At 38.7% G+C, this 573926-nt stretch overlaps 22 protein-coding genes and 4 long non-coding RNA genes across 45 annotated transcripts in view; 13 read left to right on the forward strand and 13 right to left on the reverse strand.

The window, feature by feature from the left end:
* rph3aa (rabphilin 3A homolog (mouse), a) overlaps positions 1–29467 on the reverse strand; it is a 41206-nt gene extending 11739 nt beyond the window's left edge. Inside the window, exons 1-5 of the mRNA XM_044333481.1 lie at positions 28644–29467; positions 6060–6189; positions 5770–5899; positions 5287–5370; positions 2516–2681 (exon numbers count right to left, since the gene is read on the reverse strand). Coding sequence (XP_044189416.1) covers positions 2516–2681; positions 5287–5370; positions 5770–5899; positions 6060–6175 — 496 coding nt within the window. The 5' untranslated portion in view covers positions 6176–6189; positions 28644–29467. The remainder of the gene's footprint in view (positions 1–2515; positions 2682–5286; positions 5371–5769; positions 5900–6059; positions 6190–28643) is intronic.
* A 13173-nt stretch (positions 29468–42640) lies between these two features.
* LOC122968360 lies at positions 42641–43855 on the forward strand. Its single transcript, XR_006398810.1, has 3 exons — positions 42641–42749; positions 42836–43036; positions 43260–43855. It is a non-coding gene; the product is annotated as an uncharacterized LOC122968360 (long non-coding RNA).
* A 2736-nt stretch (positions 43856–46591) lies between these two features.
* On the forward strand, positions 46592–49082 carry LOC122968978. The gene is made up of 5 exons (XM_044334531.1): positions 46592–46819; positions 46924–47036; positions 47161–47230; positions 47348–48184; positions 48912–49082. The coding sequence occupies exons 1-5, from the start codon at positions 46733–46735 to the stop codon at positions 49080–49082; spliced, it is 1278 nt and encodes a 425-aa protein (XP_044190466.1). The 5' UTR covers positions 46592–46732.
* Positions 49083–53362: 4280 nt separating this feature from the next.
* ptpn11a (protein tyrosine phosphatase non-receptor type 11a) lies at positions 53363–70781 on the reverse strand. 2 transcript variants are annotated; one of them, XM_044333483.1, is made up of 16 exons: positions 70422–70781; positions 66654–66776; positions 65021–65215; positions 63011–63203; positions 62763–62882; positions 62521–62634; positions 62267–62363; positions 62070–62149; positions 61651–61809; positions 61177–61308; positions 59752–59906; positions 57786–57853; positions 57537–57688; positions 55256–55374; positions 55021–55126; positions 53363–53695 (listed from the first exon to the last, which is right to left on the reverse strand). In XM_044333483.1, exons 1-15 carry the CDS (start codon positions 70433–70435, stop codon positions 55057–55059), a joined length of 1791 nt encoding a protein of 596 aa, XP_044189418.1. In that variant the 5' UTR covers positions 70436–70781; the 3' UTR covers positions 53363–53695; positions 55021–55056. The 2 variants fall into 2 exon arrangements, with proteins under 2 accessions (XP_044189418.1, XP_044189417.1); XM_044333482.1 differs by having other exon boundaries at positions 62052–62149; positions 70422–70780.
* A 3311-nt stretch (positions 70782–74092) lies between these two features.
* On the forward strand, positions 74093–77755 carry tmed2 (transmembrane p24 trafficking protein 2). 2 transcript variants are annotated; one of them, XM_044333516.1, is made up of 5 exons: positions 74093–74464; positions 74994–75186; positions 75398–75415; positions 75784–75891; positions 75995–77755. In XM_044333516.1, exons 1-5 carry the CDS (start codon positions 74285–74287, stop codon positions 76117–76119), a joined length of 624 nt encoding a protein of 207 aa, XP_044189451.1. In that variant the 5' UTR covers positions 74093–74284; the 3' UTR covers positions 76120–77755. The 2 variants fall into 2 exon arrangements, with proteins under 2 accessions (XP_044189451.1, XP_044189452.1); XM_044333517.1 differs by lacking the exon at positions 75398–75415.
* A 1949-nt stretch (positions 77756–79704) lies between these two features.
* On the forward strand, positions 79705–85981 carry ddx55 (DEAD (Asp-Glu-Ala-Asp) box polypeptide 55). Its single transcript, XM_044333484.1, has 14 exons — positions 79705–79935; positions 80050–80100; positions 80723–80809; positions 81489–81580; positions 81853–81915; positions 82152–82301; positions 82674–82863; positions 82947–83029; positions 83389–83520; positions 83614–83706; positions 84494–84608; positions 85129–85297; positions 85385–85680; positions 85771–85981. Exons 1-14 carry the CDS (start codon positions 79828–79830, stop codon positions 85939–85941), a joined length of 1800 nt encoding a protein of 599 aa, XP_044189419.1. The 5' UTR covers positions 79705–79827; the 3' UTR covers positions 85942–85981.
* A 32-nt stretch (positions 85982–86013) lies between these two features.
* Positions 86014–90754, reverse strand: eif2b1 (eukaryotic translation initiation factor 2B, subunit 1 alpha). Its single transcript, XM_044333510.1, has 9 exons — positions 90432–90754; positions 89928–90029; positions 89684–89820; positions 88220–88336; positions 88025–88137; positions 87863–87931; positions 87702–87777; positions 87472–87597; positions 86014–86196 (listed from the first exon to the last, which is right to left on the reverse strand). The coding sequence occupies exons 1-9, from the start codon at positions 90442–90444 to the stop codon at positions 86041–86043; spliced, it is 909 nt and encodes a 302-aa protein (XP_044189445.1). The 5' UTR covers positions 90445–90754; the 3' UTR covers positions 86014–86040.
* Positions 90755–92799: 2045 nt separating this feature from the next.
* Positions 92800–103682, forward strand: bcl7a (BAF chromatin remodeling complex subunit BCL7A). Its single transcript, XM_044333514.1, has 6 exons — positions 92800–93028; positions 96380–96461; positions 96741–96837; positions 97769–97918; positions 99303–99406; positions 100504–103682. Exons 1-6 carry the CDS (start codon positions 92850–92852, stop codon positions 100576–100578), a joined length of 687 nt encoding a protein of 228 aa, XP_044189449.1. The 5' UTR covers positions 92800–92849; the 3' UTR covers positions 100579–103682.
* A 3526-nt stretch (positions 103683–107208) lies between these two features.
* On the reverse strand, positions 107209–150943 carry clip1b (CAP-GLY domain containing linker protein 1b). Of its 2 annotated transcripts, XM_044333478.1 has the most exons (23): positions 150767–150943; positions 146448–146657; positions 145894–146319; positions 145673–145803; positions 144454–144578; positions 144168–144369; positions 143613–143810; positions 143300–143403; positions 141984–142044; positions 140850–140954; positions 138821–138982; positions 138481–138576; positions 137461–137518; positions 137273–137370; positions 128502–128576; positions 122529–122635; positions 117455–117500; positions 117205–117248; positions 113277–113370; positions 113015–113180; positions 112859–112911; positions 112662–112774; positions 107209–110953 (listed from the first exon to the last, which is right to left on the reverse strand). In XM_044333478.1, the coding sequence occupies exons 2-23, from the start codon at positions 146542–146544 to the stop codon at positions 110719–110721; spliced, it is 2796 nt and encodes a 931-aa protein (XP_044189413.1). In that variant the 5' UTR covers positions 146545–146657; positions 150767–150943; the 3' UTR covers positions 107209–110718. The 2 variants fall into 2 exon arrangements, with proteins under 2 accessions (XP_044189413.1, XP_044189414.1); XM_044333479.1 differs by lacking the exon at positions 140850–140954 and having other exon boundaries at positions 150767–150942.
* Positions 150944–151862: 919 nt separating this feature from the next.
* On the reverse strand, positions 151863–155131 carry LOC122968347 (hydroxycarboxylic acid receptor 3-like). The gene has a single exon (XM_044333506.1). It carries the CDS (start codon positions 153922–153924, stop codon positions 152881–152883), a length of 1044 nt encoding a protein of 347 aa, XP_044189441.1. The 5' UTR covers positions 153925–155131; the 3' UTR covers positions 151863–152880.
* A 100-nt stretch (positions 155132–155231) lies between these two features.
* denr (density-regulated protein) lies at positions 155232–161141 on the reverse strand. 3 transcript variants are annotated; one of them, XM_044333518.1, is made up of 8 exons: positions 160913–161141; positions 159753–159865; positions 159262–159281; positions 159052–159136; positions 157090–157179; positions 156764–156880; positions 156526–156665; positions 155232–155573 (listed from the first exon to the last, which is right to left on the reverse strand). In XM_044333518.1, exons 2-8 carry the CDS (start codon positions 159853–159855, stop codon positions 155529–155531), a joined length of 600 nt encoding a protein of 199 aa, XP_044189453.1. In that variant the 5' UTR covers positions 159856–159865; positions 160913–161141; the 3' UTR covers positions 155232–155528. The 3 variants fall into 3 exon arrangements, with proteins under 3 accessions (XP_044189453.1, XP_044189454.1, XP_044189455.1); XM_044333519.1 differs by lacking the exon at positions 160913–161141 and adding an exon at positions 160742–160832; XM_044333520.1 differs by lacking the exon at positions 160913–161141 and adding an exon at positions 160073–160113.
* Positions 161142–162703: 1562 nt separating this feature from the next.
* Positions 162704–173047, forward strand: ccdc62 (coiled-coil domain containing 62). The gene is made up of 13 exons (XM_044333495.1): positions 162704–163992; positions 164116–164156; positions 165171–165314; positions 165917–166109; positions 166345–166511; positions 166761–166862; positions 167231–167402; positions 167639–167740; positions 169435–169523; positions 169948–170048; positions 170970–171129; positions 172155–172376; positions 172547–173047. Exons 1-13 carry the CDS (start codon positions 163911–163913, stop codon positions 172601–172603), a joined length of 1632 nt encoding a protein of 543 aa, XP_044189430.1. The 5' UTR covers positions 162704–163910; the 3' UTR covers positions 172604–173047.
* Positions 173048–173223: 176 nt separating this feature from the next.
* LOC122968325 (huntingtin-interacting protein 1-related protein-like) lies at positions 173224–192650 on the forward strand. The gene is made up of 33 exons (XM_044333470.1): positions 173224–173503; positions 173784–173847; positions 174880–175022; positions 175117–175173; positions 175320–175400; positions 175501–175577; positions 175682–175743; positions 177297–177437; positions 177529–177586; positions 178299–178374; positions 178478–178615; positions 178698–178820; positions 179887–180070; positions 180162–180250; positions 181372–181488; positions 181605–181706; positions 182047–182241; positions 183039–183149; positions 183236–183430; positions 183516–183663; positions 185141–185227; positions 185315–185422; positions 185511–185647; positions 187505–187615; positions 187704–187762; positions 187839–187869; positions 187966–188028; positions 188964–189064; positions 189156–189261; positions 190752–190875; positions 191250–191311; positions 191664–192284; positions 192379–192650. The coding sequence occupies exons 1-33, from the start codon at positions 173423–173425 to the stop codon at positions 192412–192414; spliced, it is 3888 nt and encodes a 1295-aa protein (XP_044189405.1). The 5' UTR covers positions 173224–173422; the 3' UTR covers positions 192415–192650.
* A 2999-nt stretch (positions 192651–195649) lies between these two features.
* Positions 195650–224687, forward strand: rilpl1 (Rab interacting lysosomal protein-like 1). 5 transcript variants are annotated; one of them, XM_044333499.1, is made up of 10 exons: positions 195650–196200; positions 202530–202677; positions 204590–204708; positions 206690–206935; positions 209977–210153; positions 212280–212330; positions 212425–212579; positions 213197–213301; positions 215785–215872; positions 218395–218536. In XM_044333499.1, exons 1-10 carry the CDS (start codon positions 195913–195915, stop codon positions 218398–218400), a joined length of 1383 nt encoding a protein of 460 aa, XP_044189434.1. In that variant the 5' UTR covers positions 195650–195912; the 3' UTR covers positions 218401–218536. The 5 variants fall into 5 exon arrangements, with proteins under 5 accessions (XP_044189434.1, XP_044189433.1, XP_044189435.1 ...); XM_044333498.1 differs by lacking the exon at positions 215785–215872 and having other exon boundaries at positions 218395–224687; XM_044333500.1 differs by lacking the exon at positions 218395–218536 and having other exon boundaries at positions 215785–215878.
* A 6096-nt stretch (positions 224688–230783) lies between these two features.
* Positions 230784–239793, reverse strand: kmt5aa (lysine methyltransferase 5Aa). Of its 2 annotated transcripts, none has more exons than XM_044333507.1 (7): positions 239530–239793; positions 236084–236234; positions 234333–234642; positions 234152–234236; positions 233552–233611; positions 232770–232960; positions 230784–231045 (listed from the first exon to the last, which is right to left on the reverse strand). In XM_044333507.1, the coding sequence occupies exons 1-7, from the start codon at positions 239536–239538 to the stop codon at positions 230835–230837; spliced, it is 1017 nt and encodes a 338-aa protein (XP_044189442.1). In that variant the 5' UTR covers positions 239539–239793; the 3' UTR covers positions 230784–230834. The 2 variants fall into 2 exon arrangements, with proteins under 2 accessions (XP_044189442.1, XP_044189443.1); XM_044333508.1 differs by having other exon boundaries at positions 234354–234642; positions 239530–239791.
* A 2921-nt stretch (positions 239794–242714) lies between these two features.
* Positions 242715–264087, forward strand: sbno1 (strawberry notch homolog 1 (Drosophila)). 3 transcript variants are annotated; one of them, XM_044333464.1, is made up of 33 exons: positions 242715–243055; positions 247332–247451; positions 247550–247648; positions 247765–247989; positions 248316–248454; positions 249143–249243; positions 249416–249512; positions 250817–250977; positions 251100–251233; positions 251345–251435; positions 251550–251711; positions 251883–252018; positions 252118–252223; positions 252307–252460; positions 252575–252757; positions 253731–253828; positions 253949–254100; positions 254211–254414; positions 254505–254678; positions 254779–254948; positions 255460–255591; positions 255977–256112; positions 256206–256318; positions 256415–256486; positions 256580–256679; positions 256873–256947; positions 257065–257211; positions 258432–258526; positions 258637–258723; positions 259546–259683; positions 259772–259848; positions 260033–260226; positions 261268–264087. In XM_044333464.1, exons 2-33 carry the CDS (start codon positions 247332–247334, stop codon positions 261408–261410), a joined length of 4215 nt encoding a protein of 1404 aa, XP_044189399.1. In that variant the 5' UTR covers positions 242715–243055; the 3' UTR covers positions 261411–264087. The 3 variants fall into 3 exon arrangements, with proteins under 3 accessions (XP_044189399.1, XP_044189398.1, XP_044189400.1); XM_044333463.1 differs by lacking the exon at positions 242715–243055 and adding an exon at positions 243330–243487; XM_044333465.1 differs by lacking the exon at positions 242715–243055 and adding an exon at positions 245931–245998.
* A 3184-nt stretch (positions 264088–267271) lies between these two features.
* Positions 267272–271147, forward strand: LOC122968359 (cyclin-dependent kinase 2-associated protein 1). Its single transcript, XM_044333522.1, has 4 exons — positions 267272–267491; positions 269245–269345; positions 270667–270793; positions 270889–271147. Exons 1-4 carry the CDS (start codon positions 267425–267427, stop codon positions 270954–270956), a joined length of 363 nt encoding a protein of 120 aa, XP_044189457.1. The 5' UTR covers positions 267272–267424; the 3' UTR covers positions 270957–271147.
* A 2559-nt stretch (positions 271148–273706) lies between these two features.
* Positions 273707–299873, forward strand: LOC122968326 (M-phase phosphoprotein 9). Of its 3 annotated transcripts, none has more exons than XM_044333472.1 (24): positions 273707–273814; positions 276055–276326; positions 277081–277228; positions 279034–279123; positions 279206–279714; positions 279797–279962; positions 280103–280175; positions 280906–281009; positions 281275–281391; positions 281468–281934; positions 282028–282177; positions 282403–282490; positions 283243–283458; positions 284480–284527; positions 284922–284986; positions 286944–287045; positions 287781–288008; positions 288093–288289; positions 289772–290059; positions 290817–290938; positions 294227–294314; positions 295598–295800; positions 297189–297257; positions 298850–299873. In XM_044333472.1, the coding sequence occupies exons 2-24, from the start codon at positions 276091–276093 to the stop codon at positions 298949–298951; spliced, it is 3876 nt and encodes a 1291-aa protein (XP_044189407.1). In that variant the 5' UTR covers positions 273707–273814; positions 276055–276090; the 3' UTR covers positions 298952–299873. The 3 variants fall into 3 exon arrangements, with proteins under 3 accessions (XP_044189407.1, XP_044189406.1, XP_044189408.1); XM_044333471.1 differs by having other exon boundaries at positions 290817–290937; positions 294223–294314; XM_044333473.1 differs by having other exon boundaries at positions 288093–288265; positions 290817–290937; positions 294223–294314.
* A 1885-nt stretch (positions 299874–301758) lies between these two features.
* LOC122968724 (membrane-associated phosphatidylinositol transfer protein 2-like) lies at positions 301759–364201 on the forward strand. 4 transcript variants are annotated; one of them, XM_044334140.1, is made up of 29 exons: positions 301759–302545; positions 302664–302756; positions 312729–312766; positions 325518–325741; positions 336618–336832; positions 339003–339124; positions 339530–339763; positions 343346–343684; positions 344545–344640; positions 345441–345545; positions 346280–346344; positions 346872–346962; positions 347885–348038; positions 348126–348315; positions 348401–348520; positions 349740–349951; positions 350049–350224; positions 351757–351927; positions 352015–352155; positions 353552–353713; positions 353813–354106; positions 355362–355510; positions 357224–357340; positions 358590–358706; positions 358852–359000; positions 359126–359275; positions 360341–360524; positions 360609–360737; positions 361886–364201. In XM_044334140.1, exons 4-29 carry the CDS (start codon positions 325664–325666, stop codon positions 362255–362257), a joined length of 4332 nt encoding a protein of 1443 aa, XP_044190075.1. In that variant the 5' UTR covers positions 301759–302545; positions 302664–302756; positions 312729–312766; positions 325518–325663; the 3' UTR covers positions 362258–364201. The 4 variants fall into 4 exon arrangements, with proteins under 4 accessions (XP_044190075.1, XP_044190074.1, XP_044190076.1 ...); XM_044334139.1 differs by having other exon boundaries at positions 301759–302756; XM_044334141.1 differs by lacking the exon at positions 353813–354106 and having other exon boundaries at positions 301759–302756.
* On the reverse strand, positions 302176–305054 carry LOC122968725. Its single transcript, XR_006398873.1, has 2 exons — positions 304637–305054; positions 302176–302919 (listed from the first exon to the last, which is right to left on the reverse strand). It is a non-coding gene; the product is annotated as an uncharacterized LOC122968725 (long non-coding RNA).
* A 7941-nt stretch (positions 364202–372142) lies between the features above and the next one.
* LOC122968569 (kinesin-like protein KIF2A) lies at positions 372143–398717 on the reverse strand. Of its 3 annotated transcripts, none has more exons than XM_044333918.1 (22): positions 398510–398717; positions 397514–397608; positions 396186–396305; positions 394320–394349; positions 394014–394068; positions 393036–393155; positions 391955–392055; positions 389234–389329; positions 387186–387240; positions 385475–385637; positions 385308–385398; positions 385160–385223; positions 384979–385070; positions 383696–383838; positions 382045–382249; positions 378951–379061; positions 378785–378852; positions 377027–377110; positions 375813–375957; positions 374387–374488; positions 373060–373195; positions 372143–372936 (listed from the first exon to the last, which is right to left on the reverse strand). In XM_044333918.1, the coding sequence occupies exons 1-22, from the start codon at positions 398568–398570 to the stop codon at positions 372851–372853; spliced, it is 2223 nt and encodes a 740-aa protein (XP_044189853.1). In that variant the 5' UTR covers positions 398571–398717; the 3' UTR covers positions 372143–372850. The 3 variants fall into 3 exon arrangements, with proteins under 3 accessions (XP_044189853.1, XP_044189852.1, XP_044189854.1); XM_044333917.1 differs by having other exon boundaries at positions 377021–377110; XM_044333919.1 differs by lacking the exon at positions 394320–394349 and having other exon boundaries at positions 377021–377110; positions 398510–398716.
* A 13997-nt stretch (positions 398718–412714) lies between these two features.
* On the forward strand, positions 412715–415402 carry LOC122968679. The gene is made up of 3 exons (XR_006398866.1): positions 412715–412890; positions 413710–414096; positions 414270–415402. It is a non-coding gene; the product is annotated as an uncharacterized LOC122968679 (long non-coding RNA).
* A 24587-nt stretch (positions 415403–439989) lies between these two features.
* On the reverse strand, positions 439990–491946 carry zswim6 (zinc finger, SWIM-type containing 6). Its single transcript, XM_044333708.1, has 14 exons — positions 490990–491946; positions 461878–462234; positions 460167–460315; positions 459913–460063; positions 456038–456217; positions 455343–455519; positions 455056–455202; positions 454233–454379; positions 452093–452353; positions 448289–448424; positions 447358–447515; positions 445909–446072; positions 445697–445778; positions 439990–442976 (listed from the first exon to the last, which is right to left on the reverse strand). The coding sequence occupies exons 1-14, from the start codon at positions 491456–491458 to the stop codon at positions 442114–442116; spliced, it is 3441 nt and encodes a 1146-aa protein (XP_044189643.1). The 5' UTR covers positions 491459–491946; the 3' UTR covers positions 439990–442113.
* Positions 491947–493941: 1995 nt separating this feature from the next.
* LOC122968797 lies at positions 493942–497237 on the reverse strand. The gene is made up of 3 exons (XR_006398892.1): positions 497124–497237; positions 495185–495660; positions 493942–494186 (listed from the first exon to the last, which is right to left on the reverse strand). It is a non-coding gene; the product is annotated as an uncharacterized LOC122968797 (long non-coding RNA).
* A 24745-nt stretch (positions 497238–521982) lies between these two features.
* LOC122968444 (aryl hydrocarbon receptor-like) lies at positions 521983–556243 on the reverse strand. The gene is made up of 11 exons (XM_044333674.1): positions 555841–556243; positions 547736–547914; positions 532733–532851; positions 532555–532644; positions 532324–532444; positions 531586–531725; positions 529571–529773; positions 529326–529435; positions 529078–529219; positions 526210–527752; positions 521983–524130 (listed from the first exon to the last, which is right to left on the reverse strand). Exons 1-11 carry the CDS (start codon positions 555897–555899, stop codon positions 524035–524037), a joined length of 2802 nt encoding a protein of 933 aa, XP_044189609.1. The 5' UTR covers positions 555900–556243; the 3' UTR covers positions 521983–524034.
* Positions 556244–557920: 1677 nt separating this feature from the next.
* On the reverse strand, positions 557921–566768 carry mat2al (methionine adenosyltransferase II, alpha-like). The gene is made up of 9 exons (XM_044333905.1): positions 566396–566768; positions 564649–564726; positions 562960–563082; positions 562726–562838; positions 560912–561055; positions 560570–560788; positions 560311–560493; positions 558391–558524; positions 557921–558284 (listed from the first exon to the last, which is right to left on the reverse strand). The coding sequence occupies exons 1-9, from the start codon at positions 566457–566459 to the stop codon at positions 558182–558184; spliced, it is 1161 nt and encodes a 386-aa protein (XP_044189840.1). The 5' UTR covers positions 566460–566768; the 3' UTR covers positions 557921–558181.
* Between the last annotated feature and the right edge of the window lie 7158 nt (positions 566769–573926).

The raw sequence follows: 573926 nt of genomic DNA on the forward strand, positions 1-573926 counted from the left end.
ACAAATTGCTAACAAATGTTTCTCTAAGCCTTAAAGCTGCATTAATGTGTTTATTTCTGGCCACTTGGGGGCAGCAGCACAAGCCGAAAACGCAAACCTCAACATATTATCGTGTTGTAAAGTCACATATTCTGTATTTAACTCTTGTGGACGAGGCTGTGTGCCGCTCATCCTTCAAGTCTTTTCTTTTATAAAAGTAACATATTGTCTGAAAACATTGAGAGCGGCATCTTATTTATCTCACTTCAAAACTTCAACAAGTGACGCAAAGATGATATTTATCCTTTATCGGAAGTGTTTTCAAGCAGCTTTTTTTTGGTTTTACAAGAGAATTTCAAGTATAAGTGCAAATGTAATGTACATCTTGTTAAAACACTGAATCACATCAATCAATCAAACACACATTGCTGCCCTAAGCAGTCAGATGTACTTTAATATGAAGTGTGATGATGTCAGCCCATTATTATAGATAAGAAGAGTATAAACATCCTGTCCAAATTAAACCTGAAGCCAATGTAAGATGTGAAACTGGCAAATTAAGGGTCTTTTTCAGTAGCTTGGAGTTTAATTTTGCGTGACGTGCAAATGACAAAACAAGTAAATAGTTCTGAGGCAGTTTGGAGCAGCGATGACAGCGGGCAGAGACAAAAAAATGTATAATTTTCTCCCTGACATGATGGAATTTGGCAATATTTCTCATGTAAAAATGAAACCCTGATTAAAAAAAATTCAAAATACAGGGCAAAAGTGACACCCAGAGTCACAGCAGCCAGCTTTGTGTTAGGAGCTAACAAACTGTGGCACTTTATTGCGGCACTTTGGCACTTTGTATTTTGTTCAGTTCATGTTGTGATAACAGTAGACAGTCGTGTCCTGTGGCGAGTGAGTCTCTATGATTGTGTTGTAATGTATGTGTGTAATGTGTATTTTGTCATCGTGGCTCTTTCTACTATCAGTACTACTTTACTGTGGTCACTACTGTTGCTATAGCAACACTTTAATCCACTTCAACAGTACTAAAGCTTTAACTTAGCTTTGATAATCAAGTATACTTTTAAATAATGTATTAATGGTACTATATTTTTTATGTTTTTTGTGTACTTAGGAAAGGACTAAATTACCGTTGTAGTACTGACTCTTATTTTAAATTCACTCAAATATTAATACTGTCAGATAGTGTTGAAAAGATATTTTTAAAAGTGTAACAAAAGTGAAATTTCTTAAAATTTCATCCATTAAATATACTTCATAACAGTATATGAAAATCCACTATAACTGTACTTTTATTTAAATCTATCTGAGTATATTTTTAAATAATGTATTAATTGTACTTTGTTTGTATTATTATTGCTTTGTGCACTTGAATACACTAACTTACAGCTAAAGTTGTATTTCTTATATTAGTATACTATTTTGAGTGCAATAAAGTACTGTTAGATGAATAATGTAATTTAAAGTATTGCAGCTAAACACAGATTTAATATATCTGTATTTATTGATTATGGTGATATTATATATCATTTACACCTGTTTAAATATACTCTACAATAATATTTATAGATTTATCCCGAGGTGTTTGACACACTGAACTGGCTAAAACTTCACTCTAAGAGACATTTTTATTGGTTGCTCTTTGTTTTCAAATTCATTTACTTTAACGATCCTTTATACCTGAAACAGCTTTTAGTTCATTCATTCCATTCATCATATTCACTCAGACACACTCAACGACTTTTATTTTATTGTGCCGAGAGTCTTTAAATAAATTGTTAGACGTGCTTTTAAGTTTAAAGCTCAGACTGGAATAATTTGCCTAATTGACTCAGATCGATTTCTTCTCTCCATGACTTCAAGACTTCTTTGCTTGTTTACTTCAAATCTACTTGTTCTTGTTTTTGATTGTATTTACCCTCATTTTAGCTTATAAGTGGACTCAGTACTTTGACGTAATGTTATTTGATCTATTCATTAATTTTATTTCTTGTGCATTCTTTGTACAGATGACTCGTGTAACAGATGTAGCAGGTGACGTTTGGGATGATGTGAGAGCTCCTATGTTGTTTAATTTATTATCATTATTATTATCAATGTATTTTGTTTTATTTAAATGTTGTAACTTTTATGTTTTGTGCCCGAGGACCCCCTTAAAAACAAGATGGTGCATCTCAACATCTTAATCTTAATTAAACTTTGAAATAAAATATGTTTTATGACACTCAGCACCAACAATATTAATATGCTTCAAATGTACTTTAAGTGTACTTGATTAATATTATAGTATACTTTATTTTCACCTACAATTACTCATGAATCCATGCATAGTTATATTAAATATGATAGAAATTGTGTATTAAAAGCATTTAAAAATAACATCATCTCAAAGCCAGCTGGTAATATTTATTAATTCTACAAATATATGCATTTTGGCTCAACTGTTAAATATCTATTTTTTAATAACAAGCTATCATTATCTTGGTATGCTAGCAGACCCAGACATATATCTGTGTATCGTTACCAGGCCCCTGATGATGTGATGATGTAGGTTCCTGTGATCCGTTTTGGCCTGCTGGACCAGATCTGCTCTCAGTGCTAGACTGTTGAGGTCTGGACAGAGGTAGGGGGGCAGGCAGAACCTGCTGGCCTCTCCCCTTAAAGAACCAAGCTCCTGAACGCTTCTGGACCTGCAGAGTTTGTTCATATGAAACACAAAACACAGTGTCAGCTGAATGGAAACAATTCTGAGGTTATATGTTGTAACACCAGTTCTGTGAATATATAAGCACAATAACAAGGCCCTAAACACCTGATTCATACACACAACAATACAGACACAGTGATGTAGAGCCATGACAACATCCTCAGGCTTCTGAGGAGACATTTTGTAGTTTGGTTTTGGTTTGACTCACCACAATATGGCAGATACTGGAGTTAGAAAAGTATGGAAGGTTTTAAATGCCTCAGTGAAAACAAAGAAATACTGTGAAATACTACTGTACATTGTTATTTGTATTTCTTTTTTTATGTGTTCATTTACTGTCATAATTAAATTAAAAAAACAAATGAACATTATATGACAATTATTTAAGCTTTGGTCTTTGAAAACTGAATTAATTGTTTTTTCATTGTGACATGAATTTTCCACAGTAAAATCAAATCACAGAAAAAAACACAGAAAATAAAGTGAAGAGGTAGATTGGATTTCATTTCTTAGTTTGATTTGATTTTGTATGCATTTTAAATATTCCAAAAGACAGGCACCCAACAATATAACAATATGCAACCAAACATTTCTTTAAGCCTTAAACCTGCATTCATTTACATTGATTTACATTTGTAAATTTATATTTACATATTATCACCTTATAAAGTTAATATGATGAACATGTAGGCAAACAGTTGCTTATTTCCACATCCAGCAGTTACAGAGCAACATTATCATTCATTTTGAGTCGTGTTTCTGTCCACCTGGTGAATGTAAGTCCAATATTCACTCTCTTTTAGCTCTGTTTTTGGTCTCTACCAACTCCTGAGGGAAATATCTGGTTCTTTAGCTGCTAAATGCTCCACTATGTTCACCAGCTAGTCTACAGCTAACTGTGTCTGTTTGCTGTTTGGCACTGAGCAGGTAGTGTACAGCGGCTTTTTTGAGCTTTTTCTCTGAAAACAGCTGCTTAAAAGACATTATATATAAGCACAATAACAAGCTTCAATGACGTTTAAGTTTAATAATTTATTTGACAGGGACAATTCATATTAATTATATTTCTGGAAATATACCCAAAAAGCTAATTTTCATCTGTAGTCCCGAAGTTACATGGTTCATGTATGTCATCATTTATTCACTTGTACTTTGTCACATTTTATTTTATTGATACACTAACTTTTCTGCCTCAGCTAGGCATGAAAATGTTTTTATATTTAAATATTTAGAGATTTTTTCACTTTTTTGGTGTTTCCTCATTGTATTCAGACGAATGGAAACCCACCTAGAGTTTAAAAGTTAAGTTTATACAACTTTTATTCTGAGCTTTCATATGAATGCTCACCCAACTTTTGGCACATTTCATTATCTGTATTGATAACTGTTCATTTCTTTATTTTATGGAACAGGAACATGACCACTTTGTATTGGCAGCATTAGAGAGTAGTAACTCTGTGCATGACTGACAGGAGAGAGCATTTATTTAAAGAGTCTGGACTCCTTGAGGCAGAGACCTCAATAAACACAGTGCCATCATCAAAACTGCATTGTAAGAAGAAGAAAAAAACAGAAAGCAGACCTTATTCATCAAGTCTTATATTGATCAAAATGCTATCTGTATTTTTTAAAATTAAATAAGCGTTAGAATCAATCATTACTCATTTTGGATATTGAGGAGGTATCAATGGAAGGTAATTTTCCAGGCCACTGGACAGTGAAATGCAATTATGTGCTAAAAGCCAAGTCTAAAAGCAAGAAAATTCATTCATATGATCAGAAAGGTTCCTGTTCTGGTGGCACAAGAATGACATAATGGCAAAATCTGGCACCAAGATTTTATCAACCCACTCTGGAAGTACATTTACTCAAGTACTGTATTTAAGTGCAGTTTTGAGGTACTTGTACTTAACTTGAGAATTTCCATGTGATGCTCCTTTTTTGGCTTTTGACGTCTTACAAAAAGCAGTGTGTAGTTGGGGTCACATTTCACATGTCTATGAGTTGTTAACAGCTCCACCAAATAGTGATTTTTCCCTCTAAACGTCTCACATGCTTTCATTTCAATAAATGTTCAAATGATCCAATATTTCAGCAAAAATCAAAGATTAGAGAAAAAGTCCAGAAACTGAAAACAGATTAGTGTATCAGAACTTTGTTTTTTCTTCTTTCCTCTCCCATTAATCATCTCACGACCCCTCAGATTTATCTGCTGACCCTTTGGAGGGGCCCGACCCCTAGGTTGGGAACCACTGGACTAAACTAGCTAACTGTATATAAAGTAGTGTAAACTAGCTCCACCTCCAGCAGCTACAACAGTAACATGCTGCTCTAACACTGATGCTTCACTATTAATAATCTAATGATGTCATATATAATAATATATCAGTCAGAGGGACCAAACCACTACTTTTACTGCAATACTTTAACTACATTTTGCTGCTAATACTTATGTAATTTTACTTAAGTAGGATTTTTCATGCAGGTCTTTTACTTGTAATGGAATATTTTTACATTGCTGCATTGGTACTTGTACTAAAGTAAAGGATCTGAGTATTTGTTCCACCACTCTCTGTCCTTTCTCTCACCTCCTTTTGTTCATTGCAGATTCTGCACAGCCACACTGGACAAGTCCTGCTGTTGCTGGAAATCCCACATTTGCTACACATGTGCTGCAAAGAGGCAAATACATAAGACAAACACACACACGCAGACGCACAGAAGCATAATCTACAATAATAATCCCACACAGACTTAGTCCTTGATAGCCGGTACATAGAGCACATATATTTTTACAGTTCAGAAAGCATTAACCTTTACTTACTTATTGGGAGCAACAAGAAACAGAATGTGATGCATAATATCAGGAAAAACACAGTGTGTGTCAGAACAAGTTAACATATGGTTCACCGGCTGCTCATCGCCATAGGAAACGTCTTATGATCTACAAAACACTATAGAAAATATAGTAAACAGAAATCCTGTCTATGCAGAGTACAGAAACGTTGCACGCTCATGTAGTGTCTGCTTTCTTTCCTTATTCAAGCAGAAATAATCAGGCATCCACCCACCTTTTTGCACTGCACACAGAGGACAGCTGTGACCCCCTGTGGTCCAAAGGACGACCCACAAAGCAGACAACGCGACTGCCCGTCACCACAGGCTGTCCTCTTGATATTATCCAGGCGACTGGAGAGACGCCTGAGAACATGTGCAAAATAAAACGTAAGCACAGACACAAACTTGGCACTGGTTTTACACCCCCCCCCCCCCCAAAAAAATAATTCAAATCAGCGAGCATCTGCATTCATGGCTGACTGATGTGATTCAGTGCAACAGAGACAACAGTTTTCCATCTCACTCAATCCTCTCCTGCTCCATGGCCTCCATCATGGCCGCACGAGCCAGTACGCTGTTGATGATCTCCTTTTCCTCATCTGTGAGCTCCTCCCCTGGGGGGCCGCCAGATATGTTCATCGTCCACCCAAAACCTGAACACACAAAACAAACAAAAAATAAACACACAGAAGTGGCACGCAAAGTGAAAACGCAGCTTAAAAAGTGTTGTAGCAAAGGAGAGCTAAACATTAAAATCCGAGGACAGGAGCAGAGCTGGAAGCGGTTTGGAGTTAAAAGCAACACTGAGCAACTGCAGAAATTGTCATAGCACGCGAGAGCATTGCATGATGGTGTTTTCTAACTTCATAAAAACATATCTGAGCTGTGAGGGATCATCTGAAAACAAATGATATGCATCTAGTTGATCACAAGATGATCGTCTCAGAATTATTGCTGGTAGAAGAGAAGACAGAAGCTCTTTAAAGGGGGACCGGGGCCTTCTCAGTCAGGACCCCAGAAGATCTGAGGCTCAGTACACGTTTAAATCTTTTCTAAAATATACTTTTATAGATGTGCTTTTATATGAGGTCATATTTCACAGTGTTTTATCGTTTAATACTCACTTTTCTTCCTTTACCTTCCTCCCGTTGGCATCACTGTATTTAGTTTTAACGCTGTAATTTAAAAATGCATTCACATGTGATTTTGCTTTGTGTTTTGTTTATAAATGTGCATACAGTGCTACATAAATAAAGATATTATTATTATTATTATTATTATTATTATTATAAGTGTTTCTGGTTTGTTGGAAAGTTTCTGCCTTTAAGGTTTAAAGTTACTTGTGTGCAAACTGACAGAGCAGAGCACAAATTTCTTGCAGCTGTAAATCAAATAAATATATGTGTTTTCATGATTTTGTGGTTTCCCTTGATGCTTGTCAAGTGTGCAGAAATGTGCACGATGCAAGCTGGAAAATTCTGACATCAAAAATTGAGAACATATATTGCATCTCCCCCGGAGAATAATGGCTAGTCAGCTATATTACACCAAATATATCAAATATTACAACTCTTCAGGTGTTTTGTCTGTTTCATGTTGGCACAAAATCTGCTAATGACAAACTGTATATAAGATTTAAAGGGTAACTGAACACCAGGCATCTGGTGTTTTACTGCCTGTTTAAAATTTCTAAATTTCTTAATGAGTCTCTTGTGGAAGACCACACCCAAGGGGTGATGTCATGATGTACTGGTTCAACCTGGAGTACTCGTTTACATCACTGCAGCAGTATTTTCAGCTGCTGTTAAGTTGCTCTTTAAGCAAAACAAGTTGCATGCAACAAAATAAATATATAAATGAAGGAAAAATGACAGCGTAGGATCACTGTTAAGATTTACACACACACGATAATGCAATTAAAGTGCTGCATTATCTATTATTAACTTATTATTATTAACAACAGCCTTGTTTACTTCATTTAAGTATTAATTTTTCAAAGATAACTGTAGGAAGAAACATTTTTTCCAAACAATACAGCACTGATTATCTGCTAATCAAACAATTTATTCTATGATGTAAATCACTGTCTCGTTTCATTTTATATTGCCTCCTTATCTACTTATTTAATATCAATTATTCATTACCTTCATCAATATCTCAGGGTTTAACATGTCTGATCATTGCTGCTCATCAAATATAGTTTTTATTGTTTACATTTCTGCTTGTTGCCACTTATCTGGTTTCCTTATGCACAGTCAAATACTCTCTTCCTCTAAACACACATGTATATAGTGTTCCCTTCTTTTTTATCACACATATTTATATTTTCTATGTTTTCACTACATGTGTATTTGCTCTTTTTTATTTGCCTTTTCTGCACCGTCTTCTAGGAGCCACAAGACATTTTGTTGTACGTGTTCTCTGAACTGTATAATTCCAATTAACTTGAATTTAATTTAATTTAATCACCCAAATATTTCCCTGTTGACTGTGTACAGAAGCCTGTGTGAGCTGGTTATGCAACGTTTGATCAAGATAACCATATTTGTTGCATGCATAATTGTGAACCGCAGCCCTTCAGGCTACAGATGGAACTTTAATAGCTGCTGTGCTGCCTCGGGATGGTGATACGGATTTACCTGCTTCCTGCAGAGTGTTCATGCATATAAAGATGTGAAGCAGCCTGACCAAAGCTTAAAACGCTACAGCTAAGACTCTCTGATCCTTTCAATGTCTTCTTATTCTTGTTATTTGTATTGTTATTAAAAGATGAAAAGAAGAAAAGAGTCTGCAGCCACACAAGCAGCTCTGTGAGGCCGTTCTTTTGGCTAAATGTTAATATCGGCTCACAATGACAATGCTAACATGCTGATGTTTAGCAGGTATAATGTTTACTATGTTCACTATTTTAGCATGTTAACATTTGCTCATTAGCACTAAACACAAAGTACAGCTGAGGCTAATGGGAATTTCATTAAATTTGCAGGTATATTTTTTGACTTGATGATGGTGCTTGATGAAAGAAGTTCACATTTAAAATAATGTCGGACTCACAATGGACAGTCTTCTTTTTAAAAGGAGACAAAAAAAAAGACTATACTTTTTACACACATGCAGTAGTACTCCTGGACACCTGGAAACACACACTGATGTGGACAACTTGACATATTTACAGTCTGTTGCTTAGGGAGATAGTTTGCTAGAGTCTTTTTTAAGAAAATCAATAGTTAACAATAAAAATGCAGATTGAAGTGCTGCGTCAGTGAGTAGTGGGAAAAAAATTATGCTGACCAACATTTCGCAGATAATGATATACTCTAGCTTCTCCCCCTGCTGCTCAGCCATTATGTCAGAACAAAAACTGACCAAAAGCTCTATTGAATAGCTGTTAGTAACCAGTACTAGTAGCTGTTTGGTAAACTGAAGCTGAAGATGCAGCTAATCTAAAGAAGTAGTGGCTAAAGAAACAGCATGTAGCCTAAGTAGAGTTTTAGGACGGTAAAATTTTGTCATTGCACATTTATGAATACATTTTATCAATCAATCAGTATGCGATACATCTTCGATTCACAGTTGTCTTTTGACGCTCAGGTGACTAAAATTATGTCGTCCTGCGTTGTCAAACTGAGACATTTAACTAAGATTAGATCATTCCTCACATTTGCAGATCTAGAAACAATCATCCAGGCTTTTATATCCTCCAGACTTGACTATTGCAACACACTTTATTCGGGTCCAAGTAGGCGAAACATCCAAAGACTACAACCTCAACAAAACACTGCTGCCAGGCTTTGAACACGTCCACATCAGTCATTGCTGCCCCTTCACTGGTTGAATTTTAGAATTGATTTTAGGATTTTACTACTTTTAAAAGCCTTGCATGGTCAGACTCCTGCATACATCTGTGACCTACTCACTCCAAATGAGCCTGATCGCTGCTTGAGCCTCTAGCAGGGCTTGTCACTGTCCGAGCCCTGCAGCTGCGGCAAACTCCGTCTTCTTTTAAATCTCATCTTAAAACTCATTTTTATTTTATGGCTTTTTCGTAACTGATGGTTATTTGTGTAATTTGTGTAACTATTCTAGATTATTTTATCTTGATTTTTATGTTTTGGATTTTATTTACTTTTTACTTCTTGTAAAGCACTTTGTAACTTTTTTTGAAAGGTGAATTTATTATTATTATACATCCAACAGTTGTTGAGACATTTCACTCACAACCACAAATGTACCTCATTGTGGCGCTAGAGGAAAAGTCAAGGGAATCACCAAAGTAAGTAGGATGCAACATCTGGGAACCTGGAGTGTCTGTATAAAAATTTGGTAGCAAACCATCCAGTAGATGTTGAGATATAATTGATAAAATAAGTGAGACCTGCTGGTAGTCAGAGGTTCACCAAAGTCGGACGGATAATAGTGAGGCTAAATAAATAAATAAAACTGCTGCATATACTAGTGTTAGGAGTGATTCCTCTTTCTTCCTTTCCCTTTTCTAAACACTGGACTGGACTGAAGATAACAAGGGGGTGTGGTTAAGCTGCGTGTTGAATCGTTTTTGAGACATTACACCTTTCCTGCTCCCGGACCCTTGTGTAAAACCAGCTCTGTTCTTCGGGGACCCATCCCCCAACCACCAAAAACTGAACTGAAACGCCAGACGGAGCTCGCCGCTCACGAGAGCAACGCCCAGCGCTGGCGAGGCCGAGTCGGAGGGACCTAATAACTGCTAGCCGGCCTGGGAACTCGGTAAGGTGACCCACCTCCCGGCTGTCTCTCTCTAATTTTGGAAACCAGTCCCTCTACCTCTGTGTCCTTCCACGTTTTCTCCTTTTCTACACCCTCCAGGTTAGGACTGAATCCCTTAAACTTGACTAGTCCGTAACATTAGGGATGTGCAGAGGGCCCGGTATTTGTATTTGTATTTGTATTTGTTATTACACTTTTAATTTTAGAAAATTCAAGTGTTACAATAAGTACTCATGAATAAACTACCTTATGAAGGAGGTCCACACACCAGGTCTTGAACTGGAGTCTCCCAGATTATCACCTCTTTGCAGACAGACCTCTACCTATCTATACACCCATAACACAGAGACAGCACACCGTGTAACATGTAGGGAGGAACTTCAAAGGCAATTAATGCTTTGCACTTTTCATTTATTGCCTATTTTTTACAACCTAACTTTGTGGAAAGGAGAAGGGGAACGACAGGTTATGGAGAGTCCCTTGGAAGCACTTTGCATGTGTCAGTAGCTCAGCTTTATCTCTGAGGAACACCCCCAACAAATAACTTTTAAAATATTTGTATGAAACAAATATTAGTATAAAACCCACTATTTGTGCTTTGCCAAATAATGTATTTGTATTCGGGCACACCCCTAGTGTATACAAACATTAGAGTGCAGAATAAAATCAGTGCTGTACAAGCAGTTTCATGTCGGTTCCGCTCATAAAAACATGACTACAGAGATTTCAACTGCCAGCAAACAGGCGCTCCTTATAAAAAGGTCTGAGAGGAGCTAATTTGATTGGCCAATGATTTATTCTGGCTCCACCACACCTACCAGCACTTGTGGCCATTATTAAATTCCCAAACATCTGCTGGTCATGTCCGAGTAGCACAAAAGCACCAAGTAGCTGTTCTGCTGCTCTCTCTGTATGAAAACAGGGCGTTAATTGAGGCTGACTGCTGACTGTGGAAAGTGAACCGTTCGCTGTAATGTGTTATTGAAGTCTGGTCTGCAGTGTGCACGCCTGAAGATATTTCCACTACAGAGAAGCGCACTCATTATCTTTTGACAAGAACATTGTTAAGAAGAGGAAAGCATGACCTCTCCTTCTCGCCTCAGGTCTAACCAGGCTGCTGAAACAGTTGACACCTCCCTGATTGGCTGATGCTGCACATGATTGTAAGCGTATTTATTCTCATCTTAAAAAAGAACCCCAAAAAATGGATTCCTGACCTCATCGTTTCGCTCTTCACTGGCTCGTCAGTGTCTGAATAATCTTCAGTGTAGGTGCAAGGTGTAATAGGAGTGTGTCCGAGCATTAAACATCACACGAGATCAGACGGCTGCTGCTGAGTAAGAATATTTTAATGCCTCACTTACTTAACGGTTCACTGCCCTTCATCTTTCTCATCCCTTTCTCTCTGTTTCCTTCCTGAAAAATGTCCCGTCCCCAACGCATGCAAATGTCAGGGGTGGCTGTCATTGCGGCATGTGGCGTGCTGACAGATTGATGTCTGTGTGTGTGTGTGTGTGTGAGTGTGTCAGTGTGAGTGTGTGTGTGTGTGTGTGTTATCCGTTGTGTGGTGACTCACGAGGCTGCAAGTGTCTGCCATTTCAGAGCATTTCCTTTTTTTTTTTACTGACCCCCACCTTTCTCTCTCTCTCTCTCTCTCTATCTCTCTCTCTCTCTCTGAACCCTTCAAGGCAAACACATACACACACACACACACACACACACACAGACACACACACACACTGTCATTATGAATCAGATCACTGCAGCTGTGAAGTGAAATTACAAATTAGTAGAATGTGAAAAAACATGAAAATAAAGGAATGTGCCTTTTGATTCATCAAATAACTCACTTAAAGGGGACGTATCATGCACATTTCCAGGTCTGGTATGTTTATATTCTTGGGCTCTACTGGAATATCTTTGCATGATTTACTAGTTAAAAACTCCTTATATATCTTCTACTGGTCCTTTATGCAGCCCCTCAGTTCAGCCTCTGTCTGAAACAGGCCGTTTTAGCTCCTGCCTCTCTGGCTAAGCTAACCGTTTCCTGGCTTTAGCTTTATATATAACATATTATAACCCATAGATATAAGAATGATATTGATCGTATCATCTAATTTCCTGCTTGAAAACGGATATGCTTCAAATTATTCCTTTAAGGTATTAAAAGTAGAAGTACTCATCATGCAGAATGGCCTCTGTCAGTGTTATATTATCATATAAATCAATATTACTGATGCATTAATGGGAAAGTAGTACTTAACTGTTGTAGCAGGTCAAGATGGAGCTAATTTAAAGTATTTTATACACTGGTGGGTAGTTAAATCTACAGCAGTGCATCACATTTTATATACTGATGCTAGGTTTTGTATGAAGAAGTCTGTAAGGTAAATAAAGCAGTTAAAGTGTAGTGGAGTTAAAATATAGCATAAAAGTAGTATAAAATGGAAATACTCAAGTATAGCACAAGTACTTATATATTATATATTTTAAATTAAACACACACAAATAAATCTTTCTTAGTGACATTTAATGAGTTCAACACTGTAATTTTTATATAATATATCATCTTGGCCATGAGTTAGAGTCAGGGTCAGTTGTTTCTCTCCCTCACAGTCACGTGCACACACACACACACACAGACACGCACTCACGCACAGACACATGCGGTATGAATTGGGTATTGACCTGAGCAGTCGTTGCCTTACAGGAGATCAATGTTCACTGAGGCTCTGCAGCAGGACATGACACTCCCATCTGACTCTCAATGTCATCCGCTGAAGAGCACAGACACCACTTACACATGACAGCACATCAATATTAGCCCTCTTTTCACCCCATTGTTTACTACCAGCACCGCCAACGCTCTCTCATTGATTCTGTTCAAGTATGTTATGGTCTTTTTTTTTTTTTTTTATTTCCTGTGGGTGGCGATAAAAAGGATGATGAGATTAAATAATGATTAGAAACATCGGCTGCAGTAAAGCAGGCTTTTTTTTTTTTTATCAGACCGCTGTGGTGACAAGAGAGTTGAGCTGAGAGAGCTGAGACTCGGTGATAACTGTGAGACCGAGATCGAAGATAAACTTTTTTTTTTAACTGGTCACGGTTTACATCAGAGTGAATTAGAAGGACCTCAGTGACAAACCAAGTCTTACCTGAGAAAAGATAAGATAAACTGCAAGTTGCTCCTTAAGATGTACCTCATTTTTCTGTTTTGTAGTATGAAATAAAGGCAAATTTTCAAAAACTCTGCATATTATTAGATGTAAATATGTTCCTATGGATGTCAGTTATCACAGATTTTTGCTCTCATTGTGCTGTAATGTTCTTCTTCCAGTCCAGTGTGGTCTTAAATTTTGCCTTATCACACCGATAATCACAGTTATTCCTCTTTGTATCATTCGATATTGACTGTAGCACTATATGAAATACTACTGATGCTACTGAAGATGATGTGGTTTCCTGCAAGCATCACTTAAGAAGGCTGAACTCCTCCTCTGTGACCTACAACCAAGGACACGCATCGCCACGTGAAGCTTGGTTTGATTTACACTTGTTTTATGAGGAGGGAGTTGACTGAGGGGCGGAACGACCTCCGAGGAGCAGAGGTACTTACATGTATGTGTACTATGTGTGTGTGTGTGTGTGTGTGTGTGTTGAGAGATTATAGGTCATAACTTGAACTGGGTGTTAACTACTTCACGATGATTGAGAGGAATGACGGGGCCATTTTCATCTAACCACTTCCACTGGTCCAAAGCTATTATTGAGAATCAATGCAGGGGAAAAATTAAATTTGAGATATCTCATTTAACTTTTACAATGACGGTGATGATTAAAGATCTTTTTTTTTTTAAATATGTAGATTGTCAGAGGATTTTGTTTTTCCATGTCATCGAACAGCAAAGATCAAAGTAGGATATTTTTAAGAGCAAGGTGCTGTTCTGTAATGTTCGCTCCTCTGTTATCTGTCATATTATCAATGTGTTTGACAGTCTGTCTTTATTAATGCTTGTCTCTCTGTTTTTCTGCCTGTCTCTCCCTGGAGGCACCTTTAGACTCTGCAACAACAACAATCATGTAAGTTTATTGCACGCCACACTGTGCAAGAAGCCTATAATAATATCTTAGTTGCAATCATAAGCATGTATATATAAAGATGGACATAGCGAGTAGGGATGTGCAGAGGGCCCAGTATTTGTATTTGTATCTGTATTTGTTGAGGCAGCAAAATTATTTGTATTTGTATTCGAATAAAAGTGGAAAGAGGTTTAAAAATCCTGTTTTTGTTTTTTATTACGCTTTTAATTTTAGAAAATTAAAGTGTTACAATAAATGTTCATGAAGTGTTCCCTTGGGAGCACTTCATTTGTGTCAGTAGCTCAGCTTTATCTCTGGGGAACACCCCCAACTCCAGGACTGATGTCTAAATTAGGAAATGTGAGTCATGTAGCGGGTGGATGTGACTCCCCTCGTTGAGACCTGCTGATAGACGTCACAGCGGAGCAGAGGAGAGACACTGAGATAGTGATGTAACCGACCTGTGTGCTGGTATTTAACATGATTTTTTTTCTTCCTCAAAACAAATAATTTTAAAAATACTTGTATGATTTGTGCTTTGCTGAATAACGTATTTGTTAGCCGTTTTGAAGCCCAGAGTTGCATCTTTTCCATTTGGAGCAAGAAGCTTCTGAATAAAGAGTGTTGGGTGTTGCCTTTCATACTCCTGAAACACACCCTGCAACCTCAAACCCAAGCTAAAGCTAGCTTACTGCAAACACCAAGCAGTGCACACTTGGGCTAACGTTAGCCACTATAGCTCAATGATGCTAACAGGGCAGGTATCGTAATCAAGCAAAATTAAACTCTGTGAAATATTGCAATAATAGTGCAAGTCCCGGAGCCGAGGAGAGCAGCAGGTGAGCCAACTGTCAGTCTTCAAATCTTATTAATGGAGAAATAATTTCCAAAATGGCCACCAGCATATTTATTAGAGGACCTGAATTTAGAGATTGAGACCATAATAACTCATTGAAAACAATGACTGACTTAGTATTTCTAGAGAGAAGTTGAGGCTTTGTGAATATGAGTCAGTTGGAGCAGCTAGGAGCCATCGGTGGCGCTTCAAGGTACTTCCACACCGGCTTCAGATAGTTGTTGCTGCTTGTTCATAATCTGTAATCTGTACAATATCAGATTGAGGTTGTCAGATTGTGACGTGAATCTTAGTGCTATGATGTAAATACAGAAAAACAACATGTATGAGGACAAAGACACGTCATCAACTTGCGTCATCCATCTGCAGCTCCAACGTGTGTTTACCCCCCTAAACTTTATTAAAAAAAACAGCACACATGAAATGTCACATCAGCCAGTGTGTTCTGCGTCATTTCATGTTGTATTCTGACTTGTTAGTCGTGCGTCATAGCAGCAGTCACATCGTGAGAATTTGGTCTTAAATTTCTGACGCTATCAGAGTTTTGCCTCAGGTTGTTTTTGCTCACCAAAGCTCCAAATCAGTCATAGGTGGATGAGTCTCACAGGGGGTATCGTAGGACACCGTTTTGGATTGACAACCAAAGATGTCACCAGTTTTCTCTCACGACTGTCAACTTTCATATCAGACAGCCAACTCAGTCTGTCTGTCTCCCGGCAGCTGGCGAGCACAGCAAAGTAGGTCTTCTGTAATCAAGACTTTCACCAACCTGTTATTAACATTAATACAAATTGACATGCAAAGAAAGTGCACATACACACACGCTGTCCCCCACTCTGTCACACACACACACACACACACATAAAGGCACACACGTGAACGCAGACTGTGCGTGCAGGGAGAGCTGTCACACACGGTCAGTGGCACAGAGAAAGGCATTGCAAATTGACGTGAAGTAAAAGGAAACCAAGGCATTTTAGCTCTGTGAGACTATGTGGGCTGAATAAGAGCTGCAGGGCCACACACACACACACACACACACACACACACACACACACACACACACACGTACACACAAGTAATTTATGTCAGTACACAAGCAAACACACACTGTGTGAGGAAGTGTGTAAGCGCCGCAGGGAGGAAAGCTGACAGATTGCGTCATTCTGTGTTTCCTTTGATGCCGTGAGGCCTCCCTACTTATGACTGATTTTACCCCTCCTTTCTTTTTTTAAATTTCATATTCATATTTTAGGTGCACAAGAAAAATGTGCTTACTCTTAATAAAAACAGGCATTTACATAGTAGAAGCTCCATTGAATAATTTATCTAACGATTAGATAGTAATTATTCAGCAAGGAAAGACAGAGAAGCTTTTCAGATAATGATCATCTCAAGTTAAAGGATCATTTCAGTGTCATTGTGATTGGTGTCAGTGGTGGAAAGTAACTAAGTTCATTTACTCAAGCACTGTACTTAAGTACAATTTTAAGGTACTTGTACTTTACTTAGTAAATTATTTCCATTTTACGCTGCTTGATACTTCTACACTACTACAATTCAGAGGTGAATGTTGTACTTTTTAGTCCACTACATTTATTTTACAGCTTGGTTTAGTTTCAGACTAAAGTTTTACATAAAATAACATAATGATGAGTTTATAAATTATGCTGCATTGTTAAAGATTAAACCGGTGGTTCCCAAATGTTTTACAAAAAAAAATCAAATAGATTAAATACATTTTGAGGCCCAAAGAGGTAAAAATCTTTAATATTTCACCAAAAAAAATGAGTAAAGAAAAAGAAAAATTCATCCAAATTTATGTAACAGAATTTTGCTTTTTCTTCTCTCCTACCCAATCTACCATCTCAAGACCCCTCAGATTAATATTATGACACTTACAAAGTAAATTTAGCTGGTAATACTTCTATACTTTTACTTAAATGCAGGACTTTTACTTGTAATGAAGTATTTTTACATTGTGTTATTGATACTTTTACTTACTTTTACTGCTGAGTAGTTCCTCTACCGCTGGACAGACTTAAACTCCTTGTATACTTAAACATACTTTGCCAATAAAGCATTTCTACAGTATCTGCTGGAACTTTCCAAAAATGTTGGAAATACAAACAAACAACCCATAGGTGAACCCATAAAGTGAGAAAAAATGACATCGGGCAAGTGTAAAGAAACAAAACCTATGATTTATTCTGACAGACAAAGGTTTCAGCTCAGCTGTGGTCCTCAAGGCAGTGAACAAATAGGTCCAGCGCCATCTTTGCTTTGGATGGTTTGAACTGACATTAATGGAAGAGACCTTTGTCTGATCCAAGCCTTTCTGTGTTCTTCATACCATTTATCTGCCTGTATTTGTGCACACATTGAGCATATTAAATTCTCTCATTTTTTTTGCATCTCTTAGCTTCCTTTTTTTCTGCATATTTCGACTGACCTGCTTGTGAAGCCTTTTTATATTGTCTCACCGAATAAATCATGTTTTTTGCTTCTTTACATCGACCTGACATCCTTTTTTTCCCTCACTCTATAGGTCACCAAGAAGATTATCCACCATCCTATGTAATAAATTTTATGTCTGAGCTCCAGGAGATAGTGATGCAGAAATGTAATATGAAAAAATACCAGTCCTGGATCAGGGCTACTGCAAAGTCTGACAGATTATCTGATGAACCACCTTAGTGATGGGAATTATGGCTCATCTTTCTTTTTTCTAACCAGTAACCTCTAAGTTACCCTGGATATCAGCTGGATGCAGCTCCATCCCATCTTCAGCAGGACATGTGTCTAATATTTTGTGGATATTTTTTGTTTTTTTTACAATATTGAATACACGTTTGCGTTGACTCATTGATGAACGCCACTGCTCATGCAAGGGAATGCGGTTTATTTTACAGATCTTTATTGACACAAAGTCAAGAGGTTGTGATATGTAGCACAACAAGCTAAAGAAACTCTGTAAACAGATCTGCCTTCCCGCACATGCTCAGTGGCGTCTGCCTTACACAGAACTACTCTCTGGAGACTGAAAACGTGATAACTGTTTAGTTATCAATTAGTCTTTGGAGCTGTTTCTAAACAAACTAACATGACCAAACTCTTCATAATGAAGGAACATGTCATTGACGCGTTTTTAATAGTTTTTGGATAACAACAGAGGTCTACGGCACAGAGGAATAAGATATATCAGGCTTTGGATACACATACAATACTTGTTAGTAGATCAGCTCATTGTCGGTTTGGATCCAAACATGAGATTTGTTGACAATCAGAAAAATAAAGAAAATCGGCACTTTTATCCTTTAAAGAAGTAGTCATTTTAACCCAAATCATGATCTTTCCCTAAATCTAATCACTAATCTAATCTAACTTTGTGTGTCAAAACCTAACCAAGTCTTAACCATAGTGTTATCCTAAAACATATTTATTTCAATGACATGTTTTGTTGTAATAGTTGATAACCTAAGACGAAATCCCAACAACAAAGGACAGGAGAAGCACACAGAATTAAACTGTTTAATGGGAAAACAAACTTCGCCACAAGGCAGGAATTATCCTTTAAAAGATTCATAGAAAGAGTCAGTGTACAAATTACGTTCTTTTACACTTTTAAGTCATTCATCTTGAGCTGTTGGATCCCTCATTGGACCTCAAATGAGGTAAGTCATCTCAGGAAACCCAGTTCAAACAACCTCATCAACTACAACCACAAAATCCCCGTTATTTACGGTACACAGAACATTCCCCAATGAGTCCAAACGCTCCCATCTGAATTAGACTGGAACATCTCTACACACATTTATTCAACACACTCATGCAACTTCCCTCCTTTTCATTACCCATTCCTTTCCTCACACAGCTGAGAGATTTCATCCAAGCATCAATCCTCCATTATCATCGCCTTCAATCTGCACACAAGCTTCATCCATTCATTCTTTCATCCATTCATCATCATCCATCTATCCGGTCTCACCTCCACTACACTCCTCCACTGAGGCTCGTCAGACTAGTGAGGAAGCAGCTTATGGAGCTTAGTTCTGCAAAGAAGCATCACCACCTACTTTATCCCCTGTCTGATGACTCTCTGGGGATGGTTAACCTTCGCATATACACACACATACATGCAAACCATTTGCTGATGACTCCTGGGTAAAGCCAAGCGTAGATATAAGAGTAATCTGTTCTTCAAATCCCAACATGGGTGGCTGAAAGCTTTGACGTCACATAATTTTCTAGAAAATCCTTCACCGACTCTGTGTAGTGGAGGAGGTGGCAGGACAACAAAACATGGGTGTGAAAGATGGGTTTAAGAAAACATCAAACACAAGGAGGCTGACGGATGACAGGAGGACGGATACGGTGCTGTCACTCAGATGGGTGCATTTTTAGCCATGCTACTGTTGCAATGTGGCTTTATAGATGGCAATGTCAGAAGGTTGGTGCACCAATTTGGTCCAGACTGAAATATCCCAACAACTACTGGATGTTTTTTCCTGACACAAACATTCATAGAATCCAGAGGATGAATCCTAGTAAATGATCCTCTGACTCTTTGTCCAGTGTCACCATGAGGTTGACATTATTTGGTTTTGAGTGAAATCTCTCAACAACTATTGGATGGATTGACATGAAATTTGGTTCAGATATGCATGGTGCCTTGAAGATGAAACCTACTGACATTCATGATACCCTAACCTTTCACTTAGGAAAAAATGGAGGCACCAGAGTGAACAATTTAGTCATTATATGGTTGATAAATTGTTGGGTTTTTGTCAGGTCACCAATGGGAATACTCCACACAGCCGCCAAGCCTTACTGGACATTTGATACTCTTGGACTTTTGGTTTAAACTGAACTCGACCCCAAGAGGGGACATCAGCATGGCTGACCGGAAGTTGAGAATTGCCATAAAATTTGGTTTAGACATGAATTGCAATAACTTTAGTGATCCTGTAACATTTCTCTTGCACCACCAACAGGTCAAAATGTTCACTTATCCAGTGAAATATCTCCACATCTATTATACAGATTCGCACCAAAATTTGGTAAACTGACATTAATGATCCACAGAGGATGATTCCTACTGACTTTGGTGACCCCCTTAACCTTTCCTCTAGTGCTACCATTAGGTTGATATTTTTGGTTTTTAAATGAATTGTTTGCTGGACTGGATTGCTTTGAAATTTGGTACACATATTAATGTCCCTCACAGGATAAAAGTGAATAACTATGGTGATCCTCTGACTTTTGATCTAGCACCTCCATGGGGTCAAAATTTTAATTTCCAATACTTTATGACATTCCCATCAGCCTCAGCTGCACTTTGTCATTAGTGGTAATTAGCAAATGTTAGCATGCTAAGTTGCTAAAATAAGATGATGAACATGGCAAACATTATACCTGATAAAATCAGCCTGTTAGCATTTTCATTTTGTGCATGTTAGCATTCTGATGTTAGCATTTAGCTCAAATCATCACTGTTCCTATGTACAGCCTCAGGAAGAGCTGTTAGCATGACTGTCAACTGTTAGTCTTGTTAAAATCTGAAATCAAATCTGTTTATTTGGAGCTGCTGTGCGAAATCTGATAAATTGCCTCAAGTGATGTCACTTGAGTCAGCATTGATTGGAGTTGAAGACTACAAGTTTGAAAATGAAAAAAAAATCTGTGGGTGTGGAGTTAGAAAGAGGTGAGGTTACCAGACATCTGTAGCTTCTCATCTCTGCTGGAGGCTAACAGCTCCAGGCTACATTAGCCACAACTAGCATAAAACACCTGAATCTCAGGTTGAGCTGTCAGCAGTTGAGTTGCATTGTGGGTAATGTAGGTGCCAAGTTTTGTCAAGAAAGAAGAATGTATTTCTGCTGCATCAAACTGTCTGTTGTGAGTCCAACAATCTCTCAGTCCTCAATTGCTGACGTCTCTTTACTGTCTGTAATAAAGACATAAAATTCCCCCCAAAATAATTTCAAAACAGTGAGGATGTCTCTAATCATCTGCAGGATTTTTTTAAAACCAAAAACAAATAATTGTTAAAAAGAAGAATACAAGTAACAACAGATGTAATTAGCAGCTTGTCGTGTGTGCAGTATGTTTGCTGCGGCCATCTGCATGTCTTGCTCTGCATGACAAGTTCAATACGAGAGCAAACATCCATATGGTAAGTGGTGAGTGGAAATCACAGCTTCTCCGTATCTCTGTGCGTGTGTGAATACACCAGAGGCAGCAGTGAAGCCACTAAACTGAGCCAAACAGAACGCAAACCTCAGGCTTATTGTCTATCTCTGTCTCTTTCTGTCTACTGTATCTGTCTCTCTCATTCCTCTGTGTTTGTGTGTGTGTGAGAGAGAGACTGCAGATCGAGTCAGTTTGTGAATCGTCTCACTTCAACACTGAGGAGGTCGGCTGCAGGATTAGAGCAGGACAGAGATAGAATAATGACAATGTACAAAATGTCAATGCAGTCTTTACGGCATGTTTCCGCTACTCCCAAGAGGCCAACAAAATTAAAGTCCCCCTCCAGTCAAAACATGTGTTTTGCTCGTTATTCTCTTCAGTGTGCAGAATGATGTATGTGCAGAGTTTGTTTTCGCATTCATCTGCTGAAGGAGGAAAGTTTCTCTGTGCTCACCATAAAATCTCAGTTTAACACGTGTAGCTATGAGCATGATTTGTGACATCACAGCTACTTTGGAGCCAGTCATGGTCCAGTATGCAACATATAAACTCTGGATAACGTCCGGAGAATCAGGTCCTGACATGGCACACATCAGGAGATTGTCCGTGTCAGACGCGTTCTCACTTACTGGAAATACTACGTTTCGTTTTGGGGTGAGAGGTGGTGCCTGGGTAGAGCGAGCAGGAGGCAGGACATGACCCAAGAAGTACGTGCGGTCACATATCTGGTCCATAACTTGGTCATAAACAACTGAGTCTCTTGCTGTTCCTTGAATTAGTCAGACGATTTTGGCGTCAGCCTTTACCGACAGAAGTTCCCGAATCTCGTTGTCTCTCTTGGTGTAAATGACCCTTCTTCTTCACTCCTGGATATTTGTATTCTTGCGCGCCAGTCGCATGATAGAAACGGCACCAACACGCCCACTCGCTCGCTGTGAATTCTCCAGAAAATGACCTGCTGTATTCACACACAGGCTCAGTCAGACATTATGGACTTTGTAGTAGAGAGCTGGAAGGGTGAAGTTTGTTTCATGTCTGGTCCAACTGATTTGGACATTTGCGTTCACACATACAGCTCCTCAGGATAACTTCAGGGCTGCAGTGCATGTGTGAAACGGACTTAACACAAGTGTGATGTGGAACCTTAAAACACTGAGAATGGACTTCACAGCGAAGCAGGAAACATCTTGTGTACAGCAGCAAAACTTTTGAAATAACACATATTCAGAGATTATTTTCAATGAAGGAGGAGGAGTAGATTTAAGTTAAAGATTTATTAAGGAGCTTATTAAAGTTTTTTGTGGAAAAAAAACTTAAGGCCCCCCCTCCCAAGGAACCCACTCTGTTCTGATTGGCCAGTTTCTGGATTTGGAGGCCATGTAAACAAATAGTAGTAGTCAGATTTTACTTCTTTTTCTCGTTCTTCACTTGAAATATAAACTTTCAAACTCAAACTAAACTCAAATACATCTGTACATGTCGGAGCCCAAATCTGATCCAAACTATGAGAGTGGACAATGTGTGAAACACTCCACAGCTACAGTAGAAACTACTAGAAGTAAATACAGTTTAGGTTTTATGTTATTTGGGTGAACAGGGTCTTTAGTGCAGATGACGTGAGTTACATGAATTCCTTCAAATGTGTTTTAACCTGACTCTTCATTGGTTTAATAATAACATTATTACTTTGTATAGGAATTTGTAAACAAAGGCTCATAGAAATATTGTTATATTATAATATTACTATGTGGATTACATGCAGACGACTAAAGATGCTACAAATCTAAAGTGCTAAATTTAATTTTGTTTTCTTGTGAGTGTCTGAATGGTCGCTATGCCCCAAATTAGGAGCTTAAACTATAACAAACCAAATACAAATGCAAACAACACAAACACATGTTGTATTGTTTAAGGCAATAAAAGGCAGCTTTATATTGTTGGCATGTTTTATATGGGCACCTGTCCAGTTATGTGTGTGAAATTACCTCTTCGATCATAAAACTGGGGTCAAGTCCATTCGGACCTAATCTATTAAAGCAATCAATTGAAATTCATGAATTTCCCATTTCCCATTACTTCCAGTGAGAAGTGTTCCACGTGAGCTCATTCACTGGAGCGTTTAGCAATTTGGACGGTTGAGATGTACAGTAATTGACTTTCCTCCTCCTCAGTTGTGCAGCTGAGGCATTATCGTTTCCAGCACTCGGGAATTCTCACAACACAGCAGGAGCAGCAGATGTGATGCACGAATCCACAGTGGCCAGAAGTGTTTGATTAGCAGTGTATCATGGGCGCACTGGAATTGTTTACAGCCAGGAAGGATGTGTCAGAGAAACAGAGCCGTAAACAGAAAAACCGCTATGACACTTTTATATGCTGCTATGTGTGGATTTCTCTCCTGCATGGCCTGAGTTGCCTGTCGGGGCCTCGGGGGAAACATGTCTGACAAACACAACCGCCACCAATCTGTGGATCAACCATTCATAGACTGTGACATCCCCTCATATGCAGAAATGTCTGCTATATTTGCCTCCTGAGACATAGAAGATCAGTCAGGGGTCCAGAAGTCAGACCAGACGCTTTGTTGTTGTGTTTTTACAAGTCAAGCATCTTTCTGACTCTGACTGTAATCAGTGTGAAAAGGACATCAGTGCTGTTTTAGTAATTTTACATCTACTCTACAGTTTTTTATGTGTTTTCCCACATACATTCACTAATAAATATCATCTCAAACAACAACACTATCTTTAGACAATAGCTTTGATATTGGACAATTCTGTGAAACCCCAAAATACGTTTAATGACGTTTTTTTTTACTTGCAGTACCAAAGCTTTCGACAAGCATGGCAACTATGATAGAACTGGTTGGGGAAAGATTGTGGTTTTGACAAATAAACTATGGTTAAGGCATGGTTAGGGGATGTTAGACAACTTAAACGGCTGGGTAAAGTTAGGGTTTGGTTGAAGTGGTTCTCCAGTGATTTAGTATTGCATATCCATGAAGCTAGGGGACTTGCAAGAAACGGATTTTAAAGATAAAACCATGTCTACATGTCTAAATCAATGCAGCAGCATGGAGAAGTGTCAAGGAGAAAAAACCCCAACAACAATTAAATTAAATCTTCTGTGCTCTCGATTTGGAATAACTTCTCAGCCTCATGTCTTTAGTCTTGTCTTGTGTGTACACTTCACAGTCTCACTGTGGTTCACTTGGATTTAATACAGTTTGATTTTAATCTTGGACTGAGATATGAGGATATACTTGGTGTTTTGGCTGTTAAAGACAACATTGTGTTACAAGACAGTAAAAAATATTGATGATACTGCTCATGTCATCCCGTTCATAAAAGCTCAACTTCTTCTTCATTGTCTTTGTCAAACAAAATTGACTGAATGTGCCAAACCAAAGGTATTTGCTGCCATCTAGAAGGAAGAAGGCAAAATAATGTGAATATGAAATATAATATGAAATTAAAAGGAGAGCAAATCATAAAAAAAAACATCTCCATGACATCTCTCAGGTTCCCGGTACAGAGATTGCACAGATTGTTTTAAAATTTTAGTTCCTGGTATGAGTCAAGCTCCCGAAACACTTCTTTCCTACATTTCCCATGATGCAACTCGCTGATGCAACAGCATTAGACCCTCCCTGCCTGAGAAATGCCTGCGTCTCTTAAACTCCACATTCCCAGGTTGTAACGCTCGGTTTCTGTTATAAAGTTGAAGTAATCATCTGGGTTACTTTCTGAAACTTTACAAAACTCCTCATGAGGACATTTCACATCTGTTTTCACAGGCTGAGCTGTATTCCTCGTGACGAATAAACTGATCTTCATTTGTAAAAACAGTGCAGTGTCCCTTTATTGTAAGGCATATTTTTGGAAAGATTGTAGTTACAGTTAATAAAAAAATCTGTGAGAGGGTGCAAATGAATGTCTGGTGCACTACACACCCATCTGTCATCTACTACTTCCACAGTTCTACTTTCAGCTTTGCTCACATAAGGGCAAAATATATTCCTGCATTTGTTCCTGGATTCCTAATACCCAGAATACTTGACTATCCTAGGAATATGTGTTTTTATAATTTGGGTGAACTTTAACTTTAGTTTACTTTCAGGTAATGGTTAATTAACCTCATATTGACAGCAGATATCTCATCACTAAGGTGTCTAAAAGCAGCACTTAAGACAATTACATCTTGACTGCAAACATCTCAAAAAGCACTGATGCAAGAAGAAAATAAAAACCTACAGCAAGAAGTATTTCCCCTGAGTTCAGCAAGCGGGGAGTGTTGAGTTGGCGTGAACCGTTTCTGTTCAAGCACATTAGCCACATCAGTCAGCAACCTGTATAATCCACCACCACCCACCACACACAAACTGTAGTCAATATGGCTGATTGGGGGTCAAAAGGGGCATTCAGTAGGGATTACAGGGAGCATGGGAAAGAAGAGGAGGCTCGATAAACTCGACTGTGGCTGGGGATGATAGACCGAATAAAAAAAGTGAGTGTTATGGTATTGCAAATTGATTTCACACACACACACTAAATCCATGCCTCAATTCTTCCTCCTCTCTCCTCGTCCCTTCCTTTGTAGCTTCACTGCTGCCACTAAACGTTAGGCAGTCAGCTTTGTGTAAGGATGGCTTCTCTGGAGATGACCAGTGACTAAAACAAAGAGACGACAGAGCGCCTCTTCATCTCTGCTGCACACATTTCACTGTCCACTTTGTGAAAGACTGTATTTCCTAATAGCTTTTGTATTTTATTTTATTAAGAAATAGTCCGACCTTTAGGGAAACAGCCTGCACTTATCGCTTTGTTGCCAAGTCAATACCACTCTCTTATATGTCCGTTAAATATGAAGCTACAAGGGAGACAGTTAGCCTAGTTTAGCATAAAGGCTGGAAACAGGGGGAAACAGCCATCCTAGCTAGCCAGTAGAACTAGCTGTTTGTAAGTTCAAACTTTGCCTCGTTATAATGTCAGTGTTTACTGAGTGCAGTTTTACACATCACTAATTGAAAACCTAAATTATAAACTAGTTCTTAAGTAGAGATGAGCTGTCAGTAAATGTCTACAGCTACTAACTGCCAGGTGTAACTGTTGCATTAGCTAGCTGAATTATCCATCTGACAAAAGTAACGTTAGCTTATGTTGTTGTTATTATTTAAAGCTTCTCGCTTTTTTGTATGTATGTTTTTTTTTTTGAGGTTTAGTGTAATTTTTTCTGTGAAAAAATACACTAAACCTCAAATTACAAAACTTTATGCCAATGTCATTAGACTAAATGACCAAATAACATTGGTTAGTTTAGCATAATCGGCTATTTCCCTCTCACTGTAAACAGCATGAATACTAATAATTCTTAAACACATATTTCTCCAGGTATGCAGATAGAAATAAAATAATGTCATATCTATATTCACAAAGTATTAATTAAGTTAATTTTATCTTTTGGCAACTAAAACTGTTGTTTTTGGAAGTAATGGTACAGTTCATGATGCTACAGTGACTTCATAGTTGGTTGCTTCTTATTTGACGGTGCTACAGACGTGTCCTTGCAACTTGTTTCTCCATTACTAAGCGTTTCCTATATGAGACATTTCTTAAGTTTTAATGGTGCAACCTGATTCAGTAAATCACTAGTTTGAAACTAGTTAGTAGTAACTAAGAATTTAAGATGGACTTAACACCCAAACTTGTGATGGAGTTACAAACAGCCGCTGCAACACAGTCCTGCACCTCTAAATCTCACTAATTAACATGTCATATCATATTTGTTTATCTGTAACAAAATGCAAATGTGAAGTTGGTAAAAAAAAACTTTTGTGCTGTCTTGCTGAGAGTTAGACCAGAAGATTAATGCCAATCTCATGTCAGTCCATTTCAAGGAGAGGGTTAGCCTAGCTTAGCATAAAGACTGGAAACAAGGGGAAACAGCTAGCCTGGCTAGCTCCTCTAAATCTCTCTAATTAACATGTTTTATTATCTCATTTGTTTAACTGTACAAAAACCAAAGTGTAAAAACAATGAGTTATGTTTTTGGGGGGAGTTATATGTTGCTGTTTTTACATTTTACGTGTTTTTTGTTTTTTGGGTTTTTTTTTTCACAAATTAAGGCATTTTTTGGAAATGTGCTTTTTTGCTTGCTAAGTGTTAGATAAGAAGATCAATACCAGCTTTGTGTCTGTTCATTAAATATGAAGCTACAAAGGACATGGTTAACTTAGCTTAGCATAAAGACTGGAAACAACTGCTAGCCTGGCTGCTTTCTGGGAGTTATGTGCAGCACATTTGTTGTTTTTACACTTTTACATGTTCTCTCTTTTTTGATTAAAACAATTGTTTGTCATTTTGCGACATACAGATTTGCTTTCTTGCTAAGCGTTATATCAGAAGATTGATACCACTCTCATGTTTGTGCATTAAATATGGAACTATGAAGGAGATGGTTAGCTTAGCTTAGCATAAAGACTGGAAACAAGGGGAAAGAACTAGCCTAGCTCTTTCCAAAGGTAACAAATCCACCTACTAGCTCAATAAAAACTGTAAAGCTCAACAATTAAAATCTTATATCTCAACATTATCAGATTTTAAAAAAATCTTTTATCTCCACCTTCCGCCATGATAAATGTGTATATACAAGCATGCTACTATAGTGCTACCATAGTGTGGTGTTAGGGTGGACCATTGTGTTGTGTGATGATGACTGACAAAGTAATTAATAAGCTGTTTGAATCATTCATTTATGAGTCATTTATCCCCCCTCACTGCTTTCTTTTCCTTTGCGTTCCTCCTCTGCCAGCTGCCAGTGCCTGAGGTAAATTGACAATGTAAATCGTAGGATACAATTCAGATCACATCAGCTATCTGTGAACACTGTATTTAAAAGAAATAAAACAAACATTGAATGTATCTCAAGAAATCACAATCAATCCTCCCTTTTTTTTGGTCACAAATCATATCAAAGTGTTTTTTAAATTGAAATAGTGAATTTGTTTGTATTATTTTACAGAAGACACAAGAGGTATTTGTGGAAATATCAGAAATATTCCTTTTAATTAAACAGCTTATTATTAGGTAAGCTGCTATGAAGCAACCTGGAATGAAAAAGTTGAAACTAAAAGCCATGAAAGGTCATAATTAAAAAAAAACAAACAAACAAAAAAAACAGTTAAAACTCTTAAGCTTTTAAAGTAAATAAAAACAGACTGTGTCGTCTTACCTTAGGCTTCCGAGCAGATGTGGTGTTGTTCTTTTTCTTTTCTGTCAGGATGAGAGCTGCTTCTCTGTGACACACAATGTTACGACAGCAGCTCTGTCTCAGCATCCAGCATCCTTTCCTGTACTCTCCTCCTCCTCCTCCTCACTGCCAGCCTCCTCAACACACACTGTAGTAAAACCCTCGCTCCGCCTCCCTCCCTCCCTCCCTCCCTCCCTCTCTCTCTCCCTGTCGCTCTCTCTCTCTCTGTTTAACTAAATCCGTCCACTCTCATCTCATCAGCAGAAGAAGACTAAATGGGAATGCCACTTGGCTTGCCAATTGCTGGCAAGGCAAACTACAAGATGAAATGACTGAGGAACATTTTAAAGGCTGTGATGTTGTATACGTTGTAAACTCGCTCTTGATATCTGGGAAGTATTATATTCACACCAGCAACTCTAGTGTATTCAAAGACATTTTTAGCATATATGTAGACACCCTGAACTGTGAGGCCATAAGAACTATATCTATATGTGGATAAACTGTCTCTAATATGAGCTAAACCTTCAAGAACCACCTTTATTTATTCTGTTTTATGTCATATCTCAATCAGATGGCTTTTATCCTGTATTTATGTATTTTTTGTTTCGTTATTTTACTACTGTAAAAAAACTCTGGATGGATGTATTGATAAATCCTGTCTGTATTTTTGATGGATGCAAATATTTAAATATCCCCTTAACACATGTTTTAAAGGATATGTCTGGCAATTTTCTACATTATTCTTATTGCCAACAAATCTCATGTGCATAGCTAAACTCACTAACAAGTATTGTGTGTGTATCCACAGCTTGATATATATTATTCCTCTGTGCCGTAGACCTCTGTTGTTGTCCAAAAAAACTATTAAAAACACGTTAATGAGCCACACCGCTGCACTGGGTGACATGTTCCTTCATTATTAAGAGTTTGGTCACGTTAGTTTGTCTACACAGCGACAACAGCGATCACGTTTTTAGTCTCCAGAGAGTAGTTCTGTGTTGTTGTACGTATCTGCTGTACATATCACAATCTCTTGACTTTATTATATTTATCCTCCACTACATTTATCTGACAGTTATAGTCACTTTGAAGATAAAGATTTTACATTAAAAAACACATTATAATCTTATAAATAATAATAATTATTAGTCTTTATTAAACAAGGACTGTGCATGAAAAACATTAATCTCAAAATGAGAAGAGATGATTTATGCCAGATTTAGCTTTAAACTAATCTGCAGTCTCTAGACAGATACACATAAAATTAAAATACACTGTTAAAGATTTAAACCAGTGCTTTTCAACCTTTTTGAAACTGTGACCTCCCACAAAAAAGCAGAGTCTAATTGTGTCTCCTTGTCACGTTTCATGTGTCTATGAGCTGTCATCACTTTCACCAAAGAGAAAATTCCCCTCTAAACTTCTGAGATTGTTTCATTTAAACAGCTGTTTGAGGACAAAGAGGTTAAGTTGTCAAATATTTCACACAAAAAAGCAAAGATTAAAGAAAATGCCATAATATAAATGCAAATTTGTGCATCAGAACTTTGTTTTTCATCTTTCCCTCCCATTAATCATCTCATGATCCCTCAGATTTATCTGTTTTATATATAATACAGTATATTTACATGTAAAGTGATTTAATACCAACTTGTTTTTTGTGCCTTTTATGTCTTCAAATGATATTTAAAATGAATTTTGCTGTTAATACTACTGTACTAGTAAGATTTTGAATGCAGGACTTGTACATTGTTGTATTAGCACTTCTACTTAAAGGGTATGTATAACAATTTTTGTAATTTTCTGTTATTTTTAAAATGTTATGATGTCGGATGTCTGTGTTAAACATGATCAAAGGTCCAAAACTTAAGGTGAGCGTATGTAAAAAGGCTTACAAATACAGCAGCAAATGTGAAAAATAAAACTGTAACACAGTATATTTACATGTAAAGTGATTTAAAGCAACTTGGTTTTTGTGCCTTTTATGTCTTCAAATGATATTTAAAATTAATTTGCTGAAAATATGTCTGTACTAGTAAGATTTTGAATGCAGGATTCTTACATTGTTGTATTAGTACTTCTATTTAAAGGATATTTGTCACATTTTTTGTTGTTTTTTGTTATTTTTATACTGTTATGATGTTGGATGTCGGTGTTAAACATGGTCAAAGGTCCAAAACTTGAGGTGAACATATGTAAAAAGGCTGCAATACAGCAGAAAATGTGAAAAATAAAACTATAACACAGTACATTTACATATAAAGTGCCATTTTCATCCTCAAATCACTGAGGATATTAATAATTCAATGTTTTTTAAGCTTATGTTATGATATCTTATTTAAATAAAGTTCTATTACTGTAAATAAAAAATGTATTCACATATCAACAGACAGACTGCAGAGGGTTAATTTTGAATGCAGTTTTTACCTTGTTGTATTAGTGCTTCTACTTAAATAAAGGATCTTCTTCCACCCCTGACATCTTCTACAATCCCCAATCAAACCATTACATTCCTGTTCTGTTATTGCTTGATAGATTAAAACCCGCTGCTGCCTATTTAACTCTGTGTCTCTGACTGTACACATGTGCCGCACAAGACTCATATTCACGCACCATATGGGAATAAGTTACTTTCTAATAGATCTATTTTTGGTTCTTTATTTACCCTCAAGCAAAACAGCTGCACTTATTATGTGCAATACAATACAAATCCAATAGGCCTGCTGCACTGTGCAATTAGAGACCATAATGATTATGTAATTCTATTATTCAGCAAACGTAGCCAAGGGTTAACCTTAAGCCATTTTCTAGAGCTGGTCACTGGAGCAACAAAGCCTGTTACTGGCACACATGTGGGATGTGACACCGACACATGAAGGTATTGAAATAAACATCAGCATCTGGGGACACACTATGATTTATTGATTTGTAGTTAGTGTCCCTGAGGACCACTTTCTGCCCTCTGAAGGTTCAGCTCTAATTAAACAAATGCCAGCCAGTCATTTAAAATGTGCTGTACTGGCCGGCCTGTTGTTGCCCTCTTGTGGCTCCTTTGTTGTAATGTCTAACAATTTGCCACTGGCTCCCCCCCCCCCCCCCCCCACGTCTGCTCTGTGTAGTTACGGTACATTGCACACTTAATTGTCCAAACATTTCGGAAGGCTATGAGATTTGCATGAAATTGAATGTTAACTCAACCTTGAAAAAGCACCAAAACAGCCTGTTTGCGAGCCAGACGATGTGAAGAGAAGAATCAACAGTTTCCTCAACAGAACAGAGATTTGAGTTTGTGTTATATTAATTTAATTAATAGTTATGAATAAAGTTTTAAAATATCAGGTTTAGTGAGGTTCAGGTGATTAACACGTGTTAGATTGATCCTCACAGCATCCTCAAGGCCCAACGAACAGGAAGTGATGCAGGAAAATAAAAAAATAAAATTAGAGCTGAAACAACAACAACAATAATATAATTATAATCTTTATTCATACAGCACTTTTAAAAACAGTTCGGAAGTGCTTTACATGGTTGAACCAGGATCACAATGAAGCAAGTAAAATCAGACAATTAAAAGAATACAAAATAAAATGTAATAAAATACACAATAATATAAGATAAAACCTTTTTTATTAAATTAAAAAACATTTTTTTAAAAGTTGATTGACAGAAAATTAATCACCAGAAAATTGGACAATCATCATCATTTTTTTTCTAGCAAAAATGCTTTTTGTGTTTTATATTTTTTATATTGTATATACTGTTTTATATTGTGGTAAATTGAATATCTTTTTGTTGCACAATACAGTCATCTAGAATACCTCACCTTGGACTCAGAGGAAATTTTTGACATTTTTCAGACAAAAAATTAATAAAGAAATATTTGACAGCTTTAGTTACTTTTCAGATGAAGATTTGACACAATGGATAATATAACAAGCTTTTAAAACACAACACGTTGTTAAAGATGAAACCAGTGGTTTCCAACCTTTTTGGCTTTTGACGTCTTACAAAAAGCAGTGTGTAGTCGGGGTCACATTTCACATGTCTATGAGTTGTTAACAGCTCCACCAAATAGTGATTTTTCCCTCTAAACTTCTCACATGCTTTCATTTCAATAAATGTTCAAATGATCCAATATTTCAGCAAAAATCAAAGATTAGAGAAAAAGTCCAGAAACTGAAAACAGATTTGTGTATCAGAACTTTGTTTTTTCTTCTTTCCTCTCCCATTAATCATCTCACGACCCCTCAGATTTATCTGCTGACCCTTTGGAGGGGCCCTGACCCCTAGGTTGGGAACCAGTGGACTAAACTAGCTAACTGTATATAAAGTAGTGTAAACTAGCTCCACCTCCAGCAGCTACAACAGTAACATGCTGCTCTAACACTGATGCTTCACTATTAATAATCTAATGATGTCATATATAATAATATATCAGTCAGAGGGACCAAACCACTACTTTTACTGCAATACTTTAACTACATCAAGCTCATAATACTTATGTACTTTTACTGCAATACTTTAACTACATCAAACTCATAATACTTATGTACTTTTACTGCAATACTTTAACTACATCAAACTCATAATACTTATGTACTTTTACTGCAATACTTTAACTACATCAAACTCATAATACTTATGTACTTTTACTGCAATACTTTAACTACATCAAACTCATAATACTTATGTACTTTTACTGCAATACTTTAACTACATCAAACTCATAATACTTATGTACTTTTACTGCAATACTTTAACTACATCAAGCTCATAATACTTATATACTTTTATTGTAGTAGGATTTTTCATGCAGGACTTTTACTTGTAATGGAGTATTTGTACATTGCTGTATTGGTACTTTTACTTAAGTAAAGGATCTGAATACTTCTTCCACCGCTGCATATTTACACAATGAAGCTGGTTATGAAAACACATAATTACTTATATAAGCCAAAGAAGAGACGTGCATACCAGCTGATGAGTACCTCAGCATTAACTCAAGCATGATATACTACAATGTAAGAAGAGGCTGATGGATGGATGCTTGATGTGATACAATCAGATTTGCAAATGATGCAGAAATGCTTCAGGGATACAACTAGAGTTGTGTTTGTACAGTAGTTAGAGAAGAGGAGGGCAAAAGGACTGCCCACGAGCAAGTAATGCTGAACACTGCACAGAGGACAGCCCTGAGAGGATGTGGGTGTAATTATAGAGATGAACAGAGCAAATTAACAAACAAATTTAACAAACTGGCAGCCTGATCTAAACCAGTGTCCAAAAACAGATAATGCCAGGAAGGCCTCATGGTTGATAAATCATCCTCATCTAAGATGTGGTAACAGGAGTAATTTGCTCGGTGCGTTCAATGAACAAAGAGGTTCAACTTTCCATGAGCCCAGAAACTCTCTGGAGAAACTGAAAATGTGATCACTGTTATTAGTCTTTGGAGCCGTTTCTAAACAAACTAACATGACCAAACTCTTCGTGATGAAGGAACATGTCACCCAGTGCGGCGGTGTGGCTCATTGACGTGTTTTTAATAGTTTTTGGACAACAACGGAGGTCTACAGCACAGAGGAATAATATATTTCAGGCTTTGGATACACACACAATAGATCAATTCATTGTTGGTTTGACTCTGCACATGAGCATTGCTGATAATATCCTTTAAGGCCTTTTTTAAATATGCTCTAAGGAGGAATTTTAACCAAATGAGAGCAGCAGTACTACAAGTTAGACCGTATCTGTTAGCTGTGTCTGATAAATTGACTTCAAAACCATCATCAGGAGCAGGTAGAGGAGGCAGGAAAATTATGGCTAAGAACACTATACCTCCGTCCTTTTTTGGTGTAACTTTACTCTTATATGTGCTAAATATTAGTGGGTCTCTAAAAGTTAAAATCACCAAATTTGGAGTTTTTTGGGGGGATTATTTGGTAGTGATGAAGGTGCCCTCAGCCATAGTGAAATTGTAGGAAATGACGAGAAAAACAGAGAGGGATGAAAGACCAACATTACAGAAAAACAGAAAAGGGGAAAGAAGGGGAAGCATAGTTAATGACAAATGATGGATAAATGCCAAATTCATGACTGTGCATGCTGAGGGCTTACGGTCAATGGCGTGTAGATAGCGTGTGTGTGTGTGTGTGAGTGTGCATTTCTGTTACATCTTTGGGACCAAGCGGATAATTCTGGGGCTGAGAAATGAAGCCAACGCGGAAGTGACTTAAACCTACATTCCCTCTAATGGCCAGCAGGAGACGACTCCACTGGCTCCAAAATGAAGTCCAATTGTATGGAAGTCTATGAGAAAATGACCCTACTTCTCACTTGATTTATTACCTCAGTAAACACTTTCCTAATGAGCTTATGGTCTCAGTCGCTAGTTTCAAGTCTTCTTCAACACAGCATGATGTTCATTTTGTAAATTATGGTCCCATTTAGAGTAAAATAGATGATAAAGCAGTGTATGCTTTAGGACATGGCAAGTTGCTACCACAGCGATAACATTGATTACATACATTACGTACTGTAACCCCAGATTAGAATAGGAATATAGGTGTAGCTGCCGCTATTTTAGTGTATTTTCAGTTCATGAAAATAATTGTAACATTTTGGTGGCCTAAAAAAGTCTTGTTCAGTGTAAAAGACCCTCTAGACCTGCAGGAGTGGGATATTCTGTTTTTCCAGTAAGTACATTTTGATTTAATGGTTTTAAGCCTGTTTTTCGCCAGCAAAAATTAGCATTAGCATTATCACAGTTAACCATAGACTGTAAATGCACCATGCTAACCAAGCTAGCAGCTAGCGCTAGGGTTGGTTCCACCCTCTTGTCCAAACCTGGTTACTTCTGGCTCCAAAAATCAAAGATGGCGACGGTCAAAATACCAAACTCGAGCCTACGAGAGTGACCTGGGAAAATGTGTGTGTGTGTGTAGGGGGAAGGTAGACATGTGCCTGCCCTGCATACACACATGTCTCTGTTCAGTAATGTCATTAATAACCCTGGGTATAAAGTCCTTCAGAGAAATTGTCCAGATGCTGCTCGTTCACTCTGAATGCCTGGAAGTGTGTGTGTGTGTGTGTGTGTGTGTGTGTCTTCTGCAGGGATGTCATAACACATCAGCTTGTATCCCTGGCGGTGGTGGCATGGAGCAGTGTTGCCTAAGCGTGGAGTCTCGTGAGTGAGCGATCGCCATCTGAAAGGGCGTCCTGTGGCGAATCAGATGCTTCTCGAGGACTTTGTCTGTAACCCTGTGACATCAGGCTGAAGAGGCTGAAATAAAGATAAAGAAAGAAAAAGAGGAAGAGGAAAAAGGAAGAATATTTTGATGGGAGAAAGTCAAGGGAGAAAGAAAGAGACAAAAAGACAAAAATTAAAACTGCATTCATTTATTTTTGTTGTAGTTTTTCTCTTTTTTTGCCTCTAGGGGGCAACATTGCAACACAATATTGAAAAAACAATGATTGCAGGTCCAATTGGAGCTCTTTCACAGTTTGGATTGGTATGAAACTAGTTGAATCATCAGTCCAAAAGATATCCAACTGTGTCAGAAAATATATGAAGTTAATTAGTTAACTTAGGGCGCCTCAAACACACCTCTAATCACCTGTTAAGCTTTCTTATACCTGGGGTCCGTTTCCCAAAGCAGGTTTAGTGAAAACTCGGAGTTTGTTAACCCTGAAATGAGGGAGACTCTGTTTTCCGTTTCAAAAAGGGAGGTAACTCAAACCAGAGAAAGAGGGATAACTCTAGCCTGTTTCAGAGAGAGAGGTAACGTAAGCTCTTGGTCAGTTTCCGGGACCAGGTTTTTCTCAATGAACCTCGAGTTTCTCTCTGTCTCCGCCCTCTTTCAGAGCCACACACTCCATTTGATTTCCTCATTCATTCAGTCAGCAGGCAAGTTTTGGCGTAGTTCTGCCGTCTGTCATTTAAAAAAATCATTAAAACAATCAGAGTCAGTAGGCTATATTAGAAGTCCATTAGGCACAGTAGGTGGCGACTTTTTCACCATCATGGCATGTCCATTTGATAATGATCCCGTGGATGAAGGTGCAGCATTACTGCGCAGAGAATTAAATAGGCCTATTCGTCAGGAGATAGTTATCAGACCGCGTATAGATATTATGGCATTTCCAGACCATTATCTTTTTGAGCGCTACCGTTTTACGTCACAGTCAATCATCTACATACACAACCTAATCCGTCCTTACATTTGCGACATAACAAATCGTAGTCATGCCCTCACATCCCAGCAGATATTGTGCGTCGCGCTGCGTTTCTTTGCAAACGGAAGTTTTTTGTATAATGTCGGAGATGCTGAGCACTTGAGTAAGGCAACTGTATGCAGGGCGGTCAGAAAAGTCTGCCTCGCCCTGAAACGGCTTTTACCCATCCTTGTCATTTTCCCTGGACACAAACCTGTCAGAGCCATCAAGGAGGAGTTCCACAGGATTGCAGGTGAATGATGTAGAGATCTGTTAAATTCATTTTAAATTATACTCTGTTAATGACATTGTGCTGCAACCTCAGACTGGGATTAGTAATTTTAATTTCTTTTAGGATTCCCCAGTGTGATTGGCTGCATAGATGGCACACACATTCCCATCATGGCTCCTTCACATAATGAAGCCGATTATGTAAATAGGAAGTCCATTCACAGCATAAATGTGCAGGTTCATGTAGATTGACTACTGTTTCAAAATGTTAAAGACTGCATCATAGTTCAACTAACATCTGTCATTCTCTGCACTGTCAAGATCATATGTGATGCTGCATACATCATTTCTAATGTGGAGGCCAAGTGGCCTGGGTCTGTTCATGACTCGAGGATAAATCTAGGACTCGAGTCTAACCTGAGCAACAGACTGCAACGTGGTAAGCAGCCTAAAGATTTGCACAATTTAATTCACTTGTCTCCCTCCTTTAATACACTAATGTATCCACTATACATTACAGGAGAGTTTGATGGCCTTATGCTGGGTGACAGGGGTTACCCATGCCAACCTAGGCTGCTGACCCCTTACCCCGACCCTGAACCAGGCCCCCAAAAGAACTTCAACCGGGCTCACTGCAGGACGAGAGCCTGGGTGGAGATGACTATAGGCCTGCTGAAAGCCTGTTTCCAGTGCCTACGTCACCTCAGGGTGACCCCTGAGAGGGCCTGTGATATTATTGTGGCATGTGTTGTTCTTCATAATATTGCCACTATTAGAGGAGAGCAACACCCTGCCCTACAAATTGAAGATCCTGATGATGACCCCATCCACCTGCCAGCTATCCAGGACAGCAGAGCAGTCAGAGACACCATATGCCATAATCACTTTAGAGTTTAAGTCACCATCATCACCACCACCACAGCAGTCAAAGCCATAATACACATTTCATTTGGTCTTCTTTATTTCCTACAAATACAAAAGCTAGTTTAGTTAATGTTCCAAGAGTTAACATAATTAACATAATTCACCTGTGACCATGCACTCACCTCTAACTTGTGCTCCAGTATTTCAATTTCCAGATCTGCCTTCCTAATCTGGCGGTCCAAGTACAGCATTTCTTTGTCAGTTTTCTGTATTTTTTTCAGCAGGTGTATTCTGTAAACTTCTTTTACTGGTAACCAGGAATACATAAGGAGGACATTAAATTATACAGTTGCACATGAATTCCACAGAATGAACCTCTGGTGTTTACTGAACATCTATCTCACTGTGTCAATCTGTGCAGTGGAAGCTGAGGGACCCTCCTGCTGCTGCTGCCCAGCCATGCTCTGTTAAAAAGGATGAGAATGTGTTAATACTTCAGTGTAGGCTAAATGTCTCTCTCTATTTTCCACCAGAATGGTAAGAAATGTGAATGGGAAGAGAACTATCAGTAACATATCATGTTACCTCTATAGGCCTTTTTGGATCCCCGTCTGTAAAGGCAGCAGACACAGTTTCCTCGTCCTCTTCATCCTAGATATGTGATATGTTTCAGTATACTTAAACTACCATTTGGCAAAATCTTTGGAGTATTGCCTACTTACAGTTACAAGGTCTGTTGTGGCGTGAGGGGGATCCACCAGGCATATAGCACCATCAGAATCTGTTGGGGAAAAAAAGAAAAAAAAGACATGAAAGGGAAATAAATATTTGTATGAATAGGCTAAAAAAGATATATAGGCCTAGGCATATTACATTTTATAAAAGCACTTGTGTCTTGGGGGGTGGGCTCAGAGGATGAGCTCCCTCCAGGGATTCCCTCAACCACTGGCCTTCCTAAATTCTGGCTTAGGGCCAGCTCCTCTGCCTCCATTAGAGGTGGCGGTGCTGGGCCACCACCCGTTTTACGGGCATCTGCCTTCTTTCTGTTGGCTGAATAGAAATATGTGTTAGTTTAAATACGCTTAATTATCTAACAGAACATGATGTAGATGAGAAGACATTTGTGTGTGTGAAAACAGCATTATGTTGGGGATAAAACTGCACAGTCAAACAGCCACTTAATATTTACTTTACAATGTAAAACATGATGAAAATGAGGTACCCCCATGAGATTATGCCGAGGTCTTACCTGTTTGAACAATGTTTTTATATTTCATCTTGAGCTGCTGCCAAGTGTGCTTCTCCCCAGCCGGATTGCACCTAAATGAAATAAATTAATAGGCGACCATTCAAGCAGTTTCCCCGTGTAATATTGTGATTGCAAATGACTACATTTAAACTTACGCATTGACTCGATCAGCAATGTTTTCCCACGCCGTCTCCCTCTCTTTCGCAGCTGCAGCGGTGTTGCACTTCTTTTTGCAAATGTGTTGAAATTCGCCGTATGAGCGAATTAAGATTTCCAATTCCAGCGGGGTAAAAAACGCCGCCCTCCTCTTCCTCGTTGCCATGGTGACTCGTCAAATCGGGGCTCCATTGATGCTGGCTATTTATAGTTGTGGTGCACGCGCTTAACTCAAGGTGAAACTACTCCGAGTTGATAGAACTGACTCAAATCAGCTGTTCTCGACTTCCGTCAGAAATCATTCACATACTGTACTGAAAACCACACACACATACAAGTTAAATGCTTTTACAGACGCAACTGAAACACACTATAAAAACTACTGAAAAGCTTTCACACATTCTAGTAAAATGTTAATATACACAGTTAAAATGCTGACATGAATTTAGGATAATCCCCCCCTCCAACTACGGTGTAGTTTCAGTGGCAGAGTGGCGCTATTTTTTTCCGTAAAGCAGAAGAAACTGTCATATATGTACTGAGAGGAAAATTTTCAGGGCTGTATATGACCACATTTTACTAGGTGCTGATGTGTCATCTATTGGCACATCAGCACCAGATTATAATGAGTAGGGTATCAGCACTTCTGTAGAAATTCTGTAGAAAGTACGGACTTGGAAGAAATTGCCTCTTAAGAGGAGATGGCTGGAAGTAGAAATAGGTTACATCACTTTTATCTCGTAGAATTACGACTTCATTCTTGTAATATTATGACTTTTTTTCTAGTAATCTCAAACATTTTTTCTCTGTGTGGCCCTCCGCCGTAGTGAGGCGATCAGCAAGTCACAGCTCGCGCTCTCTTACCGCTTATTTCCTGTATGATTGCTTAGAGTGTCTCTGACATCGTGACGCAGCTTCTTCTCTCCATCTAAAGGTAATGTAACCGACAATTTTCAGTGTTTGACACTTTAATGGCTCTTTGTGCATGTTGTTAGCGCTTTGCCCCTCTAGAAATCTGCCGTTTGGTTTTTAAAATTGTGGTTTGGAACTAAAAGTGAACTCACAACTAACGTTAACGGCTGGAACATTCTTCGATATTTTGTGGTTGAAGAGGTTTCACGTGTGGAGTAACAATTGAGGTGAGTTCATCCTCAGTGGTTGAACACAGTGTTTTATTACTGTGTCCCACTACTTACTGATGACTGACGGAGGGTTTATCCTGCATTAATCAGTCTGTAGAGAAAGCAGAGATGAGCCGCTCCTCCTGCAGTCTGAGACACTAAATTCAGCAGCCGATCTACTATTAATCCGCCATTCAATGGAAATAAATTGCATAAATTGTACATTCTTATGGATTGAGTTGTACAATCCCCTAGCCAAGGTTGTAGAGGTTTCAGAGCAAGCCCATTAAATGGGGCGCATCTACGACTTTAGCTCAAAGGGAAACATGTCAGGTTGCAGATAAGCCAGTGATTAAATGATAACTTTTAGTTATTCTTTCTGGTTTGTGAGTTGATCATAGAAAGTGTCATCTGCAGAAGTGGGCCTATATACATATGATCTTAAAAGACATTTGTTGGGACAAGATTATTTTTATCCCAACATATTCTAACCCACATTGTAAATCATACTTTCACATTTGATCTCTCAAATAAAAAAGCACCCCTCCTCCTCTTCTATCAGGTCTGACTCTTCTGAAACATTGAACACTGAATCAGGAATTAGAATAATTGCTCACTCTCAGATCCTTAAAAACCAACGAGGAGAAATTAGATGAAGTTAAAAATCTGTTGTGCAGAATTTTAGTACAAATGCAAGAAAGATGAACATCTTTGTTGAGCAAGCTGAGTCACGTGTTGGAGGGTTTTTCCCCCCATCTTCTCTTATTTGTCATTAGAAATGATTTTTGCCCTCTGAGTACTAACACAGACAGAGCTGCAACAATTAGTCCACTATGACGGTAAACTGAATATCTTTGGGTTGTGGACAAAACAAGACATTTGAGGATGTCATCTTGGACTCTGGGAAAGAGTGATCGACGCTTTTCACCATTTTCCGACATTTTATAGACCAAACAATTCATTGATTAATCGATAATGAAAATTATTTTTAGCTGCATCTCCAAACACAGATCACATGAACAGTTTTTTTAAATGACAGCACTGCCATTGATTTGTGTTTTAAGAGGTCGGATGAAAATCTGACTCATTCCAGGAAATAGCTGACACTTTGATCAGAGTGACACATCAGAGTGAGACATCATTGCTTTGCATCACTGACAGTATCAGGTTGCCATCACCACAATCAAAACATTCTATACAGTGTGACGAGTTTAACACGTGGTGCTTATTTATGTTTGTATTCACTGTAAAAGAAATCCCATGAAAAGTAAATTATAATTAAAGCTGCAAGCAAATATTTCTTACAAGTGTGGTGTGCTTTTATTTTGAAAATTTGATTGAAATGTGTACTGTCAGGTGTGTAGAGACAATAAGTAACTGCAGCTGGACACAGAAAAATACTCATACATTTGAATGGAGAGTGTGAGCGAACCCACATCTTTTTGAACATTTACTGCTTCCACATAGTTTTAGATACAAACTTCATTTGAACCTTAAATGAGAGAGCACATTTTGGCACTTAAGGGGTTAATTTTTACATTTTATCAAATTTTTCACCAGACCTGATGTGTATGCCAAATTTGGTGAGTTTTTGAGCATGTTTAGGGGGTCAAATTTAGGTGTGATGTCCCGTAATAATAAAGAAAGAAACACACAAACAAACAAACAAACACACAAAAAACAATTGTTTCCTCTGCCTTTTGGGGTTTTGGAACAGCTGATCTGCTATTGCATCCTGCAAACTCTGACTTTTTTATTAAAATGGAAGATCATGCATAATCATGCACAACTGAAATTTTTTAAATGTTGTTTATTGGTGTTAAATTTACTGAATATTAATGAAGCTTCCTTTCAAATCCAGTCAGTGAATGTAAATCCTCCTCCGTGCATCGCGTGTGCTGCTCTTCACTTCACTGCAGCCTCATGACACCATCTAGTTGACTGATAAAAGAATTGCAGCAGCCGATGGCAGCTTTCTCTGTCTCACATTGCTGTCTGGCTGCATTCACACTGATATAGAACAGAAAATAACAGTCAATCACAGGAGGAGCAGCTGATATTTAGGATTTCACAGGAGAAATGATGTAAAGGATGATTCATGTTTCCTTTCCAGATGAAGGTAGAAAGTGTGTGTGACTGATGTGGATGTGATTTCAGCAGCATGGATCAGTGTGAGGAGAGAGAGGAGGGAGTCCCTCCCTCTAAAAGCTCTCTGCGTAGGGAACATGACCTCCAGACTAAAGCTCAGAGGTGAGTTGAGGATCTCTAACTGTCCATCACTGTTACATTAATCCATCATCATTATTCACACTTAAAGCTCTGTGTGTGTTGTGTAGAAGCCCAGACTGGAACAGACCAGACTTTGCTGGATCTGGACTTAGACCTGGACCTGGACCTGGACCTGAACCTGAACCTGAACCTGAACCTGAACCTGAACCTGAACCTGAACCTGAACCTGAACCCAGCTGTGTGTCTTTAAAGAGCGACCAGTAGAACCTTTGTTCAATTGATTTCAAACGACATTCATCTGATAAAAAGTACGTTGTTTTCAGTAGTAAAATCAGGCAACATGATCAATATTAGCTAAAATCTAAATCAGCATGAACAGTTCTCAGTTTATATATTTGAGAGTATTCATTGATATTCAATAAATTCATTCATTCATTCAATGACCTCTATCTGTAATTATGTCATTTCCAGAAAGAATTTTACTGAATTCGTGAGCTTTAATAAAGCTGTAATTGTTTCTTTTCTATCGAGATCCAGCAGAGACCAGACTCTGCTGCTTCCGGACCTGAATCTGGACCCGGACCGGACCCTAGCTGTGTCCTCCAAGAGCGACCAGTCACCTGATCGCTACATTCATTTCAAACGACAACCTCTTGTCGCAAAGAGGTCAACTGTAACTAAAATATAAAATGTAACTCTAAAGGTTTTGCCAAATACATCTCTTTTCAACATAAATTTCAACATTTCAACATGAATCTTTTTAATATACATGTATATTCTCATATCTGAGGAGATGTGCATTGAATTATAATAACAGCAATACTCAACACCCAGAGCATTATTTTTTCTAACCTTTCCAAAACCAAAAACACAGAGAGAAAGTTTTAAGGACTGGATGTGTTTAACTGTTCTAATGTAAGCTGCTAACATTCGGCACATGATAGTAATGATGATGATGATGATTATTATTATTATTATTATGTCAATTTCCACTATGTGGTAGACAGTCCTTTATGCTTCTACATTAGAAACTAGGGTAATGTAATGCTCTTATCTGTACTGGAACAGTGATGTTCAACAAAATATTTTTTACATTCAATGTGAAATAAAGAATGATGGGTACCATATACTTCTGTCAGTTTCAACTTAATACAGAGGAAATTGAGGGTTTTTTTTTTTTTTAAAAAGTGGAAGGGTACCAATATTTTCTGCTACGTTTGGACTCCTGCCTGCCTACCTGCTTCATTAACATCCCTTTAAAAGTTTCCAGTTCCAAACATCATCTGCCCGTTTCTGTTTTCATCTCTTCCAGCTCAAATGATCACTTACATTTCTTTCAGCGCAGTATTTTTATTGCCACTTCAACTTCCTTCAGTATTTCAACTACTTCAAATGCAAACACACTTCAGTAAACTACATTTTTCATTCTCTGTGCTTTCAGTTCGGATTTGAGTGGGTTAGTTTGCTCAAAACACTTGTACTTTGTCAGTAGTGGCGCTTCACAATAGCCACCGTCTCAGAGTGAGACAAACTGGTTTTGAACTGCCCATGGGAAGTATTTGTTCCATTTTATGCTTGTAACTACAGTCATATATTTGACTGGGAACACTTCCAAAACGTGGTGACCTACACTCAACAGTGCACCGGAACGCCTCCTGTGTAGTCAGTCACTGCTGCTCTGCTAAACGTGCTGCCAACGCTACGCTTTCTGTCTAGACACGGGGGTCGAAGTGTCCATTCTTGATTGTTTTTGCTGTCTTCTTTTCTCTCTTTAGAGCACTTTTCTCTGACTCAAATCACACTTCATCTCTTCTTTCTCCCTGACATGCTGGAGTCAATCGGCAGAACCCTGAAGCTCCGTCCTGCTCCTGCACAGCCGAGTGGCTCATTGAGCACTGGTTTATTTAAACTTTACTAATATTAAACATATCGTGTGTCCAAATTGCACCAAATTCGACACTGCACTCACTTTGTTCCCCAGCCATACATCAGCCAAATATGAAGTTGATCTGATGAACAGTTCAAAAGATACGTGAAGGACATACAGACAGACAGCTCCTATTGGCTAGTTATATTGCTTCCGCCTCTGTTTTTCTCTCCTGTGTGCGTTTCTTCTTCTTTCTTGGGCAGTTTAACTTTGTCCCTCAGCAGTACATCCATCAAGTGTGAAGTTGAGTCAGATACAATAATAATAATTACACAATAAGTTTCAAATCTGCTATTTGATTTTCATACGATGCAGAAAATGAATGAAAACCAAATGGAACAATAAAAAAGCTGTACTCAATGTACACTTGATTTGCAGTAAAATGACTAAAACATGCAAAACCATTGGTGTGGTTCTTTAATACCTTTACAACATGGACATTACTGTTATTAATTGTAGTGTTTTCCCAGGCAAACATTTAGAAGATAAGGCTAAAGTTTTTAACCATGAGAAAATGCATATCAGCTGCTATTTTCAGCGGCAAGATTAATATATATTTTGCTAGTGAGTATTTACAGCAGCAGGATGGTGTATCTGAGACCAATTAAAATAAACTATAATTTAGTGGCTTATTGATGTGAGTTTAATAGTTTTTGAACAACAGTGGAGGTCTATGGCACAGAGGATATACAGGCTTTGGATACACACACAACAGCCTACTTGTTAGTAGAATGAACTTGTCAGTTTTGGTTTCCTCATGGTATTTATCGACAAAAACAAAAATACAGAATATCGCCAGCCTTCTCTTTTAATCCTATATATTTACAATAATTTACATTTCTGAATGGTATATAGTATTATATTTATAATTATTTTGTGTGTTAGAGGAAACATGGCCAAGTATGGTTTGAAAGATGTAAATTCAATAAATTATCTGCTGTTAATGTCAATCTATTACTGACATTTACAGCAACTGTATAAAAATCAGCATTTCATGGGTTCAAAATGACTCAACTTGTCATCCACTGTTAAAAAACAGCCCTGAAAACGCCAATGTTGACTTAGAGTCGACCATTTGTGAGGTCTCTACGTCATGAAATTTACATAAATGGTAAAATGATGCCTCCCCCAACCCTGTGCTCATTTTCTGATATATGCTGATTGAGACAGTTTTAGCTTCAGGAGCTAACGGCAGCTAACAGCGGCGCTGGTCTGCTGGAGAGGGTCTCTCCATCTGTGACTGTCCGCAGGAGGAGGAGCTGCTGGCAGCCACAAAAACATCAGAAATCGTCCTCACATCTCATCCTGCAGCTCTTCAACTCTCCAGCTATTTGTTCCTGCGGTTATCAGCTGGTAAAATCTTGTTTAAAAATGTGCAGCCGGAGCTCCGATGAAAGTCTGACTGAACCTGTCTGCTGAGTTGCAGTCAGTCAGGTTCAGTAACAGCTCAGGTCACACTGTGATTTTACATTTAAAAAAAGAGGATCAAAAATTCATAATAAAAAGAGTCATAATTGATGTTGTTTGCCTGTCAACAGTTTTACAGATGTCTCTTTTACAATGGTGTTCTATGGGGAAAATGCTTTTTGGGCCGCAGGAGGATTTTTTGCTGCAATACTGTGAGTGACCACTGGGAAAAATTGTCTGCAAGGCTGAGTGGCGGGGGCCCTATAACACACCCCCACACCCCCTCCCCACCCCACTCCACGACCCCCCCTCAGCCCCTTGACCACTTTTTAGCATTTTTCAAAATCACCATATTTTCTCTAATAGTGGCCGCTGTTCAATTAAAATAAAGGCCCCGGCCACTATTAGAGAAAATACGGTATGCAGTGGGCGGAGTTAAGCTGATTTGCTCATCAGTTCCGTCCTTTGATGTGTCAAGAATGTTGATGATGTCACACATCTACATTCCGAATATTCTTGACTTGAAGAACAATTGCACACTCTCACTCATTTGGTACCTGATCGCTCAGCTGTCCAAACCCTCTGAACCGACATATTCGTTCCTTGCGTTCGACAAACCTGTTTACTGATTGTTTTTTTTCTCTCTGTGGAAAACTGACAACTCTTAAAAATGGACGCCAACGCCATCTTTAAACGAGTCCAACAAACGAGACCATCCTCTCTCTCTGAAGAAGAGCGATGCCGCTACCAAGCAGAAGTAAGTCACTGTCAAATGTAAAGGTGCACTGTTCAATTTAATGTTACATTTGAGTATAATGTGGTGTTTCTGTGAGCTGACTGTTTGCTGAATCTGTCTTGCAGAAAATGATGCTCAGGCAATTCGTGCTCCTGAAGCAGCAGGATCAAGTCCCCGATCATCTAACTGTTCAACAGATGAAGACCTGGCTGCTGACAGGAGGGAGCTTTGTGGAGGAGTAAGTCAAACTGACCATTTATTTGACTCATATACTGATAGAAAACTGACAAATTATATTACAGCTTTTTTACAAACATGTAGCAGTTGTAGAAAATAATACAATTTTTTTTTTATTTTTACAGGTCTCAGGAAATTACGATAATGAATGATGATGGCAGACTTGAGACAAAACATCTCCTCATGGCTGAACTGGTGAGTAAATATAGTGAATCTTCAGACTGTAGTTTGATATGTAAACCTGTGTGTAACACTAGTCTACTATAAACCTTTATTATCTTATTGCTGAGACTAACTGAGTGTTGTTGACAGGCCTGGACTACAGAGAGGAAATTCTGCCTCAGTCAAATCGAGCAGGAGATCCAGGAGGAGCTGGACGAGGAGAAGCGGCTTTCACAGCTGCTGAACAGGAAGGTCACACTGGAGGGCCTTCAGATGTTTGTTACAGTCTTCCGACCAAAAGCAGAGAAGGCTGTGCGAACATATCTGCCATCACTGTTCAGCAAGCTGCTGAAATATTTTGGTGGATCTCACATTCCTCCCGTCTCTTCAGGGGATGCGAAGCCACGAGAGCTGTTAGACCTCCAGAAGAGCACTGCACCAGTCATCCAGGAGGTGATTAACACCACTCTCAAGTTCCTCCTGGAGGAACCAAAGTCTGCAGGCCAAATTGAAGCAGCCAGCGTTGAGGTTGGGAGACTGCTGAGGGACTCAGCAGCTCCCTGTCTGCCTCACTACGGACCTCTCTCTGCAGCTCCTCTGCTCGGGGTCTGCACTATAGCAGCAAGGTTCATGGTCAAATCCATCTTAAAGGAGTTTGACCGTTACTCCCAGAAGATCTTCCACATAATGGACTATGATGACAGCTTCTTTTCTGCAAGAGAGGACGTCATCTTTGCGATCCAAGATATGGAAAATAGAGTGCAGGCTGCCGCATGCAGACCTCAGCCTCAGCTTAGCACGGCGGTAGGGTCACAAGGGGGACCTCCAGAGGTCTCATTGGATGAGACAAGCCCTGTGAGGACATCCTCATCCTCAAGACTGGAGACCAACGTGATTATATACATGGAGCCGGAGCTGGAAGTCCTGCAGGAGGAGTTGGAGGCTGAGGACTTCGGAGTTCAGAGAAAGATGAAGAGGAAGAAGAGAGTGCGTGCTTTCTTCCGTGGCATTTGGAGGGCAATGTCACGCTGCTTCCATTGTCCTTCTGAAGACTAAATAATAGCAATGTCTGTGCCACGGAAGACCAACAAGAGGGACTTCTAAGGGGGAGAGAGGCTTCACAAGTGTCTGTCACAGAGGACTAAAAAGGGGGCATCTGAAGGAGAGGGAGGGTACTTATATAAGAATAATAGCAATGTCTGTGCAACTGAAGACCAAAAAGAGGGACTTCGGGGGGCAGAGGGGGGGTTCTCCAGAGGTTTCTGCTATAGTACACCAAAAAGGGAGACCTCTGGAGGAGAGGGAGGGCAGAGGGAGAAGATTCTGCCAGGGGACCAAAGGATGGGGAAGGGGGGGGGGGTCTTATACAAAGGTTTCCTCACTGGATGAGGGGGCAACCACTGTGACGACCAGAATCAAGTCCCTGATCATTTCACTGTCAGACAGATGAAGACCTGGCTGCTAACAGGAATAAACTTTGTAAGTCAAACTGACTGTTTATGTGACTCATATACTGACAGAAAACTGACATATTATATTACAGCTTTTTTAAAAACACGTAACAGTTGTAGAAAATAACACAATCTCTTTTTTTATTTTTACAGATTTCAAGAAATGATCGGGAGACCAGAGCCAAAACATCTCCTCATGGCTGAACTGGTGAGTAAAACATAGTGAATCTCCAGACTTCAGTCTAACTGAGTGTTGTTGACAGGCCTGGACCACAGCGAGGAGATTCTGTCTCCGTCAAATGAAGCAGGAGGTCCAGGAGGAGCTGAACGAAGAGAAGCAGCTTCCACAGCTCCTGAGCAAGAAGGTCTCACAGGATGAGGACACAACCACTGTGACGACCTCCATGTTAAGAATGGAGACCAACACAGACTAAATAAAATCAGTGTCTGTAATATCTGTCTGTAATGCTTAACTGCATTAAATAAACTAGAGCAGTGATGTTCAAAATGTGCCTACATCAACACATAGAACAATGAATACAGTTGATGTTGAGGTGTGAATGAGTAAATACACCAACAACGTAATAATAGGCTCAGTACTATGGTAGTAAATACATGTTCTCTTCTCATTTCAAGTAAAATAAATGCTGCATTTAAAAATGAAATAATGTGCATCCTAAAACAGTGGATCGATCATATCGGGCTCTCAGATCGATCTTATTTTCTGTGCCTTCACTTCAGATTTGAGTGGGTAAGTTTGCTCAAAAGACTTATACTTTGTCTGTAGTGGTGCTTCATAATTACCACAGTCTCGGAGCAAATGAGATAAACTGGTTTTGAGCAGTTACTGAGTTTATATCAGCATATCTTGGAGGCAGTACTTGTTTTAGTCCACATTCACTACAGAAACATCAAGAAACTAATAAATCAAATATTTAATTCAAACATGTAAATTTTACTTGTATCCTTCCTCTGAATCAACAAGTTTGTCTCTTCAATTGATGTAGAGCTGCAACTAATGATTATCGATTAATCTAACTATTTTATCAATTAATAGATTTTTTTTTGTCTATAAAATGTCAGAAAATAGTGAAAAATTCCTGTCAGTTCCCCATATCCCAAGGTGATGTCCTCAACTGTCTTGTCTAACAGTTTATCATCACGTACAACAAAGAAAAGCAGTAAATCGCCACATTTGAGAAGCTGAAAACAGCTAATTTTTGGCATTTTTGCTTAAAAAATTCTCTATTATCAAAACTGTTGCACCTCAAAATTCTACAAACCACACACACACACAAAAGACAGCATTTTAATGAGGCATGAGCTAGCCATTTATTGTTATTGAGGAAGTTAACATGGTTAACTGCATTGAAAGTCATACAATAAACCTCTTAAGCTTTGTGAAAGGTCCCTCTCTGTGTCACAGAGAGAAAGCTGTAGGAATATACATACAGTATATCTTATTGGCAAGTAGATATGTTTTAGTAAGTACATTCTCCTCTACCAGGTACTCATGTACAATATACACGTTAAAAAATATAGTTTGTTTGCATTGCGATCACCGTTTTTTTTTTTTTTTTCTCCTTTTTTTGTTCAGGATGTTCAGGATGAAAGAATTCACATTAAAGTGTTACAAGTTCTTGAATGGCGGTGGAACTAAAGAGCACTGTTTTGTTTTTTGTTTTGTTTTGTTTTTTTTTAATAATAATAGCTATCACATACACATAGGCATATGCATAGAAGGCACGTCTATGCATCTAAATTGCTTACATGATAAATGGAGAGCAGTTTTATCATCTGGGAAGAAAAAAAAAAAAAACAAAAACAAGAAGAGAGAAAGGAACACACACAGTATTTGGCTGATAAGCAGCCGCACTCTCTCACATCACATCCACACATCTGGACACAAAACACCACGAGCAAGCACTCCACTAAACATTAGACAAGTACAAACTCAATCCGTTCAACGATAAAACTGCATACAGTACACCACACTACAGAAGATCTCATTACTCAGTCAGTGGATGGTCACCCGGGAGGAGAGGAATCATTTCAAAAGAACACTTGCTGTGATGCAGCAGCAGCCGGGTGTTAGCAGAGTCCTCCAGGTGGGAGGAAGCAGCTCCCGAAAAAAAAAACAAAAAAACACTGATTTCATGATTCTTAATATTACAGAGAGACACTGTTCAATCCTGGATCAGTGGTTTGTTGAGAACCGTCCCTCAAGGCAAAAGAGGAGAGCCGCTTCTTCCTTTTTTTTGCTCAGTTCAAAGACTCTGAGTCAGCAGCGAAGTTCAATCGCCCAACAACAAAAAAAAAAAAAAAAAAAAAAAAAAGGCTGCAGTTTTTCAAGGCGTAGTGACGGCGAGCAGATGTGCAGAGAGGTCGGGAAAGGCTCGAAGAGAGAGAATATTTAGGCCACATGTTTGAAATGAGAGGGCAACTGTTGTGGATTCTCACCAGTACGATGATAATGCAGATACAAAAACATCAGACTTCCCCTAAATACTGCAGCTGACGGTGAAGATTAAAGGAACAGTTTGACATTTTGGGAATTACCGCTTATTTGCTTTCTCGCAGGAGAGTTCGATGAGAAGATCGTCCCCTATCTATATATCTGTACGCCATATATGACTCTTGAGTTATCAGGCTGTTAGCTTAGCTTAGCATAAAGACTGGAAGTAGGGGGAAACAGCTAGCCTGGCTCTGGCTCTGTTTCGGAGAGGTGAGTCGGTCAACAAATAGTTCCAGCACATAAAACCACGACTTGTTTTAATATTTCTGTTTATAATCTTTCTGATTTTCATGAAATAAAAGCCCATTTTTGATACTATTCATGGTAAAATGTTCCATTCAATGTATTTACATTCTATAATTACGTGTCTATATGGTAGTTTACATCATTAGTGGCGGGAAACGATGCAACATGTGATGATATCAGCCTCACAAACCAACATTTCCTGCTGCTTCACATTGAAAACATTCGACTGACTAGTTAGTGACTAAAGTTAGCACCGACTGCAATTGTTCACCAAAAATACTTCTGAAAAAACAACATAGCTAGATAATTATTAGTCAATTGACAGAAAATTAATCAGCAACTATTTTGATAATCCAATAATTATCATTTTTCAAGTAATCAGACCAAATATTCTCTAGTTTCAGCTTCTCAAACGTGAAGATTTGCTGCTTTTCTTCGTCAGTAAATTAAAACAAATCTCTAGTTTTTGGGGGAATGTTGGTCGGACAAAACAAGCAACACGGGCTCTGAGAAATTATGAATGTCATTTTTTTTTTTACTCTTTTTTTTTTTAAACATTCAACAGAGAACAGTAAATTTTTCTGCACTTTTTGGACAGAGGATCGGTTTTTAAATACTACAGAGCATCATTAAACAGAAGGAGCAGTCTTTATGCTGAGATCTTCTCATGTAACTCAACCAGAAAGAGAATAAGCATTTTTGTTTCCTGAATATGTCAAACTATTTCTTTAAATAGTGTACTTTGATTGACATTAATAGAAAGACAACTTCCTGGTTACCTGGGTTGCTGGTAAACCACTCTCCTATAGAAACCTGTATACATATATATATATATATGTGTGTGTGTGTGTGTCTGTGTGTATAAACTACTGAATCACAGGGCCACAAACCTACAGTACAACCATCATAATGACTGATCTATACTGCCGAAAGCTTTACAGATGTGTGTGATTGCTTCTTAAAACTGTGACTCTTAAAATTAAGTACATGTGGTGCTCAAAAAATAGGCAATGGTACACAAAAAAAGGCATTTGTCTTTTAAAAAATAACAAGAAAGAATTTTTTTAAAAAAAAAGAAGTAATATGCACTTTTAAAAAAACTTAAAAAAACAAAGTTTTTTTGGCAGCCGTGCCTGCAACTGAGATACACAACAGACTCCTCTGAAATCTTAACACGATACCGACTCTGACATTGAAGTGCAGGCATGAAGAGGAGGCATTAAAAAAAATCAAACATGTGCCCTCCCCTGAAAACTCCCCTTAATCTTAATCCCAGATTAGATTATTTAATAAATCCACCAGGTGAATCAAGGCTGTGACTGTAACTGTTATGCCGCGGCGTAAAAACGCGGCATTAAGGACATTCGGCTTGAGCTCAGGAATGGTTAATCAACAGATACCGCGTGTATCTCAGTGGAAACATATTAAACCCAACGTGGAAAAACAAACAGAACAGCCTGAATTAAAAGTTTCTATTCAAGGCAGTTCTGGCGCAAAAAAATAAAATAAAATTAAAAAAAAAACAAAAAAAAACAAGGAATTCATGTTTAGAAGTCAGTGGATTACGAATCAACAGTAAATATGGTATTACATTACAATGCCAATACTTCTTCATTCAGAAACATTACACTATATACGACTCAGTGAAAACGAGACAATAAATCACTGGAAACTTTGCCCCACTTTTGCTCCACAAACGCGCTCTCTCAGCTCCCGCTGCTTTATAAAAGGCTTCACAGGCCCGATAAAGACTTTTTAAATCGGTGGATAAAACTCGTGGTTTTGGCACAGGCCTTTTTTTTTTTTTTTTTTTTCCAGAAAACTCCTCACTTCCATCTACAAAACAAACAATCTACATTATTTTCCTTTGGTTAATAAAAATTTTTTGAAAAAAAAAACGAGAGATGAACAAAGGTTAGCTAGGTTTTTTTTCCCCCCCCTCTGAGGAGAGAGAGAGAGAGAGCGCTCGCTGTTTGCAGCCCTTGTTGCGGCTAAAAAACCCCAGACTGTGTGTTGTTTAGTAGAGGATTTAGCGTGTTAGGCTTCTCAAAAGGCTCTTCTGATGATCACAGTGGTTTAAATTCAACTAGAGGGCCAACGTTCATGTAGGATGAGCGAAAAAAACAGGAGGACCCTGGTGTCTGGTCTCTCTCACATTATGTTTTTTTTTTTTTTTTGTTTATTTTTGTGTGTTGTGTTTTTTTCCATTGATCCATGTTATTTTACGGTCAAGTCTCAGGCGTCAAGGTGTGGCTGGCGAAAAAAAACTGGTCAGGTATCAAGATCCTGAAGGAGACAGAGAGGAAAAATAATTAGGAGTCTGATATTAATGACTGAATGAATTCTAATAATCTCAACAGTATAGCTGTATTATTTTGTACATACGGATGATACACAAACATACATATGAAACATAAATTAGCCAGAAAAAGCCTGAGAGATCTGAGATTAGCTGTAAGATGTATCCCTGTTTCTGTTTTATTTACTGTTAACTCAACACTTCCTCCATGTTTACTTGTTGTCTAAATAAATTGAATAAATGCACTATGATGTACATTTTCACAGTCTTGTCTTACTTACCACTCTATTGCTCTGAGTTTCTTGCTTTTTTTTTTTTTTTTTTAAAGTATTTTTTTTGGATGTTTCTGCTTTTATTTTGAAACATAACAGTATAAAAGTGACAGGAAATGAAATGAGAGGTCTTAGACCCTTTTGGCCACCAGGACGCCCCATCAGAAAATCCTATTTTTTATTCTCTTATTGATTAAAAATCACTTCTACTTTGTTGTTTTATTGATCGGGGTTAAGCTACTTGTCAATGAAACTCGACACTCTGTAAACATGTTTCACAATACAGCAATTTATAAAGGTATAATCCCTCCCTTTCCTGGTAAGATAATAACATGAAACAGTAAACTAAAAAAAAAAAACGTACAAAAAAATGGCAAAGTAGTAAATTAGAACAATATTTTTAAGTTAAAACAATTTTTATTGATGTATTTGGTGACTTTTGAGGCAGCAGATGGAGCTGAAAACAAACCACTGGCATAATATCACTTTATAAAGTTTATATTTGAAGACAATGAACCACAACTGTAGATTGGATTAGATTAGTGCTGTAGGAACGTACATTATACTGAATTTACCATGTGAGTCATTAGGCTGCATTCAGACCAAATCAGGCGGTGTGGCGTTCAGCTGCAGGGTTGAGTGGAGGTGTGCGTGTGTGGAGGGGTGTGGGCGTGTTTATTTGTGCTCTACAATGTAACCGCTGTGAAACAATCAGAAAATAACGTTTTATTGCTCTGTTTCACCGGCTTTCTCGCTACCAGCGCTCCCTCTCTTCATTCACTCTCTAAGTCACTCGACCACAGCTGCTCTCTCTCTCTTTTTCTCTCGTCTTTTTTAAAATGAGTCGGGAAGCCGACAGCAAAGTCTAACTTTAACGTTATCAAGCGTTTTTGCCGCACCGCCTGATGTGGTGTGAATGCAGCCTTAGAGTTATTACCAGGCCTTTCTCTGTGTTTGATACTCATTATTTTGAGGCTTAAATCTGAGAGTTTACAGTATATTATTGTTTTCTATGCTGAGTGCTATGTTACTGTACTTACCTGGAACTGATAGAGCACTGGGGTCAAAGGTGAATCTCATCTGTAGCTCTTCTGCTGCTGCATCAGGCCCACGTTCTCATACACTCTGGAGCTGTCATCCCTCATCCTGCAACCACATCCACACACTGCAGTGAGAAACTACCAGTAAACTTTTCTTTACAAGGACACAAAGAGTGATTAAATATAACATAAACAGTTAAAACAGGCAGGTTCTTTACTATCAGCATTTACTTACTCTGTGCAGGTGGGAGTAGGAATAGGAGTGCAAGGAGGCAAAGGGCTCTGCTCTCCTCCAGTCAGGTCAGACAAAGAGTACTTAATGTTGGTGTACTCGCGCCCTTTAATCTTACTTTTCTGCAGAAGAGAAAGTACAGGAAGGTTAGAAACAAGAGAAGGTGAAAATAAAAAAGACAAAGGCTACGTTCAACTGTCACACAAGTGCAGACTTAACTGAAATATGAGCCACATGCCTACAAGAATAACGTCATTTAAAGTCAAATCAGAAACATGGACTGTGCTTCTATTCAGTTGTGATAAATTCCTTCCAGTTTGACTTGAATAGAAGCTTTTCCATAAACAAATCTGACACTTCCTGGTCTCTCCGTTGACCCTCGTCGCTGTTGTTGCTCCATTTCCTCAATGTTTATTTTTACTGGGCTGTGAGGCACCGACGCTGAACGTTGTCGACAGGCGACATGCGTGAAGAAGTGAGACGTTAAATAAACCACACGATCGTTCTGACAGCGGTCGCATGAGCCAGAGATCAGATGTAGAACCGCATGTGCCAAGTGGCCCAGATCTGATATGAAACTAGATATACCGCCTCACAGTTATACGCCTCCGCCAGCCAATCAGGTTGCAGTTTATATCCATCATAATAGTTGTAGTGAAGACTTTCAAGATATTTAATAAAATCACCACACTTCTAAGATTAGTGTCACCAACTCAGTATCTGACCAAATAACAGCCAGAAAAAGTGTTTTTACAAAACTTTATGATGTCACAGTGAAGTTGACCTTTAACCTTTTGGTTATAAAATGTCATCACTTTCTCGTTTTATCCTATTAGACATTTGCGTGAAACTTTGTTATACTTATATGAACTCTTGAGTTGTGGCCAAAAATGTGTTTTGTGAGGTCACAGTGACCTTTGACCTTTGACCACCAAATTCTATTCATATCCTTGGGTCTAAGTGGATGTTTGTGCCAAATTTGAAGAATTTTTCCTGCAAGTCTTGATGCCCAGTTACGATTTTCTGCCTATATCTGATTTGTCTGCCCGTCTGTTACATCTTCTTTATATCTGATACCTTTGTTTTACACTTTCTTAACACTTGAAACAACCCGCATACGTAAACAAGGGTTTGGTTAGCGAAAAGGTACGTGAAAATAATGTCATTAAAATGTGAAAAAGTATAAGACGGACGCATTTTCAATGACGTGTGAATCACGACGACAGGGGAATATCCATCCGATCTGTCCGTTTAGATGACAGCCGCATCGGCATTGATATCTGATCACTATCAGATTTATTTCCACATATGACTGAGGCCCAAAACAGATCTGAGAATATCCGATTCCATGTGCATTTTTTTCCCCCCGTTTACACGTTCATAATAATACATATCCGATCTGTGCCGCATGTGTGCAAAAAAAAAAAATCAGAATAGGGTCACTTGAACCAGGCAGTGTAAACACGACCTTTACACATACACAGCGACGCCAATAAACGACATGAAATTGCGAAATAGTTCGCATTAGTTGTGGATCGAGCAGATATAACGCTCTCCTCTTCTTTTGTCGAGTGAGGAGAAGAAGGACAAGATCATCATCACTGGAGGATGATGACATCATCCTCCAGTGATGATGATGATGATGATCTCCGACCTGCGTTCAGCGTCTCATGTCCACAGAAGCAGCCGCCTGTCAGCTGCAGCTCCTTCACCAGGCTGACTGACAGCAGGGAGTTACTGAACCAAAACAGTTTGCATGTCGGCTCCACGGGAAGAAATCCACAGTGTTTGTATTTATAAATACATGGTGATGATGCATATGATACATGATACATCAATGTATTTATTCATTGGCTTTATTGCTCCACCCACCGTAGTGAGTGAACCTACCTGTCTGCCTTCACAGACAGACCTGGAGCTGATCAATCAATATAGATATGGTAAGTAAGTTCAAAACTCACATAGCGGGATACTCAACACCCCACGTGGGCCGTCGCAAGAAACACCTGTCTGTGCGATTAACGCTCTGTGATTGGTTGATGCTTTTATTCACTGTATGAAAAGTCACACATCGCCTTTTCGCCTTGTAATATTCGCGTTCTGTGTGAAAGTACTCATGACACAAACAACAGTTCGAAAAAATATATTGACGTGCCAATTAATCGCACGAAAAAAATTGCGTCCAGGCCTTAAATGCAGCCTCGGAGGCAAATAAATTGGATCTGGGGGCCACTTGAGCGTGTGATGTGAACGGAGCCGAAGTGAGATGTTGTCTGCTGCACACCTGTTCCTCCTCTATGCGTCTCTGCAACGTTTCTATGTAGTGCTGTACGGCCATATAGATGAATCTGTACTGCGCCTCGGTCTGCACCATCCCAGAGCGCTGAGAACGAACCATCTGGATGGTCTTTGGCACGTCGATGTCACAGTCCACCCCTGCAGGACGAAAACGACATAGATAAATAATAATCCTAAGCATTGGTTGCATAACTTCTTGAACTAAACTGATTTTATATCAGATATTCAGACTCACCTTTTTCTCTGATCACGTCTATCAGGATGTCGATCACTATAAACGTTCCTGTCCGCCCGATTCCTGCACTGGAGAACACGAGAGAACGTCTTTGAGTCGACATGTCTCCTATGTTAGAGGCTTTAACGGCCTGTTTATGTGACATATGCATGACATATATTGTATTTTTCAGGACAAGTGAGGCTATTTAGAGCAGTGCAACACATGTGATTAGTTGATTAATCGATTAGGTGAATGACAAAAAATTAATCTGCAACTATTTTGGTAATCCAATAATCATTTTAGTCATTTTTTAAGCAAATGTGCAAAAATGTTTCCTGGTTTTAGCTGCTTAAATGTGATGATTTAATGATTTTCTTTGTCATTCATTACAGTAAATTAATTATCTAAAGGTTCTTGACTGTCATCGTTAAATGTGGGAGATTATAAAGGGCATTTTTGATTATTTTCTGATACTTTATAGACAAAATGATTAATAATAAAAAAAACAATTGCAGATTATTCTATAATGAAAGGAATCTCTAGTTGCAGCCCAGCATGCTATAGGAGACTTTTTATATCCACAAGTTTTTATTCCAGCACAAATATCCATCTATGGCTGGATGGATGGAGACATGGAGAGACTGTCAGGGTTTCCAGGGATATAAGAACCATGTTGATGGGACATTCTGCTCCTTAGTAATGTCAAAAACAAACAAAATACACAAACTCCATTTTCATTTATTGATCACTCTGATTGTTCTGCTGATACACATCACAATACAAGTTGTGATATCACATTTTTGGGGGATAAAAAGACTAGTTTTTGTTTGTTTGTGAATCTCCTCCGAGGTTCTTCATGCTATGCTTGCTTCTCAACACTTGCAGTTTACACCCAGACGTGGAGAATATCTGGTTGTGAACCAGAACGGAGAAAAAGTGATAAATTTGATGATTTTGAACATAGATGTAAAGTTATAAGGAGCGTCGTTCTTCTGTGATGTCTAGGGCTGTAGTCTGCTGGTCGACTGGTCAATTAGTTGGTCGATATGCTCTCGTCCGACTAAATTCTCATAGGTCAAACAATCTCCTTGTTACTTTCATAAGGGAAAAAGTGCTGCATCAGTAGCTTTCCAGGATTACTCCATTATTTCCTGCGGTGGGAGGGACAGACTAACAAATTGCCTGTGAAAACAACGGGGATGTATTCAAAACACCCCCGTTGTTTTCACAACTTTGAACTCGCCCAACCTGATGGAGACTGCTGGGTCTAACTGCACTCAACGTTTACTGAATCAGTGTTTCTCCTGTAATTATCACAACAAGAACCCCCGCCAGGCCAAGAAAATGTTTTTTAATGACAAAACTAACGCCAAATATCCATTCATTCGGAAATCAATAGCGTTTGGGAGTCTCTGTGCAGCGCTGCTCCGGTACGTGAGTCAACTTTTATCTCGTTGCCCGGGAAACCACTGGTCGCGTGGCTCCGTTAAGGAGCATGTTTGCGTAGCGAGTGGGAAACCGCGAGGGGCAGAGAAGTGACGGTGGATGCGAGCGGGACAGAGGAAAAGGTTAGCGGTAGGTTGTCAGTCTGGCAGTAAATGTGCAGTACAGACTACAGTGTAACAGTTAATAAATGCTAAAAAGTCACGTCTGTTGTTTCCCCAAGTGCTGGAAAAGTAAAAGGAGGTTAGCTGCAAAGTTAGCAACAATGGGTTAGCATAACCCGGAGACACAAAACAGAGATATAGAGAAATAAATAAATAAATAAATCTCTTCCGCCTGTGTGAGATAAATGTTTTATTGTGCACCCTGACAAATAAATATAATAAACTAAACTAAAGTGGATTTACTGATGACTGAAACTGCGTCTCAGTGAAGGGAAGGTTCTGGTTTAACTGTAATGATTTATTGATCGAGGGCTACCAAGTTTGACGTGAACCTCATTGTTAGGGCGTAAAGTGTTTGGTTTTCTGTGTATATGTACCTGCAGTGTACCGCTATAGGTCCAGCGTCCAGTATGCTCTCCTGTTTCAGGTTGACCTCCTCTAAGAAGTCCAATACACCGCCCGGGTCGGTGGGGACTCCGTGGTCCGGCCAGGCCCTGAAGTGGTACTGCCAAACTGTACGTTCTGTGTTGCCCTGAAAACACGCAGCAGTGTGTTACCAATACAAATCAATACCAAGCTCAGAACATGAATACGATGTTCTTAATGATCTGAACAGATTTTAAATGGACTTTTATGATAGTGTAAATCTGTAAGGTTGTATTTTTTTTGTCATGTGAATGCAGTAAAATGTTTTTGAATCAAATTTATGACAGAAAATCTTTCAAGCATCTGGTCAGCATCTTAAAATGTGAGGAAAAAAAAAAAGAGACGTGATGGCGAAGATATTGTATTGTTTTGAATTTGTGCATATGAAATCCATGTGTTGCTTTCCGGTAATAAATATAATTCATTGATATATTACCGTTTCACAAAGATAAATCAGTTAAAACAATATTTTTTACAACCTGAAATGACAAATTTATCTAATAATGTGAACAGTAGTTTAAAATTACATGTCTTGTATATTTCTAGCAGAGATCACCAACCAAATATAGTCAAATTTCAAGTAAAGTCTGGTAATCTATATTTTCTTTTAAGACCAAAACAATAAATTGATCTGCTAACAAGTATTGTGTTTGTATCAAAGCCTGATGTATCTTATTCCTCTGTTGTTGTCCAAAAACTATTAAAAACACATCAGTGAGTCACATCGCTGCACTGAGTGACATGTTCCTTCATCACCACGAACACACACACCATCCTACTGCCCGAAATACTCACTAGAGCATCAAATGTGGATTCATCCACCGCTAAAAATAGTCCCCAACAAATGCACTATTTCCTCCTGTTTGAGTAACGTTTGCTAAAAACTACAGCGACCAGCTGTTTTAGGAAGTTACTGAACCCTTTTTTAAAAATGAAACGATATATTTGTGACCAGCTTTTAAACATTGACGTCTTCTGTAGGAACTAATGCGTCTGGTGAAGTTAAAAGTACAACATACTGTTAACATGACATACTTTATATGTGATTTTTTTTTTTTTTTTTTGATAATAAAACATTTTTAAGAACATGTAGAAATATTTTTGGACTTGTTACGTAAGAAAAGCCCACATGTATTTGTTAAGTGCAAAAAAACAATAGAAACACAATGACATGTTAATTAAAAGATACACTTCAAAGCATCCACCAGCGCCATTAGTGACACTACAGGTACTGTCTATAGACTGGATTTCACTTTTGTTTTACAGGTTAAGAACAAATAAACAGATCATCTCAATCTTATGAAATACAAATCCAGATTTTTCTTAAACAATCAATTACTAACTTATAATGTTATAGTAACAACACACACACTTACCTGTCCAACTTTGGACAGTTTGAGTTCTCTTAAGATGTAGTCATGTGCGGCCGTCTCTCTGACGTTGCGAACACGCATGGCGCCGTACTCCTTCAGAGCCGACATGTCCGGCCAGTATTTCACACACTTACTCTGTCGGGAGAAGTGAAAGATAAAAAATAAATTGTAGCTTATTTGGAAATACAGCATATTGATGTAACGTCTGTCGGTTTCATACAACATAAAGATGTCAACAACACCAACGACCGTTTCTATTGCCATCACAGCACATCACCACTTTCTCAATTAGCGCTTTTACTCTGTTTAGCCACAAGGGAGCGCCGTTCTACCGGTCAAACAGAGGCAGACAAACTACGTCGTCCTGTCGATAGAGGCATCTGATCCAACAACGTGTTGTTCTAGAGGACAAACAATGTATTTTTTCATTTAATTTGGGAGAGCTTGTTGAAACTACACCGTCTTAATTGTGCTCACCTTCCCTCTCTCCACCTCTTTGGTAGTCATGACGATGACTCGAGAGTTCTCCTGAAACACCATCCTCCAGAAGTCACTGATGGTGTTCTGCAGGCAGCCCTGAGTGGCGATGTAGGACTTCTTCCCCTTGGTACTGTTACACTTTGAGTCCAGCTCGGGCTGAACACACACACACACACACACAGAAACACACACACACACACACACACACAGATGGACATGACAGTCAGCTGAATATTCGACATGAACAGAAACACAACACAAGGAGTCAAAAACAAGAGTGTAAACTGACACATGTTAACATCTGGATCATCTACATATTATCATACACAGAATTAATTACGTTTATATGTGTGTGTGTGTGTTTGTGTGTGTGTGTCCTGAGGATGAAGTGAGTTTACCATGATAGCAGATACTACCATGATGATATTGGCGTTGATGTAATCAGAGCCTGGCTCATTTAGGTCCCCGTCTTTCAGACACACACGAGTGTGGTCGACTGGAAACAGAAACAGAAACAGAAACTGCACAGTTAGTTTTGAAAATCTCTTCAGGTGATTCCTGCGCTTACAGAGATACAACTCAGAGGTTGTTACAGTGAAAGAGAGTTTCTCACAAGGCAGAATGTTCTTGTATCTGTTCTTGTTTTTGTTCTCTGCTCTCTGGCCTTCTTTGCGACTGTAGAGCAGTTTGCACTCTTGTTGCTGCAAGGTCTGAGGAAGAAAGAAAGAAACAAGAGAGTCAACATTTCCAGCCAACCAGAACATCTTTTATCAAACTGCATGATATGTATTTACTCTTTATGTTGTCTTGTAGATTGTTTCATCCATAAAAAAAAGGACAGATCTGCAGAATGAGACAAACGCTCACCTCAAATTCCTCCCAGAAGCCTTGTTTGACCTTGTCTGTGGCCTCCGCTAGTTTGCTCAGCTCCCTGACTCGACTCTCGATCTCTGCAGCGTTGATGCGAGTAGTGTTCAGCGGCTGGAGAGGAGAGAGAAGTTGTCTTACTTGTTGAGCAGATTGTAAAGTCAGCTTTGGGATACTTGGAGGAAGAGGAGGAGGAGGAGGAGGAGGAGGAGGAGGAGGAGGAGGAGGAGGAGGAGAGGTACCTGTTTGAGCTGAAGCACGGTACCCAGAGTTTCCACCATGGGGTTCTTTTTGTAGTGCTCTACCAAGTCGGTGAGGGAGTCAAACTTCTCCCCTCCGCCCACGTCGTACTTCAGGTCATGCTGGATGAGAAAGACGCAGACACATCAGCGACGAGTGCAAAAGACCAGTCACGAGACAATCACGATGAACTGAAAGAATAAAATGTCTCCGTTTAGCTGAGGAGCGTTGAGGAGGAAGGCGGGTTTACCTGACAGCGGATCATGACGTGAGTGACTTTGGGTTTGCTGTCACTGCTGTCCGTCTTGTCGTCTCCCGTTCGCACCGACAGGACGAAGTCTCCGGGATGACTCTGGCTCTCTCTCACCAGGAAGCTGCCGTTCTTCCCCTTTTCTGTCAGCAGCTTCTCGGCCTCCCGACCCGACAAGTGACCGTGGAACCATCTGCAGAAACAGGAGAGTGTGAGTCCGCTGACTGCTGTCTTTCAGTGGTTCCTTCTTTCATTCTGTCTGTCCTTGTGTCCTTCCTTTTTCTTTCCTTCGCTCCTAGCTTCTATCCTTCCTTCCTTCTCTCCTTCCTTGTTTCATTTCCTCCTTCCTTCATTTCTAGCTCCTATCCTTCCTTTCTTCTTTCCTTCCTTCCTTCCTCGTTTACTTCCTTCAGTCAATCCTTGTTTCTTCCTTCCAATCATCTGGTGTGAATTTCGTTAATGAAAACTATGACTAACATATGCTCGTCAACAACCATCGTTTCCATGACAAAGATGAGACGACACCGACGTCATTAAACACTAACTGTGACTGTATCAACATGAAATACTGTTGATGAAAAAAAGAGGAGATTAAAATGTAGTTTAAAAAATAAAAACTTTACCAAAACCGAGACAGAATATTATAGACTGTTTTTTTTTCTAAATACAACCAATGAATATGAGTGTTGGTTAGGCGGTCAGTTATGCAGTTATGTTACAACGGTGTGTGTGTGTGTGTATGTGTGTGTGTGTGTATACTAGGGATGTGAGGAGGGTCCAGTATTTGTATCTGTATCTGTATTTATTGAGGCAGCAAAATTATTTGTATTCGAATAAAAGTAGAAAGAGGCCTAAAAACACTGTTTTTGTTTTTATTACGTTTTTAATTTTAGAAAATTAAAGTGTCAGTAGCTCCAGGAGTGATGTCTAAATTAGGAAATGTGCGTCATGTAGCAGGTGGATGTGACTCCCCTCGTTGAGACCTGCTGATAGACGTAACGGCTGAGATACAGATGTAACCTGACCTTTTTTTTTCTTCCCGAAAACAAATCATTTTTAAAATATTTGCATGAAACAAATATTCGTATGAAACCCACTATTTGTGCTTTGCCGAATAACATATTTGTATTTGGGCACACCCCTAGTGTGTACGTCGGTGTCACCCAGTTGTTGAATTGTGTTGCTTTCAAAATAAAAATGTAAGTCCGAACATGTTCCGTGTCTGGATGTTTTCCTTACATTGACACCATCAGATCAGACACTTTTTGCAAAGCTGCATCTTAATCATTCAGCCTGTTTTTCATCAGATAAAAGATAAAATAAGATAAAAAATAAAATAAGTTTGACTAAAATAACAAAAGATGATTGGCTTCAGATAGACTAGATTGACTGGAATGTTCAATATAACTAAGATAAGACTAAAACAAACAGACTTTTAGTCAACTACAACTTAAAAAGAAACAGGATGATGTTGACTAAATGTGGCAACAACTAAGAAGGACATCTGTCATCTGACATCTGACACAAGACGAAGACTGAATAAAAATAGCTGACAAAAGTAAAACTACGGTCAACGTTGCAACCCACAATAACAGAACGGTACTGCACTTCAGATGTTTAGATTCTCATCTAACGTCAACATCATGGAGTCAGTCTGGGATTAACATGAAAAGACAGAAGAGGAACTGCAACGACTTCTACAAGATGCAGGAACAACCGACCTGCCGAGAACCTGAAACACTGAGAACTGCTGCTGGTTTAAAGGCTTTACTTTAAGTTTCTGCTGTTTGCTGAACTTTGTACGAAGTTATTTGATAAATAAAAACTACTCATGGAATTATTTTTGAAGCCTCACTTTACTTTTAGTGCCTAAACGTCTGCACAGTACAACCACATTACAGTATACAGCTTACTAACACAATAAAAGTCGTACTTATTCCAAACTTGGCCGTCCCAATATGTTACAATACATACGACCCAAAGTAGAACCGATAACGTGTCCGTGCTCACCTCTCTGAGGTGGGGTCCGCGCAGTTGAGCGGATACTTGAGCTCGATAACGTCTCCGTTTTTCTCTTTCAGCTGGCCGTGATGCTCCATGTAATACTGGACCAGCTCCGCCAGAGTGGCAAACTTCTCCCCGCCGTAGAGGTCGTAGTAGTCTCCTGTGTTCTGGATCTTAATGTGGGTGACGGCTCCATTTCGCCTGCAGAAAAAAAACAAAAACACATTTACAGAAGAGTTAGCATCAGGAGCGAGAACATTATAAACACATATATCTATACCGAGGAGTCATATGAGTCCATGTATAGACTTGTGCATGTGTTATAGTTAAAATAAGCTGCAACTAAACTCATTTTGTCTATAAAATGACAGAAAAATGTGAAAAATTTTTCAAAATTTAAGTTAACATATCTTTAAAGTGTTGTTTCATTCAACTTAAAGTCCAAAACCCCAAAATATTCAGCTTTTTTGACATATCTGGTATAAAAAAAAAGCAACAAACAGTCTCAGGCTGCCCGCTAAAAGCTGCTAAATCAACATATCTGTCGAGTAGAGTAGATTCACATTTTGTCAGTCGCTGTCCGGTGATAAATGCAGCGAAGTCGACTAAACTACTGTTCAAACAGACCGACGTCTCTACAGTCTCCTTCTCTTAAGTCCAGTGTTATTGACTCTCCAGCTGCTGACTGATTCACACTTTTTTTTTATTTCTCTCGCCGTGTTGAAATCTGATGTTTCACAGCTCAAACAAAACACGAGTCTTCCAGGTTAACAGATGAGACTCACTGTTGTATCAGTTTAGTGCAGGTGAGCTGATTGTACTATATATATAATATTTCTCTCTTTCCTCAGTCAATGCATCAATATTCTGAAGCTGGAACCAGTGAAATTTTGGCATTTTTGCTGTGAAATAATTCGACTGACTGATCAGTGAATTGTTTCTAAGTGTGCTGCATGCATCACTTACAACATCTCTGCTATTTACAAGAGGTGAGAGACTTAAAAAGCTGTGAAAGATATTCAAAGGCAGCGGTGACGACACCGAGAGACTGAACTGAACGTTTTTATGCAACAGACCGAGCGGCCAATCAGATAAGACGCTACAAAACTGCGTTGAGTCATCGTAGGTGACCACCATTATCTCGGAAAATATAAAAAAAAAAAAAAAAAAAAAAAAAAAGGAGAACTTGTGGCAGGTCTGGAGCTCTGTAACCCTGAATGACTTCTGGTTAAAAAGTCTGGCAGAAATAATGTGCAGAGAAGGGAGAAAAGACATGCGCTGGTTTGAACCAGAAGAGACTGGTCTCCCAGTCTGGAAATGTCTCCACAAGAGGAGCGTGACTTTGTTTTGTTTCCATAGGAAGTAAATATGGTGAAGAGATGAGAGAGAAAGAGAGAGAGAGAGAGAGAGAGAACGGGCTCAAACATGAGACTCTTTCCAAAAATAACATCGTCTACATCAGCTAAACCCAGTTAATGATACTTCAGCGTCAAAATTTATGAGTCGACAGGCCCCGAGATAAAAACCACAAGCTTTTTTTTAATTTTTATTATTAGTAAAAAGGTCGGTCTTCATACTATCATTCAACGTTTTCTTTAAAAAGGGAAGTGATTACTGCTTATAGCCGATAGTGACTCACCGTACTGAGAGGGTGAAGTCTCCCGGGTTACTCTTACTGGGTCTGGCTAAGAAGCTGCCATCCACTCCTCGAGTCAGCAGGAGGTTTTCAGCCTCCACGCCTGTGATGTTGGGGTGAAACCACCTGAGAGATGGGAGAGAGGAACGATGATTAGCTTCTGTGTGTCTGAAATCACTTCCTGATTACTGTATAGTGCGCTTTGTTTACTTTCATCTTTGACTTTTTATCAAATTAATGCTCTACTGTATGTCTAGTGGTGGGCAAATAGTGGCCTGAGGGCGAAATCCGGCCCTCAGGGAAACATATTTGGCCTCCTGATGAAAGCTGAAGTTTTGATATTTATATTAAACGACAAAACTTGTCAGAATTTCACAAATCTACAGTAGATTATGTAGAAATACAAGGTTTGATTCAATCCCAGTGAATATAACCTTGTTACTCTGCTATCTGACTGATACACGGTGCAAATAAAGTTACCAGAAACTAAATTTTAACGACGTTTTAACGAAAAATCCTGATAAAACTGCCCCATGTTATACAGTGTCCTCAAAACTTCCCACATTGCAATGAAAATAGTAATAAACACGTCATTTAAACAACTTTTTTTCTAACCATAACTCATGTAATAGATAAAAAAAAACTATAGTTGCACCATAACTACACCTGTCAGTTATGGCTATGAGTCCAAAAATCTTTATTTACTGTTCGCTACAGAGTTCACTGTAGCGTCAAGCTGTAACAATTAGTTGAATGGTTGATTAATCAATAGCTAGTTTTGATGATTGAATAAAAATGGCCAAAAAATTATCTGGTTTTAGCTTCTAAAATGTGACGATTTCACGTTTTTCTGTATCATAAATGACAGTAAACTGAACATCGTTGGTTTTTCAACTGTTGGTCAGAAAACAAGACGTCACCTGAGACTCAGAAAATAGTGAAAAGTGACTAAAAAGCTATAATTTCTCAGACGTTTTGTAGACCGAACGATGAATCGATGAAGGACCTATAGATGAAGGATTTGTATACTGTACAGATTGCAAAGCTCCTTTGAGAAAAATGTGTGATTTCTGATATAATAATAATAATAATACATTTTATTTATAGAGCATTTTTCTAAAAGACACTTCACACAGAAGAAAAAGCAAGAGATGACACTAAAAGTACATCAAGAAGCAGGAGGACATTATTAGATATTAATATATAGATATTGAGCTATATCACTAAAAACTGATTAATTGATAATGAAAATAATCATTAGTTGCAGCCTCACTGTAGTATATAAGTATATAAGTATATATTATATATATATATCTCAAAGGTTCCCAGGCAGTGAGGAAAACCTGAATGATGATTATATTTCATTATAGGTTATTAAGGCTGCAACTAAAGATTATTTTTATTACTGATTAATTTGTTGAATATTTTCCTTGATGAAAAAAACGGTGAAAAATGTCATCCTCAAATGTTTTATTTTGTCCAAAACTCAAAGATATTCAGTTTACTGTAAAAAAACCCCATAAAATATTCACAATCAAGAAACTGGAATCAGAGAATTTGCACATTTTTTTCTTTAAAATGACTCAAAATAGTTGATTAATCTACTAATCCTCGCAGCTCTTTATGTTATTCTGGAGTTTTCTGCTGTAAATACATTGAACACTGACTTTAAACTGAGGCCAGTCATCAGTACTGAAGAGTAACCAGAACATCACTGCATAACAGCTGTACATGAAGGTCAATCTGTTGGGTTTTTTTTTTTTTTAATTCTTTAAATAACCACAACTCAACACAGACTAAACAAGTCTACGTTTCCGTCTCTCGAGGCCTCTCTCTATTTTCTCTCTTGTCTTCTTCCTCTCTTCTCCATCTGTTTATTTTCTGACTTTTACCAAAAGCTTATTTGTGTGTTGGGAGGAAGAGAGAGAGAGAGAGAGAGGAAGAGAGAGAGATCACGCCTGAACCGGAGCTCATATAATTTAAGAACAGGCATGTCAAACCCACAAACAGGCCGAGCCGCAGCAGCGACACTGACGGTATAAGAACAATCCTCAGTGCCAAGAAAAGGTTGGGAGTGAGTAAACACCAGAGAGGTTTCGGACACAATGCGAGTGTCTCAACCGCCGCGGATGATTTACAATCCGTCACTTCAGACCCAACATGACTGTACGTCCTGCTGTGTGACCGTTCGTATGAAATCAAGACTTAGAGTTAAAACACTGGTGGTCTCTGTTCCCTCCCTTTCTCTTGTTGTGTCAGTACCAAGCAGGGCTGCAACTAACTGTTATTATCCATTAAGCTGTCAATTATTTTATCAATTAATCAATTAGTTGTTTGGTCAAAAAAATGCCAGAAAACAGTGTAAAATGTCTTGTTTTGTCCCGACACCTCAAAGATATTCAGTTTACTGTCATAGGAGACTAAAAGAAACCAGAAAATAGTCACATCTGAGAAGCTGGAATCAGAGAATTTGGACATTTTGCCCTTAAAAAAAATGACTCAAAATGATTAATCAGCTGTCAAAATAACGGGCAGCTAATCATTCAATCAATTAATCGTTGCAGCTCTAGTCTTCTCCCTCTAAAAATGATATCTTTCAGTTTTGTCTGTCGTCTTTCTTTGTGATACTGAGGAGGTTTTGCGGTCCTGCGAGATCTTAGCAGCACCTGAATGTCGCTTGATGTCGTCTCTGATCCGCAGCCTTCACTTCAAATCACTTTTACGCTCTGCTCCAAATGCTTTACACTTAGTATTTTATGTTTGTACTCTATTTACTTAAAGGATGAGTTCACAATTTTTCAAGTCTGTCTTAAAACGACAGTCAGGTTTTCCTCGGACAGTGTTTCCCTGTTGAGCTGTGGTGGAAGTATAGTAACAGAAAGAGGGACTTTGGCACTAAAAAGACTGTAACATTGAAAGATATCTACTTGATTTGACTCGTTTGGATGCTGAAGTTTCATATTAGCTTCAGATTAACTTTAAAATATGTTTTTTGCACAGAAGGAGGACTGTGGATTTTGTCCCTCATCACTTAGATTGTAAGTGCATTATGAAGGGGGGAACAGGGGGGATTATTACAGTAAGAAAATCATGTTTCACAGTTCATCTGGGCTCCTGACTGTTGCTTTAAAAAGTGTGAACACGTCCTTTAATATTGTCATTCTTTCTACTGTCTGTATATATATATATATATATTCACATTTCATGTCTCCGTACTGGAGGAGAGATCTCTCCTCTTCTGTTGCTCTTCCTGAAGTTTCCTCCCCTTTTTCCCCCCATTAAAAAGGCATTTTTTTCCTTTTCCAAATCTAAGGATAGAAGTCGCTCTGAGACCGATCTGTGATTCGTGATGTGTAGTTGCACGAAACTGACTTGATTTGCATTTCATAACACAATAAAGCCGTTCAGTGCTGCTGACAGTAGCTGTGCTCGGTTTTCAGCGGTCAAAGTCAGTGTTCAGCTATCTTCAACTCTGTCTGTTACTAGAATCTATGAATAACAAAGAAGTGAGTGAGCTCTGTAGGTTTGGTATCAGTGTTTACAGTGTGTGCCAAACAGCTTCTGACTGGGTTACAAGTTGCCGGTGTGTGTGCTACATGAAGCGGTTTTGCTAGCTATTCCAGCTTTTTTTTTTCCAGAAACACCGGGACACTCTGAGCTTGTTTACCGACAACATCCAAACAGCTGAGTTGAGTTAAAGTTAGCCAGCTCAGCTAACATGATCAGCAGACATTGTTTTCCACACAGCCTTCCCCCCCCCCCTCCTTTTACCTCCGAGATGTCATTTTTTTTCGCTCCTCACTTCCTCGCTGGCAGTTAGCGGTAGCTTCAGCTAGCTGGCTAACGTTTCCGACCGTTTCTGCTTCAATCACAGGATAAAGTGCTTCATCGGTTCACACCCGGTCACAACGGGCACCGGAATCCAGGCATCGACGGGAGATTTTACCAGCGGGCGCTACAAAAAGTCTGTAGGCCTCGGCCCCGGAGACTTCACAGCAAGTCGATTATCGGACGTCACCAAACATGCGACAAAACAGAGGGTGCGCAGATTTTTCCACCCGCGGCGGCCGATGTTCGCTTGCGCGTCGCCCCCTCGAAAGAAACCGCAGCGTTCGGACCCGTCCGGCAAACAGCGTAACGTAAATTAAAGAGCCCGTCCACTTTCACTCCGCGCATGCTCATTAGAGCTTATTGATTTCAGCGGCACTCGCGGCAGAGCGGCAGTGGAGGGAGTGGAACGCTCTGCCGCTGCCGCACCGCCTCTGCCGCGCGACAGTTGCACAAATTGAAACTTAGCGGAGTCCGCAGAGATCACATGATTACATAATCATCTTTTTTTATTATCATTAAGAAAGGGTTAATTTACAAGCATCAACATACAAACAATAACAACAATAAACATCTCTTAACATACAAGGCACATTAGATAAGAAAGATGACTTAAAATAACAAGGAGAAGCAATAAAATAATAATATAATAAGGTAAATAATAATAGAAAATATTACAATGATACCATGATTATTTTTTAATGTAGTTGCTCTGGGGGAGTGGTTGGCAAATAGTGGCCTGTGGGCCAAATCTGGGCGTCCAACAAAAATATTTGGCCCTTAAAGGAAAGCTGAAGTTTTCCCTTTTATACATCAAATCTTGTTCATGACTCCTCATAAATCTACAGGAGATAACAATGTAAACACAAGTCTCATGTAAATCCCAACATATTTGACCTCCTAACATCTTATAAATTTACCAGGTGAATAAAAAAGGTACATAACATAATTTGGCTGATGTCAGCAAAACAGATTTGTGTCAATAACAGCACTTTTTATTGTGTGTGGATACGTTACCAATTACATTTCTAGTCTTGTATTGTAACATAGAGGAAGTGTTCATGTTTATGAGTCATTTTTTGCCAAATGAGTATTAAAATAAGCTGCTGTCACTTTCTAATGGGAATTATGAAATCTGCCCACAGATACAACCCCAATTTTATTCTTGAATCAATAAAAAGAAATAAACAAAACATATTAGGCTTCGTTTTCACAGCGCCTATATGTCGGCCCCCCTATAGGCAGTGCTAAAAAAAAAACTGGCCCATGGTTGAACCTGAGTGCTGACCGCTGCTCTGGAGGTCATCAGATATTTTCAGTTCGTTGTAAACTCTGAGTAGAGACTCTGCATGTTTTCCTTTCATTAGTCTCAAAGCACTGAGACGACTGTCCACAACGTCCCTTTTAAAAACTGAAAACAGGGCTTTCATTTTCCTCCATTTAGATGCATAGATGAAAAACAGTACCAGGAGTATCAGGCTGTTCAGTGTCATCTCACTCTTAATGAATATTTTCTCTTGTGAGAGGAGCAAGTAGTTTGATTTTGGTATTATAGTAACTCAGAAAAATACTTGAAATGAGACTTAAACGCCTGAGCTGCACCAACAAAAACTACATATATTCATTATCATTTATTTATTGATTATTCTATTGGAACAATTTGATATCAGGAGTTATCAAATGTTACAAACTAGAGACTACTTGCCTTTGATATTATCCTTTATAATCTCTATGAACATATGTGTGTCTATACTGTTGGATATTATTTGAAAATATCAATAAAGATATTGTTAGAAGAAAAAAAACACTCTTTAAATTGTGACGTCCAGCTCCAAGCCAGAAAGTTTTTGTTTTTGGGGTCTTTAAGGAGAGTTTTTTAGGATGTAAGCTTTACTAGGACCCATCACTGAGATGATGGCAGTTATCTTAAACCACATAATTACAGTAAACTGGTGATAAAACAGTGTCAGATGAACAAACGTTAATGGCATGAATTAATCTGTATGACCCAGACTGAGATCCACCTGTTCAGCCAAAAACATTCATAACTTCAATTAAACCATTATGCTCTATTGTGTTGCTGTATGTTTTTTTTTTATGGGATGCTTGTCTCCACTCAATAAATGTGTTTTTCTTCTCGTTCCTACAGTTGGATGTTTGAGCTTCTCTGTGTAGAATGATGTATGTACAGAGTCTGTTTTCACATTCATCTAATCAAAGTGGAAAGTTTATCTGCAGTCAATGAAAATCCAGTTTTAAGGGGCCTACGAGCAGGATTTATGACATCACAACTAGTTCGGAGGCAATCGTAGTCCGATATTCAACTTATGCAGAAGTGTGATGTGGAAACTTGAAGCCTCCAGAAGCACAAACACTGAGAATGGACTTTACAGTGAAGGAGGAGACATCTGGTGTCCAGCAGGAAAAGGAATAGTAATAGTAATTTAACTATTTTATGGAAAAACTATATCAGATGTAAATTATTATTCAAAACTTAAAACATGTCTGGAGGGGATCTTTAAACTTCTGAGATAAAAATTTTTTTTTTGCATATCATAGATTATGAATTCATGAAGGAGGAGTAGATGCCATTTTAAGGATTTTAACAGGTAATTATACTTTTTTGTGGAAAAACCACATCAGACACACATTATTGTTCCAAGCAGAGTCTTAATACATGTCTGGAGGGGCTCTTTAATAAAAGTTAATACAGATGTAACTCATTAGCTTTAGCAGAGGTTTAATTAGAAAAACCAAACAGTTGTCTACTTGTTTGTAAGAAAAGGAAAATTCTGTGTCTATGTATTGAGTGATAAAAGTAGTCATCCTATCAAAATGAAGAGTTATATAAGGTCTACACTCCAGTGGTGGAAAGTAACTAAGTACATTTACTCAAGTACAGTTTTGAGGTACTTGTACTTTACTTGAGTATTTCCATGTGATGCTACTTTATACTTCTTCTCCACTACATTTCAGAGGGAAATATTGTACTTTCTACTCCACTACATTTATTTAACAGCTTTAGTTACTCTTCAGATGAAGATTTGACACAATGGATAATATAACAAGCTTTTAAAATACAACACATTGTTAAAGATGAAACCAGTGGTTTCCAACCTTTCTGGCTTTTGACGTCATACAAAAAGCAGTGTGTAGTCGGGGTCACATTTCACATGTCTATGAGTTGTTAACAGCTCCACCAAATAGTGATTTTTCCCTCTAAACTTCTCACATGCTTTCATTTCAATAAATGTTCAAATGATCCAATATTTCAGCAAAAATCAAAGATTACTTGCTCCACCTCCAGCAGCTACAACAGTAACATGCTGCTCTAACACTGATGCTTCAGTCTTCATCTAATGATGTCATACATAATAATATATCAGTCAGAGGGACCAAACCACTACTTTTACTGCAATACTTTAACTACATCAAGCTCATAATACTTATGTACTTTTACTGTAGTAGGACTTTTCATGCAGGACTTTTACTATTAATGGAGTATTTTCACATTGCTGTATTATACTTTTATCTGAGTACTTCCTCCATCACTGCTCCACTCTGAATTAGAGGAGAGTCACCACTACAGATCTTCATTGTGACAACCTTTGCGCCACGCACTCTCTTAATTTTGGCCCTCGCTGCTCGCCGGTCGGTTTAAGCCTGTACGTGGCAGTCAGAGAGCAGCCGAAGCTGGTGCGGCTCCTCTCCTGCAACAATTCAATCATACAAACCGACATCCTGAAGCAAGATTACCCTTTATATCCTCTGGCTTGGTGCGACCTTCGCTATAACACATTTCAAACATGTTTACCGTGTCGGAGCTGGTTGTCCTGCTGGCCGTCCTGTCTGCCACTGCGTCCGGCTACTTCGTTAGCATAGACGCCCATGCCGAGGAGTGCTTCTATGAGCGGGTCAACTCCGGCACCAAGATGGGCCTCATGTTTGAGGTAGCCGAAGGAGGCTTCCTGGACATCGATGTTGAGGTGAGATGATAAAGTAGCCACCTAACGAGGGGAAATCTGCGTTTATTTGAACTTAAACCTGCGGCGGCGGGCCTGCGCTAACGTTAGCAGCAGCCGCCGTCTGTCTGCGTAACGACACATTAAACTAGTTTCTGTCTAAGGTTGATCGCTTTTCACTCACAGTCGGACAAAAACAACTCAATCTGAAGGGATAGATTGTTACAGAGGTATTATTCAGGCCGATATATGTTAAGAAACGTGTGTCACTTGTTATTGAATTATTCAAAACGATACAGGAAGTGCAGCGTTAGCATAGCGGCTAAATTCTGCAGAAGTGTTAAAACCTGTAATATAACGTGAAACTACATAAAATTAAGCTTCTCTTTTACAAGTTTTCCGTGTACATGTTGCTCTGTTTTAATGTGCACAATTGTGAGTGTTTTTATTTCACTCAAGTGTTGCCATATGTTGCCTCCAATAGCCATCATGTTATATTACTGGTGCACTGTTATTAACTCTTATTTCTCCCCACTTTTTTTTTTTTCTACAGATAACAGGGCCCGATGGAAAGCAGATTTACAAAGGCGACAGAGAGTCCAGTGGGAAATACTCAGTGGCAGCACACATGGACGGCACCTACAAGTTCTGCTTCAGCAACAAGATGTCCACTATGACACCCAAGATTGTCATGTTTACCATCGATATCGGAGAGGCACCCAAAGGCCAAGACATGGAGACAGAAGGTAGGAGTAGAAGAAGATGTATAAATGTTTGTTTACAAGAGACAAAAATAAGAAATTCCATATCATTAAATCTGTCAGCTTGTTCCCAGAGGAATCATGCACAGTATAAACCATTTTTTTTCTCTCTTTATTCTGCTTTTATTGAGCTTGTGTGTTAGTTTCTTCCCTTTTTTATTTGACTTTATTTTGGCAACTTTTCCCCTCTTTGTAGGTGGTGACAGCTGGGATGGTAGGGAACAGGGAGCGTACTGCTGTTGTGAAATAGACTTTTGAGTTTGTGATGCACTGCAGAGTTTCCTCTAACCAGAGTTGTTTCCATAGTTTAAACTAATATCGTGCATTCCTACGCTACATACCGAGGAATTTTGTGATGTTCGTGAGTGGTTTGACTACTTGCACAGTGACAACATGTATAAATTGCAAATGTCTTGCTTCCCCAGTCACACACACACACACACACACACACACACACACACACACACACACACACACAACAGATGTTCTGCATGTTTTGCATACCCTGTGCATGTTTTTTGTTTGTGCACAGTAACTCGTGTGGTGACTTTCAGCTGATGGATAATGTTTTTCCTGTTTCAGCTCACCAAAACAAGCTGGAGGAGATGATCAATGAGCTGGCAGTTGCCATGACAGCTGTGAAGCACGAGCAGGAGTACATGGAGGTCCGTGAGAGGATACACAGAGCAAGTGAGTCTAAAAATAAAATCCCAAAAATAACCGATGATGATATTATGCGAGTGTAATTTCACAAACTTGTCTCTTTTCTTTTTTCTTCTTCTTCTGCTTCTAGTCAACGACAACACAAACAGCAGAGTGGTGCTGTGGTCGTTCTTCGAAGCCCTGGTTCTGGTGGCGATGACGCTCGGACAGATTTACTACCTGAAGAGATTTTTCGAAGTACGGCGAGTGGTGTAGTGCGATTTTGAATCGATCCCTGTGTGTCCTCCACTGTTTTCTCCAACACCAAGACAGTTATTTACACTCTGGAAATGAGACTGGCAGTTTTGAGTAAAGCCTACATATGATTGGATCTCAGATGTTTTGTTCTCCTGTTAACCTATTTTTGGTTCCTTCTTTATACGTGTAATAATTGTATGTTTGGAACGAACGGCCAAAAGATTCTGGGATAGATGTCTGGTGTTTGCATTAGTTGTTTTTTTTTTTTTTTTTTGGTTTTAACTGTTTGTTTTTTTTTCCTCCAATATTGTTTGATAATTACAGTTAATTACCGAGTTCATGCCAGTACAGTTTCGTCTGTATGAATGACTGTGAGGCTCATAATTTTAAGATGAAAGAGACTACTTAGAAATGCACATGGATGGATAGACACGCCAGGAGTCCCCCACAGGAGAATGTAGCCCTTATTAAGATTTAAACCTTTTTCAAATGATTTAAAAAAACCCAGAATACATTAGCTAATTGTCTGAGATGCAGGGAGGGAGGAGGGGAGGGGGTTGTGTTTTCATGGGGGGTCATGTCAGACGATGTGCTGGCAGATATGTGATATCTGTGCATTGTGTTTCGCTCTCAGACGACAAATTGCACTCCTGACGAACGCGCCGAAATATCTGAAGGATTTACATATAGCAGCTGGTCTTTAAGGGAAACTCTACAGCTTCTAGCTCTTGTCTGTTGATTCACAGCGATCCATGCCGTCGGGACGGGAGGGAGGGGTTGATGTTTTTTTCGCGGGGGGGAAGCGGGGACTCCCTTATGTAGTTCAGAAAACAACAGGCAGAGCCAGGTTTCTCAGCCCGTAAGAGTTCACGAGTCCATTTTGAATTTCAGACACTTCCTATTTTAAAACTCGCTTTGGCGGCGAGACCTCGAGGAGCTGAGGCAGGGTTTTAAACTGAACTACTTGGGGTGAAACTCCTACGTGTAGAAAAATACTGAAATAAGTGTTACGTGTTAATTGAGGGTGGCTGGCTGGGTGGGCGGGTCTGACACCTGATGACTGCTGTGTGCTTTAGTTGCTTCTTATATAGTTATTTTGTCGGGGTCGGGGAATTTAAATTATACGATTGTATACAATTTTGAACTGTTTTTTTTTTTTTTTTTTCTGGAGCATATTCATTAAGACGCAACCTTTTTTTGGGACGATGCCCTTCAAATGAATGAATCTCGGACGATTTTTTTTTTTTTCCCCCCATACAAGGTAAAACTCCTCAAGGCAGCGGCTTCACATCTGACACACAGCTGCAGCGTCTGAAGAAGTGTTGCGTTTTTTTTACTGAATATGCTCCAGTTTTGTATCAGAAACAATCTTCGGTGAGATCAGGCAGGCAAACTGTTCTGTACACACTCTCTCCTTTTTGTGATTACAGCATAAATCTGGTAAATGGATCTGTACAAATGTAGAATGGTTGTCTGTGGAAAAAAAAAAAGCCCCAGGTTTCATAATAAAGCCAATATTCTGTACAATTGCTTGGATGTCTTTTTCAAACAGGTGGTAACGATGTCTTATTGAGAAAGATTGACTGCAAAATCGTCTAATACAGTGGATCCTGAACATGGAGAGAAAGTTGAATAAAAAAAGTTTCACAGCAGACATTTTGACTTTTTTAAAAGACTCTGTTATTGCTTTATTGTGCCGTTTGTATAGACGCAATGTACATGTGTGTTGGAATTCTTGTACAGTTTACTCAGTTAGTTTAAAAAAACAAAGAGTAGCCAGGTATGTGAGAGATTAACGCTTCTAATGAAGCACTGGAGCAGCAGTTGCAGTAAAATACTGGAAGGAGATATTGAACATGAAGCAAAACAAAACATTTTGCACTTTGCTACCACAGTGTAGCAGCATGTACCAAGCTAAGTGTAACTATTAACATCTTTAATTGTTTTCCTTGCATCACACTAAGTTAATGTTATTGGTTCCATCTGTGCTTTTCCTGCTATTACAAGTCAAGATGTTGCACCGTTGTGAGAAAGGTCTAAAAATCTGATTCATTTATTGATAATGATGAAGAAACGAGTGACTATCAAACTATCAAATGCAGCTCTGCCAGATTTAGCATATAGAATGAAAGCAGAGTGTAATGTGAAGATGGACACGTTTACTCAACAACCAAACACGTCAGTTTAAAATCCAAAATAAGAAGAAAAGCCTCCAGTTCACCTCAATCTGATGAGAGAATCTCATCTTTCTGTCTTAAAACTGGCAGTTTGAACAAACTTGAGTTTTTTCACAGTACAGAAAACCCAGAAAGGAACAGTTTCAATCTACTGAATCTAATAAATCTACTGTATTTATTATAGAAACATTTTATTACATGTTGTTGCATCAGAAATAACAATTACTATTAATTGAGACTTTTTTGTACAATTTGCTGATAAGACTTTTGTACTTTTTCATAAGATTTTCAATGTGGGACCTTTTTTGTAATATTTCATTACTTTAATAAAGAATCTTTATTGGTGGAAAATAAGTACATTTACTCAAATACTTTACTCAAGCACAGTTTTGTGGTTCTTGTATTCATGTATGTATACTTGTATGTATGTATACTTCAGTATTTACTACTCTTTACTCTTATAAGCTGAAGGCCTTTTTTCTGCCTTCAGTCTTCATCTTCTGCTCATGTCAGACATCAGAGATCATGTAGATTTTGTGAGTTGTGAGACTAATCTGTCATGTAGTTTGATATGCCAGCCGTGGACTACCCTGTGATTATTAACCTCAAATGTCCTTTAAATGGATCATATTATGCTTTTTGTTATTTTTACACTGTTATGATGTCGAATGTTAAACATGGTCAAAGTCCTGCTACTACATAGCCTCCGGAGCCAGAGAAAGCTTCTTGAAGCTGACCAATCAGAACAGAGGCAGGCCTTAAAGAGACAGGAGCTAAAACGGCCTGTTTCAGACAGAGGCTGAACTGAGGGGCTGCATAAAGAGCCAGTATAAGATAAATAAGGAGTTTTTTAACTGTAAATTATGCAAAGATGTTCAAGTAGAGCCCCAGAATATAAATATAGAGCTGTAAATGTGCAGCATATGTCCCCTTTAAGACACTGTCCCCACCACATGAGTGTGCTTTTTTTTAGTTGCAGCCCTAATATTTACCACTACTACTGGAATGATTTACACTGTAGTACTTCTACTTTTACTTAAGTAAAGGATCTCAATACTTCAATTGCTAAAAAAACAAAAAATTAAAAAACCCACACTTTTTTCCCTCAACTTATTTAAAACAATAAAAAAATTTAAAAAACAGTAACATATAAACAACTATGGAGAACAAAAAGAGGAAACAGAGTATTCAATTATATAAAAATAAACATTCGGTTAAGAGATTGTTTAGGAAGCTTCTTATATTCAATAAAAACAAAATAGGAGGGAAATAAATACATAAATAAATAAATAATAAATAAGAAAAATAAAAATACACAAAAAAACTCAAAGAAAAAGAAAAAGAAAAAGAAAAAGAAAAAGAAAAAGAAAAAGAAAAAGAAGAAACATCGGTTGGCGGAACGATTCTCGACGCAGCGCTTCAGATTCCACCCGGCTTGTAAACATCAGCGCACCCGGAAGTTGGAGCAGCGTGGGGAGCCAGCAGACAGTTAGCTCTGCAGTGGCTAACAACTTTAGCTTCAAACTTTGGTTGTCGGTCTGTTTCCAACATGGACAACACGACAGACGGCACGTGGGACAGTTTACCTGTTCAGCTCAACGGCGGGATTTTACAGACGCTCGAGGAGCTGAAATTCACGCACATGACACCTGTACAGGTAAGTGAACATCTTCAGTGTGTGTGTGTGTGTGTGTGTGTGTGTGTGTGTGTGTGTGTGTGTTCACTCTGCATCAGCACCAGGCAGTAAACTCATCTCCTGTTTTCTCTGCAGTCTGCCTGTATTCCGCTTTTCATGAGTAACAAAGATGTTGCTGCTGAGGCGGTAAGTTAATTATTTAATTAAACTCAACACCGTTTGTTGCTGTTTATATCTGTTTATTTCGAACATGTGACAAATAAGTTAAAGAAAACAGGAATAACAAATAAAATGTAACAGTAAACATAAACTACAAATTCACAATAAAGAAATTCTCACGAACAACATAAATAAACAACATAAATAAATAAATGTCTGAAAAGGAGCAGTGATATATATACAACTCACTTCCAACTACCCCAATGTTACTATTTACAACCCAGACATCCACCCAGTGACTGTTAACTGGTTTATCTGTTGTGGCTGAGAAAATAACTTAAAATGTCTCCAGAGTTCCCAGTAAGACCAGACGCAACCAAGTACCACTTTGTAATAAGAAACTCTTTTGTTAAACTCCATGTTTTATTATTGACAGTTTACTGTCATGAAGGACTAAAGAAACCAGAAAATATTCACATTTGAGAAGCTGAAATCAGAGAATTTTGACTTTTTTTCTTCTTAAAAAATTGGCAATTAATTAACTAATTGTTGCAGCTCTAAAAAAAAGTGTGTCCAATTTGAAATACCAATTTTGTGTATTTTTTCAGCCTTCCCTGTGCAGCTCACTAAAACTCATATATCGTTTCAGGTGACTGGAAGCGGGAAGACGCTCGCTTTTGTGATTCCTATTATAGAGCTGCTGCTGAAGAGAGAAGAGAAGCTGAAGAAGATGCAGGTAAAACGAGCAGCTGTTATAACCCCACGCTGCTGTATTTGATCTCCACAAGCCTCTAAAAGTTATTCAGATAAAACAAAATAAGTCCTTTTTTTGTTTAACTGGCTGATAATGCAGCAATGATTTATTTTAAGGGATAATTTTGGGACCCAGCGATGTAAATGACAGATGCTACATTAGCAGGTTTAAAAGTTTACATGACTCTGGGTGACTTTCTGTCTCCAGATGTCTCGTAGTGAATTTTAACGGTCGCATCTACGAAAGGAACAGACTGAAAATGACTCTGCACGCTGATCTGTGGTCCGTTTGTGACGATACCTCATTTGTTGACGACGTTTCATCTTTGGATTCGACTTATTCTTTGGGGCTGATTTACGATTTTTAATCGACTTTTATTTGCCGGCAAAACGTCAGGATCAAAACATCGTATTTTATGGACCAGTAGTGTGTGAATGATGTCATGTCAGCTGATAATGTGCTCCAGTAGTGCATCTTTCAATCAGGCAAGTTAATTTATTTAACACCTTATTATACAAATAGGCAAGAGATAAAAGCATAAAATAAAATAAGATGATTCAAAGTTACAGTGAATCAAACCAAATGTCACACAGTGAATTTGGGGCTTTTTGGGGGGGGGGTTTGGACTCTGTTGAGCCGTCTGTTGTGGTGTTTCCTGCAGGTCGGCGCTCTGGTGATCACTCCTACCAGAGAACTGGCGCTCCAGATCAGTGAGGTGATGGAGCAGTTTATCCAGAAGTTTCCACAGTTTACGTAAGTAGAAAGTCAAGTGTTGAATACAGATCACAGTATGAAATATGAATAAATATTCAGATGGACAAACTCTCAGTGGATTTACACACATCTGGCTGACAGTGATGATGCAAAATCACTGAAAATGTTAGAAATTACTATATTGTATCATTTCCTGGACACATTGTTTCCATTTGTGCCTAAAAACCAGCCGCCTCTGCCTGTTTTCTGTTAATTAGTGGTGTGCCTTCATGTTTCTAATTTCAGCATCTTCATCTGTTTTTGTTTTTCAGGCAGATTTTACTGATCGGTGGAACAAACCCGATAGAAGACGTGGAGAAGTTCAAGGATCAAGGGTATGTGATGACGTCAAAGTGCGAGTCACAAGTTATTAGAAACACACGATAAATAAACGATGAAACGAACAAACCTGCTGCGCTGCACCGGTTCACCGGTCAAGATGTCCCTGCAGTAGAGAGTTTAACCCGACATGAGGGGAGAATAGAAGAGACAGTGACACGAAACAACAGCGATGACATCATCCAGACCACAGAAAATAACAAGCGTCTCTCTCTATGTTTGTGTGTTTCAGGGCGAACATTGTGATCGCGACGCCCGGCCGTCTGGAGGACATGTTCAGGAGGAAGTCAGACGGTCTGGACTTGGCGAGTTCAGTCAAGAGTCTGGACGTGCTGGTTCTGGACGAGGCCGACAGACTGCTGGACATGGGCTTTGAAACAAGGTACAGAATAAAAAGGAGGAATTTTCAGTTGTATTATGGAAGAAGAAAAGGGCTCAGAGTGCAGATGTAGATTATACATAACCCTTTTTTTTATTGTCAATTAATATGCCAATTATTGTCTTGTTTAATTGTTTTTTCTATAAAATATGTCTTATTTTGTCTGATCAAAAAATATTTAGTTTACTGTCATGTATGACAAAGAAAAGCATAAAATCCATCATATTTAAGAAGCTTCAAGTAGCAAATATTTGGGCATATTTGCTTAAAAAAGGATTATTTGATTATCAGAATATTTGCCAATTAATTCTCTGTCAATGGATCAATCGACTGATCATCGCAGATTTAAATAAACTTCTCTGTGTTTGTGTCCAGTCTGAACACCATCTTGGGCTTCCTGCCTAAACAAAGACGCACAGGTTTGTTTTCAGCCACTCAGACGCAGGAGCTGGAGAAGCTGGTGCGAGCCGGACTCAGGAACCCCGTACGCATCACCGTCAAAGAGAAAGGCGTGGCCGCCACCGCCACCCAGAAAACCCCGTCCAGACTCTCCAACTACTACATCGTGAGTCCAAGTGTCACACGAGCCTGTTTCACATCAATGTAGTAACGACACAAAAATTCAACATATAACTGTTGTTATTTCAGATTTGTAGACCAGAGGACAAGTTTAACAACCTGGTGACGTTTCTACGGCAACACAAACATGAGAAAAACCTTGTCTTCTTCAGGTACGTTAAAGCTGGGAAGACGCTGTGTGTTTTTATTAATATTGGATGTTGCGAAATTCAGTTCTCACGCACACACAACGTAAACACAAAACCCCCGATCGCTTTTGTCCTCAGACATGAAGGTTTTTAAATAAAGGTTTATTGAAACAAAGATCGTTGATTGTTCAGGCAGTTAATCAGCCAAAAAAATCTTCCAATAATGAAAATCTTTTAATAATAAAAATCTTATAATATATAATAACAGAGGGGTGTGATGATTCAGGGCTGTACAGCGTCTGTCTCACATGATGTCATCATTGCCTTGAAGTTTAAAGAGTTTCGTTCTGTTCTTATTAAACTTGTCTGTGTCTCACCATCAGTACGTGTGCGTGCGTCGAGTACTACGGTCGAGCTCTGGAGACGCTGGTGAAGAAAGTCTCCGTCCACTGCATCCACGGCAAGATGAAGAACAAACGCAACAAGATCTTTGCCGACTTCCGAGCTCTGAAAAGGTGAGAATCAGTTTGTTTGTTTGTACAGATTCAGTAAATCTAATTATCTGGAATGATTTATATATATTTTTTTGTCTTGTTGTGACATTGCAGTGGGATCCTGGTGTGTACAGATGTCATGGCCAGAGGTATTGATATTCCAGATGTGAACTGGGTGCTGCAGTATGATCCTCCCAGCAGTGCCAGGTGAGCCAGTCTGAAACATTTACAGTATTGGATCAATATATTTAAACAATAACGTCTTTCGTTATTCTATTATTCTATTATTCAGTTATTTTTCTTATCATCAACAAATCTCATGAAAACCTATTAATTGATCTACTAAGGAGTATTGTGTGTGATATATCTCATTCCTCTGTGCTGTAGATCTCCGTCGTTGTCTCAAAACTATTATAAACACGTCAGTGAGCCACGTCATGTCGCTGCACTGTGGTTTAATGTGGATTCATCCGCTGCTGAAAATAGTCCCAACACATGCACTATTTCCTCCTGTTTGAGTTACGTTTGCTAATGCTTTCATTTTTTAAAAATGTAACAAAATATTTGTGAGCCGCTTTTTAAGATTTACGGCATAGTCGAAAAGTCTTTCATGTTTTGTTGACTAACTGGTTAATTTAATAAGTAAAAGCAGCTACTTGACTACTGATTAATCATCCGATCGATCAGACCATTAAGCTGAATAACCTGGTAGTTAATAACAATAATATTCTAGTGGCTATAAAGCTGTTTTCATACAATAACAGTGACAAAATGCAGGTGAATATCAGTGCAATAAGTTTTGAGAACATCACATTTTGAGGTCCTGTGTGGATGCTTCATGTTTATAAATGTCTAAAGTTTCATAGATCACATGTTTCACAGCGCTGACTTCTTATTCATATTTAGTTTTGAGTTAGAATGAATAATAGTTGATGTTAATTTTACAGATGTGTTTAATGTGTTTTTTTTCTTTATTTTTGTATCTTTGTCTCAGCGCCTTCGTACATCGATGCGGTCGAACAGCACGTATCGGTAACCAGGGAAACGCTCTCGTCTTTCTGCTGCCGATGGAGGAATCATACGTCAATTTCTTGTCCATCAACCAGAAAGTGAGTTCTTGAATAGTACGGTGGCCCCCAAGGACAAAAAAAGCACAAACATTAACATCAAGACTGTCTTAAAACAATGTTTAGCTTGAAATAACAGTTTGAAACAGGTTTTTATTACTGTAATTATTCCTCCTGTTCATACTGACTCACAATCCTCCTCCTGTGTAAGAATGAATTTAAAAGTATATCTGAAGCTAATCTGAAGCTTCAGTCGTCCCTCTTTTTGTTACTATACTTCCACCACAGCTCAACAGGGAAACACTGTCCGAGGAAACACAAAGAGGGAATTTTATGCCTGAAAAAACCAATAAATATTGGTGAAAATATAAAGAATAAGAGAAATCTTGGCTACATTTTAAGGGAATTCCCTATTGGCTACTCTTGATACATTTGTTTTGGAAACCAGTTATTTAAAACGGACAAATGAACGAAGATTTCAGCCCAAACTCTCTCAAACGTTGTCGTTTTTACACCGTCCAACATTAATGGATGAATGACATCTGTTCTGTGGTTTCTTCAGTGTCCGCTCGAGCAAATGTCCCACGTGAGCGACGTTGTGGACATTCTGCCCAAAGTGAAGGCCATGTCTCTGGCGGACCGCGCCATGTTCGACAGAGGCATGAGGGCCTTCGTCTCGTTCGTCCAGGCCTACGCCAAACACGAGTGTAGCCTCATCTTCAGAGTCAAAGGTGAAAAACAGTCACTCGACGTCTTTAGATTTATTTCTGTAGAGCGCACAAAGTTTACATTTTCTCTGCTACATTCCTCTCGTCTAGATCTGGATTTCGCCGCCTTGGCTCGCGGCTTCGCCCTCCTCCGCCTGCCGAAGATGCCTGAACTGAGGGGGAAGACGTTCCCGGACTTCGCCGAGACGACGGTGGACACGGAAACCATCCGCTACAAGGACAAGAACAGGGAGAAACAGAGACGGAAGATGCTGGCTGAGCTGAAAGAGAAAGAGGGGGAGACTTTCCAGCACAAGAAGAACTTCGTGAGGAACAAATCGTGGTCCAAACAGAAGAGCAAGAAGGAGCGCAGGAAAAAGACAGCAGCCAAGAGGAAACATAACGAGGTATTTGACCATTAAGACATCGATAAAACCTCAAACATGAGCGCTCTGTATCTGTTTACGACTCTCCTGTGATCTCTTCTGCGTCTGCAGGGCTCCGACATCGACGACGAAGACATGAACGAGATTTTAAACGACACCCGGCTCCTCAAGAAACTAAAGAAAGGGCGAATCAGCGAGGAGGACTTTGAGAAACAGATAACAAAGTCAAAACACAAAACAGATGGACCGTCACACGACGGCTCAGACGGAGAGGACGTTTGATGTTCAAGTTCAATTAAACACAAAAAGCCACATTTGTTTACCTTCTCGGTAATGTGTTTTTTTTTTTAAACGTTTTTATTTGAGAATTGTGAGGCACAGTTATAAATAAAGCTTGATGAGTTCGTCGCTGACAGCCGACGGGGTCAGGACTCCCAGGTCAGTGAAGAGGAGGGTGATGAGGGAGGGAGGTGTATAATCAATCATCGGATGTTCTTCTGACAGGTTCTGGACAGTCTTCAGAGTATCTGCTTTGTACTGTGGAGGAGAAGGAGAGAACATGTGAGAATATTTTAAAACAAGAGTCTACAGTCAAGCTAACATTTAATAAATGGTTTATAACTCACTATAATGTAGATATAAGTGTTTATTAATGTAATTTTCCACCACTATAACTCCTCCTGTGGACACACGTTAAGTGGACGCTGCTGTATAAACATAATAAATACAGTAAAACACAGTTGTAATATAAAATATGTCGGGCTGCAACTAACGATTATTTAATCATTTTGTTGTTTTGAAAATAGTGAAAATTGTCCGTTATAATTTCGTAGAGCTCTTGGTGACGTCTTCAAATTGGGGATGCACGATATTATCTGCACGTCATCGGTATCGGCCGATAAAAGCTTTAAAATTAAACATCGGCAAATTCTGCCGATTATGAGAGGATGGTATGTCGCCTTCTCCTCCTTGACCAGCTATTATTAATAGTTGCCAATTTTCTGCTGATCAATTAATTGACTAATCGTTACAGCTTTGAGCTAAATGCTAGCATGTTCATAATAAGTTTATGCATAATGTTTAATATGTTCACCGTCATAGTTTAGCGTGTTAGCATGCTAAAATTAGCTAATTACCAATAAACACAAAGTACAGCTGAGGCTGATGATCACGTCGTTGGTTGTGCAGGTATTTCGGTCATAAACAAAGACATCGAACAAACTAAAATTTTGACCTGATGAGTTGATGAATAGTTGAGACATTTCACTAAAAAACCAAGAATATCGACCTCATGGTGGCTTCATCCTCTGAGAACCATGAAAACAGGACTAAAAGCCCCAAATTAATTCAAATAGACGTTTCAATCCAAGTCGGATCTTCATCAGGTCAAAGGGATCAAAGTGAGGATCCAACTTGGAGGGCATTACTTTCTTCATTGATGCTGCTTTTTGAATATCCCTGCACCTGCATGACGTGTCTATAATTATACCTCTTCAACTGTACACCATCCAGTGCCCTTTGACCTGCTGGTGACGCTAATAGAAAAGTCAGGAGATCACCAACATCGATAGGGTTCATCCTCTGAGGAACATGAACGTCTGGACAAAATTTTATCGCAATCCATGAAATAGTTGTTGAGATATTTCAGTCTGAACTAAAACAAAAGTTTTAAACTGAAGGCAAAACAGCAGAAAACGTTTGAAGCGTGGTGCACAAGGGAGGAGCTGTGCGACATGTTTTCATTTTAAAGACAGAAAACAAGTCTGGACATGAAATTCTCTGCTTTTGAACAAGAATTATATCACATTATACCTTAAATTTATCAGGCACGTCCTGCTGGTTGAGCGGATAAAGACGCACGAACTTGAAACTCTCTGCCACGACGTAGAAGGGCTTGTTGTGAGCTTTAGAGCACATGGCCATCTGATACGTGCCGATCTGCAACGACAAGAGCGAAACATTCACATATATGAGCATAAATGTCTTATTTCCTGTCCCGGGAAACAGTATTTTACAGATGTGGCAGAAGTTTGGGAACAAACCTTGTTGATGATCCCTCCGCTCTCCACAACTCCCTCTGCACCAACGATAACCAGATCTACCTTCTCCAATACATACCTGTGAGGAAATGACAGTATTTTACTCCATAACTGAAGCTCAGATCATGTTAAATAATAAAAAACTCTATAATAAATATATTCACCCCACAGCTGCATCCAGGACTACTGTTACTGGAACATTGAGTTTCCTCAGGGCTTCTGCCATCTGTCTCCTGCATAGAGAAAGAAAAGAAACCCCCCCCCGATTCAATGAGTGTTTGTCCCTGCAGAGAACAACACAGTTTAACTGACACTGATTCACTCACCCAGCTGCGTCAGGCTGCGATTCAGTCACATACACAGAGAAGCGTTTCTTCTCGCCGGCGGCTTTTTCCAGCACTCTGAGGACGACTCTGGAGTAGGAGTGAGTCAGGATTTTCTAGAAGAGAACAAAGAGTCATTGAATTGGCTGCACACACGGTTTGTACAAAGAGCAGTAAATAAGTGTTACGTGTACTTACAGCACCGTCTTTGATGAAGGTATGACAGAGTTTGGCGACTTTGGTCCTGGACATCGAGATCTTCTCTAGAAAAAGTTCTCCTCTCTCCTCCATCACCTTCTTACAACGAGACAAATCCTGACAGGCAGAGTTACAAAGATTAGATTCACGTAAAGTCTCCTTTCACTCAAAAATATGTTTCTTCTTCTTCTTGTTCCTATAGTTGGATGTTTGAACGTCTGTGCAGAATGATGTATGTGGACAGGTTCTTTGAGCTCATTGAAAATCCCATTTAAGGGCATTTATAGATTTTGGAATATTTAATGAGGGAGAAGGAGGAGACGTCATTTTAAGGATTTTAACAAGAAAATTGAACTTTTTTTTGTGTATAAACCACATCAGACACATATTATTCAAAGTATTATTATTCATGTCTGGAGGGGAGCATATTTTGGAAGCAGAGACTAATTAATACTATAATTGGTTGAGTTCTTCTTGACAGGGTGGGATTTAGGGCTGTAATGATTAGTTTCGTTATCAATTAATCTGTGGATTATTTTCTTGATCAATCAATCGGTTGTTTGGTCCATAAAATGTCAGAAAATGGTGGAAAAGAAAATGTGGATCACTGTTTCCCAAATGCCCAAGATGAAGTCTTTAAATGTTTTGTTTTGCCCAAAACTCAAAGATGTTCAGTTTACTGTCACAGAAGACCAAAGAAACCAGAAAATATTCACATCTGAGATATAATAATAATAATAATAGTTGCTGATTAATTTATTTGTTGGCAACTAATTGATTAATCGATGAATCATCGCAGCTGTCAGATAAACATAGTGGAGTGAAAGTGTCAAGTAGAAATACTCAAATGAAGTACAAGTACCTCAAAATTGTACTTAAGTACAGTACTTGAGTAAATGTACTTTTTCCATCACCGGATCAGTTTTGGTGCATCTAGAGCTGCAACTAATGATTATTGTCATAATTGATTAATCTGTAGATTATTTTCTTGATTAATCGATTAGTTGTTTGGTCAATAAAATGGTGAAAAATGTCATGATCATGTTTCCCAAAGTCCAAGATGACGTCTTCAAATGTCTTGTTTTGTCCAAAACCCAGAAATACTCAGTTTACAGTCATAAAGGACTAAAGAAACCAGAGAATATTCACATTTGAGAAGCTGAAATCAGAGAATTTGGACGTTTTTTCCTAAAAAAAAGACTCAAGATTATCAAAACAGTTGGCGGCTCATCTAATTGTTGACAACTAATCGATTAATTGACCAATGGTTGCAGCTCTAGCAGCTCTCAGATAAATGTAATGGAGTAAAAAGAACCTCTGCTGAAATGTGGAGTGGACGTTTCAACTAGAATAAAACAGACACACTCAAATGAAGTACCTAAAAACTCTACTTAGGTACAGTACTTGAGTAAATACACTTAAGTTACTTTCCACCACTGACTGCGTCCCAGGTGGGACTCTCACCTGGTGCTCCAGCGATGTGAGGCTGATGAAGCGCAGGAAGAGCTCTCCTCCGGAGGAAACAGCCACAGAGGAGTCCACTCTCGTCAGGCAGTCTGTGGCTGATGTCAGGCTCTCCCTCAGACCCAGGAGTGTCTCTCCTGAGGAGGCAGAGACAAATGTGTCAAGACTGCAGCTGGTTCACGTCAACCACATGAGCTACATTCATCACAGGTAAAAGAGAAATGACGCTGGGAGGCGAACACACCTTTGTCTCTCTTGAGGAATTCAAGCAGAGTGCGGATAGCGGCCACAGCAGAGGCCATGTCCGGGTCTTTCCCCATCTGGGCCCTGAAGTACTCCACCAGTTCTGACCAGGATTACACGGTGAGACACAGTTAAAGGGCAGGTTCGCAGTTTTTCAAGTGTGTCTTAATACAACAGTCAGGTGTCCATATGAACAGTGAAAGAGGTTTTCCTCGGCTGAAGCTTCATATTAGCTTCAAATAAACTTTTAAATACATTTTTGCACAGAAGGAGGACTGTGGATTTTATCCCCCATCATTAACATTGTAAGTGCATTATGAAGGGATCTTCTAATGGTCAGAATGAACAGGAGGAATGATTACAGCACGAAAAACATGTTTCACTGTTCATTTGGGCTCCTGACTGTTGCTTTAAGACACACCTGAAAAACTGTGAACTTGTCCTTTAAATTTCTGTGCTTCAAACCACATAAAATGATCTAAATGAGAAGCTTGAAGCAACTTACCTTCTTCATTCATCCTGAAACTCACCACAGAGCTACAATCTGTATTTTTAATGGTTAAAACAAACCACGGTGGAGGATTTTTTTTGCAGATGTCAGTTAGTCTTCGTCACTGCAGCTTTGCTTCAAACTAAACTATGTCATAAAACTCAAGTTAGATGTTTTAAACAAACAATATCAATCACACTTTTCAGCCTGGTGCAGTTAAAAAACACGCCGCAGTCTGTGTTTTAGTTGTATTTACACTATTTGCTGAGTTTCACTCCGTTAGCTCATCCTGCGGCGTGTTGACGTGTCGCGGAAAGATGACGCAGCACGTTTCTTTTCCTCCAAAACGGCGCGCCCTCTTCACGTGCTGTCGGAAATATGAGGTAAATTTAACTTAAACTTTAAAAAGAATTTCTAAGGTTTGCACTTTTTTTTTTTACTATGTGTCTGTTTGACTAATGCTATTATTATATTTTGTTGTAAATAAAGTTGTGATATATTATACAGTATATATATATTTATTTTTGTCTTTTGCTGAAGTTTATGTGAAATTTGAATAAGTTATTTCTGCAGTTTTGGATTGCGTCACCAGATGGCCACATGGTCTTTCTCCATTTCTATCAACTGTACACACACTGAAGTCTTGCATTAATTTAGATTTTTTTTCACAAGCTGTAGAGTAGTAGATAGTAGAATTGTTAACTTTATCATTAAATTAAAAAAAAAAAAATCCTATAATTGTCTGTTTATCAGTGTGATCTCATCCAGCCTGGCTGATATGTTGGCCTGAGATCTGTGTTTGAGGAAAGCTCAGCAAGTGTCCATAATAATAAATAATATAAATAATAAAAGGCTCTTCCTCTACGGAGCATGAATGTGCCCAATAAATGTCCCAGAAATCTGCCAATTATTTTAATATATTTCATGTACAATTGGGAAATTTGGCCAAGTTGGTGAGAGATGAAAGGTCAGGAGATCAACAAAAATGTTGAAATATATCCCTGGGAATTATGAATATTTACAGGAAATTCAACTTCAACTTCAGTTTATTGAAAGTGCACATCACCCAGAGTCTCTGTACACTTTACAAGTCAGTAAGAATAACAACAGAAAGAAGAAAAAAGAGGCGACACGATAATACAAGTAAAAGTACACAGACAAACATATATACCAGTAGTAATGTTAATATTACAACACAAGGTTTGGGTTATTGATTTTGAAATCTGATAGTGGTATTAGATAAAAAGATCAGAAGGTCACAAAGTAATTATTGAAACCATCCTTAATCCAACATGTTGTACAATGTGAGGTGTACTGAAAATCCTTTAAAATCCATACAAAAATTTACTGAAAGTCACAAACCAACATTTTACATCTAAACTGTGAAATAATTTGGTTAATAAGATGTCAGACTGATGACTGACTGACAAAAGACTTCCACCCAGAGGAATGCTACAAATCAAACATTTGTAAAATACCATAACTGTACTTTTAATCTACAGTATATATATATGCAGGTATGCACAAGTATGTACAAGTTTACTTTACTAGTACTTTAGAGTACTTTATTTTGTCCTTTGTTCTTTGAAATTATTGATTTTGATAAGAGTTATATGAATAAACTTTATTATTATTATTATTATTATTATTAATCCCAAAGGAAATTGCAGTGTTACAGCAGCCAAATCACACACGAGTCACAAAAACAAACATTCTAAATATATATACGTATAGATGTATAGGTATTATTATGTACATAATTGGTATACTGTACTGTATATTGTCTTGTCTATTGTCTATTGATATGCCTCATGTGTTGAAAATAAGTGTTTTTACCTTCCCCTGGAAAGTAACTAAGTACATTTAGTACAATTTTGAGGTACTTTGTTTTTTCTTCTTTCCTCTCCCGTTAATCATCTCACGACCCCTGAGATTTATCTGCTGACCCTTTGGAGGGACCCCGACCCCTAGTTTGAGAACCACTGGACTAAACTAGCTAAACTGTATATAAAGTAGTTCAAACAGTAACATGCTGCTCTAACACTGATGCTTCAGTGTTAATAATCTAATGATGTCATATATAATGATATATCAGTCAGAGGGACCAAACCACTACTTTTACTGCAATACTTTAACTACATCAAGCTCAAAATACTTATATACTTTTACTTTTCATGCAGGACTTTTACTTGTAATGGTGTATTTTTACACTGCTGTATTGGTACGTTTACATAAGTAGAAGATCTGAATAGTTCTTTCAGCACTGCCTGTGGCAGACAGTAAAGTTTGGGCTCAAACTTTTGTAGTAGTATGAGTGAATATCCAGTGTTTTTGCAGCCTCTTTGTTCTCCTGCACACAGCAGGGAGACAGCTCTGTGTTCACAGTGCAGCTGCAGCCTCCTCCCCTTCTGTGTGTGCTCTATCCGTCCGCGCATGCGCAGTGGCTCCTCTGTGCGCTCTACTGTTTGCATTGTGTCTCAACTGCCGGCGAGCTTTAAAAATATTAAACCCACCGCGGCAATGTCGGGCAGGTCGGTCCGCGCTGAGACCCGGAGCAGGGCGAAAGATGACATCAAGAGGGTCATGGCCGCTATTGAGAAAGTACGAAAATGGTAAGAGGAAACGGCTTCGTTATCTAACACGAGAAAGGCTTCTTCTTTGCTCGCTTGTTGGGGGAGGAGAGGGAAGCGGCAGCAGCGGCAGCAGAGAGACGGGAGAAATTGAAAGAATAGGACATTTTTTTTTATCACCGGCAGATGTACTTGCAGCTCAGGTGCACCGGGGCGCACTGTAGCACCGCCCGGCCACACAAACACAACATGTACCCGGTGTTTCTTCCTCTCTTTTCTGGCTGCTTTTTTTTTTTTTTTTTTTTTTTTTTTTTTTTTTAACGGCTCGGGTTGAACCCAGAAGCCATTTCGATGCAGTCACATGAAGCCATTGCTGCCCGCTGTTTGGAGCTTGTAACGGCTCAGGCGGCGGTTGGTTTTGTTGTTTCGTGTTTTTCTTAACGGCTGAAACGTTTAATAAAACCGCCGACTTGGAAACAATTTGACGACGGCGCTCTCGAGTCGGAGGAGTTTAGTCCGTGTGGAGTTTTAAATTAAGCGCTTTCAGTGGCCCTTTTAGGTGTGATAGAGAAGCAGCTCGGTGGGGGTGGGGAGGGGGAAGTATGGCTGAACACGTAGTGACTCAGTCTTAACGTTTAACACACCAAATACACGCTTTTAACACGCTTCACATGTTACTTTAAATGCTGTTCACCGTCACATTTGACCCATTTTTTTATTTACATGTGAGAGCAGTTTAAAAAAAAAAACACCCTGAACACTATTTTATTTTGCCTCAGGTTTTTTAAAAGTTGTCCTGGTGTGTACAACATGTGGAATATACAAAAAAACGGAACTTTTTAAAACAGTTTTTGTTGAGTGTTTGATTCATTTAATTAAAAAAAATTTCAAAAATCACTATTCAAACCATTCACATTTATTACAATTCACTGATTCATGTATGTTCTCCTGTTTTATGTAACATAGTGTGATTTGTAAATGTTTTTTCTCCGTAATTATAAAGCATTAAACCTAAAGAATACAGTCTGTCTGCTCTCTGAAAGCTTTATTAATGATTAATCACCCATTTATCTGTGACTGATGAGGTTTTCACCAATGATTTGTGGTTCAGAAATCTTTTAAAGAGACTAATTATGAGAGGAAAGGTCAGAATATGAACAGTATATAAGGGATATACATGTGTTTATTCCCAGAACATGTATATATATTAAAAATATAGGTATGTAACTCTTTTTTTTTTGGTTTAATCAATCGTTCCCGGGTCAAAGTCAGTAGAAGTTGGTGGTCTGACAATAATGTTAATGTAATTGTAACTTAAATCAATTAAATAAAAGGAATAGTCAAACTGAAATATTATGTGTGCATATGTTACATCAAGTTTAATGAATTTTTGGGATGGGGTTTATTTTTTTCTGATCCTATATGTTATTAAAAGAATAACAAAAGGTTACTTATAGTGACTAGATTTAAGAGATGAAACATTTAGTTGATTAGTTAACAGATTGATCTTTTTTTGAAGTAAAATTTCACTGGTACCAGCTTCTCCAAGTTGAATATATGCTGGTTTTCTCAGTCTAATTTTCTGTCTATCGACTAATTGATGAATTGATTAATCGTTGGCGTCCTGATTTTTGGCATGGTGTTATTTTTCCTGACTTGAAATGTTTTTTTTTTTACAAGAATTAGTTTTCTGTTTCTATAAGCTAACAGTGTATGTGCTACTAGCATGATTTAACAGTTAATTGATTAACTGTTAAGTCAATCATAGTCGTATATGAAAGTAAACTACATATTTTGGGGTTTCGGACAAAACATTTGAAGAAAGGACATTTGAAAAAAGCCTGAATAAATGAGTGGAGAAACATAATGCTTCCACGCAGGTGCACTGCATGGTACAATTAAGCAATTAACATCCAGTCATGCTCTGAGGCTTGTATAAAAATGCTGAGCAGGCCCCAGTGATTTTGTGTTCAGATGACAAGAGGAAAAAGATCTAAGTGACTCTGAAAGAGAGTTCATTGTCGGGGCAACGGACGGCAGCAGCTTTGGTCACAAAGGACCGCTCAGCTGACTGCTGTTTGAATAGGAACAGTGACTGAAGTGACATCTGGGTTTAGATTTATGGGAAAGACAGTTAGCATCTGATGATCGTGATGATCGTGATACTCGTGCGTTAGTGCGATATGAAAGGAATGAGAGTGAGAATGTCAATGCAGGATGTGATCAGACTGTCAGCAACAACAGTCCGTCTACAATTACATAGAGAGAGATATTATAGCAGGGCTGCAGCGCGTAAACCTCTCATTACAAAGATGAATACACATTTCAAGAGTTCAGCGGTGCAAAAACAAAGAGACACTGGTCTACAGAGATGTGGGGGGAAAAAAAAGTGATATGTCAGATGAGTCATCACCATCGTATTCTCAACAAGTGGGCGACTGCATGCGTGGCGTTCACCAAGAGAGCGGTCCAGGTCTGAATGCTTGACCCCTACAGTGAGGAGATCCAGTGGCTCTGTTATGCTTTGGGGGGTCATTTTGCTGGCATGGTTTGGGTCCTTAGAGGGAAGGGTCACTGCTAATCTATGATGAAACCTTTCTATCCTGATGGCAGTTCACAGGGCACCAGGGGGTCACTGAATGGTTCGATGAGGAAAAAATGATGTGAATCGTATGTTACGGCCTTCACAGTCAACAGATTTCCACCCAGTTAGGACACCTATGGGAGATATGGGACTGATGTGTTTGATTCCACCGCGGCCGCTCTAGTCAGTGCTTGTGTTTCCACCAGACGCGCCGCAGCACGTCCCAGAAGAGTCCCTGAAGTGATTCTCCACTCTGCTCCGCTAAAAATACGCATCTATTTTTGACGGAAGTCGCGTCAAGCTGCACAGAAGAACACAGGAACAGCATAAAACATCTGCTCAATTCTCAAAATTCCTGATCGTGTATCAACAATAAACACGATTAAAAAGGAACTATTTAACAACATAGCCTACCTACCCACAGTAGAAGAGACGCTCCTGGTCGGGTCTGAAGTCGTGCAGAGGACGGAACAAAACCGTGTCGCAGCCTAAACAGTTAATTGATTAATCAAAAAAATAATCAGCAGTCTAATTAATGTTTCTTTTAGCTGCAGCCCTGAGAATAACCTTATTGTTCCTCTTATTCTTAAACAGTTCTTAAAAATAATCAGTCGTTATAATATCACATGAAGGAGCCTTCATTCGATATAATGTTTATACAGTATGATTTCTAGAATGACTACAGGTCTTTATTGTGACGGAGCTGTTTGTGTGTTTTGTTGAGATTTTGCTTCGCATCATTTCAGGGTTGTTGACTCTTGACTCCTCGTTATTATTATAAAAGTCAACTTGGTTTCTCTTCTGCACAGGGAGAAGAAATGGGTGACTGTTGGAGACACGTCCCTTCGCATCTACAAGTGGGTGCCGGTGACGGAGCCCAAATCAGATGATGTGAGTTCAGCCATTAACAGAAACCACACACACACACACACACATACACATACACCAATGTAACACACACACATTTAAATATGTGTTTTCAACAGGTGTTTTAGATGAGATGCTGAAAACACAAGAAAAAGTTTAGCTTTTGTTTTAAAGGTTAAATATTTTCTGTAATCGTACTCTTTTCCTCTGAACACACTGTTTGTCTTTGTTTCGTTATGTCATGTTGATTTCTTTTTGAACGGAGCCGTAACTTAAACACTGAAATGTTTTCTCTGCTTTTAGAAAAACAAGAACAAGAAGAAGGGCAAAGATGAGAAATACGGTTCAGAGTTGACGACTCCAGAAAACAGCTCCTCTCCAGGGATGATGGACATGCATGGTGGGTCCCAGAAACCGTTACAACACGAGGCTGCCGATGTTCTAAATGTTTGTTATTGTCAACGAATCCCACGAAACCACCAAAATCAACAATGTGTCAATCCGTCTCTCTCTACGCTGTCTGTGACACTTCACCCTCATTGGTTCCTACTTAAGATATTTAGAAACACATCACGAATACATAGTTCCATTATAGTTTTTAGCAAACATAGTAAATAGCACATCCGTTGGGGACTGTTTTCATCTGTGGATGAATCCATATTTGGTGCTCTCGTGAGTGTTTCTGGCAGCAGGACGTGTGTGTGTGGAAGTCTCATTCTGTGTTTTGCTTTTAAATATTTCTTGTAATCTAATTATTTTCACATTTTTACCTTTTTAAGTTATTATATCAGGCTTTGGGTCTGCAGACAGTCTTCGTCAGTAGATCAGTTCATTGCTGGTTTTTGGTCTTTTCATGAGATTTGTTGACAATAAGAAAAATATAGAATATCACCAATTTGATTTAACACACCTTAAGGGACTCTTAAACCTCTAGAAAGTGCTTAGAAAACACAAATAGTAGTTTTAATTTGCAAAACGTTTTTTTTCTTTGGTCATATTTCTTGTTTTTTTTCCTGAATACAGCTGCATTCTTACAATTTTACCTCCTTAAAACTTCAACTTAGAAACAAGCTTTTTTTTTTTTCAGCCCATCTGTGTCACATTTAAGAGTTAAATTTAGCTTCCTGAAACCTCGTATTGCCCAAAGTATTTGCGTTTGCAGCAGTTTGCAGCGTTCACCACTGAGGGCTTTTACTACATCCTCTATGAACGTACTAATGTCACACTGATTCTAAACATGGAAAGTATTATAAACTGAACTTTTTGTGTCTAAGATGAATAATGTGATGATCTTAAAATGAAAAACTAAAAGGACTGAATCTGTGTGCTAGATGACAACAGCAACCAGAGCTCCATCGCTGACTCATCTCCAGTGAAACAGGAAAACAGTTGTAGCACCAGCCCGGCCCCGGAGCCCACCGCCGCGTCTCACCGCGAGAACAGCGAGACCAAGACTGACCAGAGCCCGGACAGCAAGAGAGGTCAGACACACACACACACGTATACATAAACACCAACACACTGTCTACTGATTATATCCCTTCTAACCCAGCAGACAGTCGGCAGGTGTTTGTGTCGCTATACAGGCTGATCAGACAGATGATGAACCACATCCTGTTCTTGTTTTTTCCTTTTGTATCTTATCTCTCAGACATACATCCTCACAGTTAAATATACGTAAAGAGAGACACGGTTGCAGTGCAGCTGTGGCCACAATTTAACATGTTGACTTCATGTCTGAATAATCACTCCAGTCATGTTGAACTTTACTGTAACACTTTCAACATAAAAGTCTGAGTTGAGTCCTGTCAGATTAATGTAAAGACTTCATCAGTATGAAGTTAAATATGAACAGTTCAGCATCTCTGAGGCACCAAAAGAATAAAAACAGTTGAATAAAGACTGTAAATGAGCCGGTTTAAGATTCTTCTCATGTCAGATAAGTCTGTTAAAAAATGTTTGTTGTCTAAAAAGTTGAGCAACTAACTTTTTTTTCTATTTTATTGTTTAGTTCGTCCATAATGTTCTCAGTTGGTTGATGAATTGTTTAAAATGCCTTTCACAGTTTCCCAGATGTCAAGGTGACATCTTCCAGACGCTCGTTATGTCTGACAAACAATCCAAAACTCATTTTATCAACTATCATAGAAAACTAAGAAAAACAAACAAAAAAAGCAAATATTCACATTTTAGAAGTTGTAAACAGTAAATTTTGGAGGATTTTTACCTAGAAAATGACTTCAGTAATCAGCAGGCCCACACGGAGTCTGCAGATTTTTTTTACAGTTTTCAATTTTAGTAGAACCACTGAATTTGAGATTTTATTTCATCACAAACAGTTCAAAACAAAATATGAACGTTTGTTGGAAAACTCGACCAGCATGAAATGCACTAAAATGCGACGTTCAATGTGGAGCAGAGAGAGCAAACATTAATTAGCAAAAACATAAATCATCTCCCAACAATTAACACTACAACACATAAACAAACAAATACATAAATAAATAACTGGTAACTTCACCTCAACTTCACCAAATATCTTTTGAGGACCTTTTAAAAACAGCAAAGTCAAAAAACGCTCAAACATAAAACTGACAAGCAACATCTCTACTGGTTTAAAATCTGTGGAGGTGTCGTCGGGATTCTGCGGGTGCAGATCCCATGTGGGCCTGCTAATTAGTAAATGATTAAAATTTCTTTTCTCTCGTGATGTTTATATAAAACTGACTTTAGATGAGTCAACAGATTAAACGAGCTTCACATCCACTTTCATTTTGACTGTCAACCACTGAACCGCAGCTGAAACCTCCAGTGTTCAGCTCGATGTTTTCATTCTGACGTGTTGATGTGTTTTTAAATCTTCAGGTAAGACCATCCCTTCATCAGAGACCTCAGAGAGAGCACAAAGTGCCAAGAGAGACAGTCTGTCCTCAGGGGAGAAGGACTCTTCAGACAGCAAAGCCACTCAGGTACGAACTCGTCTGTGAGTCTTTCATCAACTCTGTGGTTCATGTGGCGAACGTTTGAAGACCATCAGATGATCTTCATCAGTGGTTTTCTGACGACGTTTCAGGTTCCTTTTAAATACAGTTTATTATTCATTTGGTTCCTCATGATCTTCCACTAAGTGGTCAAAACATCAAAACAAAACTGTCGAGATAAAAACATAAAGAAAAGAAAAACCGATCAGAAAGGTTCCAAAACCTTCAGTCAGAAAAGATTTGGTCACATGACTGATCAATGAAATGTAAATAAACTGGAAACAGCCTCATGAAGGCAAGACAGCTGAAACTTTGGTCATTTGGTGAATAAAACATGAGTTGTGTGATGTGTTTTCATTTTGATGGAAGCTCACTGATCTCAAAGTAGGAAATTAAAGAGACTTTCTTACAAATTACAAAAAACCAAACATATGTTTATATTTACCTGTAGTAGTGTCTTTCTGTTCTATAGACAGCAGCTGTAGTAGAAGTAGTAGAAGAAGAAGAAGAAGAAGAAGAAAGAGGCACGGCTTCTCTATTTTAAATCATTTCTTCAAAGTCCAAACAGTCCAAAACCCAAAGATTCAGTTTATTATCATTTATTACAAAGAAAAGTTTTAAATCATCACATTGAGAAACTGAAACTAGCAAATCTTTTGGCACTTTTGCCTAAAAAATTAGTAAAATGATTATTCAATTATCAAAATAGTTGCTGAGTAATGTTCTGTTCATCTTTTTTGATTAATCATTTAGTCTATAAAACCTCAGAAAATAGTAAATAAAATGTGCATCACAGTTTCCCAGAGTCAAACAGATCTTATTAAATGTTTCTTGTTAATTCAACCAACAGTCCAAAACCCCCAAAACATTCAATTTACTATAATATAAAAAAAGGAAAAGCAGCAAATTCTAACATTTGAGAACCAGGAACTATTAATTATCTAAATAGCTGCTGATTCATTTCCTGGCAGCTGATCAATCTTGCAGATTGATGCTGACTTGTTGTGCTTTATATTTATTACAGACACCAGTGATTTATTATTATTGTATAATGTTATTTGTCTGTTTCTGTGTTTGTGCTGTAGGATCTAGAGGAGGAGGCCCCGCCCAGCAAGAAAAGCAAACTGGAGTCCTCGTCTCAGGACTTTGAGGAGAGTTAAATGTTTTGGGGCTGAGTGGTTTCTCTCTCTCCCTCTCTCTGCTCCCCCCTCCATTAACTCTAGATAATTTAGGGCTAATGGATACACCGGCTCTCTCTCTCTCTCCCCTCCTTCTCCTCCTCCTCCCCCACCTCCCACCTCCCCTCCTCTACCTACCAAAAGGGAGAATGGACGTCTCTCTTCCCTCTCCTCCCTGACGGCTGTTTCCTCTCCAGTTTTGCCCTCTAACACTCCTCTGCCACAGAGGGAGAATGGATATTACCTCTATTCACTGGTCCCCTCCGTGCTTCCTTCCAGTTCTCCACACCTTTCACTAATGCCAAGAGAAGCTCTGAAACCCGGGCTGCGATCCTCCCCTCCACCCCACCCCACCCCACCTTCGACCTGGGGGAGGGGGAGGAGGCAGCGCCGTCAGCCGAGCCAGGCCAGACCAGAAACACTGACCTGCATCTGTGACTAAAAAAAAAAAAAAAAAAAAAGAGTCCACACTGGGGATCCAGATTAGGACGAGGTTGATCCCGGTCGCTGCTCTGAGACGGCTTTCAAACGTTTTACCGCTAACGGTTTAGCTCAGGATACTCAAGAGGCTAACCTGGTCTCAGATCAGCGGCTTTTGGGGGGGAACCTCCACCCTAAGACCACGTCACTTCAATCCTCCCGATTCGCCTCCTGTTAGACTAATGTTCTATATTTGTTTAGGAAATGTTTAGGGTTTTTTTCTCAGGAGGGTCAATGCACTGTTATGGTATGTCACAATCGATCACAGATAGATTTGCTGCTGTAGTGGAAGTCTTTTTTCTCTATCCATGAAAAGTTCTCCATTCACATGTTTTTTTTTTTTTTGTTGTTGTTGTTTGTTTTATTTTAAAGTGAGTTAGTTTGTGGTTTGTAGAGGAAGAAGAAGAAGAAGAAGACGACGGTACTGGTCAAGTTAAACTCTTGGATAAGTGGTGCAGACAGGTAGTGTAGGTCCTGCAGGCGTGCCTTGAGTTTAAAGATTTAAACACACGTTTTAGGTCAAGCAGGTTTTGAATTACAATTTTGGTGCCATGTTTTTTTTTTTTGTTTGTTTTTTTGTTTGCCTTAGAAACATCACTAATTACTTTTATCCAATATTTTTACTCAACTACAACAGTTTAATTTAATCTAATGTCAACATTTTTGGGAAATATTCGCTTTCCTGCTGAGAGTTAGATGAGAAGATTGAGACCAATCTCATGTTTGTGCGCTAACTATGAAGCTACAGCCGGGAGACGCTTAGCTTAGCTTAGCTTAGCTTAGCATAAAGACTGGACGCAGGGGGAAACGGCTAGCTTGGCTCTGTCCAGAGGGTAAAAAGTTAGCTTACAGGCACCTTTAATGCTAACTCCTTTACCTCTTGTTTGTTTAATCTGTACAAAAACCAAAGTTTTCATCCAGGAAGTCACTGCTCTTGACCAAAAAGTAACCGCAACTTGTTGTTTTTATAACTGTGTTTTTGTAAGATATAATGTGTTAATCGGTGAGCTTTAAACGTGCTGGTGTGCTGGTTTTTTTTTTTGTTGTTTTTTTTTTTTTTTAAGCACTGGTTAGCTTAGCTTAGCATAAAGACTGGAAGCAGGTGGAAACAGCTAGCCTAGCTCTGTCAAAGGTTAAAAAACTAAAGAAAATCTGCCCACCAGCAAATCTCACACTCACTAATTAACACATTAACGTGTCGTTAATCTGTGGTTTAAAGCAACAAGATGTACTTTTACAGATGTTTACGTGTCGGATTATTTCTTGGTTTGAGAGCAGTGACTTCTTGGATGGAAACTGATTTATACCAACTAGATATAACGTGTTAATTAGCGAACTGTAGAGCTGCGTTTTTAGTTTATTATTTTACATTCTGATAGACAGACTGGATGTTTTTTCCTGCTTCCAGTCTTTCGCTTCATATTTAACAGGCGGATGTAAAAATCTCATCTAACTCTCGGCAAGAAAGCAAATAAGCATCTTTTCCCAAAATGTCAAACTATTCCTTTGAAACAGTTGGGGACTGGAATCTGAACACTACCCGGAAGTAATTAAGTTTTTGTCTTCTGGACATTTTTTAACATCTGCAAACCTCACGAGTCACATTTCCTGGTCGCTGGTCCGCGTCTACGTCAGGCGGAACTTTGTTGTTGGTTTTATTTTTCTCCGCTAACGTAGAAACAGACCAGTGGCTGTTTTTTTTTGTTTTTGTTTTGTTTTGTTTTGTTTTTTTCCCGTCTGGTCCATCGTCATGACTTCAATCATTTCTCATCTCCGTAAGTGTTCTGTGTATCACTACTTATCTCTGACCTACATGTTTCTGTAGCTCACGGCAGAAGGGTCCAGTCTTTTAGCTCAAACATTGGTTCTGATCCTCCTTCACGGTGCTGTCTGTCGGCTGAATCCTGACGCGTGTGGCATCAAGCTCTTGGTTTTTGCGCAGATTTTTTTGTGCAATTTACTTGAACTCTATATAGTACGGATTCAGACCTAAGACCTCTAAATGTACAACCTCACACATGTAAGATTCAGTTTCATTTATCAATATTTACTTGTGAATATGGATTTGAAATCAATTGAATCACTGCAAACCAATGACTTCATACAACAGGGGCTATGGAAGTATGTTACGACGCAGAATTACTTGATCAGATTTCAACAAATCAGCATTCACATGGATGGAGAGAAAAGAAATTTTAAAAAAAAATGACAATTGTCTCAGTTTAGAGGATGGATTAGCATATACCTCATTCCCAGTCCAGCAGCGCTGGAACTTAAAATGCTATTGTATTGACATTAACAGTTATAAACAGCATTATGTACACTCAGTTTAAAAGTAAATCTCACTTATGTTGTAGCTTTCACCTGATCGAGCCGATTGCTTATAGTTTGCTCATAACTGTGTGTAAAAAAAGAGCTGTGAGATATAAAATCTTGTATGTTGTTTTTTTTTTTTTTCTTTTTTTTTTTTTTTCTTGGGACCATTTTGTTTCACTTTAGATCTTGTACAGATTTATGGTTTGGTTTGACTTATTTATTCCATCAGTAGTGCTTGGTTTTTATCATGTCCAATGGTTTTGTTTTCTTAATAAAATTCACAAAACTTTTTGGGAGTTTTTTACATTTTTTTTTACTGCTCTGGTGGGAAGAAAACATCAAACCTCACTGAACCACCTCTTGTGTTCTTGAGTGTGTTAATTCACAGAACTTGTTTCCTCGATGTTCGTTAAAGAAATCCAGTTTCATAAAGAAGTACGAGTCATCTGGTCCCAGTCAGACCAGTATTCAGGCTGAACCGGAGTTACAATCAACGTCAGAATGAAACTGAGTTTTCTCCAAAGTTCCTCTTTACTGCTGCAACACGAGTCTGTTTGCAATAGACGTCACATTTAACACATCTTGACACTTAAAGTCACTCAAAAATATGTTTTTCTTCTTCTTCCTTCAGTTGGATGTTTGAGCTTCTCTGTACTTTCATCTGATGAAAGTGGAAAGTTTCTCTGAGCTCGTTGAATATCTGAGTTTAAGAGCAGGATTTGTGACATCACAACTAGTTTAGAGTCAATCCTGGTCCAGTGTGATGTGGAAACTTGAAGCCTCCAGTTCATAAACACTGAGATTGAACTTTACAGTGAAGAAGGAGACATCTGGTGTCCAGCTGGAAAACTTGAGAAATGAAATATATTTGCATATTCATAGAATCTGGGATTTTAAAAACATTTTAAAGTGGTAATTACACTTTTTTTCTGGGAAAACCCCTATCAGATACACATTATCGGTCCAAGCAGAATATATTTATATACCTTGATACATGTCTGGAGGTGATCTTTAAAGTCTGAACTCATATATTTTTAATGCAAAGTATCTTCACAGTGTTCCAGTTAACATTTGTGCTTTTAAATGCACCAGAAATCACAATTTCTCCCATTAAACGTTCCTTGAAGACGCCCTCCAGGCATGTTTTACTGCTTTGAATAATAATCTGTGTCTAATATGCTTTTTTCCACAAAAAAACAACCACTTTGTTAAAATCCTCAAAACATCTGCTACTTCCTCTTTGGTAAAATTCCACTTTAGATGTTAGTTTATTTCCTTATTTGGTGTGATGTCTTTATAACCCTTTTGGATTTTTTTTTTTTTTTTTAAATGTCACTAGCACAAATCTTTTTACACTCCTTTTATGCATTCTGGGGTTTTGTGTCTTGTTATTTCTGCAAATAAATTGACTAAAACTGCAACAGAGATAACAGAGGACGTTGATGTGGAGCTGAGTTCATCTCTACTCACTGGTGGAAAGTATTTACTCAAGTACTGTACTTAAGTACAATTCTGAGGTACTTGTACTTTACTCAAGTATTTCCATGTGATGCTACTTTAAACTTCCACTCCACTACATTTCAGAGGGAAATGTTGTACTTTCTACTCCACTACGTTTATTTAACAGCTTTAGTTACTTTTCAGATGAAGATTTGACACAATGGATAATATAACAAGCTTTTAAAATACAACACATTGTTAAAGATGAAACCAGTGGTTTCCAACCTTTTTGGCTTTTGACGTCTTACAAAAAGCAGTGTGTAGTCGGGGTCACATTTCACATGTCTATGAGTTGTTAACAGCTCCACCAAATAGTGATTTTTCCCTCTAAACTTCTCACATGCTTTCATTTCAATAAATGTTCAAATGATCCAATATTTCAGCAAAAATCAAAGATTAGAGAAAAAGTCCAAAAACTGAAAACAGATTTGTGTATCAGAACTTTGTTTTTTCTTCTTTCCTCTCCCATTAATCATCTCACGACCCCTGAGATTTATCTGCTGACCCTTTGGAGGGGCCCGACCCCTAGGTTGGGAACCACTGGACTAAACTAGCTAACTTTATATAAAGTAGTGTAAACTAGCTCCACAGGCTGCAGCGTCTTACATTTAAGACAGACTTGGAAAATTGTGAACATCTCCTTTAAGTATTTACGCAATAATTCAGCTTTGTCTTGCAACACTAACTGTTGTTAAATCCAAGATGCAAACACTTTTTAGAAGATTAACTACGTGATAACTCGAGCATGTTCACGCTGTATTCGGTCCAGGTGCTGAACCGCACTCACAGTTGAATTCTACCGTCTCCGTTCCAAAATAACACGGATCACTAATGTTACAACATTACAAAAATGGATTTTTGATGTGATGATGAGATTACAAAGTACAAATACATTTTTAAGGATTAAACCAGTATTTCTCAACCATTTTGGCTTGTGACCCCTGTATGAAAAAGCAGTGTCATGTTTCAGATGTCAGCAGATCCAGTAAAGAGACATTTCCCCTCTAAACTTCTCACATGGTTTCATTTAAATAACAATTTGAGGCCTAAATAAGTAAAACTGCACAATTTGTAAAGTAAAATTTCACGAATAAGCAAACATTAGAGAAAAGTTTTTTAAAAAAAGATTATAAATGTGTGCAACAAAACTTTGTTTTTTCTTCTTTCCTCTCCCATTAATCATCTCACGACCCCTCAAATTTATCTGCTGACCCTTTGGAGGGGCCCGACCCCTAGGTTGGGAACCACTGGACTAAACTAGCTAACTGTATATAAAGTAGTGTAAACTAGCTCCACCTCCAGCAGCTACAACAGTAACATGCTGCTCTAACACTGATGCTTCACTATTAATAATCTAATGATGTCATATATATAATAATATATCAGTCAGAGGGACCAAACCACTACTTTTACTGCAATACTTTAACTACATCAAGCTCATAATACTTAAATACTTTTACTGCAATACTTTAACTACATCAAGCTCATAATACTTATGTACTTTTACTGAAGTAAGATTTTTCATGCAGGACTAGTAATGGAGTATTTTTACATTGTTGTATTTGTACTTTTACTTCAGTAAAGGATCTGAATTCTTCTTCCATCGCTGCTTGTGCTGCACTTGTGTGAAAGTCTGAGCTCACGGCTGCCAAAAGTTATCTTTTCATATGTTTATGGCACATTTTCCTTGTGAATTGATATGTTCATGTGATCAGCTGGGTTGTGCTACTTGATATTTATATGGTGACATTATAGCCTGTATATTGTAAAAGTACAGTTTAAATACCTGTTGTATTCCTAATAGACATATCTGTTGGTCTTTTTCTTTAATTTTACTGAAGTGACATTCAAAGAGAGAATAAACGGTGAAAATGTTTCTTACTATGAAGCTGCATTCATGAGTAAAAGTTGCTAATTAGCTTTATTTTATCAGATTGGAAGAGTGTACAGATACTTGAGTCTGACCGGGGTCACATTTCATGTAGACTTCAGACATATTTAACCCTCCTTTATGAGACTGAATTTCCTGAAAATAAGCCTGTGATTTGCAGAGGTAAGCTCTCTTTATGAAGCAGCCGTCTGGAGCTCAGGAAAAAAACAGAGGAGACTCTTTCTGCTGCCTGAAGCTCTCAGGAGTAAACGGATCCGGGGGGATGAAACTATAATGAGTCGTTCAGCGGCTAATCTGTATTGTCCTGCGAGTTAGAAAGTGGGGTTTAAATGTTGTCTCAGAGGTAGAACACCTGTCTACTGCGAGGTCAAGTCCTAAAGATGCTGCTGCAGAGAAAAAAAACAAGGCAACACATGACGAGATGCTTATTTTCTTAGTATTTCTATTGGACTGCTCAGGAGTATACAGTACATAGAAAACAGTGACATTTACAACACGTCAACATCTGTAAAAAGGTTTGAAACCGTTTATAGATGCTGCCTGAAATTGTTACATATAAAACACGACACTAATTATTAGACGCATCACTTACTGTATATATAAAGTACAACAATGTTTTTTAGAGTCAGTATCTATACAAACAGGCTTTTTTATTTTTCCCCTGGAGAGAGGGGAAACATCCTTATACAATGTCATCATATCTTATCAACAGGGCAGAAAAATAAAAATGTAGTACACATAAAAGCTTTTGTTCCATGGCACTGTGTACACGTTTATCAGAAAGACGCTTCTGATTAGTATTTACAAAGACTAGTGTGAGTGGTTAGTCACGTCATGTATTATATATACACACTGTTACACTGGAAGATTCAATATGATCCAAAAATTGTGCTTTAGAACACGATAGGTCAAATAAATGTTGCTATACACGTTTAATCTAAAGAGGAAAGGGGCGACGTTTTGGGAAATACACAATTTCGCTTTCTGGTGGAGAGTTAGCGTTAGCTTAGATGAGAAAATTGATACTACTTTCATATTTATGTTAGTTAGCCACCTTTTAGCACCTCTAAAGCTGATTAATAAACACATTATATCTTGTGTTTGTTTATTTCGTACAAAAACTGAAGTGTAAAAACAACAATTTGCTGTTTTAACGGTTGGTTACACAGCTATGCTAGCTACTACCCATTTCTAGACTTTGCGCTAAGCTAACGTTAAAGGGGCCATATTATGCTTTATGTGACTTTCTGACGTCAGCTCGTCACACATGCCCATAAACAGCCGTCCTGTCTGTAGCACTGGTTGCTAAGGTTGTTGCTAAGGCTTTTTCCATGTGTTGTTCACTCTCATATTTCGGATCGGATTTCGGCTCCAACATGAACGATGTATTTGAGAAGTTGACATTTTGAGAAGAAGTGAAATCCTGCTACAATAGTTTGTTTACGTAGCTTCTGGAGACGGAGGAAGCTTCCTGAAGCCGACCAATTAGAACAGAGTGGCCTCATCAGGAGGCGGGCCTTAAAGAGACAGGAGCTAAAACGGCCTGTTTCAGACAGAGGCTGAACTGAGGGGCTGCATAAAGGGCCAGTAGAAGATAAATAAGGAGCTTTTAACCGTAAATCATGCAAAGATAATTCAGTAGAGCCCCGGAATATAAATATAAACCTGTAAATATGCATGATACGTCCCCTTAAAGCTAAGCCTGCAGCTTCATATGTACCGGACAGATATGACAGTGGTATTAATCTCTTCGTCAAAGGCTAAAACTCCACTAGAAATAGAATAAACGTATTTCCCAAAACATCACACTTTAGCTTTAAAGAGGGCGGTATGAAACGGGACAGCACAATGAAATCATCTGTACTGGCCTTCGTGATAAAATAACTTTTGTTTAGAATCTTAAAAGTTAAAGCGCCGTATGTTTCTTGAATCTTTAAAGTGGACAGTGCAAATATTTAAGTTAGTTCGTAGAGGCTTCAATAGTTCCATCTGGGCGTTGTTCCTGTAACATGAGGCATTTTAAAAGCCCACCTATACTACAGTAGTCCTACTACAGACTATACACTTTAATCAGTGCTAGCTTATTTCTCTGTAGGAATATTTACTGGTTAGTGACAGATCAGACAATAAATAACAAATTGCAACAACTTCATCATGAACTACAACAAATTCTCAGTGACGTTCGGAGGCAATTCTTCGAGGATATTAACCTGTATGCTGACCGATGGGAAAGAAAATACGCAAAAACGTTGAGACTGAAAGTTCATTCGTGACCTTGGAGACAGTAGTTGATAGAGCAATTTCACCACAAGGTCCTTTTAGTAGGTTTTCTGGAGCTTTCGATCGAGTTGCTCAGTTGTCACGGAATTGTCGCTGAACTTTAAATCTCAACTTTCAAGCAAATGTGGATAAAAAGTCCTAAAAACGTTCAGAGTAAAATCTAATTCATGGCAACTGGGCGACTCCATCTGCTGAAGAAGATCGTGTGATTATGAGTGAAAGCTCCAGAACAGAAGTGGACCCTGAAGTGACATCGTTTTGTTAAACTACTGATATATTTGTAATATGTTAAGACAATTTCTATTAAATAGTTTGACAAAAATATCTTAAAGCTTAAAAAATGCTGCATAAGCCCTGATTTATTGTTTCAGTCTTTAAAAATGTTCTTCCAGAGCTTCATTTACTGACTTTTTGTGGAGCTTTCAACCGCATCTCACAGCCTTCATCAGCAGGTGGAGTAAAACTCTGTTTTTTACCCTTCAGGTTTTGCCTCTCAGGCTTCTTACAGGCTTTCATTGTAGGACAACAACGTCCACTCACAGCACAAATCAACCGTATTTAGTTTTGCAACTTGAACTCCAAGAAAACTTCAGAAAACAAAAAAATCCACTGATGAAGATGCAGTTGGAAGCTCTGGAAAAAGCTTGTAAGTGAAGTTTGAAGATTTTTTTTTTTCCAAGGTCAAAACTGAACTTCACTCACGTTTGTAGTATTATTATTAGTTTTTTAACACTGAAGGCCTCAGTATGCTTTAAAAGAAGTGCTTGTTAGAAAGTAATAATAACGTATCAGTAACTTTCTGAACGCAGCGATTGGTCAGGAGTGCCGAGGTGACAAGTTCTCTTTTTTTTTCAAATTTTTCACACAACTACTTCTATAATTTTTCTTGTGTAAAACTGAGGTCGCTGCTTTGAATGCCTTTGAGGATGAACTGACCTGAAAAAGTGCACCGTTATTCCAACGTTTCACTCCGTCTTTGAGTTGTGAACAACTGTAAACATTTTTGCCGTCACCCGTCACAAGAACCAGTTTCTTTTTAAGCATACTGCAGCCTTTAGGGTTGATACGCTGGAAGAAAGCCTCCGTAAAACGTCACCGAACATAAAACGTTTGACATGGCAGTTTCACTTGGATTGGTTCGTAGCTTTACAGGAATGTCGAGTCGGACGGATGCTTCATCTTCCCTTCAGTCTGAACTGTGCTTAATTGTTTTCCATCTTTTTTTTTTTTGTAGTTAATTTACAAATAAAGCCCCCCAAAAATAATGTATGTGTGAAACATCACTTATGCTTATTTTTTTTTTTAAGATACAAACTCGGATGCAAAACAACACGTAAAAAACAGCGAGTGCAGAGGACGGACTCCTTTTGTTATAAACATCAATATTGCACCAAAGCAGCATATTTGGACGAGCATTCTGCATTACAGAACAGTTTATCTGCAGGATTTAGATCAGGACAGTTACCAGCTACCAGTGATATGCATAAATACAGTATAAAAATACATTATGGAAAAAATCTGCAGGGACTTTAGTCAGGCATGGCGGGCTGGATCGTGGGGAATGTAACGGGGAGAGTGAAATGTGTTTAAGGGTAGAAGAAGAAGAAGAAGGAGGGAAAAAGGGGAGTGCAGGAAAATTTTGGATTTTGGAAACTCTAGAAGGTCTGATCATCGTTGCAGGACTCCGTGGCGTGTCCGAAGGCCTCGCAGATGTCGCAGTACGGGCGCTCGTCGGCCGGGTTGCCGTGATAGGTGGAGTGAGGTACGGAGTCGGGGCTCTGGGCCTGAGTGGGACAGTCCTCTGTGTCGTGGAGGTCGAAGCAGTCGCAGATGTCGCAGAACAGACGCGGAGTCGCCTTCTTCGCCCGCTTGGAGACACCTTTGTCGAAACTGAGAGAAGAGAGAGAAGACGTGAGAGGAGCGACGTTCATTTTAAAAAGTCTGTGTCTCCATCAAACCGCCCTGAGACTAATTAAACTGTAAACATTTTGTTTTTTGTTGAAATGTCTATTAGTTTTCAGCACAGGGCAAATATCTGTATATGAATAGACAGAGAGTGTCAAGAGTCACAAGAATATAAGATTGTCAGCATTAGTAACCTCATAAAAATATTAATATTAATGGATTTTGTCACTTCTATTCTTTGTTCCTTGTCTTATTTCAGTTTGGAAACCACAGAGGATGTAAACTGGAGTTAGCTGTTTTTATCTTATGTTTTTTTTTATATTTTGGTAAATATGCACCATTAACAGTATGCTGATTTAGCTATTTTCAGTTCCTGTTTGCACAGATACTCATACATGTACAGACAACTATACCTGGATCACATTGATACTGAAGAAAACATGAAGAAACATGATGATTCTCAGGAAGGTTCAGGAGTCTTTTCTAAGCAGCAAATCTTTTTAAGCAGATTTATGGACCGTTATTCACAATAAAGTGCATCACTGGAGGTGTAAATCACACTGAATCTAAAATAATATGTGTCATCCATTCACACACACCCCTCCCCTTCAACTCTACTGCCCCCCCCCACCCCCCCCCCCCCCACCCCGGGAGGCTGAAAACCAAAACAAACAATGAATTGATCTACTGACAAGTAGTGTTTGTGTATCCTGAGTCACAAGCAGGCAGAAAGTAGTGAGATGGATGAACACATTGTTGGTTTTGGTCTTTTCATGGGATTTGTTGACATTAACAGAAAACTGTTCTCCCTCAGGAGCAGGAGCAGAGACGAGGCCAGTTTCACTCAAACATAAGTCAACACATCTCGAAACTCCCAAACATGGTTCATGATAAACTGCTGTGATCATTATGAGGTTTAACAGACAGAAAAATGAAGCTGCAGCTGCAGAATCTCACGTAAAACGTGTTGGTTTCTATATAAAGTTTAGGTGAAATTTAAAAGAATAATAAACTTTTTTTTCAAGTTACAAGCTTAACATGGTCGAGCCAGGATTAAAAAGTATAAAATATATATATATAATAAAATACTCAACAATAACATCAGATAAAAACAACTATAATAATAAAATAGATAAGACATGCTGGAAATCAAAGTGTGCTGGCTTTTTTTTTTTTAATTGAAGTTTTGAGGTGATGATTTATTTGCTTTTAAATCACCTCTCAGAACTTCTTTTATCTTTTTTGGTGGAGAGTTTTGGAAACGTTGGTCTTGACAGCACAGTAATTGGTACATTTATTCAATCTGGCGTAGGACGGGTTCGAAAAGAGAGAGAGAGAGAGAGACGTCAATCATCTGTTGTGAAGTCTACTTGAAATGATGTCGGCCTTAAACTAATTTGAAAGCGTGGGCTGTCATTGTGAGGCTAATTAATCGTTTGGTGTCAGAAAAATTGTGAAATATGCTTGTCAGGCTTTCTCAGACCTCAAGATGACGAATAAAAGTCCAAACCTGAAGTTTTCTGATTTAAAATGATGTAAAAAAGAGAAAATCTTCACTTATAAGAAGCTGAAACCGGAGCGTGTTTGTCATTTTTGCTTGAAATGTCACTTAAATGACAAATTGATTATCAAAACAACTTGTGAGGCTGCTTTTTCATTGTTGTATATTTGTATTATTTCATAATATTCTTACTCATCGGTCCCGTCGTTGCCGTTGAACTCAGCCAGAGCGAGTTTCTTCAGTTTGATCTTCAGTTCCTCGTTCTTCCGCTGCAGGTCGACTATCACGCTGTTCAGGAAGTTGATCTGACGGAGACAATCGGACAAAAACATCAGCAACGTGTCGGCACAGGTAACACCTGCAGACTCTAAAACGTGATCCGGTCTCACCTGTCCCTCAGCGAACTCCTTCTCCTCCCTCAGCTGCTCCACGGCTGCATCACCTGCAGAAGCAAAAGCGTGACTCAGAAAACAAACAGCTTGACAAACAAGGAAACGTCTCTCTGTGTGTGTGTGTGGACGCTCCAGTAACCGTCTCCTCCTCACCTGAAGGTGGAGCTTCCCTGTCTTCTCCCTCTGAGGTCTCCGTTCCCATGAGCCTTTGCTCCAGACTCTGAACGCGACTCTGCAGCTGAGCTTTGTCTCTCTCCAGCGTCTCCACGGCCGTCTGCAGCGTCTTCGCCATGGCGTTTTCTCCTCGCAGCACGGCGATCTGCAGCGACGGAACGAACAGATAAATCCCTCACGCAGCTCAGATTACTCTGATAAAAGCAGAGTTTCCCAGAAAAAATACGATGTATGTCTGTACCTCATTCCTCAGAGTTTCCAGCTCCCGATCTTTGTCTGAGATTAAGGCTCCGGTGGATTTTTGGAAGTCTGTTTCCTGATTAGAGATGGTTTCTCTGTGGGAAAAATAAGGAGAGAGAATACTGCATGTTAACTTCCTTTAAACTGAACCAAACTCAAACCTGAAGACACCGTTGCTCAAAACAAGCTGTGAAGATGAATTTTAGCTTCTATTTGACATAAAGACCTGCTCGATTTGTCTGTGGCACCTCTACATCTTCTGACACTTGCACAGTTTCAGTTTGATTTACTCAGTAAAACCTCTCTACATGACGTCCTCTGACAAAACCATGACAAGAGAAGAGAGCAGCTGATAAAAATGTTCAAAGAACAAAAAAATAATTATTCCATTTTTGGACAAAATAATTTTTTCTGTCTCTTTGTGAAGTTTAATTGACATTCTGAAGCTGCAGTAGTAGTGCTGGGTTACTTCCTGTTAGTGTTCAATGGTTAAAGTATGTTGACTTTTTGTTTACTAACTGATAAATAATATATAAAACTACGCAATCAGTCTCTAATAAGAAATTGGGACAGTTTATGATTGTTTGGGCTGCACACAAACACAAATCAGGGCTGAAAAAAACTACAGCGAGCTCCTCTGCTTAGGAAAATAAAATAATAATAATAATAATAACAATAATTATAATAATAATAATAATAATTGATTGATTTGATTTATTGCAGTTTTAAACATTAAAGATGCACTGCGCCGGAGTTAGCTTGAAGCTAATTTGCATCCGTAGTCCCCCACAATCAAAACAAACAACAGCACAACAACAAAACAAACAAAAACAAAACACACAGAACAGACCATACAAAGTTCCTCAGAGATAAAGCTGAACTACTGACACATGCAAAGTGCTTCCAACGGACTCTCCATAACCTGTTGTTCCCCTTCTCCTTTCCACAAAGTTAGGTTGTAAAAAATAGGCAATAAATAAAAAGTGCAAAGCAATAATTGCCTTTGAAGTTCCTCCCTACATGTTACACACTGTGCTGTCTCTGTGTTATGGGTGTATAAACAGGTAGAGGTCTGTCTGCAATGAGGCGATGAGTAAAGTTTTAGCTCAGTCGTCTATGATCTGGGAGACTCCAGTTCAAGACCTGGTGTGGGGACCTCCTTCACAAGGTAGTTTATTCATGAACACTTATTGTAACACTTTAATTTTCTAAAATTAAAAGTGTCATAAAAACAAAAACAGGATTTTTAAGCCTCTTTCCACTTTTATTCAAATACAAATACAAATACCGGGCTCTCTGCTCATCCCTGCTACACAGACACATTTTTTATTTGTTTCTCTGGCAGATGAACCTCAGACTTCCACTTGTGAAATCAAACCTTCCAGCATCATTTTAATATGTAAATGATTCTGGATTTAACAACTTCACAAACAACATAATAAAACAGCAAGAAGTCAAGGATTCGATATAAATTCACCACCAAGAATCTCAGCTGCTGTTGCTCAGCAGGTCTCACTTCCTGCCTCCAAAACCAATTATAACAGACCAGCAACGCCCAGCTGACACCCCGATAACGTCTCCGTTAGAGCCGTCCCCATGAATAAAACTAGATGTGAAGCAGCTTGTTTCACTGAATCACATCTCCTGTTTGTTTTTCCTCTTTTCAACCTGAGAACACTCTCTCCCTCCACATCTATTATTTCTGCTCTAATTGTACATCACCTCTTCATTTCCCTCCGGCCAACGGCCACGAAGCCGTCGGCTCGTCTTCACGTCCCCTCTCTCTCTCTCCCCCCTCTCTCTTCGCTTCTGTCGCTTCCGTCTTACATCTCACACACGTCTTTTGATCCTCGACCGTCATCTCTCCTCAACCGTCTGTCATCCGCACTTTATTAAGTATTCACTCTCAACTTCAGCAGCTGCTGCGTGGAAGTGTTCAGACGTATTAATCCTCTGATTACTGAGCTGAGAGACGTCTGTTCTCACCGGCAGAACTCGCAGGTACGGACAGGAAATCAAAGGTTCAGAGTTTCTTTTGTTCCCGGACTTAGAAAGGGATAAAAATACTTAATAAGTCTGACTGTTTGTTGTTTTGTTTATTGTGTAATTGTTTATATATTTTGTTACACCAATGTCCCTATTTCCCTGTCTAAATGATCACCTTTTTGTACCACATCCAGTTACACTAATTAAAAAAAAAGAAGGAAAGAAAGAAAACCACATTTAAAAATTTAGCTTTAACAATTGGAATACTGTTAATTATATGCAAGTAGGGCTGCAACTAACGATTCATTTCATTATTGATTAAACCCATGATTATTTTCTCCATTTTATCTACAGAACAACAGAGTTTTGCAAACTGTGAGTGCTCTTAAAAACAACAGGAAGTTAGTTTATTATAGTTTGGTCGCTGATTTAGCCGTTTATCAGCAGTTGGAGCTGCAGCAGCGGTTGTGACTCAGCTCAGAGAGACAATCAAGCTACTTGATTAAACTAAAACGCTTGACGTCTGCAATTTGCGTCAAAATCCGTACTCCTCGTCAGGGTCGTAATCCAGTCAAATCTGAACTCACAGACACCATAAACACATTTCTAGACTCAGGATGATTTACACGTCTCGAGGATATTATTGTCTCTGATGTCCATCAGGAATAAATGTCCATAAATGCACTTAGAAATCACAGAAAACAGACACCTCATAACTCCAGAACTTCCTGAGAATCATCTCATTTTTAAACCTGCATTAACTGACTTTTTGGCTACTTGATTTCAACAGAAACAACTAGTGAATATTGACATATCGTCACCTTTTAAGCTGATATGTTGAACTTGTTAGCAAACAGTTGCTTATTTCCACATCCAGCAGTTACGGAGCAACATTATCATTCATTTGGAGTCGTGTTTATGTCCACCTGGTGAATGTAAAGTCCAATGTTCACTCTCTTTTAGCTCTGTTTTTGCTCTCTACCAACTCCTGAGGGAAATATCTGGCTCTTTAGCTGCTAAATGCTCCACTATGTTCACCGGCTGGTCTACTTTCTCTGTAAACAGCTGCCTGCTGCGACCCAAAACGACGCTATGAGAGACGCTGAGAGTGAAGCAAAACAGTAAAGTTGCAGCCGGACAGATAAACAATGAGCTGAAAGTCACTATAAAGCTCCGTAAAGCCGAGAGGAGCTGCAGAGTCTCTGATAATTCACGTTACACGCTGACAGCTCATTCAGCTACTTTAAATGTTCCTCAGGATCAAAGTAATCCAGTGAAAGCTGTTTGTACATCCGTAGGTACATTGCCAAATACAAGTGCTAATAGCTAGTTCTGCATACTTTGAATGGTGCCAATTTGCTAAAATAACATAAACTAATGTAGTCTCAATCTTTTCAGACTTGGAAAGCCTCCGGTCTATACATAAATAGTAATAAAACACTCTGTTTCCCTCAGACCAAATGGATGCATTTATATTGCTTCTTTTATCCGACCATCAATCAAAAACTCAAATATATTCAGTTTACTTTCATATATCATGAAGAGAAGCCTGAAATCCTCACATTTCAGAAGCTGGAACCAGAGATTGTTTAGCATTTTTGCTTAAAAAATGACTATTCATTCTATCATTGCAGCTCTAAATACAATTTGCAGCCTTCACACATAAAAGTGGATTTTAATGTATTTTACGTTCTGTCGTTTACTTTTTGCAATATCACATCAACACAACACCGACTCTCCTGTTGGGATCTAAGATGATGAATTAAATCACACATGTAAGAAGATGTTTTACATAAAACTAAACTTTAAAACTTGACATTAAAGTAAAGATGCAATGGAGAGGAAAAGATGATTTGTTAAATGATTAAATCAAAGCTAGAGTACATCAGCACATGTTAAAAAGAGCATATAAGTGAATATAAGGAACATATTTTGTTTCTTACCTGGTTTTCATGTCTGGCTGTTGACTGTTAAAGTCCTCATTGTGCTGAGAGACAAACAGACACAAATATAGAGGCATTTAAATAGAAGCTAAACCCGTCTGAGCTTTAAGACTTCAGTCACAGCAGGAAGTCAATCCTCACTGTGCCGAAAGCTATTAATCAAATCACCATTTGTGGCTTAACAAAGCCCTGATCCATAACAGGATGAAGGAAATCATTTACATAATATAAAAGTGGGAAAAATCGATACCTCCTCAAGATGCTGAGACTTCTGGGAGGCCAGCTTCAGCTCCTCACTGAAAAACAGAAAGAAAAGATAAGAGAGAATCCAGACCAGTTAAGTCTTTGTGATATCATGATCACGTCTACATACTTAAATCTGGTGTGGTGCCAGATGTTAACTGTGTTCACATCTGTTAAAGGAGACGTATCATGCAGAATCCCAGCTCTATATTTATATTCTGGGGCTCTACTGGAATATCTTTGCATGATTTACAGTTAAAAACTTCTTATTTATCTTATACTGGCCCTTTATACAGCCCCTCAGTTCAGCCTCTGTCTGAAACAGGTCGTTTTAGCTCCTGTCTCTTTAAGGCCCGCCTCCTGATGAGCCCGCTCTGCTCTGATCGGTCAGCTTCAGGAAGCTTCCGGAGGCTACGTAAACAAACTATAGCGAGGATTTCACTTATTTTTCTCGTACTTTACTCAAAATATAAACTTCTCTAATACAACCGTACATGTTCGAGCTGAATCCAATCCGAAATTTGAGAGCGGACAACGTGAACAACACACGGAACAACCTTAGCAACAACCTTAGCAACAAAAGCAACAGAATGGACGGCCGTTTGTGGGCATGTGCGACAATCTGACGTAATCACAAGGAGGAAGTAGAGGTAACTTTGCAAAAAAAGTGTTCAGAGCAAGTTGAAGCCCTGACTTTGACCTTGCAGGGAGCATTTTTACAAATGTTCACATCAAGTTTTGGAACTTTGACCATGTTTAACATAAAGATCCGACATTATAAGAGTATAAAAATTACAGAAAATCACGAAAAACATGTTATGTCTCCCGCAAAGGGAACATATCATGCTTTTTCTGCTTTTCCTCAGCTTGTCGCACATGCCCATAAACAGCTGTCTGTTTTGTATCCTTGGTTGCTAAGGTTGTTGCTAAGGTTTTTTCATGTGTTGTTTGCATTGTTCACTCTCATATTTCGGATCGAACATGAACAGATGGATTTGAGAAGATGTTTTGGGTAATGAAGGAGAAAAAGTAGCTTGTTTTATGGTTTGTTGATGTGGGTGAAAGTCAGCTGCAGGCTGACCAATCAGAACAAAGTGGGCTCATCAGGAGGCGGGCCTTAAAGAGACAGGAACTAAAACAGCCTGTTTCAGACAGAGGCTGAACTGAGGGGCTGCATAAAGGACCAGTACAAGATAAATAAGGAGTTTTTAACTGTAAATCATGCGAAGATATTCCAGTAGAGCCCCAGAATATAAATATAAACCTGTAAATGTGGAAGATACGTCCGCTTAAAAAAAATCAGCCAAATGGTTGAACATTTCAGATTACAAGCTGATTCAACCTTAATGGCAAATTTATCTACAGCCCTGAAATCACTGTCAGCACTGTAATCTACAGTCTAATTCTCATCATTCAAAAAGCCATCTGTTGGTCTCGCTGCAGCTTACCCTCCTATTTTAAACATCTTAAAGGATTTGATGAGTGTAAAACCCAAAGTGGTCTATATACAGTATTCATACAGTACATCCATGGATGGAAAATGCCGTGAAGATATTACACAGCTGATACTGTAATCTGTGGATGTGATTCAGACAGTAGCAGACACAGTGTCGTCCTTGGAATTTTTGAATCTGGATATTTTCGGATGCTGAAACCAAATGATTTGAAGGAGTTTATCTCCATGTGGGTCATTCTTAGGATTTGTGTCAAAGGAAGAACTATGAGGCCATGTGTGACTAATAGCTCAGTCTGAGGACCATCTGGGTGAAATATTTAGCTTCGTGCTGTATAATTACATTTAGCATGCCTCTATAGCATCCTCCACTCCAACAACAAGGAGGAGGCTCAGTTAAAGGGGAAGTGCACAATAAAAATATGGTTCTGCCATATTCTCAGACTTCCTTTAGCTAGTTTTACACATGAAATTGTTTCATAGATCCTTTCTTTCTCTATATTGCTGCAGGTTTATGATCCATGTTCCACCAAACAGAACTAAATAAAGTGTTTTTACACCCATACACATGAAACAAATGAAAAGAAATCTCAAAGCTGCATTAGTATAGTGGGGTTTTTTTTTGCCAATTTGGGCCCAAACTTGGATACGAGTTGGGATCAGAGAGAATACATTATCACATATTAAACACACTTTCTCATTATAAGTTTTATGTCCAAACTTTTGACTGGTAGTGCAGCTGGTTGTGTTAGAAGCTGCAACAATAATATATCATTGTCAGAATTTTCTAACTTTCAAATATCAATATCGGCCTCATAAATTCTGTATCTGTCAAGCTTTAGAGCATCATATGGAGTTGAAACACAAGTTTTGTGTTGTTTTGATATCATTATCAGAACTCAGGTATTGTAGCGGCCCTCACCAATTTTATTCATTTGTAAATAAAGATGCTTGAAACTACAGTATAATAAAGGATATACTGCAGCAAACAATAAAGTCAGGAGAATGTTTTCAATGTTAACTGCCTGATTTAAAGGACCAGTGTTCAGGATTAAGTGACATCTAGTGGTGAGGTTGCAGATTGCAGACAACTGAATACCCCTCCCCTCCCCCTTTAAGCGTGTAGGAGAACCTACCGTGGCCACGAAACTCGCAAAAAACGCGAAAGACCCTCTCTAGAGTCAGTGTTTGGTTTGTCCTTTCTGAGCTACTGTAGAAACATGGCGGCCTTCGTGGAAGACGACCTGCTCCCTCTGTAGATATAAATGACTCATTCTAAGGTAACAAGAACATAATAATTCTTATTTTCAGGTGATTATTCACTAATTAAAACATACTTATAAATACTATATTCCATTTCTTCTGCTAGATGCCACTAAATTCCACACGCTGCACCTTTAACAGACAAAACCAGGATTTGACAAACAGTAGCAACAAAAACACAAACACAGAGACGCACGTCTAAGCTGCGGTGAGTACAGCTGTTTCTTTCAGACACCACAAAGCCACATTGATTCCACACAAACACACACACAGTTTAACACAGAGACACACACATACACACACACTCTGATGTCATAGCCAGGCGGTCCTAGGAGGAGAGACGGAGCTATTACATAACAGCAGCAGACTGAGGAAGGACGTGCTTAAGAGAGGATGGAGGAAAACATTGTTGGGACGAGACAGGATGGAGGTGAAGGGTGGTGGGAAATAAGATCTAACCGACTCATGTATGTCATCATGAGGGGTATTTAACATCAACCCTCCATGTAGAAACGTTACATTTTATAGGATTAATTTGCCCGTAGAAAACACAAAGAAGCAGACAAATCGCTGCTCCTGCAGGAGGATGAAGCAGCTTTTGTTTCACCGTGAGAATTCGTTGACATTTACGTCTCAGTCCGCTGCTCCTCCTGCAGGAAGCTACATATTGATGACTATAACACAGCCAATTAAATACATTAAGAGCTCTGACGTAACAGCGCAGGGCTCTGATGACTCAGGAGGGGGTTGTGCGGAAAGATAATGTAAAGACTCAAACACACACGTGCAAAGACACCACATATTTCCACACACACACACACGGAGTCTATAAATAGACCTCAACATCAGGCTGGTGATCCACCACAAACACAACAGAGCGAGATGAAAACATGAATATTTTTACCCTGCATCAAAAACTGTTTCAGATCTGAAGCAATGCATCACAGATCTGCTGCTAAAATATAGTTTTTATGAAAGATGGAGACTGTAGAAGCCATGGAAGGATCTTTATCATGATTACCGCTGTAGTTTTTCATGTTTTGGCCCATTTACCATTTTACATCACAGATAACCATTTTGCAAAACAATGCTGCTGTTCACTTCATGCATCCATTCATTTTCATTTATTTTGACAGTATGGAAATCAATTATCAAACTCCGGTGTAGCCGGTGAACGCCTCTTGAAATTTTGCAGAGTCAGCGGAAGGTCTCGATGTTTGAAATACAGATAAACAGAAAACCAACCTGTTTATATAGATGAGAGGAACAAATAAGCAAGTAGAACACACACACACACACACACACGCACACACACGCGCACACCCGCAAGGACCTGTCAACGTTACATTATGAAGTATAACAAGTGTAAATGAATGTAGAGCTGCAACTATTTTGATTATTGAATAATCGTTCCTGTAATTTTTCAAGCTAAAAAGGTCAAATATCTGTTTTTGGCTTCTCAAATATGAGCTGATTTGTTGCTTTTCTTTGTCAGATGTGACAGTGAATTAAAAATCTTGAAACTGAAGACATCATCGCAGCCTCTGAGAAGCTGTGAACGGCATTTTTTCACAATTTTTTAAAACATTTGACAGACTAAACGATTAACGGATGATGAAAATAATCACTTGTTGCAGCTTTATATTAATGAACAGTATTTGTCAGCCATTATAAATACATTATAGTGTGTAATAAAGCATTAATCAAATGTTTATATACTGATTATATGTTGTAAACACGGAGACTTGCAGCAAAGTGTTGTCAGCCTGTTAAATAAGTCTAAAATCTACAACGTGCATTTAAAAATGGCCGACAAAAAAGACAGATGCACGAGTTGTGGTTCAGGATCTAAAACTTGCAAACACTGTGGTTTGTAAATGTTTACATGGATGCCACAATACCCGAGAGGCTTTTTGTTTTTTTTTCCACCGTGATTACGGGTATTGTGCTCTGCTCCACCATCATATCCATAATCACTCTCAATCACATCCTCTGGCTAATTATGGGCTTTATACAACAATTTATACCATATTTAGTAGTGTGGACATCTCTGTGGAGCGTTACAGCCGGAGCCGCCTGAATGACACACTTGACGTTTCTGTGTCAGACCAATAAAGGCGTTTTTTTTAACATTTATTCTGTCTAAAAGCAATTAAATGCAGCCACATTTGCACACAATCCTCTCTATCTCTGTTGAATTAGAACTCAGGCCTTTTAGTCGACGTCAATGTAGCCCCCCCCCCCCCCCCCCCCCCCCCCCCCCCACCCTCAGGACAAACCAGTTTATTGAACTAGGCTGACTGGGGTCACCTTCAGAGGAGACAGAAAACAGGAAAAAAACACATCTGTTATCACGAACACTTACATTTCCTTGCAGAGGACTCCGATACGCTGGTTTTCTGCGCTGCTGCGCTCCTTCGACAGACTGAGCTCCTCCTGGTATTTGGAGTTCTGCTGTTTCAAAGCCTCCAGCTGGACCAGAATAGAAACAATAAAGAGTGAAAGGAGAAAAAAAAAAAAAAGGGGTCAGAAATAATAGAGCTGCAGCGATTTGTCGACAGGCTGAAAATTAATCAGCAACTGTTTTGATTTTGAAAGTCATTTTTATGTAAAAATCCAAATAATCTCTTTTTTTAAAGCTTTTCCTTCTCTGTTAAGGTTTTTAAACTGCTGGTTGGACAAAACAAGACATTTGATGACTCACGTTTAGCTCTAGGAAACTTTTTTTTAACCATTTTGTGATGTCATAATAAGCCAAATGATTCATCGAGAAAATAATCAGCAGGTTAATCTGTTGTGAAAATAATCGTTAGCTGGAAATAAAACTGTAGTGACGTAGATAAACGCAGGTGGAAACAGTCTGCAGGATGTAAACTGAAAACACAGATTGAAGCTCACATGAATGTTTCTTTTTTCTATTCTACACACAATAAACTAGAGCTGCAACTAATAAATATATTCATCATCAATGAGTCTGCTGATTATTTTCTTGATGAAGTGGTTCAGTCAACTGAATGTTGGTCAATAAAATACAGAAATGATGCACATCAGCCAAAAAGATTCAGTTTACTATCAAAGAAAATCAACAAATATTTCTCATTTTAGAAGCTGGAACCAGTAAATTCTCTCTTAAACTCTACTTGAATGATAAAATTGAGCATCTATATCTCTATATCTCAATTGAATAACTAATTAATCAACTAATTGTTTCAGCCCTAGTGCAAGAAATCAAATAAATTCATCAACAACAATGAATGATGGAAAAAACAGAGTATTCTTCTGTTTTTTGTCTTTTGGATGTGTTTGTTCGTTAGTTTTCGTTATATTTTTGTTATTATAAAGATTTAAACGGGGAAAAAAAAGCATTTGCGTCCCAGTAAAAGTTACTCTTCAGCAAGAGTAATTCTGGGTCAAACCACAGGTAAGACTTAAAAATATACATCGCCTTGATGTTCGTCATGACTCAGCAGATGGCAGTATGAGGTTAAAACCATGTGAAACTAAAAATACCCCCCTCCAACCCCCCCAGAGACATCAGCTCCTCCAACTTCACCTCAGGCAAACTTTTTGTTCTCATTCACGCAGGAAGTCTGAGATCCCCAAAAAAAACAAAAAAAACCCATGCAGAAATCATTTCTATCTGCTTTTAAAAACACGTGCAGCTCCGAGATCTCAGCAGCTTTAAAATAGCGTTAATCAATAATTAATCAGGACCGACGAGCATGACTTTTAAAAATCAATGCCTTCGCTGAAACTCAGGTATATAAATAAAATAAAAACAACCTGTGTAACGGTTCACACCGTCTGACGTCTGCAGGATGTTTCTGTTTGCACTCGAATCATCGGCTGTGTTTTCACTCCGTTTCTGCAGCCTTGCATGTGAGTTTCTGACTTTTTAAAACACCTCAGTATTCATCTTCATCTCCGAGACGCACGCAAACACATACGACATACACGTGCAACATGCAAACATGCAAACATGCAGAATGTATGCGCTGGTTCACGCGCACAGACACAAAATCTGACATCAACACCGAGAGAAGCACTATTTCATAAGAGCTAATTAGAGCAAGTGGAGCAGGAGAAAGACTCATCAGCCACAGAGTATCACCTCTTTCTCCCTGCAGAGACACTAAAACGCTTTTTATTGGCAGGTTTTCCTCTCACAAGAACAAAAAAAAACCGATTCCTACCTGGTAGTGAGGCGAGTAGATGTTGTTGGAGTAACCCTGATGCAGAGCGGCTATGTCCATACCTACACAGCTCACCTGCTAAACAAGAGCAGTATTGTTGCTATGCCAGCGCTGTGTCTCTCTCTCTCCCTCCCTCTATCTATAACATGCACACAGACCAACACAAGGCTGGGCATCAATAAACCATCAGCTCTGATCCCCCGCTGTGCACATCTGTGAGAGGGAAATGGAGAGCGTGTCGCCTCAGCAGCCTCTCTCTCTCTCTCTCTCTCTCTCTCTCTCTCTCTCTCTCTGTCACACAGTCGGGTTAAAGAAGCCAAGCACTTCCATTATGTAAGGCAGAATCAGCTCCTCCCAGACTCACCCCCGCCTCCCTGCTGCTCGCAATCTTGTTTCCTCGCTCTACGACACCGTATGTACACACACACACACACACACACACACTCTGAAAGCTTTTCATTCACAATGTTTAGCAGGAATCACAGAAGCAGACGAAGCTTTGCTGTCTGATAAAACAGCCAGTTATTCCTCCTCTTCTCTCCTTTACTGTTTGTGCTTTCATTACTGTTTAATCTGTCAATAATTTTCTCAATTAATCGTTTGGTAAAACATCAGAAAATCTCAAACATTCAAGCTGCTTCTTCCAGCTGATCATTAGTCCAAAACCCAAATATATGAATGATTATTTTCATTATGGATGAATCTGTCAGTTATTTTCAACGATTAATCCATCAGTTGTCCAGTCAAACAGTCACAGAGGATTAAAGAAACCAGAAAATATTCACATTTGTGAAGTTGGAGTCAGAATTTGGGGCTTTTTTTGCTTAATGCTTACACACTCTTCAGGTCAAAATTGACACATTTTTACATTTGAGAGCAGTAAAAACACCTTTTAGCATGAAATTTTTATCACTTTTTCCTAAAGTGACCCAGAATATTAAAAAAAGGAAATATTTCGGCGCACCCTGGTAGCCTATTGGTGATGATGAATGCCACATTCCCCATCTCTCTGTATAATAACGGCATAAAATGCTCCAAAAATATATTTAAAAACCAAAAAAAAAAGGAACTATTCCAACTTCTTTTGATTTTTGTGTAACTGATACACATTTTTATGTTGTATAAAGTGTTTCAGGTAAAATCTGACACGCATTTATCTGTTATGTTCTCTTGTGTTATGGAACACAGGACCATAATATATTGTGACTGTTAATGTTTTTTCTCCATAAACAAAACCTGAAGAATATTCTCTCTGCTCTCTGAAAGCTTCATTAAAGATTAATCATCAGTTTATTGATGACTGATGAGGTGTTTATGAATGAAAAATAGATTTCTGCTCTGCAACTAACGATTATTTTCATCATCATAAACTGTCAATTATCATCTCGATTGATTGATTAGTCGTTTGGTCCAAGATGACGTCCTCAAATGTCTTGTAAAGATATTCAGTTTATTGTCACAGAGGATTAAAGGAAACAGAAAATATTCACATTTAAGAAGCTGAAATCAGAGAATTTTGCCTTTTTTTCTTTAAAAATGACTAAAATGATGAATCCATTCTCAAAATGGTTGCTGATTAATTTAATAGTTGGCAACTAATCATTTAATTGACTCATCATTGCAGCTCCAATAGAAACTAATTATGAGAGGATACTGTGAAGGTTCAGAATATGAACAATATCTAAGAGTAAAAATGACTTAAACAACCAATTAACTACCAAAAATTGTTGCTGATTCATAAACTAATCAATTGTTAAACGTTTTCAGCTCCAACAGATGTTGACGAGGCCGAACTCAAGTCAACCGTCCTTTAACTGAAGCGATGTTCTGTCCAGCCAGGCGTCATCAAACACACACACACACACACACACACACACACACACACACGCACACACACACACACACACACACACACACTCTGACATGTGCAGGATTACATCACAACTTACAGTAACATGGCTGAGCGGAGAGAAGAAGCAGATGTAAGAGCGTCAGCGCTGAGAATAAATGATCTACGACTCGTCTGTTTGCCTCCACAGAGACTCAATTCCTCATTTCTCTGCTGCTGCTGCTGCTGTAGTTACAACAACATTGTTTTAAACATTTAATGTTGACGTTTCACTAATCCTTTCTGCTTTCTCGCTGCACGTGTAATTTAAAAATATTCTGAGTAACCTTTAAATACCGTGGGTCAGATTTTGCAGATGTGACGCATTCTGCCCCGAAACACATGTGCTGTATTTATAACAGCACGGCTGAGCTCACGGTTTGCATGTTATTTGAGCGAAATGCAACCTCTCGCCTCGTTGTATTTACATTTAAAGGACACGTTCACAAAAAAACCCTTCAAGATGTACTTTTAATGGAAGTGATGGGACACAAAATCAAAAAAAGAAGCCTTGTTTTGTGCAAATGTATTTTATATCAGTTTTTGCTGGAAAATTCTTTGCGTCCGGAGGCGTAAACAAAGTGTTTTTTATTAAGACACCTGTAATTTAAGGGTGCATTTAGTTGCCCACAAACATGTAGAAAAGGTAGCTGGAGGAGTCGAATATGTTAATGATCAAAACACACAAACAAGCAGCTTCTTTCATCAGGTTGAGCAGTCATCATGTGTGTAATCAAATTACTATTTACACACTAGTTATGGATACTGCACGGGAGAAATTAAAGGATTTATGGGAAATTTCTTCTCTCAAAGTTTCCAACGGTAATAATGTAAGAAATTCCTCCTTATATCTTGACCAAAAATGGAAGGAGAGTGTTGCTGCTGTGTTGGAATTATGTGCATGAAAAAGCTTCACGGAATAAGAAACACAAATACTATCAAACAAAAAGCATGTTAATGTTCTGTCTGCATCTCCCGCTCTAATCTCCGATCCATTTCTCTCTCTGTCATGGGACCGAGCATCTGGAGGACGCAGGAAGTCAGAGCGACCTCGCAGAGAGGAGGTGAATAAGTGAACGAGAGGCTACCAGAGAACCACAGACCGAGCGAACGGCTGCAGCTGGACCGCAGTTTGATGAACTGAGTGTGAAACTATAAAATATCGAGTTACAGATGGTGGTGAGAGACGCGGAGGCTGTGAAGGAAGAGAAAACAGAGAGAGAGAGAGATGTCTCGCAGTATTTCATGCGTGGCTGATTCAATGCCGCGATGACAGCAGGGACTCGCAGGGTCACATGCAGTCAGCGTGGGAATCCTGATATGAATACGCAATAAAAACCCTGAAGGCCACAAATGTTAAACTTCTGTCTGAGCGTGTGTGTGTGAAGGGATTCACACACACACGCTCATGCATGTGTACATAAATCTGTTGGATTTCTCTACATGGAGCTGCAATAAGAGACTTAAAACTCTGCATTTAAAGAGCTTGGAGTGTCTTTCCAAAACCAGAAATACACCAGGAGGAGTGTCAGGACTGGATTAAATAATGTGTTTACAATGTTTCCCCTGGAATTTTTTTCAGGCCTGGTGGTACGCACTGATAAAACCTTAAAGGGACGAGGCATGCCGGATGGCGTATTCGTGTGGTCGGCTTCGGTCAGGTGGTGCAGCAGGCGGTCTGCATTTATATTTGCATTCAAATTTTTGTTTGCTCGGTATATTCAAGACTTAAAACAAAGTGGTCATGGGGAGAGGATTTATTTTTCTGTATTTCTGCTTGACTCCAGAGTTTTGCAGAAAAATGTTGATATATTTGTTTGTCTGTCACCCGCATTAGAGCTTTATCTCTTTTTAGGCGGTGCCACGCTCACGTTAGCTAACCTGCATCCCATATGTCTCGCTCTGCAGTAATTTAAAGGGACTCTGATGGCAGTGGTACTCACATCAGATCAAGAGTTTCCCAGGCAACGACACAGACGTTGACAGAATGTTTTTTGGCCTGGCGGAGGATCTCGTTGGCCCACCAGGCCTGTAAAATTATAGTGGAAACACTGAAATTTATCTACAACTCGTTACTTTCAAGCTAAGTAGCATTTCATGAGCTAACTGCATTAGCTTGTGGGTTTACAGGCTACGTTAAAAGCAAGACAACCAAGGAATAAAGTGTAATTTAATAATAGTAAAATGGCGACTTTGTGGGTATTGAGTTGTAGATAAATGTTTCCCAACATGTTTCCTACAAGGACTTCCTGCTCACCTGTGTCTCCAGTGCTTTATTCTCATTGGTCAGCTGCTCCAGCGACTGCGCCGTCTTCTCTGACTCTTCAGTCGCCTGGAAAACATCAACGGACAAACACATTAATAACTTTCAGCTTCATGTTGTGTGTTATGTATATACACTGCAGTACATACACACATATGATTTATTACATAACAAGCTTTTTCCCCCTCGAGAACACAAAACAACCGTTCTGTTATCTGGAGAAAGATTTATGTTTTATTATTGTCGGATCTCGACGTAACACGCTGTCCAAACACAATTATGTATTTTCAGCTTCATGAGTTATTTCTCATCGTCATGAAATCATTATTTAAGGATCACAGGAAAACCAAACACGCTACGCCAATATCATGAAATACTTTTCTAATGATGACAAGAGAACAAAGCGTGAGAAATTGTTCATGTATTCCTCTCTGGTCTTGTGTGTGATGTCGGTTTTGATCTTATAAATTATCTCCTGCCTCAAGGCTTTTTGTTCTTTTGCTATTATTCTGTACATGCACAGAGAAAAACCCACTTTGTTTTTATCATATTTTAGTATGTACGTCTACTGCAGTGGTTCGGTTCATTGTGAGAAGGTCGTGAGCATTTGGGTCGATTTTGTTTATGCAGCGAAGTTCTGGCTTTACTTGAAAACTGAAAACAACTTAATGTGCAGAACTGCAGCTGTTGTATTGCTCTGCTCTTTGTATTTGTTTACATGTTCTGCTGTTAAAACTGTCTATAAATCTTGAATATGATGTAACTGAGCTTTTAATGTTTTCTGCTTTACTTTTCTTATTTGCTCTCTCGCTGCAACCTTTCTTATTTTTATTGATCTTCAAGCCTAAATTGTTCTCCAGTTATTTTAGTTTTAATGGTTTTTGTGATGGGCCAGTGGTGGTTAGCTCTGTCTCCTCACAGCAGGAAGGTTGTGGGTTTGAATCCACTGACAGGCAGAACGGATGGATGGAAATAAACTGAGTGGGTGTTAATTTGGTCAATGTTTGGACTGTGATCTGTAGTCGAAGGGAAATTCTGAATCCTGAGGCTAAACCAGTTGGGAACCACTGGTCTTATCCAGTTGCCAGTTCTAGTTTAGTATCTCTATTGCAAGAGGCAAATAAGCTGACATTTGACTCCTGAATCATCCCATAACAACCAACAAATTAATTATATCAATGTAACATTTTTAAAATTTGTGTAGCATTAATTTAAAAGAGCATTAACTGATTTTTTTGGCCACTTGGGGGCAGCGGAAACAAACATATCGTCATCTTCTAAAGTTGATATGTTGAACTTGTTAGCAAACAGTTGCCTATTTCCACATCCAGCAGTTATGGAGCAACATTATCATTCATTTGAAGTCGTGTTTCTGTCCATCTGGTGAATAAAGTCCAATATTCACTCTCTTTTAGCTCTGTTTTTGTTCTCCACCAACTCCTGAGGGAAATATCTGGCTCTTTAGCTGCTAAATGCACAATGCTAACTGTGTCTGTTTGCTGTTTGGTGCTGGGCAGGTTGTGTACAGTGGCTTTTTAGAGCTTTTTCTCTGAAGACAGCTGCTTTCTGCGGCCCAAAACAACGCTATGAGAGTGCTGAGAGTGAACCAAAACAATAAAGTTGCAGCCAGACAGATAAACAATGAGCTGAAACTCACTAAAACTGCAGAGTCAAGTCATTTGTCTGTAGATTTGTCACTATGAGCAACCACTTTTACATTCCACATAGTAATTTCATCTGTCCTTAATATAAAAATATCAATTAGAGCAGCTTTAATCAAATAGCACAATTAAAGAATTGTAAACTCAATGTACCAAGGCACCAAACAATAAAATAACTCAAGTTGAGGACGAAGTCAAAAAGGAAAACAGTAGCACTAAAATAAAAACAGTATTCCATTAATAGACCAGAAAGACCAGAGTTCATTATAAATCTTTGGCTAAAATAGGAAAGATCCTCACAATTCTTCAGCTGTGTCACTTCTGCATCCATCTGTGATAAGTTCAATGAAGTGAGAGCAAAAGTATGAAAGCAGTGGTTTTTAGTGAAAGAGAGAGAAAACACTCGCTTATAACCGTGAACTGTAATTTCTACCAAGGACTTTTTTTTTTTTTAGAAATATAAAAGCAAGTAGAAAGAGCGAACTCTGTGCTTTCACTGCTGTTGCAGTTTAGTGGTTGGAGTCCACTCTCTCTCTGTTGTTTACTGCTCCATTTAGACAGTCTGACATGTGCAAAAACAGTCCGCTAGAAATATAAGAGCATAAATACTAAATGAGCAGAAACACAGTGTTCCCATAGCTTCAGAAACACCACTGAATATGTCTTATGGTTCACAGCGGAGGCACGTACGAATTAATCAGCAAGGTAAAGTAACATGTTCACTGTCAACAAAATGTAGCCTGACAGATTAATCATCCCGGCTGACGCATCTCCTCTCAGTACAGCTCATTGCAGATATTTCGGTATCAGCGTATGTGTCAGCTGATAAATGACAAGATATTGAAGTGCAGAAATGCCAAAGATATGTTTAGAAACAGTGTCAGTATTCTGTAGTTCGTCCACCAGAGAGTAGTGACGAGTTTGTTTTTCTACTGTAAAACATTATGGGTTTATATAAAGACAATATATCATTACACAATGTTTGAAACTCTCAAATATATACAATACTGTGCAAAAGTTTTAGGCACTTTAGATTCTTATCCATAATAAAACAACATCAGGGAGGCGTCTAATCGGTCTCAAATGTATTCTGCAGCATGACAACGAGCCCAAACATGCAGCCAGAGTCATACAGAACTATCTAGTCCTGCTACAGATGGTTTGGTCCCCGCAGAGCCCTGATCTCAACATCATGGAGTTGGTCTGGGATTTACATGAAGAGACAGAAGCAGCCGAGATGCCAAAATCCACAGAAGAACTGCGGCAACTTCTCCAAGATGCAGGAACAACCGACCCGCTGAGTACCTGAAACACTGCAGAGAACTGCTGCTGGTTTAAAGGCGAAGCTGCTCACAGCAAAGTTTCTGCTGTTTGCTGCACTTTGTATTAATTTAACTGCATCCTCACTGCCTCAAAACCTTTGCACAGCGCTGTATGTGTGTATAAGTATATATCGGCCTCAGTCGGGCTATAAAACAAAATGAGTTTTTGTGCCTGACCCACTGTGTGCATCGTTAAAGTTACATTAATAGTTTGTGGTTGTTACGGCCACTTGGGAGCAGTGCAACAAGTTTTTTTTTTCACACAACACTGACATATTATCACCTTATAAAGTTGTGAAAAACAAGTTAGCGCATATTACTGCTTATTTACACATCCAGCAGACACAGAGTAAGATTAGCATTCATTAGGAGTCGTGTTTTTCTGGTCACCTGCCGAGCTCTGTTTTACTTTCCACCAACTCCTGAGAAAAATATCTCTTTAGCTTCTAAATGCTCCACTATGTTAACCTGCTATCTGATAATTTTATCTGTGTGTTTGGTGCTGGGCAGGTAGTGTACAGGAGGTTTATCAGAGCTCTGGGCCGTAAACCCTTTCTGCAGTAACAGCTTTGAGCCAATTTGAGCCGCCTTATTTTACATACATATCTCTATTTAATGCCTAATAACTCCTCATGTAAACCTCACAGAACCATGATTAACAGCTTAAACTGAAGAAGACACTTACACTGTTAAATGCATAAACATAAATTACTGAATTTATGAATCTCAGTGAAAATACAGGACATTGAATATACTATATTCTTCTAAGAAAACAAAACTACACTTCTGCTACTCATCTGCTAAAACAATAAATTACTACGAGAATTATAAAACTCTTAAAATTTTATATTTCCTGGTTGCAACACTTCGCATCCACAAATGCACCAAATTTCAGGTTGATATGTAAAAGTACTAAAGTTTTACAGCTCAATTATTAAGCAGTGTGCTGTTTCACATCATTTCTCTACTATCAACTATCTAATTAGCCATAAAATACAGATATAAAATGGTTATAATTTGACTTTAAAACCTTAAACACACCACATACTTTTATGTTTCCATATGTTCTTTATATTACTCTAATTAATGGACGCCTCTACAAACTCTTTTCCATGCAGTGCTTTCTGATGGTGACCAGCAGCCACAGATAATAGACTTTTCAAACCCGTAAAGCTTGAATGAAAAGAAGACGAGCAGCCAGCTCTCAGCATAGACTTATTGAACCCAAACGGGAGCAAGTAATGTGTGCATGTGTGTGTTAGTAATGTTTCATATTAGCCTGAGGGCATAGCTCCGGTGGGAGAGCTTCAGTAAGTCTGAATGAAAGCACACTGGAAAAGAGAAGATTAAAATAAGAGAGGAATTATTAAAGGAAAGGCTACTTTAAAAGGCCAAATTATTTAGTTGTGACATTTTCAAGATAACTATTTTTCCATTTCCTTTCAAGAATACCACCAATCATTCGGTGGAAACTGTTGACAGCCAGAGGCAGACTGAGCTATCTTGGCGGGAATCAGTAAATGCCAACACACTGATTTGTCATCCTCATATGGTGTTTTTTTCGACTGTTAGCTGCAAACAGCCGTGACTTCAACTCTACTGAAACACTGAAGAATGAGGAACATCAGGCTTTTTTCTGTGCATGCAGTGTAAACACAATAATAAGGAGCCTGGTTACACGAGGTGATGACATGTAAGATAACAACTACTACTACTGTATGTGCAGAGGTGGAAGAAATACTTTAAGGTACTTTAATTAAGTAAAAGTACCAATACAACAATGTAAAAATACTACATTACAAGTCCTGCATGAAAAATTTTACCTAAGTAAAAGTACATAAGTATTATAAGCTTGATGTAGTTAAAGTATTGCAGTAAAAGTACATAAGTATTATAAGCTTGATGTAGTTAATGTATTGCAGTAAAAGTACATAAGTATTATGAGATTGATGTAGTTAAAGTATTGCAGTAAAAGTACATGAGTATTATGAGATTGATGTAGTTAAAGTATTACAGTAAAAGTACATAAGTATTATGAGCTTGATGTAGTTAAAATTGCAGTAAAAGTACATAAGTATTATGAGCTTGATGTAGTCAAAGTATTACAGTAAAAGTACATAAGTATTATGAGCTTGATGTAGTTAAAATTGCAGTAAAAGTACATAAGTATTAAGAGCTTGATGTAGTCAAAGTATTGCAGTAAAAGTACATAAGTATTATGAGCTTGATGTAGTTAAAGTATTGCAGTAAAAGTACATAAGTATTATGAGCTTGATGTAGTTAAAGTATTGCAGTAAAAGTACATAAGTATTATGAGCTTGATGTAGTTAAAGTATTGCAGTAAAAGTACATAAGTATTATGAGCTTGATGTAGTTAAAGTATTGCAGTAAAAGTACATATGTATTATGAGCTTGATGTAGTTAAAGTATTGCAGTAAAAGTACATAAGTATTATGAGCTTGATGTAGTTAAAGTATTGCAGTAAAAGTACATAAGTATTATGAGCTTGATGTAGTTAAAGTATTGCAGTAAAAGTACATAAGTATTATGAGCTTGATGTAGTTAAAGTATTGCAGTAAAAGTACATAAGTATTATGAGCTTGATGTAGTTAAAGTATTGCAGTAAAAGTACATAAGTATTATGAGCTTGATGTAGTTAAAGTATTGCAGTAAAAGTACATAAGTATTATGAGCTTGATGTAGTTAAAGTATTGCAGTAAAAGTACATAAGTATTATGAGTTTGATGTAGTTAAAGTATTGCAGTAAAAGTACATAAGTATTATGAGCTTGATGTAGTAAAAGTATTGCAGTAAAAGTACATAAGTATTATGAGCTTGATGTAGTTAAAGTATTGCAGTAAAAGTACATAAGTATTATCAGCTTGATGTAGTTAAAGTATTGCAGTAAAAGTACATAAGTATTATGAGCTTGATGTAGTTAAAGTATTGCAGTAAAAGTACATAAGTATTATCAGCTTGATGTAGTTAAAGTACTGCAGTAAAAGTACATAAGTATTATCAGCTTGATGTAGTTAAAGTATTGCAGTAAAAGTACATAAGTATTATCAGCTTGATGTAGTTAAAGTATTGCAGTAAAAGTACATAAGTATTATGAGCTTGATGTAGTTAAAGTATTGCAGTAAAAGTACATAAGTATTATCAGCTTGATGTAGTTAAAGTACTGCAGTAAAAGTACATAAGTATTATCAGCTTGATGTAGTTAAAGTATTGCAGTAAAAGTACATAAGTATTATGAGCTTGATGTAGTTAAAGTATTGCAGTAAAAGTACATAAGTATTATGAGCTTGATGTAGTTAAAGTATTGCAGTAAAAGTACATAAGTATTATGAGCTTGATGTAGTTAAAGTATTGCAGTAAAAGTAGTGGTTTGGTCCCTCTGACTGATATATTATTATATATGACATCATTAGATTATTAATAGTGAAGCATCAGTGTTAGAGCAGCATGTTACTGTTGTAGCTGCTGGAGGTGGAGCTAGTTTACACTACTTTATATACAGTTAGCTAGTTTAGTCCACTGGTTCCCAACCTAGGGGTCGGGGCCCCTCCAAAGGGTCAGCAGATAAATCTGAGGGGTCGTGAGATGATTAATGGGAGAGGAAAGAAGAAAAAACAAAGTTCTGATACACAAATCTGTTTTCAGTTTTTGGACTTTTTCTCTAATGTTTGCTTTTTTGTTAAATTTTACTTTACAAATTGTGCAGTTTTACTTATTTAGGCCTCAAATTGTTATTTAAATGAAACCATGTGAGAAGTTTAGAGGGGAAATGTCTCTTTACTGGATCTGCTGACATCTGAAACATGACACTGCTTTTTCATACAGGGGTCACAAGCCAAAATGGTTGAGAAATACTGGTTTAATCCCTAAAAATGCATTGTACTTTATAATCTCATCATCATATCAAAAATCCATTTTTGTAATTTTGTAACATTAGTGATCCGTGTTATTTTGGAACGGAGACGGTAGAATTCAACTGTGAGTGCGGTTCAGCACCTGGACCGAATACAGCGTGAACACGCTCGAGTTATCACGTAGTTAATCTTCGAAAAAGTGTTTGCATCTTGGATTTAACAACAGTTAGTGTTGCAAGACAAAGCTGAATTATTGCGTAAATACTTTAAGGAGATGTTCACAATTTTTCAAGTCAGTCTTAAAAGGAACACGCAAGCCAGAGCACATTTCCTCTGTACTGGCTTCCCTCCACTGGCTCCCAGTACGTTTTAGGATTGGTTTTAAGATTTTATTGTTTGCCTATAAATCATTGAATGGACGAGCTCCAACCTACCTCTCTGACCTCTTACAACCACACATCCCATCAAAGTCACTCAAGTCTGCTGAACAGTCGCTTTTGGTCGTGCAATGATGAAGGTTGAAGCAGAGGCCCCCAAACTCTGGAACCAGTTGCCTCTGCATGTTAGACTGGCTCCCACACTGCCTGTTTTTGAAATCCTGTCTTAAAACTCATTTTTATTCCTTGGCTTTTAACTCGGTGTGTTAAAACCAAGAAACGTCTCTTTGTCTGTTAAACCGATCTTTGCGTCTTAATTGTGTTTTTGATGGTGTTTGTTATCATGATTGAATACAGCACTTTGGTCAACTGTTGTTGTTTTTAAATGTGCTTTGATTTGATTAAAATTAATAGTAAGTGATTCTGCTCGCTGTAATCATTCCTGCTGTTCATACTAAGCATCAAGAGATCATTTCTGAATGTGCTTTCTATGAAAGTGATGAGGCCGAAGGACACAGTCCTTGTTTTGTGCAAAAATGTAAAATTGTCAAATCAAATGGATATCTTACAAAGTTACAGTCTTTTTAGTATCAAATTTCCTCTTTTAATTACTATCCTTCCACTTCAGCTCACCAGGGAAACACAGAGTCTGTAACTCTGGATGATATCCTCTTAATGTGTCTGAAACCTCATATAAGCATCAAAAACACTCCTGTGGATTTTGTCTCCTATTACTTACACTGAAAGTGCATTAGGAGGGAACATTTTAGTGGCCGGTATTAACAGGAGGGATGATTACAGCGAGGAAAAACCTCTTTTAGTGTTCATACTGGCACCTGACAGACTTGAAAAATTGCGTACCTATCCTTTAATACCCATCACCCAGAGACTAACGTTAGCTGAGTTGAGCAGCACTAAACGCGACGCACATTGCAGCACCTCACAAAAATTCATGCGACTCCAGTGAGGCGGAAAATAACTCTGTTCTATTTCTGTTTCATTTCTGAAGCTCTGCACCCCCCTACTGTGTTTTGGATAATGATGGTGCAACAGAGAGGCTCCTCTACACTGCTGGAGACAGAACGTCTCTAATAAAAACACAGCGGAGCGCTCTTGTTTTTTTTTATCCCCTAAATCCAGAACACAGACACCGACATCTGTTCTTACAAAGAAACGTTTAACTAGTTTAGTTTAGTCAGTAAACGACATTTTGACTTCATTATTCTTATGCAGGAAGAAGACTGTAAGATGCTTCCAAATGAAGGCAGTTAACTTTTTCTCTTCTTCATTTAGTCTGAATATAATGCCCCACTTCTTATATATTCAGTCAAGAATAGGTTAAGAATCAAATTGTGGCATCAAGAATTGGAATTTAATCAAATTGTGAGTCCCATCCCTGCTACAACTGTCAAGTAAATGCAGTAGACTGTTGCATGAATCGGAAATACTCAAGTAAAGTATAAGTACCTCAAAACTGCACTGATGTGAATATACTCAGTTACTTTCCCACACCGGCCGCGTGTGTAATCCTACCTGTATTAACTGGGCTTTCAGCTCTTTCTCTCGGCTCTCGCTCTCCTCTTTCAGGGTTTGATGCTCTTTCTTCGACTGCTCCACACTCTGATCCAGTTCTGACGGACAACATCGATTACTCATCTCAACACAGGAAAAACAGATTTCACACCGAGCAAAGAGACGGGTTTTAAGACGCATCTGATTACCTTGCATGTTCTTTGTCGTCTTCCTGTTCTCCTCCTCGGTTATCTCCAGCTTTTGCCTCTGTGAAAAGGAGAAAACATCGGCTTGACTTTGAGCTAATGACTCGCATAGTAACTTTTTTTTTTTTACCTTGAGCTAAATGGGGAGTAATGACTAACTCCAGACAACATGCGAGATTTGTGGATAAAATGCCTCGCTTAATGAGGCCGTTTTCACGATGCCCACGAGCAAAACCTCACATTTAAAAAAAAAAAAAAAAGAAACAACTACAAATGTACAGATACAGATAAGACAGACATGCACCTCTTTCTGTTAATGTACTGACAACTGTAGTGATACTACACTTCAAAAACACTCCTAAAGTATGAATTTAATATTGCCAAATTTACCAAAAGGGAGAAATATGAAAGATATTAAACGTGCGACTTGTTCCAACTTGTACAGAAGGAAATAAAATCAGTCTAATTAACCAAGAAATGCTGCGAATGAGCCAATTTTATGTTGTGCAAAGATTAGTTTTAATCTCATTTTCTTCCTCTCACACAGTGTGGGAGAGAACATCATTAGAGCAACAGTTTGTTCCTGCCATCTGCTTACAGATCTTGATATAAAGTATATAGTAATCTGGTCTGTTTTGTGTCTTATTAAGCTGATTTTATTATGATTTTTATTTCAAAGCTTGACAGATGCAGCAGCAACAGTAACTAAAAGGGCTTCTGCCATGTTGGAAATGTTACAGAAACGTTACAAAAGTCCGATGTCGTGAGATTGCCATCATGATATTTTCATAAAAATGACTCTGTGCTTAATGAGACATGAAACCAACTTGTAAAACTGTCATCAGGTTTACATAACATAACAAAATGCATGTCTGAAAGGGGTTTTACATAACAGAAACTTATCTTTAAAAGCCCAAAATCCATCATTTCAACATGTATGTGAAGCCTGAAGGAGCAACGTCTCATCTCAACCGTATTTATCTGTGATTATATTATCATGTACTGACTTTCCTCCGATCTTACCAGGCTGGTTAGCTGCTGTTCCAGAGAGCTCTTATCTTCTTGTACAGACTGAAACTCCTTCTGTTTGCTCTCCAGGTCGACGCTCAGCTCACTGATCTGTGTTAGACACATGGTATAGAACATACAGTATGCAACAGGAAGGCCGTAAATTATTCATTATCACAGCAATGACGGATGCCTATTTACATTAATGGCTTAAAGGAGGGCTGTAAATTGAAATTGCATCAGTTCTTCCAGTTTTATTATCATGCCATAAATTACTAATATTAGTATTATATAGCTAGCTAAACAAAACACCGGTGCTGGGGGGGGGGGGTGGTTTCTGACTCTTTCCACAAACCTTTTTCTCCTGAGACTGAACCTGGGCCTTGAGGCTGCTCATCTGTTGCTGGGACAGAGAAACAGCGTCCTCCTTCTGCTGGGACGCCCGGAGCCTGAGCTGGAGATCCGCCACCTCCCTCTCCAGCTCCATGATCCTGGAGCGCTCAGACACCGTGGCCACCTACGGCGAACGAATGTAGAGAGAGAGAGGAATGAATGAATGAATGAATGAAGGTAAAGAGGAGGCAGGAGGGCTGACAGAGGAGAAAAGTAGATCTGGGTCATACACCTGTTTGCCAGTTCATTGGGTACACGTAGATAAAGCTGTAATCAATCTACCTTCATGAAAGCTTTAGTGTTTAGTTTTTATTTAATTTGTTTTAGTGAGTTATTGATTCATTTTATGGTTCATTTTGTGTTGCTGGTAAGCTGTAATGTATGTCTAATATTAGTTTTATTCTACCTTAATTCATATAAATGTGATGAGACTGTTAAAAACACATCAGTGAGTCACACCGTTGCATCTTCCTTCATCACCGTGAACACACACACCGTCCTGCTGCCAGAAATACTCACTGGAGCACCGAATGTGGATTCATCCGCTGCTGAAAATAGTCCCAAATAAATGTACTGTTTCCTGACTTCAGAGTGACTTTTTCAGAAACTACAGCGGCCATCTGTTTTAGGAAATCACTGAGCCTTTTTAAAAAGTAAAACCATACATGTGTGACACGTTTACGTCTTCAGTAGGAACCAATGGGCTCGAGGCTGAGAGTCACAGACACGGTAGGGAAGTCAGGAAGTTTTAAGAGACGGACTAACGCAGTAGTTGCGTTTCCATCCACCTGTTTTTATCCACATTTTCAATTTTGTGCATTAAAAAAAACCTGAATGGAACTGCAGAAAATCAGAAAAACAACCTGATATATCACAAAAAAAAGTTTTTATACTTGTCTGATGTGGAAAAGTCGGTGTATCGATGAAAGTAAAAATGCAACAAAGTGCAATGTAAACAGACTTTCAAAGTGTTTTTAAAGAGCATCAGTCAGTGTAGTCGTGAGTGATTTGTTGCTTGGTGTTTTATGATACTTTTATTGTATCACAGTTTGTAAAATGTTTGTGTCTTGTGCTGTTTTGTGTGTATTTTCGTGTGAGTTTTGTGTTTTGTGCAGTACAAACATGTGTTTTATTGGTGAGTTAGGTGTATTTTAAAGGCTCATCTTGGGACAGACATTATAAACTACAGTAGCTTTGGCTACAAATGTTATGCTATGTGGCATTTGTCCATGTTATATACTAATTAACATTTAATAAATACAGTGAGTCATTTAAAAGTCCACTTAAGACCTGAAAATATCAGATCTGTGTGGAGCGATGAGGAGACTTTTCAAAATAATAATAAAGTCATATTTCCATTATGTTTTCAACAGTTTTTCACTGTTTAAGCTTTGACTGCTGCTCTTTTAATGACATCACTTTGTTGTGCCTTCTTCTTCTGCAATTTTTTTTTTAATGGCACCAACTGGAGAATTAACGCCACCAACTGTTTATCTTGGTGAATTAACTCCAAATACTCACATCACAGTAGTGTGGATGGAAATGTGCATTCATTTTAAAACTTCTTTTGATGATTTTTCTGGGAATTTCGTTATAATTTTTCTCTACATTTGGATGGAAACTTTTAATGTTTTCATTCTTGTTGACGATAAGAAAAATGAAAAGCAATGCCGGCCTTATCGTTTTAAAGCCGGCATTGTTAAAAAAAGCACAGGCCTTTTCCAAACAATATCCTTTAATTAGCTTTTCATGCACACATGCGTATTGTTCAGTATGACAGACCCGGGTGATTAGAAAAAAGCTCAAGACCAAAGAGTTACAGCTTAAAGTCAGGCTGTGAGGGAAGCAACTTGTGATAAATCTGAAAGTTTGCATGTAGGTTGTGATCCCTTCAATATAAGCTGTGTGTCGTTATTAAACCTTGTGGAAGGGGGGGGAGGGGGAGAGCACATCTCTCAGTCCTGCTGTGGGACTGGGACTGCCAGCATTACCCTAGTGTCCTCTAAATCCCTCTGGAGTTTTTCAGCTTTGGTCTTTTCAAAGAGCAGGCTCTGCTCAAGCTCCTTTATGTGGGCATGCTCCAGTCTGGTCTGCGTCTGTTAGTAAAAGAGAGCAGGAAGAGAAGAAGAACAAACACCAATGCAACACTGACATGCCAGCTTTGCGCCACACACACACACACAGAGAAGAAGACTTTTAAAGAGAAGACCAGTAAGTAAGAAAAGCACTGATGGTTTCCAGCATTTCAATTATAACAGGAACAAAGGAAAAGATTGTTATTTTCTGAGGAATCTGAGGAGTTTATCATGTAGATTATCTCATTCTGACTCTCAGATTCCTCACATCTGACGGGATATCGCAAACAACGACACCACTCTAGCACTGGCACGTGTTTGCTTGTACTCCGGCGCTGGAAGTAGTAACTAATTCCAGGCGCTAATTCCTCTGAAGATGCAGACAACACGAGCAAGTGAGCGAGATAAAAGCATGTAGAAGACACTTGAAAGCGAGGCGGACGTTAAGAGCTTTCAGGGTCAGGCATGTGGGTGAAAAGATGAGGAGAGGATGGTGAGAGTAAGTGCTGCAGAAGGAGGTACGGAGGAAAATCAGAGAGGAAGGGTAAGTGAATTAAGCATGAATGAATAAATAAAGGAGCAGGAAGACAGACGTGTCTGAATAAGAAAGTAAATGAATGATTCAAAGAGTGAGAAAAAAAAAACCTTAGACAGAATGATTGATTTCATCAGAAGTTCTTCTTTTTTCTTTTTTTTTTTACAGGAAAATATGAAGCAGTGACGAGTTAACGGCTGCTTATTTAGCATTTTGAAGTCATTTTATGTGCTTAAAAAAATATGAAAAATCTGTAAAGTAAAAACAAAAGAGGTGGTGTTCAAGAGAAACTCATGCATGAGACGGATTGAAGTTGATTTATTGGTTTGATTGGTTTTAAAAGAACTACATGGGTGTGATGAGGTCAAATAAACAAACTCATCCTTTTCTTTTCTAATCAATAATTCACACAAGAATTCAGGAAAAAAACATCATCAGCCTGATAAGTGACAGCCGGCTGGAGTGAGCGAGAGTAGATGTTTAATTGAGAGTCAGATTATATAACCGTAAGTTACCTCCAGGTCTCCTCTGGTGATGCACGCCTCCTCTACACGAAACTGCAGATCTTCCACTTTTCTGTCAAACAGGGACGATAATTCAATTCATCTTAAAGTTTCATCTGTAGTTTTTTTTCCAGACTGTATCAACTGATAGTTCTCACCCCTGACTTTAATGATATACACCATATACAGCAGAGATGTGCTAAGGCAAGAAACATCACCAGCAGAATATATCAGCTGTCAATAATTACTGTTAATCATGTGAGTAACTTGATGACAGGCCAACATTAAACCTGTGAGAGAGGAAACTAACATCTGGTTCTAATGTATCACTTCACCTTACTATTAATAATTTAAGCTGATCATGTTAAAGGATATGGCTGACATCTTCTATAATTTTCTTATCGTCAACAAATCTCATGTTTGGATCCAAACCAACAATGAACTGATCTACTAACAAGTATTATGTGTGTATCCAAAGCCTGATATATCTTATTCCTCTGTGCTGTAGACCTCTGTTGTTGTCCAGACACTATTAAAAACTTGTCAATAAGCCAGATTGTTACACTGACTGTTATGTTCCTTCATTATGAAGAGTTTGGTCACGTTAGTCTCTAAAGACTAATAACAGAGTAGTTCTGTATCAGGCAGACGATACTGAGTGTGTGCAGGGATGCAGTTTAGTTTACTGAGCTTCTTTAGCTTGTTGTGCTACATATCACAACCTCTTGACTTTGTACTACATTGAAAATTTCTCTTCAGCAGAAAGTCAAGAGCACAACAAGCTAGTGAAGCTCTGTAAACAGAACCGCATCCCTGCACACGCTCAGTGTCGTCTGCCTGACACAGAACTACTCTGTTATTAGTCTTTAGACCCGTTTCTAAACAAACTAACATGACCAAACTCTTCATAATGAAGGAACATGTCACCCAGTGCAGCGGTGTGACTCACTGACTTGTTTTTAATGGTGTCTGGACAACAATGGAGGTCTACAGCACAGAGGAATAAGATATATCAGGTTTTGGATACACACACAATACTTGTTAATAGATCAGTTCATTGTTGGTTTGGATCCAAACATGAAATTTGTTGACAATAAGAAAAATATAGAAAATGACCAGTCAAATCCTTTAATAGTTTTCAACTAGCACCTTCAGTATTTGAATCAAGTAGCTTGCATAAATTTAAATGTATCAGACACTGATTTAAATCAACATTTAGGTAAATAAAACTCAAATTGGACTCAGCAGGTAACGGCTACTGGACTGGAATCAGGAGTGGGCCCAGAGAAACCTGAATGGGAGACTTCAGGTGAAGTCAGACCACCCACCTCTTCTCCTCCTCCAGCTGGTTGAGCAGCTCCACTTTGTCTCGATCTGCTGCTTCCACCAGCGAATGTAACTGATCCAACTTTGTCTCCATCTCCATCGCATACTAACACACACACACACAATCGTTACAAAAATCAATAAATAATGATAAAATCGTACTTATACATGTGAAGACCACTAACTAAAGCTAGTTTAGAGCCGCAGGAACTTCAGATATGTAAATGCAAGTCTTGTATTCATAGTTAACAGTTGAAACAAGCCTACATGTTCTCGTTTGACTGCAGATAATATACATGTGTCCGTGTATCTGACCTGATCCCGTCCTTTCCTCAGCAGAGCCATCTCCTGCTGCACCTCTCCCGCGTGGCTGGTTGCCTTCGCGACCTCGCATCTCTCCAGATCCCTCTCCGCTAGCAGCTGTTCGATGTGCTGCTGCTTCTCCTTCAGAGCTTCCTGCAGCGCCGTGGTGCCAGAAATCTTGCGAGCGTACCGAGCGGACGTCTCCGTCAGCTGGGAGATAAAGTTTTGTTTGTTATTTGATGCTTTTTTTTTTTCAGAGCAAATTACAATCAAGTGTTGAAACTGTGTCAGAAGTCCCTAAAGTCTGGAAAAAATGAAATAACACGTTGAAGTTGAAGGTGTCATGAAGGGTCAGCAGATGTAGACTTCTCCTTCATCTGTGCTCCTGTTTGTTTAAGAACTCTTTTGGGGAAAAGAAAATCTACTGCCGTTTAAAACAACAGGAAATCTACATCAGTAATGTTGTGTTTGGAAGGAAATTTTGTTCAGGAAATCATCTACTGACTCTATGACTCACAGTACGGTTTGAGGATGACCAGTAAACACAGAGCCTCATGTGAGTCTTACCAGTCCCGCTCGGCTGGGTTTGCCGCTGACCGAGGAGGTGGCGGAGCTGAGCGAGCTGATGGAGGAGGCACTGGGACTCCTCTTGAGGAGGGACCTCCTCTGTGAGCTCTTCGCCTTGGTAGGTGTGGTGCAGGGGAAACCGATGCGTGTCACCTTGTGGACCGGAGCGAACAGACCGTACCTGGGCATGCACTGGAAGTATCTGAGGAGAAGACGGCGGTGCTGGTTAAAGTTACTGTGTGATTGTGTTGTGTTGTGTCCTTTTTTTAAATGTTCCTCACTGTACCTGGTTCCTGCTACAGCTCCGTCGTTCTTGCCAAGAGGTTCGTCTAGTTCCACTCCGCACCAGTCTCCTTTAGCAAACTCTGTCTCCCCCAGAAACCGAACTACTCCTGCCTTGGTACCACCGACCTACGAACAAAAACCAGAGTCAGATGTAATGTTATTATCTAGAATTTACTCTTTACGAACATAATCAGGGCTGCAACTAACAATCATTTTCATTATCAATTAACCTGCTGATTATTTTCTCAGTTAATTGTTTAGTCTATGAAAAGTTTAAAAGATTAGCCTGTTTTGTCCGACTACTATCCTTAAATATTAAAAAGATATTCAATTTACTTTCATATATGACAAGGAAAGACATTTGAGAAGCTGGAAGCATCAAATGTTTGAAAAATGACTGAAATGATTATTCAATTATCAAAATAGTAGCCAATTAATTTTCTAAAAAGAACAAAATCACGAGTCAGGAACAGTCTGTCTTTCTCCACGGTGAAAAAATCACTGACTTGACAATTATTCTGCCTTAATCTGAATGAAATGGGAAGTTTAAATATTTCATCAAAATAAACTAAGACGAAAGTGAAAAAACAAACCTAAAACATAATGTAAAATTTATTCATCATATAAATATGATGTGCATCATGGCTTTGTAATCTACTGACTACAGTTCTGTAGTTTTTAGGAAATCTGTCACAAATCACTCCAACCGCTTTTCTTTCTTTCTTAGATATTTTTGGAGGAACAATGTGTTAGCAAAAAGGCTAATTACATAATTTGCTATCAACACCTGACATTTCAGTGACTGTCGCGTCTCCTTGACTACCTCCTGTTATAGTCATGGACTGCTTTGGTTTAGCAGGATGTTTTTTTGGCATCTAACTTCATATTAAACAATTCCTCCCTTATTTTCAGGTCCTAATACGACTACTAACACTGCTGATATCCGACAGCAGGACTTAAAGCTCTGCAGTGTGAAATCCTCTTTTTACAATTTTTCTTTTGACAATTTTGTGAATGAAACTTGTCCACAAATGGAGTTGAATAGGTCTAATCGACTAATAAAGCAGCATCTGGGGTAACTGATTATGCTAACGATCAAATTTTATGAACGCGTACAAACATATGAACAAGTAGCTTTCATCAAGTTGAAACAAACAATTTACAACTAGTTTGTTAAGAAAGTTTGGTGAATCCAAAAATTACACCACGGTGCTTCTTACCAGCACGCGATCTCCGAGCCTCAGCTCCCTTTTATTCTTCTTCATGGATTCTGTGTCTGAGAGGTTCGATACCGACTCGCTGGACGTCAGCATTCGGTTGAGAGCGGCGCTCTTTATGGCAGAGCCCTGAGCTGAACAAAGAATACAGACTCTTAACATGTAGATCTAGCAAACAGCAGAGCCTTTACTTCACTAAAGAACATCATTTTCCTGTATTTTACCGGTTGAGGTAGTGCCAGCAGGTGCGGACGCTTGTGCCGGGTCGCCTGCTGCTGTCGAGGCCGCTTGTGCCGAGGCTGCTTGTGCCGAGGCTGCTTGTGCCGGGCTGGCTTGCCCCCCGTTTGCCTCCTTCTCCGGCAGTGCAGTCCTTGATAGCTTCGAAGGCCGCGTGAAAATCCCCCTCCCATCCTCACACTGGAAGTACCGGACCCCAGCCACCGACCCGTCATTCTTCCCGATCGGCTCATCCAGCACGATGCCGGCCCACTGCCCCGGAGCGAACTGCGTGCCCCCGATGAACTGCACGTAGCCGGGCTTGTTGCCGTTGACCCAGACCCTCTCTCCGGTCTGAAAGTCGCCAGCTCCGTCCTGGGTCGGGGAGGTCACGCCGCCGGGGGACTTCTCTGGAGGAACTGGTTTTGGAGCACCTGAAGTCACAAATATGTTTCATTCATTCCCTTTCTTTACAGGGTCAAATTCACTTTATTACATCACTTCCTCCACTAAAACTTCCTTCAACATGTTAAAACTATTTCAACACTTTCTTGGTTCTTACCGGAGGATGGGGACGTCCTTGACGGCACCCCAGCCGGACGGACTATTTTACTCGGGGGTTTGAGCCCGCTGACCTTGCCTGCGCTGCCTGTACTCATGGCTCCTGGTGTGTCAGTGAGCAGGAGGGGATCTGTGGGGTTTCTGGCCTGATCAAGGTGGGGGACTAGGCCTTCCCCACCTCCCCGCAAAGTCCCAATGTGATGGAAGGGAGCTGGAAAACCAAACAAGTCCGCTGAATATATAAAACAACTATATTTTAGTGGAATAATACAAATATCACAGCTGTAAGTGCAGCGGGATCATGATGAGGGTGTTGGACAGATACAAGCAGGTATAAAAGACCATTCCATGTTTTATTGTGTTAAATTCAACCATTAAAGGGTGTAAATACTTATGGAAACTAGACCCGCAGCTAACGATTATTCTCTCAATTAACCAATTAACGGTTTTGTTTATAAAATGCAAGAAAAAAGTGAAAAATGCCCATCACAATCCAACAAAAAGTTAACATGTTGAAAAGTGTTGTTTAATTCAACAAAAAGTCCAATAAAGTATCATCATATACTCTATGACAAACAAAAGCATCAAATAGTCACATTTGAGAAGCTGGAACCAGTGAAATTTTGGCATTTTTGCTTAAAAAATTTAGAAATAGTTGCTAATTAATTGTCTGATGATCAACTAATCTTTTAATTGTTTCAGCTCTGATGCAAACACAATATTTTGCTAGTTTTTAAGAGAAAAAATGCCAAAATTATCTGGTTCCAGCTTCTAAAATATGAATATTTTCTTGTTTATTTCGTCTTCTATGATAATAAACTCTATATTTTTGGTTTGTGGATTAAATAAGACATTTGAGGCGCCACCTTAAGCTGCAATCGACATTTTTCAACATTTTCTGACATTTTATAAACCAAATGACTCATCGATTTATCAAGAAAATGATCAACAGATTAATCAATGGTGAAAATAAGCCCTAGTAATTTATTTAGATCACTTTATAGACACCAGTTTTCACTTTTAAAGGGTCTTTTTCTGTTGATCAGTGTCAAAAAAAGCCACATTAAATCTACTTTGATTCAATGTTATAAAACATAAAAACATCCAAGTGGGGCGAATATTTTCTTATTATTCTTATATTCTATTTATAAAGACCTAAACCACGACCGTGACACTCTGTAGACCACGTCCAACTGTATGTAACCGAGCTCCAAACCTCCATTTATTACCAAGCTATTTATTATCACCATGTAATGAATGTGATACCGGCTGACCTCATGTCATGTGTACAGTTTCACTCTCCAAAGAGAAATCCCTCCACATTTATGGCATATTTTTCCGCCTCAAACATTCCTTTCTCTGACAAAATCCAAACCAATAAGATGAGGTTTTTTTTTCTTCCTGAAGGTCTTGTAGGTGGCGGACAGCTGACAGCTCGACCGTGCTGCCATTTTATTCACAAAGCAGATGATTCATTCTGACTGTAACTGGGTCAAGACAGACATTATGTGTCATACAGTAACCGCTGTGTTTTCAATACGTCACGCTCTACACTGAAGTTACTGCATAGATGTCTGATTATAGCCGGGGCCGGGGACGATATTATATGTCAACCGTTAAATGATGAGAAGCTGCTGTACGGAGAGTCAGATATGTTTTATAGATGAGAAACTGTGTGTCCATTACAAACTGAAGCTTGTCCACCAGAGAGCATAACAAGTTTATTCTTTAACAGTAAAATGTCCTTCTGATTACTTATGTTCATCTTTGTCACAATACTTGAAACAAATATAAAGCTATCCTCATGAAAACTGACTTATATCTTTATATTATATATCTTTATCAGAGAGGAAGACTGACTAAAAGGTGACATATTATACTTTTTTGTGATTTCTTGTTATTTATATTCTGTTCTGATGTCGGATGCTGAACGTCAAAGTTAAAAAACTTGAGCTTAAAGTATGTAGGAATGCTGCCTTAAAGTCAAAAGTCAGGGCTTCAACCTGCTCTGAACGCTTCATTTGCAACGTCTTTTTCTACCTTGCTGATACATGACGTTGGCTCGTCGCACATGCCCAGTAGCCTTTGTTGCTAAGGTTGTTGCTAAGGTTTTTCCATGTGTTCACGTTGTCCTCTCTCATAATTTGGATCAGATTTCAGTAGGGCTCGACTGAAATCATATATAATTTTCAACTAGTCGATTAGTCGCCTGGGGGTGTGAACTTCGCAGCCACACATTTCTCCACTCTCTATTTTTTTAGCGTCTTCAGGTTATGCTAACTCCTTGTTGCTAACTTCAGAGCTAACCCCCTTCACTTTTCCAGCACTTGGGGAAGTGACAGACATGACTTTTCTTGGTCTTGAGAAGCTGCAGCATTTATTAACTGTTACACTGGAGTCTGTACTGTACATTTACTGCCAGACTGACAACTTCTTGCTAACTTTTACCTATGCTTTGCTAGCTTTCACCGTCACTTTTCTGCAACTCGCTCGTATCGCAACAGCGCTGCACAGAGGCTCCCAAATGCTATTGACTTCTGAATTAATGGATATTTGGCTTTATTTTTGGCATTGAAAAATATTTTTTTTGGCCTGGCAGGGGTTCTCGTTATTATAATTATAGGAGAAACACTGTAAACGCTCAGTAAACGTTGAGTGCAGTTAGACCCAGCAGTCTCCATTAGGTTGGGCCAGTTCAAAGTTGTGAAAACAACGGGGGTGTTTTGAATACACCCCCATTTTCACAGGTAATTTGTTAGTCTGTCCCTCCCGTCGCAAGTAATAATGGATTCATCCTGGAAAGCTACTGCTATGTAGCACTTTTCTCCTTCTGAAAGTAACATTGAGATTATTCAACCAATGAGAATTTGGTCAGACAAGTATATCAACCAACTAATCCACCAGTCGACCAGGAGACTACAGCCCTAGCCCTAGTAGTGAAATCCTGCTACTAGTTTGTTGCGTGGTTTGTTGAGGTACAGTAGCCTCCAGAGCTGGAGGAAGTCTGCCGAGAGCCAATCAGAACAGAGCAGTCTAATCGTGATGGGGGCCTTAATTTGTCTTTCTGTAGATCCCCTCCAGACATGTTTTAAGATGCATATAAAATACTCTAACCTTAGGCACTTTCAAAAAATACTTGGCAGGTGATTGGTCGAATCATCTGTCTATCGCTGTCTTACCTTGCAAGGCAGCTGGATTCGCAAGATCATGTGAGAATCCTCATAGGATGCTGATTGGTGGCCTCGCAAGGTAAAAAATACTCTATTGTGATTAATAACATGTGTCTGATATGGTTTTTGCACAGGAAAAAAATTTCAATTATCTTGTTAAAATCCTTAAAATGACATTCCTCCTTTTCCTTTAATTAAAAATTCCACAATCTATGAATAGGCAAATATTTTTCATGTCAAAAGTTGGACACAAGATGTCTCCTACTTCAGTGTAAAGTCCATTCTCAGTGTTTGTGCACTGGAGGCTTCAAGTTTCCACATCACACTTCTGTATAAGTTGAATATTGGACCAGGATTATCCTCCAAACTAGTTGTGATGTCACAAATCCTGCTCACCCCTTCAAATCAGATTTTCAATAAGCTCAGAGAAACTTTCCACTCTCAGCAGATGAAAGTGAAAACAACACATACATAAATCTTCACAGTGAAGCTCAAACATCCAACTGTAGGAACAAGAAGAAAAAACACATATTTGGGTGGAGGAGGACTTTAGCAGTTTATAGGAGCTTAGATGTGAATCTGTATCCATGCAACGATGAGGTAATGATGAGAAATCAGCTCCTCCCCCCGCCCAGCCGGTGTCTGCACACCAAAACAACAAGCACACCTAGAGCTGTCAAACCTCCATCCTGCGGCTCCCCAGGGCCTGATAACATCTCAGACTAACTCTAGTTTATCTCCAGACTTTCACAGACACTAACCAGATAAGTATAAATCGGTGCTGTACATGAAAAACAGATGATGAGGCTGGCCCTTCCTACAAGACGCTAATATAACTAACTATAACACTTTTTCTCAACGTGCTACACATTTCATTTCACAATGATAGGTTAGTTTGATCGGATAGCATCTTTTTAGGGCAAGTCCCGTGATTTTACAGCTGCTTAAAGGTATTTCTTTCCATATTTTGTGTTATCTGCGTTGGTCCCTGCTGGAATGCGCTCCTAACTGCCAGAGCTAGCTAGCTACAGATTAGCAAGAAAGCATAAAAACTGAGGATAACGTTAAGACAACAGACGCTCTACAGGTGTGATATAAAAGAGGAATAAAAGCAGACAGGTGTGAATAAAAAGTTGCTGCGGGAGCTTACTTGGTCTCTTTTGGTGAATTGGGTGTCAGTAAAGGATGCCGTGAGCACCGTTACATGTTTTTCCAGCCCAGCCCAGACTCACAGCCTGACGTCACCTTGGGAACTAATGCTGCGTTCACGGACCAAGCGTGAGCTCGTACATCTGAGCTCCACGATGATTTTTAAAAAATCGAGTCCCGGAAATGAGCACAAAGGGAAAGTAACTAAGTATATTTACTCAAGTATAATTTGAGATACTTGTACTTTACTTGTGTATTTCCATTTTCTGCTACTTAATACTTCCAGAGGAAGTAATTTATACTTCCAGAGGGAAGTATAAAGAGGGAAATATTGTACTTTCTACTCCACTACATTTATTTGACAGCTTTAGTTACTTTTCAGATGAAGATTTGACACAATGGATAATATAACAAGCTTTTAAAATACAACACATTGTTAAAGATGAAACCAGTGGTTTCCAACCTTTTTGGCTTTTGACGTCTTACAAAAAGCAGTGTGTAGTCGGGGTCACATTTCACATGTCTATGAGTTGTTAACAGCTCCACCAAATAGTGATTTTTCCCTCTAAACTTCTCACATGCTTTCATTTCAATAAATGTTCAAATGATCCAATATTTCAGCAAAGATTATAGAAAAACTGAAAACAGATTTGTGTATCAAAACTTTGTTTTTTCTTCTTTCTCCCATTAATCATCTCATGACCCCTCAGATTTATCTGTTGTCCCTTTGGAGGGGCCCGACCCCTAGGTTGGGAACCACTGGACTAAACTATCTAACTGTATATAAAGTAGTTGAAACTAGCTCCACCTCCAGCAGCTACAACAGTAACATGCTGCTCTAACACTGATGCTTCACTATTAATAATCTAATGATGTCATATATTATAATATATCAGTCAGAGGGACCAAACCACTACTTTTACTGCAATACTTTAACTACATCAAGCTCATAATACTTATGTACTTTTACTGCAATACTTTAACTACATCAAGCTCATAATACTTATGTACTTTTACTGTAGTAGGACTGTTCATGGAGGACTTTTACTTGTAATGGAGTATTTATATATTGTTGATGACACAAACTTAATACATAATTTATGTTGGTTATTTTAATCTTTAATTGATATTTGACAAGAAAATAAGATGGACAGGATGCAAAGACTAGAAATTTATATGAGCAAAAATATATGCACACAGAATGACAAAAGGCAGAAAACAATGTACATTTCATGCTTTTATGTAATTTGATGACATTACTAGCATGCTCACTATCCCTTTACACTTTACATCTAAGAATATATGAATATTTCACACATTTTCCCAGTTATGTTGATGTACAAGTTGTGCATTTATTGACATTTCCTCACAGTGCTGAAATCACCTCTGCCTCCTTCTGTTTGTTCATCTGATTTATACTGTAAATATTTTTTCTACTGGTTGGCAGAAAATCAGTTTTCTGTTTGCAGTGGATGTGATTGACAACAGACATGATTATATTTACTACCTTACCAAGAACAGCGGATATACTGTATATATAACATCATTTATAGGACAGATAGTAGCTGCTTTTCCACTACGCAAACTTAACAACCTGTAACCTGGAACTTCCCGAACCCTGAACCTACTGTGTTTTACAAACCAGGAAAAAATGTCTAAGTTAGACATTGTATATTGAAATTACAATCAAGTCTTATGAAAGACAAATAGGGCAAGATGACAAGGACACGGACAATAAGAGGAATTTAAAACATCTCTTTGCATTTAAAATATTTTATAACATGTTAAATTATTTTGACAATTGGGAAAGTGTTGTTGTGGGTGATTTATTTCCTTTTCTACAAAAACCACTCCAGTCTATTTTTAATTGTTAACAGCTCTTTAAATCCCACACTGCAACTACACTCACACTGGTTTATACTCAACCAACACAAGTGCACAGCTCTAAGCTGTTAATGATTTTACATTAGTAATTTAATTGCTCACAATCACACAGCAAAATGTCCTCTATATTTTATTATAGTAGGTTATAAATGTGGATTATATATATTTTAGCAACACCAAGGCCTTTAACATGCTTTTTGGATTCATGTAATATATCTATAATGATAGCATTTAATTCTTTCTACCATCAATGGTGGAAATTTTATTTGACTCTGACACATCTTTGTCCTCTTTCCTTCTCAGCAGCTTATTCAGGAGCCTGTTGAAGGTGCCGCTGAAGACAGGGCTCGAGAAATAATAGACGACAGGGTTGAGGACACTGTTGAAGTAAGTGAAACACACAGACGTGTAGAACGCCAGGTTGGCCTCCGCAAAGTATTTGCATTCGGTGTACCATACCTTGAGGATCCAGACAGCAATGCGTGATATAGTGCTGGGGAAGAAACAAGTAATAAAGATCAAAGCCACAGCCAAGACAAACTGAACGGCACGTTTGATTTTCCCCTTTTTGTCCATAGTCCTGATCCTCAGCTGCCACGTAATTCTGACCGTGCAGAAGGCGACGATTGCGGTGGGCAGGAAAAACTGGATGACATAGAAAGCGTTGTGCCAGGTGGAGAGAGGAGTGAAGCCCATGCAAATGTTGAAACTCTCACACTGCGTACGGTTGCCGTTAGGGTAGAAGTGCTCATCGGCAAGGAGGTACCCGGTGGCAAGAAAAATGAGGCCCCAGAGACCGAGGGAGACCCAGAGAGCATAGCCAAGGCCCATTCGGTTGATCCGGTTCAGCGGGTGGACAATCTTGAAGTATCGGTCAACAGCCACGGCCGTGAGGAAGAAGATCCCTGCGGCACGGTTGGCTGCCAGCAGAAAGAGCAGGATACGACACATGGCATCGCCGTGGACCCAGTTCTTCCCCCGCCTGTAGTAGTCTGCTCTGAAAGGGAGGCAGAACAGCACAATGGAGTCGGCGACAGCCAGGTGAGTCAGGTACACAGCGTTGGGCTTCCACTCGTCCATGTGAAAGATGAACATCCACAGCGCGACGACGTTCCCCATCAGTCCAAACATGAACTCCAGGATCAGTATCGGAGGCAAAACCTGGTCCAGGATGGGAGACTCGAAGGCGCAGCAGACGTTTAAGTGTGAGACATTCATCCTTTGGACCGTCAGTGAAGCACAACACGCTCCCGCTGCTCTATATAGTGTCAACATAGATATGCTGTATCAGCTGACATCTTTAGGAGGGATCCATGTTTGCCTTCATGCAAATGATTCTCAGACAAACATACTAATTCATAAGTGGAGCGAACATCTGTGCACTATCTATTGGGAAGTGATATTGACCCAGAGGAGCATGGAAACAACTGTAAATGTTATCCATCTGGGGAGTGTGCTTCATTATCAAACTATTATTCAGGGGAATAGGCTCACTCATGGGTATTGAGAGGGGTGCTTGAAAAACAACTAACCTGCGGCCATTAACATGACTCAGATAAAGCAGGTGACTACAACAAATTATAACCCTGAAAATGTTTAATGGGTTTTTGAAAAACCCAGTAGGTGATTTGAGGAGGGATGAGGGGGCGATGCCATCCCCCCTTATTAACCTGCCATCCTCCCCTTCTCCATCCTCCAGTAGCAGAGAAAATGCAGGGGCAGAGGGGTTGTTTAGTTGAACGTTAGTCTAGTCTACCTGACTCATTGATCCTTTGTCTGACTGAGGTTTGGAGTTAGAATCTATGGCCCCGACCGTGGCTTTGAAATATCAATAGCCGAACTGTGCTGTGTATTGATAAATCCATGGTGCTGTCCGTGGTTCTGAAGTAGCAGATGAATTTGTAATTGTGCCTTTTCCTCTCAGTCCTGCCTTTCTATCAGTTTCATCTTGGATCGATAATATTCCCTCTACTATAATACTCAACTCTATACTGTATTATACCCCATATGCTCTATAGAGTAGCATCACCATGATTATAGTGACAAGTAGCAACGTGTAGTCGAGGAGGAGCGAGAGGATCATAGAAATATTACAGGAATACTTCAGGCAGCAGTGTGTCTCTATAATCATTCAGGAGCGTCTGTGCTGCTAAAAATACACCTCCAGACCAACCCGCCTCTGTAACAAAATATGTTAAGGGTGACGTGACTACAGATATAGTTTTTACTATAGATGTTTGGGAGTGGAGCGGGTTATGTAACTGAAGAAATTTACCTGCGTTGACCTCAACGTGTTGAGCTGCTACAGTTACATAATTCAAGGTAAAGTTTATACCATAACATGCTTAATGTCCACATCCAGTAAAAGAATAGGCCCACACAAAATATGTATTTAGCTTAATAGCAGCTCTATTAAATCAAAATTATAATTGCAATTATAATATCAGAAATTAGGCTAGGCCTATATTTGATATTTGATAATCTGGTTAACCCAAACCCTCCCACTGGGCCATCCCCCCCCTGTTAAAAATGACCTGCTACACACAACCATTGAAAAGAAAGAAAAGACAAACTTAAAAGACTTGAGTTTACAGGCGAAGGAGACTGAAATTTATTAGCCTACAGTTTGCTTGAGTGAACAACATTTGGGAGGGATTCACGTCATACCACACCTTTGGCAAACGAGAGAAAGCAGCTATTAACTAATAAAAAAAAAAAAAAAAAAAAAAAAAAAAAAAAAAATGCCAAGTGAGTGGCCAAGTCCGCAGCTTTTTATGTACAGTAAATAAAATAAGTATAAAATGACTTAATGTGTACATTTGGCCAGGTTGTCGTTGTTACAGGTCACATCCATTTCAGTAAAAGTGCATATTTGGTCTTCACTTCTTGACTTCACCCAGATCATCAATGCTGTCATCGTCCACCTACAAGACACAGAGAATAAATTCAATATTTGTGTTGTCTGTGTGTGAATTCAACATTTAAAAGGATAAGTCTGATGATAATCTATGTTTTTCTTGTCAACAAATCTCCTACAAATGCATTATTACTTCCTGTTTCACTGCTGAAAACAACCAGCTGTTTTAGGAAGTTACTGAGTCTTTAAAAAAAATGAAACTATATAAATTTGTGAGCATTTTTTTTTCAAGATTTACATCTTCAAAAGGAACCAATGAGCTTAGATCTGATGTCCACAGTCGTACTAACATGTTGTTAGTTTCGGTCTTTTTGTGGGATTTGCTGACAAGAAGAAAATTACAGAAAAAGATCAGACTTATCTCCTTTTACTTTTGTTGGTGCAAATGTTACAAACAACTAAGAGCATTAGCTTTTATCACATGGAAAATGTGACGTGAATAGTGTCATAAGATGCAAATAAACTCCTGCATAGACAATCTGGCGCTTCTGGCTTACATAAAACATTTTTTGGTCTTCCGTTTTACTGAAGCTGACGTGTGTCAGTTCTACATCAGCTGCCTCGAAATAAAAAGCACCTAAAATACACTTGAGCAGCAAACTGGTGTTTTCAGTTTTATTATTTAGTCACGAAATACCACAATACCATTTACTCTCTATCTCTCTCTCTCTCTCTCTCTCTAAACTTACTTCACTGGGCAGTTGGATATCATGACAAGCTCGCTCATATACAACCGGTCCTGAGATCCTGAAGTATAAAGATAGACTGCAGCCAGCTATTTTAAATCTTTTAACATCACAGTGTAGGCACGGGAAGGTTCAAACTCAGCTCTGCCTCGTCCAGTAAAAATTAAATTGAGAGCAAAACGACAGACAAGTAAGAAAATGCACAAAGAGAAGAAGAAGTCACGATTAAAAAGATGAACCCTTTTAAAGATACAAAGTTTTCTAACAGCTCACCTCAGGCCACTTCTCTTGGATGACGTCGATTATGTCATCTGTAAAATCTCCCTGAATGATTATTTCATCCTCTGCTGTAACGGAGGCACCACAAGAGAATTTCTGGGCAAAGAATCGCTGAGCCTCTTTAAGTTCGATGTCTGCGAGAAGTCAACACAGGATTCATGTTAAGAATAAAAGCATCAAGAGAAAGAAAATTAAAAGTCACATCACGTTTAACGAGAAACAAAACTCTTACCAAACGTTGCCAGGCCACACACCCGTGTGACGTATTTCTTCTTGGCTCTCGGGATTTTTGCTATCGTAACTTTCTGAGGCACAGTCTTCTTTTTCTGTTTGATCTGGCCTCTTCCACCTGGAAATGAAGTGAGTTACCACGGAAACATCAGCGCTCCGAGTGATTATCTGACTTCTTCCAACTGTGCAACTACATCTTTAGATAGACAGCAGTGAAGAATGAGTTCCTTACAAGCATAGAAACTCTCTACACACATATCTTTGGATGTATAACTAACACATAACATCCTATAAGAAGCCTCAAATTCCTCATATTTCATAACACACCTCTCTTCTGTTTCTTTTTCTCCTCTTCCTCGCCTGCAGGGGGGGCATCTCCAGTACCGGGTTCTTGCTTGGGTGCCTTCGCTGCCGGGCCAGTTGGACAAAAGTACAATAGAAAGACATTAAAACCAGTCCGGCAACAATAACTCTTACCTTTTGGATGACTGTTATACTTCGTGTGCACACCTGGAAGGACAGTGTGTATTTGCAACAGTTTTTACAGACCTTTAGAATTAGTCTTCAGACCTGAAAATCTGTTTTCTGTAAGATTTGACCTCATTATGAAGCCATTTCTCACTCTGTATACAACGTAGTGAACTTTGTTTTGTCAGTACTGTCACAATTTCAAGACTCTGCTCATAAAAGTACACAAATAAAAAGCACAAACTGTGTACTTGTGTTAAAATTTTAATAATAAGGGCTGCAACTAACGTTTATCTTCATTGTCTCTTAATCTGTCAATGATTTTCTCGATTAATCAATTAGTCATTTGGTCTGTAAAATGGTTAAAAAATCGTTCACTGTTTCCCAAAGATCAAGGTGACGTCCTCAAATTTCCCGATAAATAGTCCACAACCTAAAGATATTTACTTTACCATCATAAAAGATGAAAGAAACCAGAAAATATCTGAGAAGCTGGATATTTATTGATTTTTTCTTTAAAAAAACTATTCAAAACGAGTATTGATTGCAGATTCATTTTCCGTCCATTGCAGCTCTATTTCAGAGTAAATCCTTTCACAGCTTTAGGGCTTCGTAGTGACTCCAACGTGCTTATAAACACACCACTGTACCCTGTAATTGCTGCTGAAATCCCTGTGAGTATTAACAGTCGTTCATCAGTTAAATTTCCCAGCTTTGAAACAGCTTCTCTTCACACTGAAAAGATCTCAGTGCGACTAAAAGTGCGACCGTCTCCCTCTCTGATCGTTTCCTGGAGATTCTGACTGGCTTGGAGTGAAGCAGCGGCTGCGTCTGAACTCTATAAATGAGAATCTATTTCTCCAGCTTAGTCAGCGCTGAAGACTGTTAACAGTTCAAATAAAATCACTGTAGGTCAGCAAACAATAGTTGAAAGCACACATTCTTTACTCCAAACAAACAAAAATCACCATTTGTTTCACCTCTTTAAACCGCGCTGACCTGCGGGTGGTTCCAGACTATACAGCATCCAGGTTTTATACTTCACATATCTGGAACAAACTGCTGCAGCTCTCAGATCTTTTAAATCAAAGCTGAAGACTTTTCTGTTTTCTGAGGCTTCTTAAACATATCTCACACTGCACTGTAACTTTTTACTGTCCTTATTCTGTTGTAGCTTATTTTTATTTTCTATTTAGCTAAATTTAAATGAATCTTCTTATAATGTACTATCTTGCTTTTACATTTCATCTTGATGCCTTCTGTGTTGTTGAAATCTGCCTTGCAGCAAAATATTGTTCATATCCACATAAGTTCAAATTCTAGTGGAGCCCAAAGTTTCCAAAGACACCACATCTGTCAGGTTGAATTAGTGTGTATAAAATGATGCGCAAGACATTTAAGATATTTCCATTTGATGCGACCGCAGAAGAGCACGGTGGGTTTGAATTATTTCCCATCGTGGCGCTTCGATGAAAAGCTGGAACAAGATGATACAGATACTGATTTTGTCCTAAAATGTGGAATAAGATTCATTTTCCAAACTTTAAAGCTACTGAAAGGAGGCTGTATGTTAAGTGGTAAACACACGTCACATCTGTACATCAATAAAAAGTGAAAACATGACTTCAATGTGCTGCAGCCTTTAACCAGGAAGAGACAAACATGAGCTGCACCAAAATATCCCCACATCCAAAACCCCTCACTATCTATTCTAATGTATTCTTGTGCAGCGATATGTTATGTTTCATTTCTATCTGTGTATGCAAACTTTGACGAAATTGAAGGTAAGTATCTCTGGTTATAATCTTAAATAACACTCACCTACAGTCATCCTGGCAAACACATCTGGAAAGTTCTTCTCGAGCCACTGCCTGCATTTGGCCGGCTCGGGCATGTACTCACAGTACTGCAGACACGACACAGCAGTTAGAGAATTAAAGATTAAATATACTAAATAAGGCGGATTTGTGAGAGATTTAGTGAACTGGATCACGCTACAGAATATTTCATTTGATTGATAATTAAACTTACCTCTGTAGGCAGAGAGCACACTGCAGAGAAAAGACAAGAATTCATTATAAACAGAGAATCATTCATTTAATAATTCAAATCACATTCTCAAAAAGGTAGCATTAAGAGCTGCAACAATTACGTGATTAATCGATTAGTCGATCGGCAGACAATTAATCAGAAACTATTTTAATGCTTGATTAATCCTTTTGAGTCATTTCTTAGAGAAAAAATGTCAAAATGCTCTTATTCTAGCTTCTTAAATGTGAATATTTTCTAGTTTCTTTAGCCTTCTATGATCATAAACTGAATATCTGATTGTTGGTTGGGACAAAACAAGACATTTTAGGTTGTATTTGGGCTTCAGGAAATGATGATTGATATTTTTCACCATTTTCTGACATTTTGTAGACCAAACAACTGATCGATTAATCAAGAAAATAATTAGTTGCAGCCCTAGTATCAATATAAACCTTGTAAAGATGACATGAGTGAAAGCTTGTGTACTTTACCTCCACAGTAAAGCACTTTCAGTGGGTACTTTGAATCAGGATCAACCGTCCCATGCTCTGATCTGTTTTCAGAAGAACCCGATTCCATCTCAGTAGTAGCCATCACAATTTATCTAGAGAAAAAAAACAGATACATGGACAAAAAAAAAACATGAAAAGATAGCTTCAAAATGTTTCAAGACTGTCTTAAAACAACAGCCAGGTGTCCATATGCACAATGAAAGAGGTTTTCCTCGCTGTAATCATTCCCCCTGCTCATACTGGCTGTTAAAAGATCCTTCAAACGTGCTTTCGATGGAAGTGATGGAGGCCAAAATCACCTTTAAAGATGGATCCTGCTTTACTGGCTGATTTACTCCTGAATATATTTGTCTTAAACCAAATTGCCACAAACACCTCAGTTTTAGAACATTACATTCAAGTCATAGAGATGACCATCTGTTTAAAATTAAAAATAAATACCCAATGATCTTTGAAAAAAAAAAGCCCATAGGTCATTTAAAATTGTGAACTTGTCCTTTAAATGTAGTTCTGTGATTATATTATAACTTAAATATGAGGTGAGGATAAAAACCTGAAGCTTTCACTTCACATTAATAATAAAAATGTCATCAGATCAGTTGTCATACTAGTACGGAGGTTCCTGTCAGTATTTCATCATGCTAGCCTTCCTTGCCAATAATATATTTAACTGCTCTTATATTTAACTGTCAGCACAGATAACATCGTGAAACACACATATATAAACTGGAATAAGTCAGACATTTACACAAGTCGGTCTCTCAGGAGGCTAATTAAAAGCACAGCTGCAGCAGATCAGTGGATAGTTGGCTTGATAGCATCGAAGTAGTCAGCCTTAGCTTAGCTCACACATGCGGCTGTTTTAATGCTTTTTTTAATTAACCGCTTAGCTACGATACGTGTTTTAATTAATACGATTTAAATATCACAGTTAGTGTCGACACTATCGTCGTGGTGACAAACTGTACCTCGCTGAGGAAAATAAACCCCCTGAAATGAGTTTAACTGGTTTCATTCATCAGGTAACGTTGAGTCACCCAGCTGTCACCGTTAGCTCAGCAGGCTAACAGCTAACTGACGAGCTCTGCTGCTGAATAACTGAACACAGATTTGGAAGAAAAAACGTCGAGTCTACGTACCCCGCAAAAAAATATTCTCTAAATCTGCTGTCTGTCCAGTGAAGCCGCTCGCATTATTGACGTTAGTTTGACTTTTTTCAGAAGATCATTCTTGTTGTTGAATAAGGTTTAGTTGGCGTACTTTGAGCACGCCTGGTAGCCGCTTCTTGTTTTAGTTGAAGCGGCGGACAGACGGTGTTGATGCGCGGCAGCAGCGCCCCCTGCTGTTCCGGAGAACCGACGCACCTTCACCCGTTAAAACCGTCTTCTTCTGTGGTTCAGGCAGACTAGCCGCTACCATGACGTATTGTTATCTCCCCACTGTTTGTTAATGATGATCCTTTTGACAGTTATTTATATTTTTCCACCAGTTTCTTCATTTGAATCTAGGAATCCAGGTTGAGTAAAGTGCGCAGAGTAAAAACAGTTTCTCCAGCTGCTCCCAGGTCTTTGAACAGCTTCCTCCTTTTGAAATGAGTAATTATTGCACTGGATAAGGATGTGTCACAACAACTTGAAAATCATCAAGACTATTGTAGAGTTTGCTGATAATAATTTGATTAGATTTTTTGTGGAATTTTCTAAAATCTGCCTATATAGGAATGTATAAATATTGGGTATGACTTTAATACTTAATTATTAATGAATGCTGCAGCAAAACAACCTGGGGACATGTTGAACAAGAATAGTGTGGGGCAAGGAAGAGTAGAAGGGGAAAGAGCTAAGAAGTATTATTATTATTATTATTATTATTATTATTATTATTATTATTATTATTATTATTATTTAAAGGATAAAACTGACCCTGCTACCTTTTTTGTCCAAGGAGGCCAAACAGAGATGCCCTCCCAGAGCATTTTAGATACATTATTTTTCTCTTTCTTTCTACACTCACACACACACACCTATACGCATGCTAACTATAATAAGAAAATCTATGCTTTTTTTCTTCCTTTTTGCTTGCCTCTTATATTGTTGTTGTTATTATTGCAGCTGTTCTGCCTTTGTTTTCTTTTCTTATTTTTGTTTCGGTTTGTTTGAATCTAGTTCTTCCTCTTCTCTTATCTTGTACTGTGTCATATGTGTCTCCATGACGGTCACTTGTATTGCACAAAAAAAGCAAGAAAAAAAGAAAAAAAAGAACAGTTTGAACAATTTGATTTGATTTTTTTAAATATCATTTTAAAAATCTGCCTAATTAGCAATGAATGCATATTGAGTTTGACTTTAGTATTTAATTATTAAAATAATTCTTGGGTTTATTTTTCTATAGATATATATTTCCCTTTTCTAGTAGAAAAGAAAAGAAGAAAAGAAAGACTTGTTTTTTTGTTTGTGTGTTTACACTTGTTTTCCATGTGAGATTTTGGAGAGTTACTCTTATCATAATGTAAACCCAGCCAGCCATATTATGTCTGAACTTGTATATTGCCCCTGATGTCCTGGTCTGCTCTGTTATTTCATTCTGCTAAAAAATAATAAAAAATAAAGTTTAGAAAAGGAATACTTCCTCCACCTCTGCAGCATTCATACAGCTGCACTAGTGCTTTGGCAACACTGTATTTCATTATGGTCGTGCCAATAAAGCCAAATGAATTTTAATTAAAGTTGAGAGAGAGAAAGAGAGGGAGAGGCGATATATTGTTTTTACTTTCCAAGGTGTATGACTGTAAAAAAAACCCAAAAACAACAACAACAAAAAAAAAGCAGTATCCTAAATTTTTTTTTTTTTTCAAAACTGAGTGGTTTGTTCATTCATTCTTTTATATTGAGAATTTCACTCTAAACTCTACTGATTTGCTCCTGGACCACCTGTCGTACCCAGTAAGGCAGCATGTTCACAAACATTTGTAAGAATTGTCAGAAGTTTTGTCACAGATTGTTTGTATGTAGGAGTGATGTTGCCACATGTGGTAAATGTGGGGAGAATGATTGCGAAGGAAACTATGTGAAAAAGATCCAGAGTGTCTTCACTCAGTGGAGAGGGAGTCATGCAGCGTAGGAGGATAACTTTCCAGAGAGTAAGGCAGGCAGAAATAATCCGGGTCAGAGCTAAGAAGAAGTATGAGGAAGTAGGTAAGAAATGTTATGATGTAAGACAAGAAGCTAAGGAGGACAAATCACCCAGAAAACATGATGAGTTTTGCTTTTTGTTTTTTCAAGGATCAGGTGATGTTTTTGGCCTTTTTGGTAACTGTGCTGCTGGAGTACAAAGAACACCTGAGAAAACTGACATAATTTTAGATGCAGTGATGAGATTTGTGGGTGTTGTGGGAGTAGTAGTAGTTTCTCTCAAACACCTGAAGAATAGAGAATTTATAGCAGAGTGGGAAATGGATGGGAAGGGTTTATTATTATTTATTTAGTCAGTGGAGAGTTTTGTTTAAATCCAGTAGGTGGCGTTATGCACCTTGCATATGTTTGCGATCCGCCAGTAAAACGAGAGTAGAAGAAGAACTCTAACAACATCCTGGGTTGAGTGTTTCAAGGATAAGACGAGACGTACTGAAATCAGAAATTAATTAGAAACAACTCGGAGCTCTTTAAAACGGCGTTCACGTATAAAGAAGTTGTAGTGACACTCACTAAAACCACACTTCCTCCAGTTTATGTTATTTTATTTCGGGAGTTCAGTGAAAGTGCGGGACCCAGTGCGACCGTTGGAGTGACGTCATCGTCCGATCCTTGTCTCCCTGCTTCAGTCATTTAAAAAAAAGTTTGCGAAAAACAGTCCGTGAAACCAACGTTAGCTAACTATTTTGTCTTCCAGGAACAAGTTGTATATTTAGAAAAGAAAATATCGTGAAATTACGTTCAAGTATTTTTTTAAAGTGTTTTGTTTACTTTCAGTAACTGTCAGAGATGGTAAGCTAACTTTAGCTTTAGCCAAAAGACGCCCACAACCAGCTCAAGACAACAACAATGAAGGCATCATAACACAGGAAGAAAAACATTAAGGAATTTGAGTTGGGTGTAATATTACTACATATATATATTACAATATAACTGTTATGATGCGATGGACGAAGGGAGAAGATTACCCCCCTCAAATGGAAGAGCTTTTGGAGGAGTCCCAGCCGGTCTCACCCCCTGGTCATCTGGTAAACATCCACACCATCGATTCATTTTCTTCATCAACAACAATCCCATCATGGTCAGTTTATTTTGACATGTATGAGGCAAAATTTCAACCATCTAACACCCACTTTGACTTGTTGTTTCAGATACTCCAGCTGAGATCTGGCACAGCACTCCAGTTAAACAGGTCAGGACATCACTGTAATGTCAACTTCATGCAGTATAGCATGAACTTATGCTACGTAACACAGCATTTATAGCCTAAGCTAGTTTGCAATGACAGTTCCTAGATGGGCTTTTAAAATACATTAAACTCAACAGTAAAATACACATGAAACTGCACAACAAAGTACATACAAAGCAGCACAAAACACAAACAACTCACAAACAAAATAAAAGTTACATGCAACAAAGCTCCAAATCAGTCACGACTACATGACTGATCTCTCTTTAAAGACTGTTTCAGTTTGAGTTTTAAATGTTCCCAGTCATGATCCATTTTGACATCTGTAGGTAAAGAGTTCCACATGTTGATCCCCGAACAGAAAAAGCCGTCTGTCCAAGTGAGGATTTATGAAAGCACAGTCAACACACCTCGTGTTACTGAGCCAGAAACCCTGAGAGCCTGATTATTAAAGCATTTATAGATTAGTTTAGGATTAGCTAATTTAAGAAAGTTATCAAAACTTAACATATTTAATTCCTTAAGAACATAGGAGTGGTGTGATCCTATTGGTTTCTTTTAATTGCTTAATCATAAATCATCATAAGAGACTTGAAGTAACACAATAACTTAAATGTGAAAAGATCATGGAGTTGTAATAATATATATAGCACCAATACTACATTGGATTAACTTTACAGTAGCAATCTGTTATTTTGACTCAGTGTATTAAACACAACAAGCTCAAGTTTTAGCTAAAAACTGTCATAAATTGACTGTTTTCTGTGCAAAACTATGTGAATATGACATTCAAAAGATACTCAAGTTATTAACAATCAATTACAAACCGTGACATGTAAATTTAAAAAGAGTAGAGAGGATTATAACAAGCTTTAGTTTGAGTAAATAATCCAACAATAAAATAAAAAATAACAGTAAAACTGTGTCACAACAGCCTCTTTCTAGATAACATTAACCCAGTATTGTGTTGGTGTTACATGTGTCTAATTGTGATGTGTATGTAATGACACTTTTAAGGACAACGGTGGTGCTCCGCTGCATCCCAGTCAAGCTTCTGTCTTAACCAGCTTCAAGATGGACAACACAGCCAAACAGTGGTCCAGAAGTATCCCTCCCCTCCCAGCAGACCCTCCTCATCCTCCCATCTCTGGGGACACTGAGGTGAGATTAAAATGGGAATATCGGTTAGATTAACTTTACATAATCCACACAACACACATCCTTCATAAAAATACACAAAACTACTACACAGCAACATCCAGCAGCAGTGCTCATGATGTACAGAGACTCAATGTGAGAGAAAACACACTGCAGCCCAGAAATACACACGATACAATACTTTCCACTGTGCAGCACTGACTGTAGGACTGCTGTGAGCAATAAGACATGCACACCACTGAGTGGACCAACGTATACATATAATATATAATAAACGTATTGCTGCCACCATAACAAAAAAAAGTGCCTAGTTTCTCATCATAACGAGAAAAACAACTCGTTATATTATGCGAGTTATGCAGCACACTGCTGCTCTTTATGTGCAAAGTCATTCAGTTGATTATCATAAAAGACCAAAGTAAATATTCACATCATTTAGGCTGTAACTATTAATTTTTCGGCATTTTTGCTTTAAAAAAATTACTTTCTGTCAATCAACTAATCAATAAATCCACTAATTGTTTCAGCTCTATTGCTAACTCATCAATAAATGCCTGTATGACATAGACGTCGTGTTTTTGTGTCCCTCTGTCTGCTTTACAAAGTTTCCGGTGAGCGACGTGAGCGGCTCCACCATCCAGAGGCAGAGGAGGGAGCTGCAGCTGCTGATGGCCGAGCTGAAGGACAGAGACAGAGAGCTGAACGCCGCGGCCGCCTCCCACCACAAGCAGCTGCACGCCTGGGAACAAGACCGCCAGAGGATGCTCGCCGTGGAGCAGAGGTGTTCCCGATTACACGGTGAGGAGACGGAGGCCACGAGGACATCTCTAACGATTATTTTCATTATCGGTTAATCTGTTTGTCTGTAAAATATCAAATAGTGAAAAAGTTTTTATTTCTCAGAGTCAAAGGTGACGTTTTCATACCGTATGTCTTGTTTTGTCCTTGACTTTCCAGGCTCACGTATCTTTTCTTGCTTTAATGTCTTTACATCAGCTCCACACCGACTCATAACTTGTTGTCGTTTGTACAGATGAGCTGCAGAAGCGTAACGATGTGATCCGAGTCCTGACTAAACGTGTCTGGGTGGTGGAAACCAGAGAGAAGGAAGTCCAGAAGGAGCTCAGCGCAGCCCAACAGCAGCTCTGTGAGCTCGAGAGGAAACAGCAGCACGTCAGCCAAAAATGTCAAGACTTTGAGGTGCCGTCATATATATATACAGTATTTTATTGCTGATAGTTAAAGGCTGGTAATGTAGGTTTATAGCAGGTCTCCCCGTTCATAGGAGGATACGAATGAATTATTAAACACTATGTATTAAAGTGTATCCCTTCCTATATCTATGTACTGATTATTTTAGCTCTCATACATTTCAAACTCAACACAGATCTGGTAAAGCGAGACGTAGCATCTCTGCTTTTACATTGAAGTGTCTTTGGCGTCTTTCAGGACAAGAACCAGAGTCTGAACTCGACGGTCGTGGCTTTGTCCACTCAGGTCGGCTCTCTGCAGGTCAGAGAAGAAGAACTGAGCTCCATGCTCAAACTCAAGGTACACTAGTACACCTGTTTATGTTTTGTAACATCCATATATATATATATATATGTCTTTATCAGTAGCGGAGAGGATTAGCATTGAGTTGTATCTGTTCATGGTTTTGTAACATCCTGTTTAGATTTTTGGATTTAGATTCTTTATTTGCATTTAAAACAGAAAAAAACAAAGGAAAAACCTAAACTAATAAATACATATATGAAAGAAAAGAAAAGAAAGAATTATACATCATTAATAATTAATTAGACATCATGAATTAAATGTGAAGATGGCGAGTTCTTGGTGATGTTTCCTTGCATGGCGTTCCGTATCTCTACATCACGACTGTCGGTTGGTTAATGTGATTAATTTTTTTCTCCCATCAGGACAAAGACGTGACTGACGCCTCCAGTCGTATATTTGACCTCACGGAGCGTCTACGAGACGCCGAGACGTCGCTAACGGAGAGTCGCTCACGGGAAAGCAAACTGCAGAGAGACTTGGAGGAAAACAAACGTCGTTACAGAGATACAAAGCATGAGGTCGCACATCTTAAAGGTACACGAGTACAGGACACGTTAAAAATGGCTTCAAAGACTTCAAATCAATCATCTTAATCAGTTCACTGTCATACACGACAAAGAAAAGCTGCTAAATTGAGAAGCTGGAGGTAAAGAATATTTTGGCATTTTTGCTTGAAAAAGTATGGAAACTATCAATCAATTATCAAAATAATGAATGGTTATTAATGAGTGGTGAGTTATTTCAGCTCTACGTGTCTTGTTGTGGTTTAGAGGAGCTGCAGCAGCAGGTGACACAGAGCAGCAGTCAGAGAGAAGAGATGATCCGCCTCAAACAGGAGCTGCAGCTGCTCCGCAGAGACCTGCTCTTATCAGGTTAGTTACACTAAAATATGTTCAATAATATGTCTCAACCATTCATTTAGTTGGAATATCAGGATATATTTTATTTATCCATTTTATGTATTTATTTCTCAAGAATTTTAATCTACTGTGATTTTGTTTTTATAATGTTACGGTATATTTATTGCTGCTATTTTATGAATCTTTATCCTTTTGATCTTCTCTTCATATTTTAACGTATTAATAGTGTTTTTGTAACCTCTGTGTTTTATCTTCCATGTAGCGCTGCTGTCTCGGCCACGATGCTCCTGTAAAATATGTTTTTAATCTCATTGAGGCCGTTTCCCTTTTATATAAAGTTATATATGAACTGCAAACATCACATTTTACTGATGGCTAACATAACATAGAACTTATCTTATTTTATTAATTATCAGTATTTGCTTTGAGTGTTTGATTAGTCTAGATATTTGCTGATTATTATGTATTATTAGTATTTTCTCTCACATTTACATTTAGTCATTTGGCAGCTTTTATCCAAAGCAATTTAAAAGCAAAACAATACGATCAAGTGACAGTGACTCAAAAGAGCTGCAATACAAATCCTCAAGTAGCCGATCAGGTAGAAGTGCAGCGAGAAAGACAGAAGACGGCCAGACAGAAGTGTTGTTTTTTTATATTAAAGTAAGAAACGACTGGAAGCAGAAAAGTGCACAAGAAATACCATCAACAACAAGAAAAGTAGTGCAACAATCAACAAAGTGCAAAAACGTTAAAGGGTGTTGAGGTGTTTCCAGAAGAGCTGAGTTTTCAGATGTTTCCTGAATGCACCACGAGAGTCAGCAGACTGTTATTTGTTTGTTGAATTATTTGCTTGTTTTGCATATTTAGAGTCAGTTTACTGGTATTAAGTTTTATTTTATGATATTATTATTATATAATAACACTCAGAGCACTTCAGGTTACCAGCAGGCACCTGGGAGGGTCTGTGGTGGGTTTTTTTTTTTTTTTACCAGAGAAAAAGAAGCAGCAGGAGCCACGATTTATTTGTTTTTTTGTTTACATAAACCTCAAGAAAAATGTAAAGACTTTTTATGAACAGTGGACTTCTCATGTCTGTGTACATCACATCTCCACGGTGCATGAGTGGCCCTTTGGTTTGACTGAAGTTTTATTGATTGAAGTTTTATTGATTATTAAAAAAATGGCCACTCCAGCTATTCATCATAGAAATTATACTAGAGCTTTTATTATCAGTTAACGTGTTAATCATTTTTCTGGTTTATTTGTTTAATTATTTAGTCTATAAAATGTGCTTGTTTTGTCCAACAAACAGTTAAAATGCAAAAATATTTAAATGACTATGATACAAAACAGAGAAAAGCAGAAAATTCTCACATTCAAGAAGCTGGAAACAGAAAAGTTTTATTCTCGCTGAAAGAGTCAAACAGTATCTTGATTATTAAAGTTGTGCAGCACTAAACTATACCATCATCTACAGGTGCAGTCACATTATTTTCCTGCTCAGCTGTCAGATTGAGAAGCGGGAGATGTGGAGATAATGAGCATGTTTGTCTTGAGGATAATGAGTGCACAGTGTAGTTCTATCTGATCCCTGAGGTCTACTTTTCTTGATTTTCCTCTCTGCAGTAATTTCAGATATTTCCCAGCTTGACAAATGGTTGTTCCTGCTCAGATAAATGCAGCATCTGATCTTTTCCCACCAGGGGAGGGAGACAGCTGGAAAGACGAGCTGCTGGAACTCGCTCACTCTAAACAGGAACGCACCATGTCTGAGCTCCGCTGCCTGCGACAGGTACAGTTAATATATATAATATCTCACAGGGGGAAAGAAAAAACTCATATCCAACACAAATGATCCCTCAGCTTCACAACATGCCAAGAAAATGAACAACCAGCAATAATAATGATCAATGAAATATACTAGAACACTGTTTATGAGATACATCTTTCCTCATTCCTGCTGTTAATGACGTCAGAGGCGACTTTCTGGTTTGGCAGCATAACTCAGAGTCTTCCTGCAGTTTCTTTACTGAGACTGTGTGTCTCTGACTCACCTTCATGTCCATAAAACCACAGTGAAAAGAACATGTGTGTAATTCACATTTTTAAAATTTCACTGTGACTCTTAAGTGTCAGATAGTTTGTGTCTGGCTATCTGTAATGTGAATAAATAAACTATATGTGTGTGTGTGTGTGTGTGTGTGTGTGTTTTCCAGGTGTGTGAGAATCAGAGGAACGACCTGCAGCTGTTGCAGCTGAACCTGGAAAGCGCCCGAGAAGCTCTGAGGGAGACGAACAGTCAGGGATTTATCGGCAGGTGAATAGTGAGCGAGGAAAACATGTTAATGCACGACGTAGCGAACGGTTTCTTAGAGATATTTTGTGTCTGTAGAGAAGCTTCTGTGTTGGTGATGAGGACAAATAGAGACGAACGACCTTCATGCAGCCAGGATAAGAGCAAGAGTTCAAACTAAATGGAGCCCCAGACGCTCCGATAACAACACAGAAGCACGGAGCAGTAGAGAGCAGGGAGCGTACACGTAGACTTTCCTCTAAAAGCTCTGATTTGAGCTTGAACTCCACGTCAAACACTCATTCCCTCAGGCTACACAGATGACCAGGATCGAGAGAAAATCACAGCTTCTACACACTCTGCTCTCCTACACGTTCACAGTCTAATGACAGTCAGCAGGCTAGTCGTCAACACACAACACAGTACAGAAGTCACATAACAGCCTCCTGAACTTTATTAGTCTTTGGAGCTGTTTCTAAACAAACTTACATGACCGTAATCTTTGTGGTGAAGGAATATGTCACCCAGTGCAGCGATGTGGCTCATTTTTAATAGTTTTTTGGCAACAACAGAGGTCTACGGCACAGAGGAATAACATATATCAGGCTCTGGATACACACACAATACTTGACTTGACAATAAGACAAAAAAAAAAAGAAAATCGCCAGCTTTATCCTTTAACGTCTCCCCATCTCCCTTCACCCACTCTGGATGTCACAGGGGCAAGAAACTCAAAAAGAACAGAACTAAAAAACACACACAAGAGGAAAAAAGAAAGGAGAGGAGGGAGAATCAATTATAAGTGACATAAACTATCAATAAAAACAATACAGAGCAAATCTTTCTCCAGTGTTTTGAACAAAGCATCGTTAATATTTCCCTTCGCTCCTTTTATGCAAGAACAGAAAATATAAATGATTCATCGTCCTTGTTTTTGTGTCCCAGCCAGGACGAGTTGAGATGTGGCTGCGTGGATAACCGATCACTCTCATCGATCAGAGCGAAGACCTCCGGACCTGCACATGAGAGTTCTCCTCTACCTGCAACCGGTCTGCAAGGCGCAGTAAACGTGGACCCGGGAGTCCTCGCAGCACGCTTGAAGGATGTAAGACAGAAACTGTGTTGATACATCTCAGAGAAGAGTCGAGATATTTGTGATTTATATCAACATGAAGTATTGGAGTGGTCCACATTTTAAAGGAATAATTAGACAGTTTGGGAACTTGCTAGTGAAGAGTTGAGAGATGAGAAGATTGTTTCCACTCTCACGTCTGTATGGTAACTATGGAGCTGGAGCTAGCAGCTGGTTAGCTTAGCTTATCATATAGACTTGAAACAACTGTTCAAAGGTAACGAAACCTCAAAAGCTCACTAATTTGGTACAAAAACTAAGGTATAAGAACAACAAGTCGTGGTTTTAGTTTCCGCCGGTTTTGTAGCACGTTCAGACAGAGCCAGGCTAGCTGTTTCCAGTCTTCATGCTAAGCTAAGCTAGCTGACCGTTGGCTATAGCTTCACATTGTCACACAGATATGAGCGTCATATCAGTCTTCTCACCTAACTTTCAGCCAGAAAACAAAAAAAAAGTGTTTTCACCCAAAAAATGTGTATAAAAACTAAAAGTCAAATAAACCTACCAGAAATTTAATGAATTTTAATGACATTTTAATGAAAAATCCTGAAAAAAAAAATGTCTACCATGTCTGAACTATACACCCCCCATTACATCACATGACCCCCCTACATCCTACAAAAGAAACAAGAAGCAAGGATGATTAGGAAAAAATAAAGTAATTAAATAATAATAAAAGTGTAGGTTTGGCTCAGTGAATGTCAAAGTATTTGCTATTGTATCCTTTTCCATCTCACATCAACAACTCAGCTAAATTTCTATTCCTATGATTATTAATCTCCATTTGATAGATTTGGTTAATTGTTTCCTTCCATTTTCTTAGTTGTGGTGCTTTTTTATTATCTGCTGAAGTGTCACTGCTCTTTAAATACTAAAGACGTACCTTATGAATCAAGAAACCCCATTATCAACCTTCTCATCTAAGACAGTGAAGCGTGTTTCCTTTATTATTTTATATACGTTAGATTACTGAGAGCTTCCTTTGCATCTGTTACCAGGGTGACGATCTTCTGTCCAGCTGTTCTCTGCAGCAGCTGTTGGATGAGTCCAGGCAGGTTTTGACCAGTTCAGAGCTCGGCGTCTTCAGACCCAACAGCTCTGTACACAACAGTCTCAGCTGTGGGACCACTGACCCCCTTTACTCCCATAAATGCCCGACACCCCCCCACCAGCACTACCAGCAGCATCACCACCAGCAGCCGAGTACCCCGACACACAAGGTGGAGCATCACGTCAGGCCTTTCAACCTCTTTTCTTCTTCTTTGTCTGTTTGTATTCATAGATGGGGTGTGGCATCAAGGGTGTGAAATGTTCAGTCTAACTGCTCCTCATTTTAGTTTTGGGTGTGTTAAGACATCACAGCTTTTTTTTTCTTCTTCTTCTCCAACAGGCTGGTGAAACTCCACCCAACGCCTGCCAGAGACACGGCTCCATCCCGCCATGTTGACGACTCAACGCCGACTGAAGCACAGATGTTTTTTTTTTGGTGGAAACTTCAGTATTAAAGTGACTCCGTGGAGTCAGATTCAAACACAAGTGTTAAAACATGAAAGAGACCTGAAACTGAAGGTTGAACTCAGGAAAATGATGAAGTGATTAAAAAATATAAACTGTCCTGAATGTCATTAATTTGGTGCTAGTAGATGACTCTGTGTATTTTCTACCACAGTGCAGATACAGTGTATTTTTAAAGATTTTAAAGGCTGTATTGTGTGTTGTGTGTGAGATGTGAAACCAGTCCTACAGGGCTGTTGAGTGTTGTGTCCTTGTATTGTCTTTCCAGTTTCACTGCCTGCAGATTTAACCGGTGACTCAGAGAGGAAATCTGTTAGTAGTTTGTAACAATTTGTAACTTTTGTCATTACTTTTTGATAAAATATTTATATGAAAATTACATATCAGTGGTGTTTTATTGCCTGGCAATCGCATCTTTTTAATAAAGTTATTGTTTTTTTTCCTGTGCGCGTTTTTACGCAGTTGAAAAGAAGTTGGAGCGATTTTACGCACAAAGAGAAACGCCTTTTTTATTTTTAATTTTCCTTACTTTTACGTCAACTTAATGTTAAAAGGCTGATGCGTTAATTGGAGCGAAAAGTGATTGTAAAGAGGATCTTTTCGTCGACGTGCGCGCGGCGCGTCTGACGCACCTTTTATTGTTATAAAGAGCCGCGTGAGGAGCGCAGGTGAGTCTGACTGAAACCTGCAGTCGCACCACGGTGGATTCATTCTGGTCTGACTTGTAGTTGGTGTGGAGTGAATTGACGACATGAGCAAAACCAAGAATAAAAGTGACAATAAGACGGAAAAAGCTTTGGCTGCGGAGAAGGAGCAGTTTGGTAAACAACAGGTGAGTCATTTAAAATAAATGGAAGATATTGAGTTTATCCCGATTCACTTTGTTAGATTCGTTTGTTTTCTTTACCAGAAATATGTGAAGTTAAAACAAATAACAAAATAACATTCTGAATAAAAGTGGAAACTTATTTTCACTTCCTTTAAGTTGTCTTGAGGAAAAGCTTTAGTCTTTCTCTTTTTATCTGGAAGTCAAATCTATTTCCGCCTGATGTTGACTTGTAGGGAAGTTGAGCCTGATTGTTTTGTTTGTTTGTTTGTTTGTTTTCTTTCAGCTCCACAGCATCAGCAAAACTCTCACCTCAGGTGAAACACCTCCTAAAGAGAAATATGTGCGCAGTATCCTTTTTATATTTAACAGCAATTTTTACGGCAATTTAAAAAGTGGAAAAATTACTTTTGAAAATGTGGTGAACTTGTAAAAAACACAAATATGACAAACAGTGGATGAAAGTAACTAAGTACATTTAATCAAGTACTGTACTTTGAGGTACTTGTACTTTACTTGAGTATTTGCATGTGATGGTACTTTATACTTCCACTCCACTACATTTCAGAGGGAAATATTGTACTTTCTACTCCACTACGTTTATTTGACAGCTTTAGTTACTTTTCAGATGAAGATTTGACACAATGGATAATATAACAAGCTTTTAAAATACAACACATTGTTAAAGATGAAACCAGTGGTTTCAAACCTTTTTGTCTTTTGACATCTTACAAAAAGCAGTGTGTAGTCGGGGTCACATTTCACATGTCTATGAGTTGTTAACAGCTCCATCAAATAGTGATTTTTCCCTCTAAACTTCTTACATGCTTTCATTTCAATAAATGTTCAAATGATCCAATATTTCAGCAAAAATCAAAGATTAGAGAAAAAGTGAAAACAGATTTGTGTATCAGAACTTTGTTTTTTCTTCTTTCCTCTCCCATTAATCATCTCACGACCCCTCAGATTTATCTGCTGACCCTTTGGAGGGGCCTCGACCCCTAGGTTGGGAACCAGTGGACTAAACTAGCTAACTGTATATAAAGCAGTGTAAACTAGCTCCACCTCCAGCAGCTACAACAGTAGCATGCTGCTCTAACACTGATGCTTCACTATTAATAATCTAATGATGTCATATATAATAATATATCAGTCAGAGGGACCAAACCACTACTTTTACTGCAATACTTTAACTACATCAAGCTCATAATACTTATGTACTTTTACTGTAGTAGGATTTTTAATGCAGGACTTTTACTTGTAATGGAGTATTTATACATTGCTATATTGGTACTTTTACTTCAGTAAAGGATCTGAATTCTTCTTCCACCACAGTTGAGCCTGTGCTTTAGTATTTAAGGTTTTCCTTGACAGCAGTGAAGATATCATCATGGGGACATTTAAGGAAGGTGGAGCTACCACCTTCTGGTCCTACACCCTGAACCTGCCGCTGTCCAGCAACTCCATGATCAGCTGGAAGTTCTGCTACCTGCTGCACAAAGTGCTCAGGGACGGACACAAAAATGTAAGCTGGGTTTCTACATTTCCTCAGTTTATCTTCTTGCTCATACTTCCATGTTGGTGATGTTTAATCTCCCCTTTCTATCTTTGACTTTCAGTCTGTTAACGACAGTCACAGATACTGCCGCAACGTGAAAGATATGGGCGTCCTCTGGGTGAGTAGCTGCCAACATAAAACTTGAAAACAACTTATTTTCACATGAGAGAGTTCAAACAATACTTCAGTTTGAAGATTGTCCTCAGTTTGGTGTTTTTAGTAGTCTGTTGAGTGTTTACTGATGCTGCTGTTGTTTCTTTCCAGGGAAACTTGCATGATCGATACGGTCACATCGTCGCTTTATCTGCCAAATTCCTCTGCCTCAAAATGGAGTTTCATAAAAAGGTAAAACATTTCTGTTTGTTGTATGGTTTTAATGATAATATGTGACCAACTCAAAATGATAAAACCATCATTTGATTACAAAAACAACTCTCCTCCACAGCACAAGGTGATTCCAGGCAACCTGGAGGCCACAGATGAGACTTTAGAGAAGGAAGCAGGAAGTGACATGAACAAAGTGTACGTTTTCCGCTCTCGACCCACAACTATGTGCTCAATACTTGAATACAGTGTTTCTCATTAAATATGTGGTGTATAAACATTGTTTTTAATATATATTGCAGGTTGGATATGACACAGGAACTGTTGGATTACATGGATGCTGGACTGAAGATGGCTGAAACAGGTTTGTTTTTGAGTCAAATCGGTTGAATCGGTGCCGTTTGCATGTTGTAACTTTTCAAAATTAAACTTTCTATCATTTATTCTTTTTTCAGCACTGTATCTAATAACACACACCTTTAACTATTCAAAATGTGTAATGGTCAATCTCAGGCCATTTTATTTATTCTTTACAAGGTTTCTAAATGACAAATACCTCAAATGAGTGACAGGACTGAAAGTAACAGGACTGAGTTTTTTGCATAGCATTAGCAAATGCATGAAATGTAGCCACATGGCATCAATGCTAATAGCACAAGGACACTTAACACCCTCAATTGGTTCACCAAAACTATCTTTAAAAAAACAACAACATAAAAACATTGAGAAATAATTTATGTAACAGGACTGAACATTGAGATTGACATTCTCAGTCACACTTACAATATGATCAAAAATACAGAAAATAGAGTGAGAGAACTTACTTTTGGTCTTTCCATGGACTTCAGGAGACTCAAATGATGCTACTTCTTATTGATCATGTGACTTGTGGAGTGTCCCAAATTTTTAGAGGGGGGAATGTGTCAGGGTAACAGGACTGAGTGAAAACCTGGTTACATGACTAAAATATGTATTTCAACTAACATATTGTGAATTTTCTGAGGAGAAAATGTATTTTATGTCTAAATGAGAAATAGAGTCACACAATAATTGAAAAAAATTTATTTCTTAAGGATTCTAATCATTATATTTCATGATGAAGTGTAGTGTTAGAGAGTTAGAACAGGCTAAAATCCTATTTTTTCAGTGTTCTAGGTAGTTTTTATTAAGGTTTTACAAGATGTATCTTCAAATTGCAATTAGGACAATGTGCAGGACATTTTGCTTGATAATACAAAGTATTATACAGATACTTTTCATGCATATTTATACATGTAATGACCTGGAGATGGAAAAGGCAATGGCGGAATGATCCTTTTGTTCATTCACAACGGAACCATCTCAGCCAGCTCTGATTAGTTCCTATTAAAGACATAAATGTTTGAAAATGGGTGTCAAATATATAATTTAATCTTTGAAAAAGGCTCAGTAACTTCCTAAAACAGCTGGTCACTGTAGTTTTTAGCAAATGTTACTCAAACAGGAGGAAATAGTTAATTTGTTGGGGACTATTTTCAGCAGTGGATGTACGATGGATTTGTAATTAGGATCTTTACAATATATACAAACCATAATGAAACACAAGACCACATATTACAGTAAATCAACAAAAAGAAATCTGGGCATAGAGGATTAGCTACAAGTAAAATAATAAAAAACAATAAACTATGGAGACAAAATTTAAAAATTAGGGGATGCAATGTATCAGTAAATACAACATCAATGGAGTGCAGCATATTTTCATGAAAAAAATGTAGGAATATTAACTTCCTGTCAGGTTTCTTCCTGTATGTCAAGTTCTGTATTCAGCCAAAATACTTGTTACTACTAGGACTTCATGGGATTCATTGACAATAAGTAAACATATAGAATAGCATGTTTATTTTAGCTTTGATGTTTTGTTTTTCTTCCCTAAAGTTCTGCGTCAGCTGGATGCCAACGCAGCCAAATCTACGACTCCAGCCGGACAGTGCAGGCTGACGCCTCTGATCCCGCTCCTACTGGACTGCAGCTTTCTCTACCACTTCTCTGTCCGCCTGATGTTCAAACTTCACAGCCGTGAGTCACAGAAACATAGATTTGACTGGATAAAAAAACATGATTGTGTTAGTTTTCAAGCCTTAAATCCACCGTTTCCTCTGCTTTACAGGCATCGCTCCAGATGTTCTTCTCGGACATAGAGAGCGTTTCCGTGATCTGTTTACAAGGTAGGTTATCATTATTCTAATGCAAACATACACTGTTATATCCTCACATGTTTTATTTTTAACTCCTTTTTTGTATTTTAGTGTTTGTTTGCAACCTTTTAATTTGTGTAGATTTTTTGCAATTTTATGTAAAGTACAAATAAAGTTTAAATTACATTATTATTATTATTATTTTAGCTCTCTTTAGATCTGTTAATGATGACTGTATTTCCTTTTTTATGATATATTTTTTATTATTATTCCCCCTCCATGCCACAAACAAACAACAAACAAAAGAACATTACCTCAGTATAATAGTCAAAATTAAGTCTTTACAAAAAATCAATTAAACAATATTTTTTTTATAATAAAACATCTAATCTTTTTTGCATTCTGCATTTCCTAAATACAAGTTAAAAGGAGACCACAAATCAATTTTCCAATGACACCTTATTTAGGGGAATAAAATATAGGATATAAAATATATTAGATATTTGATAAAGAAATAAATAAAAAGTTGGAGCTGTTTTTGACTTTCCAGCAGAACAAAATGCAAATAGTTTGCAAAATAAGTAATGGTGATAAGTATTCTTATTTTTAATTTAGCTAAGTTAACAAGGATTGAAGTGAATTAAAGTATCATTTATTGGCATTAATTTTTGTGAAGTCATATATTGATTTCTAAAAAGTGCTTAATTTCACTAAAATGGCACGACTGTCTTTTCTCCTGCAGCCTGACGCAGTTCTTCGACAGAGCCAGAGAAATGGAGTTCTTTAAAAGTATCATCCAGATCCCAGATCTCCCAGATGTGAGTAACAGGTTTCCATAAATGTTTCTTTATAAATGTGTTGTACACTTGTGCATGTGTGTTTTCCCATTAATGTGCATTTCTGTTTGTTAAAAACCTGCAGGAACCTCCGAACTTCCTCCGTGCCGCTGCCCTGGCTGAGTATAAGAAGCCAGTGGTGGTGATGCCCAACGAGGAGCGTCACGATGAGGAGGAGGTGGAGGTGCAACCGGAGTTCAGGGAAGTGCCACCGATGCCACAGGTACACACGGGTCAAAAGATAAATTATATTATTGTTTTCCATTTCTTTGTCTGTCATGTCTAACGGTGTTTTTGCATGGCAGTACTTTTTACTCAGCCAAATGGGAGCACCTGATGCTGCAGCGGAGCAGAGGGAAACAGAGACTGAGGCTCTGAGGAGGGAGCTGGAGGTGCTCAAACCTGAGCTACAGCTTATCAAGAGTGAGGTCAGTTGGGCGTCCTGGTGTCGGAGTGGTTAGTCTAAGAAATACTGTGTGATGTGTTGGGAACAAAATCCATCCAAGGACATTTCTCCATTTCCTGTTGCTTCTCAGGGCTAAAGGACGGGTTCACAGTGAAACATGAAACATGTTAATTGTCACATTGAAACATGTTTTTCTTGCTGTAATCATTCCTCCTGTTCATACTGACCATTATAGGATCCCTTCATAATGCACTTAAGTTTATCTGAAGCTAATGTGAAGCTTCGGCGTCCAAATGAGTCAAATCAAGTAGATATCTTTCAACGTTACAGTCTTTTTAGTGCCAAAGTTCCTCTTTTTGTTACTATACTTCCACCACAGCTCAACAGGGAAACACTGTCCGAGGAAACACAAAGAGGGAATTTGATGCTAAAAAGACTGTAAATGTGTCAGATATCCACTTGATATGACTAACTCAGACTGCTGAAGCCTCGTATAAGTTTCACATCAAAAAATGTTTGGGTAGGAGCGCTTCTTGGACTCAAAAATGAGTTTGTTTGAGGTGCTCTTTGGATAGGGATAAATGTAGACACAAAAATACAAGAAAACTCAAAGGCATTTTCTTTAAGAACAATTAAAATGCCTCATATAAGCTTCAGATAAATTATAAATTATGAAGGGAGAAGAAAAAACTATTTCAATGTTCATTTTGGCTCCTGACTGTTGTTTGAAGACTGCCTTGAAAAATTGTGAACCCGTCCTTTAAAGGGGAATTCCACCAATTTTGCACATCAAAGTGTTTTTACAGGTGTTGAGGAATACTACTGCATGTGGTTAAAAAAAAGTTGTAGTAAGTCTTTTATAGACTAGCTGGAGGCTAACAGCTCCGGGATATATTAGCCACTACTAGCATAACACACCTGAATTTGTATAGTCGACTGAATTGAGTCAAATTGGATTGTGGGTAATGTAGGTTCCAGGAATGCATGGATAAAAAACATGATATCTCTGGTTCTGTTGCATTAAGTGTGACCCTTTCTTTTAAAAAACTTTCCATCATTTTTTTTTTTTTTGTCGCTCCTTTCCTCAGGCTCAGAGGTGTGTAACTGAGTTAAAATCTCAAGTGAACCGTCTGGAAGCTGAAGTCGAGGATCAGCGTACCCACAAACAGATTGCCATGGTGGAAAATGAACACCTGCGGATGGAAGTGGAGGCGTTACGCTGCGCCAATGTCGCCAACGTCGGGGCACAGATTGGATTCAAGGAAGCAGATAGTGAGTATACCGTACAGTAGGTGAAAAGAGTCATTCAGTTGTAGCTGAACCTTACTGAGGCTGAATCTTTATCCCATCCATGTGTGCACAGGTAGAGCTCAGGCCGCAGAGATTCGTTTCTCTCAACTCAAAGAGAGACACGCGGAGCTCGTTACCGGTCATGCTGACCTCATGAAGAAGGTAAACTGCCCCGACATTGTTGGTTCTTTCACACCTTTAAAGGAAGTGTTTGATGTTTTAGTAGAAGTACACTTTTTGGCTTTCTTGCTGAGAGTCAGATGAGAAGATTGATATTACTCTGATATCTTCATGTTTAAATATGAAGCCGGAGCCAGCAGGTGGTTAATTTAGCTTAGCATAAAGACCAGAAACAGGACGAGACCTTTAAAGCTCACTAATGAACGTGTTATATCTCATTTGTTTATTTGATACAAGAAATTAAGTGTAAAAACAAAAAGTAACCAGCACAAACTCCAGGAAGTCACTGCTCCCAGCCAAGAAATAAAACTACAACTTGTCATTTTTACACTTTGTTTTTTGGGAAATACTAGTTATGAGAAGTCTGATATCTGTATGACAATATGAAGCTACAGCAGCTAGTTAGCTTAGCGTAGCTCAAAGACTGTAATAAGGAGGAAACTGTTGTCTCCTTTCAAAGATGCCAGACAACTAACTTAGTGGAAACTCCAGAAAGTCACTGCACTCAACCAAGAAGTACACCAGCACATAACCCCCCGAAAACCACAACTTGTTGTTTTCACATTTAGTTCTTTGTAGAAATTAAACAAACAAGATATAATATGTTAATTAACGAGCTTTAGAGGTTCTGGTAGGTGGATTTTGTTACCTTTGGACTGAGCCAGGCTAGCTGTTTCCAGTCTTTATGCTAAGCTAAGCTAACCAAGAGGAAACAGCTAGCCTGGCTCAGTCCAAACCCCCCCCCAAAGCTCACTAATTAACACGTTATATCTCATCTATTTAATCTGCAAAAAGACCAAAGTGTATATCAACAAGTAGTTTTGTGGGAGTAATGTGACTATTTCTCAGCGAGGAGAATTGTCGTTTGCACACTTTAGTTTTTTGTATGCGTTAAACAAAACAAACAGTGTTTATTAGTGAGCTTTAGTGGTGCTGGTAGACAGATTTTATCACTTTAGACAGAACGAGGCAAGCTTTTTCCTCCTGTTTCCAGTCTTAATGCTAAGCTAAGCTAACTGGCTGCTGGCTGTAGATTCATATTTAATCAAATGATTCCTTAAAGTGAGTTACCATGAAATGTTCATTTATTGTTGTTTGTGCAGAATGCAGACACGGTGAAGTTGCTGAACATTACAAAACAAGACCAGGACGATATGCGCAGAATCAAACAGCAGCTTGAAAACGAGTTGGAGAACCTCCGACAGGAGAGGAGAAACATGGTGAGATCTCTTTAACCTCTGACCTCTTTCAACCAGAGAAACTGTGTGGTTTCCTGTCGATTAGAGGACGACTGTGATAAATAATCACCGGCTGTCTCGTCTCTCCTCTCGATCAGATGAATCATCAGCAGCAGGAGGTCGACCGCCTGAATAAAGAACTACTGGAGCAAAGAGCAGAGCTGTCTATCCTTCGCAGCACCCTCGACAATAAGGAGATGGTGAGACTGAACGAAACACGCCTGATTTCAAACTTACAACAAACCCTCCAGCGACACCATCAGACCAAAGTTTAAGTCACTTTTTGGTGTTTTCATGTTTTAACCCTTCAGTTCTGGTCAGTTTCAGCCCGTTTTGAGACTCTTGAGACTTGAGATCTTTACTATAACAGCTTGGTATTAAACACTTTTTATATATCAGCTGAAATGTATCAGAAAACCAGAAACAGAAGACCAACTTACTCCTTGGCCCACAGAACTGCTGCTTTCAGCTTTATTTAATGACTCATCTTATTTAAAAATCTTTACTTTCACTCACCTATCTTCTTTTAATTGTCTTCAGGAAGGATCCCAGGCGAGCAGCAGCCTGGCAGCTCTGCAGGCGGAGCGCGACGTGCTGCTGCGCTCTGCCAGAGAAAAGGACGCGGAGCTTTTCTCGCTGAGACAACAGAGTCAGCAGCAGCAGAGCTCTCTGGACCTGGAGAGAGACCGGCTCAGCAGAGAGCTGGAGGCTCTGAGGGCTCAGCTGCAGCAGCAGGTAACCAACTGATGACAGAGAGACTTTTTAGAGCCTCTCTGAGGGCTGTAACGAAGGTCTTAAATCATCTGACGCTCGTCAACGTGCAGTCTGCATGTGTGCTTCCTGTTCCGTCCAGACTTCTCAGATTGTCTTACTTAAGTTTAGTTATTGTCCTCAGAGTTAAAACGAAACATGGAGAAGCAGCATTTACTTTTTGCACCAAATATCTGGAACAAACTTTAAGAAAACTTGAGGCTACAACTCTTAGATGCTTTAAATCACAGCTTCAAACTTTTCTTTTCACAGCTTTTTTAAAATTAAAATAAGCGCTACTTAAAACTTCTATTTTATTCTTTTAAACTCCTTTCAATCAAACAGTCAAAATATATTCAGTTTACTGCAATGTTAAGACAAAGAAGAGCAGAAAAGAATGTGGACATTTTTGCTTGAAAAAGGACTTAATTGATTATCAAAATAGTTGCAGATTAATTTTCTGTCCATCAACTAATCGTTGCAGCTCTCGATTGATTTGATGAGACATTATGTCTATAAAATGTCAGAAAATGGAGAAAAATGTTGATCACTGTTTCCCAAAATCCAAGGAAATGTCCTCAAATGTCTTGTTTTGTCTCAATCAACAGTCCACGGCCTAAAGATCTCCAGTTTACTCTCATAAAAGACTTTAGAACCCAGAAAATAGTCACATAAACAATTAATTGATTATCAAAATAGTTGCAGAACGATTAATCAACTAATCGTTGCAGCTCTAATGTTCTAATGAAGGCTGTTATACCAGTAAACTTGTCTTTCTGCAGCTCGCCATCAACGCGGAGCAGAAATTAGAGATCGACAGGCTGAGACGAGAACTCGACTCGACACGAGCTGAGCTGTCGCGTGCAAACAGCTCCCTGCAAAGCAAAGAAATGGTGAGAATATTTATTCTTCCACAAGTCCTCTCAAGAGAAAACTCTGGTTATTAACACGCCGACATATCACGTTTCGTTCCCCCCAGAGCGGCACCCAGCTGAGCGGCACGGTGGCAGGGCTGCAGGCGGAGAGGGAGAGGCTGCTGCGCTCGGCGAGGGAGCAGGAGGCCGAGCTGAACTCCCTCAGACAACAAGCTCAGCTCCAGCAGAGCTCCCTGGAGCAGGAGAGGCAGAGGAGCAGCATGGAGCTGGGAAACCTGCACGCCCAGTTACAGCAGCAGGTGCTGTACTGTGTTTATGACTGCGTAGTGAGACTGTTGTGAGTTTTATAGTGGTTAGTTAATGATGTATGTGTGTGTGAAACAGGCCTGTCGTGAAGGTGAACTGGCCCAGAAGCTGCAGGAGGAGCAGTTCTGTCTGCTGCAGTGTGCGGTGGTGGAGGCTGAGGGCATCATACTGGACGCTGTGGCAAAACTGGACGACCCCATACACGTCCGCTGCATCAGCTCACCTGGTAGAGACGCCTTTATCTCCCAAAAATCACATTTATTACACTGAATTCACACAATACTGGAGCTTTAAATTCATCATTTAGTCTATAAAAGGGTGAAAAATGTCCATCAGAAGTTAGTAGCTACGTTACGCATTCCACTTATTAAATTATAACAAACCTGCATATGAAAGCAGGAACAACCATCCCAGGAACCAAACAATCAACCATCCATATGTGTCGGATATTAACTTTTTGACTCACCTGCCAGGGGGACTGGTAGATGAAAGCATATTTTTTACCAGCCAAAATAATAAATTGCCTTTTTGTGTTACATGTACTTCCTCCTTGTACATGTCGCCACATAATAGCTGTTTAATTAATGGAAGCTAGACGTCCAGTAGCCGATGTCTCGTACGGTAAACAGTGCCACGAAAGAGTTTAGATGCACACCAACAACACATATGGTGCACATGTGTTTACACTGTTCAGGGACAAACATGAGTCATTTCCTCTGAGCCATCATGCCGGATGTTTTATTACATTTACCCTCCAGTGTGGCCTTCTGAGATTTACTCACCTTTACTCAACTCAACGGTAAATCTACCTGTGTTTGGCAGGTGTTTATTTCACATAAATTAAACCTTTTATAACATATTGCAGCCTTTTAGTGATTATATGAAAGACGTTCCTCTCAAATCTGTGTAAATCTAATTTTATCATGTAATTATGTTTTATTGTGACACAATATAATAAGTCAAATTCCTCATAAATGGCCCAAACAGTGCCACTCACTTTTTTTCTTTTGCTACCGTAGCTGATTATTAGATGTTCTGTATGTTCAATTTTGAAAAAGCAAAATAAAACATTAAAAAAAACAAAAAAGCAAAAAAATACAACAACACCTGGGTGGGTTTGGAGGAAATAACACTCATTCAGTTAAAATACCAAACCTATACTCAAAATTATTACAAGTTTTATTAAGATTTGAGATTAAATAAACATAATGTCAACAAATCCCAAACAAGAACAAAATATGATCAACAATCGACATCAAGACAACAACCAGCTGCACTTCATACAAGTAAAAGAGTTTAATTCTCCCGATAAGGTTCAGAATAAAAAGAAAACAACATAAACACACAACAATAACTTTGACAAAGCTGTGAAGAAATGTACTGGAAAACACACAAAATCTATAGAAAACATTGATTGTAATAAAGACAATAAACAGATCAATAATGCAATGAACTTCCACAATATAATAAACAAACACAGGTAGAAAAAGACAAAGATATTCAATTTACAATTATATAAAAATCAGCAAATCCTCATATTTGAGAAACTTGATAATTGACTTTTAGTTTATATTTAATTTATTTTCTGCCGGTTTCCTTAATAGATGAATAAATTTAGCCATAACACCCTCTTTATTCCTTACTTCTTCTTAGTCCTTCATATGTAATTTTGCTCTCTCACCAGTTCTTCTTCTGTTTCTCAGATTATCTGGTGAATCGAGCTGAAATCACTCTCAGTTCGATCGATAAGATGCAGCAGAGCCACCTGGTCTACCTGGGAAACATGAACGGTAAGTGATGCGTCGTGCGTTCAGGTTTGTGTGTTGTGTTTACCTGATACGATGTGAGTACTTATCGTATTGTCCTTCCTTCTCCAGACGCCAGCGGCTTGTTGAGAGCCGTCACGCAGTTCTCTCATCTCGCCGCTGACACCATCGTGAACGGAGCCGCGACGTCTCACTCTGCTCCCACCGACCAGGCCGACCGTAAGAAACACACCTGTGACTATTAATAACACACACACAGTAGATACTAAACACACTATGAACAAACAGTCAACTGTCTGTCCTGCAGGTTTAACTGACAGCTGTCGGGATTGTGCCAATCACTGCCTCCAGTTCTTGAAGGACTTGAAGCTCCAGGCCAGTTTACAGAGAGCGGATCCCGCCGCCGTACGCTACACCGTTCAACGCATCCTCCATTTGGGACAGGTGGGACTGATTTCATCTTTATCAGAGTATCTCTGAGGCCATTTACACAAAGTATGTCACTACTAGGAGTCTTAAATGCTGCTGTAAGATCTCACAGGTGGGAAATCTTCAATAAATCTTCAGGTCACCTACAACTTAGCATTAAACTCAAAACTTATAAAAGAAAGACTCACTTGAAGCTGGTAGAATTCAATGTGAAGAGGTTTACTGTGCATAAAGAGCAACACAAAGCAAATCAAGGCCCTATCTGGTTATCTGGTTTATTCTTGGTTGACATTCGGCTTACTTGTGGCCCAGATCTGGGAAACAGGAGTGGACCGCCCAGGTGCCGTCATTCCAGGGATCTGGGCCACAGTGATTCTGCTATCTGGGTCTAAATGGTGCTATAAGATCTGAGAATCACAGGTCAGTCTCTGAACACTTCGCTGAGGACGATTTCACAGCTTTTGGTGTTAAAACTCGGTGGAAACAATAAGAGAGTTTAAAAGAAACCTGCATGCCAAAGTCTTAAGGGCGGCCCTTCATACTGGGGCGATGACATGCAGTTCACTACGGAGGAGAATAGTAGGGAGCATCATTTCCAGTAAGGCGTGTCCTTGACAAAATGTAAGGGGCGTAGGTTTGTTAGCAGCTGTTCTCACCGCTGTTCAAGCAACTGCTGTACATTTAGAAATCCCCAGACGATCAGCAGGTGGAGATCTCTGACTGTCTGGTATCACGAGACTAATAAGATCCAGCTCAGAGTTTCCTGTTAAAGATGCTTTTCAGAGTTTTGTTGTAAACAACCAAACGATAGAGTTTACATTCAGTGTTAATAACCAGAGCTCATCCTTGAGGTCTAACAACTGCGTCAAATCCTTTTTTTTGTGCAACCTACAAACAAACCAGTGACCTGCTCATTAAAGAAACGGCTCCATTACGCTGCTACATGTCAGAAACTCCACAGAGAAACTTTCAGACATTTTCACAAAGCTGCTGAGAACAAAGTTTATCTTCTCTCAGTTCTTTACTAAAGAGGCTGCACCCCGTCGCCACGGACGACACTGTTTTATTAATGAACTTACTCATAATGTCTACAGTGATTGGTGGACAGGTGACTCCTCTGACTCCTGTGTCAATGAATGTGAAATAAAACACTGATAACATTCAATGTAGTATCATAATCATGAAATAAAATGAAATATCAATCAATACACAGGAGTGCAGCGAGGAACATAGATAGATCCAGTGACAGCCATGAAATCTGCTCTATTTAGTTATTTATTTATTATTTATGGTGGTTTAATGTGCATTTAATGAACTGCTAAACAAACTGCACTCTGCAGTACTGCTGACACCATGAAAAAAAAATTGTTTAGTTTCTAGATAATTTTCATGTGACAAGAAATGTTTTTATGTTATTCTGAGATATTTGTTGTTACTAATAGATACTAAATTATTCAGTTTTTACAAGAAGTGTTTATTGTTATATCAACATATGACTTTATCTTGTTACATCACAAAATATTCTCATTATTTCATAAAATGAACCTCATTAAAACAAACTTTTCTCGTTATAACATGATAAGTTGGTTTGTTGTTATAACAAGAAACTTCCACATGTTGTCTTTCAGTCTTTTAAAGGTTCATTATTGTTGTGTTTTTCTGAAACGTTAATAAGTGTTGTATTATTCCCTGCAGCAGCTGACTGTGAGTTTCTTTTAGTGCTAAAAATGTTTTGTGAATTCCTCTCAAACCAACAAACTAACAGTCCTGAAGTTAGACTGAGACGTCACTTTTGGAGCTTCTTTCAGCCTTTCTGGATGTTTTATTAATACGCCGCCTGATGTTTACTGTCACTGTATGATTGTGGTTCAGGAGCTGCGTCCCAAAGGGCAGGACGTGCTGAAGGAAGAGCTGGGAAACATGGTGGATAAAGAGATGATCGCTACATCTACTGCTATAGAAGAGGCTGTGCTACGTATGGATGTAAGGCTGCAGACGTCACAACAGATCAACCATCTAAACTCATTGTGACGATGTACTTTAATGTTCTGTTTCAATCTTCATTTCTCAGGAGATAATGAATCAGGCGAAGAGAGACACTACTGGTGTTAAACTGGAGGTCAACCAGAGGTAAGATGAACGTATGAATCATCCTGTAAGTTTCTTCTCTTCTTCACTTTCTCACCTGTCGTCTGTTTGATCGCAGCATCCTGGGATCCTGTTCAGACCTGATGAAGGTGAGAAGTTTCTCTAATTTCAAGTAATTTTCTGATAACTCAAGATTCATTTTTACTAAATAAATATCTCTATAATTGTCGCTGTCTTCTCTCCAGGCTGTTCATATGCTGGTGATGGCTGCTACAGATTTACAAAAAGACATCGTGGAAGGAGGCAGGGTGAGTTCAAATCACTACATCTTATATAAGGAGAGAAATAGTTCTGTTATTTATTTCATTTTTATCTATATAAATTATTTAGATGTAAAAAGAGAGAAAAGTAGGTGAAAAGTGAAGGAAAAGTTTTGTTTTCTTGCCAAATTCTGATTTTTATTTGCTCTTATAAAATATATGATGACAAATTGGGGAAAAGAATTTAAAGAATAAATAAATAAAATTAAAATTACATGAAAGACTAAGATCTTCTCCTTGACATGTATTTATCAAATAATAACGCGCTAAAGAGCCAGATATAAGAAAAAGAAACATTTATAAAGTGTTTAATACTAAAGTTTAAGATCAACCTGCACGAGCAGCTCACATGTGATCACATGATGTATTATATGTATGTTCAGAGCGTTTAACCTTCATCTGCCTTTTTGTTCAGAAATGTTTAGATTTTACCTGCTGATATGTTATTTTGCAAAAACATACGTGATTAAAATTGCTGAAAAAGTTCATTTTACTTAAGAGAAATCCTTAATATCTGCAGGAGCAATTAACAATCTGATGCACAATAATATTATATATAAACTTATCTGTATAAACTTAGGAGTAGAAATCACAAGAGTTCAAATTTTCAGTTTAGCTGCTTTATAAAAACAGTCTCTGATCTACTTTCTTCAAAACAAGTGCAAACAAAACTGTTCATCACTGTTGAGTCTAAACTGTCACAGCCAGTCAGACTTGATCTCAATATGACACATATGTTATATCAAAAGCAACATTAGTTATCATAAATGTGTTGTGGTGGCGATAATTTAAAACGTTTGCTTGCTTTTTCCACTTGCTAACATCCATTTGAACATGTGGGAGCTCAGTGAAGTGTGTTTGCTCTTCAACAAAGAGCAGAAGATGCTGCGTTTAGTGACACATGTATATTATTCCTCTCACAGGGAGCCGCTTCTGTTACTGAATTTTACGCCAAAAACTCTCGCTGGACAGAAGGACTCATCTCTGCGTCTAAGGCCGTGGGCTGGGGCGCCACACAGCTGCTGTAAGTATCTGAAAACATACTGTTAGTTATATATATAATACTTGAACTGAATCACTATTTAATGTCTGTGTGTTCATCTGTTTGCTGTCAGAGAGTCAGCTGACCGCGTCGTTGGTGAACAAGGTACATACGAGGAGCTCATCGCATGCTCGCATGAGATCGCTGCCAGCACCGCACAGCTGGTCGCCGCCTCAAAGGTACAAACCTTTAGAAAGCAGGTAAATCATGTAGATCAAGACACACAACAAGAAGAAGACACACAACAAACACAGCCGGGGGGGAAGTAACGGTACATTTACTCAAGTATGATGTGTTTGATCTTCTACTTCACAACATTTCAGAGGGAAATATTGTACTTTTTGCTTTTCAAATCTAGATTTTATATGTAAAACAAAACATCAGTTTATAAAATATGATGCATTGTTGGATTAAATGGATTAAATTATCCAACATAAACCTTTACAACATTACAAATTGCAGGTGGTGGTGCTTTTATCTTGGTCAGGAGTATCTAAAAAAATATTTCATCTATAAAAACTCAAATCAAAACATCCTCCTGGTTAGTGGAGTGTTTGACGAGTGTTTACACAGATGCATCTTGGGCGATCAGATCACAAGTGTCAACGACCGCCAAGACGCATCATGATCCGATCACTCAAACCACTCGCTGAGGTTGTCTGGGATGCATTTCAATACGCATCTTTTGTAGTGTAGACACTAAAGCATCCTGATGCGTCCTTGACAAGGATGTAACAGGAAACTACGTCATCAATACAGGATGTGGTGGCTGTTTTGGTGACGCCAAATTACTTTGTCCTGCTAATCTCAACAGTTGGAAGCCTGTAAATGTTTATTAGTTCTTTTGTTTTCTTAGTTAACCTGTGTGAAACAAATCTGGTTCTTGTCTGGCGACTGACTGATGTAATAACTGTGCACTGCGCCCTTTGACCTTCTAGCGGAAGTGACGTAGGCAGTAATGAAATCTGAACACAAGTGGTCACCTTGGAGACACATGACAGACACAGATGTGAATGATGATGTGTCTCAGCTGTTCACTTGTCTTCGGATCACTGAAACACATTTTTAAACCAAGTGTAAAAAGCAGCAACATGTAAACAAATCATCTTTCCTGCAGTGTTTTCATGGTGGAGACACTCTGCCTCATCTGAAATAACAAGCGCCTAAAGTAACATCAGAGGAAATTATTATACCTTTTTGAGTGCAATGTAATATTTGGTTTATTCATCTTCAGGGAAAGTAATCTAGTGGATAAAGCTCGTCATAATGTCAGAGAAAAAAAGAAAACCGTCTGTTTGTTGTTGGGAAAAGTAACGACAAATCACCAGTAATCACCAGTAGAGTCTAAGCTGTTATCTGGATGAAACGCTGTCTTCGCAAATATTTTATGAGGTAGTGAATTTATTCAACATCCAATCTAGAAGAATATATATTTTCACTCCACTGAACCTCTCTGGTGGTGTTTAACTGTTGTCCCTGTTCTTTGGGACTATTTCTTCAGTAGAAAGTAGTTCCATTACACATTGATAAAGCACTAGAATCAGAGGAAGAAAGTAAATGTGCTTTGTTGTAATTTGGATGAACTGACCCTTTAAGGTTACTGTTAAACGTGACCGCCGCTCATGTGCTTCATCAAATAACCTGCTGCTTTAACGTACAATGATTTCAGGTGAAAGCCGACCGCAACAACAAGAAGCTGTTCACCGTGCAGCAGGCGTCACGCCACGTAAATGACATGGCCGCCGTGGTCGTCACCTCCACCAAACACGGGCAGCAGCAGATCTCCGACCAAGGTGAGAGATCAGAGATAGCGTCAGACGCTTTATGACTCCGGTAATGTTAAACCTGCATTAACTGATATTTTTGGCCACTTGGAAGCAGCGGAAACAATCTGTAAACACATTTACTTATTATCAGCTTATAAAGTTTATCATGTTTCTGTCCACCTGGTGACAAAAGTCCAATATTCACTCTCTTTTAGCTCTGTTTTTGGTCTCCACCAACTCCTGAGGGAAATATCTGGCTCTTTAGCTGCTAAATGCTCCACTGTGTTCACCAGCTAGTCTACAGCTAGCAGCTCTGTGAGGTTTTACTTAAGTACAGTGGAGCTTTGATCTGACTTTAACACGCTGACATGCTGATGTTTGACTCTCTGATGTCTTCACAGGTGTGATGGACTTCTCTGGCATGTCTCTGATCAAGCTGAAAAAAGAGGAGATGGAAGCTCAGGTGAGGCTAACATGTCCCAACATTTATCATCCTGTTTTATATATTATCTATCGATCCCCCAGCAATAAGGTAGTTAATAATAGTCAACCTGAGAGGCGAAACCCAGGGCTAAAAAGTCTTTCTACTCTGTAAAGTTTCTTGCTGTGTGCTGTTTTATAATTGTGTACATTTTGCACCATGAACAAAATTTCAATTTACATATTTACATTTTTGTTAACTTTTATTTCATTATGGTTGCTGGACAGTCAGAGGACACAGTTGAGAGAGATTTTAGAGAGAATTAGGGTACAAAAAATGATTTTTAATAGTCTGCACATCCCTGATGTGATGTTTTGCTCCCTGATCCTCACAGGTGAAGGTTCTGCAGCTGGAGAGCCAGCTGGAGCAGGAGCGAGTCCGTTTGGGGGAGCTGAGGAAGAAGCACTACGATCTCAGCGCCTCCGGGAACGCCGACGATGCATCGGACGAAGCCGATAGCTTCCCGCCTCCGCCGCCGCCTACTCTACTGGACCCCGCGCCCTTACCTCCGTCCTTCCAACACACGCAGCCTTACGTCAACACACAAACCAATCCGTTCGCTCCCGTTCAGACACAATCTCCTTTCTCACTGCCTCAGTCTTACACACCGACAAACACCTTCTCACAGACGCAAAGCTACACACCTGTTCAATCTTACACGCCTGCTCAGACCTACACGCCACCTCAATCCTACACGCCACCTCAATCCTACACGCCACCTCAGACCTACACACCTTCTCAGTCCTACACCTCTTCCCATCCTTACGTCTCATCTCAGCCTTTCACACCAAACCCAACCCAAAGTTACCTAAAACCTCAGTCCTATTCACCGTCACAACCCTCGTCCAGCGTCTCTCAGCCTCAGACGACCCCGCAGAGCAACGCGGACGCCTCCAAACCGGCCTCGAGGAAACCGAACATCTTCACCAAATCCGGAAACTTGCTGAAGAACGCGGTAAGAGCTGCATATTCATCACATAAGCTTTTAATAAGAGGTTAGCTTGTGTAGATGCTGTTTACATGAGTCTTTTTTAAAATTTTTATTACAGTTCAGACGAGGTGAAACTGGAACTGGGGAATCTTGAAGCCTGACTGAAGAAAACCAAAGGAAAAATATAAATGTCCTTTAATATGTTGAAGACATTGACTTTAACCTGATTTTATCTCTGGCTGGTTACAGGTGTTACGACTGTTTAATATCAGTTAAATGTACAAATGAAACAGTAATATTATATTTTATAATCAAACTGAAACCTATATTATGTCACTAATTGTTGTTATATACAGACTTGATTCATTAAAGAGGCAGAATTTATCTTTCTGGTTTCTGTTCTGCAAGACTTTTGCTGTTTTCTTTTTAAATATTTGTCCCATAATCCACAAAAATAATCATGAAGTCTGTGAGTTGTTGGAAGTCTGTTAAAAAAAGCTGATAAAGCTACAGAGCAGAAATCTTTCAGTCTTATTAAGGAGACGTATCGGGGTAAACTCCTGAAAATTGTCCAGTTTTTCATATATTTTTCAGTCTTTGGTATCATATAAAGTATCTAGACTATGGAAGGAATCTATTGTTGGTCCAGTCCAGTATCTGTGGCTCTCACCTCACTTGTGATGAAAACTTTTTTTTAACAAATTATTAAAAAATAGATTTTAGCCGTGATGCGAGACAGACTGGACACCTTCCAGTTTGTTACAGGTCAAGAAGGAGGCTTGAAGAAATATGAACGATTGCTTTTTTTATTCATCTCTTGTTAACACTTTACCTATAGACGCCCTATTTACATTTATAATAATAATAACTTTATTTATATAGTACTTTTCTAATCAGACTGACAAAGCGCTTAACAGTAAAATTCAGAGAATAAACAGTAAAAATGTAATTAGAGAAGAATTTAAAAGTGAAACAGTGAGGAGCATAAAGAAATAATAGCAATAACAGGATAAAAACAAAGTTACATTTTAAGAGAAAACTGTCTGATAAAAGTGAGTTTAAGAAGTGATTTAAAAACACTACAGCAGGATATATTATAAACAGTATATAAACATGAAATAAATGTTTATAACACACTATAATGTATTTGTAAGCAGATATAAGTGTTTATTAAAGTATTATAACTCCTCCTGTGAGCAGCTGTAATAATATAAAATATAAAAAATGTCTTTATTGAAGAAGTCATAACTGTTGTCAAATTCTGAACATTAATAAACACTTAAAAATGTTCTCATATCTGCTTATAACTACATTATAGTGTGTTATAAACCATTTATTAAATGTTTAAGTGCTAAATACATAATGTGTTGCTGATTCCTCGTCAATGTTTAATTGTATTGAACACATTTCTGCACATTCAGTCAAATTTCAATGTGTTTTAATATTGTATTATACTCAGGGCTGTGGAGAAGCTTTCCCCATTATTATTTGTCCTGTACACAATAATAATAATAAAATAATAATAATAACTCTCACAAAGGTTTGAGTTTGAGGAAGAGAGTCATGGCTGAGTTATCAATTATTCATGAGTTGTTTATACACCAGGTATAGATGCCTCATAGTTGTGGTTGTTGACTAATACATTAATAATCAATAAACACCTGAAATGTACTCATATCTGCTGACTCTGATGATTAGAATGAGTTATAATCATTTATATGTTTGTATACTGCTTATAAACGCTAAATATGGCGGTTAAATGAAAGTCTTGGCCTTGTTCTGGTGTTTTTATAGAGGTTTATAACTACAGGATGGTGATAAAACGTCTGCTGGTGTTCAGTTTGAATGTGTTAAATGTTTCAAGTGTTTCCAGTGTGAAGCAGTTAAACTCTCTTCATGCTCTCATATATTCTCACAGCGACCTCATCTGTCTGTTATTTCTGACATGCGCAGTACAAACTGCAATCTCACCACTGTAGACCGCTGCAGGGAGCAGACGGGAGCTGCGGCAAGTTGGATCAATACCAGAGCCGATGATACCGGAACCACATATACAGACCTTCACAATAAAAGCACAATAATGCTTGGAGATCAGTCTCATAGCTTTTTTTTTATTTATTTCTTTTTTTTAACATGTTTTTATGTTCATTTTATGTCTTTTTTTTTTAATGTGAAACACTTGTGGCATGTAATTTATTTTGTTAAAAAAGTGCTTTGAGCTGCATTTCTTGTAAGAAAGGTGCTATACAAATAAAGCTATAATAATAATAATAATAATAATAATAATAATTATCATTATTATTATATCTCACTGCTTTATAGGACAAATGAAACTGACTGGACATTATTTGGTCAAGTTATAAGTACATGAAGTACGACAAGTATTCTGCACAGAAGTATAACACTAAGTAACACTAAACCCACTTTCTGTTTTCTTATTTTTATGTAAAATACATCAAATAAAGTTTATATTAAACATTCACAAAGGAGGAAAACACATATATAAAATAAATGAAACTATAAACATATTGTACGTACATTTGACATATTTATACACTAAAACAATTGCACAACCCACCACATACCAGGCCAATATATACTTATTTTAATACTTATTACACATATTTATTTATTTATTTAATCTTTGAATGTTTACCCTTTACTTCCTAAAGTCCCAAAGATAACATGTTGTAGTATTAGTATTAAGTATTATATTATATTAGCATAATATATATAAATAATAAAATAAAAAGTAAAAAATAAGTGAAATCATACATAATAAGCAAATATATTATATTAATTAATATATTCATATATAATCAATCAATTGATAATACAACATCATGTATTAGATTAGGTTAATATTATTTATTTTTTTTAATCATTTTTAAAATTTGATGTATCTATATAATTCTTTAAAAGATATATTTGTGTACATTTTAATTAATTGATTAATTAATTAGTTATTATTAAATTTGAATCAGAATCAGATTTATTCAGTGTGCTCAACAGAAAGTACCATAAACATGAAAGAAAGGGGATGTAATTAAATTAATTAGATAATATTATTTAATTATTGCAATATTATATAATAGCTACAACTGTTATCACTACTACTTGTATATATAGAGAGAAATAGAGCAGTATATACACTGCTGTTATACTACACCATGTTTCTTCATAAACAGTCCAGCACTTTACATTTCTTTTAATAATTCTTATTCTAACTCTTATTCTAATAATTATTGCACGTCATCCTCAGGTGATCACCACCTGTATGTCATCACACACACTGTCTGAACATGTGACAGATAAAACCTTTGAATTATGGGATCATTTCAACTGACTGCAGCAAATTGATGAGAGCAGGTTTATTGTGACGCGTAGCTGGAAGTGTGTGTGTGTTTGTGTTGTGGAGGATTGACAGCTGACAGAGGGGGACACACACAGCTGATATTTACCCCCAAATAAATCACACTAAAGCCTGGACTCAGCCGGCAGGAATGGATCTGAGATAGTTAGACAGTGTTAAGTTGATTTACGGAGTATCTGTTTACAGGATCTAAAGGTCGACAGCCAGACCAGAGTAACTTTTGTTCTTCCAGGGGGAAGGAAGTTTGCTGTGGCGGAGGAAGCCAGGGCGGCTGCAGACATGGAGGACTCCGGGTCGGCCCTGGAGAAAAATGTGGCTGACCTCACGGTGATGGACGTGTATGACATCGCCGCGGTGGTGGGCCAGGAGTTTGAGCGGATCATAGACCAGTACGGCTGCGAGGCTCTGTCCAGGCTCATGCCCAAAGTGGTGCGAGTGTTGGAGATCCTGGAGGTGATGGTGAGCCGCAGCTGCATCAGCCCGGAGACCGAGGAGCTGCGGCTGGAGCTGGACAAGCTGCGGCTGGAGAGGATAGACCGGCTGGAGAAGGAGAAGAAGCACAGAAAGGTACCAAGGAAGTGTCTGTTATACACATTACAGTTTAAATGTGGTGTTGTTGTTGTTAGCAGTGGTGGGAAGTAACTAAGTACGTTTACTCAAGTGTAATTATGAGGTGCTTGTACTTTACTTGAGTATTTCCATGTGATGCTACTTTATACTTCCACTGCACTACATTTCAGAGGGAAATATTGTACTTTCTACTCCACTACATTTATTTGACAGCTTTAGTTACTTTTCAGATGAAGATTTGACACAATGGATAATATAACAAGCTTTTAAAATACAACACATTGTTAAAGATGAAACCAGTGGTTTCCAACATTTTTTGGCTTTTGACTTCTTACAAAAAGCAGTGTGTAGTCGGGGTCACATTTCACATGTCTATGAGTTGTTAACAGCTCCACCAAATAGTGATTTTTCCCTCTAAACTTCTCACATGCTTTCATTTCAATAAATGTTCAAGTGATCCAATATTTCAGCAAAAATCAAAGATTATAGAAAAACTGAAAACAGATTTGTGTATCAGAACTTTGTTTTTTCTTCTTTCCTCTCCCATTAATCATCTCACGACCCCTCAGATTTATCTGCTGACCCTTTGGAGGGGCCCCGACCCCTAGGTTGGGAACCACTGGACTAAACTAGCTAACTGTATATAAAGTAGTGTAAACTAGCTCCACCTCCAGCAGCTACAACAGTAACATGCTGCTCTAACACTGATGCTTCACTATTAATAATCTAATGATGTCATATATAATAATTATACTATAACTACATTTTGCTGATAATACTTATGCACTTTTACTTAAATAAAGGATCTGAATACTTCTTCCACCGCTGGTTATCAGTATTAGAAAAACAAAAACAACGTGTAACATGAACTCTCAAACTTTGACTTCCTGTTTGTTTAGCTGCACATGATGACAGTCGATGGGAAAAAATTGCACCAGCCTCTGCTGGAAAATCTTCCTCCTTTGTCACACAGCGGTTATATTTATCAAATGTGTAGTATTTTTCCAATTAGTCATCAAATTATGACAAGGATTCAAGATTACGCAACCTAAACTGCATGAAACCTCCTCCAAAAACAAACTAATAAGCCTGCAAATGGATGTAGTTTACTAGAAAATTACAGATTAACAATAATGGAGTACTTTTACTCAAGTACTGTATATAAAGGAGTTTAAACTAGCTCCACCTCCAGCAGCTACAACAGTAACATGCTGCTCTAACACTGATGCTTCACTATTAATAATCTAATGATGTCATATATAATAATATATCAGTCAGAGGGACCAAACCACTACTTTTACTGCAATACTTTAACTACATCAAGCTCATAATACTTATGTACTTTTACTGTAGTAGGATTTTTACTTGTAATGTAGTATTTATACATTGTGGTATTGCTACTTTTTTTTACCTAAGTCAAATATTTGAGTATTTCTACCACTACTACAGTGTAAATTCATGCCATAAGAGATAAAATGTAACAAGAGGCTGCTAGAATCACAAAGCACTATTAAAATGCTATAAAAAAATATTGTAGTGGTTTTATACAGTAGGAGATAAAACCACTATAACCTCTAATGGTCTCTCAGTGGTTTTAAGAAGTACTCACATCCTGTTCTTGAGTGAAAATACCAGTAAAACAATGTAAAAAATACAAGTAAAACTCACTTCATTCAGAATCCTACTTAAAGCAGCATGTTACTGTTGTAGCTGCTGGAGGTGGAGCTAGTTTCAACTACTTTATATACAGTTAGCTAGTTTAGTCCAGTGGTTCCCAACCTAGGGGTCAGGGCCCCTCCAAAGGGTCAGCAGATAAATCTGAGGGGTCGTGAGATGATTACAAGTTCTGATACATAAATCTGTTTTCAGTTTTTGGGCTTTTCCTTTAAAATTAGCTTTTTTTTGGTGAAATATTGGGGAGTTTTACATATTTATGCTTCAAATAGTTGTTTAAATGAAACCATCTGAGAAGTTTAAAGCGGAAATGTCCAAGATGACGACCTCAAATGTCTTGTTTTCTCCCGACAAACAGTTAACAACCCAAAGATATTCAGTTTATCAGTCATACAAGACTAAAGAAACCAGGAAATATTAATTTGGATTATATTATATTCATTTGAGAGGCTGAAAGCAGGGAGTTGTGGATTTTTTTCTTTAAAAAATGGCTCAGTTATCAAAATTATTGCAGTTGTTGCAGCTCTACTGCTAACAAAAACAATGTATTATATTTTATAAACTCATCATATGTTTTTATGTTCTTAATTTTCTTAAATCTTAATCTAAAAAGTAACCAGTAACTACAGCTGTCAGATAAATGTAGTGGAGTAAAAAGTACAATATTTCTGTCTTAAATGTAGTGTACTGGAAGTATAATGTGGCATAAAATGGAAATACTCAATAAATACTAAATAAAGTTTAGTAGTAAAGTACGGTACTTTAAATATACTGAGTTTAACGTCACTATTAAGTGTCACAGAGACGCAGTGAGTCAGAGCAGGAACATCGTTGTGGTTTAGAGCTATAAAAAAGTCATCCTGTCAGTCTCTCGTGACAGTTCAGCCGCGGTAAACACTCACCGGTTGACTGATTAACTGTGTCTCATGACTCGGATAAAGTGGATGTTTGTGGAGATGACGGTTGTTTCTGCTGCTGTCTGAGAGAGGAGCTTCATAAACCTGCTGGACATGATTTCCACATCTGCAGCAAAAATACATGTTGTTAAAAAATCCAGCAGAGAGTTGTGCAGAGTGAGTGGGAGGAAGGACGAAGGGTCAGCTGGCAGCATTAGATGTTTATTTTCATAAGGTTTCTTTTCTTCTATGCTGCTGCAACTAACAGTTATTTACATTATTGATTAATCTGCGGAATATTTGCTCTATTTATCAGTTATTCGTCTATGAAATGTTAAAAAATAGTGAAAAAACATGATCACAAGTCCCATATAATGTCTTCAATTTGCTTGTTTTGTGTGACTATCAGTTCAAAACTTTCAGATATTCAGTTTACTGTCAGATATGACAAACAAAAACAAGCAAATCATCACAAAAGTTTGGTATTTTTGCTTTAATAATGACTGAAACAGTTCATTTATTATCCAATCTTACTCATCGATTAATTCTCACAGCTCTAATGTTCTTATAGATCCAAGATTAAAAAGTTTTATTTACATTTTGAATATAATACGTGCAGTGAGATTCAGGGAGACGTAACACACTCTTAAGGCTGCACTGAAAAGCCAAGTGTGCAGTAAATTATAATAATTAGAATGAGAGTAAAAAATATGAATTAGAAAAAGAAAATTATAAATGTATGTAATATAATTATTAAAGTGTAAAACACAATAACACAACAAATCAATCTCTAAAATGTTAAATTACATGTGTAGGTTAAGCAGATTTACCGCACAGAGAACAAAGGAATTTTTACTCGTATTACATTTAAACTGGAGAACTTTAAGTCTTCGGCCTGAGGGAAGAGTTTCACACTCAAAGTGACGACGCTGGTCTGTGCGGTCTAATATAGACCTGGACCAGAGAACCTGCCGGTCAAAGATAGACGTCGGGGGGGTCTGAGGGACACCTATCACCTTACCAGCCACCTTCACAATATACTGGAGCTCAGGTGGTTTTTGTCCCTGATGTTCAGGTTACCAGACCGAGAAGTCATAGATTCAATAAATGACATAAAACAAAGACATTTTCCTAAAAAAGCATTAAAAGCATTTAACTTCCTGAGGAAGTACAAACATCGCTGTCCCGTCTTACAGACTGCATCCAAGATATTTATAATAAAATTAATTTGCAACTATTTTAATAATTTAATAATCATTTTAGTCATTTTCTAAGCAATAATGCTAAATATTAGGTGGTCGCAGCTTCTCAAATGTGAAAATTTGAAGTTTTTCTGTGTCATGTGTGACAGTAAACTGAATATCTGTGAATTTTGGACTGTTGGTCGGACAAAACAGTATGTTTGAAGATGTTTCCCCGAGTTTTAAGAAATTCTAATGAGCATTTTCTCTTTTTTCTCTTTTTGAAAACGATTAATCACATAATGAAAATAATTGTTAGTTGGGCACTGTATGTAGGTGAGCTGGGTGATTTATCAGCATATAAAAATAATAAAACTGCAAATAATGATTGTTTTCATTTTCAATCAATTGTAATTTCACTTTTTTATTATATATTATATTATATATAATAACAGTTACAAGTAGTGTAGTTAAAGCTGAACGATTATTTGATTAATCGTTTAGTTATTTGACAGAAAATTAATTCCCAACTATTTTGAGAATAGATTCATTGTAATCAGTTAATTAAATTAATGAATTATGACTCATAAAAGTAATTATGTAAATCATGCAAATAGGCCAAACATGTTTTATTTAGTTGTAAATTGTATATTTGTGAACAAAAAAAGCAAAATGAAGACGTCACCTTGGGCTCTTAGAAATTGCAACATGCATTTTTAACAATTTTCTGACATTTAGTAGAATTTTGACTTATCGATTCATTAAAAAACAATCAACAGATAATGTATTGGGGAGGGCACACAGTGACTGTGACTGTGTACTAAAGTAAATTAAAAGGAAATATCCCACTAACCAATGTCCTATTTTATATTAAGTTATAAAATAATGAATCATTTATCAAAGAACAACACTGACAGTCGATCACATTGGTTAATTGTAGACATGAGAAAGTCTAGCATGTCTATTTGTGTTTGCAGGGGGAATAGATACAGACATTGGTTAGACAAATTGATTTCTGTCAGTCTTCAGGACACAGAAGCTAAATAAAAGTGACCATATCGCAGTATAATAATCCAGAGAGCCTGTATTAACTCATGTTTTTTAAGTTTCTGCAACAGACTCAAGAGGTTGTGCAGTTTTATCTCCTTTCCTTTTCCGACTGGCTCATGTAAACACAGCATGTAATCAGATCTCTGCACGGTGCTCTACATGGTGCTCTCTGCAGACATCGTTCTGTAGCAGGCGTGTAAAACGTTGATGTGCAAGACAGATTTAGATTTTAGAGCACAATCGAGCTTTTCTCCACACAGACGGGAGACAAATTGAATGAAAAACGTGAATAAATGAGTGGAGAAGCATAACGAACGCAGACGCTTCTGTACAGGTCACTGAACAGTTTGAGGTCAGTTTGCAGTCATCCAGATCTCAACTTAACTGAGTAATTATCAGAGATTTTTATCCCGTTTTTTTATCCCTTCAGTAGAGTTCAGAGACTTTGAAGAATCTATGACAAGAAAGCATTGAAGCTGTTCTGGAGGTTTAATGTCGGATTTTCCCGTAATTTGTTGCACATTTAATGCTCTACTGTGTTTATCCCAAAGAAAATGGTGCCACATGGTCGTCTTTGCTTTATATACTGACAGGAATAAATACTAATGAGTGACATAAGTCTACCGTTCATATCACAAAACTACAGTTTCAAGACCAAACTGAAGAAAATTAAAGTCCAAACTGAGTGTTTATGTTAACTTTGGAAATACAGAATAGTATAACACAACAATCCCAACTCAAGGTCCACTTGCTATATTAGCTTTTTCCAGAGCTTTCAGTTGTATCACTTCATCAGCAATAATTCAATTTAATTCATGCAGCTTTATTAATCCCTGCAATGGTAACTGTATACAGCAGTTCGCCACTCAGGTCAACATGTAAATAAATAGGAGGGGAAAACATTGTTAATCACAAAGCTAAAAGCTTAAAAATAAATACATTAAAGGGGACATATCAAGCTTTTTGTGACTTTCTCTTATTTATATACTGTTATAATGTTGGATGTTAAACATGTTCAAAGTTCCAAAACTTGAGGTGAATGTATGTTAAACGGCTTCAACCTGCTCTGAATGCTTTGTTTGCGAAGTTATGTCTACTTCCTCCTCGTGATGATGTCAGATTGTTCGCATATGCCTACAAATTTCCATCTGTTCTGTAGTCTTTGTTGAGGTTGTTTGCTGAGGTTGTTCACGTTATCTTGCTAATATGGTTTGTTTACGTTGCCTCCGGAGCCAGAGGAAGCTTCCAGAAGCTGACCAATCAGAATGGAGCGGGCTTATCAGGAGGCGGGCCTTAAACAGACAGTAGTTAAAACAGCCTGTTTCAGACAGAGGCTGAACTGAGGGGGCTACATAAAGGGCCAGTATAAGATAAATGAGGAGATTTTTTTTGACTGTAAATCATGCAAAGATATTCCAGTAGAGCCCTAGAATATAAATATAGACCTGGGAATGTGTGTGATACGTCCCCTTTAATAAATAAATATAAATATCCAAAAAATATGTGTTTTATTCAATCCGTACAGGAGCTGGAGCTGGTGGAGGATGTATGGAGAGGAGAAGCTCAGGACCTGCTCACCCAGATCGCTCAGCTGCAGGAGGAGAACAAATCTCTCCTCACCAACATGTCCATCAAAGACCCCATGAGTGAGGAGGACCTGCAGAGGCACGAAGGTGAGGACGCACACACACACAGAGAAAGCAGGAGTCATCAACTTTAGGTGCTGGAAATCAGAAAATGTGATAATTTCTTTGGGGGAATTTAGGAAATATCTGTGATTTTTACAAATTAGTTGTGTCAGAACAATTTGTTTTACATTAGAGCTGCAGTGGAGACCATAAATTGGTGCTTTTTGAGGTTTTAATATTTCGTAATTACGACTGAATGTTGTCTTTAACGTTAAAGGAATTGCACAATGTTTTGGGAATTTTGCATCTTCATTTACTTGCCAAGAGTTAGATGACATAATCGGTACCACTCTCATGTCTGTACAATAAATATAAAGCTATAACCAGCAGCCAGTTAGCTTAGCTTAGCATAAAGACTGGAAACAGGGGGAAACAGCTAGACTGGCTCTGTCCAAGCTAAGGGGTTATGTGCCGCACTGGCACTTGTGACCTCCTGGAGTCTTGTTGTCACTATGAGCTACGTCTTTATGCTAAGATAAGCTAAGCTAACCATCTCCTGGCTGTAGCTTCATATTTAGCATCTTCTCATCTAACTTGCTGGAAAAAAGTAAATAAGCACATTTCCCACAAACTATTCCTTTAAACCTGCAATAACTGATTTTTTGGCCACTTGGGGGCAGCAGAAACAAGTAGTGAACACAACACTGACATATCATCAGCTTTAAAGTTGATATGTTGAACTTGTTAGCAAACAGTTGCTTATTTCCACATCCAGCAGTTACATCTTGTTTCTGTCCACCTGGTGAATGTAAGTCTACAGCTAACAGGTAGTGTACAGTGGCTTTTTAGAGCTTTTTCTCTGAAAACAGCTGCCTGCTGCGGCTGAAAACGACACTATGAGAGCGCTGAGAGTGAACCAAAACAGTAAAGTTGTAGCCGGACAGATGAACAATGAGCTGAAACTCACTATAAAGCTCCGTTAAGCCAAGAGGAGCGGCAGAGTCACTGATAATTCTCTGTAGGTTCATCACTACGAGCCTCAACCAACACATTACACCGGAGCTGCAATGATTAGCTGATTAATTGATTATGGGTTGGTAACCATTGTGATAATTTGATTAATCATCTTAATATTTTTTTAAGCAAAAAATGCCAAACAATTGCTGATTCCTGCATCTCAAATGTGAGAATTTGATGGTTTTCTTCATCATAGATGATACTAAACTGAGTATCTCTGAGGTTTGGACTGTTGGTCAAATAAAACATTTGAAGACATCATCTCGGGCTGTGGGAAATTGTAATTGTAATCAAGAAAATATTCAGAAAATTAGTCAATAATGAATATAATTGTGACTTTCAGCCTACTTTACATAATTTGATACATTGTTATTATGAAAAAATATCAATTATAGCCACTCAAATTAATAAATCAAGATTGAAAGACTATAATTTGCTACCTGCTGTTTGTGTTTTGGTTTTGCAGAAAACTTTCACTAGTTATGCACACAAACACACACAAACAAATACACAAAAAGACACACACACACACACACACACAAAGGGAGCCTTCTCTGCGTCTGACGGCGAGCCAGTCTTGTCTCTGCACCAGAGGCTCTTTCGTGGTTTCACACAGAGGCCACAGTCATCCTGAAACACTGTAGACAGACCAGCCTCAGTGTACAAGCACACCTGCTACACACACACACACACACACACACACACACACACACACACAAACACACACACACAAACATGCATGCATACATACTTGCACACAAATCAGGGTTCCCTCTGTACAACTATGTCCAATGACTTTTCTTTGCAGATTATTATAAAGAAGTGTAAACATGTTCCTGATGAAAACCTCCTCATCCTGTTTGTCACACACACACACACAGAGCTTGTTTTTGTCTTCACACCGTCTCGCCTTGCCTTGTCTTCTCTCTGTGGTTACCAGGTATGACGGAGAGGGAGAGACAGGTGATGAAGAAGCTTAAAGAAGTGGTGGACAAGCAGAGAGACGAGATTCGAGCCAAGGACCGAGAGCTCACACTGAAAAACGAGGACATAGAAGCAGTAAGACGACATACTCAACAGGAGCGGGCTGTGCTGTTTTTATACTTAAAGCTGAATAAGATATAAAACTGTGCACCCTGTCTGGATTTTGATATTTTTAGCCAGGATTGTCACAGTGGTAAACTAATAATCTCATGTGAGTGTATCTCCAAACAAAACAACTGAGGTCTGGATGAATTTAAGTCAATTACAGGACAGAGCAGAGCAGCAACGTGCTCTGTTTTTAATGTTGAGGGGAAAAAACAACAATATCTGACAAACAGCTCAGTGAACTGTGAAGACACCATCAACACTTGGAAGAAGGTATCTGCTGCAGAAAAACAACCCGAACCTGGTACTTTTACATATCCTGATAATCAGACTGAATCTCCATTTCATTTCACGTCATTCACTCAGTCTGACATTGTATTGTTGTTGGCAGATTTCTGCTTGGGAGGGGGGTATTTTGCTTAATTTTTCCCCAATCAATCAAGCAATGTATCTGTCCTGTATTCTCAGTCGAAACATAAGCGTAATGCAGCAATTTATAGCAGGTAATATAACCTTTTCCAGTAATATTTTAAAAAATATGCCAATGTGAGAGTTGTAATTTACTTTAAGTCCCCAATTTGCATTTATAAGCAGTATATAAACATTTAATACATAGTTTAGCAGATAGAAGTGTTTATTAATGTATTTGTCAACATTTATAATTCCTCCTGTGGGCACTCATATGACAATATATAACACAATATAGTAAAACACAGTTGTAATACTGTAATAACACTAAAAATATGCATGTATATATGTGACAAATACATTATAGGTGTTATAAACCATTTATTAGATGTTTATATACTGCTTATAAATGCTAAACAGGAGGACTTAAAGTGTTACCCATTTCTTTAAGATGACCTACAACAGCTTTGTCAATGTCATCCACACTTGTTGCTATTTTTCATGGATCTAGCTGGGTAGCTATCTATGTAAAAAAGAAGTCGCCATCGTTCTTAATTCCGTCTGCTCTGATTGGTCGGTTGTTTTCCAGCCGGGGGGGAAACAGCCCATCAACGGGCACAACTCCAGACCTGTTTGAATTGCTAAACAAATGTGGGCGGCGATTCAAAGGTTGGGAACCAGGCTGACTTTTCTTTGGCAGGTCACAGTTAGTCCCTTTACACCTTACATTAAAATGTGTCGTCTTGTATCCAGATTGTATCTTAATATGATTTAACATAATTACATTTACACCTGGTATTAATACGTATCTCCAGTGTCCACATTGAGAACCGATTGAGATCTGATTGCTCTGTCCAGTTCAAACAACCAAATGTCACATCCTCCTCTCTTTACACGGGTCAAAAATAACAACAAAAAAAGAGATGCTAGCAATCTGTGAAGCTGCACTATTGGATGGACTTTTGCTTGCTTTTAGAAGCAACTTGACTCCATCCACGAGTATCTTAAATATCAATAGCTTTCTTGCTGCTTTCTTGCTAGTAGCTTAGCTCGCTAACTGGCTAACGGCTGCTACCTCGCTGGTTTGGAACAGTCATGCTATTGTGTATTTCCGCCCATGTAGTTGTTGTATGTGGATTGCATTTGTTTGGCTGATCGGATCCCAGTCCGTCCTCAATGTGTTTTGGGTGCATTTACACCTGTACTTTCATGTGGTCAAGCACTATCCGATCACCCAGAACGCATTTTAATGATGAAGATGTAAAGAGAGCTGATGTCTGCTGTGAAAAGTCAGAAAGACCTTTTGAGACTGAGAATATTTCCCACAAGTAACTTCATCTGACTACAATAGTAATATGAGGCACAACCCTTCTATTTAATAAAGGCGTGTGTACATGAAAAATGACCTAATGCAGCTTTACAGGCTTATCTTGCCTGATTAGACTGTTGGACACATGGATTTTTATTATTTACCCCCTTTTTCTCTGCTTATCTCCTCCTCTGCTGTCTTATCCTGCCTGTTTCTGTCTGTGTGTCTCTGCAGCTCCAGCAGCAACAATCTCGCCTCATGAAGATCAACCACGACCTGCGACATAAAATCTCTGTGGTGGAGGCTCAGGGGAAAGCACTGATTGAACAGAAGGTGGAACTGGAGGCCGGCGCTCAGGCGCGAGGACAGGAAGTCAGTGCCCTTCGGCAGGAAGTTTCACGCTTAAGGGAACGTCTGCAGGGAGACCTGCCTGCCCAGAACAATGAGGAACCCCCACCTCAGCCCCCCTCACCTGCAGAGGTAACACAGCACAATTAAAAGAGCCTCATGTGAGGGTCAGAATTTGTTATTGAAATTAGTTTTACAATCTTAATTTGTGCAAGAATCCCCTAAAAATATCAGTTTTAATTAATTCTATCGTGTTAATTTACAGATAAACTGTAGTGTTTTTAATCTTCTGGCAGTCTGCAGACTTTATTTTAAGTACATTTACTCATGTGCTGTACTTAAGTACAATTTTAGATACTTGTACTGTGCGTGAGTATTTCTACGTTATGCTACTTCCTACTTTTCCTCATGTCATTTTAGAAGTAAATATTCTACTTTTTACTCCACTGCTTTTATTTGACAGCTGTAGTTAGTAGTAACTTTATGGATTAAGATTTTACATAAAATAATAAATGATGATATTAAAATAATACAACACATTGTTAAAGATGAAACCAGTGGTTTCCAACCTTTTTGGCATTTGTCGTCTTACAAAAAGCAGTGTGTAGTCGGGGTCACATTTCACATGTCTATGAGTTGTTAACAGCTCCACCAAATAGTGATTTTTCCCTCTAAACTTCTCACATGCTTTCATTTTAATAAATGTTCTAATGATCCAATATTTCAGCAAAAATCAAAGATTATAGAAAAACTGAAAACAGATTTGTGTATCAGAACTTTGTTTTTTTCTTCTTTCCTCTCCCATTAATCATCTCACGAACCCTCAGATTTATCTGCTGACCCTTTGGAAGGGCTCGACCCCTAGGTTGGGAACCACTGGACAATGACCCGACTGTATGTGTCTATGTCCAAAATAGCAGAATGAGCTCACAGTGAAGGACTTCCTGTTAGCTCAGTGGTTTTATTTAAGTACAATGTATTGTGGTCCAGGACGTTTGTCATCCTCTTTCTCTCTCAGTCTTTCTTTATTATATTGTATTTATTCAAAACAAAATCGTTAAACTTTAAGTTAGAAGTCTTAAATCATATTTTAAAAAGTAGGTGCACATCAGTCATATTAATTAGTTGTGTGTTTCAGCTTTAAAAGAGGTTTTATGTCCAACTCATCACAGTATTTTACAGTTGCTTTGGCTCAATTTTTAAGTTTCAATCAGCAAAACTCTTAACACAAAATGCTGTAATCCTTATTTGCATCTTGAAAATAAAATGATCCATCAAATATCAAAACTCTCTATCTAACAAATTCTAACTAATATAGAGTCTGTAACAATAATTTCCTCAAGATTATACAAATAGTAATGAGCAAAAAACATGAAATTTATGCAGATGTCAGTATTTGAAATGATGTAGAAAGAATGGCTTTTTCATTTTATTTACCAAATATTATATATTAGTGTAAATATGAGTAATGAAGTTTATAGTCAGACTTTATACAACAGTAAATCATTCATGCAAGAAGAAATAACCATTGTTTTTGTACTTCACTTGACCACAAAATGTGTTTTTATTCAAGACACCAAACCTTTAATATTTACATCAGCAACTATTTTCAGCAACTGACAAAAACAAGTAATAGATAGAGAGAGATGGATAACAGACAGACAGACAGACAGACAGAGCGGAGCTCAGCCAAATGTTCAGCAGTGGAAAGTAACTTATTTAGACTTCTGCAGAATACTCTGCTTTATTTTCATTTTTAGTCAGACTTTGGATAGAATATTTTTAAATATGATGACGCATCACTCTGTGCTCTGCGCTGTGCTTTCATTATTATGATTATTCTCTCATTTGCTCATACAAGGTAAATAAGAGCTGCAAGTTTACTCTCAGGGATGGTTTGGCAGGAAGGTCTAGTCCTCAACTAAAAGGGCCGTTTTAATCACCTTCTGAGTTGTACATTAAAATAGTCCTTGTTTTGAGATAATGTAGGTTAAAATAATCTGCTGTTGAAGTTATGATTATTCATTCCTGTATAACATCACAACTACACCAGCTAGTGGTGCTAATAGCTCCCAGTAGAACCAGTGCGTGGGATTGGAATGAGATAGTTGCTGTGAGGCCTTTTCATTCATCCAAACGGTTTGTACTTTGTTGCAATTGTTAGACTTTGAACACAGCCTTGAGAATAGCAACCCTCAAGTTTAACATTGTTTAACCAGGTTTAATTATACAAATCATACAGTGATGTGTTGTAAGACTTCATTTATATAAATTGTTTGTCCTTGTTTAACCTTGAAGATGCCTCAGTAGCCTGCAACTTACAAACATTTTAGGCTACATAATGTTTTTATGAATATAATTTCAAATATGAAATAGCCATTCTTCTAATAATCATTTCATTATAATATATAATATAGCAGGTTTAAGTAATCAGAAGTTATGTTGCAATGCTGCTCACCTGGTAATATTGTCAAAATATTACTTAAAGCTTATTACTTATCCATATTAAAATATTGTAAGAAATTAGAGCTGCAACAATTAGTTGATTAATCAATTAGTTTCCAACTATTAAATTAATCACCAACTATTTTGATAATTGATCGTTTTGAGTGATTTTTTTTTTTATATGCCCAAATTCTTCAGCTTCTTAACTGTGAATATTTTCTTGTTTCTTTAGTCTTCTGTGACAATAAACTGAATATCTTTGGATTGTGGATTGTTGTGAACAAAACAAGATATTTGAAGACGTCATCTTGGACTTTGGGAAACGGTGATCAATATTTTTCACCATTTTCTGACATCTTATGAACCAAACAACCAATCAGTTAATGGATAATGAAAATAATTGTTAGTAGCAGCCCTAAAAAGTGTTTGCAAAAAAATCTTATCATTATTATAACTTTTTTAATATGAGGTGTCTGTACTCTGAGGACTCAGCATGTGATTCAGGGTTTTGCATTTTGTGTTTAAAGGTAATAAATTAACGAGTTAGTTTGGCTTTTTGCACACTGAAACTGTGTTGTGATAACTGGGCCAAAGCAATCGTAAAATACCGTAAACCAAAATGACCAGTAATAATTTTAACAGCATCTGTAAACCCAACATCTGACAAAGAGAGATAACAACTAGGATGGCTTAATAAACAGATAATAAACTGTCTTTTACTCCACCAGCGTGGTAAAGCTGTGACAGCGGTGGTGGGGGCTGAGGGCTGGTCAGACAGAGCTGACCCCCCTGAGCTGATGTCGGGTGGGTTTGACCCTTCCCCGCGGCCCCTGCCTGGTTCCCTCAGCCCTGGGGGACATGAGGATGGGGATGAGGAGGCTGAGGACGAGGCAGTGTTGCTTTGGGTAATGGAGAAACGCTAGTTAGAAAACCAGAGTGGTGTGATTGTCCTGACTCTAACTCCAAACCTGCAGTTCTTCCAGAAGAACAACCTCATCGGTAGAAGCAAAAAAAAAAAAAAAAAAAAAAGCTAGTAGACTAACATTTGTGTGACCCATGAGAGGTGCTGAACTCGCTTGGCATGGGTGTTTGAGAACTAACAGACAGTCAGTAGGATTGTTAGCTCCTCGGCCAACTGGGTGAGACTTTTTGGACAACTGACCCCTCTAAATATAGATCACTGTGACAGCTCGGCCTCTAACAGCACTTGAAGTTGGCCCTTCATGCACCTTGATCCTGAAACACTGACAATAGAAATGGTAGTTTAAAGTCCAACTGAAATTATTGCATGGGTTTTTTTTGGCTACTACAGCAACATATTTGTGGTGTAAATCACTTTTCCTGTGTTCTCCTTTGAGAAAAAAATCAGAAACAAAATGGACAAATTTATATTCTATGTTTTTTTGGTTTCATGATGCCTCCCTTACATTAATCCTTTGTAATACCTTTTACCATAATCGCTTCATTTTTAACCATTTTTGTATCAAGTCATAATGTGGCGTTTGATCATAGAGTTGTGAAGTGGGAAAGTTTGGTTCCCCGAGTGTTTTTCCTCATTCTGTTTTCCCATTTCAAACTTTCCTTTAAACAATCTCCTCAATGTCACTGAACATAGAAACTCAGGACTCTCCAGGATAATGTAACAATCCTATAGGTTTATATTATGACCACCAGTCTACATTATTTCAACTGTGTTTCTGAGAAATCACGTTTTCTCTGTGATTTTGGTGGACAGCTAAAAATACTACAATACCCATGAGCCTCAGTTGCCGGAGAAGAAGCCATGGGTGTGAATCAAAGCATAATGAATTCAAAACTCTTTGTCACTGAAGTTGTAAATAAAACGTGGCGCAATAGTTGCTGAATTCACTTAAAAAGTGACCAAAAAATTAAAACTGATTCACTCTGTAGATTGTAAAATCAGTTTTATCAACACTGTAGTCTTTAGCTTCTATCCGCCGTAAGAGGCGCTCATGATCAAATTTTAAGCTCAGTGATTGGCTTTTTCTTGTTGAAATGCACCCTGGGAGTTGTAGTTAACTTCTACCCCCAAATTTTTGTGTACTTTTTATGAAAGAAATAGATATTTTTTAACACAGTTGTTAATCTTTTGTAGTGATGATTTAACCAGGAGAGTTTCATGTTGATCCAAGCTCAAACCATGAGTCATGTAACGTTGTCTGTGGGAAAAATGAACAATATTATTCCTTGTGGAAAGAGGAGTGCCTTTGCAACTCTGTAGTCAGAGCAGACGGTCACACTGAGCCTGATTGCATCCTGCTACACAACACAAGAGCCACAGACTGTGAACAACAACCCACATTAGCTTTCCTGCTTAAGTCTCCTTTTTATCTAACAAACATGAACACACATCTTGTCTCCTGCAGCTTAGCTTGTTGAAGGAGCCACCAAACAAACATTCACTAGGGAAAAGTGCACCACTAACATCAGGTAGCAGCTAGATAGCTAATTAGCTGCTGCAGCACATTAAACAGCATGTAAACATTCCTGCAACTGTCCGTTAGATGCTGGTTTGGTTGTTGCTCTTTAGAGTCCCTGTTAGCGACACGCTGTCTGTCCATGACTTGTAACTACAGCATTTTGTTTACTTTGTCTCCGTCCTGCATGATGTAACATCTGCAGCCTGCCAGCTGTTGTCAATCAAACACAGACACCGACACGCCCCTCCAGCTGTCTGAGACAAGAAAGAACATTTCATTTTACATTTTAAAAACATGTTGACTGTATTTTTGAATTAAATGTGATTTCAGTTGGACTTTAACATGGTGTATAGAGTACATAGTAATAAAAAATTAAGGTCTGTTTTTTGCTCAGTGCATGAGTGACGTCTGGCTGCATGTGTTGTTTAAGTCTTTTGGGTGTTTTTTCAACAGACAGTGAATGTCTCGGTTGTGCTGAGTTAAAAAAAAAAAAACAGGCAGAATTTTAGTTCAAAGGCAGGAGGGAAGGGCGAACAAATGTATTGGAACAAGGCCCGATGTCTGACTTAGAGTTCAACGTTTGCCACCAGGAGGCGATGTGCGATGAGGACATGCCTGCTGTGTTCCAATATTTTACCAAGGTATCCTCACTTCCTTCCCTCCCTCCTTCCTTGCTCTCTTCCTTCCTTTTCTCTGGTTTTGTTTCCTCGACGTGATGCATTTTTCTCTCGGCAGGAGGCGTTGTGTGAGGAGGAGACAGGAGGCCTGGACCCAAAGGACCCCAACCGACCCCGGTTCACCCTGCAGGAGCTGAGGGACGTCCTCCATGAGAGGAATGAGCTTAAGGCCAAAGTCTTCCTGCTGCAGGAGGAGCTGGCCTACTATAAAAGGTACTCAAACCCACATATATTTAAATCTGATGGCAATGTTAACATTACACCAGACTCAGAATGGCAAAAACTTAAATTTTTATAGATTTAAGATAGATTTCTTTCTATATGCTGGTGCCATTGAGCTTTCTGTGTTTAATGTAAAAGCTTATCAATGGCTGCTGAATAGTATTATCTAATATAACGTGGATATCTTAATGTAACGTAATGTAATGTAACGCCATATAACTGCCATCTTTCATGATCTTTTCTGGGTGTCCACAACACTTTTTACATCAGTTGTTCATATTATTACATTTTTTTTCCTAATATTTGTTAATGTCAGACTCAGAATAGGCAAGAATTATATAAATATAAATAAATTATTGTTGTATACAGCTGGGAACTGACAGAAATGTTATATAAATGTCAATAAATTAATGCAATTGTAGGCTTTATTGTCACTACTCATTTTCTGTGAAAAAGGTATAATATTGAATTTTATTTTGTATTAAAAAGGTCTTAAAAGTCTTATTTAATTTATCTGTAATAATAGTATATGTTGTTACTAGATTGTTGTCAATACACCAAACCAATCCACAAATGTTAACGATGATTATGATGCTCTGTCTTTGCAGTGATGAGGCAGAAGATGAGATCGTGGCTCCGTCTCCGTCTCCCTCGCCTGAATTGAGGACTCGTGCCCGCCCTTCTGCTCAGCCGGAGTCAGGAATCAAACGCCTGTATGTTGTTCTCACATGCCTGCGATCACACTCAGATACACCTGCTTATGAAAACACTCTTCTGTTTTAAATCTCACAGACTCCCCCTCCTGAACTTTGGGATTAGTTACAGTCGAAAGCACTCAGTCAGATGGCTTTGCACGGGCTGAGTGAGGCTCATTAATTTGTTCCCTGCATGCTCAAACGTTTTCATATTACTCCTCAAGAAATATGCAAATGAAAGCTTGTTCTCTGTAAAAGCAAAGTAATGACGCTTCACCGCAGTAACACACATCTTCAGGCTGATAATATTAGCTGTGTGTCGGGTTTTAATACCTTTCATTTATACAGGCAGTTAAACATTCTGAGAGATTTCTTATGAATCATATTATATAAGACGAGTGCATATTAGAGTTACTAAGTAGGTGAAATCAGCTTAACAAAAGTCCATCAAACATAAGAGAAACCCATGTGCACCTAAATTGAAAATATAACCCTTGTAACAGTTGTTTTTCAGCTTCATCCGATATAATTTCCAGGAGACCAAGGGCGATGTATATCTTTGGATTCAGTGATCCATTTATTGGTAGTTCGGTATTAACATGGGTACATAACACTATTGTCCATATTCAATCACAGCGCTGTTTCCATTCAGCAAATTCAGATTCAAAACATCAGCCACGTAGATACGGTCAAAACCTGTTTGCTTCCCCTTCCACACACCTGATTCTCATCTCCTACAGCTTAGCGAAATGAACTTCCTGCATTACTGCTCCACACTGTGTTCAACGTCAGAACTGCATGTGTATACATATAATCACGTAGTGGTTAAGATAAGGATAAAATAAAACAAACAAAAAACTACATCATGGTTCCAACAACGTGTTTTTGTCGGACCAACAGTCACAAACCCAAAGATTTTCAATTAACAAAGGTATAAATCAGAGAAAAGTGGCAAATCCTCACAGTTTTAAAAGCAAGAAAGAGCAAATTTTTGTGTAATTTTTCTGTAATTGCACAAAAATGATCAAAATAGTTGATGGTTATTTTTCTATTTTTCTGTCAAATGATCAATTATTTGACTAATAGTTTTAGCCCTACATCATTTCACTTCAAGTCATCACTGACAGGTTTAGTATTGCACAATTGTAAAAATTGGTACACATACTAAGGAAATTACATTTTTTGTTCCATTATGGAAATTTTTTTGATGTTGCACAAATTCTACACCCATTTCTTACTCAAGTAAATATAGTGCAACACTGTACTGACAGTAGCAAATGGAGTGAGCATGGAAGTTCATTTTTGACCTTATGATCAATATGTGTGACAAAATAATCTCAACTCAACTTTTTAGAAGATCATTTTTAGAACTGTGATTTATAATATAGTCAATGATTGACAGTGAAGATATACTCAATGAAAAAGGCCCAAAAATGATTTGGGATAAAATTGGAGTTGCAACAATTAGTCGATTAATTGATTGGTCGATCGACAGAAAATTAATCACCAACTATTTTGACATTCGATTAATCGTTTTATATTATTTTTATATAAAAAATGTCCAAATTCTCTGGTTCCATCTTCTGAATTGTAAATATTTTCTGGTTTCTTTAGTCTTCTATGACAGTAAACTGAATATTGTTGGGTTGCGGACGGTTGGTCGAGACAAAAGAAGACATTTCAGGTTGCATCTTGGGCTTTCAGCAACAGTGATCATCAGACATTTTTCACCATTTTCTGGTATTTTATAGACCAAACAACTAATCAATTAGTTGACAGATTTATCAACAATTTAAATAATCTTACATTTTTCTTCTGTATTTGTGTGTATGACTAGTGAAACAATATTTTTTTACAACCTTTAACTGTTCTATTATAATAATTTCAGTGATTATCACTAAAGATTTTTTTTAGCTTAGTTTGTGTTGAAATAACAAACACCATGCATGTGGGGTGAGGACAGCTTAAAAGATGCTAAACAAAGACAAAAATGAATTCATAAAACTTCAGTAAAAACAAATTGAAATGAATCTGGACTGCAGAGGGTTAACAGGCAGTATTTGTGTGTATCCGAGTATCGTTATCAGCATTTGAACAAAAGATGTGAGTATGCATGAGCGGCACAGGTGGAAGACGCCTCGCTTCACTTTCCTTTCGGGCATGTTTACCACTGTTTGTGCATGTTTAATGATGAGCATGGTATATTTGGTTATGGGTCAGGTGTAGTACATGCTACACACACACACATAATAAACACACAGTAAATGAAGGAGAGATTGTTTTCATGTGCATGCACCCATTTTGTTTTCTATCTACACTAAAGGTAGCATGCCTTCTTCATTTGGTTAGACTTTTTAATAGGTTTGGGTCAAATAGAGGTCAAAGGTCAAAGGTTGATGTGGTCCCTGTCTCCCCCTGTTTGTCCCCCTCCCTCCTCTCTACATGTCTCTTCCTGTTTGTGTGTGTGTGTGTGTGTGTGTGTCTTTACCTCTGTGTGACAGGATCTTCACAGCCATTATGCCGATGGTGGCGGCTGGTTTGATCCCAGATGACCCCACTTTACAGCCAATCAGACGTCTCATATCGCTAGTATGACCCTATATTTGGTTGGCTTCAGAGTCTGTCCCTTTCTCAGCTAACAGCCTCCATCCATCCCCTTGCATGTGCCGGGGTCGCTTTTTCTAACCTTTTTCCCCCACCTTTGTAGTATTCTGATTGGCTGATTGTGGGGCTGTCTTCATCAAGATTGTGGATCATAAAAATCAGCCAGTCAGAATAGACACGCAGTCTGTTTGTCGTCATGTGTCGTCTACTTCCTTGCTGACCACAGTAACAACTTGTTCACCTCTGCCAGCTCACAATAATAAAATAATTCTGTGGAATTTACAAACTAAAGCGCTTTTAGTGCTTTTGCAGTAGTTAGTGATCAAAGCACTTACGATGGAAAGTCATCTTAATGCTCATGTTTTGTTTTATTACCTGCACTGATCAGTTTATATAGGACGAGTTGATTCTAGAGGTTTGTGCAAAAAAAAAAAAAAAAAAATTACAACATGACTTGTTTATATAAAGGTGTTCTGTGTAGTGTTAAGTATCTCATTTTGACTTGGTGAATAAGTCATAATTTTGGCTGAGAAAGTTATAATAGTTTTGATTTATAAATTTGACTTAGTATCTTGTAATTTTAACTTAGTATCTTGTAGTTTTGACTTAGTATCTTATACATTTTACTAAGTATCTTTTAATTTTGACTTAGTATCTTATAAATATGACTTAGTGTCATAATTTTGATGTAGTATCTTATATCTTTGACTTAGTATCTTGTAGTTTTGATTTAGTATCTTATACATTTTACTAAGTATCTTGTAATTTGTGACTTAGTATGTTATAAATTTGACTTAGTATCTTATAATTTGTATTAGTATCTTATACATTTTACTAAGTATCTTATAATTGTGACTTAGTATCTCATAATTTTGACTAAGTATCTCATAATTTTGACTCAGTATCTTGTAATTTTTACTTAGTATTTGTAGTTTTGACTCAGTATCTTGTAATTTTTACGTAGTAATTTGTAATCTTGACTCAGTATCTTGTAATTTTTATGTAGTATTTTGTAGATTTGACTTAGTATCTTATAATTTTGACTAAGTATCTCATAATTCTAACATAGTAAGTCATCATAATTTTGACTTAGTATGTTCTCATAGTCATGACTTAATATCTCATAATTATACTTACAATTTACATGGTAAAAAACAAAGTATTACAACATAACTAGACAAATTTTACTGTAAAGGTGCTCAGTGTAGTATTTTGCTTTAAATTTGAGACATTAGTATAATTACTGTAAACAAATAAACGAGAAATTAGAACATAATTTATAGTTCTGACCACATCACTGTATTCACTGTGAACTCAGATTTCATAGTAAACTTGCAGCATTGTTTTATTGAACAAGGTAAGATTGCTTTATAGCACAGCATTGTTTTTCCATTACATGTTTTTTCAGTCTATGACACATGGTGGAAAAATTACTTTCAAGATATTTATGCTTATCATTAAGGCCAACAAGCAAACAAAGTAAGGAAAACATCCCCATTGCAGGAAGCATCAGGACTGACAGGAAATGTGGTTTTAAATGTCATGATGCAACAATATTTCTCAACTGCGGTCTCATGTGTTTACAGTAATTATACCAGTGTCACAATTAATGGATAGGTTATGATTTCTTAGTTTTTAAGTTTAGTATTACACTTATCTTAATACAGTAATCACATCCCTACTGAAAGAGCTATTGGTCGCTGGAATCATTCCTCTTGTTGATACTGGCAGTGAAGTGATGAGGAGCTACAGAGGTCTGCTAACCTCACTTGTTTCTAACTCTACACCCCCAGATTTTTTTCATTTTCAAACTTGTAGTCTTCAGCCCCAAATGTCCCTCAAGTGACATCACTTGAGGCGGTTTATCAGATTTCACATAGCTCCCTCTGGAAACACAACAGGCTTTATACTACTTTTTTCACATATGCAGTAGTACTCTCCAACACCTGGAAACACACTTGTGAAATTTTCCAAATCTTCCAAAATTACTGTCTTTTTAGTATGAAATTATCTCTTTCTGTTGCACCAGACCGTGTTTCCCGGCTGAGCTGAAGTAGACAGTAACACAAAGAGGGAATTTTGTACTAAAAAGACTTTGGATTTTAACCATTTGAATGCTCATATTAACTTTGTAATGTATTCCTGCACAGAACGAGGACTGTGTCCCTCATGTCTTCCATTGCAGTCATGTTGGGAATGGATCACTGATCAGCCAGTACGGACAGGAAGAATTATTACAGCAACCACTTATCTTTCTCAGCGTTCATGAGTTTTGGATAGACTTTAAAAAATCTTAATGTCTTAATGCCTAAAACATATGATAGTTTTGATATATTGATGTTGAAATGGTATTTCGCCATAATCCTAACTCAAATTTCAATTTAACTGATACTCACTGCACACGCTGCTGACACTTAATTGGCATATCTAAAGTATTACTGTTACATCTAAATAACATACTGAACAACATCGCCTCTGTCTTCTTTCTATCCTCTTGTTTGTTTCAGGTTTAGTTTCTTCTCACGTGACAAGCAGCGGGGCTCGCAGAGGAGTGCACAGTTTGACGCCGGCCTCGGCTCGTGGGCAGGGAAAGACGACGTGTACACAGAACAAGCCCAGGAGGCGTTACAGCACATGTAGTCAACGGATATAGGACTTGTCGAGGTTACGCAAACCCCAAAACTCTCTTAACACTCCATGTCCATCACTTGAGGCCAGCTTGTGAAGCATCAACTGCAAACACCAAACCACCACTAGTGACTCACACTGCAACTGAAAAAATCATGCGCTTGAGGTGAGAAGACTGAAAAGAGGGAAGAGTGAACGGATCACCTTGAATGAGGCTCCAGCTTATCTAAAGAAATTGGTAAAAACCTCCCAAAAAAAAGTTTATTCAAACATATAAGACTCATATAGCTCAGTGTTGATGGCACATACAGAGTGTACAACTTTAAAAATGCCAGAAAATATTTTGGTGCTTGAATGTTTTTACAGAATAAGAAATGATTCCTGTAACCTGCAGAGGAGAGAAGGTAAACTCAAGTTGTTGGATGGAAAGTGGAAAGTTGGTGCTTGTAGAATCCAGGTGGTTAATGATATGTTGGTGAATGACAAAAAGTGAGACAGTGAGTGAAAATTACTCGCTATACTGCACAAATGAAGGCGTGGGACACAAAAGTGTGTTGTAAATTTTATTATCCAAAAACCACTAAAACTCTAGATGTTAATTGAATTATGTTGATTTAAAAATGAAGGTAAGTTTTAAAGGATGAGGATTTTATATTATAAATCCTGTAGAAATAAAAGGCAAACTGGCAAAGAAAGCACTGTAGTCTTTTCACTTCATAAATAAGAAAAACACTTTTGTGCCCCATTAAGTTGTTTCAATTTTCTGTCCCGTTTTATGAGGGCAGCTTGTAGGTCCATCACCAGCATTTTGCAAAATTCAAACTATGCAGCTCTACACATCTACAGAGAACAGGCCTTATGTATAACATGTTGCATAAAATCACAATTTAAAAGCTGTGTACAGAAGGAGATAAAAACACTAACAGATACTCATATTTATATATAAAATACAGCACATCCAGCATGAAAGGCCCATTTCTACCAAGAAAAGAAATGTCAAGGAATGTCAAGATGAGACACTGAGTCAGAATTTTTCATAGTCAATAATGGTAAATTAAAAATAATAATTAATTTTGACTTAGTGTCTTATAATTTGAATTTAGAACGTCATAATTTTGATTTAGTATCTTACAACTGCAGTTAGTAAATCATTGTAATTCAGACTTTTCTTAGAATTTGGACATAGTGTCTTTTAGTTTAGATTAAGTAAGTCATAATTTTGATTTAGTATCTCAAAATCTTGACTTAGTATCTCATAATTTTGACTATTTTATAAGTAGCTTTGTAAATCATCATAATTTTGACTTATCTTATCTTAGAATTTGGATCTTGTCATTTTGACTTAGTAGTTCATAACTTTAATGTAGACTGTTATAATTTTGATTTAGTATCTTACAATTGGGGTTAGTAAATCATTGTAATTTGACTTAATTTCTTAGCATTTGGACTTGGTATCTTGTCATTTGACTTAGTGTCTTATAGTTTAGATTTAGTAAGTCATAATTATGATTTAGCGTCTCAAAATCTTGATTTAGTATCATAATTTTGACTTACTCTCTTATAATTGGACTTTATAATCATCGTGATTTTGACTTTGTATCTTAGAATTTGGATCTTGTCATTTTGACTTAGTAACTTATAATTTTGATGTACATCATACTTTATAAGTCATCATAGTTATGACTTAGTATCTTGTAATTATGACTTAGTATCTAATACAACTCAGTATTTCATAATTTTGACTTAGTATCTTGTAATTGTGACTTAGTAAGTCAGCATAAATTTTGATTTAGTATCTAGTAATTATGACTTAGTATCTAATACAACTCAGTATTTCATAATTTTGACTTAGTATCTTGTAATTGTGACTTAGTAAGTCAGCATAAATTTTGACTTAGTATCTAGTAATTATGACTTAGTATCTAATACAACTCAGTATTTCATAATTTTGACTTAGTATCGTACAGTTGGACTTAGTAAATCATTGTAATTTTTACTTAGTATCTAGTAATTATTACTTAGTATCTAATACATTTGACTCAGTATCTCATAATTTTGACTTAGAAAGTCACCATAAGTCTGACTTACCATAATTATGACTTAATAAGTAATCATTATTTTGACTTCCTATCTCATAAATTTGACCATGGGTATATGTGTTTTTCATGCATAACATTTCATCATTTCTTTCCTGGCAGAAATGGGCTTCCAAATGCAAGTTTATGCTTCTTTCAGCAATAGATGCAATATAAGAATTCTACTAACGCCCACCATCTAAAGTCACAAAAAAAGCCTCCCATAAAATCTGCTCTTAATTCAAACTGTGCCAAAGCTGTCACTGCACATTTTGCATATGTACAAACTTACAGTTTAAAAACATCAGTATCACCAGCTGAACCAAAGCAGGTTAAATTTACCTTCCTCTGTGGTTATTAAGCAAACAGATGCAGCGTATGGAGAAATATTACTCAGCTTGATTTTATGATCAAACTTGCATTTTACGCAAGAACTGCAATAATCTGTGCAGATGCCTTGTAGCATTTAAGCACTCCGACTTACAGTATAACTGGATTTTATTAGAGCAGTATTGTCAATATTTAACTGCAGAAGTGCTGTAGATGGGAAGAGACAGCCGACTTAAACATATGGAGTTTAGGGGCTGCTGCCTAATAGTTGACCAAACCAATAGTCAATGAAAAGAGTCTTAAGTCGACCAAGTTTTCATTGGTCGGTTAGTCGCAGGAAAAAAATAAAAAAGCTGCAGCAGCTCCCTCCAACCTTGTCACAACTTCTCCCCCCTTATTCTGTCCATGCAGATAGGCACCAGCGCTGTAAACCCCTTTCACTGCAGAAAACATGCAGTTTGATTGTGAGTTTGGTACCATCTCAGAATGGCCACCAGGTGGAGTTTCAGCAGCTCCGCACTCCGCTTATCCCATTTTTCAGCCAAGTCTGTTAGAAGTTCATCAGTTGTGTGTTGTTATACAGTGTTGAAATAAATTAACAATGTTCAGTATTCTCGCTGGTTGTTCCGAAACATTCAGAATTATTACCGCTTTTGCCGTTAGCATTGTCGTTAACAGGCGGCTCGCTTTGTGCGTGCACTTGTAAAATTTATATTGTAAAGGCTCATTATTACAGTTTTGTATTTCTCTGTAATGTGGCACAGTGTTAATAATGTTACTTATAACATCTTTTTCAGCCCTGGAGCTCAAACCATTTTCTGATTCCCCCCCAAAATATATTTAAATAATTAAATTAATATCATAAACGTGCAACGACTAGTCGACTAATGGCTTGAACTAACGAATAATAGTCGCTTAGGAAAATCTTCGGTAGGGGGCAGCACTAGTGGAGTTGTTCCAGTTCTTCAGCTCGTACATCAGCAGCTTAATGACCATCGTCTCATCCTGCCTGAACTGCTCCAGCAGGTCCACTGCCAACATCCCAAACTCTTTTGAGTATTCTTTGAGCTCGTCTGTCGTGTCGTCCACCACGACACTCTTCTTGGCGTCATAGCCCATAGATGGGCAGAGCTTACAGGCCACCAGAGCTTTTGCCACGTTTTCCTCACTGTGCTGCAAGAAGAACAGCAACATTTTCTTTTCTTCTTCATCAGCACCAGCAGCTTGTTAAAAAGGATAGAGAGACCGCCGTGTCTTTGGGTCGTCTACAGGGGTCTCCTTAGATTTCTGGAGGGTTAGGTGCTGTGGTGACAGTGGAGTGGCTCCTTTGGTCAGGGGGTTTGGGAGAGGTTCCCCTCAAGAAAATGTGATGTTATTTGACTAAAAACGATGCATTTTCACATCATTTTAGACCATCTTCATTACAATATTTATTAAAAAAAACTACACAGGTTGTAGTTTTTCATAATATCTTTAACAAGATATTTCATTGAAATACATGTGCACAAATGTCACAGACTAGAATTAGCAGATGTCACAGCCTTTGGAGCATTTAACTTTCCTATTGATGTTCCTGTAAAACATTCAGACCAGTTTTTTATAGTCTAAGATGTCAGGCTGAGGTTCATCAATTGCCACCCGGCAGCAGACGTTGAGATGACCATCCTTTAGGCGGTTTCTCAGTGGAGTCTTGACATTGACTATGATATTATTATATATATCATATACTTATTTTTGTAGTTTCCTTATTTTGCCATTCTGTGATTCCCAATTCCTCACTAACTTGAGAGCAGAACAGCCTCTCAAGGGGCTATGAGGGCGATAGCTGCTGCCAGGCTAAGTTGGGGATCGGTTGACACCAGCAACATCAAGGTCTCCAGCAGAGTCTTTTACTGAAGACCTTGAAGTCCCCCAGTATGCCCACGTCAGGAAAGCGACTCTCCACTTTCTCTACAAGCATGTCCAGGAATGGGACAGAATGAAGCAATGAGCCAAGAGTCATCAGCTCAATCAATCTATCAAGTCTGTTTAGAGCTTGAGCAACATACATCGCAGGAGAATCTGTCCCAGACACCGTCTGCTAAGTAGGTGGGCACCTCTTCGTGTAAAAGCTGCAGGCTGAATTCATCTCTCAGCCAGCTCTCCTTTACCTGAGCCTCTGTTCTTCGGTTTCTCAATGAGATCAGTGCAGTCACTGAAATACATGTCATGAATAAGTACTCTATCTTATTTGTAATGTGTTATACTGCTGTACTGCTCAAGATGTTTCATTGATGTTCCTCACCTCCTGCTCAACAGGAAGAACAGGTTCCTCCTCTGAAAAACTTGAAACAGCCTTTGCAGTTTATCACATGCATGAAGCAGAGGGTTGGTGGCTCATAGGTCTCTAACCAGGTGGAGTAGAGTTCAATTGTTGGGAGGTTGTTTCATGTTGTAAAGCTACTCAAGCCGACTGTAAGGAAACGGTATATGTGTCCAAAGTCCACCCTCCAAAGAGCTCCAGACAGGAGAATATTTCATGGGGGTTGTGACGCTGGTAAAAAACATTATTCACTGTTTTACAGCCGCTCCTTTTCCCATGATTGTGTGCAGGAAAACTGCTCTTTGGGCCTGTGTGCGTCATGTGACGGACCTGGAAGTTGTGATTACACAGTTCAGTGACTCTGTCAAATGTCAGTATTCACGAGAGTTGGCTGCAGGCCACAGCGAGCCGTCTCACCAGGGAGGCGATGATCCCTTGTGACAAAAACTGGAATCCAACTCCAAAATCAGATTTTACACCCCATTAAATAAAGAAGGCTCTCATTTACAAATTTACACATGAAAACCATACATAATACACAAAATGAAATTACATAATGACCTTGTGTACACATTGTGTTTTTATGCATCATTTATATAAGGCCTCAAATATAAACATTGTGTTAAATTGCACTGCAGAAGAAAAACAGCACAGTATTTAAATACAGTGTAAAATCATGAAGTTACATCTCAAGTAAAATTTAAATATTCCTGAGATTGTTATAAGAAAGAAGACTGTTGAGAAGTCAGAAATAACTACTTCAGGAAAAAGCTTCAGTCTGGTTTCTAAACTGGTTTAAACAGAGTTAATAAAGCTGAAGTGCAAAGTGTGATTTACATTTATTTTTTTAAACGCTAACGGATGGTTGCTGCGTCTGCTTTTACAGCTTGCCTTCACACTTAACACTGGCTGATGCCCCCTGAGAGGCAGCTGCAGCGTGACCGGGTGTATTTTTAATAGTAGTGGCACTTTATCTTCATTTACACTCAGCCTGAGAGGTGGAATAAATTAATGTAAAATGACAAAAACACTATAAATGAGGCTGAAACAAAATATGTGTATGTCAATGAGTGTAAAAAGCAGCTTCTCCTGTTTTACATACGCACAGATAACAATGAAATAAAGACACTTATTTCAAATCATACTCTAAACTGCTACGATGATATCTGAGGTCAAAGGGATCTGGACAATTTACGCATGAAGAATTTAAAATAGTGAAGCATTTAAAGGGAAATATAGTCAAACAAAGGCAACCTGTTGGAAGTGCAGCATCATTGTAGATGTGGGCAGAAATGTCAGCTCATTATTTAAGTCAGTGTTGATCACCATCTCTCATGTGTTTCCCTCCCCGAGTCTCCTATGAGCCCGATTAAAGTGGATATTTAAAACATATAATGGATGGATAAGTGCTTTATTAAATGAGCTGGATTTTATGTCTCCGTAATAATAAAATATCTGTAATGTATCAGGTGTGTGTCTGTTTTGTTTACATTGGTACCTGCCTCATATAATGCAGGAGTCAGAAACATAGACCTATATGTTTTGTTCAATAAATCTGAGTTATAACGCTATTTAGGATTGTTAACAGAGAACAGATGTCATGATTCACATTAATAAGTGAATTATTTTAACACTCCTTTGGCTAAAAATGACTCATACATGAATATATGTTCTGTGCTGCACTTTTTCAGGCTTGAGACTTACTTAAAAGGTTATCCACACACGATAAACAGCGACCTGCTTCATTTACGATCGATTGAAAGTGCTGTTGTTGTCGCCTTAGGAAGAAATGGCGCCGTTTCTGTTAGACTGCCACCTATTTTTATTTGTGAAGGTCCAACAGGCTAAAGTTGTAGAGTTAAATCAATGTTCTGGCAGATTTATCAGACTTCCTGTTCAAACCAGCCTGGTTTTAATGCTTCTCCTGGTGTGGGGACAGCATTAGATGTAACACCGTTATATTACAATAACTGGGATTTACACAAACTTTGGTTATTTTTTTATCTACAGTAGATTTGCGAAAAATTATGTTAAAAGTTTTGATGGAAACGATGCAAGTTAGCTTTCATCAGGGGGCCAAATATTTTTGCTGGAGGGCCGGATTTGTCCCACAGACCACCATTTGTCCACCACTGATATAATGTATGATATTAGGCAACTGATTTATGTTAAAGTTAAATTGTGAAACTTGCTTAAACAGCATTGATTGTGTTCTTCAAGTCTACTAAGAACATCTTTTATTCATTCTTTGGCTAAAAGAAACTGGGCTGTAATCACTTTTTAAAGTTTAAGAATAATTTTGCATAAATTAACCCACTCACTATAACCTGGGTTAAAAAAAAACAACATAACTGAATGATGCTCTGTTACATTGTGGTCTTAAAATGAGAGAAAGGAAAAGATAATGTCTTTTAAATAAGAACAAATCAGACACACAGTCATGTTACTTGCATATTACATCTTTATTCGTCGATGCCTAAACCCCAGCATAAAGATTTATTCAACGCTACAACAGCAAAGATCTATTCTGTCCTAAAATGGCCAACAGGTCAGTTTTGCCCCTCAGTTATTATTGCATTAGTTCTACATAAAAAAAATGGAATAATCGGAAATGTAACACTTGTTTAAGAAAGGTTTGTATGAAAACATTTCACGCATGTATACATAATGCTACTGTTAGAGGAGGCAGGGGACGTGTTGAAATATTTTACACACAGTGTATTTTTCCTGAAACATACTTTTTTTTTTTTACATACATTTATGACCGAGCTCTTTGTGTTAACACTGATTATATTTTTTTTCCTGTTGTATTTGGATGAAATTGCATCAGGCAATCAAAAGAATCCAGGAATTCAATAATATATTGAATATTTTGGAAAAATTGAAGGACTCAGCTTGCCCATCCCTTCATGATTGTTAAACACTTTGATGGAAAATCTCCTGCACAACCTCAACAGCCACAGAAATCTATCGAGAGAAGATGAATAACATTCAGTACAAACTGCCAGGTCTCCATTTACCATAAGTTTGAATTAAACCTGCTACATATAAATAAAAAATAAAATTCAGAAGGATAGGAGTGTCGTGGTAGTTGAATGGTTACTGTGCACACACAACCGCAACGGATGTCGTATTCCTCTTTCTCCCCCTTGTTTCCTCTCTGCTTCTCTACTGTCAACTGTTGAGTAAAGGCAAAAAATGCCCAAAAACACATATTTAAAAAAATAAAATAAAATAAGAGGGATAGTTTGACATTTTTGGAAATGTGCTTATTTGTTGTTTTTTTTTTTTACAGAGAGTTAGCTAGATGAGAAAAACAATATCACTTTCTGTTCAATAAATATTAAATTACAGCCAGGCAATTAGCTTAGCTTAGCATAACGACTGGAAAAAGGGGGAAACAGCTAACGTGGCTGTCTGAAAGTAGAAAATCCTCCTTGTAGAACCCCAAAAATCTCACTACTAATGTTAAAGCTTGTGTAAAAATGTGCGTAAGTGTAAAAATTACACATTGTGGGGAGTTATTATACGTCGGACTCTTTCTTGGCTGAAGAACACAGTGACTTCCTGGAGTCTCTGCTGGTTGCCTGGCAACCTCATAGTGACTTTGTACAGATTAAACAAACGAGATATGACGTGTTAATCAGTGAGCTTTAAAAGGTGCTTGGTAGGCGGATTTTTTCGCCTTCAGACAGTTTTATGCTAAGCTAAGCTAAGCTAAGCTAACCGGCTGCCGGCTGTTTCTTCATATTTAGTGTCGATCTTCTCATCTAACTGAGCATTTCCCAAAATGTTGAACTTTCCCCTTTAAGAAGGAGCCTCAGGATCCACCCAAAATAATGACACCCAAATCATAATAATAATAAAAAAAGAAACGTATTAAAATTTAGATGATACCTGCAATAATACAAACATCACTTTTAAGAGGAGAAAGTGCCATTTAACGAAATATATGAACGTGTGTTATTCTGCTAGAAACAGTGATAATGCATATCGTGTACACTTGTACGATTCTTTTTTTTTTATCTTTTTTTTTTTTTGCTACTTCATGGAGACACATAAGAGAAAACCGCCAGCACAAAATACACTTTGAATTCATCATGCTTGTACTGAACCACTGACTTCAAACTATGACTTTGCTAAATAAATTAATTTCTATATATAAGAAAGTTTTATAGCTTGATGGATGTTTTAAAGACGCCTCTAAATTTGCATATTTTCATGGATTGTGGATTCTTCAATAAGCGAGGAGAAGTAGGTGTAATTTTAACAATTTTAACAAGGTAACTTTTTTGAGTATTTTATATGTTTTAAAACATGTCTGGAAGGAATCTTAAAGTTTGGTGATACTCTATATTTTGTTTATTGTTAACAAATCCCATGAAAAGACTAAAACCAACAACAAATTCATCTACTAACAAGTATTGTGTGTGTATCAAAGCCTGATATATATTATTCCTCTGTAACTATTAAAAACACGTCAGCGAGCCACACCGCTGCACTGTTGATGTTCTTCCATCACCATGAACACACACACACACTATAGTTTATTTTCAATCCTGCACACACACACCGTCCTGCTGCCAGAAATACTCACTAAAGCACCAAATGTGGATTCATCCGCTGCCGAAAATAGTCCCCAACAAATTCACCATTTTCGTCATTTGAGTTTTGTTGTTTTTGGTTTTTTCATTGGATTTGTTAACAGTAACACAAAAGTATAGAATATTTACAGCCTTACCCTTTAAAACTGATCTATTAATCTGATCTGAACGCTCCCATTTGGGCATTTTTCTATTGTATATTAATTCTGAGTGATTTCACGTGTAATTATTCAAGCTAAACACTGTAAATTACAATAAAACTCTGTATTATAATTAAGCTACGTGGAGTGTGTGGATCTTTGGGCTAAATTTGACCTTGTAGCTTTAATTCATGAGAAAGTACATTTGAAAAAGCTACTAAAATAAAAAAAAAAAAGACCTGTTGGCAGTTCAACTGTTAAATACTTTACACATGGAACATCTGGTTATGAACAACATGGACGCTTTGTGAGCGAGAAGAACAGACGTGTAGAAATTCTGCAAAGATCCTGAACAGGAGGAGTGTAAAAGTTCACCAAACGCCTAAACGTCTATTGGACACCAAACCATCGTGCAGGCTGGAGAGGCTGATATCATTATATTAACAGTTTCGGCTACTTGTGGACCAGTTGTGATGTTTTTGCTTGGCTACGTGTCAATAAATCAGCCCCTCATCTCCTGCGACTACAAGTTTGATAAGCTCAACATGTAATAACCGATGACCGAATACAACAAATGACATTCCAGCTCATTACCTCATTATCTAAATAGTTATTCGGTCATAGTTTTGTAATAAAAGTGTTGTAAAAATTTACTGTTCACACACTTTGTTACCTTTGATGTAACATTTTTGTCAGTGGCTCAAACAGACTTTGAATTTTATGACCAAACGCTTAATTTTTCCTCCGTCCTCCGACCATTTGGTCAAAGTTTTATGACGTCTGGTTCATATAAATTAAGTCTTTTTTACATTTTTTTGTCCGTGCTTTTGTGTTTGAGTCAAACTTATATAAAACAGACCTGCAGACTTTCCTGTTTTGCTCATAATTCAGCCACAGAACATGACTGAGAGGCTCTGATGGGGTTAATTCTGTCCCACCACCGTAGTGTAAACACAATAATGGCCATTAAGGAAGAAGTATGTTACACAGAATTTAAGGAAAAGTGTTGAAAAAAAACAAAAAACTGCTGAATAGTGATCAAAAACTGGGCTACTTTTATGATGACTGGGCGAGTCGAAGGCTCTGATTAGCTTTATATTTATTATTATTATTTAGTTTTATCTTCTCATCTCAGCAAGAAAGTGAAAAACACATTTCCCAAAATGTCAAATCAGTCCTTTAAACCATCCCAAGCAAATAAATATCTACATCGTGCAGTAATGTACTGACATCAGCTGAATACTTTATATTTGAAGAGTCCAGTGAAAAAGGGAGACCTGCCAGCTGAGAACACTGAATCATGTAAACCAGTCGAGTTTATGGACAAATTCAAGCTGTCTTTTAATTCTTAAGTCTATTTATATTAGCTAAAGATATTTCCTTAACAAACGTCTATATACATGTGTATTTAAACAAACAGAATATACCTGTAGGTATCTGCAAAAAACCTTTTGAATTATTTAGACATTTACATGATCGTTTGGTAACAATTTACAGTTCACATCTTTAGCATTTATTAGCAGTTTATATATATATATATATATATATATATATATATATATTATTAGCAAATTTAAGTCTATATTAAGATCTTCATGAAAAATAGTGTTGATGAGATGGACACCGTGACTCCTCAGGTTGTTGTAAGTCAACTTAAAGAAACATTTTAACACTTTATTTCCCCCTATAGAGCATTTATGAGCAGCATATGAACATTTAATAAATGTTTAGAACACACTATAATGTAGTTATAAGCAAATAAGGACATTTCAAGTGTATTAATGTACAGTATTTGTAATTTTTTGTATTTGTAAATTCATTATCCGTTTATAGAGCAGCAAACATTAAGAGTCATAGTTCCTGACAAAAAAAATAAATAAACACTTATATCTGCTTACAACTACATTATAGTGTGTTATAATCCATTTATTAAATGTATATATATATACTGATCATAAATGCTAAATTGGGGGACTAAAGCGTTGCCTATAACTCAAATGTATTATGTATCCTAAATATTAAAAAATACTACATATGATAAAAACAAACCCCCCAAAAAAGCATAAAAAACAGAAGTAAATTATACATTTAAGCAGTTTCTGTATTCCTATGTGATACTTTTAGTCTGTATGTTTAACAGCAGGTTAAACAGTAAATATATATTTAAAAAAAAAAAAAAAGTAAAATTCTCCCATGTCAAACCATTTTTTTTTTTTTTTAGAAACAAATTGAATCAAAACCCAAAGAAAAGCCAACTGAACCATGAGTTTGGTAAACCCTTACACTCCCACTGAACAACGGCAGACTGTGAATGTTTTTAACGGATGAAATCAAATCCCACTTCAAGAGAAGAATTTTTTTTTGTTTGTTTTTTTTTGTTTTTTTTAAAAGGGCTTGTAATTTGCATCTCATAGTTCTTGTTGATCCCGAGGGCTCTGGGGCCATAAATATATATATATATAAGTATTGCTAAGTATCTAACAACTAATTAAGAAAAAAGCAGTATAAAAATGCAGAGCATTAACTACCACCTGCATGCTGTAGAAGCATTGGTCTATAGGTAATACAAAATGTACAAAATAAATGTGCTGCAAAACAACCAGAATGTTTCATATACATATATAAATAAAAGTACAGGTGTCACCTGACGAGGCAGATGGACCTCAGTTGAAATGTGATAAGTACCCTATTGATCCCCCCCCTTTAACACATAACCCCCATCCAGCTTCCTCGACACTGGAACGAGAAGGGTACACATTCTGTTTCTAAGGCATTTTTTGTACACTAGCTAACGAGAAACACGAGTGTTACTGTACGTTTCCCTTTTTTCCTTTTTTTTTTTTTTTTTTTCTTCCTCTCTCTCGAGGATCAGTGTTTGAGCCACGGGTGAGCCGCGATGGAGGCTTTACTGCGGTCGCCGTAGTCGTAGAGCAACTCCTCGCCCTCGTCGATGTCTCGAGAGGCGACGAGGATGAGGTGAGGGACGCCGTTGATGTCGTGGAGTTTGGTTTGGCAGTTTCCATTTTTACTGTGATTGATCAACCTACCCATTCGATCAGTCTCTTTCGTGGCGTCCACGCTGTTAAAAAAAAAAAAAAACAGAGATAAAAACACACCGTTCACATCAGTCTTTATACTAGAAAACGTTTCACACACACGTACTTCCTCCTGGAACAACGTACAGAAGGACCTGAAATGATCAGAGCTGGTTACTGTGCTCTTGGTCAATGTGGTTGCTCTTAAATGTTTTGCTGAAATAGTTTTAGAAAATTGTTCCTGTTTATCTTAAACGCACAATATGTAATTTCAGCCGCTAGGCGTCTCAATCAAAACAATAACAAAAGACGGAGTGTGATGACGGTGTGAAGTAGCAAGGGATCATGGGAGTTGTTGTCTTTGTTGTTAAATAACCAGCTTCACCGGGATAGGATTACTCCAGTGTTCATCATTCGGGATGTTTTTATCCGCAGAGGTCTCCTCCTCTCCAGAACAAACTGACCCGTATATTACAGGTAAAAACACTGAATAAAGCTGTTTCACCTAAAAAAAAAAAAATCAATATTTCTCCGACGATGTTTGGTGACCACCAGACTTCCTGGAGGGGCTGTTAGCCGAGCTGCTGCTAACGTTTGCCCAGTTTATTTCTCTGATAACTTAAGATCCAGACGTCCAATGACTAAAATCCTTCTTCCGGCTAAAAGATATAGTTAAAAACCACCTAAATTTATCATGAAAATGTGGCTTAAAACTGAATAAAAGTCAATTTATAACAGTTTCTGTGGAACAACCACAACGTCGATGTATAAGTTACTCTTTGGTAGAGGGGGTATGACGGCATTGACAGGCGACCAAATGAAACGGTCCGTTACTTTGATTAAATTACAGATTTCTCTGGGTTTGAAAATGGTTGGAAACATTTGGGGTAAACAAAATATATAACATAGGTCTAGTTGTGTTTAGACATTTTAATGTGGAATAATTACATATTATAGCTTTAACTGGATTTCTTGTGTTCACTCGTTTGTAGTGTTGACAGTTATATTTGTCTATTTATGTTGTTTGTATTTATTGTTGTATCCATGTTTACGATGCTCTGTTGGTCAGGTCACTCTTGAAAAAGAGATTTTAATCTCACTGAGATTTTTTTTTTACCAAGTTAAATGAAGGATAAGAGATGATGCTGAGATTAATTTCAACATTTTCCCAGTGAAATCATTTCTTCAAAAAGGCAGAAATGATTATTATTGTACTGCTCTCCACCAGCTGAAACGTTATAATTCAATTATAAATATTATTATAATTCAAGATTTTTAAGGCTACATCCACATTAATATGTTTTCGTTTTAAAACGCATAACTTTTGTTAAGTTTACGAATCCCTAAAATGATCGCTGCGTCATAAAATCATGAAAATTGTCAACAAAAAGCCAGAAACAGATAAAACCAACAGGTTTAAACAGAACTTCACAACACTTTTAACTGTCATGTTTAAGCTGTTAGTAGCTTTCAGTAAGTAAATGTGAAATTGCTTTAAAAACTCTGCATATTTCCAGCTGTTATAACTTTCAGAGGGAGTTTTTATTGGCAATGATATTTGAAAAGTGTCTTTATCAACAAGTCTGAACTGAACTGATAAAAGTCTCAGGTGCAAAGTTTGTTTACCAGTACAGTCTTTTAAGTCCTAAATCTTTGTTTGCATTTCAGTTTTTGGTAAATAATAAACTTCTCTGTGATTCCAGCTGGAGGATGTTGTCCATTAATACATTATATTTAAATGTAGAGGAGATGCATTTGTTTATCGTACCAGTATGTTTTGCAGAGGTACTGGAAGTAGTACATGTAGCAGCCGGTTGCAGGGTTTTGAGCGTATTCGGCTTCCCTCTTCTTGGCGTCCGTGATCTGCAGCAGGTCTCCGTGGTACTCCACCACATACTCGCCTTTCTGGAAACACCGAGTGGCAAACACTGCTCTCCCCTTTCCTTCTATATACTGCACCTTTAAAGAAGTACGAGAAGTTGCTGAAAGAGTTGTCAAATGTGCTTTCAATGTAAGTGATGGAGGACAAAATCCACATTTAGTTGATGTGAAGCTTATATGAGGCTTCATCAGTCTGAGTTAGTCATCTCAAGTGGATATCTGACACATTTACAGTCTTTATAGCATCAAATTCCCTCTTTGTGTTTCCCTGTTGAGCTGCAGGTGGAAGTATAGTAACAAAAAGAGGGACTTTGGCACTAAAAAGACTGTAACGTTGAAAGATATCTACTTGATTTAACTCATTTGGACGCTGAAGCTTCATATTAGCTTCAGATAAAGTTTATGAAGGGATCTTCTAATGGTCAGTATGAACAGGAGGAATGATTACAGCAAGAAAAACACGTTTCGATGTTCATTTGGGCTCCTGACTGTTGTTTTAAGACAGATTTGAAGAATTGTGAACTCGTCCTTTAAGCCTATTTTGACCAGGACCGGGCCAGTCTGCAGGAAGACGTTTCCATGGTAACAATAGCCCGCTTTAGTCGGTCATGTTGCTTTATAAACAAGCAGCAGATATTTTTAGAGATAAAGGCAGAAAACAGAGCGTACCTCCATTCCTTCCTCTATTCCGTTTGTGATGAGGTCGTCTATGGCCTTCTTTTGTTCACACTGAAACAAAACACAACATGAGACGGTGTTACTGAAAAACAGCAGGTCAGATTTCTCTCACACACACACACACACACACACACACACACACACACACACACACACACACACACACAGTACATCTGTATACTCATCCCAAAACATCTACAGCAGAAAATAAAACAATGTAAACAAGCAGCACAAACAGGATCAGAGAAACAGCTGCTCCAATTATATTTTGAATGGCTAACCAAACCAGCATGACAGGGTTGCAAATAACAATTATTTTCTCGATTATTTGGTCTATAAAATGTCAGAAAATAGTGAAAAATGAGAGTCAGAGTCAAAGGCGATGTCTTCATATGTCTTGTTTTGTCCAAAACCCAAAGATAATCAGTTTATTCATGTATTACTCAAAGAAAAGCGTTAAATCAGCACATTTGAGAAGCTGTAACCTGCTAACATTTGGCATTTTTATTTAAAAAAAATGACTCAATAATCGATTATTACTGAAGCTCAACAATCTGATCATAATGAAATGCTTTGTTTTATAAATCTTACCTTTATCTCCGTTTTACTTTTTCTTGAGCTTCGTCTTATTGGAAAGAAGTCGGTAACCTTTTGGTTTTGAAGGGTTTTCCCAAGACTGTGAAAAAAAAACAAACAAGAATGAAACATTTATGACAAGTTATCAAACTATCATGTTGTTTGATAAGGTTTATTAAAAAAAAAAAAAAAGCACCAGTAACGGGGCCGTGCGTACAATCTGGGTGTGGATTTCTTGTCTTTGACCCTGTTGCGGACTCGACTCCTCTGCTGGCCGTGCGGAGCTCTTCTGTTGTTGGTCTGGTAAGACGTGTGAGACAAGCTGTTGCCGAGTGGCTGGGGGAGTTCGGCTGGCGAGCGGAGGAAGGTCTGAGAGCGGTGGAGCTGCGGAGGTGACGGCTGTTCATCTGACCAGCAGGGTGAACACTGGATGAAGCTGCTCTCCATCTCTGTGAATTCAGAGTTTGAGTCTTTCGTCGTAGCGCTGATGGTGTTTATTCTCCTGCCTGGAGAGGAAGAACATTTTAAAAAATAAAGTTTTATGCTTGGTTGGTGTATCGATTAAAGCAAAAGTGTTCCTAATATTTTGTCTCCCTCAGTTCAACTCACTTTATTATCTATTTAACAGTATAATAATATAAACTGCATACAAAAATGTAAACTGTACATACTTATCATGCTTTATGTCATTGCAATAAACCATGCAGCTACTGTATTGCTAGCATGCTAAAACTCATATTTTGATTTCAAAAGAAACAGTATTTCTGATTCAAGTAATATTCTAACATATGTCTTATTCAAATCACTCATTTCTTAAATTTTTTTGCAACTTCTTCTGGGATCAGCAGGCACATGTCACATGTTTGCTTTGATAACTCAATATTGACAAATCTGATTGATTTACAATAAAAAGTGTCATTTATGTAACAAGCAGCTTCATTGGAAGAAACATCAAAAGTTGCAAGTGGGCTTAATAGGGTTTATGTTAATGTAGTGGACAAAATATTAGGAACCTTATTTAATATAATGCATCACCAGCACCGCCCAGTACGACCTCAATAATTAACATAAAGTAGAATCATCATCTTTCTGACAATGTCAACAAAAACTGAAAATGTAGAAGCTTCGTTAGAGTAGGATTTATTATGGCAGAGCTGTTGTGTTGGATTAGACTACACAGGTTTACTTTAATGAAGTGACCTGTGACTGTATGTTGACTTTGTATTTAAGCTGTTTGAGAAATTTACAATGTAGCACAAAGTCCAGAGGTTGTAATCATGGATGTATAAAGAGAACTAGATACGGCGTCGGAGGCGGAGCCCTGTTGTTCATTCCTATGAAAGTTGCTCAGCGGCGCATGAAGCCTAAAAAGTTAAACTTCTTCCTAATCTGTACGGCCCACAGAGCAAACACACGAGTGACTTTCTTTTAGGCTTTTGAAATGTGATCGGACCGAACGGATCAAATTCTAATAGTGAGACGAGTCATTTGGCGGACGCTAAAAAAAAAAAAAGACATCTCTTTCACAATGTAAGTCTATGGGGGAAAAAGTCTTTTTGGGCCAGCGTGCATCACGTGACGTTGTAATTACTCAGTTTGGCCGCTATGTCAAATTAGCTTCAAAGCCCGGCACTCTTCCTGTTTCCAGTTCTCTTTATACATCCGTGGTTGTGATGTTGTAGAACAACAAGCTAACGAAGCTGTGAACTGAACCGCGTTCCTGCACATGCTCAGTGGCGTCTGCCTTACACAGAACTACTCTTGTGGGACTAAAAATGTGATCGCAGTCTTTGGAGCTGTTTTTAAACAAGCTAGCGTGACCGAACTCTCATGAGATTTGTTGACAATAAGAGAAACATTATTTCAAATTTGCATGACGTGTTTGCTCTCCTGTGGAGCGTTTACACACTACAACCACTCTGTAGAGCAGCAAGCACAGACACTCACCTTCTCCCTGCCTCTGAGCGTCGTTCAACTGGGAGAAAACTGGAGAGCACCGGTCCTCCTGTGTCAGTTTGATCGTCTGTTCATCGTGAACTGGTGATATGGACTTGGTGCAGCTTAAGACAGTGACTGAATGGCTGTTGCATACAATTTCCTGTGAATGCAGGAAGGAAAATAAAACATTTTAAGTCAAGTACTGAAGGCGTGGTTAAAAACGCTAGAAGAGCTTCGATTCTCCATAAAATAAAGTCAGAGCAACAGAGACACAATTAACACGGTGAAAACTCTAAAGAGAAATACATAAATCAAATAAATTAAGAAAGAAAAAATGAGGAACCGCTGCAGCCGTTCACAAGACATCACTCTAAACTAATCCTCTCAGATCTGTCTGATAAAGACAGAGACTCGCGTCTTTTTAAAATACATATTTTTTGTTTGTTTGTTTGTTTGTTTGTTTGTTTGTTTGTTTTTTTAAGATCTACGGGTGGCTATAACGCTTCAAGACACGCAGCAAAGCACCAACAAAGGCAGGGAAGAAGAAGAAGAATAGCTAGTAAACGTGGATGTGGACGATACAGGTTTCAAAATGTTAAAAATGTATTTAATGCTTCTGTTGGACTCAAAGGATACAACACACTGAGTTTGTTTACAAGAAAGGCTGCAATTAATCTGTCAATTATTATTTTCTCAATTAATGGATTGGACCATGAACTGCTTACAGCCTGCAGTAAAGCCTAAAATTTATTAGTTTCTAAAACAAACATATTTAATTTACTGTCGTATTTGATGAAGAAAAACTGCAAATCCTCATGAGAACGTTTGACCTTTTTAATGGAAAAAAAACCCACTTAAAACAATTAATCGATTAGTAAAATTAGAGCCCGACCGATATATCAGTCAGCCGATATCACAGATATATCGGTATCAGCATTTATATTATCCAATATGTGCTGATATATTTTTTATTTTTAAAGTTATATAGGCAGCATTTTGTGCATATTTGATCCTTTTTCTTAATTCAAGTTTTATTGGATGTGTTTGTTTTATTTATAATTATTAAATTCTCAGTGAAGTTTACTGTTAAACTGTAAGATATCATATCTCCATTACATATCTTATCACAAGTGTTTGATAACCACATTTGAGGGATCATTGCAAAAAATGTGTGTTAATGTATATATCTGTATATATAAGATTATCGGCCAATATGTCGATATAGTTTTTTACAACCTAATATCAGTATCGGCCCCAAAACTCCAGTATCAGTCGGGCCTTAAATACAATAGTTTCCATTGATACAGAATAATATCATATACAGAGATTTCTACTTCAGCTTTTTCATGAGTATTAGTAAAGTCACAGTCGACCTGGATCCTGGTTCGTATGTGACAACGTGTTAAATGATGTTAGTAAAAGCATTTATTGATCAATCTGAGCAACCAACATCCCAAAGATGTGTTACACAAACATATTCAAAGATTTTCTGCTGCTTGTGTCATTGTGTTTTATAAATCACTGAATCCTTTTATGTCTGACGTTTATGTAAAACATCCGAGTTTTATTACTGTGATGTTCGGTATTCAAGTGTTCATGACGTGAACTCCGCCTTTGATCACAGACTTTAAAGTGATGAAGGAGGATTGTTTCTGGCGTGTTCTTCATCAGCTACGTTCGCTTTGATGTCTTCAGACGGAGCTTTAAATTTAGAAATGTAAAATTAAATCTAACATATCTAATCAAAATCACCTTAAACGCCTGACTGTTTTTAGCTTCGGGCTTTCAGATTTTTTTTCGCTGGTCTTTGCTGTTGAGTCTAGTTTAAAGGATCGTTGCATATCACACTGAACAAGATCGGTCTGTTGAAATCTTCGTCACGTATTCGTTTTGAGGCACGTCAGATGAATCAACGTCTGGTGAATCGAGTCGCTAATGATGTAAAAAGAAGACATATGGATAAGAGAGGAGACACGTGAACAAGTCATTCATTTATGCTTGAATAGACTGAAATTATTACATCGATTGTCAAAGTAGTTGCACTAGTTGCTCTACTTCAGTTTGCTTGTTTTGTCCGACCAGCTGTCAAAAACCTCAAGATATTCAATTTATTGTCATATATGACAAAGAAAAACAGCAAATAGTCACATTTGAGACACTGAAATCAAAGAATGTTTGGCATTTTTGCTTGAATAATAACTGAAATTATTAACTATCAAAATAGTTGGATTCATTTTCTTTTGATTTATTGGCTTACTGTTGCAGCTCTACTTATACGTTTGTTTTGTCTGTATAATAGTACATAACCTTGATCAATTTACTGTCATGTATGACAAAGAAAAATAGCAAATAGTCACATCTGAGAGGCTGAAACCAAAGACTATTTGGCATTTTTGTTTGAATTATGACTCAAAACAATTAATCAATCAAAAGTGAGATTTCCTCTGAAACTTGAACTTCCCTGAATAAATAAAGATTGTTTCTTTTTTGTTTGTTTTATTTTTTTTATTCACGCTGAAACCAAGAAGACCAAAAAGCAAGAATTTTTGGCATTTTTGCTTGAATCACAAATGGATTATCTAAATGGTTGAGGATTAATGTTCTGTCAATCAATTAATTTTTGCAGCTCTATTTTGATTTAGTTGTTGTGTCTAAGAGCCCAAACAAACAAACAAACAAAAAAACAGGCACATTTGAGAGGCTGGCACCAAAGAATGTTTGGCATTTTTACTTGAATAATGACTGAAATTATGAATCGATTATATGAAGATTTATTTTCTTTCAATGAATCGACTAATCATAGAAAACAGACCCTGCAAACTCTGTGGGCCTTTGCTCATTACGGGCCAGTTATCCTGCTTTATGAACAGAAACACACCGATAAAAGTATCCAGAATAACACTTCATTTCATAACTGATCAAATGTATCGATCACAGCTCTGGTGCCAGTCATCACTGGTGTGGGTGGGGCTGTGGGGCTGTGGGGAGGAGACCATGCTGGCTTCACACCCACATCAGCTCAGTCCCTTTAACAACCACACACACACACACAGGCCCATTGGCTCAATATCCACTCAGCGTGATTCAAAAAATACATTTAAACAAATGCTTTTAAACGTTAAAACCCTGCCAGGACAAATCTATCCATTTGTTGACCCCGTTTAATATCAGAAAATACAGTTACGTCTTTATCTGGCAGCACATGCAGCATTCATTACTAGCTAATGTTAGCTAAGCACTCTTAAACATGGAGGCTCTCATTTAAAGCTGCTGTTAACTAAACTACAATCAAAAATGCAATTAAACTTAAATATTAATATTTCTGACACACCCTCGCATATAGAAGCGCCTTGGTTTGTTTCTAAAAGGGAGTAATAATCCACTTTAAGCTAGCTTTCGCTACTTAACCCCTATGTTTGGCACGGTGGTGGTGATGCCCTGACAGGCAAACTTACCCCGTTCATGTCCGACTTGTTTTCGTGGCTCCTCGCTCTCGTTTCGGGGATAAAAAAAATGTAAATGAAGTCTCCAGCCAGTTCAGAGATTTTAAAAAAACCCTGCCCTGCCGTCCCGACACGGAGGCTCCTTCCACTGTGGTTGTGAGCCCGTCTGTTGTGTTTTTAAAGTGCCTGCAGCTCAACCGATGCAGCGTCCACAGCTCCGCTCCGCCATTTTTCAACATGTAAATGAAGGAGACGCGAAGCAATGTCGCCTCCTGCAGGCCGACAGCGGTACTGTGCGTTTTAAAGGACAGGTTCACAGTCTTATATATTATATTTATTTATTATTTATTTATATTAAAACAACAGTCAGGTGTCCATATGAGCAGTGAAAGAGCTTTCCCTCGCTGTAATCATTCCTCCTGTTCGTACTGGCTATTAAAAGATACGCCTTTAAATGTGCTTTCAGTGTAAGCGATGGAGGCCCAAAACCCACAAATCTGTGCAAAAATGCATTTAAAAGTTGATGTGAAGCTTATATGAGGCTTCAGCAGTCTGAGTTAGTCATATGAAGTGGATATCTGCCACATTTCAGCATCAAATTCTGTCATTGTGTTTCCCTAGACAGTGTTTCCCAAGATCAATATTTGACAAAGATAATTAAAAGTTTTTTTCTGTGTCATATATGGATGTTTGACCATTGATCAGACAAAACAGGACATTTGAGGAGGTTGCCTTGAGCTTTAAGAAACTATAGCAGGCTTTTTTTTTTTTTTTAAATCTATTTTCTGACATTTTTTAGACAAAACAATTAACCAAGAAAATAATCAATCTTGCTTAATATCTGTTTTTGTTGTTTTATTTTTGCCTCTGTAGCACCTGCAACTAATTGATTGTTTTCATTATTAATTAACCTGCCGATTATTTTCTCATTTAATTATTTAGTCGTTTAGTCTATGAAATAAACACTAATGTCTTCAGCTTGCTAATTTTGTCTAAAATGTTAAGATATTCAATATACTGTCATATATGAACTAAAAAAACAGCAAATTGTCAGTCATTTAATAATTCATTGACTATCAAAAAAGTTGGCGATTAATTTTCTGTCGACTGACTCATCGATTAATCGACTAATCGTTGCAGCTCTGATCAAAATCTGGTTAAGACTCTTCTCTTTCCTTTCCAAACTGACCAGGAGGAGAGTCCTGGAGGACAAAATGACTCTGAGCAATTTGAGCTCCCAGTGTTCAGAAGAAAATGATGCTTCGGTTACATTTTACAGGTTTAAATATAAAACATCCAGCTTAAATATACTCTGTCAATCTCTCTATCTCTCTCTCACACACACACACACACACACACACACACAGAGTCACTTTTGTGTAACCGACTTTCATCTTAACACCAGGTTCTTGGCTGACAAGGGAGACACGGTGCATATAGCAACTGCTGCTTTGTTACTTCACATGACTCACATGACTTCTAAGCTAGTATTGACCAGAGGGCATGTAGGAGACTCGGAAGCAAAGTAGGAGATTGTATTGATTGATGAGACTTCAGTTGAGCTGTATCACACCTCACGTCAGCCTGGGAGTACTGGGATGTTTCTGCAGTAGCACATGGAGGGTTTGTAGATGTAAAGGAGGAACATAAATGCAGCAAAATACAGAAAAATCTGCAAGATAACTGCAACTTGGGAGACTTATTTTCCAGCATTAAAGGTGAAATGCAATTCATGCACTGTTTTGTGTTTTATAGTGTAATTTTTTCCCCCATGTTGCCAAAAGTAAATTTTCTGTTGACCAGTTTAATTAAAAGAATCCTAATTACATCCACTGTCACAGACATAGAAAGTAGATTTTCTCCTTTATTGTGAAAAATTCAAGTACTGGTTTACTCTCTATCTTTTAGAATGAACACACATGTCGCACAATTCTTCTCTGGTAAATCATGCTTTATTCATCAAATGCTTCCTGCATTCTCTCCATCAGCCCTACTTATAGACCGTCATAGATGCTCAGCACACAAAACAAGATTACCGTCATATTTTTAGAGTGTTTTCAGTAATTTGATATACAATATGTACTCCAAGAGGATACAGAAATTGAAAAAAAAGATTATTCTTTACAAACAAATATATTTCTACAAATTTGGCTTATTATATAGCCCCAAAATTCAATAACAACTATTTAAAGCTCTACTTTAATGACATATTTTCGTAGTACATTCATGTTGGACAGTACAAATAGGAAAAGAAAGTAAAAAAGAAAAGAGTGAATGTGCATCCATGACATTAGTATATATTAACTAATCAACAATCAATTTTAGGGTATTTTTATTCCTTTGTATCAGAGATTTTGCAGGGAAATGTTGTTCATTCATCCATTTGTAACTTTGAGGCTCAGTATTTACATACATGAACAAAAATGTATCAAATCAAATCAAATTATTCACCACGAAATCTATTTTTTATGGATGCAGCATTATTACGCCCTCAGATTTAAACTAGACCCCGACTACACACTGCTTTTTGTAAGACGTCAAAAGCCAAAAAGGTTGGAAACCACTGGTTTCATCTTTAGCAATGTGTTGTATTTTAAAAGCTTGTTATATTATCCATTGTGTCAAATCTTCATCTGAAAAGTAACTAAAGCTGCCAAATAAATGTAGTGGAGTGGAAGTATTAAGTAGCATCAGATGGAAATACTCAAGTAAAGTACAAGTACCTTAAAATTGTATTTAAGCACATCTTTATATCATTTTCTCAGTCACTGTATATGAAGTTTTTAATGGTACTAATATAATTTTTGTGCTGTATCAAATGCTTTACTGACTGTTTAGATATAGTGTGGTACTTGTTGTCATTGTTGTTATTTATTGTGGATTTTTTGTTTGTTTTTGTAGTTTTCTTGTTTATTGTTATTGTTTGTTCCCTTTTGCCTTGGCTTTTAATGACACAACTGTTTTGCATTATGATGTAATGTTTACCTGTGTGGACCCCAGGAAGAGTACTTGCTAACTTGGTGGTGGCTAATGGGGATCAAAATCAATAAATAAATTAACAAATAAATACAAAGTACTTGAATAAATGTACTTTCCACCACTGATGTATATGCACACAGTAGTTATATTATGAAAGAGGCAAACTTGAAGGAAGAAAGCAGGGGAAGAGGACGCCGAAGAAGAAAAATTCGTCATCGTCACTTCCTACCCAGACCTCGCGGGGGGGTCACGTGACGCTGTATTAGCTCGCTGACTCTGCTATGTTTGTCGTTTGTGTTAACGGTTTAGAAATGTTAAATTTCTCGCTTTCGACGGTGTATTGTCGGTGCGGGTTGCCCTGCGGCAGGTCGGAGGCTCGTTTTAACGGACGCAGCGCGCGGAGTTCGACTGTTAAAACGGCCACTGTCGGGCCGCGCGTCACGTGACCGGCATGCGGCGGAGCGTTTGATAAAAAGATGGCGTGAGCGCGGCGGAGCGGAGAGGACAACAAACCCCCAGAGCTGCTGAGTGCGACCCGGAGCGGCCGTTAAACTGTCAAGTAAGTTCACCTCCTGCTTGATAACTGTTTGTTTTAACCTTATCTCAATGCATCAACTCATTTAAAAAACACGCAGCTGTCGTCGTGTGTCACCACCTGAGGGAAATATGAAGTTTTCGGTTCCGTTTAACGCTTCTCGTTGCTAACGTGAGCTAGCAACGGCAATGACACAGTGCGCGAGAGCACCGACAACAACATCACAACAATGCGAGGCGGTAATCTGCTAACTGAGCTGCCGCGGACACAGTGTGTGGACTCCCAATGTGGTGTTTATTTACTGGATGTTATTGCATGTGGAAAGCTAATTTATCGTTAACTTGTTGTTATCGATTTCACGCAGCTAGCCTGGAAATACTCACGCGATTTAACGTCAACGCACCGCCCGCTAACATCCAACGCAAAGTTAATAAGACAACAACAACCAAACGGCAGGTAATAAACACATAATTATATATCAGACATTTGGGTCGCAGATGTAAACGTCGGGTTTCTCTAAAAGATACGTAACTAACCGGCTGTGTCGCTTATAAACACTTACTGAAAGGTGTTTACAGATTCACTTCTAACCGTTTAGATGAATAAATTTTTCGCCTGCTGAATCATAATAAAGATTTTTAGCAATTTCCCCTAAGTTGCCCCCTTTCTCTTCTGTATCGAAACAGAAAGAGAGGTATGCTAACACATGAGAGGCACAAACTGGGGCTTCTTTTTTTCATATGTCAACGCACTGCTTGCTAACGTCCAAAGTTAATAGACACAACAACCAAACGTCAGCTAATAAAAGCATAATTTTTACCTCTGTGACCGAAATGTCAGAGGTGACCCGTCGGTTAATCTAAAAGATAAGTAACAGGTGTTGTGTCTGTTCCTCCATCAAATAATGCTTCCCGTAGCAGCACCTCCGCGGTTAGGGGGTTATGGTTATGATTAGCCGTACCAGAGATAACTGGTTGGGGTTAAGGTAAGCTTGGGGTCATGTTAAGCACCTCAGGAGACGACTGGTTGGGGTCAAGGATAAGGCTGGGTGCAGGTTAAGGTAAGGGGAAACGCATATCGGAAGGGGAGCAGATTTCGACACAACACCGGTGTCATGTCCCAACTGGTTTTCAAGCTAGCTGGCTCCCGTACACGTTGTGTTCACCTAACAGCAGAAGCTGTGGTCTGTCTCTTTCATATTTACCGCAATAGATATGAGATGCGACTTGAAAATCCCCAGTAATATAAACTAAACCACAACTCCTGCTGTGAGGTTGAACGCAGCGAGTGAGTGTGAACCAGGTGGGTAGAAAAGTATTTGGGACCTAACACCGGCAATGTGGTTTTAAGAAAAACACGTACTGCTGACAGTCTTTCCTGAATCACCAAAGACTCTTCTAACTTCTCTTCTAAAATATTTAGCCTGCTGACTCATAAGAAAGATTTTTAACCATTTTTCCCACGTTGCCCCCCTCTCTTTTCTGTGTCGAAACAGAAAGAACAAGGCGGAAGTTAAGGGGCACATAAATATTGATATTTAGCAGCTAATTCTCTGTTTTTGCACCACTTACACTTGTGAAAAAGTGTTAGACATCGTAGCAAAAAGCCTTAACACTGTTTAAATCCACTGTCAGATTTGTGAAACACATTTTTGCTATTGAAAACAAAAAAAGGGCGATTTCACTACTTTTTTTTCTCCATCCACACCACATTAGACAAGATCCAGATAAAAAACCACTATATTTAGACTAGTCAAATCTGGACTAGATTAACAAGGAGACTCCAAAGACTTATTAAGTTTCAGATTTGTGAAATCTTTTATTCTATTCTTGAAAACTGGGGGAAAAGGGCGATTTCACTGCATTTTTGGAAATAGAAAAAAGCAGTGAAATAGGTTCCACAAGGTTTCACAAATCTGAAACCGTTTTAATGAGTCTCTGGAGTCCCCTTGTTAAACTAGACCAGATTTTACAAGTCTAAATATAGTGTTTTTTGATCTGGGCCTGGTCTAATGTGGTCTGAATTGAGGGGGGGAGCGGTGAAATCGCCCTTTTTTCTGTTTTCATAAGCAAAATGAAGGTTTCACAAATCTGAAAGTGGATTAAAACTGCGTTAAAGCTTTTTTTTCTACGATGTCTAACACTTTCTCACAAATGTAAGTGGTGGAAAAAAACGGAGAATCAGCTGTTAAATATCACAATTTATGTTCCCCTTAACTTTCCCCTTAATTCTGAATCGGAAGCTAACTTCAGCAGAGAGAGAGAGAGAGAGAGAGGTTTATCTGAATGTATGCTGAAAAAAACATGAGGCACAATCTGGAGCTTTTTAAATGTCATGTAATGTTTAGACACAACAACCAAACTTAATGTAATAAAAGCATAATTGTACCATGTGCGAAGTGGCGACACCGGAGAGAAAATAAGACATTAGCGAGAAAGTCACCGGAGTTACCGTTAACAGTATTAACGGCTGTGATGTTTCTTTCTGAAATTTGCTTATTTGTTTGATATTATGATTATTATGATTATTATTATTATTACGGCATGATTGACTTTAATTGGATTTATTAGCTCACTCTTCACTGCCATGTCACTGTCCTTTTTAATGTGAGTGTCTTTGAGTTGTGCTTTCGGTTAGTGAGCCAACAAGCTAACGTTGCTAAGCTGTGTCACCCTGATCCAAACAGGCCGGTTTAGCCGCTATGACAGCGTGTCAGTGAAGGAAACGGAGCTATAAATGAGCGAGGTTGAACATTTAAAATGTGTGGGGTTTTTTGTACATTAAATGCGCGGCTCTTTCATCCACTGTTTGCTGTATGTTTTGAATAATGATTAACCTCGCTGTGCTAACGAGGACTGTTGAGGGGGGAAGCTACGTTGAGTCAGAGACACCAGGAAGTTAAAGCGGCGCATTGCAAACACGTGTCTTGTTTTGGGTCACTTTGTAACGAGTCTCGGATCCGTCCTGGTGTGTAAACGGTTGCTGTGATCAATGAATATCTCTGATACTTGTATCTTCTTCCTTATATTTCGGAGGGAATACGTGTATCTGGAGTCGGTGTTCCTATTTTAGTGTTTCGTTTTTACTTTTTTCGTCATGCGCTTTTTAGAGGAGATGCGGCGAGGTGAAAAAATTAAATAGAATATTTTACTTGCATTAGTTTTAAATGACTAAGCACTTAAACTGCGCGTTAAGCTTAAACACCGGGTGTTTGGTCTTTTTATATCGGATCTAAAACGCATTACTGATTTATTTATTTTTAATTGTAAAGTGGACTTTTAATTGACCTTTGCGTTGCTTGTTTCATCACACACGTGTGCTATACATGTGGGTCTATGAAGGGTCAGAAACAGGTTTAATGCCAAGTAGGGTTGGTGTTGTGGTGCATAACAGTCAAAAAATAAAAGGTAAAAAGAAAAATAGAAAAAAAGAGAAGGCATTGTTGCATCTTTTCACTTACATCTACTGCAGCTTAGATTAAATAGTTGTAATTTATTATGATTTGTATGCTTGTGGTTGTTGCTACTTCTGCTTCAACCGATTTCTCAGGCAGATTTGTCTTTTTGACAATATTTAAGAGCTCAAAAGAAAGAACTGAACAAAAAGTAACGTCATGCAGGGACAAGCAGGCAGTATAATAGGACCTCAAAGTCAAACCTTGAACTCCAAACTCTTTTATGATGTTGTGAAGAGTTAAATGTTTAAATGAAAGTAAAATCAAGCTCTTGATGTGTAGATGCTTGTTTAACTTCACAACTTGATGTCTGTGTTAACATTTTCCCTCTTTTTCATGTCAGAGAAATGGATCTGGTCATGTCTTTTTACAAACAGGGTGCTTTTAAATTATTAGATTAGTAGAATCTCCTACATTCACAACTTTTTTCTCAAAATACGACTTATTGCTGCAGTATTTTAGGGTTGTAACTATTATTTTTGTTATTCACAATTATCTGCCAAATACTTTGATTTTGTTTGGTCTAAACAATGTCAGAAAAATGCAGATCACAGTTTCCTAAAGCTCCATATGATGTCTCCGTCTTCAAATTGCACGTCGTGAATGAGATTCAGTTTACTCTCGTATCAGACAAACTAAGGCAGGAAATGTTTTTACTTGGAGAAATATATTAACAGCCGCTTATCAGAGTTGTTGCAGATGGATTCTCTGTTGCGTAACTAACTGTTTCACGCCCAAATATTTTTATTACTGTTTTATCACTGTTGGGATGATATTTTTATTTATAAACCAATATCGTCAGCATGAAATATGTTAACATGAGTTTGTCTTGGTTTGTCTTTGCAGATGGATCCTGGACAGGATTTACTTCTCACTGCTCTTAGTGAGAGCGGCATTTGCCCAAATGATATCGGTCTATTTGATGTTGATTCTCAGGATGTTGCGCAGCCCTCTACAACCCAGCAAGTAAGATGATCTTTTGTTTTTCTGCTTAAATGGGAGCAGAAGTTATTTTGAATTTTCATAACTATATGTTAATGTTCTTATTTCTGGTTGTCCCTCAGTCTATCTCCATCAGTGCCCTGGATGCTGGTTTGGGGACAGAGTCAGTGGACGCTGTTCGAACTGAGCCTCCAGCTCCGGTCCCTATAGTTACTATCAGGGTGAGATTTGGAACATTCAGTTCCCTAAATTAATTATTCAAGACACAATGTTACGATGCAGCGGATGTTTGTTTTCTGTATTAAAATCATGTTGTTGTTTTTTCTGTCTCCAACAGCACAAACCTCAGCCATCAACCACCACATTTGTCTTAAATCAGCTGAATCAGTTGCCGTCATTAGGAGCTACCGTGACCAAACAGTCAGTTACAAACCCAATCAAACACACCATAACCGTCACCAAGGTGGTCCATGTTGCTAACGCAGCCCTGCGAGGTTCACCGACCCCCTCGACTACAAGTATCCCTCCTTCAGTGTCCACAGTTGTGCCTTCTAACAGAGAGGTGAGTTTGTAGCATTACAGTAGAATCGCAGTAGTTAGCATCTGTTTCTCTGGAAGATAAATACCCGTCGATGTTTGAGAAGCACAGAAGTTTATTTGACAACATTTGAGACTGTTGTGAAGATATTTAAAGAATCCTTGAATTCCTGCCCAGGTAGCCACTAGCTGCTATCTTTGTTTGGATTAGGAATCTTGGAAAACGGATTAAAATTGTCTCTATCATGCAGTAGACTAAAATGTAACGTTGGTGCATGAGAGGCACAAACTGGTCACAGAGAAAAGGTTTCTTTTTTAAAATCCTGATTATACGTTTGCTTTTCCTCACAGATTCAGTTGAAAGACCTCCTTAGGACGGGCAATGTGAGGAGCACTGGCCTAAAGGGCAACAGTCTGATGGAGCTCATGAAGCTAAAGCCTCCACCTGACATTACTACACCGGTAGCAACGGCAACAGCCACCGGTCAGGGTGAGTTATTTAAACATGCAGCGAGGTTGTGTGTGTCAACAGTTTTGTACATGCTGTACTCCCTCAAACGAAGTCATATCAATAATTTGTGATGTATAGTTTTGATCATCCCCATCTAGAGAGGCGTATAAGACATTTAAAGAAGTTATCAGAGCCGTACACTTAATGAGCTTAAAGCTGTAGTGTTGGGTGTTGAACTCTCAGTAGGTTTGGCACTCCTGGTGGTTCTTTTAGAGTCTCTTCATTCATATTGTGCAGGTTTAAATCTTAGCAGAAGGCATTTGATATTTCCCATCTATGTTCAGCCACAGCTAATCAATTTCTCTGTTTATCCCTCAGTAAATGAGGCTGATAAAGAGGAAAAATCTTCTGCAAAATAAAATAAAAATAATGGCTGACAGTGTGTCAAATGAGACTATAAATTCATGTGTGACTGATTTTCAAAACCTGCTATAAAGTCCAGATCTTTCCGTTATAGTCCTGGAAACACTTTCCTGTCCACATTTCATCTGGATATTACTGATTTTAACAGATCAACCTTTGTTAAATTCTCATTTGTTGGAATGACAAACCCGAGGTTTAACAGGCCCCGTTAAAATTATAATATTTTGAAATCGATATTTGTGAGTTTTCTAACAGCTTTGAGTCTCTCAGTAACACATCTGGTCTCTGTTTGTTTGTGTTTCAGGTGAAATGAATAATGGAATCAAGAAGGAGGTTTTGGGTAAAGATGCTGCCAGAATCTGGATTAATGACGACATTAAAATGCACAACTTTTCACATGCTCTGGTAAGTATTATGATATTGATTTAAGAAAGATGTTGAACGCTGCTAAATGTGTCTGTATGTTAAAGGCCCCAGTGGAATATTGATATTTCTGGTTATGTTTAAAAGCTGCTTTATAAGCAGAAGAATATCTGGTAATAACTGCTCGTCTCTTTATGTGACTCTCTGTTTACAGAAACTACCAGGGATGAAGGAGGAGGAAGAGCCTGAGGAGGAGGAGGAAGAAGAGTTGGGTCACGCAGAGACTTATGCAGAGTACATGCCGATGAAACGTAAGTGTTGTGTTGGCAGAGTTTAAATCTCATAAAAAAATTAGTTTACAATTCTGGTATTATAGTGCAGAATGCTTCCCTAATCACATGACGCCGCGTTTTACGACAACAAACGTCTGAAAAACATCTCGTCAGAGTTTGATAAAAGGCAGCTTTGTTTGGTTCTTACATTTAAACACAAACGCCCTGGAAACCGCTCAGCAGGTTAACACCAAGTGTATATATAACAGCAAGCTTTTAATGTCAACAAACTAAAATACAAAGACTCAGACAGCACATAAATAAATAAATAAATGATAAATAAATAAATAAATCTGCCATTTGTCCTTTTTGGTTTTTCTTTCAAATGAGTTAGAAAGAAACCAGTATGATCCTCTGAGTCACGTCTCTCATGTCCTGGTAGAAACAGAGTGAACAGCTGAATCAGGTGCTTCTCAGTTCAGGACAGCAGAAGCTTCTGTTTTTCAGTTTCTCATGTCCTGTCAGACTTCCTCTTAGCGTTAATGTAATGTAAACATATATAAATGTGACTATTATTACACCCTTTATCTATTTTTACTGATTTACTTGTAAGCTGTGATGTCAGAGATTTTGTATTTTTAGTTTGTTAATATAAAAAAAACTAATAAATGAGTAGATATGATGTTACTAAAAAGAGTCTTTCCATGTGCTTCAAACACAAAAATAAAAAAATAATTGAAATTTGGGGAACGTTTTTGAAAATGTTGATTTTGATATGTGAAACTTGCGTAATGATATAATCAAATTAATCATAATTTGTGGGAATGAGGGATTACAATCAAAGTAAACAACAATTTCGATATTCTCTAGCTGTATACTGTAACTATAAATAAATATTCCTTTAATTCTTTACTAAACATCAGAGAAAATTCACAATTACAGAATAAATTCTTCTTTCTCGCAAAATACAGAACTTGTCAATGTCAGTAAATCTCCCAATCATATTGTTACAGGGATATCGTGCAGGATTTTTAAATGAATTTCCCTAATTTAAATGGTTACTAGTGCCTGTACTAATTCAACGTATGGAAAGATTAACACTGTTTATATGAGGTGTGAATAAGTATATACACCAACAAGATGAAAGAAACTAACAGTCTATTACACACAGATGTTAGATATAGAATTAAGATGATGTATGTTCTACTCAGGTCTAATAGAAATGTCCTGCATTGAGTAATGACGACTGTATCGTTCTTTATCAGTGAAACTCAATCAAATCAAACTAAGTACAGCTGTGATATTGTTTGTGGATCCACTGACCGGTCGGTTTGTCAACACAGTAAAGGTCGGCCTGCGGCATCCTGATCCAGTGGTGGAGACCAGTTCCCTGTCCAGCGTCAACCCTCCAGATGTTTGGTACAGACTGTCCATCCCAGAAGAAGTCATCGATCGCGGCTCCCTGTCTGCTCTGCAGCTGGAAGCCATCACATACGCCGCTCAGGTAAACACTCGCGGTGTCTTTTTCATGTGTGACTGCTCCGACTCACTCTGTGGGTCTTTATTACTTGGAAAGGCAAATCTGTGCACTTTTAATTGTGTGTTTCTTGTCTCGATGCATCACAGCAACATGAGACATTCCTCCCCAGCGGTGATCGAGCTGCGTATTTGATCGGTGATGGAGCTGGTGTGGGGAAAGGCCGGACGATCGCAGGGGTCATCTATGAGAATTATCTTTTAGGCAGGAAGAGATCACTTTGGTAAATACTCCAAATCTATTCAGTTGTGTTTAACACTGGAGATTACAAACTATGAATGTTATACCTACAACATATTACCTCTAACTATATACATTCCCCTCCTCTGTTCAGGTTTAGTGTCTCCAATGACTTGAAGTATGATGCTGAAAGGGATTTAAGGGATATAGGAGCCAAGAACATCCAGGTTCATTCACTGAACAAGGTAAGATTACTTCTATCATACATAAATGAAAATAGTGAGTGTTAACCTGCTTTGTAACTGCGAAGTGTGACTCAATTTTTCACTTTTTATTTTTTTATTTTTTTTTATTGTCAGTTCAAATATGGCAAAATCTCCTCAAAACACAATGGGAGCGTGAAGAAAGGTGTGATCTTCGCCACTTACTCCTCCTTGATAGGAGAGAGCCAATCAGGAGGGAAGTACAAGACCAGATTTCAACAGCTTCTCCACTGGTGTGGCGAGGACTTTGACGGAGTTGTATCCTTCACATAGAAGCTTTTTTGATGAGACGATCAGTCAGTAAAACAGACGTACTCAGGAAATTACTTCATATATTTTCACGTATGCTAAACTTAACTGCATTAAAGGTGATTTTAAATGAGATTCTTTTAGAAATGTTCATGCTTTTCCTTAACCGAATGACTTCAGATTGTATATGACGAATGTCATAAAGCCAAAAACGTATGTCCGATCGGATCATCCAAGCCTACAAAAACTGGGCTCGCAGTGTTGGAACTGCAGAACAAACTCCCCAAGGCTCGTGTTGTGTACGCCAGCGCTACAGGTTAGTAGACACAATCAAATGAAACCTGCTTCTTGAATGGATTCCTGGTGAATCCGACCCACTGCTGTACATTCTTAAAATATATTTTTTCCTGTCTAGGTGCGTCTGAACCCCGAAACATGGCTTATATGAACCGGTTGGGCATCTGGGGACATAAAACACCCTTCAGAGAGTTTGGCAACTTTATCCAAGCTGTTGAACGCAGGTAAGTTTCTCCGACAGGAAAGTTTATCAGAGGAGCAACAAATGTCCGCCGACCTAACATGTATGTTTTCATTTGTTTTTCAGAGGCGTCGGCGCCATGGAGATTGTTGCTATGGACATGAAACTGAGGGGGATGTACATTGCGAGGCAGTTGAGTTTTACAGGTGTCACTTTCAAGATTGAGGAAGTTCCTCTGACGCAGAAATACATTTACATGTATAACAAATCCGTGAGGCTGGTAAGCACATTAAATAAGTTTGTAGAAATGCATTTTAAAAACACACGACTGCGTTCCTTTTGTTTTTTTTTTTTGCTTGCTGTTAATGAATATATGTCATCATGCGTCTTTCAGTGGGTGAGTGCACGTGAGAAATTCCAGCAGGCTGCGAACCTGATGGATGCAGAGCAACGCATGAAGAAGTCCATGTGGGGCCAGTTCTGGTCCGCTCACCAGAGGTTCTTCAAATACCTTTGCATCGCATCCAAAGTCCGCAGGGTGGTCCAGCTGGCCAGAGAGGAGGTCCAGAATGGAAAGGTGAGACAACTCTTGAAATATGACTGACTGCATAATGACTTTATAATGAACGTCATGTACTTGCCACTCTGCGGTCTGATCTGTGAATACAGTTCTGCCGTGTTTGCGTTAGTGGGGAGATCGCATTAAACCGCATGCTCCCAGTATCTCTCTGATCTGTCGTATGCTGCAGGGCAAGTATACATTACTCAACATGACAGGAAGTGTGGTGGTGGGACGGGGGGGCGGGGAGGGGCGGGGGGGGGGGGCAGGAGGTCACATCGATGTAAATCTAACATGTGAAAGACAGCAGAGTAAAATGTGAAAGAAAACGCTTCTTAAAAATAGGTCAGGATGGTGGAAACCCAGTGCTGGTGAGGAATAGCAAACACATTCATATAACCTACTTCTGGCAAAACGCTGACAAAGTGCTTTTACTTTAAAAAAAAAAAAAAAAAAAAAAAAAAAGCACATGGTGCAGTTTGCTCTGTGGAACCGGACTCATAGATGATGAGAAAAATGTAACAAATATTTACAACCACCTGAAACAAAACAACGATGAAGCTGGAGCGCTCCTGTTGCCTGCTGGTTAACACTCATCATGTCACATTAGCACAAGTTCGATTCCAGCAGCAGAACTTTTGTTGCATGTCATACCTCATGTCTCTCTCCCCTAGTGTCCTGTCATCTCTTGACTCTCACTATCTAATAAAGGCACAAATGCCTGAAAATAAATATTTAAAAAAACAATGATGAAGCAGTCAGCACCAGGAAAATCTCTATCGTCCGACTACTCAAACATGCATATAAGGAGCTTAAAGAATGCTGCAGAGACTTTGAATTATCACCAAAGACAACTAAAGACATGACTCTTGTCAACACTGAAACAAATGCTAAACAAAAAGCTCCTCAGTGCCCTCCTAGAGCTCTTCTTCATGTTGTGATCAGCGACATCCTCTGTGCATGAAATACTGACAAGCTGTTTCCTCTGCAGTGTGTGGTGATCGGTCTTCAGTCCACCGGAGAAGCAAGAACACTGGAGGCCTTGGAGGAAGGAGGAGGAGAACTCAATGACTTCGTGTCAACTGCAAAGTACGGACTCACTTAAACCACAGCTAAAAGAAAAAAAAAAAAAAAAAAAAGATGATTCTTTTCACACAGTTGTAACGGAACGACGCATGCAGGAGCTGTAATGAAGTGTTTCTGTTGCAGAGGTGTGCTGCAGTCCCTGATTGAGAAGCATTTCCCAGCTCCTGACCGACAGAAGCTTTACAGCCTGCTAGGTATTGACCTCTCAGCGAAGAAGACCCCTTCCCCCAGCGAGACCCCAGCAGAACCTGAACAGAAGGGCAAGAAAAGGAAAGGTAACGGAAATTATAAGCTAATAGCAAATAGAAAGACAAGTTGACTTTACCTTTTAAGAAATGCCTTTTGCCTTGATTCTCGTTTAATCTCTTCATCGTGGTCTCTCCAGGTTCGGAGGTCAAAAAGAAGCCCAAAAAGAAGCCTCGCAAGCACGGCGGTCTGTCGGGAACCAGCTCGGAGGACAGCCAGTCGGAGGAGTCGGACAGAGAGTCCGGTAAAGACAGCGACGACAGCTTCAAATCTGTCAGCTCGGCGGATGAAGACGACGATTTCAACCCATTCAGAGACGAGTCTGATGACGACGAGGAAGATGGTGAGAATCCAGTTTTCAGGTCGTGGATGTTAAACGAAGACATTTTATAGCTTATGATCACAGCAAACCTTTCTGCCTTCCTCCGTTTAGATCCGTGGCTCATCAGAAAGGAACCAAAGAAAGGGAAAGAGAAGAAGAAGAAGAAAAAGCGAAGGAAGAGTATCGATCCAGACTCCATTCAAAGTGCCTTGTTAGCCTCAGGGCTGGGCTCCACCAGGCCTGCTTTCACTGCCCCCGTCAACCCTCCCAGTGCGCCTGCCGCAGGTAAACATGTTAGCGCAAGGTAAAATTTGATTAAAGCCATTTTGATTCGGCCTTCTGAGGGTTAATGAATGTATTGTTTTTTTTTTTGCTTCTTCATAAGTTAAGGCAGAGAGTCAGGATAGCTGCCTAACAAGTCAGGACGCAGTGGAACATGCCCAGAAAATGAAGAAAGATCTGCTGGAAAAACTGGAGGAGCTAGCCGAGGATCTACCTCCCAACACTCTGGATGAGCTAATAGATGAACTGGGAGGACCTGACAATGTAGCCGAGGTACAAACATCTGTGGTCACTTCTTTTTTTCTCTTTTTAAATATGCCTCTGTGACAACCGTGGCCGGACGCATCATGTTTTCACTTTGTCTGTCTCATGAACGCGAATCTCAGAAACACCTTGAGGGAATCTCTTGAAATTTGGCACAAATGTCCACTTGGACTCAAGGATGAACTGATTAGAATTAGGTGGTTAAAGGTCACTGACCTCACAAAACACGTTTTTGTCCATAACTCAAGAATTTAAACGCTAATTATGACAAAGTTTCACAGTCTCTAAGTGAAGACGACGTATTTCTCACTGGAATCAAACATGTCAATATAGTGATTTTAAAGAAAACAAACAAAAAAAAAACAACCTTAATACCTTTTTTATTAAATTCCTTCAAAGTCTTCACTACAAATATTATGAGTGGACAGATGTGGATATTAACTGCAGCTTGAGTGGTTGGCTGAGACGTACATTTTTTTGTTTTTTTAATAACTTCTCTCACTTTTCCGTCTCTTTTCAGATGACGGGCCGTAAAGGTCGTGTGGTCAGTAATGACGACGGCAGCATCACCTATGAATCTCGCTCTGAGCTGGATGTCCCGGTGGAAATCCTCAACCTCACAGAGAAACAAAGATTCATGGATGGAGAGAAGGTAAAAAAGCAAACTTTAAAGAGGACAGATGGTTTTACCAGTCATGTAACTGATTATTAGAGGTTTGGTGCTGTAATTACTTGGTGGATGTTCAGACAGAATATTTATTATTCTGTATATATGTATTAATAAATACTGAAAGATTTACTGACTCATCCACTGATTCTGACCAGCTGCACTAATTTCAATGACGTCCCACTGTTATACCGCAGATTATTAACCTCCTATAACAAGCCACCAGCCAGCAGAGACTGATTTAATTTCCTTATGGTTGAGCTAAAACTTTTTGGACACGACTGACAGACTTTTAATAAAGAAATAACAGCTGCTTATTCCATATTTTGTACGTGAAAACTTAATATCCGTCATCTGCCTCGTCAACCAGAACATCGCCATCATCTCGGAAGCCGCCAGCTCGGGTATATCCCTGCAGGCCGACCGCAGGGTGAAGAACCAGCGGCGGAGAGTCCACATGACGCTGGAGCTGCCGTGGAGCGCAGACAGAGCTATACAGCAGTTCGGTCAGTAGATGTTAACCCTCGGTAATACAAACATTTGATTAAATGTGGTTCAAAACATACCCAACTCTTCTTCTCTTGTTTCTCCGGACGCAGGGAGAACTCACAGGTCAAACCAGGTCACGGCTCCAGAATATGTCTTCCTCATATCGGAGCTCGCAGGAGAGCAAAGATTTGCATCCATTGTTGCCAAAAGACTTGAAAGCTTGGTGAGGATGAATTGAATTATGTATTTTTTTTTAAATTGTGGTGAAGTTTATCATTTCTACTAAACATTAACTGCATTTGTGTTAAATCTTTAACAGGGCGCTCTCACTCACGGAGACAGAAGAGCAACAGAAACTCGAGATCTCAGCAGGTTTAATTTTGACAACAAAGTAAGAACATCGAGTGTTTCCTTTCACATGTTTTTGTTTTTTTATCGTTGTAATTATTTGCCAGTGACTCACTTGCGGTAATCTTGTTCACAGTACGGCAGAAACGCTCTGGAAATTGTGATGAAATCAATCGTGAAGCTCGACGCTCCGCTGGTGTCGCCGCCCTCAAACTTTAAAGGGGATTTCTTCAAAGGTATGACTCATGTTATCAAAAACAACGCAAGAAACTTGTAGTCTCATGTTGCTACAATCCATTTTGTTTGCTGCACTTTTAGTTCATTCTATAGAAGTAATTATTGGCAAACTGTATTGATTTCTGAGTTTGAAACAAATCAGTGGTTCTCATGTGTCTCTGAGCGATAAAAGTGTTTTTTCTTCTTCTGCAGAAATCCAAAGTGGATTAATAGGTGTCGGCCTCATAAACGTGGAGGACAGATCTGGCACGCTGTCGCTGGACAAAGGTGATTTTTTTAAAGTGACATTGCAACTATTCTTGTTCAATTTGATGTATAACACATCAACAACGAGGTGGAGAATTCTCTAATTAATCTAACGCTCATACTTTGTTCCCTCTGCAGACTACAACAACATCGGGAAGTTCCTGAACCGTATTTTAGGGATGGAGGTCCAGCAGCAGAACGCCTTGTTCCAGTACTTTTCTGACACACTGGCAGCAGTCATTCAGGAAGCCAAGAAGAACGGCAGATATGACATGGGCATTCTCGGTAAGAGAGCCATTATTCCTCTGCCGAGCCCCGGGAGGAGCCCTGGAGAAGAAAATGACTAATTTGTGCTCTCCATTTAGTAATTTGTGCTCTCGACTTACTAATTTGTCATTTGTGCTCTCGATTTAAGGGAATTCAGCCTCATGCCGTTCTCTCGCCCTGTGTTACTCTCTTACCAGGGATCGCTTTGATTCAATAAGGTTTTATTTTGATATCAGGCTGAGATAACGTGGATGTACTTCAGGTTTTCTGTGTTTTTCTCTGAGATCCTTTAAACGTATTCAACAGGACGATCAACTTTTTCCGCCGTGGAAACTTTGATGCTACTGCGGATGTCATCCAGTTTATATTATACTACATGTTACTCACTCTTCATTCAACACGCATCAGCACATAAATTAACAGACGTTTCAGGGGAAATGTTTTCTTCATTGCTTTCTCCAAACATCCGGCTGACTGACTGCATCTGGTGCCTCCACAAGAGGAGAACAGGCAAAACAGATAAATCGAGAGCATTAATTAGTTGTTTTTTGTTTTGTTTTTTTTCTCTCCACGGCTCCTCCCCCGGGCTCCATATTCAACCATATTCACATTTAAAACTCAAGATTTTATTTTTTTCAACTATGGCAGAGTGAACTGATTTTCTTGCGCAACGTTTTTTATGATTTGAGTCATAAACATCTGTCTGCTCTGACATGTAAGCTTGGATTTCAGTGGTTCATTTTGATTTGACCTGAATTCTTTCTAACAGTCTAAATACACTAAACACAGACGTGGCGTGACACGTCTGCTGCAGCAGAGTGCGTCTGTTATAATCAACCGAAGCAGCTATACCAACCGCGGAAGCCGCGTGCACCCTCGCAGGCGTTGCACTGCTCATCTCTGTTTTTACACGGCTACTCGTCTATTTTTTGTTTTCTCTACGCGGCCCTCCGACAGGTTAAAACTACATAGAACCGTGCAATCTGTTTTTAAAATGATCCAAATAAACACCTTCGTTGTACCAGAGGCAATGCGATGCAACCTTCTGGGTTCTTTTTCATTGCACATTATAATAAATAAATCAAATCCTGTAGTTAAAACGATCTAGTTAATTCAGTACCACGCAGCCACCTGCAACAAAGACGCAGTTGGTGTAGCAGCACCTATGTGACACGTGGCGTCCTTGCCTGATGTATTTCAGCTGTAATATATATATGTCTCCCTGTTTCTTCTATCAGATCTGGGCTCCGGTGACGAGAAGGTGAAGAAGGTGGACTGCAGGAAATTCCTAACACCAGGCTACACCACATCTGGACACGTTGAACTCTTCACAGTACGTTCATATAGACGTTTACGTCGTTTAGATCTCTCTCCTCTTTATGATACGGCTCGATCGCAGTAACCTCACCTGACTTTGTATCCGTGTGTGTCTTTTTCTTACAGGTTAGTGTGGAGAGAGGAATGTCCTGGGAAGATGCCACGCATGCTTGGGCGGAACAGAACGGACCAGATGATGGCTTCTATGTACAGGTATGAGAGGGGAGATTAGCTCTGCCGACCAGAATCGCAAAATCACTGGGACCTTTGTTTCTTTTCTTTCTTACTCTCTCTCTCTCCATTGTTTTCTGTCATCTCTCCACATATCAATATCTAATAAAGGGCCTCAAAACAAACTGACTATATGAATTTGACACTTTTAAATCAAGAGTGCTTGTAGTTTTATTATAACAGGATCGCTTTTAGAGTTTATCTCCACCTTTTTATTGTACCAGAGTTTGCATTGTGATGATCCGTATTGGTACAAAAAATGTATCAAGATCATCCTGCTATGTACAGGAATGATCACAGACAAAGGTCAAAACATTATACAGCAAAACAAAATCCAGTGTGACTTCATCTAGCAACTTATTTTGTCTGAACAACTGTCCAAAAATCCAAATAAATTAAACTTTCTGTGATGTAAAACAAGAAAAAGCAGCAAAATCTCAACTTTGAGCACCTGAAACATCACATTTTCGACATTTTTGCTTTAAAAAAGGACCTTAAATGATTAATTAATCATCAAAATAGTTGCTGATCAATTTTCTTTGCATCAACTTATCAATTAACTGACTAATCGTGCAGCTCTGGTAGCAACAAACACATCCGCTAGCGTTGAGTGATTTCATATCTGAGCCAAGAATACTTTGCACAATTATGCAGATTTATGAATGAAAGGTTAATGGATCGAGCCTCGGCTAGTTGGCAGTTCTCGTCCCCAGAAATCCGACTGATGTATGATGATTGCAGCAGTTCAGTTCGTGTAACTGGTGATGGATTTCTCTTTCAGTAAAACGCGTGTTTCATTTTCAGATGAGGAACAACAAGAAAACAGCCATACTGGTCAAAGAGGTGAACACCAAGAAGAGGCTGTTCCTGGTGTACAGACCCAACACCGGCAGACAGCTCAAACTGGAGACGTACGCAGACATCAAGAAGAGGTTTAAAAAGGTAAAAACATTATTTTATCACAAAAAAGTGCCACGAGAAGGAGGCTGAATGCTTTCTGTGACGACTTCTGGTGTTTTTGGTTTGTTAGGTCTTGTCAGAAGACGCCAAGCAGCACTGGACGGACCAGTACAAGCTGTCAGCAAAGATCTGCTCTCATGCATTCTGGTACGTACATTAGAGATAAATAAACCAGTCTCAAGTAGGCTGAAGGACTGTTGGATTTGTTGACGATAACAAAAAAACGGCAGAATATCTCCGCCTCGTCCTTTTTTAAAAGCCTCACAGCTGACGTTGATCAGTCTAATTAAAACATCTCGGTTCATGAGCTCTTGTGTGTTTCTCCTCACAGGCGGGGTAACTGTAAGAAAGCGGCGGTGGGGCTACCGTGCGAGATCGGTCTCCGGTGTCGGACGTACTACGTCCTGTGCGGCTCGGTGCTCAGCGTGTGGAACGAGCTGGAGGAAGTGCTCACCCCCGTCAGCGGAACCAACGTAAAGGTGCAGATCGTCCGTCTCAGAACAGAAGACGGTCAGAGGATAGTTGGTAAGTTGAAGGACTAGTCGGGTGTTTTTCTGGGAAAAATGCTTATTTGCATCCCTCCATCATTTCTTATCCTTGGCAACACGTCGGGGCCCCGGTGTGTCGGTTAATCTTGGCCGCCGTCGTTCTTCACAGTTCTGCAGCAGGTCATTTTTGGTCTTCTTGGGTTTCTTTGGTTTGGAGTCCGTCTCCGTGCAACGTTTAGGGACGTGATCTGTAACCACTTAAACAGCACATAGACCAACATCTGCCTTATTTTAGTGATGTTCTTGCTTTTTGGGTTTTCAGTATAATTTCAAGGTTGTGATCTTGTCAGGCCAGAAACCAGAGGAAGCACTCCGGGGTTTTCCACCAGTCGTTACAATCCGCTGTCTCTGCTGATAGAGCTGCTGACATTCGCTGGTTTCAGCTCTTCAAATGTTGTGATTTAATGTTTTTCTTTGTCATACTGAATATTTTAGACTGTTGGCTGAACAAGACAAGACATCTTAAAATGTTTGCCTCTGATTCTGGGAAATTATAACGGCCACTTTGACTATTTTTATAGACAAATCTGACTATTATTCTCTCAATAAAGTTTTATGTCTGTAAAATGTCAGTAAATATGGACACATGGCCGCTGACATCTTTTTTTTTTGTTTGTTTGTTTTGTTATGTTTTTCTTAGCTTGGCATAAAGTCTCTAGAGACAGCTGGCCTGGATCTGTCCACAGTACCTCTAAAGCTCACTGACGTAACATGTTATAACTTGTTTGTTTAATCCATACAGTAAACAAAGTGAGAAAATAACTAGCTCTAGTTTTACGGGAGGTTTTGTACGGACCTCTCTCTTGTCCCCATGAGGCCGCCAGACAAGAAACTGCTGACTGTAGCTTCGTATTTACAGACCAGACATGAGAGTGACGTGCATCTTCACATCTGACTCTCAGCAAGAAAAGCAAATAAGCATGTTTCCCCCAAAATATCCTTTTTATCACGTCGTAGAAACGGCAGCCTCACAGCTCGTTCTCAACTCTCTCTCTCTCTCTCTCTCTCTCTTTCACAGGACTGATCATTCCAGCGAACTGCGTGTCTCCGTTAATTAACAAGCTCTCCACGTCGGACCAGAGCCAGCAGCTGGCTGTGCAGGAGCAACAGAAGAGGCAACAGCTGCACCCCCAAAGTTTCAGTCACGCACCCAACACATAGTCTGGGTGGGGGGGGGTGGGTGGGGGGGTTTTTCGGACCACTCTGCTTCACGGGCTTCGATCCCACGAGTTCACATCCCCCACACTAAAAAGGGATCTGGCTCCATCTCTATCTCTCTGCACACCGCAGACCTCCAGGACCGCTGTCCCTTGTTCTGCACCCTCACGCCCCCGCCCATCGTCTCCGAGGGTCAGAGGTCACACCAAGCTGTGACCGTTCTCACATGTAAAGCAGTGGTTGTACAGAGAAAAAGATTTCAGGGTTGTTGTTGTGTTTTTTTTTTTTTTTTTTGTTCTTTTAACCTTCGAGAGACTCGTGTTATCACCTAGAGAGATTTGACGGGTGATGTATCGTCCTCTGACATTCAGAGTGAAAGATTTGTGATATATTGATTAAGACGGAGTTGAGTTGAGAGTTGAAACGTAGATGTCGGCCTGTGGCGGTTTCACTTATCCACTATCCTCACCCGACGCTTTAAAGCTGTTTATTTTTTTCGTGCCCCGAGTCCGAACTATCTGACATGAAGCAAAGACCATAAATAAAAAAAAGAAAAAGGGCATTTAATGCTAAACTACAATCCAATAATTAATATATGATGAAGACCTTTTTATTCCTCAGACATTCAGTACATGTGCAGTGAAAGAATTTGATAACTACGGGAAACCAGGTGTGTGCTTTTTATTTTTTTCTCTTCTTCTTCTGTCGGTCTGTGTTCATCGTCGTCACTCATGAAACAAAGACCAAAATGTCATCATCATCATCATCAGAATCCACTTCTTCTGCATCTTAATCAGCTTGTTTCGCACATGAGTCTCATATTTTATCAAAGTTCCTTGGTTTGTTTTACTTCACACTTCATCATTTTGTTCCTCATCGTAACATTAACAAGCAGGAGTTTGTCTTATGTGCCTTTTTTTTGTATCAGTACACATAGTTACTGCAGTCAGGCACCTTCCCAACACACCAAACACGGTTTCACTGTCCGTTATCTGGTGACGAATCGCTTCTATTTATACTGCATGAAATTAAAGAATGTTTCACAAAGATAATATTTGAGGAAGTTAAGTTTGTGTCAACAACAAACCAGACTTTTTCTGGAGTGAACGAGCAACACGCTGTTTGACCCATGACAAGTGAAAGCTGTTTTTAGTTGAGCAGTCGTGTTCCCACGTTAAATTTGACTTCTTGTTGTCGCTGTTTAATGAAATCGATTTGCGAGCACTTTCTTATCGCAAAAAAAGGTGCCGGCGTCCAGTTCCATAAACGATCGTCACTCTCAAACATCAGATAAATTCGCAAGTCTTAAAAGTTCTCTCGTATATTCAAGCATGTGCCGCGAGTACGGCGTTCCTTTTTCAGATGTTATCTCATGTCGCAGCTTGCATGTCGCAGATTCGGTGAAACAGGCTCCACAGTTGTTAAAAAAAACGACTTTTCGGTATTTATTTCAGTTTTTTTTTCAGACTGGACTACATGTCTGTCACTGAAAGTAGAAGGAAATATGTTTAACATTATTAAGATGAAGCAGCCAAGGAATTCTGAGAAATGTGAAACTCGTGTCCTCAACAAAGACTCGCTGCTTCCTGATCTTCACACCGGTTTCAGAGTCTCAAACTCTGCTCTGTTTTTATGTTTTTATTTTTTTGTTTTTTTTTTTTTTTTTTTTTTTTTTTTTAATGAATTCTGCTCAGGGGTTAAACTCATACAAAGACCCTCTTTGGAAAAACAAAACAAAGAAAATCTCTTCTTTCTTTTTTTTTCTACTAGAGTATCTGAAATGCATGACCATAACTCAAATCCTCTTCCACCTCTCCTCAGTACTGTCCTGTGTTTGACTCACAGCACATGCTACGGACACATCTCCTCCTCCTCCTCTAATTCATCTGCTTTTCCGGAGCCGAGCTGTAATTAAAAAAAAATTAAAAAAAAAAAAAAAAAAAAAAGAATAGACGATCGCCTCTGTTAAATAGCTCTTCTGCCTCCTCCTCGGGTCCTGTCCTGCGTTTATAGATCTGCACTGGAAAAGGGGGGGACGAGCTAAAAGTCTGGATACATGAGCCGTTCCTATTGGCTGATAATAGAAGATGTTGGTGAGACGGTACGCTCAGACACATCTTTAAACCCTGTGGATTAGTTGTTATTATTAACTGTGTTTTTTCTCTCCTGTTCTTGATTGATTGCATTTAAAAAAAAAAAAAAACACATGAAATAAGAAGGAAGAAGTCTTTGTAACATACCCACATGTGCATTTTTTTGTACACTTTGTAAAAGGATTCAAACTGATTCAACGCAGCACATCTCAAAACTTGTTGGGACGATATTTCGGAGACTTTATTGAGAATATTAATAACGTCTGCTCTCTCTAAAATCGGAAATCACATCTTTCAACTCGACTGTCCACCATATATAAGCCAACAACTCATGTTTTTTTTTTTAAATTTTATTTTGTCTTTTCGAGATGTTTATGTACATGTGCTGCTGACTTTAAAGTGTCATATGGCAGATCGGCTCTTTCTGAAGTTGAAACACTTGAAGGACTCTTTTTTTTTTTTTTTTTTTTTTTTCTTTTCTTTAATCATTGCACGAGTTGCACTACTGACAAGAGTTGTACAAAAAAGATTCAACATTACCTGTACATGAATGAGTGCAATGCTCAATAAAGCTTGGTATACTTCTACCTCGTCCTGCTGTTATTACATACAAGATGCTTCATTTGCATAATCCCAGATATATAATCCCAGCAGCAAATATAGGAGCTTCAGAAGGTTTTAATTGAATGAAAACATTAAAGAATGGGAAATGAAACATCACTGCTACGTCTTGGTATATTTTAGGCTGTTTTGTTTTTGCTTTTCCTGTGATATCAATATGATTTATGGTTTATTTTAAAAGGTTTTGACTTGAAAAGAAAACTAAATTAATCCTGCACTCTGTCCATAACACGACGTTTCAATTCTCAGACCTTCATCAGATAAAATTAATTCATTCTTTGCTTTCCTTTATTTCCTTTATCCTACGTACCTGTCACTAAGACCTTACAGTCAGCAGGAACCTTTCTGAAATTATGACGCTAAACTATTTTAAAAGGTTGTCAAGCTCCTTTAGTAAATATATATATCTGAAACTAGAAGCTCACAGATTCCTTGAAAGATGTTTTAGAAATAGAAGCTCACTTTGTTGTTTAACTTGTTGAATTTTTAGGGTTTTCCAGCAGTGTGGGACGAAGTATTTTTATCTTTTACTTAAGTAAAAGTAGCAATATCACACTGAAAATACTCCATTACAAAATGTAAATGTATCATAAGCAAAATGTACTTAGAAGTATCAAAAGTAAAGATTCTACAGGGAAATGTCTTTTGTTATACTTTCACATTTTCAAGTATTATTACAGATGCATAAATGTTGAGTAGTATTTGACTTTTGTATCAAGATGAGATAAAACTCATTTAACTAATTCATGTGTGTGTTGGTCAGTAGTTTAATTATAACAATCATCAGCATATTGTTTGTAAAAAGTAACAAACAGCTGCCAAACAGATGTAGTGGATTAAAAAGTGCAATATTTTTCTCTGAGTTGTAGTGGAACAGTAGTGGTAATAGTAGTAGTAAAAGTATAAAATGATCAGTTAAGTACCTTAAAACTCACAGAGGAAACAAAAAACCTCAAAAATATTCAGTTTACAAGGATGTAAAACAGAAAAGCAGCAAAAATTCACATTAGATTAGTTGGATCTGGAAAATGTTTTGCATTTTTGCTTGAAAACATATTTAAATGATTATAAAACCAATAATTTTCTATTGAACGCAGATAAATCGACGAATCGTTTAAGCTCTGAACTTCACACAGATTTTTATCTTGTTTATGTAATAAATCTTTACCTCAACGCAACACTGACTCGTCTTTTATCTTCTGAGATTTTTACTTTCATTTTCCCGGGAATCATATGACTCATATTTACTGTGTGGACACATAAATGAAATAAACAGTTTGTGTCTGCCAACGTCTCCCCTTCACAGTTTGTTTGTCATTGTATTTTATGTTTTATAACAATTAGACTATCCTTTCTAAGTTGTACTTTTAAATTGTACCTTTTAACTTATTTTAATACTTTTTTGTCTTCGTTTCATTGATTTTTTTTGCTTTTATGCACATACTTATACACTATGTAAGCATTTGACAAAGTATTCTTTATTTTCTGAACTATTAGACCATCTTTTTAAAAAATTGTACCGTTAAATTTACCTGTTAACTTATTTTAATACCTTTTCTTTCATTTCATTGATTTATTTTGCTTTTACACACTAAATACTGTTTTTCTTGTCTTTTCTTTGTATTTTCTGAGCTGTTCAGACTATCTGCTTCTTTGTTGAGGCATCACTGGGGTCCCAGTCACAACACTAACAGCCAGGACTGGGCCAAACCTTGTGCTGGTGTCCAATCATGTGGCCAAAAGTGACTGGAGGGATATAAAGAGGGTCCAACAGACTCCTCCAAATCTAATCTCATTTGAATGGAAGGAGAGCAGATCCCCAGCCACATATCTGCAAATGTTAAAGCAAATGTGCTTTAAGTTTAAATCTGTTTCTGGTTTCTGTTAGTTCATGCAAAAATTCAACAGTTTCATATATCAGTGGGTTTAGAAATGGACGTACAGACCAAGACGGGAATCAGCAAACTGCTTCCAGCTCTTGTTTTCTGTGCAAAGCACTGAAAACAAAAGCGTTTCATTGTACTAACCCAGCAGAGCAAATGTAAACTCTAACCTCGAATTAAATATACCTACACTAAGTTTATCATCCTACTTTCAAACTGCAGTTTCTTGCTTTTTAAATGTGTAAAATATGAAGGAAAATTATAGTTATGACGTAACAAGTAATGTTGGTTAAATATCTGAAAAATGTGTGTAAAGTCATGTTAAACGTGTGTGAATTTCATCACTTTATGGTGTTAATCATGTTTTTTAAAATGTTTTTCTTGATATAACGTGTTACAATATATTTGGTGACCCATAAGATTCTGTGACCTGCAGTGTTGGAGGATCTGCTCAGATCCTTCAGTGGTTCTCCAACTTTTTCATGTCCAGGACCCCTAAACTGACACAATTAGACCCTCATCTGATAAGATTTTTGCTTTTAGATGTTTTATTACAGAAAGTGTATGAAACCCATGACGAAAATACTCATACATTCATGGGGTTACTAACTGATAGAATTATAGTTAAAATAAATGATTCCCCTTTTTGCTGAGGACCCCCTGAAACCCCCTCAAGGACCTCTGGGGGTCCCCGGACCCCACTTTGAGAACCACTGCTTTGCCTAAGTGTAAGTATCAATACCACAATGTAAAAATACTTCATTATGAGTGAAAATCCTTAGTAAAAGTATAGAAGCATTACCACATAAATTTACTTAAAGTCTTAATTTTGCAGATTTTGCAAAATTAATACTTTTACTTAAATTTTGCATTTTAAATGCTGGATTTTTACTTGTAATAAAGTATATTTTCATTGTATTTCCTTTTCTGTTTGCAGCTGCCTCTTATTAAATCAAAATGTGAGGCTTTTGATTAATTTCTTGCACTGCACTTTAACTTAAATTCTTGTATTTTATCTTTCTTATTCTATTTTTCCATATTTTTTATTTAGTATTTTCTTAACTCTTTAATAACCATCTATATATGTGTTTAAATGTCCTTTTAATAATGTGTTTCTTTCGCACTTTCAGCGCGTTACGTGAAGCACTTTGAATTGCTTTATTGTTGAAACGTGCTATACAAATAAACTCTCCTGTGATAAACTTGCCTTGTGGTATTTCTACTTTTACTTAGAGTACTTCTTCCAACATGGGTCACCAAATACGTCGTAACACCCACAATGGATAGTTGCAGTGTTAGAAAGCACAGTGGGTGTCAATATAAAGTGACGGCCATATTTGCCGGTGCCGCTGTTGTAAACAAAAAGTGAGAGACAGACGCTTCACTGAATTTCGGGTCATTTTTATTTCTTTAATTTACAATGTCTCTGGGAATGTCTTACAAACCCAACGTCCATCAGCACATTCCGGGAACTTCTGGGAACCAGGGTAAGGCGAAAACGGCGGAGAAAATCAAAGTATCCGACCGTTAAATCGACCGTTAAATTCGGGGTCTCGGAGAATACCTGGAGAAAGACCGTGTCTGTAGTTTTTGTCCAGTTATATATATAGGGTCAGATCCTGGGAGCTAGGCTAATTCATATCCGCCATTATTACTAATGTAAAAGAGCGCCATCCGCGGCATCAGCCGTTGGAGAAAGACGGTTGGGATGTGAAACGAGAAGGCGACGGTTCCGTAACGGTCGTTATCCGCCGTCCGGGGTCCCGGTCCCGCCGGGTGGGTGCCGTTACACGGTGACAAAAATGTATCACTTCTGTCTTCTTGAGCCAGCCTTGTTCCGTTTCCTCCATGATGCTCCTCGGTCGGAGCTGCTGATTGATCTGCCTCTGAGGGCTCTTTATGACTCTTCGAGGACATCTCGTGTTGGAGGCTGAATACTGCAGTTTATTCACAAATCAGTTCAAATACTACGAGTGTAGGAAGAAGTACTCACATACTGAAGTAAAAGTACCAATACGGCGATGTAAAAATACTATGAGAAATCCTACTTAAGTAAAAGTATTTAAATATTATGAGCGTGATGTAGTTAAAGTATTGCAGTAAAAGTAGTGGTTTGGTCCCTCTGACTGATATATTATTATATATGACATCATTAGATTATTAATAGTGAAGCATCAGTGTTAGAGCAGCATGTTACTGTTTCAACTACTTTATATACAGTTAGCTAGTTTAGTCCACTGGTTCCCAACCCAGGGGTCGGGGCCCCTCCAAAGGGTCAGCAGATAAATCTGAGGGGTCGTGAGATGATTAATGGGAGAGGAAAGAAGAAAAAACAAAGTTCTGATACACAAATCTGTTTTCAGTTTTTGGACTTTTTCTCTAATCTTTGATTTTTATTGATCATCAATCATTTGAACATTTATTGAAATGAAAGCATGTGAGAAGCTCAGAGGGAAAAATCACTATTTGGTGGAGCTGTTAAAGTCGAGATGAAATGAAAAATGCCTTTTTAACCCTTTTAGATGACATCCTCGGTCATATTATGCACATATTTAACAATATATGCCAAAAAATACAAAAAAATCGATCGATTTCATTGTATTGTTGTATCAAAAATCTAATTACGTTTTCTTCCTGTAAAACTAAATATGAGATGTGCTGACGTCATCTTGAACCAACCGACTTCAACCAATAATATCATGACATCCACCCGTTAATCGAGCTTCAACTTTCAGCAGCACAGAGCTAAAATTCATTATGTCACGTTCACTTTTCAACATTCAAATCAAACTGCTCCCAAAGTTATATCCTGTCTGTCTATCTTATCCTAATACATCACGATACGGCAATCAGATACTCTCGAAATGCCCTTTCATCTGGACTTAAACAACTCATATGAAACATGTGAGACATATGAAATGTGACCCCGACTACACACTGCTTTCTGTAAGACGGTTGGAAACCACTGGTTTCATCTTTAACAATGTGTTGTATTTTAAAAGCTTGTTATATTATCCATTGTGTCAAATCTTCATCTGAAAAGTAACTAAAGCTGTTAAATAAATGTAGTGGAGTAGAAAGTACAATATTTGGAAATACTTGGAAATACTCAAGTAAAGTACAAGTACCAACTAACCATCAATCTGTCAGTTATTGATATAATATTGTATTAGTTGTTTGTAGAGCTGCAGTGATTTGTGATTGTGATTTGTGTTTTGTTTTTTTTTGATGTGTGGACAGTTGGAAACCTCCAGTCTCCCTCAGCAGCCAACTTGGCCACGTTGCAGTCCTACAGGCCCCTTCTGAGCGACTATGGACCTCCATCTCTGGGATTCTCACAGGTAACTGCGGCTGAGCTCAAATCTGACGCATCACGCAAACATTTCCATCTAGCAATTTAGTTTTATACCAAAAAAAAAACCAAACAACAACTCAAAAATAACAGTCAGAGTTGAAGCAGCAGAGGCTCTGGATCCCAGACTTCCCATAAATCACCCACATCTCTCAAATTCCATGCTGCCAGTTTGTAACTCAGGCTTTTTCTTTCTTTATTTATTTAATTATTCATATAAAATCCCTTCAGTTTTGGCTTCAAACACAAAATTTCACACAAAACATGAGCGTGTAATCTACAACAAAGACTGAAAGGAAGCAGGGAAATGAGGCCTCGTGCAGAAACCACTCGCACCGACATTCATTCATTCTTTAGAGGCTCGTACGAATGATTTAAGAAAATTTGCGTCACTCATACTAAGCATGAGATACGAACAACATGAAGAGTCTCTGCATTTCTTCACAAGGGGAGAAACTTGTTTGACAAACATAGCTGCCAGTTTACTGAGAGTTACTTTAGATTTTTAGAGTTTTATTGTCATATTTTGGCAGTTTCCATATACACAGCTGTTCAGAAAGTCCCTGGTTGGCTGTCTCGGTGTGAGCACTGTTTGAATTTGTTAATTAGTCCCGCCCCCTCTCGTCGCACTGCCAGTTTAGTCCCCGTCGCCAGCTATCCCAGCATGCTTTGTGCAGCGAATTAGTTGCTTCCTATAGACGATGAACGAGTTCTCCTACAGCGGGGCGGCACCGTCAGGCTGTTTCTGCAGGTTTCTGTCCAGCATCATGTCGTGTTGCAGCTGACAGTGTAACATCATCTACTCTAATATCTCTGTGACGCTCACATGACCACCTCTCGTATTAGTCATGGAGCCTGGAGTCTGTCACACTGAAGCTGAAGTCCTTTAATACGACTTCTGACACCCCTGAACATGTTTTTATCTGCTCGTTTCTGACAGCAGGACCAGAAGCTCTGCAGTTTCCCTCGTTTTAACTGTTCGGGAACATTTTTGTAAATGAAACTAGTCTTAACGGCAAGTAAACTGATCTTTACGTGTAAAACTGGAGGAGTGCCCCCTTTTTTTAATTGTTTTGTAACAATAATTCATGTTTATTAACTTAAATATTACTTATAAAATGGACAAATATGTCTGTTAGCACATAAATATGAAGATTTGCCCCCCATGTGTGTGTTTTCTGTTCATTTTTGGCAAGTAATTGGAAGCTTATTCATCTACTGTACGGACTGTAATGCTCTCTGGATTAGACTTCCTTCCGTGTATTGAAGATGTGTTGAACCTGGCTTATCTTACTGTGTTTGCTCTGCAGGGCTCCACCGGGAGCCAAGTGCCTCAGAACAAATATGCAGAGCTGCTGGCCATCATCGAAGAGCTGGGAAAGGAGATCAGGCCCACATATGCTGGAAGTAAGAGCGCAATGGAGAGACTGAAAAGAGGTACTGTTAGTTAACCTCCATACTTCAAACAATTCAAGCGCTAAGTGTAATTCACACGGTTTGTTCATCTAAACGGTGCGGGTCTTTCTTCACAGGAATAATCCACGCCAGAGGGCTGGTGCGTGAATGCTTGGCTGAGACCGAGAGAAACGCGAGGTCCTAGCTACGAACACACACACACACAACACACACACAACACACACACATTCCTCCCTGCAAGAAGAACTAACAGTTGTGCGTCTCATGAAAAAAAAAAAAAAACAAAAAAAACTTGCATGGCATTTCCTTTGAGAGGAGGAAGTAAATGAAGAAAGGATGGGAAAACAAGCTCAAGGGGGAGAACAACAACAACAACAACAAAAAAAACAACAACACGCAATTCATGACTCCTGTGGGTTCTGGAGGATCATTTAAATCATGTGTGGATTAATGGAGATGAGAGGATATCATGTGTTTTTATTGCCCCACTTTTAGGGATCTCAGTTTTAACTTCATATTTAAAATGTTGATTTATGCATGCGAATGGGCCCGTGGGTTAAGTGTAGACACTGCATGGCTTGTATTGGGGGGGGTGGGTGGTTGGTGGGTGGGTGGGGGGTTAGTGGGGGGGGGGGGTAGATGGACAAGAATTGTGTTTTGATAGTATTTGGTCTGTTTTTCAGACTCCTAATTACACACATGACTGAATGAGTGAGGGACAGAAATGTGCCAAATGCATTGGTTCATTCGTGTTGAGGTCGGTTTTGGTATAAAAAAAAAAAAAAAAAAGGAAAATGCTGTTAACTTGCATCTTTGTATGTATTTATTACTCAGTGTAATAAATTGTATTTTCAATATAGTTGTCATTGTGATTCATTGTGTTTCAGGCATTTATCATCAGTAAGTACATTTACTCACCTGCTGTACTTTACTTGAGTATTTTTATTTTCTGTTACTTTATACTTCCACTCCACTACATTTCAGAGGGAAATATTGTACTTTCTACTCCACTACATTTATTTAACAGTTTTAGTTACTTTTCAGATGAAGATTTGACACAATGGATAATATAACAAGCTTTTAAAATACAACACATTGTTAAAGATGAAACCAGTGGTTTCCAACCTTTTTTGGCTTTTGACATCTTATAAAAAGCAGTGTGTAGTCGGGGTCACATTTCACATGTCTATGAGTTGTTAACAGCTCCACCAAATAGTGATTTTTTCCCTCTAAACTTCTCACATGCTTTCATTTCAATAAATGTTCAAATGATCCAATATTTCAGCAAAAATCAAAGATTAGAGAAAAAGTGAAAACAGATTTGTGTATCAGAACTTTGTTTTTTCTTCTTTCCTCTCCCATTAATCATCTTACGACCCCTCAGATTTATCTGCTGACCCTCTGGAGGGGCCCTGACCCCTAGGTTGGGAACCAGTGGATTAAACTAGCTAACTGTATATAAAGTAGTTGAAACTAGCTCCACCTCCAGCAGCTACAACAGTAACATGCTGCTCTAACACTGATGCTTCACTATTAATGATGTCATATATAATAATATATCAGTCAGAGGGATGAAATGAGAACTTTTACTTTAAATTATCAGCTCACAGACTTATTCCACCAAAGAGTAAGACAGTGTTTCCAGTGCTCAATTGTGTCCATCAGTCTGTGAAGGCCGACCACCATCATCATCATCATCATCATCTCTGTCCTCTAGAGCTCTGGACTCAACTATTGCACACAAACTGACTCTCACACACAGACTACAATATGTAGAAATATAGCTGACCTGTGTAGACAACACTACTGTATATATTACTTTTTTTGTATTCACTACTTCACCCATATAACACACACACACACACACACACACACATATAACTACAGCTACACCAACCAGATCCACCACTACTGCACATATTTTGCACAACTTTTTATTTTTATAATCCACAAGTCAGGTTATGTATATTGCCGTATTATTATAGTGTGTATAATATATATAGATTTAATTCCATTTACTTGACTTTTTTATTTCATTTTCATTTATTACCTCTATTCTGTTTCTTTGTTTCCTGCACAGCTGCAACATGCAAATTTCCCCTCTGGGGATCAAAAGTCTTATCTTACTTATGTACTTTATGATTTTTCATGTAGATACTGGTAATGGAGTATTTTTACATTTCTGCATTGGTACTTTTACTTAAGTAAAGGATCTGAGTACTTCTACTACTGAGTAGTACAATATAAACTGCGTTGCTTTAGTCTCGCTGCACTTCTCTTTTTGTTCTTTCTTTATTGACACATAAAACAGTTAAAATGTCTTATTCCACAAAATGATAACATACAAAGTATCAAAATATTCATCTTCCGGTTTGCAGAAGAGAAGTAAAAAAAGGGGAGTTATAGTTCTTACAAAGATTTTAAACAAAAAACAGGTGTTAATAGTTTTTACAGCCTTTGGATTCGAGGAAAATCAAACAGAATCAATGTACTGTTTGACCTCCTTTGTGAAAACCAAGAAGTTCAACTTTTTACCTGTAAATTTGCTTTTGTGAATGCGAAATTTAGCCAATAAAATTAAAAGATTTGCAATATATAACTGATAATTCAGTGTAGAAACTGAATTAGGGGAGACATACTGTATATTGTAACGTTAACAGTGTTTAAATAGTATGATTTGAATCCCTATAAATATGATGAGATTATTATGAAATGCTAATAAGAAATATACACACAAGAAAAAGTTGACGGATCGCTTTATTTTTTAATTTTGCCACGAAAAACAAGTTTTGTCTGTCAGCTTGTTTTGTCCCAACAGATGTGTACACCTCGTTCCCGGCGCAGCCAATAGAAACACAGAGTGAGACTGACAACCAATCAGAGCGCAGTATTTTTGATTGCGTTTTGACCAATCGCGAGGCAGGCTGCGTCCGTTACAGCAGCTAGAGATCACCGCAGTGCAGTGCAGCAGCCAACCAGCAACCAGCTAGCCAACAGCTACTCTCACAGAAATATGGATGAGACGATGTTACAAGTCAACGGGTAGGTTAACTGTCATTTAATGTGGGTTACAGCGACACTTTTTCTCCTGTAAAACAGTATCTGATCCTCGGCTGTGTTTGTTATAATGTCATCTGCCTACGCTGTTGTTATAAACCTGTAATAAACCAACTTAGCCTAACTCAGCTAGCCTGCTAACCTGTTCTTAGCGGTAGTTGTAGCTAACATGTTAGCGCGATAACTTAGCCTATGCTATCTGTCTGTGCTGTGTAGATTTGTGTTGAGGGATAGGTGTCAAAGTTAATTAGCGGTTCAGTCAAACCGAGCCAGTCCAGACAAGCTCACGCACGGACACACACATGCACACACACACACACATACACACACACACACACACACAACCACACACATACGTACACACGCGCACACACACACAGGACATCACAGACAGACAGGGGGAGGTGGGTGCTAATGCGTAACACTGACAGAATAGCTTTAACATTTGTACAGTGGTTGAAAGTAGCTAAGTACATTTACTCAAGTACTGTACTTAAGTACAATTCTGAGGTACTTGTACTTTACTTGAGTATTTCCATGTGATGCTACTTTATACTTCCACTCCACTACATTTCAGAGGGAAATATTGTACTTTCTACTCCACTACATTTATTTAACAGCTTTAGTTACTTTTCAGATGCAGATTTGACACAATGGATAATATAACAAGCTTTTAAAATACAACACATTGTTAAAGATGAAACCAGTGGTTTCCAACCTTTTTGGCTTTTGACATCTTATAAAAAGCAGTGTGTAGTCGGGGTCACATTTCACATGTCTATGAGTTGTTAGCAGCTCCACCAAATAGTGATTTTTCCCTCTAAACTTCTCACATGCTTTCATTTCAATAAATGTTCAAATGATCCAATATTTCAGCAAAAATCAGATTAGAGGAAAAAGTCCAAAAAACTGAAAACAGATTTGTGAATCAAAACTTTGTTTTTTCTTCTTTCCTCTCCCATTAATCATCTCACGACCCCTCAGATTTATCTGCTGATCCTTTGGAGGAGCCCTGACCCCTAGGTTGGGAACCAGTGGACTAAACTAGCTAACTGTATATAAAGTAGTGTAAACTAGCTCCACCTCCAGCAGCTACAACAGTAACATGCTGCTCTAACACTGATGCTTCACTATTAATAATCTAATGATGTCATATATAATAATATATCAGTCAGAGGGACCAAACCACTACTTTTACTGCAATACTTTAACTACATCAAGCTCATAATACTTATGTACTTTTACTGCAATACTTTAACTACATCAAGCTCATAATACTTATGTACTTTTACTGCAATACTTTAACTACATCAAGCTCATAATACTTTTATACTTTTTCTTAAGTAGGATTTTTCATGCAGTACTTTTACTTGTAATGGAGTTTACAAAGTTGTATTTGTACTCTTACTGAAGTAAAGGATCTGAATACTTCTTCCAACACTGGCTAGTTGTCAAAGTTAATTAGCGTCTCAATCAAACCGAGCTGGTTCAGACAAGCTCTCAAACACACAGCAAACACAGGACATGACAGACAGACAAGGGGAAATGGGTGCTAAAGCGTAAAACTGACACTCATGCGTAACACATAGTTATATCTGGTATTGTTGATGTTTTGTTCACTCTTGAACGTTGATAACAGATCAGAAATACGATAAGATAAGACTTTTTTAGACCTTTTTATATTGTTATATTTTTATGGTGTTTTATTTAATTTTTTGTCTTCATAATGCTATAGTGCTTTTATTTAGTCTCATCATCTTTAGTATTTCTTTTTACTGGTGTTCTATCTGCTTTACATGAGCTTATTTCTTTTATTTGCATCTTAGCTGTTTATATATGAACTTATTTCTTGCACTTTCATCTGTTCTATTTACGGACTCATTACTGGATGATATATGTGCTCTAATGTTCCTTCTTGTTTGTCACATAGGGGAGAGAATTACATGAGTGTCTGATTCTGTTTTTTTTAATCCTGTAAATCATTTTTAATCTGGAAAGCACTTTGCTCTTATGCTTTGAAACTGCTACATAAATACAATTATTATTATCAGTGGTAGCTGGCTTATTAATGCTTTTTTTCATTGTTGTGTTGAGCAACACTTCCAGCTGTTAGCTTGGAAGACTTTATTTCCACATCAGTCTGGACAACAACAAGAAGCGTGATTCAAAAGGCTTCATAGCTTTCTGTCTGACTACTTGTTGTTTTCCTCTCTCTTGGTCTCTAGCTGTCAGACTGACCCCCTCTGCATGGGCCCATAAACATGTCCACAGATGACAGTATCTCTGAGGATGTGTCCAGCTCGGGGGCTTTGAGCCATTGCCATGCCAGTGCTGACGGGGATGGGGGTAAGGAGAGCGAGACCTCTCTGGTGTCCTCTGAGGGGACATCAGCCTCGGGGCTGGCTGTGTCAGAGGGCAGACACACGACCTCCCAAACAACAGGAGGCACTGTGGAGAGCCGGCCCATGGACATCACACCAGCATGCAACAAGATCAGGTGCAGGAACTGCAAACGCAGACAATGGAGAATAAAAAGACAGGAGACGCATGTTTTCTTAGAAGCAAACATATAAATGATGTTAACTTTAATTTTTAAAAATGTAATCTATTTCCTGTGAAGGACTATTGTAGTTTTCCTTCAACTTCATAGCAAATAGATTAAAATTTAATAGCATTTATATTTATAGAAGATTATTTTGTATGAATTGCTAGAAGTCATATTTGTCCAGAGTGTCCAGTCTATATTTTTAAGATGCATCATCAGGTTTGAGTCTATGCAGGAGTTTTGATTAATAGACAAAGTGTCTATTGTAGTTTTTACAAATTAATTTGGTTGTTATATTGTTTTATATTATATTTTAGCATCTAGAATGGTATTCAGCAATAAGAATCAGAGCTGTATTGATTAATCACTTAATTAATTAATTGGCAACTATTGTGATAATCAATTAATCATTTTAGTAATTTTTAAAGCAAAAATGCAAAACATTTGATGGATCCAGGTTCTTAAAATTGAGAATTTGCTGCTTTTCTTGGTTGTAAAGTAAATATTTTTGGGGTTTTGGACTAATTGTCAGACAAAAAACAACACAATCAGGTGATGCAACGCGCCATGTTTTAATAGACCAAACAAATAATCAAGAAAATAATTATTAGATGAATCAATAATGAAAATAATCATCTGTAGCAGCCTACTGGAGAATCATGTAAGTATACATTATGTGATTTAATATTCTATGATTGTATTGCAGGAGTCTTTGTCTGAGCACAGACGAAGCGTTTGAACAAGGGAAGAACCTCCCGTTCATCAACCCGAGCTCCCTGGAGACCCTTAGAGCCCTGGTGCAGGAGATCCAGAGCAGCGGAGAGACAGATCCTGAGATCTGGAAGGACTGTGAGGTGGGGAAAACGTTGCCTGACCAGAAAGACAATAGTTATTGTAGAATGTGCAGATGAAGTCGGGGGTTATCCGCTGTGGCAGTTCTTGTTTTTTCTACGCTGCATTTGGCAGCTGGCAGCCTCATTTCTGAGCTGTCACTTTTATTTTTTTTGTGCAGATCACACCTGACAGTAATTCAGACACACACATACACACACACACACACACAGACCCCGATGCCCCACACAGCACCACGCTGCAGCTGATCTTTTTAGACACAGGATGTGATTTGCAGAGAACAGACAACTGTGATGATCTACATCGCGGAGGCACCTCACTGCACAGTTCATTAGGCTGGAGGCCTTTTAGTTCACATACCTGAGGAGAGACGTGCTCTTCTCTGATTATTAAAATGTCTTTGGGAATTTATTATACAGGCAGTATCGATTGAGAATTACTGCTCCCCTGTATATCACTTCTCCCTCTCTGTTCACATCGCCGTGGTGCACAGCTGCTTCACTCGTCCCTTTTATAAATACACATATGCACATGTGCATAACCTCTTAAACGTCATGGGAACAAGAAACCTGGTTTCCGCAATCGGGGTAGGGGGTTAGAGAAACCTGATTGCCCCACTTAGACTTCTCCTGGAGAAAGCAGATTTCTTGACCATCTATATTCGTGATAAAGAAGGTCAGAGTAGCTTTTACACTTTTATATTTCTTCTGTTTATACTGCATTAGGTGTCTACACACATGGATGCACAGATGGTCTGCACGCACCCTCGTTGATAATAGCGGATTACAAATTATGTTGACCCTCGCAGCCCAGGGGATGCTGAGAGTAGTCTGTAGAGCCTCTGGAAGTCCACCACTCAACATCTCATTGTTCAGTTCAGACACATTCGTGCTGGGAGAAAAAGCTATTTGCTCAGTAGAGTCTGTCCTCTCACTGCGTCAGCCCTCTAGCGTATACACACACACACACACACAATGCAGTGTATCGTATCACCACAATAATTACAGATTCCCCCCCAGACATGATTTAAGATGTTTAAAGTACAACTGCTTTGAATAGTAATTTGTGTCTATGGTTTTTCCACCAAAAAAAAGTTTAATTACCAAATTTGAAACTTGCATCTCCTCCTGATTGTTCATAGTTAAACAGCTGGATAAAAGATGTCTCTCAATTCACTGTAAAGTCCATTCTCAGTGTTTTTGTGCACTGGAGACTTCAAGTTTCCACATCACACTTGTGTTAAGTTGCAAACTGGAACCACGATTGGCTCCAAACTGGTAGTGATGTCACAAAATCATGCTCACACATCTACATGTATCCCTTCAGGAGATGGATGTGAAAACAAACTCTGCACATCCATCAATCTGCAGAGTGAAGCTCAATAGGTGAAGGAATGAAAGAGGGGAATATTTTCAAGTGGAGGGATGTTTTAAAATAAATTCGTAAGGCTTCCTGAATAAGGTCGGCGGAATGTGAAGATTTATAGTAACCAGTGCGTGAAAAGGTGTCTGATTACCTGCGTAACCAGACTTCTCTGAGTAAATAACCTTATAATGTGTGCATGTAAATGTGTGTGTCTCAAGGTTAGCTGCCCTGTGTGCTCGTTCATATGTTAGAAGTTGTTTCCGCTTTTCTTCTGCAGCAAGAGATGAAAATCAAGGTCAGAGGCAAATATGAAATGTCAATGAGCGTACTGACGGTGATTAATATTAACCTGGCTCTCGCCCAGCTGTTCCACTGCAGATTAACGTCTCGCTGTGAGTGATGATGGTAAATGACAATGTGTTTATTTATTTTTCGGCACCAGGGTCGATGGTTGCATCTGTTTCAGCTGGTCGAGAAGCAATATCAAGAGCAAATACTCGCTCAGCAAGAACAATACCAGTGCCAAATACAGGTAAACCTTCATTTAGTCGTGTCTTATCAAATGTTTAAGTGTTTGTTTATACAGTAAAACAATGATGTGTGTTTTTTTTCAGTTGATTCAGGATGAAATTAAGGCCCTGGTTCAGCTCCAGAACCGGCAGGGCAGCATCCAACCAAACGCAGAGTTCTCTCCGACTGCCGTGACCAAAACTTCCACCGACACAAAGGACTATATCTTCCCCCTCATCTCTAGCGACTGCGCGGTCCCCAAAAACGTACCCAGTGACAATGACAGCCTGGCAGCACCCGCACATACCCCGTTTAGCTCCCCTTCACCTCCGCTCCAGAGATCGGAGACCGCCAACCAGGGGGAGGAACGGGCGACCACAGTGCTCAGCAGCGGCTACGGGACTCTGTCCGTTTGGGAAACAGGTCTGGAACAGACCGGGTCTCCTGGGGAAGATGAGGATGGCGGTCAAGGGAGGGAGAAGCATCACTGGTCCTCTACCTTCCAGGAAGACACTGAGACCACTACGATTGGGTGCCAGCAGGATTTCTTCAACAAGACGACTCTTGAAGTGGAGGAACGTAACCCGTCAGTCTACCAGCAGAGAACATCTGGGTATGTTTGAGTTCTTTAAAACCACAAACTCCTCAGAGGACATGGCTTACCGAGAATTTACCCTGATATGTTCTGTTTGCAGCGCCAGCCAGCTTCTGACTTCATGGGCCCAGAGGCAGAAACTCAGACCCAGGAAGTGTAAAACAGGACAAGCTTCATCCCAAATCTCCGAGTACCAGGAGCAGCAACGCAACCCGGGAGAACCCCACAAACTAAACCTCCCAGAGAGCACAGACTCCCAGGACCAGGTACAACTCTCCACCTCGTAACGCTGCTGCCATCCTGAATCTGTAGCGTTTTAGTTTTTCAGTGCACTTGTCTGTTGCAGTTGTCTTAATTACATCCCTGTTGCTGAATCTAATCCACTCATCTCTCTATTGGGTTTCAGCATCGAGCGGCTGGGCCGTCGTCCAGCTCTTTTCCCCTGAGGAGGAGCGATAGTCTGATGTCTGAGGCATCAGGTAACAGTTCACTGATTCAGACAAAACACTGAACAACAAGGATCAGCCAGTGTAGAGATTTCACTGGCAATATAAAACAACAACAGTACAAGTTTTTATGGAAGATGAAGCACTATTGCAGTTACCACAAGTGACAGTAAGATGGCGCTATTGCACCATTTCTCCATATTTATAAAGGGGAAATTGAATAATATCAGCTTCTTTTTATTACCTCAAACATTTCACAAATATAATGAGTGTGTTTGATAGTTATGACTGAGCTCCTAATTAGCAAAACTGCCCTTTTATCATTAGTGTTGCATCACTTGACGAATCAGTTTCAAAGGTGACATCCACAAAAATACAACTTCAGGTGGGTGTTACTATTGTATAAGCAGCACATAACTGTCTGCTTCAGAGAGTAAAAATATACTATGCCTCATAGTTTATTTTCAAACTCTTACAGTGTGTTTATGAAACTGCAAAGCTTTGGATTTTTAGAGTTTTTGCTTCGCTGAACCTGTTTTCAGAAAAGATTCATCGACTGACACAAACAGATTTCTAGAGATTCTTAACATTGAGACCAACTGAATGTGATGATCCAGCTCATGTTTGTTCCTTCTAAAGATGTAAACCCTAAAAAAAACAAAAGTCACTAATCATCTCTGACAGAAAAACACAAGAAATGTGTCATTTTAAACTTGTCATGTCAAGTAGAATAAAGTCTGAATCATTCTTCTCCCTGTCGTAGGCCTGACTTACTGGCGTCTGAACGAGAGTGATATGTATCACCCGCTACCGGACAGCCTTGACAGCGGCGCTTACCTCCTCCTGCAAGAGACCTCCATGAGTCTTGTGAGTTACAGTAACACAGTTCTTTACAGTGGCACAAAATACAAATCCATTAAAGAATCCTGTTTAATCCTTCATGGAATCTTAGGAGGTTTATTTTTCAACATTTGCATGTAACTAAAGGTCAAAATAAGTACAAAAATATCCGCTTTTACTCTTCCGTTATGTGTTTTGGAATAGAATAAAGGAGATTAGCTGATTATATTCTGAAATCTACCGGCTGCTGCTTCGTGTCTCCTCTTAGACGTGTTATCTCCGTCTCTCGTAGACTCCATCTCAGGAGCCTCGGCTGTCTCTCAGAGAAATCTACCAGAACAAGCAAAGAGCGGACGGTAAACGTTCAGACTGGGAAGGTTCTGTTACTTCCAGTCCTTCGTCACCGCAGGTAAGTCACGTGGCTTCATGCAGCAGTGAGTCTCCGGCTGAGCGTCTGACTCATAGCCTCCCTCTTTCTGCTGCAGGTGTTGACTTTGGACCCTGCAGTGAACATGCGGCAGTCAGACCGTACCTCCGGCTTCACGTCGCCCTCTCACTTCAGCAGCCCCTCCTTCGCCACCCAGCCTCACCTCTACCCCAGAGTAGGGACCCCCGTGACCCCTGACAGCATGGCGGAGGGCAGCCCCAACCCTGGAGATACAGACTGCATCTCTGATACCTCCAGTGTTTCGGCTGCCGGACCTTCCCCTTATAAGGTGCAAAGCTCGTGGGGAAACCCGTCCCCGGCGGTCCTGTCTACCTCCCAGCCCCGCTCCCACACAGCCAGCCAGCAACGCAGAGCCAGTGCCCCCTTAGCCAGTGAGGAAGAGGGCAGTCACACCCACACCAGCACTCTGAAGCCTGGTTCAGCCTCTGGTGCTACTCTGGGGCCCGCAGTCAGTCCACACATGGAGAGAGCTTCATCACTAGAGGATCCTGTTGTTCTTTCTCTGTGAGTGTAACATACAGCAGTAATATCACATCCTCCACAGAGGTCATCCTCAGTTTCATTCATCATCTCCTCTTTTTTTTTTCCCTTCCTCAGACTGAGGCAGAACCTGAGAGAGAAACACTCTCGACACGTGGCGGATCTGAAAGCATATTACGAGTCTGAGATACAAATCCTACGAGACAAACTCAAACTCAGAGATCTGCCTCAGGATTTAGAGAAGAGCAACCAGGCTCTCACAGAGAGGTGTGTGTGTGTTTCTCTGCATTACTTTACATTTACAGATTTTATCAGCGGATGCACATCTGAAACATGAGTTTAGTGGCAGCAACACAGTAATTAATCCATTCTACATGATGCAGTCATGCAAAGTATTAAAAAAATAATTGAATTATGTTGAAATTAAACAAACCTTCTGGTCTGTTTTATTTTGTTTTGTGATTCTATAATTATTATTTTTTTAATCTACAGGTGCAACCATCTAGAGAAAGCTCTGGCTGAAGCAACCAATCATATTCAAGAACTAGAGGCAACAAACAGCTCACTGGAGAAAAAACTGGTAACAACTTATTTTTGTGAATAGTTGTTTGTCTTAATATAAAACACAAATCTGTGATGTTTGTGTGTGTGTATATATATATATATATATATATGTATTGATGCAAGTATTCAGTTATTTGAAATGTACTTTCATCATGGAAATGATTTTATTTACAAAAATATAAAATTACTAAAAACCTAAAGTCACTTCACATCATCAGTTATGGATATTTTTTTATTTATAATGTCAACAGTCACTTAAAAAACTTCAATATTACTTTAATTTATTCTCTTATGAATATCAGGCCTGAGAAGTTAAAGATTTTATTAAATTGTCACAGATTTGAATGAATGAAATCATAATTGTAACCTAGACGGTTGTTTTTCTGCTACCAGACAAAAATATTGTCACTCATAAGATACTTAAAATGAATCTGACTAAACTAGAAAAGATATTTATAATTAAAGTTCCTGCTCTGCAATTAATTTATGCCACTTGTCAGCAGAAATGTTCCTGCATGTTTTGCATACAGAAATCTTAAATTTCTGTCTATTTATTCTTCAAAAGCATCTATAAATCATTAAAAACAACTCTCTGATATCTGCAAACACCTTGTAATTAATCCATCAGGAAAACTTGCAGGAAGCCTAATTACAGGATCTCTATAAACTAGAAGCTGGACGTCAACAAACTCACATGTCGTGTCTGAAAGCTATAAAACTTACATCCAACCGTTATCCTTAATGTTTTATGTGACGTTGTGTCAATAGGCAGAATGGCCGGAGCGATACGCCGTAGCGGCCGCCACTGTGAAGTCCTTACAGCAGCGACTCGAAGAAAGCAAACGCTCGGGCAAAGAGAAGGACGCCGCGGCGGCTCGCTTGAAGACCCGCGTACGACAGCTGGAGGAGGCGGCGCAGAAAGCCGGCAGGGAGTCGGACGAGAAGGAGAACAGGAGGGAGAGAGAGTACAAGATGCTGCAGGATGTGAGTCCGGGTGGCCTGTGGGAAAGTTTATAATATGATAATATCACAAGTACCTCCAGAAAATCTCTACAGTTCCCTTCATCACTGGAAGCTTGTAATAATAATAATAATAATAATAATAATAAACCTTGTTTCTATAGCTCTTCCTTAAAGGCAACACAAAGTACTTTACATAAAAGGGAGTGATATAAAAGAGCAAATAATCATGATATTTACGATAAAATCAGTAATATAAGATAAAATAATAATTAACATTAAGAGTCTCATAAATCCTTTACTCTCTTGTTTTTATATGAAATCTTTTTCCCAACCAGCAGTATTACTATATTGTCAATGTACTCTATAATCTTTAATTATATTTGGAACAACTTCACCAGAGTCATTTAGATTTATTCAGGGGATCATTAAATCTGCTGTAACTGACATTTTTGTCCACTTGATGGCAGCAGAAACAAGCTGTAAACACGATGCTGACACACTGTATTGTCTCCTTTTAATAAGACAAATTTCATCACATTATTGTTCATTAGGAGTCGTGTTTCTCTCCATCTGGGGAATGGACTCTCATTTAGCTCTGTTTTTAACTCTCTACCAACTCCTGAGGGAAATATCTGGCTCTTCAGCTGCTAAACGCTCCACTATGTTCACCAGCTAGTCTACAGCTAACTGTGAGCAGGTAGTGTACAGCGGCTTTTTACAGCTTTCTCTCTGGAACCGATGCTATGAGAGCGCTGAGAGTGAACCAAAAACAGTAAAGTTGTTTACAAAAACCAAAATAATTAGTTGTAAAATGCTGAAACACTCACTCAGGAAGCTCAGAGTACATACAAATAGTCATGTGATCCATTGTTAATTTAAAAATATTGATTATAGCTGCTTTAAATATATGTTTTTAATTATGCTGGGGATTTATTTTGAAATTTGGGAGGCGTATGATGGTTTCTTCCATTCTATATAGTCCTCTATCAACAGTTGACTGATGTTTGGCGTCATGATTGAGGTTTCTGTTTTGTTTCCTCAGCTGCTCGGAGAATACGACTCTCTGGTGAAGGAGCACGAGGGACTGAAGGTAATAGATCTACTGGATTTTAAATGTTGCATTTTACCTCATTGTTTGATCATTTTTAGATCCTTTTTAACCAATTTCATCAAGATGTGGGCTCTATGGATAAAATCCTCTATCACAGTCTATATAATCGTATTGTAACATATGGTGATATAGTACATTTTCTGAAGAATCAATAGAGAAACTGTCTGTTTTTAGCCAGTGAATTAAATACCTTGCAGATCAAGATGTCCTCATAAACATACACCCAAAGATATGACAGTAATTGGTATAAACAGTTCAGCCAAATGTCAAACTGACATCATATGATTGTATACGTATATCGTCGTATCGCTCAACCATCATCTTGAGCTGTTTTCCATCCTCGTTTCATTCAAAGCGTCTTCTGTCTCTACAGAGCAACCTGCTGTCAACAGATGACAAACTTTTCGATGCCAACGATCAGATATCTGACCTGAAGAGGTGAGTCGATCAGTTGAACAGCAGCTGTGTGCAAATATGACAATTAGTGTTGTGTCTCGTTGAGATTCTATAGATTTCTGATTGACGTTTCTCGTGCTGAGAGTCACGAGGCCGAAGCTCTAATATATGCTGATTGACTAGTCTGTCAATGTTCATTTAAACATCTAGCAGGTCTGTTAGCAGGTGAATAAAACCTCATCAGACACAAAGAGACAACCATATCTTCATGTTTTTGTCCGTTTGAAGTCTTGTATTTCAGTTCTATCGCTGTCAAACGGCATCACATTGTTCACCGACCGGCTCCAGCTGTTTTGTAAAAGAGCTGCAGTGAGAGGGCTGGTAGACAGAAAGGGGGTGGATAGAGAAGAGAGGATTAATCAATAGAGTGTAATGATGGTCTCTCTGCTGTCGAAAATAGATAATAGCATTGGCTGACGCTACGCAGCAACTTTCCTCTGCGGTTTCAGCTCTGCCTGCAAATTGGCACCAATAAAGGCAGGGGCATGGACCGCCATTGAAGTCTGTCAAGTCAATTCAGCGGATTCATGGACAGACGGTGAACTACGGCTCACTAAACATCGATATCTATATCACGGGAGGGTTTTTAGCACTGAAACAGAAAACCTGGAGTGCAGAAAAGAAAGATGGAGCAGTTCAGAGACTTGTAAGTGGCTTTTTTTTTTTTTTTTTTTTTTTTAAAAAGAGGGAATAGGAAACTTGAAGCAAGCAAAACGTGAAAAGTTATTAATCTGTCAAACGCACCGAGCGTGTCAGAGAATCCTAAGAGCAAAATGACAAAAGACAGGTTGAGTTAGGACAGAAGTTTAGTAAGAATTTCTTAAAATGTGTCAATTCCCTCGTGTTAGAAGTAGAAGAACAGTACAAAAGCTGAGTAAATGGCCCAGAAAAGACACATAAATTGTGAAAAGTGACATGAGGATCTTTCCAGGGATTCTATCAGTCAAAGAGCCAGAACACCAAATAGATGTTACACCATCAGAATGGAAAAGGCTGTAAAATGCAGTAAGGTATGCAGGAACATTGGCGGCTCCGGGACCTGATGGAGTCACGTTGCGAGAGCACGAACCAGCTGGAGATGTTTTAAGATTGTTACGAGTCTGAAGTGATAAGATAAAGGTCAGTTTGGGGTCGTGTTACTTATCTGTTCTGCAGTGAGAGTTAAGGCTTTACAGCTTTTACTACACTGTTTACATTTCTTCTCTGCAGCAGAGTCGCAGACCCACATCAGCTTCTCCACTGTGTCATTTCTCACTCTGTTCATCTACAATTCTTAAACATTGTTGAATCAATACATTTTGTATTCTTAAAGGGGACGTATGATATATTTATATTCTAGGGCTCTACTGGAATATCTTTGCAAGATTTACAGTTAAAAAACTCCTTATTTATCTCATACTGGTCCTTTATGCAGCCCCTCAGTTCAGCCTCTGTCTGAAACAGGCCGTTTTAGCTCCTGTCTCTTTAAGGCCCCGCCTCCTGATGAGCCAGCTCTGTTCTGATTGGTCAGCTTTCAGGAAGCCTCCGCTGACTCGGGAGGCTACGTAACCAAACAATAAACTTCTCAAATACATCCGTATATGTTTGAGCTGAAATCTGATCTGAAACATGAGAGCAGACAACATGAACAACCTTAGCAACAACCTTAGCAACAAAGACTATAGAAAGGACGGCCATTTGTGGGCATGTGCGAACAATCTGACATCATCACAAGGAGGAAGTAGAGGTCACTTTGCAAACAAAGCTTCCAGAGCAGGCTGAAGCTCTGACTTTTGACTTTTTTAAACTTAAGTTTTGGAACTTTGACCATGTTTAACAGTATAAAAATGACAAAAAGCACGATATGTTCCCTTTTTAAAATGATAATAATCATTTTAAGCACCTGTCTCCCTGTATCTTGTCATCTTGTGATGGAGTTTGTCACCGTCTGTCCCCTCAGAGTTATTTCCAAGCTGGAGTCTCAGGTGAAGCAGCTGGAGCACGAGAACCAGGCCAGAGCACGATACGCTTCGCACAGTAACACGCAACCTTCTGGAGCCGGGTGAGCACCTCAACATCCTGCTCATCTGTCTCTCTTACAGATCTGGGTGTCAGCAAAGGAGAATGTGAATCAATGTGCTCTTCCATCCACAACTGTTGATTAATAGATTGTTTGTTTGGTGTATAAAATGTCAGAAAATTGTGAAAAATATACAACATGCTCCACTCACAGTAATAAAGCAGAGTGCTGAATCCTTAAAATAGTGAAAATGAATAAGAAAGGCTAAGACAGCACATTTAATTTAGTTTTTTTGTGTGAAAAATGTCTATTACGATTTCCTGAAGCTCAAGTTGACGGTCTAAAAAGTCTTCACAATCAAACAGCTGGAAAAGTTGACTGTTTGGCATCTTTTCTCGAAACGATGAACGATTAGTTGATTATCCAAAGTTTAGTTATTATCGTTTAGTTGTTTTAATCAAGATAAACATTTTCTGGTGTCGTTAAAACATCGCAGAAGACGACGACGTAATTAAAAGAACGCCAGCCGAACCTCAAACGATGGAAAACATGATGGAAATATGATATTTCTCTTTGTTTCATGTATTAATTTGAGCAACTTTTCCACCTCAGCCAAGTGTAAAAAACATATTTGAGACATTTTGACTTTTTTTCCTCAGGTTTCTTTTTTTGTGCAGATTGAAATTGTGCAGATTTTGTGAAATTTGTGTATAAAAACAGGTGCATATGTACAGATATAACCGCCAGATCTTAAACTTCCTGTCATTATGTCCGCAGTCTTTTCCATCATCCCGACCTGCTGCTGTCGCCCAGCAAATGCAAACCGGAGCCGGACGTTACCCGCAGGAAGTCACCTTGCTCTCTCTCTGATCAGCTACACGGCGGCAGAAAACCATCATTCCCTCAAAACAACCAGTTGAGTAAGCACAAGAAGCCGCCGTATACGTCAAACGATCAGTCGTCAGGAACCGGGAGCTCTGTGGACACCTCATCAGGGAGCAGGAGGTAGGTGTTACTATTCGCTGTCGATACGTCCTCAACTACAGTCAGCTCAGATTTTAAAGGATTTTAAGAGATCCTGTTCTGCAGGTGTGCTTCTCCTCCAGAGTGTGAACAGTCTCTGCTCCAGCCCAGACACCAGGAGCAGAGCGCGGGCCAGCGGGACGCCGGAGGTCGGAGGGAGGGATCCTGCGCTCTGACGCCTATGATGAGGGCCCTGATAGAGCTGGAGGAGACCAGAGCCACAGAGAGCCGGGCCCCCTGTAAGAACAGCTCCACCACCCACAGTATGACTCACACTCACTCATGAAACACCGACAACCTGCCAAAACTTTACATCTGCTGCCGAGAGCTTGTGTTTGGATTTAGAAACACTGTTGTATCTTATCTAGTTTCATTTGTCAGGATTTTGAGATAAAAAAAGGTTTTAAGGTTTTTAGGAAATACAATCTCAGTTTTAGGAATGTGGATAAACTGTTAGAAGTATAAAAGAGAGTCTGAGGTTGTTCCAACAAGTGGAAAGCAAGAGAGTGAGTGAGTCACTGTTTCCTGTAACACCAGCAGAAAGGGAACAATGGCTGCAGTCAGTTTTATAGTGTGAGATGTTGGAGTGTCGTAAAGAGACTGGCAGACAGTTTTCTACTGTAGCTGCTGGTAGTGTTCAGTCCTACTAAAACCTTTAGTATCAAAGAGGAAACAGAAATCTGTTCACTATAAACTTAAAGCATCCACAATCATTTTTTAAGAGCGTTACTTTACATTCATGTCATGAAAAACAGCTTTTTGATATTTTAGGGTTTCAACTGATGATTATTGTCATTATCGAATAATTTGGTGATTATTAATTAATTGTTTTGTATAATTTTCAACAGCCAAAGGAAACATTCAAATAGTTTATTCTATTCAAACAATAAAAGTTTTCTATCATTTATGACAAAGAAAAGCATCAAATCTTCACATTTAACACAGAGACATTTTTAACTTGGAAAACTTGGAAAAGCTTATTATTGATTATCAAAATAGTTGCTGATTAATTTTGATTTGACAGAAAATTAATCCACAACTATTTTGATAAATAATTTTCTGTAATTTTTCTAGCAAAAATACCAAATATTTGATGATTCCAGCTTCTCAAATGTGACGATTTGCTGTTTTTCTTCATCATAAATGACAGTAAATTGAATATATTAACATTTTAGGCTGTTAAATGGACAAAACAAGCACATTGAAAACATTACTGTGGCCTCTGACACATTTATTTAATCATCTATTTATTTCATAGACTAAACAAACAAATTGAGCAAGAAAATGATCAGCAGATGAATCGATAATGAAAATAATTGTTAGTTTCAGCTCTACTGGAGAACCACATATACATATCATATATATATTTATTTCCCAGTTTATTTATATTTTAAACATGTAACAACATAAATATTCCATATTATATATTACAGCACTCAGGTGCAACATGTGATTTAATATTTTATGGGTTTCATGCACATGTTTCTTGTCCAGGTATTAAGTTTTAGACAAAATATTCAGTAATTTCTTCTTTTCTAAATGTAATAATGAAACAACAAGTTTTAAGGGAGAATTCTGTTTCTCTGTGGTGAAAATAAATCATACTGGACATGCAGTTATGAAGATTATATTCCTCTTATTTAATGATGAAAGGCAGATTTCTTATATCTTTGTGTTGATTCTCTTCATTCTGTACCTTCGGACTGGACTCCATATCGTCGTGTCTGTGTGATTTCTCTCCGCAGGGGTCGGCCCTCAGAGGACCACAGTCGGGTTTGTGGAGCGGAGACTCAAAGAGCCAATCCAGGAGCGTGTCGTGCTTCAGGCAGACAGCGATGTGTCTAAACCTGGAGGAGTCGTGGTGGCTGGAGCTGAGCGAGGAGGAGGAGGAGGAGGAGGAGCGAAAAGTCGTACTGGAGCGGAAAGCGCTGCAGTTCTGCTTAGAGCTCAGAGGAGTCTGTCTCCGGAGGGCCACAGATCCTCCTCACTGCCTCCTCCAGCACATCGAAACATACCCACAGCTACTACGCCCAGTACGTGCTCCCAGTCGTCTCACGCTCACCTGGACGCCATGTTTTTAACACAGCGTCTCTGTGAATGAAGCATGTGAACACACCTTATGTGCTTTGGGACAATCTAATTAAGGAAGACTTTCAGTAACAGCAGATAAAATGAATTATATTTGGACTATTTGGCCATTATTCACAGCTGCAGACGTGCTGTCAGCCAACCCTTCGTGGCTCCTTTTCTCTTCGTTAAAACATCTCATTTTAGACCAATTAAACCACAGATATTCAAATCAGGAGGTTGAGGAGGGAGAGACTCGTACTCCTGTGAGTCATTACCCAGTCAATTCTGAGCACACGGACATGAAACATGTATTTTTAGATTCAGTGTGACTTACACTTCCCGAGAATATCATTTTCTATTCCTCTCTAATGTGCCTCGTGAATTAACATCCATAAATCTGCTTAGGAACTTGCCTGAGAATCATCACGTTTTCAGGTTTTTTTTTACAGTGTAAACGTAATCCGGAGACAATTTCAAGTTATTTTAGGAGAAATGCTTTGATATTGTACATAAATGTATTTCAGGCTGAGATTGTAAATAATGTTTTATCAAAATTAACACCCAAGCCGATTAATTCTTAACCTTCTGACAAAAGCAAGATCTTTTTTTGTGGATCACTTAAAAAAAAACTCTCTGGAGAATAAGAGATTTTAATTAATGTTGTATCGGTGTATTAAAGTTTTAATTAATGGTGAGCTCTTCTCTTTTCTTTCCTTCCAGCAAAAAGAGACACTTTACTGATGCCTCTGTCTGCTAAATCCAGCCCTAAACGCTGCCCCAGCGAGAACTACTCCACCGCTTTCGGTCACTTGATGCCGAGAGAAGAACACCTGCACAAAAGGTGAGAAACACACAGAATAACACGAGAGGAGTAATTAATATGACATGAGATGAAACAACGATACCACAACTGTGAAATAGCAACTAGCAGACGATGAGAAGTTATAGAAACGACAGGAATAATATCAAAATATTAGGTTTAGGCTGAAAATATGTGTAGAAATTATTATAAAGGCCTTTTTAAATAGCTGAGTGTGTGTGTGTGGAAAATAGATGGATTATTCATTTACTTTTCTGGATCATAATGAAGAAACTATTATGAATAAGTGAGATTGACACTAAAATGAGAATTGCTGGTCCACCTTAAAAGTCAGTCCATCTTAAGTGAGCCTGGTCAAGTAAAGCTAACACGTTGTTGCTAACTCCGGGGCTAACCCCCTCCGATAGATGAGTATTCTCTTGAGGAGCTGCAGCATTTATTACTGTCTTTACTGTACATTTACTGCCAGATTGACAACTTACTGCTAAACTTTTCCTCTGCTCCGCTCGCGTTCACGTCACGTTTCTGCCGCTCGCCCTCTGCGCTCGCGCAACTACACACGCACACACGCGCACACTGCTTTATTCCTTAACGGAGCTACGCTACTCTTGCAAAAACACGTAGATGTCCTTTGAAGAACGAAGAGAGTGAGGATGATTTTAAAAAATCCACAATAACGTAGAGTGTTGCACAGTGTGCGAGAGAAAATCATTAATGATCGTTTGAAATTTTAGTAGCGGCGCTCATAATTGGAAACACTGGAAGTGACTCATCCAATCACGACAAGTCCGAAGTTTGCAGTTTATTGCTGAAAAGTGGTTTTACATTGTGTGGGGGTACATGTATGTACGTGTGGTTTCTAAAAAAAAAAGGAACAAAAAGACAGGCTAAGAAAACCTTGTACATCGCGTAAACTAAAACTAGCATAATTAGCATGACTAGCAGTAACAGCCAACAAAAAACCCCCAGCAAAATCATCTTAGCAAAGAAGGAATATACATGTAATTAGTACGAGTACTTACAATTCGATGTACGCACAAAACAGCCCAAACTAAAGACAGTTACATCTTTCTTAGAACTTAATTAGCTTCAATCTTTGCGCACTGAAAGCAAACAGCAGTCTTAACGAGCTACGCAGTAGGAACATACCACTTTGGAGGGGATTGGGGGGAGGGCGGAATAGTCCATGCAGTTTTTTTTTTTTTTTTTACAGATACAATGAAATATAGTTTAAAGTAAAGGAAAGCTGTTTCTGCTGCTAAAGAAGAGTCTGTAAATAAATAAATAATAAAGTCTGTCTCAACTAAAAAGATTTCTAAAAAAAAGATTTAATAAACATACATGTCGATTTTTGGTGCTTTCTCCTTATGACAGATGAGGGTTGCTCTCTGAAAAGGAGTCACTTTTTATTTTATTTATTTTATTAATAATTAAACTTTATTTGATCAGGTAGCCTTGTTGAGATCGAGATCTTTGAGAACAACACTCTTAATCAGACACACAAATAACAACAACCACAGTCAAAAAGTGATGAATAAAACAGTTAAAAAGAGTCATAAAAAACATCAGATAATTAAGTTTTAAAAGCTCCGATGTGGAATAAAACAATCTAGTTTGAAGGCAGTTTGCAGTTTAAAAGGTGCAGAGTACCTGAAACCAGTTCTGCTGTGATTAGTGAAACATCATTGAAACATCTCTACATGTAGCTACAGTAGCATTTATTCACTGACAAATAGCCTAAACTGTACTCACACCGCACTGTTACGTTCACAGCTAACATTATGTGTGGCAGCAACAGTCACACACCCGCCCTCTCTCTCTCTCTTTAAATGTGTCTTTTTATATTTCTTTGACATTTTGTCTTAATGCCTTTTTATTCTTTACGTTAAGCCCTTTTAATTGCCTTGTTGAGAAGTGCTATACAGATAATACAGTGAAGATTTGGGGGTGAAGAAGAGAGCGTGAGAAAGGAGGAACATGAATTTGCTCTCAGGACTATCAGTGTAAAGAGATGCAGAAAGTTTAATTTAGTGGCTGCTTCTATTCAAAGTGTTTAACTCCGTCGGTCCTGGTGGGAATTGAGAGGTTACTCAGTATAATGACACGGCTGCCTCTCATCATGACTGTCACGTCTTTGTATGACCAAGCTTTTTTCTCAGCAGCTGCAGCTTTAAAGATGTTAACGACATCACAGCAGACAGATGAGTCCTCATGTGTTTTCACTACCTGTTGAAATGAAGCACAAGGTGTCATCCTGCTGCTGCAACTTTACACATTAAACCTTTTGTTTACTCAGCAGATACAATAATCTAAACCGGGTCACACACACAACTCACAGCTTGTTAAAATTCAGTGTGGAGCGAGTCTAAGCGTGAACTATAAACAGCTCACTGAGTCGGTGTAACGGCGCCTACAGACTGTGAAATTTCAGCAATCTTATAAGTTTATTGCAAAGCGCACTGTGACATGGATCTAATAGACTTGGTTACGACATTGAGTTTGATGTATGTAGATGTACGATGATCAAACCTGCTCGTCATCGGCTACGACACAAGTCAACATACAAGATTCAAGCAGTTATATTAAGTTATATTATAATGTGCAGAGTAAACATGGACGTGTACACCATACAATGAAATTCCTACTTTGCTAATCCAACCTTCATGACAGAAAAGTAAATTAAAGTTAATAAGTTACATATAAGTTCAAGTATTGTGCAAGAAAAAGCAGCAATCCTGACTTGACAACAGGTCATACAGTATACCACGATACTGCAAATACTGCACATAGACATTGTCATAAAGTTCACCATGCATTGTTGCAAATATGACTGTTTTCTGTAGAAGAAGACGTCATCGCCGTGCGTCATGCATCTGCGCCGCTATAGCGGTAAACGATGATGCTTTTCATGCTACGTCCAACAAGGCTTCTGCTGCCATGACTCAACAAGATTTTCTTCTTTGTTGGAATCCCAAACGTTTCGTTTTGCTCGTTCATTGGGTTTAGCACCAGTCGATCATTTCATGCTGCATTCCTATTGGTTGGTTAGTAGACGTAAGTCATAGCCGCAGTCACATTGGAGCCACGACCAAAGATATCGCCACGTTTCTTTCATGCTGGTCATCTTTCGTCTGAAACAGCCCAAAATCGCACCGCGTATCCCCGACGTTTGAGAGACAAGCAGCTTCTTGAACTATAAACAGATGAAGAGGTTACATGAGCAGTTTGGCTCTGGATGTTCTGCGTTACACTCATTAAAATAAATAAATAAATAAATAAATAAATGACATTGTGCTCCGTCTGCAGGTTTGATGGAGAAGTTGACCAGCGGCGTCATTCATTCCACAGCAGCAGTCCCAAGAAGAGACTCCAGTTCGCGTCAACAGACAGAGACGACGGTAATATATCTAAGATACCTCACGACTGTTGCTCTGATCAGGTTTTGGTTCCTGGTTCTGATCTTCTGGTTCGTTTTGTGTGTTTTGTCTTTTTATTTCTGCTTCAAAACAACATCATGAAAACTAAAATGTTCAGTTTGATGCTTGAGATCATTTTAATCTGCAGGACAAAACCAGTTGAACCAGTATGTGAGCAACTTTTAAATGTTTATCCACTGGTTTTAGTTGCTCATAAGAAGGTTTGGTTATTAATGTCACATATGGGAGACACACAGGAGATGTTTATTAAGGATTTACAACCCTGTTTTAGGCTCTAAACTGCCAAACACAGCAAAAAGTTTAGTGGCGGTAAAATGAAAGAAAACAGCTGAAAATTGAGTGTTTATGCTCAAACAAGATGTATATCAGAGAGTTCCTGTTTAGAAGATGTGGAAGGAAATGACGTCTGAAATTTGAATCTGACACACACAGCTGGGTCCAAACAGAGAGAGAGAGAGAAAGAGAGAGAGAGAGAGAGAGAGAGAGAGAGACTGCGTAAAGAACGTCGCAGCAAATTAAAAATATGCTGATATCTGAACAGCAGCTACACGTGGAAATTACAGGATGACGACACATTGACTTAAAGACGTCATCATCAGGTGACCTGGATGAGCTAAAACATCAAGTAACAGGAGCACAAACAGAGAAAAGTCGTGAAAGTAAAAACAGTAAAACAACAATAAAATACCAGTCATACCACAACAAGTGAGTGAACTTTTCTCCTGTAAGGGGAAGATGTAGTTATGATCTCTTTCCTCTGTTATTTATTTACATATTTGTACCTTAATGTTTCCTTCAGTCGCCTCCTGCTTCAGTGTTTATTTGACTTTAAGCATCTTCTGATTAAAGCAGCCAGTAATTCTGTTCATAATGTGCCTGTTTCTGTTTTTATCTGTTTAATATCCGAGTTTTTCCAATTTTCATAACAGTTTTCATAATCACTGATCGTTTTATTGAGCTGAGATCAGACTCTTTATTTTATATTTCCTCACACACAACTTCTCCTCTTTTAGGATGAACATCTGATTTCCTGCCATCAGATCTTATTTAGCTGCAATTTATTCAAATCAGATGAACTGATTGAGCTCATTAAATCTTTAATCTTTGCAAATATCCACTAAATTGCTTATAAAAAAGTAGCTTATTAAATATTCTCCAGTATAATAAACTTAATCAGGAAAAGAATTGATCAAATGTTTAATCAGAAGTATAAATAAATGATTTGATCTTTTTCTCTCCTTCAGACGTTCAGCAGCCGGAGTCGTCCGCCAGCCTGAACCCACCTGATGGGAACTCCCAGCTGGGCTGGGAGGAGCTGGGAGTCTGCGGCGGATCGTCCGACCTGCAGGACCCGTACGAGGACACGGCCCCCCTTTTCCTGGACAGACTGCATTCGCTGGCCGAGGCCGAGAAACTGTTCGACGAGCTGACGCAGGAGAAACTGCAGGTGAGACGAGCTCGGTTTGAAGGACAAAGAGCGTCTCGCAAACGTCGCCTCACACAGGACGTCCGTTATTAACTCTGACGCAGGAAAAGCAGTGAAGCGGCTCAGTTTAAAAAGCCGCGTATCTCTTGACACACACAGGCCTCGACGGTACAACTGTAATCCCCTCCGGACCTCTTACATAACACGGACTTCATTGTTTTTATACCACTCCTAAATTACTTCTATTTTTAGGAAGTTCATATCCACAAATCCTCCCCTCCCCTTCATCTGTGCCGGTCATATTGGGAAGCCTGCCTCCCCCGTTTGTACAGTACACACACACACACACACACACACACTAATCTAATGAGTCCTGTAAAACAGTTTCATTCAGTCGTGTGCCGCTTGTTTCATCAGTTTAATTGTTTCAGCAGATATTAACCGTGACTGACCGACTTGGCTGCCAGTGAAGTTCAGGATTGATTTTAAGATTCTTTTAATCACTTATAAGGCTCTACGCGGTTTATCTCCGGCTTAAATTTCCGAGCTACTAAGCCCTTACACCACCGAGAGGTCACTTATGTCATCCAACCAAAACCTGTCGGCCGTACGGTCCAACTAGAAACCAAAGACGACACTCAGACTTCAGACCAGTCTCCCTCCTCCCTGTTTTAAACATTTAAAAACCCACTTTTCTATAACATTCAATAACTTATAGTGTTTGTTTATGTCTGTATGAATCTTTCCCAAAGATCCCAAATGTTTCCAACCATTTTCAAACCCTGAGAAATCTGTAATTTAATCAAAGTAACGGACTGTTTCATTTGGTCGCCTGTCGATGGCGTCATACCTCCTCTACCAAAGAGTAAACACGCACAAGATGCATACGGCGGCGCTGTGTTTGTCCGCTACAATGGCGTCTACCAAAGAGTAACTTACACACATACAAGATAATACATCGGCGTTGTGGTTGTTCCACACAAACTGTTATAAATTGACTTTTATTCAGTTTTAAGCCACATTTTCATGATAAATTTAGGTGGTTTTTAACTATATCTTTTAGCCGGAAGAAGGATTTTAGTCGTTGGACGTCAGAGAAATAACTTATCAGAGAAATAAACTGGGCAAACGTTAGCAGCAGCTCGGCTAACAGCCCCTCCAGGAAGTCCGGTGGTCACTAAACATCATCGGAGAAATATTGATTTTTTTAGGTGAAACAACTTTAATTAGTATTTTTAACGATTTTAATCGATTCTTGTTCTCTTTTTCTTTCTGTGCTACATAAATGAAGTTTTATTTACTTACTTTGTCAATAAATTATTAAACTTTATATGTGTGTGTGTGTGTGTGTGTGTGTGTGTGTGTGTGTGTGTGTGTGTGTGTGTGTGTGTGTGTGTGTGTGCATGCAGATCGAGGCAGCTTTGAGCCGGATGCCCGGGGCAGGCGGTAGAGTGAGCCTACAGACACGGTTAGATGAGGTAAGACAGATGATGTTGTTTGTTTTAATTTACAGTCGTCTGTTAATCATTTAAATCCGTTTTCAAGCAAAAACCTTTGTTGTTTCCAGATTCTCAGATGTGAGGATTTGCTGCTTTTTTTTTGTTGTTTTTTTTTATGTATAATCATTAATTTAATGTCTGTGGTGTTTGAAGGTGAGTAATTTGAGGACATCACCTTCAAACCAGGGGAGGAAATTGACTTTTTCTTTAAAAGGGCTTTTTTTTTTGCCTTCATGAAATATGTTTTGGAGGCATTTTAGATGATTTCCAGAGCTTTTTTTTCCTAAATGATGGGAAATTGAGTCAGTGGAGCGGGACAGGAAACACTGGGAGGAGAGAGAGAGAGAGAGAGAGGTCCCACATTATTAGTCTGTGATTCACAAAACCATCACAACATCAGGTTTTAGTTAAAATGATGACTTTGTTAAGGTTAGAGACACATGTTGTGGATTAAAGTGACGACTTCCTTAACAGAAAACAGAAAACCTTCTGATATCACATGTCAGAGGTCCTTCAGGGTGTCTTCAGGAATCTTTGACCTGCACTAAAATCTGAGAAACATATAAATTTGATCATCAGCAGAAGCTTTTTTTCACATAAGATCAGTGGAAAAATAAAACCTTTTCTTTCTTGTGGTGATCTGCAGACATTTTGACTGTAAAAGCTTTTATCACCTCATGTATCGACTGCTGTGAACTCCTCTTACAGTATTATGGAGTCAGTCAGTCCTCTATGTGTCTGTCTATCACCCCTCTACTGCACTGGCCTCCCTCCACTGGTTACCAGTGAAATATACGATTGATTTTATTAGTTTTTAAAGCTCTGACTGGTTTGGCACCAGCTTCCATCTCTGACTCCTCAGATCATCTGATCAGTTATTTCTGATCGTTACTGGTGGAGCTCTCTGCTCCCAGACTGTGAACCAGTTTACCCTCACCGTCAGATCTTCCCCGTCCATCCCAGCTAAAGATTCACCTTTATATATTTTTAAGATTTTTTTTATATCATATTTAAATTGTGAACTTTGTCTGTTACAATTTATCATATTTATTTTGTTTTGTTTTATTTATTCAACTGTATTTTTACATTTTTCTATAAAGCACTTTGTTTTGTTGTTTTTAAAAGCGCTCTTTAAATGAATTTGACTTGACTTAAAGTGAGGTGACCTTCGTCGTCATGGTTACCATAGTAACTGCAGGGTGAAGGTTAATGAACAGTCGTAGTTACGGTTCTTAAAAGACTGTAATAAGCTGCAACCACTGAGTTTTTTTTGCCATTTTTGCTTTAAAAATGACTAGAATGGTTGTTCAATTATCAAACTGTTTGCCAATAAATTTTCAGTCGATCAACTTATTGCTTTATTGATTAATAGCTGCAGCTCTGTCGTCCTGTCATTCTGCACTAAATTAAAATAATAATAATAAATAATAAGATGACACGGCGACATCTTCATACTGCTTACTTTGTCCGAGCAAATCTTCACATTTTCCTGTTACCAAAACAGTTGTCTGATTAATTTTCTATTCATCAACTAATTGATTAATTGATTGATGAATCTATTATCTCCTCAGGTGGCCTTAGAGAATCGTCTGGAGAGGCTGAACCGTGAGCTGGGATCCATCCGCATGACTCTGAAGAGATTCCACGTCCTCCGCTCCTCCGCTAACATCTAGCGACGTCTGTCTTTTTTTTTAACGTCAGTGTGGTGGACGCTACAACAACCGTTAGCGTCTGGGTTGTTTTTTTTTTTTTTAAATACACAGCACTGATTGTCTCTCCGTCTCTCTCTCTCTCTCCGTGTGCCATAAACCCGTCTGTACAGCGACTCCCACAGCATCTCTTTTTTATACGCGTTATTACTCGGGGATACTTTTTTATATGTCTGAAAGATATTGCAATTTTTCTGGAGTATATTTTTAGTAAGACACAGATTTGTACAGTCGTTTACTTTTTTAGAGTCACAGAAATATTAATATGATAATATGTTTTATTCGCCATATTTCAGGTGTAACATTTTTAAATGTTTCCAGATTACATGTGAGCGATTTCCAGCAGAGACATTCATCCACTTGGGGAAATATCACTGCCATTTGAGGTTGTTTTTATTCATTTGACATGGCTTAAAATGTATTTATTTAATGTTTTTATACTAGAGATTTTGATTTTGGTGCATTTTATGTGTTATTTTTCTTCTATAAGTAGGTTGTTACCACTTATTTTTGGGCCAAATTATAAAACTTGAAGGAAATGTTTGTTTACTTGAATCAAATTGCCTTTTTTTGTTTTTTTTTCTCCTTTTGTTTACTTTCCATTCCTACTCGTCACTTTTCTCGCTTTATGTTTTTTTTTCTCTAATTGAAGTGATTTTTAGATTAGAGCCACTTGTAAAATCCAGACCAGCACACGTCTTCAGTACTTTCACTCGTTCTCTCTCACAGTGTCTTCTTCAGCCCGGTTGTTATTTCTCTTCGAGCGACGCTTGCGCATGGAAATTCTTGCACTGCTTCTTTTTTGCCATGCAGTTTTCCTAACAGGAACTTCACTGGAACTATAATATTGTTGTTGCACAATAAATGAAGCTTTTTTTTTTGATAACTACAAGTTTTGCTCCTTTATTTTGTCCGACTTGTTTATTATTCCTGCAGTGAAACAACAGCACAGAGACTCTAGAGAACTGGAACAAAACATGTTTGACACATAAATAAAAGAGTTTTGGTCAAAAAATGAAAATGAACCATAAAAGTAATCAGTATATTAAACTGTGGTTCCTTTACAGGAGTGTATTTTGGATTACATATGTTATGACCTGACCTCAACAAAACTATCAGAATCACAAATACTTTATTAATCCCTGACAGGAAACTGGGTCACGTTACAGTTGCTCTGCACTACAATAGAAATACATACAAGTATAGAGAATTATAAGGAAATAGAAAATATGAAATATGTAAAAAAAAAATAATAATAATAAAATAAAACTATACTACAATATATATTATAGAAAAAATTAGAGAAAATAGATAAAAAATATAAAATATGTACATCCTACTACAATATATAACAACATTATAGAAAAATTGAGAAAATAGAGAAAAATAAATATATAACTACAGTGTAAATAATAATTCAGAAAAATGGGGTCTATCATGAATGTTTAACAAAATAAATCTTTATTACACAAAATAAACCACATGTCATCAAACTAAACCAAATTAAAATAAGTGAATTAATATTTACAGTGTGGACATCGGTGGTGTCGGTAGTGTTGTGGATATTTTGTCAGCAGTGGAGACTTTTAATGTCTTAATGCTGAAAATGTTTACTGAAAGCACTCGGCCAAGTGGAGAACAAAAACCAGTAAACACCAGAGTGTTTGCTCCGATGCTGTCTCTAGTCTGTCCTGGTCTTCATCAGCCTACAATATGAAAAATTACTCTGATTGGTTCAGTAGTTTCTAAACAAGGAACTGCACTTTATCCGTGAGCGTTTAAGTCATGTTGCATGTAATTTCAGCAGTTTTGGTTTGAGTGTCTGACTGTGTCATCCACCCATCTGTGTTGTTTAGAGAAGCCTCCTGTGACCTTGGTAACCATGGAGATGCTGATATACCCTCTATCAGAGAGGTTTCTGCCTTCCCCAAAACATCAGAACAAGGAGAAGACATCTTTATCTCTGATTTAAGAATTACAGCGTGACCTCAAAGCCAAGCTTAACCCAATGTAACCCAGTTTGTAACCTCTAAAGATGGAAAATTCCATAACAAGTAGGACGTGTTGGTGTTAAATGAAGGGTGTGTGTGTGTTTGGGGGTGTCGGACGGTGCATAAAATTAAATAAACTAACTAAAGCAGCATAACAAACCAGCTGCAGCAGCGGTTTAAGTGACCCAGGAGCACAGTTGTCTCTCAGGTGTTCACTAATGATCACCTGCAGAACGATGAGAGATGCAGGTTAAAACCAGTTCCAACCCCAACATGACACCAGAGGTCATCAAAACATTATATCAAATATTTATATCTTTATATGATCAGACTGTTCCCAAAAAACACTGCGTTCTGAACACAGTGTTTTTACATTTAGATGTTTTTACATATATACGAGTAATAAAAGTAAAAAGCAGGAACAGAATATTCAGCCTCCATCTGTCTTTTGAACTCCTGAACTGGTCTAACTGGGAAACCAGACTGTCTCACACACTGGCTCCTTAAAGTGGAGTCACTTAAAGTCACTTTTTAGATTTAAACTCACTGAAGCTGCTTTTATCTGTTTTTGGCTGATTTGCTGTGTGATCTGTTGCTTTTCTTCACAAGAGTTTGAGTTTGTGTTTATTTGTTTTTGTCAACACTTTCTGATATATCTGATAAAATGAGGAAACTGTTAGTCAGCTACATACATACATCATTTTGAAAATAATACATTTTTCTATAAAATCATGTTTTTGAAACTTCCTCATAGTTATGACTTTTTTCTTTTTAGTGAACAAGTTTCAGTGCTTTTCTGACCTTTGACTGAACTTCACATCAACTACTTCCTGTTGGCAGATTATCCTGCTCCAGTCTGTGACATCACACGCGTTGAGTCACGTGATTTCAATTCACTTATTAACACTCCAGGTTTAATTTAACAGCAGTCCCTAAACATTAGCATTCAGTAGAAGAAGAGATAGGTGCAGTTAAACTTGAGATGACCCACATTATGTTAATTCACTACAGTTAATTTGCATATTGTGTAAAACAAAAATATACTTTTATTTAATACAAATCGCAGCTGTTAAGTACAATCTTTCCACAAAGCCTTTAAAATGACTGAACCTCCTGAGAGTGTGTGATACTTTAAATTAGGCCCCATGGCAAACATGAACTCAATAATTAGTTCCATTTTTAAAAAATACCAATATATTGGGGTCCTATGCAGTTTTAATAAAGCCCTAATTAAAACAGAAACAGGAAACGATGATATGAAGTCATTAGAGACAAACTGACATGACACACTGGAGTGATAGAATAAAGATATGACGGTATACCTGCGGGGTCTGCAGGTCTCCAATCTGCAGGATTAAGATTAAAGTATTTAAATCATTTTCAGCAGGAATTTTATAATCACGTGTCTGAAGGGGCCGCTGGGGGGCGTCTTTCTCTCTCTGTGTGTCTTCTGATGTAACTGTTAACCTGTGTTCATCCCGCTGGAGCTGAAGCACCGGAGAGGACCGCCGAGCTCCGGATGATGGAGGAGCAGCAGCGGGACTGACAGGCGCGGACACGCCGGCAGGTGAGCGCTCTGTGCGGGCGGAGACGAACGGGACGGACGTCGCTCGTCTTTTACCGCAGAATATAAACAACATCCTGCGATCATCAGGCTGATTTTCACTCCTGCCTCTCTGCTTCAGCTGTGAAAACACTCCCGACAGACAACGATGCTGCTCACAGGCTCATCTGCTGTGTGGAAATCCAGCTGAATAACCGGGACTGCAGACCCGCAGGTGAGTCCTGATGGATCTGTTGTCACCACCAATTAACTGGCAGATCTCTCATTAATTAATTAGGCAACCATGCAAACGTTCATTACATTGTTTGTCAGTGTTTGAACGAGCTGCAGCGGTCAGCTGGCATCCATCATCCTCTCAGCAGATGATCAGTCTGTGTCTCTGATGTAGAGAGGTGGTTCCGTTTGATCACAATAATATCAATAATATCAAGCTGATGTTAGTCTCATATGAATCTCTTATTTTATCCATTAATAACGATGGAATTACGATGTTTTTCATGGGATTTTAAGGGATAATTAATAGATTGAAATGATTTAAGGTATTTTTAATGGATTATTTGCACAGTTTAAGGCTTTCGACCAGAAACTTTCCCTTAATTTACACATTAATTTGCTGCTAGCTTAAGTTTGTCCGTTAATTTGAAATGTTCTTAATCTATTCAATAAGTCTTTAATCATCAATTTAAGGAGGGCAAAAACTAACCCCCTCAAAAACACCTTAATTATCAAATTGAGTAGCTTTTAAGGGGAACATGTCTTCACCTTGATTTACACATTCATTCATTTTCTGCTTCTAATACACATTAAACCAAAACCCATGAAAATCACTCTGAATCTCCACCTTAATTAAGAAATGGAGGCTTTAAGGTATAAATGAAAGAGCTGGTTCTCATGGGTTTTGATCTATTTTAAAAGGGGTTTTGCCCTTTTAAAAATCTTTAAACTGTGTGATTGAACCATTAATTATCACCTTAAAATCCCATGAATGACTCCCTGCAGTGATAGACTAAGGTGATTCTTGATTATCAATTTAAGGAGTTATTAAAAGGTTCTTAAAGGGCAAAAACTGCCGCTTTTACCCCAAATAATATTAAGACCAAAAACCATGTAAACTAACCCTGGATATTCCCTTTAATTAAGAAATTAAGGCCCTTTAAGGTATAAATTAAGGGTGGTTTTCATGGATTTTGGACCACAAGATTACAGAATAAAGTAAATTCAGGGTGATCTGGTTTTGGGGGGGACCCTGGTGTTCTGGGACCAGGGGGCAACACTTTGTGTAGTTAAGATTCGTTTCTCACTGACTTCATCAACACTGTTGAAACAATGATTATATGCAACCGACTATTGAGTCACTAAATCGTTGTTTACTGCGTCAGACACAGTCAGACATTGAACCAAAGATTGGATCTGTTTTCCATTTGCTAAAGTGAGAAAGGTTGCAGCTAACCATCATTTTTATTATCAATTAATCTGCTGATTATTTTCTTGATACATTTTTTAGTCTATAAGATATCAGAAAACAATGAAAAATGCCCAAATATGCTCAAATAACCACAGAAGAAGAAGTAAACCAGAAACATTTGAGCAGCTAAAAGAATTTTTGCTTAAGAAAATGATGATTAATCAGTTATCAAAATAGTTGCTGAATGAATTTTCTAGCAATTGACAGTAAATATTCATATTTGAGAAGCTGGAACCAGAGAATTTGAGCTTTTTTTAAACTAAAAAATGACTCAAAGTGTGTTAATCAGTCAACTAGCTGTTATTTCATATATAAAACTCGACCCGTCCTTGCCTCAAACATTCAGTACGTTCTGCTAACAAAGCACACGCTAACAGACCTGGAGCTATTCTTACACACTGAATGTAAAAACACTTAAAAGGTGCTGCGATCCTCAGCTACCCTTTAACTTATTCAGACGGATGCTGCAGTGGAGCCAAAACCTTCTAGGAAGAACACTTTACACCTGCAAAACGTTTACCAGCCTGCGAGTCACCCCGCTGCTTTAAATAATCATCGTAGACCACACGGTGTCTGTGCAGTGCAGTGAAATGAAATATGTTATATTAACCTTAGATATCCAAACTGACCTGTTGTCACAAATGAGAACGGGGTGGACAGGTGGAATGAATGATGAGGCTTTAATGCTCAAAAACTCACAGGTCAAACCGAGTTGGTTAGAACATGAGAGTCCATGAAAGTAACTAGCTGGCAGAGAATAAAAGAAGCGGACCGGTATAAATAGTGTGTCTGATGAGGGAAATGAGTCGCAGGTGAGGAGTGGACCACGTAGCTGCTGGACTGATGAGAAGTGGGAACAGGTGTGTCGATGGGGAAAGCAGGGAAAGTCCGAGGGCATCTGGTGGACAGCTTGAGGACAGCAGGTCTGGGGAGAAGGAGTGAAAGTACGAGGACTGGGAGAAGCGAGCGGGGACTGGAAACAAAATGCCGAGGGCTGGCGTTGAGAGAGTGTGTGGCTGCTGAGAGGAACTGAAGAGCAGATTGAGACACCTGTTGACGATACACAAAATAAATCATCCATGAAGTGTGTAATAGTCTGATAATTTTTATTTGAACAACATACTGTAGACAGTTAGCATGTAGTATAGATTTGAGACATATTCTGCACATTTCCAGGTCTATATTTATATTCTGGGGCTATACAGGAATATTTTTGCATGATTTACAGTTAAACACTCCTCATTTATCTTATACTAGTCCTTTATGCAGCCCCTCAGTTCAGCCTCTGTCTGAAACAGGCCGTTTTAGCTCCTGTCTCTTTAAGGATGAGCCCGCTTTGCCCTGATTGGCCAGCTTCCAGTCGGTTCAGGAGGCCACGTAAATAAATTACAGTAGCAGGATTTCACTTCTTTTTCTTGATTTTTACTCTAAATGTCGAGCCTGAATCAGATCCAAAATATGCGACAACATGAACAACCTTAGCAACGATGGCCGTTTGACTTGCAGGGAGCATTTCTACATACGTTCACCTCAAATTTTGGCTCTTTGACCATGTTTAACATCATAACAGTGTAAACATAACATAATCACCAAAAAGCATGTCTTTAAGAGTCTGCAGCTAGCTAGCTAGCAGCTCTGTGAGGCTGTTTTTAGGCACAGCAGCACTTTAAGCTAAATGCTAACATGACCACAATGACAATGCTAACATGCTGATGTTAAACAGGCGTAATGTTTACAATGTTCACCATGATGGATTGTGAAAATACCAGGGACAATAATGGAAATAAATCCAGGACTTTATTGTTCTATCAATGACAAACTCTGATGTATGTAAGAGTGTTGTCAATAAACTTAAACACCCTCTTAGCATGCTAACATTCGTTAATTAGCACTAAACATGCAGTACAGCTGAGGCTGATGGGAGTTTAATTAGTTTTTAAGGTTTTTGGTTGTAAAATTAAGTATTTGTCAGATGAAAAATTTCACCAAAGTTATTACAATTCATCCTGATGAATGTCTGTTCATGGCAATCAATCCAATAGTTGTTGAGACATTTCACTAAAAACCTAAAGTGTGAACGTCATGGTGATGCTAATGAAAAAGTCAAAGGGATCGCCAAAGTTAGTAGGATTCAACCTCCGGGAACCATGAATGTTTGTACCAAATTTTGTTCCAATCCATCAAGTAGATGTTTAGATATTTCACAGAATAAGTGAAAAGTTTAACCTCTTTGTGCTGCTGGAGGAAAACTCAGAAGATCACCAAAGTTATTAGGGTTCATCCTCTGGGCATCATGCATATCTGAACCAAATATCATGGAAATCTATCTAATAGTTTTAAAGATATTTCACTAAAAGACAAAAATGTCAACCTCATCATGGCCCTAGAGGAAAAGTCAGGGGTTCACCAAAGACAGAAGGATTCATCTTCTGAGGGACATGAATATTCGTCCAAAATTTCATGACAATGCATCCAATAGTCGTTGAGATATTTGAGTCTACGTCGGACCAACACACACACATTTCCATCCACCCTCCACTGAGCCATGCTGCTAGCATATGGCTCCACATCTGCTAGTTATCAAAGGATTTCACAGGCTTATTGAAGTGGTGTCATGCAGCTAGTCCATCACCGCAACCGTCAAATCCATGGTGTAATGCACTCGTCCTGTTTCCTCCAATATTTCGGCTTCATTGTGCATGGTTTGTAATGTATGTGTGGTGCTGCTGCTGGTGGTGGTGCTGGTGGTGGTGGTGGGGAGCGAAAGAAGATGGAGCCTCACAGGATCTGATTATCGGACCAAAATGATTAGGTTTGCTTTAATGAATGCTGTTAGGAAGTAGCCACCACAGAAAGAATGAGTCATAGTATTGATTGCCGCCCCCTCCTTCGCCAGCCTCCTCTCTACCCTCCTCCCCCCACCTTCCACCCTCCACCTTGTCTATCCATCTATGCTTCCTCCTCCTTTTTTTTCCCTTTAAAATTCATATTGTCGTCTCCTCCTCCCTTCCCCTGTTTTCTCACGGGACATGCCAGATTTCACCCCCCCTCCCCTCCCCTCCCTCTCCCCCCACTCCCTTTCCTTTCCTCCTCCTCCTCCTCTCCAAAGATTTGAGCAGCCGGTCCAAGCGTTGCATACCAATAACGGCACGACTTGTTCGGCTCTACAGTCTGGATGAGAGAGGAGGAATGGAGAAGGGGATGATGGGTGGTGGTGGGGAGCTGGTGGGGAGGAGGGGGGGGGGGGGGGGCAGGGAGGTGGGGGGCTGCTTGTCACGAGATGCCACGTCATCGCAGTGTGTGGAATCTATTTTTAGCAGGGTAAACAGAGGGATTCCAGCCCACTGATCATGGCTTCACAGTCAGGACCGTGCGGTGGGGATGCTGAATGAACGACACTTCTATTAAGCCTCGTCTGTCTGCCTCCCGCTCCCGCCGCCCTCGGCCTGTCAGGGCGAAACGCTGCCGCCACAAATAGACCGACGAGCTCTGTGTCTGACACTCACTCTGTTTCACATGCATGCACATATGCACAAGTGTCTCTCTCTCTCTCTCTCTGTGTCTCGTATGGAATAGCATGCATACAGAACAAGCTTTATATAGACTCACATTGTCAGGGTTTATAGAGGGCAGTGAGTCAGATAGTGACTGCTTTACATATACTGTAGATCCACACCTGAGTGGACACAGTTTTGCAATTCTTCTTAAGAAACAACTCAAAAAAACAATTAATCGATTATCAAAATAGTTTATTTTCTTTTGTATTTTATTTTCTTTATTTTCTCTTGCTGCCATGTGCTGTATATAAACTGTATGTAGCAACTACTTTTCAAAAAAAAAGCCGCTAAGAGACTTAAACACTTTTACCAATGTTTTATTGAAAAAAATAAACAAAAAAATATACAAAAAATACAATCTGACTGTGAAAATAAAGTGATGAACAGACGATGGTAATGATAGTAATGATGTTGACGATGGTGACGGTCAACAGAGCTCTACCAACTCCCTTTGTCCAAAACTCCCGCCGCCACCTAAGTGAACAGGTAAAATAATAGGAAACCACACCCATGTGTCAAACAACGCAAGTGACGCAATACATGATGCCCACGTCAATATATAAACAGAAATAACAACATATTTTGGCTCCTACACTGTATATATACTGTATGTTTGCATGTACTGATTTACATTCTTGCTACTCGGTTTTGAACAAACATTGCAAGTGGACATCATATATGTGAAGATGCATCACTGGTGTATCTTCCTATACAGCAGAACAAAAGAAGAAGTGCTGCTGCGCCATGTTCCACTCTGTTTTAAGATGCAAAACTATAAAAGTGTATCTAAAAAAAAACCCCCAAAAAACCAAAAATACAGCGTAATTTCTACATTATAATACTCTGTAATTTCCTTGATAAAAACCTCCTGCTTTATGATAAATAATGGTGTAATTATTCAAATTCAAACAAACAAACCTTTAATGCCACAAATAATTTTTATGTTTTTTACAAGAATATGCAGAGGAGATTTAGGATATTTTTCAGGCCTGAGTTGTGTCTGCAGGCTTCTTCCCTCAAGAGTTTAGAGCAGCGTGTATGTATGTATGTATGAAACGTCCATGAAACTCAGATAAGCATATTAACATTTTAATCAACTCATATCTGAGGTGTTTTAGTAAACGAATCAAACTGAAACTGTTAAAGTGAGGAGGACTAAAATAAGATTTTTAAAAAGTGAACTAGAAGTAGCATCCATGCTAGTTGCTCCGGGGGGGGGGGGGGGGGGGGGGTTCATGTGTGACCAAATCATTCTGAGAGTCTGAAGCCGTCATGTTTGCAGTGCTCGGCTTGAGCACTTGCTCTAATTAACGTCGCGGGGCTTTGTTCAAATCCAGCGAGGCGTTACGTCCGCATCAAATATTCAGACGCTCACACACATGTTGGATGAGGAAGAGCAGCCTGCTTACTTGATACTTACAGCGTCTCTCTGTTAGTTAAGAGGAATCTCTCTGCATCAGTTTCCTCAGAGACTGATTGAGTAGTCTATTTATTCATTTGCACAAGTAACAAAGGTACAAAAACCACAATACATTAAAGGATGTGAAAAACATGAGTGTGCTGGTGAGATTTAAAAACCCCAAATTCACTTTTTTTAATAAAAGAAACCACAATCATAACTAAAATTTGATCATTTAAAGTCCCCTTTTAGTTTTTCACCCTAAATCTGAATTAAACACATAAACCTACGAGCAGGATTTGTGACATCACAACTAGTTTGGAGCCAATCGTGGTCCAGTATTCAACTTATAAAAGTGTGATGTGGAAACTTGAAGCCTCAAACACAGAGAAGGAGGAAACATCTAGTGTCCAGCAAGAAAACATTAGAAATGAAAAATATTTACATTTTCAGGATGAATCAAGTTCATCAGCTGTTATTTTACATTTTCGTTCTTTAAAAAGGACTTGATGTCTTAATTTTCGTCTACAGAGACAGAAGTTGTTGTTGTCTGAGCAGCGACGCCTGAAATTTTAACATAATATTAACTGACTGATATTAGTTTTGTCCAGCATGATGTTTGAAACATTAAAACCATAAACCGCTTCAGATTCACCGTTATTCATCGTGGACTCTGCTACTGTTGGACAGCTAGCAACAGCTTGAAGTTGAGGGTTGCCAGATCATCATGTTAATATCCTGCTCTTTCACTCCTTAATAACATAATAACACTCTTTGCAGAAAACACACAAACCTGGTAACTCTGCACAGACCTTATTGGCTTATAAGCTATGTGTCGTTAAAAAGACCGAAAGATTGTTTGAGATCGTTAATATTGGTAATTAGGAAAATTCAGCAACACCTTGACATTGATAAGTGACATTTTCCTACCTATAGGTCTATAAACTGCCAGAAAATAGTGAAAAATTATTATTATTATTATTTATAATTCCCCAAAGTCGTCTTCAAATGTCTTATTTGTTGTTCGACCAAAACTCCAAAACCAAAAGAGATTCAGTTTACGATAAACAGCAGCAGGTAAACATTTAGAGAATGAAACAAAGAGTGTAAAGCTATTTATTTTTTGCAGGATTGTTGTATTTCTATATAAAAGCTGTGTTGTAATATCTGTGTGATGCTCTGGTTGCGTGGGTGATACATATTCCCTTCAGAAACTCACTCTAAACTCACACTAGACATTATGAATGTGAGTAATCAAGAGATGCATCTGTGGTCTTTGATGCTTAATCTCTGTGACAAATGAAAATGGGTGAAAGGACTCGGCGTCACCTGCACTACACCGGGTTCGGCCGATGCCAGCTGTATATTAGCCGGACTCAGAGGCCTGGAGCAGAGCCAGATATTAATGGTATTGGTCCGAGGAGTGAAAGCCCCTCATTTTATCTCTTGGTTCAATAACAACAGTGTCTTCCTCTGCTGTCCCTTATATATCTCATTAACATAAACTGTTGTTCTGTCTTCCCACATGTGCACCTGCTTACCTGTGTCTATCAGTATGTGTAGTTGGAGCTCAGGTGCAATGTCTCAAATTTAAAAGCCACAAGCCAACATCTCTGTATTTCCTTATATTCTTCTTCTTTCCAGCCCTTCTGTAGTGGTGGAAAATAACTAATTACATTTACAGTTTTGAGGTACTTGTACTTTACTTGAGTATTTCCATGTGATGCTACTTTCTACTTCAGGGAAATATTGTACTTTCTACTCCACTACATTTATTTGGCAGCTTTAGTTACTTTTCAGATGAAGATTTGACACAATGGATAATATAACAAGCTTTTAAAATACAACACATTGTTAAAGATGAAACCAGTGGTTTCCAACCTTTTTGGCTTTTGTCGTCTTACAAAAAGCAGTGTGTAGTCGGGGTCACATTTCACATGTCTATGAGTTGTTAACAGCTCCACCAAATAGTGATTTTTCCCTCTAAACTTCTCACATGCTTTCATTTCAATAAATGTTCAAATGATCCAATATTTCAGCAAAAATCAAAGATTAGAGAAAAAGTCTAAAAAACTGAAAACAGATTTGTGTATCAGAACTTTGTTTTTTCTTCTTTCCTCTCCCATTAATCATCTCACCACCCCTCAGATTTATCTGATGACCCTTCAGAGGGGCCCTGACCCCTAGGTTGGGAACCACTGGACTAAACTATCTAACTGTATATAAAGTAGTGTAAACTAGCTCCACCTCCAGCAGCTACAACAGTAACATGCTGCTCTAACACTGATGCTTCACTATTAATAATCTAATGATGTCATATATAATAATATATCAGTCAGAGGAACCAAACCACTACTTTTACTGCAATACTTTAACTACATCAAGCTCATAATACTTATGTACTTTTACTGCAATACTTTAACTACATCACGCTCATAATACTTATGTACTTTTACTGCAATACTTTAACTACATCAAGCTCATAATACTTATGTACTTTTACTGCAATACTTTAACTACATCAAGCTCATAATACTTATGTACTTTTACTGCAATACTTTAACTACATCAAGCTCATAATACTTATGTACTTTTACTGCAATACTTTAACTACATCAAGCTCATAATACTTATGTACTTTTACTGCAATACTTTAACTACATCAAGCTCATAATACTTATGTACTTTTACTGTAGTAATATTGTCATGCAGGACTTTTACTTGTAATGGAGTATTTGTACATTGCTGTATTGGTACTTTCACTTCAGTAAAATATCTAAATAATTCTTCCACCACTGCTGTCCATTAACATGGAGCCAGATGGATCAATACAACAACAACTTATGCAAGACAACAGATTGATATGCAGGAGTGTAATATTTCACCTCTAATCCTTTTCAACTCCATCACACATCAACAAACAAAACAACAACAAAGCTTCAGAAGCAAAGTTGGCTCTTTTTTTAAAAAAAAAAAATCAGGACCAACCACCAAAAAGTGAACAAAATGAATCTTTGTTTTTAACTTCAGTTCAGTTACAGAGATGAACAGTACGAGCAGTGATTAGCTGATTTCCCCTCCCCGCTCAGACAGTGATGCATCGCTGTCATTTATCCGAGCGCAGGAAAGCAGAGCAATTTGAGAAGCATCACAACTAACCCCTGCTAGCAGCCCCAACCAACCACCATCACACCGCTCTCTGCACCCCTCCTCTCCCCCCCCCCCCCCCCCCCCACCTCCCCTCCACCTCCCCGCCGCCCTGAGCTAAAGATAGACTGTCCTCTCTCATCACCCAGCTATCACGTCAGGGCCGCGTTCGCTCTCATTTGCTGCCCACGCCTCTTTTTATGTTGTGATGTTTTGACAGTGTCAGATGATCACATTAGCTAAGGGGAGGGGGGGGGGGGTTGAACATGTTTGGCATCCATCAAGGAAAGGAGACTTCCAGCTAATTTCAGACACAGAAATCACTAAATAAGGTGCAGTTTTTCTATTATATTGTTTTATATTTTATTCTTTTTTATGCAAGATCTTTTTTTTTGTGCTTTTCTCCGCCTGGATTGAGGAAGGAAACTGTTTCGAAATGGAAAAGCAGAAACAGATGACTTTAGTATTTATAGATTTGAGTGAAATTTTTTGACAGGGCACTCTTTCACAGAGCTGTGTGTCAGTTATTACGCACTGAATTCATGTTACTGTACATTAGGAAACAGGACAGACGGCGGCTGCTTATTGAGTCACATCTCGGCTGTTTCTCGTTCACAGGGAGAAAGGTGGAGACCGTCGCTGGAGATGGACTGCAGGTCAGTAACAACATCTCATATCTGTAGTGAAGAAAACATTTTTTGTCAGCTGAGCAGTGGTGGAAGATCCTTTTCCTTGAATGAAAGTACAAATACAACAATGTAAAAATACTCCGTTACAAGTAAAACTCCTGCTTTAAGCAAAATGTATTTGAAGTATCAAAAGTAAAATTACTGCAGAAATGCTGGATAATTTAGGCATTGACAAGTTAAAGGGGGCATATCATGCACATTTCCAGATCTATATTTATATTCTGGGGCTCTACTGGAATATATTTACATGATTTACAGTTAAAAAAAAAACCTTATTTATCTTCTACTGGTCCTTTATGCAGCCCCTCAGTTCAGCCTCTGTCTGAAACAGGCTGTTTTAGTTACTGTCTCTTTAAGGCCCCGCCTCCTGATGAATCCACTCTATTCTGATTGGTCAGCTTCAGGAAGCTTCCTCCAGCTCCGGAGGCAACGTAAACAAACTATAGTAGCAGGATTTCACTTATATTTCTCATACTTTACGCAAAATATAAACTAAATACATCTGTACATGTTTGAGCTGAAATCTGATCTGAAATATAGGAGTGGTTAACGTGGACAACACATGGAAAAACCTTAGCAACAACCTTAGCAACCAGCGCTACAGAACAGACGGTCATTTATGAATGAGCTGATGAGCTGACGTCAGAAAAAACAGTCGTAACGAAGCGTTCAGAGCAGGTTGAAGCCCTGAATTTAGACTTGCAGGGAGCATTTTTACATACATTCACTTCAAGTTTTGGAACTTTGACCATGTTAACCATAAATATCCAACATTATAACAGTATATAAAGAACAGAAATACAAATAAAAACATACTGAAGAGCAACTTTTGTTTATATACTGCATTATTATAAAGAAAATAGAATTTCTAAAGTCATGCAAACTCAAATATTTGAGGGCCCACGACGCTTATGAATATAAAATAGCATAAAGTGGAATCTAAAAATTACATTTAAGCACAGTACTTGAGTTAATTTACTTCCCACCGCTGCAGCCGGGATTATTTTGAACCTCAGCTACTCGGCGCGATAATGAAACTGCAGCTCGACTGAAATATAAATATGAAAATCTATTTCAAACACGCGCTGCAGCAGCAGCAGCCGGCGTGACGTGCCGACAGATACCGTCAGAAAACATCAGAGGAGCACAGATGCAACCTGCAGCGCCGGCACGTGTTTGATATGTTCAGGATGAGTAACAGGAGTGTCTGGGTGAGGAAAGACATGTTTGACAAGATCTCAAATTAACAGCCATAATAGTGGCAGATGTTAAGCTGCGTGCAGAGGGACCGTGGTGTTCAGAGAGAGCGGCGGTTGATTCTGTTAGCGTGTGCTCTGCTGATGCTCAGATAAAGTATATGTGTGTGTGTGTGTGTGTGTGTGCTGGGCGGAGTACCCATCAACAAGTCATTTCATTCAGAGGATGTACATCCCTGCAGCTCTCGGATAAAAAAAAAAAAAAACAGACGCCGAGAGCGAGGAGAGTGATGTACCGCGGCGCTGCTGCACAAATCTCGAAGCTCATTCACATTCAGAGCCTCACTTCCTGTCCGCTCGTATATATATGACACTGTATTTATTTAATGTAGGCTTTTTTTGTGATCTAAACGTCCTCAGGTTCATCCTCAGAGCCAAAAGGCTTCACAGACTCTCAGTCCTTGTGCAGGATTTGAGGGTTTGAGAGATGAAACAGCAGCTATACGACCTACAGAACACGTCTGGCTGCAGGTGGAATGTTTTTAAAGCCGGAAACCCGCTGCGACGACGTCGGCTGGATGTAATTAAAGAGACGTTTATAAAGGATAGACGTGTGAGTCAGAGAATTTATCCTCCCCTCGCAGCGCTCACTCAGTGCACGTCAGGTCTAGTTCCAACTAGTTTGTGGCTCTCTCATGTTTTTACAGTCCAGTCACAGAGACGAACGTCCGATCTTACAGAGAAATAAACATCTGATGGTCTCAGACAAACCCAGAACTTTGTTTAACAACTTCATGCTGTTCTGAAAGTGTTTCCTGAATCCTCAAAGACTTTTTCTGATCATCTGGATGAAAAATACTCTGTCTGCTGCAGCATGAAGAAGATTTTTATTTATTTATTTATTTATTTTTCTTCTTCCTGGCTTGTTTCACCACCTTAAGAATAATCAAGAATTAAAGGGTTTATGTCTTAGCATTGGTTTTAAAAATATTACTGCTGGTTTATAAAGGTTTAGAGACAGATTATCTTTTTAAACAGCTGCTACATTATGAACCATCCAGACCTCCAAACGTGGATAAACAGCGTTCAGTTTTATGAACAAACTCCTAGAAAACTTGAGTTTCGCTCCAACTCTCATTACTTTTAAAGCAAGGCTGCAGACTTTTCTGTTTATTTGTTTATTAAATTAAATTTATGACTATTTATTCATATCTCGCACTGCAGCGTAGCTACACTGTAATGTTTAATCTGTTTTATTCTATATTAATGCCTTTTATGTTTTATATAAAGCATTTGCTCAGCTGTGGAAAGGTGCTGTACAAATAAACCTTTATATTTAGATTGATTGATGCAACAAATGTTTCTGTCTGGCATCAAACCGTTTATATTAAAGTTTTCTGGCAAACGTCTAAACCAGGATGCTGAAGTTTCTTAAGTTGTGACTTTATTTCCTAATGCGGTGACTTGCAAGCGCTGATGACATGCAGATTTAATCTCATCATGATTCACAAATTGCAAATTGCAGCTACATTAACGAGTCCTACAGTCCTCTCATGGCTCACAAATACTGTACAGTGTTTCTCTCAGTTAGTTAAACTTGTCCAAAGTAACTTTGGGAAATTATAACGACATTTTCACAGTTTTCTGACATTTTACAGACAAAACAATAAATCGATTAACTGAGAAAATAATCAGCAGATAAATCGATAGTGAAAATAATCGTTAGTTGCAGCTCTAATCATCAATATATATCAATATAACTGACTTTGGTTTACGTTTTACTAATCGAATAAGGAGATACAGTGTTGTGTGTCATTTTTGGTCATTTAGTAAAAAGAGAAACAACTTTGGAAACAGTAAATATTGTTATATAACAGGAAATATTTTTTTTATCCAGATGGATAAAAGAGTCTTTGAGGATTCTGGAAAAACCTTCAGAACAGCAGTAAAATCTGTTGAACAGATTGTTGAGGGCTGATGATGATATCAGGTCACATTAAAATAAAACTTTAACTTCTTTTAGTGGCTTTAAAACTGATAAAACATTAAAGTTTAAGTAATAATAAAACCTGCAGGATTCATGTGAATGTGAATGAATATTGCAGCCATTAAGTTACTCGAGTGGTGTCACAGCTACTATCTAGAATTATAAAAGGCTGTTAAACAACCTTCCAGGATTGTTAAAGATTATTTTGTCTGAAAATTGGATTCTAACGTTACCGCTGTGACTTGACAGTAACGATAATAAATGAGAGACACAAAGACCTGATGTGAACTGAACGTAGATTTATTCTACTTTGCATGTGGGCTTAAAATTTGCATTTGTATTCACTTTCATTTATTCAACATGTTGGGATTTAATTTAAATAATTTAAGTCTGCTGCAGCATCCGTATGTAAATGTAGACGGGAGCCGCTGAGGTATTAGAGTGGCGTCACGGCAGCGGTCTGCAATAATAGCAATTTGTAAAGGGCACAATTTTGCTCATTCACTGATTTGTTAGTGAAAAGGAAAGACCTGCGTTCACGGTACACTCAGCCGGCTCATTCAAATTCTGTGGACAAAGCAGGTGAGATCGCGCACACGGCAGGAGAGGCTGGATGGTCACGACATCCTGCCAATAGATACATAATCATCAGAGCAGGTGATCTGCCTGCGGGAGAGCAGATAAAAGTGATTCATGCACATGTGTTGTTTTTTTTTTTTGTTTTTTTTGCATGGCTTCATTATGTGTCACTTTCAAGCTGCCTTATCTCAAGTGACTGCATCTTTTAAGATGATCGCAGTAGAAGAAGAGTTAAAGATTTGTGACGCGTGTCAATAAAACTCTGCCGAAGGCTTCCTGGTTTTTATGTTTCACCACGTTGAAGGATTTGAGATCATTTATTGCAACTTAAATTAGTTAAATAAGCTGTTTTTTTAAGTGTTGTTGATCACAGCTTCTTCTAAACGTAAAAAATGAGACTACAACTGCAAATATTAGTGATTAATCGATTATTCAATCAATAGAAAATGAATCGGCAACCATGTAGATAATTGATGAATCGTTTTAGTCATTTTTAAAATGTTTTTTAAGAGTCGAGCTTCTTAAATGTGATGATTTGCTGCTTTTAGGTTTTGCACTGTTGGTCAGATAAAACTAGACATTTGACTTGTTTTCTGGCGTTTTATAGACCAACTGATTAATCAGTTAATTGAGAAAATAATCTGCAGATTAATTGATACTGACAGGAATCGTTATTTACAGTCGTGGTTAGCTGGAGGCTCAATATTATGCTGCTTTGTTGCACATTTTAATGAGTTAAATAAAGGTATTTATGACGATTTTTGACCATTTCTTCCTTTAGATGTTTGAGAGAGAGAAAATTCTCTGAGTGCAGATTCTCAAATGTGAGGATTTGCTGTTTTTTCTCAGTTTTATATCATTGTTAAATGAATATATTTAGGTTTTAAACTGTTTGTCGGAGAAAACAAGACATTTGAAGCGTCACTTTGGACTCGTTTTCTGGCATTTTATAGACCAATCGATGAATTGAGAATCGATACTGAGATTAATTGTTCACAGAGTGTCAGTTTTCTGCCCATTTGTTGCACACTGAGGCTGAATGAGTTTAAGGTTTATGAATGTTCTTGATCAGAGCTTCTTCTAGATCGATTAGTCCATTAATCATTCATTTGACCGGTTAATTGCCAGCTATTTATGTAATCGATTAATCGTTTTAGTCGTTTTTAAAGCAAAAAATGTCAAAACTTCTCTGGTTGCAGCTTCTTAAATGTGAGGATTTGCTGTTTTTCTCTGTTCTGTATCGTTGTAAAGATGGATTCAGGTTTTAGACTGTCGGTCGGACAAAACAAGACATTTGAAAACGTCACCTTTGACGTTGTTTTCTGGCATTTTATAGACAAATAATCAATACTGAGAATAACTGTTAGTTACAGCCCCGGTTGAATGTGCAGAATCTGAGGCTCAGTTTTCTGCCCATTTGTTGCACACTTTGATGATAAAAAAAAAAAAGGTTTTTATGACTCTTGTTGCTCACTTCTTTCTCTGAATGTTGGATGAAAAATGAGACGTGTTGCAGGAACAGACAGAAAGACAGAAAAAGACCATCAGTCTGGTGGGCTGCACCTCCGACTTGCTGCATCACAACAAACTCCACAAATCAGGCTTCAGCCTCATGCGTCCATGGTAACAGAGCTTCCTCAGTCCCGAGGAGGTGGAGGCAGTGAAGAGGGGTGGAGGGTGGGGGGAGGGGGGGGTAAAAACAGAACAGAGGTGGACGGTGAGGAGAGGAAGAGAGAGAGAGAGAGAGAGAGGTGGGGAGGGGGAAAGAGAGAATCGACACCTTCTCTTATTTCACAGTGAGGATTTAAAAGGCGAGGCTCCTTCCCGATCGGGGGGCAAGCCGGTGCAGATTGGCTGACGGCAGAGGAAAGGATCGCGGAGGAAGGCAGGGATGGGGCAGAAGGATGCCTGGGCGGAGGGTCTCTTAGCATACGGGACCAGGATCTGCAATAACCCCTTAAGCCCCCTGTTCAGAGGATCATCAGTTGGGTGTTTAGGTGTTTCCTTCTGCAAGGTAAACATCTGCTTTCTTTTCACTTGTACGCCTCCAGTCCGGTCTCCTCCCTCTCCACTGCACTGTAGTGAAAACACAGGTAAATTAGATGATGGCAACATGGATGCTCGTTTGTTAGACTGGGGCTCACACCAGCTCAGACTGGTGTAGATGGAAGACACGTCAGGTTGAGGATCTGCAGGTGGGCTTCTGTCGCTGAGGCTGATTTTATTTACTGTTGTTGCAGCTGCTGCATGACTATCTGGCTTGTGTGCAACACATGTTTAACGGTCACGTTGGGTGGTTGTGTTGTGCTGCACGCACAGTGAGTAGTGCACGCTGGTGGGAGTAAACTGTGAAAAATCAATCAGTATAGGAGGTTATACTTTGCACAGAAAAGATTAAATCAGATTTTAATGGGATTATCTTCTGCAGATGTTTTTTCCTGTAAATGTATTTTGCAGGTGTTGAGCATCACAGCTGCTGCTGATCACTGTAGCATGTTGCTCTGCCAGCTAATTTGAATGAGAATTGAAGTACGCAACAAGAGCACACAGTACAGTACTTGACTCTTGGGGGGATTTCATGAAACCTGGAGAAATGACACTCTGTGTGTGTGTGTGTGTGTGTGTCATTCTCGGCCTGCTCGCGTGCGTCATCTAATTTCATTCTTTCACGCCAGCATGTTTCTTGAAATGTGAGAAATGGTTGCGGTGTGTTTTAAATCCGTATGTGTGTGTGTTGTTTGATTGTGAAAAGCAGAGACGGATCCTGACAGGGGAGCTTGTTAGCGCAGCACGACTCATGTAGCACCTCAAACAGCTGAAGAATCGAATCAGATGCATCCTGGTGCATCGCGCCGATGCATTCTTGCTCTTAAATTGGCTAATGCGTGTTAGATTAAAACATGACAGACGCGTACGGTTTGCATAAACTTTTTCCTTGTGCGTCCTCGTGATTATGTTAATTCATTGGATACGCATTCTGTCAATACGTTCCCGAGGAATCTAAAGTGGCTTTGATTTCCATGAATTAAACATGACCGTCACATGTTAAACAGGGACTTACAAAACCTCACATGTAGATGGGTTCCCGGGTGACGTCAGCGTGAGATGATGAGATGGAAAAAACAAACCAGAATGTCTGAGAGCTTATGAGGAGATCAGTGAGAGGTATTAAGCTGCACGGTTTGACAAAATAACAGGTAGAACATGTTTAATACCCCCCCATGAGGAAACCTCTGCAGAATTAGCTGTTTGCATCTGTTCAGAGTCGTGGATTTTTAATAAGGGGGTGGACAGTTTTGCACAGAAATGGATGAGGATTCTTAAATTGTGAAAGGTGGTTGGTAGGGGTGTGACATGCAACAAAGGTTACAATGATTATTTTATCTTATTTGTAATTCTTAGAGAAATGATAGCAGAAAACGCTTTTTAACATTCAGGCTGAAACCTTCACAGTTGGTCTCTGTGGTCTGACGGGGTTTGAGTGTTCAGGCAGTTTTTCAGGGGGTCGGTTGAGCAGAGAGTCGGCCTCTGGGAAAAAAAAAAAAAAGCTGCCGGTGAGCAGTGTTGTGTTTAATGGACCGGAGCTTCTTTCCTCTGAGTGTGTTGCCTTGGTGGCAAATTTGGTGCAATTTAGCTTGAGAGTTCCTCAGTCTGCCATCATACGGGACTTTGATAGAGGGCAGCTGGCACCCACTTAGTGTTCACTTTCTCTGCGGAGGTGGAGTGGACACAGTCTGTGATTTAGGCAGTGAGCTCAATTAGGAAGCTGACCAGGAAAACTACGGGTAGTTTGAAATCTCCCAGCGGCTGCAGAGAAGACAGTCCTCTTCTTTTGTCGTTGGTTGTGAAAATGTTTTTCACACCATCCAGCGCTGAGGCCAATCTCCTTTTTTATGATTGACTCCATGTTTTATTCCTAATGCCATAATGCACGGTGCAAGCCTCATCAGTTAAATGGATTAGAGTGGAATAGAGGTGCACAGGGAAGGCAGAAAGCTCATTTCCTACGTGCTGTGGTTTTGGTAGCTCTGTGGGAAATTGGCCATAAGCCCAAGGGATCTTTGTTTAGGTTTGAACTCAGCAGTGGACATTCCCAAAGTAATTAGAGGGAATGGAGCCATATTCGGGCCCTGAGAGAGAGAGAGAGAGAGAGAGAGAGAGTGATATTGAAGGATGCTGAGATGAAAAGCATTACATCACATGTTGGTAGTGTACTCTGAGAGATGTTATTGTCTGTGCGGTTATCTGCCAAATGAGAGCACAGTGTTTTTAATGCTCTGGTTTCAGAAGCTAAGTGCTCGACTTCTTAGTGAAAAACTCACGTCGCTCGTGGATGTGCAAAATTAATATTTACTGGAAAACACACACACTTATGTTACAGACACACAGTTGAAAGATTTATGTTATTATCTTCAATTAATATACTAACTATTGTTCTGTACTCACTGTTCTTGTTGGATTAGCTCTGTCTCTCTGTCTTGAGTTATTTATGAACTGTGTATAACAAGGTTCGACTAAACAGAGCTGATGTTGGATAAAATGTAAACTGCTTTAAACAAACACACAAAAAACAGCTTTGTTAGTTGGTCAGTTGTTTTTTATCAGCAAAACTATATTAATTTGCTGATTCCAGCTTCTAAAATGTGACTATTTGCTGCTTTTCTATGTTGTTTATCATCATAAATTGAATAACTGTGAGTTTGTTGGTTGGATAAAACAAGCAACATGTTGTTACCTTAGACTATAAATAAAGACGCTTGTCAATTAAACATGCCTTTCTAGAAATATCTTATTAACAATAAAACAATAATTTTTACAAAATGGCCACCGGAAAACTCAACTGGTTCGGTGCTGGTTCCCAAACTTTTTGACTCGTGACCCTTTAAAACGAAGCTCCGTCTACTTGTGACTGTTCATCACAGACTCGAGTCTTTATGTGGATGTGAGTTATAAGCAGTTCAACTAGAATTAAAACTCAAATTCTGATTCAGAAGAATAAATAAACTATGGATTTATGGAATACTTCAAGTAGATTCTCTAATGGGAGCAAAGACGTTTTTTCTATTAATTCAGAATTACTACAACATTGTATAATTAAAGTCAGTACTGTAAAATTGTCATTATTTATTTATTTTTTAATTTATTGTATAATTTATTGTATGATGTATCACACACCCACACCTACATTATTTACGTATATCATTAAAAAAATGTATTGTCATCATTACATGGGCTATATAACATAAGTAAAATGTATGAAATGCCATGATGACAAGTTTTCTTTCTCAGATTGTTTCATTTGAAGGATTTTAAAAGGCCTGACTAACATTTCACAAGAAAAAAAAAGCAAAAATTTGAGAAAAGTTGTAAAAAATAAGCATCACTTTGTGTAACAGATGTATATATTTTTTTATTTTGTGTCCCTTTAATGATTAGATTAATGTTAGAAGACTTGACTTGACTTGAATTTAGTAATTGAGAAAACTTCAAGTTAGTATTTTTTTGGGGGGATGTTGACCCTTTTTTGCATGAATGTCAGTTTTGTTGTATCCAGTATCTTGCAGCCTTCTGAGTCATTGCACCATCAGGCACTTCTGCACCGGCATCCATCGTCGTTGCTGCTTTGCCAGAACGTAGCATCCTCAGTTTAAACCTCTGAACCACCAGAATACCTTCAGTTTATGCTTCAGGTTATATTTTTCAGTGAATACAAGCTTCTCTATCTGATGTGCTGACTCACAGCTCACTTAGCTGATGAGGCAAATAAAAAAAAAACCCAACAACAAAAGGCTCAGTCTGTCTGTCAGTTTTCATCTGTCTCTGTCTCACATTTTTTGCTTTATAGGGATTATCGTGTCACTATATATAGCACTTCTCTGTAGGTCAAGGACTCATTCTTCACAGGATTCAGTGAGAAATGCCACTCGATTTCCCTGCTGTAATATCATCAGAGCACAAAACCCCCCTCAGCACAGTAAATAAGGTCGTACATCACAGCCTCCGGAGAGCTGCTTGGATTTGAATGTTCATTCATAGATGACACAAAGCATTGCAGTTTTAATACCTGTAGCTGTTGTTTATAATGTGCATCGTGGGAATTAGCTCTTATAGATTGAAGAATATGGAGATTAATTCATGCAGATTTGGCAGTTATATGATTTAAAGATGTTATGCTTTAGGTTAGAGTTTCGTTAAGCAGAAGTAGTATTAACTGCCAGTATTTACTGTAAAAAACTTAATTTGTGCTGTTTACTCACAGAAAGCTCATTTGCATCCACTTCAACAATGGAAGAATGGCTCCCAAACATATCCAAAAGTTATTAAAAATGTACAGATATTAGCATTGTCAGCGTCTTTCTTTTCTTTGGTTATACTTTTTCTAAATGTTGCTAGTCAGCCATTTATTAAAAAATTGTTTTTGTCTTCTTTCCTCTAGAAAGATTAATGACTGTGTGGTTTGTGCAACTAATTTTCAAAACAGATTCACAGATTGACTCTTCAACCACACCATCATCTATCAATCATCAGTGAGATATAATTTATAGAATAATTATCCACTAATGTTTTAAACCAGAGGTGGATCTAAAGAAAAGAATACCTCTAATGACTAAATATACTTTGATAAAGTAAAACATGAACCTTCAAGAAAAAAAGAGTTGCTGTTTCACACACCAGATGCCATATAGTTTAGTTAATGAGTGGATATTTTGGGACTAATTAAATCGATCTCTAGATGAGTTTAATCAGGATCTTATTTTCTGTGGGAAACCCTGCTATTCCATTACTTTTCTCATTTGGTTGAAACTATCTTTAACATATTAGATCTTAGAGAACAGGTTAAATAACCACATCTCTATAATTAAGTTTTTTCTTTTTATGTCTTACATAATCTACATCTTTTATATTGTGAATGTTATTTTAAATTATAAAGGTAGAATAAACCCTTCCTGGGCTTTTTTTCCCCTGCACATTAAATTCTTTGATACTCGGATGTCGTTTCTTTTTTACAATCACGCAATTGCAATGAAAATAAATTGCAAAATAATTATAACTGATCAAATTAAAGCTATCATATAGTCATATTTATAATTATGGGAGTCAAACACGGTTGTAAAAATTGTAAATTATAAATTGGTAGATATTATACTCACTCACTGTTAGTGGTTGAAAGTGACTTTTTAAAGTACATTTACTTGAGTACTTTCACTTTAATTGAGTATTTCCATCTTCTGCTGCTTTATACTTCTACTACATTTTAGCTGATACATTTACATTTGATACTTTAAGTACATTTTGCTGATAATACTAATGTACTTTTACTTCAGTAGGATTTTCATTGCAGGACTTTTACTTGTAATGGAGTATTTTTACAGTGTTGTATTTGTACTTTTACTTAAGTAAAGGATCTGAGTCGATCTTCCACTGCTGGTCACCATCTTTATAAATACACCTTGCTTGAAAATTATATCATACAGTTGAAATTGAAATGTACACACATAAATAAACACTAAAATGTTAAAAAGCTAATGAAGCTTCATGTTGTCATCAGTCATACTGTACATCCTGACCTCTACGCTTCATCTGCTACGGCAGCTTGACCAAACATACATAGCCTAATCATGCACAGATGGTCAGACTGTTGTACACAAACTGTAACACTACACACACACACACACACACACACACACACACACACACACGCACAGAGTCATGTTTCCATCACTTCAGAGGATATTACATTGCCTAACCCTAACCTTAACATAACCCTAAACTTTCCTTAACTATAAACCAAGTCTTCACCCTAAAATTAACAATTTACATTAAGAAGACTTGCTTTTTGTTCACATAAGGGAGTCGAGTCCCCACAACATGACTGTGTAAACAGATTTATGTCCCCACAACATGAGGAAGACCTGGTACACACACACACTCTCTCTCTCTCTCTCACACACACACACACACCTTAAAACCTACAAACCAAGTCTTAAACTTAAAAACAGCTCTTTGAAGGTCCGTCCCAAAGTGAGCACCGGCCAAAATGTCCTCACTTTCCAAAAATGTCCTTCCAAGGTCTAAATCTCATTATGGTCCTCACATTGATAGATGTATGAGAATATATACACACACACATACACACACACACACGCGCCTTAAAACCTACAAACCAAGTCTTAAACTTAAAAACAGCTCTTCGAAGGTCCGTCCCAAAGTGAGGACCGGCCAAAATAGCCTCACTTTCCAAAAATGTCCTGCCAAGGTCTTAATCTCATTATGGTCCTCACATGGATAGACATACGAGAATACACACACACACACACACACATACACACACCACTTTTCATTTGACATCTCAGCTCCTCCTCTTTTCTCTCTCGAGTTAAGACGATCTCAGAAAAACAGCCCTTCTTAATCTGTCTAAGATTAAGTAGCCATTGTCATGTGACTCTCTCCACAACTCGTCCCTGTCACCTCGTTAGTATGTGACTGGTCGCTCTCGTTTAGCCGGCGGCAGGTGGACGTTCATCACACTTGAGAGGAGGATGGCAGTGTTGGTTTTTTAAGGAGAGGAGCGAGTCTTTACACTTAATGCTGTTTTCTTTATGGACGCAGAGGGAGATCAAAGAAACGCACAGAAGACAAGAGCTTTGCTGGATTTAAAAGGCTACATTGACCACAACTTGGCTAAATCTTCAATGTGTTGACAGAGTCAGGATTTAGGTTGCTGGGGGATTTCAGGGATGTTGCTAGGTCAGTGGATTACCTTGTAATAGATCTGTAGGAGGTGCTCGAGGACACACACAGGATGTGTTGGCTTGTGTATGGTGGGGGGTTTAATCCTGGACACAAACATGCTAAGTCCTCCTGTTGTTTTGTAAGTAACGCTGGAAGCTAAAAATCTACATTTTCTTATATACTTTTTCCCACTAAAAGTCTGTTTTCTCTCTCCTCTTCTCAGGTGTGAATAACGATGACTCCCATCCTAGCTGTTTGAACATGCTGCTTGGGTAGCAAAAAGCCCACCGAGAGGAACATCTACACACTGGACACACACACACACACACACACACACACACACAGAGTCAGCCCAATTCAAGCACAACCATGTTGATCAAGGAGTATCGCATCCCCATGCCGATGAGCGTGGAGGAGTACCGCATCGCTCAGCTCTACATGATCCAGGTGAGTGATTCTCTTCACGCAGGAGATTAAAATATTAAAAAGGCTTTTAATACAATCTCAAATTAAAAGATTTGACGAGAGCAGCCAGTGTTAGTCTGGTTGTGTTAATGAAGCACGAGGAAGCTGCAGTTGTAGAGGTCAGGAGTTTAAGGCCGGCGAGGGGTCAGGAGTTTAAAGTGTCATCGTGTCATAGCGCACCGTACCAGAACAGGAGCAATGAGGAACATGGTTAAAGGGTCACAGGAGCAGTGTTTTTCTGCAGACCAGATGGTGCTCCATATGCCTGTGGATAGTGTTTCATTTAATAATTTTGTGCAAACACACACACACACACACACACACACAACATCCTTTAAAAAAAAGCTCTCCCCATGAGTAAGAGGTGATTTTCTTTAGCAAATGAATGTAGAATGTTTTAGTGTTTATAAGCCATAAATCATGTTTTTAAGTATGTTTGATCGCAAGTTTATACAAGTGCTGAATATTGTGAACCTTCTCTGACCAAAAACATGCAGCTCAGGTTAATTGGTGATTCTAAATTGCCTGTAGATGTGAATGGTTGTCTGTCTTTATACTATATGTCAACCTTATGATTGACTGGCAACCTGTCCAGGTGTACCTCACCTCTCGCTCAATGTTAGCTGAAATTGGCCCTCGCGACCCTCTAGAGGATAAGCGGTAAAGAAACTGAATGAATGAATGAATATGTGATTAGTTGGATGAGGTTCATTCTTAGTATGTCTGTCTCTGGAGCTGATTCAGGCCATAACAGTGCAAATCTCAACATATTATGTTAAATGACTCTAGTGGACACATGTGTTTGGTCAGGTCAGAGGTCAGTAGGGAAGCTGTGTTTGATTATTTTTTGAGATAATCAAGTTGTGAAACATTTGATTCAGTTTTTTACTTTATTCCGTCTCGTCTTTGACACACAAATATTTAAAGTTGAGCTGTTTTTTTAATCTGAGCAGAGAAAAACCCTCAGAGCAAGGAAGAGTTTTGTGAAATACACTCATTCGCTTTTTTTTTATAGAGTTAGATGAGAAAAATCACATTTGTCAGTTAAAGTGGCTGTAATCAATACTTTTATATTAACAATGACTCGCATGGCTACTCGTATGTGAAAGAAAGTGGTGGCTTGTAGTGATTAATCTACAAAGAATTATCACACCGACTCTGCAGCTCTCATCAACGAGTTTCAGCTCATCGTTTATCTGTCCGGCTGCAACTTTACTGTTTTAGTTTCTCTCAGCGCTCTCATAGCGTCGTTTTCAGCCGCGGCAGGCAGCTGTTTTCAGAGAAAAAGCTTTAAAAAGCCGCTATACACTACCTGCTCAGCACCAAACGGCAAACAGACACAGTTAGCTGTAGACTAGCTGGTGAACATAGTGGAGCATTTAGCAGCTAAAGAGCCAGATATTTCCCTCAGGAGCAAAAACAAAACTAAAAGGAGCCATTTCAACATTAAAAGTGATAATACGGTATTTCCGCTGCCAATAAAATCAGTCAATGCAGGTTTAAATATGAGCTGGGAGACTGTTAGCTTATCTTAGCATAAAGACTGGCAGCAGAGGGAAACTGCTAGCCTGACTCAGTTCGAAGCAGTCACTGCTAAAGCTCACTAATTAACATATTATATCTTGATCGGCCAAGAAATATTCCAGGACATAATCCCTCGTAAAAAAAACACAACTTTTTACACTTTTTGCACTTCAGTTTTTAGTATGTGTCAGTGAGCTTTAGAGGTGCTAGTGGAGGGATTTTATTACCTTTGGGCAGAGCCAGGGTGGCTGTTTCACCCTGCTTCCAGTCTTTATGCTAAGCTAAGCTCTCCTGGTGGTTTCTGTCCATTTACAATAATTTAGGCTACTTAAGAAATGAAACCAACAGCTTGTGAAACATTTTAATAATGGATTTTAACTATATGCAAATGCCTACACCTGCAGTGTGTGGTGTCTACACAGTAGACTTAATAAGCCGAGTTAAGAGAGATGTATCAATATTTCATTTAACTCTAAGCAAGATAGTGAATAAGCTGAATGTCAAAATATTCCTTCAAGAAAAACTCGAAGGTGAGAAAGACCAGACTTTTCTCTCTGTCTTTTGTCTCAAACTGTTAAATGATTGTTTGAAATATAAGCTGTTTATGTGACTGGTTTTTCAATGAGAGCAAGGATTAAAAAAAAGAATATTTAGGGAATTTGCAAAGAACCAGAAACTAAAATGCAGCTTATGGTGAAATTAAGGAAAGCATAGAGGGCGTGCGAGTGTAATTTATTAGTTTCTCTTGAGGATTTTTTTCATACACTGGTTCATTTTGTTGGCCTTTGGTGGTTGTTTCTGTATCTGCAGTCTGTGTTAGATGCAGGAGAAGTCAGTCTGAAAAGGAAAGAAATGAACTAAACTGAAGCAGCCACGTCAGACGGGTGTAAACGACGTGCACATGTGCGCAAACGAAACAGGAAGGTTAAACTGAATTCTTCCACAAAAACCTCAGTTTCAGTCTCAGCTTTGACCATGTACAGTATTTTACATACGCCACACATACACCGCCGGACCCCTCCTCCTGTTCAGCGTCACAGTTGAGTGCCGGTTGCCACGGTAACCGGTGACATCAGCCGCAGCATGGCAGTCGCTGCCATCATTTGTTTGTGGTATGGGCGAGAGAGAGAGAGAGAGAGAGAGAGAGATGTTGAAAGGGAGGGGCGGAAAGAGAGAGAGAGAGAGAGAGACGTGGAGGGAAGGGAGGGAGGACAGACGTGATGGTGCAGTCGGCATCACCATGACAACATGATGTCTAGCTCTTAACGCCGGATGCAGTTTAGGATACATGCATCACTCATGTACAGGGATTGGATTTAATAACATGAACGTCATTTGTTAGAATGTGTTTAGTTGTTTGAACTCGTTTATTTCTCCGTTGAGGGAAATAAAAGACCTTTTTCCACCAGTTGAAAGACTGTAATTATTAACAAAGGAAACTGAAAATGGTAAGAACTTGATTTTCTCCTGAGATACCGACCACAAAGATGATAAATTTGACACCAGAATTAGCCGCAATGATTTTTAAAAGGAATAATTGAATTGGAGACATATTGATAACAGATAATAATATCAACAGATCCCACAAAAAGGAAATCAAAACAAACAATTGATCTACTAACAAGTCATGTGTGTGTATCCAAAGCCTGATATATCTTATTCCTCTGTGCCGTACACCTCCATTGTTGTCCAAAAACTATTAAAAACACATCAGTGAGCCACACGATTACACTGGATGACATGTTCCTTCATCACCATGAACACACAAACTGTAGTTTATCTTGAATCAATCCCACACACACACCATCCTGCTGCCAGAAATACTCATTAGAGCACCAAATGTGTGTCAATCCACTGCTGAAAATAGTCCCCAACAAATGCAGTATTTCCTCCTGTTTGAGAAACGTTTGCTAAAAACTACAGTGCTTAAACTATATATTTGTGATCTGTCTTTAAAGATTAACTGTACATTTCAGTTCTGTTGACAATGACAACAAAATTTAATCTCTCCAGCTTCGTTCTTTTAATCATATTCCCTTTGAAGGGCTGCCAAGCTGCAGTATTTGACCAATTGAACTAAATTCACAGTGGATATAAAACTGAGGACCAAAAATGTAATGAAACGTTTTGAACTCTCAGACTTACTGAATTCTTGTCTCTTTGTAGAAATATTCAAGATTTATTACCCATCATACAGCCTCAAAAACGGCCATCGAGTTAAATCAACACCTCAGTCTCAACAAAAATGTTACATCTTAAGCTTTACAAAGGAAGCATTTATCAGTTTATATTACACAGATTGTACATGTGACCCTGTTATCGTGTTTCACATCTCCTAAAACTATAGTCTACAGCCATGTGAGCAGCTCTGCAAGGCTGTGTCTTTAGACATTTAACAATACAAACATGCTGATTTTTTTTAGCAGGAATAGTGTTTGCTATCTCAGTTTAGCATGTTAGCATGCTAATATGCGCTAATTAGCACCAAACACAAAGTACAGTGGATGGGAATGTGATTAGTTTTGCAGGTATTTGGTCATAAACTAAACATAGTAGACAAATAAAATTCTCAACCTGATGATCACGCTATAGGAAAAGTTAAGAGATTACAGAAATGATTGAAGTTCCTCCTGAGGGGAACATGAATGTGTGAACAAATTTCATGGCGGTCTATCCAGAGGTTCTTGAGACATTTCACTGAAAGGAAACTATGTGAACCTCTTGATGGTGTTAAAGGAAAAATCAGAAGATCACCAGAGTCAGTAGGATTCATCCTCTGGAGACAACTAATGTTTGTGCCAAATTTTCTGCCAATCTGTCCAAAAGTTGTTGAGATATTTCAGTCTGGACTGAAATGGACCAACAGATCAACATCGCCATCCATCGAGCCAAAAATGACCAAAATTTTGCCAATGTTTTTGTCCTCTACACATTTAATACAAACAAGTATTCACTCAGTCTTGTACAAACTGTTGTAACACAATTGTTTGTTGTAATTTCTCCACTTTTCGTTGCCTCAGTATGAGTTGCCTTTTTGTTCTATTCACTCAGTGATCTGACAGTTTGAAACATGACTGTTGTCTGTTGCCAGTTTCAAACTGAAAGCAAGCACAGACGTTGACAAATGGCAGAGCGACTAACGAAGCGTGTTGTATGAAATCTGAGCAGCCGGCGATCACTGTTGATGCATGAGGTTTCCGGTGTTGCTCTAGTAGGACTGTAGGCCTGAGGAGGTGAGTCCTGTAGCCCTGGTTTATACTAACCTTGTGGTGTCACATAAATTATTCAGGGACAGCTCAGACCGGCAGAAACGAGACCCTCGGCGAAGCCGGGCCCATTATAATTCCACAGACGTGGTCCACAGAGTCCCAAGCTGGTAGCACTTCTCAAACTGGGCATCTGTTTTCTTTCACTTCTCCTCTTTCTTTCCCTGTCAGCTATTCAAACCCTCCTCTTCAAAGGATGAAGCTCTTTAAAGCTTTTCTCTACACTTTCCTTTATTCAGATTTCTTTGTACCAAACTGGAGAAGTGCTTATCCAACTCAGTCCAACACTTTGGCCCAGACTGAAATATCTCAACAACTATTTGATGGATTTCTATGAAATCTGGTACAGACATCCAAGTACCCCAGAGGATGAATCCTACTGGTTTTGCTGACTGACTTTTCCTCCGGCGCCATCATGATGTCGACATTTATGGTTCCAGGATGTCATGAAATTTGGTTCAGACAAATTTTCCTTTAAACAGTATACTCAATGTTACTTAACACAGAAACAAAGAACTTTGCCAGATAATATAATGATCCTACAGGTTTAAGTTAATACAAACTGCAGAAGAGCTTTGCTGTTTGTGTTTTTGTGCATCTACCCTAAAATCTTTTGGACTGACATGATGAACTTCCATCAAAGAAGAAGCACAGCTGTTGATTTAAAGGAAACTGTTTGGAATAACAAAGGAATATTTTAAAGACTTCGATGTCTCTTTATATTTGGGAAGTATTATATTCAGACCAGCAAATTCTAAAAAAACTAAATTCAGTGTATTCAAAACCATTTTTAGTACATATTTAGACCCTGAAACTTGGTCAGAACTGTGAGGCCATAAGAACTAAATCTGTATATAAAAAACTGACTCTCATATGAACTAAACCCTCAAGCTCCGCCTTTATTTTTATTTTTTAAAAATTTTACTCTGTCATTTGTGTGATATCTGAATCGGTTCCTGAATTTTGTGTTGTAAATTATAAAAAGAAGTGAAAAAAAAAGCTTTTGAAGAGCTTCAACCACGAGTCACGTAAAACATCATCTATAAGAAAAATGAATGGGCTTCTTATTTCTGAAATAGCTCCTCACACTTCACAACCCTGTCATAATATAGCATGTTAGCATGCTAACACGCTAAACTAAGATAGTGAAGGTTATATTTGCTTAATATTTTTAAGAGAAAAATGTTAAAATTCTCTGTTTCCAGCTTCTCAAATGTAAATATTTTCTGTTTCGTTATTCTTCTACAATAGTTACTGAATATCTTTGGGTTGTGGACAAAAGAAGACGTCACGTTGGGCTTTGGGAAAGTGTGATAAACATTTTTTTTTTTACAATTTTCTGCCATTTTATAGACCAAAGGACTAATTGATTAATCGAGAAAATGATCGACAGATTAATCAATAATGAAAATAATTGTTAGTTGCAGCACTAATTGTGAGCATATTAGCATGCTGACGTTAGCATTTAGCTCCAAGCACCTGAATACAGCCTCTCAGAGCTGCTAGCATGTCTGTGGACGTGTGTGTGTGTGTGTGTGTGTGTGTGTGTGTGTGTGTGTGTGTGTCTGTTTTTGATGACACCCAAACACCAGGACACCTCAGCAGCAGACGCAGCATCCTTGGTTTAGAAAAGCTCCCACTTTTCTTGCACATGACAGTTTTTTTTTTTTTTTTTTTGAGTGAGGCGGTGCACTGAGAGCAGCGAAGGGGGGAATTGAAGGTTATATCACGATGAAGTGGATGTACTAACTTTGCTGACTGCAGGACGGCCCGCTGACAGCCTGATCAGTTCTATCTTTAGCCTTCAGTCATCACTCTCGGTTGTCTTTGCCAGTTTTAGGCTGTTGTGCAAGAGAATAACTTTTAACGTTTGAGTATTGGACTCAGGATTTCGGCTCAACGTCTCTCAGACTTACCTCTATTGTTTTTATAGAGATCCATAAACCTCCTTAAAGTGCCTGTGGTAATGATGTAGTAGATACTTGTGCTTTTTGCTCTGGGCTCTAAGATGTGTGTCATTAATACAGATCCCTCGTGCTCGCTCTCCTGCGCTGCAGCAGAGCGGACGCAGACACGAGGAGGGTAATTTAAGGCCCTTAGCTCCTCACCCAAATTACATTACCTGCTAGATTACAGCAATTTTCCAGCTGTTTGCCTCCTCTGACCTTCATTACTAATATCACCTCCCTAAAGTCTTCAGGAGAGAGCTCCGTGTTCAATCTGAGCTCTCATTCTTGACCCCGAGCACCCCACTCCTGCTGTTAATAATGATGACGATGATTCGTATTCACATAGTGCCGTTCTCAGACCTGCAACACATTACAATGGAGGGAATGAAATAGGTTTTCAATCATCTGTTTGAAACCAGAATACAGTATCTACAGTATGGTCAGCTGATTCAGCAGTAACAGTAAACCTCGTTAGCCTGTGCAAACAAAGATTTAAGATTTAAGTAATTAATTAAAACTGCAGTCCATTCGGTAATTTATATTTTCAGCACTAGTCTGCATCAAATGTGTTTATCACGGACGTGATTTTGGGCCAACTAGGGACTGAAACGTTCAATAAACACATGTTTTCCCTGTGAATCATCACTGTATATATCTGTAGCATCTTCCCAGGGGCCCCAGATCCTCAGGGACCCTGATCCAGATTCACTCTGTCGTAAATAATTTGTGGAAATTTGATTAATTGCTACATTTATCTGGAAATACACGCCACTTAAGCACATAATAATCTGAAAAAACAAGGGCGAGTCTTGTGTTTTTACTTGATCCTGAGGCCCAGTCGTGTGTTAAAATACTATTTTAAAACCTTTATTGTTTCAGTTGATGTTATGATGACGTGATGCATATTTCTAGAGTCTACAGACACTCTAGAAGCTCTGTTAGCCTGTAATTAGGCTAAATGCTAACATCAACATGCTAACATCCTCACAATGACAACGCTAACATGCTGATGTTTAGCAGGTATAATGTTTTACCATGTTCACCATCTAACATTCAATAATTAAAACAAAGTATAGTTGAGGCTGTTGAGAATGTCATTAGTTAGTTATTACAAATCATCCAGAGGAGAACATGAATGTCTGTACCAAATTTTGCAGCAATCCATTCAATAATTGTTGAGACATTTCACTAAAAATCAAAAATGTCAACCTCATGGTGGCGCTAAATGAAAAGTGAGGAGTTCACTAAAGTCGTTAGAAAACATTTTCAGGAAACCGTGGATGCATGTTCCAAAATTTTGTGCCAATTGATCAATCTAGTAAATTTTGATATATTTCACTGGATAAACGTACATTATGACCTGCTGGTGGCGCTAAAATGTGCAAATTTCATGGCAATCTGTCCAGTAAATGTTGACATTATTCAGTTTTAGACCATAGTGGTGGACTGACCAACCAACAAACTCAACAACAGAAAACTTGGGGCATTGTTCCAGATTAGTAGCATTGGTTGGTCTCTGGGCCTCGGGGCAAAATATTACGAAGCTGCCATGTTTAGTCTGCAACACAACAAGATACACAGTGTACAGAGAGTTGGATGAATCGAATGGGTCAATAGGGGCTCAGTTTTACCCCAAAGATCAATCTGGTTGTAATCAATATGTAAGGCAACAGATACCAAACAGATCTGGACAAACACTTATCAAACCTTCACTGCTTTTAACCTTTTAATCAAGATGTAAACAAGCACATGAGTTGCGTCAGACGCGCGTTTCAAACATGTCATGATGCAAACTGATGCTTAGGCCTGGTTATTATTTTCACAATCATTTCATTTATCGATCAATTGACTGATATTTTAGTTTATAATATCTCAAAAAATAGTCAAAAATGCCCGTCACAATTTCCCAGAGCCCAAGACGACGTTTACAGTGTTAAAATATGAGAAAAGCATTAATTGATTAATTGATCGAAATAAAATTATTCTGCAACTATTTTTATAATTGAATTATCGTTTAAGTAATTTTTTTTTACTTTTGCTGCTTTTCTTCATCTCACGTTACAGTTAATTGAATCTTTATTAACATTAATTTGGGGGTTTTGGGCTGCATGTCGGACAAAATAAGACATTTGAAGATGTCGTCTCGTCCTCTAGGATGTTGTGAAAGACATTTTTCACTGTATTCTGGTGTTTTAAATACCAAACATTCATCAATTAATCAAGAAAATAATCTGTGGATTAATTGATTATTAAAATAATCTTTAGTTACAACCCTAAAAAAAAAACACAGCACATTACTCCCATTTTACAACATGAAAACAGAGACTGTTTGACATTTTTGCTAAATACATTAACAAACTGTCAAATTGTGTGTCGACAGGTTAATCACGTCATTAACTAATCGTTTCAGGTAGATTATTGGGCTCCTATGAGATCTTGCGGGGGTTAAATATATTTTACCGAGCGTATAAACACTCCATGTGCTTCTGCTGCCGAGTGATGCGACCCAGACAGTTACAGTCTAAATAGAGAGCCTCTTAAGGAGAAGAAGTGTGTTTATAAACTGATGCTGTAATCCCACACTCCCTCTGTGGAGCAACAGGCTTAATACACAGATCAGTCTTGCAAGAATCTGTGTGGTTGAACCATCTGCTGCCTTTTATAGGAGGATATTACACGCTGAGGCTGAAAGGGAAACCATTGATTGTTACTTCCTCTCTATAATATAGAAAGAGAAGTGAAGAAGAAAAGATCAAACACGAGGTCTGTGACTAAAAGAAGTGAAAGAAGAGCAGTTTCTTTTTTTCTATGTGGCAGCTTTTTTTTTTTTCAGCTCACCACTTTGCCTCTGCTGTTGCATCACCCCTCCATTTCTGTGACAGAAGTGGATGTAACAAGGTTGGAGAGCACTCGAATGAGAGACGTGAGTGCTGTGTAAGGATAGCAGGGGTTAAATTGGGGGGGGTGGAGGATTGGAGGATGGGAGGATGGGAGGATGGGAGGATGGGAGGATGGGAGGATGGGAGGATGGGAGTCAGGGGACCAGAGCTAAGGAAGAGGTTTTTCCTCGCTGTAATCATTCCTCTTGGTCATACTGGCTATTAAAAGATCCCCTTCAAAATGAGCTTTCAGTCTAAGTGATGGGCGCCAAAATCCACACAGTCATTCTGTGCAAAAATTCATTTAAAAGCTGAACTGGAGCTTATATGAGGCTTCAGCAGTCTGAGTTAGTCATATCAAGTGGATATCTGACACATTTACAGTCTTTTTAGCATCAAATTCCCTCTTTGTGTTTCCTCAGACAGTGTTTCCCTGTTGAGCTGCAGGTGGAAGCTTCATATTAGCTTCAGATACACTTTTAAATACATTTTACACCCTAACCCTACTGGTCAGTATGAACTGGAGGGATGATTACAGCAAGAAAAAAACAAACATCATTTGGGCTCCTGATTGTTGTTTTAAGACAGACTTGAAAAAATGTGAACTTGTCCTTTTAAACAAGCATAAGAAAAAGAAGTGAGTGAGGAGATACCAGAGGACACCTGGGCTGAAAGTGTAAGATATGTACATAAATGTTCTATAAACTCCAGACAAAGATGAATTCAATTTAAAGTGCTCCAAGGTTATATTATTCAAAGAGTAAACTCCACAGTATATTTCCTGAGGTTTCTCTATAGTGTGATAAAAGCTTGGTTTTCTGTCTAAAGCTGGCCAAGTACCGAGAGGACATTTTCAACATCTTCTGTCTTTTTCCTTCTTCTGGTGTGTTTTGTGTTTGCTTTGTTTTATTTCTCCTACACAGACATCGGTTTGGCTGCTCTGTAAACTCTCTCTACTGTGTTCTTCTTGAGGGTTTATATGTTGTTTGGTTTATTGGAAAACGAAGCTACCGAAGTGCATTATATCAAATGACAAAGCCAACCTGATTTCCTCAAGTGAATCGTTACACTGTTCAATGATATAAATATGCTGTAACACATCGTACATTAGTGTGTAAAGCAAGACAACATAATATTATCACACTTTTTTAACATGTTTTAAAGATCTAAGCAGATCCGTAACCTCTCGTCTGTCCCCTCTCTCCTCCCTCTGTCTTCTCATCTTTCTGCCGTCTTGCAGAAAAAGAGCCGAGAGGAGAGCTGCGGCGAGGGCAGTGGGGTGGAAATCCTGGAGAACAAGCCTTACGAGGACGGCCCCGGAGGCTCGGGTCAATACACACACAAGGTCTATCACATCGGGAAACACATCCCGTCTTGGTTCTGTGCCATTCTGCCTCAAGCTGCCCTTCGAGTGGAGGAGGAGTCCTGGAACGCTTACCCTTATACACGAACCCGGTGAGAGAATTACACAAAAAAAAACGCTCCGAAATTCACACTGTACAAAAACACAGATACTTGGTGTCTCCCTGTTATACCAAAATAGCTCAGACTCTCAGAAAATAGACACTCAAATCATCAAACATTTGCTTCTTGCCCCACAGTTAAGCCTACATTACGTTAAGTGACTTTAGACAGCTGGCATTATCTCAAGTAGAAAGACTCACCTTTTAGTAGTAAAACAATGTTAATGGGTTTTATTACATGGCTCATAGATTCATAACGTTGAAGACAGAAAGAACATTTGCTTGATATCGCTGATAGAGCTGTTTTTCATTTGGAACAGTTTCAGCTGAGTAATCATATTCATTCGCTGCACACGTTCTATTGCCAACTTTTTATATATCCTGCGGATGACTTAATTTCTCCAAACTGACCAGTCTTGCCAGTTTTTCAGTCCAGCAAGATTTTAAATCTTTGGCACCAAGTTAGTACAGTTGGTGTTGATACTCATGGTAATGCTCGTGAGATTTGCAGGATTTTACATGAAATGATCTGTGTAGCTCCTCCATAGACACTTTTCACAGCAGAGATTTTGACTTAAAGCTGGAAAAGCTCAAGTGGAATTAATAACATTAATGATGATTGGCTCTTGCTACAATGCTCTATGAAGTGCCTTTGTAAACTGTTAGTAGTAATACTCCTTATACTGGGGGCGGCTGTGGCTCAGAACGGGTCATCCACTTATCAGAAGGTCCTCTAGTCTGCAGGCCGAAGTGTCCCTGAGCAAGATACTGAACCCCAAATTGCTCCCAATTGCTGTGCCATCAGTGTATAAATATGTGAGTGATGGGTGAATGTCGTCGTGTTGTAAACATAGACTGAATAAAAATATGGACGTAGTTACCGTGACGTCAGCCATTGGTTTCTGAAGAGTGGTTTTGAAGCTCAAAGTGAGTCGCTCCGGCCGTCGCCATCTTGGCAGTGCGTGACGCTGCCTAACTCCCAGCCAATCAAAAATAGGCAAAGAGGCGGGGCCGAATGGCTGAAACAAGCCACCTAGTGGCTGGCGGACCTGTCACTCAGATCAGCCATGTCCTTCATTATGCATAACTTTATGGTTTAATAAAATTTAAACGGGCGAGTTATAAAAAAATCCACCTCCCGTACAGTTGTTATGAAAGGGGAGATTAGCTACAGAGACCTAAACCATTTTTTGTACCAGGCTGTAAACATGTTTATTTCTGCTGTAAAATTGGGCATTTCAACATGGGGGTCTATGGGGATTGACTCGCTTTTGGAGCCTCAAGTGACCATTCCAGGAACTGCAGTTTTTGGCACTTTGGCATTGGCTTCATTTTACAGCCCCAGAGGTTGCAGCTTGGTTGTAAAGCACTTTGAGTGGTTGGTAGACTAGAAAAATGCTATATAAATGAAGTCCATTAGTCATTTAAAGATTATTTCACCCAAAAATTATAATTAGGCCGGGTGGAAAAGTCTTTCTGTCTTCAAAAGAAAGTGGCGTCAAAAGAAAGTTATTTTTCAGATGAAACACTCTGTACTGGTTGGTTAAACAAATACCAGACTCTTCCAGTAAGTCAGCTAGTGTTGCCAAGTTTTTCTTTTTTTAACAATTAACAAGAGTCAACAGCCATGCTGGCAGCTCTGTAAGGCTATACTTGGGCATAGTGATACTTTGAGCTAAATGCTAACATTAGCATGCTAACCTGCAGATGATTAGCAGCTAATGTTTACAATGTTGACCACTTAAATGTTTTACAGTTAGGAAACTCACGTCAAGAGTATAACCATTTATTGTAACATGCATTTTGTTCTGCTCTGCTCTCTGTGAAGGATGCCAGAATAAGTTTTTGTTTGGCGTTTGAGGTTATAGAGGTTGAGTAATTGATGTCATTTAGCTTTAGCGCTGGTGTCAGTTTTAATTTTCAAACCTCTAGATTTCTCAACAAGGTTATTGTCGAGTTATTTACAAGCAACACATAGATGACTTTGGTGTTTACGTCACTCAAGAGGTATGCTGACCAATGGACCAAATCGTCCCAAATTGATGTATTACTTTTCCATTTAGAGGGCAATATTTGCCTTAATCTGCCAAAGTGATGGAAGGACGGTGCTTCAGAGACACGTATCCCTACATCTAAACGACTGTTTCTGTTTTGTCTCTCAGGTATACATGCCCATTTGTGGAGAAATTCTCTATAGACATCGAGACTTATTATAAACCAGATACTGGAAATCAAGGGGATGTCTTCAATATGTCCTCTGCTGAAAAGAGACTGAGGACTGTTGGTAAGTCTGCCACTCTCTCTACTATCTTGGCGTGGACTCTTAAATTTGTGACTGTTGGCTGGTTGTCAGCTCCTCATAATCACCATGAGGAATCGAAGATACACACTGTTATTTGGAGTGAAAACGCAGACAGTGTGATGCAGACTGTGGAGTGTGGGAGCTTGTGTTCAGGCTCTGAATACTAAAATTCATTGGGGTGCTGGAAAAATGTTTGCAGTCTGGTCCAGACTCATTCCCTGCAGAGTGTGATTACATAAAACACACACACATGAGCTCACACACACACACACACACACCTCTTGAGGCAGGTGTTCAGCGAGGACGTCGTGACATCTGTCCTGCTGACACCTGCTGTTCAGATCAATTTAGCAATTTTTGTGATTTGTGAATTTTGTGTGTATGCAGACCCTATAGACATCGTGAAGGACTACATCCCTCCTCATGAGTACCTGGTGGAAGAAGACCCTAAACTGTATCAGTCCATCAAGACCAAACGGGGTCCGTTGTCAGAGGACTGGATTGAGGAGATCAACCAGAATCCTGGTCAGAACCCCGTCATGTGTGCCTACAAGCTCTGCAAAGTGGAGTTCAGATACTGGGGCATGCAGTCCAAGATCGAACGCTTCATACACGACGTGGGTAGGTATAGCAGGTGTTGACACACAACATCAATGACAGTTTCTTCATGTTTCTCTTCCTCTTTATCTGCGAGCGAAGTCTTAGAGTTCAGACTTTAAGTCAGTAATAGCCTTGAACAGTCGGTAATATTCCTAAAAAGTTGGGAAAAAGTTGGGAATAATCCAGAAAATTGAGAGATAATTGTGAAATTTGTGAATAACTGAATCGATAATCCTGAAAAAGATGGGAATGATCCTGAAAAGGGCTAAAACCTCGGATAACCAAGAAAATTTGGTCCAGAAAAGTAAAGAATAACCTTGAAAAGGCAGAAATTACCCTGACAACCTTTGGGTTAGCCAAGAAAAGATGACCTTGAAGATTTGGGAGTAACTCTTAATTCCAAGAGCAATCCTGAAGAGATGGTAATAATCCCGAAAAGCCGGGACTAAACCTGGAAAAGTCAGGGATAACGGAACATTTGGGAATAATCCTAAAATGTCAGTGGTAACCCTGAAAAAGTTGATAATAATTACTAAAGTCAGGATAACCATGAAAATTGGTGAATAACACTAAAAGTCAGAGACGATCATGAGTTGGGAATTATTCGGAAAATCAGGATTAGATGCAATAAAAATGGGAGCAACCCTGAAAAATCAGGGCTATGATTAAAAAGATGAGGATAACACTCTAAAGTTACAGGTAACCATGAAAAGTCAGAAATAGCCCTAAAAGGTCAGAACAGCCATAAAAAATTGGGAATAATTGTAAAATTTAAGAATAATCCTAAAAAGTTATTAATAACCCTTGAAAATTTGAGAAAGAGCCAGAATAGCCATAAAAATTTGGGGATAATCCTGAAAATACAGGAATTTTAAGGTTACCGCTTACTTTTCATCCTTGACTTATCTAATTCATAAAATGTGAGAATAATCCTGAAAAGTAAGTGATAACGCTAAACAGGTTGGGAATGATCTTGAAAAGTCAGTAATAACCTTGAACAGTTGGGAATAATATGGATAAATCAGGAATAGCCTTGAGCAGTCACACATAACAGAAAAAGTCGGGAATCATCCTGAAAAGTTGCCAATTTCAGGTTTTGGCAGTGACTTTTTATTTTCATTTCTGACTTTTTCCCAACTCAAAAATGTGGGAATAACCTCGAAAAGTCATTAATAATCCTGAATCTGAAAAAAAATTGGGAATGATCCTGAAGTCAGGAATACCTCTAAAAGGCCAAGGATAACCATGGGAATTTGGGGATAATCCTGAAAAGTAAAGCAAAAGCTGAGAATTTAAGGGTTATCAATTACTTTTATGGTAATTCTCATTCATTTCTGTCCATGATCTTTTATCCTTATTCCCAATTTACAAAATGTGGGAATGATTTTGAAAAGTCAGTAATAACCTTATTCCCAATAAATCAGGAATCATCCTGACTAGTCCTGAGTCATCCTCAAAAGTTGGTGGTAACCTTGAAAATGGGTGAATAACCCTAAAGAATCCGAGATAACCATGAAAAGTTATAAAGGGATATTTCAGGGTTAAATGTACCTGCATGTGTTTAAGTGTGTTTGTGTGTTTATGAATATAAAACAGTGACTAACTAGCAGGTATAAGAAAACAAAAGTCCTTATCTCTGTAAAGATTAACCACTGATTAATGAAAGTCTCTTGGTGAGGAGCAGAGAGAGAGAGAGATATGGGGGGAAGATACCGAGAACCAAATGAACAAGGTAAATAAATAAAATGCTAAAGGTAGCTGTCTGAGAAAGCAAAGAAAAAGTGTTTGAACGGCAGCTGCAGAGAGAAGTGTGGCTCCCTGAGATAACAGAGCAGACTGGATTAATTTCCTGCCAGTGTTGGGCTGTTTGTGTTTCATTGCTGTGATCTAAGACTGTTTATACACTCTCTCAGCCCTCAGCTCACTCCCTCACAGCATTTACTTCCAGGCTAATGAAGCAGCAGCTGCTCTATCTTCATAGCATTCTCACCACTCGGCGGTCTAATCAACGGATCTTCAACCATAAAATGTGTTTTTTCCCTTCTCGACACTCCCATTGCATCTGCTACTACTACTGTTACTTCCACCTGCAGGCTTTCGTGGAACTTTTTCTTTGTTTTTATGGTGTTATTTAGTGGGTTTCCACTCTAAAATACCAGCAATGGTCTTTGAGTTGTATAAGGTAGAATCTTTAACAAGCTTTATTAATCATCCATTCAGCAATTTCCACTTTTATGCTTAATTCAATGATGTGCGAATGGTTACTTTCACTGGATATGAATACAATAATGTTCTCTGTTTGCTCATTGTGGCTTTTATTGCTAGTTTCTGATCTGCTTGGTGGATTTTATAACCAGCTGGTGCTCATTTGGTTCATTGAGGGGAAGATATTGATTAAAATAAAATCCCCACTGGCAGATCGCCCTTTAGTTAATTCAAGTTATGTCTCTGTCGGCTGATTTATGTCACAGGAATGTGTTTTGTTCCTCACTAAAATAGATTTACATGCCAGTAAAGTTGGATCTGCAGAGCTTGATGATCAAAACATCTGGAACAACACTGAGAAAAGAGAGATTTGATATTAGAAAGCTAAGATTATACATCAAAAGGCTGCTGGAGCATTTAAAGCATTTCATGAGACATTTTATTTATAGCACCAGTTCCTTGAACCTGATTACAGTAGTCTAGGCATTGATCACTGACATGTGGAGGCTTTTAAGATAGTCGTATATGGAGGCTAATTAATTTTACAGTGATAGGCTGATTTTTATCATCTGAATACTTATTATATATTTGAAAAGTTTCAATCTGGTTTTCCGTTCACTTCATAGCTCTCAAACTGCTTCTATTTAAGCAACCGATGACCTTTTACTAACAGCTGATGATCGCGATTATTCAACTTTAATTCTACTTGATCTTTGATCAGCATTTGATACAGCTGATCATGCAAATTTGACAAATGGGCATCAGGGATACTGCATTAGACTGGTTTAAAACGCACATGCCAAACCGCCCTGACCTGTGGTGTTCCCCAAGGCTCCGTCCTTGGTCCCCTGTTGTTCTGTGTTTACTTTACATGATTCCACTACAACATATTAGCTGGATGACACTCTGATCTACACGTATGTGCAATTAAAAAGGTCAAAACCTAGTATATGGCTGGACTGTAAATGGTGAATGTGAGAAGTTGTGGTCAGTGTGTTACAGGAATAGTCAGAGGTAGTGTCTATAATGTGAATTCCTGGATATTAAATGTTCATCTGCAATTTTCTGTAGTGGTCCCAGTAATGTTTGTTGGTTAAAGTATATTAAAGTAGTATCACATGACATGATTAAAATATGTTTGAGTCACAACAAAAAGGTTATAAATGCAGCTGCTAGAACAATACTTTCCACCCGTATCTTGGGATGTTTGATTTGAAAGAGAACGTTAACCCCCACTGCTCTTTCATCTGTTTCACTCTGTGGATGTCTCTTATTTTCCTACTCTACTGGGAATTGTTTTCACTCAGATGCCCTCATGCAAAGCTGTCGGTCTCTGGTTTGCAAGGTGTTGTAAATAATAAAGTTTATTATAATAAACTCTTGCTGCTGTCCTTCCAGGCCTGCGTAAAGTGATGGTTCGAGCCCACCGGCAGGCGTGGTGCTGGCAGGACGAGTGGTACGGACTGACCATTGAGGACATCAGGCAGCTGGAGCTGGAGACCCAGCTGGCTTTAGCTAAGAAGATGGCACAGTACAGCCTCAATGAGGAGGGGGGAACAGAGACCAACGGCTCCTCCGTCAGCCAGGACCAGGAGCAGGGACCTGAGACCGTGGGATCCACTGCGGAGGCAGAAGCAGGAGGAACGAAGCTGGGGGATTCACTGGAGAGTCGAGGGGAGCTCACCAAGCAGTGGTCAACATCTTCTCGATCCTCCAACAGATCATCTAAGAGAGGAGGTGAGGAGGACTTAACGGTTTTTACCTCATTTACTTGCTTTTCGCCTGATACAGAATCAGCGAGATCATTAGTGACGATTTCCTCCTGTGTTAAGACTCGTCATCCTCCTGATACTTTTCTTTCATATTTTGTTTTATTGAAGCTAAATATGCTGGTTGACATCGGCAATAATAACACAGGATTGGGATCTTTCAATGACAAATGCAATGGATTGCATTTTATTGGCACAATATATTACATATTGCTTTTTTCTTAGTCTTAAGATAAAGGTCTGATATTGTTATTATCTCTTTAGGATCTCTTTCTAATATGATTACAAGCCCAGAAAATATGAGAATGATGAACCACTTTTCTTACCACACTGCCTCTAGCACTGGTTTTGTCCCTGAGAGGTTACTGTAGATGTTTGCCGTCCTTTATCTTGTATGCATCTATGAATGCTGTATATCAACTAAATTAGGTTTACTATCTTCTTCTTTAAATTTCCAGTGAATAACTCTGAGAAGAGAGCGATAATGTCAAAAATGTTGGGAATAATACTGAAAAGTCAGGATAATCATGAAAAAAGGTAATAGTCCTGAAAAATCAGGAAAAAGTCAAGAATAACTTCAAGGATCCAAAGCCAAGAATAATCAAGAAAACTTGGTCCTGAAAAGTCCTGAATAATCAAAAAAATCTTTGACTGTCTTTAAGAAGTTTTAAACTTTAAAAAGGCAGAAATAACCCTGAAAAGTTGTGGGGAATTGTCAAAGATAACCTTGGAATTATGTGAATAATTCTTAAAATCAAGAATAATCCTAAAAAGTTGGTGATAACGGTGAAAAACCAGGACTAACTCCTGTGTTTTGTGTGTGCACAGGTAGTCCGTCTCATCAGAGCATCTCAGAGTGGAGGATGCAGAGTATCGCCCGGGACTCAGAAGACAGCACAGACGATGAGTTCTTTGATGCACACGGTAAAATCCACTTTCTGTTTCTGTTGAAATGTAGGTCTTAGTCCGTACAGGCTATACACGAAGGTTTCAGTCGTTGTCTTGGATTTAAAGTGAGCACTGACTCTTGTAACACACACACTAAAGCATACAGATAGAAAAAAATGGCCTCAGGGGCAGAACGTACAAGTTTCAATTTGTGGATGGATTTCTAACACTAAGAGGGAAAATGTTTTAATTTCTAGACCTTTTATTATCAGACAAACCCCGACGGCCCTTTTCAGATGAACTCGAGTCCCCCTTCAGTGACACCCGTCATATTCAGTTATATTTTAAACTGGATGTCTTTTAAAACTTTAAAGAATATAAAAGTAATTGTTTAGTTCGTTTGCATTCCTGCTACCACCAGTCGGGGTGTCAGCAGGTGGATATTTAAACCATGGCATCCATTACTTTTAATTTGTTTCTAATGAATAAACAAACCAAAAAATAAAGGATAAAAGGCACTTAGCTAACATCCTTCCCATGATTTAGCTATTTGAACTTTAGACCATTACTGCTAGCTTACTATTTAAACTGTTTATATATTATTTTTAGCTAACTGCTCGTAGCTCGTAGTTTTCACACATTGCAACACACAATGTTCAGGTGTGACAGCTGACTGCATTTCAATACTCAATATTTCTACATACCACCTGGTCGGGAATCATTGATCTAGAGGCTGTGACAGTAAAGGTTTGATCCCTCTTGCAGTGACAGTAGCCTGGTCTGTGTTATGAGACTGATTAGATTCTTCTGATAGACGTCTTCTGTGTGTCTTGCAGAAGACTTTTCTGATAACGAGGAGATTTTTGCCAAGGAGATCACCAAGTGGAGCTCCAATGATCTGATGGACAAAATAGAAACAATAGAAGTGGATGAAGCACAAGGTAGGTGACCCTCCGTGTGTGTCTGAGTTGGGTTTAGTCGGAAGTGTTTATAGCCGTTAATACATAATATACAGAACAGTCTTGGCATCCTGTCCTGTTCATAGTTGTTCCAAACAGCTACACTTGGAAGACGGAGTGAAAATCCCGCCGTGAAAGAGGCGAACTGTGATAATCTTTTAAATACTGAGCACACATTTTCAGACAATCTCTCCTGGAAGACGCTCATAGTGTTGCACTCGGTTGTAAACACAAAAAGTCAAGCCAAGTCAATTGTTATTTATATAGCTCAGTATCACAAATCACAAATTTGCCTCGAGGAACTTTACAATCTGCACAGAATACAACATCCTCTATCCTTAGACCCTCCATTTGAATAAAAACTCCCCCCAGAAAAACCCCTTTAATGGGGAAAAAACTGAAAGAACCTCAGGAAGAGCAACAGAGGAGAGATCCCTCTTACAGGACGGACAGACATGTGATAGATGTTGTGTGTACAGAATAAAAAAAGTAGGTCTTCCTGATAAACTAAAGAGCTAAAAAGACATGACAACCCAGAAGATCAATGGCTAATAAATGATCTAAAAAAACATCAGTAAATGACGCATTTCTTGGCCTTACTTTCAATAGAACAAAGTCTCTTTATGCTCACATCAGATTCTTTACTCTTATAAATGAAAAATGGGATTTTTTCTTTCTTTTAAATATCAGTGAATAAGTGATTTATGTTTTCACAGAAACTTTGTTTCGGGAGTCAGGCGGAGAGTATGCTGTGATGAGTAATGAGGAGACGCAGATGGAGGTAAAGCTTCTTCACTATTTTCTAATTTCATTCCTGTCTTTCTCACACTAACACCCTTAATTAAATAGCTTGTAGATAATACTCCTCCTCCGAAATTAGCTTTCACTCATCCTGCCAGCGTAGTGAAATTAGGATCCTCCTCTTCACTGCAATCATCAGCTGACTTTTATTTCACTAGAGGTGGAAAAATAATGATTTTCACAGTTTATTCTCCCCGTATGAGTCTGTATAATTACTGTTTTTGGGTGTGTGTGTTCTTGATCTTTGTGTAAAGCGCCGTGTCTCAAAAAGACAAAGGCATCTTCAACTCATCAGGTTGTCCAGAAAGCTAAATGTAAGTCTGAGTAGCCAGTAGAGACAAAAGATGGTGCATAATCCTACCTACAGAAGCGAGTAGAATGACATTAGATGTCTTAGAAATAGAGCTAACAATAGAAATGTAAATGTAAGAGGACATTAGACCAAATCTAATGTTGTCTAGTTGTCTGTTATCACTTCCTCTGTGTTTTCTGTCCTCTCAACTGCAGGATTGTTCGTCTCAGCAGTGTCTTCAGCCCTCCAAGATTCACGTTCTCGTTCTGGTCTTGCATGGAGGAAACATTTTGGACACTGGTTCTGGTACAGCAGCAACCTCATACTGTCACACTTCATACATGCCAAGTACTTAAAATGACCCAAAAGTCAGAATTGATCAATTCTGTGGTAAAAAAACAAAACAAAACACCAACACAAGGACTGACAGCTTGTGGTAAAATCATCAAATTGCCTTTTTTGTTTGACCAACAGTCCAAAACCCAAAATATGTCATTTAAATTGACATAAAGAAGAGAATAGCAGCAAATCCTGTCATTTTACAAGCTTGAAACAGTAAATATTTGGTATTTATCCTTGATAAATGATAAATTAAATGATTACTCGATTGTATCTGGTAGACACATCGATGCAGAATTCATTTCAGTCTCTTTGTCAGTGTTGTAAAAGTGTTTCTGCTCTCAGTAACGCTGATAAAGTCAGAGTGAGCCGCTGATTCCCTGCAGTCCCTCGTATGGCCCTGTATTGCTTTACTAAGGCTGCAATTTACGATTATTTTCATTATCGATTCATCTGCCGATTAGTTTATATCTACAAATGTCTTGTTTTTTCTGTTCTAAAGTCCAAAATGCAAAGATATCGAATTTACTATAATAAAATACAAATAAAAGCAGGAAGTCCTCACATTTAAGAAGCACATTTTTACATTTTATTATCAAAAATGTTGCCAGTTAATTTTCTGCCAATCAGGACCCTTTCAATGTGTCACAATATAAATCAGACAGTTTGCAAACCGAATAACAGGAACAGACAGAAGAAAAAACTCATTTTGCAACACAAATTCAATTTATTTTTTCCAGATTTTGTTTTTTTGTGTTGAATTCTGAATAGTTTCACCTTTTCAACCCATTTAAAATTCACAACATGTCGATAGATGCAACTTGTGATCAATCACATTGCTTGAAACCGTTGTCTGACCCTTGTTGTTTGTTTGTTTGTTTGTTTGCAGGTGAGCAGAACAACAAGCAGGGAGACGTGAACACCCTGAGCGGGGCTTTTGAGACCGTGATGAGGGTCCATTATCCCGCAGCGCTGGGCCGCCTCGCCATCCGGATGGTCCCCTGTCCCGCCGTGTGTGTCGACGCCTTCTCACTCGTCTCCAAGTGAGCGATACTCCCGTGTATTAAGCGTGTTATCGTCACGTGTAAACACAGACAGACAGAAAATAACGTGTCCTCTCGGCTTTGCAGCCTGAGCCCCTACAGCTACGATGAGAGCTGCCTGTCCAGCAGTCAGGACCACATCCCGCTGGCCGCTCTGCCCCTTTTGGCTACCTCCGCGCCGCAGTACCAAGACGCCGTGGCAACCGTCATCGTGCGAGCCAATCAGGTGTACAGTGACTTCATCAAGTCTTTAGAAGGAGCGTCTTTTTCCGGCCAGGTCAGTGTGTAACCTGAAGGTTGTGTAAGAGACTGTTGATGTATGTGTGTGTATTTATGTGTGTATTATCTGCTCTCTGGTGCAGGTGTGTGTCATCGGGGACTGTGTCGGCGGCATCCTGGGCTTCGACGCTCTGTGCAGCAGCTCTGTGACGGTGTCAGAGAGCCAAAACAGCAGCAGACGAGGCAGCGCCATCAGTGTGCAGGTATCAATCTCAACTCTGTGAGACATCAAACAAAACTAAAGCTGCGTCCCAAACACACGCTGCCCCTGTGGTTCAGAGCAGGTTTTTGAGTATGTGAGTGTGTTCATCCTGGAAAAGTGACAAAACAGTTTGTATGCAGACTAAAAAGCTGTTGATTCTTGAGTTTGCACATATTACATCATTTCCTGATAGTACAAAAACGATGTAGTAAGTTGATTTCATGTAAACTGACTGCAAAAACGTTTTTACTACTAAACTACAACTATACTATTATGAAAATTGGTGTTAAAGCTGCAATGATTAGCTGATTAAATTGATTAATGGATGGACAGGACATAAATCGGCAACTAGTTTGAAATAGTTTCAAAGTTTCAAATAATCGTTTTGGGTTGTTTTTTTTAAGCAAAAATGCCAAATATTCAGTGGTTGCAGCTTCTCAAATGTGAGAATTTAAAGCTTTTCTGTGTCAAACATGATAGAAAACTGAATATCTTTGGATTTTTGACTGTTGATTTGACAAAACAGGGTATTTACATAACAGGCATTTTTCTTTACTTTCTGAAATTTTATAGACAAAACAAAAAAAAATAGGCAGATTAATTGATAATGAAAATAATCATTAGTTGCAGCCCTAATTAGTATGTATATACAGTACTGTATACAGTGAGGATGTAGCATGCAAATGGGAAACAGCTTTACAGCCATGCTAGCAGCTCTGTGAGGTCGTACTTTGGGTTAAATGCTTAAAACATGTTTGGAGGGGACCTTTAACCCTCCTGTTGTCCTCCCGGGTCAAAATTGACCCGGGAGGACAACAGGTATCATTATGTGCTGTCATCCAAAAAATTGAAATGATTTCAAAACAGTATCCTGACTAAGAAATTATGAATTATTTTAACTATAGTTGAGATCAGAGGAAAATATGTTGATGGATTATGGCAGACTGGTATATGTGAAAGTTTAGTCAGGATACTGTTGTCCTCCCGGGTCAAAATTGACCCGAGGACAACAGGAGGGTTAAGATATTTCACTTTATATGTGAAAACTTTACTAAATTTCATGGCGATCCATCCAATATTTGTTTAGATATTTCAGTCTGGACCAGAGCCATGTTTTTAGCTGGCATGGCTAAATATTTAAAACTGTAAATTTAACTGTTTAACTACGTGTTTAAAGCCTGACGAGGATCTTTTCGCTCTCTCCTGTCTCTGTCTCTCAGGACACAGACCTTCTCTCTCCGGGTATCGTCATAAACAGCGTCTCTCCTTCCTCGCCGACCCTGGAAGGAAGCCGCCATCTCAGCCGCAGCAACATCGATATCCCTCGCTGCTCGGGGCCCGACGACCCCAAGAAGCAACTTCCACGCAAGCGCAGCGACTCCTCCACGTACGAACTGGACACCATCAAACACCACCAAGCCTTCCTGTCCAGGTGAAATATCGTCCATTAACGTTAAGAGACGGACGCAAACGTCACAAACGCGTCACGCGGACGTCAGCTGATATTTGAATGTTTCCTCTCTGAGCAGTCTTCACTCCAGCGTGCTCCACGGGGAGCCCGGATCACGACGCTCCAGCAACAGCACCATGCTGGAGGGAGGCTCCTTGGGAAAGTTCGACTTCGAGGTGACTGACTTCTTCCTGTTTGGATCTCCTCTGGGGTTGGTGCTCGCACTGAGGAAGACTGTGGTGCCCTCGTTAGACGGTGAGGAAGGTTTTCTCTCTTTTTATGAGTCTTTGTTTTTGTTTACTTCTGATTTATCATGATGCTCCTCATGTTCTCAATAATACTGCGAGTTTAAGTCTTTTTCCTTTTGCCAGATAAGCAGGAAGTGGTTATTTGTAGCCTCTGATGTTTCTTCCTGTGTGGGGTGAATGTCTCCAGCAGCTGGAAAGCAGGTGTCAGGGGTCAGAGGTCATGTTTCTGATCTCAAAAGGCTGAAAAAGTTTTGGCTGCAACATTTGAGAGCGAAAGACAACATGAGAGAAGAAGTGACGGAGGACTGAGCTCACGCACACGCACATATCTGACTTAATTGTGTGTCATTTGGGGTTTAAAGGAGAAAAGTTACTGAACTGCAGCTGTGAGGTTAACATCTGGAATCCTTTCCAATTAAATGTGATTATAGTTCTTCCAAAAATATTAAAAGTTTATCTTTTCATGTCTTAGTTTCTCAGCCAAATTATTTCTTGCTGAATCATTATTTTTGATTGACTGAAGAAGAAAACAAAACAACACAAAGCTTTTTTCTTACAGACTGAGAAGGTTTAGGTTGAACAGCTTATCATGCCGACTCTCAAAAGTCACAGATAGTTTTATATTTCTTCAATAAATAATTCTAAAACTTTTTATTATTAAACTTGCAAAGTGTGCTACACGTTTACTGTTCCTCACTAAAGTGGTGTCATAAATTTAGCCCTGCGAGGCAGCTATAATGGAAATTTTTTAATAACAATGTCTGAGGTGTCAGTGTGTAATGTGTTGGTTTTCGCTCGTAGTGATGAACCTACGGAGAATTATTAGCGACTCTGCAGCTCCTCTCAGCTTTACGGAGCTTTATATTGAGTTTCAGCTCATTGTTTATCTGTCCGGCTGCAACTTTACTGTTTTGGTTCACTCTCAGTGCTCTCATAGCGTCGTTTTTGGCAGCTGTTTTCAGAGTAAAAGCTCTAAAAAGCCACTGTACACTACCTGCTCAGCACCAAATAGCAAACAGTCACAGTTAGCTGTAGACTAGCTGGTGAACATAGTGGAGCATTTAGCGGCTAAAGAGCCAGATATTTCCCTCAGGAGTTGGTGGAGAACAAAAACAGAGCAAAAAGAGAGTAAATATTGGACTTAGATTCACTAGGTGGACAGAAACACGACTCCGTTACGTTGCTCCATAACTGCTGGATGTGGAAATAAGCAACTGTTTGCTAACAAGTTCAACATATCAACTTAAAAGGTGACGATGACATCACCAAAACTGTCCAATTAATGAGTTAACTGTCAGTTCCCATGACTTGATAATTACAGCACTTTTTTGTTTTGCTGTTAAAGATGAACTAACAGTAACAGCAGCTGCTTTTCTTCACCTCCAGTGGTTTTAACGTCTCACTTTGCTGCTGTGATGAGGAAGTGTACTCCAGGGCGTGTCAGTACACTGTGACATCACTGTTGGGTGCGGTTACTGATGTGACAGACCTCAGACGTTCTACATCTCTTATTGCGCAGTGTTTCTCTCCTGTTTCCAGTGTCCGCTCTGCGTCCGGCCTGTCAGCAGGTTTACAACCTGTTTCATCCAGCCGACCCCTCGGCCTCCCGTCTCGAGCCTCTCCTGGACAAGAGGTTCCACCTGCTGCCTCCTTTTAGCGTCCCCCGCTACCAGCGCTTTCCTCTGGGCGATGGACACTCAGCTCTCCTGGGTGAGTCGACGCTCACACAAACATCACGAGGTATTTCACTGTCTTTGTTGCTTGTGTGTCATCCAGCTTTTGTCTCTTTTCTTGTAGTTGAGACCGTGCAGAGTAACCCTCAGCTTCTGATGGAGACGGGCGGTGCAGCGTCCCACCGCCTCCAGGAAAGCACCATCAGTGAGACGTCCATCCCTGTGCCCGTCCTCAACTGGCAGACCTCGCAGCCTCACGCTGAGAGTGTGTATCTGTTCGCTTTGTCTCGCCCGTCACAGTCTGTTACTACTGTTGCTCTCTTTATCTCCTCTGTCGTGCTGTTATTTGTTTTTCTGATGCAGGCTTTGATTATTTTTTAAAAGGGAAATTCTCTTTTATTACAGCTTGGGTTTTATTTATGTAGCTTCGGCTGTCATCTATATTGGTTGTGATAGCATTTTATTCACCATGTTAACGGCTGAACACGGTGACAATATCTGTAAAAGAAGTCAGACAGGGCAAGAAATGTGCTGTTAGATGATTTGATTTTTGAAGTTTTAAACAACTCCCAGGTTATTTGGAAAAGAAAACAAAGGTTAACAGTAAAATAATTCCAAAACTGTTGCAGTTTTTTGGTTCAGATGACAATTTACTTGCTGTGGTTGTGCACAGTTTTCCTGTATAGTGGAGGATTATTAATATATTTTTGGGTGTGCTCACTTGTACCTCCGGTTTACAACATATCTGATCGTCTGACTGCTGGTGTTTCTTACACTGTATCTGTATGTACCATGTTCCCAGATCTCAGAAATTACTAGTACAGTGTTATTATGACCACTGATGGTTGAAGTTTTAGTTTTGGCACCAATGATGCCAAAACTACAAAAGTAAGATCCAAATTGTAATAAAGTTTTTGCTTAAATCACTATTTAATTAATTCCCATCCACACGACACGCATACACAACAAGGCAATTCAAAATGCTTTACATAGAGCATAAAAGAATATGAAAGCAACACAAGTAAAAAGACATAAAAACAATTAAAAGGTATTAAATTTGTAAAGCAAAAAAGTCCTAATGAAGTCCTTGCAGGTTGAAACTTTGCATTAATAAAAACTTGTGAGCTTTCTACAGAGAGCTTTTCCTTTTTGTTTGTCTGATTTTAGTCATTTGACCGGCTCAGATTCGCCCGTCACACTGTGCTGAGAGCTGACATGTATCAGCACATCATCTGATTTTTATGTACAGAGAGTCTGACTGCTGTGAACCTGAGAAACTCAGGCCAGAAAGAGTGTTGCGTTACTATGACAACAGGCACATTTGAGCTGTCATGTCAGCGACCTTAGCTGTGACATAACTACATATTTAGCAAAGCTTTTAACACAGTGATTTTGATACTTATTGCATATTTTCTGCACATGGATGTATCTGAAAACACAATATTAAAATGTAGTTCATGTGAATTACCACATTATTTTTAGGCGATAAAATGTACAGTAGTGAACAAATCTTGCGGCACACTTTGCTTGTCCTCACGGCACCCCGGGAACCGCTGCATTCATTCATAATCATTAATTCATCATCTGCTTGCTCATCTTTGCAGTGAAGAACATGACTCTAACTCCTCTCTCCTGGTTTTTTTTTTTTTTTACCTCTGTAGCGGATAGTCTTCACTCTCATATTTTTGTTGACGGCCCTTATCCGGCATCCACGTCACCAGGAGTCCCTCACCTTCGTTGCAACCGCAGGGCCAGCGAGGCCAGCATAGCCAGCCAGGTGTCAGGCTTAGCCGACTCTTACACCGCCTCCAACATCGCCACAAGTAAGTTGACGTCAAACCTCCCATGTTTCGGTCTTACGAGCTGGTAGCTGATGTTTACATGTTGACGTTCTTATTTCCTCCCTTCAAAAATCCCCTCAGCACACAAACATGAAGTCACCCAGACTAAAAGGTCCAGTCTGCTGTCCCAGCTGCCTCTACCCTACAATAAATTTGCCGCTCGGAGCCCGTCCCCCCGATTGCGCAAGAAAAGGTCCATCCGTCAGGTGTTCCTGAGACTCAACGGTGTGGAGTCTGAGCAGAACTTAGACCTGAGCTCTGACATGAGCTCTGATCTCACCGATGTCACCTCTGATCTCACCGATGTCGCCTCCGACATCACTGACATCAGCTCTGTCCCCCCTTCACCCCGGGTGCTGAAGAACATAGAGCAAGGTACCCTGGGAGCTGTAGTAAGAGGACATGAGGGAAGGATGCTAGACTTCATCCTCATTACCTGAGCTCTTTCCTTACTTCCTCTCTCAGATAGTCTGGTTACAACTTATAATACAGCCAGAGATTTAGGGTTTAATTTCAGTGTATATAACAGGTACCAATAAAATACTTAGTGGCTCCTACTGGTAGCAATGGAAGAAATCAAGACTATGGTGATACTGTAAATACATTGAAATACATTATCACATATGTTTCTTTCCTGGCAGATACCAAGTATTCTTAAAAATACTATAAAAAATAAAAAATACTATAATAAATACAATAAATTACTACACAAATATACTATAATTTATTTCTCCAACCCTCCAAAATGCCCAGAAGTTGTTCCTTTGCTCCCCCTAGCCTTGTTTCCTTCCATTGTAATTATGTCTAAATAAGTGAAGTAAGTATTTTATTGGCACTGTAAATCTCAGGCTGCATTATAAAGTGTTACTTATAGTCCTCCTCAGTAACCCTGTTTCCAAAAATTACAACAACAGACCCGTAATCCTTCTTGTGCGACCTCTCCTCAGCTCAGTTTCATGAGAACTATGTCTATGCTTAGACCTATCTGTCTATCTGTCCCTAACAAGACGTACAACTAAAAGGTTCTTACGGAGTCTGAGCTGTTGTTGTCTGTTGCGAGTTTGCGTCTCTAACCTCTTTACAGCTCATCATCGTCTAATGTTTCCTAATGAAAACCCTTGAAACTGCTCTGTCTTCGTATCAACGTTCCTCCACTGTAATGTATGATAATCCTGAACTCCTTCATCTGTAAATGAGCAGAATGTAAATCTGCAGTGGACTTTTTTAGGGCTGCAACTAATGATTACTTTCTCGATTAATCGTTTACTGGGTGAAATGTTAAAAACTTGTGAAAAAATGGCATGAACAGTTTCTCATAGACCTCAATTTGCAGATTTGTTCAATTAAGAGTCTAAAACGTAAAGATATTCAATATACTGTCATATATGGCAAATCGTCACATTTGAGATATTTGGTATTTTTGCTTGAAAAAAGATGATTAAACAGTTTTTAAAATTGTTTAATTTCACTTGATCAAGTAATCGATTAATCGACTAATCGCTGCCTGCGGCTCTAGACTCTTTTTTCCGCCACGCCTCGAACAAAGGTCAAAGTCCCGGATGCACTGTTTCCTTAATCTCACTGTATCTTTTGTTTTTCCCATCTTTTCCTCGTTGTCTCCCGGCTGTAGTTGCTTCTCGGTGGTGGGGCAGTAAGAGGATGGACTACGCCCTGTACTGTCCTGACGCCCTGACAGCGTTTCCCACGGTGGCTCTGCCTCATCTCTTCCATGCCTCCTACTGGGAGTCTACAGACGTCGTCTCTTTTCTACTCAGACAGGTTCATAAAATACTGCTATCAGTTTAATTTCCTCTGATCATAAAGTTGGAAATTTGATGAGTTTTTGCATCTGTAATCACATCAGTGTTTCATGTTGTTGAAGGAAGAGTTTGTATTAGCCATGCTAGCAGCGTGGCTTTGTTGTGGGGGTGGGAATATTGCCTGGGTGGTCCAGACTGAAGTATCTCAACGACTATTTGATGGATTGCCATGAAATTGGGTAAAGCCATTACTGATCCCCAGAGGATGAAGCCCTCTGACTTTGGTGATCCTCTGACTTTGCCTTTACCGCCCACATGAGGTTTAATTTGTGGTTTTTAGTGAAATGTCTCAAAAACTGTTTGATGCGTTGCCATGAAATTTGGAAGACACATTCATGCAAAATGTTACTCTGGTTTACAGAATCAGAGCAAAAACATAGCATTAAAAGAGAAATACATACATATGCATTTACACATAGAGTTAATAACAGTTTGACTGTAAAGCGCAGATATGTGCAAATGTTAGAATACTAATTCCTTCATAGCTTATTTATCCTATTATTGGCATTTGGTATGAATAATTTTTTAAATATTTTTGTCCTGGCCAGAGTAGTTTTATAACATTGGCCTGATGGGAGGAGCTGGAATGAGTTTAAGAAAGGATGTGAAGGGTCCTATGTGGTTGTTTGCCTGGGTGTTGTGATCTGATAGTGACTGGATGGTTCCTGCCATTTTACTCACATGGTTGATGATTCAAGAAAGTTTTGATTTGTTTTCAACAGGGAGAAAATTGAAATGAGGACTGACTGTGACTTGTAAACACAGCTGTTAAAAAGTCTGTCCGACCAAACACCTGCAAAATGACATCCCCATTAGCCTCAGCTGTACTTTGTGTTTAGCACTGATTAGCAAATGTTAGCATGCTATCATGCTGAACAAGGACGGTGAACATTAAACCTACTAAATATGCAAACATGTTAGCACTGTCAGCGTTAGCATGCTGATGTTAGCTTGCTGATGTTAGCTTGCTGATGTTAGCTTGTGTAGCCTCACAGAGCTGCTAGCAAGCTGTAAACTCTTAGCCTTGTTTGAGTTCTGCAGCTGTTTTGGCTTCTATAATAAGTAATTGTTTGGGATTTCTGTCATCTATATTCATTTTCTACCCATTTATGTAGTTTTTAAGTAGAGTTCATTGTCACAGATGTCCATTCTTTTCTTCATATACTGAACGTCATCTCTAGCTGCAATGTAGAGTTCGGCGCAGTAAATGGAGGACAAACTCATAAACCTTGTTGAGTGAAACAAAGTACTCCACAGTCCAGCCAAACATGATGCGACAGCAATATATCATTCATTTTAATGGGGTTTTTTTTTTTAAGAACGTACATTTATCTTCATTGCTATAATGAACCAGAATATGCGGATGAAGAATTACAACAGATGGATGCCAAGAAAGCAAGTAGAGGAAGTGCTTACTTGAGTAAGTACTTTAAATTAAAACTCTAAAACTTTGAATTAACTACTTCGTAATGGCAGACTGCTGTAGCATCATACAGTATTAGCTTTGGCTGAACTGTGGAGAGCTGAGACAAGCAGAAGTGTCCTTTTCAAGTCACTTCAAGAAGATCAGGATGACTGACAGTAACTATTTAGTACTACTTAAGTATGAGACACGGACACAGTAGACGTCATAGAGTCTGATAAGTTCTTTTAAACTAATTTTCTTTCCTAGGTGATGAGACATGAGAACTCCAGTATTTTGGAGCTGGATGGTAAAGAAGTGTCTGAATTCACTCCGTCCAAACCTCGAGAGAAGTGGCTCCGCAAGAGGACTCATGTTAAAATTAGGGTAAGAGCTCTCTTTGCATTTAACTGCATTTCCTCCAAAAAGTGGACTGAGAAGAAATGCAGAACTTTTTAAAGATTTCCATCTTTTCATTTGGTCCATAATACTTATTTTGCAAATATGGACGAATCACTGAACTTAAAAAATGCTGATTTGCTCTCTGGTGGAGAGTTAAATGAGAAGACTGATACCATTCTCATATTCATACAGTAAATATGAAGCTACTGCAGGTATCCGATGAGCTTAGCTTAGCATAAAGACTGGAAGCAGGGGGAAACAACTCACCTGGTTCTGTCCAGTGGTTACAACAAATCAGCTCACTAATAGAGGTTTTTTCACAGCAGACATTTTGACTTGACGTAGCAGGAAAAACGATGGCTCAGTTCCATTCAAGTGTCCAAAGAAGCCGTACTGGTGAGCCATCATGCACAACACCAGGATCATGGATTTAGAAAAACTATATGGGATTCAGTCATTATTAACATTATTAATTGCACCTGTATTTTACTGCGTTGGCATGTCAAAATGTCTGCTGTGGATTTTTGTGGGAGAGTGAAAACAACAAAACTGCAGGAGTACAATGAGGGAAAGAAAGGGAAATTTCCATAATATTTACAGTGTCATTTATTTCTCCTTTCAAATTGAATTGGCCCTGTTCTCCATTGTCTTGATTTCCTCCACTGTGCATAAATTTAGGTACCAGTAGGAGCCACTAAGTGTTTTATTGGTACCTGTTATAATACAGCTGGGGATTTATAGTTTAATTTCAGAGTATATAAGAGAGGAAGATGTCTGAGGAGGAAGGAAAGAGCTCAGGTAATAAGGATGAAGTCTAGCGTCCTCGTTCACAGCCAAGAAATAGTTCAACACATAACTGCCTGTAAAATGGTTAATTGTTGTCTTTACACTTTGGTTTTAATACACACTAAAGCTGCTTTCATGCCATGTATAATGGATGGGAAGCATTAAAGTCTCATGTCAAAGACTTGCGAGCGTTTGTCGGACAACTCAGGAAGGTTTTATGATAATTGAGTTGGTCATGTGACTGTTTCAGTATTTACACTGAACGACAGACTTTGGCTGACGTCCATGTTTGATTGGTTTTCAGGCATTTCTGTTTCATTAAGTGGAAGCATATTTTCCAAAACGTTGAACTACTCTTTATTATCAGAAATGTAAATGTGAAATGACAACGACTGAAACCAGGAGGACTGTGTTCTGATTTCCTGTTTGATCTTCCTGTGGGTGTCAGAATGTGACAGCTAACCACCGTGTGAATGACGCCGTGTTCACGGAGGACGGCGCCCAGATGGTGACCGGACGTTTCATGTACGGCCCTCTGGACATGGTCACCCTTACTGGAGAGAAGGTAATGACACGTCCAGCTGCGACATACCAAAAATATAAGATATAAAGCGAGAGAGTTATGTAATCATGTCACCATCTGTGCCATCGCAAGGTCGCACAGTAGAGTGTCATGTTAAAAAAAAGATCTTCCTTGATGTTCCCTGCAGATTGACATCCACATCATGACCCAGCCTCCCTCTGGAGAGTGGGTGTACTTTAACACAGAGCTCACCAACAGCAGTGGACGTATCTCTTATGTAATCCCTGAGAACAAAAGGCTGGGTATCGGGGTGTATCCTGTCAAAATGGTGGTCAGGTATGCTAAGTCATTGTTATTTCATTGCCTTTTATTTTATTATCATACTTCTATAAAAAAATGCATGTTTAACTTTCACATCTGCTCCTTTTGTAATTCCTTTTCTTTTCCTTCTTTCTCTGCAGGGGTGATCATACATTTGCAGACAGCTATCTAACCATTGTACCACGAGGGACTGAGTTTGTTGTGTTCAGTATCGACGGGTCATTTGCCGCCAGCGTGTCCATCATGGGCAGCGACCCAAAAGTTCGAGCTGGAGCTGTGGATGTGGTGAGGTAAGAGCAATACCCGGCACTGACTGTAGCTTTATTTATTTAAATTTCATTAAGAGTATAAACCCCTTGAGATGCACCATCGAGATCAAATAACATTATGTCAAAGTACTGAATCTACTTATAAACTAAACTGATGGTAAATACAACTAAAAACAATAACAAGTAGATTTAAAGTAAACAAGCAAAGAAATCTTGATGTCTTGAAAGAACTCTGTCTGAGTCAGTTAGGCAAATTATTCCAATCTGATGGTGCTTTAAACATAGAAGCACATCTAGCAATTTCTTTAAAGACTCTCAGCACATTAAAAAAAAAAGGTTGTCGAGTGTGTCTGAGTGAATATGATGATCTGAATGGAACTGAAAGCTGTTTTAAGTATAAAGGATTAAAGTAAATGCATTTGGAAAACAAAGAGCAACCAATGTTTATTCTGCAAGTTATCTGGGTAACTTAATTATACAGTGAACTGTGTCATGAAATGCTATCAGTTTGTTTATTAAAGCCACAAATTGTAGAAATTTCATGTGATTATTGCATCTTTTCCACACTCCACAACCCATCTTTGCATGCCGGGTCTATTTTTGCAGGATTGGTTTGCATTTGTTTCTGACTTTGTGTCATCATATATACAGCAAAACTATTTGTATGTGAGAGAAAGAGAGAAGGAGGGAGGGAGGTGGGCTCCTTCCAGTCTCCTCCTGTGTTTTTGTCTCTTTCTTGTTAGACATCAGAAGTGAAATTTGATCATAAAAGCTCATAAATGCTAAGTGCTAACCAGCAGTCATTACCTAAATGTTGTGCTGCAGATAAAATAGTTATTTTATGATGATTGTCTGACAAAATGAATGAAAATACAGGTTGATGGATGGGTTCACAATTTTTAAGTCTTTCTTAAAACAACAATCAGGTGTTTATATGAACATTAACACGTTTTGCTTGCTGTAATTATCCCTGCTGTCGTAACAGAACAGTAACAGAACATCTAGTTTTATTTCTCCTTTACTTTCTGTTTTTTCAGCTTCAAATCTTAAATATCTCTATTCTTTCTTCTCATTTTTTGTGTGCAGGTACTGGCAGGATTTGGGCTACATGATAGTTTATGTAACGGGTCGTCCTGACATGCAGAAGCAACGCGTGGTGGCTTGGCTCTCGCAGCATAACTTCCCTCACGGCATCGTCTCCTTCTGCGACGGGCTGGTTCACGACCCTCTCAGACACAAGGCCAACTTCCTCAAATCCCTTATCGGCGAGGTAAGGGAGGTCGACGTTAGTTTCAGGCGACGTTACGATAAAATCCTTTGAAGTGTCTGAAAGCTGACCTCCCTCTCTGATCAGGCCCATATGAGGATCTTCGCAGCCTACGGCTCCACCAAGGACATCTCTGTGTACACCTCTGTCAGCCTGCCGCCGTCCCATATCTACATAGTGGGAAGGCCCACGAAGAAAATGCAGCACCAGTGTCAGGTATGGAAGAAATCCAGATAGTAAAGGCGTGTATTTCAGGTTTAAACACCCCTCTGATATATTTCATACATCATTTTCCTGTATACAAATTACTGCAGCACAACCCTCAGACAATCAAAGCACGTTACTGTTGTTTTGTGAAGTGCATGCAATGAATGAATTGTCATAAAAATGCAAGTCAGTTCATCGTGATAACATTTTAACCACCTGGTTTGTTGGACAGACTGACTTTTTAACTCACATTATTAAGAGTTTTTTATCATATGTTTTAATGTAAAATCTTGACCTGAAAAGTAATTAACAGTAGCTGAATATAGTGGAGTAGAAGCATAAAGTAGCATAAAATGGAAATACTGAAGTAAAGTACAAGTAATCCAAGGCCATGAAAAAATATGTTAATGTTATGAAGTATGCAAGTTGTTATGATTATTGTGTGTTTGAGCTCAGTTACTGCACTGTAAACAAAGTTGTGAAAGTGAAGAAAAATCAACAATTATTTCATAATACATGTATGTAGCAGCTATAATTGATATTTTTCAGAAAAACTATGTCTGATCTGTCAGTGTGTAATGTGTTGGTCGTGGCTCGTAACCCAAACCCTCTACAGAGAATTATCAGTGACTCTGCAGCTCCTCTTGGCTTTCAGCTCATTGTTTATCTGTCCGGCTGCAACTTCACTGTTTTGGTTCACTCTCAGCGCTCTCATAGTGTTATTTTGGGCCGCAGCAGGCAGCTGTTTTCAGAGAAAAAGCTCTAAAAAGCCATTGAACCAAACGGCAAACAGACACAGTTAACTGTAGACTAGCTGGTGAACATAGTGGAGCATTTAGCAGCTAAAGAGCCAGATATTTCCCTCAGGAGTTGGTAGAGAACAAAAACAGAGCTAAAAGAGAGTGAATATTGGACTTATATTCACAAACACGACTCCAAATGAATGATGGATGTGGGAAATAAGCAACTGTTTGCTAATAAGTTCAACATATCAACTTAAAAGGTGACGATATGTCATTGTTGTGTTCACTACTTGCTTCTGCTGGAAACAAGTGGCCAAAAAAATCAGTTAATGCAGGTTTTAAAAAACAACAGTTTCAGTCTTGGCTACACCACTGCCTGACAGTAAAGTGCTTGATTCTCTGATTCTCTTCCAGTTCATCCCAGATGGATACGCTTCCCACCTGTCCCAGCTGGAGTACAACCAGAGGTCCCGTCCTGCCAAATCCGGCAGCACGCGCATGGTCCTCCGCAAGGGCAGCTTCGGGTTAGGAGCAGCGGGGGGAGACTTCCTCCGCAAACGCAATCACATCTTTCGCACCATCTCCTCCCAGCAGCCCGGAGGGTCTGGGTCCGGCTCTCCCAGCCAGCCGGGCCGGACTGAGCGCACGCTGAGCCAGTGCGAGATGGAGCGAGACCGAGGCGTGGCGGCGGCGGCGACGCAGAGGAGTATGAGTATAGCAGCCGGGTGTTGGGGCCGCAGCGGGAGCACCAGGGAGGGGAGCGGAGGGTCACTCGGCCCTAAGTAAGGTTCAGATAGAGCTACGGTGTTGAAGGACCCGGCCCGAACCACCATGATCTCTGGACGGGGCTAAAATAGAGGAGAGAAGGGTGGATGGAGAGAGGAGAGAAGCAGGGGGGGGGGTGGATGCAGGGTTTGTATTTTAGGCATATACCATGACTAATACTCTTGTTTGGATCAGAGGAGAATAGTGAAGGAGGCGTAGAGAGGAATCTGTCCAGAAGGAGTGAAATAATCAGGCCAAGAGGGATCCAGCGAACAAAAGCTCTGTAGCATGACTCTTTTACAGTAATACTTTTATAGGATACATAGCTAACTATTAAAAATGACAAGGAAGGATTAAATGAAATAATGTAAGCCTTAAACTAATCTCGTACAACGGGACCCCCTTTCTGAACACACACACACACACACACACACACACACATATATATAAATATACAAGACACTGTCCAAGCAGTCACACTAATGAGCTCAGGACAAACTGCAGAGCCAGATTCATTTTCAAAAACAGCCAAACAAGGGTTTGAGCCCAAGTTAGCTGGCAAAAAAAAAAAAAGCCAACCTGTTTTTGTCCCGCTGTCTGCTGAGAGGCGTGTTTAAAAGACAACACTCGACCCAGCAATGACTGGCAATAAGTATAGAAAACCCTCACAATGCAAGAAGAGACAAACAAATGTAAGGAGAGAGGGAACAAACATTGACATCTTCTTGTAAAAGGTTAATTCATCCAAATGAGAAAATAGTAACATATTTCTTCACTTAACTGTATCAAGCCATCAAGATAGTTTTGTTTTTTTCCAAAGGTCAATGGAAATTTCTACTTTCTACCGAAGAAATAGTCATTAGAGCCAAGTTTCCATTCAAATTTAGCTTAAATTTGAAGTGAGTTTCCAGAAAATCAGTAAAATGAGAACAAACTGTTGGTGGTGTAAAGGCGTTCACAATTTTCAGAGCCCTAAAAATTTTTAATTCACTGTCACATATGACAGAGACGAACAGCAAATCATCACATTTGAAAAGCTAAAAGCAGATAATTTTCAGCCTTTTTGCTTGAAAAATAACAGAAACGATTATTAAATCATCAAAACAGTTGCAGATTAAGTCGATTGATTAATAAAACTACATAAAACCACAGTTATCTTTGTGGCTTGATACCAGGTAAATGGGAAAATATATATATATATATTTTTACAATTTGGGTGAACTGACCCTTTAAACATCCGAGAGCTGGATTTGAAGGTACCGTTTTGTCTCGTCACAGAACAACATTGCCACTGATATATTACATGTATTTAAATACAGTTAACGTGTGTAAGTGGGACTGCTAGCAGGTCCAGTTTTCATCCCACCCTGTGTGAGACTCTGTAGTATTATCCCTTTCAGTGTGGCCTCTGGGCCATCCAAGGCCTTAATATCCAATGAGACACTTGCTCCACAGACGGACCAGAAAGCAGAAAACAGGGCATGCAGCATCAGAGCAACAACTGAAACTCTGTACAGTCCACAGCAACAATCCCTTTATATATTCATCTGCTTGCAATACCTCTGATCTACCTGTAGGTGGTGTTCTGTTCCCCACATGTACTGCTGCTGCTGCTGCTGCTGCTGCTGGGAGACACTGGTGTGGTGTTCCTCGGCTTTTTGCTGTTTTTGCTCGTACAGGACGGACCCGGTGTTTCTGCTGAGGAGCCTGTTTCGTGTCAGGCAGGATTTCCACGTGCAGCAGCTTTCACTGACAGAGATCCTGTTAATCTTTCAATATTTTTACCAAAACGGATCGAAGGATTAAGCCTGAATGTTAAAGTGTTGAAGAGACTGCTTTGATGCTTTTGTTGGTGAATGTGGAGAGAGGTGGGAGCGGATGAAAGCAAACATCTCTTTGTCGCTTCTGTCTTCTTAACTGTATATTTTCATACAAAGGGGACACAGAAGGAGAAGCCGCCTCACATCTTCAACCCAAAAAAACACAAATTAACGTGCACAAAAAGATCAGATTTCCCCCCTGCGGATTCCACCCTCGCTCATTAAAACCCATGAAAGCTTTCAGAGTAAGGACGTGTCGCACACTCATTCAACTATGCTATTGTTTTATGCCCAGCTTCCACACAACACAAGGGCGTGCCTGTGTCCACTCTGTGTGATCAGCAATGTCTTCAATCCACCACAAAAGCCAAAATCATTCTCTAATACTGTAGATAATCAACTGTGTAACCTCATTGTTGTTTTTTGCACTAGTTTAACGGTGGAAATATAGTGTAGTTACCATCTCATGTTGCTACATTTGAACACCTCTGTAGTGCATGACACCTTTTTATTTATTTCAGGGTATGTGCAGGTGTGCACACGTCTGTACATTTTGTCAGAATATGAAAATAATGTAAGTAAACGTGCCAAACCGACAGTAGACACTTCTAGAGAAGTATTTAGACTGTGTCCAAACTTTTATTATAGTAAGAAGGAGAGATGCTGTGTACAGTATGTACTGATGCTGCGCTCACGTCATGCAGGATAGATGTTAAGTTACAGATAATGTTACAGTTGAGAGTTTGTTCACGTTGCCCACACTGTGAGCTGTCACACCCAATAATGTTAATAAAGTTAATGGATATGGCTGGAAATTTTCTATATTTTTCTTATTGTCAACAAATCTCATGTTTGAAGCCAAACCAACAATGAACTGATCTACTAACAAGTATTGTGTGTGTATCCAAAGCCTGATATATCTTATTTATCTGTGTTGTAGAACTCTGTTGTTGTCCAAAAACTATTAAAAACACGTCAATGAGCCACATTGTTACACTGGGTGACATGTTCCTTCATTATCAAGAGTTTTGTCACGTTAGTTTGTGTAGAAACGGCTCCAAAACTAATAACAGTGATCACGTTTTCAGTCTCCAGAGAGCAGTTCTGTGTAAAAACTAAAATATTTCACACACTGAGCATGTATCAACATGTGAACAAAGTCAAGAGGTTGTGATATGTAGCACAACAAACTAGTGAAGCTGTAAACAGAACCGCGTTCCCGCACATGCTCAGTGACGTCTGCTTTACACAGAACTACTCTCCAGAGAATGAAAATGTGATCGCTGTTATTAGTCTTTGGAGCTGTTTCTAAACAAAATAACGTGACCAAACTCTTCGTGATGAAGGAACATGTCACTCAGTGCAGCGGTGTGACTCAGTGATGTGTTTTTAATAGTTTTTGGACAACAACGAAGGAGAAGATATATCAGGCTTAGCGTACACACACAATACTCGTTAGTAGATCAGTTCATTGTTGTTTTGGATCCAAACATGAGATTTGTTGACAGTGAGAAAAATATAGAAAATCACCTGCCTTATACCTAAATGACAAAATAGCCTAAATTGACCATATTTCTGGCAGTTTTTTTTAAATTAAAGCAGGTGTGAACACACTATCTAAACCATTTCAGTCTATTTTCAATTTTATTGGTGTATTTGTGTATAATATCAGGTTTAATTATCTTGAACCCTCAACAAATGTGGTTTGGTAGCCATTTTGGCACCCATATCCCGAAGTATCTCTGCCAAGTCCGTCAGACATCTCTGACTCGGGATTACAAGTCGGAGTGTGAATGTGAACGGTTTTTCCCGCTCGTAATTACGGTTTGAAAGACATGACGTGAACGCGGCATGAGAGCAACACTAACCGACTTCTGATTCGGGTTTTCTGTCTTAGAAAGAAAAGTGGCTTTTACTGAAAACTGAAGATGTCCTTTAACCTTTCAAAGAGGTTGAGCACATTGCTGTAATCGTGGACAATAAGCTATTTTGCAAGAAGGCGACGGACTTCTGCGTTGAGTTTCCGTCGTGCTGTGGGTTGGCGGGGTTTTTGGACACAAAACGCTATTTCCCCCCATTTTGGCCGTTTGGCTGCTGAGTTGAATGTCCGCCCATTCGCATTCTGAGACTGTTCAGGAGCCATGGATGTGTCACTGTACATACTGTAAAGATGTATATGTAGGACTTATATGGTTGAGAGTTATTTATTTACCTAAAGATCATGATGTTACTATGGAAATTTCAGGTGAAATATATTTGAAATATGTAGCATTTTCTTTGTCACTTTGGCAGTCATTAAGTCAACGGACCAACACAGGTTTTGTTTTTACCAGTGCAATATTATTGTTCCAATCACAGCAGGGGCACAATCTACCACACACACACATACATACGAGCTTCAGGCGATTCACAGTATGAAATCATACACATTCACACCACCTGCAGTTTTGTTTCACACCTCGTGAAAACTATTTGTATTCGAGCTACTGTTGACCTCTGCTGTCTCTTTACAACAGTCAACTGCTGAGCATTTTATAGGACCTACTGTACCTATTTTTCAAACTGGAATATTTTACAAAACCTTTGAAATATAACTCCAGACTGGTTTTTTTAGTCAGTATTGGGTGCATGATAAAATGAAATCCCACAACTGAAGCAGCTCTATTTAACCAGCTGTTGCATGTCATCCAGCCAGATTGGAACTACTTAACCTTCATGCTTAACAATAATAAAGCAGTTATGTTGTCCACTATGTCCTCACTGTTTAATCAAACATGTATCAAAATATGCTGCTGATTATATGTAAGATTATTACAATTATTGCCACTTTTGAATGGATATAGAACTACAGCTCAGTTTTAAACCAAACAGTCCAGTATTAGTTTCAGTTATTGACACAACAAAACATTTTGGTACCACTTTCTAATGAGGCTCGCTTTATAAAGGGGTTATATGTTGTAATTAATGGCTTTATTAAGAAATCATTCAAAAAACCATTAATAGGAACAAACTTTAAGGTTGCCAGGATGTGAAAAATCTACTTTAATAGTTAGACTGTGACAAAAAAGGCTGCAGATCTGGACTAAAATCAATTTATTAGCATTTTATTAAGACTTACAACTGCAGACTTGTTGATTAAAACCCTTTATTGTAGACTTGTTAAGATTAATAACTGCAGACTTACTACTAATAAAAATGTATTACTATTTAGGTAAGTGAGTAAAATCAGGCCACTACAATACAGAAAATGAAATAAGAATAAAATATCCAGCAATAAAAAAGATGAGAAAGAGTGAAATAAACAAACAGAGCAGATAAAACATATTTTAAAAAGAAAACATATGGCTGACATTTGTATACGGCTTTTAAAAAACTTTTAAAAATATCCTCAGATCATCGGACAGTTCTAGATTTGAGGCGTTTTGACTACAACAGTCTGGTCTCCTTTAGTCTTGAGCCTTAAGATCCCTGTCTGAAGATCTGAAGATCTGAAGATGTGGCTCATTGCGGAGCAGATAGTCAACAATATCACCAGGGGTCAGCTCATGAAGTGCTTTAAAAGTGATCAGTAAAGTCTTAAAATCAACTGACTGGTAACCTGTAAGGAGAGACCAGAACAAGGCTGATATGATGTTTGTCTTTTGGAATTGGAAGATTGGAAGACACAATTAAATAAAAGCACGTATTAACCATCTAAAGATCAAGGTGAGAGAGGAAAGACATTTTAAATCTTCCTCAGGTGAAGGAAGCTCAGTTGGACATTAATGATTTTATTAATGGTTTGCTAAATGAACGTTCACTGTCGAAGATGACGCCCGAAATTCTGGCTGCAGGTTTGATATTTGTAGACTGTTCTGTAGAGTGATGATGAACATCTGCAGTGCCAAATATAATTATTTGATGGCCTTTTTAAGAAAGTGTGAAACCAATGAACATTTACTAATAGATTACCAACATTTATAATTTAATTATTACAAAATAGAAATGAGAAACACCAGTCAAAGAGAGGGTTTTTTCACAACCTGGCAACCCAAATGTTATTTTTAATGACTTCTGACTGATATATAAAGCATCAATAAATGATTTACTAACCGTTATTAAAGCCATTAATTGCAACTTATAAACCCTTTATAAAGAAAGTGGTACTGACATATTTTATAATTTATTTATATTAATACATCCTAACACTTGGTTGTTAATTATCCCACAGTTAACAGGTAATTACAGTATAATAATTATATTATAGTATACAGTAACTCTGCATCGCAGCTTGGTGACTTTGTACATAAACAACCGGAACAAAACATCACAAATACATACAGTGAGTTGTCAAACTATATGGTGGCAATAATTCATATATATTTTGGATATATGCAGTGTTTTAAATTAGATTCAAGCTTCACATGCTCAAATTTAAAACTATTTCAGTAGCAGTTTATTTTTAAGCCCCTATTGAGCATTTATAAACAGCATATAAACACATTAAAACACACTATAATGTAGTTGTAAACAGTTATAAAGACACTTAAAAATTCGATGTATTTTATGTATTTATTTGCAACTATTGCAGTTATAAGTATCCATAAAACAGTTAATGAATACTTGATAGCATAATATAATATAGCTATACTATATAATGATATGTCTTTAAACACATTTATAAACAGTATTAAACCTCCATGTGAATGATTTATACATGTGTAGAAACAGTTATGTTTATGAAGCATTAGCTTACTGTTTATACATCAAACAATGGGTTATACTTGTTAAATTAACATGTAATAAATCTAGTTATAACTGATTACAACTACAGCACAGTACAGTGTGTTATTAACTATTTATTGTTTATATTCTGCTTATAAATGCTACAAAAAGGGGTTTATAAATACAGTGTTAGCAGTATTTCTCTGTATTAGTGTTATCCTTTTAGCCATGACATTGACAGCTGCTGATAAAAGCACTGTGTGTATTTAATTAACAACGCCGGTATCAGAATGACTTCTCCAGGAGATTTTTTGGACATACAGTGTTGTTTCCAGACGTAAGATACAGTAAGTACTGATGTCTGTTAGCTCATATTTGTTCAGGCGGGTGTCTGATCTTCGCCCGCCTCCAGCTCGCTCTACATTTGTCTGTACTGTGGAATAAATACAATTGGACAGTAATTTAACATGTGTACGTGTGTTTTTATAACTTATCTTACTCCCCATATTTATCATTTATAAATTATTATCAGTGGTGGAAAGCACATTTACTTAAATACTATACTTATAAGTACAGTTTGAGGTAATTTTACTTGAGTATTTCCATTTTATGCTACTTTGCATTTCTACTCTGCAACATTTTAGAGTAAAATATTGTCCTTTTTACTCCACTACATTTATTTGACAGCTCTTAGTTTTCCATTATAATCAATATTTTATATTTAAAACATATGGTCAGTTTATAAAACATGTATTGTTACAGGTTAAACTACCGAGTAGTTTAAGTGGTATCTCTACCATAAAATGCTGCTGTACACATCAATGACTCAGTGTTAATGTTCCAATAATATGCAGTTTATATAAGTATTACACTCTAAATGAGGCCATTTTGCACAATGAGTACTTTTACTTATGTACTTTCACTTGTGAAGCATTTAAAATGCAGGATTTTTACTTGTAAGAGTATTATTTCATTGTAGTATTGCTACTTTTACTTCTTCCACCACTGATTATAATGTAGTTAAAAGCAGATATAAAAGACATTTTTAAGTGTTCATTAATGTCCAGTATTTGTCAGCAATTATAACTTCTCCTTTGAAGACATATTTTATATTATTACAACTGTGTTTTACTATATTGTGATTCATTATGAGTTAAATGAACTGCAAATTGCCCCAAAATTAGATTCTTTTATTCCCCTCAGAGATTTTAAACTTTATTATCTGATGTTTTTTATGAGTCTTTATTAATTCTTTGTTGATTATGGCTGTCTGGGCTTTTTGGTGTTTATGTGATTGTCTGATTGTGAATATTTCTTTTTCTCAGGTCTCTCTTGAAAAAATCTCCATCTTGATGAGACAACCTTATTATATAAAGTTTCAAAAAAAAAAAATCTGTTTATAGAGAAATATCTTATAGATGTCTCACAGGAGGAGTTAAAATTATTGGTTTTATAACTACAACAGTAAACAGTTGACAAGCTAATATCTCTTACGACTATGTTATAGTGTTATTAACCATTTATTAAATGTTTGCATACTGCTTATAAATGATAAATAAGGCGAGTTGCTGAAGAATGTAGTCAGCCTGTTGTAGCTGCACTAGTTAAAGGACCAGTGTGTAGAATTTAGCAGCATCTTGCAGAACAGACTTGGCAAAAATGGAATATAATATTCATAAGTATGTTTTAATTAGTGTATAATCACCTGAAAATAAGAATTGTGTTTATTTACCTTAGAATGAACCCTTTATATCTACAGAGGGAGCGGGTCCTCTTCCACAGAGCCCGCCATGTTTCTACAGTAGCCCAGAATAGACAAACCAAACACTGGATCTAGAGAGGGCCTTTCGCATTTTTCATGAGTTTCATGGTCACTGCAGGTTCTCCTACATGCTTGGAAGAGGAGCGGTATTCAGTTTATTGCAATCTGCAACCTCACCACTAGATGCCACTAAATTCTACACACTGGTCCTTTAAAGCTCAGCATCATAAAATTTTTAGTCCTATTATATGTTGATTTTCCTCTTAAACTTATGTGGATATATGTCGTATATCTTTTTTTAACCCATAAGAACCCATGGTGACACAGGTGTCACCAACCCTTTCAATGTTCTGGAAAATTCCTTATACAGCTTTATCCTTGATTTTAACTCATGAAGTCCCTAAGTGAACATCCTGGTGCAGTCATGTGACAATGTGTGAATCTGTGTACCCATGATATCACTTCCAAAATGGCGGTGTGGTGTGCCTGGTCAGCAAATGTGACAGAACTAGCTAATTTTAAAAAAGCTTGTTTTTTATTAGTAAAGGTAGGTTTCAACCCATTTAACAATTCTGATGCTTTAATAAGACGTCCTGTATTACATTTAACCTGTTCTGACCACATTTCTTGAACAAATTGATATAAAACAAGTTAGGGAAATATCGTTATGACATTTCAGATCTTTGACACTGAAGGTAGAATTTCAAAATAAAATTCAGAAACGTGTTCCTTGTGGTCGATTTGGTCTGTTTTATATTCCCCATAATTTTCCTTTAAGGAGAAATGGGTCCGGGTTCTTATGGGTTAAAGCAAATTATAATTTGTATTTCTTTTAAAAAATTTTCCAGGCTCCACAACCTTCCCAGACAGCTCCCAGTAACCGTGCCAGTACCTGCTGTGGTAGAAATACTCTTGGTTGGAAATCACTGCACTAGACACCCACAGCTGAAAATACTCCAACAAATGCAAAATTTATTCCTATTTTGCTCAAAAACTACAGCGCCTGGCTATTTCAGGAAATTGCTTTTACCCTTTTTTTTTTGACAATAAAATGATGTATGTGACCTTGGGCCAGTTGCAAAGAGATATTTCAGTCTGGTCTCTTTAATTTGGCTCTTAGATGAGACTATGCATGTCGGACAGAGTCATAAAAATAAAGACAGGCTTGTTTTAAGCTGACACCAACGATAGCTCAGCACTAAGAGCTGTTATCTGCACTGCACTGAGATTTTGTAATACTGGAAGTTTATTGTTTTGTTGAATTTTCACAGTAAAATGTCCTTGAAACTGGAATTTAGAAGTCTACTAGTTAAATGTAAGTCACAGTCAAACAGGCTCCAGGTTTTAAAGATTATGTCTCTTTAGCATTTAGTCTTTTCATACAGAATATCACTCTTTAACTCGTTAGTCAAAGACACAAACCACAAATAATCTACCAATCACTGAGCACTCAAGTTCCCACAAATGATTAAAGCAACACGAAATCAATTAACATCTACTGTCTGTAATATATCAGGAATAAATAAAGTGTCTGTAGTAACAAAAAGGGCAAACAGCTCAAGATAATCTTAAACATTTTTAAACTGAATGTTTTTACAGAAATAATAAAACGAGTCCAGCAACAAGAAGTAGCCTGTCTTTATTATGGCAGATGAAAAATCTGTTGTCTGTAGATGTATTTATGGATCACTCTGAAATGAAGGTTTTGCGTCTCAAGTTTCTTTGATTATAGCGCCCCTGTCAGGCCGATAAATGTAATGTAAGATTAGTTTTGTGTTTTAGGCTTTCTCTCAATCAACCATATATTACATACAGTATCAACACAAACACACATTTGGCTCATTTTTTGTTTTTTTTTTTGTTTTTTTTTTATACACATAAAGTCGATAAAGCCCTGTTCACCCCTGAGCTGAAACAAGGGGAAGAACAGGAAGAAAATCCTCCAAACGAGGCGCGATATTGCACAAAATGGCAACAGCTGTTTATAAAATTGGCCAAAGTGAGGATATCCTATCATCGATCCTATAAAAATGTTTTTAAATCAAATAATTTATCATCTTTTTTTTTTTTTTTTTTTTTGGCTTAAAATGAAGCACTTGTGACTTAATGACAGAAACCTTGTAAATACACTTCACAGGAGGATGGAAGGTTTACAGGTGGACGGATGGATGATGGGAAGCGATGGCAGCCTGTACAGCAAAAGTTTTTTGGGGGGGAGAGAGAGATAGAGAGACCACATACACACATATAGACTGTAAGTCATAAAATCACAGCTGAGCTAAATCAGCTCTTTCATCAACAGTTGAATATCATATTTTTTTTATGTGTCTATAGTGCACGAGGCCTCTTGGGGGTTATTTGTTGGCTAGCTTGCTCCTCTTCCTGGAGCGCAGAACGGAAAGACTTGACTTTATCTGAAAGAAGAAAGAATAAAACACAACTCACGACATGATAAAATGATCAAGAATAACATATATAACAATATTATAAAGCTGTGTTTACCATCTTTAACATGCGACCGGACAAACGATCTTTACCTCTCAGCTCGGTGAGGATGTCGATCTTCTGATCCAGGATTTGTTCGAGTTGAGTTGCGTAAGACTCGACATCGTAGTCCACCTCCTCCGTCATCTCCAAAAGCACCTTCTCCTCTTCCAGACAGCGGATCGACTCCTGTGAGGAGGAACGCCGCAGTTTAACACCTTCTGTGCTGTTTAAACTTTATAACCTCGGATTAACAGAGTGGGAATAAACGCCTTGCTTCACTGAACTGTGAGAAAAACAACTAACATGAAAAGGACACTTGGAGGAATTTCTCTGGTATTTTAAAAGAGGTTTAGCTGGTACTTCAACATATTTCAGTAATACTTTAGGTATAAAAGCTGGTGTAATAAAGAAAGAAGAAGCACTTGAGAGTGATGAGACTTTCTTCAGAGCTAAAAGGGAAAACAGACAACATAACATAATGTACATGTGCTTATTAAGACCAAACTGCAAAGTTAGATTTGTCAATACAGTATAACTCCTCTCCATATATAAATTAAGTTAAACTTATCCTACAGTATGTTGTGTTTTTTCTTTTTTTATTATACAGATTTTTCTGCATATCTAACTTTTAAGAGTGGGGGAAGTTTTCCTCAGAAAAGTATTTACTGTATGTATACTGTTGCAGATAGCTCACTAAAGAGTTTGTAAAGATTCTTTTCTAACCTTGCTAGCAGCTTTAGGGATGGAAATGTTGGTCAGTCGATCACTTTAGTCCAGACTGAAATATCTTAACATCTATCACATGGAGGATGAATCCTTATGACTTTGGTGACTTTTCATCCATCACCATCATCTGGTCAAAATCTCATTTTGTGCAATACTTGCAAATCTGCAGCACTAACGACATTCCCACCAGTCCTCTGCTGTACTTTATGTTTAGTGCTACTTAGCAAATGTTAGCATGCTAACACGTTAAACCAACATGCTTAACATGGTAAACATTGTACCTGCTAAACATAAACATGCTAGAATTATCAATGCGAGCATGTTAGCAGGCTGCTGTTGAGCATTTAGCTCCAGTGCATCCTCGAAGAGCTGCTAGCATGACTGTAGACTCTTAGTCATGTGATTCAATACATTCTCTACTTCATACATCCAGTTACCCTGAAAGCTATAAATCTGATGCTTTTTCCTTCAAGCTCTGAAGAAGCCAGACTGTCAGCTCATGGTATCCCTGCTTTCTTTGCTAGTTTTTACACTCTTTTTCTACTTAAAGCTTGTCAAGACATCTTGAGTAGAGCTCACTGCAGATTTGAGCACTTAAGTTACAAAGTTGACATTAGAGTAATAAATGTATCCCTGCAGGATCTGCTGTACCTGGAACACGGCCCTGTGATCCTCCAGAACCTGCTCCTCCATCTCCACCAGCTGAGACACGGCCTCATGGAAAGTGAAGAGCTGCGGGGAAACCTCTTCCTCCTACAGAGAGCACAAGTGACACTGACCTGAAGGTCTGCAGTTTGCAATCCAAATATTGTGTTACGAGCACATTCGCATCACGCCGGTAAATTAATCTTTTTCTCTCTGCTTTAGTTCTCCAATCTGACATAAAACAGCTTTTTTTTTCTCGCTCAAAAACTGAGCGATTTTACAAAAATGATGATGTAAACTTTAAATCTTCTCTGTGATCATTTTAAATGTCAGTATAGCTGAATACACAGCAGAGCTTTTATCATTAACCTGGATTTATGTTAATTTGTCAGATGACAGCGCAATTATAAAATAAAATGATTTTATTCCTGCAGCGCTGCAGTAAAGTTTATGGTCCCCGATTAAATCACTATTTCATACTCGTTCCGTTGACTGACAACAGAAACAAAAACATATGTAAATGAGACCAACTTTATTATGAATTATAAAGCCTTCAAACACAGTACAAGTGATCACAGAGGACGAGTTCCTTCTTTTCACGTGTCGATACAGCCGATGACACTGCACAGCTGTTGTCATTAACCTGTATTTATCTTGATTTTAACGGATGATGTTGCACCATAAAATAGCGCCTCGGTCAGCAGACTGTCTCTTACTTCTTACCAGATGTTGACTGTGACGTAGTTTTGTTGTTTGCCAACTACAACAAAGGGCAAATACCACGTTATGTTGTTCAGAAGTCTCCACTAAAACAACCTGAAATGCTCGTGTGGACACATAGTTTAAAAAGACGTACAGTAGTGTAAGACTACGTCTGCTAAATTCTAAAATGCAGTTTTCGAGCACCAGGCGTTTCAGCTCAATTCTGCAAACATCTCCGTCCACATTAAAACGCCAAAACTGGTAATTTGTCCTCCTACTGGGCGTGTGCGTAGGACAGACTGGCGCATCGGCCAAAGAAAACCAGCAAAGAAGAAACGGTATACTATTCCTGTTTCTGCTGTGGCTTCCTGACATTTAAGTTTATTGCGAGCAGATTACAACATTTTCAGGGAGAGAAAGGTGGTCGATAGCTATGTTTAACTCTAAACAAGCGGCCAAAGAAGACAATAAAGAGAACGACACTCGCAGGAAGCCGTCCATCTCTTCAAGGTTCAGTTCAAGAAAACAAGCCGGCGTTTTCAGATTTACACATTCTGGAGGCTGCTTTTGAAAAAGCTCCATTACGGGAGAAAAATACTGTTTTAGTTTGGACGAAAGGCCAAAACAGAGAGAAAAAGATCAGCCAGCTTAGTGTGGACGTGGTCTAAAACCAGCTAACATACAGCTGAGTGAACTGGTGGGAGCGTGTGGGAGGGTGTGTTTGTCTTACATTCTGTTCACAGAGCAGCTTCAGATCGTCTCTCTGCGGGGAACTCCCGACTCCCCACTGAGCCTCCAGCACCTCCAGCTGGTTGATGTGTCCTCCCTGGCGGCTCTCCATGGCCGCCGCGGGGTCCACTGTGAGCTCCTTCACCCTGACAACACATCAGTAACGTTACGGTGCGGCTACTGTAACCACCGCTGGGAGGATCTCGTGATGAGCAACAACACGCGTCAGAATAGTCGGCGGCTGCGACGACACAGACATGCTGCTCGGGGAGGAAGTGATTATAAATGCTGCGAGAGGTTTAAGAGAGAAACATTTGGACGAAACTCATAAATAATATAGACTCGGTGCAAGTTTCAGGGGAAAACTGTTAATGCAAAATATGGCTGCAACTACAGATTATTATCCAGATTCATCGATTCGTTTGGTCTGTAAAATGTCAGCACAAGTTCCCAAAACTCTTTAAGTTACTTTACAAAATGTCTTGTTTTGTTTGACCAACAGTCCAAAACCCAAAGATAATCAATTTATTATCATTAGAGGATAATTAAAACCAGGAAATATTCACATTTGGAAAGCTGGAGCTCAAAAAATGACTAAAAAAATAAAATTTTTCAATCATCAAAATAGTTGCTGATTTATTTTCTGCTGATCAACTAATCGATTAACAAAAGATATGATCTCTTTCACTGGCAGAATCTATATTTTAAAAATGGGATATTCTGCCAAAGTTTCTATATTTGTTTCACTTCTACCCCCACAAATCTATTTTATATGGAACAACAAGCATCTGAGGTTTTGTTCATCGTTCTTGTTCCTTCCAGACTTGAAGTGGCTGAATTTGCAGTGATGCTACTGAGCAGCTCAACTACGATCAATCATGTTTTATTTTTCTGTCACAGGTTGAACGGAGCTAGATTATTGTTTTCCTGATTCAAATTTAGCGCTACATCTTTATTTATATTCATCATAATGGTCAGATCCAAAAATATCCACATCCGTGATGCTGCAACCTGCTTTAAAAATGACTAAAATGATTATTAATTATTAAAATAGTTGATTTATTATCTGTCAATCAACTAATCTATTAATTGACCGTTGACTGAGTTTTGATCTCAAATTACTCTAAATTACTTCTGAATGGTCAGGAAGCAACATCATGTGGCGGTATGCTGGTAACTTGTGGTGAAACATAATAAAAGTGATCATACTCATACGTAGGGGAGAGTTCAGAGCGACCTCCTCCGCCTCCGCTCTGGGAGAAGGGAATATCTGAGGGACTGATCCCGAACTCCTTTACTCTGGAAACACGGCAGGAGAGAAAACACACAAAAGCAAGAAGAAGAGACAGGAGACGGTCGTGTTAGACGCTGAAATCTCACATTCATATAAAATCATTCAGTATGAACGACTGAGGAAGGAGGAAGACGAGCAGGGACACAAATGTAACAGAAGACCAGCTGACTGACCGATTCACACTCAAGATATAAATAAACGTGTCACTGATGCTGCTGCTGTTATAGAAAACCAATGAAAGCTACTGAGGGGTTGATAATTACAGTATTGATCCGAATATAAGACAACAACACCTGTTTTTAGAAAAAGACTTCTAATGGACTTATAGACACTCGCTAGCCAAGCAACATTAAGGCTACAAACAACCCATAATGCAACACTCTCTGTATTATTCCATTAACACTCTTCAGGAAGAATATCTGATGTGGCAGCAGGTGGCAGATTATCTGAACAAACAGTCCTTTTACATTTATCTCCTTATCTTATCAAGATGATAAAAACATGTTATTGAATATTGTTGTGTTGCTTGGCAAACTTTATATACTTGATTCTCCAAAAAAAACCTTCATATTCTTTTTAAAACATTACTATTTGCAGGAAAAGATCATTATTAAAGCTCAGACATAAATAAATCTCGACAATATCAAAAACTTGGGACACAGAGCTGTGATTATTCTATGTTTTTGTTTGTGATGTAAGTTATGTTATTTTTTTGTGTGTGAGTATTGTATATGTGTTTTATGTTTGTGTAAAATAAAACAACTCATAATTGTCTAGTCCAGAGGTGTAAAACTCATTTTCACCACGTCAGCATAATCGTTGCCCTCAGAGGACCAGATGTAACTTTTAAATGTAACTAAATGTAATGTAAAATAAATGTAACTACTCCTTAATGTTAAATAACTCTGAATGTATTACTTGTTACAAATATTATATATATATTTGCATAGATGTAAAAAAAATATGTTTGCTTGTTGCTTTGTAATTATAACATAAATCTTTTAATTTGTCACATGACTCCATCAATCAACGATCAAACTATCCAAGAGAATAAAGAAAAATAACATCAAACACAAGTTATTATTATTAATAACTTGTTGCTATTTATTATTATTATTATTATTATTAACACACCGCAGTGTTTTTGGTTGTGGCTTTCGTGAACAAATTCTGCTGCGATCGCAGTTTGCCTTTTATTTTCTTGAAGGCTATTTTTTGGCGTACGTAGCTCTGTGTTTGGCGTCAAAATGCCGATGTAGATTGTTCTCTTTGACCACAGACGACGCCTCGTAACACAAAGGACGTAAAGGTTTTTTCTCCTTGAAGCACAAACATGTATTTCTGCTTCCGTCTGCATCAATTTTTCTCTTTCTGGACATTTTTTGGGGTCATTATTTATATTTCTCAATTCCTCTTGTTGGGAAAATCACATTGATGTGGATACATTGCAGTCTAGTGTCGGGATACCCTCACTTCCTGGGTAACATAATCGGCATGCATTGTGGGAAATGTAGTTTTCAGTCAATGCCCGCTTTACAATCAGACCTTTTTCTCTTGCGGCCTTGAGTTTGACACACATGGTCTAGTCCTTGAATATAAGACGACGAAAGTTCACATTTTTTCTGTCTTGGACACAGTAAACATTTATTTTCTTTCAGTTCAGAAGAAGGTGTTTTTACCTGTTGGCGTATCTCAGCGTGTTCAAGGTGTTTTCACAAGAAGCCATCCCGGGAGAGATGGTGGCAATCTGTGGAGGGAAACATCAAGAGAATCAGATCAATATATATACGATCAGATCATCCGAACGTGTTAAACATGATCGGTAACACCTGCAGAGCCTCTTACCATGCATGTTCTGGAGTTTTCTCCTATGAAGGAGTCTCTCAGCACTTGAGTTAACTTGCTGGCTCTGAACGGAGTGTGAGGTTTGTTTCGGCCCAGAGCTCGAATACACTCCTGCAGAGAGACAAGAACGTCATCAGAGAGACAAGAACGTCATCAGAGAGACAAGAACGCCGTCAGCGGCTGCCTGGAGCGACGGTTTGTAAATGTAAAGCTCATCAGTCCTGAAATAATTAGTCTACAACAGTTCTGCTAATTGTTTGACTGTTTAAATAATTTATCAGGAAGATATTCTCTGGTTTAAAGTTCTTCAAAGCACCAAAGGGCTGCAACTAACTATTATTTTCATAATTGATTCAAATAACAGTCACTTTCTTGGTTAACTGATTAATCTTTTAGTCGATAAAACATCAGAAAACAATTAAAAACACCCACAAAAAATTCCCAAAGCCAAAGATGATGTCATAAAACGTCTTATTTTGTCCAAACATCAGTTGAAAACAGTGTGAAGACAAAGAAAATTGGAAAATCCTCACAGTTGAGGAGGTGGAACCATCACATTTTCGGCCTGAAATGATGATTTGATTATAAAATAGATGCCTATTAATTTCCTGTTCAATGACAAATTGATTAATCGACTATAAATGGAGCCTCGTGGTAGTTCAGTCAGTTTATAGTCACATGATCCAAACATCCTCCAATCATGTACTAATGTTCATGACCTACTTCTCTCTAAAGGGGGTCTATATAAACATTTAATGCTCATTCAGGCTGCACCGATGTTTCTTTTTAATGTGTTCATGTTTGTGTATCTCAGGCTCCGCCGGGGGGGTTTATGAGCTCAGTGAATCACATGAGCGCAGCTACAACACCAAATTAAATAGTAAATGTGCTGCTTTTATATAGATAGCGCCTTCCTAGTTTTCTGACCACTCAAAGCGCTTTATATTATACTGCATGTCAACATTCACACATTGATGGCGGAAGCTGCCGTGCAAGGTGCCGACCTGCTCATCAGGAGATTTAATCTAATACTCATTCACACACACAGCGACGGCGCCTTCAAGGAGCAATCTGGGGTTCAGCATCTTGCCCGAGGACACTTTGACATGCAGACCGGAAGATCAAACCGCAGATCTTCTGATTAACGGACGACCTGAGGGGTTTTACTACGAAGCGAGTTCAACATACTCAGGCTTTCTTTGTGTGAGCTGGATCGACAAACCCTAAACTCACGATCAGAGATAAGTGCTATCACGACTTTCTTTGTTAACTCAGGCTTTCTGCTTCAGGCTCTGTGTGCGTCCCCATAAAAGGGGGCGTTTGGCGCGGCGTTTGACTCTTTTTCAACACAAAATGGAGCGATCGTGTGCCGCCTGCTTCAGTCAGGAGGAACAGATGATTATAATGCAGAGCTATGAAGAATATAGATAACGCTGTTGCTGCAAATAAGGTGAGAGAGGAATACTGGCAGAACATTCCTGATGTAAATTCATTCATTAAAAAACAAACTCATTAATTTATTAATTACGTAGATAGTTTGTATACTTATTTTACCACTCAATGCGTCCCACATCCAGAGCTCTTAAACTTAAATCTTGACGCAGCAGTTTTAAACATTAAACTGTCTGACTCTGTCCCATAACAAAGGATAAGTGGAGATCACTTTAGATTCTGACCAAATCAAAGTGAGATTAATATTATAGATTGAATATTATCTGATAAATACCAATAGATTAATCTTTTTTTTTTGTTCAAAGTATTTCTTCATTAATTTTTTTTTGTTTGTTTGTTTTATTTGAAATACAGTTTGATATATTGTAACAAAATCCCATCCTGCAGGTAACCCGAACCTCTTGCACCGTTACAAATTTACAATATGACATCAAATCAATGGTACATATGATAAAAGACTAATCAGTTTTCTAATTGGTGTTAATATCTGCAGTACCAGCAGTGTTGAACGGACTTCAGGTAGTCAGTGAAAGGACGGCGCTTTTTATTAAGCCGAGACTCAGAACATAACCTGCTCCGGACCAGGTTAAGTTTGCGGTATAAGTTACCATGGTGATGTAGCCGGGTTAAAAGAGAGACACCTTCATGACATTGAAAACCCTGCAGGCTCAACATACCTCACTAACCCACTAATCTCTAGTAGCTACACCTCTCTGCTCTGCCTCCTGAGACACAGAGCTCATTAAAACGCATGATGTTAACATGTGTCGTGGTTCTGTCACTGGTTCTAGAGACTCTTCTGAGTCTCTTTGTATTCATTGGTTGTCATTATCCATCAGATGCCCTCAGACTTTCTGTTTTGAGTTGAGAGACTTTGTCAGTTGGGTTGCCTTTATTGATCAGACTGTGCTTATTGTGTTTGTTTTTCTGGTTTCTCTGTGTTCATGTACTCCTCCTACTCCTCCTCCTCCTCCTCCTCCTCCTCACACCTGCCCTTGTCTCACTGTTCTTCTCCAGTCTGCTGTCCCTTCACACCTGCCCGGTATTATCCTTCGTTAGCTCTGCCTTGCTCCCAGAGTCTTTCCCAGCCTGCCCTCGTGTCACCTGTTCCTCATTCCCTTATTAGTTCAGTTAGTGTTTAAGTCTTGGTTTAGAAGCCAGTCTCTGGTTCTGTTTAGATGTCTGCCTTTACTGCGGTTTGCTGTTCTGTCAGCTTTTGTTTTTGTTGTTGTTGCGACTCCTAATAAAGAGTTTTCTTCAGACCTGCTTTGAAATATCTTTGTGATTCAGACTGTTGGTTGCTATTCAGTTATGGGAAACTGTGATGGATATTTCTCTACATTTTATAGATTAATCTACTGTAAAGATAATAAGATTTAAAATAACAATCACTAGTCAGTCAACTTATGTGGAATCAATTATTATGTAAATGTAGAATATATATATACACAGCATCACTGTTTGATGTCTAGGAACATCAAGCTCAGCACAGCAGGAAGTAGTCTGTGTGTGTTTGTGCTCTCCATACTTAACATTTGTGAGCTATGAATCAATCAAAACCTAAAGTGACATAAACAGCATCCAGGCAGGAGAAACAGTTTACAGTAAGGACTCGGGTATGTGAGGTACTGAAGAGGAGAACCTTGAGTGCCAGCAGGCTCTTGTTGATCTCTGCTCCTTCGAGACGAGTCTGGCGGTCGGCGCTGGATGTGTCGGCTCCTCTCTCGTTTCCCGCCAGGTCAATAAGGGAAAACTTTCCGTGCATCTTTCCCCGCCGGCGCAGGATGATCTGGAAGACGGCGTGGCTTCGAGAGGAGTGGGCGTTCGCCGAAGTCTGACCAGAAGTCCTGAAGAAGAAGCAGAGACACAAAAAAACATAAAGGATCAGTTCACAATATTTATAGCATTTAATCAGCTGCTGTTAAATGTAAAGATAGAAAGATTTGCAGCTGTTTCTGAAGGCTGAGCTGTACTCATGATGGAATATGTGGCTCCAGACTCCAGAGCTGCTTTGCTGATGTGAGACGATCATGTTTCCATCAACATTTTCATCTGGCCCATAAAAAAAAAAAAAAAACCTGAGTGGAAACACTGCAAAAACGTTTTCACGCCTGACTGAGGTGGAAAAGTTTGTGTATCAATAAAAAGAAGATGCAATGGAAACAGAGTCGGTGAAAACATCATGACGTTCATGAAGCTTGTGACTGAAACGTCAAGTCAAGTTTCCACTGAAGAGACGAAAACATCAGATCTGTGTGGAGCCATGAGGAGACTGTGACCTTCCTCAAATGAATACATGAAACAAACCTTCACCTTCCTCCAAATATAAAGAGCATCTTAAGATTTCCAAGATCAGAGCGATGTGATCCTGTAGTCACTTGAGTCAGTGTCGGTCAGGACTGAAGACGACAAGTTTGAAAATGAGAGAAATCTGTGACAGTGAGGTTATCAAACCTCTGTAGCTCCTCATCTCTGCTGGAGGCTAACAGCTCCAGGCTACATTAGCTGCTGCTAGCATAACACACACGAATCTCAGACTGAGCTGTTGGTGGTCAAGTTGCATTGTGGGTAATGTTGGCAAAACATTGTAACAAGGAAGAAGAATGTGTGGAATAAAAAAAGACGATATGTTTGTTTCTGCTGCAACAAATTTTATCTTTTTTTTTTTTAAACTGTCCATCATGAGTCTGATAATGTTATTGGAGTGTAATGTTAGCTCGCTCAGCTTCAGACTGTGCAGAACTCTGCAGTCCTGCTCCTGACGAAGACCAAATGCTCTTCTCATATCACCCCAGTTTTGGTGTCTTTGCACTCGTAACCAGTTTCCTCCAGAATCAATTTTAAAATCAATCTCTTTACTTACAAAGGTTTAAATGAACGGATGCCAGAGTACGTCAGTGAACTTTTAACTCTTACAAAACGCCTCTTAGATCAGCCAGCAGGTTATTTAGCTATTCCAGGTTAAAGTCGAGGGCTGATTAAGCTTCCGAAATTTGGAATAGTCCATGTCTCAGATTTTAAATAAAGCCTTAAAACACTTTTTTATAAACTCACCTTTTTGTCTGACTACAAGACGTATTTGTTTGCATGACACAGCTGTCATGTTACCCCCAGATTTAATGTTTATTTTACTGCCTGTTTTTACCTTACAGATGGTTTTATAACTGTATTTTATGTGTGTAATTGTATTTTTTGTGCTCCTTTCTTGAAAAGTGCAATAAAAATGATTATTTTGACTACCGACTGCTCTTGTTGCTGTTTTTATAGAAAGAATCATTTCCTCTGGTGTTTACCTGCAGCTGTTTCCCACTTCGATGAGTTTGAGGACGTCCTCTGTGCATTTCACCTCCCTCTCCTGCAGCCCCACCACCTGCACCTGCTGCTTCCCGTCCTCCAGGACACGTAACTTGGCCTTACGGTTTAGCAGGTCAAACACCTTTTTCATGCAAAACAAAACAAATCAGTTTCAGTATTTCAGCCGACGTCTCTACAGCTTTACTTACCGGAGCAGCTGTAATGTATGAAATTGTAATTTATTAATTGATTAATCTTACATAGACACACATGCACAAATACATCAGGGTCTGTACACACACTGAAAGATAAACTAGGACTAAAAATATCCGGTCAGAGTTATTTATGAAACCTCCAACAGTGACTTTCAGAGAGGAAGAAGGACGTCTGCTAGAAGAACATGTGACGTTGACACTTTCAGCCACAAAGTAGAAATTAAGTAGAAATGTGTCGTAGTTTTCTTAACACTTTGGGTTTGTCGTATTAGACAAAAGGAACATTTCAAATGCAGAAAATAAAGTCTGTGTCGGCTTTATGTGGATATGTAAATAATCTATGTAAGTTATTTAAATTAATATGCTGCTAAAATCAATACATATCTTAAATCTAATATTTACTCATAGTCGACTGTGAAGAGGAAACCGCTTGCATGGCTTAATGGAAATGTCTCTATCTTCTACAGATTAGAGCAAACAGGTCGTATTTTTACAGCGATGCTATGAGCTAAATGCTAACATTAGCATCATAACATGTTTATATTTAGCAGGTATAATGTTAACTCTGTTCATTTAGAGCTGCAACAATTAGTTGATTGATCAATTAGTTGATTAATTGATTAGTTGAATGACAGAAAATTAATTGGTAACTGTTTTGATAATCGAATAAATATTTAAGTAAGTTTTCGAGCAAAAATGACCAACATCTAATGGATCCAGGTTCTTATAATCGAGAATTTTCTGCTTTTCTTGGTCTTAAATTATGGTGAATTCAATATTTTGGAGTTTTAGACTGTCACCTAGTGCTCAAGGATACTATGATTGTCATTTTTCATTGTTTTCTGATGTTTTATGGACCAAATAATTAATTGAGAAAATAACAGGCAGATTAATCGATGGAGAGATGAATATGCAGCCCAGTTAGCTGCAGCCCTGCTAACATTTGCTAATTAGCACTAAACACAAAGGGTTGATGGGAATGTCATTAGTTCTGTATGTATGTAGTCATAAGTTTTAAATAAATTAAAATAAATATAATAATTAGTAATCATGTTAAAGACACTTGCCTTCCCGCTGTAAATCTCAAAAAATGTGGCAAAGACTTGGAGATCCAACTTCTTGTAGTTTGGCTTCTTTAACATGAGAAAGACGTCTCTGGCTGCACAGTGAGAGAGAAAGAGAGAGACGTGAATAAAGTCAAACACACAGAAACGATCAGAGCAGCTGATGCTGAAGGGTGAAACTGACCAGACAGCGCGTAGATCCCTTTAGAGCAGTCCTGGTTCTTTCCTGAAAAGTCGCCTCCCATCGTCTGAAAGGAGACACGACAGAGTTACAACAAGCAACGAGCAGCGAGGACGTCGACTTCCATCGGGTCAAACGTCAAAGCACTCACGTGTGTTTTCCCACTTCCGGTTTGTCCGTACGCGAAGCAGGTCGCCATCCCTCTTTCGAAAATGGTCTCGACCAGCGGCTGAGCGGTGAACCTGCGAGCGGAAGAGCTTCTGTTAGTTAAGCAGGACGCCACAGCGGCAGCAGGTCAGAGCGATGAAGACACTCTACCTGTAAACCATTTCGTTGGTGGAGTTCTCGTCGAAGGCGTAGTCGAAGCGGAAAGTTTGGTTCTCCAGGTAGCGGGTCAAGTCGACTTTCTGCTTCGGCTCGTGGACCATTACCACGTCTTTACTGGGAATGGTGATCACATCCAAATCCTTCACTGACAACTCTGAAAAGAGGCGGGAAAAAAAAGACACATTTTCCCCAAAATGTTTGTTCCTGTGAAAACGTCGCAGGTGTTTATGTCACAAAAACATCTGTATTCAAATTTACACTGGAAGTAGGCGTCACGCACCCGATGGACGGCTGAGTTATCTTTTTGTTTCTCCCGGTGTTCTTTGTCTTGTACTTCCTGTTTTATTTTGACGCTCAGCTCTTGTCTCGTTTCAGGTCCTTCACTTCCTGTCCTCCTGTGTGATTACCTGCCCTGATGTGTTGCACCTGTGTCTCAGAGTATTTAGTCTCAGTGTTTCCCGTCCGTCTGTGCCGGTTCGTCTTGTTTCCTGTGAGCCTCATCGTTTCCTGACCTGTTTTTGTCTTTTAACCTACTGGTTTGGATATTCTTGTTTTGCTGACTGATCACCTGCGTACCGACCCGGCTGTGATTAAAGGACTGATTTTTGAACTTTTCCCAACTGTCTGCATTTGAGTCCAAACTGTTGTTCAGTTCTTGACAGCAGGCGAAGGTCCTACAAACATTTATACTTATACGCATATGTATAAGTTTAATTACCCACATAATATATAAGATAACATTAGTGACATAATATTACAACCATAAATTACTCAAATAAATACTAATTTGTATTTAAAACCCATCAGTTCCTCATTAGTTGGACTGTCAAACTTCAATTTCTGATCATGAGGTAAAAATAAAAATATTAGAGTTTTATCCTGCAACTGATGAAAAGTTATTGAGAATGAATCCTGATTATTGTCTGAATATTGAACTTAAAACTATCTACAGATCTGTGTTCTCAGCCTGTAACCTGTATTTGTATTGCAAGACATTTTGTTTCATCAGTCAGGTTTAATATTCAAGCATCTGTCAGTCATTAAAGCCTGTAAACCACTATGGATGTTATAGGAAAGAAATAACATCACTCTCTTCATTAATACAGTATTCAAGTTGATGCCCAGAAAATAATAAATGATCAATCTCACATGCTTCAGTCTGAATATGATTACAGATATTTACCAGATATTTACATTCTGGCCAACAATGCAGATTAAACCGTCGTCCATTAAGATTTTAAATAGTAGTGACTAAATGTTGTGTTGGTAAAACATCACATCGTAACGGAGCATTTTATCCATGTAGTCGGGTCTATGTTAGCATGTGTAATACTGTCGGTTTTATGTTGAACGTGTAATATTACTTTACTGATTTTATTGGTCTGATTGTGGGTTTTTTTCTGTTGAATTTATGAACTTTGGCCTTTTTTAAATGTATTTTTATGTGTGAATGATGCTGCAAAGTATGTAAAAATGCTCTTTGATGCAGTGATGCTGATGCTGTCGGGACAATAAAGTCTATTTTATCTAATTTATGGTACGTCTGCATCATGGAAAGTCACTCTGCTTTGTCTACTAACAGTTCCTGTTTGCACAGATATTACTGAATAAAATGGAGATTGTTGTTCTGTATTTTATGTGAATGATGTGTTTATACTCTAAGAAGTGAAATGCAGCTACTTACTGATGAGGCTCCACTTACCCTTTTTATTGAGAGGACGCGCTCGCACACACACACATATCCGATGCTCCTCGATCTGAAACATCAAGAGGCAGAAATAAACTACACCGTCTTATACAATACGTTGTTTAGACTCTTATATAGTAGCTCTTGTCAGGAGTTGCCTCATTCAAACTGTATATTATCAGATAAAAAGCAAACACTCTCATGCTTTAGTGTAATTTTCCATTTAAATCCAGAGTTCCCATTTTAAGTCCCTTACAGTAGTTTTAAGGTTGGAAAAATCATCTTATTCCACTCTGACAGTACTACAGCTACTTCAAGCTCTTCTATGAAGCTATAAGATATTTAAAGACTAACTTAATACGCTTTTTTGTTACCTGTTACCTTATGTTCCCTCACGAGGCCTTAACCCTTAGATCTTCCTCTGCAGGCTCACTTGATACCCATAAACTGACCCAAAAAGAAAATCGGAGATGCAGTTTTCCTCGATGACGCTCCCAAACTATGGAACGCCTTAAAGACATTAGAGAAACAGTCTCCACCTCCTGGTTGCACCTTTCTAGTTAATTGACCAAATATGGCATCACCCGTGTCCCTTCCTGGACAACGATTGGCCTGAAGCCACATGACCATATATCCAACCCGTCTCTGTAGACGCCCCATTGGCTGATATGTGTCTGGATGTATATGATTGGTTGTCTTAACTTTTTTCATATTGAACTTACTTTATTGAAATGTTGTTTGTAATGTGTTTGATGATGACCCTGATGAATAAAGTTGTTCTTCAAACTACAAGTGTTGCTGCAGTTCTCATCTCTCCATCGAAAGCTTTATTTACACTTAAAACATCTTTTTAACCTAAAGCCTTTCTATAGTATGACTGCTGCACCATATCATATATTAAAACACTTTATTCTATTTTAAGGTATTTTTATTCTTTTTCATGAATGATTATGTCTTTTATTTAAGATTTTTAGCTGTTTTTCCTCTATTTTAACGTAAAGCACTATTTCTCATTTTATTCTACGTGTGTATTCCTGTTAAATGTTCTCAATCATTTGGTTTTTTTATCTTTTTAATGTAAAGCACTTTGAGCTGCATTTTGTATGAAAGGTGCTATACAAATAAAGATCATTATTTTTATTATTATTATTATTATTAAATCACGCGTACAGTCACTTTATTATATTATCTATTGATCTTGGTCTCATTGCAACATAGTTTTATTTTTCTTTGTCCAGAGAAAATCCAGTAATTGTGTCCACTTGACCCCAAAATAATATGTGTGAGAGTCTCTGACGTATCCTGGGACACGACGCAACGCAAGCATCACTACTGAGAGCAGCAAGTAGAAATGTTACAGTAGTAAGAACGCAGCCTCGACTACTGGTAAGCTGGTAGTTTACTTCACTGCGGCTCATTAACATCAGTTCAAACGGCTGTTAACAACCATCTCGGCCGTCGGGGACTAAAGTTACCGTCACTGCTTTGAACTTCAGCCGGTAAAGACGATGCTTCAGGAGCGGAAATACGAGTCACATCTGCAACTACGGTTCTATGACTTCTTGATATTAACATGTCTGAAAATGGTTGAAATGTGCAGGTTAGACAACGGGAGAGACGGAGGAACAACCAGTGAGCTACACTGTTCCATAAACTGGAAATATAAGTGCTACAGTATTAATAACATAAAGAAAATAATAAGAGTTAAGATGAAAAAACCTCCCTGAATAAAGTTTTCAGCCCTTTTTTTAAGAGTCTAGGGGTGTCTGATGGTTTGCAAACTGCTCTACAAGCATAAACATGTCTCGTGCATCATCAAACTCAGACTGACATATCTGGTATCTTTGGAAACTTTGGGATCTCGACGGGTCAGTGGGGCTGAATCTCAGACGGGCAGACTGAGCCTTTTATAGGGGATTTTTTTTCCCCTCACATCTCTACTCTGGATTATACGGTAATCTTCATTTAATTAGACGTTTGTGTCTATAAACTGTGCCACAGGATCTTTCGCGAGAGATTTAAAATACACTGACTCTGCAAACGCAGCCCTAAACCAGACTCACCAGATCATTAGTGGTTAAAGGCCTGTAGTCCAGACTGGCTCTGAAGTCTCTGATCATGCACATGATTTCATAGTTTGGTAAATTCACATCCACCTCCTACAAAGGAACAGAGAACAAATATATTGAATATATCTTATAAAATGCTCTTAAAATAGCAAAGAAGTTTAGCAAATTGTCTTCTTTTACACAAGATATCTGTACAGGAACAGCAGAGAAGCAGATGTTCTTTATTTGTAATGTGGGAAACCTTTTACAGATCTACACCAGTGGTTCCCAAGATGGGGTTCAGGACTCCTACAAGGGTCACGAGATATCTCTAACGGGTCCCAGAATGAAAGCAACTGTCACGGTTATGGCTCTAGTTTCCCTTATGTTCACCTGTCTGTCTGTGGATGCAGCCCAAGTCATTTAAATTGCATCCATGTTTCCCTCGCTTGGCGTCTTAGTCCCTCCCACCGAGGATGCACGGAGAGACGCAAGGAAACCAAGCGAGGAGAGAGGAAACGAGGAATCACAGCTGGATCAGCTGTCAGTCGGCTTTAACAGCTGTAGAGACTTGTGATGGAGTTCGTTTCTGCACACATGTTCACTGTGTTAACACTAATAAAGGTTCACAGTTATCACCGCTAGAGCAGCTGTTTCCTCTCTGCAGCCTGTTTCCTGTTTAACAAACACCTAAATAACAACAAACATAAATAAAACCTGCGTTCTGCATTTATACTGAGTCCTGCTCAGACACACAGGAACCATTTCTACTGGCAGAATGTGTTTATACTATTTATTGATTATTTGCATGTGTATTTTTTTGATAATCCTGATGGTGAATTCATTGATCAGAGCGTCTTCTGAACACTGGAAAATATGTATTTGGCTAAATGTTTCAGGAAAAATGGAAATCATAAAAACTCATATCAAACGTCGTCACTCAGGAATGTTCAGCCTCACATGTGACTGAATGGAAATGACGATAAATGATGTAAAATATAAACGTGTTTAAATGTTTGTTTTATGGATAAAACTAAAGTCAAGAAACAGTTTAATGGAGGAAATAACAAGATCATCTTTCTAATAAATGAAGAAAGTTGTTTATGGTTCTTTTGTTAACAGATTTTTTTTAACTAGATGATGAATCAGAAAACAAAACATCAAACTGAGTGATTCACTTGAATTTAATCTGTAATCTGTCTCCACTTCAGTATGAAACTGCAGTGATGTATCAGATCAGTCTGATCAGCTGCAGCATCCAGTCAATAACTGATATCCGATAAGGGGGCGTGTCAGCCGGTAAAAGACTTCCGTGAAAGCTGCTCTCGTGTTTCCTCGCTCCTCGGAGCAGAAATAAGAGACTTTGGACGCCTGTCAAGATGGCGCAGCAGGAACAACTTCTGGTTCAGGCGAGGAGCGAGGAAAGATCAGATAAGAGACTTGAGATGCACCGTCCGTCTGTCTGTCTGCGTCTGGTGGCATTGGCGTGTCACTCCCTCCCCGACTCTCCTGGTTCCTGGCTGATTTCACACACCTGTCCTCCATCGAGCTCATCATCCTGCAGCACATCTGCTCCGACTCTTCGCCAGGTCGTTGTTTCTGCCTCAGCGGTAGCTTGTATCAGTAACTTGTATTACAGATTATTATTTCCGTAACTGCTGTTTCTGTCTCCGGTGCTCCTGGACCACAACTCGCCTGCCTGCCTGTCTGCGTGTTCTCAAGGCCTAAACGCACTGGAAGCGATAATTGACGCTCCTCTGACGAACTGCAAGCGTCAGATTTGTAATTCCAACACCACAGAACCGACACAAAGTTGTCATTTTGTCCTCGTATTAACCGCTAGTTGGATGTAATGAATGAATGAAAAGGAGGAAACTGTAACTAAGAGCGTCTGTAAATCATTTGTTGACTGTTTGACGGTTATTTATTTGTGCGTTAAAACATCACCTCTGTGAAATAATCAGAATATAACGTTTTACTTCTCTCATTCAGAGGTTTTGCTCGACTACCACCGGCTGTGTGCGTTTAGTCCTTCAGACCCACTACCACCAGCTCCCCTTCGCCGGCGCTCGCCATTCTCCCTCATTCGCCGCCATCCTCCAGCCTACAGCCTGCTTCCATCTACGTTCCCCTCTTCCTTGGCAATAAATCCTTTTCATTCATCTCAGTTCAAGTCCGGGTTCGGGTCCACATTACAAATCATTACGTTACTGTAAGTGTGATAAAAGCTTCAAGAGTAAAAAGCAAAGAAAAGTAATTTATCAATATAATCTGTGCAAAAGATGGACGGACTCCAAATGACGAGAAACATCGCCATAAAGAGTGTGATTTGTGTCACAACAAAATAAACAACAGAGCATAATATGATATATATCGTCATAGTGCACAAACCTGGCGTGAACACTGACATCATGATTGTCTCCTTGACAAACTGCCAAGAACGAGCCAATGAGATGCAGCAGAGAAGCGCCAAATGTGTCAAACAGCTTTACTGTATTTTTAAAACAGTCATAGCTGCCTGTTTGATTACTTTATATTCATGTAATAATGTCAGTTAGATAGTTATCTACATGAGAAATAAAGAAAAAGACAAAAATTCATTTATAATAATCATCTGCTTACAGTGATCAATTTGACCCAGACAGACGTTCACTATGAGCGGTTGTGTGTGTGTGTGTGTGTGTGTGTGTGTGTGTGTGTGTGTGTGTGTGTGTGTGTGTGATCGCTGCTGCTCACTTGTGCTCTCTTCTCTCTGAGCTCTTGCTGCTGAAGTCGTCTCTTCTCTCGTTTCTCCTGCAGTTTCTCCACTTCCTTCACACAGTTGGATTTCCTTCGTGCTGGAGAGAAAGAAGCAAAAAATAATCTCACAGTTTATTATTTCCTACTGAAGATGTAAATCTTTAAAAACAAGCTCACAAATATATACTTTTATTATTTAAAAAGGTTAAATAAGATCCCAAAACAGCTGGGAACTGTAGTTTTTAACAAACATTACTCAAAAAGGAGGAAAGTGCATTTGTTGGGGACTATTTTTAGCTGCGGATGAATACATATTTGGTGTTTTAGTCAGTACTTGCTCATTCATGTGTTTTTAATCATTTTTAAAGAACAGCGGAGCTCTACGGCACATTAAGATTGTCCACTCGCATATTTCGGACCTGATTCAGGCTCCAACATGTACGGATGTATTTGAGAAGTTGACATTGTAAAGAAAGAACAAGAAAAAGAGGTGAAATCCTGCTACTATTGTTTGTTTACGTAGTAACAGAGCGGGCTCATCAGGAGGCGGGCCTTAAAGAGACAGGAACTAAAACGGCCTGTTTCAGACGGAGGCTGAACTGAGGGGCTGCATAAAGAGCCAGTATAAGATTAATAAGGTTTTTTTTTAAACTGTAAATCATGCAAAAATATTCCAGTAGAGCCTCAGAATATAAATATAGATCTGTAAATGTGCATGATATGCCCTTCTAAATGTCGTGCTTATACAGTGAAAACAGTCTGACTCCTGTACCCGTTTGCAAACACGTATTAAAAGATTGATTTTTTTTCCACAGCAGCAAACATTTATGCTAAATCCAGCAGAAAACAAGTGCTGTAGTATGAGCAGAAATCCAGAGGTCGAGCCAGCGAGCGTGAAAGAGCCTTTGACGCCGTCACACACAGCTGTGTGGCATGACATCACTGCTTCTGGCCTCTGCAACAAACCCTCCAGCAGAAAATAACAACAGACACGCAGGACTTGGAAACGACTGCATGTAGAGATACATCAGAGAGAGAACAAATCTCTGCCCTGCTTTACCCGCGTAGAGAAACTGACCGTTCTGTTCCTTCAGGAGCGCCTGGTTGATGGCGGTCTGGGGAGTGATGGCCGGAGGAGGGGGCTCTGCCACTTGGCTGTGCTGGCTCGGACGGGCCCGGGTGGTTCCCACCGCCGCAGCTGAGGAGCGCACAGTCAACAATAATCACACGTTTATGCACATTTTTTACTGAAGAAACAGTTCGTGTGAAAACTTTACAGTGATGTTTGTGGATTATCTGCAGTAACAAAGACATTAAACCTCCTGCAAGAACATTTTTGTATTTTTATCCTAAATCTCTGACTTTTATCTGAGTTTCCACGTCAGATTCTCCAAACTCTCTTAACTGTATGAACTTTTTTGCTCGTTTCAGCCTGATAAATGTCACCTGTTTATGGTGAAGTAAACATTAATGAACATGTCATCATTAGCGTAAATAACATCCCTAAAAATTGCCATATAAGGCAACTTGTTCCTCTCCGTTTGTGGGAAAATTTCACTCACAAAAATGTGGTTAAATTTGCAGATTAAAATGACAGATATCACCAGCAGCAGATTAGATCAGCTTTAGCTAATTAATGTTAATCCAGCAGCTGCTAAAATGTTTGTTGGCTGGTTAATTTGCTTGCTTTGAGTGAAAAGACACATTAATCTGTAACACCACTCTATGACTGTGTGGATGGTAAATGGACATTTATATAGATAGTGTCTTTCTAGTCTTCCGACCACTCAAAGCGCTTTACACTAGATGTCACATTCACACACACATTCACACACTGATGGCAGATGCTGCCATGCGAGGTGCCAACCTGCTCATCAGCAGGAATTTCTAATCATTTACACACTGATGTCACAGCCGTCGGGAGTCATTTGGGATTCTGTATCTTGTCCAAGGAAACTTCTGCCAAACCGATTAATTGGTCGACCTCTAGTTACCTCAGATTCAGATAGTGGGTCAGTAGGTTTTTTATGTTTTCACACATTTAAATCAAACATACCTCTATTCTCTCGAGGAGCGTTCTCAGGTTTGGGTATTGCTGTAATTCTTCTGGTCTGAAAACAAAAAACAGAGTTGAATGAACAACAAACATTAGACTAACAACGTTTAAAGAAAACTACTGGATAAAGATCATCTGTCACATTCATTACTTCAACTCTTTCTGCACTTTTTAACTAATATATATACAGTACATCTTGCATCTTGCACGACTACATTTACAGTAGCAGATCATTCCTACACATTTCCCTTCACATTGTGCTTGTCATCGTGACTCCTCATGTCTTTGTTTGGCCTTGTGATCTACCTGCAGTCTGCAGCTGGTGTCACCTGATGGCTAACAGGGTTTCCAGGTTATTAAACTCCAGGCTGCTGCAGCTGTAGCGGTGTCTCTCTCTCTCTCTCTCTCTCCTCACTGCTTGCAGCTCTCTGCTCGTCCCTACAGGCTCCCGCTTTGGTTTGGGGTCATGTTGCTTTAGTTTCTTTTTCTGCACCTCACGTACATCTTTCACTCATGTAAACCACCGACTCTACTGACATCCAGACCCCAACGCGCTCTGTGAAATATTTAGTTAAGTCTTTAATTTGATTTAATAAACTATCTTCTGTTAAAACTTCTCCGTCAGTGCGTCTCTCTTTGTTGTGGCCACTGATCATTTATGTGACAAATAAAGATCAGTCACATTCAAAGTCTCAAAACTTTTTGAAGCAGTTTGCACAAAATTCATTTTGATGATCTAAACGCACAGGTTGGCAAAACTTTTTAGTTTTTTTATGCAGCAAACGCTCATGTAAAAACACCTAAAAGTGTTTCCAGACTTCACTAAAAGTACAAAAACTACGACTACAACAATAAGATGTGAGGCTTTCTCACAGTTTAAAAGAAAAGAAACTTGTGCTGTTTGAGACACATCTGTATAGATAATATTCATTTGGATCCTTGTGTGATAACATCTGGTGTGATGTTACACTTTGGAAAATACACTTATCCAAGAAAAAGGCTTCCCAAGTGGGTCAGTGGAAATACCAGGACAGGAGCTGTCAAGTGCAAAACTTTTAATTAATTTAATTTAATTAAAATTGAATTTTAATATGCTCAATATGTGCATGAATACAGACACTAAATGTCATAAAGAACTCAGTAAAGTCTTGAATCAGCAGCTACTCTGTGTTGCAACGTGTTTCGTCCTCAGGCAGCGTCGACGCTGCTGACCTACATGTGGATAAGTGGCAGAAATGGACGGATGGATTAACCGGTTGTAAAAAAAGACACTTGTCCATTGTGAGCTGATGAGATTCCTCACTACTGTAGCTGCAGTGGTGACTGTTTGCTGCACGTCTGACGGTCACTGAAACTCCACAAAAAAGGATTCAACAGTGGTTTACAGATGTTGAACGTCTCCCAACAGCCCGCAAACACAAACAAAAACATTTTATTACTAACTAACTGTCTGCAGGAGGGAGGAGAAAATATTCAAGACTTTTCTAAAATATTTTTTTTAATTTTAATACCTTCTCAGACCTTTTTTATAAAACTTTTTTGAGACCTGCAGATAACCTGGCTTTACTCCAAACTTTTATAAAACACATCTTATCAAGGAAACAGTTTGTGTTAAACACATCTACGCTACAAAAATTATCATTTAAATAAGTCACAGTTAATTAGTGACAACACAAAGAAGCATTAAGACACAATTTCTGAATAAATAGAAAACAAAAATAATGATACAAACTGAAAAAAATGACATCGAGTCTCCTCAAATTAAACATATAAACAAATAATTTACTGGCAACACTTTTCCTTCATGTGCCCCTTTAACATTTAAGACACTATAATGTAGTTGTAAGTAGATATGAAGACATTTTAAAGTGTTCATTAATGTACTTATAACTTCTCCCATGAAGACATATTTATATTATTACACCTGTGTTTTACTATATAGTCATTTATTATCTGTTTATACAGCAGCAAACACTTCTGAGTTTGAGTTTATAGTTGTTGACAAATACATTAATAAACACTTATATCTGCTTAAAACCACATTATCGTGTGTTAAAAACCATTTATTAACGGTTTCTATACTGTGTATAAATGTTAAATTGGGGCAGTTAAAGCAAAGCATAACCAGTTTATAAGAAAATGAGCTCTGACAGCAGCTGCTGGGGAGCAGACCTTGGGGACTTTGCTGGTTTTGGCCACGTTGGAGGGAGGAACAGGAGCCTCGGGACTCTGTGGTATCTCCTCATCTGGAGCAACATCTGGATTCAGAGCAAAGATGCTCTCCAGGTCGATCTGAGGCACACAAACGAAAATTAGTTATTATTCTTCTTTTTAGTGAAGTTCTTCACATTGTAATTAAATTATTACTGTTGGCTGGATAAATAGTTCAGACTGTAATCCTCCCTCAGCCTCCAAATCTAGACTTGTTTCAAGTTTGGGGTCGATTCACAGCTCCGGTTGCAAAACACAAGAATAAAAGTAACGTTATCCGACACAGATCCTGACTGTTAGAACCCGACACTTGAACTAGGCCGCAGACAGAGCAGAAAGGTCGACTCACTGATCAATCTGCTGCTGCTGCTGCTGTTTGTGTTTCTTTATGAAACTCTGATATCCGCAGACTGCTGCTCGGCTATTGTTAGCTCCCGGCAGACAAAGTCGACAAAATAGAATCTGGAAACCGTTCAGTCGACTCCCTCCCCAGAACTTCCAACTCTATATATAACCGGAGATGACACCTCGTCAAGTAACACAAACACGGAGCACAGATCAGCGTGTTTGCTGAGTCATTTCTAGACTGTTCTCCTCTCAAATTCACGATGAGAAACCCAGAGACAGGAAGCCACATGGGGTCACCACAGTCCTGTAAAACTGCAGCAGGTGAACATGTAGTCTAACTAATCACATCACAGTTTACAAGACTGTCATGACTCAAAACGGCTCATACAGCAGCTGTCATCTGCGTTACTTTTTGACTGAAAGTAACCTTTTTGTGCATGTTGTAATTAATCATTTTTAAAGGGAAAAAAAAGACCAAATTCTCTGATTCAAGCTCCACAAATGTGAATATTTTCTGGTTTCTTCAGGTTGTGGACAAAACGAGACATTTGAGGACGTCATCTTGAGCTTTAAGCATTTTCTGACATTTTATGGAATTGAAAATAATGACAGTATGTTGAGAAGAGAGATTGTGTGACAAACATTTCATTACTGATTACCCTAATAACTACCACAGATGCATGTTTATTTGCTGATTCAGTTATTTATAGAGGTGTGACAGTGGGTTTATTAAAACTGGAAGGGCGGGGGTCCTCTGACGCTGCATTTATTCAGGGGCCCAGACATCTACGGACACGCAATGTGTCTGAATGTAAGAAAAGTTAATTTAAATGTGTTTTGGTGACAGATATTCATAGATTAGTCCAACCTGAATGAGAAAATAGTGCATTCCAGTACCTACAGCAATGAAACATGTTATTGGGGGCGAGTGGCAGCTTTACCTCTTTTCCTTTGGTGTCCCCATTTTCGATCCACTCCACCGTCACACTGTCGTTGTCTTCATGCAGCGATGTGACCATCGCCTGGTGTATTCGTCCTGCAGTGGGGAGTTACACACACACAGAGTGAGAGAGAGAGAGAGAGAGAGAGAGATGCTGGGGGCCTGCTCAGTGCTGCACTGGACTGACTGTAGGGATAAGCTGCTGACATTAACACGTCCGATGAACCGTGAACTAACCACACAGCTCTAACTGAGAATATCTGCAGATCTTTACACGCAGGAACAAACAGATTAAATCCTGACACTGATGTAAGGATGCTGAGATGCTGATGGGTGTGGCCCCTGATGGATGATTAGAAGACTTTTCTGTCAGTCACTGCACAACTTCAAGACCCGCGTTTGCTGTCTGTTCATTTAAACAATGACAGCTAATTAATCAGTTGAATTTATACATTTGAATAGCTTTAAATGCTTTACATTAAAGGTTTTTGTGCCTGGTGAGATGCAGTAAGAAGGGGAGAGGCCCCCATCCATCCATGCATGCATGCATCCGCTAGCCCGTGATTCACAGGCCACAGCTGGATGATGCAGTGCAGGTTAGCGGCATGAATGTCATTCTTTACTGGAGCTATGATGTGCAGGAGGGGACGGACACACAGAGCGGGGCAGGTGTCAGTCACAGCCGGGGCAGAGGTACCGGTGGACGGACCCGCCCGCCCGGCCGGCCGGCCGGTAAGCCAGCCTGCAGCCGGGCCGCCGGCTGCTGTGAGTCTACATGACTGACAGAAAACAACATTTCTGCTTTTCTCTGCTCCGCTTTTCAAGACGCTGCGGAGAAGATGCAGTAAGTTAGCTGCCTGCTAGCTGCGGTGCTCGGTATCGTTAGCTCCTCTCCTCCGGACCCGCCGGATGGAGGAACCGTGTGTGTGCGTGTGTGTGTGTATGTGTGTGTGTGTGTGTGTGTGAATATGTGTGTGTGTGCGGCTAAGCTACGTACCGTCGCTCCGTTTTATCTCCACGTAAATACCCACGAAGATCTTCCCGAATATCCCCGCCATCTCCTCCTGCCTGCTCCGGCTTTTTTTATGAGTGCAATTTAAGCGGCGTGCGCGCGCGTGTGTGTGTGCACGTGTGCCGAGCCCGTCCAAGTTGTGCTGCTGCAGAAGCTGCTGAGGTCACTAGCGGTCAGGAGAGACAGGGAGGAGAGCTACTGCGCATGCGCGGGTGTAGCCCCAGAACAGAGAAGCATCTTCTGTCAAATCTTAGATTTTTTAAATTTTTTTATAAATAAATAAAGCAATCACACAATAAACAAAAATAAGAATTCTGAAAAAATGAATGAAAACAAATGAAGGAATAATATTAAAGAACAGTTTGAACTATAAAAGAAGCTTCTGTCAAATTTTACCTGCTGATTAAAAATTGTATTAAAATTCTACCTGACAGGACGGTGAGTGTGTAAAAACATACCGAGAGGCCGGTCTGTAACGTCAATTTTATAAATAGTGAAGTCAAACTAATATCAGTTAAAATGAAACCAATTTTCATTTGTCACATAAATTATTATAATATAATATACGCAGTGAAATGCTGCACTGGCAAAGCGTGAGATTGTGCCAACAAGAGAAACGTGTCACGTGACAAGTCAGGAGTAAAAGAGACATAGTAATGAGTCATTTACAATCATTTACAACTCATAAATAAATACATGCAAATACCAAATAAATAAATTAAGATAAAAATAAACATTAATAAAAATAACTGAATAAATAAAAAATATAAATGTCATACAGATTAAAAGTTAAAATAGTAATAATAGTAAGAAAATATATAATAATAATAATAATAATAATAATAATAATAATAATAATAATAATAATAATAATAATAATGAATTGTACATTTTGAATAAATAAAATAATACAAAAATAAAATACAAATGAATAACATGAAAAAATAAATGGCCCAGAAGAGTTTGAACTAAAAAGCATCTGTCAGTTTTTACTTGCTAATTAAAATCGTATTGAAATTCTGACTGACAGGATAACGAAGGAGTAAAAAGACACCTAGAAGCAGGGCTGTAGTCAACCTCCTGTATATCAGATCAAATCAATTCATTCTATCAATTATTTGATACATCATTATACAAGTATAATGTGTAACAAAATGCTACATTGTCATGGTCCAAGATTGTGCAATAGAAATTATTTATAAAATACTATTAGTACGTCTACAAAGAGAAATTTCAAGAATACATATGTAGTATAAAAGTTAAAACAGAGTTAAAGTTAATATTACATTTACAAGAAAGACAATATTACAATACTATATATACATTATATAAAACCATATACATAATTAAAATGTAAAGTACAAATACAGTACTGTAATTAGTAAAAATGCAAAGCTATTTTTAAAAACTCTTTTAAATTTTATATTTTTTATATCTCTTGCTGTCACTTTCATTTCACAATTCATCTCCTGCTTTAACATTTCTACATTTTTGTAGCTTAAATTTAAACACATGTAGCCGGTGTAGCATGTTCACAGGTCAACAGCCAGCCAGTTAGAGCTGCTACTGATACTTTTTAATAGATTTTTAAACCATATGTTGTATATAAATAAAATGATTGTATATACATTGTGTAGATTCATTATTTGTTTTACATACAGCAGAATATAGAAGAATACTGAGTTAATCTGTTGTAATTCATCTGTCTGAACACGGGGTGGCAGCAGAGGCATGTTACAGAATCTGGGTTATTGTGCTGCTGTATCATTGTGCTGCTGTATCATTGTGCTGCTGTATCATCTTCCTCTTTTAATGTAATTTAATGCCATTTACTTTCTCTTTTCCAGTGCACTTGTGTCCATCCGTTTTTGTGGTTCTACTTTTCATTTACGCAACAAATGAGATCATTTCACACATCTGTGGATGAGGATTTCTCTCACCAGCTGAATATATATACATCAGATGAAAGATTATCCCAAGAAAATAATAGTAGGTTGTACAAGTTTAGTCTCTCCAGTTTGCTGTAAGAAAGCTAAAACTACTCTTCATGCACACTTAAAGGCTGACATTAGTTTTTGTATTATAAACAAACCCCATGAAATGACCAAAACCAACAATGTAATAGTCCGTCTCTCAATACCTTTCTGACTTCCCTACCCTGTCTGTAGCCAGGGTTGTTTCTAGGACTTGGAAACATCTAGGGCTTACCTCAGACCTTGTAGGGTGGTCCGGGGGCAGCCGGAGGTTGTTTGGCCTCCATACTCTACTAGCTAAGTGTGTGACGATACACTCAATACACAATTAGATTTGATACACAATACAAGCTACACAAATTCAATATTCTCACAATACCTGGATCAAAACTTGAATGAAGAAAATGTATGATTGCAAAAAGATTTTATTTTATTTTATAGACTTAACAATGCCATTTTCACTGTATTTCCATTTCTTATGAAATTGTAAACAAAATGTGTTATGGTAACATGTTACTAATCATCTCGTCATAAATGGCAATAAGTAGAAAGTTTTGCTGAGTGACATTCTCAGGGCAGTTTTGCTGGTATTAAAGGTATAATTAAGAAGTAATAGATGAGCTGATATCACAATATACTTTTTTCGTATCTGTCGTGTCTATCTTCCTTTATTGTTCCATTTTGTGTTTCTTTTTACCTTTTTTTCTGTCTTTCTTCTTTCTGTCTGTAATTAATGTTTCTGATTGTCTCTTTATTGTTTTTGTGTCTGTTGCTGATACTTTTCTTGTCTCTTTTTGTCTGCTCATTTACTGACCCACTGCTTTAAGCATCTTTATTTCTTCGAGGGTGGAATCATTAAGGAGTATCTCCTTGACTTGACTTGGGCCAATCCAATCAATGATCATGTTAGAATCTATGCCACCGAGAATCTCTTTTTGTTTTGATAAAAACTGCCAAATGATTGTGTCTGTCCTGGCCTATTGTTCGCCTTAGCCATGAGTGGAGAAGACACATTGCACTAAATGAACGCCCACAACTGGAAATGCTAACAGATATTGTTGAAAAGCTAAGCTTGGGGTGAGGAACATGTCAAGGTCAAGGAGCTTGTACATACTGCACATATCAGAGATGTCACCCTCGTTCTTTTTCTTTTCCAGGAAGTGTTTTGCTACAACAATCTCCTCTTCATGAAGTGTGATGTTGTAATGTGTTGCAATAAGGCTTAGAGAATCTCCAGTGAGGAAGAAATCCGATGCCGGGTTGCAAGCTTGAATCCAGCAAATCTGTTGTTCAGCTCACTTATCATGTGATCAAGACATGGCAAGAAAATGTTATGTTTCAGCTGGTCTTCAGTACCACAAGAAGCCCTTGTGCTCAAGGAGGACTCCACTGTATTACATTCATCCACTTCTGCTTGCCCCGGCAATCTGATAGGGTCTCTGAGATATTGTTGTTATTGTTTCAAGCACTGCATCTTTGGAGAGTGTCACTTGTGCCAAGTCCACAGACTCCTGAAGATACTTATGTAGCCCCTCTGTGGTGGACAGCATACACCTAACATCACAAGCATGTACACATTGGAAAATGTGGAGAGTTTTGACAGAAGTCCAGCTCCCTTAAGTGTTGCATTTCCTTCCGGGCACCTTAAGAGAACAGTGAGATTTCCAAGCACAACTTTCACTGAATTCAGCTGGCATGTCCATCTAGTATTGGATAGCTGGACAAATTCACTCTTCTCCAAGCCAAAGTGTTTCTGTGGGTCATTTAATGTCTGATGATTCACATTTGAAAGACTGAAAAAAGAATAAACCTTCCCCAAAGTTTCAAAAAAGTCATTGTCTTCTGGTCACAGCCCTGCAAGTGTGGCAGAATACCAAATTCAGTTAATGTGCATAGCAATGAACACAAACCGCTTCAGGGTGTTTCTCACAGAAGCAAGCTTGAACTCCTCCAACCCCACCACTCATCAAAGAAGATTATTCAAACCCTTTGATTCTAGCACATGTTCGATAGCATCTGTGATTGACTCTGCATTAAAACCGTTGAGGTTGGACGGTTCAATGAAGCGCTCTTTGACTGTGCCGTTAGCTGTGACACAATGCACACAAACTGCACACTCTCAACGTGGCCATTCATCGCCTCATCAGCCATCACTGCTTACATTTTTGATTGCTTCAGCTCTTCAACTATACTTGAGGTCACTTCACCTGTGCAACACACTATAATCTCATTTTGAGAGGAAGGAGTGAGATAGGCCGCATTAGAGGCGGCCTTGTAGTTTTGGAGAAAGGGGTAAAATTGCTCCAGTGGCTTCATCAATTCTAAAACATTCCCCTGATTGCTAATGGACTCTGTTTCATCATGACCACGGAAAGGAATGCCTTGCCTTCCTGAAAAGCTGGTGACAGCAACACTACAGTGCAAATATTCTTGTCTCTCAATAATTTCACCAACATGTGCCACATTCATTTGCTCAACAACATTGCCTTGTATCAAACTAACTCTGTAATTCTTCCAAGCAAGCATTGAGGCCTTATGTCTTGAACTTGTTTGATGCTCTCAGAAATTTTCCAAAGCTCGCTTCCAGTTTGAAAAGCCTGCTGTACTAATCAGAGAATCTTTTCATCTTCCCATAGAGCCTGCAAGCGTAGCAGAATGTGGCATTTCTGCTAACAGAGTACTCCAACCATTCAAAAGACTCAAACCATTTCTGCTGAAAGGGCCTTCTTTGTAGTCCAAAGCTGGTGAATGGATACTAGTTGAGGTTTATTTGTTTTGGTCCTGTTTCTGTAGTCTTTAAGTCATCTGCCTCAAGGCCTTCTTTAACTCCTCTGCTCTCCCTGACTATCCAAGGAGGTTGAATCAAGGGCAACTGGACCTGGTTGAAGATACTTGAAGACACTTCAGCCAAGGGACTTCTTCAGTTCTGGTGAGGAGTCCTCTGTGGGGTCATTATCAAGGTCACTGATATCACTTGGTTCGTTAGTGCTCCTGGCTGTTGTAATGACAATTGGTAAGAGTCGTTGGTGTCACCTGAGGCCAAGTTGTTGTCCTCAAAAGAGTGTCCCTTATCTTTTGTGCATATTTGGATGAAGGACAGATGGTTTGAAAGAGGAATGAAAAAGGCCATCTATGTCAAAGTAGAGAAACCATCTCTCAACAGGGGAGGAGATCTACGACACTACTTATCAACTTAACCACCATTCACATTTGGCCTCGTGTGACAACTCCAATGCCTGTCACTTGGCCTCAGGTGACTCCAATGGCTCTTAATGACTGATGTTACAAGTGATACCCAATTTGACCCAATGATACTCAGGAAAGGAAAGCAAAGAAAAACATACTACTGCTGCACAAAATTATTCTGTCAGATTTTCCTCTAGTCTTTCCTTGTTTTTCTTGTGAATTACTGGATATTGTTTTACCTCTAAAACCTATCCAAATTAAACAATGAAAAACAAGACTAAGAGTCTACAGCCACACTAACAGCTCTGTGAGGCTGTAGCCTTGTTTTAGGCACAGCAGTGCACTGAGCTAAATGCTAAGATCAGCATGCTAACACACTCACAATGACAAAGCTAATATGCTGTTAAGTATAATTTTCACCATATTAGTTTAGCATGTTAGCATGTTAAAGGACGGGTTCACTATTTTTCAAGTCTGTCCTAAAACAAGAGTCAGGAGCCCAAATGAACACTGAAACATGTTTTTCTTGCTGTAATCATTCCTCCTGTTCATACTGACCATTAGGAGATCCCTTCATAATGCACTTGTAAGTGAACAATGTAAGTGAAGGGGGCCAAAAACCACAGTCCTCCTTCTGTGTAAAAACTTATTTGAAAGTTTATTTGAAGCTGAAATGAAGCTTCATCCAAATGAATCAAATCAATCTTTCAACGTTACAGTCTTTTTAGTGCCAAAGTCCCTCTTTTTGTTACTATACTTCCACCGCAGCTCAACAGGGAAACACTGTCCAAGGAAACACAAAGAGGGAATCTGATGCTAAAAAGACTGTAAATGTGTCAGATATCCGCTTGATATGACTAACTCAGACTGCTGAAGCCTCATATAAGCTTCAGATAAACTTTTAAATACATTTTTAAAACGACGACTGTGGATTTTGTCCCCCATTATAAGCACATTTGAAGGTGATCTTCTAATGGTCCGTATGAACGAGAGGAATAATTACAGAAAGAAAAACATGTGTCAATGTTCATTTGGGCTCCTGACTGTTGTTTTAAGACATCAATGAACCATCAATTCATTGTTGGTTTTGGTATTTTCATGGGATTTGTTGACAATAACAAAAATATAGAACATCACCTGCCTTATTTATTACAGTAATTGAGCATGTACTGTATCCACCATTACCAGATAAAAACAAATTCTTTGAATAAACTCAGATCTCTCAGGTTTACACCTGCTCCAGAGAATGTAGAAAGAGTGACACAAGGGAGGAACTTGAGAGTATTGAGATGCAACCACATCCAAACATCTATCACCCACCTCCCCCCAAAAGTCTGCCATAAGCTGTCACTCCCCAACCCCACCCGCCACCCTGTGTAACAACCACCCAACCTCAAGATAACTCAAGACTCAATCCTCAACTTATTCACACGTGCCTCCCTTTTCAGTCCTTCATTAACAACTCACGTTCCCTCTTCCTCCATACAAGAACACACACACACACACACACACACACACACACACACACACACACACACAGATGGACAGACATACAAACACTGACACATTCCCTCGCTACCCATCAGTCCATCCAGTCCCTGAGGTGTCGGCCATCACTGTCTCTCGCAGGCGTTTCCCCAGCAACCACAGCCTCCCCTGTCAGACTTGAGAGAGTGCTTTTCTCTGTTTGCTTTGGTTTCTAGAGGATTAATCGACACACATTATTGTGTTGGTGTCTAGGTGTGTGTATGAATGGTGTGTGGGTGGGTGTGTGGGTGGGTGGGGGGTAACACAATGGAAATGAAAAACACTGAAAAACATTATCAAGAGCAATTATGGAGCTATAAAAGGATGCAAACTCTTCTCCTTTAACCAAAGTACTCTGACATTTGATTGTTACAGGAAATATGCTCCTGAGCTAAATTGTCTGGTAGGAAACACTGACTGAACTACAAACCCGTGAGCCCAGACAAGCTATGCATGCATTTCTGGGGATCATTCGCATTATTTTACATACCAATATTCCATGTAGTGCAGCTACTGCAAGGGAGCTATTTTGCAATCATGGATAATTCATGATCGGCACAGACACACTGCATATGAAAATATGAAAATATATCCTTTGAAGGGGGTTTGGGACTGGGAAATTCCCTTTTTCTCCACTTGCCTTCACTTTGTAAAGGTCTTGCTTCTTGTGTTTCAGTGTCTGTAAATTCACACTGTGAGGTAATGTTCTTTTCAATCGGGCAATATGACTCACCTGTATGTGCAGAGAGAAATTAGTCTCAATAATGGTGGTGAGTGTGTGTTACATGACCTACAGATAAAAACAAGATGTGTATGATGTTTTGTGAGTAATGTGTGGTATTCACGAATGTATATCACAAACAGCCACCAAACAATCTGAACACATGTAAAACATTTTTACAAATAAATACTATTTTACTGAAAGATACAGCTATAAAAATGGCCTTATTCTACTTTGACTGCGAGCTCAGACAGCGAGTTGTTTGTATTCATCTCCCAATGAGTTTTCACAGCATGGCTGCCAGTCTACAGTTCTGCTCCACTGTATGTGAGATGTGAGACGGCTTGCCCGCCATGTCAGTGGTCAGCACATTGTTGACACCGAGATGACCCATGCAAGCACATGTCATCCACTGCATGCCCTGTAATGGCAGCGATTCCACTGCTAATTAATAATCACTGTCAAATCTGTATATCTGAGCTGCAGAACCAGCGGTGCTCTCTCTCTCTATGAGGACAAAGGAGGCAATCAAATTACCGTCCATTTTACTGATTTCATTTCCACAGTGGAGGCTGTGGCAGTGGAGCAGCTTCGGTGGGTAATGGTTTCTGGCAATGACGGGGCCCTTAGTCCTGTTCACTGGAGCTGCAACATCCCCCCAGGGTTTCATTGGCAGTTAGAGCTATCGTTTCTCTTTTCTTGATGTCATTTAATGAAAAGAAGTTATGCCTCTCGTTAACCTCATGCACTATTCTTTTATGCATTAAAAAAAAATCTAGGCTATTGTGTGTCCACTCAGTTAAACAATGTCCTTGTGTAACTGCATAGGTCAATCGAAAGTGAAATTGGATAATTTAAAATTCATATATGAGAGCTGCATTAAGCCCACAAATAAACTGAAAAGCTACTACTTTACAGTGATTGTCAGGGATCAGGCCGGAGATTTTTAATTGGAGGGGCAGAAACTGAGAGTAGGAGGAAGAAGAGGAAGAAGAAGAGGAGGGCAAGAGGGGGAGGATGCTGCTGCAGTATTTAAGGGTGAGGGAGAGAGAGACTTCTCCAGGGATAGGGTGCTTTACTTTGAAGTGTGTGGTGAGACTGTGTGCTGCACCAAATCCCCCCCAATCCTGAGTCTATCAGGCTTTCTTTACTGCCATGTTTGCTCATTATGTTTTCATGGGCTGCTTCTAGACGCCTGAGTAGAATCTTTTGGCCCAGGAGAGGCAAACTCCAGGGGAATAGGAATGAGGCAGAGATGTATTTTCAGGTCGGCTGTCGACATGGATTGATGTGGCTGACATCAAAACTACTCCTTTGAATCCGGGTGATACCTTGACACGTTAAGAATGTGTTATTGTGATTCCCTCGCTGACAAGTCGTGGTGAGTTAGCTTATATGAACCAAGCGACCTCAACTCAGTCTGTTCTTTTTAAACCCAATAATGAGCTTGAACCATTAGCTTCATGTTATGTTTCTTCATGCTCATTTGCCCGCATTAAATGTTTCTTCTTTTGCTCCTGCCTCCTTATCTAGCCCTGCATTTTTATTCAAATTATGTCACACAAATGACAAAGAAAAAATCAGTAAAATTGTCCTTTTTTTAACGATGCCTTGCAGACGTTTGACATTATCTAACAATGTTGCATATTTTCTTGATTCTTTGTCTTTAAATCAATGTATTTGTTCACTTAAATATCCATCAAGAGTACCATTGTACTTTTTTTAACATAATGGATAATGTAATGAGACACAAAAATGTCATAAGACAACATCATTTAGTAATAGGCAATAATTACCTAACGTCAGAAACTATATTACAACTTGTACCGCATAAAATGTATTATACTGTTTATTTAAGCCATTCAGAAGAAGAATAATTTAATTTGTATTCCAGGGTATATCCAGTGGTTGAAATGAAGTGCTTGCAAGAGCTTATGTAAACAGGGGAGTTTATTTTTAAATCAGACAATCTGGGAACTGATTGAGTCCATCTAATGCACTTCTTTTTGACCTGATACTCACTCTAAACCAAATCTATCTGGACTACTTCTCTGTAATGAGATGCATTAGAATCATGTGGTACAGAAATCCAATACTCCCAGCCATCCATTCCACCAATCCACCATCAACTAGGCCATAAACTGGGCTAAATTTAGTGGAGTCTTTTGTCTCTGGCAGCTATGAAATCTTATCGTTTTTACTTCTGAGACTTGTCAACACGCTGAAAATTGATGTCTTGTCAGATGATGTTCGTGCCGTTTTAAACGTGATTCCATCGATTCCTCTCTGCCAACCCGTCCTTTATCTGTAGCTCGTGTGCCCTTCCTGTTGCACTGCTTGTCACTTATTTCAATATGGCTGTTTCATGGTGAGATGATAAAGCCTTTATCTAGCCCATTCAAAAACTGTCAGACGCAGTCTCTGAGCGGGTAACAATTAATTTTCTCCAGTGACAACGCCTCAGCCGCTCCCTGAATTGAGATTAAATTTCTTTGTCAATTTTTATTTGAAAATGTATATTTCACAAATGGGTGTGCCATTCAATTTGGCACACATAGCTGTGCTCACAATCCATTTGATTCCCCTCAGTGGGGCCCCAGAGCTGTCAGCCGGTGAGTCAGTGGGATGCTATGGATTGTGACAAACTGCAGCAGATGACAGTTGAAAGATGATGGGGAGCGATTGTGCTGCACTGTTGGCAGATGGGAATTTACTGATATACAAGTGCTGCATTGCATTTTGCTTCACATGTAAATGTATGTATATGATTACGCTGCCCTACAAAATCAAATGACAAAATGCCAAATGCTACATATTTGGTCAAGGTTAAATCCAGAATCTGACATTTTGATGTCTGTTTTATCATATAAACAAGACTAAGAGTCTACGGCAAATGGCAACTACCACAGCTTGAGGCTGAAGTCAATGCAGAGGTACCTTAAAGTGTAATGCCACCAATGGCCACTAGATGCTCGCTCTAACTGATTTCCACTCAACTTCTCTCTAGAAATACTAAGTTAATAATTTTTTAAACAAGTAATTATGGTCTCACTAGCTAAATTTAGATCCTCTAATAAGTGTGCTGGTGGTCATTTTGGAAATTATTGCTCTGTTAATAAGATTTGAAGACATATATAGTAGCTTTGATGTCTACTGTGTGGTCTACGGCCATGCTAGCAACTCTGTACGTGCTAGGGAGACTATATTTACAGTTGGCCAAATTTTTTTACCAGGATGGCGAAGTTATGACCCACCCTACTCTACCTCTGATTGGAAAAAAAATATCAGTAGGTATGGTGGTATTTTGAGCTAAATGCTAATATCAACATGTTAACGTGCTCAAAATGGCAATGCTGCTATGCTGATGCTGAGCAGGTATAATATTAATCATGTCGCCATCTTAGTGTAGCATGTTAGCATGTTAGCGTTTGCAAATGAGCACTAAACCCAAAGTATAAATACAAATTTAAATTTTGACATGGCTGGTGGCCCTAGATGAAAACTTAGTACTACTGATTCTTAGGGGAACATAGATGTACCCAATTCATGGCAATACTTCCAATAGTTGGTGAGACATGTCCCAAAGAATCAAAAATCAGAAATCAGGAAAAATCAGGCTATCACCAAAGTCTGTAAATTCATCCAGTTGGGGGCCGTGAATTTCCATACAAAAACTACAAAACAGAGTCAACAACCAAGCCCTCTTGTTTGGTCATCTGTGGGCCACCGTGATACTTAACTACACCAATAAAGCAATGAAGCTGTGAAACGGTTGGCTTTAGCTTTAGCCAAATCTTAATCTAAATGTACATAATACTTTTCCCCATAACTAAATGGGTATAGCTAAATCTAATCATACTAGGGGAAAAACAGCTAGTCATGCTAAAGTTGACTAGCCTAGCTAGCAGAGTAGCAATAACTGCCTATTAGCTTCAACAGTAGTATTCATGAGATTTGGTTTGGTTAAGCTATACTTTGAATCACATATTTCAATGTTTTTAACAGTGAATTAATCTATTATATTGAGTTTAGTATAAATATCATAATACACATCATATAGGCTAGTATGTTATGGTTGACAGACACCTAGCAAAAAACTGATACATTTAATTATGTGTCACGTTTTTTTTTCTGTAAATAATCAACAGTATCTGCATTTTCAGGCATTATTCTAAGTTCTAAGGCTATGATTTTTGGGGTGAAATAATCAGCCTAAAAAAGTATCAAATTAATGCATCACAACTTCTGTATTTGTTATGCTGTTTTCCAACCAACCGCTTTTGTAGTTACTGCTTTCCGCCTTTCAGCTAATTTATAGTTTAAAATACAGTTAGCAGTTGGGATAATTGTTTCTACCTGTGTAATTTAAAATGACTAAGATTAAGTTTATGATTTATGTACAAAAAACAAATGCTTAACTACAGAGCCTCGGATGAATAACTCCGCTTTCCCACACTTCGAGGTGGGAGAACAGTGCTCGATCCCCCTTGAATCCTCTGAGTCTGTGCATCGACAAAGCTGGTGGAGAGAAAACATTTTTCGTTATGAAATATGCATGGTGTATTCAGCACAAAATATGTCACCGCTATCTTACTCTGAACTGCTTTCCATGATCCGTCTTTTATGAAAAATGCATGTGTTGTTGTGCCTGAGAACTTCAGCGCAGCCAAACTTCAGTTCGATTAGGGAGAAATCAAAGCACGGATCCTCGGCGAGGAATAATTCATCTTCATTCAGATGCATTTGGTTTCCCAAAAACTCACATGACATTGAATAAAGTGGAGAGAGGAGAATTCCTCTCTTGCATGACCAGCCTCCCACATCCTCAGGCTCAGTCTGAGGATACATAAAACAGAGCCACAAGCTACAATAAATCTCCCTCTGTGTAGATGTCTGCAGGATTGATCCTGGAAATACACTAATAAATCCATAATGACAACATAAAGTATGCAAAAGAAAGTAAAAACATATCCTTAATAACATGATTCACTGATACAGGTTTAGACAGAGATGCATCTGAATGCTGCGTCTGTCCGTCTTTCCTTCAGAGGTGTAGATTTATAACGGACCTGCTGAAGGCCTCGTTGTCCTCCACCTCTCAGACAACTATTAATCACCAACACCTGGATTAGAGATGCCTGAATTACTATAATTAATAACCATAAACCTCTGGGAATTTTAAGCAGTGAATCCTCACTGTTACAGTGGAGAATTTTGGACACTGATGGACAACCACATCTTTAAGACCCTAAGCAAGTCAGTTGCTCTTAAGAAATGATCAAAAAGTGATGCATTTCTCCCTTTTTTTTACCTCCTTCTAGCCTTTTGTCCTTTTTTGGAGTTGTGATGACTGCAGAACTTATTTCACACACTGATATTGCAGGTAAAATTAGCAGCTGATATTCAGTGGCTGCATTTACAGTTTTAAACCTGTGAGTGGTGCTGTCAGCCACACATGAACGGTGTGTGTGTGTGTGTGTGTGTGTGTGTGTGTGTGTGTGTGTGTGCGCGTGTGTGTGTGTGCGTGTGTGTGTGTGTGTGTTTATACAGCTTCTCCTTCAGTGATCACAGGACAGTGTCTGCAAAACAGAAATGTGTGACAATTAAGACAATGGACCAGACAGAATGAGGCCCTCTGTGTATTCATTTATGCTGCCCCCCAGCACACACACACACACACACACACACACTGTACCCCAACCCACTCTCATTTTTCATTCACTTATTCAGTTTAATTCCAGCTCGATATACACTCAATACTTTTATTTTTCTCCCAATCATCTTCTTTCAAAACATCTATGATTTATGATTATGGATTGCAAACTTGAGTCGTTTGAATTGAAATTGAGTCATTTTTTAAGGACAAAAGTCCAAATGATCTGATTCCAGCTTTTCAAATGTGAACATTTAGTCCTCTATGACAGAAAACTGAGTATCTTTGGATTGTGGACTGTTGGTCAGGAGGAAATAAGACATTTGAAGACATCACCTTGGACTTTAGGAAACGGTGATCAACATTTTTCACCATTTTCTGACATTTTATCGATTTGATTAATCAAGAAAATAATTGACAGATTGTTAGTTGCAGCCCTAGAAGGTATAGCATGTTAAAGTGAAAACATGTTTCCAACACGGTTCAAAGATATTAAAAGACAAAAACACAAGACATACGACATAAAACCATTGTTACCTGTGAACAGACGTATTGAGGAGAATATCATCTACAGTACTGTATATACAATGTTGCTTCTGTTGTTCTGTGCTAAGCTGTGCTGGCAGCAGTCCCTCACTTGTGAATTCATCACTACCAATGAGTTTGAGGGAACACCTTTAATAAATACATAATAATGTTATTTTAGATCACCAGCAATTAGTTCACTTGTCAAAACACTATACCAAGCAGAGCAGAAAAGTCAAAAAACCTGCAAAACAGGAACATTTGCTAGCACTCATGCTAGCAGTAATATTTTAGCAACAGATTCAAAAAACAAACCAAAAAAATATCTTAAAAAATGTAAATAGAACAAAACAGAGTAACATGACTGTGTAGTAAACTGGCGCTTAACAAGAATATTACAGAAAAATAGTCACTTTACCAATACATCCATGCATTTTACATGGAAAATCTCCCCCCTCAGTTACTATGCCAGTCAAGCTTTCTGTTTTGGCACAACAGATATAGTTTAAAATGATAATGATGGCAGATTTACCTTTTGAAGAGCTTAATTTATTAAACAATGGGTCCTTGGTATCAGCCAGAAGTGGACAATAGCAAGCTTTTTGCAAGCGACTATCTATTTTGCCAGCTAAAATCGATAGCTGACACTAGCAGATTTTATTAGCCATAGCTAGCTAGCTAATTGAACTAATGTTTGCTCAGCGATTTGTTAAAAACGGTGTATCTGGATGACTCTTTTTTTGGTTGAAAACATGAACCCTGTAAAAGGAATTTAAATATAGTAAGTATTATGAGTATGATAAGGAAACATGTAAGATCAGACTCTTATTTTGAGCAGTTGCTAACATAACGCTAAACTCTAATAGCATCTAGGACTGGCCTTGATAAAGTGGGGAAATACGACACAGTAGATGTGCCAGTCCTGAATTGGGCTTTTTAAAAAAGTAAACATGTAACACACAAACTAATGTAGTTAGTTAATGATGCCTCTTGGCCTTGGAAGAAAAGTTTGGTCACTACTGTAGAATATACTAACATTTACAAACATTAAAGCAGACAAACACACTGTTTAATACATTCCTTACACTTTTGCTATTAGGCTTTTGCTTTTGGGTTTGAAAAGGATAAAAACTGACACTACCTTAAACTATTAAATACACAATATTACTCTTACTACAGTTGAGAAATCCAAAGTTTGACAGGCCTGCCATGCCTGGTTATGGCTGCTTATCTATGACTGGACAATTGCTGTTTTTGGAAGGGGGTGAGCAAATGGTAAATAGGTCTTGTTGTGTACTTTAAAAGCTGAAAATATATTCATCTAGAGCAGTGTTACTCATTACACAGTGGCCTCATGTGGTTCACCAAGCTTTAATTGGCAGCTCACATTGCAGCTAATAATTATGATAATGCAGCTAATACATATAATTCATAAGGATTGCAACAACAAACTATGAATATAACATTAGGAAAGTCAATGAAATGCTGTTCCAATGCTGTCACAAAACACTTTTATGCTGGAGTCACAGTCCAGATTTGTGTTGTTTTGCTTCCGGCCTGTAAATATATGCATTATGATGGCTCCCCATCTCCTCCTCAGACATTCATTTGGACCATTGGCAGTTTCGGCAGTAATCACTAGAATGACGTGGCCTAATGTTGCGAGGAAACCAGTAGACCACGGTGAAAATCATCCCACACACTCCCTAACACACATGTGCACGGAGGCAGAAACATCTGCGACAGACTAAACAAAAGAGTTGAGTGTCAAAAATGAACCATCATCACACTGAGCCAATACCAGTATGTTTGCTCACAGCTGAGCAGCTATATCCAAATGTTCGCTGTTCTTCAGTCCTGCTGTTTTGTCTTTGTCAGTGTTGTATATTGTATACACGGGGCCTGTTCGTACTTTCATCCCTCAGAAGCAGCTTTGATTTGATGGTAGATGACTGATGCTGTGAAAAGAGCCCGGGGCAGTGTTCTTGTAAGTATTAAAACGTGTGTTTCATCATGACAGCGCTATCCCAGATGAATATTGCAGGCAGAAGGTGGCAAGGCAGCACGATCTAGTGTTATGCCTTGGTCACACTACATGACTTTGAAAGTCGTCAGATCACTGTACTGTTCACACTACACAACTTTCTGTCTTGTAATCAGGAATCTTGAAGTCGTCGTGGTTTGCACAGTACATGACTGATCAGCAACAGGAGGTCACACATTACAGGATCTTTCACAAGGAGGAATCCCTGACGAGTCCGTCTGGTCTTCAAACTACGTTTTGTCACGAAAACACATGTGAGAAGTGACACAGGAAATGACGCAATACCACCCAGTGTCTTGCGCTCATAATTGGCTGTATTTTGTCGCCTATGGCAAGCTGTTTTTACATTTATTCGAACCACACTCCTACCTGTAATTACATTTTAGATATCCATAATAACATTTTTCCTAGTCAAAACTGTATTCTCACTCGTCAGAATGGTAATTACAGATATCCACAATAACATTCTTACTAGTAGAGATTGTATTTCAAGATATCTGCAACTTTGATTGTACTGGTCAAAAGTACATTTAAGATATTTAAAAATCCGTAAAAAGTATAAGTGGTCATTTTAACATTTAATGGCTAGACTGGGTATATATTGTAGATATCTGTAATTCAGTTCTTCCTATTCAAAAAGAAGATTTCAGATATCCACAATGACATTCCTCCAAAATGAAAAACGATTCCAGATATCTATAATGTAATTTTGAATATTCAGAATACATTGTGACCAGTAAAAATGTCATTACAGTTATCCACAATTCATATTATTACTTGTAAAAATGCAATTTCAGATATCTACAATTAGAATTATGACAAATGTAGTGTGGATATCTATTGACAAGTAGATAGAAAGCTGTTAGATATCCAACATATCTGAAATACAGATAAACACAACAAAATACTAAAAAACGACACCAAATTCAGAAAACATAATCAAATACAGACATGCTGCAAGTTACATGGGACAAAATGTGAGTTACCAAAAAACACAACAACTATAAAAATGCCCAGAGATGTGAGTTTTTGCAATGGTCTCTGGCTCATAGAGTTGAAATTGAATAGGAATACTATAAGGCTAATGCTAGGTGTATAGCAAATATCTGAACCTTGCAATCATAATCATGTTGTCATATAACGAGTCATAACACCACTGACAGTAGTCAACTTCTGTGTTTTATGTATTTGTTTGTGTTTTTTCTGTTTTGGTTGGTTTTTCTGTATTTTGCAGCTCATTTCTGTATTTAGTTATGTTGTCTTTTTTTAGTTGTATTTCTGTATTTGCTGTGTGTTTTTGTTTCATTGCATTGTCTATGTATTTGGTTGTGCTTCCTGTATCTGGTAGTGTTTCCTCTATTAGCAAAGCGTCTCTGTATTTGGTTGTGTTTCCTGTATTTGCAGTGTGTTTTTATATTTGGTTGTGTTACCTGTATGTGGTTGTGTTTTCTCTATTAGCAATGCATTTCTGTGTTTGGTTATGTTTCCTTTATTTGCAGCATGGTTTTGTATTTGGTTTTCTTTCCTGTATGTGATTGTGTTTTCTGTATTTGCAGTGTGATGTTGCCTATGGTAATGTTGTGTGTATTTGCAGCACGTTTTTGCATTTAGTAGTGTTTTCTGTATTTGCAGTGTGTTTTTGTATTTGTATTTTCTGTATTTGCAGTGTGTTTCCGTATTTGGTTATGTTTTCTTTATTTGTAGAATATCATTTTTGTAATGTTGCAACAGGAGTAAGTGTGAAAAATCTAATAATAGCACATAATAAAATAAAATGACTGTGTAAGATATTGCTGTTATTTTACCGTACGGTACGACCTTTTGTGAAGCTTTACAATATTGAATTAGGGGATCAAGAGTTCTTTACACAACTCATATCCACTGACATTTTGTGGGCTCACAGGTTGCACATTGTGCCACTGTGGAGAAAGCAATCGATGGCCTCAGCATTTCTCTGTGGACCGACAGTATTCTGCAGTACGGGGAGGGTGTTTGCCACACACACGGCGGGATCCTGGTCCTGTGCAGCCCATGGGAGAGCTGTGCACACAACTCTGTAGATTCACACAAGGTGAAAAGGTGGTCAAGATGCTGCTTACTCATCTATTCTTCTCACGTTTGGATCAAGAAGGCAGAGAGACAGGGAAGGGAGGGGCTACCTCCTTCACAGCTAAACCCCCCAAATGTCACGGAGGGGGCAGCGCATTATTGCCATGGAAACCCAGCTTCAGTAATATTTGATTTAGATCAGCAGCAAGGCTATGATGAGATCCCCCACACATGCTTTCTGCTCTCCAGGTGACTGGATTTTCAAAGTTGGTAAGCCACCTGGAACAGATTGTCATCATTCAGCTCTTGTGGCCACTGGGATTAGTTCAAACTCTGGTGATAATTGGACTGGGAGAAAGAGGACTCCATCTTCATGTTTTCCCCTTCTCCTTTCCATATGGAGTTCTTCTCAGTCTATAGGTTTGTCCCAAGCAACTCCCCATGCTGAAATACCAGCTCACAGCAAAATGAAACTACTTTCAACACACACAGAAATACTGTGCAATCAGGTTCAGTGCTCAAATGTGCTACTAAATTACATCATTTCCAATGAGCTGAAAGTCCCGCAAATGGGCTGAGCTACACAAAACAACACACCTGAGTCATGGACGTTAAGATTACTGTATCTAATACCGCACAGGCCCTACTGCCTGCAATATGAACCTTTCTGTCTAGACACCCATTACCCGCCTGCACCTAAAACAGAGGAATCAATACCATCGCAGGGAGTCATAATGGCCCAATTACTGTTTGTAGGTTTGTCAATGCCACGTCTCTGAGGATGCCTGCGAAAGGCCACACGAACACGCTGAGTGCAGGAGTAATGCCATACATTTGTAATGGTATGAGCATGTGTGTGAGCGTGTTAGGTTGTATTTTCTAGGCTGTACTGCTGTGACATTTATGAGAGAAAGGTGACCGAGCTACTGTGTGTTCAGACTTGTGTTTGTATTGCGACGCTCGGCTTGAAACAACAGAATAAACTGCCAGAACACTTGATGCAAGCCTTGTGTTAACAGCAAAGTGTGTTAATTGAAAAATTAACAATTAAGTATTTTTATTATACTTAAAGGGGACATATCATGCTTTTTGTGATTTTCTGTTCTTTTCATTCTGTTATAATGTCAGATGTCTATGTTAAACATGGTCTAAGTTACAAAATAACAGATCTATGTAAAAATGCTCCCTGCAAGTCAAAAACCAGGGCTTCAGCATGCTCTGAAAACTTTGTTTGCAAAGTTACCTCTACCTCCTCCTTGTGATGACGTCCGATTGTTCAGGCATAGCCCGAAGTGGCCGTCCTTTCCGTAGTCTTTGTTGCTAAGGTTGCTCCATGGGTTGTTCGCGTTGTCCACTCACGTATTTTGGATCTGACTCAGGCTCAAACATGTACGGATGTATTTGAGAAATTCTGAGTAAAGAACAAGAAAAAGAACTGACTACTACTGTTTGTTTACGTAGCCTCCAGAAGCTAACCTTTCAGAAGAGAGTGGGCTCATCAGGTGGGGGGCCTTAAAGAGACAGGAAGGACCTAAAGGACCAGTATAAGATAAATAAGGAGTTTCTTTAACTGTAAATCATGCAAAGTAGTGCCCCAGAATATAAAAATAGACCTAGAAATGTGCATGATACGTCCCCTTTCATTTTTAATCTATTTAAAGGTGCGCTTATCAATATTTTTATATAAACAATTGCTCAAAACGCTATGTGTAATGTGAAAGGTGTCACTTGTGGTAACAAACACAGATTTCTTTACCGTCTTTCAGCCAATTGTTTTGGTTTTACAGCCTGAAACTTTATAAATTTCGTTCATTTTCTCATCAACCTGGTTTTGAACCATAGCAAACAGCTGTTTTCAGCACAAAAAGCCCAGATTAACCCACTGTACACTACCCGGTCAGTGCTAAACAGCAAACAGACGAAGTTAGCGACTATCTGGTGAACATAGTGGAGCATTTAGCAGCTAAACAGACGGATATTTCCCTCAAGAGTTGTTAGAGACCAAAACAGAACTAAGAGGAAAGTGAATATTCATCAACATTCGTCAAGTGGACAGAAACATGACTCCAAATGAATACTAATGTTGTTCCATGTCTGCTGGATGCGTAAATAGGCAACTGTTTACAACTTTATAATGAACTAATATGTCAAGTTTTTCATTCACATCTTGTTCTGCTGCTCCCAAACGGTCAACGAAAAATCAATTAGAGCAGATTTAATATTGTATGCATACAACATTTCTCTGTATGGACTCCTATTACTGCTACTAACATTTAATTTGCCCAGGAATACAGCTTAGCTCACATTGTTGCCATGGTTTTCATACTTTGTTATCGTTGTACTGTAACATATCAGCAACCTCTCTGGAGGTCGATCTGAATGTCACTGTAATAGTTGTGCTAATAATGTATGAATGCAAGTCATTTGATTTTGTACAGTGTCATTAATTAATGTGTCTCTGTGTGTTTGTGAATCACTTTCTTTGTATTAGCACTTTCCTGCCCTCCATCCTTCATCAGAGTCCTGTTCTCTACCTCCTCCTTCACCAGCCCATGAAGAATGGCTTCATATGAACTACATAAATCAGCAGCCACTGAACAGGTGCACACATCTGAATTAGAAAGGTTCACAGAGACATTTAAAGGTGAAATGGATGAAAAAGGAACAAAAAAAAAGAGGCTTCAACTGAAAATACCATTCTTTCAGTGTTCACAATCAGGTATGTCACCTGTATTTAAGTGACAGCAAGGTTGGGTGGATATATAAAAGATGAGACATAAGTCACCTCCCACCCTGCTGGCCTCTCCGTGGAGGTCTGCATCACACTGAGGTAGGGGAATTGAATAGTCAGGATATAAGAGGGTTCTTTTTGGGACCATTAGTCAAAGGCAGGGACACTATCATGGCTTTGATTACAATGGTGTGAAGTATTCCCTCAGGGGCCTCTCTTCTTCATTCATATTCTGCTCTTTAAACATCCCATTCATCAATTACCACTGCTGCAGCCACGTGGCTGCTATTGTTCATGTGCATTTAGATACACACACACAAACAAACGCACACACACACACATACACACCAAGTGTAACGCAGGGTATGCATAAACACCCCCGGATATGAAGGGCCCATTTTCATATACATGCATAGATGCACACATGCATGCACACATACAAATGGCAAATTTAATCATCATTTCCTGGATGTGGCTGCTCGGTGTCCTTACACAAGGATAGTGCTTTATTTTCCCTGCCTCCTGTGGACTTGTGAGTACATTGGGTTTCAAGAGAAAAGTGGATTTAATTCAGTGGAACACAAGTAAAAACTTTGCAGATTAAGTGGCCTGGAAACGTGGAACACATTATAAAAAGGCCACAATACTAACGACCTCAGTCTATCTAAAGCATCAGCTTGTGTTAAATGCTAATTAGCAAATGTTAGCATGCTAACACACTAAGCATTAGTGACCCTGGTAAACATTACACCAGCTAGCCAGTAGTATGTTATGTTAGCATTGCGAACATGTTAGCATGCCGACGTTAGCTCAAAATACTGCTGTGCCTACGGCCTCACAAAACCGCTAGCAAGGCTGTAGACTCTTGTTTTTAGTATTTAGAAAATACTTTTACACACTACTATCTTGCAACAGAAAATATGTTTTGAGAGAGCCACCGGAATTATGCTTTTTTTTATAAGTCATGACATATTTGCAAAATGTTCATTGACAACATATTTGATTTGTTTTTCCTACAATATCTGCTCATTGCTTCTAAAGCATGTTTTTTTTTAAATAGTTTTTATAGTTATATTCAGGCACTCAAAGAACTCGGTTAAAGTCCGGTTAAAGATCATCTCGATTAAATATTGAAAAAGTCTAAAGTGACTTGAAACATGACACAAGATGTGTTTACTTTATTAACATTCAATTGAAAATACAATCGTTTCCTAACCTTAACCAAGGGGATTTTGTTGCTTAAACTTAAAAACATGCAGGATTAAGGATGCAAACCCTGATCTTCGAGGTCAAAGTCCTGCGCTTAATTGCATACAGTATAAAAAACATTGCACATAATCCAGGCAGCAAATACTTTTTTCCTAGAATTGCATTTGGCATAACAAATCAGTAGAAGTCTTTTATAGAAGACAGGGTTTTTTGCATATGATATGTCACCAGCAGCACAATGCAATATTCATGCAATACACGACTATGTAGTTACTTCACTTCACCCCCACACAGGTACAACAATGTCACATCTTTCTTTATCTCCTCAGTCAATTTCCTTGCTCTTCCCTAATGTGTGGGTATGGCAGGTAGTGGCAGCTGGCTAATGCCTTTCAGTTGTACGTGTTTAATTTGAGGCTAGGAGGATACACATGATGCTCATTACAGCCACCTAAACAATCACCTGCTACATAAATGAGTGGATGTAAACAGAGCAGAGAGGAGAGAGGAGAGAGCAGGGCAGTGCGATGCAGAGCTTGGACTTCACAAAGGAATCTGCCCCCTCTGAGGCAGGCAGCTTCAGAGTTCATTTGTCAGTTTACAGATCACTAGCTCCTCTAAAAGACACAGAGGGCCACAACCCCAAATCTGGAACAGCAAGACACAGGACTGGTTGGGGGTTGGGGGAAAACCAAGGGGGTTTGTATTTGGACGAAGAGATTTGTTTGCAGTTTGGGTGTTTGAAGGAGACAAAAAAGGCTAGATGGATAGAAAGAGTGTGAGAGAGAGACAAAGGGTGGTAGAAAAGAGAAAATCATCACCATTGTGTACAACCTGGGTCCAGATGGGGAATAAAACATGCATGAGTTGCTTGCAGCTCGAGAAATAATTACAGTCATTTAGCTGGACTACGTATAGACTGCATCTGACCCAGTCATGAGCAAATACACATGTGTACACCCAAACACATTCACACACACACACACACACACGGTGATATATATATAGTTCACATAAATAATAGAAACAGACACCAACACATTGCATACCAATGAGCAGAAAGAAAAAGTCAACTTACACTGCAGGATTGAGGGGGTGGTGGTGGTGGTGGTGGTGGTGGTGGGGGGGACTCTTGTGGATCAGAGGCCAGACAGTTTCAACCACAGACTTACAGACTTACTCAACCTTTTCCTCCACAGAGAGTTCTCATTAACACTTCCTGTCTAGAGTTAGACCTTGTGCACCGTCAGACTCTGGACAACAAAGGGAAAGTTTAAGCAACGTGAAAAGAATAATAGTGTTAACCGTAATCATTGATGGTGAAATTAAATTAATGACGTCGTCATGGGAATGTTTTGTGGGCTATCGATGGAGATGGAAGCTTAGACTGTTTCTCTGTTAAACCCGCCTGTATAAAAAGATGGAGGAAATGGAGGTAGCAAGGTGTGACGACACTTATTGGTTTGGACTAGAACCAGTTTGAAGCCCAGAGATGCAGCTTGTTGTTGGCACCATCGCTTCCATTTGGAGCCAGGACCTTTAAAATAATGAGTTCAGGGTGGAAAACACACCTTTGGAAACAGCTTACTAGCTTACTGGGAACACTGAGCGGTGCAATTATAGATTGAGATCATAATGACTTGTTGAAAAAATGACTAACTTAGTATTTCTAGAGAGAAGTTGAGGCTTTTTGAATGGGAGCCACTTGGAGCATCTAGCAGCCTTCTACATTGGCTTGAGCCTCAAGCCGTGGTAGTTGCAGCTTGGTGAAACCTAAAAAATAAAGTCACAGATAATACTTTACACATAAATGTAAAGTCATAGTGTATAACAATGAGAATAATTAAACACAATCAAACCAACCAAAAACATTAATGCTTAACCAAGAGATTCGGAAGCCCCGGTATCTCAAGATTCATCAACAATGCCACAACCTAAAGCTACGTAGCGAGAAAACGGTATAAATAGAAGCAGTGAAGGCAGAGATGTTTGGTGAAGGTAGTCTGTGTAAATGTGGAAGTTATTCAGTCTTACACTAATGTGAAATTGTTGAAATAACATGAAAGTAGCACTTCTGTCTGCCCCAATTACTTGCTGGGTTTTTGACTTAAACCACCAAACTCCATGATTTGTTGCATTGTAATCTGGATTTAGTCAATTTTGCTTTGTGTTTACTTGTAGCTGGTGGAAATGTTGTTGATCCCTTTGTATGTTATTTGGTTTGGCCAAGCCACTACATATATTCCCTTAAGTGTCATTGTGTTAGGTCAGTTTGTTCCATTCACATCTTGTTTAGTTATTACACTGAGTATAGTTTGTTGATCTCTTTTATAGGCCCACTTATCATATTCTTGTTTTGTAATGGTTTTTGCATTTTTGGTTGGGGGAAATAAAATCCCATTTTTCCATCTACAACTCTTGTTTCCTCACTGCCTCACTGCTTGGTCCCTAACGACTGGTCGGCAGCTCACCATTTGTAGGCAGTTTGCTTCATCTTTAGAGGTCTCTGGTTGGTCAGAATGTGGTAACATGAAGATTGAATGGAGATTCATGAAAATAAAATTGATTTTATGCAGCAGAGGCTTTTAACTTTTACTGTCTGTCTTTTCCAAAGGTTTAGTTTCTTGTAGCAACAACTAATAACAGCCCATAGCTGTTACTGGACTGTTACTGGAAATACTTTACTGGAATAATTTCATTGAAAAGTTATGTTTAGTAGATTATAACCTTTACTTTAATGCCATTTGATGACTATATGTTCAATATATAACCCACTACATAGGATCTCCTGGAAAGATTTCTCAGCAAAGGTGCCCAAAAGAACATTGCAATGTTTTAAGCGGGTTTATAAGCAAGACGCCGCCGCATTAATGGCAACTTGTCCACTTTTGCCTGTAACCTGAATTCATCTATAGTGGATAATAATGAAAATAATTAAAAAGTCCTTCACAACCAAAAATATCAATGCTTAACCGAGAAATTCGGAAACTCCAACATCTCAAAGGTCAACTGCCAATGACGCAGCCTAAAAGCTAGCAAGAAAATGGACAATAATTATATGTAAATAAATAAACACACGCTGTTAATTATGAATAAATAAATAATTTTATATCCCATATTGGCCCCGTGTAGCTTTCTCCCCTCAAATAGTCTTGGTTACATCCCAAAAAAAGGATTCTCCCAATACATTTTCATTGATATTCATCAAATGTTGGAGTAATTAATATAATATCTAACCCTAATAAAGCAGTTTCTTGTTTTTAAAGGGAACATAATGTAGCCTGTCAAGCTTTTAAATGACCAGTAGGAGGGTATAAACCTGCTGATAACACAAAACACAAAACAAAAAGCTGGACTTACTATTCTGCATCTAGAGTTTATAGCCTGGGAGATATACAGTATAGCTGAATGGAATAGTAAATCAAACATACTCAAGGATGTCATGGTTAAAGAAGTTATCATATGTATGGCACATCCATGCTCCCTTTCCACCATATTTTTCTTTCATGTCACTGCTCCAGCCCTCAGGGTTACGTTGAGTGTCCGATTTTGAGAGGCTCTGAGGGGGTTTGAATCACTCACGAGGCAGAGTCTCGTCTTTTGTCTTCCTCCTGTCACCTTTGCCTTTGTCTCTGTTTTAGTCCTCCACGTTTTGACAGGCTGACACCAAAGCCTTGTTTCATCCCTGCTCCTCAAGCTGCGGATGACACTTCAGGTAGAGAAACATGCAGTGAGTGACATATTACTGCTGATGAACAGAAGGAGCCCGTATATCTCATCCTGAGGCAGACAGGGAGCTCGGTAGAGATTGAAATATCACGATGGGGTAGTCATAAGAGCAAGAAAGACATTGCAAACGTCAAGATTATCCAGCAAGTGTAGAATATTGCGACGGTCCCTTGTCTGGTTTTAGCTAAAAGACCATTAAACAACTGTAGCACATTCAGAACACTGACTTCCAGATAGATACTGAATAGATTTTAAAATACAACATTTCTGATATACTTGAAGAACATAAACCCAGTAGATCCCCAAGACGTTTAGCTAGTCCGCGGTACTTTGAGTTACCTGCTTTTAGCTTCCAGTCTGCACAAACATTGAACCAACTTCCAAACATTGTTAAATGCTTCCCAACTTTTACCTGCTTTCCAATTTAAAATAATGGGGTGGACAAAATATTAGAAACACCTTTAAGTATAATTCAGTCTAGTGCAAAACCGCGACCTCAACACTGTTGGGCAATAACACATGACTTCGTAATGCATTATTTTATTTAGTAAGGTGTAATAATTCTACTGTGAGGAGACATGACATTATGAAATAAAAAACAGACTATGGAAAAAAGGATATATTTTGATTTTAATTAAAATGTCTAAGATATTATGAAAAAAAGAGTATGAAAACCATAAAATTTCATACTAATGAGTTGAGTTTTAATTTTTTTTTAAATAATCTCAGTTTATAGGTTTATTTACGGTATATATTTGACTCTATTAATATGATTCTGTATTTCATGTCTTATTTATTTATTTATTTATTTGATATTGGCCACTCTGGGTTTCCATATATATCCTCCTCATTGTGTTTTTAAATATTCTAATGCATTTCTTTGCTTATGTAAAGCACTTTAAGTTGACAATGTGTTTCAAAAGGTCTTTCAGCAAAATGTTGCTTTTTAAGTGGGATATTTTGTAATAGCTCCACGTGGGCTTCCGTCTCGTACTGAATATGTCAGTGAAGATTCCTGACTGGTTTATTTTATAGCCATAAAGTCAGACTGGTTTGTGATTTGTTCAAAGGGCAGCTTTAAAGGTCAGACTGTACCACTGACTGTAAATTGACTGGACCGATAAAAACATGCATAAAGGTGAATTTTTCCATGCGGACAAACTGGGAAAAGCCTGGTTACACCAGATCCTGCTGTGCACTGAAGAGGAAAATCATTAAAACAGGTAATTACATGGTCAAACATTCACACCAATTTTTAAACAGCCCACTAAGTTTGAGAAAGCAGATATAATCTGGTTAAAGCACGTTAATTAACTGCCCCTCTCCCTTAAATGCAATATAAAAGGTAATAGATACCCTCAGGTGAAATTCCTCTGCTTTAACAAAGGCATATAAATTAACTTTTATGTATTAATTCCTTTTTTTTTTCTTTCTTTATCTATCATAAATCTCACAGGGGTAATACATTACACACTTACATCTAGTTGTGAGAAATTATTGCATTAAGGTCGGACGTTATCAAGAGGGGCAATTTTGATATTAAATTCAGGCTGCTCCTTTTCAGGTTGTAATAGGCTTGCGTGAAATGATCTCTATTGAAAGCTGGGTTTGCATGCTTGTTAGGTAAGTGAGTAAATGGCAACTATTAATCATCTGACAGGGACGATGTGGAAGACACCGCTCAGGCGTAAGCTCTGGAGGTATTAATTAGTATTTAATTATAAACCCTGGCCATAAATATCAAAAGCTTTCACACATTTTCACCTGGGAATATAGAAATATTCCAACCTCTAGGGGAGTCTTCATGGTATTTCAGCAAACAACATACCTGTGTGTCAAAAAAAAGTGGAACCAAAATGAACTGATTTCAATTATTTGATACACTTACGTCACTCCAACAAGCCAATCCAATTATTCTCAGAGGCAGAGGATGAAGAGCTTTTACAACCACAGTAAATGTGCTGGTTTGTGTGTTTTCATGCACTTTTCTGCCCTGTCATATGAATTCAAGTAGGTCTACCTCTTCATTAACCACCCATCATGTTCACCCAAATGTGTTCAGTTGAATTAATTTTAAACTGGATGTTATGTAACTCTGTTCATTATTTAAAGCAATATGTTTTCATACAATTCAAATCATGTTCTAGGTTGGTTTGGTCAAGTTTGCATTTGTAATACTCCCACCGGGACTAGCAGAGGCTGGACATTTAAACTGTTTATCTATTACATTTATCTAAGTATTTCAACAGTTTAATACTTTAAACTAACTATTTTAACCATTTATCTGATAAATTTAGGTATTCCTCTAATCCTATTTAAACAATTTTGCTGTTACTTTTAGCTAACTATTTCAACCATTTATCCATTACTTTTACTGTAGCTAGTTGAACCATCTAGTTAACTATTTCAACATTTAATAACTATTTAAACTTTTAGATAACTATTTAAACTGTTTAGTTTTAGCTAACTATTCAAACTGTTTAATACTTTTAGCTAATGTTTTCAACTGTCTAGGACTTTTAGCTAACTGTTTCAGCTGTTTAATACTTTCAGATACCTATTTGAACTGTTTGATACTTTTAGATAACAATTTAAATTGTTAATTTTAGCTAACTTTCCAAACGGTTTAATACTTAAATACTTTTAGCTAACATTTCCAACTGTTTAATACTTTTAGCTAACGTTTTCAACTGTTTAATACTTTAAGATAACTATTTCAATCATTTATCTGATATATTTAGCTATTTCAACAATTTATGTTACCTTTAGCTAACTCTTTCAACCATTTATCCATTAGTTTGTGCCACATATTTCTACTGTTTCCATTACTTATAGCTGTTTTAACCATTCATCCATTACTTTTAGCTTGTACTTATAGCTGTCTACTTCAACCATTTACACTATGCATCACTTTAAGGTAACTGTTTAGACCTCTGTTTGCTTACACTCTGTCACAACATGTTCAGGTGTTACAGCAGACTCAGTATGTGGATATCAATTCCTAATTAATTGACTTGCTCTACAATCTTTCCACATACCCCTTGGCAACAACTACTACTACTTTCAGTTTGGGTTTTTTTTTTGTAAAAACAAACAACAAAACAAAATATAAAATCCCCCAAAAGAAAGAAAAACAAAACAATATAATCCTCCAAAATAAATCCTACATATAGTGGCTTTAATTATATCAAAATATAACGGACACCAACTTTAACTTTAGAATTGTAACAGTAAATTCAAGTTAATCCTGCAAAAAGAAGTAAAACATGTACAGGTTTTGTTTTTTGCTTCATTTATTTGTTAATATTATTTGCTTGTCATTTTCATTAAGAGGCTTTTTTCAGTTTTCCGCAAAGCTGCCTGTGAGGAGGATTTAAAAGGGTACTCCAATGATTACTAATTAATACCTCTGATTAAGCTCTGGTGGTATTAATTAGTATTTAATTATAAACCCTGGTCATAAATATAAAAAAAGGACCCTTTATAGTATTTTGGAGAAGCACGTGTATCCTCTCTCCCAAACACCCAGCTCTGATTACAATAACTTGACCACACTCAGGTTTTTACGAGAGATATCTGCAACCAAATGATTGTTCAGGGTTTTGTTTTTTTAAATCAGTAGCATTCACATCTGAATAGGCTCCCAGTGAAGAGATGATACTTAATACTGGAGCTAAAGAGCCCCACTATCAGCAGCACTTGTAAATGCCAATCAACAGGCAGAGAGGCCTGCTCTGTTGCTAGGAGACTGGGGAGGATATTTTCAATTGGTCAAGTGAGACTCTGTTTGGACAGTCATTACCGGACCCCAGTGTAACTGACCGTTAGTGTAATTACTTAATTTTCTTCTGGAGAATAACCATTATTGAATTTTCTAAATTGAACAAAATAACTATTAGAGTTTACATGTTGATACAAAGTGCAACCAGTATTTTGAAAGTGATGTCATTTGTGCTTCATAAAACATCAAACAACTGAAGACACTGAGTCAATTAAAAGCTGCACATCAGGAGAAAAAAGGATGGATTACGTTGCTGTTTTCTCTGGATTCTCGCTCGCTGTGCTTTCTTGTTGTGGAGCCGTAGCCTTTCAAGAAATACCTAATTGCTATTGGCTGTTTCGTTCGCGCTGACATTTATGAAAACTTTATGGACAGCAACCGCTCCAGCTTGTGACATTTTGGATTCCCTTTAAAGCTGTGAATATGAAGGTTTCCTACTTTATGGGCCACATAACTCAAAATGAAAATGACAACAGCTCCCACACTGAGTCTCGTTGGATCAGATGAAAGAGCGATGAGAGAAAAGACACTGATGGTGTTTTCATCCTGTAAGAAAAGGTCATAAATATGATGCGTCTTGATAGAGACAAAGGTCTTGTTTGGTTTGAAACCGAAATCTTTTCACAGGTTGTTGAACTCTGCGGGTAATTGAAATGATGCAATAATAAACGGATGTTCCAGCTCCAGCAAAGATGCACCAGCTATTGTGAAGTGAGATTGGCTTTATATTTGATTTGGATGTGTGAAAAGACATTAGTTCCAGTGCAGTGGCTCCAATTTGAACAGACTTTATTGGCTTTGCAAACTACAACGGTTACTCTCCAATAAGCCCATCAGACATTTTTCAATAGCAGAGAATGAAGAGCTTCTGCAGCCAGAGTAGAAATGGTTTTTGTGTTTTAAGATACTTCAGCACACAAGATTTTTAGCCACCTATAGCAGCATGGTTCAAGAGATGGCGATGGCGGTCTGTCAGTCAGTTGTTACACTACATTGTAAAAAATAAAAAATGTAAAAAAAATGGTAAAAAGTCTGGCAGCAAAAGTTGCCAAACACTTACCGTCAAATAACATAATAAAAACCTTTAGTTATTCTACAGATATTTATTTTAAAAATATTGTTTTAAAAATTGTAAAATAAAAATAAAATCTCATCATAAAACATTGTTAGAATGTTAAACAAATGTATAAATCTACACAAAAAATGAAAAAGTTTGCAGAACTACCTTAAAATTACCTAATTTAAATGAAGACCCTTGTTTTCATACAGTAATCTTTGGTAAATTCATAGGATTATCCAATCCATCCACAAGAACTCCCCATCAAAGTACAGTTTTCTGGATGTAAAACACAGAAATTATTATGTAAAATTACATTCAAATGACAAGATAAAGATAATAAATGGAAAGTTTCACCGTCTTCAAATTGAAACAAATATGTAACAAACATCTGAAAAAACGTTTACATTGAGCTTTCATTACCGCACCGACGTGTCAAGAAAACGTAATATAAACGTAATGTTCACATTAACTTAATATTACTGTTGCTTAATATTAGATATATGATGAGCGAAAGGAACAGAAATGTAAGCTGTCTGTGCGCATGTGTAGAAAATCCTTATTCAACCTCACAAATACAGAAGACAGCCGAAGACAAAGACGGGCCACCTAGTGCAAATAAAACTAGAGCATCCCAGCAGAATATTTCAACAGCTCTTCTAAGTGCTCCTAAGTACAAAAAGTGACTCTAAAGAACAACGTACCATGGCAGAGGACATAGATAATGAATTAGGCACACAGGATTCCTGGTCACAAGGACTGAAGATGAGGATTTTGTTCTAATGATAGAGACAGTCCAGTATTATTCAGGGAGAGTAGACCTGATGCTCTTTGGTGTTATTTTGTTATTGTCTGAGATGGTCTTTTGCGAAGAAAAAAGAAGTTCATATTCTTGTTTCTTTTACATGAGACTTGGTTTTATTTGTATTTGATTTTAAGATAAAGATATGTTTTATATCACAACAGTTAAAACTATGTCTGTGTTTCATGTTCAAACCTTAATACGCTTCCATAATAACAAGTAAAAAGATGTTTCCTCCAGGAGTCTATAATGAGTTTGTAGAGCAATCTGTGTATACACCATAGACTGTATAAAAATATGGACGTAGTTACCGTGACGTCACCCGTTGGTTTCTGAAGAGCGGTTTTGAAGCTCAAAGCGAGCCGCTCCGGCCGTCGCCATCTTGGCAGTGCGTGACTCTGCCTAACTCCCAGCCAATCAAAAATGGGCAAAGAGGCGGGCCAAATGGCTGAAACAAGCCACCTAGCGGCTGGCAGCCATGTCCTTCATCATGCATAACTTTACGGTTTAATAAAATTTAAACAAATTTTAAAAAATTCACCCCCCCTTCAGTTATCATGAAAGAGGAAATTAGCTACAGAGACCTAAACCGTTTTTTGTACCAGGCTGTAAACATGTTTATTTCTGCTGTAAAGTTGGTATTTTAACATGGAAGTCTATGGAGATTGACTCGCTTTTGGAGCCTCAAGTGGCCGTTCAAGGAACTGCACTTCCACATTAGCTTCATTTTACAGCCCCGGAGTTTGCCACTTTGGTATATACAGAAAATTAATGGGAAATTCTAGAGAAACGTTTAACTAATACATTATAAACTAAACCTGTTAGATTTAAGAAACCAAAACAATTCAGATGACTAAAATATGACTTAAACTAAATGGCATTTTGGTCAAAAGAAAGCGGTTCAGTTTTAAGAGCTTCGCTAGCTTGTTGTGCAAAATATCACAACCTCTTGACTTTGTATTACATCGTATATTTCTCATGAACTTCAGTAAAAAAGACAAAACATATAAACATTGCTTCATAGCGCCACTAGTGGTCAAAAACTCCACAGGGTAACTTTAACTAGGCAACTTCTGACAAATGAGGGACACTTTCTGTCAATGTCTCTCTCTCTTTCACTTACAGACAGAAGACAGCTGACGTCAGGTGAAGGGTTCTTTTGACAGACAAGTAAAGCTTCTAACTTCATTATTAAATCTAGTATTTCTCACAGAGTGTGACAGATTTATGCCTGATGTCTAATGTTGGCAAAGGGAGTCACACAAAATGGCTTCCAATCATTGCACACATGAGTATCTTGCATCACCACATCAACAAATCTGCATGTATGTGCTCAAATGTTTTTTTTTTTTGTTTTTTTTTTTTTTACCAGTGCCAGACACCCCATCTAATTACCTAAGTTGGTGTGACAGTCATGGTGCATTAAGTTGATGGGATTGCACATACAGCAGCTCTCTGACATGGATTAGAAATAGAGCTGATGAAACCGTGACATCTTTTTTTTCAGTTTTAAGACAGTTTAAAGACAGAATATCGAGCGCTGACGAACACCGCTGCTGACCTATGCTGGTTAAACTACTCTTAATATCATAAAGAAGCTAAATTACGTTACCTACTTGCAAATAATGCAATTGGTCAACTAATTTGAATACACAAACAGCATCAGTAAACGTCTCTAAACTCAATTGTTCCAGTTTGCATTCCTCTCTGCTTTAAAGCCTCCGAGGGCTGTAATCTGACAGCAGATCTGCAGTTAGGGGCTACTTGTGTTGCAGGGCAGGTGGACCGTTCTCCCTGCAGTCACCCCTGCTGTGCCTTCATTTGCATACTGGATCAGATTATCATTACATTATGTATTCCAAGGACAGGCCTGAGCTTGATGGATGATTGGTGCAGTCTAGTAATCTCCACCAAGGTGCTTTGTTCAACCTCGTATATCTGCCTCGAAAACCCAACGGCGGTGATCTACTGCTCTGCTGCTCCGGGGTCAGACGTTCACAGATGCCTTCAGTTGATACTGTTTGTTATTTTATTTTATTTGTTTGTTGCAGACTAGATCGCTATATATACAGTATGTTTGTAGTTTGCATGGTCATGCCTGGAAACAGCGGTGTGGATGTGTATGTGTGCAAAATCAATTTTTCCAGAGTTACTGAAGCTTAAAGATGCACTGCAAAAAAAAATTCATAGGTTTTTAAGAGCATTTTTCAAATATAAGACGTATCAATAGTATAGTATCATATATAATAATAAAAATAATAATAATAATAACTTTACTTATATAGCACCTTTTAAAAACAAAGTTTACAAAGTGCTTTGACAGACAAAGTAAAAGCAGCACAATGCAAAGCAAAGACATGAGACAGAAGACAATAACAGATCTGACCTTAAAAAAGATGGCGGCCAAAGGCAAAGAAAGACAATAAAGAGATGATAAAAAGTTTAAAAGAAAGATGAAAGGTTAAAAAAAAAGAAAGATGATTGACAACATGAAAGATGAAAGACAACATTACATAAAAGCAAGTCTGTAAAAATGGGTTTTAAGAAGGGATTTAAAAGTAGTCACTGATTCTGCGGAGCCTTATCTCCTCCGGCAGGTCGTTCCAAAGTCGAGGGGCCCTGATGGAAAAAGCACCTTTAGATTTAAGCCTCGACTTTGGAACAGCCAGAAGGACCCCAACCTGAGGATCTAAGGCTGCGGCAGGCTGGCTCATACGGGGGGTCAGCATATCTGTTATGTAGCTTGGAGCTTCAGACCCAGACGTGCTTTAAAAGTGATCAGTAAAATCTTAAAAACAATTCTAAAATGAATATATAAACTGAAAAGGCCTAAAAATATACTGTATATACAACTATATGAAGTGACCAAGCAAGAAAATTAAGTTTTTGATACATTACAGAAGAAAAAAACTAATGTACATTTTGTGACCTATAATTAAGTCTGCTTTTACACTATATTTTTGTTACTGTGAACAAATGCCATGAGAATGCATTAGTCCATCTCTTAATACTGTCCGATTTTGTCTGTAGCACAACTCCAAGCCCATTGGTTCCTTCCGTAGACATAAATCCTTGAAAATCACTCACAAACATATAGTTTAATTTTTTAAAATTGCTCAGTAATTTCCTGAAACAGCTGGTCGCTGCAGTTTTAAGCAAACGTTACACAAACAGGAGGAAATAGTGCGTTTGTTGGGGACTATTTTTAGCGGCGGATGAATCCACATTTGATGTTCTAGTGAGTATTTCTGGGAGCAGGACGGTGTGTGTGTGTGTGTGTGTGTGTGGGACAGAGTCAAAATAAATACAGTGTGTGAGTTCATGGTGATGAAGGAACATGTCACCCGGTGCAGCGGTGTGACTCATGGACGTGGGAAACCCTCGCCCTGGTTCCAGTGGAACCGGACCCTCCTCTGCCTGTCACACCCGTCTCCTCTGGACGGGCCACAATGGAAAGAGGAAGAGGAGTACGGAGCCAGATGTCTCCGTAGTCCAGGAGAGCGTTCTGAGCAACATGAGTAAACCGCAAAGACTATGACGAACCGTATATCATGAGTCTTCTTGGAACATTTAAAAGATTGTCTCAGCAGAAAAAGGCTGAGAACCAGACGAAGTTTGACTGAGCGAGGTTACAATCAGTGACAGACACAAACACATTTTTGTGGTATAACACACACACTTTCTGTTTGCAGTTATTATTATTATCACTATCATATTATATTGTTTAAAAAATAAAATGTTTACCTGTCAAAGAGACTCTCCACATCACTTTTAAGGTGTTGTCCACTTTGCAAAGACCCTCTCATTTATTATTGTAGTTTTCATTTCATATTGAAAAGTAGTTGTATTTTTATGCATTCAAATATTTTAATACATATTTTTTTTATTGTGTTTTAAAACAAGTGAGAAATGAATAACCTAATCTTCTGAAATGAGGTGATGAGGCATGTTTTGTTAAAAATGTTCATTGCATTAGAATGTATGATGACTAATCCCAAATTGCTTTTATCAGATATTCCATAATTTGTTCCTGCCATGACACGCTGCACCTGCAGCAGACCAGAAATACTCCTCCCTGATGGCGACGGCCTCTCGTGAGGCGTTGTTGCCGCTCATTCGGCTGAGATGCCTCATTGCTCCGACACCGCACTCGGGCTCTGATGCTACACGTGGATGGTCGTCTGTCAGATCTGCCCTCAGAAGGTTGTAGAGGATACAGGTGGCTTTTACCGCTCTCTCTGCTGTTCCTGGGGTCGCTCCCAGTGCCCTCCTGTACGGCCGCTGTTGTGTTGAAAGAGCACCGAGTGTTCATTCCACCATTCGTCTGGCTGGGGACGGCCGGTGGTTGTAGAGCCTTTTTTTCTCTCCCTATGTTTTGGCCATGATGTGGTTGCATCATGTGTTCACGGCAGAAGCTTTTCTTTTTGATACTCCGGCCTACTTTTCTCAGACGAAGGTCAAACTGATCTTTGTCTACTCTGAAATAAGCTTTGAACTGCCCATCGTCTACTCAAAGCTACTGGATCAGTTGGTGAAATTCACCCAGACACGGCAAGGTTTTTTTTTTCTTTTCCACAAACAAATTGAGCAGTAAAGCTACTGTTTAGCTTACGATGCTGGAAATGCATTTATCTTTGTTTTGACTATTATCTTAGTTAAGTTAAGTCAGTGAAGCTTCCTGCTAAATTACACCAACGGCCAAATCAGCAGACTGCCGAGAGACCGCTTGCGATTCGGACCAACTGTTGCATTTCGTGTCACGATAACTTACATCATCGCAGCGTGCAGCTTTTGGTTGCTTAGTAACAGCAGGCGCAACAGAAGCTCAACCTCCCAAACACGTTGGATAAAAGGATGAAAGTAACATCTTTGGGTGGAACATGTGGGTGTGTTGAGGCTTTAAAGCTGTTTAAAGGGCACTTTTGATGGAGCTAAGTAACAAAAATAAAGTAGCGAGTAATGTAATTACTTCTGCTGTTGAGTAATTAGTAAAGGAAGTGTGTAATGAGTAAGTAATTACAGTTTTCAAGTAACTTGTCCAGCACTGGTTGACAATAAGGAAAATATAGACTATTGCCATCGTTACCCTTTAATGTGGATCATCTGTGAAATTTAATATGATTTCTATAATTGATCTTTATCACATTTCTGATCCCCTGAGATGAAAAAAAGCACAATTTTCTTGTGATCACTAACATAACATTTTTATACAAAAAGGCCAAGAAAGGAAGTGGAAAAGAATCAGTCTTACAATACTTTTCTGGTTGGTGGTAAAAAAAAACAAAACAAAACTGTAAGATATGATTCACATGCGTCTAAAATATCTTATCTCACTGACACTTCAATCTTTCCAAATTCTGAGAGGAGACATCATGAGACAAACCATCTCCTCAGTTCCCATCACAGATAATACAGAGTGGATGGCTCCACTAATATGGCAGCAGGAGTGGAATAACAGGCCGCTCCGCACCGGATATGTGTGATTAAGAGTGATAAGATTTATCTGTGGTGCCAGTTACACAGATGGGGTTACAGAAATAAGCTGCCGCCTGCTTACAGGATAGACTCTGATTGACGTTTTTGGTTGTGTTTGGTTTGTTAGACTGACGGAGGCCCAGAAAATAGCCTGAAGTAGCATCCAGAGCTAAATGCCATAGAGATACAACATGATATAGAGCATGTGTGCCTGTGTGGAGGCGTGTGACTGACAGACATATAAGATTTTGGAGATGTTCCTGTTGTCGGCGGCCATTTAAAAATGTAAAGTTCGGCTTCTGTTTGCTCCTGGAAGCAATCGATAATTTCCCTCTCACTCTTCAACTCTTTCTGAAGAAAGTAGAACTAATACGACGTCTGATTTTCATGTTAGTTGTTCACAAAAACATTAAATTGATGACTGAAGTTTGGAGAAACCTCGAGCAGAATGAAACTCTGGCTTGTGACTAGGGATGTGCAGAAAGCCCAGTATTTGTATTTGTATTTGTATTTGTTGAGGCAGCAAAATTATTTGTATTTGTATTCGAATAAAAGTGGAAAGAGGCTTAAAAATCCGGGTCTCGAACTAGAGTCTCCCAGATCATAGACAACTGCGCTAAAACAAATATTCGTAAAAAACCCCATTATTTGTGCTTTGCCGAGTAATGTATTTGTATTCGGGACTGATAAAACTTACTCGTGACTGATTACTCGTGACTACTCGTGACTGATAAAACTTCTACAGATATGTTGATTTCTGCCGGGAGTCGTAGCGTCTAACAGCTAGAAATAAAAGAGACAGAAAACTAACTTTAATTAAACTAATCAATGATGTAGCGACATGTAAAGACTGTATTTGTCCCCTTGTTGAATTCGTCTGTCCACATATCTATAATAAAGGCTAATCAACCGTTCACTTTCTGGATGACTTCAGATCGTTTTTCTGCAGCAGCCTGTTGCTTTACCATCATCTGCTGCTCTCTATATAGACCTATGTCAGCATTGAAAGAGTGCGACCCAATCCAAGAGGTGGTAATTTGATTAACCAGCTCTTAAGAAGGGGGGCATTTTGGATTTATGAATTAAATACTATTGAACCTTATGGACTTTATGAAACACAGGATTTGAGTTTTTGTCTGAGATATGTAAATATTAACTTGTATTTCTCTCTACAGGCTGTTTGGACTCTTAGGGAGAGATGAGCCACTAGGTTCCCATTTGGTGATGTAGAGGGACGGCTGTAGGACCTGTAGTCCATTAGGGAATTTTACCCATCCTATCCAGTCAGTTGTTTACGGGATGTAATGAAGTTTAATTATATAAAATGGTGTAATTCTTGTAACTTCATTTTCGTGCCCTTTGTAAAATGTTCACTTTGAGAAAATGAAGACTGATAATTAGTCACGTGACTCAGATGTATTTATCACACCTGTGAGAACTCAGCAGTCATACTGAGCGAACCTGAAGAAGCTACAGGCGAAACGCGTTCTTCGCTCTTAACAAAGTCACAGTAAAGTCATTACAGTGTGCGGTGGTATATTCTGATTTTCACCATATATGTTCCTGCGACTGACCAGCACCTGTCTGAAAATACTGGCTGTACATGAGGAGTTCTGTCCTTTTATAGGCCTACGTATGTTTTGAACACAATGGTTCCCTTTAAAATAACACAATAAAAGTACTGTATTTTATTGAAATGTTATGGGTTTCATTTGACTACAATACAGCCAACCCATTCTTAAATTAATATTTACTGTTAAAAGCAACATACTTTTAATTGTTGTCAATTTAAAACACCTGATTACATTACATGATCTAACTGTAGTAGTATGAAAACAATACCCCCAAACATAATTTAAGGGGGGGCTTAAAGTTAATTGTTTATTTACTTTAAGTTAATTTAGATTTAAATGAATGCAATGGTTAACTTTTGTTGTGTCTGTAGTAAAATGAGTCATTACGAGAACAGCTAAGGAAGCTAAAGTATGCTGTGGGAACGGATCAGTTTGGTCTTTTAACTAAACAATTCGAATCTGAATCATATCATAAATCAACAGACAGTTTCGACCATTGTTGAAAAGTTACTACATAAGCAAAATTCTTATTCTTCCTTCTCTTTTGGAAAAACCCAAGATTTAGTTTGGCTTTTTTTTTTTGTTTTTTTTTTTTCCTGTAAACTCTCTCATTTCTCCTCTCCTCGTCTCTTGAGTCACTGACCAGCAACATGTGTCACGGTACTCAACGCTGACCATCAGACACTCCCACACACACACACACACACACACACACACACACACACACACAGTCAGTTAGTTTAGAGACCTGCACACTCACACACGTTTTTTTGTCGAGCTTCACATTAATATTACACTTAGATTAAAATTATATTCTGCGTTACACTCAAAACGTTCAGGACTAAACGACCTGACGACGCTGGTGCTTCTATGCACCATATAACTTATTAACTTTGTTCAACTAAATCCAAAACTTACTCTCACTTAGGACCATTTAATGATCCTTTGTTTCCTCAACAAAACTTCCCTTTTCAGAGCTTCCTGCTCACACAGGCCCCTGACTGCTGCTGACAAGAGACAGGAAGCAGGATAAGGAAAGCTTAAAATTCCAAAAGTATCTTTGCAGGAAGCAAAATAAGCACAAAAAGAAATTATGACTTCCTTAAAGGTATACTATGCAGGATTTCCTAAAAAAACTCCAAAAAAAACACAATATGTAGACTCTTACAAAAATAAACCCTCTCAATCATCAGTTATGACCCACTTGAACTGTGTGGCGATGTATTTATCTACAGAGACTCCGCCTGTGTTTTTTTTATTATTTTACTGTGTTTGGGACGTTTCTGGGCGTCGACCTTTTGGCAGTGGGTGTGTAGCTCCCAGCCAATAAGCTCGCTCTGGTCGATCCAAGGGAGGAGGGGCCGACTTTGAATGTTTACAAACACCAACAGACAAATCCTGCATACCACACCTTTAAGTGCATTAATCCGCAAGTCCCGGTGTGTGCAGCTTTTGATAAAATTTAAAACTTGGGACAAATTTACATAAATAAAAGTAAAGATGCAACACTTTGATGGGATACTTGTGATTGAAGGTTAAGAGACTTGTAAAAACTGTGGATTTAAACAAAATGTTACAGTAAACGCCTTGAAAATAAAATAAAATAAATCCCTTTTCTGACATTTTCATGATGAGACTTGGACAACAGAGACTTCTTGTTCCCTCATGAGTTGAGAAATGTCAGAGTAAACTTGGCCAGCATGAGAATAACTTGAACTGACAAAGTTTGTTGTAAAACTTTCACCATTTAATCCATAAACTAAACGATGAAGTCTGACACAAGCAGATAGATTAGAGGAGGATTACTGGGAGTTTGTTGTTGAGAGTTTAAGCTCAATACTAAGAACATACTAAGATCCAAATAATCCATTCATCCTCTGTGAAGTCTCTTGTTTCACACATAAATAAATAAATTCTTCCTCACATGTCAGTTTCTTTTTTTCTTGTCTCACTGAATTGACAAATTGTTGCTCCTCAACTGTTCTTTCCTTCTTGTTTTTTTAATCTGGATCGATCTGGATCAATAGCCAGGAGGATTTTACAGAGACTGAAACATAAAGAACATTTATATGTGTACAAGTATCCTGCTTATGATCAGGTTTATCCCGGTTTATGTGTTGCTCATGTAGCCTAAACATCACATCCTGCTGGTTTCAGAAACCTGGATTCACCCTCATCCCACGTAAACACTTTGTAATGGTTACCAGTGGTGGAGGAAGTAATATCTCAACAACTATCAGATGGATTACTATGAAATTTGGTGCAGACGTTCATGGTGCCCAGAGGATAAGCTCCAATTGCTCTTGTGATCTCCTGACTTTTTATTGGCGGTTTGGAGTGAAATAACTATTGGATGGATTACCATGAAATTTGCTACACATATTTAAGGTATCTAAAGATAAATTACAATAACTTTTGTGATCCTCTGACTTTTCCTTTAGCGCCACCAAACGGTCAATTTTTTTCATTTATTCTGTGAAATATCTCATCATCTACTAAATGGATTGGACATATAATTTTGTGTTGACATTCATGGTTCCCATAAGGTGAAAATGAACAACTTTAGTGATCCGTTAACGGTTCCTCTGTCTTTGTCCAATTCTTTGGTTTATGACTAAATGCCTGCAAAACTCATGAGAATAGTGTTTAGTGTGTTATGTTAGCATAACACATTAAACTAAGATGGTAAATATTTAACCTGCTAAACATTAGCATGTTAGCATGCTTCTGTTAGCATTTAGCTCAAAGCACCGTTGTGCCTAAATACAGCCTCACAGACCCTAGCATGACACTATAATTATTATTTATGTTGATGTACATCGAATTTAGACACTTTTATTGTTTCTTTGTGCTATACTATAATATTCATAATGTACATTAAATATAGTATTCTAGTTTTGTAAAGTTACTTTTCTGTACTACGCATTTGTTCTTGTACTTCTGCTGCTGTGAGATTTCAATTTCCTCGTGTGGGATCAATAAAGTTTATCTTGTTCTATCTTAAATTTAACACTCAGACAATCAAAGAATCTTTTTTCCTTCTTAATTAATGTTGTATTTAATGGAGATATTACTGTTTAAACAGTATATGTATATGCTCAGGGAGGTCAGAGTTGTAGATATTTACAGATGTCTTTCCAGATGACAGAAATGCTTGTAAAATTCATAAAAAATATATTATTTTCAGACTTTCAGCAATGGATGTTTAAAAACCTGTTTTAACTTCAAATTAATCAAATTTAACTTCAAATTAGAAAACTGTATATAAATTATATATAGTACTAAATCAGATGTGGTAAATTTACACATGAAATACATAAAAAATACAACACTAGATGTGGTTGAAAGCTCTGGTAAAAGCTAGTAAGTGTACCTTGCATTAAGATGATTTTGTCAAGCTAATAAATAACAAAGAACACGTAGACTTCATCCTCTCAAAAAACTAATTTAATCAAAACAAAATGTTGATTCATTAACAAGTTTATAAAACAGTGATTTAGTTACATAAATAAATCGATCAGTGTATCAAATCTTAGTTTCAACTTCATGAGCATGTTGACATGGTTGTACAATCATTTAACTAACGTAATAAATAAAAGGGTTTTCTAAACAACAGACCTCTAATGAGGGAACAGGAGACAACACTGGAGAAAACAGATGAAATGAAGCTTTTAAAGCACAGAATACAGAGCTGTCGAGCTACAAATTAAAAAGACACTAAAAACGTTGTAACCCAAGTTGGTTGGCTTATGAAAAAAGTTTGGTAGTTAGAACTCCCATTTGGTTATTTTAAAGCATTAAGACAAGGCAAGAAAGAAGGCTGTTCTTGTGTGAGGAATTCTAGAGAGAAATAAAAATAAAAAAAATCAATTGAAGAGGAGGAAAATTAAAAAAAAAAAAAAAAGAAACACAAAAAGCGTAAAAAAAGTGGAACAGTCAAGACCTACAGTATAGAGCAACTTTCTGTCCTGCACAAAGTCGGGATGTCAGCAGAGGAGGCGTGGGACGCTTGGCGCTTAAACGGAGCTAAACGTTTTTTTCCGTGACCGCAGAAGGACAAGATTTCACTCCTTCGCTGGAATATTGCAGCAGTTTGGCGAGAGAGTCGCACCGTACGTCGCCGTCGCTGCTCTGCTCTGCCTCCACAGTCACTTCTACAATCCTCAATACAACGTCTGTGTGTTCGGGGGGGGGGGGGGGAGAATACACACTTTGCATGTCCACTTCCTGGCCAGTTTCTGCAGTTCATTATATGTCCGCAGAGCCAAAACCAGCTTATACAACAGTTTGAACTGGGCCCCCCCACCAACCCACCCGATGCAATGCAAGGCGAACGCTTTGAAGTCCTTCTGATATGTTTTTTTCTTGTTTGTTTCCAAAAAACCAAAGTACTGCAGCTTCAAGTATTGTGCCTTACATAGAATATTCTGTCATAAATTAGTTAACATATACATTTTTTTTTTCAATATTCAGACATATACTTTCATATATACAGGACAATAAAATGCTTTTGTTCTCTTCTTTTTTTTTTTTTTCTTTTGTCTGCTTTTTTTTTTTTTTTAGAGAAATCCCTGAGAATGTATGCTGACAGTTGCCAAGTTTCCACAAGAGCAAGCACTATGACAGTTTGTTTTTGTGTTTCTGTGACAAATGTGTGTGTGTGTAAAATAAGCATACTGAATGTTTGAGAAGTCTGCGTGAACAACACTGCAAAGCCAGAACAATCAGCCTGAAGATGGCAGATACAAATATCAACCCAGTGAAGTTTTTTTTTTTTTTCTTCTTCTTTAAATTCTGACACAGTTTTCACTACAGTGAGTAGAGCTGGGCGAGGACTGTTGGCGGGGAGAGGCGGGGAGAGTAAAGCTGGATCCTTTTAAAAAGAGGTACTTGTCACTTCAGATGGAGTTGCTCCATTTGGTTTAAAGCCGTTTTGTCTTCTCTTTGAGGCTGTTGAATATTAGCTGAGGGAAGTAGGAGGAGTGCAAGGTGGACATTTTGCCACTGGACAATACAGTATATACTCAGTGTAAAACTCTTATTCTCTCACTTTCATACATATAAAGGGAAACACACTAACTTCCACGAATTGACAGTTTTCTCCTTCTGCAAACTTTTTTTTATACACATCAATATCAGGTGTTGCTTTTATGGTTTACAGTCTTTTTTTTTTTTCTTTCTTCAAACTTGTCATTTGTAGGAGAAAATGTACCCTAAATATTCCTATCAAATTTCTATCATCTTGGGGCTTTTCAATTAAAAAACGTGTGAGCGCTAAATCGTCCGCTCAGCCGAGACGAGTCTGTCTACGCGGAACAATAAAAAGTCCCATTCATCGTCAACGAACGGTCCCTTTTTCCACATCACAGTCTTATTTCTAATTATTTGCCTTCAGGAAAATGTGTTCAGTAACACATTAGACCCAGCAGTCCCAAATCATAGGAATAAGATTTGCATGAATGTTATTTTAGGATGATTTTCACTTCAAGTTAGAAAGGATAAAAAAGGAGACTCAAGTAAAAAAGGGCCATTTGGTCTTTTTTAGTTCCTCCTTCAACCGAATCTCTCTCGAACGAGCATCATGAGTTTCTTTTTGCCCTTGTATATCTGTTTCAGGTTGTCTATGAACTGCGTGAACTGGATGTGTCCGTCGTGCGCCATGAGAAACGTCTCTCTGGCTTTACTGAGGAACTCGATGAACTCGCTGTAGTGGCGCGGGCTGATGTGCGTCAGCCGAGAGTGCGTCGTGTTGATGTAGGCCCCGATCGTGGCGTCCAGTAGCTGCCTGAGTGGAGCCTTGTCCAGAGACATTAGCTTCCCAGAGTTCCTGCGACTGTGCAGCGCCACCATCCCCGGCGTCGTTAACGTGCACCGCCGCAAAATGTCCGACAAGACGGTGGCGCACTTCACGCTTTTCACCACCAGGGGGATGACGGCTGCAAGTTCGTTTTTCCCCAGTGAGTGGCTGAGAGCGCACGCCCAGAGGACATCGTTGATGGCCGGGTGTGTGTCTTGGTTGTAGCTGAGGTTCAGGTGAGTCATGGCTAACGTTGCTAGTTTGTACGCCCTCATAGGATAACCGCGGTGCTCCATGTAGCGCGCTATTGTAAACAGCTGTGTGTAATTCATTCCTGTGGCGGCTGCATCCAGTACAATCTGATAGGCTGTCTCGAAGGCAATGTGGTCCTTCTCGCAGAGCGTCAGAGCCGACAGGGCACAGTTCTGGGGGTCCTTCATGGCACACTGCAGGGCCAGAGTGCGGGCGGAGTTGGCCAGGTTCTCCTGCTGATGGCAGTCCAGATGCAGGCGGACGATGGTGCTGTTGGACATGACTGTGCTGGCCACGACGCTGGTGGCTTCAGTGGGAGAGAAGAGGGTGAACCAGCTCTGCATGATGCTGTCCAGTGCAAACACGCCTACACAGAGAGGAAAATACATGTTAGTTTAAGATCAGACGGAAAGTTCAGCTCATTTTGGTGTTCCCCAGGGCTCAACCTTAGGTCCTCTTCTTTTTTATTTTACATACTAATTTGTTACTATTATCCACAAATATGATGCTCTCTTTCATGCTACATATGACAGGCCTTTTATTATACACCCTGATGAAACAATGAAGTTGATCCTTAAGGGATGAGTCTGGTGATATTCTATATTTTTCTTAGTGTCAACAAATGAAAAGACCAAAACCAACAATGATAGAGTACTTTATTAATCCCAATGGGAAATTGCAGTGTCGCAACAGCGAATAAACACATCAACCACAAAACAACCAAAGAAGGTCAAAACAACAGGATCCTAATAATAAGTACTGTGTTTATCCAAAGTCTGATATATCTTATTCCTCTGTGCCGTAGAGTGCTGTTGTTGTCCAAAAACTATTAAAAACACGTCAGTGAGTCACAACACTGCACTGGGTGATGTGTTGCTTCATTACAATGAACACACACACTGTAGTTTACTTTGACTCAATCCCACATACGTAGAAATACTCACAACAGCACCAAATGTGTATTAATACGCTGCTAAAAATAGTCCCCAACAAATTCACAATTTACTCGAGTTTGCGTGACGTTTGCAAAGACTGCAGTGCCCAGCTGTTCTAGCATATTATTTAGCCTTTTTTCCCCACAAATTAAACTTTATATTTGTGTCTTCAGTAGGAATAAATGGACTTGGGGTTGAGAGCCATAGACATGGTAAGAAAGTATTGAGACAGACTAACACACTGTTGGTCTTTTCATGGGATTTGTTGACAATAACAAAAGTATAGAAGATCACCAGCCTTATCCTTTAAATCACGTAGTCTTTACAATAAAAGAACTTTTATTCTCAACATTAAACTCTAATTCATTAACTGAGGCAAAATCCAAAACAGCATATTTGTATTTTAACAGTCTTACAATGGCTTTTTACTTTCTAATTGGATATTCTGTTTCAAATTCTCCGACATTATATGACCTGGCCTCTCTCTACATCACCGACTGCCAAGTTCTCAATGAATCAATTCAAAGCTCTGCTCACAGAAACAGGGACTCCTTGTCATTCCCCTGCATTCACAAGAAATAATCTGGGAGGAGGGTTTTCCCCCCACAGAGCTCCGTCCCTCTGGACTCAGCTTCCTGTCCACTTCAGGAAAAAATCAGCCACTGGGCTCCAGTATTCCCGTCCAAACATAAGGCCCACTTAGTCAGCCCACAGGCCACAATCCTCCATAATAACTACTCTGCCAGTCATTCCTTTCCCCCTCCTTCCCTCCTCTGAAAGCTTTCCGAAATCCACTTTTAAGGTCTTGTGGAAACAAACAAGCAAACAGATGTTTTCAGCCTGGTTACGGAGTTAAGAGGATGTTAACTAGGTAAACCTACATCTGATAAAAATCTGTATTTGTCATTTCAGACAACAAAATCGATCGGTCATCAGCTAGAAAATGAGAAGCTGCTTTTTGTTTACTTCTGTATGAAATCAAAGACCCATTGTTTCAAAAATAACTAAGGTTTGTGTTTCAATGGGAAGAGAGTTCCCAGAAGTGAGGTGCGTCACCTCCTTTTCTGCCACAAAAGAATATAAGCAAATAGGTGTACTTTTATAGTTAATTTAAGTCCTTTCGCCCAGAACAAGAAGGTAATTACTGCGCATTAACTTCTGTGTGAAAAAATAGCTACAAATGAAATATAAAGAGTGAAATGTTCAAGTGTTACTGGACAAATATAACTTTATTATCAGTCTTTTATAAAGATGTTTGCAACTAACATTTTGACATCATCAAGGTGTGGAAAAAATAGCTGATGTGCTGTTAAAGATGTGATTTTGTGTTTGTCTTTGAAGTAATGACACTGTTACCTTTTTTATTTTGAGTGGCAAGGAGCTAAAAATTCATATTCATATAATTTATGTTTATGCTCTGAAAGGAAGAATGAGTTTAGACTCATGTAATTCACTAACATCAAACACTGACACTGACAACACAATAGTTTATGGTTTCAGTTTCATTCCAGAGGATTTATTAAGTTAGAATCTGTCTCACATGGTTTTACAGGTTGTATTTTTTTAGGTGATTTTAGGTGAAGTATTTCTTTCACCAAACACATACCAAGAAAGAATATTTCGCTAGTTCTTTACTTAAAACATTGCGATAACGCTCCTCCGGGTTTTAGCGTGAGTGTTTTCAAATCTGGTTAAATAAAGGAGTTAAAGGGCTAATTATGCTACAATACCTGCTACCTGCTTCAGCTGCTGTTGCTATGGAGACAAAACCAGTCGGAGGCAACAATAAGAGCGTAATGATTTCAAAACGCTTCGTTGTTGAAGTTGTAAACAAAACGGTGCCATAGCTGCTGAATTCATTCAGAAGTGACCCAGAAAATAAAAGTAAACTGATTCCCACCGTTAGAGTCAGTGATTGGCTGTTTCTTGCTGAAATGCACCTTGGGAGTTGTAGTTAACTTCTACCCCTAAATGTTTATGTCCACAGTCTTTTTTACTAAAGGAACCAGATATTTTCTAACACAGTTGTTCATCTTTTGTACTGATGATTTAACCGCGAGAGTTTCATAACGATCAAAGCTGCAGAAAAGCAGACATGCATAGCGACAGTAACCAAGGGGGGGGGGGGGGGGGGGGGGGGGGACAAACTCACCGACTTCTGTCGCACAAGTAACCAGCCATCGCACCATCTCTCTTCTCCGCCAGTTTAAGGTAGACAGAGTCATTCTCATCACCTGTAAGAAACGTATGATCAGTTTGAAGTTTGCAGGATGTGGAGTGTGTTTCTGTGTGTGTGTGTGTTTCTCTGTGTGTGTGTGTGTGTGTTTCTGTGTGTGTGTGTTTCTGTGTGTGTGTGTTTATTACCTGAAGGCCCAGCTCCAGGGAGACTTTGAGCAGTGTGATGTCCAGCAGGCTGTCCATCAGAGTGGCGATTTTGAAGGCATCCTGGGCCAGTTTGAAGATATGAGATGAGGAGTGGATGTTCTTCTGGATGGACTCTAACACTATTTCTAGCTTACGAGCATCACCTGGCAACAACAAACAAACACAGAGGCAAACTTATTCCCATCGTCCGGTATTTATTCTCTGTATAACTCACTCTGTCTGATGGTTATTTTCCTAGGCATCATTTTTCGTTTTCTGTCTCCACACACACAAACATGCTTGTAACATTTAATAATTTAAGAATTTACCTCATTATAATGTGAAACTTTTCTCCTTTTGACAAGATCCTTTCTCGTTATAACAGGATATTTTTTTATGTTATTACTACATACCAAACTACTATCACTGAAGCTCATTATATCATGAAACATTCTCATTATTTTTCTTTAGTACAGAATAAATTGGTATGTTGTTATGACAAGAAACTTCCATATGTTGTTAAAATGAGCAAAAGTTCCGGTTGATTTCTTTAGAGGAGACAGTTTGTCCTGCATCAGCGAGAAGAATGACAACAACTGCTTTAACTGGTTTGATTCGGTTTTTATTTCACGCTCGGGATGAGACGTGTTCCTCCGTTCATTCGTAGCCTGATCGTTGACAATCACTGACACCAAATCCAGACACGATAATTACATGTTAAACATGTTTTAACATCATGTGGAAGCTTCTAGTAATAACAAACACACTTATAAAGTTATAACAAGGGACGTTTCTTGTTTTAATGAGATAAGTCAGTATGTTACTATAATGAGAAGCTTTTTTTGTTTGATTTATATATATTCAAATATCTAAGTGTCTCTATTTTTAACTTTTCAATTTTCTTTAAAAGGTTTCTTTTTGTTTCATTTGCATTTAAGGTTTTTATGCTGTTTTTAATGCATGATGTAAAGCACTTTGTGTATGAAATGTGTTACACAAATAAACTTTCCTTCTGTCATAATAATTAAGGTTTAATGTTAAAACTGAATAACTTGACTGCGTCTAGCAATAACTTTAATAAATAATAATAAATAGTAATAAAAAATATTATTTCAGTACTTCTTTACAAAAACACTGTATGTATGTTGTCGTCTAATTGTCTAATAGTTGTTTTTATTTTTTTGTCGTCCTTGTGTGTCCCGGTACGTCGTTGTGTATCTTCCTGAACAACGTTGTGAGTTCATTGAGAACCACTAAAACCAGTCAAACTCCTGGGAATTATGTTATTATGTGAAAGGGATCTCGGTAGAATGAGAGAAGTGTCTTTTTTTTGTCATGGTGGTAGAACGACTCTGTTATACAAACAAACATTTCCACTGAACAACTGTTTGTGGGCTTGTAAAAGCTGTGTGTGTGTGTGTGTGTGTGTGTGTGTGTGTGTGTGTGTACCTTTAGCAGCAGTGAGCATGGTGGAGGCCAGTTCACACTGTTGGGACTCTATGTGGCTGAGAGTGAACCAGCGAGGGTAGCGATTGGGCACCACTGACACTATATGGTGAGGCCGAGACAAGTCGCCAGAACCGGCCGTGGACTCCAGGACCGGCAGCCTGAACGCAGAGAAAAACTTTATTATTAGACACGGACATAAATACAGAAACACAAGAAACACACAGGATCAGATCTGTCCACTTAGAGGAAGGTTTCATGGAGGTAAAGAAGTTATCAGAGTGTAATGTTCCTTTTATAGATTAAATCAATAGTTTTCCTTTGCTTGCCTGCACATCTAAACTCAGGTGGATCTTCGCCTGAGGCAAGGATGGGTTTAAAAATAACAACTCAATTCCTGCCCCCCCCCCCCCCCCCCACCACCCCCCAACTGCACTCCTGTTATATCCCGATATAGCTGCTGTGATATCACGCTTCAGTAGTTTAATATTCCTCCTTTGTAATTCAAGTTTCAAATTAAAAAAATATAAAGATTTACATATCAAAAAAATCAAAGGGGTTTAATTTGGGAGAGAGGAAATAAAGTTTCATAACACCCGTGGCGGTCAGAGAGAAAACCAACAGCATATATTTATTATTCACACATTTTATGAAACTCGTTTTCAGCAGTGTTTAATTATTTAGTGAATATTCCAGCAAAAGGAGGTTTTGTCATTAAACATTGCCCCAGATAGCTCCCAGACCTGCCTCTCCTCTTCCCTTTCTCTCTCTATCTGTGTATCCGTCACACACTGCTTACATTTTCAGGCTTCGTCCGACCGACCCTGCCCCTCTCTTTATTTCTGTTCCTCCTCTCATCTCTTAGTTCCTCATAGACACACTGAGAGGAAGGAAACGGGAGGCGAGAAAGCAGATTTAACTGGAGGTAACTCACCTCATGGCCCTCAGTGCAATTTTGTACGCCAGTTCGGCGTCGTGAGGTAGCAGGGAGGTGAAGAGATACTTGGCAAAAGTGTGCATGGGGACGCTTTCTCTGTAGAGTAATTCCCCCAGACCACTGTAAGGACCAGCTGGAGGAAACACAGAAAACACTGTTAGAAAATCACCTCAGGGATCAGTGCAGTCTGTACAAAGTCAACTCGAAGAAAACAAAGATTTCAACATGCCGTGCGGAGCAGCATGATAGTTCACATATGACTGGGCAGTGACCTCGTGTATGAGATTATTACCCAGCTTGATATTTCAACATGTTTGACACCGCTGATTAAACACAGTGATGAACAGTATGATTCAGCATGATGACCGCTTTGTTAGTCAACCACAGTTTTTCCGTCTTGGCTTCACAGATGAGACTTTTCTGCTTAGTATCGCAGTACTTCCTGAAACATGTTAGAAATTACAGGAATCGCATATCGACCAAAACAACCACACCAGCAGCTCTCTGAGGGCCAGTAATGCTTCGAGCTGAACGCTGAGGATGATGTTTACCATGTTTACCTTCTTAGTTTAGCATGTTAGCATGCTAATTAGCACTAAACACAAAGTACAGCTCAGGCTGAAGGGAATGTTGTTACTTTTGTAGATATTCTGACATAAATCAAAGCAGCTATAATCAATATTTTTTATGATAATATATGAAATGTCAGTGTGTATTGTGTTGGTTGTGGCTCGTAGTGATGAACCTACAGAGAATTATTAGCGACTCTGCAGCTCCTCTTGACTTTACGGAGCTTTATAGTGAGTTTCAGCTCATTGTTTAGCTGTCTGGCTGCAAATTTACTGTTTTGGTTCACTCTCAGCGCTCTCATAGTGTCGTTTTCAGTCGCAGCAGGCAGCTGTTTTCAGAGAAAAAGCTCTAAAAAGCTGCTGTACACTACCTGCTCACAGTTAGCTGTAGACTAGCTGGTGAACATAGTGGAGCATTTAGCAGCTAAAGAGCCAGATATTTCCCTCAGGAGTTGGTAGAGAGCAAAAACAGAGCTAAAAGAGAGTGAATATTGGACTTACATTCACCAGGTGGACAGAAACACGACTCTAAATGAATGATAATGTTGCTCCATAACTGCTGGATGTGGAAATAAGCAACCGTTCGCTAAAAAGTTCAATATATCAACTTAAAAGGTGACGATATGTCAATAAAAAATCAGTTAATGCAGGTTTATAGGTTTAAACTGATGATGGTGCTTGATGAAAAGTTAGCCAAAGTTAATTAAAATGATTACAAGTCATCCTGAGAAGGACATAAATGTATGTATGTAATTTAAAGGCAATCCATCTAACAGACACTGAGAGACATTTTAGTCTGGATCAAAGTGGTGGACTGACATCGCCATAAAAAAGAAATATACACAGACATGAGGTTGTGTTTTAAGAGGTTATTTAAGTACAGAGACAGCTTCTAGGAAAAGCTTATAAGACGGAGCCACCCTTTTTTTTTTGTCTGCGCAGCTCGTTCACCTTTGTTTGTGGAAATGATTTTACTGCCAAAGTGTAGTGTGTGGTAGCGCACACACAGGAACGGAAAAGCCCCGTGTTAAAGGGTTCTTACTCAAGATGCAAATATTTAAATTACACAGCTGACAAATGGATAGTTTCCTAAAGCAGCTGGGCACTGCAGTTCCTAGCAAACGTTACTCAAACAAGGGGAAATACTGCGTTTGTTAGGGACTATTTTCAGTGGCGGATGAATCCACATTTGGTGCTCTAGTGAGTATTTCTGGCAGCAGGACAGTGTGTGTGTGTGTGGGATCGAGTCAAAATAAACTACAGTGTGTGTGTGTGTTCATGATGATGAAGGAACATGTCACCCAGTGTGGCTCATTGATGTGTTTTTAATAGTTCTTGGACAACGACGGAGGAACAGAGGAAGAGGATATATTACACACAATGCTTGTTAGTCAGAGCGAATCATTGCTGGTTTTATGGGATACATTAAGTTCCTTTAAGATATTCTATATGTACAAAAAGATAAGATATGGCGTCTTATAATCAGAAAGTGAGGTAGAAGAAGTCGTGTGTGGGAGGCAGAGCAGCTCTATCATTAGTAGGTTTTAAGTGAAAAGGGCCTTGAACCATGAAGAGCCACATCTTATATACACAAACACACACACACACACACACTGGCTTATTATACCCCTCAGTACACACACACACACACACACACATGCATTCACACAACGTCAGCAAACAGACCTACAATACAAACAATCGACTCACACAATTATGACTACAGACGTACAAACATTCAAAAGTGTAAAACGAACACGTACGGAACGAAACACACACACACACACACACTTAAGTACACACGGTTAACGCAACACCGCACACACTTAACATAACAGACAATTACAAGCACAAAGAGCTGGTTGTGTTTTCAGGGTGTGAAATGGGAATCTTCCTGTGTGCGGATAATGTGTCGGTTATATGGGAGTTGAGGGATGGAAACATTTAAAGGAGCGGTTAGTTGGGAAATATGTTTATTTGCTTTTTTTTTTTTTGTGCCGACTGTTAGATGAGAGGATTGATAAAGCTTTCTGAACACACACAGAGTGGTATTGATCTTCTCGTCTAACTCTCAGCGAGAGAGTTAATAAGCATCTTTCCCAAAATGTCAAACTGTTCCTTTAAAATATAACAGGCACACATCTGTAAGCATGCTGGGATATTTTTAACCCCCCCCCCCCCCCCCCCCCCCCCCCCCCGCTTTGCTCCAGACTGGAATATCTCAACAAATAATGGATGTATTGTCATGAATTTTGGTACAGATACAAATGGTGCTGAGAGGATGAATCCTTACTGACTTTGGTGACCTTCTGAATTTTCCTCTAGAGCGACCATGAGGTTCACATTTCTGGTTTTGATTGAAATGTCTCAACTATTGGATGGATTGCCACGAACCTTTGGTTCACACATTTATGTTCCCCTCAGGATGAATTATAATAACTTTAGTGAACATATGACCTTTCATTTCCAGTTTTAATTTGTCCGATACTTTAGTTTATGACTAATTACCTGCAAAAATAATGACGTTCCTATTAGCATCAGCTGTACTTTATATTTAGTGCTAATAAGCTAATGTTAGCATGCAAACACCCTAAACTAAGATGGTGAACGTGGTAAACATTACAGCCTGTAAACATGAACATGTTAGCATTTAGCACAAAGCACCTTTGTATGTAAGTACAGCCTCAGAAAGCTGCTAGCACGGCTGTAGCCTCTTGTAGTCTTTTGGTACTTATAAAAGGACCAAATGCTCTTTACAGTAACAGTCACAAGTTTCAACGCACCTGCTCATTTAAGGTTGTTTTTTAAAAATTTTTACTATTTTCTACATCGTAGAACAAAACCGAAGACATAAAAACTATGAAATAACACATATGGAATCATGTAGTGCTCAAAAAAGTGTTAAACAAACCAAAAATGTCTTTCAGAGCTTAGATTCTTCAGAGTAGCCACGTCTTGCTTTGCTGACAGCTTTGCACTCTATGTTTTAGTTAAGTGCTGCAACTAATATTCATTGTTTAGTCTATAAATCATCCAAAATAGTGAAAAACACTCATTCACAGCTTCCCAGAGCCCGAGGTGACGTCTTCAAATGTCTCATTTTGTGCAAAAACCCAAAGATAATCAATTTAATATCATGTAAGACAAAGAAAAGCAGTAAATCCTCACATTTAACCAGTAAATATTTCACACACTGTTCCTGTAAATACAATGACGTGTGAGTCTTACTCACCCTCTAGCAGGAAAACAGCTTGCTTGCGGAAGATCTTCACCAACGTGTCGTTTAACTCCACTTCCTGCAGCTTGGCCAATAGCTGCTCTTCATTGCGACACACCTTCTCCTGGGCGTAGAGGCCGTCTGGCATCACCCTCTGCTGCCCTAAGCCGATCAGAGCCGTCTCTATGGCCAGAGACATGAACGATTCACCTTCTTCCAGGAAACGCTGCGCCGGGCAAACGGCGTGCTCCGTCCTCCTGCCTGAACCCAGCGAGCCTGGGGGGCGAAGCAGAGAGAGAGAGAAAAAAAGGCGACAGGGTGAGAGATGACTTAAGAGGAGAATTGTCCCTTTGGGCTGTGGATTGAGTAGAGTATTGATAAATGTATTGATCTATTTGTTCATCCTGGTGTTCTTTTTTTCCCAGAGTGTGTAGTCTCCTGAGGATGGTAATCATGTGTTTTAATGGTTTAATGATGTCTTGGCAGACCTCACAGTTCATCCCAGGAGGGTTAACAGTCCCTGGTGAATACAACCACACACACACACACACACACACACACACAGAGTTATAAATAGCAGAGTCTTAATTGAAAACTTTCACAACTTCCTCCTTGCTGTCGCTTCAACATGTTTCCTGTCAGTTTACCTACTTTACAAGAGAAACAAAGCGTATCCGAGAGCCGAGACGACGCGGCGATGTGACCGTCCTCTCTGGCTACACTATGTGAAATTCGTCTAGCAAGAGCTCCCCTGCATAATTAATGCATTTTAATTGGAGTGTTTTTCCTGCCGCATTTCTTATTCATGAGCTGTTATTGGAGGATGACTGGAGGCCAATCAGCACGTCTGTGTCATTACTGCTGATTGGAACCTGAGGGCCTAAAAAGCTCCGACAGGAAGGATCGCTGCAGTGAAAACGTTGGAAGCTCAAACAGGAAAAAGGTGTTTTAGTCCTGTACTTACATATAATACTGAGATACTTGCACTCATATATTTCCATTTTATGCTATTTTATACTTCTACTCTGCTGCATTTCAGAGGGAAACGTTGTATTTTTTACTCATTTATCAGTTTTCTGACAGCTGTAGTTACTGATTACTTTATAGATAAAGATTCTACATTGCAAATTGTTTTAAAACACAACACATTGTTAAAGATTAAATATGTTTGGCTTACAAAGAAGCAGTGTCTCGTCAGGACTTGTTAGGAAAGAACTCTGAACTTCTCAGTTGATTTCATTTAAGCAAAGATTAAAGAAAAGTCCAAACAATAAATATGAATTTGTGTATCAGAACTTTTTGTTTTTTCTTCTTTCCTCTCCCTTTAATCATCTCACAACCCCTCAGATTTATCTGCTGACCCTTTGGGGAAGAGGGGGGGGGGGTTACCGACTGGAATAAAAAGTGGTCATTACCATATAAACTCTATAAACTCAATACAGCCAGATAATACATTTAAAATCCTATAACATGTAACCCATAAGTGTTTTTGTTTCGAGCTTACTGAACTTTTTGTAGAAAAGAAAATGAATCACTCATTCATCACTTTTTCAACTGTAACCTTACTGTCATTTCCAACATAAACATAATTATATTATATTTATATTAAATAAGTTATATTTTTAATGCAAAGACCCTAAGATTGATTTAATTGTTTATGTAATCGTTATGTAATCGGAAAAATGTATTCACAAATGCCAGTTTTCTACAAGATTCCCAATTTTTTCTATTTTCCTTCATGATCTGACATATTAGTGGAGTATTAGGAGTATATTCTTCTACTACTACATTATGACTACACATTTGAAAACATTTACAACTTAATCTGCTTTTATTCCATTTATTTCAATGTATTATTTTATTCAATGTTGATCTTTTCTTCTTTTTATTGTCCTTTCTAGTTTGTCTTTCACAAGACTTGACTGTAATTTACAATTTACAACATCTAACTTAAACAAATCCGATGCTTCCTGGTTTGTAAACTACAGCAGATGGGCAGGACCGACCACCGTAGCCCTTTAAGTTCAGCAGGTTCAGGGTTTGCGAAGGTCCAGGTTAACAACCTTTAAGTCCTCCTCGTGGAAAAGCAGCTTTAACGAGGTGAAGTAAAGGATCTGAGAACTTCCACCTTTACGTATCTGTAGCGTGTGTTTACCTGAGAAGTCGAGCAGGACTGCGGCTCCGTCCTCGACGCTCCGCCCCGTCTCCATGAGGGTGCTGAACAGAGTGCCGATGGGGTCCAGAGGGTGTCCCACCCAGCCTTCCAGGTTGGTGACTGATGTCATGCCTTTATGGAGCAGCTCTGCAGTAACACATTCATACTGTTAACATGCTATTTATACACCCGGGTGTTACTACAACGCAAGACTGAGATAAGACAGAAAGCGCCATAGAAACTGAGAATGTGTGCACACTTATGATACAGAAACAGTCAATGAAGGTGCACAAAATGTGTATAATTACATTTGTAGCATTTTAATCAAGTCTGGGTCAAAGGTTTGGGAGCTATTTTCCTTCATTACAGCTTTATTTTCTGTTGCTGGTAAAAGTGTCTTCGATGGTTTGACTGGATTATGATTGACAGAAGGAATCTTGGCTCCAATATTGTTCCCAAAATGCACATATCGGATATAAAATTGTGAATATATGACAGTTTTATGGCCCCATATTACGTTTTCTGAAGCATCTCTGCAGAATGTGATTGCCTTCTTCATTCTCAGGTTTATTTCTGTGCAGTTTTGAATGGAATGAGAGAGTTAAAGAGGTGTGAAATAAAAACAATATTCATCAAAAACCTCAAATTCTACTAGATTTTCTTTCTTTAAAGCTTGGTGTTCTTTTCAAGGGGCACGAAACCTCTGTATACAAAAACCAGATTCATGCTTTATATTTCTTAATAAGCCTTAAATGTGTTGGGAGAAGAACAAAAGCAACTTGAATATGAAAACTAACTGAAGCCTGAAGGAAGATAAACTGACCTTTTTTGTGTGCACGGTAGAACTCCAGCTGTTTCTGCTGTTGCCTCCGCAGCGTGTTCACTATGGCGATGGCCAGCCTGAGCGCCTCCTTGGGGTAACCGTGTGATCTGAGGGCGTCCACTCGTGCGCACGCGGTCGGGACGTGCTCTGCACAGGCCAGAGACAAGACGAGACGAGACGAGACGGGAGGATGAAAAGACGTTTCGATTTCTCCCTTTTATATTTTTCCTCTTATTAATCTAATTTGTCTCCCGCTCTAAAACCCCCTCGCGTCGCTGCTCACTCACCGTGCCACAGCGGCCACCCTCGGGCGTCGAAGAGGGAGCTGTCGAGGTTGTCATGGTAACAGTAGTTGGTGTAGTGGTCCTCGGTGATGATGTGCTGCAGGTGGGGGTCCAGCCAGTGCAGGTCGCAGGCCTCGATCGCTCGCGTGAACACCGTCCGGTGAGGCCGAGTCAGTGAATCTGCGAGAGACGAGCACGAGTTTTATTGTTTATTTGATTGAAAAATGTCAATAAAACAACAATGTAGGATCATTACAGACAAAACAGCAGCAATAATAACAGAGCCTGTCTCCTCATTCCAAACATTTTTATTACTATCCAACAGAAATGTTCGAGTTTCTGTGTTTTTTTCTGATTTAGTGGAAGCACACGCAAGAAATAGAAGCCAGAAAAAAAAAAAAGCTGCAGGACCTCAACTGTGTTATTAGGCTCATTCTATTAGCCACACTAAAAAGGTAATAAGGCTCGAAGGCACAGAGATTGAAGGAAGGAGACTTGATTAAAAGAGAGGGGGGAGGGTGGAGAAAGAAGACTTAACGGCGTTAAGACGGCAGCAGAACAGAGGAGGAGGAGACGCTGCAGGAGAGATCAGAACCAAACGCTCATCAGATGAGAAAAGATGTAGGAGACGATTTCGAAATTGTTTAAAAAAAAAAAAAAGGAGGCGATGTCTCTGCTTTGGCCGGGTGTCATCTCACCTGGGTTGCCAGGAGGACCCTGGGGCAGAGCGTTGGTCAGATTGGTCAGCTCGCTGCCATGGTTACCGTCCTCCAAGGGGCAGACGTCCACGCTGTTCCACCTGCGAAGCTGTCGAAGCCAGAAACCCTTCTGCTCGGGTTTACAGTGGGGGTTCAGCACGATGCACATCCACAGGGCTCCTGCACACACACACACACATACACACACACACACACAAGCAAAAATAAATATTTGCAAGTTGCAGCTTCTCAAATTTGAAGATTCGATTGCTTTTCTGTGTCGTGTTTGATAGTTTACTGAATATCTTTGGATTCCGGACAAAACAGGACATTTAAAGACGTCACCGTGAGCTCTACAAAATTATAACGGGCCTTTTTCAGAACAATTAAGCGAGAAAATAATTGGTAGATTAATCAATAATGAGCATAATAAGTTCAGTTAGTTGCAGCCTTAATCATCAACCCCTTAATATAGATAAAGAGCTGAATTATGGAAAGTTAAATTATCGATTCAACTGATATTATTTCACTTGAGGTGGAAAAACTACATTCAGCATCGATGCTCTGTAGTTTTCTGATCATTCACAGGACAGAAAACAGCAGAAAAAAGCAACAATTTTGTTAGTTTATTAAAAAAAACAATTAGAAATAGAGTAATGTTTTCATTGCAGGTGCAGAATTTGAATAAAAATATTACTTTTGAGACGAGAAACCAGTCGCTAGTAAGATTAAAAGTCTCAGTTATGCATCACAGCTTTGGAAAGGTCATAAATATTGATTTAAACCTCTGTAAAAATATTTTAAATAGATGTAATTGTTTCTTATATTATACTGGGAACAGTATAACAGGTCTGCTCACACATAAAGAACAACACCTTGTCATGTAGTTTTAGCGTGAGGATATAAGTGAGGTGAGATTACCTGCATTGTTGACTAAAACTAGAAGACACTGGATACAGATTGCGAGAGGACTACGGATAAAGAGAGGATGGAGGGGGGTGGGGGGGGGGGGGCGACGGACAATGAATAGGGATAAATAAAGGATGACAGATGACAAAATGAAACGGGAGAGGAGAAGAAAAGGGAGGTGAAGTGAGAAAAAAAAAAAAAAAAGACGTGAGGAGAGAGGTGAGGGAGTGCTGGCGGTGTGTGGGGGGAGGGGACAGGAGAGGAGAGACAGAGAGAGAGAGAGGCTTTATCCTCCCGTCTCTTTGTTAAGGCTGCACCAAGGACAACAGCGAGGAGACGAGGAGGAACGGAGGGGGAACCGAGCGAGCAGAGTGATGTCAGACGCGAGTGACGAAATGCACAGCAAGAATTTTCAACAAGGATGGGGGGAGAAAACAGAAAAACAAAAGCAGAGAGAGAGAGGAGAGAACAGTAACAACATAAAACAGTAAACAGCTTTTCCTGTTGATAAGATATTAAATATATATAATATTGTTTCTTCTGTTCTGACGTGCAAACTGCAGCACGAGGGACTATGTTCACATCGCAGCTTAGATCCAAGTGACACCTTGTTTATTTTTAAGTGATTTCAATCACTTTCCATCACAAGCAAATGAACAAAAGTAGATTCTTCAGCTGCCGACTGAAGCGGCTCTGAGTGAGATACGGAGAAAACACTACAGAGGAGCAAAGCTACTTCATCACTGTGTATTTCTGTATATTTATTTTGTTCTGTTGGTGCCTTTTTTAAGAGTTTATTGAAGATTTTAGGGCTGCAACTAACAATTATTGTCATTATTGATTCATCTGTTGATTATTTTCCTGAATTAAATGTTTGTCCTATAAAATGTGAGTGTCAGTTTAATGTCAAATGTCAGTTTACAATCAAATAAGACAAAGAAAAGAAGCTGGAAACAATGAATGTTTGGAAATCTTGCTAAATAAATGACAATTATTGATTATCAAAATAGTTGCTGATGAATTTTCTGTCGATCAACTAAGCGATTAATTGTTTGAACTCTAGAAGATTTTGTACAACTCAAATATCTTGGATTTCCATTTCTTAGTAAAACAGCTAAATATAATTTAAATATCATTTACATCACATCCTAAATGATATAATTATTATCTTATTTCTTTTCCTGCTTGATTACATTTACCTTTACAGCCACACAGTGGCTTTGAGCTAAATGCTAACAACAGCATGCTAACATGCTCACAACGACAATGCTAACATGCTAACATGCTCACAACGACAATGCTAACATGCTAATATGCTTACAATGAAAAGAAGAGATAAGAAGATATTCAGTTTACAATCACATAAGACAAAGAAAAGAAGCTGGAGACCACTGATGTTTGAAAATCTTGCTAGAAAAATGACAATTATTGATTATCAGACTGGTTTCTGATGTTTCTATCGACTAAATGAAAAAGATTTTGTATTACGACTCAAATATGTTGGATTTCCGTTTCGTTAGTAGAACAGCCAAATATCATTTAAATCAAATTCTAAATGATATAATCTTCTTTCTTTTCATTTAACTTTTCTCACACATATTTTTTGCTAAGCTAATTTGCTAATTTGCTGCTGCCGACTCTAAAAACAAGACAAAGAGTCCACATCCTCACAGCAGCTTTGAGCTAAATGCTAACATCAGCATGCTAACATGCTCACAATGACAATGCTAACATGCTAATGTTTAACATGTTCACCGTCTCAGTTTAGTGACGTAGCATGCTAATATTTGCTAATTAGCACTAAACACAAACAATTAATTTGTCCAATATTTAAATAAATCAAAGTACATAAACCAAAATATTGGACAAATTATAGCGTTTGACCTGTTGGTGGTGCGAGATGGAAAGTTACAGGAACAATAAAGTTCAACCTCTGAAGATCAGGAATGTTTATATCAACTTGCAGGAAAATCCATCCAATAGCTGTTGAGATATTTCAGTCTGGACATAAATGAACCAACAGACCTAAAGTGAACCATCTCTGTTTGGAAAGTGCTTTTAATATGAAGCTTAATATTATCAAAACAAAGCCAATAAAAAGGCCTCAATTAAAGCCACATGCTACATAATCAGCAGTGGATGAAGAAGGGGGATTTTTCTTCAGCACTTATTGTCTTTGTTGAAGGAGATAAAACAGCAGACTGCGGATTAATCCTGTATTTCACCCCTGAAATAAAGATTGTGTTTCTTTCTTCTTTTTCTCTTAAGGAAAACAGACTAATTAAACCATTATTCCTTTTAATAGATGTATTCTCCTCTTTATTACACACACACAGACAATAATGTGCTTATATTTTGCTGCATGTTTCCTTTCTATGTCTCCTAAAGCAGATTAATTACATTTATGATCTACTTTTGTTATTTTAAACCTAAACCTTCCTGAATTAATAAACAGGTCATGTTTACAACCTTGGAAATTAAATAAATGGGCACAATTTCAGTTCTTTTAAAATATTTTACAATTCAAGTATTTTAATTATCATATAGTGTAGTGACACACTACAAACACACATGTGAAATTTCCAAGGGTACTCATGTTTGTGCACTTGTGCTCTTTTCCCTTAAACATAAAGCAAAATGTTTACTTTAATGAATATTTGCTGATATAAAATGTTTTTTTCTCCAATTTTTAAGACATATTTTAAGTCTGGGACTAAACTAAAACATTTAAAATTGATCTATGATAGAGTTTCACATTAACCTTTGCAAGAAAATATAATGTATATAAACCTGCAGGTCAATCATCACCAACTCTACTGCTGCAGCTCGTCGACTATACATACAGCTTGAAGTTGAAGGTTGCCAGATCATCGTAACATTATGTGTAATTTCTGTGTGTGTGTGTGTGTGTGTGTGTGTGTGTGTGTGTGTGTGTGTGTGTGTGTGTGTGTTTGCTCTCACAGTACCTAGCTCATCCCACAGCTGCCTGTACTTGTCAGTCATGGTGGTCCCTTGTTGCCTCCACAGCGCCAGTCTGGGGTCGCCCATGAACTGGTCCGTGATCAGCGTTAACATGCGAGCTCCGTTGGAGTCCCTCATCTTCAGCATCTCTCTCACCTGCAGAGACAGGGGCATTGTGGGTAAAACGTACGGCTGCACGTGACGTTTTGCGAATGCGAGCGTAGACGTGGTGGGCGATCGCTCTGAAGAAGATCGTTACCTTGCTGAACAGTAAGTTGAGCTGCTTCCCCGAGCCATGGTACCCGCCCTGGGAGAGAAAGAGCTTGACCTGTTCCTGAACTTGCTCCTCGTCCAGATGCCAGCAGTTCTCATCGTCCACGCTCGCCCCCGCCGTCGGATCAGGAGCTCCTGCACCGAACGATGACAATCTGCGATTAACTTAACAAGATTTACTGCGATAAAAGTAATAAACAGCTTCTTCGTATGGGGGGGAAGACCTGGCGTGAATATTCCTGCATCAGCATATAGTTCACCTCCTGCTGCATTTGCATTAATGCATTAGTGCATTAATGCAGTGCTGGTTAAGCTTAAACACCGATCAATACCATAAACTCTGCAAAATCTGCAACAATAACCGGCCAATATAAGAGAAGAAAACACTCAACATGCACTCCTGGGAGGATTAAATCCATAAAACAAAAGCAAAATAGGTTAAATCAAAATCTATAAATTGCATGAAAGCAGAGAAAACTGTCATATTGTCAACAGTCATTATGTTCACATGTATACATACCACAAAATACTGCTGTGTACTATATATTCAACTAGTATCCAAGAGTAAATATGTGCAATAAAATAATGTGAAAGTACACAAAATACAGAACAATATGCTATGATATGTACCCAAATGACCACAAACTGTATTTAAAAAGTACTTCAGGTTATGTCAAAGTATCTGAACTAACACAAAGATACACAAAGATGTCCGTAAGAACACCTTAATATACCAACAACTACTATAAATTACCTGAAAGAAATACCACAACATCCCTCAAGCACAACAAAGTACCACCAAAGCCCTACAATAATTCATTTAAAATGTGTTCCAGCACCCAAAATAGAACATATCTTATAAAAAACTACCTCTAATACCACAAAACGCACCGTAAATATTCACCAACTGTTCTATAATAAAGTACTACATGTCCGTTGGGGCTCTAACATGCTCCAAACATCGCTTGCAGATTAACCTTACAGTGTATATTTATATGTAAACAGAGTTTCTTCCGTATTTTACAATTCATGAGTGATTTTTTTTGTGTAACACAGGATAAAAACACAAAGCACATATAAACATATAAATATAACGACATCACATAAGTACAAAAGAAAGCAGAGTACACAAACAATTTAAAACCAATGAATTCAATATAAATATATAAAAAAAGTAACATTTCAAGGTGTCTAGGATTTGGGTCCTGGGTATATTAGTAGGTTTGTGTACTCAGTCTTTTAGGAAACATTATGTTACACACTTTGTACAACTCATTCATGTACTTTGTGGTACTTTCTGTTCTATTGTGATGCCCAAACGAGCGATGGTTCAAAGACAAAGACAAACACAAGTCGCCTCCCAAACTTTTCCCCACTTCATCCATTCTTGTAATGTGTTCTAGTCAGACTTGACCTGATTTAAGTGTGTGTGTGTGTGTGTGTGTGTGTGTGTGTGTGTGTGTTTCCATCCTGTTCTCCTAAACAGCTTGTTTTTCCTGAGTCCTCTCCCAGGATGGCAGCCACCAGCTGGACTTCCACTGGTGCGAGACGAAGGAAATTTAACACAGGTACCCGCATTTGCATGTGTGTTTGTGTTTGTTTAAGCCTGTGCGGCATGCGTGTTAAAGAGGGGAAGTCCTGCCTGTTTTTCCCCTGAAAACACAGATAATGACCATTATTCCCGCTCCTCCACTCACCGTGAACCTGGTTGATCTCCGAGTTTTGCGATAGTATTTCATCCGCCAGTTTCTGCGCCGTCGGTAGCACCTCGGTGTGATGGACTGTGATCAGGTACTGAACAAACTTCTGCAGCTGATCTCTGTTCATCTGGAATAGAGTCTCTGAGATGGGCAGGCGCAGTTTGACCTGCTCGGGTTTCCGTACCCGGTAAAGTGAGAGCGCCACCACATGGGCGCAGTAGAAGATGTCCTTGTTGCCGCAGCTGCACGTCACTGCTGTGATTTTGCAGCGGTCGAAGCTGACGCTCACGTTGCAGACCAACTCGGGCTCTGAAGACGTGGCAGGTTCCCTTACTGTGCCGCTGAGATGAAACCCTGAAACAGAGAAAATCACAACTGTCAATCAGCTGCTTTTAAATAAAAAAACGCTTAATTTTAACCTGCAATAACAGATTTTCTGACCACTGTGAACAACCTTTAAGTTGATATGGCTAACATGCTAGCAAACAGTTGCTTATTTACACTTCCAACAGTTATGGAGCAACATTATCATTCTTTGTTGTGTTTCTGTCCAACAGGCGAATGTGAATCCAATATTCACTCTCTTTTAGCTCTATTTTTGGTCTCCACCAGCTCCTGAGGGAAATATCTGGCTCTTTAGCTGCTAAATGCTCCACTATGTTCACCAGCTAGTCGCTAACTGTGTCTGACTGCTGTTTGGTGCTGAGCAGGTGGGTTTTTGGACCTTTTTTTTTTCTAAAAACAGGTCTAAAATTACACTATGAGAGCAACAAAAAAACAGGAAAGATGCGGGTTGTGAAACCAAAACAACGAGCTGAAAGAAGCTAAAATGCTACGTCGAGCTGAGAGCTGCAGAGTCGGGTGAAAATTATTTGAAGATGCGACAGTCATGTGATCAACTGTTGGTATAAAATACTGATCATAGATGCATTAAATGCCATAAAATAAACAGGCTAGAGCTGCAACAATTAGTCGATTGACCGAAAATTCATTGCCAACTATTTTGATAATTGATTAATCATTTTGAGTCATTTTTTAATTTAAAAAAAAATACTAAAATTCTCTGATTCCAGCTTTTTAAATGTGAATATTTTCAGGTTTCTTTAGTCCTCTACAACAGTAAACTGAATACCTTTGACATTTTAGGTTTCATCGTGAGCTTTAGAAACAGTTATCAACACTTTTCACAATTTTATTTTATCGACCAAACAACAAATTGATTAATTGAAAAAATCGACAGCCTCATCAATAATGAAAATAATTGTCAGTTGCGGTCCTAAAATAAGCTTGAGGAAGTTTGAAACTTGCACACAAACTACTTTTCGATTCTGCTAAAATCCCAAATTTCCATTCTTGAAGAAACATCAAACCAGATATTCCCTTAAAATGTGGTTTAACTTAACTTTCCTCCAGTCAAGAAAGAGCTGGCAGGGTGACATAAAAAGTAAAAGACAGAGAGAGATAGAGGAAAAGAAAGAGAGAAAGAAAGAAAGAAAGAAAGACGAGTGAAAGGGCAGTGAGGCAGCGAGGCACAAAGAGCCAAATATTCTCATTTTCTTTTCATTTCCCTTCCACAACAACTCCAGTGCTTACATTACCCTGAACACCTCCTCGCTCTCTCAGGACTGACGGGATCATTTCACCACAGGCAGAGAGACCTGCTATTGTACACTGAACCTATGTTCACCTCTCAGTCAAAAAAAAACCTATAGGCCTCTAGGTGTGTTTTGGGGAAAGCAAAGAGAGATGGAGGAACATATTTTGGATGTGGATGTGATCTTAAAGTTACTCACATTTCTTGAAGCGTAAGGTATTTGACAGGAAAATAAACCCTGATGCAAACGCTGTCGGATTTGAAGAGCTCTCATTTTCCATTTTAACAAAAAAAAAAAAAAAGAAAACCATGGTACATATAGATTTGAAACAACTTTAGCTGCATGTGAGATTTAGGTTTAAATATTGCGTAAGTCCAGAGAGACTACCAGACACGTGTTGGTAAACGATGATAAGACAGCAAATTCTTTATGACTAAAACTCTGATTACAAGATGCAGACAGTCAGAGTGAGTAGAAGTACGTATCTGACTGGGTTAGTGGGTTACCAGTGATAACAGATGGTGTCAGAATGAAAACGGATGTAAACACTTATCATCTGAGTTGATTAGCAGTCTGTACTGTTACGCTGTGGGAGCACACAGCACTAAACACAATAAGATCAATTCATTAAAAGAACTTATTATAAAATATGACAAAAGCATTTGTACTCATGCACAGATACTTGCAGTGCAATCACACATGCACATTTAGTCCTAAATCAAAAGGAGCGTGATGTACTTTGTGAGTCATGTTGTCATGCAAACTGAGAAATATGTGACTTGGCCGACTGCGAGGCTGATAAAAGCCGTGATGCCAAACAGTAACAGATGACAGACGACATCAGCAAATAAAAAAAAATGCCAAAAGACCAAGAAAATGCTCCGTCACAGATCCTTCCTTCAGCCCCCGTCTCTGAGGCGGCCTTAATAAACATCTGAGGTTCTGTTTAGAAACCAATCAAGAGGCTCAACTTCTACTCAAATCAATGTAATGTATCATTAAAAGGTGTCTCAGTTGACAGCCACAACAATAATGAGACAAGTATGGAGTCATTTTTGAAAAGCAAGTGACCTCCAGCTGCTGCTACTGCTTGTAGTTTTTGCAAGGCTTGCTGTAGCTGGCAGGAAGAGGCCGAGCTAGTTGGTCCGACTGTTTAGTTTACACTGTGTTCTGAGTGCGTTTACACTTTGCATAAACGTGCATTTTTCCTCATCCAGATAACGTATCCAGATTCATTTTAAAGGTGTAATTTTAGGTGTAAAAAAGGTAATAAAGTCATCAAGTAGCGACACTTTTACAGCTACATTTACAAAAAAGCTTGCTAACATTAGCTAACATTAGCTAACATTGGCTAACATTAGCTAACATTAGCTCCTGCTCATACCAGTCCGAGTAAAGCTGTAGCATGAATTCCCCTGAGATTATTGGATTGATCCAGAGTTTGTTTTATTGCCAATTTTCTGATTTATAATTAGGAACAAGTTACACAGCCTTGCTTTAATGTTACAGTTCCAGTTAGTCAAGTGGGGAGTATCTATGGAGGACTGGAATGCCTAAATTAAAACCAGTCAAAGAAATAAAGTGAAATACAATAGACATTGTTGTATGTATTTCCTTTTTATGTACGCATTTATTGTCATAATGGGTTGAAAAACGTGTAAATTATTTCGCTCTTTGTGTTCAACAAATCAAAAAACAAAGATGTACTGCATGTCAGCGTTGTCCAGCAGAAGGCAACACAGACCTGAAAAACACTGTCATTAGTTTTCACGCGGCGTTGCAGGGCAGCTTTTTTCCTTTTTGGGGATGGAAACACTACTGTCCACACCAAAATAGAGGCCACAGAAATAAGACGAAGTCCTTTGCATGTCAGACGATGCTTCCTGTATTTCCTTATACCTTAAACCTAAACTGTTGACGATGAAATAAATGCATTAATAAATACATTTTAAAAAGCTCACATTGTAGCACATAACATTTTCTACAACTAATGACACAGCAATATAATTAAATTAAAAAGTGGTTCGGGTGACACTGTTCCAACAAAAACTGTGACCCGTCAGATTCAACTATGTAAAAATAAAAAAAAGACTAAACAGATGAAAACAAACAAGGGAAATAGTGCCGTACAGAAAGACTGTGGTAAAACTTTTCCAGTGAAATTATTCTGAATCACATCACAGAATCTAACACTGGAATTTACTAATTTTTCCTGTTATGCAAGTCTGACAAACACATACATGCTCACAAAAATACTTGCATCGCTGTTCACCCTGGAACATTAGCTGGGAGATCAGCTCAAATGTTCTCATAAATGTGACACATATCACCCCTGTTGGGTGGAAGAATATCGTTAACAGAGTGGGTGTTTGCCTGCAGATGTGGCGGAGCTGTGAGATACAGAACTGAGCCAAAACAAAACAGGCGGAAGGACTACGAGACAAGTATGCGAGAGCGAAACTTGCATAGAAATAGAGAAAACCTCGTTTCAGTTCTTGCTATTGCTTTTCCTGCTGAGCAGACACATGACACACAAACACACATATACACACACACACACACACACGCTGGATCACACTTCACCACAAGTCCACATCCTGTCTTTTATACACACACACACACACACACACACACAGAGAGAAATGCATGGTGCTCTCAGTTACGCAGCCTTGCCCCAGTCATGCCTGGCCCACAGCTGAACTACTGACGTAACAGAAAGAGAGAGAGAGAGAGAGAGAGAGAGAGTGACTCGCTAGGAGGAGACCGCTGTGCTGCTGGAAAAATCGGTATGCCCTCAGCTGAGTGTGTGTGCACACGCAGGAGTGTATGCTTGGCGGCGAGCCAAAGCCCTGAGCTCAGCATTCTGTAATGCACTTCCTCTCTGTGTGTATGTGCTTCGCAGCTTGCATAATACAGCTCTGTGGACCGCATAGCAACCAAACTTAACTCCTGCACTCCCGACGCAGCGTAATACACCAGCCTGGAAAACCGAGGTTTTAACACTTCATTCCCAATTAAGCCCGAGGTCGTCGAGTTAAGCTGTCTCTGAAGGGGTTTCAGAGAGGAGGAAGTCTCGGTGAGGGGTGGGGGAAATGGCGTTTTTTTAAAGACACAGTGAACTAAAAAATAAATTTCCCCAGTTTTAATCCTGTGTTCCTGTTTTAATTGTTCGGTTATCTCTTGTTATGTGCCAAAAAAAAATATCATTTTGGAAATCTGTCTTCCTGCTCTTCCTGTAAACATTTTCAAATGTTTGATGAATCATCTTGAGATCAGGGGCGTTTATAAAAATTCATAGAATCAAATGTGACTTCTGGCGACTAGCTAACCGCACCCAACATTGTAAAACAGTCTTGTGGGTCATAGTAGCTGCATCATAGAGGAAGAGTAGGTGTTATAGCAGTGAGAAAAAAAACTTTACTTTAATTTCCAAAACAATGTTCTCTCTGCAGCTCCGTATGTTCGCTACGTTACGCCCACATTAGCGGTCCAATCATATGTGATGGATTTGATTTAAATTCCTCTTGTTATTGTAGACCGCTCCTCCATTTCACTGGAAAACACGTCACAGCTAAAGATGCTCCAACTTATGTTTCACTGTGACTTTAAAGGACGGGTTCACAATTTTTCAAATCTGTCTTTAAACAACAGGTAGACAGGAGGTTTTTCTTGCCGTTTACATTGAAAGTTCATCTGAAGGGGATCTTTTAATAGCCAGTGTGAACAGGAGGAATGATTACAACGAGGAAAGCCTCTTTCAAAAAACTGTGAACTCGTCCTTTAAGAGGTTGAAAAACAAGGCCAGGACGTTAGCCTGTGAAAGAGCAGCAGCTCAGCTCCCTACAGAGTTGAGTCTAAAGGGGACCTTCATGCCAGAGGCTGAAACTGTGGCTGCGGGGGGTCATTATCAGCTATGTGGCCAAAGCCTCCACTTAACAGGTCTCTTTCAGAGCACAAAAGCCAGCGAGATCCACGACACACCAGTAAGCCACTCAGTCAGCTCAGCCTCCGATCCAAGGCCGGCCAGTCAGGCGTTAGTAAGAGCTTCTCAGCCGAAGGTGTGCTTTTGTGTATGCCAGTGTGTTCTTCTGATGACAATTGGGAACCTAATCTCTCACCCGTGGAGATGCAGAGGCACCTCTGGGGCTGCAGGAAGGAGAAGTAAACAACCAATCAATAGTCACGGTGCACTGATTACCATCTGTCCTCAAAAACTGGTTTCAGATCAGCTTCCCATTATGCCTACAGAGGGTCTGTGGTGTAGCTGTTAATAGTTTTGATAAGTGAATAACCGTTTTAGTTGTTTTTTTTAAAGGAAAAACGTCAAACATCTGGTGGTTGCAGTTTCTCAAATGTAATGATTTGAAACTTTTTTTTTGTCATAAATGACAGTAAATTGAATCTCTTTGGATTTTGGACTGTTGATCAGACAAAACAAGACATTTAAAGACATCGCCTTTGGCTCTAAGAAATTAAAACTGGCATTTTTCACCATTTTATGTCATTTTATAGACAAAACGGTTCATCTAGAAACTAATGTTAGCTTAATTAGCTAGCTAGAGGTTAGCTAGCTGCTGGTCCTTTAGTTTTATACTGACTTCCTGGAAATGTTCTGAGTAATTTGCGGGTATTTAATGGTTAATTTGATACAAATAATAATAAAAAAACAGAAAAAAAGTGTTAAGCTGGTTTGATTGGTAAATACAAACTCGGTTAATCTAGAAACTAATGTTAGCTTAATAAACTAGCTAGAGGTTAGCTAGCTGCTGGTCCTTTAGTTTTATACTGACTTCCTGGAAATGTTCTGAGTAATTTGCAGGTATTTAATGGTTAATTTGGTGCAAATAATAATATAAAACGGAAAAAAAGTGTTAAGCTGGTTTGATTGGTAAATACATTACATTTGGGTTTATAGTTGTTAATTTGCAAACATACTTAATAAATCAGACTTAGTGTGTCAAACAACATATTACCTTATATTACCGTTTGTTTCCACAATTTCCTAAACTAGCTGCTGTAACTGTTAATTCTTACGACATTTCTTTGAAAGGGTTATGTAAGTTGGTAGTGTACGGGAAATGTGCTCATTATGCAGTTTCTAAGAAACAACCTAATATAGTAATCTGTTGGACACACAAAACTACAGACTGAAAGCTAAATATTTTCTGTCAGTTAAAGAACTGTTAAAATTTATAAAGATTTTTTTACAAATTAACTACCATTAAATTAAACAGGCTTAACACTTTCTTCTATTTGTTATTATTATTTGTACCAAATTGCAACTGTAAAATGAATTGTTAAATACCTGAAAATTAAAGGAAATTTGTCAGGTGAGTTTTCTGCTTTTGTTTAGTTCTGTCTGAATTCTTTTCAAAAATTACTATACATTTTTGGGAGGTAAATCTGCCTGTTACCACTGTAAAGTGTAAAGTGTAAAGTGGTGGCAGTGGTGGCAGTGGGGGGGCTTAGCTTAGCCTGGCTTTGCTAATAAGTTAATGTCCGCTAATAAGTTAATGTGTTAAGAGAAAAGGGGGCGGTTGTTGTAAAGAGCTGAAGGATGCACCTCAAAATCAGGTCAATGAGGATTTGAGATAACTGGGTCAATCTGTGTTCTTCTTAAGTAATCGCCAACAGCTTCTTACACTATGAACATGCTAATCAATGCTGTGGACTACTTCTAATGCCAGTTTTACTTCAATTTCAGTTAAGTTTAGCTTGTTATCTGCTTTTCTTCCAATCCAGCCCCCCCCCCCACACACACCTCCCCGCTTTTGAAACACAGCTCTAGAAATAGCAAACTGCACTGAAATACTGCAAGGAGGAAGGAGCCCTCTTCGACCAAGTGGACAGAAATTCCTCAGCTCTTTCAGAAAAACAAGAGGCCGCCTTTACAACACACGAGAAATTGCAAACAGTCTCGTCACCCAGACAAGAAAACGACTCTTCTTCAAGCGAATGCCACTGAAGCCACTGTTTTATGGTGTCCATTTCACTGTCCAATAAAACAAAAAAAAAAAAAAGGGGGGGGGGACCTCGGCTGAAATTTGTGTCTAATTGCTGCCATTCAGGCTCCAATGAGGCCTGTCTGGTCTGTGGTGAACACTGGGAGGAAACTGGCTTCTCCGTGAGAAGAGCCACTGCACTAAAAAAGACTCAGTCTGCCTCTGAGAAGAGGGGAGAGAGAGAGAGAGAGGGAGAGAGACGAGCCTTTTAATAGTGAAAACACACAAGTAGAAACCTCTCAGTGGTTTATATCAGAGCAGAGCATCAATTACAACTATCTACTTGTGTTTGTAATCTAATCTGTGGATTACAAAGGAAGGTGTCACGTGAGGTAGTCGTGAGGTACAGCCGTGAAAACCTGTTTTCATTCAGATTAAAGCTCAATAAGTCAATTAATCAATTAGCAGATTGACAGAAAATTACACTAGGACTATTCTGTTACAATCCATTGATGGTTTCAGTCATTTTTTATAGCAAAAAAAGCCAAATATTGCTGGTTTCAGCTTCTAAATTGTGAGGATTTGCTGTTGTGGTTGTTTTTTTTTTCATTGTAAATTTAAAGTTTGGGTTTAAGAACAATGTTTGAACAAAGTAAACTCTTGCTAGGTTTCCAAATGTAGCATAATATTCAAATTTAAGTCACATGCTTCATGTATGTCATCACTTATTCACTAAGTCTGTTCCCATTGCACTTTTTTCAATTTGTTTTTTATTGATACACTAACATTTCCATCTCAGCCGAGCGTAAAAACCTTTTTTTGGGAGATATTTCAGTTACAAGTTTTTCTGAATAATCTGCATTTTAATCTGTTTTCTTATGCTCAAATTGAAAATGTGAATAAACACAGATGGATGGAAACTCAACTAATATGAATGTGATGCAATTTACTTACATTTTACAGCCAAAAACATTTAATGAATTAATGGAGAAAACTAAACTGCAGCCCTAGTTTAGAATATTTCACTCAGCGTAAGTGTCAAACAGCTTTAATCCTGCAGGATTAACATGCAAAAGGGTCCTGAAGTTTGCTTTTCCATGCTGAAATACTACCTGGCCCCAGATTGTGCTAACACATTATTTTTAGAAATGTGCAACACACAGGGACAAAACTGAAAATAACGAAGGTCTTGTCACACCGAAAAAGGGCCTCATCATGTGTGATGGTGACTGACTGTGGAGCAGACACCCTGGGGCAGTCGCCAGCTTTGGCCCCTTGGTAATTCAGCTTTGGCTTTAATGGATTGCTGAAACAAACAGACATACTGTACATGCGACAGCACGGTGCTGCAGGAACACGGATTAACAGGCAGAGCACACACAGTAGCTTCAACACAAGGCACCCATCTCCGTTGATGGTTCACACAGCAGGTACAAACATACATGTACGTGTGCACAAACACGCAGAACACAGTGTATAATCAGGCTGCCATTAACCGTCATATTCTGACGATTATTTCTTCCATTAATTGTTTAGTTTATGTCACAAAATAAATCTCCAGAGTTGAAGATGGTGTTTTCTGTGATATAAAACCCAAATATATTCACTTAACAATCATTTATGACAAAGAAAAGCAGAAAATGTTTCACAATTTTAGCTTGAAAAGTAACAAAAAATCAATTATTTTTCTGTCTATCAACTTATCAATTAGCCTGAGCCATAATCAAAAAATCTGCTAATGAAACATCAGGCAATAGTAATTTTTTAAAATGTAAACAAACAATCTTGACACTGATCTCATAGATGTGTATTTGTTTATTTGTGACATACTGATACATGCTAAGCAGAACATTTTGCAAATCTTGTTATATTTTTGTGTGTTTTAATTATTTATTTCTATTTTTTAAATGTTTGTTTAATCCTTTTTACTTTGTTATATTTGTGTAAGGTTGCTACTGCTTGGATTATTTCTTGTATGTTTTATACAGATGTAATATTTTGTCTGTATGGTGGTGTTGAAATGTTTGTGGTTAATTTTCAAAATAAAATAAAATAAAAAAATTGCAGTTCTTGTTGGTGCTCTTTGGTGGAGAAACTACCTGATGGTGACACTGTTTCAAAATTACCTAATTTGGCATTTCTGATATTTAACTTTACATCTGACATATACCAATATATCTGCAGAAAGCTAACATCGGTCAGACTCATGTGTAGTATAACGTTAAAACAGAGTAAATTTGGTTTACATTTGGGCTCCGTCTCCATTCAGCTCCCTGATAAAAGCGTCTCCTCAGTGGACAATCAGGGACTGACAAACACTCTTGACTAAGACGAATGACGACCATCAGAAGGGACAGAGGAGGATTTTCCCCTCCCCTGTCTTCCCCTATTTAAAAGCATTTGTTTGAGTGCTGTCTGTTCCCGATGTGCTCAGTGAAAGTCATTTGTTTATCCTCGGAGGACCATCAGCAGGCCAGCCAGCGCTTCTCCTCTCCAAATGCATTTGTTCCCACTCCTGAGATACGGCTCGGTCTCTACAGAGACCCTCACAGGCTGCGCTGGTGCCACTAATGAGCTCAGGAATTCCACAAAGACACAAATAAAATCAAATAAAACCTTTTAGGCTTTGCTTACACGTTCATCTGATTGTTGTTTTATTAAATCTTGTTTTCAAAGACATGATGAACAGTGTTTGAGACGTGAATATTCTCTGAATAATGTACAAATTTGCAAATCGATAGCACTCTTATGTCCATCTGTTAAATATGAAGCTGGAGCCAATTAGCTTAGCTTAGCATAAAGACTAGAAATAGGGGGAAACAGCTAGCCTGGCTCTGTCATAAAGCAAAAAAAAGCCTCTAAAGCTCAGTAATTAACACCTTATATCTCATTTGTTTAATATGTACAAAAACCAAAGTATAAAAACAAGTTGAGTAGGTTTTATTTATTGGCTTGGCGCAACTGCTTCCTCCTGCTTCCAGTTTTTATGCTAAGCTAAGCTAAGCTAAGCTAACCATCTCCTGACTCCAGCTTCATATTCAGTGTACAGTTATGAGATTGGTAACAATCTTCTCTAGAGCTGATTAACGATTAGTCTATCAACGGAAAATTAATCACCGACAATTTTAATAATCGAATAAATGTTAAATGTGAATATTTTATGGTTTCTATGACAATAAACTGAACATCTGTTGGTTGGGACAAAACAAGACATTTGTGGAGGTCACCTTGGACTTTGGGACACAGAGATTGACACTTTTCACCATTTTATACACCAAACAATTAATCGATTAATCAAGAAAATAATCAACAGATGAATCGATATTGAAAATAATTGTTAGTTGCGGCGCTAATCCATTCATCTAATTGTAAGTCGACAAGTAATCTTGTGGTTGATCTAATGGTGCTGAAGTGTCTTTGATGTTGCTGAATAAAAAAAAGGGGCAACAAAGAGGAAAGGTAGATGCTCGAACCTCTGAATTATTTACATTACGTCTTTGATCACACCAGCTAAAACACTGACCAAAATAACCAGGAAGTAATGGAAAAAAAAAAAAACTAAAGCAAAAGAAGGAAAATAAAAACCCGATGTGGGAATATCCAGCACTTCGGTGAAGCAGGTCAGCAAAAAGGCCGAGGGGAGAAGCTCACTCAGAGAACTGGAACGCTGTGGGAACGAATGCGTCGGGAGACCGTCGGGTCTCTGAGTGGATAAAGTTAACTCTGAGTAACCTGAATGTTGCTTCTGCTCCTGTGGGATTGTGGTGGTGCAACTCCAGCTGTTTCTGCATTTTGCTTCCCCCTTTAATGTCACCATTTCCCTCCGCTGCATCAGCACTCACTATCTCCTGAGATTATAGTCCAGTCATGTTTTTCCACGAAGCACGAAGTCTCTACTCTGTAACGGGTCTCGCTGCCAAAATGGAAGACGCCAAACAAACAGTCAACTCATATTCGCACCGATGAAAATGTGTCAACCCCGGCCGAAGTATCAGCGTCAAAATATACTTAAAGAATCTAAAGTTACAGTCGTCATTAAGCAGAAGGAACTTCAGAATAATATCATGGATTATAATAATTATTGATGCATTGATGTGTAATCATCACTTTAATGTTGCAGCTAGTAAAGTTGGGGTTAATTTTAGCTACTTAAACTGCTCGGTAGCTTCATCTATTAATAATTAGTGCCGCAACTAACGATTATTTTCTCAGTTAATCATTTGTCTATAAAATGCCAGAAAATGGTGAAAAATGCGTCCTATAATTTTCCAGTGTTGAAGGAGACGTCTTCAAATGTCATGTACGACAAAAAAAAAGATCAAATCCTCAAATTTAAGGACAAATATTAGGCGTCTTTACTTAAAAAAATTACTAAAACAACTAAAAGAGTTGCAGATTAAGTTTCTGTCAATCAATTTATCAATTAATTGACAAATCGTTGCAGAAGGAAGAAAGAAAACTGACAAATATTTACATTTGAAATTCTGGAACCAGTGAATTTTGGGCATTTTTGCCTAAAAATGGCCTTAAAGATTGATAAAATATCAAAATAGTTGCGGATTAAGTTTTTTGTCGATTGACTAATCAGTTTATCTACTAATCATTTTCGCTCTACGTTCCATTAACAAGTTATTTTGCAAGGCTGCGACTGTGTGTTGATTATTTTTTCAATTAATCGTTAATAGTTGTTTGGTCCATAAAATGTCAGAAATGTCGATCACAGTTTTCCAAACTGACGTCTTTAAATGTCTTGTTTTGTCACAGAAGACTAAAGAAACCAGAAAATATTCATATTTTAAGAAGCTGGAATCAGAGAATTTGGACATTTTCTTCTTAAAAAAATGTACTCAAAATGATTAACTGATAATTAAAATACTTGTCTACTTACTAATCGATTAATCAGCTAATTGTTTCAGCTCTATTATGTTGACAGAATGAAAATGATCTGACATTGGTGGTTTACTTTGGTGGAAATAAAAAGGTCACTACTCAGCAGGTGACTCACAAATCTCCGATGTCAGAGTGTCCATAATTGCACAATCAATCCGTCTCTGCTTATAATACGGAAACTGACAAAAAAAATAATGTGATTGAAATGTTTTACTGTGATGGATGACCTCTTTTAAGCAAATTTCAAGTCTCTGCCATGAAATTAATGGAAACGAATGGCTGGAATGTAGAAAATAAACCAAAAACACTTGTAATCTTTAGTGCGCACTATCTAGAGTATACTTAATAAAATGTTAAACATTTAAAACCAGCACTGTGGACTATTGTCTGCCTCTATCTTGTAAGGCCATAAAGTGAGTAGGAGGTGCGGAGCTATAAACTGTAAAAAAAAAAAAACAAAAACTGACACATCACACAAAATGACCGAGAGGAAAACGCTGCAGGACACACGGACCGTCCTGTCCTCTACTCTGCATCTGTTCAAACAAACACACACCTGCTGCGGACGGCAGCACGAGCCAATGACGGTTTTCTCTCCATGAGGCGCACCAGTGTGACCTTTGACCTCTGAACTACCAACAGTTGCTTCCTCGAGGTCACAAACAGCCCAACAACACCAGTGCGTGTGATGAGTGTGAACTACACTGAGGACTGTCAAACGTAGCACACGTGTTGTTGGGTTTTTTTTTTTAAAGCTAGCGTCTGTATGTTAATTTTTAGGATCATTTGTAACCTCACAACTGAAACAACGTCACTGAAGCAAAGCATTTATAACTTTACAGCAGATACGCTAATAAAAATACACACAGAGCCATCCGTTTCCTGTAAACGTTTATTGTCATATCTCAACTTTCACACCATACGTCAGATGGACATGTGATGAAGTGAGAACCAAGAGGGTTCGCTTCCTTAATGCTGCTGCTGAGTCAATGATGAGTCAGAGCGACTGGTTCTTGAAACAATGGCTTCACTAATCCAAGCTAACATGTTGTTATCAGGCTAAAGTTATCTCATTAACTGTCAGACAAAAAGGTAGAAGATTGATCTGTTTATCTAGAAGCTCCTGTTTTAAAATATTGGGCCACATGAGAGTTGAAACCCTGATCAGCACTGACATGATTGGCTGAGTATTGATCAGATGATGTGTAGATGTGTAGGGAAGCTTCCCAGCATACACTTGTTCAACAGACTCATGGACATACAGTAGAAATGTCTTCTATCATTGCTATACAATTAGTTATTATGAGTAAAAACAGTCAGATGGAAATTAAGTTGGTGAAGTTCTACCCAATGTGAGTGCATACAGTTGTTAATTATAATCCTGGAGCTCCTATTATACCTCATTTTGTTCTCCTGGCCTGGGTTCTTTATTATTCTTGATATAGAACGCCAAAATCCTACCTTTCAATTAGAGATTGGGGTCCGATAGCATTTTATCGGATAAGAATCGGCTTATCGAATCTTTTAGGTAGTTTGTTTGGTGTGGAATTAACTTGTACATTACAAAATACATTTAATTGTGTGACTAATATTCAGTACATTTCATAAATTGTAGTGTGTAAATGACGAATCCCCAACAAGTCCTCCTAAACAACCACGTGACTCCAGAATGACACAAAGGAGCATTTTCTACTCTGGCGCCAATCAATCACCATGACGACATCATTCGTCTGTGCTTTCCGAAACCGTTACTGTTAAAAATGATGATGTTTTATGATGTGATGACGTTGTTAAAGGTCTGGTTAAAGTTAATGAAGCGTGGTGTGGGTTAAAGTTACTACTTCCTTAAAATTAGACCGCCTTCGTCTTCATGGCTACAATAATAACCACAGAGTTAAGGTTACAGAATGATCATAGTTGCGGTTTTTAAAAAAAACTGTCCCTACTCGTGGTTGGAAACAGGAAACCAACAGCGGTCACCTGTGGTAAAGTCCACTGTTGGGTTGAGTCCTCCATCCACCCTCCTCCTCCTCCTCTAAATGAAGAAATCTGTCCACATGTATTCAGACGGCAGCTGTCACTCAAACTAAGCATATGTCATTTCTGGGCGTCTGACATTATGACCTGTTGCGTTGTTTTTCTTGGAAGAAAGCCTCCAAAACCCCCGTGATGTCATAGTTAAAGATCATGTTTTGTGGTTTGACACCAGAAACTGTTAGCTGAGTTAAGTTATGTGTCTCAGTAACGAGGTTGGGTGCTGATTGAACTTTTTTAAGGGTACCGACTGAATTACGTTGGTTATACCGAGCACCTCTTCATGTTAGATCAATTGGGGCCAAATTCCGGTACCTTGAAAGCGGGTCGTGTTGTGAATTCAAATAAAGGCTGATAAAGGTTTATCTCCTAGTTTAAGGACATACGTGCACTTGAAATTATCTTATGTTCCTGTTTGTACTTTCAGATATCAGCCTTTTTTTTTTTTTTTTTTTAGTTTCCTATCTATCTATCGGAGTCGTGTTAAGTTACTGCTGATGAAAACACTTCCTGTTGCTGCAGCTGCTTCATATTAAAAGCTTTCCACTGACAAACTAACAGAAAGTTGTTATTGTAAAGAACTTAATGAAGAAATTAAATGTTTTTAATCACTGACTTAGCGGAGCTTTGTTAGCTGTGCTATTTGGAACTATTTGTTCAGCGGATCAGTTAGAAATAATGGAAGGAGGAAGAGTACAAGCAGCCACGATGATGATGATGTTTGATGAAGAGCTGCAGACGACCAACACACCTCCAACAGGTAAACAACTTATTTTACCTTGTTTATTAGTAATTTATTCTTTATTCTTATTTATTTTACCTTACCCAACAAAATGTTCTAAATAAATAATGTTGAAATTTTGAAGTTTTGACTTATTTTTTTACAACTGAAATTACATTTTTGTTATCAAAGAGAAAGTTTTACAGTTATTACAGGTACTGGTATCAAAATGTGAACGGTGCCCAACCCAACTCAGTAACATTTAACATCATTATCAATGAACATTTTTCATCACATCACTAAGAAAGGGAGTTGTTTGTATCTGACAAGCTAACAGTGAATAAACCTGCACTTTTGCATGTTTGAACAGATTCAGGCTTTTGTCTAATCATTAACAATCAAATTAAGCTGTGTATATGGGCTTGTATGTACTGTATGTTCGTGTGTGTTGAATAAACTAACCCAACAACATACTCTGGCTTTGTCTCTGTGTCTGGCTGACTGAGAGCAGCCGTTTAACTGTCAGCGTAACGTCATAACGGCGTGCCTCTAGGAGGAAAATACTTTCCTACAGCGTCACTGAGAAGGAGGGGCCCCATGCTGTCAAAACAGGATGCAGGTCACACGTTATCAAGGCAGAGCATCAAGCCAGAATCACACACCCTCAACCTCCTTTCTATTTGGGCTAAACAGACAACACAGCTTGCTCAACATTTCTGGAGGGGGGGAGAAAAAAAAAAAAATCGTTCAGCTTAACCAGCAGGTGTTACTGCTGGAGGTTAAATAACAGTACAATCAAGTTGTTCAACCCTCATCATCAGTCTGCTCGTTCTTTGTTTGTGTGCGCGGTTATTTTGGTTTCTGTCGAACCACATTATCTGTCCGTTCCTGCCTGAGAGGCTACAGCAGAGCAACCATCTCTTTTCCGTTCTGCATCTCATTTGCCAGCTGGAGCTACCTTCCTGCTCAGCTGCGATGTGATTCGTCATGTCACTGCCATGACTGAGTGCTTCTCACACACACACACACACGCACACACACACAAAAAAAAACAGAAATATGATCATGATTATACTCGCTGGCAGCTCAGACTTTACAGATATTAATTCTCTTTTCTCTCTCTCTCTCTCTCTGGTGGTGAATAAAAATGATATCTGTCAAACACACACATAGGGGGGGGGGGGGGGGGGGGGCGGCGTTCACATCTCACCTCGGCGGACACCGTGATGAAACCTCATCCCAGCATCTGATCGCCATCCCATTCCTCTCAGCTACCACTCCCTGCTTTAAACTGCATTACAGCCCAGACGATATGGTTTTAAAAACGTGTTCGGTTTCCATCATACTCACTGACATTACTCATCGTTAACAGATGAAAACAATGACTCAACTTGTAGGCGCATGCCAGGCATACCCCCCCCTTTTGTGCAGAAACATACCGGAGAAGTTTGCAGGGCTTGTGAGAGCTTGTGTCATCCCGGAGGTGTGAGTGTGACCTTGTGAAGGCTTTTAAAAGGAACCTAATCGTACACAACTATTATTGAAGAGTCTGCCCATTATATTCTTACTTCTTGACACACATAAAAGTCAGTTAATTCATCACAGGGGGTACTACTCAGCCGTTTTAAAGGGATATATCATGCTTTTTTGTTGTGATTTTCTGTTGTCTATATACTGTTATGATGTTGTATGTCTATGATAAAAAAAAGTCAACAGAGATAGATAGAAAGTCAAAAAGCTTCAGCCTGCTCTGAACGTTTTGTTTGCCAAGTTACATCTACTTCCTCCTTGTGATGACATCATATTGTTTGCACATGCCCACAAACGCCCCCCTCTGCTCTGTAGCCTTTGTTTCTCAGGGTTGTTTGCGTTGCTGACTCTCATATTTCGGATCGTATTCAAGCTCCAACACGTACAGATGTATTTGAGAAGTTTCCAGTAAAGATGTGAAATCTTTATACTACTATCCGCTTACTGTCAGAAACCGACCAATCAGGGCTCATCAAGAGGGAGGCCTTAAAGAGACAGGAGCTAAAACGGCCTGTTTCAGACGGAGGCTGAACTGAGGAGCTGTAAGATAAATAAGGAGTTTTTTTCAACTGTAAATGCTGCAAATATATTCAAGTAGAGCCCCAGAATATAAATATAGACCTCAATTAATTCACTTTTGGAGTCTGGGTTACTTTTGAATACTTTTAGCAAATAGGGCGTTGTGTTTTATTCATTCCTGCAACAACTACAAATCAATTTTGATGCCTTTTGACTCGTGGGTATTACAGTATTTCAAGCCATCGGCCAAACAGACAAACAAAGTTAAAATAATTAAAACTATTTCATTCAGGAGACTCCTGTGTTTCTATCGTAAGGAACACTGAGGTTAATATTTCAAGAAAAAAAAAAAAATTGAAATGGGAACACAGAATGGAGAAAAACACTTCACTCCTCTGACCCTATTAAGTTGCATTATGGGAATTGCAGGATCCAGAGTCACTGAAGCTTGACTCACACTAAAGGCATTTTGACTCATACTAACGGGTATTTTGGCCCCTGCTGCTTTGATTTTTTGGTCATTGTTTTTTAATCAGTCTCTTATAAGTCCCCCTGACTTTATGAGCATCGCCTGAGTTTCTCTTTAATAGATTAATTTGGTCTATGAAGCGTCAGTAAATAGCGTAAAATCCATCACACTTTTCCTTCATATTGCTTGTTTCGTCTGTCCAGAAGCCAAAGATATTCAGTTTACTAACAGATAAGACGACTGAAAGCTGTAACGTCATTGAAAAGTGACATAAACTGTTAATTGATTATCAAAATAGCCGCCGATTGATTTTATGTCAATCGATTAGCTCGGATGAAATCATGGAGTCAAGAGGACATGGAAGGATTTCTCATACGTGGCACTAAAGTTGTGCAACAGCTTCCCTGGAAGTCTTTAAACAATGGATAAATAATCAAATAGTTTCAGGGTGAGCCTTAAAAACCTGGTTTTACTTGTCTAAACCTCAACATGTGTACCTGTTGAAGCAATGAGGCGCTCACCCAAAAGCAGTGTCCCATGTATGAGTCAGAGAGCTATGCCGAAGGGTTTGGGAAGGGGGGTGAGGGGGTGAGGGGGTGTGGGGAGGGTGGGGGGGGGTGTGGGGAGGGTGGGGGGGGCACTGCAGCTACAGTTGGACAAGGAGAACGAGATCATTTGCATGTTATTACAGATACAGACGTAGGTGGAAAGGTGGAGCATGCAAAGAGGCAGAATAATAAACTGAAACCAGACAGGAGATCCCCGAGTAAAGAGGTGAACAGGAAGCGGATGGTTATAGGTCCCGTGACAACGCTGAGGGAGGAGGAGGAGGGGGGGGGGGGGGGGGGGGGGGGGGAGGAAGATGTGCATGAGCCTGTTCGCAGTTGATGGGTTTTTTAGTTTATGTGACACACAGTCTTTGAATTTGGCTAAACAAACACGAGCGATTTAAGTGTTCAGAGAGGACGAGGAGGAGAGGTAAAGAGAGGGACCATCAGTCTTCATTAAGCACGCTCTGGCTGCGAGCTAAGGTAACGGCCCTCTGATGGATGACACCTTTAAGTTCCCATTAAAAAAAAAAGGTAAGCATTGCTCATAAGCAGCTTCTGATTAACAGTCGAGGCCGGGAGAGGTGAGCCGGTTGCTGCTCCGCTCAGACAGTCTCTCACCACAGGCCCTCACAGCTCATCTCATTTCCTCTACACTTTCTCATGAGCAGATCAAGAACAGACCACAAAAAAAAAAAAAAAAAAATTGTGAGCCGTACTAATATGTTTGAAATGCTCGAAGCCGTTCACCTGTTATTAACTACGGCGCTCTTGTTTGCAGAGCTGCGGAGAGGTCCGAAGGGCGTTCGTCTACGGAGACCGACCCCATGGGGGCCCGGGAGTCCCATGCGGCGAGGACAGCGGCAGGCTTTGACTTGCTGAGACAGTGTGGGGTTGAATAAAACTCCCCAGACTCCCCCCCCCACCCACCACCACAAAGAAAAGAGACAACTCGACTGGTTTCTACAGCTCTAGGAGGCAAAGGTGTATCTAGCTGTTCATATTAGCAGTAGCATTATGTGTCGTCCAAGAACAAAACGGGATTTATCGAGCCCGGTCGAGGGCAGACGGAGGTAAACTAGTTACTCCCCTCCTCCATCCGCCTCTCTGCTCCGTCGCCTCTCCTCTCCCTTGAGTTGAAGGTTAATGATGAAGGGATACGGCAGAGGAATACAGATCAGGGAGATGTGGATGGATGTGGAAAGGGTGTTAAAAACCAGTCTGGAGCAGCTGTGGCGAAAGATTATGAGCAAATGTTACCTGCTAACCGGCTCAGGCCTTAAAAGGTTGGTGATATTTTTCTTTATCGTTGATAAATCCCATGAAAAGACCAAAACCAACAATGGGATTTATCCACCAACAAGAAGCCTGATATATATATATATATTCTTCCTCTGTGCCACAGAGCTCCACTGTTGTCCAAAAAACTATTAAAAACACATCAGTTCGATTCAATCCCACACACACACTGTCCTGCTGCCAGAAATACTCGCTAAAGCTCCAAATGTGTATTAATCCGCTGCTGAAAATAGTCCCCAAAAAATTCGCTCTTCCTGTTTGAGTATCAAAAAAACTACATTTGTGACCTGTTTTTAAAGGGGACGCATCTTAATTGTTGTAATTTTCTGTTATTTTTATGCTGTTATAATAACGGATGTTTACGTTAAACATGGTTAAAGTCCCAAAACTTGAGGTGAACATCTGTAAAAATGCTCCTTTCACATTAAAAGCCATATTTACCTCTACTTCCTCATTGAACTGACATCAGATTGTTCACACGAGCCAACAAACGTCGTCGCTAAGGTTGTTCGCGTTGTCCACTCGAATATTTCGGATCGGATTCGGGCTCGAACATGTACAGATGTATTTGAGAAGTTTCTATTTCAAGTAAAGGACAAGAAAAAAGAAGTGAGGAGGAAGCTTCCTGAGGCTGACCAATCAGAAGAGAGTGAGCCTTAAAGAGACAGGAGCTAAAACGGCCTGTTTGAGACAGAGGCTGAACTGAGGGGCTGCATTAAGGGCCAGTAGAAGATAAATAAGGTGTTTTTTGAACTGTAAATCATGCAAAGATATCCCAATAGAGCCCCAGAAGATAAATACAGACCTGGAAATGTGCAAGATACGTCCCCTTTAAAAAATTAAGTCCTCATCTTACAGTGTGCCACAGACTCGGTAGGCATGTCAGAGAGCACTTTTTGGTTTTAGTCCTCTCGTAGGCATTTCTTTTTAAAAGTCTTAACTCTCTCGTGAAACATAAAATATGTTATACGTAGCCAAAAAGTCCATTCAAAATGTGAATGTGAATGTGTCCGTGCGGCTTTTCAGTGTCCATGTGGAAGCAGAAATGAAAAACTTAGTTACATTCCTCGTGGTGTCTGACACTGACCTGGAAAATACCTGGGCAGAACTCCAAGGCTTCAACCAGCAACAACAGGAAAACTCAGATTAACTCAGTTGTGGGACTTTTACATCAAACTGCCTCACTGTCCACTCCGCTCAGATGTGCCTCTGTTAACATTCAGTCAGACTCTTTTCCCCCCTTAAAATTTATACAAGCACGCTCACTGAAGTGTAAAATCATTTTTCAAAATGGCAGGTTTTTTTTTTTTTGCCAATGGCTGGTCTGAAAATCCAGCCCAGCGTTCGTTTCAAAACATGTAGCTCCAATAAAAATTGATCTTCCAGAGCAGAAGCATATTGAGCTATGCATACACTATTAATGCTGATCAACAACCTAAAGGGCCGAGTGCAGCGCGCGTGTGTGTGTGTGTGTGGGTGTGTGTGTGCGAGCTCCTTCGGCTTGCTTGTAAAGCTTTGCATCATTCAGTAGGTGAGCGCTGATTCATCGATTCTTCATAAAATTGCAGATGAGGAAGCTAGCCGGCAATAATCAGTGTATACAAGAGGCCTGAAGCTTCATGAGTGTGTGTGTGTGTGTGTGTTGCAACAAATTAGTGCTGTGAGGTGCTTAGCTCAAGTTTAATTCAATATAGTATGCTGAGTTTAGCAGCTGAGAGTGTAACTATGTGCTGAATCACAATATCAGAGATTAATATGAGCAACAGTTGTGCACAAACAGACTAAAATTCATGTTTGTTTCTCTCAGAATTATGAAGCTAAAGTGGGTTTGTTCATCTTATAACCAATTAATCAGCTGATTATTCTAATATTTGTCTTTAAAATGTCAGAAAATAGCGAAAAATTGTCTTCAAATTGTTTTTGTCTGACAAACAGTCCAAAATCCATAGATATTTAATTTACAGATGATATAAACCAGAAAAAAAGCAGCCGTTTCTCACAGTTGAGAAGCTGGAACCAGAAAATGTTTTTGCTAAAAACACTGATGTAAAAGTAAAGCTACAAGGATTAATCGATTAGTCAACCTGCAGCAATTATTTTGATAATCGACTAATCGTTTGAGTCATTTTTTAAGCAAAAACGCTAAAAATTTGCTGGTTTGCAGGTTGTAAAATGTGTTGATTTGAAGCTTTTCTGTGTCATACATGATAGTAAACTAAATATATTAAATTTTTGGACTGTTAATCAGATAAAACAAGACATTTGAAGATGGAACTAATAGACAAAGCGATAAAACAATGAATTGCAAATAATCTGCATATTAATCGATAATGAAAATAATTGTTAGTTGCAGCCCAACTTAAAAGATTTATCAATTATTTCAAAAGTTGCTGATTCATTTTATGTCCAAAGACTAAAAGATTAATCGATCAGGTCTCCTAGATTGATTGATTGTAATACAACCTGGTATTTTATTCTAAGCAGTAGTTTAAATTGCAGATTTAAATATAAATATACAGAGCTGTAAAAGAAGATATAATCAGCTCCACCGTCTGGTACAAAAAGCATCCGAGTCTGAGCTGAAGCTTCCTTGACTCTGATGTCAAGAGCTCTCTGAGTGAAGCGTCTAATCACGAAGCAGGAGTACGTAATGACGAGTGAAGAAGGAGTAACACTTGTCTCAGGACGCCGCACCTCGCCGGCTGATCATCGAGCCAAAACGCGAGTGAAGTTTTGGCTGAACTCAGAAATGCATCACACCCAGTTAGATTTCACTGCGGAGTGACGCTATGCCAAACCTGACCTCTGACCTTACAGAACAGAGCGCTTCTTCTTTATCAATATCACAGGATGAAACATGTGAAGTGCGTGAGCGTAGCGGACTCCAGCAGACCATCGGTCCCTCTATCAGCCCTCCAGTCGATGAAGCAACAGGCCTGTGACAGACTTGAGGGCCGAGTCTCAAATTCTGCACGTCAGTGTACAAAATGACGGTAATGTTGACGTAAACTCAGTCGTAACCGTTTCAGCAGCGCTTGAGTTTTAATTGGTACGGACGTGCAAATAAACACGCAAACGCTCACAAATCACTGTCTGACAGAAAAGGAAAGAATGTCTGAAACAAGATTTAAGCATTTTTCTGTTCCCAAAGGAGAAAAACTATGTTTTTAGGGCTGCAACTACTGATTATTTTTGTTATGACACAATCTGCTGGATGTTCTTTGATTAATCGGTTAAACTATTTGCTCCAAAAAGTTCCCAATATAGACCGACAAACACTCAGAAACTGAAATATTGTCAGTTTATTGCTACAAATGACATGAAAAAAGCAGCAAATCAAGAAGCTGGATCCAGAAAATGTTCAGCATAAAGGCTGCAACTAACGATTGTTTACATCATCAACTAACGTGCCGGTTATACTCTTGATTAATCGATCTGTTTCGAATTTTGTTTTGTCAATAAAATGTCAGAAAATAGTGAAAAAACACCAGTTATAATCCCTGAGAGCCAGAAATAATCAGTTTATCATCATGTATGACACAGAAAATCTTCATATTCTCACATCTGAGAAGCTGCAACCAGCAAATATTTGTCTTTTTTCTTTAAAAAAAATGACAAATATTAACATAGCTGCACTAAATCAATTAATCAACAGCTCTAAATTGAATGTCATTAGGTTTTTGGACTGTTGGTTAGACAAAACAAGCACATTTAACTTTATCAACTTGGACTCTGGGACACTTTGTTCACTATTTTCAAACATTTAATCAAGAAAATAATTGACATCTCTTGACTTCCTTTAAGGGCTGTGAGCAGGTAAATAAGAAGAGGAAAGAGGACGGAGGCGTTCACTTTTTTTTTTTTTTTTCCGTCAGCAACAAACACCGCATACTAACAGCATCGATGTTTCAATGCCCTTTGACCTACTACAGCAGAGGCAGATGGAAACTCATCAACAGGGGATCAGACGGGGAGAGAAAGTGGGTAAAAAAAAAAAAAAAGAGGTGTGAACTTGACCTGCTGTAAAGTGCAATAATAACCGGTAACAAACACATTACAGCACATGTTTTCCCCTCCATATATAGAAACCACGTATTTCCCTGCTCGGTGTTTGTTAGTATACATTTTTTCCCTCTCCATTTTCAAGTTGTTTTGACAGAGTGAGTGCAGATTCTCCATCTGAAATAAACATCACTCAGTGCACATAAACACCGCAGCCTATACTTCAACATGTCACTGAAGCCTATACTTCAGCTCAAACCTATACTTCATCTCTCACACACACCCCCCCCCCCCCCCCCCCAACCGACACGCGCACGAGCTCAAGCCGCTCTGCGTCTCCACGTCGTGTTTACCATGAAAACCCCTCAGCCTGGAGATCAAGCTGCTCCCGGCGTCCTTGACACAGCGTTGAACCTAAACTCGTTGGGACTCCAAAAAAGCGGTTAGGCCTCGAAAACAAAACCGCAACACTGGAAACATCCAGGAAATCTTATCATGAAATGCAGTTTCACGGATGAAAGCGTCGGTGGATCTGTTAATCCGCCGCTGTGGTTCGGACTGGAATATTTAGAGCTGCAACTGGTGATTATTTTCATTATCTGTTAGTCATTTGGTCCATAAAATGTCAGAAAAAAACCCAAGATGCAATCTAAAATGTCTTGTTTTTTTTCCTGACCAACAGTTTACTGTCATAGAGGATGAAAGAAATAAGAAATATTCACATTTAAGAAGCTGAAACCAGAGAATTTTAGCATTTTTTGGTCAAAAAAAACGACTCAAAGCAATTATTTGATTATGAAAATAGCTTCAGATTCATTTTCTGCCGATTAATCAACTAATCGTTGCATTTCTAGCAACTACATCATACGTTGCTGTTAAATTTTGTACAAACGTTCGTGGTTAGCTGCTGTTTCTGTTGATCCTCTGACTTTTCCTAATTAATGCAACCATGAGGTTCATATTTGTGTTTTTTTTTAGTGAAACATCTCAACAGCTGTTGGACAGATTTCATTTAGCAGCATTAGCATCTTCGTTATGAGCACGTTAGCATGTTGTCATTAGCATCTATTCTGTAAGTGCAGCTTCACAGAGCTGCTAGCATGACTGTTGACTCTTAGTTGTGAGTGATGACGGTTGTAAATGATAGAAACACTTCTGTTCATCATCACTTTCTGATAAAAGACACAAGTTAAAGAGACGATTAAGCTTTTAAAACAACATCGTTCTTCAGCACGACTGAAACAAACATCACTAAAAGTGATCTTACACTTATTAGCACCATAGACTGTTTATAAATATGGACGACACGTCTCAACTTCCTGCCGCCGTGCAAAAGAGAAGCCAAAATATCTCCTTTACGGGGGGCGGCCATCTTGTTTGTGTGAGGTCATTCGGAGCCAGAGTCTGCGCGGTAGAGACGGACCTGACGGAGGTTCGAGAGCGGCTGTCGCAGCTGTCAATCATGACGTCAAATAACTAATTGAAAACAAACTCATCAGCAAAATGAGCACTTGGACAAACATCAGCGTGATAAGAACGACTTCAAATGATAGAAACAATCTTTAGGAACAATGTATTTGACGAACACTTTAATTGATTTTTTTTAGTTTGGCTCATGTCCCATCCGCTAACATTGAGGGGGCGGGACTTATGATATACTGCAGCCACTTCCCTTCACTTTTGGGAAGCTGTCATGACGTCAATATATATATATATGACTGTATATATATATACAGTCAAAACACACTGAGACACTTCCAGTCAGCTGATTATAAAGAAAATTTACCAAAAATAGGGGAATTCGTGTTAATGTTTGTAGCTAACGTTTTTTCTCGCACCTTGGACACTGCCTCATTATATTTACCTCACTATCAGACTATTATTATTGTATTAAACTAATATAATACGCTCAATTAATAAAGGTGTAGTCTTTTTTTCACTTCATCACATCTGGGTTTTCCTCTGTTATATATGTCTGGAAATTTTAGCAGAAGTTAGTGTTTGTGTGTTTCTGCTTTCTGCCCCCCCCCCCCCCCCCCCTCCTGCCCCCCCCCCCCCCCCCCCCGTCCCTGAGTACAAACTGAATGAGACAAAAGGCTTTCATGTTCTCAGCTGCTTCTCTGCATGAAACTCACTGCAGAGTGACTCCACGCCGGAGGAGCTCGCAGGATGTTGAATCAGACTCAATAAAAAAAAAATAAAAGAGGCTTCGTCTGCTTTGTTTAAAGAAGATCTTGTTTTGGTTTTGACCCCATAACATACTGACTTTATAGTGGATTTTTCACTTTGAACTTATGCAGATTTCACCAGTTTTTTTTCTTCATATTTTTATTTGCACATGCTTTGACAATTTATTACATATACCTTTTAAAAAACAGCAGGATTTAATCTCATTTATAAGCTTTAATCAGTTCCATCTTATGTTCAGAGCCATGACTTTCCAAACTTAACGAAATGTTTAAGCCAATTAGATCACTGATGGCAACAATTATTGACCAGTTATGAATAGTTATAAACCAGCGTTTTCATTTTTTTCTGTTTTTAAAGGACTGTCTGTCTTAAAACAACAGTCAGGAGACTAAATCAACAGTGAAACATGTTTTTTTCTTGCTGTAATCATTCCTCCTGTTCATACTAACCAGTAGAAGATCCCTTCATAATGTTCTTATAATGTACAGTCATGTATTTAAAAGTTTAAAAAGCACATTTGAAAGGGATCTTTTAACAGCCAGTAAGAACAGGAGTTCATATGGACACCTGAGGCACACTTTAAAAACTGTGAATTTATCCTTTAATATTTGATTTTTGTGTCGTCGCATGTTACCGTGAGTCTGCTGCAGGTTACAGCTGAAAAAAGGCACAAATATTTTTTTTTATTGTTGTTTGGTATTAAAGTGCCGACGGGCTTCCTGTGTGTTCACACTTTTAGTTATTTCTTTTGGTGCAAAAAGCTTCATCCAGCTCAATAACATCACCACAAGGATGCGGAGGAGGGGGGGGGGGGGGGGGGGGGAGGAGGTAAAAAAAATAAAAAATGACAGTAACCCTCAAGTCTGAAGCTGCTGTATTTGCTCGTGTAAAGAAAAATGGCTCCCTTTATCTTTGCGCTGATTAACAGTGAGGGTTTGTTGTGGGGTAAGAGGGTCCACAGCAAATGTGTGCCAATTCATTTCCTCAAGGTCTGCTGCGACAAACCTCCCTCCTCTGGTACGGCCCACACGTGGGGAGATTACATCTTTTATTTATCACTTCTTGGCTCTATTTTTCCGGCAAATTCCAAGCCGGGGTGCAATCAGCCAAGAAACCCTCCCTATATATGATGTGTGTGTGTGTGTGTGCTACTGTTATTCCTCTTTGTAAGCATGCAGATCAAACCCCCCTCCCCCCCCCCTCCCCCCCCCCCCCCCCTCCCCTCCCACCCCCCTCCCACACCTTCTCTCTCTGGAATAACAACCCCCGATTCAGTTTCCCTGAAAAAAACATTTCCCAATATCTGGGAATATATAGGCCTCTGGTTTTGGCAGGACAGAGGCTGGTGTGTGTGTGTGTTGAGAGTGTGTATTTCCTGTGGCCCTTCAGTGAGTACACAAAGCCCACATGAACCTCCTGCATTTTAAAAGTTGAGGGGGGGGGGAGTAGTGGGAAGGAATGAGGGGGTGTGTGTGTGGGGGGGGGGGGGGGGGCGACTGGGTCATGCAGAAACTGAAGTGTTCAGATTGCATTACAATTCAAATTAACCGTGCCGAGTAATGGGATTACAGTCCTTCAGCGCTGTGTGAAGAAGGTGTCCCGAGTCTGGTTGAACTCACAGGTGACAAGCTGCAGCACAATCAAAAGACTCCCGGCTGACCCGGGGCCAGCGATTAACGGCTGTAAACCGGAAGACTGTCTTCATTTAAAGTGAGCTATCTCTTCGATTCGCCACCACCGCTGAGCGATCTCTCTCTCTCTCTGTCTGTCTCTCTTATGTCTTCTGTGATTACAGACACCAACAAACACACACAAAAAGACACAAACCTGAGCCGATTGGCTGCAGACCGGTGTGAATCATGGCCCATTTAAAAAGGGAATCGTTGTGCTCAATACGCTTCTTCTTCTTCTTCTTCTTCCCTTCAAAATCTCTTCTACTTAACAAGGGAGTGAAAAGATGCTTTTGTTTGCCTTTCCTTTCCTTTTGCTTTTTTCTTAGAGGCAACAGGAAGCTTTGAAAGACACATAAATGAACATAAAAATAGGAACAAACTCACAATAGGAATGCTGGGTATTTGATATGTGTGCTGGGTAAAAAAAAAAAAAAAAAAAAAGCAACAAAATGACGCAAAAGGCAGTGTTGCAGAGTCACTGATTCATGTCGTCGCGTGGAGGAAAGTTGTCATGAACAGGAGGCTGTCAGTTCAGCACACAGGTGTCTGTTCCTGTTTCACTCACTGGGTTATAAACAAGCCGACATACGGTAACTGTGATGGTCTCTTCTTCTTCTTCTTCTCTTTTTTTTTTTTTTTTTTTCTTCTTCTTGCCACAAGAGAGCAAACTTCTGTAGTGGTTATTCTGCACTAAAAACACTCCAGTAATAACACACTTTAGCTACAGTAGATCTGAATATGCATCAAGAAAATGCGTGCGACCGCATATCTGACTTCATCCCAAACTCATATTTTTTGTATTTTACTGGAAGTGAAGTACAACATGTCGACTCATTATGCTAAAAAAAAAAAAAAAAGAAGTACACACAACAATTATCATTCGGCAACGTTTCAACTGTGCCAAACAGAACAAGTCATTCAAATGTAATGTGTGTCAGTTGAGACCCAACCCAGCACTCACTCAGCACTTCCTTTATTACTCAATACTTCCATGTAATCATTTAACACTGATTTTAAAAGACCTTGGCTGTGTTTTTAGCATAACCTTTAACTTCTGTGTGATTTTTTAGTTAAAAGTTATTAAATCAGTGTGATATTATGATTAATGTCATGTTTTCCGTATTTAGGTGGCTTTTTTTTAGATGTCTGCCAGTGTCATGACTTCACCTCAAACTACCCCAAAATATCACATTCGCCTTATTTATTGACACCTCTGAAGCAGCAGCAGCAGCAGCAGCAAGAAAAGCAGATGTGGGTATTTCCCTTTTTTCTTTTTTTCTTCTTTAATTATTATTATTATTTTAAGTTCTCTCTTCACATATATTCTGGTGGCTTTTGAGATGTGAAGATATGGAAATGCCTCTTTGTGGAGTTTTTTTTTTTTTTTTTTTTTTTTTAAAACACAATTAGTGGATTTTGAGGCTTTACATGCCCTACATTTCAAATGCAAACCGCCCTGAGCAAAAACAGGATTTAAATGCCCCAGTCACACATTCCCATTCATGCACACAGCAGATTTAAAGCCCCCATTGTAGCCTCCCCCTGTGTCTGTCTGTCTGACCGCTTCACCCTTTGTTGTCACTTTATCTATTATTCCAGCTATATAACCGTAAATGTTGTTGGGGTTTTTTTTTAAAAGGGTGATTTTGGGTTGATATGTGTGTATTTGTAGCATATAAAGCGGCTACTTCACTCACCGACTTGCAGTACGTTGTCCACGCAGCCGCTCTCCAGCAGAGCGATGCCCCGTCGGAACGGCAGCCGCGTCTCGTCGCTGCTCTCCCCGCTACCTCCGACCTCCTCCCCGCCGCCGCCACCTCCACCACCACCGCCGCCGCCAACGCCTCCGCCGGTGTTGAACGACGAGTACATGCAGATCTCCCTCTCGCTCCTCGGGAAAGACCAGTACACGATCCGCCTCTGCACGGGCTCCGGGATCCGCTCGAAGCGCTCCTCCACCCGCTGAAACGGCCACTTCTCCGCGACTTTCCGCGCCGCGATGTCCAGGAGAGTCTCCGGGTTCTGGGTTTTGCTCGATTCGCCCTGGGCGGCAGCCGAACCGCCGCACGGCGCCCCCGCGGCCCGCTGGCCTTGCCGACATGTCGCACTGTAGCCCGGTCTACAGCAGAGCCGCTTGGCCGGGGGCTGCTGTACGCGCTCCGCCATGATAGCTCCGCTTTAACGTCAACGCACCATATGAACGGGATCGGGAAGGGAAGAGGTTACCCGCGGCTTGTTGGCCGTGTATGGCCAAATCATCCCTTTATGGAAACATGGGGGCAGGGCTTCTCCGGGCTTGTCAAACCCCTTTGTTGACAAATTGAGAGCAGGCGTGGTCTGTCCGGTCGGCTCGGTGCTAAATAAGGACTGGAGGGCGGAATTCCCGCACGGCTGCTAATCCTTTGTGAGTTTGAGCTTTAAAAAAAAAAAAAAGGGAGGCGGGGGTCGCGGTAATAACGCCCGTCTCTGCTCTCCAGGCTGTGGCTCTCCCGGTGGGCGTCGACAGAAATTACAGACAGAGGCACCAGGAAGGCTGCATTGTCCTGCTGGTGAACCAGTAAAGCCGGGGCTGAACGCTGGGAGCCTTTATGGGCGGTGATCGGCCTGTCAACAGAGGAGCCTCGTGGTTCTGGGGGAGGGGGCTGTGAACGCAACACCGCCCCCCCTCCAACCCACCACTCCCCCCCCCCCCCCCCCCCCCCCCCCCCCCCCCCTCCTGTGACGTTCAAAGGTCCACCGGAATGTGGATCTGCTTTAAAGCAAACACAGCTCATTTTCATGGTCATCTTTTATGGTTGAGATATTTAAAAGATCCCCCCTAGACGTGTTTTAAGATACTTTTTCCACACAAAAAAGTTAAATTATCTTGTTAAAACTCTTAAAATGACATCAACTCCTTCTCACTCATTAAAAAAACAATCCAGAATCTATAAATGTGCAAATATATTTCATTTCTTAGGTTTAACTGTTGGACACAAGATGTGTTTGTGCAGTGAAAGGCTTCAAGTTTCCACATCACGCTTCTGTAAGTTGAATGTTGGACTACAATTGGTTTCCAAACTATTTGTTTTGACTATTTGTCACAAATCTTTCTCATGAACCGCTTAAAATCTGATTTACAATAAGCTCAGGGAAACTTTCCACTTTCAGCAGATGAAAGTGAAAACTGAACATACATCATTCTGCACAGTGAAGCTCAAACATTCAACTGTAGGAACAAGAAGAAAAACAGATTTTTAAGTGGAGGAGGACTTTAATTTATGTTGAAAATTACTAAATGCACAAGAATGTTTACTTTTTAATGAAATGGACCAATAGAAAAACAAACTTATAACTGATATTGAGCTCTATTACAATTCTCTAGTCAAGTTGCAAAACAAAAAAAACAACAAACAACTTTTAAAACATATTAAACTATTGACCAATGTTACTTGATTATTCATCTGTACCCCATTATTTGCTAATGTGTTCCTTATTCTGTGTGTTATTATGTTTTTATTGGATATAAAAAAGCTTCTTGCACAATTCCCTATTTATTTTATTATGTCACGACTGAATTCCCTTTGTTTCCTCTTTTTGTTCTTCACACTTGTTTAAATGTTACATGTGTCATAAAGTTGTGAAATATAACAGTGGATGGAAACAGAACCACATGTATTGTCTTGTCCTCAATATTTTATAGTTATTTCTAAAGATTATTATCATTATTGTGTAAAATTGTGTTTTTGCAAGCAGGGGAGGTTTTACATTACAATAAAAAACACTATTTTACTGTAGATATACAATGAAAACTTTCAAATAGTGTCTTTTATAAGCTGATTTCAATATTTTTATACCATAAATTATACATTTGAGAAATTTTAGCAAGACAGTTTTGAGCTGTAATGGTTCATATTTTATAAACTGATCATAACTTTAAATGTATTTGGAGTAAAAAAAAGACAATATCTGCCTCTGAAATTCAGTGGACTATAAGTATAAAGTAATAGAAAATGAATATACTTAAGTATACTTCACTATCAGTGCTTTTACTGTCCATCATAATTTAATACACAATATGTGAAAAGTGCATGTAGTTAACAATAAGTAATAGTTTCTTTACCCCTCATTACTTCTTCATGAAGGGTCTCAGTCCACCTCAGTCTGGACACAGTTCAGTACAGATAATGGTCATGTTGTTTTTGCCCAGTTGCCCTTGGGGCTCAACTGCTGGATTTCTGTTTTATCAGCTGGGTCATTGCCTTCACCTGCAGTCCCAGGTGCAAACTGGTCTCTGGATAGACGGCTACAATTGAAACAAAAGATTTATTATGACTTCAGTGAACATTTGCAGTTTTTTCTGACTGAACCTGTTGCTGTGTCCCAATTCATTAATATGTATTTATAGGCTGTACTAATGTTTAAATGCAATATTTTGACAGTTTGTGACATAAGGAGGTAGTTTTTTTTGTTCTCTGACTGTCAATGCACACATTTATCATGTTGGGCATTGTGAGTATTATGAAAATATAGTTCTAAAAGTAACATATGAGGGTATCTGATGGTCTAGACATTGAGATGCATAGATGACTTTATATCTGCAACGAACCTGGTCACCTCTCTCTCTCTATATCGACACTGTAAACTGTCCAATAAAGGCAAAACGCCAAAAAGTAATCTAAAAAAACCTGCAAAATGCCTTCATGTTTTAATCAATTTAATGTTTCTTTTATTATCTATGCAGCAAAACCAGCAATTTAACAGCAAAGCAAACACAAATCAGTCTCACAGAGGCTCAATAGATGATTTAATGACTAACTGTTGGCAATAATCGTTGATTTATCTGAGTCGTTCTTGTTATTGTTGTTATTTTGCATCCACATGTTTCTGCTGCAGTGGCGTCAAAAAGCAGATTCTGTGTGTAATGTAAAAAGACAGCAGAGTGAAAAGAAGTCCAAATTTGAAGTTAAATGAAAACATTCAGTTTGCAAGAAAACAAGTAATTAATTTACAAATTAATGAAAATATTTTAATACATTTAAAGATGTTTTGAGCAGTCCCAGGCCAACAGAGGACACATGCAGCAGACATAGAGCAACATTTGCATTCATTTGGGGTCATTTCTATGGCCACCAGATAAATGTAAGTCCAATATTTGCTCTTCTTTTAGCTCAGTTAAGGTTCAAGTAGTTTCTAACTTTATCTGTCTGCTGGTTGGTGGTGGGCAGGTAGCGTATAAAAGCTTTATTAGAGCTTTCTCACTGAAAAACAGCTGCCAAAAGAGATTGATGACTGTACAAATACAATAAATAAGTCAGAGATATACTGTATATATATTAATGGAGCTTTAAGAAAAGACCTGATCAGACGTCACTGGTTTTTCACAGCCTGAGGGAACAGCTAGATTGAAAAAATGTGTGACTGAAAAAGTGACTGAAAACCGAAATGCACTGTGGTCAGTTAATGTGGTGATTTGCTTCAACAGATGCACTTTGTTACTGAAGTGTTTTGAGAAATTTACAGTGTAGTACAAAGTCAAGAGGTTGTGATATGTAGCACAACAAGCTAGCAAAGCTCTGAAAGCAGAACAGCAATCCTGCACATGCTCAGTGACGTCTACCTTACACAGAACTACTCTCTGGAGACTGAAAACACGATCGGTGTTATTAGACTTTGGAGCCGTTTCTAAACAAACTAAAGTGACCAAACTCTTCATAATGAAGGAACATGTCACCCAGTGCAGTGGTGTGGCTCAGTGATGTGTTTTTAATAGTTTTTAGACAACAGCGGAGGTCTACGGCAGAGAGGAATAAGATATATCAGACTTTGGATACACATACAATACTTGTTGGTTTGGCTCTGCACATGAGATTTGTTGACAATAAAAACAATTATAGTAAATCGCAGCCTTACCCTTTAATTTCCTCATCCTGTCCACACAATAATACCTTCATTACTTCAATCACTACACAATTAAAGTAGGCGATATTCTGTTATTCGACAACAACAACAACAACAACAAAAAACTCAGAATCCCAGCAGCCTCAGTCAAAGATATCTCTTTTTGATGGGCAGCAGGGGAGCATTTGAAACACTTTTATTCATGCATAAACATTCTGTTTGTCACTGTAACGAGTTTATCTGTCTTTTTTCTTTCTTCTTCTTCTTCTTCTTCCTCTTCCCATTTCCAGTTACAGTACCACCTGCTGCTCCTGCAGGACAGTTATCAGCAGCCTCATTTCAGCACACTTGCTCCATGCTGTGTAAATGATTTAGGCCCCCTGGTTGAAAATCTTTACTATTGTCGCATTTTACCCTGCAGACAGTGCAGTAGAAGCAGCAGTAATGACTGAGCCTATCCACTCAGCATGGTGGTAACAGTAGGAGGGCTGAAGGAAAGACAGCAGCACACACACACACACACACACACACACACACACAAAACACTGTCTTGAATAAGGTGGTGCAACCTTTAACAGCTGAGTTTATGCTCATTTTTTGAGGCATTCAGCTGCATTTCTCTTTCACTGTATTAAATTTAAATTTCAGATGCTCATTATGTTAATAAGGTTCTTATCTGCTTTTTCACTCAGAGTACATACATTTCATCAAGGCGCCTCATTTAATATTCAGTGCTGCTGTCTATTCAGTTTTAGCTACGCTAGCAGCTCTATGAATGCCAAAGTCAGTTTGTTGCTTCACTGATTCGGTTCAGACTGAAATATGTCAACACGGATTGACATTAAATTTGGTGCAGATATTCACGGTGTAGAGAAGATAAATCCTACATTGACATTTGTGGGTTATGTATCAAATGTCTCAACAACTGTTCGATGGATTGTCATGAAATTTGGTTTCCAGTAAAGATAAATTATAATAATTAAAATTGAAATTAAATTTTCAATTTTGATATAATTTCTCCTTTTTTTTTCTTAACTTTTCTATTTAATTTTGTTTTCTATTTATTTATTTTTTCTGAACTCTTATTTGACTATTCAGAATGCTTCTACTTTAGCATTTTACGTTTTTTGTTTTAATGTCATGTGCACAAGGACAAAAAAGGAAATTTGTCTGAAAGTTTGGTTCAGAGGATTCACGTCATATTGGGTTTATTGTAATTACAAGATTCTGACTTGTAAATATTGTTCACCTCAACTTCCGAGTTGTAATTACAAAAAAATTGGGAAACTCTGACTTTTCTGAAGAGGCCGACGTATCTGACTTGATGTTTCATAACACGGAAATACTTGAAAATAGCAAGTAAGGACTCCTCACATCAACCAGAATCCGTCGTTCGGAAAATCGCTTTGCAGTCTAAGACAATGAACATTATATCTGCTTAGCATCAGCATGTTAGAACTGTCATTATAAGCATGTAGCATGTAGCTAGTAGAGTCTTGTTTCATATTAAGTAGTGAATGCACCAGGAAACATTTGCTAATTTTCTGATATACTGACAAATCGTTATCAATGCACTAAACTCAAACAGATATAAATAACTGAATGTAGCTGCTTTTTAAAGCTCATTAACATTGTCTTTCTGTTTTTCATTCCAAGCGGCATCTACCAACGTCTTGAGGCTGAAGCTAAAGTACCTTAAACTAAGGTGACAGTCACTTGCCGCTCCAAGACTCCCATTCAAAAAGCCTCAACTTCTATCTAGAAATACTGAGTCAATCAGTGTTTTCAACGAGTCATTATGGTCTCAATCTCTAAATTCAGGCCCTCTAATCAGTCAACTGGTGGTCATTTTGGAAATTATAGCTCCGTTAATAAGATTTGAAGACTTATATTAACTTTGATGTCTGCTGTGGTGGCGTTGATTGACAGCTGTGATTGACACTTGGCTCACCTGCTGCTCTCCCCGACTCCGGGACTCACACTGAGTCAGACTATTGTCGCAATATTTAAGCTGAATGTTATTTGATTACGATACCTTCCCTGTTAGCACAACTTAGCTTAAGTAGCTAACATTAGCCCAAGTGTGCACTGCTTGTTGTGGAAGAACCTTAAAGCCTCAACTTCTCTCTAGAAATACTAAGTTAATCATTGTTTTCAACGAGTCATTATGGTCTCAATCTCTAAATTCAGGCCCTCTAATCAGTGTGCTGGTGGTCATTTTGGAAATTATTGCTCCATTAATAAGATTTGAAGATTTATAGTAGCTTTGATGGCAGCCGCGGGGGCGTTGATTGACAGCTGTGATTGACAGTTGGCTCACCTGCTGCTCTCCCCGACCCCGGGACTCACACTGAGTCAGACTATTGTCGCAATATTTAAGTAAAATTCAAGTTTAATGTCATTTGATTATGATATCTGCCATGTTAGCACAGTTTAGCTTAAGTAGCTAACGTTAGCCCAAGTATGCAGTGCTTGGTGTTCCCAGTAAGCTTGCGTTAGCTTGGGTCTGAGGTAGCGGGCTGTGTTTCCGGAGCATGAAAGGCAACAAACTCCTTATTTGTAAGCTCCTGACTCCAAACGGAAAAGATGGCGTTGACCATAAACTGCAACTCCGGGCTTCAAAGAGACTCCAATACAAACCTGTGTTTTATTCACATCACATATCCACAAATCTCATAACCGCATAAAACATCCAATTTGAACTTTTACGGTTTTTTGTATTTGTATGTACACGACTGAACTTTATTGTTACTCGTTGAACAAAGACCACGCATCATTTCTTGCAACATATTTGCATCATATGTTTTACACTATTCAGGTATTCAGGCATAAAAAATTCTTTAAGACTCCCATTAACATGATTTCTATGGATGGACTCTCTCTGTTCAGCTGAGATGGCTAGTGCGGGTGATAATGACACTCTTGCTCACTCCTGGGGGTAATCAAACACACACACACACACACATGCACACACACGCATATGCACAACACAAACCATAGTATCCTTTCACGCTGGGCTCATTTGCATCCTCATCAGTATGCATGAAATTTCTCGCTGTACTTTAATACCCTAACTGCTGCATAATACACTTTAATGAGCATAAAAGTGAGCATGACAATTAAAACTCGCATTAATCACTAAACGCTGAGGGGTGGGGATGTGGGATGAGATGAGAGAGGGAGAAGAGAGGGAGGGTGTGGGAGGATACTGAGGACTGGAGGATAAAGAGCACTCCAGAGAGGATGGCAGTGGGGGGGGTGGGAGGAATAGAGAAAAGACACTGAAGTGAAAAATGAAGAAAAGGATGGAGCCAATGGATGGTGAAGAGCATAGAAAAAGAGGAGGGGAAAAAGAGAAAGAGGATGGCGGTGAGAGCTCTTCAACATTAATGTTGGAGGTTGATGAGCTGGCAGAGTTGTCACCACGGGAACAGCGGATGAATGATGTGTTTTCATCTACAGAAGTGTGTGTGGACAAGCGAAGCCCTTCTCCTGCTTCCTGTTAGTGCCCCTTTATCCCTCCATCATTTCCTGTTTTCTCACTTTCTCCCTTTGTTCCTCCTCCTCCTCCTCTTCTTTAAAAGACTGATGGGGAGTAGAAGAATCATTCACAAAGAGGATTATGTTCCCTGAGAATGAAAACCAAGCAGTTTTTGCACCTTTACCTTCCCCCCGCTGGGCTCTTTTCCTGTCTGTGACACTGAGGGGAAGGAGCATATGAATATTCAGAAACAAACGCATGTTATGGTCTCATTTGGATTTCTCACACCTCTGATCTTCCTCCCCCCCTGTAGAAAAACACTCCCAAGCTCTGATGTAAATTTAATTTTCCTTTGTGGCTATGCTCAGTGCAAATCTAGGTTTTAGCGGCCAATATAAGCTGCAGCATTGAGCATGAAATCTTTCTGTCACACAAAGTCATGCAGATGTCTGGTTATATGCAAAAAGAAGGATTAAACACATGCATGTGAACAAACAAATTGCACTTTTTACTCCCCTGCATTTATTTGACACTTTAGGAACTGTTCAGATTAAGATTTTACATTAAAATGCATTTGATAACATTTGGAAATACAATGAATTGTTCTAGATTAAACCAGATTTGGTTTGTGACTCTTTAAAACAGAAAAGCAGATTGTCCAATTGGGATTCCTTGTCACGTTGCAGATGTCTGTGAGTAGTTAGCAGTTTCATCCAAGAGAAAGTTTTGTTTGAGGCACAAAAAAGTGATTTTGGAAACAGTCTAAGAGTTTTTTTTGCAGTTCGAACAAAAAGAAAATTCCCCTCGTAACTGTTTGAGACCCAAAGATGTAAAATTATCCAATATTCTCCACAAAAAACAAAGATTAGAGAAAAGTCTTTCAAAATTTAATAGAAATTTGTGTATCAGAACTTTGTTTTTTCTTCTTTCCTCTCCCATTAATCATCTCACAACCCCTCAGATTTATCTGATGACCCTTTGGAGGGGCCCGACCCCTAGGTTGGGAACCACTGGACTAAACTAGCTAACTGTATATAAAGTAGTTGAAACTAGCTCCACCTCCAGCAGCTACAACAGTAACATGCTGTTCTAACACTGATGCTTCACTATTAATAATCTAATGATGTCATATATATAATAATATATCAGTCAGAGGGACCAAACCACTACTTTTACTGCAATACTTTAACTACATTTTACTGGTGTACTTTTACTTAAAGTGACTATAATCTACATTTCTACAATAATGTCTGAACTGTTAGTGTGTAATGTGTTGGTCGTGGCTCGTAGTGATGAACCTGCAGAGAATTATCAGAGACTCTGCAGCTCCCCTCAGCTTTACGGAGCTTTATAGTGACTTTCAGCTCATTGTTTATCTGTCTGGCTGCAACTTTACAGTTTTGATTCACTCTCAGCACTCTCATAGCATCGTTTTGGCCCGCAGCAGGCAGCTGTTTTCAGAGAAAAAGCTCTTAAAAGCCACTGTACACTACCTGCTCAGCACCAAACGGCAAACAGACACAGTTAGCTGTAGACTAGCTGGTGAACATAGTGGAGCATTTAGCAGCTAAAGAGCCAGATATTTCCCTCAGGAGTTGGTAGAGACCAAAAACAGAGCTAAAAGAGAGTGAATATTGGACTTACATTCACCAGGTGGACAGAAACACGACTCCAAATGAATGATAATGTTGCTCCGTAACAGCTGGATGTGGAAATAAGCAACTGTTAGCTAACAAGTTCAACATATCAACCTTAAAAGATGACGATATGTCAGTTTTCTGTTTACAGTTTGTTTCCACTGCCCCCAAGTGGCCAAAAACATCAGTTAATGCTCGTTTAAATTAATGCTACTCATTGATATAATTAATTTGTTGGTTGTTATGGGATGATTCAGGAGTCAAATGTCAGTTTATTTGCCTCTTGCAATAGAGATACTAAACTAGAGTAGCAACTATTTGTTAACAAGTTCAACACATCAACTTAAAAGGTGACGATATGTCAGTGTTGTGTTCAACTCGTTTCTGCTGAATACTTGTGGACAAAAAATGCAGGTTTAAGTATGAATACTTCTTCTGTCACTGCAGAAAAAAACATAAATACAAATACTCACATGCAGACGACACACTGACCTGAACATGAATTATTTGCTGCCTAAAATACTGTATAATTTATGGTATTCTTTAAATGTTAATTACAGCAATTAAATATCAAGATGTCGTAGTATTATGCACGGAGCTAACACACACACACACATATGTTGGATTCACACACACACACACACACACACACACACACACACATAGAGCTCATGATCTAATCTAATCAGTTGACACATTTCTTACAGTGTTTGACCCTCCTTTGTCCTTCCTTTAGCTGAACCTATAAGGGTGTGTGTGTGTTGTGTGTGCGTGTGTGTGTGTGTGTTGTGTGTGTGTGTGTGTGTCAAGAGGAGGCACAATAAAAACTCAATCTGCATTTCCATAAATCAGAGAGGCAGGTTTGTTGTCACCCGGTTGAGGGGCCTGAGAGAAAGGCCTCAGGGCCTGTAGGGATTATAAGCCATGCAGTGTGTGTGTGTGTGTGTGTGTGTGTGTGTGTGTGTGTGTGTGTGTGTCTGTATTCACTTACAGGATAACCCATGCTCTGTAACGGTACCCACAACTCATTGTCTGTGCTGCACACTTAATGTTTAAAACATATTTTCTTGTATTTTTTCCTTCTGTCTGTCTCTCTTCCTGTCTCTGTCCTCCACAGATCTCTGCCCACTTCTTTATACACCAGTCCTCCCACTACTGATGTACTGGTGCAATATTTCTTTTTGTGGACATTATTTATCATGTTTAGATCAAAGAAACCCCAGTCAGACAAAGAATGTTGGGAAAAAAGGGACAATACATGAAATAAAATTTAGAAAGGCAGGCAAAATAAATAAATAACATATAATAACAGAAGCAACAACAATGATAAATATGATTAATAAGTATTAATAAGTAAAAGATGGAGCCCAAATGAACATTGAAACAGGTTTTTCTTGGTGTAATCATTCCTCCTGTTCCTTCATAATGCATTTACAGTGTAAGTGATGGGGGACAAAATCTACTGGTATGTTATTAACACTCATTTAGTGTCATTTTTGAGGACACCAGACTAATAAAAGTCCAATAGTCGCTCTTCTTTTAGCTCTGTTAACGTCTCCACCAATTCAAGGGAAACATTTTGGTGTCTTTAGCAGCTACATGTTCGACTTTCTTCTCCAGGTATTTACTGACTTCTGCTGGTTGGTACGAGGCAGGTGACGGTCAGGTGATGTCGGCTTATCAGCACTGGCTTAAAAGAGGCTGATGAGAGACTGACACAATACACTAAATGAGGCCAAGGTGATGATTCTCTGAGGGCTGGCTGGTTGAATCAGTGTTAATATAAAAAAAATTATTCATTAATGGAGCTTCAAGAAAAGAAGACCTAATCTGGTGTCACTGGTGTTTCGTCACCCGAGGGAAAACTAAACTGACAAATGAGATGTAGTCTATCTTCACCTACCTAATAGAATACACCAAAGATTTAATATACTGTATATATGTATCTACATAAACGCAAAGTATTTACTTTAGAATTAAGTTCTAGTTAGGAATAAGCGACCACATCAATTTAAAGACTAAATTAAATAAGATTTCTCTTCAAATTTGACATATTCTTGAGGCTGTAAAAAAGGCTAATGTGCAATAAAGAATGACATATAGAATAACAGTAAAAATAAGAATGAGAAATATATATGTAAAGGATAAAAACTCAAAGATAAAACATTATAAATTCATGTAATATCAGTATTAAAATGCTAAAATGTATATTGGCCCAGTGTGTAGCTGGTCTGTGCAGTTTTCCCAGTAAATTAGATATAAAATGTAACCAAAGTCTACAATAAATTACTGCAAATATACAAATCTGCAAAGGATTCACATTTAAATAAACATCCTGCTCCATTAATACTCAATATTTTGGCTTTAAATGTGGTCCATGTCTCTACTTTATCGAGTGAATCACGTCGTTAACATTAATAAGCATCAACACCAGCGCGCTCAATCGATGCCTTTTGAAAATCTGATTACTGACTTTGTGTGATTTTGCTTGCAGCCAATCAACACGAGCTCTTTTTTCTATATCTAATGTGACGTGTGACCACAGCAGGCGTTCACAGACACTGAATATAACCATAATTGTTAATAATTCATGCTATAATGACAATATAATAATGTTAATATAACGATAATGTAAGCTATGTAGCAGACATGATTTTTAAAATGAGCTGTCCGGATAAATAATTCATCTCATGAAGCTGATTAATAAATATTTTAATAATCTGTACGCTTTCAAAATCTATTAGTGTAACACAGGTTTGGATGTGTGGAGGTGCGTTCATATATTTCATTCACATCACAGACTGGCGCTACCTGAATTTACTTTTACTGATATTTGTGCTAAAACAATCACCCAGCTCGTTCACAATTTTCTCAAATGTCATTGAGTCTGTTTTCTTGTTTTGCTCATTTACTGGAAGATTTAATAAACTACATTTGATGTGGATGTTTCTTTCAGTTTATCATACAGTTAACAGTTTGCTAACACAGTAATAATACATCACTGCTGTGTTTACAGCTTGTTTTGCTGCCCCCAAGTGGCCAAAAAATGGATTTAATGCCACTACGGTAGGTTTAAAGACCAAATGAAATGAAATTGCCTTTTTTTTCTCAATCAGTTGTCCTGTGTTGTCTTTTGAGAAAAAAATAAGACACCAATAGCGAGAAATTTAAAAAAATAACATTGGTTTCATGATTGCGCCCCCTAGTTTTGCATTAAACCGTTAGGATACCGTTAGTTCTTCACTTACGTAGCTGAAATCCTTTTTTCAATACAGCAAATCAAATCTTGAATAAAGCGTTAACGTGTCGTTCTATCATCGGCAGAGCAGACGGTCGCACTGAGCCTGATTGCATCCGGCTACACAACACAAGAGCCACAGACTCTGAACAACAGCCCATGTTAGCTTTCCTGCTAAAGTCTCCTTCTTACCTAACTTACACTTCTTATTCTGCTAAAGTCTCCTACTTATCTAACTTACAAACATGAACACACGTCTTGTCCTGCAGCTTAGCTTGTTGGATGAACCACCAAACAAACTTTCACTGGGGAAAAGTGCACCGCTGTTAGCAGGCTAGGTAGCTAATTAGCTGCTTTAGCTGCAGCGTATTAAACAACATGTAAACATACCTGAATATGTCACTCCAATTTCCTTGTTTATGTTGTCTCCGTTCATACAGAGTAACACTAGTGGCCTGCCAGCTGCTTTCAATCAAACACAGACACCAACAGCCCCTCCAGCTGTTTGAGACAAAACAGAGCAGTTCTGACATTTTTCCAAAGACCTTGTTTCTTCATTATAATAATACAAAACTGTAACTTTTTAAAAAACATGTTGACATTATTTGTGACTACAAAGAGTGATGATTGAATGTTAGACTCTAAAAAGGGGAAGTGGTTCTTCCAAAATAGGACTGTATGACTAATAATGCAAGAAGCAGTACAGATTATACTCAACCAACATGATGATAAGTGGCGTCATCACAGTGTGCAGATGTCATCTTTAGGTCACTGGTGGCTTTTTGCACCTAATCTGAAGATCAAGTAAGAGATATGCATACAATTCTGCGAAAGTATGTCTGGAAAAGTTTCTTCTTTGTTATGGCAACAGCTTCATTATCAAATATGATCAGAACATCAACATTTTAGAGCTGCAATTACAATTATTCTCATCATTTGATCAATCTACCCACTCTTTTCTCAATTAATCGATTAATCGTTTGGTCTATAAAATGTTTATTAAAGCTCAAACTGATGTCTGACCAACCGAAACCCTAAAATATTAAGTTTACAAAGACATAAAACACAGAAAAGCAGAAAATCTTCACATTTCAAACACTGGAGCCATTAAGCATCTGGCAGTTTTTATTGAAAAAATGACTTAAACAATGAATTGATTATCAAAATAGTATCAAAATAGTAGTTTTTATCGTAAATTCAATTAAATAAAACCCTTTTTCCCTTGACCTTTTTACATGCAATTGTGTGACATGCTTCTTAAAGATTCATCTCAAAGTTTTATCATCAAATTTTATATATTTTGTCTCCATTATTTATTTAAATAGCAGGTACAACAGGGACAGAGAGGAGACGGAGGGAGAAAAAAAAAAAAAAAAAGGAAACTGACCCAGAACCTCTGGGCATGTCACGCAGCCATTTAAATTAATTTGAGACTCAAATACGTCTCCAAGCCCATCATTTAACTCTCATCATCATTTATGTTCTTTTCAATTACATGAAGGAGTTTTAAACTGTTATTAAACCACAACCTCTTCTCCCCAAAAGTTAATCAGAAAGTTTCAAAAAAAGAGTTTTCAGAATCAACTCTTCTTCTTCTCAGCGTGAAGAAGATCGTCCTCCAAAGATTTCAGTCCTCCAAGGGGCCGGAGGTAGTGATATATATGCTGTATATGTGTGTCCCATCTGATCTGATCCAGCGGGTTTGCAGTGGTGAAATTGATCCCTGTGGTAGAAACACTGACAGGCCCGAGGAGCCAAACGAATTAGGAAGAGGAGAGGAAGAAGAAGACGGTGAGGGCTTTCTGTTTGTTCTGCCTCTAAATAATACAGCACGATGACAGCTAGCAAACAAAAGCATTTGTGTAGCCAAGGAGTGATACCGGGGATAGGATATAACACAGAGGAATGCTTAAATTACAGATGAGAATAGAAACATCTTTTTTTTTTTTTTTTTGCTGTTTTGTTTTCTGTGAAACATTGATGGCAGCCAAACCAGTGGGGACGGAGAGATAACCGTAGCGAGGAAGCTCAGTGTTTGACCATCCAAAAAAAAAAAAAACACTGCTCTGCTCCCAAATGGACTCCCTTTTTTAAAAATATTTGCAGCATAAAACGTCTTTCAACTTTTTTTTTTTTTTCCTCACAACTTAATTGCATTGCTTGGGGGTGCAAAAAAAAAAAAAAAAAAGAAAAGCCAGCCAAGTGATTGTATCCAAACTCCCTGAATGTGATTAAACATAAATGTGTAAAGTGTCGGTGGGGAGATTTATCCCTGAATAATTAAACAACGCTGTATTATATTGGTGTGAGAATTATTCTGCCTTAAAATGCTCATTTTCACTGTGCATGTGTTTTTTAACATTCATGCATCTGAAAAATAATTGAAGGGCCCTGCATGCTGAATATTTCATCTCCCCTCCACCTCTTTTTCCAAAATTTCACAGGCTGAACGATGGCTTTTGCACCCAAAAAAAGAAGGATATGAATTTTTCAGGCATTTTAAATAATTAAGCCCAAAGTGTTTGGGGCGGCAAAGCCCTGATAAACTAATCTGAGGCAGAGGAGAGAAAAAGGTCTGAGAGGGACATTAGAAATTTATTATTTTATCAGCAGCTATTTATTATTAACATAGAGAGATCCCATTAACATTCATAGACAAAGGGACTCCTGGGAGGATGCCCTGTGGATTTCAAGGTGATACATTAAAACGGAGAAGTTAAAGGAGGGGAAAGTATCGGCTGCTGCCCGACTCATCTGCATACCAGCCAACATCTTTCAGTCAGTGGGGTTTCTTGAGGGGGGTTTTTTGTGTGAGTGGATGGCAGATTTAGGACATGAAAATGAATCGCTCTGGCTTCACAAAGTCACATAGTGAATACTTGATGTAAGAATTGCACAAGAAACACAGTATCAATGCTGCAGCTCCAACTGAGGACACTGAGGTCAGTACTTTTTTTTTTCTCAGGATTTGGGTTTCAGCAGCTTGGGAGAAGTTTATACTCTGATATTGACAAATTAGACCATGTGACTCCAGAACGACACATAGGGGCGTTTTCTGATCTGGCGCCTCTATTGGCAGTGAACAGCAGGACTTGTCTGTGCTTTCCAAAACCATTACTGTTCAACAATAATGATGTTTTATGATGTGACAATGTTGTGGTTAAGGTCTGGTTTGGTTTAGGCACAAAAAACACTTGGTTAGGTTTAGGGAAAGATCATGGTTTGGGTTAAAATGATTTGTTAAGGTCAGAAAAACATGTGGTTGAGGTTAGAGTTATTTCGTCGCTACAATAATAACCGCGGGGTTAATGTCAGGGGACGATCATAGTTACGGTTTTTAAAAAACTGTCCCGACTCGCGGTTGGAAACGAACAGCGGTCTCCTGTGGTAAAGTCCACTCCCCCCTCCTCCTCTGAATGAGGAAATCTGTCCACATATTTACTATATAATTACTTCTAGATGGCATCTGTCACTCAAACGTAACTATATCTCTTTTTTGGGGCGACTGACATTATGACCTATTGTGACGTTTTTCTTGGGAACAGTCTCCTTTCAAGCTCACTATTTTTGGTTTTTTACGAGCCGTAAAACCAAAACAGTAAAGAAAAAAAGGGTCGTAAAAGGGAAGTTTTTCCTTGCTGCTGTCGACACGTGCTCACTCACAGGGGGGGGGGGGGGGGGGATGTTGGGTCTCTGTAAATTAAAGAGTGCGGTTTCGACCTGCTCTATATGAAAAGTCCCCTGAGATGTTGTGATTTGATGCTATATATATATATATATATATAATTGACTTGACTTGATTTGATGAACTAGTACTCAGAATTAAACATGAAAATACATCATTGGCTCATGCACTCTGATCCACCGGTGGGATGATTTAATTTCTCTATGTCTTCCAAAACTGTTGGCGTCGTTCATAGAGATGAACCTACAGAGAATAACAGTGACTCTGCAACTCCTCTCAGCTTTCAGCTCATTGTTTAGTTTCCCGGCTGCAACTTTACTGTTTTGGTTCACTCTCACAGCGTCGTTTTGGGTCCACAGCAGGCAGCTTTAAAGGACAGACACAGTTAGCTGTAGATTAGCTGGTGAACATAGTGGAGCATTTAGCAGCTAAAGAGCCAGATATTTCCCTCAGGAGTTGGTAGAGAGCAGAAACAGAAGCTAAAAGAGAGTGAATATTGGACTTACATTCACCAGGTGGACAGAAACACGACTTCAAATGAATGATAATGTTGCTCCGTAAATGCAAGATGTGGAAATAAGCAACTGTTTGCTAACAAGTTCAACATATCAACTTTATAAGGTGATAATATTTGAATGTTGTGTTCACTACTTGTTCTGCTGCCCCTCAGTTTGCTTTTATTGGACAGTTGGCAGTGAAGAGGCAGACAGGAAACAAGGGGAAAGAGAGAGAGAGAGATGACATGGCTGGAATCGAACGAGGGATGTTTCAGCAGCTAGCGTGGTGCTCCAACTTGACTGCTTTTTAAGCCATAATACAAAATACAAGGAGGGAAAAGTCAAGCGAGACCAGACAGAGAGATGTTTAACCATCAGTGAGAGATAAAAAAAAAAAAAAAAAAAGATATCTGTTTATCTGGATTTAAAGGCACCTGCACCTTTAAATCCTACAAGAGAGGAGGAGAAAAGCTCAGTAAAACGTCCAATCCAAACCCCATCTCAGACTGCACACACACACACACACACACACACACACACACACACACACACACATACACACACACACACAGCTGACGGCCCTTTATGAAAATATCCTAAATTCAATCAGGATCTGCAAATTTCATGAGCCGGCCGTCCTCCATCTGAATTTCTTAACGGGGTGTCAGAACAATCTTGGAGGTGACGTCTGACGCTCTGCGCACTGAATCAGAAAATCAGCTTTTCCAGACCGAAATCGTCTCTTCTCTGTTATTAAAGGGGGGGGGAGCGATCGGCTCTTATCTCACACCCTCACCGCCGCTCTCCTCCTACTGTAACCTCTCCCTCTCTGTTCAGGCCCCCAGAATCTCATTATACTTGATATTTGAAGGGAAAATGTAACACCATAGGATTGCCTATTATCATTTGGTGCTTGGAGGGAAAATTGAAAAGGTAAGGTGGGGGGGGGGGGGGGGGTGTTGATGTGTGTCTGCTGGTCTGTATGTGAATTAAAGCTTTGCATGTTCAATGTAGTTTCAAAAAGTTCGATCCAGTTTCTTTACTTTCAGTTGGTTCCTGAGACATGGAAACATTCAACAATCACCCAGAGTTCAAGATTAAAACACATAAAGAACTGAACAATTATCAAATGCTTCAAGTTCTCCGACATCAACTTCAACTTCACCCAGAGAGTCTCTGTACACTTTACAAGTCAATAAAAATGACAACAGAGAAGGCGGCCATTTTGGATCAAAGTTGCGCCAATTTTGCCATTTTCAGCCTGCGTACTTTAACGAACTCCTCCTACAGATTTGACCCCAGCGACTTCAAATTCAGTCAGTATCATCTACAGACCTTGGAGATGAAAAGTTATCAAAACGGTGAGTGTATGACATTCCCGGGGGGGGGGGGGGGGGGGGGGGGGGGTGTGGCTGGGTGGCGAATTTCAATCCTTCGCCATGAAAATTGAAACGGCCATAATTCCGGCATACATGATCCTAAGAGACCCAAACCTTTTGTGCTTGAAAAGAGTCCCGTCCTGAACACATCCATGTGTCAATACTGGATCTGAGTCATAGCGTCACCTACTGTAACCTCTCCCATAACACCATAGGATTGCCTATTATCATTTGGTACTTGGAGGGAAAATCGAAAAAGGTAAACTGGGGGAAGGTGCTGATGTGTGTCTGCTGGTCTGTATGTGAATTAAAGCTTTGCATGTTCAATGTAGTTTCAATAAGTTCAATACAGTTTCTTTACTTTCAGTTGGTTCATAAGACATGGAAACATTCAACAATCATCCAGAGTCTCTGTACAAGTCAGTAAAAATGACAACAGAAAGAAGAAAAAAGAGGCACACAATAATACAAGTAAAAGTACACACACATGCACTCACACATATATACCGGTAGTATTGATGTGCAGAGATCCCGGTATTTGTATTTGTATTTGTTGAGGCAGCAAAATTATTTGTATTTGTATTTGTGTTCGAATAATCCTGTTTTTTGTTTTTATGACACTTTTAATTTTAGAATAGTGTTACAATAAGTGTTCATGAATAAACTACCTTATGAAGGAGGTCCCCACATCGGGTCTTGAACTGGAGTCTCCCAGATCATAGACGACTGCGCTGATTACTGAGCTAAAACTTTACTCATTGCCTCATTGCAGACAGACCTCAACCTATTTATACACCCATAACACAGAGACAGCACACCGTGTAATGTGTAGGGAGGAACTTCAAAGGCGATTATTGCTTTGCATTTTTCATTTATTGCCTATTTTTTACAATCTAACTTTGTGGAAAGTGGAACAACAGGTTATGGAGAGTCCCTTGGAAGCACTTTGCATGTGTCAGTAGTTCAGCTTTATCTCTGGGGAACACCCCCAACAAATCATTTTTAAAATATTTGTATGAAACAAATATCCGTATAAAACCCACTATTTGTGCTTTATTGAATAATGTATTTGTATTCGAGCACACCCCTAACCGGTAGTAATGTTAATATTACAACACAAGGTTTAGGTTATTGATTTTAAAACAGAGATAATAAAGCTTTCACAGGGTTGGAGTAGCTCCATGTTAAAGAGAAAAGCAATTAGTGATTTGGGTTCCCAGTCGGTGTAATTAGGAATAGTCACAGTAAACAGAAAAAACATATAAAAGTATCAACAGAGCTTCCCTCACAAATGTCCAGTGCTAGATTATTGCTACATGCTTGTAAGGGAGGAGCAGGAACAATAAAACTCTGATTTATTGTACTTAACGGCCTTGTTGAACACACCTAAAATAAACACGCTGTTAAAGAGGCTGAGTTCATCCAGGGATACTTCTATCTTTATCTTCATGACAGTCTCTGAGCTCCACTGATGTTTCTGTTTTAGTTTTCATGTGTGACATTTTGACATTGGTGTAACAAAATATACAGAAAATAACACAATAAACACAACTATTTCTATTTTTCACTGTTGTCTTCAGTGGTGGAAGGAGAATTCAGATACTTTACTTCAGTAAAAGTATCAATACAACAATGTAAAAATACTCCATTACAAGTAAAAGTAATAAAGTATTAGCAGCTAAATGTACTCAAAGTATTAAAGTAAAAGTACAATAACTGATATATTATTATATATGACATCATTAGATTATTAATAGTGAAGCATCAGTGTTAGAGCAGCATGTTACTGTTTTAGCTGCTGGAGGTGGAGCTAGTTTACACTACTTTATATACAGTTAGTTAGTTTAGTCCACTGGTTCCCAACCTAGGGGTCGGGCCCCTCCAAAGGGTCATCAGATAAATCTGAGGGGTCGTGAGATGATTAATGGGAGAGGAAAGAAGAAAATACAAAGTAATGATACACAAATTTCTATTTAATTTGGAAAGACTTTTCTCTAATCTTTGATTTTTGCTGAAATATTGGATCATTTGAACATTTATTGAAATGAAAGCATGTGAGAAGTTTAGAGGGAAAAATCACTATTTGGTGGAGCTGTTAACAACTCATAGACATGTGAAATGTGACCCCGACTACACACTGCTTTTTGTAAGACGTCAAAAGCCAAAAAAGGTTGGAAACCACTGGTTTCATCTTTAACAATGTGTTGTATTTTAAAAGCTTGTTATATTATCCATTGTGTCAAATCTTCATCTGAAAAGTAACTAAAACTGTCAAATAAATGTAGTGGAGTAGAAAGTACAATATTTCCCTCTGAAATGTAGTGGAGTGGAAGTATAAAGTAGCATCACATGGAAATACTCAAGTAAAGTACAAGTACCTCAAAACTGTACTCAAGTGCAGTACTATCGTCTTTATGACCAATGTCACCACAACAAGAAACACTGATTGATTGATTGATTGATTGATTGATTGATTGATTACATATGTTTGAACAGTTTGCTCTCTCAGCCAACGGGTACATAAACAGTGTGAGAAATAATAAATATAAAACTGGAAAGTTTGACAACAAAAAGGGGAAGAACCTGAGTTTGAAAGGTAAATGTCATCGTTACCATGACAACGTATATACGTTTGACGGAGGAAACACAGATTAAACGATCACCGGATGATCATTTGCAAAATCATCATTTGCAATTATAACTTTGAGGAAACACTTTCAAAGAAGCAGGGAAGGATTTATTTTTCTATTAAGCTCTTCTCTGCTTCTGCAAAATCATCCCGAGAGCAGAGAAAATCTACAGACTCTTGTCTTCGATCTATCCGCAGACGTTGCAGGGGATGCTGGGTAATGTCGGTGGATGATGTGCCTGGAGTGGTGGAGCTCCTCTGTGACCAAAATACTCATCTCCTCTCTTTCACCCAAAAGAACCCATTAATATTTCAAATTAATGCAAATAACCTTAAATGATGAATAATTGCCCCCGAATCAAAATTCAATTACTGTTAAACACTGACGAATTGCTGATTGAAAATTATGAATAATTTCTTTGACAGAGAAAGAAAGTCTCACCCAAAAAAAAAAGTATCTCTCTTAATAAGAAGGAGTGAGAGGTGAGACGTGAGGACAAAAGCACGATGTCTGTGTGACGGATGTTTCATTCACTACCTGTAACTTTACCTTTGATGATAGGAAATGTATTTTATAAGAGAAGACCATGAAATAGTTTATAGACACTTCAAATTTAACCTCTTCTCATCTTTTTTTGACCAAAAACTAATCTGAAATGTGCACAAAAAAAAAAAAAAAAATACCAAAAAGACCATGTGGAGTCAATTAAAGCAGGTTTGTACATAAAGTTAGCAAAACTATGACTTTAAAGATGGAAAAAAAATCTTGTTCTCAATTCTTCTTTTAGGAGAAATTAGAAAATTAAGAGCAAAACAGCTGTTTCCAGGTATTTTTTTTGTTTTTTCATACTGACCCTTAGAAAATCACCTCCAAACATGCTCACAAATCCTCATTTTGTGTAAAAATGCATTTAACCCATAAGAACCCATGTTGGCACAGGTGTCACCAACCCTTTCAATGTTCTTGATTTTAACTCATGAAGTCCCTAAAGTGACATCTACTGAACATCCTGGTGCGGTCATGTGACAATGTGTGAATCTGTGTACCAATGACATCACTTCCAAAATGACGTGTGGTGTGCCTGGTCAGCAAATGTGACAGAACTAGCTAATGTTAAAAAGCTTGTTTCTTGTTACTAAAGGTAAATTTCAACCCATTTAACAATTCTGATGCTTTAATAAGACGTCCTGTATTACATTTAACCTGTTCTGACCACATTTCTTGAACAAATTGATATGAAACAAGTTATGACATATATGTTGCATTACAGATCTTTGACACTGAAGGTAGAATTTCAAAATAAATTCAGAAATGTGTTCCTTGTGGTCCATTTGGTCTGTTTTATATTCCCTATAATTTTCCTTTAAGGAGAAATGGGTTCTTATGGGTTAAAGTTTATTTGACACTATTAAGATTTCAGCTGTAGTCAGTCTGAGTCAAATCATGTTACAGTCTTTTTAGCATCACGTTCCCTCTTTGTGTTTCCTCAGACAGTGTTTCCCTGTTGAGACGTGGTGGACGAAAAAAAAAGAAGGAATTAGGCACTAAAAGGACAGTAACTTTGAAAGATTTCCACTTGATTTGACTCATTTCGACGATTGAAGCTTCATATTAGCTTCACACAAACGAAGGTTGTGGATTTTGTCGCCCATCACTTATATTGTGAGGATTTTTCAGTCAGTATGAGGAAGAGGAGGAGGAGGCGGAATGATCACGGACAGAAAAACCTGTTTCATTGTTCGAAAAACTATGAATCCATCCTTTAAAGCTTCACAGTTAGTTAGTATTTGTCTATATTGCACCAGTATGATTCTGTGTCCACATGCTGTAAAAAAAAAAAACATGCAAACACGAACATCTTAACACGTTTGACGTCTTTGTGATATTTGGCTGCTTTAGAAATATATTTATTTTTCATTTTTCAGAAAACATGGTTTTATCTTTATTTTATTCTGTTAATACTGATAACAGAATGACTGATGATATAAAACTTCTACATCTGCTTTCTTAAAATCAACCACCAATGTGTCAGTTTCATACAAACTCTGTAATTGAAAAGCACAAAAAAAATCTGCTACAAACATTGTGAAGCACATTTGATGTTTTGTTTTATATTATAATTTATCATAACTTACAATTTGAATAAGGAGCTGTTATGTGCAGAGTGTCTGTTATTCTCCTTCTCTGTTTGTAAATAAAGTTGTTTAAAAAAAAAAAAACAGAAAGAAAGAAGAAGGCCCACAGGGAGGAGCTGCAGTGTGTTGCACATCTGCTTTTCCATCGCTCCTGTTTCTCCCAGGAGTCGCACAATTTTCACCTCCTCTCCCAGGGTCCTCCTGGGTCGTTACACTTCCTGTGTGCGACGCCTCCTTCGAGTTTCCACCAGAGTCAAGCGTTTGTTCTCGCCGCTCCTCTCTCTCTGTGTGGTGACTCTGAGGAGAGATAAATAAAGACACCAAAGAGGTTCGCTCTGTTATATATGCTGGTGTAGGCTGGAAAATTCAAGACAGAGACTTTAAACTTTGTCTTCAGTCAGGGGATCAATCAGATATTTGTCATTGGAGGGCCGGATTTGGTCCACAGGCCGCTGGTTGGCTGCCTGCAAAGAAAACAATAAAATTTGAAGCATTTGGAGGCTTCAACACTGAAGAAGAGGAAGTTCATGCCCCAAAAATGAGAGAAACAAGTAAACGGATCCATCTGCAAATCAAGAATTCTTCTTCTGGATGCATATTTTTAATATTAAAGCAACTACTTCTATTAAATCCTGTATTTCTACCATCATCCTGACGTCTGCTCTGTTACAAAAAAGTATCACTAGTCAGCCACTCATTCATCATTCACTCAGTGTAACATTTAAATGAATAAATGAATATCCTCTCAGTTAAAGACCTCCTCCCTCTTCTCTCAGTTCTGGTATCTGTTCAGTCCCCCCTGACGATTCTGTCAAAGATCTCGCTTCCACCTTTGATCCAGATCTTTCCTTTGAAAACTGCATCCAGGAAATAACTATGAGAGCCATTTGAAGTCCTTCACTGACCTAGAAAACTAATCTAAGCTTTTTGTTTCACTTCAGATCTAACTTATGCAGGAATTACTCTCCCGGTACACAAACTGTAGCTGCCTGTAAATGTGTCCATGTATTATTAACTGACTGAAGTGTTAAATCTACCTGCTGACTCCTAACAGGAGTTATTTTATTTCCTGCAGCCGAAATAAAAAGAGCTGAGACACATTTACATCCTCTGAACCCAGTGATGCTACTTTAAACTTCCACTCCACTACATTTATTTAACAGCTTTAGTTACTTTTCAGATGCAGATTTGACACAATGGATAATATAACAAGCTTTTAAAATACAACACATTGTTAAAGATGAAACCAGTGGTTTCCAACCTTTTTGGCTTTTGACGTCTTACATAAAGCAGTGCGTAGTCGGGGTCACATTTCACATGTCTATGAGTTGTTAACAGCTCCACCAAATAGTGATTTTTCCCTCTAAACTTCTCACATGCTTTCATTTCAATAAATGTTCAAATGATCCAATATTTCAGCAAAAATCAAAGATTAGAGAAAAAGTCTAAAAAACTGAAAACAGATTTGTGTATCAGAACTTTGTTTTTTCTTCTTTCCTCTCCCATTAATCATCTCACGACCCCTCAGATTTATCTGATGACCCTTTGGGGGGGCCTGACCCCTAGGTTGGGAACCAGTGGACTAAACTAGCTAACTGTATATAAAGTAGTGTAAACTAGCTCCACCTCCAGCAGCTACAACAGTAACATGCTGCTCTAACACTGATGCTTCACTGTTAATAATCTAATGATGTCATATATAATAATATATCAGTCAGAGGGACCAAACCACTACTTTTACTGCAATACTTTAACTACATCAAGCTCATAATACTTATGTACTTTTACTGCAATACTTTAACTACATCAAGCTCAAAATACTTATGTACTTTTACTGCAATACTTTAACTACATCAAGCTCATAATACTTATGTACTTTTACTGCAATACTTTAACTACATCAAGCTCAAAATACTTATGTACTTTTACTGCAATACTTTAACTACATCAAGCTCAAAATACTTATGTACTTTTACTGTAGTAGGATCTTTCATGCAGGACTTTTACTTGTAATGTAGTATTTATACGTTGCTGTATTGATACTTTTACTCAAGTAAAGGATCTGAATACTTCTTCCACAGCTGTCTCTACCTGATTTAGAGCCAATTTTGTCTCAAAATGTACTTTTTCTAAATGCAATGAGACATTGTGAAGCAGAAATAGTGCAAATACATTTCTTCTCTTTTACTTTACTTTTCAGTTTAGCATATTGAATTTGAACAATGTCAATATAGTTTTTGGATTCTGCGCAGTTCAGTTTTTCTATCTGAATTTGTGAACCTTAAATACATGTTCATACACTCCCTGATTGAAAAGAGAAGAGTGTTTCTCTCATTCCCACATTTTCAACAGACTCCACCTCTGAATTGGATCAACATGCTGACATTACTCATCACTCTGCAGTTTCTTGCTAACAGCTGATGCAACTCCTCAGTCAGTAAGCATGTGTCATGTTTTTGCACTGGCAGTGAGAAAGACTTTCCTCTTGGGGGACATTACTCAGTAAGTAAAGGGCCAAAGACTGAAGACTGTCCGACACATGATGCAACAGCTCCATCTTCAGGCAGATAAGAGCAGAACAAGTTCACACAAACCAGTTTAAAGCAGGTTGTTTAATGACAGAATAAATATAAACCAGTTTATTCTGTAGGATGATCCATAGATTTGTAGCTGACATTCTTTTCTACACCGTTTATTGACATTAGAAGACCAGAAGATTATAGACGGGCTTATTTCATCATGTCAGAGGACGAGATTTGCTGTGTAGGTCTTCAATGGAGCCATGTGATCGACTGGTGATCTCCCAGTGTATGCTGGGATAGTCACCAGTCTCAGTGAACCTGATCTTGTTCAGGCTCACAGGTGGGGTTGGGGGGGGGGGGGGGCACCACCACCATGATCCCAGTCCTGAAGAACTCTGTGGTTTCCTGTTTTTGGTCATGAGCTGAAATCTGGATTTAATTTATTATATTTATTTATCAGTTTACTGTGTTTCACTGCGTCTTTTGATCCTGTTTTTCATTTGTTTTTTGTTTCCCTGCAAACTGAGTTCTGTGTACAAAATATTTGATTTATTTATGGAATTTTTCAATAAAGGTTTTCACACACATTTATAAGCCTATAAACATGTGACTGAATTAAAAAAAAACACATTCTGTAAGATGAGTTTAACATTATCAGAGGTACTAATGATACTAAGACACAAGGGTGATATCAACAGCAAAAATAAACAATAATTAATTAACTAATTAATTAAAAAAAAAAACACAAATAACAAAAACAAAACAAAGAGAAAACATCCAATCCACAAGAGTTCTGTATATATTAGAGTGACCTTTTACCTTTCATGGGTCATAGTTGAGGAAAACTTCTAAGTGCCTCTTTATTTCTTTATTACTTATGCAACAATCAACATGTATGATGTATGTTTTTATGTCTTTGTATGTTTTTTTGCTTTTATCTGTTTATCTGCATATTGAGCTAAGAGTAAATGCACTTTGTTTATGGTCTTCAATGATAATAAAGTCTAATTTGAATTCTGAATTTATTAACTGTAGTTCTGTTTTCTGCCACATGATGGAGTTAAAGAGACATTCTGGTGTTAAAGTGTAAATAGGTTTAACTGTTTTCTGTTGCAGTATCAGAACAGATACTATATGCCAAACATATTAATGGAAAATGTACCCCAGACCCTTTATTTTTGTAAAAGTATCAATAAAACTACATAAAAATACTCAAATACAAGTGAAAAATCCTACATTTCAGCAGCAAATCTTACTTAAGTAAAGTATTATCAGCTATGTTTACGTAAAGATCCAAAAGTAAAAGTATTCGTTCTGCAGAAAAATGTCCCCTGTGATGGATAATCAGTATGACTTGATTAGATCAGGTAGTTCTGATGCATTAATGAATACTTTTAGTCGCATTTTACAGTTGCAGCTGGTTGATAAATCGATATTAAAAGATGATTAATTGGAGAGAAAAGAAGAAAAATGCTGTTACGTAAATTTGATTTATTTCATGGATTCTTCTCTAATCTTTGCATTTTTTGTAAAACATTGTAAAATTTTACCTCGTTGGGTCTCAGACAGTTATGTAAATGAAACCATGTGAGAAGTTTAGAGGGGAAATCTCTCTTTGGGAAACTGCTAAAAACTCCTACAACTAAAAACCACTTTACCCAGTCTGGGTCAATATAGCACCAACACAATACTGGGTTAACAATACCCAGTTTTTGACCCAGTTTTAGTGTAACTTTTTATTATATTGATGGGTTATTTACCCAAACTAAAGCTTTATAATCTACTCTACTCTTTTTAAACTTACATCACAGTTTGTTATTGATTGTTATGTATACTTCTGAATGTCATATGAACATTCTTTTGTACCAGAAACAACACATTTATGACAGTTTTCAGCTAAAAAACTTGAGCTTGTTGTGTGTAACACTGAGTCAAAATAACAGATTACTACTTGGTAAAGTTAATCCAATGCTGTATTGGTGCTATATTGATCCAAACTGGGTAAAATCTTGACCCAGAGATTTTTAGTGTGCAGGCTGTGTCCAAAATCTCTCATTATTTACTATACAGGCTGTTTTTGGTCGCCAGAGTTCCAAATCGGATGTCAGTGTGATCAAAGAGCACTGTTTTGGATTTATGACTGAAGATTTCAACACGTTTCTCTCATGACTGTCAACTTTTGTCTCTGACAGTCTATAATTGAACAGTGTGAAGAGGCTGGAAGGCTGCAGAAAATATTTGACGTTTAACCAGCTAGAAGTATAAAGTAGAACAAAAGGGAAAAACTCAAGTGAAGTGCAGTTCTGTGCAAAAGTTTTAGGCCCTAGAAGTAAAGTGAGGATGCTTTCAAAAGTGACACCATGGATACTTTTGTGCAGTAAACAGCAGAAACCTAAATTAAATCAACATTTACTGTGAGCAGCTTCGCCTTTAAACCAGCAGCAGTTCTCCTCGGTTCACCTGTGTTTCAGGTACTCGGCAGGTCAGTTGTTCCTGCATCTCGGAGAAGTTGCCGCAGTTCTGTGGATTTCGGCGTCTCAGCTGCTTTTCAGCTCTTCATGTGATCCCAGACTGACTCCATGATGTTGACATCAGGGCTCTGTGGGGGTCAAACCATCTGTAGCAAGACTCCTTGTTCTTCTTGTGGGTGAAGATAGTTCTTTATGACTCTGGCTGCATGTTTGGAGTTGTTGTCATGCTGCAGAATAAATCTGGGACTGATCAGACGCCTCCCTGATCGTATTGCATAATGGATAAGAATCTAAACATCTAAAGTGCCTAAAAATTTTTTGCACAGTATTGTATAACAACCTCAAAATTGTACGATTTGTTCCACCACTGATCACACTCACATTTAAATACATGTGCACTAGATTCAATGACGACAACAACCCGACAACTTTCTTTTAAAATAAGAAAAATATAGACACTTTATATAGTAATACTGAACTCTAACATACAGTATGTTTCCAGCTGACTGAGAAAAGCCTGCAAAACATTTATATCAAGACTAATTCCAGTGGAAATGACAGGAAGTTCACAGAAAGTTCATAAATATCACCTCCATTTGTTTCCCCACTAGTCCACCTTTTGTTCACTACAGCTGAACCACTCTGCCTTAATAGCTTTTATGAACCAACTCCCACAGCAGTCATTTGTTTTTAGAGCCACTTCCTCTCTCCCTCCCTCCCTCCATCTCTCCTTTTTTCTCATAAGCTGTCTTCCTCTCTTTCTTTTTGCTCTTAATGGAGCATCAGATTCCTCGCGTGAGAACGACGCATCGGGTCCAGTTGATTGTGATATTGGGTTACTTTATTTTTCCTTGCCTTTAATCCCTCAATCAGACAAACCAGTCAGCCTTTTCTTCAGGGACAGCTTGGATTTCAGGACTGGACTTTTAAAGAAAACAGCTAAAACACAGGTCTTCTGCATATTTTCCAAAAAGCAGAATAATGGTTTAGCATTGCATTGGGTGATTGCTCACTTTTTTTTTTTCCAGGGAAACCCCTCTAACCACCCCTCTTGAGCTGAGGGTAGAATGCATTAACCTCTTTGTTTCCAAAAGGAAAGAAGGTGTATTCAATGACCGCAACAGGAAGAGGGACATTAACCTCTATTGTAAGTTAGCTTCCATTTTAAAGGGAATCAATAGTCGTTGAAGGATAGTTTTACAGTTTAAGTGTGTCTTAAAACAACAATCAGGTGCTCATATGAACAGTGAAAGAGGTTTTCCTCGCTGTAATCGTGCCTCCTGTTCATACTGGCTATTAAAAGATCCCCTTCAAATGTGTTTTCGATGTAAGCGATGGGGGACAAAATCCACATTTAGTGCGAAAATGCATTTAAAAGTTGAAGCTTATATGAGGCTTAAGCAGTCTGAGTTAGTCACATCAAGTGGATATCTGACACATTTACAGTCTTTTTAGCATCAAATTCCCTCTTTGTGTTTCCCTGTTGAGCTGCGGTGGAAGTATAGTAACAAAAAGAGGGACTCAGGCACTAAAAAGACTGTAACATTGAAAAATATCTACTTGATTTGACTCACTTTGGACGACTGAAGCTTCATATTAGCTTGGGATAAACTTTTAAATGCATTTTTACACAGAAGGACGGTGGATTTTACCCTCCTATCACTTACATTTTTATTACAGTGTGTTGTCTATGAGGTTATATCTGTCCAATGAAAGGCGCAGACACAATCCTGCCCAGAGGAGACTGCAGAGACTTCAGGGGGAACATGCAGCGTGAGGGCAGACAAGAGGAGGGAGTCTGCTGGCGGTTACATAATGTCTTGTGGGAGCACATATCTCAGAGGAGGGATGATATGGGAGCAGGAAGGCTGGAACAAAAACATTATATGTGCCATCATGCCCACAGATACGCCACAGATAACAATACAAGTTGGCACTGGAGCTGCTGGATGGATCCACACAGACCACATGATCACAATGGGTTTAGCCTGATACCTGCTCTGCATCCTGGTGTTATAATGTCAGCTGATGACGCTGTTTGAATACAATCAGGACAGTGTCCTTACATGAACTGTGGAGATAACACTTCATGTGTGGCATAGGGAATAATACACGAGGCTAACGGCGGGGGTTACAACTCTTTTAATGGCAACATAAATTAGACTTGTCCCCCAACGGTTTTTATCTTGTACACAAAGAGCACAAAGCAGCTACAGAGTGTAACAGGACCGATAATTACAGAAGCAGAATAATACAATATGTGCTACAGGCAAAAATGCATAAATGTAGAGCATCTTACTTCCTGAATATGATCAGATTTGACAAGACAAACAAGTTTTTTTTTTCTTTGATGCAAGCTGAGATGGATACATGATTTATATAGTGTGCAGTTTGTTTACACAGTTCTGAATCACACTCCCCCCAGTTTAGATCCATTCACAGTGAGCATTAGAGCTGCCGTCTCTCCCATATCCATGTGTAGAGGTCAAAACATTACAAAGTCCTCTGAAATAATGAAATTATACTGGTTGAAACATTATCTTATGAGTGCCATGAGTTCATTAATCCTCATAAACACCATGAGTTGATGATTCACTGTTAAACTGAAATACACTGTAATTTAGCATTTAGCAGGCATATTAATAATTAATAAATGGTTTATAACAAGCTACACTGTAGTTGTAAGCAAATATATGGACATTTTTAAGTGTTTATCGATGTATTTGTCAACAACTATAACTACATATAATATATAAACAAAATAATGTAGGATTGACAATATAATTTAAAACAGCTGTATAAAAATATTAAGTATTCATAAATTACGAATTATTGTTAAATTACTATATTGTATTTATTTATTTAGACGCTTTTGTCACTGTCCATGAAAACTGAGCAAACTTCATCTGCTGATGAAGGTCATGAGATGCGGCTGAAAGCACCCGAGAGAAATCTAGTGAGTAGACCTTGAGTTAATTTTTTTTTTTTTTAAATGAAATTACCATATCTTAGGTCAAGAATGAACTTTACTCTAAGTCCACCTATTACGTTATTATAAGCACTATACAAACATTTAATATTTACTGTATAAATATAATGTAGTTATAATGACATTTTAAGTGTTTATTAATGTTCAGTATTTGTAAGAATTACAACGTATTTTACATTATTACAACTGTATTTAACTATATTGTCGTTCATTAGTAACCTTTTAATTTATGGGTGTCCACAAGAGGATTATAGAGTTGTTGAAAAATACATAAATAAACACTTTTATCTGCTTATAACAACATTATAGTGTGTTATAAACCATTTATTAACTTTTTATTATAAATGATTACAAAAGCTAAATAAGGGGACTTAAAGTATTCAACATTTCGACATGACTGTGTGTAAACAGTTAATGTTTTATAACACTGCAATGATTTGTTCATGCATGTAATCATATATCATTAAATATGATTACAGCTGTGCTATATTGTGTAATCAATCATTCATTATATCCCAGTTACAAACACTTAAAATCACCTGTATACACTCACAAAAAATGTCCTTATATCTGCTTATAGCCACATTATAGTCTGTTATAAACAGTTTATTTTATTAAGTGCTTATATACTGCTTATTAATGCTAAATAGGGGGACTTAAAGTTAAGTATTTCACAAAATGTATTATGATGTGAGCGTTAATGCTGTGTATCATTTTGAACTTATTTCAGCCCACATTGGCAAAAACCGTCTCAGTTTTCTGTTAGCAGTAAAGCTGATCTCTAAACTTTATTCAAACTTATCTACAGAATGTTTGTCTTAGATAATTTAGTGTTGTTTGCCTTTGTTCAAGGACACATCAATGGTGGGTAGTGAGGGAGGGAAAAAATGCTCAAGTAGAATCTTTAATTACAGTATTTTAATACTGTATCGTGTGCGTTTCATGTCAAACATGCTTAAATCAATACAAAACTAAGTTGTAGTTCGTTGAAAATTGATTGCCAGATAATTGGCAAGTCTAAATATAACTATAACTCTGAAATGGTCAGATGTGGAACATCTGGCTCACAGTTCTTTCCAACAAAGTTTGGGAAAAGATTAGTTCCTACATTTCAGTCTCTTTAGTTTCACAGCTGAATATATCCAAACGTCTTTGGAGACAAAAACAAAACCAACCTGACTAAAGCTGAAAACAACAAACTCCCTTTGGTTGGGTTCAGAGGAAGAAGAAGAAGAAGGAGGAGGAGGAGGAGGAGGAGGAGGAGAAGGAGAAGAAGCTGTGTTTACTTTGATCAAACACTAAACAGCAAACATTTGCTCTGCTTTTAAAGCTAAATACATGACTGAATGATACTACTGAGTCCATGGCTTGATGTGTATAGACTATTAATTGATTAGTCGATTGACAGAAAATTGATCGGCGACTATTTTGACAATAGATTAATTGTTTTGAGTCTTTTTTTTAGGAAAAAAAACCTAAATTCTCTGATTCCAGCTTCTCAAATGTGAATATTTTGTGGTTTGTTTGGTTTTCTATGATAGTAAACTAAATATCTTTAAGTTATTTTATAGACCAAACGACTAATCGATTAATAATCGTTAGTTGCAGCTCTAGATGTATCCTCTAAATGCCACTCAAAGAACACACTGATATAAACTGCACATAAACTGGATATAAATGGATATTAAAAGAAGCAGAGATACTTGTAAGAAGTTGAGAAAGTGTTTCACAGATAGATTCACAGGAAGAGTTAAACTGATATGAAATGTCTCTAAATGAAGAGTAGTTGTACATTTAATTTATTCCTCACAGTTTATGTGATACAGGAGAACTGAAGTCAAGATTTCTCTACGTGCAATAAATCCTGTTGTTTCCAGCTTCCTCCGTTCTGCCGACAGGATACTTCAACATCGTCGGTTACTTGCAGCATATATATATATATATGTAAATGTGTTAAAAGCTAATTATTGGAGAAGGTTGCTTGATAAATATTTGAAGATTTAAACCTGCGTTATCAGCAAAAGACTGTAAAGACTTTTTTTTTTTTTTGTTTGAAATGAGAAGGTTAATAATTCTCGGTGAGCCACAGCAGACACTACATGTATAAAATATAATGATCCTTGGATATTGTTTGTGTGGAGGCAGATCCGGAGGAATAATCTCAGAAGTGCTTCAGTCAGTCCAGAATCCGAGCGCGGCTACGGGCCGGCGTTTTGGGAAAGGTTGATGCTCCCAGTAGGAAGGGAGGGGAAGAGGAACGGGTCGATAACGCCGTTCAGGGGAACTTTGGGGATCTGTGGAAGAAAAGAAGAGAAAAGCTGTGATTATCTGATCGTTACGCTGAAAAGAAAGTCTCAGACTTGCAAATTAAATTCTTCTGGAAACTCACTTTTATTATAAAACTTTCTTATAATATTTATTTATTTTTTTTTTACTAATGTTTGTTTTTAATGTCATATATGTGGGGATGTGTGTGTGTCTTGACTGCCCTGTAAAGCACTTTGTAATTGCTGGTGTTGATAAGGGCTTTATAAATAAACTTTATTATTATTATTATTATTATTATAAAAGAGAAGTGTTTGGTCAGGCTCAAATGTGGGAAGTTAGGCCAGTTTTTGACTGTAGTTATCTAAGGAGGAGAAATCTGGGCTGGAACTATAATAAACTACAACTATAATAACTTCAAACCTGTTATGTATAATTTAAAATCTGGATCTTTATATAAGTGGATGCGTTAAACGATAACACGTTGGACTCATGACGGACGGAGTTTAAAGAAAAGATCAAAATTGCTACAGTAAAATCAGAGATATTCCACGCATTCTTCTTCCTTGTCAAAACCTGCCGCCTACATTACCCACAATGCAACTCAACCAACAGCAGCTGGGTCAGAGATTCAGGTGTGTTATGCTAGTAGCTGCTAATGTAGCCTGGAGCAACAGAGGTCTGCTAACTTCACTCCTTTCTAACTCCACACCCTCAGATCTGTTTAATGTTAAAATTTGTAGTCTTCAGCCCCGACTGATGCTGACTCAAGTGACATCACGCTGACTCAAGTGACATCACTTGAGGGAGTTTACAGCAGCTCCCTCTGGAGACACGAAATGCTTTATATAACTTCTTACACACATGCAGTAGCACTCCCCAACACCTGGAAACACACGCTGATGTGTAAAATCGGCCTTAAAGATTAATTCCCTTTTTTGTACCGAACATTTTTAATACCGTTTGACCAAATCAACCAAAAACAAAAAAGCGATAAACATCAAAATCACCAACAGCTCATGGTTGAAGGTCAGAAATATTGACTGTCAGAGCAAACAATGTCAAGATTTGTCAGTAATTTATGAATTTTGTTGTAAACATTTAAGTTTTTTAGTTTTTGACTTTTTTTTAGTGTTGTTTAAAAAATGTGAACACAGCATTCTGGATCTGGCTTATATGACTCTGTTGTCTTGTAAGACCATAAAAGCTGGGTGTATCGTATGTGGGGGGGGACCCAAAAATACCCAGAAGCCATTGATAGCACAGCAGTAGGGTGTAGCTATTGGATTTGCTGCTGGGCAGCGTCTGACTGCAGCTTGTTGAAACTAAAATTGGGAGAAGATTCACCACTGTGGATCAATTTTACTGTTGTAACCTGAGTCAATGTCAGATAAATTCAGCAACTATGGAGTGATATGTGGTTACCAATAGCAACAATTAAGGATTCTGAATGAATGAAGTTTTTATTATTGTGTTGCATATGAACGGGGACCCAAAAAATCCTGGAATTACTAAAAAACTGTCATAAATCTTTCAGTAGCACCTTTTCTAAACCACTTCCTTCTTTTGTTGCCTTATCCAGAGCCACCTGAGTAGGTCTTTCTGTCTACCAGTTTACTACCTGACACACCCACTTGGTTAGGTTTAGGCATGTGGAGTGAGATGGTTAGGGTAAGAATAACAGGAGGGTGTGTTGTATAGTAAAGTGGGTGTGTTGTGTAAGTCTGCAAGAGCCCTATGTTTCTTCCTGGTTTTCTTCCACGGTGGTGAATCTTGTCATTTTCAGTCCCAGTGTTAGTTTCACCGAGCCGCAGGCAGACGGTACCTAGCGGCAAATCCAATAACAACGCCCTACTCCAGCGCTATCGATGGCTTGCAGGAATTTTTGGGTCCCCCCCCTCATAAATAACGGTTTTTCCAAGACAAATCAGAACCATGTGAACAAAGATTTGGGAAGTACTTGTTTGACTAATCTTGTAATCTGAGCCAGGCCTGAGTTAATGATTACATGCTCAGTCGTTGGACAGACATTCAGTTCCTTTTTTTCCCCCCCAAATGACCTCAAAACACTTAAAACATGATTGTTTCTAACTGCAGTCGTGTCTTACCTGAGCTTCACCGCTCCAACAGAAGAACGACGACTGTATCGATCCATTTTCAGGAGGATAATTTGAGTCGTCTCCGCTCAGATGACCCAGACTGATGTTGCCCACATCTGTACAGGCGGCCATGTGAGTTTTGGGACCGGACGACTGCATCACGCCGCCCTGGTTAGGAGCAGCAGGCCAGATGCCTCCGATGAAGGGAGAGTTTGTGTTTGGCCCTGCAACATGCGCGCATCCTCTGGAGCCTGCGGGTCCCAGGAGCGGACCGTTTCGTCGGGGAGGAGGGACAGTAGCGGGGTTCGGTATGTGACCGTCTCTTTTTTCATACATGCAGCTGCCGGATAATCGCTGCATTTGTGGGCTGCGCTGGAAGGACTGAGCTGCTGAGTTCACACCGCCTGGCGTGTGTGAGGAATGTGTGAGTGTGTGATGGTGAAAACTTTGCGGCAGCTGCTGCTGCTGCTGTTGTTGTTGTTGCCACGCGGCCACACCAGAAGACTGCGGATCCACGTGAGTCTGCTGTGAAGCTGCTGTGTGGTTTAGCGTATATTGTGCACTCTGGTAGTGGGAGTTTTGTGTAAACGGCGGCCATGACTGATCTGTCGCTTCAGGCTGTGAATGAGCAGAGCGGCAGGATTGTGTAGAAGTCATTTGGGTGCCACGGTGGTGAGCGCCGCTGCTGTTTGGAGGCCACAGCGGAGAGGTGAGTCCCTGCTGTGCGTTACGACACTGCGCGGGCGCCGCCCTGTGAGACGCGACTTCGGAAACACCTTTCAGTCCAGCTGAATGAGTCTGCTGTGTGAATCCGCTCCCGTTAGATTTGCTGTCCGTCATTTTCTGCCTCTGATACTCGTGGTTTGAAAACGCAGACGCGGGATGCTGCTCTTGAATCTGAGTTTCAGCGACGTGAGGCCCGTTCTGATCCGAACCCTGCACATACCCACCTGTCTCTCTCCTCAGAGCCTCCTCCACGTACGAGAACACGTCGTTGGCCAGGATGTGATTCAGTTCCCTCGAAGCGTCTTCTCTTTCTTTACTCATCCTGGCGAGGGTGTCCTCCCAGTCCCTCTGCTCCGTCTCCTCCACCTCAAGGCCCTCTATACCTCCATCCCCAATATCTCCCAAGATCTCCTCCAGCGAGTCAATCATGGCTTGTGACGTTAGGTCGCCCATGCTGGACCTCTTCTGCGAAGCCTGGAGCTGGCCCGGCACGCTCAGCAGAGCATGGCTGTCCAGGAAGGCTTGCTCAAAGAGCTGCTGGTCGAAATCAGGGTCCTCTGTTTGGGAGAAGATCGGCAGCTGGGGGCTGGTTGTCTGCGGCTGGGTGTAAAGAGATTGGTCCTGCCGGCGTAGGGATCCCAGGAGAGAGGTGGGGTCCAGAGGTCTCTCCGTTGTGGGCTCCGTGGTGTCCAGAGAACTGGGACCAGGAGGACTGGGGATGGAGAAGGCATCCAGAGAGAAGTCATAGAGGACACCTTCACCTGTGGTGAGGTTGAAGGGGAGCTGCTGTCTCCTCTGGCGCAGGTGTTCCTCTCCTTCCTCATTTCTGTGGGGAAATTTAGACAACCAACGGTGGGAATTAGACGCCATTTAAATAAAAAATGTAATGTATAGTAATAATAAAAAGTAGTTGTGGCACATAAAAGTGCTTTATACTAAACTTACAATAAAAACAAAGATACAGAAATGAAATCAACATGGCAGAAACGAGCAAAAAAGATTTTAAAAAAAAGATAAAAATCTAAAATCTGCAGCATATAAAACATAATAAAATGTCCATATCTCACTTTTTTTTTTTACTTTTTTTTGTCAATCTGCACATTTTTCTCACCTTTCAAGTTGATCTATTTATCTTTTCTTTTAAACTTTTCTATTAATCTTGTATTTACTGTTAATACCTAGATGTTACATCCAGTCATCTGACCATCATCGACACTAACAGCTTCATCACTTTTAGTCGTTTGCTGCTTGAATTTTGTTTTTGTTTACATAGATTTAGTTTTCTGTTTATGTTGCTTTTATTACATGTTGCTTATTATCTCTTGGTTGTATGATGCTACTATGACAGGTGAATCTTCCTCTGGATAAATTATTTGTGACTCTGGTTTTCGTGCTATGATGTTTCCAAAAATTTGACAAAATTTTTGAGAACTACGATTATGGCAAAATGTCAAAATGTAACACATAAGAGAGTTTAAAAATACTTCAATACATGAACAGATCGAGCTTTAGATCCCCTCCAGATATGTTTTAACATATATAAAGACACTCTGCTTGGAATAACACTTTGTTTCTCCACAAAAAAAGCCATAATACTTTCCTTCTGTCGAGTATATACTATGATGTAGAGCTGCAACGATTTGTCGACAGAAAATTAATCTGAAACATCTATTTTCATTATTGATTGATTGTTTTAGTTACTTTTCAAGCCAAAATGCCAAAACATTCACTGGTTCCAGCATCTCAAATATAACTATTGATGTTTATTTTTCTGGTATCACAGTAAAGTGAGTATTTTTGGGTTTTTTAAATGCTGATTGAATGAATTATGACACTTGAACTCAATGGGCTTTGGGGAAATATAACAAAATAGTTCAGCTAACTGATAAAAATTCTTAAAATTAGAAGTTTAACAGCTGCACACAAGATGTCTCCCCCTTCACTGTAAAGTTCATTCTCAGTGTTTGTGCGCCGGAGGCTTCAAGTTTCCACATCACACCTGTGTATAAGTTGAATACTGGACCACGATCGGCTCCGGACTAGACGTGATGTCACAAATCCTGCTCGTAGGTTCACGTGTTAAACTGAGATTTAAGGTGAAAACACATTTTTGAGCGGAGGAGGAGTTTAAGATGAGAAGCCGACGCTTACGTGAGGGCTTTCTGGCGAGCGATGATGAAGTCCGGTCTCCCTCCCTTGAAGACGATCCTGGCGGAGGCCTGAACCCACAACCAGTGTCCCGTTTTGGTCAGAAGCCTGAAGAAGGTGAAGCCGCTGTCTCCGGTCTTCATCACTGCGGGACAGAACAGGCTGACGTCAGAAAACTTCATCGACCGCGGTAAAGTTAAGAACAAGTGTATAACTGACACACAAAAAACTATACTTGTCGGATAACTCACTCCTGAGGTGGTTGTCAGCGCAGTACATCATGTCAGCAGCGTGGATGAACTGGTAGCCAGATCCTGTTGTGACCAACTCCATCTCTGAATAACCCAAAACCAGCTTCCCTCTGAAAATTAAAGAAGAAACACAAGAAAATAATGTCACAGGAGGGTAATTTACATGTTTATATAGTTCCAACCCATTTTTGACTCACACAGACAGTGAACGCATCACCAGTCTAGAAAGAAATGCGAAGCCCCACCTGGTGTCTATGCCCATGGGAGCGAAGTCCATTCTGTGTTTAGTCTGGAAGATCAGGGTCTTGGTTCGGATCTCCATGACCGAAGGAGGCTGCACGGGAGTGGCGATGGTGAACAGAGCCAGCTGCGGAGGAGCCACGGTACCATCAGCTCCTGGATTCTCCTGAAAATGCAGATACTTCAGACGCCCGCTGAAGTTTAGAGCCTGGAGCGGAGGAGACACGGTTACGTTTAGGCAGGTAGGTGCATTCATAAATATGATGATGACACCCTTCTATGTGTGAGTGGGAGTTTTAGTTAAGCCAGCAAACGTCCAAACTGAAATATCCCAAAAACTATGTTATATAGATGGTCATGAAATTTGGTCCCCGTCAGGATGAAGTGTTCCTATTAAACATATATGAGGGGACAAAATATTAGGAACACATCAATGTAAAACATACAATATAATAAACATAAAGTAGAATTATCACCTTTCTGGCAATGTCAACAATAACTGAAAATGTATAAACTTAATAAGATTTCATGGCAGAGTTGTTGTATTGGACTGCATTAGATTGCACAGCTGCTCAGTGAGTGTACGTGCAAACTTTATTAAATATGTAGATGTTTGTCTTATGTATAAGATTATATATGGTTTGTCCTCTCCTCCGCTCAGACAGTTTGTCAATAAAAGGACAACCGCATCATCCCACTCAGAAAAAAAAGTACTTTCAGTCAGTCTTCATTCTCTGTTAGAGAACTGGACACATATAGTTCATTTAGAGCTCATTTAAAGAAATGGTTAATTAGTACTCAGCTCTGTCAGCACTAAGACTTAAGCAAGTGACACACCAAACCGACATCAAAGAACTAGCGGTGACGAAAGCCAACTGTTGCGTCGTCTCACGCCGCCCTGTGTCAGTTGCATTTGAACACACTACAGAGACTACATCCGACGGCCGACTAGCACGTACGTCCTGCGCCTGCGTGAACTCGAAAAAGGAAACCAGAAGACGTAGGAATCCATCAGAAACAAAGTAGCGGTTGCCTAGCATTTTCACACCAATCTCGCTCACTGCAGATGGTTTCGTTTAGCTACTAAAATGTCTGATAAGTTGCAAACGGCACTGGCATTGTCAGCCCCTTGGTCTTTTGCTTGTGGAAGAAGAAAAGAAGAGGCGGAGAGGAAAAATAAGGAGAAACCGCATTAAATGGGTGAAATCATGGATATTACAGCGACAGACTCAAGGGGATTTCCCGAACCTGTGTCGAGAGCTGGAGACAAATGATGAAAACCCCCAATTTAAAAAATTTCGCTCGGCTCTTTCCTGACCTTACTGTCCTCAGTCTGTCTGTGCTGAACTTCTCTCGCTGTCTACCGTCACCTGTCGCTATCTCGCTATCTTGCTACTGCCTCCATGTACCTGCATGCATGTCTTATTGTGGTTTTTGCTTTTATTGTGTCAGACTAATTTATCTATTTATTTTACATAAACTGTACACGCTTTTTGTATCTGTGCTTCTGCTTTGCATGTTCTAGTTAGTGTCTAACGACGCAGCTCAATGTGGTTTTATTCAATCTACTTTTCTATTAACATTAATATCTTAAATGTTTTTATTGTCTTGCATATCATATCATGTTTTAAAGATGTCCTGAATGATGTTTTTTTTTTATTAATATTATATATGTTCTTCTTTCTTCATTTTATTAATTGTTCTACATGCTTATAAATGATCTCAGTAATTTCATATTCTGTTTTTAGGGAGAGTCTGTAACATCTGTCCAGGGACTACAGATGGAAAATAGCCTCTTGGCTAACTGTTAAATAAACAAACAAATAAAAAACATCCCATTCTCTTCGTTTTAAACTCTAACAGCTCTTTTCAGTTCAGAATATATTTTACAATGTAATATTTTTATTGTAAATGTATATCTTCCGAATTTGCCAAATCCTTGTATGTGCAAACCCTCTTCCCAATAAACCGTACAGATACTGTTGACACTTAATCTTGTTGAACAAATCCTTTGATTTACCATGAATCCGGAGGTGTTGTCCAGGAGACAGCGAAGGCGGCAGCAGAAACTTCTTTCCAGGAAAGAGGAGTTCTCTGGAGGGATGTACTGAGGCAGGAGACTCTCAGAGCTGCTCGCGGCTTTAATGCTAGACTGCATATCTGCCGAGAAACAACATGTTTCTATATTAAAACATCTGCCTTCTGGGTTCATCAGCATCTGATATTCTGACAGTCTCTAAATAAGATTATACATGATGGTTACGTTTCCCTGGTTTCGTGCCAATTGATTTGCAAAAATACATTTAAAAGTTGATGTGAGGTTAATGTGAGTCTTCATCAGTCTGAGTTAGTCATATCAAGTGGATATCTGACACATTTACAGTCTTTTTAGCATCAGATTCCCTCTTTGTGTCTCCTCAGACAGTGTTTCCCTGTTGAGCTGCAGGTGGAAGTATAGTAACAAAAAGAGGGACTTTGGCACTAAAAAGACTGTAACGTTGAAAGATATCTACTTGATTTGACTCATTTGGATGCTGAAGCTTCATATTAGCTTCAGATAAACTTTTAAATACATTTTTGTACAGAAGGAGGACTGTGGATTTTGTCTTCCATCACTTGGTCAGTATGAACAGGAGGAATGATTACAGCAAGAAAAACAGTTTTCAATGTTCATTTGGACACCTGACTGATGTTTTAAGACAGACTTAAAATTATGAACTAGTCCTTTATAAGCAGATATCGATCAATAGAATAATACCGTCTGCTCTCCTGTCTGAGTTTATCTCACTGGGGTTGAGGGCAAAGTGAAGCTGACATTTGAACATCTCTCTGTCGTCCATGTGAACGAGGTCATACACGCTCTGATGGACCACATCGGACTGACGATGGAGGAAGAGAGGAAGGGATGAGTTCACATTTTATCTTGACTTCCTCTCAGAATAGTGCGCAGTAAGATATTTACACCATATGTTTGGCGTCACAGTGTTACCTGCTGGTATCCCAGGAAGTCCTGGATCGTCGAGGACGTGTAGAAGATCATGCCGTCAGTCGTCACGACCAACACGAAACCATTCAGCGCCTGCAGAGATAACAGCAATACAGCATGTGAGGATAATACAGATAAAAACGACACACATGCACACTGACAAACACAGTGTTTCCTGTACCTGAAGAAGAAGGTCTCCCTCTGAGAAACCGACTCCATCCAGAGACACGGACTGTCCGTTTCTGCTGCCGTTTGAAGAGACGTGAGGAGCTGCTGACCTCGCGTTCCTCTGGAGCGCCGCTGCGACACAAACAACAACAAACGATTCAGCCAGAAAACAACTTGCGCACACTACTTTGACGTTTTCATCATGTTTTTCTGTGTCATAGCACAAGCAGAGATTGAACTTTAATGTCCGAAGCTGCCTGGAGGGGAAAAAAAAGTTAAGGAGGACAGAAAAATGAAAAATATTGGCTTGCACAAAAATATGTAAACCAAAGTAAATGAAGGGAACAGAGACATGATGTCCCTGCTGATCTAAAAAGAGCCTTTTAAGTATTTTCATGGGATTTCTGGTTTAGTATATTACATAAAATGTGCTCTAATCTGTGTAGTTTAGCATCAAACAGCTAAGCAGGTAGTGTACAGTAGCTTTTTAGAGCCTTTTCTCTGAAAACAGCTGCCTGCTGCGACTGAAAACGACACTATAAGAGCCAAAACAGTAAAGCTGCAGCCGAGCCACGACCAACACACTGTCAGCTCAGACATAGTTATTATAAAAAAACATTTAATATAGCTGCTTTAAGATGTGAAACTGAGTTTAACTCATAAATAGTTGCCAGTTTTATTCATAACACAACTGGTTTTCAGTTTCCTAAACTGCATTCAGTATGTTTCTACACTTCAGCTTTTTCCTTTCTGTACCGTTTATTTAATTACATACTGTGTATTAATTAATATTCACCATTAAAAAGACATCTTTGTCTTCTCAACGGCCACAAAAACACGTCTTTGAGCCTTTCACTTTCAAACAGATTTTGTCCGACTTCTCAGCGTCACCAAAAGTTGTTAAAATGAAAAAGACGACTCTCTACATGTTGTGACTCTGAGCAGCAGCAAAGTGTTACTACAACACTCACACTGCATGTGATGTTGATGTGATGTAATGTTTCACTGGTTTATTTGTGAAACAGATAAAGTATCAGTGACGTCCTACAAGCCAAATGCAGGCAGCGTTTCCCTTCATGAGCAGATCAACAGGAGACAACACAACACCAGAGCGCATGTGAACACATCCGCAAAGTGTGTATATACAGTATTTGTGGTAGAAAAGAATCAAATAGCGCAAATTATTGCAGATGTGTAAGGCTGCAGCTAACGATTATTTACATAATCGATTAAGAGATTATTGTAAAAATGTAAAATGTAAGAAAAGAATTTCTAAAAGTTCCTGGAGACATTTTCAAATGTTTTGTTTTGTCTCATCAACCGTCCAAAATTCAAAGATATTCAGTTCACTGTTATGTTTGACAGCAGTGCAGCCTAAAAACAAAGATCTGAATGTGTAACAGAAATGTTAAATCAGTTCTGCTGTACGGCTCAGAAAGCTGGCGAGTGATCGAGAGTGACATCAGAACTATCGATGCGTTCTTCAATCGATGTCTCTGGAAGATATGTTGCATCTGGCCAGAAAGATGTGTACAAATACACAAACTGTCGCAACGCGGTGCTGGAAACTAAACATCGGCGGCTCCGATGGCTCGGACACGTCGGACCAGGACCACATTCCTAAAGCAGCCTTGAGATGGACTCCATCTGGAAAGAGGAAACCATGGAGGCCAAAAACAACCTGGCGGACAAACTGTGACCTCGTAACTGAAAACGGCGAATCTGACAACACGCTGCGAAGGACAGGACCAGCCTGATGTTCCACAGGGAACGAAGACGATTAAGTAAGTAAGTAAGTCATGTTTGACACAGAAAAGCTTCAAATACTCACATTCAAGAAGCTACAAACAGCAAATTTTTGGTATTTTTTGACTAAAACGACTCGATCGATTGTCAAAATATTCTTGTTCTGTCCAACCAACAGTGCAAAACCATCACAGTAGACAAAGAAAACCATAAAATCCTCACATTTTAAAAGCTGAAGCCAGCAAATTTTTGGGGCATTTTTTGCTTTAAAAAGTAACTAAAACATCTAAGCGATTATCAAAATTGTTGCCGGTTAATTTTCTCTCAACCGTCTAATCGGTTAATCGTTGCGGCTCTACGGACGTTATGAAGCAATCAACCCCAAATTAGTCAGTACAATTAACTGGAAAAAAGTGAATTAAATACTTTCAAATCAGCTCCTGTGGTTTTTTTATTTGACTCCAACAGGACAGAAGAGCATTTTTCCTCTGTGTTAAAAGTAATTTTTAGATGTATTTTGTGTAATCTAATCTGTGATCACTGGCATTTAGTCAGCTAAGCAATACCTCCTTTCCTTTCCTTACAGTAATGACTCTATGGCACGCTAACAAACTTCCCTTCCCTCCCCCATCTCCTCCTCTCACCGCTCTCCCTCCCCCTTTTTAAAACAAACCTACTGGGTCTGCCTCTCGTCGTCGCCCCCCCCCCACCCCACCTCCATCCTCCCCACCCTCCCCAACAAACCCAGGAATTTGCCTTGACATCTTGGTCCAGAGCAGCTTTCTCCAACAGACGACTGAAAGAATCCCCGGTTTGTTGTTGCAGCATGAACTGTAACCACCACAAGGGACCTGCTCAAATTGGTGTAATACATCATCATGTCGCCAAGCGTTAAACTCAGTGTGACACCAAAAGAAAAAAAAAAAAATAAATCGAACAGCGTGCAACATACACGACCGATGTGAAAGGCTGAAACAAATGAGACAGTAGTGTTGAAATGTCGGTTTGTCCTTTTTTTTTTTTTCGTTAAATTACAGAACCTGAACCTGTAATCTGGCCTCCACTTCCATCCTTTCCTGCCTCCCTTCCTCTTCCTCTCCTCTCCTCTCTCCTCTGCTCTCTGGACTTTTTTTCGAGGAAGAGGGTTCACACGCAGAGTACAGCACACCTCGCCAAAAAGACACACGGTCCATCGGTCCGGAGAGAAGGAGGGGCTGAAAACTACGAAGAGATTAAAACCTTCAGATTCTGTGGAAACGAGTGAGAGAAGAAGAAGTAGAGGCGAGGTGAGGCTGCTGTACCACACAGACTGTATTTAAAGATGGACGACATGACTTGATCACAGAAAGTGGAGGTCAAAACATCTGGATCGCCCCCTTGTGATTGGTTACAGTATATGTCATAAACCCCGCCCCCTCCATGTTAGCGGATGGGACATGAGCATGGATGTATTGTAAGAGCTGGATATCAGACTAAAAATGGCGCCCATTCAGTCCTATATGAATTGCTCGCCTGGTGCATTCGCCAAAAAAAAGTTTCTAGCTTCCGGGTTTGCTTTCGTGTTGTGCGGCCCACTGAATATGCGCAGTAGTGTTTCCCCCGCTGGCTCCGCTCATGAGCTCCCACTCGGCTCATAGACTTTTTAAATCGCTTTTCTTGGCTCGAGGAAAGTTTTACAAACATAAAAACCTCCATAGATCAAAAGTTCATAATAGAAAGTTTAACAGATGTCTCTTTTACAATGGTGGTCTATGGGGAAAATCCTTTTTTGGGGCCGCAGGGGGATTTTTCGCTGCAATACCGCGAGTGGCCACTGGGAAAAATTGGCTGCCAGGCTGAGCGGCGGCGCCCTATTCAGCTCTTATTATACATCCACGTACATGAGCCGAACTAAAAAAGTTTCTGTCATTTTAGGTCGTTCTTATCACGCTGATGTATGTTCATTTTTCTGATAAGTTTGTTTGAAATTATCTATTCGATGTTATAAAAAGGGGGGGGGGGGGGGGGGGGTTGTGACATCATGATTGACAGCTGCCCTCAAACCAGATGATACAGACAAGCTGCAGCGGTTTCTGATGGAAGACGCTAATGTACGTTTGTGTAGCTGTAGCTGCTGGTTAGCGGCTCCTGGCTTCACTCTGTTCACGCTGGCGGGACGGCTGTCAGTCAACTTGAGGAGGGCGGGTCCTGCGTGTCTTCACCCCGCCGCCCGACTCTACTGCTCAGACTCTGGTTGCAAATGACGTCACATAAACGAGATAGCATATCTTGGCTTCACTTCACGTAGCGGGTAGGAAGTGGAGACACGCCGTCCATTGTTTATGATACTAAGTCACAGAAAACTCTGTAAACAAGGAAACTACGGTGGGAAAAGTGGAATCATCTCACTCCTGTTAGAAGAAGGTTTTTTACTGCTTTAAGCTAAATTAGTCTTAAAGTCTGGTTGTTGAGTGTTTCTGTCTTCTGTCAGCAGGGACGTGGCAGCAGCTTCGGGCTCAACCATCTGTTGTTCGCTTCGAGGTGTGTGGTCTCTGTGAGAGGCCTCGAAGGGTGTGCAAATATACACAGACTGCACCAAAACACACACACACACACACACACACACACACATTGTGAGCGGTCCAAAATATTCTCTTAGCAGATCTTTCACATCTGTTTTCAATTAAAACAGATTGAGCACTTAATTTAGTGTTATTTCCACCCACCAGAACCAAACCTGAAACAAAAAACTTTAAATATAAAACTAGAAGAAAACTGTGCTGCTTTTCTGCTTCTTTAACGTATCTGCTTCCATTTTTTAGTCTCTTTAAGTGATTATTTTCATTCTCACATATGTCAAAATTAAGCATAAAGTATGTATGTGCAGCGTACAGTATTCAGAGCTGAGCATCTCTGGCCTGTTTATGACTCAGCGGAGCAGACGCAGATTTATCTTGCAGGAAAATGCAGCTGGAGGCCGAGTTAATGACAGCGATGACCTCGCGGCGACCTCCTTCACCCCTCGTTATCGACAAACACAGGAAGCAGACATGAACAGCCAGCTCACCGCCCTATCACCCTCCCTCCCTCCCTCCCTCCCTCCCTCCCTGCGTCCCCCCCACCCCCCCCCCTGTGGTGTCAGACTTCCTGGACCTGTTGCTACGGTGAGAAGGGCTCACCATGGTAACCTCCAGTCCTGCAGCAGCAGCAGCATCACCTGGGACCCATTCAGGGATGTCGAACAACAGACGAGTCTCTGCTCAGAGGTGGCTTCTTCTTGTCTATTGAGTGCTTACGCCAGACAACAGAGACCCCGACTGTGTTTCTGCAGGGCTGACGTCAACCTCCACACACACACACACACACACACACACACACACTGCCAGACAAAACAATCTATGGCACTAAAGGATGTACACAACATATTCATTAGAGCAGAAACTCTATCGGAGCTTTAAAAATGTTTAGATTTTGTTGTGTTAAAAGTAGAATCAAGGCCAAACCCTTTCACATTATATTCTTTATATTCTCTATTCTGTATTTATTTATTTTATTCTAAAGTTTAAATACACTTCCTTTTCACAAAGCTTGGGGAAACACAATTTCATGTCCTCATAGGAAGCATTAGTAAGTATTAATTTAACCGTGGTGACATGCGGTGGATTTAAGGGCCTTGAATCCTTTAATCAGACCTCAAACTTTACATAAACTTTACTAAACTAATGCCGTAGATTTGGTTTTATCTTTTCTAAGACAGTTGTGGAGGTGTAAGGTTTCCAAACTTCACCTGAAGATGCTTCTTTCAGTTTGTCGATTTAGGCGACACAACTCAAGACTTTCATGACACTCAGTCACAGCAAAGCTTCTTTAAATCATATTATTTTTCTATTCATCTGCTGAACTTATGGCTTCATCTGTCACTATGACATCAGAGCTCACCTGTTCATATTTATTAGAGTATTAAATTTATTTTCTAGTCTGCACAGATACTTGAATAAAGCAGCTCAAAACAGCACAATCACCCAACTTAAAGTCGTTTTTTTTCCAGCAGTCCGAAAAAATGTGATCTCATATTTATATTTTACAGCAAAAACACACATCTAGAAAGTCAGTCAAATGACAAGATCTGTAAAAATATTGGTCGGCAACACCTCCGCCTGAAGAACTGATGACTGAAAAGCTTGCTGAAGCCGCTACAGAGCTTCATTTCTTGGCGAGACGAGTGAAAAATGGGGAAATAATATGTTTTAATATGAATAAATATTTAGATTTTTGAGTTAAATGTTCACATGTGGTTACAAACATAGCCGGAGGAAAGTCTGATCATAACGGACGACATCAAAAAGTGTTTCCGAGTCAAACGAGAGATTTGTTTTCCTCTTTCACACCGGAACTACAACAACAAGCCCCGATCATACGACAGCCTCCTTGATGTAACGGCATATCAAAAATATTCCGACTATGAATTAAAAGAGGATATCAAAGATCGCGTGAGGAGGACCGAATGAAAGTGTTATTTTTGCGGCTTTGTTGTGTACAACAACAGCCATAAAGGCCTAAACATCAGTCCCCATTATTCCTCCCTGAACAAACATCCTCCACAATCAGAGGAAACTGCTGCAGAAGATTAGAGAATTAAGAGAAACAGAGGAGGCCAATCAGAGGTCTGTAAATGTATTAATAAATTCTATCTCACTCCGGCGAGGATGCACAAGATCTGACAACATCATTATCCAAACTGTCCTACATGTGAAAACAAAACAAAAAAAGGATCATTACTGCAACTTATTTGGCAGCGTGACATTCATGCTGTCACTAAATCAATACTAGACACTGAAGTTAATGTTAACATCTGTGTGTTCTAAACAACATGTCTGTTCTTTTTCTGGATAACGGATGCTAATTATGATCAATTACTTTGCATGGATGACCGGCGCTCCACCCGGCTGAGTCCTTGTAATCAATGAGTCCAAACTTGATGAGATAGATTTCTGCACACTAGATCGAAAGCTCAAAAATAAAGTGACTACTGCAAAGATGTAAGTGTGGAACTCTATCTAAAAAAGATTATCTTGGAAGGAGAAACGGTCCCGCAGCAACATGTAAGCTATTCCGTGATAAATTATCATCATTTTTTACCATTAGAGAGCTTCTTGCTTGTTCACAGTCAGCTCTTTGTGTTGTAAACAAACCAGCTAGCCAACAGTTTGCAGGGTTGGAGTGGAGATTCACGTCCAAAAGAAAAGCCAACATTTCTGCTCAGAAGGAGAAACACATCGACTTCTAAACATTTTGAAAGACTTGGATCAAAAGGGTTTTTTGGATATGTGTAAATATCACAATGCTGATCTTTTCAAGAAAGTAGCTGAAGGAATGAAAAAGGGAGGCTGTGTTCACAACACTTGAGGAAAACTTTGAAATACTCATGTTTTGATCGGAATATACACAGCTGCATGTAAACAGGAATATTAGTGGAATATTCATTATCATTAGCCATGTAAACAGCTTTTTGCAGCAACTACCATGAAACGTGCCGGTGGTCATTTTTGTAAATTATTGCTCCGTTAATTAGATTTGATTTATCTTTGATGTCTGCTGTGCGGGTGTTGATTGACAGCTGTGATTGACAGTTGGCTCACCTGCTGCTCTCTCTCTGAGTCGGACTATTGTTGCAACATTTCTGTAAGTTATAATGTTACTTGACTACGATATCTACATCTACAGCTACGTCCACAGTTGAAAGAGTTGAAAACAATCAAACATTATGAGTTTAATGGATGTAGTTTTTATTTAAGGCCTGATGTGGTATATTGCATTGGATTGTATGTTCCTGTTATAGTGTCCACCTACTGTGTTTGTGCACAACATTCAGTCTTTGCGCCGTAGGGTGCGACATAACCAGGAAATGAATCAGTCTGAAGGGTCAGAGGTCAGAACTAAGTGCCCAGCTAAGTTATCTCTACTATCAGATTAAATAGGGCCATCGTATTAAAAGTGAACACCCTCACACATAATAGGTTCTACACTTCATGAGCAAATCTGGGTCAAGATGATTTAGTGTCGCCACTTTATTTCAAGCCCCAAAGGAAGAAAAAAGCTCTGTTACTTCTAGCGGGTAGATAAGAAATAATGGAAACTGGAGCTTAATCAAACCAATAACAAGCTCAAGTGGCCACTTATGTTTGAATAGGATGTCTCATGTAGTTCCAAATGTGATAAGAAAACACTTTTGAAACCTGAAACCTGTTTTTGGTTAAGTCCACGAGCCTCCAAATCTCATACTAGTCGCAATTCTGTCTCTGAAATGATGATAATTAAGACGATCTTAGAGAAGGTGCAGTGAATCAACGGTGGACTGGGGAATCACGTCCACCTCACTGTAAAAAAATCCTATTTACAATTAAATGACAATGAAAAAAGACAATTACATCTGATTGACAAGAGCCGTGACACTGTTTACATAAAAGTTGGTAAACCTGCTTGTAAACCGGGGACTTCCTTTGCCCTGGGTTTCGCCTCTCAGGCACAGAAGAGGTTTCTCTTATTTATTTACTTATTGTTGGGGGTGTATGCAGCCTGTGAGGGATACTGCAGTCACTACTCAGGACTTCAAACAGTCCTTCCACATCTTTTGTATGTTTTTCCGGGTAAAAAAACCATTTAAAGGGGACGTATCAAGCACATTTCCAAGGCTATATTTTTTTAATCTGGTGCTCTATTAGAATACCATTACTTACAGTTAAAAAAAACTACTTATTTATCTTATATTGGCCCTTTATGCAGCCCCTCAGTTCAGCCTCTGTCTCAAACAGGCCGTTTTAGCTCCTGTCTCTTTAAGGCCCCGCCTCCTGATGAGCCCACTCTGTTCTGATTGGTCAACTTCAGGAAGCTTCCTCTGGCTCCGGAGGCTACGTAAACAAACTATAGTAGCAGGATTTCACTTCTTTTTCTTGTTCATTACTTGAAATGTCAACTTCTTAAATACATCCGTACATGTTCGAGCCGAAGTCCGAGCAGAAATACGCGAGTCGACAACGTGAACAACACATGGAAAAACCGTAGCGAGCGACTAGCCGACGTCACCTCGTCGACGAGGTTGAAAAAACGTTGCAAACAAAGTGTTCAGAGCAGGTTGAAGGCCTGGATTTTGACTTGCAGGGAGCATTTATCATGAAGTATAATTTTAAGTTAAGTTAGTGCAGTAATTTACATTATGGCTGCAACCAACCAACCATCTGTCGATTATTTTCTTAATTATTTGATTAGTTGCTTGGTGAAAAATGTCAATCACTGTTTCCTAAAGCCCAAGATGACGTCCTCAAATGTCTTGTTATGTCCACAACCATATATATATTCAGTTAACTGTCCTAGAGGACTAAAGAAACCAGAAAAAATGACTCAAAACAATGAATCAATAATCAAAATAGTTGGTTATTAATTTAATAGTTGGCAACTAATCAATTAATCAACTAATCATTGCAGCTCTACTTTACAAAGCATGTCTACTTTCTTCATTATAACCAATTTCATCATCATTTAATTGCTTTATTCACATAAACGTGTATAAACGCAGAAAACATGGTTTTCTACATCCTTCATTGTCAAAAACAAGCGAGTGTTTACTCACAGATTAGTTCTGCTTGTGAGTTTGACACTCAAACATCCATTTATTTGTTTGTTTTCATGTGTGACGCACGTTGACCAACATTAAACAAGACGACGGTGGTGTTTGACGACAGCTTGTGTGAGATGTCGGGCCGCGCCAGCATCAAAGTTGAGGGCAGATAACGTGTTCGGGGCAGAACGAGCTGATGTAGATACCGTCTTCATCTGATAGGCCTGAAAACCAAGTGATTCCACAATCTTTACTCTCATTTTCACCACGACTTCTCTCCTCTAAATCATCCTATACTTGACTATTTGTACACCTTATGTTAAGCTACGTGTGTATTATTATATAATCGTCCATTCTTAAGAAGTCACAGCATCACAGCTTCAGTCTATCTCTGCTTCTAAAACCGGCATGGTGGGAGATAAATTAGGCTAAACGGGAAGCTGCAGTGTGGAAGTTGTTCAAATCAAACGTCCTCCGTTCACAAACATCTGCACGGCCTTGTCAAGAGCCCTCATGTCGTGCCACAGTGCTCCAGAGCCTCGGGCCCTCCTCCCACTGCACCCCCCCCCCCACCCCCCCCCCCTCACCCCCCCCCCCCCCCCCCCCCCCACCTCCCCCACCCTCACCCCCTCCCACCCCCCCCACCCCACTGCTCCATCGGTGATCAGCAGGCTGATAGCAGAGACAGAGAGACACAGAAAGAGAGGGAAAGCTGTCTGGACTCTGGGGTTAAAATGGTGTAAAATCTGTGGTCAGAGCAGCACCAGTTAACTTGTAAATTTGGTGAAATAAAGTGGAAACATTTTGCTTTGCATTGACTGTCGGCTTGACAGAGATGTGAATAACTTACCAATCAAACTGAGAGTATGAATGTGACTCACAATCAGTCTATTCACACCACACAGGAGTAAAAGCTAGATATGATCCAAAATAAGGGGCGTCCCCTTTAAATAAATATCTAAAAGCAAAGTGTTTCGAGATGAGTTTTTGTTCCTATTTTTTATGAAAAAAAAAAAAAGAAATTACACATGAAGATCAGTTTAATAGTCATATGGAGAGCTACTCGGCCTGTGAAAACAGCTGCATGATGTCCGTAGCCAAGGCTGAGAGAATGATGATGTCATAGTGATGTCATCAGTGTTATCTTGTGTTAGACTTGACGACTGAACATTTATAACAAAAAGGCTTTGTTACAATCTGGGGGAAAACAGAGGCTTTAATATCTGGGCATTTACCAGACAGGGACAATATAAAGAAAAGATTATATTGAGTTGCATTATGGGAAATGTAGGATCCAGGGTTGTGGGAGCTCTGACTGTTCTTCATTTAATCTGTCTTCTTGTGAACTTGAAGCTCATTGGTTTAGAGCTGCAACAATCAGTCAATTAATTGATTAGTCCTTCATGAGATAATTAATTAATCGGCAACTGAATGATCGTTTCAGTCGTTTTATTTAGGAAAAATGCCAAAGTGTTGCTGTTTGCTGTTTCTTGAACATGACGATGATGATGTTTTGAAGCTTTTTCGAGACACAAAACAGATGATCTTTGGATTTTGGACTCTTGATCAGACAAAACAAGACATTTGAAGACGTCATTAAGAAATTATAACAACATTTTTCACCATTTTTTCTGACATTTTATAGACAAAATGATGAATCCATTAATCTAGAAAATAACTGTCAGATTCGTTAGTAATGAAAATAATCCTCAATTGCAGCCATATGTTGGTTCCCATTGAAACAAATACATGATTTCATTTTTTAGAAATTACTCAGTAGTTTCCCAAAACAGCTACTCACTGAGTTTATAGCAAAATTTATTCAAACAGGAGTAAATAGTGTGTTTGTTGGGGACTATTGACACACTAAAGCAAAATGCAAAACGTCCAGTGAAGAGATGAAAACATCAGATCTGTGTGGAGCGATGATGAGACTGTAACGTTGCTCAAATTAATACATGAAATAAACAATATATGTCATATTCCCATCATGTTTTCTATGTTATTTTACACCGTTTGAGGTTTTAAAGTCGCTCGTTTTTGCACCGACTGGAGAATTAGCAACATCAGCTTTTTATCTCAATGGACGGCAGTGGATGGAAACGCACATTCATTCCTATTTTCTCAAAATTCTGTTGAAATTTAAGCTATATTTGGATGGAAACTGACCTAATGTGACGATGCAGCCAACCACCTTCCACGTTTGACAGGATGTGTGGGGTATTGAGTTGTTTTTGATCTGTGTCAGAAAAGAGGAGCTACTGTTAAAGGCTGCTGCTGCTACAGTCTCAGGTTCCTGTGCCTAGACTCCATCTGGCCTCTCCATCTGCACACTCTCCTGTTTCCCTCCCAGCAGGCCAACTATTCATTATTCACTGTGTCAAGTTTGTCTCTCTGACACCCTTAAACACTGTGAGCTCCGCCGCAAAAATGTCTGGAGCAGCGTATTTGCACACCTGACACACATCGTCCCTCACACCGTCTCACACTTTCAATATTTCACACACATATTCAAGTTTCATCTGACATTTTTCTGTGTAATAGTAGAAGTTCACAGTTTTTCAAGTCTGTCTTAAAACTTAAAAGTAGTCGGGTTTCAATATGAGCACAGAAACAGGTTTTGCTCGCTGTAATCATTCCTCCTGTTCATACTGACCGTTAAAAATATCTCAAAATTCGCTTACAATGTAAGTGATGGGGGACAAAATCCACAGTCCTCATTTTGAGAAGTTGATGTGAAGCTTATATGAGGCTTCAGCAGTCTGAGTTAGTCATATTAAGTGAAATATCTGACACATTTACAGTCTTTTTAGCATCAAATTCCCTCTTTGTGTTTCCTCAATGTTTCCCTGAAGCTTCATATTAGCGTCAGATAAACTTTTAAATACATTTTTGCACAGAAGGAGGACTGTGGATCTTGTCCCCCATCACTTCCATTGTAAGTGCACTATGTGTAATGATCAGTATGAACAGGAGGAATGATTACAGCAAGAAAAACATGTTTCAATGTTCCTTTGGGCTCCTGACTGACTTGAAAAAGTGTGAATCTATCCTTTAATCTTTACTCTTACGGCGCTTTTAGACCTGCGCTTTTTAGTCCAGTTGAATCGGACTCTTCAGTTTTCCTCCTTGGTGCGATTCATTTCTGGACACGATATTCGTATTCGGGTGAGGAAGTGGTCTCAGTCCGGTCCCACACTAACTAACGGCTCCAAATTTGCAACATGCAACCTGCGACTTGCAACATGCGATCATTTCACATTCATTTTAACACAATTAACCAAACAAAATAAAACACCAGACTTTCTTCCCATTGATGGGCATCCAAGAGGAATGTAGTCAATCAATTGTGAAATGGGACAGTAGTGCTATGTGCTAACTGCTTTCATGAAACGGATCCCAGGTGTACATTGCATGCTGGGATGTGGATGAGCGAAATCATCGGTTGCTTGCAGCTCGCCGGAGAAGTCCGACCTGGACTAGCACGACCAAGAACGTTCAATTTGGCCAGAAGAGCTTCTTCAGGACGTTTCTTCCTGTGTTTATGTTCTTTTTCCCGCCCCAGACACATCTGACCAATGAGAGGAGCAGATTAGCAACTCATCCACTGGTTCAAACCAGAGCTAACACACCACGACTGCAACTAACGATTATTTTCATTATCGATTAATCTGCTGAATATTTTTTCGATTATTCGATTAGTCGTTTCGTCTATAAAATGTCAAAAAAAACAGTGAAAATGCCTGTTTCCTACAGCCCAAAGTGACTCTTCAAATGTCTTGATTTGTCCGACCAACAGTTCAAAACTAAGCATGAATGATATTGGATTTTTTGCTGATGCTTTCAAATCATTTTGGCTGATTGTTGATGCAGATACTGATACATGAACATATTTTTTTTCCACCTGGCTGAGGAGACTGTTACACATGCAACCATACATTGTACTAAGTACAATGAAGAAAGACAATATATGAAGCAAGAACTTCAGAAGACTGGAGTTCCAGACCTGCAAACCCTTTGAGAACCACTTTCATTACCTAGATGTGTCAGGTGAACTGAATTGAACCTGAATTGTCATGTGAATGAATTGTTATTGTACACAATTTGCAAACATATGCGTGACATCATTTGCATACATGAAGCAGTCAACCACGCAAAATATGAGGGTAGCATTCATATGAAAATTCTTGATACCAATAAAAGATTGTTTACAAAATTGTATGCAGATGCCAAAACTGTTAGTTAAATTCACCTGCCTAAACGCAGCTTTCCGACGAACACAAATTCACTTAGACTACACACTAACCTGCCACTACTGCTGCATTTATATAGTTTCTACTGTTTACCACCTCCACATAAATCAAACTCTAAGCCAATTTGATGTGAAATAAATATTTTAGAGCTGGTTAATACAGCTGTTCTCATTATAGATAGGCTATTACGTAATGCTATGATGACCTAATAACAATACAGGCTGAATATGAACATGGCTGCTGAAACTGTAGAAGTAATCACATCCCTTCTCACATATTGTACTAAATTTACAATGAGAGGGTGTTTCCTGAAGACTGTGTCCAGAGACACACACACACCTCTTGGTAACTTCCTAGGTAACATTACAGTACAGAATACAGTACTATGAAAAGTCACATTTAGCAACCTGCGACACATGGACAGTATAACTTAACATTACTCTGCCAATTTAAACGCCTGGTGAACAGTCAAGCTAGCTTGCAAATTACATTACGCTGTGTTAATGTTAAATATTTTCCCAAGGTTGGCAGTTCTGCATTAACTTAAGTTAACTCAATTCATGATTTCAACAGTCTGTTTATCTTGGCAAAGGAGTTAAAAGAACCTAATGCACTGGTTGCCATTATAAACCAAAAAGAAGACGTTTTTTCTGTCAGCCGAGGTGTTTCCTATCTGTGCAGCCAAACACAGCAGCTCCTCCATGGACTGTTTCACCCTGATGGTCCCAGTGAAGATCAAACTGGGGGTCGGTGCTCCGGTTGGATCCACACAGACAGCCAGGGCTAGCTAGGGGGCTAGCGGAGGCTAGCTGGCTGTGCTTCCCTCCGGCAATGCTGCAGCTATTGTTCCACTACCTAGCCCCAACTCTCCGTGTGGATCCAACCTGAGCACCGATTCCCAGTTTGTTATTCTGGTTAAAGTGGGAAGAAGCATCGGGTCTGTCTGGCAGCTGAGTGAAGTGGAGCCTGCAGAGGAACCACCGGGACCATCAGGGTGAAACAGTCAGCCAGGTGATGGAGGAGAAGGCGACGAATCGGCCTGTCATATCGGCAGAAATGTTCATTTTGGGCCGATGCTGATATTTCACTTTAAAGCCTTTATCGGCCGATACCGATAAGGTGCCAATATTATCGTGCATCCCTATTCAAAACCCAAAGATATTCAGTTTATCATCACAGAAGACAAAGAAAACCATAAAATCCTCAATATTTGAGAAGCTGAAACCAGCAAATATTTTACATTAAAAAAATGACTAAACCGATTATTCGATTATCAGAATATCAGAATAATTTTCTGTTGATAGACTAATTGATTAATCGACTTATTGTTGCAGCTCTCTAGGTTTGAAAACGTTCTTAGTTTCCACAAATATCTGGCTGTCTGTGCTCACAAAACTATGTACAAGAGGTAGAAGTCACTCACCATGGAAGTAACTCTTAACCTTCAGGTATCCCACACTGAGCCGGAGCACTGACAGTTTGTCCAGGCGACCTCTGACCTCCTCGGCGAAGGGCAGCAGGCTGGTCAGACGTTCCAGCTCTACATTCAGACGATCCCGGTGGCGTTTGGACGGATTGGTCTTCACAGGAGGAGGCTTTACGCTAGGAAAAGACACACAAGACAAGGGGATATGTTCGGAGATGCTGCTTGCTAAAACATGTTTGCTGAGCTTGACAATCTGTAACACAAGAAGAATTTACATGTGGAATTGAGTTTTTGGTAGAAGGTAGATCTGAAAGTCTTAGACCTGTGTGTCAACAATACGTCAGTTGAAAATTCCAGTTTTGAATTTCTAAGAGACAATGTGGGTTGCTGCCCAAATAAACTCTGAACCACATCAAAAGGAGCTCCGACTTCCTGTTTTTAAGAGCCAGCAGCAGAGGCTGAAAGAGAGGTTCATACTTTTATTATTACAAGACTGGAAAACACCGAGAGAAAAATGTTATGTGATACATTAGTCAGCATATTTCACTCTCTTAGTCTGGGACATATGTTTGGAGTGAATACCAGTAATATTTGACTTACTAAGAACTCTATTTAAATGAAGCCCACAGAGTTCAGTAAGCAGAACAGTATAAGCAGAACAGTTAGAGTTGGTCTGTTTCAATGAGACCTGCATGAGCTAATGCTAATTACAAAAAATTACAGTGACCTAGAGTGCTAACCGACACAGCTCTGTGGCAAGAAATTCAAGCGTAAAATAGAAAATGTAGCTTAATTATTTTATTTTCTTCTCTTGAATTTACATAATTTACCTGTCCTGCTTGTATCAAGTCACTCAAAATCTGTAAGTAACAAAAATAAGATTCTACAGCCATGCTAGCTGCTCTTTGAGCTAAATGCTAACGTCAACATGCTAACATGCTCACAGTGACAATGCTAATAGAGCTGCAATGACTAGTTGGGTAATCGATTAGTTGATTGACAGAAACTAAACTATTTTGATAACCAAATAATCATTTAAATCATTTTTTAAGCATAAATGCCAAATATTAGCTGGTTTCAGCTTCTCAGATGTGATGATTTCATGGTTTTCTTTGTCTTCTGTTATAATAAATTGAATATCTTTTGGTTTTGGACTGTTGGTCGGACAAAATAAGATATTTTAAGATGTCAACTTGGGCAGTGGGAAATTAAGAAGGCCACTTTTCATTATATTTCAACATTTTATAGACAAAACAACTAATTGAAAAAATATTTGGCAAATTAATTCATAACGAAAATGACTGTTACTTGCAGCGCTAAATGCTGATATGCTGATGCTAAGCAGGTTTAACGTAATGTTTACCATGTTCACCACATTTCAGTTTAGCGTGTTAGCGTGCTAATATTTGCTAATTAATAATTAAACTCAAAGTACAGCTGATGCTGATGGGAATGTCAGTAGTTTTGAAGATGTTTGGTCATAAACCAAAGTAACATTTTGACCTGATGATGCTGCTGGATGAAAAGTCAGGGGCTCATCAAAGAGAGGGGGACATGAACATGTGTACAAAAACTCATTGTAATCCATCTAATAGTTGTTGAGATATTTCACAAAAAAATCATAATGTCCACCTCATGGTGGCCCTAAAGGAAAAGTCAGGGGATCACTGAAGTCAGTAGGATTCATCCTCGGGGGACCATGAGTGTCTGGACTAGAGCTGCAGATTAGCTGGAAATTAACCAGCAACTATTTTGATAGTCAATTAACCGTTTTGAGCAATTTTCTAAGAAAAAAAAAGTCCAAATTTGCTGCTTCCAACTTCTCAAACGTGAACATTTTCTGGTTTCTTTGACAGTAAACTGAATATCTTTGGGTTGTGAACAAAACAAGACATTTGAGGACGTCATCTTGGGCTTTGGGAAACTGTGACCAACATATTCCATCATTTTCTGAAACTTTATACCATATCTGATCAGATTGATTATCAATAGACTGCGGTTGGTTGAGGTCAAGTGTCTCTTTATTTCAAACAGAACACGGAGAGTCCGCAGAGTCTCCGTGGAGAATTCTAAAGAAGGAAAGAAATTCACTGGTATATATATATATATAACCCTAACCCTATTGATAGCCTTGGGAGGCACCTTCAGTTGTTTACAGATTTCCACTAGACGTAGACAAAGCTTTACAGAGCTCTCCCTTCCACATGATATCCATGTGACTTTGTCCTGCTGTTACTCGTGGGACCCTGCCGTCTAACATATAACCATACATGGTACACAATGCAAGGTGCAGATTTTTCTATCATTATCAAGAAAAGCATTGACAGATTAATCAATAATGACAACAGCAGTTAGTAACAGCCTTGGTCTGGACAAAATTTCAACCCAATCCATCTCATAGTTGTTGAGATATTTCTGCCTGGACCAATGGCTACATTCATATTACCGCCTTAATGCTCAATTCTGCTTTTTTCTACTCAGATCCGATCTTTATGTGTTGATGGTTCACATTCATGTTTGTAAGTGACACGTATTCTGATGTGGACACCGTTGAGATCCTAAACTGCCACGCATGTGCAGATTTAGCTGAAATGTGAGCGTCATTGAGTACAAGAATAACAACAATAACGTCAGATCATGAATGACACGGATGACATGGCTGCGCTCGCATTCATGTTCAGGATTATTGTTTTGTTGTGGAGGTCGGTAGACAATACAGACACTGAATGATGACGACAGGTGATATGCGATAAGTGTGACGTTAAAAAACCCCCACATGTACTCCGATCTGACCGTTCTGACAGCGAGACTGGATATGAATCAGATCTAAAAACCACATATACCAAGTGGCCCAGATCTGATATGAAAAAATCTGATTTGGTTTGTTCACACTTCTGTGAAAAAAAATCTGATCTGAGTCACTTGAAAGCAAAAATATTGGATTTGGGCCACTTCAGTGTGTAATGTGATCGTAGCCAAAGCGGTTTACTGACCATCCTTGGAGCCAGAACAGCAGCGGAACCGCCAATTTACCCCAAACACAGTATTACATCATGATGTGTCTGCTGATCTTCCACTTGGCCTGTGTCATTACTACGAATTACCACAACGTAATTCCTCTCCGACATGTTTCGACATGCAGCTGCCCTGTGTGCCCTACCTCCTCCACCAAACACAGAGATCTAAGAAACGAGATGGAGGGAACAAAACAGACTGGAATGAAGAGAGGGGTGAGGAAGAGGAAAACACGGCGAGACGGACTGACAATCAGAAAAGTAAAATGTTAGAATTCAGAAGTAGGAGGAAGGTGGTGGAGCAACTAGCTGAGAAATGTATCATCTGGAATTAAACTTCTGTTAGCTGCTGTTGAATGATAGAAACACAATTTGATCACAATACTTGACCGAAACATGCTGTAGATTCATTTTCAAGGCTGCAACTGACCATTATTTTCATTATCGATTCATATTTATACACTTTTTGATTAGTCGATTCATTGTTTGGGTTAAAGAATGTCAAAAAATAATGAAAAATGCGAATCAAACAGTCTAAAACCCAAATAATATACAATTTTCTATCACATACGTCAAAGAAAAGCAGCAAATGTTGCATTTTTGCTACAAAAACTGACTTAAAATGATTCATCGATTATCAAAATAGTTGCAAATTAATTTTCTATTGATTGACTGATTTAATTCCGCTCTATTAACTGTTAAAACTTAAAAGTAGTTTCTGATTGTGACAAATATTCTGCAGCTAAAGCTAAAATGCAAAAATTGGCAAACAATAACAGCAAATGCTGAAGGGAGTCAATCAATAAAGTACAATGCTGTATTGATTTATGATGAAATTATGATGTAAACAGTTACATCAGTGAATTATAGTATGTATTAATAGTCAAAATATTTTTTTAAAAACTCAAAATATATTACAGTATATAATATTTATGGAATATTTACAGAACTGTGTTTAAAGATCATGAGGAAAATATTAAAATTATTTGACAGGATGAAGAGAGACTTGCCCACCATACACACACCTGACATGTAATACCTGCATTTACATTTCCTTCTTTTACTAAGTCCATTAACATTATAAGGTAACATTTACATGTACATTTCATGCTGTTAACTGATGCTGTCATCCATCACTGCCTTCAGTGAATGAGCAGGTAGGAGTTTACTGTCATGACATATGACTCACACCGCTGTTGAAGGTACACTGGAGAGTTTTATGCATCCTTAAAGGGAAAAGTCAAAGCTGTGAATATGATGATTTCTTAAAACTAGGTCACCTTTGTCGTAGAAATGTGCAAAAAAATGTGAGAAAAATGAGAAAAAGGTTGTAGATTCCCCATATCGCCAACAACGACAAGTCTCGTCCAATCAGCTACTGATGGACGGGAACGCAGGGGGGGGGGGGCGAGTCCGTTTCCCAGCAGAGACAAAGTATTATCGCTCTTTACTGAGGATCGTTTTCATTTACAGAACGCTTCTGGATATGTCGTACAGGTGTGCAAGGATCATAAAACAAACGGCGTGCTGGAGTCATTTATAGGAATCAGTGCAAACTTTGTGAGAGTTGCACACAAGCCAGAATATTCACGGGCAGTCAAAAAAACCTCTGAGACTAATATCTTCATTTCAGTTTGGTTTGGGAAACAGTCGTGAACGAAGGGGTGAAAAACTGCAAGCAAACACGCTTTCTTTACCTATTTTTGGACGACGAAGAGCAGGACCGGATTGTGCTTGAGCTGAACGTAGCTGCATAAGTTCACTGTTCTCTGTATTCAGAGTTAACGTCCGATATAATATTCTACCAGAAAACAAAGTCATGTTTACCAAAGTGCCGAAAAAATTTGTTGCAGCACAGGGTTTTCTGTCTGACGATCCTCACAGATCGATGCTGCAAAGCCTCTCTTTCGTCTGCCGCCGTTACAGCTTCTGTTGTGTCTGATTCCGCAGCGCCATGTTCGGCCTCGTGAGTCGTGATAGTAGCACCACATCTGTGCTCTGACGTCATACTGTAACGCTAGTAGTTTGTGTTAAATTCAGCTTTTCTGTCCACCTGAAATCACTCAGCAGCTGAAGTTTGTGTGTCAGGCTGCGGCTGTGACGTCACTTCCTCCTCCACACTCTGTTGCGTCTGATTCCTCATTCAGCCTCATATCACGAAACTAGCTTTCTTCCAAATATACTGATATTTGAGTGTTTAGTAGTATGGTATTTTAGTGTCTGTTCTTCCTTGTCGCTAGCGTAACACGGTAGACGGAGTGTTTTTGGAACCATCTTTGAAGGCACTGCCACAGAAAATCAGAGGCGGAGACTATAAATAGTCTGTAGTTCTTCTTTTCCTTCCCTAAACTACGTCACTGTACGCGTCAAACGGTGCCGGAAGAACAACAGATATTGCAGCTGCGCCCCTGAGACACAGAGAACATTAACAACTGTTGCTGTTCACACTATATCCCTCGTTTAGAGAGAAAGCTGAAAATAGGCGGAGTGATCCTTTAATATCTGACAAACATATTGAATTCATTTACTCCATCAAACATTTGCAAAGCTTTTTTTTTGTGTATGTGTGTCTTGAACCTGGATTGTTTAACTTTCAACAGACCGCTACATACAGTACACAGATTTCACTCATAAAACTAATGGAGAAGCTTGCTGGAAACTTGTTTGTTATGACTCTGCTGTTAAGCTTTTGGCTGATGATCGCTGTGGTAAACAAAAAATTTTTGACTTGGATCCAGAGCCAGAACCGCCAGGCCGGCTGAGTCAGGTTACACGAGCAGCTAATGTGTCTTGGGTGGTAATTTGGCACATGTCTCCTTCTTACACTGTCAAACAGTCACGGCATATAAGACGGGAAGGAAAAGCTTGAATGCAAATTTCGTTTTTTAACTTCTTTCCAAGTTCAGAAGCCAAAGTGCGAAAAGGCTTGTTATGGTGGCGTCTTTGTTTTCGAAGAAGTTGGTGAGACTTGTCTTGAGGTATCTGCCGAGTCAAGTTGTTGCAATAACACCAGGATTGCCAGGGACTATAGATCTATAACTTTAATAATAATCCTAGTAATTACAAACGGTTCCCCGCACTGTGAGCCTCTAGCTCTGATTAAATTCCTAATAATTACAGCAGGAATCCTGCCGCCGTTTACACAATTCCGACTTCTTTTGCAAAAAAAAAAACAAAAAACAAAACTGTGAATGAGCTGTTTATCCGCAATCACACTGTGAAATCTGCAGCAATTTGTTTAAAATGCAGAATGGATGGATTCATCTCTATAACCCTAATTTCAATTTTATGGAATGCTGTACGAACAACCGTTTTATTTTTAATCATATGTGAAGATGGTAAACACTGTGCAGCAGAAGTAATCTTATTAGAAACATAAAAACAAACCTATATGTGCTTTTCCAGACGTGTAGCTGTCTTAAAATGAAATAGATTACATAATATGGCTTCACTATTTTACATATTTGGATTACTGCTGAAGCAAGTTCATTAATCAATTTAGTCAACTGACAGAAAAATACTCTGCAACTATTTTGATAATCCGTCAATTTCAGCTACTTTCCAAGAAAACGCCAAACATGCTGGTTTCAGCTTCTTAAATGAGAGGAGTTGATGTTTTGTTTGGGTCGCACATGACAGTAAACTAAACTAGTGTCTTGATTTTGGACTCTTTGGTGGATGAAATATGCAACACATCCTCTTGGGCTATTATTCACTATGTTCTGACATTTTATAGAAAAAAAAAGATACTCCAGAGATTAATCAATAATAATAATCATGCAATTACCTACAAAATGAAGTAACAGATAAAAACATCCATAGATAAAGATAGGCTAAGTCAAGCGGTGGAAGAAGTATTTAGATCCTTTACTTAAGTAAAAGTACCAATACAGCAACGTATAAGTACTCCATTACATTTCCTGCATGAAAAATGCAGTAAAAGTACATAAGTTTTATGAGCTTGATGTAGTTAAAGTATTGCAGTAAAAGTAGTGGTTTGGTCCCTCTGACTGATATATTATTATATATGACATCATTAGATTATTAATAGTGAAGCATCAGTGTTAGAGCAGCATGTTACTGTTGTAGCTGCTGGAGGTGGAGCTAGTTTACACTACTTTATATACAGTTAGCTAGTTTAGTCCAGTGGTTCCCAACCTAGGGGTCAGGCCCCTCCAAAGGGACACCAGATAAATCTGAGGGGTCGTGAGATGATTAATGGGGGAGGAAAGAAGAAAAAACAAAGTTCTGATACACAAATCTGTTTTCAGTTTTTGGACTTTTTCTCTCATCATTTTTACTGAAATAATGGATCATTTGAACGTTTATTGAAATGAAAGCATGTGAGAAGTTTAGAGGGAAAAATCACTATTTGGTGGAGCTGTTAACAACTCATAGACATGTGAAATGTGACCCCGACTACACACTGCTTTTTGTAAGACGTCAGAAGCCAAAAAAGGTTGGAAACCACAATGTGTTGTATTTTAAAAGCTTGTTATATTATCCATTATGTCAAATCTTCATCTGAAAAGTAACTAAAACTGTAAAATAAATGTAGTGGAGTAGAAAGTACAATATTTCCCTCTGAAATGTAGTGGAGTGGAAGTATAAAGTAGCATCACATGGAAATACTCAAGTAAAGCACAAGTACCACAAAACTGTACTTGAGTAAATGTACTTAGTTACTGCTTTGCCCCCATGTAGCCATCATAATGAGCTCCGCAGCCACCATCACCTGCCCGACTCACCTTATCTACTGCTGACGTCATTACGTGCGTGACAGCATTTGCTGAAGGCGAAATATACCTGCCCCTCTATCCGGAAATCACATATCATACTATCGCAGAGAGTCCTGTCTTTGTAGAAACACGAGGTGGATGTAATAGAGAGGTGCTTCTCAACAATAATAATAATAATAATAACAATAACACCGTAATGATTACGTTGATGATGAGTGATTGATCCATTGACAGCGAGCAGCATTCAAGCCTGTTCGGCGATTTAAGTACAGTATATTTCATAGCCTGCGGTGATACATCTCGCAGTAAAAAATAAATAAATAAAGTTTTTAAAAGCATTTCAACTTACTGTTTTTGAGCGGGCTTCTTCCTCCTCTTGGTTGCGTAAACTCCACCATTCCCCAGCATGCTTGCAGACAACTTTCTCTCCACTTTCACTTAAAAAAAACAACAACAACAACAACCCTCCACAAAAAGTTGAAACTAGAATTAAAAGTTTGTTTTGTGAATGTGCAGACACACCCTGGCTGCTCTTCTTCTTCTTCTTCTCCTGCCAGGGAACCGCGACACTTCCAGGTTTAACTTTCATCCAGCTCACTTCGGCTCAAGCGACAAATAATCCAAATATCTCGAGTGCAGCAGCATTTTGCGGCGAGCCTGTCGCTGAAAGACTCATTTAAAAACTCGCAAACTTTCCAAGGGATGTGCAGCATACATCACAGCCAGCCCTCCGTCTGTGTTCCCTCTCTCAGCCAATCAGATCCTCTGTAACCTCACGGCGTGTTTGTCTCGCGGTTTGTGATTGGTGCAAACTTTAGCTTTTGTTTATCTTCCTCGACTGTAAAATACACATGCTGTAAATGTACCAGTGTGTTTTCTGCTGTTTCCTGCTGTTGTCGGGGAGGTTATAAACGTCTCAACATGTTGTTTTCTTTCCTGTTAAGCTGTAAATTTCTTACCTTCAGGTGTATTTTCCATCGTTTTCCTGCCTCATGAAAAACATTGTGTGACCTGCAGCGCCATCCAGCGGCTGTGACAGTTATAGCAGGTTTCAGTCAGTAGTGAAAGAAGTACTGAAGTAAAATTAACAGTACTATACTGCATAAATACTCCATTATAAGTAAAAAAAATCCTGCTACTTAAGTACAAATATTCACGCAGTGGTGGAATGCAACTAAGTACATTTACTCAAGTACTGTACTTAAGTGCAATTTTAAGGTACAGGTTTACTTGAGGCAAGGCAATTTTATTTATACAGCACCTTTCAGACACAAAGTTGCAGTAAACGATAATGTTTTAAGCACTCATTTAAATGAACTGACAGATTTAGCAGACTTTAGGTCATCAGGAAGCTTGTTCCACAGGTGGGAAACATAAAAACTAAAAGCTGCTTCACCCCTCTTGGTTCTGACTCTGGGAACACTGAGTAAACCTGTCCCAGGTGACCTAAGGGGTCTGAGCACTTCGTAACGTACAAATCATGAATGTGTTTGGGTCTGAGATCACTTAGAGCTCTATAAACTAGTAATAGGATTTTAAACTCTATCCTTTGACACACAGGAAGGCGGGGCAGAGATTAAAGGACAGGTGTAATGTAAAGTGTGGTGTAAAACAAATTTCATGGATATTTAGAGTAATTTACAGGTATTTAACGGTTATCTTTTAGGACATTCTAACATCCGTGGACAATCCTGCACCTTACTACCTTAATATTAACCTGACTTGTACTAATATACAGTCTACTATACCATAGCATATTAACATCATTGAACAGCATATACTCAGCAAATAGTGCATTATAGTTAAGGTTATATACTTATTATTTTTTACAGTATATAATTTATCCTTTAATTTGTTTCTTTTACCTTATTGATGTCAAGTGGCTGCTGTAACACTTTAATTTCTCTTTGAGATTAATAAAATACTCCATCTATCTATCTATCTATCTATCTATCTATCTATCTATCTATCTATCTATCTATCTATCTATCTATCTATCCATTTTACAGAAAATGTGCAATTTGGTACAAATTATAAGAAAAATGAAGGAACAAAGTCAAATTGGTTGAGTTGTAGTTGTAGTTTTTTCAAACAATTTCCTAAAAGTAGTTGCTGTTCATTTTTACGTTTCTTTGAAAGCGTTGTTATTTGGAAGTATATGGAAAATGCGCTCATTAGAGTTTTAAAGAAAGAATCTAATATGCCAATGCTAACAAATTAAGTATTTTTTGTCAGTTAAAAAATTGTTAAATTGTAAAATTGAGTCCAATTTATTAAGAATTTTTACAAATTAACAACTAGAAACTCAAATATAATGAGTGGGTACTTAACCCACTAAACCACCTTTTTTATCACAGAATATTTGTTATAACTTGTTACTAAAATTCATTATTTTATAAACGTGACAATGTGTGAGCTATTCCACGATATTCATAACATTTCACATTTATTGCATAATTACTGTTTAACAATAGTTACAGTTTCTCTTATAAAAAAGGACATAACATTAAAGAGAAATAAAAATTCATTCATCAATGAAGACCACTGCCTTTACAGTTTATTACAGACAATAGAGAAAAGACATGTATGTCGTCAGTTACACAGTTATATACACATAATCTAAATGTAGAGTCTGTCAAATTAGACAATTCTTGATCATTTTATGACTGATTATTTAAACCTCACAAAACTCAATACACCAGATTCTTTGGTTTCTCCCAGGGAAACTCGTCTCTGCCAAAGTGACCGTAGCAGGCAGTTGCTTGGTAAATTGGTCGCTTCAAATCCAGCTCTCTGTAAAAAAAAAAACCCCAAAAAGAAACACAGTCAATATTATATTTACAGATACAGACAGAAATACAAAGTCTCATGTAATCTTCTTATACGTAGCTACACATACTTCACAATGACTCCAGGCCTCAGGTCGAAGTTCTTTTGTACGATTTGCAGCAGCTCGTCTTCGTCTCTGTTCGATGTGCCGTAGTGAAACACTGAGATGGACAGCGGATGGCTCACACCGATAGCGTAGGAGAGCTACAGGGCATAACAGACAAGATATACATGCTCTCATTCGTTATAGATAGGTTTCTGAGCGATGTCATCATGAGAAGTGTACACACAGAGCTGAAAATAAGCAAGAGTGACTGAGAGCTTAAGGGAAGATCAACAAGAGGGTTGTTTTTGTGCTATAAACTGCATGAATAACAAAAGTAATGGGTGGAAAATGTTCAATATCCTGAAAAGGAATCAGCGAGTGCATTATTTGCTAATTGCATCTAGCAGTCTGGTCAGAACCCTGGATTTTAACGAGGTGGTGAATAGTTTTTCCACAGATGCTGGTGATGAAGAAAAGTCTGTTTTAAGGTAGAACAGCTCACTGGGGCTACAAGTAGCAATTATTTTTATTATCGATTAATCTGACAATTATTTTCTTGATTAATTGTTCAATCATTTTGTCTGTTATGTCTTCAAATGTTTTGTTTTATCAGACCAACAGTCCAAAACCCCAAATATTCCATTTACTATCATGTATGACAAAGAAAAGCAAGAAATCTTTATATCTGAGAAGCTGAAACAGGAGAATTTCTGACATTTTTGCTTAAAAAAGTGACTAAAGCAATTCGATTATTGATATTTTGCAGATCGACCAATCGATTAATTGTTGCAGCTCTACAGTTCACACTGTTACTGTGTATTTATGGCAGTTTAATAAATAATGCAAATGTTTGTCAGACTCTGAGATCAATGCTTTGGTGATGAGTTTGACAAGAGTTTTATTGTGTGACTTGGTGGCAGACTGGGGCTGTGGAGGGAAACTGCATCATGTTGTTACACTTGTAATTTTCTGAGGAAAAAAAAAATCAAGCTTGTTTTGCAATGTCAACAAAGAGTAAAACTAGCGATAAGATAGTAACCCTGAGGAGTGAGGTTCCTTTTACAGCAGACACAACTGCTCATGCACGGAAACGCAGCTCTGTGTACAGAGCTTCACTTGTCACGGGTTCACCATCTTAGTGACTATTTTTCATGTTGTTCACCTGCCTGATCTCTAACTCTCCTGTCATTGCAGATCCTGCCACACCCATCTGCCCTGTAATCACCTCATTCCCCTCACCTGAGTTTCCCTACCCATCTCCTCACCTGGATCCCATTAGGCTCATCAGTCACTCCTTATATATACTGGTCCACATTCACATGCTCCTTGCCATATTGTGTGATAGTGTGTTTGCCTAGCTTTCCAGCATTTCTTTATCTACCTGTTCGCTCACCTGTTACCTGAGATCCTGCCTGTTTCCCGGTCTTGAGGTTTGCCTAGTCCCTTGGAGTTGTCTGCCTAGTTTGTGACCCCTGCTTGTTTTTTTGGAATGATTAAAGAATATTGGACTCTGCTCCTGTCTCTGAGGTCGTGCTTTTGGGTTCCGAGGTTCTGAGTCGTTACATCACTAGTTTGTTGTGCTACATATCACAACCTCTTGACTTTGTACTACATTGTAAATTTGTCAAAGAACTTCAGTACACATTACGGCGTAATGTAGCGCAATAAGATAGCGAAGCTCTGTAAACGGAACCGCAGTTCATACTAGGAACCTCACTCCTGTTTTTACTCTTTGAAGCCGTTTCTGAATGAGCTACAGCAACCATCGTCTTCAGGGATGAAGCAACATGTCGCCCAGACTAGCGGTGTGGCTAACTGATGTGTTTTTAATAGTTTTTGGTCCAACAATGGAGATCTACAGCACAGAGGAATAAGATATATCATGCTTTGGATACATACATAATACAAGTAGAGGTGCAAGTTTTAAATTCTAAACTTCCTCACCTGAACGAGGGCTCTCCTGCACAGTCCGGCTTTGACCAAAGACTTGGCCACCCAGCGTGCCGCGTAAGTCCCGGAGCGATCCATTTTGGAGCAGTCCTTTCCAGAGAAAGCCCCTCCTCCGTGCGCGCCCCATCCTCCATACGTATCCACTATGATTTTACGCCCCGTGAGTCCCGCATCACCCTGGTGACACAACAACATCAGAGACAGCTCACACATGTTCACATACAAGAGACAACGTGGTTTAGTCCTTTCTAACCTGTGGGCCTCCGATGAGGAACTTCCTACTTGGCAGTAGATGGTAGACGGTCTTGTCATCCAAGTATTTGGCAGGAATGACGACCTTCACCACCTTCTCCATCAGATTATGTCTGATCTCCTCCAGACTGATGTTCGGACTATGCTGTACTGAGATGACCACAGTATGAACACGCAGTGGCTCCATGGCTCCCATGTTGTTTTGATACTCCACTGTGACCTGCAGAAAACAAGGGAACCTTGTTAAAAGTGAACTCTTGGCTCCACAATATTAAAGCTAACAGCAGAGTGGAGGTACAGTATGTTTTTAAAATCCCCCCAACTTTATTCTGAAGTGGCTCACCTGAGATTTGGAGTCTGGTTGTATCCAAGGACACTCTCCTGTGCGTGACAGCTCCTTAATCTTATAGTTGAGTTTATGAGCCAAAAGGATAGTCAAGGGCATACACTCCTCGGTTTCATCTGTGGCATAGCCAAACATCAGACCCTGAAGACACAAGCAGTCAGATAAATGACAGGAAGTAAATAAAATTGTTAAAAAAAGATGAGTAAACATAAAAACAGTGCCTGTAAAAGACGTTTGCACTATTGTTTTTAGCCACGCTAGCAGTGAGTTGTTCCATCACTTTGTCCCAACAACTGTATGATGGATTGCCATGAAACTGTGTACAGACATTCGTGGCTCCCAGAGGATGAATCCTACCGACTTTGTGATCCCCTGATTTTTTCCTCTAGTGGCACCACAAGGTTGACATTTGTGGTTTTCAGTGAAATCTCTGAACGACTACTGAATCAAGTGCCATGAAATTTGACACAGTCATTTATGTCCCCGTTAAGGTGTTTTCAGACAGTGAGCGGTTGCCGGTGACGCCTCCATTGTTTTCAATATAAACACGACAGAAGCTGTGTCGTCGGCTGAGAGGAAGGGCAGCTGGCGTTCTCTTGAACGCGCACAGGTTTTTGTTGCTGCTGTTGGAGTTTATGATGGTTCAACTCTTTCAACCCGCTGTTGTGACTCGCTGTGTGACCATGGCACCAACGGAAACTACAGCGAAGGAATATCTCATTTGGGAAACGGTACAGGAACTGTTTTACTGGTAACTGAGTTTCCTGAGTGATACACCTCTTCACCAGCAGAGAACAGACAGATTAATGAAAAGGAAAGAAACGGCATCAGAAAAACATCCGCTTCAAAGTTTGATTATCCAGTTTGAGACAATAAACATTTATGATACTAGTTAAGTCACACCCTGCTGTATTTAGCAGCGCGATGAGATTGTACTAGATGGACAGCTGCGGCTGGTAGGATTGGACGTAGCCGGGTGCCACGGCGGCACCTTTAGGATTAATGGTAATAACTTTGGTGAACCTCTCACTTTTCATCTAGCGCCATCATCAGGTCAAAATTTTAATTTGTTCAATACTTTCATTTATGTCAAAATACCTGTGAAACTGCTGGCGAGGCTTTATACATATTGTTGCCTAAGGAAATGTACGTGGTGAATACATTTATAATCATATGTATATATAATCTAGGAACCCATTGGCTATCTGTCTGATGAAGAATCAGCCTCTGGGGGCAACGGCTAATATTTCAGGGTTTCCAGTGGAGCCAGCAGATATCCAGATAACGGATATCCAGGCCAAAACTTCCTCTTCCATGCACTAGTCATTGTTTATAGTCCGATTAGCAACTTGAGACGGTGTAGACGACGTTTCGGCTAATCTCTATAAACAGATATATGCATATGAATGCAGATACTATTAAAAAAAATTGAATAAAAAGCTAAATCGTCATCAGATGAAAGCCGATGGGTTCTGAGATTGCATTTTGGCCAATGCATTCCGTCTCTTTTGCTCTTCACATAGACTGTTTACCTGCATGCAACCAAAGCCTGCTCAAATGTGATTGGTCAATACTACTCGGACTACAAACGGATACCAGAACGCTTCCGGTACCAAAATCTTATCCCGTTGCCTACAGATTCTGCATTCCTATATATATGTCTGTTTACAGAGATTAATGCATTTATGACGTGTATGCATGTGCATGTGTGTGCTACGTGAGTGTGATTTTAATATGGACTCTCGTGAGAAAAGCCTTGAGCTAAAAAAGATCCAAATAAACAAAGTAAACAATTAAAACTAGTACCGAACCTGGTCTCCTGCACCGACATCCTCCTGCTCCCTGCCTTCAAACGCACAGTCTGATATCTCCACACACTGCGGCTCCAGCGCCAGAAGCACACTGCAGGTCTTATAGTCGAAACCTACAGATCACAGTTGGGACAAAACCAGCAACAGCCTTTGAATAATTGACTTAATTTCCTGAGACAATTCTGCACAAACTTAAGTTATGAAATGAGACTACTGAATTCAACCATGCTGTACCTTTTGAAGAGTGATCATAGCCAATCTTCTGAACTGTATTTCGGACCACTGACTGGAGATCAACTTTGGCCTTAGATGTCACTTCTCCAACTAATAAAATCATGCCCGTCTTCGCCACACATTCTGTTACAAGATATTATGTTTTATTAGCCAAGAATATGCCTCCAGCGCTGTATACTGTTTGTATAACATGTAGAATAAACTGTTTTACTGTTTCTCGTGTTAATTTAATTTGAATATTCCCTTATTGTCCAACACATGTCATGTGTTAATGTCATGCTTTCTGTTAAGATGTCAGATGTTAAACATGTAAAAATGCTCCCTGCAAGTCAAATTCCAGGGCTTTAGGCTGCTCTGACACTTTATTTGCTAAGTTAATTCTACTTCCTCCTCGTGATGACCTTATATTGTTTGCACATGCCCACAAGCAGCCGTCCGTTCTGCAGTCTTTGTTGCTAAGGTTGTTCTACGGGTCGTTCGTGTTGTCCAGCCACATATTTCAGATTGGATTTGCGTACTCGAACATGTACGGATGTTGACGTAGCCTCTGAAGCCGGTGGAAGTCTGCTGAAGCTGGCCAATCAGAACAGAGTAGGCTCATCGGGACGGGGGCCTTAAAGAGACAGGAGCTAAAACGGCCTGTTTCAGACAGAGGCTGAACCGAGGGGCTGCATAAAGTGCCACTATAAGATGAATAAGGAGTTTTTAACTGTAAACCATGCAAAGATATTCAAGTAGAGCCCCAGAATATAAATATAGACCTGGAAATGTGCATGATACGTCCTCTTTAAAATCAATGTCTTTGTCTTTGCTGAGCCACTAGATAAGTGATATCTGTTAAGTTTACGTGCACTCCTGTGAAGCCTCAAAATTTTTTAGTTGTTCCAATAGTTGCTTCAATCTGTTATTTGACAGAGTTTTTGTCAAAAAAGAACAAGAACAAAAACAAGCTTAAAGACATTTTTCATGTCTTTACATATAAAAATACTCTGCACTCTTATACTCTTGAAATAATAACTTGTGATGCTGTAGTCTGATATGGGTTTTCCATAAAAAAGTTCAATCAATTACCTAATTAAAATTCCTTCTCCCTTGTTGAAAAATCCAGAATCTATGAATAGGTTGATATTTTTCATTGTTTTCCAAGTTTAACTCCTGGACAACTGCTAAAGTTCATTCTCAGTGTTTGTGTACTAGAGGCTTCAAGCTTCCTCATCACACTTGTGTAAGTTGCAGACTGGACCACGACTGGCTCCAAACTAGTTCTGATTTCACAAATCCTGCTCGTAGGTACATGTATAAAACTGAGATTTAAGGTGAAAACAGATAAACTTTTCTCCTTCAGTTAGGCAAGTTTATTTATATAGTACATTTCAATTCAACATGCTTTACATAAAACATAAAAGGCATCAAGACAGAATGTAAAAGCAACACAAGGCAATATAAAAAGACATTTAAATACAATTAAAGAGTGTTAAATTGGAAAAAAAGCTAAAATAGAATAAGACAGATAAAACAGGAGAGTAAAAGTAACAGTGCAGTGTAAGATATTAATCAAAAGCCTCAAATTTGATTTTAAAAAAGGCACAGTGAACAAACACATTTTGAGTAGAGTGGGACTTTTTGTCTAATAAAAACTTTAACCTTAAATAGAGTAATATGATAATATCAATATAATAAAACACTTACCACAGGCCACTTTAGAGTCCGGGTCTTGTGTCAAGTATGCATCAAGTACAGCATCACTGATTTGATCACACATTTTATCTGTGAACACAAAGTCAAAGTCATTCTGCCATTTTGCACCACAGATATAAAAAAAAAAGTAGAAAACAGAGACAGGGAACTCTATAGATAACCAAAAATATAACATTTTTGAGGTCAGAGATTATTAACAATGCAGGCATGGCTATTGCACCAATGAGGGCACTGAGGTCATGTATTTTTTCAGGGAGTTTGGGGAGTTTATACGTATTGCAGGATAAAAATTTGTGCACACAAGATAATAAAAAGTCACTTCCCGGTTTGAAAAGTGATGTAAAACTATACAATAATCAAAATAAAAAAGTATAATCTTTCAGGATTTTGGGGATCTGTAGTTTTATAAAGCTTGGAGAAAACAGTTAAAATCATCAGCTGCAGCTTAAGTAAATGAAACAGTCCCTCCAGAAAAAAATAATAATTAACAAAATCTCTGCAATACTTGTGAGAGCTTGCAATTTTGCTAAATTACTGCAACTTTTCCGCTTGTGATTTGCACGTATCCAACAAGGATTCAGGTGCCCATTCAGGAGGAAGACGGATAAATCTCACCTGACAACAAAAATTTCTGCCATAAATCGCATTATTTTCCTTTGCTTGCAGTTTTTCCACATTCCTTTAATTTTACCGTAAAAAGAGCACATAAAACATTGCAAATTGTATCGCAATTTTTGAGAAAAGCTGCTGCAAAATCAAAAAATTTAGGCCACAATAATCACAAATAAACTCCATGAAATCCTGGAGGAGCTGATTAATAACGATAAAAAAACAGGGTGGGGGTGTTACACCATATTTGGTGACCCATCAGATCTGTGACCTGTAGTGACGGAATACTCAGATACTTAAATAAAAGTATCAATACTACAATGTAAAAATACTCCATAACAAGAAAAAATCTGCATTTAAAATCCTACTTTAAGTACTAAAGTAAATTAATGTTTTCTGCAAAATTAGTACTTTTACTTTAGTAGTTTAAGTAAATTTAGCTGGTATTGCATCTATACTCTTACTTAAGTAGGATTTTAAATGCAGGATTTTTACTTGTAATCGTGTAGCATGGTATTGATACTTTTACTCAAGTAAAGGATCTTAGTGCTTCGTCCAACACAGGCCACAGAATCTGATGAGTCACCAAATACAGTGTAACAGGGGTTGGAGAGGCAGGGGACTAGGACACAAGACCTCAGTTTTCCAATGCTACAGCCATGAACTTACACTCATCAGCCACTTTATTAGGAACACATGTGCAATCTAATGCGATTCAATACAACAGCTCTGCCATAAATTCTACTTTTACAAAGCTTATACATTTTCAGTGTTTGTTGACATTGTCAGAAAGGTGATAAATCTACTGTCCAATCCATTGACATACATGAGAGGGGCAAAATATTAGCAACACCAGTCAATATAACGCACTCCGGTACACTACCACCACCCGCTATGACCTCAATAATAGACCTAAAGCAGAATTATCACCTTTCTGAGAATGTCAACAAAAACTGAAAATGTATGAGCTTCGTAAAAGTAGAATTTATGGCAGACCTGTTGTAATGCAATATATTGACCAGGTGATCCTAATAAGGTGAGTCTATGTATTGATTTACAGGATTGCACATGCCCAGACATGTTCCTGCAATGTACACAGTAAACTCATACAGGACAGTTAACACAGTACCAGCGTGTCCTTCTCCAACAGATTCAGATGTAAACAGGAAAGTCTTCCCGCTGCACAGGTTCATCTTCAGCTCTTCGTTCGATGCAGAAAAGTTTAATTTAAACGGATTAAAGTCATAGAAACGCTAAAAGTGGCGGTGCTGCGTCGTTACTAGCCAGTGAGTGAAGCCTCTGATGTTAGCCGTCAGTGATTTTATGAAGCAAACTCTGGACCTCACAAACATCTGGGCGGTGGAGCCAGTCGGGTTTGGAAATAGCAGATAACTGATGCAACCACCAGGCAATATAAAGTGTAATGTTTACTTTTCATTGGGCTTTCTGTAAATGTGTGAAAGAGAAGCAGGAAGGTGAGCAGCCTGGACAGTCTCAGGTGGCACTGTTATACAAATTAAACAGTTTTTGTGTTTTAATTTATGTCAAGTGGCTGCTGTAATAATTTAATTTCCCTTTGGGATTAATATGGTACTCTGTCTATTTATCTATGAAAAATCCTACTACAGTAAAAGTACTTAAGTATTATGAGCTTGATGTAGTTAAAGTATTGCAGTAAAAGTACATAAGTATCATGAGCTTGATGTAGTTAAAGTATTGCAGTAAAAGTATTTAAGTATTATGAGCTTGATGTAGTTAAAGTATTGCAGTAAAAGTAGTGGTTTGGTCCCTCTGACTGATATATTATTTTATATGACATCATTAGATTATTAATAGTGAAGCATCAGTGTTAGAGTAGCATGTTACTGTTGTAGCTGCTGGAGGTGGAGCTAGTTTACACTACTTTATATACAGTTAGCTAGTTTAGTCCAGTGGTTCCCAACCTAGAGGTCGGGGCCCCTCCAAAGGGTCAGCAGATAAATCTGAGGGGTCGTGAGATGATTAATGGGAGAGGAAAGAAGAAAAAACAAAGTTCTGATACACAAATCTGTTTTCAGTTTTTGGACTTTTTCTCTAATCTTTGATTTTTCTGGTGAAATATTGGATCTTTTGATCATCATTACAAATACCTCAGAATTTTATTTCATGAATGTTTTGGGAATAATTTCAAATTTGGATATCTGAAAGGGAACATTACTTGCCTCTTTTCATTTATTATGGTGTGAAAGTTGGAGTTTTAATGGAAGAATAAAAGTGTTAATGTTGTACAATTGTTTAAATTTGATTTAGTTTTTTTAGTGAGTTATTAATTTGTGAAACATGCTATAATAGCAAAAGAAGCTCAGAGTATTTATAAAACATTACAGATTTCTGACTAATCCTCACTTTAGTTGTACTTATTTACATTTTTTATTACTTTAGTTGTTTTGTCTGTGGATATATGTATTTCTGTGTTATTACATTGTCTGATGATCTAATATGTTTATCCCTCTTATAGCCTAAGTGGTTTGTGGTTTAAGTGGCTTTTCATTAGTGAGACAGACCATCTGGAACATTTTAGTGTAATATTGTTTTTTCCTCATTTCTTTTATTGGCAGCTGTGGATAATCAACCAATGTCTTTCTGCTATAAAGAAGGAATTGAAAATAGTCTCAGGTTGATGATAAGATAATATTTTATAAACACACAAAATATGTTTTTTTAAAATAATGAAAAGGCCCCATTAACCCGATAAGTTGCTGTTATTTTGTTCATAAACATTAGAAACTCCCACAGTGTTGTGTGGTGCAGGCTGAACAAAATACCATCATAACCTTTACACAGACAGGATTTATTGCAGTATAGTTGTATAATGAATTACTTTACAACACACAGGTGATCATGTTGTTTTGTTCACCTGCTGTAACTCTTTAAACATGACTATCGGTGTTTGGTGCTGGACACGTAGAGTTTCGTGGGGGTTTTTTTCTGCAACACCTTAAGAGACCTCTTTCACATTACACATTTGATCCATTGTTAACTTAAAATATTTATTATGGCAGCTTTAAACTTCAGCAGAGACTCCAAAGTTTCCAAAGATAACAAATACATGAGGCTGAATTTTGATTAAATGTGTATAAAATGATACAAAAGACATTCTGTCTGTATCACATGCGAACACACACACACATTAGTGTGTCCAGACTGTGGTGTTCTGGCTCATTTACACATGAACAGAAGAATCCAGGACCAATCAAACTCTCAGCAGACTAACAGTCTAATAAATGGACATATTTGACTTATTGATGAGGTGATTGAGTATATAAATCTGTCAGATATTTTCCTGTTACTGTCCCTCTGCAGATGATCAACTCTGTCATGCACATCAACATAGAATTAACAGCTCGTTTTGAATAAAAAATGACTATAAATATTTAGTCGACTGGTTCTGAAAACTGCTTTACATCCCCTCCTACAACAACACAGACAAGGCAGAGAGGATGAGTGTGTAGTCTGGATATGTTGGTGTTTTATAGACTCTCACACACACACTCAACCATGAAAAAGCTTGTGAATGTTAACATCCCAGCTGCAGATCAGCTGATGCACAGACAGACTGGTGTTATGTACATAATAACCTGATTAATTAACATGTTTCACAGAGTCCTGTTTGATGTGATGAACCGCAGAAACAGGATTTTTAATGCTGATGAATTCATTTCATTCATTCATTGAAACATGAAAAGTATCTTTACAAATGCAGCTGCTGATGTAAACAAACTGTTTGGGAACCATTTCACTCCCGAAACTGAGAAATTAATAATATGACATCAGCGTGGTCAACACTTTTAGCTCATATGAGCTTATCACAGATGTATTGTACTGGTGTATATGTAACATACTACCAGTAACATCAAAGTAAATCCATGCAAATTTTTCACATAAAGGTCAACACTAGATAACTTTGACCTGCAAATTTGCATTGTTGCCCAATAACAAGCTGACCTTTGAGATGACAGAGAGTCAGAGGATTTTACCCTCTGCTGCATTCAGACTGAAAACCACCTGGTGAAATTTACCCAGGCCATGTGGCGAAAAACAGGGAGGACAGGAAATAGTGTGAGTAGGGTTGTAAACATAAACTGTCAGGAGCTAACATGCAAAATCCACAGTCCACCATCAGTGCAAGAATGTATTTAAAAGTTTATCAGAAGCTAATATGAAGCTCCAGCGTCCAAATGAGTCAAATCAAGTAGATATCTTTCAACGTTACAGTCTTTTTAGTGTCAAAGTCCCTCTTTTTGTTACTATACTTCCACCGCAGCTCAACAGGGAAACTCAAAGAGGGAATTTGATGCTAAAAAGACTGTAAATGTGTCAGATGTCTACTTGATGTGACTAACTCAGACTGCTTAAGCCTCATATAAGCTTCACATCAACTTTTAAATGCATTTTTGCACAAAATGTGGATTTTGGCCTCCATCACTTACACTGAAAGCACATTTGAAGGGGATCTTTTAATAGCCAGTATGAACAGGAGGAATAATTACAGCGAGGAAAACCTCTTTCAGTGTTCATATGGACACCTGACTGTTGTTTATAGACACACATGAAAAACTGTGAACCTGTCCTTTAATGCTATTTATTCTATACTGGCCCTTTATGCTGCCCCTTAGTTCAGCCTCTGTCTGAAACAGGCCATTTTACCTCCTGTCTCTTTAAGGCCCCCCTCCAGATGAGCCCACTCTGTTCTCATTGGTCAGTTTCAGGAAGCTTCCCTAGGCTCCAGAGGCTACGTAAACAAACTATAGTAGCAGGATTTCACTTCTTTTTCTCGTTCCTTACACAAAATGTGAACTTCTCAAATCCATCCGTACAATGAGAATCAGATCTAAAGTATGAGAGTGGACAATGTAAACAACACATGGAAAAACCTTAGCAACCACCTTAGCAACAACCTTAGCAATAGCCTTACGCCATCAGCTCATCAGCAAGGTAGAAAAAAATGTCACAAACAAGGTGTTCATAGTGCATTGACTTGCAGGCAATATTTCTACATATATTCACCTTAAGTTTTGGAACTTAGATCATGTTTAACATCCGACATCAGAACAGGATATAAATAAGAGAAACCCGCAAAAAGCTGAATATGACCCCTTTAATAGATCATAACCTTATGAAACACAATCTTCTCTTAAACTTTTAATTAATTAATAATTAATTATTGTCTAATTAATTAACAGATTACCTGAAATGTTGGACTATTAACAATTTAACACACAAAAACAAAAAACACTGGTGATGTTGGGAACCAAGGTTTAGTGAAAATGTGAGGTTCAACCTTTTCAGACCCCCCTAAACACCTACATCATCGTCATCATCATCAGTGCATCACATCACATGATCAGCACTCAGCCAATTATATGAGAGCTGTCGACCCATGTTAGCTTTATTTCAAACTAAGAGTGCACTGCAACATAACTGCATTCAGGGAACTTAATTAGCTGCATGAGAATTAGCAGGATGGTTTTAGCCTGATAACAGCATGTTAGCGTGGATTAGCTACATTTGGACGCTGGTGACAAACCAGAACATCTTTAAAGAACAAAAAAAAATCTATATTTCCAGCAGACTGTGACCAACGGAGTCCAGTGAGTCACTCAGGTTCAATGAGTTTGATTTCCTTCAACTGAATGATTCAGAAATCCTGGATGTGTCATCGTCGACATCATCAGGCTGACATTTGAATTTCCTAGAATCTCCCCGTCACTGTTAACCGGCGCCGTTTATAAAGGTCATATTTAATTACCTGATGTGTGAATGGACTTTGCTGTGACGTTCTCTCAGACAGAAGAGAAACAGAAAATGTTCAGCAGAGCTGGTTCTTTCAGTTTGAGGTTTGAGGTTGATTACAAAAAGAAAATACAACTAAATTTAAGATCAATGAAAACACAGCCTGCTTAATGCAGTGGTTCTCAACCTGGGCGTTGGGTCCCCCCATAGGGTCTCTGGATTAATCTGAGGGGTCACAAGATGATTAAAGCGATGCAAAAGAAAAAACACCACCACTGAACCCTGTCTTGTCTGTGCTTTGTCCCATGACAGACCCATCTCATTGTCCTTCGTCACGTGGTTTTTGGTCTGCCTCTCTTTCTCTACCCAGTCGGGGTCCATCTCAAAGCAATTTTAGGTTTCCTTTCATTGGGCATTCTCAGGACATGATGAGCCATCGTAACCTGTTTCTTTATCTGAAGGGACATGTCAATGCTGACTGTCTTCCTATACAGTTCCTCATTTGAGATGTTGTCAGACCAGTAAATATTGCAGCAATAGAGAGTTTATATAACTTCAAACATTTTAAAACTTTTCCAGGACCTGCAGATAACCTGGACTAGTTTGTTTCTTGTTGACAGTGAAAACTTGTGAGCATTTGAATCATTTGAAGTCGATTGACAGAATTCATCTGCAATTTTTTTGATGATCAATTAATTGTTTAAATAATTTTTCAGTAAAAACCATCAAATATTCTCTCAGAATTTTCAATTTTTCTCTGTTTTATATTATTTTAAACTGAATATCTTTGTGTTTTGGACTGTTGGTCGACAAAACAAGACATTTAAAGGCATAATGATTGACTCTGGGAGACTGTGATGGATGTTTTTGATGAATCATTATTTCTGATATTTTATAGAGTAAGCGATTAATAAAAAAAATCATCAGATTAATCAATAATGAAAATAATAAGACATATCAGCTGCACTTGACACAAATTGCTATATTGCAATAAGGCCAAAACATCAAATACGGAAAAACAAAAGCTCTGCAACTAATGATTATTTTAAATAAATAAAAGAAGAAAATACTGTCAAACATCAGGAAAGACAACATGAAGTGCAGAACTCTGAAACACATCAGTGAACATGAAGCTCAAACCAAAGTCCATATTTAAGAGTCTTTTTTTTCTTTATATTACCCTCCTAACTGTCCAAACAACGAATGAATCAATCAAAAACAACTAAACCAACCTTAAACTACCATTACAAACACAATAAATATCTCTGCAGCTACTCTCTCAGTAGTCAGACACTCCCAGCTGTAAACTGCAGTTTTGCTTTTTATTTGCACCACCGATGACACCTGCATCATGTGACTGACCTGCTTTGAACATTACCTGCTGTCATCTCACACTATGATGAATCTGCTCACCAGCCTGACTGTCGGTACAACACCAAAACTTCGCTTCATGAACTGTAATATTAACAGAATTAAACATCACATTCTCCACTGAAAAAATAGTCCCAATAAATCCAGTTCACAGTGAACGTTTTCAATGCCTAAAATTACACCCAAATTAAAATGTCTTTAGCCCCTGACTCCTGAGTGACTATCTGCATAAATAAGGCCTTTCCAGAAAGTGAAAGTGTCAGAAACACTCAAGATGACACAGAAACAGAGCAGAGGGTTTTTGAAGACAGTAAAAATTGAAAAATGCTGTCCGGTTGAAATAAAAATATGTTTTCAGCCTAGCGATGTGCCGGTATACAGTTTTGCTATAAAAAGGTTGGAAACCACTGGTTTCATCTTTAACAATGTGTTGTATTTTAAAAGCTTGTTATATTATCCATTGTGTCAAATCTTCATCTGAAAAGTAACTAAAGCTATCCAGTAAATGTAGTGGAGTGGAAAGGACAATATTTCCCTCTGAAATGTAGTGGAGTGGAAGTATAAAGTAGCATCAAATGGAAATACTCAAGTAAATACTGTAAAATTCATTTTGTTGTAATCTGCAACTTCACCACTAGATGTCACTAAATCCTACCCTTTATGTACATTACTTGTGTAAATTTACTTTCTTTATATGAATTCTTTCTGGTTATTATGAGACCATTTATGTATCTGTGAACCTCCTTTGTCCAGGGTTAAACTTTAAACATCCAGTAATAATTTAATATGTTACTGAGTACCTTATACTGAGTAGCTGTATAAAAATCAAGCATCTTAACTGTACAAAGTCCATGATTACTGTCTTTGTTACTTGTCTTTATTATGTTATGTAAGGGTATACAGATGGCTGTTTTATATATCTTTATTTAATTTTAATCAGCCACTCCTGTCTCCTCAGTATTTGGCGAGCGTTCACAAAAGAGCAGCACCTCCCTCCCAATGTTGGCTTATATGACTCATGCACAGATCCATTTCATCAGGGGACTACATCCTCAGCTCAGTTAAGCTATAATGACATTTCTTGACCTGTTTAAGCTGTATAGTGTTAATATTTGGCTTTGCAATTTATGTATAGTTGACATATGAATGAAATAAAGTGTCATTTTTTGGACTTCTGTTACAACATAGGCTTCTGTTATTCCTCTTCCCCCCAATTCTGGTCTCTACTTCCCTTTGCAGGACTGATGATACAGACTTCAGTTGTGATGCAATTAATGTTGGGGAAAGGCTGAAAGAGCGGAACAAAAAATGGAGGGAGATTCAGCATTGAGTGAGGCTGTTAATGTTAAAATGTGGTTTGAGTGAAGCAATATTTTGTTTTACACTGCAGATGAAAGACATGCAAACTACTGCTTCTGACAGCAATACTCAGAATATTTGGGAAACAAGATCATGCAGCTTTGTGAAGATGTTAGCATGCTAACAGGCTCACAATGAGTAGGTATAATGTTTACCTT

The sequence above is a fragment of the Thunnus albacares genome, chromosome 18 (genome assembly GCF_914725855.1).
Source record: "Thunnus albacares chromosome 18, fThuAlb1.1, whole genome shotgun sequence".
Classification (NCBI taxonomy): domain Eukaryota; kingdom Metazoa; phylum Chordata; class Actinopteri; order Scombriformes; family Scombridae; genus Thunnus; species Thunnus albacares.

Bases quoted from the DNA above. Each gene is read 5' to 3' on its own strand.
- LOC122968325 (XM_044333470.1), top strand. From the start codon at position 173,423: ATGAGCAAAACCAAGAATAAAAGTGACAATAAGACGGAAAAAGCTTTG. The intron at 178,375-178,477 runs GTGAGTAACAGG...AAAAACCTGCAG, and splicing joins AGATCCCAGATCTCCCAGAT to GAACCTCCGAACTTCCTCCG. The intron at 185,228-185,314 runs GTAAGTGATGCG...TTCCTTCTCCAG, and splicing joins CTACCTGGGAAACATGAACG to ACGCCAGCGGCTTGTTGAGA.
- kmt5aa (XM_044333507.1), bottom strand. The intron at 234,237-234,332 runs GTGCTTTTTTTT...TTTTTTTCACAG, and splicing joins TACGCACGGCCCCGTTACTG to TCTTGGGAAAACCCTTCAAA. The intron at 233,612-234,151 runs GTAAGATTTATA...GTTTTGTTTCAG, and splicing joins AAAGTAAAACGGAGATAAAG to TGTGAACAAAAGAAGGCCAT.
- rilpl1 (XM_044333498.1), top strand. From the start codon at position 195,913: ATGGAGGACTCCGGGTCGGCCCTGGAGAAAAATGTGGCTGACCTCACG. The intron at 202,678-204,589 runs GTGAGGACGCAC...TGTGGTTACCAG, and splicing joins GGACCTGCAGAGGCACGAAG to GTATGACGGAGAGGGAGAGA. The intron at 212,580-213,196 runs GTACTCAAACCC...CTGTCTTTGCAG, and splicing joins GAGCTGGCCTACTATAAAAG to TGATGAGGCAGAAGATGAGA.
- zswim6 (XM_044333708.1), bottom strand. From the start codon at position 491,458: ATGGCGGAGCGCGTACAGCAGCCCCCGGCCAAGCGGCTCTGCTGTAGA. The intron at 460,316-461,877 runs GTGAGTGGAGGA...CGTTCGGTGCAG, and splicing joins GGAGATCAACCAGGTTCACG to GAGCTCCTGATCCGACGGCG. The intron at 445,779-445,908 runs GTAATAAACACA...CGTTTCTTACAG, and splicing joins CCCTGGAGCTGGGCCTTCAG to GTGATGAGAATGACTCTGTC.
- tmed2 (XM_044333516.1), top strand. From the start codon at position 74,285: ATGTTTACCGTGTCGGAGCTGGTTGTCCTGCTGGCCGTCCTGTCTGCC. The intron at 74,465-74,993 runs GTGAGATGATAA...TTTTTTCTACAG, and splicing joins TCCTGGACATCGATGTTGAG to ATAACAGGGCCCGATGGAAA. The intron at 75,892-75,994 runs GTGAGTCTAAAA...TTCTGCTTCTAG, and splicing joins TGAGAGGATACACAGAGCAA to TCAACGACAACACAAACAGC.
- LOC122968326 (XM_044333471.1), top strand. From the start codon at position 276,091: ATGTCCACAGATGACAGTATCTCTGAGGATGTGTCCAGCTCGGGGGCT. The intron at 284,528-284,921 runs GTAATAGATCTA...CTGTCTCTACAG, and splicing joins AGGAGCACGAGGGACTGAAG to AGCAACCTGCTGTCAACAGA. The intron at 287,046-287,780 runs GTGAGCACCTCA...TTATGTCCGCAG, and splicing joins ACGCAACCTTCTGGAGCCGG to TCTTTTCCATCATCCCGACC.
- eif2b1 (XM_044333510.1), bottom strand. The intron at 88,138-88,219 runs GTAAGTACACGT...GTTCTCTTCTAG, and splicing joins CCTTCATCAAAGACGGTGCT to AAAATCCTGACTCACTCCTA. The intron at 86,197-87,471 runs GTATAATGTGAT...TCTCCTCCACAG, and splicing joins ACGTGCCTGATAAATTTAAG to TACAAAGCAGATACTCTGAA.
- LOC122968444 (XM_044333674.1), bottom strand. From the start codon at position 555,899: ATGCTGGGGAATGGTGGAGTTTACGCAACCAAGAGGAGGAAGAAGCCC. The intron at 532,852-547,735 runs GTGAGTGACTTC...TTTGTGTCGCAG, and splicing joins GGTTAAGAGTTACTTCCATG to CGGCGCTCCAGAGGAACGCG. The intron at 524,131-526,209 runs GTAAGACACGAC...TTTCTTCCACAG, and splicing joins GTTGGAGCGGTGAAGCTCAG to ATCCCCAAAGTTCCCCTGAA.
- LOC122968724 (XM_044334139.1), top strand. From the start codon at position 325,664: ATGTTGATCAAGGAGTATCGCATCCCCATGCCGATGAGCGTGGAGGAG. The intron at 355,511-357,223 runs GTTCATAAAATA...TTTCTTTCCTAG, and splicing joins TCTCTTTTCTACTCAGACAG to GTGATGAGACATGAGAACTC. The intron at 360,738-361,885 runs GTATGGAAGAAA...ATTCTCTTCCAG, and splicing joins AAATGCAGCACCAGTGTCAG to TTCATCCCAGATGGATACGC.
- LOC122968347 (XM_044333506.1), bottom strand. From the start codon at position 153,924: ATGTTGACACTATATAGAGCAGCGGGAGCGTGTTGTGCTTCACTGACG.
- LOC122968978 (XM_044334531.1), top strand. From the start codon at position 46,733: ATGGACGCCAACGCCATCTTTAAACGAGTCCAACAAACGAGACCATCC. The intron at 47,037-47,160 runs GTAAGTCAAACT...TTATTTTTACAG, and splicing joins GGAGGGAGCTTTGTGGAGGA to GTCTCAGGAAATTACGATAA. The intron at 47,231-47,347 runs GTGAGTAAATAT...TGTTGTTGACAG, and splicing joins ATCTCCTCATGGCTGAACTG to GCCTGGACTACAGAGAGGAA.
- ccdc62 (XM_044333495.1), top strand. From the start codon at position 163,911: ATGGACGAAGGGAGAAGATTACCCCCCTCAAATGGAAGAGCTTTTGGA. The intron at 165,315-165,916 runs GTGAGATTAAAA...TGCTTTACAAAG, and splicing joins CCATCTCTGGGGACACTGAG to TTTCCGGTGAGCGACGTGAG. The intron at 166,110-166,344 runs GTGAGGAGACGG...TCGTTTGTACAG, and splicing joins GAGGTGTTCCCGATTACACG to ATGAGCTGCAGAAGCGTAAC.
- LOC122968359 (XM_044333522.1), top strand. From the start codon at position 267,425: ATGTCTCTGGGAATGTCTTACAAACCCAACGTCCATCAGCACATTCCG. The intron at 267,492-269,244 runs GTAAGGCGAAAA...ATGTGTGGACAG, and splicing joins GGGAACTTCTGGGAACCAGG to TTGGAAACCTCCAGTCTCCC. The intron at 270,794-270,888 runs GTACTGTTAGTT...CTTTCTTCACAG, and splicing joins AATGGAGAGACTGAAAAGAG to GAATAATCCACGCCAGAGGG.
- sbno1 (XM_044333463.1), top strand. From the start codon at position 243,347: ATGTGGAAAGCTAATTTATCGTTAACTTGTTGTTATCGATTTCACGCA. The intron at 251,712-251,882 runs GTATCCTTCACA...GAATGACTTCAG, and splicing joins GCGAGGACTTTGACGGAGTT to ATTGTATATGACGAATGTCA. The intron at 256,680-256,872 runs GTATGACTCATG...CTTCTTCTGCAG, and splicing joins TAAAGGGGATTTCTTCAAAG to AAATCCAAAGTGGATTAATA.
- denr (XM_044333518.1), bottom strand. From the start codon at position 159,855: ATGGCTACTACTGAGATGGAATCGGGTTCTTCTGAAAACAGATCAGAG. The intron at 159,137-159,261 runs GTAAGTTTAATT...TCGTGTCTGCAG, and splicing joins TGTGCTCTCTGCCTACAGAG to TACTGTGAGTACATGCCCGA. The intron at 156,666-156,763 runs GTAAGAGTTTTG...GACTTCTCGCAG, and splicing joins GTGTGGCCTGGCAACGTTTG to ACATCGAACTTAAAGAGGCT.
- ptpn11a (XM_044333482.1), bottom strand. The intron at 65,216-66,653 runs GTGAGTCACTAT...TTTTTTCTGCAG, and splicing joins GACTTCACCCTCTCAGTACG to GCGAAATGGAGCCGTCACCC. The intron at 55,127-55,255 runs GTAAGTAAATGC...ATGTGGTTGCAG, and splicing joins CCTACTCCCACCTGCACAGA to GATGAGGGATGACAGCTCCA.
- LOC122968569 (XM_044333917.1), bottom strand. From the start codon at position 398,570: ATGGCGGGGATATTCGGGAAGATCTTCGTGGGTATTTACGTGGAGATA. The intron at 396,306-397,513 runs GTAAAGCTGCCA...TGTGTGCCTCAG, and splicing joins GGGACACCAAAGGAAAAGAG to ATCGACCTGGAGAGCATCTT. The intron at 385,224-385,307 runs GTGAGTGCTTTG...GTCTCCTTTCAG, and splicing joins CCGGAAGTGGGAAAACACAC to ACGATGGGAGGCGACTTTTC.
- bcl7a (XM_044333514.1), top strand. From the start codon at position 92,850: ATGCGCAGTGGCTCCTCTGTGCGCTCTACTGTTTGCATTGTGTCTCAA. The intron at 96,462-96,740 runs GTGAGTTCAGCC...CTCTGCTTTTAG, and splicing joins CGGAGCCCAAATCAGATGAT to AAAAACAAGAACAAGAAGAA. The intron at 97,919-99,302 runs GTCAGACACACA...TTAAATCTTCAG, and splicing joins GAGCCCGGACAGCAAGAGAG to GTAAGACCATCCCTTCATCA.
- clip1b (XM_044333478.1), bottom strand. From the start codon at position 146,544: ATGAGTACAGGCAGCGCAGGCAAGGTCAGCGGGCTCAAACCCCCGAGT. The intron at 144,370-144,453 runs GTACAGTGAGGA...TCTTCTCCTCAG, and splicing joins GGAGCTGTAGCAGGAACCAG to ATACTTCCAGTGCATGCCCA. The intron at 112,912-113,014 runs GTGAGGAGGAGA...TTGCTTCTGCAG, and splicing joins CAGGGAAGCTCCACCTTCAG to GTGATGCAGCCGTGGAGCAG.
- mat2al (XM_044333905.1), bottom strand. From the start codon at position 566,459: ATGAACCTGTGCAGCGGGAAGACTTTCCTGTTTACATCTGAATCTGTT. The intron at 564,727-566,395 runs GTACTGTGTTAA...TTGTGTTCACAG, and splicing joins TGTTGGAGAAGGACACGCTG to ATAAAATGTGTGATCAAATC. The intron at 560,789-560,911 runs GTGAGCCACTTC...TGTTTTCTGCAG, and splicing joins AACCAGACTCCAAATCTCAG to GTCACAGTGGAGTATCAAAA.
- ddx55 (XM_044333484.1), top strand. From the start codon at position 79,828: ATGGACAACACGACAGACGGCACGTGGGACAGTTTACCTGTTCAGCTC. The intron at 80,810-81,488 runs GTAAAACGAGCA...TGTTTCCTGCAG, and splicing joins AGAAGCTGAAGAAGATGCAG to GTCGGCGCTCTGGTGATCAC. The intron at 85,298-85,384 runs GTGAAAAACAGT...CCTCTCGTCTAG, and splicing joins CCTCATCTTCAGAGTCAAAG to ATCTGGATTTCGCCGCCTTG.